Source organism: Pseudophryne corroboree, chromosome 1 (assembly GCF_028390025.1).
Source record: "Pseudophryne corroboree isolate aPseCor3 chromosome 1, aPseCor3.hap2, whole genome shotgun sequence".
NCBI classification, from domain to species: domain Eukaryota; kingdom Metazoa; phylum Chordata; class Amphibia; order Anura; family Myobatrachidae; genus Pseudophryne; species Pseudophryne corroboree.
Window position 1 is genome coordinate 1100867497 of NC_086444.1, and position 576716 is coordinate 1101444212.

Consider the following 576716-nt stretch of genomic DNA (forward strand, 5'->3'; position numbering starts at 1 on the left):
TGTGGCAGAGGTACTTGTCACACAACCCACACAAAAAGGCTCTCTGTCCTATAATTGGGGTCCTTGGGCAAGGGAGCCCCATTATAGATACAGGAATCAAAAGAGAATGTTTCTTTCCTCTCTTGAGGTTCCTGTGGAAGCGGAGTTGCTAGTCCCTGGAGTGGTGCCCGATGCCCAGGTTCCTGGAGTGGTGCCCGATGCCCAGGTTCCTGGAGTGGTGCCCGATGCCCAGGTTCCTGGAGTGGTGCCCGATGCCCAGGGTCCTGGAGTGGTGCCCGATGCCCAGGGTCCTGGAGTGGTGCCCGATGCCCAGGGTCCTGGAGTGGTGCCCGTAGCCCAGGGTCCTGGAGTGGTGCCTGATGCCCAGAGTGCTGGAGTGGTGCCCGATGCCCAGAGTGCTGGAGCGGTGCCCGATGCCCAGAGTGCTGGAGCGGTGCCCGATGCCCAGAGTGCTGGAGCGGTGCCCGATGCCCAGAGTGCTGGAGCGGTGCCCGATGCCCAGAGTGCTGGAGCGGTACCCGATGCCCAGAGTGCTGGAGCGGTACCCGATGCCCTAGCTTATAGAGGGACATCGAATATTATAGTTCAGGTGTCCATACCGGAAGGGGTCTCAGAAGCTGTTACCCCAGGTAGGGACTTGAAAAGCGCAACCCTAGAAAGGGTCTCTAAAACCATAGTTCTTGAGGGGAACTCGAGAAGCAAAACCCCAGAAGGGATCTTTGAAGTAATATCCCCAAGTGGGGTCTCAAGAGACGCAGCCCCAAAGAAGGGTCTAGAAGTCGCTTCCCCAGGAAAGAACTTAAGAAGCATAGCATTAGTGGAGGATCTGAACGTTATTGCTTCAGCAAAAGTCCCGGAAGTCATAGTCCCGGGAGAACTTTCGATAATTATCGACTCAGAGAGGGAGGCCGATGGCCCGATCCCAGTCAGGGAGGCTAACGGCCCGGTCCCAGTAAAAGAATCCGAGGTGCTGGCCCCAGCGGGGTTCTCGGAGGCCACTGCCCCAGCGGGGTTCTCGGAGGCCACTGCCCCAGCGGGGTTCAGAAAGTCACTGCCCCGGGTGGGGTTCAGAAAGTCACTGCCCCGGGTGGGGTTCAGAAAGTCACTGCCCCGGGTGGGGTTCAGAAAGTCACTGCCCTGGGTGGGGTTCAGAAAGTCACTGCCCCGGGTGGGGTTCAGAAAGTCACTGCCCCGGGTGGGGTTCAGAGAGTCTCAGCCTCGAGTAAGGTCAATAGTGACCGGGTCCTAGCAAAACACTCCAGTCAGTCAGATGAGAAGGAAACAGATCCTGACTCTGATATCTCAACATCCATAACCTTTGATGGGGACTTCGCCCAATTTCTGGCCCTTTTCAAACACTATTACACTATTATGTTGTCTAGACCATTTCTGGGCATCACTTCAGAAAACCTTGGGCTCTATCTGATTTATTCTTTTAGAGGAGAGCCTTCTGAGTGGGCGACCAGCCTAATGAAAGCTGAAGATCCCATTCTTCAGGATCCCCTAGCATTCTGTGATGCAATTGTTAAAAGATACGGTTCCAAAGAAATTGGTTCAGGTTCCTCTAAGTCACCCGTCTTGTCTGCTGAGAGTCCACCAAATACTGTAAACTCGGCACAAGAGTCCCAGCCCGTTGTTTTGACTGCAGGATGTGCTTTTTTGACTTCTTCTTCTAATAATAGTACTTTACCAGAAAATTCAGCTCCCAAGGGTAAGAGACCTGTCTCTGATTTGAACGCAGCCTTGCTGGGTGGTACCATCAGTTCAGACAATGTTTGGGGAATTACCTTGGTCAGACCTAAAGAGCTTTGTAAAAAGAAGAAGAAGAAAAAGAAGTAATTTTTGACTCTTGCCTTGAGAAAAAAAAAAAAAAAAAGAGAGATTTTTTTTTCCCCCTTGTCTTGTGTCCAGTGGCCACCATCAAGGGGAGGGCACTGTTACAAGTTCTTGCTACAGCCTGTTTTTTTTGTTTTCTTGTCTGTTAGACCAGTGTGTCAGGTTTTTTTTTTTTTTTTTTTATCCCTTGTTCTGGATAGTCTGAATTTTGGGGTCTTTTGACCCCTCCTCAAGGGGGGGGTAATGTTATGAGCCACAGCTGTGGCTCATTCCTGTTTTGCATTTTTGTTCTGTATTTTATGTTATACTTCTGTTTATGTTCCCCGTGGGTGTCATGGGGTGCTCGGAGCTCACCCTTAAGGAGGGGATACTGTTATGAACCACAGGTAGTGGTTCATTCCTATTTTATGTTTATAAAGTTGTCTTGCATGCCAGGATTTCCCGTTGCTCTGTTTTAGAATACTCTTGTCTGCTGCCGCTGGTGAGTCTGTGTAATTGCAGCTTGTTCCCATGTGTTCAGCCTCACCTGGCTGCTAATTGCATCTTGTCAGAAGAGTCATGCACAGGGCAGCTGCATGGGATTATTAATTAGGCCTCTCTGTTATATGCTGGCTGTTTGCAATTCACAGATGCTGGTGATATTTCTGGGTTTTCAGTCTGCTTGAGTTCTGAGCTTGGTTCCTGCTAGTTCCTGAGCTTCCTGTGTCGATTCCTGTGTCAGTCCCTGTGTCGATTCCTATGTCTGATCCCGTGTCCTGCCGTGAGGCGTTCCTGTCCTGAGGTCCAGTACCGTTGCCTGTGCAAGTTTCTGGCTTCTTGGTGTCCACCGGTCTGTCGTTTGGGATTCTGCCTGTCCTCCAGTTCTGAGAGTCTGTGTCAGCAGCATTGGGAGTTCCTGTCCGTTTGCCAGTATTCGTACCGGTTCCGTGAGTAGCGGCACGGCCGCGTCCGTCGGCCTAGGCCGCTGTATTCCCTTATTATTTCTGTCACTGGTGTTTTGCAGAGGGTTCTGCTTATGCTGTCACCGCCGGTACACAAAAGTATTGTGTCGGCGTGTGGTCAGCATTTCCTTTGTTGTTCTTTTCCTTTGGCGGCAAGCCGCACATACTTTGGTTTTAGGTTTGTTAGTAGCCCCTGGCCTTGTTGTTTAGTCAGAGGGCCCCTTGTTATCACCCTGTCTCGGTTCACTCTTTGTCTCTCATTAAGACCTGAGGGGGCATCGAAGTTGGGCAGACGTAATCCGCCCTTCAAAAGCGGGTGCCATGGGCTCAAGCAACCATAGTCTCGCAAGAGTGTACTGACAGCACGGGTGAGACAACGGAGATAGGGCGCCAGGGGCTATTCCCTTTCCATTCCCCTTTCCCAGCATTACGTCCTGGTGCTCTGGACTCCCTTCATAACATCTCCCTTGTTCTGAGCACCAGGAACCTAACAGCTATATATTATATACTGGTGGTCAGCAAACTGTGCAAAACTGAAATGCACCACAGGTATGGATGGATAGTATACTTGACGACACAGAGGTAGGTAGAGCAGTGGCCTACTGTACCGTACTGCTATATATTATATACTGGTGGTCAGCAAACTGTGCAAAACTGAAATGCACCACAGGTATGGATGGATAGTATACTTGACGACACAGAGGTAGGTAGAGCAGTGGCCTACTGTACCGTACTGCTATATATTATATACTGGTGGTCAGCAAACTGTGCAAAACTGAAATGCACCACAGGTATGGATGGATAGTATACTTGACGACACAGAGGTAGGTAGAGCAGTGGCCTTCTGTACCGTACTCCTATATATTATATACTGGTGGTCAGCAAAATTATGCACTGTACTCCTACTATATACTACAATGCAGCACAGATATGGAGCGTTTTTCAGGCAGACAACGTATTATACTGGTGGTCACTGGTCAGCAAAACTCTGCACTGTACTCCTCCTATATAATACTGCTGGTCCCCAGTCCCAACAATAAAGCAGTGTGAGCACAGATATATGCAGCACACTGAGCACAGATATGGAGTGTTTTTCAGGCAGACAACGTATACTGGTGGTCACTGTCAGCAAAACTCTGCACTGTACTCCTCCTATAATACTGCTGGTCCCCAGAATAAAGATATGCAGCCCCCTGAAACAAAGTGAGAGGACGCCAGCCACGTCGTCTCACTATCATTTCCAATGCACGAGTGAAAAATGGCGGCGACGCGCGGCTCCTTTTATAGAATCCGAATCTCGCGAGAATCCAACAGCGGGATGATGACGTTCGGGCGCGCTCGGGTTAACCGAGCCATACGGGAGAAACCGAGTATGCCTCGGACCCGTGTAAAATGGGTGAAGTTCGGGGGGGCTCGGTTTCCGAGGAACCGAACCCGCTCATCTCTAATGATAGCTAATGCCGGAATCACCGGTGATAGGTTTCTCTAGGTCTGCTGTAGACTATCTGCTTTTAATGGGGAGCAAGTACTGCCATTAACCTCCTATCACTACCCCAGGAAGGTGATAGCAGAGGATCCTTAAGAGTAAAAATGCTTTATTAATTAATAAAGTCTGTGTTTCCACTGAGATGATCTGATTCAGAAAAGCTAGTTCAGCTCCAGAGGGGCCCACACCTCACACGCTGCCCCCCCCCATTCCCTGTCACAACGACCCCCCCCCCCCCCAATGCCGCGACCCCTCTCGTCCGCTGATCATACTCACCAGAGGCAGGGGTCAGTGCTCCTGGAGAGATGCTAGTCATCTGGGCTGCTGTGGGGTTCAGTTTGAAAGGGGTCATAAAGACCCGATCGCATGCTAGCTTTTTTTGCAGCGGTGCGATCGGGTCTGAACTGCGCATGCGTATGCTCCGCAATGCACAGGCGCATCAGCCGCCGGCGATTGGGATGAAGAAAGCGATCGCACCGGCGATCGCAAGAAGATTGACAGGAAGAGGCCGTTTGTTGGTGTAACTGAACGTTTTTAAGGAGTGTCCGGGAGAACGCAGGCGTGTCGAGCCGTTTGGTGGGAGGATTCCTGACGTCAGCTCCTGGACAGATCATCGCAGCTGCTGAGTAAGTCTTGAGCTGTGCAGAGACGTTTATGCACGGCTTCCTCTGTCAGTGAGCCCTCTGATTATTATTATCACAGGGCTCACTGCAGCGTTATTTTATGTTTTTTTAAGAATTTTTTTTTTAGTAAATTTGGCCAGATGGCATTTGCCATTATAAGTATGGGAAATGCGATCTGGTTACTAAAAAAAGATAAAGAACTTGAAGTAAAAGCTCTTTAAAACATTCAGGCGATACCAAATTAATGTGATAGTAAATAATGTTAATAAATATGCCCAATAGACTCATACAGAAGTAAGCTGAGTAAAAAGCATTCAAATGAATAGCAGCAATGTGTCTAGATTTCAGCGGGTCTGGGACTCAGGGTCGACAACAAAAAGGTCGACACACCTTAGGTCGACAACAATTGGTCGACACACCTTAGGTCGACATGGACAAAAGGTCGACATGGACAAAAGGTCGACAGGAACAAGGTCGACATGGGAAACTGTCGACATGAGTTTTTTATGTTTTTTTCAGTGTCGTTTTCTTCGCTCGCCATGCTTCGGGCATGGTGCCTTCGCTCCGCTTCGCTCGGCACAGATTACTGTTCCAATCGTAGTCCACGTGGATCGTTAAGTATGAAAAGGTTCCAAAAAAGAAAAAAAACATAAAAAACTCATGTCAGCTTTTTTCCATGTCGACCTAAGGTGTGTCGACCTTTTGTCCATGTCGACCTAAGGTGTGTCGACCAATTGGTGTCGACCTAAGGTGTGTCGACCTTTTTGTTGTCGACCTGGAGTCCGGATACCATTTCAGCTACAGACAGAAACCTCGAAAGCTGTACTTTTCAAGCAAAAACCTGAGTCAGGTCCATAAACAGAAAGACATCAGTAAGGAGACAGTCTAAATTAAAGAGCTCTACATGAGTGAAAGAAGGCTCCACTTGCATTAGACAGCCCAGAAGAGGTGCAGGGGGTGTGGCTGAGTGTAAGAGGTGGCACCCGTGTGAGGCAGAGTAAAAAACAGGCTGAGCATCTACTCCCTGCATCTGACAGCTGGGGAGAGTGTACCTGTTTGCTAGGGATGGCCATCGGTATGTTCTCCATCGATGGGTGCCATAGATGGAGCACATGGCCAGAACCATTGATGGTATGTATATATTGTATAACGTATCATTGATAGTTCATACCATCAAAGTTTTACGCACAAAGGAAAGGAGCGGCTCCAGCGGCTGCTACTGCGCTAGCATTACTGCAGCCACTCCGCCAAAGTCATCACAGAAGACTGCGACACTAACTGCTCCGACTCTACTCCCATACTGTTTGCTGACATCTTAGGACTCGGAGACCAGTAGTTGCAGGACTTGGAGTCCAGTAAAAGCAGGACTTGGAGACCAGTGCAGGACTTAGAGATCAGTAGTTGCAGGACTAGGAGACCAGTAGTTGCAGGACTAAGAAACCAGTAGTTGCAGGACTCGGAGACCAGTAGTTATAGGACTCGGAGACAAGTAGTTTCAGGATTAGGAGACCAGTAGTTGCAGGACTAGGAGACCAGTAGTTGCAGGACTAGGAGACCAGTAGTTGCAGGACTGGGAGACCAGTAGTTGCAGGACTAGGAGACCAGTAGTTGCAGGACTCGGAGACCAGTAGTTGCAGGACTTGGAGCCCTATACTTGCAGGACTTGGAGCCCTATACTTGCAGGACTGGGAGGCCAGTAGTTGCAGGACTGGGAGGCCAGTAGTTGCAGGACTGGGAGGCCAGTAGTTGCAGGACTGGGAGGCCAGTAGTTGCAGGACTGGGAGGCCAGTAGTTGCAGGGCTAGAAGACCAGTAGTTGCACAGCCCCGTCCACTTAGACAGAGCACTATCATACTCCCTCCTCTGAGTCCTTTGGTTTGTGAGACGGACAATCAAAGGGGCAGCGTGATCCATTGGCTAACGCGTGAGTGAGCAGCAGCCAGTCAGTTTTGTAACTACATTTCCCAGTATCCCTGCTCACAACAGTCTATAGCAGAGGATCATGGAAAATGTACCTAGACAAGTGCCAGAGAGCTGTGGGTTGTCACGGACCTGCCTGCCACTATTATGTCCAAAGCCACTGTATCTAGCAGATCTGTGCAGCAGCCCGCCATAAAAGTAAAAAAATAAATAAAAAAAATAACACCATCAGACCCACATCTACCATCTGATTCTCCATCATCAATTTCAAAAACATTCAACATCAGGCATAGACCATCGATCATTTTGAATCATTGTTGGTCGTTGGCCATCCCTACTGTCTGCTGCTGTGAGAGGAAGATATTGGGCCTTGGAAATAATATCTGTGTTTATACCGTGGACTGCACCCAGTAGCGGCTCTTGCCACGGGCAAGCAGGCTTTTTGCCCGGGGCACCGCTACCCTGAGGGCGCCATCGCCGTGGCAAGAGCCGCTACTAATCCACCCTCCCTCCCTGGCCCCCCGGCTGCAGCGAGCGCCGTGTGCGTCTGCTGCAGCCGGTGTCGCTGACTGACGCTAGAGGTCAAAATTGACCCCTAGTGTCAGTGCGGCGCTGCTATGGGAGAGACATCATCTCTCCCATAGAGAGGAGCCGGCGCCCAGAGACAGCAGCAGCAGCGGCAGCAGCGGTCCGGATGCAGGAGCGAGGCTGGTAAGTATTGTGGGGTTTTTTTCTTTAGGGTTTCAAAGCGGCGTTACTACAGGGGGCACATACTGGGGGCACTACTACAGGGGGCACTACTACAGGGGGCACTACTACAGGGGGCAGATCCACAGGGGGCAGATCCACAGGGGGTACTGCTACAGGCGGCACTGTTCCAGGGGGAACAGCTACTGGGGGCACAGCTACAAGGGGCACTGCTACAGGTGGCACAACTACAGGGGGAACAGCTACCGGGGGCAAATTAACTGGGGGCACAGCTACTGGGGCAAATCTACAGGGGGGCACAACTACTGGGGGCACATACTGGGGGCATTGCTACAGGGTGCAAATCAACTGGGGGCACAGGAAACTTTTGCCCTGGGCGCCACAAGGTCTAGAACCGGCCCTGCCTGCACCACTAACAGATAGTAAGTGGAGATGCAGGCTGACATTTGTATGAAAGCCCTAAACTAGCAACACTGGCAATTTCCACAAATACTAGTTATGAGGAAAGTTATGTCATCTTAATAAACTAAGCTATGGAGCTCTCTGGCCATCTTGAGGACAAGACACTAATGTACTGACAGGCTGAGACACGAAACAGACACCATAAGCAGTTTAGCCAGTAAAGCCAGGAAACTCTCAACAGATAAATACAGTTACTTAATACTGAAGGAGTGCCTAATGACCTAATTTGAAATATTAACCAGAAAACCCGAAAAGGAAACCCCAAACAGAGTATTCTAGAGAAGTGAGCTAACTAAATTAATTTGAGCACACATTAGTCGATTTTCATCCATGATAGATAAAGATTTTCCCCTGAAATTTCCCCAGGTGCAGAATGAAAGAAATAGTATATACACACTGAACAATATAGTTAAGTATATCGTTCAGTGATGTCACCCCTCCCAGCCCCGAACATGCAGTCCTTAACGATATAGCCGAAATTTGACTGCATGTTCACTTGATAAAAACGGATGATAACAACCCATGGGAGCGCGCATCATTATCGTTATAGTGCGTACACACTGATAATATCGTTATTGTGCATATTGTGCATTAAAATTTCCTAGTGTGTACTAGGGATCAACCATTGATAGTTGCCAAACATTGATGGCTAACTACTGATGGTCGATTGTTTTGGCATTGATGACATAGAGCCAATGGTTCCCTGCCATCGATGGCTGAGTATAACTAAAAAATGTTTTTTATTTTTTTTACTGGCACTGCCCTTAGCCCTGCCCCTGGCTCCCGCTAAGCCCCACTCCTGATTTTTATTGGCCCGCGGCCCGTCCAGCACCTCTGAGTGTCTGAGGATAGCATTGGATGTAAAGGACACCAGGTGCACATTGCAAAGTTGGCTATGGGGAGGGGTAATGCTTAGGACTCTATAATGTTTATACTGTAGTTGAAGTGTGTACTGATACATACTAATTGCAGATGGTAAAAGCGTAATGTTGTACTTAAAGTGTATGCATTAAAATATTATCATTAAATGAAACAGTGCGATATTGTTATATTAGTATAGGCAGTAGGTTAAAACAGTGAGCTCAAAATATGTTTTCTTGAACATCTGGCCTTGTTTGGAACCTTTGTGGTGTTGCAGCTGAGGGGGTGCTCCAGTTTAATAACACTACAGGTTGAGTATCCCATACCCAAATATTCCAAAATACGGAATATTCCGAAATACGGACTTTTTTGCGAGAGAGTGAGATAGTGAAACCTTTGTTTTTTGATGGCTCAATGTACACAAACTTTGTTTAATACACAATGTTGTAAAAAATATTGTATTAAATGACCTTCAGGCTGTGTGTATAAGGTGGATATGAAACATAAATGAATTGTGTGAATGTAGACACTTTGTTTAATGCACAAAGTTACAAAAAATATTGGCTAAAATTACCTTCAGGCTGTGTGTATAAGGGCCCTCATTCCGAGTCGTTCGCTCGGTAATTTTCTTCGCATCGCAGCGTTTTTCTGCTTAGTACGCATGCGAAATGTTCGCACTGCGACTGCGCCAAGTAATTTTGCTATGAAGATATTTTTTTTTACTCACGGCTTTTTCTTCGCTCCGGCGATCGTAGTGTGATTGACAGAAAATGGGTGTTACTGGGCGGAAACACGGCGTTTTATGGGCGTGTGGATAAAAACACTACCGTTTCCGGAAAAAACGCGGGAGTGGCTGGAGAAACGGAGGAGTGTCTGGGTGAACGCTGGGTGTGTTTGTGACGTCAAACCAGGAACGACAAGCAGTGAACTGATCGCAGATGCCGAGTAAGTCTGAAGCTACTCTGAAACTGCTAAGTAGTTTGTAATCGCAATATTGCGAATACATCGTTCGCAATTTTAAGAAGCTAAGATTCACTCCCAGTAGGCGGCGGCTTAGCGTGTGTAACTCTGCTAAAATCGCCTTGCGAGCGAACAACTCGGAATGAGGGCCAAGGTGTATATGTAACATAAATGCATTCTGTGCTTAGATTTAGGTCCCATCACCATGATATCTCATTATGGTGTGCAATTATTCCAAAATACAGAAAAATCCCATATCCAAATTACCTCTGGTCCCAAGCATTTTGGATAAGGGATACTCAACCTGTATTATATTTCGAAAAACCTGTGTGATTCTTGGGTGCTGGTGTCAGGTTGCCTTCACCTCTCTGCAAAGGAGGAAAGGGAAAGCATCCCTGTTACAGTACACCGATTACTCAGACCTGTCTGAACCCCTAGACACCAAAGGTGTGTGTCACACATACCTTTATGATTGTGTGAGCATGCCTTAGGGGGGGTATTCAATTAGCTTCGGCAGTTTTGAAGTTATCAAATTTACCCCGCTGTGTATTCAATTGTGGGCCGTTTTTGCCTGTTTCACCAATGCCTTTTCACTTCTTTTTATTAGTGAAAAGGCATTGGCGAAAAATGCCTCAAAATCTGCAAAAATGGGCTGCATTTTTGCCGGCGCAGGTGCGAAAGCATGTAGATTCGCCTAGGCGAACAAAACGGCCCTGCTATTGCATAGGGCGAATCCCATTCGCCCTAAATAATAGCTAAATTACTTATTTGCTAAGTAATTATATTCCCTGAGACTTTTCTCTGAGCAAATGCAACTTTAAATAGTGTTTGAAAAGTTTCCAAATGTGTTCCTACTTCTTGCTGGTGGTCTTCAATCTTACTTCTTTTTCTTGAGTTTTACCTCACACTCAACTGCTAACAAATTTGACTTTTACATAGATGCTCAAGAGTTTGCATGAAAACTCTGCATAGTGCATACAAAGTGAGAGACCCACAAACAAAAGCAACAACTACAAGATGTGAATACCAACAACAGCCTACCTTGACATGCTATCTAACACACATTAAAGGACCACATTTGGAAACTTTTCAAAAACTGTTACTAGAAGAGACAACAAAACTCCCTGAAAAGAGTAAAACAAACTATGGGGGTCATTCTGTCCTGATCGCTCGCTGCAGTTCTTCACAGCGCAGCGATCAGGTCAGAACTGCGCATGCGCTGGCACCGCAGTGCACCGGTGCATGGCTGACAGCCAACGGCTGTCATTGCCTAGCGATCGCCTCTGCCTGGGTGGGAGTGGGTCGCTGGGTGGGAGTGGGTGGCAGTGCAGCGTTTAGCTGCCGTTGTGTGGGCACGGTCCAGCCAACGCAGGCGTAGCCAGACTATGCGGGGGGGGCGGGCGGCAGCGGCTGCCTGACGTCACACACAGCTGCTGTGGCCTAGGGCAGCTACGAGTAACAAGGAGCTGCGCTGGCCGGGAGTTACTCTTCAAGTACAAAAGCATCGCCGCTGTGCGATGCTTTTGTACTTATGCGGATCAGGTCGGAATGACCCCCCTTAAAGAGGACAAATCATTAGTAATTAAACAAGTGGCTAAAGGATGAGGATTGGTGGTTCTTGATAGGAGTCAATATGAACGGGAAACCAAAAAATGACTTTCTGATATGGAAACACACAGAAAACTACATACAGATACATACAGAAATTTCAAAAGGGATTGATTGCCCAATTAGATGAAGGACTCACATTGGGCATACTCAGTTAAAAAGAGTATGACTACATACAAATCAAAAATTAAAAATACTGACTTTTTTTATCAGTTGCCTACAATACATAGATATGCAAATGAGATACCAGACTGACCAATTACTTCTGGAATTGGATCACTAACCTCAAACCTATCCCGTCACATAGACCATTTTCTACACAATTTTGTACACAAATAGTAGTTATTTAAAAGATACACTACACATACTACACACACTGGAGAAAATCCAATGGAAAAACTCCTATACCTTATGCTCAAGGGATGTTAAGTCATTGGCCCTCATTCCAAGTTGATCGCACCAAGCATCTTTTTGCTGCTGGTGCGATCAACTAATCTCGGCCTATGGGGGAGTGTATTTTAGCATAGCAGGGCTGCGAACGCTTGTGCAGCCCTGCTATGCTAAAAAAGTTTCACACAAAACAAGACTAGCCCTAGACCTACTTACCCTGTGCGACAGATCCAGCGATGCAGGTCCCAGCTTTGACGTCAGACATCCGCCCTCCATTCGCCTGGGCACACCTGCGTTTTTCTTACCACTCTGGCAACGACACGCGTGCGCAATAAGTCCGCCACGCATGCGCATTTCTGGCCCATTCGCACCGCAGTAAAGAACCGCTGCATGCGAACGGGTCGGAATGACCTCCATTGTATACCTGCATTAAACATACCTTAGGTTGTGACCATACTAAGTACTACCTATCCACTCAGTCCAAATACACAATTAATTTCATCATGCATAGCATAGATTACATACTTAACCATAATTATTTTTGGTAGAATGGTAGGATCTACCTTCAAATAAGGAAGCTATGTATAGCTATGCCCAGATATCCAAATGTATTTGTTTCAAAATGGGAAAATGAAAAAATATGGATGTATGAACTCGGGACCTTGAGGGGTCTAAATATAGATATTGAACTAAATGTCTTTATATAAAATTCCGTTTGTATAAAAATTAATTTTTAATCTTTTGTCTTTTATAATCATTTATACTAACACTACAATTTAAGTTATATTTATAAAATATCTACTAGTGATAAGCGGGTTCGGTTTCCGAGAAACCGAACCCACCCGAGCTTTACCTTTTTTACACGGGTCCGAGCAGACTCGGATCCTCCCGCCTTGCTCGGCTAACCCGAGCGCGCCCGAACGTCATCATCCCGCTGTCGGATTCTCGCGAGATTCGGATTCTATATAAGCAGCCGCGCGTCGCCGCCATTTTCACACGTGCATTGAGATTGATAGGGAGAGGACGTGGCTGGCGTCCTCTCCGTTTATAATTGTAGAAGAGACAGTTGATTGCTTGTTTTATTACTAATTGTGGGGAGGATTGGGGAGCAGCTGTTAGGAGGAGTACAGTGCAGAGTTTTGCTAATAGTGACCACCAGTTTTTTTTTATCCGTTCTCTGCCTGAAAAAAACGCTCCATACCATATCTGTGCTCAGTGTGCTGCATGATATATCTGTGCTGAGTGCTCACACTGCTTAATTGTGGGGACTGGGGAGCAGCTATAGCAGGAGTACAGTGCACAGTTTTGCTGACAGTGACCACCAGTATACGTTTGTCTGCCTGAAAAACACTCCTGTGGTGGCTTTTTTTTATACTAGTTTAGCAGTCTGCTGACAGTGTCCACCAGGTCCATTATACTGTATATACTGTAGCAGTACGGTAGGCCACTGCTGTACCTACCTCTGTGTCGTCAGTCACTCGTCATCCATTAATAATAATAAGTATACTATCCATCCATCTACATTGTATACCTGTGGTGGCTTTTTTTTTTATACTAGTAGTACTAGTTTAGCAGTCTGCTGACAGTGTCCACCAGGTCCATTATACTGTATATAGCAGTACGGTAGGCCACTGCTGTACCTACCTCTGTGTCGTCAGTCACTCGTCATCCATTAATAATAATAAGTATACTATCCATCCATCTACATTGTATACCTGTGGTGGCTTTTTTTCTTTATACTAGTAGTACTAGTTTAGCAGTCTGCTGACAGTGTCCACCAGGTCCATTATACTGGATATAGCAGTATGGTAGGCCACTGCTGTACCTACCTCTGTGTCGTCACTCGTCGTCCATAAGTATACTACCATCCATCTACATTGTATACCTGTGGTGGCTTTTTTTTTATACTAGTAGTACTAGTTTAGCAGTCTGCTGACAGTGTCCACCAGGTCCATTATACTGTATATAGCAGTATGGTAGGCCACTGTTGTACCTACCTCTGTGTCGTCAGTCACTCGTCCATAAGTATACTATCCATCCATCTACATTGTATACCTGTGGTGGCTTTTTTTTTTATACTAGTAGTACTAGTTTAGCAGTCTGCTGACAGTGTCCACCAGGTCCATTATACTGTATATAGCAGTACGGTAGGCCACGGCTGTACCTACCTCTGTGTCATCAGTCACTCGTCCATAAGTATACTATCCATCCATCTACATTGTATACCTGTGGTGGCTTTTTTTTTTTTATACTAGTAGTACTAGTTTAGCAGTCTGCTGACAGTGTCCACCAGGTCCATTATACTGTATATAGCAGTACGGTAGGCCACTGCTGTACCTACCTCTGCGTCGTCAGTCACTCGTCATTCATTAATAATAATAAGTATACTATCCATCCATCTACATTGTATACCTGTGGTGGCTTTTTTTCTTTATACTAGTAGTACTAGTTTAGCAGTCGGCTGACAGTGTCCACCAGGTCCATTATACTGGATATAGCAGTATGGTAGGCCACTGCTGTACCTACCTCTGTGTCGTCACTCGTCGTCCATAAGTATACTACCATCCATCTACATTGTATACCTGTGGTGGCTTTTTTTTTATACTAGTAGTACTAGTTTAGCAGTCTGCTGACAGTGTCCACCAGGTCCATTATACTGTATATAGCAGTACGGTAGGCCACTGCAGTACCTACCTCTGTGTCGTCAGTCACTCGTCCATAAGTATACTATCCATCCATCTACATTGTATACCTGTGGTGGCTTTTTTTTTATACTAGTAGTACTAGTTTAGCTGTCTGCTGACAGTGTCCACCAGGTTCATTATACTGTATATAGCAGTACGGTAGGCCACTGCTGTACCTACCTCTGTGTCGTCAGTCACTCGTCCATAAGTATACTATCCATCCATCTACATTGTATACCTGTGGTGGCTTTTTTTCTTTATACTAGTAGTACTAGTTTAGCAGTCTGCTGACAGTGTCCACCAGGTCCATTATACTGTATATAGCAGTACGGTAGGCCACTGCTGTACCTACCTCTGTGTCGTCACTCGTCGTCCATAAGTATACTATCCATCCATCTACATTGCATACCTGTGGTGGCTTTTTTTTTATACTAGTAGTACTAGTTTAGCAGTCTGCTGACAGTGTCCACCAGGTCCATTATACTGTATATAGCAGTACGGTAGGCCACTGCTGTACCTACCTCTGTGTCGTCACTCGTCGTCCATAAGTATACTACCATCCATCTACATTGTATACCTGTGGTGGCTTTTTTTATACTAGTAGTACTAGTTTAGCAGTCTGCTGACAGTGTCCACCAGGTCCATTATACTGTATATAGCAGTATGGTAGGCCACTGCTGTACCTACCTCAGTGTCGTCAGTCACTCGTCATCCATTAATAATAATAAGTATACTATCCATCCATCTACATTGTATACCTGTGGTGGCTTTTTTTATACTAGTAGTACTAGTTTAGCAGTCTGCTGACAGTGTCCACCAGGTCCATTATACTGTATATAGCAGTATGGTAGGCCACTGCTGTACCTACCTCAGTGTCGTCAGTCACTCGTCATCCATTAATAATAATAAGTATACTATCCATCCATCTACATTGTATACCTGTGGTGGCTTTTTTTTTTATACTAGTAGTACTAGTTTAGCAGTCTGCTGACAGTGTCCACCAGGTCCATTATACTGTATATAGCAGTACGGTAGGCCACTGCTGTACCTACCTCTGTGTCGTCAGTCACTCGTCCATAAGTATACTATCCATCCATCTACATTGTATACCTGTGGTGGCTTTTTTTTTTATACTAGTAGTACTAGTTTAGCAGTCTGCTGACAGTGTCCACCAGGTCCATTATACTGTATATAGCAGTACGGTAGGCCACTGTTGTACCTACCTCTGTGTCGTCAGTCACTCGTCCATAAGTATACTATCCATCCATCTACATTGTATACCTGTGGTGGCTTTTTTTTTTATACTAGTAGTACTAGTTTAGCAGTCTGCTGACAGTGTCCACCAGGTCCATTATACTGTATATAGCAGTACGGTAGGCCACGGCTGTACCTACCTCTGTGTCATCAGTCACTCGTCCATAAGTATACTATCCATCCATCTACATTGTATACCTGTGGTGGCTTTTTTTTTTTATACTAGTAGTACTAGTTTAGCAGTCTGCTGACAGTGTCCACCAGGTCCATTATACTGTATATAGCAGTACGGTAGGCCACTGCTGTACCTACCTCTGCGTCGTCAGTCACTCGTCATTCATTAATAATAATAAGTATACTATCCATCCATCTACATTGTATACCTGTGGTGGCTTTTTTTCTTTATACTAGTAGTACTAGTTTAGCAGTCTGCTGACAGTGTCCACCAGGTCCATTATACTGGATATAGCAGTATGGTAGGCCACGGCTGTACCTACCTCTGTGTCGTCACTCGTCGTCCATAAGTATACTACCATCCATCTACATTGTATACCTGTGGTGGCTTTTTTTTTTATACTAGTAGTACTAGTTTAGCAGTCTGCTGACAGTGTCCACCAGGTCCATTATACTGTATATAGCAGTACGGTAGGCCACTGCAGTACCTACCTCTGTGTCGTCAGTCACTCGTCCATAAGTATACTATCCATCCATCTACATTGTATACCTGTGGTGGCTTTTTTTTTATACTAGTAGTACTAGTTTAGCAGTCTGCTGACAGTGTCCACCAGGTTCATTATACTGTATATAGCAGTACGGTAGGCCACTGCTGTACCTACCTCTGTGTCGTCAGTCACTCGTCCATAAGTATACTATCCATCCATCTACATTGTATACCTGTGGTGGCTTTTTTTCTTTATACTAGTAGTACTAGTTTAGCAGTATGCTGACAGTGTCCACCAGGTCCATTATACTGTATATAGCAGTACGGTAGGCCACTGCTGTACCTACCTCTGTGTCGTCACTCGTCGTCCATAAGTATACTATCCATCCATCTACATTGCATACCTGTGGTGGCTTTTTTTTTATACTAGTAGTACTAGTTTAGCAGTCTGCTGACAGTGTCCACCAGGTCCATTATACTGTATATAGCAGTACGGTAGGACACTGCTGTACCTACCTCTGTGTCGTCAGTCACTCGTCCATAAGTATACTATCCATCCATCTACATTGTATACCTGTGGTGGCTTTTTTTCTTTATACTAGTAGTACTAGTTTAGCAGTCTGCGGACAGTGTCCACCAGGTCCATTATACTGTATATAGCAGTACGGTAGGCCACTGCTGTACCTACCTCTGTGTCGTCACTCGTCGTCCATAAGTATACTACCATCCATCTACATTGTATACCTGTGGTGGCTTTTTTTTATACTAGTAGTACTAGTTTAGCAGTCTGCTGACAGTGTCCACCAGGTCCATTATACTGTATATAGCAGTATGGTAGGCCACTGCTGTACCTACCTCAGTGTCGTCAGTCACTCGTCATCCATTAATAATAATAAGTATACTATCCATCCATCTACATTGTATACCTGTGGTGGCTTTTTTTCTTTATACTAGTAGTACTAGTTTAGCAGTCTGCTGACAGTGTCCACCAGGTCCATTATACTGTATATAGCAGTACGGTAGGCCACTGCTGTACCTACCTCTGTGTCGTCACTCGTCGTCCATAAGTATACTACCATCCATCTACATTGTATACCTGTGGTGGCTTTTTTTTTTATACTAGTAGTACTAGTTTAGCAGTCTGCTGACAGTGTCCACCAGGTCCATTATACTGTATATAGCAGTACGGTAGGCCACTGCTGTACCTACCTCTGCGTCGTCAGTCACTCGTCATTCATTAATAATAATAAGTATACTATCCATCCATCTACATTGTATACCTGTGGTGGCTTTTTTTCTTTATACTAGTAGTACTAGTTTAGCAGTCTGCTGACAGTGTCCACCAGGTCCATTATACTGTATATAGCAGTATGGTAGGCCACTGCTGTACCTACCTCTGTGTCGTCACTCGTCGTCCATAAGTATACTACCATCCATCTACATTGTATACCTGTGGTGGCTTTTTTTTATACTAGTAGTACTAGTTTAGCAGTCTGCTGACAGTGTCCACCAGGTCCATTATACTGTATATAGCAGTACGGTAGGCCACTGCAGTACCTACCTCTGTGTCGTCAGTCACTCGTCCATAAGTATACTATCCATCCATCTACATTGTATACCTGTGGTGGCTTTTTTTCTTTATACTAGTAGTACTAGTTTAGCAGTCTGCTGACAGTGTCCACCAGGTCCATTATACTGTATATAGCAGTACGGTAGGCCACTGCTGTACCTACCTCTGTGTCGTCACTCGTCGTCCATAAGTATACTATCCATCCATCTACATTGCATACCTGTGGTGGCTTTTTTTTATACTAGTAGTACTAGTTTAGCAGTCTGCTGACAGTGTCCACCAGGTCCATTATACTGTATATAGCAGTACGGTAGGACACTGCTGTACCTACCTCTGTGTCGTCACTCGTCGTCCATAAGTATACTATCCATCCATCTACATTGTATACCTGTGGTGGCTTTTTTTTATACTAGTAGTACTAGTTTAGCAGTCTGCTGACAGTGTCCACCAGGTCCATTATACTGTATATAGCAGTATGGTAGGCCACTGCTGTACCTACCTCAGTGTCGTCAGTCACTCGTCATCCATTAATAATAATAAGTATACTATCCATCCATCTACATTGTATACCTGTGGTGGCTTTTTTTCTTTATACTAGTTTAGCAGTCTGCTGACAGTGTCCACCAGGTCCATTATACTGTATATAGCAGTACGGTAGGCCACTGCTGTACCTACCTCTGTGTCGTCAGTCACTCGTCCATAAGTATACTATCCATCCATCTACATTGTATACCTGTGGTGGCTTTTTTTTTTTATACTAGTAGTACTAGTTTAGCAGTCTGCTGACAGTGTCCACCAGGTCCATTATACTGTATATAGCAGTACGGTAGGCCACTGCTGTACCTACCTCTGTGTCGTCAGTCACTCGTCCATAAGTATACTATCCATCCATCTACATTGTATACCTGTGGTGGCTTTTTTTCTTTATACTAGTAGTACTAGTTTAGCAGTCTGCTGACAGTGTCCACCAGGTCCATTATACTGTATATAGCAGTACGGTAGGCCACTGCTGTACCTACCTCTGTGTCGTCACTCGTCGTCCATAAGTATACTATTCATCCATCTACATTGTATACCTGTGGTGGCTTTTTTTCTTTATACTAGTAGTACTAGTTTAGCAGTCTGCTGACAGTGTCCACCAGGTCCATTATACTGTATATAGCAGTACGGTAGGCCACTGCTGTACCTACCTCTGTGTCGTCAGTCACTCGTCATCCATTAATGATAATAAGTATACTATCCATCCATCCATCCATCTACATTGTATACCTGTGATGGCTTTTTTTCTTTATACTAGTAGTACTAGTTTAGCAGTCTGCTGACAGTGTCCACCAGGTCCATTATACTGTATATAGCAGTACGGTAGACCACTGCTGTACCTACCTCTGTGTCGTCACTCGTCGTCCATAAGTATACTACCATCCATCTACATTCTATACCTGTGGTGGCTTTTTTTTTATACTAGTAGTACTAGTTTAGCAGTCTGCTGACAGTGTCCACCAGGTCCATTATACTGTATATAGCAGTACGGTAGGACACTGCTGTACCTACCTCTGTGTCGTCAGTCACTCGTCCATAAGTATACTATCCATCCATCTACATTGTATACCTGTGGTGGCTTTTTTTCTTTATACTAGTAGTACTAGTTTAGCAGTCTGCTGACAGTGTCCACCAGGTCCATTATACTGTATATAGCAGTACGGTAGGCCACTGCTGTACCTACCTCTGTGTCGTCACTCGTCGTCCATAAGTATACTACCATCCATCTACATTGTATACCTGTGGTGGCTTTTTTTTATACTAGTAGTACTAGTTTAGCAGTCTGCTGACAGTGTCCACCAGGTCCATTATACTGTATATAGCAGTATGGTAGGCCACTGCTGTACCTACCTCAGTGTCGTCAGTCACTCGTCATCCATTAATAATAATAAGTATACTATCCATCCATCTACATTGTATACCTGTGGTGGCTTTTTTTCTTTATACTAGTAGTACTAGTTTAGCAGTCTGCTGACAGTGTCCACCAGGTCCATTATACTGTATATAGCAGTACGGTAGGCCACTGTTGTACCTACCTCTGCGTCGTCAGTCACTCGTCATTCATTAATAATAATAAGTATACTATCCATCCATCTACATTGTATACCTGTGGTGGCTTTTTTTCTTTATACTAGTAGTACTAGTTTAGCAGTCTGCTGACAGTGTCCACCAGGTCCATTATACTGTATATAGCAGTATGGTAGGCCACTGCTGTACCTACCTCTGTGTCGTCACTCGTCGTCCATAAGTATACTACCATCCATCTACATTGTATACCTGTGGTGGCTTTTTTTTTTATACTAGTAGTACTAGTTTAGCAGTCTGCTGACAGTGTCCACCAGGTCCATTATACTGTATATAGCAATACGGTAGGCCACTGCAGTACCTACCTCTGTGTCGTCAGTCACTCGTCCATAAGTATACTATCCATCCATCTACATTGTATACCTGTGGTGGCTTTTTTTCTTTATACTAGTAGTACTAGTTTAGCAGTCTGCTGACAGTGTCCACCAGGTCCATTATACTGTATATAGCAGTACGGTAGGCCACTGCTGTACCTACCTCTGTGTCGTCACTCGTCGTCCATAAGTATACTACCATCCATCTACATTGTATACCTGTGGTGGCTTTTTTTTATACTAGTAGTACTAGTTTAGCAGTCTGCTGACAGTGTCCACCAGGTCCATTATACTGTATATAGCAGTATGGTAGGCCACTGCTGTACCTACCTCAGTGTCGTCAGTCACTCGTCATCCATTAATAATAATAAGTATACTATCCATCCATCTACATTGTATACCTGTGGTGGCTTTTTTTCTTTATACTAGTTTAGCAGTCTGCTGACAGTGTCCACCAGGTCCATTATACTGTATATAGCAGTACGGTAGGCCACTGCTGTACCTACCTCTGTGTCGTCAGTCACTCGTCCATAAGTATACTATCCATCCATCTACATTGTATACCTGTGGTGGCTTTTTTTTTTTATACTAGTAGTACTAGTTTAGCAGTCTGCTGACAGTGTCCACCAGGTCCATTATACTGTATATAGCAGTACGGTAGGCCACTGCTGTACCTACCTCTGTGTCGTCAGTCACTCGTCCATAAGTATACTATCCATCCATCTACATTGTATACCTGTGGTGGCTTTTTTTCTTTATACTAGTAGTACTAGTTTAGCAGTCTGCTGACAGTGTCCACCAGGTCCATTATACTGTATATAGCAGTACGGTAGGCCACTGCTGTACCTACCTCTGTGTCGTCACTCGTCGTCCATAAGTATACTATTCATCCATCTACATTGTATACCTGTGGTGGCTTTTTTTCTTTATACTAGTAGTACTAGTTTAGCAGTCTGCTGACAGTGTCCACCAGGTCCATTATACTGTATATAGCAGTACGGTAGGCCACTGCTGTACCTACCTCTGTGTCGTCAGTCACTCGTCATCCATTAATGATAATAAGTATACTATCCATCCATCCATCTACATTGTATACCTGTGATGGCTTTTTTTCTTTATACTAGTAGTACTAGTTTAGCAGTCTGCTGACAGTGTCCACCAGGTCCATTATACTGTATATAGCAGTACGGTAGGCCACTGCAGTACCTACCTCTGTGTCGTCAGTCACTCGTCCATAAGTATACTATCCATCCATCTACATTGTATACCTGTGGTGGCTTTTTTTTTATACTAGTAGTACTAGTTTAGCAGTCTGCTGACAGTGTCCACCAGGTCCATTATACTGTATATAGCAGTACGGTAGGCCACTGCTGTACCTACCTCTGTGTCGTCACTCGTCGTCCATAAGTATACTATTCATCCATCTACATTGTATACCTGTGGTGGCTTTTTTTTTATACTAGTAGTACTAGTTTAGCAGTCTGCTGACAGTGTCCACCAGGTCCATTATACTGTATATAGCAGTACGGTAGGCCACTGCTGTACCTACCTCTGTGTCGTCAGTCACTCGTCCATAAGTATACTATCCATCCATCTACATTGTATACCTGTGGTGGCTTTTTTTCTTTATACTAGTAGTACTAGTTTAGCAGTCTGCTGACAGTGTCCACCAGGTCCATTATACTGTATATAGCAGTACGGTAGGCCACTGCTGTACCTACCTCTGTGTCGTCACTCGTCGTCCATAAGTATACTATTCATCCATCTACATTGTATACCTGTGGTGGCTTTTTTTTATACTAGTAGTACTAGTTTAGCAGTCTGCTGACAGTGTCCACCAGGTCCATTATACTGTATATAGCAGTACGGTAGGCCACTGCTGTACCTACCTCTGTGTCGTCAGTGACTCGTCCATAAGTATACTATCCATCCATCTACATTGTATACATGTGGTGCCTTTTAGTTGTGCGCATTAAAATATGGAGAACAAAAATGTGGAGGTTAAAAAAATAGGGAAAGATCAAGATCCACTTCCACCTCGTGCTGAAGCTGCTGCCACTAGTCATGGCCGAGACGATGAAATGCCATCAACGTCGTCTGTCAAGGCCGATGCCCAATGTCATAGTACAGAGCATGTAAAATCCAAAACACAAAAGATCAGTAAAATGACCCCAAAATCAAAATTAAAAGCGTCCGAGGAGAAGCGTAAACTTGCCAATATGCCATTTACGACACGGAGTGGCAAGGAACGGCTGAGGCCCTGGCCTATGTTCATGGCTAGTGGTTCAGCTTCACATGAGGATGGAAGCACTCATCCTCTCGCTAGAAAAAAGAAAAGACGTAAGCTGGCAAAAGCACAGCAAAGAACTGTGCGTTCTTCGAAATCACAAATCCCCAAGGAGAGTCCAATTGTGTCGGTTGCGATGCCTGACCTTCCCAATACTGGACGGGAAGAGCTTGAGCCTTCCACCATTTGCACGCCCCCTGCAAGTGCTGGAAGGAGCACCCGCAGTCCAGTTCCTGATAGTCAAATTGAAGATGTCAGTGTTGAAGTACACCAGGATGAGGATATGGGTGTTGCTGGCGCTGGGGAGGAAATTGACAAGGAGGATTCTGATGGTGAGGTGGTTTGTTTAAGTCAGGCACCCGGGGAGACGCCTGTTGTCCGTGGGAGGAATATGGCCATTGACATGCCTGGTCAAATTACAAAAAAAATCAGCTCTTCGGTGTGGAATTATTTCAACACAAATGCGGACAACAGGTGTCAAGCCGTGTGTTGCCTTTGTCAAGCTGTAATAAGTAGGGGTAAGAACGTTAACCACCTCGGAACATCCTTCCTTATACGTCACCTGCAGCGCATTCATCAGAAGTCAGTGACAAGTTCAAAAACTTTGGGCAACAGCGGAAGCAGTCCACTGACCAGTAAATCCCTTCCTCTTGTAACCAAGCTCCTGCAAACCACACCAACTCCCTCAGTGTCAATTTCCTCCTTACCCAGGAAAGCCAATAGTCCTGCAGGCCATGTCACTGGCAAGTCTGACGAGTCCTCTCCTGCCTGAGATTCCTCCGATGCATCCTTGAGTGCAACGCCTACTGCTGCTGGCGCTGCTGTTGTTGCTGCTGGGAGTCGATCGTCATCCCAGAGGGGAAGTCGGAAGACCACTTGTACTACTTCCAGTAAGCAATTGACTGTCCAACAGTCCTTTGCGAGGAAGATGAAATATCACAGCAGTCATCCTGCTGCAAAGCGGATAACTGAGGCCTTGGCAGCCTGGGCGGTGAGAAACGTGGTTCCGGTATCCATCGTTAATTCAGAGCCAACTATAGACTTGATTGAGGTACTGTGTCCCCGGTACCAAATACCATCTAGGTTCCATTTCTCTAGGCAGGTGATACCGAAAATGTACACAGACCTCAGAAAGACTCACCAGTGTCCTAAAAAATGCAGTTGTACCCAATGTCCACTTAACCACGGACATGTAGACAAGTGGAGCAGGGCAGACTCAGGACTATATGACTGTGACAGCCCACTGGGTAGATGTATTGCCTCCCGCTGCAAGAACAGCAGCGGCGGCACCAGTAGCAGCATATCGCAAACGCCAAATCGTTCCTAGGCAGGCTACGCTTTGTATCACCGCTTTCCAGAAGAGGCACACAGCTGAAAACCTCTTACGGCAACTGAGGAAGATCATCGCAGAATGGCTTACCCCAATTGGACTCTCCTGGGGATTTGTGACATCGGACAACGCCAGCAATATTGTGCATGCATTACATCTTGGCAAATTCCTGCACGTCCCATGTTTTGCACATACCTTGAATTTGGTGGTGCAGAATTATTTAAAAAACGACAGGGGCGTGCAAGAGATGCTGTCGGTGGCCCGAAGAATTGCGGGCCACTTTCGGCATTCAGGCACCGCGTACAGAAGACTGGAGCACCACCAAAAATACCTGAACCTGCCCTGCCATCATCTGAAGCAGGAGGTGGTAACGAGGTGGAATTCAACCCTCTATATGCTTCAGAGGATGGAGGAGCAGCAAAAGGCCATTCAAGCCTATACATCTGGCCACGATATAGGCAAAGGAGGTGGAATGCACCTGTCTCAAGCGCAGTGGAGAATGATTTCAACGTTGTGCAAGGTTCTGCAACCCTTTGAACTTGCCACACGTGAAGTCAGTTCAGACACTGCCAGCCTGAGTCAGGTCATTCCCCTCATCAGGCTTTTGCAGAAGAAGCTGGAGACATTGAAGGAGGAGCTAAAACAGAGCGATTCCGCTAGGCATGTGGGACTTGTGGATGGAGCCCTTCATTCGCTTAACCAGGATTCACGGGTGGTCAATCTGTTGAAATCAGAGCACTACATTTTGGCCACCGTGCTCGATCCTAGATTTAAAACCTACGTTGTATCTCTCTTTCCGGCAGACACAAGTCTGCAGGGGTTCAAAGACCTGCTGGTGAGAAAATTGTCAAGTCAAGCGGAACGTGACCCGTCAACAGCTCCTCCTTCACATTCTCCCGCAACTGGGGGTGCGAGGAAAAGGCTAAGAATTCCGAGCCCACCCGCTGGCGGTGATGCAGGGCAGTCTGGAGCGAGTGCTGACATCTGGTCCGGACTGAAGGACCTGCCAACGATTACTGACATGTCGTCTACTGTCACTGCATATGATTCTCTCACCATTGAAAGAATGGTGGAGGATTATATGAGTGACCGCATCCAAGTAGGCACGTCAGACAGTCCGTACGTATACTGGCAGGAAAAAGAGGCAATTTGGAGGCCCTTGCACAAACTGGCTTTATTCTACCTAAGTTGCCCTCCCTCCAGTGTGTACTCCGAAAGAGTGTTTAGTGCAGCCGCTCACCTTGTCAGCAATCGGCGTACGAGGTTACTTCCAGAAAATGTGGAGAAGATGATGTTCATTAAAATGAATTATAATTAATTCCTCCGTGGAGACATTCCCCAGCAGCAATTGCCTCCAGAAAGTACACGGGGACGTGAGATGGTGGATTCCAGTGGGGACGAATTAATAATCTGTGAGGAGGGGGATGTACACAGTGAAAGGGGTGATGAATCGGACGATGAGGAGGAGGTGGACATCTTGCCTCTGTAGAGCCAGTTTGTGCAAGGAGAGATTGATTGCTTCTTTTTTTGTGGGGGCCCAAACCAACCAGTCATTTCAGTCACAGTCGTGTGGCAGACCCTGTCACTGAAATGATGGGTTCGTTAAAGTGTGCATGTCCTGTTTATACAACATAAGGGTGGGTGGGAGGGCCCAAGGACAATTCCATCTTGCACCTCTTTTTTCTTTCATTTTTCTTTGCATCATGTGCTGTTTGGGGAGTATTTTTTTGAAGGGCCATCCTGCGTGACACTGCAGTGCCACTCCTAGATGGGCCAGGTGTTTGTGTCGGCCACTAGGGTCGCTTAGCTAAGCCATCCAGCGACCTCGGTGCAAATTTTAGGACTAAAAATAATATTGTGAGATGTGAGGTGTTCAGAATAGACTGAAAATGAGTGAAAATTATGGTTATTGAGGTTAATAATACTATGGGATCAAAATGACCCCCAAATTCTATGATTTAAGCTGTTTTTTAGGGTTTTTTGAAAAAAACACCCGAATCCAAAACACACCTGAATCCGACAAAAAAATTTCGGTGAGGTTTTGCCAAAACGCGTCCGAACCCAAAACACGGCCGCGGAACCGAACCCAAAACCAAAACACAAAACCCGAAAAATGTCCGGTGCACATCACTAATATCTACACATATCAAATTACATACACTTCATTAACATAATAGGCAATGCTGAACACCATAAGCACATAGGAATAGTTGCTTCCCGCCTTTATTTACTATAGAATTGGCTGAGTACTTAATTTTTTAAATAAAAGAACATATTTTCTTTTTTAAATTTTTACTATAAATATGGACCCTATGGAACAACAGGTATTCTTGACAAAGTGTATGCCAGCACGAAACGTGTTACTGGGAAACCGGAAACACATCACACTGGAAGTGATGTCACCAACCTCTTCCTGCTAGATGGACAGCGCCAGCAGGGGGAGCACGCCTCACTAACAACTAAGAACTTGTGATCAAAGGTAGGAATAGGGATAATCAGCAATAGGACTCCTGGGTATTCACTATTCATTGAGCAAGGCACTTCTCTTATGGCTTCTGATATCAGCGGACCCCACGGTGGCACTACCTGGCTCCCAAATATATCTCAAAGAACTATAAACATTTATTTATTTTATTTTATGTTGTGTATCAGCATTGCATACATATTAGTATGCATGTGCAGAGAGAGTTAGATTGGGTGGGGTGTGTTTAAACTGAAATCTAAATTGCAGTGTAAAAATAAAGCATCCAGTATTTACCCTGCACAGAAACAAAATAACCCACCCAAATCTAACTCTCTCTGCAAATGTTATAATAATAATAATAATAATAATAATAATTTTATTTATATAGCGCTCTTTCTCCAACAGGACTCAAGGCGCTTTACAGACATCAAAAACAATGCACATGATACAGAGGATTTGAGTAATACAACAATTGATAAGCAACAGACATAAAAGAAAACCTTAAGCCCACAGAAAGCATAACGCAGGATTGGTGCAGGCATTTTGGGTAATAACTTCCAAGGGTTGTGTATTCCACCCTCACAAGGTACCAGGTGCAGCAGCCATCTTAGGCGCTCGGCGTAGGATTACCCAGGGTGGGATAGTCCACCCCTAGAAGTGATGACACAAAATGGGGGTGATTTCAGAGTCCTACAGTTCAGAGTAGGGTTCCATCAAAACCATCAGGCCTATGCATTTTTCATCCCATCCACAAGTGTACCATATGGGGTAGCCATGTTGGGCGCACTTTGGAGGTTACACTGTGGGAGGTGAGCCATACAAGGGCCAAGGTCATATATGGGAAAACTGATGCTTATGTAGTAGTATGATGTACCCTGCATGTAGGGCACAATGGAAAGGTGTGCAATCAGTGGAGGTAAACATTACAGGAAAAACACATGGTGGGGTGGAAGCGAGCAATGGAGGGAAAAAAAAAAAATAGCAGGTAACTAGTGGCAGAGTAGGATTGGGCTAACATTTTGATCAGATCTTAGTACGGGTGGGTAGGAGAATGTGGGGGTCATACTCAATACTCCGAAGCAATGGGGATGTTCCTGCTGAACCTGGTCCTTTGCCCCACAGTTCCCTGTTCATCTTGGGGGTTAGGCCCGGGGGCAGGCTTAATGTTATCAGCCAGAGAGGTGCTAAGCCTGGTCTTGGTGTTCTCATGTTTGCTGCGAGGAGAGGCCACATAAAGTTCCAGCGTTTTGTGGTTGTGATGCAGTCCTTCTGTTATCTTGTTAGTTTGTTTGCCTTCTGTTTTCCTTCGGTTTAACACAGGTATAACACAGCTGTTTTGTGCTGCCACTTTATAACTAGCCACTTCATAAAATAGCCACTGCAGCGTCCTAATAGGCCTGGCGTCCTATGCTTTACTGACTAAATAGGTCTACAAACATATGTCCTGATTACAACCCCCTCCCCCACACAACAACCCTCCCACCAATAGGTGTTAATCAGCTAACAAATGTGAGGTTTGAAAACCCAAGTCAATCACTATAAGTTTTTGCACACTACAGATATTAAACCACTTAAAACAATTTTATAAACATACAATGTAATGTGCAATGTTCTGCAAATAATTACCTGTTGACAAGAAGGAGAGACAGGAGTCAATTTTGAATATCAGTTGAAGATGTAACTAATGAAACACAGGTATAACACAGCTGTTTTGTGCTGCCACTTTATAACTAGCCACTTCATAAAATAGCCACTGCAGCGTCCTAATAGGCCTGGCGTCCTATGCTTTACTGACTAAATAGGTCTACAAACATATGTCCTGATTACAACCCCCTCCCCCACACAACAACCCTCCCACCAATAGGTGTTAATCAGCTAACAAATGTGAGGTTTGAAAACCCAAGTCAATCACTATAAGTTTTTGCACACTACAGATATTAAACCACTTAAAACAATTTTATAAACATACAATGTAATGTGCAATGTTCTGCAAATAATTACCTGTTGACAAGAAGGAGAGACAGGAGTCAATTTTGAATATCAGTTGAAGATGTAACTAATGAAACACAGGTATAACACAGCTGTTTTGTGCTGCCACTTTATAACTAGCCACTTCATAAAATAGCCACTGCAGCGTCCTAATAGGCCTGGCGTCCTATGCTTTACTGACTAAATAGGTCTACAAACATATGTCCTGATTACAACCCCCTCCCCCACACAACAACCCTCCCACCAATAGGTGTTAATCAGCTAACAAATGTGAGGTTTGAAAACCCAAGTCAATCACTATAAGTTTTTGCACACTACAGATATTAAACCACTTAAAACAATTTTATAAACATACAATGTAATGTGCAATGTTCTGCAAATAATTACCTGTTGACAAGAAGGAGAGACAGGAGTCAATTTTGAATATCAGTTGAAGATGTAACTAATGAAACACAGGTATAACACAGCTGTTTTGTGCTGCCACTTTATAACTAGCCACTTCATAAAATAGCCACTGCAGCGTCCTAATAGGCCTGGCGTCCTATGCTTTACTGACTAAATAGGTCTACAAACATATGTCCTGATTACAACCCCCTCCCCCACACAACAACCCTCCCACCAATAGGTGTTAATCAGCTAACAAATGTGAGGTTTGAAAACCCAAGTCAATCACTATAAGTTTTTGCACACTACAGATATTAAACCACTTAAAACAATTTTATAAACATACAATGTAATGTGCAATGTTCTGCAAATAATTACCTGTTGACAAGAAGGAGAGACAGGAGTCAATTTTGAATATCAGTTGAAGATGTAACTAATGAAACACAGGTATAACACAGCTGTTTTGTGCTGCCACTTTATAACTAGCCACTTCATAAAATAGCCACTGCAGCGTCCTAATAGGCCTGGCGTCCTATGCTTTACTGACTAAATAGGTCTACAAACATATGTCCTGATTACAACCCCCTCCCCCACACAACAACCCTCCCACCAATAGGTGTTAATCAGCTAACAAATGTGAGGTTTGAAAACCCAAGTCAATCACTATAAGTTTTTGCACACTACAGATATTAAACCACTTAAAACAATTTTATAAACATACAATGTAATGTGCAATGTTCTGCAAATAATTACCTGTTGACAAGAAGGAGAGACAGGAGTCAATTTTGAATATCAGTTGAAGATGTAACTAATGAAACACAGGTATAACACAGCTGTTTTGTGCTGCCACTTTATAACTAGCCACTTCATAAAATAGCCACTGCAGCGTCCTAATAGGCCTGGCGTCCTATGCTTTACTGACTAAATAGGTCTACAAACATATGTCCTGATTACAACCCCCTCCCCCACACAACAACCCTCCCACCAATAGGTGTTAATCAGCTAACAAATGTGAGGTTTGAAAACCCAAGTCAATCACTATAAGTTTTTGCACACTACAGATATTAAACCACTTAAAACAATTTTATAAACATACAATGTAATGTGCAATGTTCTGCAAATAATTACCTGTTGACAAGAAGGAGAGACAGGAGTCAATTTTGAATATCAGTTGAAGATGTAACTAATGAAACACAGGTATAACACAGCTGTTTTGTGCTGCCACTTTATAACTAGCCACTTCATAAAATAGCCACTGCAGCGTCCTAATAGGCCTGGCGTCCTATGCTTTACTGACTAAATAGGTCTACAAACATATGTCCTGATTACAACCCCCTCCCCCACACAACAACCCTCCCACCAATAGGTGTTAATCAGCTAACAAATGTGAGGTTTGAAAACCCAAGTCAATCACTATAAGTTTTTGCACACTACAGATATTAAACCACTTAAAACAATTTTATAAACATACAATGTAATGTGCAATGTTCTGCAAATAATTACCTGTTGACAAGAAGGAGAGACAGGAGTCAATTTTGAATATCAGTTGAAGATGTAACTAATGAAACACAGGTATAACACAGCTGTTTTGTGCTGCCACTTTATAACTAGCCACTTCATAAAATAGCCACTGCAGCGTCCTAATAGGCCTGGCGTCCTATGCTTTACTGACTAAATAGGTCTACAAACATATGTCCTGATTACAACCCCCTCCCCCACACAACAACCCTCCCACCAATAGGTGTTAATCAGCTAACAAATGTGAGGTTTGAAAACCCAAGTCAATCACTATAAGTTTTTGCACACTACAGATATTAAACCACTTAAAACAATTTTATAAACATACAATGTAATGTGCAATGTTCTGCAAATAATTACCTGTTGACAAGAAGGAGAGACAGGAGTCAATTTTGAATATCAGTTGAAGATGTAACTAATGAAACACAGGTATAACACAGCTGTTTTGTGCTGCCACTTTATAACTAGCCACTTCATAAAATAGCCACTGCAGCGTCCTAATAGGCCTGGCGTCCTATGCTTTACTGACTAAATAGGTCTACAAACATATGTCCTGATTACAACCCCCTCCCCCACACAACAACCCTCCCACCAATAGGTGTTAATCAGCTAACAAATGTGAGGTTTGAAAACCCAAGTCAATCACTATAAGTTTTTGCACACTACAGATATTAAACCACTTAAAACAATTTTATAAACATACAATGTAATGTGCAATGTTCTGCAAATAATTACCTGTTGACAAGAAGGAGAGACAGGAGTCAATTTTGAATATCAGTTGAAGATGTAACTAATGAAACACAGGTATAACACAGCTGTTTTGTGCTGCCACTTTATAACTAGCCACTTCATAAAATAGCCACTGCAGCGTCCTAATAGGCCTGGCGTCCTATGCTTTACTGACTAAATAGGTCTACAAACATATGTCCTGATTACAACCCCCTCCCCCACACAACAACCCTCCCACCAATAGGTGTTAATCAGCTAACAAATGTGAGGTTTGAAAACCCAAGTCAATCACTATAAGTTTTTGCACACTACAGATATTAAACCACTTAAAACAATTTTATAAACATACAATGTAATGTGCAATGTTCTGCAAATAATTACCTGTTGACAAGAAGGAGAGACAGGAGTCAATTTTGAATATCAGTTGAAGATGTAACTAATGAAACACAGGTATAACACAGCTGTTTTGTGCTGCCACTTTATAACTAGCCACTTCATAAAATAGCCACTGCAGCGTCCTAATAGGCCTGGCGTCCTATGCTTTACTGACTAAATAGGTCTACAAACATATGTCCTGATTACAACCCCCTCCCCCACACAACAACCCTCCCACCAATAGGTGTTAATCAGCTAACAAATGTGAGGTTTGAAAACCCAAGTCAATCACTATAAGTTTTTGCACACTACAGATATTAAACCACTTAAAACAATTTTATAAACATACAATGTAATGTGCAATGTTCTGCAAATAATTACCTGTTGACAAGAAGGAGAGACAGGAGTCAATTTTGAATATCAGTTGAAGATGTAACTAATGAAACACAGGTATAACACAGCTGTTTTGTGCTGCCACTTTATAACTAGCCACTTCATAAAATAGCCACTGCAGCGTCCTAATAGGCCTGGCGTCCTATGCTTTACTGACTAAATAGGTCTACAAACATATGTCCTGATTACAACCCCCTCCCCCACACAACAACCCTCCCACCAATAGGTGTTAATCAGCTAACAAATGTGAGGTTTGAAAACCCAAGTCAATCACTATAAGTTTTTGCACACTACAGATATTAAACCACTTAAAACAATTTTATAAACATACAATGTAATGTGCAATGTTCTGCAAATAATTACCTGTTGACAAGAAGGAGAGACAGGAGTCAATTTTGAATATCAGTTGAAGATGTAACTAATGAAACACAGGTATAACACAGCTGTTTTGTGCTGCCACTTTATAACTAGCCACTTCATAAAATAGCCACTGCAGCGTCCTAATAGGCCTGGCGTCCTATGCTTTACTGACTAAATAGGTCTACAAACATATGTCCTGATTACAACCCCCTCCCCCACACAACAACCCTCCCACCAATAGGTGTTAATCAGCTAACAAATGTGAGGTTTGAAAACCCAAGTCAATCACTATAAGTTTTTGCACACTACAGATATTAAACCACTTAAAACAATTTTATAAACATACAATGTAATGTGCAATGTTCTGCAAATAATTACCTGTTGACAAGAAGGAGAGACAGGAGTCAATTTTGAATATCAGTTGAAGATGTAACTAATGAAACACAGGTATAACACAGCTGTTTTGTGCTGCCACTTTATAACTAGCCACTTCATAAAATAGCCACTGCAGCGTCCTAATAGGCCTGGCGTCCTATGCTTTACTGACTAAATAGGTCTACAAACATATGTCCTGATTACAACCCCCTCCCCCACACAACAACCCTCCCACCAATAGGTGTTAATCAGCTAACAAATGTGAGGTTTGAAAACCCAAGTCAATCACTATAAGTTTTTGCACACTACAGATATTAAACCACTTAAAACAATTTTATAAACATACAATGTAATGTGCAATGTTCTGCAAATAATTACCTGTTGACAAGAAGGAGAGACAGGAGTCAATTTTGAATATCAGTTGAAGATGTAACTAATGAAACACAGGTATAACACAGCTGTTTTGTGCTGCCACTTTATAACTAGCCACTTCATAAAATAGCCACTGCAGCGTCCTAATAGGCCTGGCGTCCTATGCTTTACTGACTAAATAGGTCTACAAACATATGTCCTGATTACAACCCCCTCCCCCACACAACAACCCTCCCACCAATAGGTGTTAATCAGCTAACAAATGTGAGGTTTGAAAACCCAAGTCAATCACTATAAGTTTTTGCACACTACAGATATTAAACCACTTAAAACAATTTTATAAACATACAATGTAATGTGCAATGTTCTGCAAATAATTACCTGTTGACAAGAAGGAGAGACAGGAGTCAATTTTGAATATCAGTTGAAGATGTAACTAATGAAACACAGGTATAACACAGCTGTTTTGTGCTGCCACTTTATAACTAGCCACTTCATAAAATAGCCACTGCAGCGTCCTAATAGGCCTGGCGTCCTATGCTTTACTGACTAAATAGGTCTACAAACATATGTCCTGATTACAACCCCCTCCCCCACACAACAACCCTCCCACCAATAGGTGTTAATCAGCTAACAAATGTGAGGTTTGAAAACCCAAGTCAATCACTATAAGTTTTTGCACACTACAGATATTAAACCACTTAAAACAATTTTATAAACATACAATGTAATGTGCAATGTTCTGCAAATAATTACCTGTTGACAAGAAGGAGAGACAGGAGTCAATTTTGAATATCAGTTGAAGATGTAACTAATGAAACACAGGTATAACACAGCTGTTTTGTGCTGCCACTTTATAACTAGCCACTTCATAAAATAGCCACTGCAGCGTCCTAATAGGCCTGGCGTCCTATGCTTTACTGACTAAATAGGTCTACAAACATATGTCCTGATTACAACCCCCTCCCCCACACAACAACCCTCCCACCAATAGGTGTTAATCAGCTAACAAATGTGAGGTTTGAAAACCCAAGTCAATCACTATAAGTTTTTGCACACTACAGATATTAAACCACTTAAAACAATTTTATAAACATACAATGTAATGTGCAATGTTCTGCAAATAATTACCTGTTGACAAGAAGGAGAGACAGGAGTCAATTTTGAATATCAGTTGAAGATGTAACTAATGAAACACAGGTATAACACAGCTGTTTTGTGCTGCCACTTTATAACTAGCCACTTCATAAAATAGCCACTGCAGCGTCCTAATAGGCCTGGCGTCCTATGCTTTACTGACTAAATAGGTCTACAAACATATGTCCTGATTACAACCCCCTCCCCCACACAACAACCCTCCCACCAATAGGTGTTAATCAGCTAACAAATGTGAGGTTTGAAAACCCAAGTCAATCACTATAAGTTTTTGCACACTACAGATATTAAACCACTTAAAACAATTTTATAAACATACAATGTAATGTGCAATGTTCTGCAAATAATTACCTGTTGACAAGAAGGAGAGACAGGAGTCAATTTTGAATATCAGTTGAAGATGTAACTAATGAAACACAGGTATAACACAGCTGTTTTGTGCTGCCACTTTATAACTAGCCACTTCATAAAATAGCCACTGCAGCGTCCTAATAGGCCTGGCGTCCTATGCTTTACTGACTAAATAGGTCTACAAACATATGTCCTGATTACAACCCCCTCCCCCACACAACAACCCTCCCACCAATAGGTGTTAATCAGCTAACAAATGTGAGGTTTGAAAACCCAAGTCAATCACTATAAGTTTTTGCACACTACAGATATTAAACCACTTAAAACAATTTTATAAACATACAATGTAATGTGCAATGTTCTGCAAATAATTACCTGTTGACAAGAAGGAGAGACAGGAGTCAATTTTGAATATCAGTTGAAGATGTAACTAATGAAACACAGGTATAACACAGCTGTTTTGTGCTGCCACTTTATAACTAGCCACTTCATAAAATAGCCACTGCAGCGTCCTAATAGGCCTGGCGTCCTATGCTTTACTGACTAAATAGGTCTACAAACATATGTCCTGATTACAACCCCCTCCCCCACACAACAACCCTCCCACCAATAGGTGTTAATCAGCTAACAAATGTGAGGTTTGAAAACCCAAGTCAATCACTATAAGTTTTTGCACACTACAGATATTAAACCACTTAAAACAATTTTATAAACATACAATGTAATGTGCAATGTTCTGCAAATAATTACCTGTTGACAAGAAGGAGAGACAGGAGTCAATTTTGAATATCAGTTGAAGATGTAACTAATGAAACACAGGTATAACACAGCTGTTTTGTGCTGCCACTTTATAACTAGCCACTTCATAAAATAGCCACTGCAGCGTCCTAATAGGCCTGGCGTCCTATGCTTTACTGACTAAATAGGTCTACAAACATATGTCCTGATTACAACCCCCTCCCCCACACAACAACCCTCCCACCAATAGGTGTTAATCAGCTAACAAATGTGAGGTTTGAAAACCCAAGTCAATCACTATAAGTTTTTGCACACTACAGATATTAAACCACTTAAAACAATTTTATAAACATACAATGTAATGTGCAATGTTCTGCAAATAATTACCTGTTGACAAGAAGGAGAGACAGGAGTCAATTTTGAATATCAGTTGAAGATGTAACTAATGAAACACAGGTATAACACAGCTGTTTTGTGCTGCCACTTTATAACTAGCCACTTCATAAAATAGCCACTGCAGCGTCCTAATAGGCCTGGCGTCCTATGCTTTACTGACTAAATAGGTCTACAAACATATGTCCTGATTACAACCCCCTCCCCCACACAACAACCCTCCCACCAATAGGTGTTAATCAGCTAACAAATGTGAGGTTTGAAAACCCAAGTCAATCACTATAAGTTTTTGCACACTACAGATATTAAACCACTTAAAACAATTTTATAAACATACAATGTAATGTGCAATGTTCTGCAAATAATTACCTGTTGACAAGAAGGAGAGACAGGAGTCAATTTTGAATATCAGTTGAAGATGTAACTAATGAAACACAGGTATAACACAGCTGTTTTGTGCTGCCACTTTATAACTAGCCACTTCATAAAATAGCCACTGCAGCGTCCTAATAGGCCTGGCGTCCTATGCTTTACTGACTAAATAGGTCTACAAACATATGTCCTGATTACAACCCCCTCCCCCACACAACAACCCTCCCACCAATAGGTGTTAATCAGCTAACAAATGTGAGGTTTGAAAACCCAAGTCAATCACTATAAGTTTTTGCACACTACAGATATTAAACCACTTAAAACAATTTTATAAACATACAATGTAATGTGCAATGTTCTGCAAATAATTACCTGTTGACAAGAAGGAGAGACAGGAGTCAATTTTGAATATCAGTTGAAGATGTAACTAATGAAACACAGGTATAACACAGCTGTTTTGTGCTGCCACTTTATAACTAGCCACTTCATAAAATAGCCACTGCAGCGTCCTAATAGGCCTGGCGTCCTATGCTTTACTGACTAAATAGGTCTACAAACATATGTCCTGATTACAACCCCCTCCCCCACACAACAACCCTCCCACCAATAGGTGTTAATCAGCTAACAAATGTGAGGTTTGAAAACCCAAGTCAATCACTATAAGTTTTTGCACACTACAGATATTAAACCACTTAAAACAATTTTATAAACATACAATGTAATGTGCAATGTTCTGCAAATAATTACCTGTTGACAAGAAGGAGAGACAGGAGTCAATTTTGAATATCAGTTGAAGATGTAACTAATGAAACACAGGTATAACACAGCTGTTTTGTGCTGCCACTTTATAACTAGCCACTTCATAAAATAGCCACTGCAGCGTCCTAATAGGCCTGGCGTCCTATGCTTTACTGACTAAATAGGTCTACAAACATATGTCCTGATTACAACCCCCTCCCCCACACAACAACCCTCCCACCAATAGGTGTTAATCAGCTAACAAATGTGAGGTTTGAAAACCCAAGTCAATCACTATAAGTTTTTGCACACTACAGATATTAAACCACTTAAAACAATTTTATAAACATACAATGTAATGTGCAATGTTCTGCAAATAATTACCTGTTGACAAGAAGGAGAGACAGGAGTCAATTTTGAATATCAGTTGAAGATGTAACTAATGAAACACAGGTATAACACAGCTGTTTTGTGCTGCCACTTTATAACTAGCCACTTCATAAAATAGCCACTGCAGCGTCCTAATAGGCCTGGCGTCCTATGCTTTACTGACTAAATAGGTCTACAAACATATGTCCTGATTACAACCCCCTCCCCCACACAACAACCCTCCCACCAATAGGTGTTAATCAGCTAACAAATGTGAGGTTTGAAAACCCAAGTCAATCACTATAAGTTTTTGCACACTACAGATATTAAACCACTTAAAACAATTTTATAAACATACAATGTAATGTGCAATGTTCTGCAAATAATTACCTGTTGACAAGAAGGAGAGACAGGAGTCAATTTTGAATATCAGTTGAAGATGTAACTAATGAAACACAGGTATAACACAGCTGTTTTGTGCTGCCACTTTATAACTAGCCACTTCATAAAATAGCCACTGCAGCGTCCTAATAGGCCTGGCGTCCTATGCTTTACTGACTAAATAGGTCTACAAACATATGTCCTGATTACAACCCCCTCCCCCACACAACAACCCTCCCACCAATAGGTGTTAATCAGCTAACAAATGTGAGGTTTGAAAACCCAAGTCAATCACTATAAGTTTTTGCACACTACAGATATTAAACCACTTAAAACAATTTTATAAACATACAATGTAATGTGCAATGTTCTGCAAATAATTACCTGTTGACAAGAAGGAGAGACAGGAGTCAATTTTGAATATCAGTTGAAGATGTAACTAATGAAACACAGGTATAACACAGCTGTTTTGTGCTGCCACTTTATAACTAGCCACTTCATAAAATAGCCACTGCAGCGTCCTAATAGGCCTGGCGTCCTATGCTTTACTGACTAAATAGGTCTACAAACATATGTCCTGATTACAACCCCCTCCCCCACACAACAACCCTCCCACCAATAGGTGTTAATCAGCTAACAAATGTGAGGTTTGAAAACCCAAGTCAATCACTATAAGTTTTTGCACACTACAGATATTAAACCACTTAAAACAATTTTATAAACATACAATGTAATGTGCAATGTTCTGCAAATAATTACCTGTTGACAAGAAGGAGAGACAGGAGTCAATTTTGAATATCAGTTGAAGATGTAACTAATGAAACACAGGTATAACACAGCTGTTTTGTGCTGCCACTTTATAACTAGCCACTTCATAAAATAGCCACTGCAGCGTCCTAATAGGCCTGGCGTCCTATGCTTTACTGACTAAATAGGTCTACAAACATATGTCCTGATTACAACCCCCTCCCCCACACAACAACCCTCCCACCAATAGGTGTTAATCAGCTAACAAATGTGAGGTTTGAAAACCCAAGTCAATCACTATAAGTTTTTGCACACTACAGATATTAAACCACTTAAAACAATTTTATAAACATACAATGTAATGTGCAATGTTCTGCAAATAATTACCTGTTGACAAGAAGGAGAGACAGGAGTCAATTTTGAATATCAGTTGAAGATGTAACTAATGAAACACAGGTATAACACAGCTGTTTTGTGCTGCCACTTTATAACTAGCCACTTCATAAAATAGCCACTGCAGCGTCCTAATAGGCCTGGCGTCCTATGCTTTACTGACTAAATAGGTCTACAAACATATGTCCTGATTACAACCCCCTCCCCCACACAACAACCCTCCCACCAATAGGTGTTAATCAGCTAACAAATGTGAGGTTTGAAAACCCAAGTCAATCACTATAAGTTTTTGCACACTACAGATATTAAACCACTTAAAACAATTTTATAAACATACAATGTAATGTGCAATGTTCTGCAAATAATTACCTGTTGACAAGAAGGAGAGACAGGAGTCAATTTTGAATATCAGTTGAAGATGTAACTAATGAAACACAGGTATAACACAGCTGTTTTGTGCTGCCACTTTATAACTAGCCACTTCATAAAATAGCCACTGCAGCGTCCTAATAGGCCTGGCGTCCTATGCTTTACTGACTAAATAGGTCTACAAACATATGTCCTGATTACAACCCCCTCCCCCACACAACAACCCTCCCACCAATAGGTGTTAATCAGCTAACAAATGTGAGGTTTGAAAACCCAAGTCAATCACTATAAGTTTTTGCACACTACAGATATTAAACCACTTAAAACAATTTTATAAACATACAATGTAATGTGCAATGTTCTGCAAATAATTACCTGTTGACAAGAAGGAGAGACAGGAGTCAATTTTGAATATCAGTTGAAGATGTAACTAATGAAACACAGGTATAACACAGCTGTTTTGTGCTGCCACTTTATAACTAGCCACTTCATAAAATAGCCACTGCAGCGTCCTAATAGGCCTGGCGTCCTATGCTTTACTGACTAAATAGGTCTACAAACATATGTCCTGATTACAACCCCCTCCCCCACACAACAACCCTCCCACCAATAGGTGTTAATCAGCTAACAAATGTGAGGTTTGAAAACCCAAGTCAATCACTATAAGTTTTTGCACACTACAGATATTAAACCACTTAAAACAATTTTATAAACATACAATGTAATGTGCAATGTTCTGCAAATAATTACCTGTTGACAAGAAGGAGAGACAGGAGTCAATTTTGAATATCAGTTGAAGATGTAACTAATGAAACACAGGTATAACACAGCTGTTTTGTGCTGCCACTTTATAACTAGCCACTTCATAAAATAGCCACTGCAGCGTCCTAATAGGCCTGGCGTCCTATGCTTTACTGACTAAATAGGTCTACAAACATATGTCCTGATTACAACCCCCTCCCCCACACAACAACCCTCCCACCAATAGGTGTTAATCAGCTAACAAATGTGAGGTTTGAAAACCCAAGTCAATCACTATAGGTTTTTGCACACTACAGATATTAAACCACTTAAAACAATTTTATAAACATACAATGTAATGTGCAATGTTCTGCAAATAATTACCTGTTGACAAGAAGGAGAGACAGGAGTCAATTTTGAATATCAGTTGAAGATGTAACTAATGAAACACAGGTATAACACAGCTGTTTTGTGCTGCCACTTTATAACTAGCCACTTCATAAAATAGCCACTGCAGCGTCCTAATAGGCCTGGCGTCCTATGCTTTACTGACTAAATAGGTCTACAAACATATGTCCTGATTACAACCCCCTCCCCCACACAACAACCCTCCCACCAATAGGTGTTAATCAGCTAACAAATGTGAGGTTTGAAAACCCAAGTCAATCACTATAAGTTTTTGCACACTACAGATATTAAACCACTTAAAACAATTTTATAAACATACAATGTAATGTGCAATGTTCTGCAAATAATTACCTGTTGACAAGAAGGAGAGACAGGAGTCAATTTTGAATATCAGTTGAAGATGTAACTAATGAAACACAGGTATAACACAGCTGTTTTGTGCTGCCACTTTATAACTAGCCACTTCATAAAATAGCCACTGCAGCGTCCTAATAGGCCTGGCGTCCTATGCTTTACTGACTAAATAGGTCTACAAACATATGTCCTGATTACAACCCCCTCCCCCACACAACAACCCTCCCACCAATAGGTGTTAATCAGCTAACAAATGTGAGGTTTGAAAACCCAAGTCAATCACTATAAGTTTTTGCACACTACAGATATTAAACCACTTAAAACAATTTTATAAACATACAATGTAATGTGCAATGTTCTGCAAATAATTACCTGTTGACAAGAAGGAGACACAGGAGTCAATTTTGAATATCAGTTGAAGATGTAACTAATGAAACACAGGTATAACACAGCTGTTTTGTGCTGCCACTTTATAACTAGCCACTTCATAAAATAGCCACTGCAGCGTCCTAATAGGCCTGGCGTCCTATGCTTTACTGACTAAATAGGTCTACAAACATATGTCCTGATTACAACCCCCTCCCCCACACAACAACCCTCCCACCAATAGGTGTTAATCAGCTAACAAATGTGAGGTTTGAAAACCCAAGTCAATCACTATAAGTTTTTGCACACTACAGATATTAAACCACTTAAAACAATTTTATAAACATACAATGTAATGTGCAATGTTCTGCAAATAATTACCTGTTGACAAGAAGGAGAGACAGGAGTCAATTTTGAATATCAGTTGAAGATGTAACTAATGAAACACAGGTATAACACAGCTGTTTTGTGCTGCCACTTTATAACTAGCCACTTCATAAAATAGCCACTGCAGCGTCCTAATAGGCCTGGCGTCCTATGCTTTACTGACTAAATAGGTCTACAAACATATGTCCTGATTACAACCCCCTCCCCCACACAACAACCCTCCCACCAATAGGTGTTAATCAGCTAACAAATGTGAGGTTTGAAAACCCAAGTCAATCACTATAAGTTTTTGCACACTACAGATATTAAACCACTTAAAACAATTTTATAAACATACAATGTAATGTGCAATGTTCTGCAAATAATTACCTGTTGACAAGAAGGAGAGACAGGAGTCAATTTTGAATATCAGTTGAAGATGTAACTAATGAAACACAGGTATAACACAGCTGTTTTGTGCTGCCACTTTATAACTAGCCACTTCATAAAATAGCCACTGCAGCGTCCTAATAGGCCTGGCGTCCTATGCTTTACTGACTAAATAGGTCTACAAACATATGTCCTGATTACAACCCCCTCCCCCACACAACAACCCTCCCACCAATAGGTGTTAATCAGCTAACAAATGTGAGGTTTGAAAACCCAAGTCAATCACTATAAGTTTTTGCACACTACAGATATTAAACCACTTAAAACAATTTTATAAACATACAATGTAATGTGCAATGTTCTGCAAATAATTACCTGTTGACAAGAAGGAGAGACAGGAGTCAATTTTGAATATCAGTTGAAGATGTAACTAATGAAACACAGGTATAACACAGCTGTTTTGTGCTGCCACTTTATAACTAGCCACTTCATAAAATAGCCACTGCAGCGTCCTAATAGGCCTGGCGTCCTATGCTTTACTGACTAAATAGGTCTACAAACATATGTCCTGATTACAACCCCCTCCCCCACACAACAACCCTCCCACCAATAGGTGTTAATCAGCTAACAAATGTGAGGTTTGAAAACCCAAGTCAATCACTATAAGTTTTTGCACACTACAGATATTAAACCACTTAAAACAATTTTATAAACATACAATGTAATGTGCAATGTTCTGCAAATAATTACCTGTTGACAAGAAGGAGACACAGGAGTCAATTTTGAATATCAGTTGAAGATGTAACTAATGAAACACAGGTATAACACAGCTGTTTTGTGCTGCCACTTTATAACTAGCCACTTCATAAAATAGCCACTGCAGCGTCCTAATAGGCCTGGCGTCCTATGCTTTACTGACTAAATAGGTCTACAAACATATGTCCTGATTACAACCCCCTCCCCCACACAACAACCCTCCCACCAATAGGTGTTAATCAGCTAACAAATGTGAGGTTTGAAAACCCAAGTCAATCACTATAAGTTTTTGCACACTACAGATATTAAACCACTTAAAACAATTTTATAAACATACAATGTAATGTGCAATGTTCTGCAAATAATTACCTGTTGACAAGAAGGAGAGACAGGAGTCAATTTTGAATATCAGTTGAAGATGTAACTAATGAAACACAGGTATAACACAGCTGTTTTGTGCTGCCACTTTATAACTAGCCACTTCATAAAATAGCCACTGCAGCGTCCTAATAGGCCTGGCGTCCTATGCTTTACTGACTAAATAGGTCTACAAACATATGTCCTGATTACAACCCCCTCCCCCACACAACAACCCTCCCACCAATAGGTGTTAATCAGCTAACAAATGTGAGGTTTGAAAACCCAAGTCAATCACTATAAGTTTTTGCACACTACAGATATTAAACCACTTAAAACAATTTTATAAACATACAATGTAATGTGCAATGTTCTGCAAATAATTACCTGTTGACAAGAAGGAGAGACAGGAGTCAATTTTGAATATCAGTTGAAGATGTAACTAATGAAACACAGGTATAACACAGCTGTTTTGTGCTGCCACTTTATAACTAGCCACTTCATAAAATAGCCACTGCAGCGTCCTAATAGGCCTGGCGTCCTATGCTTTACTGACTAAATAGGTCTACAAACATATGTCCTGATTACAACCCCCTCCCCCACACAACAACCCTCCCACCAATAGGTGTTAATCAGCTAACAAATGTGAGGTTTGAAAACCCAAGTCAATCACTATAAGTTTTTGCACACTACAGATATTAAACCACTTAAAACAATTTTATAAACATACAATGTAATGTGCAATGTTCTGCAAATAATTACCTGTTGACAAGAAGGAGAGACAGGAGTCAATTTTGAATATCAGTTGAAGATGTAACTAATGAAACACAGGTATAACACAGCTGTTTTGTGCTGCCACTTTATAACTAGCCACTTCATAAAATAGCCACTGCAGCGTCCTAATAGGCCTGGCGTCCTATGCTTTACTGACTAAATAGGTCTACAAACATATGTCCTGATTACAACCCCCTCCCCCACACAACAACCCTCCCACCAATAGGTGTTAATCAGCTAACAAATGTGAGGTTTGAAAACCCAAGTCAATCACTATAAGTTTTTGCACACTACAGATATTAAACCACTTAAAACAATTTTATAAACATACAATGTAATGTGCAATGTTCTGCAAATAATTACCTGTTGACAAGAAGGAGAGACAGGAGTCAATTTTAAATATCAGTTGAAGATGTAACTAATGAAACACAGGTATAACACAGCTGTTTTGTGCTGCCACTTTATAACTAGCCACTTCATAAAATAGCCACTGCAGCGTCCTAATAGGCCTGGCGTCCTATGCTTTACTGACTAAATAGGTCTACAAACATATGTCCTGATTACAACCCCCTCCCCCACACAACAACCCTCCCACCAATAGGTGTTAATCAGCTAACAAATGTGAGGTTTGAAAACCCAAGTCAATCACTATAAGTTTTTGCACACTACAGATATTAAACCACTTAAAACAATTTTATAAACATACAATGTAATGTGCAATGTTCTGCAAATAATTACCAGCAAGATTTTTACTAAGAGAGTAGCAATGTTCTGCAAATAATTACCAGCAAGATTTTTACTAAGAGAGTAGCAATGTTCTGCAAATAATTACCAGCAAGATTTTTACTAAGAGAGTAGCAATGTTCTGCAAATAATTACCAGCAAGATTTTTACTAAGAGAGTAGCAATGTTCTGCAAATAATTACCAGCAAGATTTTTACTAAGAGAGTAGCAATGTTCTGCAAATAATTACCAGCAATATTTTTACTAAGAGAGTAGCAATGTTCTGCAAATAATTACCAGCAAGATTTTTACTAAGAGAGTAGCAATGTTCTGCAAATAATTACCAGCAAGATTTTTACTAAGAGAGTAGCAATGTTCTGCAAATAATTACCAGCAAGATTTTTACTAAGAGAGTAGCAATGTTCTGCAAATAATTACCTGTTGACAAGAAGGAGAGACAGGAGTCAATTTTGAATATCAGTTGAAGATGTAACTAATGAAACACAGGTATAACACTCTTATATCTGCCCCACCTGCAGTGCACATGGTTTTGCCCAACTGCTAACAAATTTGCTGCTGCGATCAACTCAGAATTACCCCCAAAGTTCAGTTTGATAAAACAAATAGCAACTTGCGTGTATGAAGTACTTATCATATCCAGGTGTGTTTTAGGGAGCACTTTGGGGCAACTTCAAGTAGCCACATGGTTTACTCCGCAGTTAATTGTTAGCCCAGACCTACTCAGATGGGTCCTGCATAGCCATGCATTATGCCCCTGAGAGTGCAGATTTCTCTCAACAGCCTCAGGAGCTACAAGGAAAGATTGGTGGTAAATGGACCCTCTGTGGTTTAATGTGCGGGGAAACCCATAGAGTCTAGCACTTACTGTATCTATGGGTTAGCCTGTATTCAGTGGCGGAACTAGCGAGCGGTGGGCCCAGGTGCGACAAAATGCTTCCCCCCCCCATCCCATCCAAGTCCACCCCCTCACCCCTGGAGAGGACCTGCTCAGGGCCAGAGAAATGGATACCTAGCAACAGTGCCGTAACTAGACATTTTAGCACTGTGTGCAAGAAACGGCATCGGAGCCCCACCCCTGCATGCAAAACAGGGGCAGTGTGTGCCGTAGGCGCGCGCAAAAATACATAGTGGCGTGGCTTCGTGTGGAAGGGGTGTGGCCACAAAATAATACCAATTCATAAAACGGTGCACAGTAGTCTCCATAATTCAAATTACGCCGCACAGTAGCACCACTACACCAGGTAGAGACCCTTTTACACCTTACAGCGGACAGATTCCTCTTTTTACACATTACGGCAGACAGCGTCCCCTTTTTACACATTACGGCAGACAGCGTGCACTTTTTACACATAATGGCAGACAGCGTCCCTTTTTTACACATAACGGCAGACAGCGTGCCCTTGTTACACATAGCGGCAGACAGCGTACACTTTTTACACATAACGGCAGACAGCGTGCCCTTGTTAAACATAGCGGCAGACAGCGTACACTTTTTACACATAACGGCAAACAGCGTCCCCCTTTTTACACATTACGGCAGACAGCGTCCCCTTCTTACACATAACGGCAGACAGCGTACCCTTTTTACACATTACGGCAGACAGCGTCCCCCTTTTTACACATTACGGCAGGCAGATTCCCCCTTTTTACACATTGCGGCAGGCAGATTCCCCCTTTTTACACATTGCGGCAGGCAGATTCCCCATTTTTACACATTGCGGCAGGCAGATTCCCCATTTTTACACATTGCGGCAGGCAGATTCCCCATTTTTACACATAGCGGCAGGCAGATTCCCCATTTTTACACATAGCGGCAGGCAGATTCCCCATTTTTACACATAGCGGCAGGCAGATTCCCCATTTTTACACATTGCGGCAGGCAGATTCCCCATTTTTACACATAGCGGCAGGCAGATTCCCCATTTTTACACATTGCGGCAGGCAGATTCCCCATTTTTACACATAGCGGCAGGCAGATTCCCCATTTTTACACATAGCGGCTGGCAGATTCCCCAGTTTTACACATAGCGGCAGGCAGATTCCCCATTTTTACACATAGCGGCAGGCAGATTCCCCATTTTTACACATAGCGGCAGGCAGATTCCCCATTTTTACACATAGCGGCAGACAGTCCCAAGAAAGAAAGAAAGAAAGAAAGAAAGAAGAATTATACTTACCCTCTCCGCTGGCTCAGGCTCCTCTGTGCAGCGTCAGACGATTCCCGGGCAATAGAGAAGGAGGAGGAGAGAGGTGGAGGAGGGAGCCGCAGCAGCGCTGTGTTATTGGTGGAGGCGCTGCTGCTGCTGCCCCTCTGCTTCACTATAGGCTGTTCTCGGAAGACAGCCTATAGTGAAGCAGAGGGGCACCAGCAGCAGCGCCTCCACCAGTAACAAAGCGCTGCTGCAGCTGCCTCCTCCACCTCCCTCCTCCTCCTTCCCCCATACCGCTGCTCCTCTCCTCTCCGGGCGGCTGTGCGCAGCACACAGCGGCATGTAATGAGTCAGCTTGACTCATTACGTCAGGCATGTCCAAACTGCGGCCCTCCAGATGTTGTGAAACTACATATCCCAGCATGCCCTGACACAGTTTTGCTGTCAGAGAATGCTAAAGCTGTGTCAGAGCATGCTGGGATGTGTAGTTTCAGAACAGCTGGAGGGCCGCAGTTTGGACATGCCTGCATTACATGCTTTGGGCCCCTGGACAGAGGCGGGCCCCAGTGCAACGCACTGGTTGCACTGGCGGTAGTTCCGCCTCTGCCTGTATTGATCGTGGGTTTGCCACACAGAGAAAATGAAGAATAATTTCCCCACACTGTAAATATTGTGGGTACTGGAATATGCCCCTTTGAATATTAGTCACAAGATACATATATCTATCAGAGTGGGATTAAGGCAAGATACTACTGCTGACCCTGAAAAAAATGCCTTGCTAATGTAAGTGCCCTAAGATTTCCCACTATACCTCTTTTTGAAATTACCTTTACTGATCTTAATTTTTCTAAAAATTAACTCAAATCCCACCACCCCACAGGCTCCAGCTGTTGTGGTAATACATGATACTGGGGGCTAATTCAGACCTGATCGCTGCTGTGTGTTTTCGCACAGCGGGCGATAAGGTCTGAACTGCGCATGCGTAGAGCACTTCAATGCGCAGGCGCGATGGTCCACAGCGCTGGGATGGTGCGAAAAATCTAATCGCATCGGCGATCACAAGAAGATTGACAGGAAGAGGGCGTTTGTGGGTGGCAACTAACCGTTTCTAGGGAGTGCCCGGAAAAAAGCAGGAGGGACCAGGCGTTTTGTGGGAGGATTCGTGACATCAGCTGCGGCCCTGATCATCGCAGTGGCTGAGTAAGACCTGGGCTGAGCAGAGACTGCACAAACTGCTCATGCGATCGCACCCCTGCACAGAGAATTCCCCCTCCCCTGTAGGCGGCGACTACCTGATCACAGGGATGCAAAAGACACACCCTAGCGATCAGGTCTGAATTACCCCCCTAATCTTATTCAAGTTTTGACTACACATACAGTATTCCTAAAGCAGTAAGTGTTAACTTGTTATACATATTAAATTGTAATTAAATATACTTTACTCACAGCAGTGGCGGATTTAGCAGGGGGCGATTAGGGCGAACGCCCCCCCTACACATACCGGCACCGGGATGGATGGCCGGGTCCCGCCGCGGTGTTGGGAATGGACTGGAGGGCAGTGCAGCGCGGCGGGGGAAGGAGAGAGAGAGTGGAAGAGTGACACAGTGCAGCAGCAGCCAATCTGTCCATCGTGACGAGCGTACAGGGAGGAGGGGGCGGGGTCAGAACAGAGGCCGGCGGGGACAGGCTACAGTGATTGTGTACACTGCTGCCATGCTGCAGCGTGCGGGCCGACGGACTCCAAAATACAGTAGGTGTCAGCATGTCTGCCCTCCTCCTAGCTAAAGTGTATGTCATGTATCCTCCCCCCCTCCAAGCTACAGTGTGTGTGTGTGTGTGTGTGTGTGTGTGTGTGTGTGTGTCTGTGTGTGTGTGTGTGTCTGTGTGTGTGCCATGACATCCCCCCTCTCCTCCTAGCTAAAGTGTGTGTGCCATGTCTCCCCCCTCCCCTTCTAGCTAAAGTGTCTGTGTGCCATGTCTCCCCCCTCTTCTCTTAGCTAAAGTGTGTGTCTGCTCTTGTCCAGTACCAGGCCCCAGTGTGTATGTCACCATGCCCCTCCTCCCCCAGTATGTTTGTCACCAAATCCCTCTCCTGGCCCCTGTATTTGTCACTATGTCCCTTAAAGCCCCAGTGTGTATGTCACCATGTCCCTCCAAGTCAGGCACAGCTCGACGGCCATTTAAGTGGAGTGGCGGGACACATGACTGATCTGGCAGAGGACCTCCAGTCCAGAAGCGGACCTCGGACGGCGAGACCTGGGAGAAAGAGCCGCAGGCCTGCAGCTTGGGGTGAGATGCTGTTTAAGCCCTTCTGCTGCAATAATCTGCCTAACGGAGTAAAGAAGGGGGAAGGCTCCTCTGTGTTTTTTTTCCTCGCTGCCCCAGTGTAAGTTAATTAGGGGTTAGGATTCCCCTTGCCCCCAGTGCCTGCATTATTTCGGTTCATACCGTGAATTGTAATGTAAATTTCGGCTCATACAGTGTGCTATAATGTGAATTTCAGCTCATTCAGTGTGCTATAATGGGAATTTCAGCTCATACAGTCAGTGTGCTTAAATGTGAATTTTGGCTCATACAGTGTGCTATAATGTGAATATCGGCTCATATCGTGAGCTATAATGTGAATTTTGGCTCATTCTGTGTGCTATAATGTGAATTTCGGCTCATACAGTGTGTTATGAGCCACGGCTGTGGCTCATTTCCATTTTGCATTTTGGTTATGTATTTTATGTTATACTTCTGTTTATGTTCCCCGTGGGTGTCTTGGGGTGCTCGGATCTCACCCTTAAGGAGAGGATACTGTTATGAACCACAGGTAGTGGTTCATTCCTATTTTATGTTTATAAGTTGTCTTGCAGGCCAGGATTTCCCGTTGCTCTGTTTAAGAATACTCTTGTTTGCTGCCGGTGGTGAGTCTGTGTAATTGCAGCTTGTTCCCATGTGCTCAGCCTCACCTGGCTGCTAATTGCATCTTGTCAGTTTGGAGTCATGCAACAGGACAGCTGCATGACATAATTAATTAGGCCTCTCTGTTATATGCTGGCTGAGTGCAATTCACAGACGCTGGTGATATTTCTAGGTTTCCAGTCTGCTTGAGTTCTGAGCTTGTTCCTGAGCTCCTGTCTAGCAGTGTCTGTCGAGCTGCTTCCTGTGTCGATTCCTGTGTCAGTCCCTGTGTCGATTCCTGTGTCTGATCCCGTGTCCTGCCGTGAAGCGTTCCTGTCTAGAAGTCCTGTGGCTTTGCCTATGCCTGGTCGAGTTTCTGGCTTCTTGGTGTCCACTGGTCTGTCGTTTGGGATTCTGCCTGTCCTCCAGTTCTGAGAGTCTGTGTCGGCAGCGTTGGGGGTTCCTGTCCGTTTGCCAGTATTTGTACCGGTTCCGTGAGTAGCGGCTCTGCCGCGTCCGTCGGCCTAGGCCGCTGTATTCCTTGGTTATATCTGTCACTGGTGTTTTGCAGAGGGTTCTGCTTATGCTGTCACCGCCGATACACAAAAGTATTGTGTCGGCGTGTGGACAGCATTTCCTTTGTTGTTCTTTTCCTTTGGCGGCAAGCCGCACATACATTTAGTTTTAGGCTAGTCAGTAGCCCATGGCTTTGGTTGTTTCAGTTAGAGGGCCCCTTGTTATTACCCTGTCTCAGTTCACTCTTTGTCTCTCCTTAAGACCTGAGGGGGCATCGGAGTTGGGCAGACTTAATCCGCCCTTCAAACACGGCTGCCATGGGCCCAAGAAACCATAGTCTCGCAAGAGTGAATTGACAGCACGGGTAAAACAACGGAGGTAGGGTGCCAGGGGCTATTCCCATTCCCTTTCCCAGCATTACGTCCTGGTGTTCTGGACTCTCTTTATAACATCTCCCTTGTTCTGAGCACCAGGAACCTAACACGGTGTGCTATAATGTGAATATCGGCTCATACAGTCAGTGTGCTATAATGTGAATTTCGGCTCATACAGTCAGTGTGCTATAATGTGAATTTTGGCTCATACAGTCAGTGTGCTATAATGTGAATTTTGGCTCATACAGTCAGTGTGCTATAATGTGAATTTTGGCTCATACAGTATGCTATAATGTGAATATTGGCTCATATCATTAGCTATAATGTGAATTTTGGCTCATTCTGTGTGCTATAATGTGAATTTCGGCTCATACAGTGTGCTATAATGTGAATATCGGCTCCTACAGTCAGTGTGCTATAATGTGAATTTTGGCTCATACAGTCAGTGTGCTATAATGTGAATTTTGGCTCATACAGTCAGTGTGCTATAATGTGAATTTTGGCTCATACAGTCAGTGTGCTGTAATGTGAATTTTGGCTCATACAGTGTGCTATAATGTGAATATCGGCTCATATCGTGAACTATAATGTGAATTTTGGCTCATTCTGTGTGCTATAATGTGAATTTCGGCTCATTCTGTGTGCTATAATGTGAATTTTGGCTCATTCTGTGTGCTATAATGTGAATTTCAGCTCATTCTGTGTGCTATGCAGGAATGGCGATTCACCAGTCTGTATCACCAGTGCGCAGGGTTCTCTCCACTAACTGTCAACATTTTATTTGTAATGGCAACAATAGGAAATTTTAGAAGCAAGCGGGAAGGGCATTTCTAAGTGGGAGGGGCTGTGATTAGGGGGAGGAGTCATACTTCTTAAACCGCCCCCCCCCTAAAAGTTAAGTCTAGATCCGCCACTGACTCACAGGCAGATGTCTCTCCTGCAGTGTCTGGGCAGCTTGCCTGGTCCCTGGCATGACCTGGGGCATAAACTATAAAAGGGAAGAGGTACATGAAGTAAGGGATGAAACCAAGCGGCAAAGGAGATCCTAGAAAGGGCCAGAACATGGAGAAGACAGTGAGTAAGGTTGGAGGAGATACGACAATACATGTGAAAATGAGTGAGTGAAGTCTGGAGACCTGAGAGACAGGGACCAAGCGTGACTGAAGCAAAGGAGAATTACTGTAAAAGAGTGGACAAGGGAGATAGTGGAGAAATTAAGTGGAGTAGTTACATGAGAGAGGCTATACAAGAGAGAGAAGCGATAAGGTACATATATATAAAATTCCACTTAGCATCGTACAAGTGGGGGTAATCAAATATAACGTCCCATAGCAGTGTCGGAGTGAGGTTTTGGGAGCGGCCCTGGAGGGAGTGGGGGCCAACTGTCATAGAGGACTATCCTGAGAAAAAGTGGAGGGCAGATGCCAGGAGCTTGAGTGTGTGCTGTGGTGGACTGTAGATAGTTAGGCCCAGATATACGGCGATAAAGCGCCAGCCAATCAGCTCCCAATTGTCATGTTACAGGCTGTGTTTGAAAAATGACAGTTATGAGCTGATTGGTTGGTTCTTTATCACCGTGCAATGTATCACTCTGCAAGCCTTAATAAATCTTGTCCTTAGGGTTCTATTTACTAAGCCTTAGATGGAGATAAAGTTCACGGAGATAAATTACCAGCCAATCATTGGCTGCACAAGATCCGCCAATATCTTGGTTTGAAGGCTTGAGGTTGCTGGCGGCTCCCCTCAAGGCTTTTTGTATTAACCACTACAACACGAGTGACTGTAATGAATGATCATATACTGTGTATCATCTATTGTATTTTTATATATTTTTATATTTTTATTTTTATGACACTATGAGAACTTACCGTACATTGTTCAATTAAGATCTCTTCAATTGCAAACGTCATTGTACCCAAACTATTCCTGTATGAACAATCCATGATGTCTCAATAAAAAATTGTTTAAAAAAATAAAATAAAAATTACCAGCCAATCAGTTTCTAACTGACATGTCGCAGACTGGGTTTGAAAAGTGACAGTTAGAAGCTGATTGGCTGGTACTTTTGTAATAGTACCCCTGTGAGTGTGAGTGCAATCGTACCTGCTTTCTTCAATCGACGCCTGCGGTTCTAAGACTTCTCCCGACTTCTCCTTCAGGAGCCTGTGACAGAAGAATGATCACCCCACGGAGGACCCCACTGATAAAGGAACGGCAAATGGGCGGTGACAACACGTTTATTCAACCAAAAGGACAACCACCTTTTAATGACCTTGCATGTCGGCTAGCGAGTCAATTGCACTTCGGAAGGTACACTGCGGCACATCGCATAACATTTGCATAATAAACATAAATGTCATCACACATCATTTACAGAGTAAGCGCAAATGCTGTCACATATTATTTGCATAATAGGGTTCAGGGACATTCAAACAGTATATTAACGTACCACTAGGTGACGATATGAACTCAGATAAAAGAAAACCAAAACGTAGTACACAATCCGGAGAAGTCCATAAGTAAGTATATGCAAAACTCACAATGAGTGTAAGTCAACCTTTAGATTACGTCCCCCCCAAAGTCCGGCTTAGCAAATCCCACTCACAGCTGGCAGTAGGTATATCGCTAAGTGAGACATCTAGTGGACAATCACCAGTGATAACTCCAAAGGGGCAGTCAGTGAGGTCACTAAACCCGCTCAGGGTGCAAATAATTCAGGCAGCTTAGTGGGTATCCCCGTTCCCTTGTGTAGCTGCGTAACGTGCCCACAATGTCAGCAGTGGGCTGGTCTCGGCTGAGGTAGTGAACTGTGGGGCAAAGTGTCCTGCGATCTGCAGCATGCAGTGTTTTTGGAGGCTTACCCTTTGGCAGATGGACTGGCAGCGGTAGGTGGCTTGAGACTCGTGGCGCTGCAGTGGTTAGCAGTCCAGGACTTTCCTTCAGCGCTGTATGCTTGGTCCCCATTTCCTACCCTGCAACAGGCGGTGTGTGGTGGCACAGGGCGCTGGAGTGGGCTTCCCGCTCCGTTCTGCGGCTGGCGGCTCCTCTCCTTTCCGAGCTGACAGGCGGGGGTGAATGGTTAGCGGGTCCCGGCTGGTGTCAGCGGCTGGCGGTCTCTCCTCCCAGCGGCTAGTAGGCAGGGGAGTGATCAGCGGGTCCCGGCTGGCGTCAGCGGCTGGCTTGTGCACCCACTCCGCATGCCTCTCGGGTCCCGGCTGGGGCTGGCGGGTCTCCCCCGTGTCGCTCTTTGCACACTGCTGCGGCTGGTCTCTCCCTCTCGGCGGCCACTTCCGGTCAGGGTCCGCCCATCTCCCCTTCGCGCCAGCCCGCCTTCTCTTTTATCCCAGGTCCTCCTCTCTCTTCCCGTGCGCTGCCCAGCCAATCCAAGCGGGAACAGGCTTCCCGCGCGGCAGGGACCTTTTCCACAGGTCCTGGGTCCTAATGCCTCACTGGTTCTTCTCTTTGGTGCTGTGGTTGCCTAGCAACCGGGATAGGGAGATTAACCCCCACAGTCTCTCCACTAAGGGAGCCTCCTTAGGCTGCTCTGGCATCTGTGGTGGCCCAAATAAATAAATCAGGGGTACCCCAGTGGCAGGGTACCACACTTTATCTCCGCTGACTTTATTTCCATCTAAGGCTTAGTAAATAGACCCCACAGGCTGTTAAAAAGGTATGTCATTTATTCACTGGGGAGAATGGGGAGAAAGGGACATTATTTTCACTATTTGCTTTCCTGCACACATACCCCTGCCTCATTTATATTATTCTCACATGTGTGTGCACAGGCTTCCCTTTCCCCACCTTTAGCCTCATTATTGTGGGATGGGCAAACTTCAGTAGGTGCTGTGGAGAACATATTACCACAAGGGTGGTCTTCAGTATGCCGGCTGTCGGGATCCCGGCGCTCAGTATACCGGCGCCGGAATCCCGACAGCAGGCATATCGACACTTATGCTCCCTCGTGGGGCTTATTTGCGCTCACCACACTGTCGCTATGCCGGCGGTCGGGCTCCCGGCGCCGGTATGCTGGTCGCCGGGAGGCCGACCGCCGGCATACCATACTACACCCTACCACAACACTTCCAAGCAAACTGCTTACATACAAATGCATACAGCATTGACACATGGGGCAAAAACCATTACAAAGAGAACCAATCAGATTACATGTTTGCAAATGTCTTAAATTGAATAGTTCTTTCTCCCCTTTTCACCTAATGCTCAATAGTAAACCCTAACTTTAATTACATGCAGGGGTTGTACATTTAAATGTCATAGAACAATGGGGTACATATATTGAAGTGCAGGTTTTTAGAAGTAGATATGTTGCCCATAGCAACCAATAACATTCTAGCTATTATCTTTTAGAAGATGCTAGATAAATAATAAGTAGAATGTGATTGGTTGATATGGGCAACATATCTACTTCTAAAAACCTGCACCTTAGTAAATATACCCTATAGCTTCTAACTGTACTATTTTCCTGTAAGAGACGCTGATTTTAAAAATGCGTCTTAAGGTGCATACACACGGAGCGATATAACTGAGCGATTTTGACTATATAGTCAAAATCGCTCAGAAAGTTAGTGCAGATCGCTCCGTGTGTATACAGGCAGCGATAGCGATGCGCGTCCCCGCTAAGTCGCTATCGCTGGGAAAAATAGTCAGTGCCGGCAAGTCAATTTTGGCTATGTCGCTGGTAAAGTTAGTTAAAATCGCTAGAGGCCAGCGATTTTTCCCAGTGATAGCGATGTTGCAGGCGGCGGTGGTGCGGGCGGCGGCGGGTTGTGGCGGCGGTGCGGGCGGCGGCGGGTTGCGGTGGCGGTGTGGGTGGCGGCGGGTTGCGGCGGCGGTGCGGGCGGCGGCGGGTGGCGGTGTGGGCGGTGGCGGTGCGGGCGGCGGCGGGTTGCGGCAGCGGTGCGGGCGGCGGAAATTTACCTTTCTCTTGCAGAGTTTGGCAGCGGAGCGTCATTTTTGAAATTCAAGATGGCCGCCGCGAGCCAATCATGGCTCGCCGCGTCATCGCCCCGCCCCCTCCCGCTGACTTATATAAGTCAGCGCGAGGCAGCGGCTTTCAGTCCGACGGCGGAGGAGGAGCGGAGAAGAGCTCCTGAAGACGCCGTGGAAGTCCTGGATGGGCGGCGGCTATGCAAAAGAGCTTAGCAGCCGCCGCCCACCAGGTGAAGACGCCGGAGCAAGACCCCAGAAGCCCTGGGGAGGTGGCGCCCCCCCAGGTGAAGACGCCGGAAGCCCTGGGAAGGCGGCGGCCATGCAAAAGAGCTTAAAGGCCGCCGCCCCCAGGTGAAGACCCAGTTTAATAAAGGATTTTTAAAAGAATGTGTTGTGTTTTTTTTTTTATATTTTCTTTACAGGTGGACTACAGGTGCCAGCGGGCCCTTTATGTCCGGGCATGCTGGCACTTGTGGTTCTCCAAGTGCCAGCATGCTGGGCAGGCTTGCTGGGACCTATAGGCCTCCTGTAAAGAACAATATTACTATTGAAAGGCTATCAGCCTCCCATCCACCGGCCAACGGATGGGGGGGACAGCCTCGGGCTTCACCCCTGGCCCTTGGGTGGCTGGAGGGGGGGACCCCTTGATTTAAGGGGTCCTCACTCCAGGGGGGGTAATGGCAAGGCCGCAGGGACCAATATAAAAGTGTCCCCCGGCTGTGGCATTATCTCCCTGGCTAGTGGAGCCCGGTGCTGGTTTTAAAAATACGGGGGACCCCTATGTCTTTTGTCCCCCGTATTTTTTAAACCAGGACCGGACGCAGAGCCCGGTGCTGGTTGTCTAAATATGGGGGAACCCTACTCATTTTTTCCTCTGTATTTTAACAACCAGGACTGGCTCAAAGAGCCCGAGGCTGGTTTTACATAGGAGGGGGGACCCCACGCAATTTTTTTTTTTTTACTTTTAGCTATTTAAATACCAGCCACCCTGTAAATTCATCCTATATATGACACTCATCCCCTTATTTAAATGAGATAGTCAAAATCTCCCATAGCCAAAATCTCTTGCATAGTTAGACAAAATCTCTGGTAAAGTTAGTCAAAATCTCCTACTGCCAGTTCAAGGGAAAAGTTAGTCAAAATCTCTCATAGCCAAAATCTCTCCGTGTGTATGCACCTTTAAGGTGCATACACACGGGGAGATTTTGACTATGAGAGATTTTGACTGAGAGATTTCCCTTGAACTGGCAGTAGGAGATTTTGACTAACTTTACCAGAGATTTTGTCTAACTATGCAAGAGATTTTGGCTATGGGAGATTTTGGCTATGGGAGATTTTGACTATCTCATTTAAATAAGGGGATAAGTGGGGGAGTGTCATATATAGGACAATTTTACAGGGTGGCTGGTATTTAAATAGCTAAAAGTTTTTTAAAAAAATTTGCGTGGGGTCCCCCCTCCTATGTATAACCAGCCTCGGGCTCTTTGAGCCGGTCCTGGTTGTTAAAATACAGAGGAAAAAATGAGTAGGGTTCCCCCATATTTAGACAACCAGAACCGGGCTCTGCGTCCGGTCCTGGTTTAAAAAATACGGGGGACAAAAGACATAGGGGTCCACCAGCTCCACCAGCCAGGGAGATAATGCCACAGCCGGGGGACACTTTCATATATTGGTCCCTGCGGCCATGCCATTACCCCCCCAACTAGTCACCCCTGGCCGGGGTACACTGGAGGAGTGAGGACCCCTTAAATCAAGGGGTCCCCCCCCTCCAGCCACCCAAGGGCCAGGGGTGAAGCCCGAGGCTGTCCCCCCCCCCATCCGTGGGCGGTGGATGGGAGGCTGATAGCCTTTCAAAATTACATAAAAAGAATATTATCTTTTGCTGTGGAACTACAAGTCCCAGCAAGCCTCCCCCGCATGCTGGTACTTGGAGAACCACAAGTACCAGCATGCGGGAAATAACAGGCCCGCTGGTACCTGTAGTTCCACAACAAAATAAATACTCAAATAAAAACACAACTCGCACACCGTGAAAGTAAAACTTTATTTAAACACACTTACACACTCACACATACTTACCTACACATCCCACGCCGAGAATCACGTCCACTTGTCCAGTAGAATCCAATAAGGGTACCTGTAAAAATGAGAGACAGATTACTTACCTACATCCCACGCCGAGAATCACGTCCACTTGTCCAGTAGAATCCAATAGGGGTACCTGTAAAAAACAAACAAAAAAAACCCTCACTTATTATCCGGTGAAGTTCGTTCCAGTAGTCGGGTCCGGGGGTGGAGGGAGTGGCTGCACAGTGGGATGGTGCTGAGTGTGTCCCTGTAGCCGGCTGGTGCATATAGTGTTTAATATTACATCATCCATACACAGCGTAGGCACCCACCACACACAGACAGCGCAGGCACCCCCCCCCCCCCCCCCACACACACACATACAGACAGCACAGGCTCCCTCCACATACAAATAGCGCAGGCACCCCCCCGCTCCCTCCACATACAGATAGCGCATCCACCCCCACCCTCCCTCCACATACAGACAGCGCCGGCACCCCCCTCCCCCTCCACATACAGACAGCGCAGCCAACCCATACCCCAGCAACCCCCCCTCCATATACGGACAGCACGGGCACATAATTGCCCCCCCAGCAACCCCCTAGCCTCTATAGATATACAGCCACAGCACCATCATTCCCCCAAGCAACCCCCCCATAAACAGACAGCACAGCTACCACCCCACCCCCTCCATAGACTGTAAGCTATGAAATAGCTATTATTCCTCCCCCCCAACAGCCCCCTTCCTTCCATAGACAGACATCACTCATTCTCCTCCTCCCCATAGACAGCCAGAACTATCACCCCCCCCCTCCAATAGACAGATAGGACAGTAACCCCCACCCCCACATACAGAACAGCACTATCATTCTCTAACCCCCCCCCCCCAGTGACAGACAGTACTGCACCACCATGCTCCGCCCATAGACTGGCGGGACAACAGCACCTCCGTCCGTCCATCCGCCCGAACCCCCCCCGCAGGCAGCATAGCACCATCACAGTCCCCCCCCCCCCCCCTCCATAGACAGGACAGCACCATCACTCCCCCCCTTCCCCATAGACTGACAGCACAGCACTATCATAAACCCCCTTCATGTACCTTGGTCCTGCTCCACGGACACAGAGTGAGTCAGATGCCAGAGTAATGATCTAAGCTACAGTGCCAGTACAATGACGCTGTGCCAGCGGCTCTCACAGCACTTCAGCCTCAGAGGGGGAACACACTCCGCGGACTTGACCACTAATGTGCGCGGCCAGTCTACAGTGACACATTCAGCGCCATCTCTCCACCCCCCTTCCCCCGGCCTGACACTGCAGAGCGGCATCTCCCCCCTCTCCCTACCTCCCCTCCCAAACCAGTAGCCAGGCTGAGGAGAGGAGCTGTGTGCATACTTACCCGAGTGTATGGAGCTCCTGAACGCTGCTTGCTGTGCTGCTGGCTTGTCCTTCTTCAGCCTCCGCGAGGTAACACAATGGGCGGCGGGGGGTGGCTATAGATCGCTATCGCTGGGAAAAATCGCTAGGGACAAAACACATGAGCGATTTTAACTAACTTTTGCAGCGACCTAGTCAAAATTGACTTGCCTGCACAGACTATTTTTCCCAGCGATAGCGACCTGGCGGGGACGCGCATCGCTATCGCTGCCTGTATACACACAGAGCGATATACACTAACTTTCTGAGCGATTTTGACTATATAGTCAAAATCGCTCAGTTATATCGCTCCGTGTGTATGCACCTTTAGAATATGATGATCTGTCAAGATAAATTTAAACAAACAAAATTGAATAACTGCAGTGGGGGAGATGTACTAAGCCATTGAGATGAATAAAGTGGAGAAAGATAAAGTACCAGCCAATCAGCTCCTAATTGCCATGTTACAGGCTGTGTTTGAAATATGAAACATGAGTTAGGAGCTGCTTGGTTGATAGTTTCTCTCTCCACTTTATCACTCTCCAAAGCTTAGTACATCTGCCCCATGCCTTATGTTTGCACCACCAATATTAAAGAAGAAATAAACTGGGTAATTCTTATAAAACCCCCACAGTTAATAAACAACTTTATGCTAAATTCTCATAAACCCCTCTAGCTATGACTTACAGCAAACAATCTACTATATGTGTATCACCTATTGTAAAAGAACAACTCATTTGTTGAATTATTTATAATAGCAAAGAGTGGTTAAAAATTCACAGTGGCTGAAGAGAAGAGCGGTGGCACAGAAAGCTGAAGATGGTGGCAAATAAAAGTAGCTGAAGATTACAAACTGGTGGCAAAGGAGTGGCTAGAGCAAGTGTCTATTTAGGGTATATTTGTGCTTACTTTGATGGGGGGGTGCTATGGGGAATCCACTGAAGAACGGGCTTGGGAACTGAAATGTTGTTTGCCAACTTATCTCTTCAATAATATGAACTATATGTTTTTTAAATAGAATAATAATCTTTAAATCCAAAATTTAATTATGTGCTGACTGTTGAATTTTTTTAATGCAAAATTAAGAGCTTACTTCTGTGATAGTCCACAGGCCGCCAGCACCTAGGTGGAGGCACTGCTTATTGAGATCAAAGGGGAAACCTCCGAAATTCAACTGCCAAAGCCATAAGTGGAGCACTTGTCTTCAAGACACTAGCCCATTTATACTTATTCCTTGCTGTTACATTGAGAATTTACTATATATTGAATATGTATGTTATAGGATTCTGTTAAACTTTTCCTGCATGTTTTTGGTCACAGTTTGTAAACAGATTGGAAACGGTGTTATGTGGCTGTACAGGTATCATATTATTTATCTGTTACATTGCATTGCATTTTATAAATGTCATGTATATGACACTGGGATGCTCATACAACACAATGGCTAGTAGTAATCATAATAGCAGCTACTGATATAATAGGAGCACTTTCCTAATAAGTGTCAGGAATTCTCCCTGAAAAATTAGGGATCGACAGATCAGCCTGTGTTATAGGATACATCCAAAGCCCATATGAGGGTTGTGATGATTTATGGAGTCTCTGTGCAGAATAGAAGTAGGCAGAAACATGAGGAACATCTCATGAGAGAAGCTGGAAATGCAGAGGCAAATTCTACTGATAATTAAAATAATGAGACAAAATTAGGTATTGGCTGAGCACCAACTTCTAGTCTGGATTTAAAACAATGCTGACTCTCAGATATTTATGTCACAACTGAGTCTTTACAGTATGGAGAAAAGACAGGCAGTGAGGAGACGTGGTAGAATAGAGACAAGAACACCAATAGTCTTACTGGTCAGACATGATGGTCCTGAACAAATTTGTATGAGTGATTTTCATTGGGCGTTCCTGGGTGGTAAGAGGATGTGGCTAGCCAGATGTGGGCGTGCTAATGACAGCGGCTATATCTATAGATGCAGTAGCACTGACATAGGACAGCAAATGTGCACCTACCAATAGGGATGGTGCAGGTTTCGATGTTGCGACCAATGTTGCATTTTAGTGCACACCATGGCAGAATAGCGCCACTGGCAGTGGGAGTCTCAGTGGGCTCAGACCCTTTGCGGCATTAGCATACAGACGCTGTTGTGAAAAAAAAAGATGTAGCCATGGCCGGGTCTGCATACACCTCTGCATTGGGCCTCTAAGGTCTTAGGAAGTATATATGATAGCGTATTAGACATAAAAACTTGGAAAGCCATATGATGTGGAATCATTATAAACAAATACAATACTGAGAGTGGGATTAAAATCAATGAAATATATTCTTGCTATGGAAAATAAGCACAAGTTTTTTACTGCAATGGGGGCATGCTTGCATCCTAACGTGCACTGACCTATATCTACAGTATGGTGGTGGGAAAAATAGTGTTTATAAACAAAATTAGATGTACACCTGATATTTGACTTGGGGTTTGTTATACTAACAATGGGCAGGATGTACTAAGCATTGCATCCTCAATGTGGAACATCCCGCCACCAATCGGGTACATACCGGCGTAAATAACACCAGTATCTACCAAGAAATAATAAGAAGAAGGAATTTGTAACGGACAGCCCTCCCGATAAGAGATTTGTAACGGACAGCCCTCCCGATAAGAGATCTGTAAAGGACAGCCCTCCCGATAAGAGATATGTAAAGGACAGCCCTCCCGATAAGAGATTTGTAAAGGACAGCCCTCCCGATAAGAGATTTGTAAAGGACAGCCCTCCCGATAAGAGATCTGTAAAGGACAGCCCTCCCGATAAGAGATTTGTAAAGGACAGCCCTCCCGATAAGAGATTTGTAAAGGACAGCCCTCCCGATAAGAGATTTGTAACGGACAGCCCTCCCGATAAGAGATATGTAAAGGACAGCCCTCCCGATAAGAGATTTGTAACGGACAGCCCTCCTGATAAGAGATCTGTAAAGGACAGCCCTCCCGATAAGAGATCTGTAAAGGACAGCCCTCCCGATAAGAGATTTGTAAAGGACAGCCCTCCCGATAAGAGATCTGTAAAGGACAGCCCTCCCGATAAGAGATTTGTAACGGACAGCCCTCCTGATAAGAGATCTGTAAAGGACAGCCCTCCCGATAAGAGATCTGTAAAGGACAGCCCTCCCGATAAGAGATCTGTAAAGGACAGCCCTCCCGATAAGAGATCTGTAAAGGACAGCCCTCCCGATAAGAGATCTGTAAAGGACAGCCCTCCCGATAAGAGATTTGTAAAGGACAGCCCTCCCGATAAGAGATCTGTAAAGGACAGCCCTCCCGATAAGAGATATGTAAAGGACAGCCCTCCCGATAAGAGATCTGTAAAGGACAGCCCTCCCGATAAGAGATTTGTAAAGGACAGCCCTCCCGATAAGAGATCTGTAAAGGACAGCCCTCCCGATAAGAGATATGTAAAGGACAGCCCTCCCGATAAGAGATTTGTAAAGGAGAGCCCTCCCGATAAGAGATTTGTAAAGGACAGCCCTCCCGATAAGAGATATGTAAAGGACAGCCCTCCCGATAAGAGATTTGTAAAGGACAGCCCTCCCGATAAGAGATTTGTAAAGGACAGCCCTCCCGATAAGAGATATGTAAAGGACAGCCCTCCCGATAAGAGATTTGTAAAGGACAGCCCTCCCGATAAGAGATATGTAAAGGACAGCCCTCCCGATAAGAGATTTGTAAAGGACAGCCCTCCCGATAAGAGATTTGTAAAGGACAGCCCTCCCGATAAGAGCTGTCCTTCGCAATAGAAGGACTTCCAGATTTAGGACCCGGGAGACCTTCTGCGCATGTGCAGATTGAAGCGGCGGCCGTGGGGAGGTGTGCTGGGAGGGATCCAATTGGATACCTCTCAGGAAGAAATGTGAAAAAGATGGGTAATGCCACCCAAAGATGGTGTTACCCACCGAGTCCAAGCTCCGGAATGCATCGCATTCTGGAGCATGGTACATATGGAAAATGCGGTAAAAAACCCGAAAACTGGATTTTCTGGGGTGTTATCGTATTTTACACTTTTGTACATCCCGCCCAATATGTTGATGTTTTACTAGGAGTTTCCCAAACCGGAGCACCCACAGAGCTGTCCAATTTAGTGCCCTAAGGAAGATTATGTCTGGTGCCCCCACTCGGAGGTGAGTACACACATGAAAAAGGGACACGGCCTTGGCGAAGAGGTGTGGTCTCTTTGGAATGGCATGGCATCGTGGTGCTGTGCTCCTCTTCCCCATTGTGTTGTGCTCCCCATCCCACACAGCTTTATTCCTCCTTGTGTCTCTCCAGCTCACACAAGTGTCTCTCCAGCCACCGCAATTACCTTCTTTGATGTTTTTGGCTGCCCGACGCTGTCTTCTGGCTGCCTGCTGCCAGGGCTCCTCTGCTCTGCCTGTCTAAGCGGTGCTGCATGATGTCATGATGTCACACACACTGCGCCGCAATGAACAAGAAAAACTGTTGCACCGGCCACCGTCCGTGCAGTAAAGCTACAGTGGCTGCAGTAAAGGTACAGCTTGAAATTACTAATTAGAATTTAGAGGTCCAGTCTGCCCATATGCCCCTAGGCTTTTCAAATGCCCCTAGCATTTGCCTAAACTGCCTAGCCTATGGCTGGCTCTGATAGTACAGAATTAAAAACAATACAAACTCCACATAATTGATAGTATAACAAAGGAAGAAGGTCTCAAACGTGACCCTAAAATCCAGTATGTTTTTTTTTATCTATCATTGTGCCATCAGCTTGCCATTATGAAACAAATGATAAACCACATATCGGCTAATAGAGGCTTGCATGCAAGTTTAATCTGGACAGGATTCGAAGACCAGTACAGGACCCGCATGAAAAGATTTCATGCTGGAAAGAAATTCTTTTAAGTGTTAAGGCCCATACACACTAGACGAGAAAGTAAAAGGGGTGGTCTTCAGTTTGCTGGCTGTTGGGATCCCGCCGCACAGTATACCGGTGCCGGAATCTCGACACCCGGCATACCGACACCTTTTCTCCCTCTTGGGGGTCCACGACCCCCCTGGAGGGAGAACAGATAGCGTGGCACACCGTGCCCACAGCGTGGCGAGCGCAGTGAGCCCACTAGGGGCTTATTTGCGCTCGCCTAGCTGTCGGGATTCTAGCGCCGGTATGCTGGGCGCCGGGAGCCTGGCCGCCGGCATACCATACTACACCCAGTAAAAGATATCGCTCAGAAGGGCCATTCTGAGTGAGATGTTTTACAATCTCGTCTAGTGTGTACACTCAAATGGGCCTAATTCAGACCTGATCGTAGCAGCAAATTTGTTAGCAGATGGTCAAAACCATGGGGGTAATTCCAAGTTAATCGCAGCAGGAAATTTTTTAGCGATTGGGCAAAACCATGTGCACTGCAGGGGGGCAGATATAACATTTGCAGAAAGAGTTAGATTTGGGTGGGTTATAGTGTTTCTGTGTAGGGTAAATACTGGCTGCTTTATTGTTACACTGCAAATTAGATTGCAGATTGAACCACCACACCCAAATCTAACTCTCTCTGCACATGTTAAATCTGCCTCCCCTACAGTGCACATGGTTTTGGCCAACTGCTAAAAAATTTCCTGCTGTGATCAACTTGGAATTACCCCCCATGTGCAGTGCAGGTGGGGCAGATAAAACATGTGCAGAGAATTAGATTTGGGTGGGTTATATTGTTTCTGTGCAGGGTAAATACTGGCTGCTTTACCTTTACGCTGCAATTTAGATTTCAGTTTTAACACACCCCACCCAAATCTAACTCTCTGCATATGTTATATCTGCCCCCCCTGCTGTGCACATGGGGGGTCATTGCAAGTTGATCGCACGTAGCAACTTTTTGCTGCCTGTGCGATCAACTCGACGCCGCCTATGGGGCTTTTTTGCATAGCAAGGCTGCAAACGCTTTTTTGCATAGCAAGGCTGCAAACGCTTGTGCAGCCCTGCTATGCAATAAAAGTTTTGTGTAGAATTAGACCAGGGTAATAGTTGGTTACCCTGTGCGATCGATTCAGCGAGGCAGGTCCCGGAATTGACGTCAGACATCCGCCCTCCAATCTCCTGGACACACCTGAATTCGCCGAACCACTCCCAGAAAACGGTCAGTTGACACCACGGAACGCCTTCCTCCTGTCAATCTTCTTGTGACCGCTTTCTTCGTTCGTGGTGTTGCTGCCCAGTGGCGTCTGTCGCCGGGCAACGACGCGCCTGCGCAATGCGGCCACCGCCCATGCGCAGTTCCAACCCGATTGCACGGCTGCGGAGAAGTGCAGCGTACGATCGGGTCGGAATGACCCCCATGGTTTTGCCCATCTGCTAACAAATTTGCTGCTACGATCAGGTCTTAATAAGGGCCAATTTCGTTAACGATGCTCACTCCCGCGCATCGTTAACGACCCCCTCCCTCATCTGAACATGTACAGATAAGGGAGGCCCTCATTAATGACAGCCATCGTCGTTCCCCGCCGCCGACCCCCCCCCCTCCTTTCCCCGCTAGCATCGGCAAGTGCCGATGAATATCGTACAATTTTGGAAAAGTGTTTTAGGAATGATCCGCTGCAATTAGAAAAGCACCAAAAAAAGCTGTACAGCATTGACATCTTTGGGTGGTGGCACTCTTCAATAGCTCAGATCTTGATATGATCCATAGAGAGCCTTCTCTTGAGATAATATATCCCAGGAATTCTATGGTTTGTGATTTGTGCGCACATTTATCAAGTTCAGCATACAATGCATGAGTACTCGGGATGGCTCATACATGGCATAGGTGCTCCAAAAAATATTGGCGATAGGCCAAGATATTGTCATTCAGAGTTCCACCTATCCATCCAAGATATATTGGAAGATGTACCAAGAAAAAAAGCAGACGTATGCCCTATAAAACATTGCTGCTGCTTCATCTACTATTATTACCTACCCTTTCATTTCTATAAGAAACTTCCTTTGTTTTCAATTGGTTTTATTTTTATATATCTACAGTATTTTTCAGTTTTGTACATTGCCATATGTCAATAATTTAGCTTTATAGAATGTTATATTTTGGCATTGGATCTTTTTTTGAACCATTGAATCCCAATACACGCACGGACAACCGGGTTTCTAAATGAATGTCCAAAGAATTCTTCCATCCTATGAAGGGTGAGTATACTACATAAGTTATGCAATGCAGTATGATTGGATACATTGAGCTGCACTATACTTTACATCTCTTTCCTCAGAACCCCTGCAAGATAAGCAGAACCTACAACAGCACCAGGTAACATCTACGTTTCTCACATAACCTCCGTAGGACAATGGTGAGTTACCACATACTCCCGTTACACACTATGATAGCACTTTTGTCATCCACTTATTTTCTGGCTACTTTAGCACATTACTGGAAGGACGTATCAGAAGGAATCAAAACACTCATTGATCAAAAACATTGCCAGAACTACTCCCTTCTCTCCTTATATTACTTCTGAGGAGCCGTGTTGAAAGGCTCCTCTGCTCCTGGCTGCATATCTTTGTCTTCACTATCTGTTCCCCAAAGGAACCTGGCACTAGTCATCACATCTCCGTTCTATCAGATTTCTGATGTTAATACTTCTTTGGTCTGCCAATTAATAGAGGGATTATGTGAGATGATCCAAAGAATCCCCATGACAAACTGAATATTTGGGAACCGGACTACATCTAAGGACAATATTCTGTGACACCTTTCAGTGGTCCTTATCTCTTTATTGACAGGATCAGAGGCAATAGGAAATGTATCAATAGTTTCAAATGTAGTGAACCTACAGTATGGATGTTTTGTCACTTAACAAATTTGTTTTACTCAAAATTTCCCATAGAGCCAAAATCCAAAAAAAGTTTGTGTAGGCACAGTGTAAGCACCATTTCTCAGAGACAGCCCTCAGCTGGCTTTATTGATTTATCCAAAATGGAAAATATATGCCTCATTCAGAGAGTCCCCATTTATGGTACTAGAGCGGTTATTCAGCATGGATCGCTTATGCGATCTTCAGCGCAGTTCCCAATAATTGTGAAACTGCGCATGTGCAGGACCCTTTCTGTGCAGAACGGGTCTTGAGATCGCATTGCAGTAGTGAGAACACCTCTGCCTGATTGAAAGGCAGAGGCATTGGGGGGGTGAAGGGGACGGGGGTAGCCAGCGTTTCCGCAAACAGGGGGCGCATTACCCCCATTTTCTGAGGATGGTTTTGCACGCTGACCTATGATGGCCAGGCTGAGTAAGCTGAGGCTTACTCAGCTTGCCATTGCAGATGAACAGTTACAATGTTTGATTCCAGGCTGCAACGCTGTCATAGCGCTGCGATCGCAAATGCAGCAACGAGGTATGTACACATTTCCAACTGCATTTGCATTGCTAAGGATCGCATTTGTAAAGCTGCCAGTGAGCAGCTCTGCAAATGCAATCCTTACTGAATGAGGGCTCAAATAGAGGTTGACCTGTGCCTACGCAGAATGGCTGCGTAGGCAGACGCACGGCAGCCATTTTTCTGATCGCATGAAATGTCATCGGCTGGCCCCTGAAAATGGCCCTGACACGCCTGACACGCCTGCATTTCCCATGACACCCCCGCCCAATGCCACAGCGCTGCCCCCGACTGTTCGCCACCTGTCAATCCTTCTGCGCATAGTGAAAGTCTGCGCCTGCATTGCGGCCGAAGCACATGCACAGTTATGATTTTCAGTCAACTGCAGGCTCTCTGAATAGCCCCATAGGTCTGGATCTGTTAGTAAATATACTGTATACATCTCACAATGACAACTTGTATGGCTCCATTTTTGTCTCTTCCAGGAAGAATAGATATTTTTTTACATAAATTCTCTTTGGCACATTTGATTACCCAAGTATCTATCATTTTACAGTGATCCATAAATATGTCTAACCCTTGTGGTGGATCAGCTAGGGTCAATTTATCCTTTATGCAGTATCTATACATATTCTCCAGTGGGTTATATCTCAGCTGAGGCAGGACATGGCTAAAATAAAGAAAATGTGGGTGCAACTAAACTGTAAGATTAATGTTAGTAAAAACTATTTTAATAAACTCTACAATTAACATGGAGTATAAGTGAGGATCTTAGCACATGTTTGGCCAAAAATGCATGCCCCTTCATCATGTCAAGATGAACTTCATCTGATGGGTCCCTAACACATTGTATCAATTTATCAAGAACTTACCATAACAGTACCCATTCTAATATGTAGACAACAATGTGGGAACATGTGCTGATTAAAATATTAAGGGCAGATGGAAGGGGTGCTATACCAAGCAGGATTCTCAAACTTTAAGTTTGAGACAAACTATATACACAACTACATAGTAAAGGGGAAAGGGGGGGTGCTTGGACTCCACACTTAAATTTGAAACATAATAAGAGGTGCTACAATGTTAAGATGTGTAGTACCATACAGGAAAAAGAAAATGAAGGTGCACACTCTAAGCACTAAGAATACTGATATCATTTTAGTATACTCTGCAATTAATGTGGACTATAAGGGGGTAATTCCAAGTTGATCGCAGCAGGAAATTTTTTAGCAACTGGGCAAAACCATGTGCACTGCAGGGGAGGCAGATATAACATGTGCAGAGAGAGTTAGATTTGGGTGTGGTGTGTTCAATCTGCAATCTAAATTGCAGTGTAAAAATAAAGCAGCCAGTATTTACCCTGCACAGAAACAAAATAACCCACCCAAATCTAACTCTCTCTGCACATGTTATATCTGCCTCCCCTGCAGTGCACATGGTTTTGCCCAACTGCTAAAAAATTTCCTGCTGCGATCAACTTGGAATTACCCCCTAAATTAGGTTTTTAGCACGTTTGGCCAAAAATGAATGCCATCCACCACGTCAAGGTGAACCTCATTAGAAGGGTCCCTAATATACCTACTACTAACTCATTTAGTGTATAAATTAAAGGGATCCCTACGTTAGCTTTCATGTAATTATTGTGGTGCTACTGTACTAGTGTCTGCCTGCTTCTTTAATGACACCTCAATGGAATAATCTGACTTGATCATCACTGCAGGACATGTGGGCATATGACATTTGGGTTTGTAGTCCAATGAGACCACAATTCCATTTTTTTTGTATTGCCAAGCTAAAAGCTTAAGAGAACTAACATAGTGGTTGACTTCCAGCTCTCTATGGGGGTCTATGTACTAAGCTTTGGAGAGAGATAAAGTGGACAGAGACAAAGTACCAGCCTATCAGTTACTAGTTGCTATGTTACAGGTTGTGTTTGAAAACTTAGGAGCCGATTGGCTGGTACTTTTTCTCCGTCCACTTTAGTATATACTGTAGACCCGTATACCTGGATGTGGGATTCTTGGCTATAAACTGCTGAGCCTAGAAATTTGTTTGTTCAAAAACTAAACACTAAAGGTATGCCTGAGATAAACAGCTGCATAAACTCCAGGGTGTGAAATTGTGCCTCTGCACAGTAATGTCTGGCTGTACTCTGTATGGAGAACTGTAGGGAATTTGCATGTTAGTGGTGAAAGTATTTTGTCTGGCACCGTGCTGCTGGATCTCTGGGGCTGTCTGCTTTGCACCCTCACACTCCATGGCTGTCCTTCTTCCACGTCACAGCTAACCGGCTGTGCTTGCACTGCATCTCTGGGGCTTGCATTCTGTAGCTCTCCTCCCTGAACCCTGGAATCAGTGCTTGGAACAGCATCACTACCACTAGCACTCTGTTCCATACTCCTGCACTGCCCTTTGGTGCTGGCTGTACTGGCTCAAACCTTAACCTCAGCTGTCTGTACTGCTCTCGTCAGACAAACAAATCATTTCATATTCCACGACAGCACTACATCCTCTCTGCACCATCCTGTCAGTGGTGCAAGTAGAAATATTTTCTTATGGGTACTGAGTGACGAAAAATGGGTGTGGTCATGTGTAGTGATGGGGCGTGGCCACATGCTGCTATTGGGAGTGGCTACATGACACTAGCGGCGTGGCCACATGATGCAGCCCCTTTTTTGGGGGATTCCGGAGGCAAGGCTAAAAATATATAGTAATGCCTCCAGTATAATAGAAATATATAGTGATATCTCCAGTATAATAGAAATATATAGTGATACCCCCAATTTAATAACAATATATAGTAATGCCTCCATTATAACAGGAAAATACAGCCTCTGTCACACTCCCGGTAGCCCCGACAAAGTGGGAGGAGCCGTCATGCTGCCAAGCACCATGGTCTTGTTGCTTTGTGGCACTTAGAATTGTGGCAATGCAAAGTGTGTGGCAGATGTTACTGCGTACCCGCTGCCAAATTCTTAAGGATACGCCATACCCAAGCGTACCCGCATACTTGCACCACTGCATCCTGTACCATCTATAATATATTACTAGTATCTAGTACCTGCTAACAATATCACACTCTAAGGGGGGATTCAATTCTGCGCAATGTGCCACCCGTCATCGCCGCAATTGTTGGCTATGTACATATCGGCCAATTATGGCATTGCCAACATCGAAGTTTTCCCTTGCACCTATATGGAATGGCGCAGCACATCACATTGATAAAATAAATTAAGATGTTACATCCGATCGTATATAATAAAAGGCTAACGCTCCCTCAATGTGGGAATTCAAGTGTTGTGCACGCCGATAGCCACTAGATGGAATGCGCCCGACAGAGCATTTCAAGTGTTGCTCCGCTCAGGTGTGGACAGTCGCGGGCGCTGACATTACTGTTAATGTTGTTTGGTCATTTTGATAGGGTGGTAACTAGTTACTATAATAAAATTACTAAAAACTAAGTTGTTACCAGTAATTAATTTTGGTTCCAAGTGGTTCCCAGTCTGTGTGCCGTGACACCCCGGGGTGCCTCGGGACACTTGCAGGGGTGCCCTGGGTTGGTAGTCCAGGACCAATACAAATTATTTATGGTCAATGTAATAGGCAAAACCAGAGCTGGTGGCTGTCAATCAAATAATATGTGGAAAAAGAGAAGTGAACCCTGTCCCTCATCACATAACTGAGCCTAAGGATGACATATAAATAAAATTTACTTAAATTCATATTTTTTCTGTATTTCTCAATAAGAAACTTTTGGCCTAGGGGTACCATGAAAAAAAATCTGATTCTCTGGGGTGCCATGATTCCAAAAAGTTTGGGAACCACTTGTCTAGTTAGAAAGTCAATAGGTCGACATCATATGGCCAACATGCATTAGGTCAACATGGTCAAAAGGTTGACAGGTTTAAATGGTCGACACATAAAAGGTAGACAGTGCTTAAGATCGACATGTACAAAAGGTCGACATGACAATGGTTGACACACATATGGTCGACACAAGTTTTTTGGGTGTTTTGACATATATTTAAACTTTTATAATAGTAAGCGAGCAATCTTGCCCGAAGTGCGGCAAGCGAAGTGTGGTGACTGAAGCGAGCCCGCAAGGGTACACGTTTACACTTATAACCCTTACACACCGCTAAACCTGGGTCTGAGCCGGTATTTTGAATCTGGGTCCGACCCGGGTCGGACACGGGTCAGACCCTTTCACACTACACTTTCAACCCGGGTTATTGCAGGGTTGGCTCCTTTTAACTCAACCCGGGTCAGCAATTAAAACACCATAGATGTCATTTTAAATTAACTCTTTTTGGCTCAGAAAGATGAAGTGTCAGAAGGGGACAAAATGAGAGGGTGGGGACGGCTCACAGCATTGCAGGAATCATGGCTGACAGAGCTATGTTTTTATATACAATTGTATCTTTAACTGTTCCAGTAACATACCTCCCAACTGTCCTGTTTTTCACGGGACAGTCACTTTTTTTGGGACTGTCCCACGGGCTGCAGTGTCCTGCGGTGGGGGGGCCCAATTGGGAGGCTAGTGTCACTGCTGCACTGCTTAGCAGAACAGAGGTGAATTGACGCTGTGCAGGTGACAGAGGGGGCATGCCAGCAGCTCAGAGAGTGCTGGGCATGACCCCTCAGTGACGGTACAAGGGGGCGTGACTCGCGATCAAAGCTCTGCCACTAGACCACGCCCCTTTCATATAGGTCACACACCCTTTTCGGGTGCGCATACGCGTGGCACGCCCCAAGGTCTCTCTTTGTACTATTAATAAGTTGGGAGGTATGCCGTAAGCTGCCTAGCAATCTCTGCCTCACCCCTAATTCTTAATGCTCTCTGTTCTCTCCTGTGTAGCAGCGCTCAGGCTGCTGACATCATCAAGGCACACAAAGAACAGCCAATCAGCACTGTTACATGAATGCAGGGTTGGATAACCTGGGTTGGACACTTTAGAGTGCACATTGACTCGGATCCAAACCGTGTTTAACACTGCTTTTATACCGGGTTGAAATGCAGGGTTACTCGACCAGGGATATTCAAAAGTGGTGCTTTTAGACTGCACCTTGACCCGCGTCAAGCTGGCTCAACCCGGCAATATCCCAGGATATATTTGCGGTGTGAAAGGGGTATTATTGTGGCCACAGATGATGAAACATACAAAATGACACCCAAAAAAATTAAAAAACTTGTATCAACCTTTTTTGTGCTGACCACTTCTTTGTTAACCTTTTGACCCTGTCATCCTTTTCTACCTTTTAACTGGGCTTTCAGTTCCACTGCTATGCATGAAGCAGCTAGCTGGGTGACACATGTGCACATCCCTGATACTGGTCTGTCGAAGCTGTAAGATAAACATACTATTTTTGTCTCCTCTTCGGGAAAAGCCTATAGAGGAGGTGCAGCAGGCGACTTCTGGGGAACGTGGCTGGACTGTCATGTCATTAGGCCCCACCCACAAGATGGGGAAATGCCCTCGATTTGCGGGTCCACGGGTAGGGAACAGGACTAAATGATGCATTCACGTCTTTTAGCCGTTCACAACGTCGCTGCATTTGCAGTGCATTTATCTTCATTCTGCCAGCTTCACCAGGTAGTGGTGGGAGGGAGGCAAGATGTGGGACAGCCATCTTTTCTTCTGGGGCTGTGTGGGACTACCCCTTAAATCGTGAGTCTCCCGCCGCTTCCGGGAGGGTAGGCAAGTATGAAGTTAACTCTTATGGCTCCCGGCCAGCATCACTTAGGCAGCTGAGAATTAATTAATGGCCCAAGTATTTGTTTGTGGGACATTTACATATTGTGGGGCTTATATCGAATGGAGATGAGTCTATGTATCGTGAGGAGGTGGCTAGGTTGGTCAGTTGGGGGGAGGTAAATAGCCTACTGTTAAATAAAAAAAAAGACCAAAGAAATCATTATTGATTTCAGAAAAACGAATAGATCTAACCTGTTGCCATTATCTATTGCTAATCTGGAGGTTGAAAGGGTGAAATGTTTTAAATTATTGGGCACTATAATCACTGATGACTTGTCCTGGAGTTCTAATGTTTTATCGATGGTTAAGAAGGTGCAACAGCGCGTGTATTTTCTGAGGAAATTGAAGGCGGCTAATCTGTCTAAAAAAACATTTATTGAATTTTTATTGTGTAACTGAAAGTATTTGAACTTCTCGTAAGTTGTTGGAAAGAGTGGTTAGGACAGCTGGGAATGTTATTGGGACTGAATTGCCTACAGTAGAGGAGGTATATTTTAAGCATATTATGAGGAAAGGAAATAGTATTTTAAAGGATTGTGACCATCCATTCCACAGTCTGTTTGCTCTACTGCCTTCGAAAAGGCGTTTCCGCTGTATTAAATCCAGAACTTCACGGTTCAGAAACAGTTTTTTCCCTTCAGTAATAGTAAGGATGAACCTGACTGGAGAGTTCTAATATCTATTCTGTTCTGACTAATATGCATATGTAGCTGCTCTGGTTGAAATTTCGTTGTTCTGTACAATATTTTATTGTTTGATCAATGACAAATAAAATAAAGTACTTTATATTGTGCATTTACCATGCCCCCAGACTTTCCCTAGAGCAAATGCCTTCAAAGATCAAAGAACTAAAGCAATCTTCTTCAAATTTCGATGTGAGTATTGAAAAAAAGAAAAGAATACTACCTTCTACCCACTGATTCTGGTGATTATTGGGGAGCACAGGCAACGGGGGAGGAGGACCAGGAAGTGACGTTGTAATGCATGTGTGCAACATCACTTTTGAAAAATATGATGGAGAATACGGAGAGGGACTTTTAGTCCCAATATCTTCCCCACTAGAAAGATGGGAGCTTGGTCATTTGAAAGAGGGATCATCCTATCCTTCTCTAGAGTACAGAATAATGTAATTTTATTTATCCCCAATCACAAAGTACATTGCTTCTCATATATCCAATTTTAATGCAATTAGAATAAAATTTGGAATTAGGGGCACTGTCTATGTTGAGGACTCTAATTAAATGTGATTTACTCACATCCGTGAATATGTACAGCTACCTGCAGCTCTCATGGTAGCACCGGACTCACTGATTTTTGTTTGAAGACCCAAAGGGCTGCATCTAAAAATTAACGAGTACGGGGAGAGATCTGGACGCAAGGAGGCAACTTTTGCCGGAGTTTCTACATCTTTTCAATGGCAATTCTCTTCCATCGCCCCAAAATTGAATTGACCCCAAAACGTACACTGTCAGGTCCCAGCTTCCCGCTCCTTAGCACTTACTTATCTGCTGGTGCGCACGCCTCTTTAGGGGATTCCAGGGTGCCCATTGTCTTACTGCTGGACTATGCTGATTCTGCTGCGATGCTGCATGTGGACCAAGAGCGTTCTCACAGTGTTCTCCTGCCGGCTCCAGTTACTGGGCGCCGCAATCTTGGGAACAGTCACTTGACCGCATTCTAGCCAATTGTGAGCTTAGCCTGGATCCCATGACTCCAGCCTCTAATCACAGCACAGTGGCCCCTATAAAAAATGCTTCCTGAAGTGCTGGCATGTTGAAAGTGCAATGTCGCTATCTATCTTTGCTCCTGGTCTATCAGATCAGGCTCTAGCTTCAGTAATACTGCTATCTGGTTGCAGCTCTGACCTGTTCCACAGTGCTGCCGATTCCAGCAATACCAGTTCCGGCCTGATTAATTCAGTTTCCATGTCTCACCTGGTCTGCAGCAATACTGTTCCCAACAAGACCAGTTCCAGTCTGGTTGGTTCAGTTAACAGCTCTAACCTGCTCCACAGTACTACTGCTCCCAGCAATACCAGTTCCAGCTTCGTTAATTCAGTTTCCATCTCTCACCTGCTCTGCAGCACTACTGTTCCCAACAAGAGTAGTTCCAGGCCGGTTGGTTTAGTTATCAGCTCTAACCTTCTCCACAGTACTACTGCTCCCAGCAATACCAGTTCCAGCCTAGTTAATTCAGTTTCTAGCTCTGACCTGCTCTGCAACACTACTGTTCCCAGCAATACTATTTCCAGCTTGGGAAGATCAGTTATCAGTTCTAATATGCCCTGCGGCACTGCTGAACCCAGCGATAGCAGTTCCAGCCTAGTTGGCTCAGTGATCAGCTCTCAACAGACTAGTAGAATTACTGCTTCCAGCCATAGCCAGATTAAGGGGGGTTCGCAGGGCATACTGTACCCCAGGCCCCCCTTTGTTAGGGGGCCCCCCAGCCAGAGTACACCGACATCGCTAGCTTGCCCTCTCATGTAGTAGCAGAACAAGACAGCCAGAATATGTGTAGGACAGTATACATTGCACGCAAAGTATTAGGTTCTATGAGCTACCGATTGAGCCTTATGACCAGAGGAAAGATACGAGGGTGGAGAAAGCTGTAAGGGACACAGGGATCCCTGCATCTCTTCCTGCCTGACTGGGTTGTATGAGTCCTGTATAATTTGTTATCTAATGAGGATCTAGAGAGAGACACACACATACAGAGTCTTCCTGGGTCCTTTACCAGTGTGTAAGTAGTAGAGAGGCTGCTGCTGCTATTCTTGCATGTGATAATATAAATTATAGATTTTTTTTTCTATATGTATTCTATGGTTGTTTAAGTTGTCTTTGTTCCACTACATGAAAATGTTATAAAATAGTTGTCAATCAATTAGGTGGAGCTATAAACAGTACCCAGGCATTATTAAACTATTAGTTTTAATCTAATATATCCCATTGGGTTAAATTTAATATACAAAATCCATACATCCTAACATGACCCAGTCCTGGAGGGATAACATGCTGTCTTAAGTTATGACTGCAATCACCAGTGTTGAAACACCTTTCTTATCTACTAAATAGCTCAACACAGGTGACACAATTCATATATTAAGAGGGAAGTCAAGATAGAGAGCATTTTGTCCCTCCTGGAATGGGTCATGCTGGGAGGTATGCACAATTTAAAATACACTTCCCCACCTTCCATCGGTGGGGGCCCCCTTGTCTTAAGTGCCCCGGGCATCCCCAAGGCTTAATCCGGCCCTGCTTCCAGCAATCCTGGTTGCAACTCAGCTGTCTTCCATACTGGTTCCAGACCAGCTACCAGCGATACCAGTTTAGCCTGGTAAAGTAAAGTAAGCTAGTCCCAGCCCAGTACCAAGTTACCTTCTTATATTCGCTGTAAGTATGATCCGTAACTTGCACTATGTAATAGGGTGCGAGGTTTCTGAGTACCACATAACTCGCATGTGACATCAAGTGAGGTTTCTCACAGGTAAGCCCGCGAAAATCTCGCAAACCAGAATGCGAGTTACATTATGCGAGTTACTCGAGTTTAAAAGAAAGTAATCCATTGGACCCCAAAAGTCGTCTGAGTTGTACCTATATAAAAGTCCCACTCAGCCATTTTGTACTTTGATAAGTTTTGGAAGAAAACAGTGAAGAAGTGGAGGATGTATTAGTGAGAGAGAGCTTGTTTGTTTGATAGCAGCTATACCAGCTGAGTTAAGGGTGGGGAGAGCCAGGAAGAGGAGGAGATGTTTGTCACCTAGCCTGAGACTGAGGAGGAGGAAAGTGGTGAGGAGCAGGAGGAGACACAGGATGAGGAGGATGAAGAGCCTGCTGTGTCTCTCCTCGGGAAGACGCACACTGGCTGGAATGTGCGCTTCAGCTATATTGAAAATTGTGCATGTGCACGCTACGGTACCAGTGCTTAACCGCCTTCATGGAGCGCAGTCTCACTGGACCACTGAGGCGCGCAAGAAGGCAATGTGGAAGTCCATCACTGATGCCGTTAATGCTGTTAGCTCCTGCCATCGGGGTGTGGAGAACGTAAAAAAGCATTTCAACGACGTCAAGCGAAGAAGACATCGGAGCTCCATAAGGCACGGAGGACAGGGGGTGGGCATGCAGCACCTTTTCACTATATGTCCTATGAGGAGCTGAAGCAGGTGATCCCACCCGAAATCCTCCTGGGAACACATATTGAGGATACGGACCGTCCTCTAGCCTAAAGCCGATGTGATGAGTAATCAAACAGGTTTATTCCTTTTAACTGTACTAACCTGTTTCAGTGTGAACTTATAGGCCCTATACCCTGGCGATTTGAATGATGAACGATTTTTCAGTAACAATTTTTTGCATACACACTGAACGATTTGTATGGACGATTTGAACGATTTGACATTGCAAGCATCAATATCATCCAAATTGGCTTGCAATGATAAACGATAGACCAACGATGAACGACTGTGGGTACGCGCATTGTTCATCGTTGGTGCCTCCACACTGAATGATATGAATTATATATCATTAATTTTTTAACGATATCTTTCATATCTTTCTAAAATGTTGCCCAGTGTGTAGGTCCCTTTAGTGTTATTGTTTTTTTTATTTATTTTTTATTTTAAAAAAATTATTATGAATGAAATAACACTAAATGTAATGCTAAAAACACGTGAGTGTGAGCATCCCTAGCAGAGGAAATGCCATTTGCAAACATGTTTAATGTTAACCATTTTTTCCCCGTTCTTTAGCTGCACCACAGAGGATGTTTTCTTCTCGAGCAGCAAAAACACAAACGCACGTCAGTGAGGCTGGTGAGTACAAAAATCATTGGCTTAATTAAAGTGGGTGCAAGGGGCACCATTGCTTTTGGGTCCCAGAGGCTTAGGGGGACTGCTACCAGGTTATTTAGTTGCTCATAAATTTCTTGTTTTGCCTGGTACGCATTTGTGTGTGTTCTATTGGGCAGCCAGAATTGTGTGACTTTTTTTTTTTGTGAGAAGTATGTGTAGTGGATGGTATATCAGTAAGGGGGCACTGTAATGTGGTATAATCTGATCTGCTCATTGTTATGTTGTTATGCACACCAGTGCCTGCAGGAAAGTACTGGTGTCAGAACTGTTATGCACTCCAGTGCCTGCAGGAATGTACTGGTGTTTGAACTGTTATGCAAAACAAATGGACTCACAGACAGACTGGGGAATATGACATAACGTACACAGAAGGTGATAGGGTAACAAAATACACACAAAGTGAACAGAGAAGCCCAGAGGCTAAGGAACTGGGTATCTCCCTTGTATTAGAACTGCTCAGATGGGAAAAGCAAGATGTTGTGTTTTAATACGTAGAGAACCCGAAATGCTGTTGCTAAGGGCAACAGCAAAACCCTAAAGGGTTACCAACGGGTGTGGCAGTAAACTCCTTGGTCAGAGATGGAATGATAGACACAAGGAGAGTCTCCACAATCCTAATTCTCACTTGCAGTGCACAGGTTCAGCTTACTGCCACTAAACTGACCCCTGACACCTAGCACAGTGAGACAGGATTAGACAGGCAAGTCTTAGAATACAGCCGCTAACTTGCTAAGTTCACAGAGTAGTAACAGAACCCCAGCAAGCTAAACGACTGACTCCAGTCTTACTGCTAGGTCTGGATTGGCAGAGTGTAATACCAAATCCCCAGGCCTATTTGCAGTAAGCAACAAACAAATACAAAGCTACACAGTACTGGTTAACTTTCAGGAACTGACTAACCAACAAAGATTCAGCAGCATCTGCTTACCCTGAGAAGAGGCCTTATAAAGCAGGTGCTGTCCACGCCCCACTCAGACCTCACAGACTGTGAGCACAAAAACCAGCACCGGATCCCCTGCCGTGCACAGAGCCTATAACCACTGCACAGCAAAAGACCCGAACCGGAGTATCAGCTGCGCTCAGGTTACTCCGCTAGCACTTGTCTCCCGGTTGCCATGACGACGTGGCAGCACAGGGCAGGAGACCCTAACAGTACCCCCCCTCTGACGAGGGGTCAAAGAACCCCTACCACTGGGTTTATCGGGGAACTGCGAGAAGAAAGAGCGTATCAGTCTGGGGGCATGAAGATCACAACTGCGCACCCACGACCGCTCCTCCGGGCCATACCCCTTCCAGTGCACCAAAAATGACAGCCGACCCCGAACCACCTTGGAGTCAAGAATCCTTTCAACAACAAACTCCCTCTGGCCACGTATCAGAAGAGGGGAAGGTCTTCCACTGGAAGAAGGATTACTAATCGCCCGTTTTAAAAGGGAACAATGAAATGTTTTATTGATACCCAAAGAACGGGGCAGATCTAACTGAAATGCCACCGGATTGATAACCCTGGTGATCTTATAAGGGCCGATGAACCGGGGGCCTAACTTATGAGATGGCTGTCTCAACTTCAAATTCTTGGTAGACAACCAGACGAAGTCTCCTAATTTGAAGCTGCAGGGTCTTTTCCGCTTATCAAAAACCCTTTTGGTCACTAATGACACAGACACAAGGGCTTTCTTCACTTTCCGCCAAATACCTCTAAGGACCGAAACCACAGAGGAACCACCAGGCGTGGAGTCCAGGGGGTCAAAAGAATTGGCCTTAGGATGATGCCCATACACACAAAGGAAGGGAGAGATCCCTGTAGCAGAGTGAGCCGCGTTGTTATAGGCAAACTCCGCCATGGACAGATGAGCAACCCAGTCAGTCTGACACTTGGAGACATAACACCTGAGGAACTGCTCCAAGGACTGGTTCACCCTTTCAGTCTGCCCATTAGACTGCGGATGGTAGCCTGACGACAAGCTGACCGAAATCTGGAGATCGGAACAAAATGCCCTCCAGAATTTGGCCACAAACTGGGATCCGCGGTCAGAGACCACATCAAGTGGCAACCCGTGGAGACGCACAACATGCAGCATAAATAATTCAGACAGGCGTCTGGCCGATGGCAGCCCAACCAGTGGAACGAAGTGCGCCATCTTCGAAAACCTGTCAACGACAACCCAGATGGCTGTCATCCCCGAGGATTTGGGCAAGTCCACCACAAAATCCATTGAAATGTGGGTCCATGGCTTAGATGGGATAGAGAGTGGATGTAATGGGCCAACAGGAACCCCTCTAGGAGTCTTATTTCGGGCACAGATGTCACATGCCCGAACCCACTGATCCACATCCTTAGCCACCGAGGGCCACCACACCGCCCTAGATAGCAACTCCTGAGTTCTGGCAATACCCGGGTGACCTGCCGACTTCTTGGCATGGAATTCCAGGAACACTCGCTGTCTTAACCTAGGAGGCACAAACAAAAGACCTACCGGAAGGTCTGGAGGAGCCTGCTCCTGTGCTCTAAGGACTAATGATAAGAGGTCCTGGGTAATGCCCACTTTAATACATGATGGGGAAACAATGGGCAACGTCTCCTCGGTGGTCTCCTGGATTGGAGCAAAACTCCGCGAGAGCGCATCAGCCTTGATGTTTTTTGACCCAGGGCGATATGTTATCAAAAAATTAAAGCGAGCAAAAAACAAAGCCCATCGTGCCTGCCTGGCATTGAGACGCTTCGCTGACTCTAAATATGCCAGATTCTTATGGTCAGTGAGAATTGAGACCACAAACTTAGCCCCCTCAAGCCAGTGTCTCCACTCCTCGAGTGCATCCTTAATAGCCAACAATTCCCGGTTACCCACATCATAATTCATCTCGGCAGGCGAAAATTTACGGGAAAAGTAAGCACAGGGATGAAGGCGATTATCAGACACTCCCATCTGAGAAAGCACTGCCCCAATACCCATCTCAGAGGCATCCACCTCCACCACAAAAGGACGCTCTGGATCTGGGTGTCGCAGCACCTTGGCCGAAACAAATTCCCTTTTGAGACGGGCAAAAGCCGCTTTAGCCTCACAAGACCAGTGAGCAACATCCGCCCCTTTCTTAGTGAGTGCCACCAAGGGCGCCACTATAGACGAAAATCCAGCGATAAATCGTCTATAAAAATTCGCAAAGCCCAGGAAACGCTGAAGCGCCTTCAAACTAGTGGGCTGCACCCAATCCAGGACTGCCTGTACCTTGGAACCCTCCATTTGGAAACCTTTTGGGGAGATAATATATCCTAGAAATGCGATTTGCTGAACTTCAAATTCGCACTTCTCCAGCTTCGCCCCAAGCCGGTGGTCTCTGAGTTTCTGGAGGACTAAGCGTACATGCTTCCGATGTTCCTCCAGGGAATGGGAGAAGATTAGGATGTCATCTAAGTATACAACTAAGAATCTATCCAAATATTCCCTGAGCACATCATTCATGAAATCCTGGAAGACTGCCGGGGCATTACAGAGCCCAAAAGGCATCACCAAATATTCATAATGCCCTGAGTGGGTATTAAAGGCAGTCTTCCATTCATCCCCCTCTCTTATTCGGATTAGATTGTACGCACCGCGTAGGTCAATCTTAGAAAAAATGGTGGCAGTACGAAGCTGGTCAAACAAGACCGAAATGAGAGGCAGTGGGTATGAGTTTTTAATCGTGATACGGTTCAATTCCCTGAAGTCGATGCAGGGTCGCAACGAACCGTCCTTTTTACCAACGAAGAAGAACCCCGACCCAACTGGAGACTGTGAAGGTCTGATAAATCCCTTAGCCAAGTTCTCCTGAATGTACTCTGCCATAGCCTGAGTCTCAGGACGTGACAGGGAGTACAACCTGCTCTTGGGAAGCTTAGCATTTGGCAACAAATCAATGGCACAGTCATAGGGGCGATGGGGAGGTAGTACCTCTGCAACTTTTTTGGAGAACACGTCCGCAAAATCTGCATAACACCCTGGCAATCCTGGCAAACTTAGCTGCGAGAGCCTGACTGGAAGGCTCAAGCAACTCCTGAAACAATCAGTACCCCAACTAAGAATCTCCCCAGAGACCCAGTCAAATTAAAGATTGTGGGCCCTTAACCAGGGTAACCCCAACACCAATGGGGCAAAAGTACAGACAGTCACATAAAAGGACAATTTTTCAGAGTGTGTGGCTCCAATAAACAAAGAAATCTGGCTAGTGCAAGAGGTAATTTTACCTTGGGATAATGGTTCCCCGTTTAACCCACAAATCTCAATTTCCGATGCCAAGGGTACTAAGGGAACAGAGTGTTTCAGGGCGAATTGGCGGTCCATAAAAACCCCGTCGGCCCCACTGTCCACAAAGGCCTCAGTCTTGACAGTTTGACCGAGGATCTTCAAGGTCACCGGAATGATAAAAGTCTTCTTGGGAAATTCTGACTTCTGGCCTGACAGGATATTTCCCATCACCCTCAGGCCCTGAAGTTTTCCGGCTTTTCTGGGCATGATACTACCACATGACCTTTATTCCCACAGTACAAACACAACCCCTGCTGTCTCCTCCGCGTCTTCTCACGCGAGGAGAGGCGGGTAGCCCCAATCTGCATAGGCTCCTCTGAAAATTCCTCAGAGTCTGAGGTTCCCTTGGGAAGGAAGGAAATCTCAGTCTCCCTTTCAAGCCTACGCTCTCTCAGCCGTCTATCCACCCGGATGGATAACTGCATGAGCAAATCCAAGCTATCAGGCAAGGGATATTGTACCAGTTGGTCCTTTATCTGGTTAGAAAGACCTCTTCGGTACTGGTGTCTCAGGGCTGGGTCATTCCACTGGGTATCATGGGCCAACCTCCGAAACTCCGTACAGTAAACCTCAACTGGCCTTCGCCCTTGCTTAAGGATCGAGATCTGAGCCTCGGCTGAGGCCGTCTTGTCAGGGTCATCATACAACATGCCCAGTGCCGTAAAAAAACAGCATCAACACTTTTAAGCGACGGACAGTCAGGCTGCAACCCATATGCCCAGACCTGTGGGTCTCCTTGTAGCAAGGAAATCACTATGCCCACCCGCTGAATCTCCGACCCAGAAGACTGAGGCCTAAGCCGGAAGTATAGCTTGCAGCTCTCCTTGAAACAAAAGAACTGCGAGCGATCTCCAGAAAAACGATCCGGGAGATTTACTTTCGGCTCCTTAACCCCTGCAGGTGCTGCTGCTGCGGGAGCTCCGCCAGCAGCCTGGGAGGTGTGCATTTTAATGGACAAATCATTAAATTGTCGAGTCAGGACCTGCACCTGATCGACCACCTGTTGCAACGTATTTTGAGGGGTATGCTCCATATTCCCACAAAATTTCAACAGGAGTATTAGGCTGCTGAATATGTTATGCACACCAGTGCCTGCAGGAAAGTACTGGTGTCAGAACTGTTATGCACTCCAGTGCCTGCAGGAATGTACTGGTGTTTGAACTGTTATGCAAAACAAATGGACTCACAGACAGACTGGGGAATATGACATAACGTACACAGAAGGTGATAGGGTAACAAAATACACACAAAGTGAACAGAGAAGCCCAGAGGCTAAGGAACTGGGTATCTCCCTTGTATAAGAACTGCTCAGATGGGAAAAGCAAGATGTTGTGTTTTAATACGTAGAGAACCCGAAATGCTGTTGCTAAGGGCAACAGCAAAACCCTAAAGGGTTACCAACGGGTGTGGCAGTAAACTCCTTGGTCAGAGATGGAATGATAGACACAAGGAGAGTCTCCACAATCCTAATTCTCACTTGCAGTGCACAGGTTCAGCTTACTGCCACTAAACTGACCCCTGACACCTAGCACAGTGAGACAGGATTAGACAGGCAAGTCTTAGAATACAGCCGCAAACTTGCTAAGTTCACAGAGTAGTAACAGAACCCCAGCAAGCTAAACGACTGACTCCAGTCTTACTGCTAGGTCTGGATTGGCAGAGTGTAATACCAAATCCCCAGGCCTATTTGCAGTAAGCAACAAACAAATACAAAGCTACACAGTACTGGTTAACTTTCAGGAACTGACTAACCAACAAAGATTCAGCAGCATCTGCTTACCCTGAGAAGAGGCCTTATAAAGCAGGTGCTGTCCACGCCCCACTCAGACCTCACAGACTGTGAGCACAAAAACCAGCACCGGATCCCCTGCCGTGCACAGAGCCTATAACCACTGCACAGCAAAAGACCCGAACCGGAGTATCCGCTGCGCTCAGGTCACTCCGCTAGCACTTGTCTCCCGGTTGCCATGACGACGTGGCAGCACAGGGCAGGAGACCCTAACATATGTGGAGGAGTTTTTAAGGGTACATAATAAGACGGTAATACGGTACTTTAATGAGTTTAATATTGAAAATAAGTAGGCCAAAATTATGGTGTATCAAATTACTAACAGCAGCAGAGAGGTGTCTGTCAAGGGGATCCGGTCTGAAGATCGACAGTGCCTAGGTCGACCACTATAGGTCGACAGTCACTAGGTCGACATGTTTTCAAGGTGGACAGGGTTTCTAGGTTGACATGTTCTAGGTCGACAGGTCACAAGGTCGACATCAGTTTTCAAAAATTTTTCTTTTTTTTTACTTTTTCATACTTAACGATCCACGCGGACTACGATTAGGAACTGTAACCTGTGCCGAGCGCATCGAGGCACCTTGCCCGAAGCATGGCAAGTGAAGCGAGCCATGCGAGGGGACACGGTGCACAAATTGGGCTTCCCGGTCACTGTACGGAGAAAACGACACAAAAAAACATGAAAAACTCATGTCGACCTTTTGACCTGTCGACCTAGAACATGTCAACCCAGAAACCCTGTCGACCTTCAGCCCCTGTCGACCTAGTTACTGTCGACCTATAGTGGTCGACCTAATCATTGTCGACCTAGACACTGTCGATCTAATGATCCACACCCCTGTCAAGTTGCAAACTTCCCATAAAAAATGACGGTAAAAACCATGCTTGCATTGTGGGAAAAACAATAATTTAATGAAGTGATAATGAAACCACTTGTGCCCAAGCAAGGAGATCTGCATGTCATGAATTGTTAGGAGGGACAATTTAGAAATTTTAAAGTATGTAAACGTAACAATTTTTTCTACTTTAAAGGTTCTTCTCATGCAGCTCCCCCAAGGCCAGTGGCGATTGAGGACCTTCCAGAAGATCATGAAATTATCTCACCCTGGTTGACCCTCTGTTGCCGCATGAGGACACTACACCAGTCATGGATAGTGAGGTCAGCAGCAGGCCACACCACAGCCCACACCCACACCTCAGCCAATGCAGTCTGAGGAGGAGATTGCCCAGTCACTGGATAGCTTCCAGGAGCATCAACTCCAATTTATGGCCACACAGATGCAGCAATTGAACAATATTAGCAGCTGCGTAAAGTAACAAATGTGGCCAGATGTATGCGAACCTGAATGGCCCATCAGATAGACATGAGGCTGCTTGATATTAGACAAGCAGTTCAGGCCCAAACAGAAGCCCTTAGTGACCTCACAAGCCAACTCACAGGCCAAAGGGCTACTTTCCTGAAGTACCAAGTGTGTCGGCGGTGAGTAGCCAGATGGCCACCCCCCAAAATGGATCACCAACCACTCCCCCAAGGTGCAGTGTGTGCACACGTGGTGGTGTGGCTAAAGGGGCAGAAGTAGCTCTGGCTCAAAAAAAATTACTGGTTTATTGGGGGAGGTTGAGATTTGTGTATATTACAGTATGTTTTTGTTTTTTTGTGTTGAGTTTAGTAAAATGTGTTTAAACAACGATTTCTGTCTGTCATTATTTTTAAAGCATTTTAGGTTAGATGTGTAATTACTAGAGATGAGCGGGTTCGGTTTCTCTGAATCCGAACCCGCCAGAACTTCATGTTTTTTTTCACGGGTCCGAGCGACTCGGATCTTCCCGCCTTGCTCGGTTAACCCGAGCGCGCCCGAACGTCATCATGACGCTGTCGGATTCTCGCGAGGCTCGGATTCTATCGCGAGACTCGGATTCTATATAAGGAGCCGCGCGTCGCCGCCATTTTCACACGTGCATTGAGATTGATAGGGAGAGGACGTGGCTGGCGTCCTCTCCATTTAGATTATAAGAGACTGAGAGAGATTTACTGGAGCTGACTAGGAGGAGTACTGTTACTGTAGAAGTGTAGAGACTGAGTGGAGAGAGTTTACTAGTGAGGACAGTGCAGTTTACTTTATAATCCGTTCTCTGCCTGAAAAAAGCGATACACAGCACACAGTGACTCAGTCACATACCATATCTGTGTGCACTGCTCAGGCTCAGGCCAGTGTGCTGCATCATCTATTATCTATATATAATATTATATATATCTGTCTGACTGCTCAGCTCACACAGCTTATAATTGTGGGGGAGACTGGGGAGCACTACTGCAGTGCCAGTTATAGGTTATAGCAGGAGCCAGGAGTACATAATATATTATATAGTGAGTGACCACCAGACACACAGTGCAGTTTATTTAATATATCCGTTCTCTGCCTGAAAAAAGCGATACACACAGTGACTCAGTCAGTCACATACCATATCTGTGTGCACTGCTCAGGCTCAGGCCAGTGTGCTGCATCATCTATTATCTATATATAATATTATATATATCTGTCTGACTGCTCAGCTCACACAGCTTATAATTGTGGGGGAGACTGGGGAGCACTACTGCAGTGCCAGTTATAGGTTATAGCAGGAGCCAGGAGTACATAATATATTATATAGTGAGTGACCACCAGACACACAGTGCAGTTTATTTAATATATCCGTTCTCTGCCTGAAAAAAGCGATACACACAGTGACTCAGTCAGTCACATACCATATCTGTGTGCACTGCTCAGGCTCAGGCCAGTGTGCTGCATCATCTATTATCTATATATAATATTATATATATCTGTCTGACTGCTCAGCTCACACAGCTTATAATTGTGGGGGAGACTGGGGAGCACTACTGCAGTGCCAGTTATAGGTTATAGCAGGAGCCAGGAGTACATAATATATTATATAGTGAGTGACCACCAGACACACAGTGCAGTTTATTTAATATATCCGTTCTCTGCCTGAAAAAAGCGATACACACAGTGACTCAGTCAGTCACATACCATATCTGTGTGCACTGCTCAGGCTCAGGCCAGTGTGCTGCATCATCTATATATATTATATATCTGTCTGACTGCTCAGCTCACACAGCTTATAATTGTGGGGGAGACTGGGGAGCACTACTGCAGTGCCAGTTATAGGTTATAGCAGGAGCCAGGAGTACATATTATATTAAAATTAAACAGTGCACACTTTTGCTGCAGGAGTGCCACTGCCAGTGTGACTGACCAGTGACCTGACCACACTGACCACCAGTATAGTTAGTAGTATACTTATATTGTGATTGCCTGAAAAAGTTAAACACTCGTCGTGTGACTTCACTTGTGTGTGTTTTTTTTTTTTATTCTATAAAAATAAAACTCATTCTGCTGACAGACAGTGTCCAGCAGGTCCGTCATTATATAATATATAATATATACCTGTCCGGCTGCAGTAGTGATATATATATATTTTTTATATCATTTATCATCCAGTCGCAGCAGACACAGTACGGTAGTTCACGGCTGTGGCTACCTCTGTGTCTCTGCACTCGGCAGGCAGTCCGTCCATAATTGTAATACCACCTAACCGTGGATTTTTTTCATTCTTCTTTATACATACATAGTTACATAGACATCTTCTCTTTATCAACCAGTCTATATTAGCTGCAGACACAGTACAGTACGGTAGTTCACGGCTGTGGCTACCTCTGTGTCTGCACTCGGCAGGCAGTCCGTCCATAATTGTATACCACCTAACCGTGGATTTTTTTTCATTCTTCTTTATACATACATAGTTACATAGACATCTTCTCTTTATCAACCAGTCTATATTAGCTGCAGACACAGTACAGTACGGTAGTTCACGGCTGTGGCTACCTCTGTGTCTGCACTCGGCAGGCAGTCCGTCCATAATTGTATACCACCTAACCGTGGATTTTTTTCATTCTTCTTTATACATACATAGTTACATAGACATCTTCTCTTTATCAACCAGTCTATATTAGCTGCAGACACAGTACAGTACGGTAGTTCACGGTCACCGTCGTCAGAAAAAGACTCACCAGTGTCCTAAAAAATGCAGTTGTACCCAATGTCCACTTAACCACGGACATGTGGACAAGTGGAGCAGGGCAGGGTCAGGACTATATGACTGTGACAGCCCACTGGGTAGATGTATGGACTCCCGCCGCAAGAACAGCAGCGGCGGCACCAGTAGCAGCATCTCGCAAACGCCAACTCTTTCCTAGGCAGGCTACGCTTTGTATCACCGCTTTCCAGAATACGCACACAGCTGAAAACCTCTTACGGCAACTGAGGAAGATCATCGCGGAATGGCTTACCCCAATTGGACTCTCCTGTGGATTTGTGGCATCGGACAACGCCAGCAATATTGTGTGTGCATTAAATATGGGCAAATTCCAGCACGTCCCATGTTTTGCACATACCTTGAATTTGGTGGTGCAGAATTTTTTAAAAAACGACAGGGGCGTGCAAGAGATGCTGTCGGTGGCCAGAAAAATTGCGGGACACTTTCGGCGTACAGGCACCACGTACAGAAGACTGGAGCACCACCAAAAACTACTGAACCTGCCCTGCCATCATCTGAAGCAAGAAGTGGTAACGAGGTGGAATTCAACCCTCTATATGCTTCAGAGGTTGGAGGAGCAGCAAAAGGCCATTCAAGCCTATACAATTGAGCACGATATAGGAGGTGGAATGCACCTGTCTCAAGTGCAGTGGAGAATGATTTCAACGTTGTGCAAGGTTCTGATGCCCTTTGAACTTGCCACACGTGAAGTCAGTTCAGACACTGCCAGCCTGAGTCAGGTCATTCCCCTCATCAGGCTTTTGCAGAAGAAGCTGGAGGCATTGAAGAAGGAGCTAAAAGGGAGCGATTCCGCTAGGCATGTGGGACTTGTGGATGCAGCCCTTAATTCGCTTAACAAGGATTCACGGGTGGTCAATCTGTTGAAATCAGAGCACTACATTTTGGCCACCGTGCTCGATCCTAGATTTAAAGCCTACCTTGGATCTCTCTTTCCGGCAGACACAAGTCTGCTGGGGTTGAAAGACATGCTGGTGACAAAATTGTCAAGTCAAGCGGAACGCGACCTGTCAACATCTCCTCCTTCACATTCTCCCGCAACTGGGGGTGCGAGGAAAAGGCTCAGAATTCCGAGCCCACCCGCTGGCGGTGATGCAGGGCAGTCTGGAGCGACTGCTGATGCTGACATCTGGTCCGGACTGAAGGACCTGACAACGATTACGGACATGTCGTCTACTGTCACTGCATATGATTCTCTCAACATTGATAGAATGGTGGAGGATTATATGAGTGACCGCATCCAAGTAGGCACGTCACACAGTCCGTACTTATACTGGCAGGAAAAAGAGGCAATTTGGAGGCCCTTGCACAAACTGGCTTTATTCTACCTAAGTTGCCCTCCCACAAGTGTGTACTCCGAAAGAGTGTTTAGTGCCGCCGCTCACCTTGTCAGCAATCGGCGTACGAGGTTACATCCAGAAAATGTGGAGAAGATGATGTTCATTAAAATGAATTATAATCAATTCCTCCGCGGAGACATTGACCAGCAGCAATTGCCTCCACAAAGTACACAGGGAGCTGAGATGGTGGATTCCAGTGGGGACGAATTGATAATCTGTGAGGAGGGGGATGTACACGGTGATATATCGGAGGGTGAAGATGAGGTGGACATCTTGCCTCTGTAGAGCCAGTTTGTGCAAGGAGAGATTAATTGCTTCTTTTTTGGGGGGGGTCCAAACCAACCCGTCATATCAGTCACAGTCGTGTGGCAGACCCTGTCACTGAAATGATGGGTTGGTTAAAGTGTGCATGTCCTGTTTTGTTTATACAACATAAGGGTGGGTGGGAGGGCCCAAGGACAATTCCATCTTGCACCTCTTCTTTTTTCTTTTCTTTTTCTTTGCATCATGTGCTGATTGGGGAGGGTTTTTTGGAAGGGACATCCTGCGTGACACTGCAGTGCCACTCCTAGATGGGCCCGGTGTTTGTGTCGGCCACTAGGGTCGCTAATCTTACTCACACAGTCAGCTACCTCATTGCGCCTCTTTTTTTCTTTGCGTCATGTGCTGTTTGGGGAGGGTTTTTTGGAAGGGACATCCTGCGTGACACTGCAGTGCCACTCCTAGATGGGCCCGGTGTTTGTGTCGGCCACTAGGGTCGCTAATCTTACTCACACAGCTACCTCATTGCGCCTCTTTTTTTCTTTGCGTCATGTGCTGTTTGGGGAGGGTTTTTTGGAAGGGACATCCTGCGTGACACTGCAGTGCCACTCCTAGATGGGCCCGGTGTTTGTGTCGGCCACTAGGGTCGCTAATCTTACTCACACAGCTACCTCATTGCGCCTCTTTTTTTCTTTGCGTCATGTGCTGTTTGGGGAGGGTTTTTTGGAAGGGCCATCCTGCGTGACACTGCAGTGCCACTCCTAGATGGGCCCGGTGTTTGTGTCGGCCACTAGGGTCGCTAATCTTACTCACACAGCTACCTCATTGCGCCTCTTTTTTTCTTTGCGTCATGTGCTGTTTGGGGAGGGTTTTTTGGAAGGGACATCCTGCGTGACACTGCAGTGCCACTCCTAGATGGGCCCGGTGTTTGTGTCGGCCACTAGGGTCGCTTATCTTACTCACACAGCGACCTCGGTGCAAATTTTAGGACTAAAAATAATATTGTGAGGTGTGAGGTATTCAGAATAGACTGAAAATGAGTGTAAATTATGGTTTTTGAGGTTAATAATACTTTGGGATCAAAATGACCCCCAAATTCTATGATTTAAGCTGTTTTTTAGTGTTTTTTGAAAAAAACACCCGAATCCAAAACACACCCGAATCCGACAAAAAAAATTCGGTGAGGTTTTGCCAAAACGCGTTCGAACCCAAAACACGGCCGCGGAACCGAACCCAAAACCAAAACACAAAACCCGAAAAATTTCAGGCGCTCATCTCTAGTAATTACTAATTAAGGGTTCAGTTTTTGGTAAAAATTTTTTAGCTCAAATGTGTGTACAGTATTTAGGGGTTAAACTAATGCTAATGTTTTTTTTTTACTTCAATATGTATTTATTTATATATATATATATATATATATATATATATATATTTAATTAGTGTTAATGGGCTTCTACTTTGTTTTTATAAAATTTATAGTTAGGTGTGACATTGAACTCGCCTATAAAAAGTAGAGATGAGCGCCTGAAATTTTTCGGGTTTTGTGTTTTGGTTTTGGGTTCGGTTCCGCGGCCGTGTTTTGGGTTCGACCGCGTTTTGGCAAAACCTCACCGAATTTTTTTTGTCGGATTCGGGTGTGTTTTGGATTCGGGTGTTTTTTTAAAAAAACACTAAAAAACAGCTTAAATCATAGAATTTGGGGGTCATTTTGATCCCATATTATTATTAACCTCAAAAACCATAATTTCCACTCATTTTCAGTCTATTCTGAATACCTCACACCTCACAATATTATTTTTAGTCCTAAAATTTGCACCAAGGTCGCTGGATGACTAAGCTAAGCGACACTAGTGGCCGACACAAACACCTGGCCCATCTAGGAGTGGCACTGCAGTGTCACGCAGGATGTCCCTTCCAAAAAACCCTCCCCAATCAGCACATGACGCAAAGAAAAAAAGAGGCGCAATGAGGTAGCTGACTGTGTGAGTAAGATAAGCGACCCTAGTGGCCGACACAAACACCGGGCCCATTTAGGAGTGGCACTGCAGTGTCACGCAGGATGTCCCTTCCAAAAAACCCTCCCCAATCAGCACATGACGCAAAGAAAAAAAGAGGCGCAATGAGGTAGCTGACTGTGTGAGTAAGATTAGCGACCCTAGTGGCCGACACAAACACCGGGCCCATTTAGGAGTGGCACTGCAGTGTCACGCAGGATGTCCCTTCCAAAAAACCCTCCCCAATCAGCACATGACGCAAAGAAAAAAAGAGGCGCAATGAGGTAGCTGACTGTGTGAGTAAGATTAGCGACCCTAGTGGCCGACACAAACACCGGGCCCATTTAGGAGTGGCACTGCAGTGTCACGCAGGATGTCCCTTCCAAAAAACCCTCCCCAAACAGCACATGACGCAAAGAAAAATAAAAGAAAAAAGAGGTGCAAGATGGAATTGTCCTTGGGCCCTCCCACCCACCCTTATGTTGTATAAACAAAACAGGACATGCACACTTTAACCAACCCATCATTTCAGTGACAGGGTCTGCCACACGACTGTGACTGATATGACGGGTTGGTTTGGACCCCCCCCAAAAAAGAAGCAATTAATCTCTCCTTGCACAAACTGGCTCTACAGAGGCAAGATGTCCACCTCATCATCACCCTCCGATATATCACCGTGTACATCCCCCACCTCACAGATTATCAATTCGTCCCCACTGGAATCCACCATCTCAGCTCCCTGTGTACTTTGTGGAGGCAATTGCTGCTGGTCAATGTCTCCGCGGAGGAATTGATTATAATTCATTTTAATGAACATCATCTTCTCCACATTTTCTGGATGTAACCTCGTACGCCGATTGCTGACAAGGTGAGCGGCGGCACTAAACACTCTTTCGGAGTACACACTTGTGGGAGGGCAACTTAGGTAGAATAAAGCCAGTTTGTGCAAGGGCCTCCAAATTGCCTCTTTTTCCTGCCAGTATAAGTATGGACTGTGTGACGTGCCTACTTGGATGCGGTCACTCATATAATCCTCCACCATTCTTTCAATGGTGAGAGAATCATATGCAGTGACAGTAGACGACATGTCCGTAATCGTTGTCAGGTCCTTCAGTCCGGACCAGATGTCAGCATCAGCAGTCGCTCCAGACTGCCCTGCATCACCGCCAGCGGGTGGGCTCGGAATTCTGAGCCTTTTCCTCGCACCCCCAGTTGCGGGAGAATGTGAAGGAGGAGATGTTGACAGGTCGCGTTCCGCTTGACTTGACAATTTTCTCACCAGCAGGTCTTTCAACCCCAGCAGACTTGTGTCTGCCGGAAAGAGAGATCCAAGGTAGGCTTTAAATCTAGGATCGAGCACGGTGGCCAAAATGTAGTGCTCTGATTTCAACAGATTGACCACCCGTGAATCCTTGTTAAGCGAATTAAGGGCTCCATCCACAAGTCCCACATGCCTAGCGGAATCGCTCCGTGTTAGCTCCTCCTTCAATGTCTCCAGCTTCTTCTGCAAAAGCCTGATGAGGGGAATGACCTGACTCAGGCTGGCAGTGTCTGAACTGACTTCACGTGTGGCAAGTTCAAAGGGCATCAGAACCTTGCACAACGTTGAAATCATTCTCCACTGCGCTTGAGACAGGTGCATTCCACCTCCTATATCGTGCTCAATTGTATAGGCTTGAATGGCCTTTTGCTGCTCCTCCAACCTCTGAAGCATATAGAGGGTTGAATTCCACCTCGTTACCACTTCTTGCTTCAGATGATGGCAGGGCAGGTTCAGTAGTTTTTGGTGGTGCTCCAGTCTTCTGTACGTGGTGCCTGTACGCCGAAAGTGTCCCGCAATTTTTCTGGCCACCGACAGCATCTCTTGCACGCCCCTGTCGTTTTTTAAATAATTCTGCACCACCAAATTCAAGGTATGTGCAAAACATGGGACGTGCTGGAATTTGCCCATATTTAATGCACACACAATATTGCTGGCGTTGTCCGATGCCACAAATCCACAGGAGAGTCCAATTGGGGTAAGCCATTCCGCGATGATCTTCCTCAGTTGCCGTAAGAGGTTTTCAGCTGTGTGCGTATTCTGGAAAGCGGTGATACAAAGCGTAGCCTGCCTAGGAAAGAGTTGGCGTTTGCGAGATGCTGCTACTGGTGCCGCCGCTGCTGTTCTTGCGGCGGGAGTCCATACATCTACCCAGTGGGCTGTCACAGTCATATAGTCCTGACCCTGCCCTGCTCCACTTGTCCACATGTCCGTGGTTAAGTGGACATTGGGTACAACTGCATTTTTTAGGACACTGGTGAGTCTTTTTCTGAGGTCCGTGTACATTCTCGGTATCGCCTGCCTAGAGAAGTGGAACCTAGATGGTATTTGGTAACGGGGGCACACTGCCTCAATAAATTGTCTAGTTCCCTGTGAACTAACGGCGGATACCGGACGCACGTCTAACACCAACATAGTTGTCAAGGCCTCAGTTATCCGCTTTGCAGCAGGATGACTGCTGTGATATTTCATCTTCCTCGCAAAGGACTGTTGAACAGTCAATTGCTTACTGGAATTAGTACAAGTGGGCTTACGACTTCCCCTCTGGGATGACCATCGACTCCCAGCAGCAACAACAGCAGCGCCAGCAGCAGTAGGCGTTACACGCAAGGATGCATCGGAGGAATCCCAGGCAGGAGAGGACTCGTCAGAATTGCCAGTGACATTGCCTGCAGGACTATTGGCATTCCTGGGGAAGGAGGAAATTGACACTGAGGGAGTTGGTGGGGTGGTTTGCGTGAGCTTGGTTACAAGAGGAAGGGATTTACTGGTCAGTGGACTGCTTCCGCTGTCACCCAAAGTTTTTGAACTTGTCACTGACTTATTATGAATGCGCTGCAGGTGACGTATAAGGGAGGATGTTCCGAGGTGGTTAACGTCCTTACCCCTACTTATTACAGCTTGACAAAGGGAACACACGGCTTGACACCTGTTGTCCGCATTTCTGTTGAAATAGTTCCACACCGAAGAGCTGATTTTTTTGGTATTTTCACCAGGCATGTCAACGGCCATATTCCTCCCACGGACAACAGGTGTCTCCCCGGGTGCCTGACTTAAACAAACCACCTCACCATCAGAATCCTCCTGGTCAATTTCCTCCCCAGCGCCAGCAACACCCATATCCTCCTCATCCTGGTGTACTTCAACACTGACATCTTCAATCTGACTATCAGGAACTGGACTGCGGGTGCTCCTTCCAGCACTTGCAGGGGGCGTGCAAATGGTGGAAGGCGCATGCTCTTCACGTCCAGTGTTGGGAAGGTCAGGCATCGCAACCGACACAATTGGACTCTCCTTGTGGATTTGGGATTTCGAAGAACGCACAGTTCTTTGCGGTGCTACTGCTTTTGCCAGCTTGAGTCTTTTCATTTTTCTAGCGAGAGGCTGAGTGCCTCCATCCTCATGTGAAGCTGAACCACTAGCCATGAACATAGGCCAGGGCCTCAGCCGTTCCTTGCCACTCCGTGTGGTAAATGGCATATTGGCAAGTTTACGCTTCTCCTCCGACAATTTTATTTTAGGTTTTGGAGTCCTTTTTTTACTGATATTTGGTGTTTTGGATTTGACATGCTCTGTACTATGACATTGGGCATCGGCCTTGGCAGACGACGTTGCTGGCATTTCATCGTCTCGGCCATGACTAGTGGCAGCAGCTTCAGCACGAGGTGGAAGTGGATCTTGATCTTTCCCTAATTTTGGAACCTCAACATTTTTGTTCTCCATATTTTAATAGGCACAACTAAAAGGCACCTCAGGTAAACAATGGAGATGGATGGATACTAGTATACAATTATGGACGGACTGCCGAGTGCCGACTCAGAGGTAGCTACAGCCGTGAACTACCGTACTGTGTCTGCTGCTAATATAGACTGGTTGATAAAGAGATGTCGTAGTATGTATGTATGAAGAAGAAAGAAAAAAAAACCACGGTTAGGTGGTATACAATTATGGACGGACTGCCGAGTGCCGACACAGAGGTAGCCACAGCCGTGAACTACCGTACTGTACTGTGTCTGCTGCTAATATAGACTGGTTGATAAAGAGATGTAGTAGTATGTATGTATGAAGAAGAAAGAAAAAAAAACCACGGGTAGGTGGTATACAATTATGGACGGACTGCCGAGTGCCGACACAGAGGTAGCCACAGCCGTGAACTACCGTACTGTACTGTGTCTGCTGCTAATATAGACTGGTTGATAAAGAGATGTCGTAGTATGTATGTATGAAGAAGAAAGAAAAAAAAACCACGGTTAGGTGGTATACAATTATGGACGGACTGCCGAGTGCCGACACAGAGGTAGCCACAGCCGTGAACTACCGTACTGTACTGTGTCTGCTGCTAATATAGACTGGTTGATAAAGAGATGTCGTAGTATGTATGTATAAAGAAGAAAGAAAAAAAAACCACGGTTAGGTGGTATACAATTATGGACGGACTGCCGAGTGCCGACACAGAGGTAGCCACAGCCGTGAACTACCGTACTGTACTGTGTCTGCTGCTAATATAGACTGGTTGATAAAGAGATGTCGTAGTATGTATGTATGAAGAAGAAAGAAAAAAAAACCACGGTTAGGTGGTATACAATTATGGACGGACTGCCGAGTGCCGACACAGAGGTAGCCACAGCCGTGAACTACCGTACTGTACTGTGTCTGCTGCTAATATAGACTGGTTGATAAAGAGATGTCGTAGTATGTATGTATAAAGAAGAAAGAAAAAAAAACCACGGTTAGGTGGTATACAATTATGGACGGACTGCCGAGTGCCGACACAGAGGTAGCCACAGCCGTGAACTACCGTACTGTACTGTGTCTGCTGCTAATATAGACTGGTTGATAAAGAGATGTAGTAGTATGTATGTATAAAGAAGAAAGAAAAAAAAACCACGGGTAGGTGGTATACAATTATGGATGGACTGCCGAGTGCCGACACAGAGGTAGCTACAGCCGTGAACTACCGTACTGTGTCTGCTGCGACTGGATGATAAATAATGATATAAAATATATATATATATCACTACTGCAGCCGGACAGGTATATATATTATATAATGACGGACCTGCTGGACACTGTCTGTCAGCAGAATGAGTTTTTTATAGAATAAAAAAAAACACACCACACAAGTGAAGTCACACGACGAGTGTTTAACTTTTTCAGGCAATCACAATATAGTATACTACTAACTATACTGGTGGTCAGTGTGGTCAGGTCACTGGTCAGTCACACTGGCAGTGGCACTCCTGCAGCAAAAGTGTGCACTGTTTAATTTTAATATAATATGTACTCCTGGCTCCTGCTATAACCTATAACTGGCACTGCAGTGCTCCCCAGTCTCCCCCACAATTATAAGCTGTGTGAGCTGAGCACAGTCAGATATATAATATATACATAGATGATGCAGCACACTGGGCTGAGCAGTGCACACAGATATGGTATGTGACTGTCTTGTACTCCTGGCTCCTGCTATAACCTATAACTGGCACTGCAGTGCTCCCCAGTCTCCCCCACAATTATAAGCTGTGTGAGCTGAGCACAGTCAGATATATAATATATACATAGATGATGCAGGCATGCAGCACACTGGGCTGAGCAGTGCACACAGATATGGTATGTGACTGAGTCACTGTGTGTACCGTTTTTTTCAGGCAGAGAACGGATATATTAAATAAAACAACTGCACTGCTGGTGGTCACTGTGGTCAGTCACTAAACTCTGCACTCTCTTCTACAGTATCAGCCTCAGGTCAATCTCTCTCTCTCTCTCCTAATCTAAATGGAGAGGACGCCAGCCACGTCCTCTCCCTATCAATCTCAATGCACGTGTGAAAATGGCGGCGACGCGCGGCTCCTTATATAGAATCCGAGTCTCGCGAGAATCCGACAGCGTCATGATGACGTTCGGGCGCGCTCGGGTTAACCGAGCAAGGCGGGAAGATCCGAGTCGCTCGGACCCGTGAAAAAAAACATGAAGTTCGTGCGGGTTCGGATTCAGAGAAACCGAACCCGCTCATCTCTAATAAAAAGCAGATCTTTTTTTCCACAACTTTATTTTACTAATTCTGTACATTATTACTTTGGAGAGTATTCAGAGATGGATGAAGATCTTGTTCCGCAGCAAGATCTGCATCCATCTATTCACATGCTGTGGTCTGGCGACATATTTTTTCTCGGAGCGGCTGTATGTGAAGTAACGCAGCAGTCCTGAAAACAGTCCAGACATGCCTGCATTGTCCGGACAGAGCCCAGTAAGTGCCGTGGCACTGCCTCCCCCAACGCAGAGGCTATCATTCACTACCCGGATGCGATTGCATGGTGATGGTCACGCACTATTGCCAGTGCATGCCTGGAGACCAGGTGGACGCACCCGCTGCGTACATATGCGCAGCTGCGTCTATCTATGAATCGCCACCATTGTGCGAGTTGTATGTTGTTAACGGGAATACATCTGGATGCGAGTTAGGGCCTTGCGAATAGTGGAAATGCGAGTTTGCATGTTCTTGCAGCCTATTACATGTGCGAGTTCCTAAAATGTGCGAGTTCAGTGCTAAACCTGCACCTTTCTCAGAACTCGCACCGTATTACATCTAGCCCTCCGTCACAGGACGAGACACAGTTCAGGATATTGTCAAAATGTTAATCCAAACTAGTGATCTGGGTCACCAACATAAACGGTGCACCCACATTACCATGATTAACAGACTTTATCACTAGTAATTGCTATTATACATTGCATATTTCCTTTACTTTTATAGGGTATAGTTCAAATGATGAGTGCAGTTGCCTGCTGAGCTAAGTAGGGTATACAGGTGAAACTCAGAAAATTAGAATATCGTGCAAAAGTTCATTTATTTCAGTAATTCAACTTAAAAGGTGAAACTAATATATTATATAGACTCATTACATGCAAAGTGAGATATTGCAAGCCTTTATTTGTTATAATTTTGATGATTGTGGCTAACAGCTTAAGAAAACCCCAAATCCAAAATCTCAGAAAATTAGAATATTCCATAAAATCAATAAAAAAAGGATTATAAATACAGAAATGTCGGCCCTCTGAAAAGTATAATCATACATATGTACTCAGTACTTGGTTTGGGCCCCTTTTGCATGAATTACTGCCTCAATGTATGGATTCTATCAGCCTGTGGCACTGCTGAGGTGTTATGGAAGACCACCAGGGCCGGCGCTTCCATTAGGCAGCTTTAGGCAGCTGCCTATGGGCGGCGAGACTTGAGGGAGCGGCCCGATTCTCCTCTCCCCATATGAGGAGGTCAGTGCTATACCATTCCCAAAGCTGGCTCAAGGGCCGTTAAATAGGAGCGGCCGAAAGGTAAGGACAGAGTACGCCAGCCGCCGCTGTTATCTATGACAGACAGCTGCCAGCAGCACCTTGGTGAGGGTCCGGCGCCACTGCCGTCACTGTCAGTGAGTCACCAGCCGCCCACTGTGATGCTTTGGGCTCCAGGGTGCCCGCGCTGACTCGGCGCTGCTTCAATGCTGTTCTGCGGCTGCCTGCAGTCATAACCCTCCCAATCCTGTGTGTGTTGAGTCCCGGGCCCGGACAAACGGGCCCGAATGGCAGCGGTGTTTAACTGTGGATTAGTTTTGCCCTGGGCAGCCTGCCTGCTGCAGCTGGTACACCTGCAGGCAGCCGCAACCATAGAGAGACACTTGAGAAGAGCCGGCAGCATTTCGGATTCCTCGTAGTAAGTGGTGCAGGGTGGGCTGTTCCACCCTTCGGTATAACTCCGCCCCCTCATGCTATAGCTCCTCCTCCCCAGCAAGTATTTCCCCATGTGCTGGAGTCACTGATGGCGGCTGCTGGGTTCAATCCTATGTCCAGGGTTGGAATGGGGTAAGTTTTATTATTCCCCGAAGGGCATCACAAAATTCAGGCTCCGCCCCTTTCTGCGAGGGGGCGGGGTTTAGTGGGCCACGATCGCTCGGGATGGGGGGTTACTGGAGACACTACTACCAAACTGCCTCACTAAATACACTGGCAGCGTGCAGCATGTCTGTGGGTGTCAAGTGAAGATGTGCCCATCGTATCAGTGAGGTGGGAGGAGCCACACAATCCATGTAGCAGAGTCTAGCAAGCAGCAGCACTATACAGGAGGAAGAGTGAACCAGCCCAGGTGCCATTCCAGGTCTGGATTTAAACACTTTACTTGGCTCTGCTCCAGACATGAAACTTTGCCTGCTACTCCCCCACCTCCATAACTCTGTGTCTAAGCTCTCCCAGCCATACCTGCATTGCAGCCATGTGTAAGACATAGCTCATTTTATGGCAGGGTGTGTAGTGCAATGTACATCTTTTCCATGTTTTCTAGCATCCCTGATGTAGTAAACATGGGGAGGTTGTATTTATTTCCACTTTCTCAGGCTGTGGGTCATGTCACATACAGGGCAGCAGCACTAGCAGAGCCCTCGCCCTGATAGGAGTTTTGCACCGCGATCAGTGGGGTGGTACTGCTGGGATGCGGTTAATATCCTGGCTTTCGGGGTCCCGGCTGCTGAAATACCAACGCCAGAATCCCGACAGCCATCAAAATCCCAACATCGGCATTCCAACAGGGTCAGGATACCAACGCCTAAACTTCAACAGCCAGGATCCCGACCGCTGTAAGTATAGCCACCGAAGCTCTCATTAGTGCTGGGGGGGTTTAGGTTTAGCCAACATCGGAGGGGTGAGGGTTAGGCTGCGGGGGTGGGTGGGAAGTTAAGGGTTAGGCTGTGGCCAGGGGGGTTAGAGTCAGGCACCACTGTGGGGAGGTAAGGTTTAGGAACTAAGGGGGGAGGGTTATGTTTAGGCTGTGGGATGGGGGGGGAGGGGGGCTAGGTTTAGGCACCAGCAGGGGGAGGGTTAGGGATAGGCTGCGGGTAGGGAGGGTTAGGGGACAGGGGTTAGATCACTAAAATCACACCTGTCGGGATTTCACAAATCAGAATGCTGGCGTGTGTATTTTTACATTTGGCGTCCTGTCTGGCGGTCATTCATACCGCACCCGTACTGCTATTAGAAACCACAGGCAGCAGCTACATAAGAGAATATTTATGTTTCTGTCTAATATGTTACTGTGTATTTCTGCCTTTTATATATCCTATGTTGCAGAGGGCTGTGTAATGTTTGCTGTGAATTTAGAATGTGAAACGACGGGAAATGGTGACGTTATGTCATGTGTGTGAATTGTAATCTTTAATGCATTATACTGGATTTTGCACTGTAAATGATAGTGTATTTTATTAAAATCAGTGGAGTCACGGTGCTCACTGTCAGGTTGGTCACTTGTGATTACCCTTTCCACTGTATACCTTCCTCAGTAGTATACTCCCACTATTAGGGGTACCCTCTAGTAGTGGGAATTATATGAACTTTTAGAGAACACTGTTAACATAGGGTGAGCCTATGTTCCCCTATACATGTGAAACATCCTTTGTAAACGTCAGTCCAGAATGGGGATAAATCCTCTAGTGGCGTCCCATGTAATGTCTGTGTGCTCAGCACACTGTCAGGGTGTGGAGTTGCAGCCTTGTAGTATACTCACTGGAGAATCGCTCTGCGCACCTGTGCCGGTTTAATAGCAACACCCACATTATTCACAGCTCTGCCCACCTCTGCACCACTGTCCTCACCCAGAGGGGGGCCCTGCCTATTTTCTCAGTCCCTGCATACACACAACATACTTACATACAGATATGCATAGATACACACACACAGCAGACACACACAGTATACATAGGCGTGCGCAGGACATTTTATTAGGGGGTGCACGATTAGAAGGGCGTGTTTAGCACTGCCTATTGGGCATGTCTAACACCACCTAATGGGCGTGTCTAGCACCACCTATCAGGCGTGTCTACCACCACATATTGGCACTCAATGCAAACTAAATAATATAATATAGAGAATTGATGCACAGATAAATATTGCGCATAGTTTTTACAGATTTTTTTGGTGGGGGCGTTTCCCTATTTGACAATGGCTGTGAAACATCTAGGAAGCCAACTTTACACCTGGGTGGCTGAACATTTTGTATTGGGGTGTGTGTGTGTGTGTGTGTGTGTGTGTGTGTGTGTGTGTGTGTGTGTGTGTGTGTGTGTGTGTGTGTGTGTGTGTGTGTGTGTGTGGGGAGAAGGCATATGGTTTGCCTAGGGTGCTGAGAAACCTTGCACCGGCCCTGAAGACCACGATGCTTCAATAATGGCCTTCAGCTCTTCTGCATTGTTCGGTCTCATGTCTCTCATCTTTCTCTTGGTAATGCCCCATAGAGAAGGTTCAGGTCAGGTGAGTGTGGGGGAGCTTCACAAGGAGTGGACTGAGGCTGGAGTTAGTGCATCAGGTTGTGTGGGAAGACAAGTGTAATGTGGTCTAATAGCAATTACCAGGCTTATTACCTCCTGAATGCGACACAGTAATGTATCCGCTTAGAAGGCTAACTGATACATATAATACGTCCTGCTTTCCTTGTTGAGATAAGTAGTTCAAGATCAACCAAGTGTTAGCTACAGCGGTTCTACAGGCTGAGCGGCTCCTGCTGAGACAGTTACACTTATCAGGTCTTTGTTAGTTATTATGGGCATTGTGACATCATGTGATGTCATAGGAAAACAGCCTATGCTTGTGACAGGCAGCAAACTGGATGTATAAAGGAGTCACCACAGAGCTTTCCCATAGAAATAAATATATTTATTTTCATGACAATGTGAGAGGGAGGTCAATTATTTACAGAGCACTCTAAGTAAATAGAGACATTTCAATGTAAGGTTAGTGTTAGGTACACTCTACCAGAGATGGTCAGTGTATACCAGCAGGTCAGGAAAAAATAACCATCTGACCCTATGACAGAATTTCACATACCTTTTTTTTTTTAGCACCAGCCAATCAGCTCCAATATGTAAATTAACAGTTAGGAGCTGATTGGCTGGTGCATTTATCACCTTTCACTTATCACTGGTTTATCACTTCCTTATACCGTCTCCAGGCTTAATACATCTACCCCAGAGTTGTTTAAGCACAAAATTGGGTGGAACAGATCGCAGAGGTTGTCAAATGCTGATAACATGTTGCTTGAATCAAGAGAAACTCAGCGAGTTATAAATATAAGGTGTATGTGACACAGGATAAAAGTCATGCAGGGAGATTTTGTGTGCATCAGATCCTCAGGCTCACACTTTAGTTAATTGGTTCACACTAAGGCTAAGCATTTGCTGACACAAGATCAGCAAGCTGCAGTGTCAGAGCTTGCAGATATGAATATATTGTTCTGCATACTGTACACAAGCTGAAACGTCCCCCAGCACCTGGAGCTATGTTCTCACTTCTGCTTTACTTTTATATTCCTACCTAATACTGCTAGTCTTAGAGCGTTACAGGTTTCCTAAAAGCTGCACAAACTGACTTCTGGCCCTCACCTTTCTGGTTTACACGCCATGGCCATTTCTTTGATTCCTCCCCAATCTTTTATATTGGTCCATCACACAGGCCTTATAATAATTAACTTTAATACTGCAGATTATTTATAATTTGCTGGTAAATTAAAGCTCCCCCCCCCCCCCCCCAACCATTACCATGCAAGGAAAATTGAAAATCCAGGCTGATTTTTATGTAGCGCACAAATACTGGGCACAATTTACGCATAGCTATACAGAGAATATTTTGTCATCCACATTAGTCCTGACCCTAAGGTTGATTTTGTCAGAATTCAATGAACCTACCCAAGGGCGTAGCTACCATAGGTGCAGGGAGTGTAGCTGCTATGGGACGCAGAGCTGAGAAGACCCACCTTCCCTGCCACAGTTACAAGTGTTATACAGTATTACCAGTATGCTTCTGGACTGTGGGCCCGATCCAACCTGATCGCTGCTGTGTGTTTTCACACAGCGGGCGATTATCGATTGAATGCGCATGCGTATGCATCGCAATGCGCACGCACATTGCCAAACAACATCAGGTATCACCAAACAGCGACAAGCTGGTGCGAAAATTTAGATTGTACAGCCATTTAAAAGCTGAATGATAGGAAGCAGTGACGTGCGGCGAGGTCACTGGTTGGGGAGGCACTGGCAGCTAACAAGCCCTCCCCCCCCCCCCCCCTGAAAAAAAACAAAAAAAAAAGTGTGGTCCCCCAACACACCAGTAAAACCAGCACTAGGCAGAACCAGCCAGGGGGAGTAATGCCACAGCAGAGGAGACACTCAGTGTGGGGTCCCCCTGCCATAACATTAATCTGCCCCCCAGCCAGTCAGCCCAGGGTTGGAATTCCTCGGAAAGTGGGAACCCCAAAAAATTAAAATGGGGTCCCCCCTCCCGAGCAATAACCGGCACTGGGCTGATAGCCCAGTGCTATGCCCCGCACCCCTGGTGGCGGTGGGTGCGGGGTTCATTGTGTGTTAATAGTGTTCTTTACAGGTGGCCTACAAGTCCCAGTAAGCCTGCCCCAGCATGCTGGCACTTGGAGAACCACAAGTGCCAGCATGCCCGGACACAAAGGGCCTGCTGGCACCTGTAGTCCACCTGCAAAGAATAGTAATATTGTTCTTTACAGGTAGCCTACAGGTCCCAGCAAGCCTGCCCCAGCATGCTGGCACTTGGAGAACCACAAGTGCCAGCATGCCCAGACATAAAGTGCCCGCTGGCACCTGTAGTCCACCTGTAAAGAAAATATTAAAATAAAAACACCACACAAGTCTTGAAAATAAGCTTTATTAAACTGGGTCTTCACCTGGGGGCGGCAGCCTTTAAGCTATTTTGCGTGGCCGCCGCCTTCCCAGGGCTTCCGGCGTCTTCACCTGGGGGGGCGCCACCTCCCCAGGGCTTCCAGCGTCTTCACCTGGTGGGCGGCGGCTGCTAAGCTCTTTTGCATAGCCGCCGCCCAGCCAGGACTTCCGGCGTCTTCATTCTTCAGGAGCTCTTCACAGCTCCTCCTCCGCCGTCGGACTGACTCTCCTCCGCCTCGCGCTGACTTATATAAGTCAGCCGTAGGGGGCGGGGCGATGACGCGGCGAGCCGTGATTGGCTCGCGGTGGCCATCTTGAATTTCAAAAATGACGCTGAGGCGCCATTTTTGAAACTGGAACCACTCCGCTGCCAAACTCTGCAGGATAAAGGTAATTTCCGCCGCCGCACCGCCGCCGCAACCCGCACCGCCGCCTGCTCCACCGCCGCATCCCGCCGCCCGCACCATTGCCGCATCCAGCCGCCCGCACCTCCTCCGCCAGCGTCGCCCACACAGTGATTGACAGCGGATCCAGTGACGGATCCGCTGGCCAATCACTGTGGCCTCACTGACAGGGACGTGCTTTCATAGGTTGAAAGCACGTCCCTGATGGAAAGCGGCACCACTAATGGTGCCGCTTTCCCATATATTTTCAATGGGCTTTTACAGCCCACGGCTAGTCCCCGCCCGTGCCCACCCCCCGCTCCCCATACTTTCCCCAGTGACAACGGGAGGCATCACGATCGGTGCCTCCCAAACACATATACAAAACAGCAACGATAAGAATAATATTAAGAAGATACATATGGCACAGAATATGTGTCATATGCATCTTCTTTGTATTATCTTAATCATTATGACAGGGGAGGCACTGCCTCCCCTGCCTCCCCTGACTGCACGTCCCTGATATGAAGAGGCCGTATGTGGGTGGTAACTGACCGGTTTCTGGGAGTATCAGGAAAAACGCAGGCGTTCCCAAGTGTTTTCAGGGAGGGTGTGTGACGTCAGCTCCGGCCCCGATCAGCCTGTTCTCATCGCACTGTAGGAGTAAGTTCTGGGCTGCACACAGACTGCACACACTGGAAAAACCAGTTGATGGTGAGTGAGTTGCGAACGGATTTGCAGCTGCCCGCTGACTGAGGGACATTTTCGCATGGCGTACACATGCGATCGCACACTTGTACAGGAGGAATTTACACTCCCCTTGGGCAGCAAGTATCTGATCGCAGGACAACAGAATTAGCAGCACAGCGATTAGGTCTGAATTAGGTCCTGTATTAAGAATCCAGAGTACCCAAACGAACACCACACAAACGTAGGGAGAACATACAAACTTTGTACGTATACAGTCCTGGTTTGAAATTAAACTCAAAGGCCCAGTGCTGTAAGGCAGCAGTTATAACCACTGCGCCACCCCTAATGTGGAAATTAACACTTTAAAGACCACCGCATTTATTCAAACACATGGTGATCTGTGTCCCTTATGTTTCACCCTTAAATGAAGACTTATTAAAGCGCAGTTTTGCCAAACCACATGGGTTTGGATATTTTTTTGTGTGGCTTGTGTGATTTACTGACGGCACATCACACTTCTTTATATCAAGGAGTAACTCTGAACCACCAAATTGTGCAATGCGTCACGCTGCAGTACCTATCTGCCCCTAAAGGTGCATACACACTGGGCGTTTTTGCCCAGCGGCCACTGGCGATGAAGCGGGAGCGCGCATCAGCGCTCATCGCCGGGGCATACACACTCGGCAGTTTTGAGCTGAAAGCAGCTCAATACACCAAAAGTGAGCTGCTTTTAGCTCAAAATCGCCCAATGTGTAAAGGCTTTTAGCTTTTGTCTCTCCAACATCTTGTCTTTAGATCTTCATGACAGTCCAACAATCTAATGTCCAAAACTGATCTCAACATCTTCCATTAGCAGCATGATGCTTTCCCCAGTTCCCCGTTCTTGCTGTTTCATTGTTATAAACTCTGCCATCAGCTGTTATTCACACATGTAGTGCCTCCTTGAAAACATTGCCAGAATTTCATCTTTTCTCACTGAGATGTACCAAAGCTTGGAGAGACGTATAGTGGCATCTATGTACTAAGCCTTGGGGAGAGCTGAAGTGGGTGGAGATAAAGTTCCAGCCATCCAGCTCCTAACTCATTTGTCAAACACATCATGTAACAGGAGCTGATTGGCTGGTACTTTATCTCTCTCCACTATAGCTCTCTCCAAGGCTTAGTAAATAGACCCACATACCGTAGTACCAACCAATCAGTTCCTAACTGTCACTGTCAGGCTGTGTTTGAAAAATGACAGGAGTAGATTGGTCGGTACTTTAGCTCTCTCCAATTTATCTTTCTCCAATGTATGATACATCTCCCCACTGAATGTTACCAATGTTCTCTCCAATTTATCTTTCTCCAATGTATGATAAATCTCCCCACTGAATGTTACCAAGAGCCTCATGTACTAGCCTGTGAGATGCAGACTCTGTCGAGAGTCCGCGGAGTCTGCCCACAAAGTAGAATTCATTTAAAAGGCGAATCAATGTTAGTGTTGCCTTTTAAATGATTGACGGTTTTTAAATACAGTGAGACTCACCGGAATGTCACCACAGCCTGCATCTCACAGGTTATTACATAAGCCCCCAAATCTCTGTCCCATTCTCTTATTCTCATTTGCCAGGACTACTTCAACTTCCTATTGGGCCTTCACCTCTCACGACAATCCCCGTTCCAATTCATGCTAAATTCTAAGGCCCAACTGATCTTCCTTTCTGCAAATCATGTCCACCACATTGTCAATCCCAATACTCTTCAATATACAAATCAAACAAGTCACCCTCGCTATCAAAGCCCTAACCTACACCTGTGCCTTCATATGTGTTTGACCTCTTCATGAAACACTCTCTACACACTCTATTTCATCTATCTATGACACATGCCTGCTATCTGATTATCACCTCACACCAGACTCAAATACAAGCCCCGTGCTGCTCCCCACTTATGGAACCGCGCAACATTCAGGGGGTATCCAATTAGCCCTGACAGCAGGCACTTATCGGGAGTTATGCATCGGGGTGCCTCAGGCACGTGAGGCATAATCCCCAAACAGATTATTTTTTTCTGCGATAACACTGGATACTTATCCCAGATCCCATGTGTTAAACAGGCTATAACTGGATAGCCCGATAATAACCATAGGTCGAAAATTTAGCGCTTATAATTGGATACCTCCTCAATCTTCCAAATGCTCTCTAAAAGCCCACTTCTTCACTGTTACCTATCCTTCCCCCACCTGATGTAACTCTCTCTGGGTACTACCAGTTACTGTCCCAATTTCCACTCCGAGACTCACTACCTCCTATCGTCTCAGTACAGCACTCTCCCTCTAGATCAGTGGTTCTCAAGCTCAGTCCTCACGACTACACACGGTTCATGTTTTCCATGTCACCTAGCAGTTGCACTGTGTATGTCACAACTGAGGGCCTGAGCTGACGGGAGGCAGCCTCAGTTGTAGGGGCTGAGATGTAACGGAACCTGGGAGGTTGTATCAGACCCCTAGACATGTAAGTAACATGTAGAATAACTGCCCGAAGGCGTGACCACGACAACCAGGATAAAAGTCAATGATGTTTATTATGACAAACTCCGTAACACAGCAGCAGTAAAAGGAAACATAAAAGTCAACAGAGGATAAATACAATTCCTGGGTACTACAGGGTGGCAAGGGCCACAGGCACTAGTAGTGTGAGACAGTTCTTATAATCTTCTAGTTGGAAAGTCCTTACCAGGCCTGACTGTAGCAATGGAGAGAACCCAGGATCGTACCAGCTGATGTTCCAGGAAAGGCTGGGCTGCTGAAGGTAAAACGGCTGCTGTGGATACTGGCTGGAACCAGACTGTTGTTGGTACGGAGTGGATACTGGCTGGAACCAGTTAAATAATAAACGAACTTGAGAGCGATGAAATAATAATGAAGTTTGGAGTTTGAGAGCGGTGAAATAATAATACCGGTGGAGAGTGGTGAACTGCAGAAAAGGACACCGGCCCTTTAAGAGAAGCTATACACTGCTGGAAGCTGGGCTGGAAGCAGGTGATTGTTTGAGAGCGGTGAAATAATAATACCGGTGGAGAGTGGTAAACTGCAGAAAGGACACCGGCCCTTTAAGAGAAGCTGTACACTGCTGGAAGCTGGGCTGGAAGCAGGTGATTGTTGTAGCTGGAAACAGGTGAGTCCAGAATGGATCGGAGAGTCAGGCTACACCGCAGATGGAATGCTGGTGCGGGTCTCTATAGCAGAAGTCTGGAGACAGGAGCTGGAACCTGGAAGACAACCACAGGAGAGAGACAAACTGGAACTAGGTTAGACAACCAAAGCACTGACGCCTTCCTTGCTCAGGCACAGCATACTTATACCTGCAGCAAGGAAGGGGTTGGCTAGGCAATTATGCAAATCAACAATACAGACAGCAGATTGGTGGAAATAATCAGATGACAAAATCCAAGATGGCTGCGCCCATGCAGACACTTGGAGGGAAGTTTGGTTTGTAATCCATGTGAGAATTGAAACAGTAATGGCGACGCCGGCCACAGGAGACAGGAGACGTCAGACTGACAAGCGCACATTTAACCACGCGGGCACAGCGGAGGCCGCGGCTGATTAAATCACCACTCTGACATTCTGCATGTGGAAACTCAGGAACAGCGGGATCCGGTCCTGGAACGCTGAGCCAGCCTTAGGAGGCATCTGAAGGGTAAGTAATGGCGTCCAGATACCCGGATCGTGACAGTGTATAACCAAATGTCACATTTTAAAAATCTACAGGTGACCTGCAAAACATGGACCATGTGGGGATACTGAGGACCGAGTTTGAGAACCTGTGCTCTAGATCAGTGGTTCTCAAACTCGGTCCTCAGGACCCCACACGGTTCACGTTTTCCATGTCACCCAGCAGGTGCACTGTGTATCACCAACTGTCACATTTTAAAAATCTACAGGTGATCTGCAAAACATGAACCGTGTGGGGTCCTGAGGACTGAGTTTGAGAACCTGTGCTCTAGATAATAACCTCTCACAAGCATGGCCTACGCTACACTATTTCCCATCTGCACCTTCTTTGTCAGCCTTGTACGTACTTGTCCTGTCTGTACGTATGATTTGTTTTATGTTTTCTGGCACCTGTAAATAATTGATAATAATGTAGATGATATCAAATAGCAGTTTATTTGCTTTCTAACCTCACCTCTTACTCTGAGAGTTTGGGCAAACAATCCAAAATAGAAGGCTTTTAATTTGCAATACAACAAGCTTTGACACAGCTTGACTAATAAAGGGCCTAATTCAGCATGGATCACTATTCTGAGAAATCATAAATCATATGATTATCGAACGACTGAGCATGCGCACACACGGGGTAATAGTGTCAGAAAATGCGTACAGGTCGTAATGGCAATGCAGCCGCTGTTTGACTGACAGGAAGCCGGCATTTCTGGGCGGAAACCTGGCGTTTTCTGGGTGTAGAAAAACTCACACAACTCTTTCAGGCGCTAGTAAATTTATATATACATATAAATATATGTATATACACTCAAGTACATGTAATTAAAGTATTAGTGTTTTAACACATATACCAAGCAGCAATAAGTCCAGCTGTGTCTGTGTGCACACAGCTAATAGTAGTGGCAACTTATGTCGCCTATACTAGAAAAAAAAAAACATTTTACTAATGACTTAGGGGGTCATTCCAAGTTGATCGCAGCTGTGCTAAATTTACCACAGCTACGATCAGGCACTCAAACATGCGGGGGGACGCCCAGCACAGGGCTAGTCCGCCCTGCATGTCAGTCCCTGCCCCCCCCCTTCCCCGCAGAAATGCAAAAGCATCGCACAGCAGCGATGCTTTTGCATTTGAGGAGTAACTCCCGGCCAGCGCAGCTCCTGCGGCTGGCTGGGAGAACCTCATCGCTGCACGGGTCGCAGCGGCTGCGTGTGACGTCACGCAGACGCCGCCCCCCCCCAATGGTCCGGCCACACCTGCGTTGGCCGGACCGCGCCCCCTAAACGGCGGCTTAACGCCGCCGTCCAGCCCCCTCCCGCCCAGCGACCGCCTCTGCCTATCAATCAGGTAGGGGCGATCGCTAGGGTACAACGGCCTTCGGCCGTATAGCATGCGCCGGCGCATAAGCATATCCGACCTGGCAGCAAGCGATCGGGTCGGAATGACCCTCTTAATGCGTTAATAAAGATCATGTGCATAAATGAGCGTATACACACACTTCACCAATTGATTTAAATATCTTTATATCTCTCTATCAAGAAAGCTTGCATATAAATGAATTAACAAACATTTAATATCATTTAAATATTTGTTAATTCATTTATATGCAAGCTGCGTGTATTGTCGGAAGCGGGGCCAGTTTCCGGGCCCAGTTTCCAACAATGTCAATGTTTTTAAAAAAAGTCAGATTGACACTGTCGGGACCGGGCCAAACCTGTCGGGTTTGGCTTGGCAATGAATAGAGTGCTGCCGGGTCCTTTCTGTCGGAAAGGACCCGACAGCTATTGAATACAGCCCTATTGAATACAGTCTCCAAGAAATTACTGTTTGCTGCTTTAAAAAACAAACACTTAAATAATGAAGCTATAGGTATAGTATAGTACCCTCTAACAAGAAAAATATGTTTGTTATGAACAGCGATTACTGGCAGAGGTGTCGCACTAGTAAGAGAAGATACTGCTAGTGTAAGGTGTGGCTATTGTTCAACAATTGTACAAATCATGTGGGTTACCATGGTAACAGTAGCAACAACACAAAACAACTGTCAATCTGCTTCTGTCACATACAGCCTCTCAGAGGTCACCGCGAGGTAGCAACTTTCTAACACCTAAAGAAACACATTTTTTTTAACACTAGGAATGTTTAAGACATAATTTTTTTTAAAGATTTCCTGTAATCTAATGGAGATGAAGAAATATAGTTCTATAATTCTGTAGAAAGGCCATTAGTCTATTCTGTGATAGTCATCAACGACTAGTGATTCTGAGGCATCACCGCTGTTCCAATTCTCTATCCAAATATTCTTCCATGTTTGGGGTCGATTCAATTCTCCGACAGTTGAATAGCGCCGGGAATTAGCTCCTGTCGCTATTCAATTCAGCTCAAGTTAAATCGACGAATGCCCGTTCTTCCGGACTTAACAGGTTGATTTGTCGGGAGAACGGGCATTCTCCGACTTAACTCCCCGCCGCGATGCTGATTCCCTACAGAAACAGCCTCACGCCGGCCGCGCCGCAGCACTTTTGTCAGATTTCCTCTCGCATCCCCCAGGGGTGAGAGAAGAATTCCCGACAACTGAGTGTCACTTGGCGCTGTATTGAATAGCACCGGGAGCTAATTCCCGGCGCTATTCAACTGCCAGAGAATTGAATAGAGCCCTTTGTTATCTTTTCCAACCACCTTTTCACCTACTGTCTCTCTGGAACCCCTCATACTAGATTTCAGGCTTTCCTGAGTACAGTCCTCCCTACCCTATGAGTATAAACCAGATTCAGTAACTATTGCAAATTCTGCTATGTAGCAGAATTTGCAGCCCTATCAATCGCATACTGGGGGGGCGCACATCGCAGGGCAAGTCCATCCAGCATGCTAATAGCCCCCCCCCCCCCTCCTTGAACATGCTGAAATTGCAACCCCACGCAACTTCAGCATAATCGCTAAAAATAGGGTACCCTCCTTCCGGCGCAGCTTAGCAATTCTGAACATTTTGGAATTTTTTTATTTGATATGGGACACCCCTTATTTTTTTTAACTTTTGTTATAATAAAAACATATGTGAACTACAGACTACTCCGACTTGTGTCTCAAAGGATTTGAAAATAATAGGTCCTACAAATTGGGTGATATTACTGAAAGAGATGAACAATCTCGTTCATTAATGAACGAGATACCGTTCATATCTTGTAGTGTGGAGGCACCAATGATGAACGATGCGCGGCCCCGCGCTCGTTCATCGTTGGTGCCCCGTCGCTTGTGCATGCAGAACAATATGGACGATCTCGTCCATATTTGCATGCACTGCTAAGGAGCCGGGTGATGGAGGGAGTGAAATTTCTTCACTTCCCCCGTCAACTCCCCTCCGCCGTCGGGTCGCCCATCTGCCGAATCGGCGGTCGGGCAGCTCGGCAGCGGGTCGCGCAGTGTGTAGGGCCCTTAAGACAATTTCATTGAATGCTATAAATTATTTATTTGGATCGCAATAACAAAATAATCACATTTATCCATGTGAAGTAATGTTCTGACACTCGGGGTAATTCAGATCTGATCGCAGCAGCAAATTTGTTCGCTAATGGGTAAAACCATGTGCTCTGCAGGTGGGGCAGATATGACATGTGCAGAGAGAGTTACATTTGGGTGGGTTATATTGTTTCTGTGCAGGGTAAATACTGGCTGCTTTATTTTTACACTGCAATTTATATTTCAGTTTGAACACACCAAACCCAAATCTAACTCTCTCTGCACATGTTATATCTGCCCCCCCCCCCCCCCCCCCCCTGCAGTACACATGGTTTTGTCCATAAGCTAACAAATTTGGTGCTGCGATCAGGTCTGAATTAGGCCCTCAGTTTCTATTAGTCAAACGAATTATGAGTTCCTTTGTGCAGGATTTTACTGCCCTGCAGGTGTGCTGAGAAACCAACAGCAGATTCTGAAAATTGTCCTAACCCTTAACTTAACCAAGGTTCTCTTGGGTCAAAGCAACTCCCCGTTAAGCTGGTTCATTCACACCAGAAAAATCTTTAAAAAATTCACAGGCATGCTTAACATCTGCACATTTATTCCACTCAGCAGGATCTTCATCTAAAAAATCAAATTACAAACCAAATCTCTTCAAAATAGTACAGATTCTGGAGAAACAAAGTCACTCATACTCTTAGACACCAAGGGTCCCCTTTTTCCAGGGGGTACCAGAATTTTGAAAATTGGCATTGGGGAACCGGATATATCTGACTTTAAAGCAGTGGTCCCCATCCGAGCTGGTTAATTGCGCTTCCCAGCCAGATATCTCGGGTTCTGTCTGAGTTTTTCTGAGGGTATACTCTGAGAATGCTGATTTATATACAGGAATGAAAGCTATACCTTAAACACACCTTAAATACACTTTACCATGGAGCTGCTGCGGCCGCTATACTTAATACACACTCTACGTACTTTTTACGCTATTAGCGTAAAGAGTCCCGTACTGCGTACGGACTTTGCGTACAAACGCCGCGCTGACGGTACAAAGTACACACAGCGCGTACACACCCAATGAATACACTTTAAACCTTATACAGCGCCCTCTCACAGTAATAAATGCTGGAGACTATGCGGCTCGGTAGGACATATCTTCCACATATTCTGGACGTGCCCAAAGATCACTAAATACTGGTTAGATGTATTTGAGCTAATAAACAAAGTTCTGTCCACCCACCTAGCACCAGACCCAACTCTAGCATTACTACAAGTCGTCCCCGCTTCAATAACGCCACCTGCCAGATATGTCCTGGGCCACATCCTGATAGCCGCTCGAGCAAACCTAGCCCAAATGTGGAAACAATCCACTCCCCCTACCCTGCTAAGAGTTATACATAAGATAAACCACCATTTCCATATGGAGACGGAATCAGCTTCCTCCTCCCTCAACCACTCTTCCCTCAAAACGCGCTGGCTCGCGTGGCAAACCTTTATTTCCTCGATTGAAGGGTCTCAATATCTTCATAAATCCACCTCACCCCCACTTAGCTCATCCGGGCAACCCGACAAGGTCTGAACTAATATACATCACCTATCATTACACCCCCCATTACCTAGGCAGTTACACCTTCCCCTCCCTGTTAAGAGTCGACCCCTACTAGGTCTCCCCCCAATACCATCTTCTAAAGCGTATCTGTAACTTCTGCCCAACAGGATTAGGCCACTACTACCTTACCGCATTGTATAGTTTTTCTATATGTCTCAACTTCTCTGATGTATTATGTATACAAGGCTCCGATGTAACACTCCTCCAATTCTAGTCTGGACCCCTATTCCCCCCCCCCCCCTCCCTCTTTCTTCTACATCCCTACCATACCGACCCTTACACTGTGTTGATGTATCACCCCCCCTTTTTCTTCGTTCTGTACCCCATAAAAATGTTTATCTTTTCAATAAAAACTATTGATTAAAAAAAAAAAGAGTGCAGTGGGAGCAATGCCCTCTATTGCGCTGTTGCAATGGTATTGGTTTTGCACGCCTGTCTGTGGGGGTCCGCGTTGCTGTGTCGGCTTGTGGTCGCGGCTTGGTGGCAGTTTGGGTTCCGGGGTCGCTTTTGTGGCAGTTCGTGTGGCTGTGGTAGCTGTCTGTCCCGCGTCGTCCGGAGCCGCTCGCTTGGATGGATGGATTTGTGTTTGTTCAGGGGGACGTGTTGGATCCTGCAGCAGTGTGGTTGGTTCCGGTTCTCATGCCATGTAATCATGCACAGGGCCGGTTCTTGGGATTGTGGCGCCCCGGGCAAAGTATAGGGGCGTGGCTTCAAATGGGGGCGTGGTCAGTTACGCCCCCATTTGTGCCCCTGTAGCGACGCTGAAAAAAAAAAAAAGTATACTTACCATCCCCGTTCCTGATCCAGACCGCTGCAGACCTCCTCCGCCGACGCCGCTCTTCTTCTCTCCTTTCCTCGATCTATGGGAGAGACGTTATTACGTCTCTCCCATAGAACAGCATAGACACTAGGGGTCAATTATGACCCCTAGTGTCTGTGCCACTATGCTGTGCGGTGCGCGATGGCATCGTCGCGCGCCGCGCAGCGGGGGTCCTCTCCATGAAGGGAGGCTAGATCGTGGCGTCTGGTTTCCCTTCGTGGGGGGGGCCTTTGCTGTGCGGTGCGCGGTGATGTCATCGCGCGCCGCACAGCTGGGGTCCTCTCGGTGGGGGTAAACTAGACGCTACGCGTCTGGTTCCCTTCAAAGCGGGGGGCACAGCTGGGCACTGCGGGGGGCACAGTGGCGGATCTTGCCCTGGTGCGGCGCCCTCCGGCGCCGAGGCGGCGCCCCGGGCAAAAGTACTGCTTGCCCGTGGCAAGAACCGCCACTGATCATGCAGGCAGGTGTCGGTGTGTGCTCGTGTTCATTGTCACATGTATTAGCATATAACAAAAATATAACTGTTGTGGATTCAGGAACCGTGTCTCACCTCATCTGTTTCCAGAATAATTTATAGCCCACCGTGATACTCTCCTGCTGGGAATGCTGTTAACCCCTTCTCAGGGTAAAGATGACACAGACCAAGAGCCAGTTCCCGGCTGCAGCGCCAGAGGCAGAACTCTGGGAGGCAACAGAGTCATCTACCGCCGGGCTCCTGCTCTGACACCATTGAATTAAGTTAATTGATAGCTGCCGCTGTCTTTTCAGTGGCCAACTTCCTCACTGGTCCCTGCACCTTACACATCACACCCTCTTTATTATACTGTATATACACATTTTACAAGTGTCACGCCCGGGATTGGAGGCCACGGCCTGTTGCGCTGGGGGCGGACACCTTGCTGGTGGGGCTGTTTGCTCCTGTGTGGGAGGTATGAGAATTTTAACTATATGAAGATACTTCTCTGACAATTACATGTGACTTCGTGTGGTTGGAGTTTTCGTGCTTCCTCTGCGGGGGCTGGTGGCTCCGTCGGTGGGGTGTCTGCTGTTAGTGTGGCGGGTCGTGGGTTCTAGTCCTGGGTGTCACTGCTAAGAAATGTGTGATTTAAAATAAAAGACAATTAAATGTATAGATACAGTTTTCAGAACACTCCACACACACACACACACACACACCTTGAAATAGGGGGGCACCAATATTTATCTTGCCTCCGGGCAACTGGGACGAACTTACGCCACTGTGCAGCGCCGTGCTGTTGCGCTATCCCCGTTACAGCCGTCCGTCTCCTCTTTGCCGTGGCACAGGCAGCCTATGCGTGATGTTTGGAGCGGAGCTCAGCTCCCGGCTGCAGCAGCGTGCCGCTGGATAGTACCTTAATGGGGCTGAGTATCTTATTTCCACGGAGGTTGTTAGGCGGACCCGATGAGTGAATGTCACTGGAACTTGATGAGGCAAGCTTGAGGCGGTGTGTGTTGTCCCACGATCCGAGGGTTTGTCTCAGAGTACTAAAGCAGAGTACTCTTAACGCGTTTCTCCGTTGTAAAAGTCTAACGGTTTCATTAGAAGCTGGGGCATGTTGCAATGGGTGTGGGCGTGTGCTGATGCCTGTCTGCATGGTTGCATGGTGTGGGACTTGGGGTTGGCCGTGCTGTTGCAGGGTCTAGTGTGTCCCTTTGAGTAGGTGCAGGTTTGTCCGTCTGGGCGGGTGGCTCTGGATGATGCGGGACAGACGGCGATTGTGGCTGTGTGAACTGCCGCGGGGGTGGCTTTGGGGCCTGGGTTGCTGCTGAGCTGTGGCCGCGGGTTGGTGCAGTGGCGTGGACTTTTGTAGATAGGTGTGTAGGGTTGGTGCTGTTGTGGCGGCGTGGTGGAGGGTATTGTTCTCATTGTGTTTTTAAGTAATAATATGCATATGTTGATTAGACAATTCTTGTTTTTTTTTAAATATAATTAAAATAATTAAACCTTATACAGCAATGCAATGCGATACTAATACACTTTAAACCTTAGCAGGGAAAGAAAGACACGACACCAGTCTGTAGTTAAACCACTGGGTTCCGACACCACAGCGTATTATTGCTGAAAGGGGGTTACAATACAACCAATACAATACAACAGAATAATGGCTACATTCAATGGTACATACGTGATTGGATTCGCCGCGCTACCCGGTCCGGTCCTCGGTCATCTAATAGATTACTTTGTGAGTCTTGTGTCTGACCAGGCCTGCAGCAGGCTCTCTTTATACAATTCATCCAAAACTTAACACAATGGATACTGTAATCTCTTTGTCCATTGGACACAGGTATGGTCATTTACAGTACAGGAGAGGTCATAGGTCGGTTTGAATAGGTGGGCGATGTCTGTTCCAACTGCTCTTGTGGGTGGTCTCCTCTGGATTCCCGCCGCATACATAATGTACAGTAAATACAGTTTATATCTATATTCTGCTCCTGCACATAACTATCCGCAGGAACATGCGATCTTCCTCAAACCAACACCAGAATGTTACCCTTAAAATACCCTACAGCTGGATACCAAACACCACCTTATAACCTTGTTCTGTCCCCTCCTATCCTGTAAAGGTGAATCCCTTTGTTCTGAAACCATTTAAACTGCTGTAACTTGCTGCTGTAGTGCAGGGAGGCTATGTGTAAAATGTGCACTATTTGGATTAAATATGTAATTTGTTTTGATGGCTTTTCCATGCGTTCACAAACTCTACCATAAATACTCATACCACGCGCTAATACGCAGGTCCGCGGGAGCGACCATACGCAAATTGCGAATATGCGCATGCACGGCAGAGCAAGTACGCGCACGGAGGCCATCTGTAGTTTGTACGTAATGTATGTACTGCAATATTTTTCGACTTTGACAGTCCACCCTTTGGCAGTCACCAATAACTGCCACTATCTAATCACTAAACAGAAAAATATCTATACAATATCTACAGAAGCTTTGATGATCGGGGAGAGTTGTAGGTGGGAAATGTATGACCTAGTGGGATAGTAAAAAGCATGTATGTATGAATCCATGTCTGAGGGGCATGTATCATCGTGCCGTATATGTACTAAATAAGCTTCGAGGTACTGCGAAGTATACATTAAATCCTTCTCATCCCGTACTAAGGGTCTGTAAAAGGGCCAACAAACACTACCGAGCTCTTTTCGGCTTCTTGTTCCAACAAATGGGGTGCACATTTAGTTGATGATACATGGAGGGGGAACATATGTGAGTGCTAGTATATGTGGATATCACCTGTCGACTATGTGTGCTGTTAACTGGAGGTTGCAGAGATGAAGATAAGACACATATCTAAAATACATTCACATAAACATTTTGGGTAGGGCTGACGTCTTTTCCGGATGGATGTATCTGGGCAGAGGGGGAAACAAAAGAAAAACGGGTGAAAGAAACAGGCCATGAAATTAATTTGCAATCCTTATCATAACACTATCTCTATGGATGGGTCATAAATTAAATCTGCTGCTATAACAGCGCCCTCGCTCTTTAGACTCATCAACTTTGTGCCGTGCTTGTGCCGCATCAGAATTCGAACACACCTAAATATCGAACCAATAATTATGACGACTCCCAGGATACAAAGGAGAAACTTCCCTACACTCATAATAACATTTTGAGCCCATTCTCCTAAACCTGAGAACCAATTTCGTGGATTCAACCATGAGACCCAGCTGGTCAGTTCATTACTCACAGTCGCTAAGGTAAGGTTGTGCTTCCTCCTGAACTCCCACTTCAACTGCAAGATATCGTCCATCTTTTGATCGATAATCTCCGTGGGGTCGTCAGTGCTGTTCGTAATATACGTACAGCACTTCACACCATATTGAGTTGCCAGAGTAACACAGTACCCACCTGTCACGGCTGTGATATAATTAAGGACCATCCTGTGCTGAATCAGCTCCTTCTTGTAAGCTTGTAACTCCCTTCCCGTATACCTGAAGGTGTCGTCATACATCTCAGTGATATTATCTATCAAGTTCGCTAGCGCATGGATATACCTATAATTTATAATTCCTCTGGCAGTACGGGTGATGTCTAATGCAAGAAGGAATTGAATCCCGGTGGATTCGTGGATCAAATCAGAGGCTGCGTGCTCTGTACTATCTATGAGGTGTCCCTTGATGATGTGTTCATAGTGAGTATGAGTATAAGGAGCCTGAGCACTGCGGTGAACGTCTTTCATCTTATCATGGGTTATGCTCATGACCTCTGGCAGTACTCTCCCAATATAACACAATCCCTCTGAGCTCGGGGCAAGCCACTTGTACGCCTTCCTCTCACATATGAAATAGGCATCATCTGGGAGAACATAGGGGACAAAATATAACATCACCATATTACAAATTTTCCAAGTAAATAAACCAATCCCTAGTTCTCCCATCTGCTCAGTACAAGTATCGGGCTGGATGATATGAGCACAATACCCTGGCGATACTTTTCCAACCCACATGGTCTTGCTTCCATGAGTATACCTATACCGAAAATACCTCCCACTGTTGGCTATTTGGCGTACAAGTTCAGAGTCTATGGGTATCCTATCAGCTCTGTGTGAAAAGGTCATTGTCTGGTTATTCCACTTCACTTACCAATTTCCCGGTTTTCGGTAATTGGAAATATTAAAACACAATAAGGACCTGTCTACATGATACTGGTGGAGCTTCAAACTAGGGGGCCTAGAGATATTGAATTTCTTGTCCACCGGTCTCCCACCCCGTAATTCGAGTACCTCATCTATTGCTAAAGGGTACGGTACTAATCCTGACTTGCTCTGACCTTGAGGTACCTGTGAGCACACCCAGCATTCTGTCTGGTTTAAGACCTTACCCACTAGTGAGTGGTAATCACTCAACGGATAACGGTCCATGTCGATATTAAGGTTGGACTGACATTTCTGGATGCACCCATCCTCAACTATATTCTCACAATTCCTACAAATACAATATTCATCAGACAATAACCCCTCACAGTGCCTCCGAGCTCCCTGACTACCAGAGCGCTTACTGATGCCAGCTTTTACTAAAGTGATGCGCTGATCCTGAGATCCTACAAATCCATACTTGCCATGAGAACCCATTCCAGATCCCTGCTCGACCTCTCTGGGACCCTCACCAAAACACACTGTCCTTATCAAAACCATAATTACTAACAGAACCCGAAACGCAGTCTCTTGTGATCGATCCATTTCGTTAGGGGAAAGGAGGAAAATAAGAAGGAGAAAAGAAAGGAAAAATGCAGGGGGAGGTGAAAAAAGAAAGTGGTACGACAACCGTTCTATATCTTGTTACTCTCTGTGCTCAGATGCCCTTCAACAGTCCTGCCTCTCAACTTTCCCGGAACAGACACTCCAGTGATATGAGATTCTCTACACTCTGCTCTTTGTCATGAGTTCCCTCCGGGTCAGCGACCTTCTTGCAGAGGGATGAGTGGATCCAAGTCTCTCTTTCAGCGACCTTCAATGCTGTTGTGCTGGTTAACAAGACTTGATATGGTCCTTCCCACATGTCTATGAGGCAACCTGAGCGTAAGAAATTTCGAATCATCACATAATCCCCAGGTTCAATGTCATGACAATTACTGTCCGGTAGGTCAGGAATCACCAACTTTAAATTTCTTTGTTGATTTCTCAGCTGCTGGCTCGTCCCAACCAAATATTTCACAGTCACTTCATTATTACATTTCAAATCATCCTGGGGGTCTATCATTACATGAGGTTGTCGACCAAAAAGGATTTCAAAGGGTGATAGGTTAAGGGGAGACCTGGGAGTGGTTCTGATGCTGTTCAATACTAGTGGCAAAGCTTCTGGCCACGACAATCCAGTTTCAGCCATTAATTTGCTCAGCTTGTTCTTAATAGTGCTATTCACTCTCTCCACCATTGCACTCGCCTGTGGACGGTACGGAGTATGCAGCTTGCTATTAATTCCCATCAGCTTGAACATGACCTGAAAGACTTCACCTGTAAAATGGGTACCCCTATCACTTTCAATTATTCTAGGGATACCATATCTACACACAAATTCCTGCACAGTTTTCTTTGCAGTGAACGTAGCAGTATTTGTGGCAGCAGGGAACGCTTCTACCCAGTTGGAAAATACATCGATACAAACTAACACATATTTTAAATTCCTACAGGGTGGTAACTGTATGAAATAGATTTGTATTACCTGAAAAGGTCCGTCTGTTGGAGGGATATGGGATGGCTCTGTTGGTATTGACTTTCCAATATTCTTCCTCAAGCAAGTAAAACATGTCATTGCTCTCTTACCTGCATGAGAAGAGAATCCTGGCGCACACCAGTAGGCTCTCACCAGCTTACACATACCCTCTTTACCCAGATGAGTCAGACCGTGTGCCACCTCAGCTAAGCTTGGAAGATATGCTCTGGGGGCTACTGGCTTACCGTGTCCCCCTGTCCAAAGTCCTGAAGACTCCTGGCCATACCCCTTTGACCTCCAGACTGCCTTTTCCTGTAAAGAACACAAATCTTGCATTTCAATTAATTGTTGTGTGTTGATCGTGTTAAATGTCATCAGTGATGTGATGTTCGTTTGTATGTATGGGGGTGCTGGCTGCTGATTTAGCAGCTTCGTCTGCCCGGCTGTTACCAAGTGAAATTGGGTCTTGGTTGTAAGTATGTGCTTTGCACTTGATAACAGCCACTCTGTCTGGTTCCTGTATCGCTGTTAAAAGTCTTTTTATGTGGGACGCATGCGCTACCGGTGTGCTAGCTGCCGTCATGAAATTTCTGAGGCGCCATAGGGCCCCTAAATCATGCACCACTCCAAAGACATACCTAGAATCTGTGTATATATTAGCTGACTTACCCTTGGCCAATTCACACGCTCTGGTTAGGGCGACCAACTCAGCAACTTGTGCTGAGTGCGGTGGGCCCAGGGGTTCAGCTTCTATGATACCTCTGTCGTCTACAACTGCGTATCCAGTGCACAGGTCTCCCGAGTCCGTCTGTCTATGGCAACTGCCGTCAGTGTAGAAGGTAAAGTCTACTCCTTCCAGTGGGTTGTCACTAATGTCAGGTTTCGCAGTGAAAGTCTGATTCAGGTATTCCATACAATCATGCGTATCAGTGTCTGCACTAAATCCTCCTTCACCTTCATTCTCATCCTCCACCCTTTGTGCCTGTCCAGGCACACTTGGCAAGTAAGTTGCAGGATTTAGTGAGCTGCATATCTTAATGGTGATGTTTACAGGGGCCATCAGTGATAATTCCCACTCTGTAAACCGAGCAGATGAGACATGTCTGGTTTGGGCGGAGTTCAGTAAGGCTGATACTGCATGAGGTGTATGGATGGTCAGGTTGTGTCCTAACACTACGTCCTCGCTTTTACTTACTAGCAAAGCTATTGCTGCAACACTTCGCAAGCATGTGGGGAGAGACCGCGCTACGGTGTCCAACTGTGCACTGTAGTAAGCTACCGGCCTGCTGGCATCACCATGTCTCTGGGTTAACACTCCTGCCGCGCACCCTGCACTTTCTGTACCGTATAATTCAAAGGGCTTCTCATAATCTGGCATACCTAATGCAGGTGCCTGTGATAGGCACTGTTTGAGTCTCTCAAAGGCCAGTTCGGACTCATCTGTGTGCGAGATCCGTTCTGGTTTGTTCGAAGAGACCATTTCTTGCTAAGGTAAAGCCAGTATAGAGAACCCTGGAATCCAGTTTCGACAGTACCCACACATTCCAAGGAAAGTGCGGATCTGTTGCTGCGTTTGTGGCAGAGTCATGTCGCGAATCGCCTGTATTCTATCAGCGGTGAGGTGTCTAAGTCCTTGAGTCAAGCAATGTCCCAAATATTTTACCCTGGTCTGGCACAACTGCAACTTATCCTTTGAAACCTTGTGTCCCGTTTGGGAAAGATGAAACAGAAGCTGTTTCGTGTCTTTCAAGGACGATTCGAGTGAGTCAGAACACAACAATAAGTCATCGACATACTGTATTAGCACTGATCCACTCTCAGGTTGAAAGGATTGTAAACAGTCATGCAAGGCCTGGGAGAAAATACTCGGGCTGTCAATGAAACCTTGGGGTAGTCGAGTCCAGGTGTACTGTACTCCCCTGTATGTAAAAGCAAAGCGGTATTGGCTGTCAGGGTGCAGAGGGACAGAAAAGAAGGCAGAACAGAGGTCGATGACAGTGAAGAATTTTGCAGTAGAGGAGATTTGCATGAGGATGACTGCTGGATTGGGCACTACGGGGAATTGGCTCTCAACTATCTTGTTTATCCCCCTTAGATCCTGCACTAGCCTGTAACCCCTCCCCCCACTCTTTTTCCACTGGGAAGATGGGACTATTGGCAGTGTTGGACGTCCTGACTAGGATGCCCTGTTGTAACAACCGCTCTATGACGGGGTACACTCCTAATTCTACCTCTGGCTTCAGAGGATACTGAGGGATTTTTGGAGCTATCCGACCATCTTTTACTTGCACTACTACTGGAGCTACATTTGCCATCAATCCAGTGTCTTGTCCATCTTTGGTCCAAAGGGAACCCGGTATTTGTGAGATCATTTCCTCTACCTTTGATGGACACTTGTCTATAACAGTAGAATGCGACATTAGCCTTTGAGGGGTGTCTAATATATCCTGTACTTCTTGAGCGTGGTTCCCAGGTATATCAAAGAAGACACCCTCAGGAGTACAATATATGACACACCGCATTTTACACAATAAATCTCTGCCAAGCAGATTAGTCGGAGCCGATGCAGCCAACAGAAAAGAATGTTTGGTTTGCAAGGGCCCTATCGTAATCTCTGCCGGTCTACTCAAAGGGTATTGTTGCACAGTTCCTGTTCCTCCCATTGCCGAAATTGTTTTTCCTGTGGTTTTTATGCCTACCGTCGAATTTAACACTGACCTGGCCACCCCTGTATCTACAAGAAAAGGTAATGGTACACCAGGTACATCAACTGTGACCTCAGGTTCGCTACCAAGGCTAGCAATCAACTTCACTGGCTGCAGACTACAGGTGTGGCCCAACCCCTATTGTGTGGTGAGACCCTCCCGCAGCGCATTGGCAGCTACAATATGTGAGGGGGGTAGCTGAGAATTTTCGGAGGCCTGCCAGTCTCTCCTTGGTGGGTACCTCCTTGTTTCCCCTGCATGTGGCTCGTAATTTCTCCTAGGTGGTCCCTGATCCCAATTATGTGCATTGTAGTGTGGTTCATATCCTGGTCTAGGGGGTCGGTATACATTATGTGTACCTTTATTCCTACAGTCCCTTGCAAAATGTCCTTCTTTCTTACAATAGAAGCATATTATTGACCGTGACTTACCATCAGGGGTCTGGAGTTTTGGCTGATGTGCTTTCGTTGTAAGAGCATTTATACTTACTGTCATCAGCTTATCCCCCTGAGACTCCCTGTGTTTACTGATGTTCCTATCGTGCTCGATAGCGGACTCTCTCAATGCAGCCACCGAGATACCTCTCCAGTTTGGTAGAGAGGTCTGTACCCGTGTTCTTAATGCCTCCTTTAACCCATCCATTAATACAGTAACAGCTACCTCCCTGTGATGCACATTATCTTTTATGTCCTCGATCCCAGTGTATTTAGACATCACCTGAGTGTCTTGTATGGTGGCTGCTACAGAGAGTGCCGATATCATGCTGGGCTCATCTTCCTGCTCGCAGTCCTGGGGAAAATTTAAAACAGGATACAACTGGCAAGGGTTAGCGTTAGTACATTTATCAATTACTCTCCTATCCTGTACCAATGTACCATTGTCTATAGCCACTTTCTCCCCCACAATGTATGGTGGTGGTGGTGGTGCGGTCGCCATTGTTTTCCCGCTAGGTTTGGAACCTGCTGCGTGAGCTAATTCCCTTTGCACATCCCCCTCTTGCTGCCATAAATTTAAACAATCTGTATGTCTAATCCTTTGTCTCCTGGATTTTATCAGACATATCCTTATCCTTAAGTTCTGCAATACCTCTGGTTCAAAGCTGCCCACCTTAGGGAATGGTTCCCTATCTTTGTTAGTCATACATACCCATTCATTGCAAAAAGCCTCCGTGTGTGAACCATACTTTTCACACATAATAAACCTTGCTGACCCTCTCGGTCGCAAATCTGACCTTTTCGGTCCCACTTCTTCAGCCTGAACCCTAGCTACTGAACGCCCACTGCTTGTGCAATTGGATCCCATTGCAGACTTTTTGCCAATAAACGCAATCCACAATGCACACCGCAGATAGACGGTGAAAGACACCTAGCGCTTTCACTCGCTCCTTCTCCACTGAGTACCACGACTCACTGCAATAGTGAACACCGCGAACCCAGCGAGGCCCTATCTGGTTTCTATTTACTGGAAGTGTTTAGGAGTGACTTACCTATTCCAGTAAATATACACTGCTGGAGATTTTCCTGAGAGAGACCAGCGAAAATTCCCTATAACCTTATACACAAATCACACTTGCGTATGCTCTATACAGCGCTAATGATACCGCAATTTTACGCAAAAGCTCGTAAAGGGGTATCCAGTTGCGCTATATATATATATCGCACCCACAAATGCGCGGTCCAATCGCACAGCGTATAGGTACTTGTTACCTATCTGCCGTACAACCACGGGTCGATGTACAAACTGCGACCCTCAGCCCGGACCGTAATACAAAAACCTTTTTACTTCAATACTTTACAATACTTATGCACTATCACGCTCCTTTGCAAATCACCTCACGTTTTGCGTATTTCAATCTATATTAATGTGAGTCAGCCGCCTCATGCCACCAAGCCTCTACTTACTTGGTGTACCACGGAACCCGATTTCCGGAGTTCAATACGTTCACTCTTACATTCGCTCACTCAAATATACTTTGTTTTTCTGTACAGAAAATTTGGATTCATTCAGGTTTGCAGCTTTACCCCAGAGGCAATTTTTTTTTTTTTCTATACTAATCTGCTTTAGAAACCGGGCAGTTTTGTGCTATTGTAGCATGGCTACTGTCCCACCTTTAAACTAAGCAAACTATGCGCGCACAAGATATTGTTGTTTTTTTGGGGGAGAAATACCTCCAGAGTTTCAGCATGGATGGTTCATGTTTTTAACTTTGTGATTTTGTTTTTTTCTTTTTTATTGGTATTTTACTGTATTCTCTGTTTCTTTGGAACTTTCCCCTACCGATTTGGGGTTTTGTACAATAAATTTTTATGGTTTTAAGAAACATCCAGCATTTTTTTCTTTGGAGAGGAAATTGAAAATGAAAGAAACCTTGATGGGCTTTGCAGATCTCGCCTAATTCTGTGAGTAGGGTACGCATTCCATACTTCTGCATACAAGATTACTAAAGATACCTTGATGTGTATAGAAAGCACCCCATTTGTGTGAGTGGGGTACGCTTATTCTTCTTTATATAATTTAAACATTAATCTTAAAAGTACGTTATTGTATAGTTATTGTACATCCCACATGGTTTTGGAAGCTCTACTACACATTGGAGAATTTGTTTATGTTTGTTTTGGGTACACGTAGATCAAAGCAACTTGGGTCGAAAGATAAGGTCCAAATTCCACAAGAAAGATACCTTGATGAGCTTCAAATCATTTGTGACATTGTGAGTTGGGTACGCCATGCTTCATTGATTAAAGATACCTTGATGTGCTTAGTCTGCTTCATTCACATAGTGAGTGGGGTACGCCTTGTTTAAATATTGGATTTATCATCACTTATAGAGTTACATCATATGTAATTCATGAAGAAATTTTTTGTTCACTCAAAACTGTATTACACTATATATATTTTTTCTTTATTTGCATGCACTGCATCGTTGAAATCAAGCGAATTATCAACAGATGGAACAATACTGAAGTCTTTTGAATAAGTGACTACACTATATTGTTTGTTCACCATTTCATTTGTGAGTCTTGTGTCTGACCAGGCCTGCAGCAGGCTCTCTTTATACAATTCATCCAAAACTTAACACAATGGATCCTGTAATCTCTTTGTCCATTGGACACAGGGATGGTCATTTACAGTGCAGGAGAGGTCATAGGTCGGTTTGAATAGGTGGGCTATGTCTGTTCCAACTGCTCTTGTGGGTGGTCTCCTCTGGATTCCCGCCGCATACATAATGTACAGTAAATACAGTTTATATCTATAGTCTGCTCCTGCACATAACTATCCGCAGGAACATGCGATCTTCCTCAAACCAACACCGGAATGTTACCCTTAAAATACCCTACAGCTGGATACCAAACACCACCTTATAAACTTGTTTTGTCCCCTCCTATCCTGTAAAGGTGAATCCCTACCCTTAAAATACCCTACAGCTGGATACCAAACACCACCTTATAAACTTGTTCTGTCCCCTCCTATCCTGTAAAGGTGAATCCCTTTGTTCTGAAACCATTTAAACTACTGTAACTTGCTGCTGTAGTGCAGGGAGGCTATGTGTAAAATGTGCACTATTTGGATTAAATATGTAATGTGTTTTGATGGCTTTTCCATGCGTTCACAAACTCTACCGTAAATACTCATACCACTGACAATGTCTATAATATTTGTCCTATTAAAAACACGTTAAAGGTTAAAGAACACAGTACGCAATTGGCGCAAAAGGTACCGCAAGGGTATGCGCAGACGCTGTGCACAGGGTGTGAACACAGGCATTGCAGATACTTACAGAATTAAACTAGAATAACTATACCTTAAGGAATGTACTTATACTGTAAACCTCTGTGTAGTGGTAGAGTGTAGATGCAACACCGTGTAACCTTATTAATTTAAAAGCTGTTCGAGCGTCACCGACGCTCTGAGAATACTTAACACTATAAGAAATACACAAATACCGTGCTTAGGGTCTAACGCCTTATATGAATGTTATACTTGCAAAAGAATAATACAATACAAGTCACACACTACAATATAACATAGACTAACTAACCAGATAACTACACAGGAAATACAATACAATACAATTACGTTTAAGGGAAAAAATGAGGGCGAAAGAGGAGAAGAGAGAGAGAGAGAGAGAGAGAGATATGGCTCACAATAACTATAAAGACAATATGGTTGCAGAGAAGCTTACACATGTGGGGAACAATCGCTGCGCAGTTAGTCAATGCTGAGAATCTTTGTGGAGAAAATACTTGAGCTTACCCATACTGGCTGTCCCTATATACACAACCCTACAATACCGCATGGGACAGAAGCTAGACTCCATTTTGGGAAAACTCCAATGATTCCAAAGACTGCAACACATGGTTGAAAGGGGGAGGGGAAGACACCCAGCAGCAGCCATTTCTTACAAACAAACTAATCTTATTCCACATTCCAATCCAACTTCCTAGAACCATCTTATTCCATTTCACATTCCAAACAACTTCAGTATCTCAATAACCAGAACATATTCATCACAAGACCAGATCACAATGTAACCACACATATCAGCCTGCCATTGCTACCAGCACATATTCCCAGATCTATCACACAAACAAGTTACAATATCCTATTTAAATCAGCACCATTGACCTTAAAGCAATCTGTCTATATTTCCTTATCTAGCCATGTGAATTCAATACTTAGCCTTTAGCTTGGAGGTCAGTCCTGGGGATGTAGCCGTCATGCTGCTGGGTGCCAGGTAGCTGTGTGAGTGCGTGAGCCCTGTGATTTCCAGTGGATAATATCATACCTGCATTCCAGCTGTGGGGGTGTGTCAACCACAGGAAGTGTGTCTTTCACAGTATGTGGGCTGTCTTGTATCAGGGAGCTGAGCATGTGAGCTTGGTTATGCAAAATGTTGGGTGATGACTAACACATTCCTGTCTTCTGGAGAGCTATTGTTTGGCGAATACAAAACAAAACCCTGTCTCTGGGTTTTGTTCGATATTCATGATGTCCACTTTCAGTTGAGACAATGACATCTCAGCAATCATTCTTCTGGAGACAAACCCTAACCCATTCGTAAACACAGGTGTTGGCCCTCCTCATTGAGTCTCAAAGCTCAGTGTAATTAAAGGCTATTGTACTCCGTCTGCGGGAAAGATACTGATTTGGAATACAATTAATCTTCAATTACTATTCCTGTGCTTAACTATGCATAACACCATGTGAAGCCCTCCCAACATGCAAACTATTGTTTGGGGAATCTCTAAGGTCAAAGAGCCATTTGAGACCCACTGATACCTGCTGGACTCAGGGGAATATTAACTTATAAAATACATTATTTTGATTAAATATGTAGCGTGCACACACACATGAAGTGCATATATGGCAACGTGCAGCGTGATATTTTTCTGACTTTGACAGTTCACCCTTTGGCAGTCAACAATAACTGCCACTTTCTAAAACATTTCAAAAAGAGAAAAATATATGTCAGGTGTTAATACATTTCCATGGTTGGGTAAGGGAGGAGAGAAGGTGTGAAAAGGGTATGACCTAGTGAGATAGCAGAAGCGTGTGTATGAATCCATGTTTGGGGGGTCATGTATCATCGTGCCGTACGTGTTTTAAATCAAGCTTCGAGGTATTGCGAAGTATACATTTGAATTCCTTCTTATCCCGTATTAAGGGTCTGTGGATGGGCTGTCAAACTCTATCGAACTCTTTTCGGCTGTGGTTGTAACAAAAATGGGGGAGCACATTTTAGTTGATGATACATGAATGGGGGGGATATGTGATTGCTGATATCTGTGCCTGTATTCCCTATCGACTATGTGTGTCATTACCTGAGGGTTGTAGAAATGAAGATAAAGAACACTTATGGTAAATGCAGTGGTATCCTATGTCAGGTTAATGAACATTTGTCGGTTGAAGTCTTGTTCGGTGTCTGTTGAATGCAGTCTTCTTTGCGCTTTTGCTCATAAGGTGCGAGCAAAAAGCTTTGTCAATGTCCATAGACTTACAAAAGTGTTGGGCTAGCGTAATTTTAAAATTTCTAGGGAAACTGGGGGTCTATGGCATAGTTCATCAAATATCTGTGTATAAGGTTGTCAAAACTTCTTCTTTAATCCATCAGTTGTCTGTATACAGGCTCATCAAATTCCTCGTCCAAGTGGGTCTTTTTACTTTGGAGAAAACGGAAAAACAGGTGAAAGAAACGGACCGTATAATCGCATTTTCATCACATCATTGTTTCTACCGTTGAGTCATAAATCAAATCTATTTTGTTATGCGATACAGTCATTACTTCAGGCAGTACTTTTCCAATATAACACAATCCTTCAGAGTTTGGGGCAAGCCACTTATACGCCTTCCTCCCGCATATGAAATATGCATCATCGGGGAGAACATATGGGACAGAGTAGGACATAACCATATTACACATCTTCCATGTGAAATCTCCTACCCCTAATTCTCCCATCTGTCTAGTACACGTGTCAGCTTGTACGATATGTGCACAGTATCCTGGTGATACCTCTCCAACTTTCGTAATCCTACTTCCTAGGGTATACCTATATCGGAAAGATTTTCCTCTACTGGCTATGTGGCGTATAAGTTCTGTATCTGTTGGCATTCTATCGGCTCTATGTGAAAAGGTCATGGTTTGGTTACTCCATGATACTTCCCAATTTCCCGGCTTTCGGGGATTGGAAATGTTAAAACATACGAGGGATCTATCCACATGATATTGGTGGAGCTTCAAACTAGGAGGACTGGAGATATTAAACCTCCTGTCCACCGGTCTCCCACCCTTTAGCTCAAGTACCTCCCCTACCGTTAAAGGAAATGGTACTAGCCCTGATTTGCTATGACCTTGAGGTACTTGAGAGCATACCCAACAATCTGTCTTATTTAACACACTACCCACTAAGGAGTGATAGTCACTCAATGGATGCCGGTCCATGTGGATATTAAAACTGGATTGGCATTTCTTAATGCACCCTTCCTCAACTACATTGTCACAGAGCCTACAGATACAGTTTTCTTCAGCTAACAATCCTTCACAATGTTTACAAATAACATGGCTGCTAGATCGTTTCCGGTACTCGCCTTTGCTTGGTGATTGTGTTGCTATTGGAAATTTACACCTCCGTCTCAGTCATCAGAACCTTTCTGGATCCTTTCTCGACCTCACTGGTACTCTCACCGAAACAGACTGCTCTGGTCAACATCATGGTCAACAGGAAAATCCGGATCACAGTCTCTTGGGGCGAGTCCATCTTACAGGAGGAGAAAAAGGAGAAATTTGTAATGGGGGTACAGGAAAACAGTTTGAGGGGGAGAGAAACTTGTTACGATAATTAGTTCTCTCGTCTTGTTGTTCTTCTTGTTCTGCTGTCATCTCAAAGGTGCTGTCTCTCAGTCTTCCAACCGAACATTCCGGTGATGCAATATTCCTTCCAAACCAGCGAACTTTCTGTAAGGAGCAAAAATCTTGCATTACCATTTGTCTAACTGATGTGTGACATACCATCTTTAAAACATGAAAACATGAGTGAGAAGAGAGAAAACAAAAAAAAACAAAATAGAGAGAGAACAATTCATATATATATATATAACATAACACATCAATAAACAACAACAGGAAAAAAAACATTTTTCAAACATTTTAAAACATTGTCAGATCATCAGGCTGTCATATCTACATGTCCAATGGTATCCTTGCATAGTCCCTCCCACCAGCACCTCCATACTCTGTATCTGGCCAGGATACATTGATGCGGATAGGTCATGCTGGGGTTTGGTAGACTTCTGCAAAGACCAAGCAGATATGCAATGTTTGAGTCCTATCAATAATCGTCAGAGATGGGGAGAGAAAAGAAACATTTCACAGATACATTTACAACGTTTCACCCGGTCATTCCTGTGTCTTCAGGGAATGACCTCCCAATTTATTAACTGTTACCTCAGGCTTACCATCAGTCCTAATGATCACCTTTTATAGTTTGGTGTGTCATATTCATGCTCATATTCATGTCTAGGGGGTCTGACTTTATGTGGGCTGTTGCAGTTACTGGCATAATGCCCTTCTCTTTTGCAAAGATCACAAACCCTGGGCTTCCTCCAAGTGTCAGTGAAATGGGGTCTTGGTTGATTTGATGCCTCCTCAAACGCTTGGATGCTCATCACCATCAACCGCTTTCCCTGTACCTCCCTGATTCCTTGGATACCATGATTATGTCGTTGTCTAGGGAGTTGATATACCTTCTGTGAATCTTTGATCATACACTTAGATCTTTCCTAGGATCTGGGAAATCAGACATGATTGGTCTCAATTCTGTCCGGGACCAGGGACGGCGCATTGCACTGTCCTTGACGGGAATGATTCCCTGATCGTCAGTCTTCCCATTGGGGACTGTGATCACCCTGACAGGACTAAATTCAATTACATCACCTTGTGTTGGTCTTACAATATAGGGTACATTTGTTTGTGCGTGATATAAAACATTGTACGTACCTGTGGACACGACCTCACCTGACCCTCCGTTAGGGGGTTTGATTATTGCCTTTACCGATTTGGTCGCGTCCACCTGGATGTCTTGTAGGATGGCTTCTGGAAGAGATGCCGACATCGTTCTGGGCTCACTTTCTTGTTTGTATTCCTGAGGGAAGTTTGACATGGGGTGCGACTTGCACAGGTTAACATTTGTGATTTTTACACTTTCATTTTTATAAACATTATTACATTTGTTACTTTCATTCTTAATACAGTTACTAAGTGCATTTTTATCGTACAACATTGTGCCATTTCTCTGCAACCATAATCCTCTCCATTGCCATGTCTCTCTTCCCAAGATGAGGGTCAGATATGTAAGTTAAAATTTCTTTGCATTTCACTTTCCTGTTGCCATAATTTTAAACAATCATAATGTTTGATCCGTCTCTTTACTGATTTAATGAGGCCTATCCTTCTCCTTAGATTTAGTAACACTTCTGGGCTGAAGCTACCTACTCTTGGGAATTTCTCCCCGTCATGCATTGTCATTCTTTCCCATTCATCACATAAAACTTCTGTGTGTGAGCCGTATTTTTCACACATTACGTACCTTGCCGACCCGATTGGTCGGTTCACTAAATCAACCCGAACCGAGGTTGATCGCCCCCTTCCTGAACAACTGGCCCCCATAATTTGCAGGTGTTGCTTGCTCTACCTCTGACCTTTATATCAGGGTCTTCAGCGAACCCTTACAAAAAACCAAAATGTTCACGATAGGCTGACGGTGGTGGTTTACCGAGTACCCCACTTACTCGCCCACGCCGACCAATACGCCCACACACTGATAGTGCTGGCGTACTCGACCCAGGGCCCCTATGAACCTTCGTTTACTGGAACATGTGGGTGTGATCCGCAGAGCATTAACCCTTTCCAGTAACTGTGGGGTTGTTGGATAATTCCTGAGTGACCAGCGAACTTCCCTTTTAAAAATAAAAAATTACACAAATCACGTCAGAATGTACAAATAGTGTTTATGACCGGTTTCGTACACAAATGGTACTGGTCAGACTAACTAATGCACACAATTACGTGCGGTACAATCGTTCAGCACATAAGCAACTAATCTTATGTGCAGAGCGACCAGTGGAATCGACATTCAGCAGCTGCGAATTCCTTCAGCCTGAGCTTTATGGCCTATATGGGTTCCGCTCCAACCCTTCTTGGTGTTGGGCTACTTGACTCTATAGTGGACTTCCTTGTCTGCTGTACCTGGACCTCCTGGTCTGTTATGCGACCTCCTGGTCTGACCTCCTGGTCTGTTACAGTATGACCTCCTGGTCTGCTACACTCTAATGCTCTTTATATGTTTAACAAGGGATGCCTCCCTAGCCACCATGTATGTCACTTACACGTATGTACTTCACGAGAACTCGATGATTTCTGTGGTTCAATCCCCAAACTTGTAAAACTTATATAATTGCAAACACTCACTCACCACATGTACACTTTTGTTTCTATTTCTATTTCTGCGCAGAAATTTTTTCTTTAGACCAGATGTGTTGTAAATTTGGAGAAGGATCTGTTAATTTAAATTTCGGATTTAAAATAGATTTGCGCTATTTATCGCGTTTTGCGCTATTTATCGCCTGTTGCGCTATTTATCGCCTGTTGCGCTATTTATCGCCTGTTGAAAATCAACACTATCGTGTGACTTGAGTTACGTGGGCGTACCCAGACGCTCCGTTGCGTAATTTACGCTGCGTGCGTCGGCCTTTGCGCACGCGAGTCTCACCCTTTGTTAGAGACACGTGTACACCGTCTTTTATCCACCGTAACACAACTAACACGTTTATCAATGTAGATGATCCTCGATCGTCTACCGAGCACCACACTAATCTCTCCTTGTACCTTTAGGTAGAGCTGCGTGTGTGCTTTTTACAATTATACCCTTAAATATTACTTTTTATCTTTTTAACTACTAATAGCAACAAATCTTTCTTAGCACGTTATCAATGCAAATTGCAAACAGGAAGGTGAGATGTGAAACTTACACAAATGAACATGCAATTCTAAATTAATCTAATAACATATATTGATGTAAGCACACGCATATAGATATTACATATAAGTACCAATCACTATTACTTATGATTGACTATGATATAGATTAAATAAATGCATAAAAAAAACTCATTAAATGATGATTTCTTTTTGACAATGGATGGCTGATTATTTCCTGAGTCAACTGAAAATCAGCCGCTTAGGGGGGGGGGGGGAATTTGACCTTCCCAAAATGGCCGCTGCTCCTCCCCCTTCCACCTCCATGAGGGTCACACAAAATGGTGGACAGACCATGCGGCCTCTTGTCACAAAGAAAGTCATCATTCAAACTCCTAAAGTTATTCTAGGCCTGAGTTTTTAAAAAAAAACTATATCAAGGCTATGCAGCAACTTTTAAAAATAATTTTTAAACCTATTTAAACAGACAAACCATCCAATCTGCGTGTGTAGTTGGCACCAAATAGAAATTAAAAAAAAACAGATTTTCAAAGACAATAACGTACTGTTCCTACCTTCCAGTTCCCGAATTCCCTCAGCACTCCTTACCAGGTGAAGCAGACAATTAACTGGTCAGCACTGCAGTATCCCCGACCTCCAAACGGTTTAACGAGGGATACTACCTTCTCCGCCCTTTGCTGACCTGATAATGTCTGCTAAAATTACCTAGTGCAGATATGTGAAGCCGGAGGACGAGTCCCCCAATTGACAATGTCTATAATATTTGTCCTATTAAAAACACGTTAAAGGTTAAAGAACACAGTACGCAATTGGCGCAAAAGGTACCGCAAGGGTATGCGCAGACGCTGTGCACAGGGTGTGAACACAGGCATTGCAGATACTTACAGAATTAAACTAGAATAACTATACCTTAAGGAATGTACTTATACTGTAAACCTCTGTGTAGTGGTAGAGTGTAGATGCAACACCGTGTAACCTTATTAATTTAAAAGCTGTTCGAGCGTCACCGACGCTCTGAGAATACTTAACACTATAAGAAATACACAAATACCGTGCTTAGGGTCTAACGCCTTATATGAATGTTATACTTGCAAAAGAATAATACAATACAAGTCACACACTACAATATAACATAGACTAACTAACCAGATAACTACACAGGAAATACAATACAATACAATTACGTTTAAGGGAAAAAATGAGGGAGAAAGAGGAGAAGAGAGAGAGAGAGAGAGAGAGAGAGATATGGCTCACAATAACTATAAAGACAATATGGTTGCAGAGAAGCTTATACATGTGGGGAACAATCGCTGCGCAGTTAGTCAATGCTGAGAATCTTTGTGGAGAAAATACTTGAGCTTACCCATACTGGCTGTCCCTATATACACAACCCTACAATACCGCATGGGACAGAAGCTAGACTCCATTTTGGGAAAACTCCAATGATTCCAAAGACTGCAACACATGGTTGAAAGGGGGAGGGGAAGACACCCAGCAGCAGCCATTTCTTACAAACAAACTAATCTTATTCCACATTCCAATCCAACTTCCTAGAACCATCTTATTCGATTTCACATTCCAAACAACTTCAGTATCTCAATAACCAGAGCATATTCATCACAAGACCAGATCACAATGTAACCACACATATCAGCCTGCCATTGCTACCAGCACATATTCCCAGATCTATCACACAAACAAGTTACAATATCCTATTTAAACCAGCACCATTGACCTTAAAGCAATCTGTCTATATTTCCTTATCTAGCCATGTGAATTCAATACTTAGCCTTTAGCTTGGAGGTCAGTCCTGGGGATGTAGCCGTCATGCTGCTGGGTGCCAGGTAGCTGTGTGAGTGCGTGAGCCCTGTGATTTCCAGTGGATAATATCATACCTGCATTCCAGCTGTGGGGGTGTGTCAACCACAGGAAGTGTGTCTTTCACAGTATGTGGGCTGTCTTGTATCAGGGAGCTGAGCATGTGAGCTTGGTTATGCAAAATGTTGGGTGATGACTAACACATTCCTGTCTTCTGGAGAGCTATTGTTTGGCGAATACAAAACAAAACCCTGTCTCTGGGTTTTGTTCGATATTCATGATGTCCACTTTCAGTTGAGACAATGACATCTCAGCAATCATTCTTCTGGAGACAAACCCTAACCCATTCGTAAACACAGGTGTTGGCCCTCCTCATTGAGTCTCAAAGCTCAGTGTAATTAAAGGCTATTGTACTCCGTCTGCGGGAAAGATACTGATTTGGAATACAATTAATCTTCAATTACTATTCCTGTGCTTAACTATGCATAACACCATGTGAAGCCCTCCCAACATGCAAACTATTGTTTGGGGAATCTCTAAGGTCAAAGAGCCATTTGAGACCCACTGATACCTGCTGGACTCAGGGGAATATTAACTTATAAAATACATTATTTTGATTAAATATGTAGCGTGCACACACACATGAAGTGCATATATGGCAACGTGCAGCGTGATATTTTTCTGACTTTGACACCACGCGCTAATACGCAGGTCCGCGGGAGCAACCATATGCAAATTGCGAATATGCGCACGTACGGCAGAGCAAGTACGCGCACGGAGGCCATCTGTGCGTAGTTTGTACGTAATGTATGTACTGCAATTTTTTTCGTCTTTGACAACTCCAAAAGCTGGGACTCTCGATAGACACTAGTAGCTTGTCTCTACTATGTACAGAACCACAGATATAAGCCTTCCAGCAGCTGGTCCCTGATCCAGCTCCACACGCCTGGGATGCAGTTTTATATTTTCGTCTGCGGATTGTTCTGGCTCCTGAACTCTGATCCCCAAGTCCCCAGTTCCTCCTGAAAGGAGGGACTCTCTAGCTTTTTATCAATCATGGCTCTCATCAACAGACTTGCCAACAGTGCTTAAAGTGGTCCTAGGGAGGTGGTGGGACTCACCCCCCCCCCCCACGACGCCTATGTAATAAACGCGGTGCCCCCAGTACTTATGCCCACCCCCGTAGTATTGCCTCCATAGTTAAGCCCCATGTAGTTTTGCCCCAGTCATTATGCCCCCAGTAGTTTTAGCCCCAATAGTTATGCCCCCATTTAGTATTGCCCCCAGTAGTTATGCCTCAAGTAGTAATGCCCCTGTAGTATTGACCCCTGTAGTAGCGCCATTTACACACACAAAAAAACAAACCTAATACTTACCTGAAGCCCCACTCCTGCGTCTGACCGCTGCTGCCCTCCCGGCGTCCGCTCCTCGGAGCTATGGGAGAGACATCATGACATAGCACACACTGCCAAAGCCGGAACTCAAGCTCCTGCCTCCGGCTGCCGCTGTGAGAAGGGAGCCGGGGCGCTCGCTGGTAACAAAATCTCACCGGGTGCCCGGCGTCTTCCTGCAGCTCTGGGCACTCATTCTGGGTTGGTTGGGCCGGAGGAAGCGGAACTGGTTCTGTCTCCAAATGGAAGTGACGGAACGCAGTTCCACCCCGTTCCGGCTCACTTTAACCCCTGCTTACCAATCTCCAGAGAGGGGGCAGAGCCAAAGTGATGCAATTCTGTGAAGCACATCATCTCTACTAATAGGGTTGTTTGGCAAAAGCCCTTTAACAAGTATTGTGGTTTCAAAAATGAGGTATTCCACACTGACAGATAGTTACACTGTACAGTTATGTATTACAAGGAGTTTGAAATAGTTTATTTGCTGTACAAAGCATGTGTGGGCAGCTGTTGCATCTTAGACCATAGGGATAAGTTTCAGTTGCACTAGTTTGTAAAAGTAACTAGTGACCACAAGTCTCCTCAGGTTTTTGTTGTCCATATGCTAGGAGAGGTAGGTCTGAAAATGTCTTAATAAAGTGTCCCTGACTATATTATTATATAACGCATACCAGATGACAGTAGTGCTGTGAGTAACATATTCTACTTGACCCTGTCAGCATTTGACAGGGAGCTTTGGCGCCACTGAAGGTTAAAATTATCCCCCCACCCCCGTCCTGGCCAGCAACAGCAGAGCCCGGGAAATTCATCCTTAAGTGAATGATTGCAGGGTAAAGTGGCATGGGGGAGGGGTGTTGCTAGGGCCCCGAGACCCAGTCACCTTTGAGAAGTCCCATGTTGGAGGAGGGTCAGCTAGCCCCTGGAGGAGATAAAAGCGAGAGCCCAAGGAGGGGAGGGGGTGTACTATGATTGGCCGGCTGTCGGGATCCCAGCACCCCTGCGCTGGGATCCCGACCGCCGGAATGCCGGCAGCAGGGCGAGCACAAAAGAGCCCCTTTCGGGCTTGCTGCGCTATTTATTGTCCCTCCAGGGGTGTCATGGGCACCCCAAGAGGGAGGATAGTTGACGTATCCCGGCGGTCAGGATCCCGACAGCTGGCCAATCGCGTCGGGATCCCGACTGCCGGTATATCAAGTGCCTCCCAGGCTAAAGTACTCAGCTGCTACTGACAGGATTAGTGAAAAGGGGTGTGTCATATGCTAATGATCCTGGTGAAGGGATTAGTAAAGCTGACAGGGCAACACAGCAGCCTGCTGGTGGTCTTTGGATTTGCCGGTGGATATTGTAATGTTAATGTTGGCTACCTGTGACTGAGTTATTTAAACCAAAGCCAACGTGTTACACTACTTTCTTGCTTCACCTTCACCTGCCTGCTACCTACTGTATTATTATAATAATTATTATTATTATTTTATTATTTTTTTTATAAATCTGTTTTACTGAGATTTTGCAGTTTAACAAAGTAATAAAGCATCAGGTATAAAAGGTACAACAGGCATGTAAGGCAGGTGACATGTGGATGAAATGAGTAGCAGGAACAGTAGTGACAAGCAATAAGATTACATACAGTGTAGAGGCAGTTAGGACAGGCCCCAAGTCAAAATAACAGAGACAAACGAATGGTCATATTTTAAGACTCCGAGGGTGAGGCCTTCCATAGATGCCTTGAAAAAAACAGATAATGCTTTTCAGTATAATAATAAACCTGTTATATCAATTAAACTATACTAAACTAAACCTGGGGGAGGGACACACATGAGGGGTAGAGAGGGGAGGGGAGGGTGGGGGTGTTGCTAGTTCAGGTGTTCAACTATGGTGATGGAGGCTGTAGCGAGAGCTGACGGAGCAGGTACCATTCAGTCGATTCGAAGACCGTGAATATGTGAGCTTGCGTGGAAAGAGGGAGTGAGTCAATATATTTTTCCCATCTAGTATAGAATTTAACAACATCAGTTTCTATATTTACCAATGCAGATCTACGATCAAAGTATAATATTTGTAACATTTTCCTGTGTACTCCCGATAGTGAAGGTTTCGATTTGGAGACCCAGTGGGTGAGAATGATCTTTTTGGACACTGTGACCAATATGGTCAGCAACGGTATGTGTCTTTTTCCTTGAGTACCCAAGTCCCACTGAGAGAAATTCGCACATAAACAAGCTAAAGGGTCGGGTGTGACTCGGGTGTGGAGCAGAGTGTTGATACAGGAGAGTACCTTTCCCCAAAATGTCCTAATGTGCCCACATTCCCAGAAATTGTGGTAGAAAGTTGCTGAGTGGTAACCGCATTTAGGGCATTCCCCTGATATCAGGGGGTTGTATTGGGCATGGTGTATTTGAGGGACATAGGCCCTTTGTAGGGTCCGGAGATGGACTTCCTGTAAATAAGCAGAGGACAGGGCTTTCATAGTGGAGCAATAATATGTGCTTAGAGCTGTGGAGTTAGTCAGGGAGGGAATATCTTTCTGCCATTGCGAGAGTAACATGGACCATCTAGGTGACGAGGTTATGTCAGTGAGGAGGGTGTACAGCATCCTGGTGCGAAAAGGTACACATTCACACAAGGATATCACTGATTGTAATGGATCTGGGTGTTACGTTCCTGATGCTCAGAACTGGAGAGATGTTTGTGTAGAGAGTCCAGAGCACCAGGACGTGACGCTGAAATAAGGGATGGTACGGGAATAGCCCCTAGCACCCTACCTCCGTTGTTTTACCCGTGTGGTCAGTTCACGCCTGAGTGACTATGGTTTCTTGGGCCCACGGCAGCCGCGTTTGAAGGGCGGATTAGGTCTGCCCAACTCCGATGCCCCCAGGTCTTAGAGTGAGACAAGGCGTGAACCGAGACAGGATATTAACAAGGGGACCTCTAACTAAAGCAAACAGAAGCTAGGGGCTACTAACTACCCTAAAACTAAATATATGTGCTGCACGCCCCCAAAGGAAAATAACAACAAAAGATACCACTGTCCACTCCCCCACACGGCACCGCCGAGTTCCGGGGAGGACAGTGAAAAGCGGAAACCTCCGCAAAAACCACCAATACAAAAGGAAAACAAGGACTAAGCGGCCTAGGCCGCAACATGCGGCAGAAGCCGCTACTCACGAAACCGGGAGAGAACCCCAACAAGCGAGAACCCCCAGATGACCGCAACAGGTTCACTTGGACAGGAAGGATTCCCAGGACCGGCTTCAGAACTCCAGAACTCAGGAGCACAGGGAGCAGGATCGACCAGATACAGCTGACCAGGAACAGACGTTGCAAGGCAGGAACAGCATACAGGAAGCTATCACCGGCGAGGCTGCAGTGTGCTGGCTCCCATAAAAAGACCCTGCTGGCCAATGACAGGAGGGCCAGCAAGACCAGCCCCCAGACCCTAATTACTAGTTGCCGTGCAGCTGCCCTGCTGCACGAGCAACTAATCAATCCTATCTGGCAACGGGGAACGCGGTCCGCCAATGGCGTCCCCGTTGCTATGGACACAGCGGCTGAGGACGCCCGGCGTCCTAGCATTGCCAGGGACCCGGCGGCTACAGTACGCACGGCGTCCTGGCGTTGCTAGGCGCCGGGCGGGCAGGGAGGGAGGTGCGGCGGCCGTGAGCGTCGCTCGGAAGCAGACTGAGCGGCGCCGCGGACCGCGGCACCTAACAGTACCCCCCCTTGAGGAGGGGTTAAAGAACCCCTAAAGCCGGGTTTCTGAGGAAATTCCTGAAAGAATAATCTCTTAAGTTTAGGGGCATGTAAATCGTTATCCAGGACCCAAGACCTTTCTTCCGGGCCATAGCCTTTCCAGTGAACCAAAAAATAAAGCCGGCCCGAGAAACTTTGGAATCTAAAACCTTCTCCACCAAGAACTCTTGTTGCCCCTGAACATCCACCGGAGGTCTACCCTGGGAAGTCTTCAGAGGGAATCTCCTGGAAGAAAAATACTGCTTCAGAAGGGAACTATGAAAAGTATTGCCAATTTTGAGTGATTTAGGCAAGCGTAGCCGAAAAGCAACTGGGTTGACCTTCTTAACGATAAGGAACGGTCCAATAAATTTGGGTCCCAATCTAGCCGAGGGTTGTCGGAGCTTGATGTTGCGGGTTGACAACCACACCTTATCTCCCACCTTAAAAGTGCATGGGCGTCGGAACCTATCAGAAAATTTTTTTTCTCGGAAGGCAGCCTCCTTAAGGGCAAAGTGCACCTTTTTCCAAATCATTCTGAGACGGGAAGTTAAGGTCAACGAGGAGACTGGAAAATGAGGGTAAAAAGAATTGGCTCTAGGATGAAAGCCCAAGACCGAAAAGAATGGAGACTCCTTGGTGGAAGAATGACAAGAGTCATTATAGGCAAACTCGGCCAAAGGAAGAAATTCAGACCAATCATTCTGAAGTTTGGCCGAATATAGCCGTAAATACTGTTTTAACGACTGATTAACACGTTCAGTTTGTCCGTTAGACTGTGGATGGTACCCAGATGTTAAAGAGAGTTTCATATTTAATGAGGCACAAAAACGTTTCCAGAAACGGGCGATGAATTGCGGTCCCCGATCAGAGACAATATCCCTGGGTAAACCATGGAGCCTGAACACATGGCGGAGAAATAAAACTGCCAACCCTTGAGCAGAGGGTAATCGGGGGAGAGCAATGAAGTGGGCCATCTTACTAAAACGGTCTACTACCACCCAAATGACTCGAAATCCAGCTGAAAGAGGAAGGTCCACCACGAAATCCATGGATATATGTGACCATGGCCTGAGAGGAACGGCTAAAGGCATGAGTTGCCCGACCGGCAACGATCGAGATACCTTGTACTGAGCACAAACCTGACAGGAACGGACAAATTCACTTACATCTTTAGAAAGATTAGGCCACCACACTGAGCGAGAGATTAACTCCAAGGTCTTAGTGATACCTGGATGACCAGAAACCTTATTATCATGAAACTCAGCTAGAACAGTGCCTCTCAGAAATTCAGGGACGAAGAGACGATCTGCAGGAGTGACTTTGGGAGCCTGCTGCTGAAGCTGGACTAGCTGTGTAAATAAATCCTGTGTGAGGCCAGCCCGGATGACAGACGATGGGACTATGGGGGTAGTAGCCGGGTGGTTATTGTGAACCGGAAGAAAACAACGTGACAGGGCATCAGCTTTTGTATTCTTGGAACCGGGCCTGAAGGTGATAATAAACCTGAAATGAGTAAAAAACAGCGCCCAACGTGCCTGTCGAGCATTAAGCCGTTTAGCTGACTCAATATACTGCAGGTTCTTGTGGTCAGTAAACACCGTAATGGTATGCCTTGCTCCTTCCAGCCAGTGCCTCCACTCCTCGAAAGCCCATTTAACTGCCAACAATTCTCGATTACCAACATCATAGTTGGATTCTGCGGAGGAGAATTTTCTGGACATGAAGGCACATGGGTGTTATTCCTGAGACTCCGGGTCTTCCTGAGAAAGGATAGCCCCCACTCCAACCTCTGAGGCATCTACCTCGACAATAAAGGGGAGATCCGGGTTAGGGTGTCTGAGTACTGGAGCTGAGACAAAGGCCTGCTTTAAGGCCAGAAAGGCAGACTTGGCTTCAGGCGACCAATTGGAAGGATCCGCTCCTTTTTTAGTCAATGCCACAATAGGAGCAACCAAATCTGAGAAGGTATGAAAAAAATGTCTATAGTAATTTGCAAACCCTAAAAAGCGCTGAATTGCTTTTAAGTTTGTGGGTTGTGCCCAATTTAGGATGGCCTGGAGTTTTTTTGGTTCCATGAAAAACCCCTTAGGAGAAATAATATACCCCAGGAAGGACACTTCTGTGATGTGGAAATCACATTTCTCCAGTTTGGCGTATAAATGATTTTCCTGTAACTTCGAAGGACCAGTCGCACATGGGTAATATGTTGTTCAAAAGACTCAGAGTAAATCAAAATGTCGTCTAAATAAACGACTACGAACTTTCCTAGAAAGTCGCGAAGGACGTCGTTAATGAGATTTTGAAATACAGCAGGAGCATTAGACAGCCCAAACGGCATCACCAGGTATTCATAATGTCCCGACTGTGTGCTGAAAGCCGTCTTCCACTCATCCCCAGATTTTATTCGGATGAGATTGTAAGCCCCTCTAAGATCGATCTTGGAAAAGATAACGGCAGTCCGGAGCTGATCAAACAGTACTGAAATCAGTGGCAAGGGGTAAGTGTTTTTAACAGAAATTTTATTCAGAGCCCGATAATCAATACATGGTCTGAGCGACCCATCTTTTTTCTCAACAAAAAAGAACCCTGCACTCAATGGAGATTTCGAGGGCCTAATAAAGCCTTTTTTTAGGCTCTCCTGTACATAATCATTCATTGCCGTAGTTTCCGGCCCAGACAGGGCATATAGTCTCCCCTAAGGCAAAGAGGCACCGGGAACTAAGTCGATAGCGCAGTCATAGGACCGATGAGGAGGCAGAATATCCACATTACCCTTGGAGAAAACGTCGGCAAAGTCCTGATATTCCAAAGGAATAAGTTCTGGGGTGACTGCCGCAACCCGGACTGGATGGGAAATACATTCCTTAACACAAAAGGGACCCCATCGGGAAATCTCCCCAGACCGCCAATCTATGGTGGGATTATGAAAGGCAAGCCAGGGGTGACCCAAAACTATGGGGACAGCCGGACAATGGGTAAGGTAAAATTCGATTTTCTCCGAATGTAGGGCCCCCACTGTCAGTTGTACTGGGGGTGTGCGGTGAGTGATTACCCCATTAGAAAGCGGACCACCGTCCAAGCCGTGCATGGTGATACGTTTATCCAAAGGTATCTGTGGAACGCCCAAAGCCTGAGCCCAACCAAGATCCATGAAATTTCCCGCAGCTCCACTGTCGACAAAGGCCGACACCAACGAACTGAGGCTACCAAAGGAAATTTTTACAGGAACTAATAAGGAATCATTAGAGGAGATCAACTGCAGACCCAAGTGAACCCCCTCACAATTCACTGGGTCAGAGCGTTTCCCTGCTTATTCGGGCAATTACGTGCGATATGTCCCTTGCCACCACAATACAAGCAAAGACCAGAATTTAGCCTTCTGGTTCTTTCCTCTGGGGACAGCCGGGAGAGACCCATTTGCATAGGCTCCTCGACGTCCTCAGGGAAAGTATACACACATGGACTAGGCCTGAAACTAGCTCCTCTTTCAGTCCTCCGCTCCCGGAGACGACGATCAATTTTAATAGCAAGCTCCATGAGTTTGTCTAAAGTCTCTAGAGCGGGGTACTGCAGGAGACTGTCTTTAATAACTTCAGACAAACCGAGGCGAAACTGACTGCGCAGGGCCGGGTCATTCCAGCCACAGTCGTTCGACCAACGGCGAAACTCGGTACAATACGCCTCTGCTGGATTTTTCCCTTGCTTAAGTGCACGCAAGTGGCTCTCAGCCGACGCTTCTCTACAGTGGCGTAAGTTCGTCCCAGTCGCCCGGAGGCATGATAAATGTTGGTGCCCCCCTACATATATACATACATACCATACGTAACTATCCGACACTAAGGGTGAACAGTAGTAGCATGCTCAGGTACCTTTCCCAACAGTAATATAGATACACATACAAATTGGACGCACTCCAAGTCAGTCATTACAATAAAACAGGCACCAGCATACCATTATAGTACACCTACAGTGCTCCCTCACCCGCCAGCGGGTCTCGATGGAGATGCTTTGGCGCAGCGGTGTATCAATATATTTTAAAAAACACACACACACGCCTTTTTTCACTTACACATGCCTCTTCACTCACACACGCCTCTCACACACACCCCTCCATATATTTGTAAGGTAGCGTGTACCCAGACCATGTGTGCGCTCTGTACATAGGCCGCCATTCCGAGTTGATCGCTAGCTGCCGTCGTTTGCAGCACAGCGATCAGGCTAAAAATCTGCATTTCTGCGTATGGGTCGCAGTGCGCACACGCGATGTGCTTTCACAAAAAACTATGCAGTTTCACACAAGGTTGAGTGACTCTTTCCAGTTGCTCTGCTGATCGGTAAATGATTGACATGAATGGGGTGTTTCTGGGTGGTAACTGACCGTTTTCCGGGCATGTGCTAAAAAATGCAGGCGTGTCAGATGAAAACGCAGGCGTGCCTGGGGAAACGGGGGAGTGGCTGGCTGAATGCAGGGCGTGTATGTGACGTCAAAATAGGAACTGAATAGTCTGAAATGATTGCAAGGTAGGAGTAGGTTTGCAGCTACTCAGAAACTGCATGAAAATATATTGGTGCAGTTCTGCTAATCTTTCGGTCGCACTTCTGCTAAGCTAAGATACACTCCCAGAGGGCGGCGGCCTAGCGTGTGCACAGCTGCTAAAAGCAGCTAGCGAGTGAACAACTCGGAATGAGGGCCATAGTCCTGTAGAAATGCTCAAATGCCTCCTTTAATCCTTGCCTCTCACTTACACACATGTCTCACACACACATACACATGCCTCTTTTACTTGAACACACAACTTTCCTTAAACACACACACACACCTCACTTAAAAACATGCACACACAAAACACAATGCTTCTAACATTTATTAAAGCACCCCCAACTACACCTCAACCCCCGCACCCCACCCACATCTACAAATGTATAACAATTAGAAATAATTGTCACATGAATGTATCTGCACTGCTCGTACAGCTGAACTTGAGGCTTAATTCAGACCCTGTCACATGCACGTACGCCGATAAGCGCATGTGCAAGGTCCTAAACTGCGTTCTCTTCAGAACGCAGTTTAAGACATGGAGGAGGACGGGAGGAGGACGGGAACAGGGCGTCAACGTACACGCAGCAGGCCAAAACACGGTGGGCAGCTGTCTGCCTTTGCAGGCTGCATAGGCAGAGGGCTACTCAAGCCATGCAAAAGCACCGCCGCTGTGCGATGCTTTCGCATGTCTGCATGTGGGGAAGGGGGGAGCAGGACCCGGCATGCGGGGTGGACTTGCCCTGTGCTGGGCGTCCCTCCGCATGTCAGAGAAAATGATCGTAGATGTGCGTTTTTTTGCACATCTATGATCAGGTCTGAATTACCCCTATGATTACATATTGGACCAATGTAATGAACAACTATATTGGTCATCAATAACAAAATAAAAAAAAAACTAATTGCAGCCAATAATTACTAGTAAAAATGGATGATGTCAATGTAATAGGTATTAATTGCCCATGAAGGCAATGTATGCAATAGTGATCCTTTTTACCATGCGCCCCCCTCCCCCTCCCCCTCCCCTCCTCTCTGTGTCCTCTTACCTCTCTGGATGGGACCTTTCCCCGCTTCACTTGCAAACAGTGTTCAGCAAGGCACAGTACACCTTCCACCTGCCCCCATACTATCCAATCAGATCGTCCTCCATGGTCAGACGATCCTTATCTCCCAGCACACTGTCTGAAGCAGATGAAGGGGGAAGTAAAAGTAACCCCTGCAGTGCCAGGTCCAGCAGCCTATGTTTACCTACTGTGTGTGTGCATGCAGGGGGTCTGATGTGTTATACATAAATCAGGTGCACTGACACAATCCTTAGGACTGACGACTCCCACCACATAGAGTATCAGTTCCTGTGCTCCCACCCTGGGCCCTGGCTATAACAATGGCAGTAAACAGTTAACATCAGGAGCTGCAGGAGGGGGAGATGAATAGGCAGTGGGCTGCACACAACACTGATCGACTGTGGCCGTGCAGATCAGATGTCAGCTAGTGTGGAGATGTCCCGAGACAGTTAATTACCTGACGCTGCTGAGGTATGGCTTCACTTCTGACCACCCTGGCAGCTCTGTCCGGCCACAACGGCATGTCACATGTTTCCACTAACACGAGCCCTGCAGCTGCAGACACTGACTGCTCCCGTCTAACGGCACCCGGAAGTGGCAGCTAGCTGGAGCCTGGAGCAGATAATAGCTTCTGTGTTGTGTTCCAGCTGCTGGAACGCAAACTCGGAAGCAAGAGTCAGCCGGCCGCGGATGTTTGCATGGGACCTAGTAGGGACTCACATGGTGTCCACTCTGGGCCAACCGCCCCTAGCCCCTCCGTCTGCAAGAATGAGTTTGAAAAAAAAAAAGTAGCAGCGGCGATGATCAGGCAGTGGGAGACGGTGGAGAAGCGCCCCCTTGAGGTCAGGAGCCCGGCGGCAGCCGACTCCACTGCCTCCCACAGTTCCGCCCCTGCTTCTCTATCAGGGTCATCGTACAAAAGGCCTAGAGACTTAAAAAAGGCATCTACAGATAGCAAGGCAACATCATCGGCTTTTAGCCCAAAAGCCCAGGTTTGCGGATCGCCTTGAAGTAAAGACATCACAATCCCGACCCGTTGAGACTCCAGAGGATCGGGGCCTTAAACGAAAATAAAGCTTACAAGCTTCCTTGAAATTAAAAAAATCCTTTCGGTTACCTGAAAAACGGTCAGGAAGGTGCATCTTTGGTTCTGGAATCATACTCGGGGAGGCTCGCAAAAGATCTTCCTGCGATCTCACCCGAAGAGTAAGATCCTGAACCATCTGAGTTAGTTCCTGAATCTGGTTGGCCAAAAGCTGGCTGGGATTCGGTCCTAATACTGCCGGATTCATGAGGCCGAATTTCAAGGCCCACCAAAAACAAATAACTCTTAATATTATTATTTTATTTTTTTTGTTTGTTTTTGGGCCGGTGATAATGTTACGTTCCTGATGCTCAGAACTGGAGAGATGTTTGTGTAGAGAGTCCAGAGCACCAGGACGTGATGCTGAAATAAGGGATGGTACGGGAATAGCCCCTAGCACCCTACCTCCGTTGTTTTACCCGTGTGGTCAGTTCACGCCTGAGTGACTATGGTTTCTTGGGCCCACGGCAGCCGCGTTTGAAGGGCGGATTAGGTCTGCCCAACTCCGATGCCCCCAGGTCTTAGAGTGAGACAAGGCGTAAACCGAGACAGGATATTAACAAGGGGACCTCTAACTAAAGCAAACAGAAGCTAGGGGCTACTAACTACCCTAAAACTAAATATATGTGCGGCACGCCGCCAAAGGTAAAGAACAACAAAAGATACCACTGTCCACTCCCCCACACGGCACCGCCGAGTTCCGGGGAGGACAGTAAAAAGCGGAAACCTCCGCAAAAACCACCAATACAAAAGGAAAACAAGGACTAAGCGGCCTAGGCCGCAACATGCGGCAGAAGCCGCTACTCACGAAACCGGGAGAGAACCCCAACAAGCGAGAACCCCCAGATGACCGCAACAGGTTCACTTGGACAGGAAGGATTCCCAGGACCGGCTTCAGAACTCCAGAACTCAGGAGCACAGGGAGCAGGATCGACCAGATACAGCTGACCAGGAACAGACGTTGCAAGGCAGGATCAGCATACAGGAAGCTATCACCGGCGAGGCTGCAGTGTGCTGGCTCCCATAAAAAGACCCTGCTGGCCAAAGACAGGAGGGCCAGCAAGACCAGCCCCCAGACCCTAATTACTAGTTGCCGTGCAGCTGCCCTGCTGCACGAGCAACTAATCAATCCTATCTGGCAACGGGGAACGCGGTCCGCCAATGGCGTCCCCGTTGCTATGGACCCAGCGGCTGAGGACGCCCGGCGTCCTAGCGTTGCCAGGGACCCGGCGGCTACAGTACGCACGGCGTCCTGGCATTGCTAGGCGCCGGGCGGGCAGGGAGGGAGGTGCGGCGGCCGTGAGCGTCGCTTGGAAGCAGACCGAGCGGCGCCGCGGACCGCGGCACCTAACACTGGGGGGCTAGATGGGGGTGAGGTGTGACCCATAGAATGGAGAATGGAGGTAAGGTAGTGTTGAGCTTGTAAATACATGTAGAAATGTGATTGTGGGATGTCGTACTTATCCTGGAGGTGAGAGAATAAGACAAAATGTCCTTCCGGGTCATAGACCTTGGAGGAACATGACAGCCCTTTAGCCCTCCAGAGTTTGTAGGTAGAGTTTGTAAGAGATGGAGGGAACGCAGGATTACCCCAGAGAGGAACTTGCATTGTGAACCTGTGATTCCTGTGAAGCAGTTTGTTTATCTTAAGCCATGCATAGTAGATATCATGGAATAGTGGGGAGCTAAGAATGTGAGGAGGGATAGATTTCGGGGTAGAATGAAGGAGTGCGCTGGGAGAAAAGGGAGAGAACATGGCCTCATCTAGAGCGGGGTCCGTGAAAGTGCAGCCTTCCGTCAGCCAGTCAGCAGCCCAACGAAAAAGGGCAGACAAGGAGCATGAGAGGAAGTCAGGCAAGCCGACTCCCCCCGCAGTTCGGGGAGCAGTCAGTTTTTTTAAGTCAATGAGGGGTCTCTTGCCTTTCCAGAGAAATTTGGTAAGGATCTTGCGAATGTAGGCCAGGTCCCTCGTGTGAAGGCGGATGGGTAACATTTGCATGATATAATATAAACGTGGGAAAAACACACTTTGAAGAACAGCCACTCGGCCCAAAAGTGAGAGGGGCAAGAGTTTCCAAGAGTCAAGGGTGGTGGTAAGTTTATGTAGCATGGGTGTGAAGTTGGTCTCGTATAAGGTGGATAAGTCTGAGAGGATTTGTATACCTAAGTAAGTGATTTTATCCAGAACAGTCTTAAACGTCAGTGTCAAGGTAGAGGCGGGTTGGGTGGTGGGTGCTTGGGGGGTTCCCAGGGGTAGCAACTCAGATTTGGAAACATTGATACGATAGCCCGAGCTTTTCCCAAAGGACGATATTAAGCGGAGAATCTCTGGGATGGAGACGTCAGGGTTGGAAATGAAAAGAAGCATATCGTCTGCGAATAACGCCACCTTGAGCTCCACATCTCCAATCCGGACTCCCTGGAAACTCCTGGATACTCGCAAGGCTATCGCCAGCGGTTCCAGAGCTATATCGAACAATAATGGAGACAATGGGCATCCCTGCCGTGTACCCCTGCCAATTGGGAAGGGAGCAGACAAGACACCGTTGCGGGATACCTGGGTTTGAGGATGAGTGTATAGGAGTTTAATCCATTCTATAAACTCCGACGAGAATCCAAAGCGTGCTAGGGAGTGGTGTAGGTGGGGCCATTCGACCAGATCAAACGCCTTCTCCACGTCGAGGGAAAGGATATAAGCGGGGTCAGAGGAGGCGGAGGATGCCTGTACCGCTGACAACACGCGTCTGACATTGATTTCCGAATGTCTGCCCCATATAAAGCCCGTTTGATCTGGGTGAATGATATGGGGAAGGAGCAATTTTAAACGATCAGCCAGAATTTTGGTCAGCAGCTTGTAATCGAGGTTTAGTAGGGAGATGGGACGGTAAGATCCCGGGAGGGTGAGGTCCCTGCCCGGTTTCAGTAAAACCTTAAGGATGGCCGAGTTAAAATGTAGAGGGAGAGTCCGTGATGTAAGCACAGAATTAAGCGCATGCATCAATGGGGTCTCAATTTTTGGCAAAAGCAGCTTGTAAAAATTGGCAGAGAAACCATCGGGACCCGGGTCTTTGTCTCGCTTGAAATGACCAATAGTCTGGCGGATCTCCTCCAGGGTAATCGGGGATGTCAAAGATTGACTAAGCTCCAAAGACAGTTTAGGTGTCGGCAAGGAGTCCCAAGTATCAGGAGAAGCAGGATCTCCAAGGGAGTCCGGGGGGGAGGGGGGGGGAGAACGGGGAACCGTAGGGGAATAGAGATCTGTGTAAAAGGAGCGCATGACTGCAGAGATTTCTGCATTAGTGGCAGTCAGTCTGCCCGAGTCTGTCATCAGTGGTCGTGTGGTCAGGGGAGGGTGAGAGCCACGCAAGAGGTTAGAAAGCAACTTACCCGTTTTGTTTCCAAATTTGTGAAACCGATAGCTGACATTGAACATGTATTTATCTCCAAGTGTCAACAGAAATTCGTCAAAGTGTGTTTTTGCCAAGAGATACTTATGTTTAGTGACATCATTTGGCGTGGATTTGAACTGCTGAAAGGCTGAGGTCAGGGCTGTCTGGAACTCCAAGTAGTGTTCAGTGTGTTTTCTACGTGAATTGGCCACATAAGATATTATCTCCCCCCCGCAGTACGGATTTGGCAGATAACCAGAAGAGCATGGGGTCAGAGTCTGCATGTAATGCATTATCCAAGGCATATGTTTCCCAGGCAGCTTCAAGTCTATTTCGGAATTTCAACGACTTGGATAAGTAGGAGGGGAATTTCCACAGCCTGGGGGAATCCTGGCGTTCCGAGATTTGGATAGAGATCGTCACAAGGGCATGATCTGAGAGGGATATTGGAGCAATGAGAGCATCTACTATGCTAGGAAAGAGGGTGTGGGATGTGAATATGTAATCAATTTGGGACAGGGTGTGATGTGCTGAGGATAGGCAGGTATACTCCCTATCAGTGGGATGGAGGGCCCTCCAAACATCCACCAATGAGAGTCTATCTGCGAGTAAAGACATGCCCAGTTTAGGGAGGGTCAAGCCATTAGAAGGGGTGGATGATCTATCTAACAGGAGGGACGTTACTAGATTAAAGTCTCCGCATATTATGATAGAGGAGGAAAGGTGTGAGGTCAGTAAGGCAATAAGTGATTGAAGAAATCTCTTGGTATAGGTTGATGGTGCGTATACATTACAAAGTGTCAGGGGCTGCCCGTAAATCTTAAGGGTTAGCAGCACTGTCCTACCTGATGTATCAGGACAAATCGTTAGATCTTCATAGGGAATATGCTTTTTGATTAGAATGATTACACCCCTGGCCTTAGAATTATAGGAACTAGAACCTAGAACAGCCCAGCCTAACATGTTTAATTTTGCTACTTCAGCGGGAACTAGATGGGACTCTTGTAGGAATGCTATGTCAACGTTTTGTTTGTTGAGATAAATGAGGATCTTCCTACGTTTCGCTGGTGAGTTGAACCCGCCCACATTCCACGAGCCAAGCGTCAAAGTGGGCATGGCACGGGGTAGGGGGCCAAAGTGATACCATAGCTTTCAACACCTAAATAATGCAGTAATGCATAGGCTAATGCTGCGGGAGGGGGGAGGGTTGTGAGGAAAGAGGGGGAGGAAGGAGGGGGGAAGACAAACAAAACACATAACATGACAGTCCTATATAACGAGTCCAAAGAGTTAGTGGAATGATCAGTGAGGATTCTACACGCCATGAGGACTCAGGACTTCCCATATAGCAAATTAGCACAGTAAGAAATTTAAACCATAGTAACATAACAACCAGTAGTGGAGTGTGAGGGAGGAGCTCCGCCAGCCCAACCACATCCACTAGATATAAGGAAAAAGTGGCTTTGTCCTGCACATATATAAAGCATGCAAGGTATGTAGCGAGTGATGTTGGCCCTATGATATTCAGAGGCAGAGAAGGATAAATAATTAAACCTATACTATGTTATAATAAGAGAACCAGCATTTCTATTAACCTGGGCAGTCTCAGCATTAAAATATTCTGGGGCCATTGGAAATAGAAACTAGAGAGCTATACGAGATAACAAAACATGTGAATATCGATGAGATACAATAACATAAAATATGAAGTTGCAGCATGACCCTGCGGAGGATAAGCATCATAACATAACATTACATAACAAAGGCTTGTGAGACATCATAACATTGGGAAGCAGTGTTGCACAGTTATGATAGGAAAAACCTTCAGGTGGATGAGGAAGGTGGTGGGTCGCTGATGTCAGTATCCGGGGGTCGAGGGAGCTCGCTCAGAAAAGCATGGGCGTCTGCTGGGGAGAGGAAGTCTTTATAGGAGGAGCCATAATAGATACATAAACGGGCTGGATAGAGCAAGCCAAACTTGAGGCCCTCTGCAACAAGTTGGGAGCAAATTGGTGAGAATGCTTTCCGGGCCCTCGTCAATTCCACGGAGTAGTCCTGGAAAATAAAAAGCCTATGGCCCTCCCATTGTAGGTCCTTGATACGTCGTGATGCAGACCAGAAAGCAGTCTTATGTAGAAAGTTCAAACAGCGAAACAACGTGACCCTCGGGCGAGGCTTATTTGGGGTGGGGGCAGGCCCACACGGTGCACCCTCTCAATCACCAGATCTCGACAGTCGTGTTCAATTCCTAGAAGGGTGGGAAGTGTAGTACGGACAAAATGGGCAAGTGCTGGTCCTTTGACTGATTCAGGGAGGCCCACAAGCCTGATATTATTTCTCCTCGATCTGTTTTCGATATCATCGAGTTTGTTCCATACATGATAATTGTCTGAAGTCAGTGACTTCACAGCCTGTTGTAATTCCTCCACATTATGCATGGCAGCTCCCAATTGGTTTTCAGTGCGGGACACACGATTTTGCAGCTGTTGCAGCTGCAGTGTAATGTCAGACACTGCCTGAGAGAGGAGGGGGGTCATGGTGGACCGGATGGCGTCCACCACGTCGGCATATGAAACCGGAGTGTCGGCAGCGCGTTCCGACGGAGGCACCATCACTGCTGCCACCTTCTTTGGTGCTGGGGAGACTGGGTCAGGGCCAGCGTTTTTCTTGGCGCTGCGGCTGCGCGCCGGCCGCGGTCACGGGTGTCACAAAGTGATCCATCAGGGTCGCGGGGGGATGCCGTGCAGGGCAAATGGAGGCCATCATAGGCCTTTAGAAGGTCGATGCAGATGGATTGTGGCAGAGCTCCAGGATCTGCTGCCTCACGCCATCAACCCGGAACCGGAAGTCTCCTATTATTATTATTATTATTACATTTTATTTATAAGGCGCCACAAGTGTTTTGCAGCGCCATACAAAGGACAGTACAGGGAGGCAAAACTTAGCATTACAGTAAATAAATAACAGAAATAGAGTACAGTTAACAAGGAGCACCACACATTCTCAAGACATAATACAGCTAAGATGTAAGTAGTGAGGGAGTAATCATCCTACTACTAGGGGCTGGTGGCCATAGATGCAGATGAGCCTTTACCAGCAGGAGAAAAAGCGGGTATAGATGGTCGTTAAGTAGGGGATAGCTGCGAGTGAAATGTGTCAAGACGAGGGCTTAGATAACGTGGAGAGAGGGCCCTGCTCTGAAAAGCTAACAATCTAGTGGGGAGGGGCGACAGACAGATGACAAGAGGTGCAAGCAAGCGGGAGGTAGCCTGATGGCAGTATGCAAGCAAAGCTGAGATGTTCAAGGCATGAGGCAGGGGGATGGAGGAGCGGCCTCAGGACTAGGTTATGCATCGGAGGGGTACGCTTTGATGAATAGGTGGGTTTTTAGTGCCCGTTTGAAGCTTTGCAAGGTCGGGGAGATTCTAATGGAGCGGGGGAGTGCGTTACACTGAAGAGGTGCAGCACGGGCATAGTCTTGAACACGAGCAAGGGAATCAGTGACCAGGGCGGTGGAGAGGCGATGGTCATTGGTCGACCATAGGGGGCGGGAGGGAGTATGAAGGGAGAGGAGGTTGGAGATGTAGGGAGCAGTGGAATTAGAGATGGCCTTGTATGTGAGGGTGAGGAGTTTGAAGAAGATTCTGTAGGGGGATGGGAGTCAGTGTAGATTTTGTCGAAGAGGAGTGTCAGATGTGGTGTGGGGGGAGAGGAAGATAAGCCTAGTTGCAGAGTTCAGGACAGATTGGAGGGGAGCAAGATGGAAGCAAGCGAGGCCAGTGAGGAGAACATTGCAGTAGTTGAGTCATGAGATGACCAGTGTGTGGATGATAAGTTTAGTTGCACTCTGGGAGAGAAATGGCCTGATATGAGCAATGTTGCGTAGCTGGAACTGACAGGATTGTGCCAGAGCTTAGATGTGGGGTGCAAAGGAGAGGGAGGAGTCAAGAGTGACGCTCAAGCAGTGGAGTTGGGGAACGGGGGAGATGGTGGTGTTATCAACAATTATAGAGATATTGGTCGGGGGTGTTGCTCTGGATGGAGGGAAGATGATGAGTTCAGTTTTGTCCATGTTGAGCTTCAGAGAGCGCTCAGACATCCAGGAGGAGATTGCGGAGAGGCACCTAGAAACATGAGAGAGGACAGAGGGGGACAGATCAGGAGAGGAGAGGTAGAGTTGTGTGTCATCAGCATAGAGGTGGTATTGAAGGCCAAAGGAGTTAATGAGTGCACCCAGGGAAGAGGTGTACAGGGCGAACAGAAGGGGGCCAAGGACAGAACCCTGAGGGACACCAACAGGAAGGATGGAAGGGTGTGAGGTGGTGCTGGAGGCAGACACAGAGAAGGAGCAGTTAGTGAGGTAAGAAGAAAGTGCTAGAGAGGCCAGCGTTTTGGAGTGTGCAGAGGAAGAGAGGATGATCCACAGTGTCAAAGGCAGCAGAGAGGCCCAGAAGGATGAGCAGAGAGAAGTGGCCCCTGGATTTGGCTGAAAGCAGGTCATTGGTTACTTTCACCAGGGCAGTCTCAGTGGAGTGGAGTGGGCGAGAGCCAGATTGTAGTGGATCAAGGATGGAGTTGTCAGAGAGGTAGCTTGTGAGATGGCTATAGACCATTCGTTCAAGTAATTTGGAGGCGAAAGGGAGAAGAGAGATGGGGCGGTAGTTAGTGGGCGATGAGGGTCGAGGTTGGGTGTTTTGAGAATAGGTGAGACCAGAGCATGTTTGAATGGCGAGGGGGAGATGCCGGTAGAGAGGGACATGTTAAAGAGGTGAGCAAGGTGGGAGCAGGGGAAGGGGGGGGAGAGAGAGAAAGCTGAGAAGACGGGAGGGAGGAGGGGGGTCCAGGGGGCAGGAGGAGGGGGGAGGAGGATAAGATGAGGGAGTGGACTTCCTTGTCTGAAGGGAAGGAAGGAGGACAGGGTGGGATAGATGGAGGGGTGGGATGATGGGGGCAGGGGGGTGTTATGTCCTGATGTACATATCTTTACTTCAAAGAATCATGCAGTATGAATATTATGTATTTTGTTTCTTATTGGTAAGTAGTACTTGCATGGTTACAGATAGACATCAACTCCACATGCTGCTCTCCTTCTCCTTACTCTCCTTCTACTTCCTACTTCCTTCTACTTCCTGGGGTAGCAGAAGGGTGACGACAGGAGATGTCGTGTCGGATGTCCTCAATTTTGGAGATGAAGAAGGAGGCAAAGTCAGTGGCAGTGAGGGAGGATGGGAGGGGAGGAGGAGGGGGTCGAAGGAGAGTGTTGAAAGTTTCAAAGAGACGACGTGGACAGAGATGAGTGCTTGGAAAAAAGATTGCTTGGTGAGGGAACGAGCAGAGCTGTAGGAGGAGAGAATAAACTTGAAATGGAGGAAGTCCGGCAGAGAGTGAGATTTCCTCCAGGAGCGTTCAGCGGAGCGTGAGCATTTTTGTAAGAAACGTGTTAGTTTGGTGTGCCAGGGTTGGGGTTTGGAGCGGCGGAGGGGGACAGAGGAGAGGGGGGCCGCAGAGTTGAGAGCAGCGGTTAGGGAAGAGTTATAGAAGGAGGCTCCCTGGTTGGGACAAGTCATAGTGGAAAAAGGAGAGAGTAAAGTCTCGAGGGAGGATATGAAAGTGGGGCTGAGAGACCCGAGATTGCATCTGGTGGTGGTGGGTCTGGGCGTAGAGAGGAGGAAGGAGGTTAATGCTGGTTAACTGTGACTGAGCGGTCTATTTACTAAGCCTTGGAATGAGATAAAGTGGACGGAGATAAAGTACCAGCCAACCACCTCCTAACTGGCATTTTTTCAAACACAGCCTGTAACATGAGCAGGACAATTTGATAAAAAAATAACACTTTATTACACATTAAACAACAAATTGACACAATAAAGCACATTAAAAACACAATTTAAAATAATTACTATTCAGAGGCTAGCCTGAATCCCGGAATGTTATGTCCGAGCTAGCACAGTTAATTTGTGAGATTGAGAGTCCCTGGAGTATGGAGAGGATATACTTAAGATGAAAATATTTGAAAATAATTGATTGGATATATTTACCAGCATCACTTGCACCAAGCGGAGACTCTCAGTACTGTTCAGTCAGTCTCAACGCTTGGTCAATTTGTTAATGGTAGGTGGATTAGTAATATGCTGTCAATAATAAACAGGCACCGAAGTCACGAACCGCTGCTTGAAACTGATATAGGTCTTACCCGGCAATAGAAAGTGCCGCTACAGGTATCCGCTAACCAACAGGCGGTAAGTGCGGCAATACGGTTCAGTGCTGTGTGTGGCCACTGGATCCGGCAGCCAGGCCATCAAAAATCGTGGTCACCAATGTGTGTTAAGCGGCAAAGCCGATGTTGTTGAGATCACTTGGTGCAGCCACTGGGTGTAACACTGCGCACACAATGATGCAGGGAGCCGTCACAGGCACACATTAGTGTGGATACAGCAATGAGGCAGCGGTATAGTAATTGGTGCAGGAGTTTGTAATAGGCAATATGTGCAGGTGACCTGTCTCACCAATATTCCTTCACTCCAGGGGTCTCCCCTCCGTTTCCTCAACGCGTTTCTCCGGACTGGGGGCTGCTTTGTCAAGAGGCAGAGTTTGTCCTGAGCCTCCCGGATTAGATCTTTATATCCTGTCATGCAATAATTGCCATCATCAGCAGGTGTTCCTTGTGGGAACGGGGCTCAGGTGTGATGGTAACTCTTACAGTTACTCACATGGAAAAGAGTAATTTAAAAGTTTTTTAATGTGGAAGTACATATAAACCAAATAAAGACATATAAAAATGTATTTCTGCAGCGGGGTACACTGGTATTCCACAGGGAATAACATTGGGGTGTAGAGCTGGATCTTGATCCAAAGCACCAACAGGCTAAAGCTTTGACTGTTCCCAGAATGCACTGCACTGCCTCCTCTATGGCCCCGCCTCCAGGCACTGGAGCTCAGTTTAGGGATGGACATCGGAAGCCAACCATCATATGATGGCTAAGCTTCCACCATTTAATCTTTTGATGCGATGGTTATTAACAATCATATTAAAAGTATTCGATGGTGAAAACTATATGACTTGCGCATGCGCTAAAACCCTGCAGTGCAGTTGGCAGGAGGCGGGATTGGGGGCAGGATCGGTGGTGGAATCAGAGGCGGGATTGGGGGCAGGGCCAGTACTCCTCTACACTCATCAATGGGGACGACCTGCTCAGTAATACTAGCCTACAATGCAGGCTGCATGTGGTCTATATATACTGTTCCAGCACTGGGAGTACCCTCTGTATATACTACTTCAGCACTGGGCATTGTGTGTGTATAATATATAGATATATAATATACGCACACAATGCCCAGTGATGAAGTAGTATATACTGATAATGTCGATATTATCTTAAACCATAAAGCTATACCTTTAATCACACTTTTACTATGGAGCCGCTGCGGCCGCTAGACTTAATACACACGCTACGCACTTTGTACGCTATTTGCGTACAGAGTCCCGTACCGTGTACGGACTTAGCGTACAAATGCCGTGCTGGGGGTACAAAGTACACACAGCGCGCGCACACACTCTTGATAAACTTTAAACCTTATTAGTAATGCAATGCAGTGATGTTATACCTTAAACCTTACGCAGCGCTGACGGTATAAAGTACCCACAGTGCGTACACACCTTATCAATACACTCTTAAACCTTATACAGTTAAATACACTTTAAACCCTAGCAGGGAAAAGAGGACACAACACCGATTTGTAGTTAAACACTGGGTTCTAACGCCACAGTGAATTATTTGAAAAGGGATAACAATACAAATTATACACTACAAGGCTAACGAGATAAATCTACAACAGAATAATGGCTACAGTCAATGTACATACGTGAGAATATTCGCTTGCGCAACCTGGACCAGTCCTCCGCTCATCAGGTAGATAGCGTTCAGAGTCTTCTGACCGGCCAGGCAGCAACAGGCTTTTTATACACAACTTCCATAAACAATACAATGGTTACTGTAATCCCTTTGTCTATTGGACATAGAGATGCATCTTTACATTACAGGAGAGGTCATAGGTTGATTTGAAAAGGTGGGCGATGTCTTTCCCAACTGCTCTTGTGGGTGGTCTCCTCTGGATTCCCACCGCATACATAATATACAATAAATACAGTTTATATCTATATTCTACTTCTGCACATAACCATACGCAGGAACATGCGATCTTCCTCTAACCAACACCGGAATGTTACCCTTAAAATACCCAACAGCTGGATACTAGACATCACCTTATAACCTTAGTCTGTCCCTTCCTATCATGCAAAGGTGAATCCCTTAGTACTGGAATAATTTAAACTGTTGGTACTTGCTGATGTGGTGCAGGGAGGCTATGTGTACAATGTGCACTATTTGGGTTAAATATGTAATGTTTTGATAACCCTCTATGCGCTCACAAACTCCGCCGTAAATACCCATACCACGCGCAGGATCACGGGAGCAGTCATACGCAAATTGCGGATATGTGCACGCACGGCGGAACAAGTGCACGTGCAGCGGGCATGTGTGTGTGGTTAGTACGTGCTGTGTGTATTACAATATTTTTCGACTTTGACAGTCCATCCTTTGGCAGTCAACAATAACTGCCACTATCTAAACACTAAACAGAAAAATATACAATACAATATCTACAGATGATTGGATGGTAGGAGGAGAGGTGTAGGTGGGAATGTATGACCTAGTGGGATAGTAAAAGCATGTATGTATGATTCATGTCTGAGGGGCATGTATCATTGTGCCGTATATGTTCTAGATAAGCTTCGAGGTATTGCGAAGTATACATTAAATCCTTCTTATCCTGTATTAAGGGTCTGTAAGTGGGCCAACAAACACTACCAAGCTCATTTCGGCTTCTTGTTCCAACAAATGGGGTGCACATTTAGTTGATGATACATGGAGGGGGAAGAGTGCTAATATATGTGGATATCACCTGTCGACTATGTGTGTCACTAACTGAAGGTTGTAGAGATGAAGATAAGACACATATCTAAAATACATTCACATAACATTTTCATAATCGTTCTTGGGTGTAGTTGATGTCTTTTCCGGATCGATGTATCTGGGCAAAGGGGGAGACAAAGGAAAAACGGGTGAAAGAAACGGGCCATGGAATTAATTTGCAATCATGTCTTATCATAACATTGTCTCTATGGATGGGTCGTAAATCAAATCTGCTGCTGTAACAATGCCCCCGCTCCTTAAACTCATCAATTTTGTGCTGTGCTTGCGCCGCGTTAGAATTCGAACACACCTAAATATCAAGCCAATAATTATGACGACTCCCAGGATACAAAGGAGAAACTTTCCTACACTCATAATAACATTTTGAGCCCATTCTACTAAACCTGAGAACCAATTGCGTGGGTTCAACCATGAGACCCAGCCGGTCAGTTCATTACTCACAGCAGTCAGGGTAAGGTTGTGTCTCCTTCGGAACTCCCACTTCAACTGCAAGATATCGTCCATCTTTTGATCGATGATCTCGGTTGGGGTCGTCAGTGCTGTTTGTAATATACGTGCAGCACTTCACACCATATTGAGTTGCCAAAGTGACACAGTACCCACCCGTCACGGCTGTGATATAATTGAGGACCATCCTGTGCTGGATCAGTTCCGTTTTGTAAGCTTGCAACTCCCTACCCGTATACCTGAAGGTGTCGTCATACATCTCAGTGATATTATCTATCAAGTTCGCTAGCGCATGGATGTACCTATAATTTATAATTCCTCTGGCAGTACGGGTGATGTCTAATGCGAGAAGGAATTGAATCCCGGTGGATTCGTGGATCAAATCAGAGGCTACGTGCTGTGTCCTATCTATGAGGTGTCTCTTAACGATGTGTTCATAATGAGTATGAGTATAAGGAGCCTGAGCACTGTGGTGAACATCTTTCATCTTATCATGGGTTATGGTCATGACCTCTGGCAACACTCTTCTAATGTAACACAATCCCTCTGAGTTTGGGGCAAGCCACTTATACGCCTTCCTCCCACATATGAAATAAGCATCATCGGGGAGAACATATGGAACAGAATATGACATTACCATATTACAAACTTTCCAAGTGAAAAACCCAATCCCTAGTTCACTCATCTGCTCAGTACAAGTAGCAGGCTGTATGATATGCGCACAGTACCCTGGTGATACTTCTCCAACCCGCATGGTCTTGCTTCCTTGAGTATACCTATACCGAAAATACCTTCCTCTGTTGGCTATTTGGCATATAAGTTCAGAGTCTACAGATATTCTATCAGCTCTGTGCGAAAATGCCATGGTTTGATTATTCCATGTCACCTAACAATTTCCTGGTTTTCGGGAATTGGAAATGTTGAAACACACTAAGGATCTATCTACATGATACTGGTGGAGCTTCAAACTAGGGGGCCTAGAAATATTAAATTTCTTGTCCACCAGTCTCCCACCCCGTAATTCGAGTACCTCATCTATTGCTAAAAGGTACGGTACTAATCCTGACTTGCTCTGACCTTGAGGTACTTGTGAGCACACCCAGCATTCTGTCTGGTTTAAGACCTTACCCACTAGTGAGTGGTAATCACTCAATGGATGACGGTCCATGTTGATATTAAGGCTGGACTGACATCTCTGGATGCACCCATCCTCAACTATGTTCTCACAATTTTTACAAATGCAATTTTCCTCAGCCAATAACCCTTCACAGTGCCTCCTAGTTCCCTGACTACCAGATCGTTTTCTGATACTCGCCTTTGCTCGAGTGATGTGTTGCTCTTGTAATTCTACAAATCCGTCCTCGCCATCAGAACCCATTCCAGATCCTTTCTCGACCTCTCTGGTACTCTCACCGAAACAGACTGTTCTGGTCAACAACAGGGTTAGCAGGAAAACCCGGAACGCAGTCTCTTGGGGTAAGTCCATCTTGTTAAGGGAAGAGAAAGGAAACAAGAAGGGGGAGGAAAGGAGGGTAGTGGGAGATGGAGAAAATAATAAAAAGGGAAAAACTGGTGCGACAACCGCCTCTGGTCTTGTTGTTCTCCGTGCTCAGGTGCCGTCTCAACAGTACTGCCTCTCAGCCTTCCTGGAACAGACACTCCAGTGATACGATGTTCTCTCCGGGTCAGCGACCTTTCTGTAGGAAACATAAATCTGTTTAACTGTTGTGTATTATCAGTTGTGTGATCTTTGGGAAGTGAGAAGAGAGGGGAAATAATAAAAATAAAATTTGTCAGATTTGCGTTCACTATCAGGCTGTCACACCATCATGTATATCGGTATCTCTGCACAGTCTATCTTCACCAGTATTCCCATTCTCCACCCTTTGTGCATGACCAGGCACACTGATACTGGTGTCCCTATGCTAGTGAGATATACTGGATTCAGGCAGAGCTCTGACAGACCGAGTAGGCATGTGACGTTTGAACTGTAATCCTGTTAGTGAACGTAACAGGATGAAGAGGAAACTTTGAAGAGAAATCACAGAATTTAGTAATAGATAAGTTTGTAAAGGCAAAGAAGATTTTACAAAGTTTGACATCTGGATTGGGCACTACGGGGAATGATTCCCTAATCGGTCTGTTCCCCTTAAAAAAATTTATGTGTGTTATATCTCTACTGGGACTATCCCAGCCATCAATCCAGTGTCTTGTCCATTCTAAGTTCATAGGGAACCCGGTATTTTTGAGATAATTTCCTCTACCTGTGATGGACATGCTTCTAAAACAGTGAAATGCAACATTAGTCTTCATGGGTATCTTAACATATTTTGTGCTTCCTGGGTGGGAGCACTCTATATGTATACCATCTCTAACAAAACTCCTGTTAAATTACTTAGAGGTCACTTCTGCTAGAGAGAGAGAAGCAGAAGTTTTGAAGCCTCCTCCTAATCTCCGTAAATTCTGTCAAAATGGTAAAGTTGCATTTATTCTGTTCTTCCCATTAACCGAATCTGTGTTTTTCTATACTGTATCGTGATTCCTTACTATATGTCCCTTGATCCCGTCTATGTGTTTAATAACGTGGCTTGTTTTATTCTGTCTAGGGGTCTATATTGGCTATGTGCTCTACTACTCCTACAATTTCTAGCAAAATGTCCTTCATTTTTACAAATGTAACATATTCTCGGTCTTTTGTTACTACTAGGGTTTTGGGGTTTGGGCTGATGAGACTTTGGTGTAAGAGCCTGCATACTTTCAATACTCAGCCTCTCCTCTTGCAGTTTTCTACGCCTAGCAATATTCCTATGGTGTTCAATTGCGCACTCTCTAAGGCAAGCTACTGTGACCCCTCTCCAATTAGGCAAAGATGTTTGTACTCTGTCCCTCACTGTCTGATCGAGTCCGTCCATTAGCACAGACACAGCCACCTCTCTGTGATTTTCATCGTTCCCTGCATCTAATACCCCCATGTATCTATCCATTTCCTGCAGTGCTCGGTGGAAATATTCAGATGTCATTTCATTTTCCCTGTTTTATGGAGAAAATTCTTCTCCACTCAGTGGGGAAACACAACTCTAGTTACCTATTAATTCGTTCTATATTTTCCTGATTGTTTCTGTCAGTCATAGGACTATCCGACTCTAATCTACAATCAGTGATTAATTTTTGGGTGTTAATATTAGGGGGTAGGCATGTTTTAAAAAATGTCCGCCAATGTTGGTTTGTCGGTTCATACACATTACCCAGATCTCTGATAAATTTCTGACATCTGGCTAAATGCTTCCGAGGGTCGGGGAATTCTGAAATGATTGATCGCAGCTCATCTCTGGGCCACGGGCAATACATTGCATTATTCCTGGTGAGGACTACTTCCTGTCTATCGGTTCCCCCATTGGGAGTTACTATTCCCAAGACACGGTGTAATCCTACCATTCCGTTCCTAAACTGTTTACTGTGTGGTGTTGTTGTTTCTGTGCAATGAACTGTCTCATACTTACCGGTAGCTGTGACCTCACCAGTTCTTTCATTGGAGAATATTGTTACTGCGCTACCTGGTTGGACAGGTCCCATCTGAGTTTCCTGCAACATGACTGCTTGGAGGAATGCTGCGATTTGGCTGAATCCTTCTGTGATACCTAGCCCTCTGACCCCGTCTGACTACTATAGCAGTGCTGGCCCGCAGAGTTTAATGGGCGGCCGGTTGCTAGGCAACGGAGCGAGAGCCGACAATTACCTGTAGGACTCTAGGACCCAGGGAGGAACAATATGCCGGCTGGCGGGGATTGGCGGCCCAGAGAGCGGGAAAGTGGTAGGCGGGACTGGCGCGAAAGAGAGAACGGAGGCGGGAGTGAGGAGCGTGCGCAGAGACAGAGGCGGGAGAAGACGGACGAGAGACGCGGCGGCTGACAAGACAGCGAGAGTCCTGCTGCCGGAGAGTGAGAGGGAGACGGACCAGACTGGAGGACGGGCACCTGCAAGAGCTGCTGACAGGAGAGCGGAGGACATCGCCGCCCCAGAACAGCAGCGTAGGGGAAGAACAGGCGTTGCCGCTGACCGCGTCCCTGAGAGGCGATGAGCTGTAGAGCGGAGAAAGCCACGCCGGGATACAAGGTACATTGAACCCCCACTGTCTGCCCACTCTCGCTGCATTGAAAGAGAGACACTCCACAGCGTTATAGATGCTGTCAGCCCGGTTTACTCACAGCCTTGACAAGAGAGCAAGAAAGCACAGCCACGTCCCCGCAGAGTGAGTCTCCTTAGCACGTACACTTATCATTATACCACTGCAGTGTGAGTTCTCTGAGCCACAGTAAAGACTGAATACATAAACCCAAATAAGGAACAAAGTGTCACCTACCACTCATCCCCGTGGCTTTATCAAAGAAACGGGCCGGCCCTAGGAAAACGACGCCGCCTAACAGTATCTTCCTTGTCCCAACATACTCAGGGGGATGTACTCAGTAAGACTACAGTTGTCGTTTGACTTGTGTCCCCAACAGGAGTACAGCTGTTCGTGCCCTCAAGGCATTCACCTCTGAGGATACTAGTTCCACGTGTTTTTGGTGCAAGACTTAACAATTCCTCTCAGTGGGGACTAGGGATAACTCCAGTGACATTACCGTGCTTATACCCGGCAGGATTTTCCAGGATCATATATGGACATTGGGTTGGGGACCCCGTTATCGAGTTCATAGTGCCACCTAGTGGTTTATTTAGCGTATTACTTGGGTACTCATGGGACTTGTCTTTTAAAACCCCATACAGGATGCTAACGTTTAGAAATGTAATTGTGTCATCACCTTGTGACGTTTATACTGCTGTTGTGAATGATATGTGAGTAACAGTATTGTTATTGATTTAAATGTGCTAGGTCTACGTTTTCTCAGAACCGGCTTTCCCTCGACAGGGACTAGTCTCAACCGTAATAAACACTTGTTACTGTTCCCAGGCATAATTATTTGTGTGTGTTAGAGAAAGGGGGGGGCTCTTGTCGCATTGGGGTATCTCTGTCCATCTGCCCAGGTGTCAAGCAGCCGTGGTACCCGGACTCGACCAAAGCCGTGAGAGCAAGAACTGGACAGGTGTGAGACAGCAGGTACGCTATACCATTTGTTACACTTCATCTCCCTGTGACCTAAAACCTTGGAGAGACTTCAAAACAGGATACATTTTGCAAAAGTTAGGGTTAATATATTGCTCTTTCATACAATTTCTATCATTTACGGATGTATCATTGACTGTAGCCTTCTGTTCCCCTTCGACCTGTGTCGACAATGGTGTGTTTGTGTTCTCGTCCCCGCTAGGTTTGGAACCGGTTGCATATGTTAATTTCTCTTGCATATCGCCCTCTTGCTGCCATAAATTTAAACAGTTTGTGTGTCTGACCCTTTGCTTTCGGGATTTTATCAGACATATCCTAACCCTTAAATTCTGCAATACCTCTGGTTCAAAACTGCCTAACTTAGGGAATGGTTCCCTATCTTCCGCAGTCATACGTTCCCATTCATTGCACAAAATGTCTGCGTGTGGTCCATGCTTCTCACACATTATGATCCTCGCTGACCCTTTGGGCCATGGAATGTCAACCTGAACCCTGGTTGAACGTCCCTTACTTGAGCAACTGGCCCCCATATTTTGCAGTTATTGCCATCCCGGCTAATCCTACAAAAAAACAAAATACTCAATATAAGGCAACGATGAAAGTTCTACGAGTGCTTTCACCCACTCACCGCCCACGTTGGCCAATACTACCAATCACTGTCATCAGCGGAGGTACGTACCCAACCTAGGGCCCCTATGTAACCTCTATTTACTGGAAGAATCTGGGAGTGACTTACCCTTTCCAGTAAATATTGGTTGTTGGAGATTTCCTGAGTGACCAGCGAAACACCCTTAAAAAAATTTTTTTTTACACAAATCACGCTTGCGTATTCTATATCCAGCGCTAATGATCCCGCGATTTTACGCAAAGCTCGTAAAAAGGGTATCACGTTGCGCTAAGTATTGCACCCACGAACGCGCGGTCCAATCGCACAGCGTATAGGTAACTGTTACTTATCCGCCGTGCGACCAATGGAATCGATTTTTCAGGCTGCGAAACCTCAGCCGGAGCGTATCAATCAAAAGGCCTATGTGGGTATCTTCGCTAACCCCCTGGGCTGCGGTATCTAAACAAAAACCTCGCTGACCTTTGGTCTGCGGTACTCTAAACCTTCGCTGACCTTCTGGCCTGCGGTATCTGCTACCTTGTTCCTTTGTACTTCAATTTATATTAACGTGAGCCAGTTAATTCTCACTCCACCAAGTCTCCACTCATCTGGTGTACCACCTCTACGGGATCCCGAATTCACTGGGTCCACAAAAACCTTTATTATGTTTGCACACTCACGTTCGTTCACTCAAATACACTTTGGTTTTTCTGTACTGAAAATTAACTTTCATTCAGATAAACAGCCTTAGTACCAGAGGTAAAACAGTAAAAAAGGTATTATTTAAACTAAATCTTGGAAACTGAGCAATTTGTGCTATTGTCGCGTGGCTACCGTCCCGCGCCTAAACTAAACAATGCTATTGTGTAATTTGTACTTAGCGGCCGTACCCTTACGCACGTTGCGTAAACACGCGACCATGCGTATGTCTTTACGTTGCGTACGCAGTCCCGTACTTTGTCCGAGACCCGTGTACAAAGACCGTACATCCGCAATAGCACAAATCCCACACTTCTATAAATGTAAGCGATATTACCTATAATCGTTTACTTAACATAACACAGTATCTTTCTGTATAAACCTGTTTAACTAGGCCAGACTGTATTTGTGTTTTACGTTTACTTCCTTATTATCTAGTCTATGTCTTAACTAAATAGCAACAAATTTCTCAGTACAGGTCAAAATGAATCTAATAATCAATACTTATGGCAACAATGCGAGCAGGTATACAAAGTACAAAGTACAGGTGTATGCGTGTGTTGTGTGCTCATTTGGCGCCAAACAGAAATTCACAGACTTTTAAAATAGCTTTGCGTATTTACCTTACGGATCCCACCAGCATCCCTACAAACCATGCAGAGCAGACGCCATCTTATCAGCAATTGAGATAGGGTTTACCAGTGTATTCTACGGCCAGGAAAAGGCTTACATAGGATACCTATCCGCCCTTTGCTGATAGATAAAGTCTGCTTTCACCTGCTAGGTTGTGGGTATGAGGAAAAACCGGACAATGCCCCCAATTGATAATGTCGATATTATCTTAAACCATAAAGCTATACCTTTAATCACACTTTTACTATGGAGCTGCTGCGGCCGCTAGACTTAATACACATGCTACGCACTTTGTACGCTATTTGCGTACAGAGTCCCGTACCGTGTATGGACTTAGCGTACAAACGCCACGCTGGGGGTACAAAGTACACACAGCGCGCGCACACACTCTTGATAAACTTTAAACCTTATTAGTAATGCAATGCAGTGATGTTATACCTTAAACCTTACGCAGCGCTGACGGTATAAAGTACCCGCAGTGCGTACACACCTTATCAATACACTCTTAAACCTTATACAGTTAAATACACTTTAAACCCTAGCAGGGAAAAGAGGACACAACACCGATTTGTAGTTAAACACTGGGTTCTAACGCCACAGTGGATTATTTGAAAGGGGATAACAATACAAATTATACACTACAAGGCTAACGAGATAAATCTACAACAGAATAATGGCTACAGTCAATGTACATACGTGAGAATATTCGCTTGCGCAACCTGGACCAGTCCTCCGCTCATCAGGTAGATAGCGTTCAGAGTCTTCTGACCGGCCAGGCAGCAACAGGCTTTTTATACACAACTTCCATAAACAATACAATGGTTACTGTAATCCCTTTGTCTATTGGACACAGAGATGTATCTTTACATTACAGGAGAGGTCATAGGTTGATTTGAAAAGGTGGGCGATGTCTTTCCCAACTGCTCTTGTGGGTGGTCTCCTCTGGATTCCCGCCGCATACATAATATACAGTAAATACAGTTTATATCTATATTCTACTTCTGCACATAACCATACGCAGGAACATGCGATCTTCCTCTAACCAACACCGGAATGTTACCCTTAAAATACCCTACAGCTGGATACTAGACATCACCTTATAAACTTAGTCTGTCCCTTCCTATCATGCAAAGGTGAATCCCTTAGTCCTGGAATCATTTAAACTGTTGGTACTTGCTGATGTGGTGCAGGGGGGCTATGTGTACAATGTGCACTATTTGGGTTAAATATGTTATGTTTTGATAACCCTCTATGCGCTCACAAACTCCGCCGTAAATACCCATACCACGCGCAGGATCGCGGGAGCGATCATACGCAAATTGCGGATATGTGCACGCGCGGCGGAACAAGTGCACGCGCAGCGGGCATGTGTGTGTGGTTAGTACGTGCTGTGTGTATTACAATATTTTTCGACTTTGACAATACAGAGGGTACTCCTAGTGCTGATGGAGCAGTATATATATATATATATGTATATGGCATTGCAGCAACACTGGGAGTGCACACATTGTTTATCAGTCACGCTGCACGTCCTGAGCTCTGTGTATCAGACTGTGTGGCAATTGCTGTGTGAGTAACTGGCTGCGAGGGCTGTGTTCCGATTGGCTCTCTGAGCCAATGAGAGCCAATCAGAGCTAACAATGGGGGTCATTCCGACCCGTTCGCATGCAGCGGTTCTTCGATGCGGTGCGAATGGTTTGGAAATGTGCATGTGACAAATGTGAGCGCAGCGGCGATCGCAAGAAGATGGACAGGCCTCCGGGAGGCGTGCCGGGGTGGATACTCACCGTTTCCATCCGTTTTCGGGGAGTGGTAAGTAGAACACAGGCATGTCCAGGCGAATGGAGGGCGGATGTCTGATGTCAGGACCGGGACCTTCATCGCTGGATCCGTTGCACTGGGTAAGTAGGTGCAGGGCTAGTCTTGTTTTGAATGAAACTTTTTTAGCATAGCAGGGCTGCACAAGCGTTCGCAGCCCTGCTATGCTAAAATACACTCCCCCATAGGCGGAGATTAGTTGATCGCACCAGCAGCAAAAAGTTGCTTGGTGCGATCAACTCGGAATGAGAGCCAATGTGCACTGTTGCGTAGCAGCAACCTAGAGAGGGGAGGGAGTAAGAGTACTGAGCTGGCTCATGTGTGAGGCAGAGAGTCAGCCTCCAACGAGCCAGGGAAGATTCCCTGATGAGGTCACAGCAGCCAGGGGGCGCATAATATTAGGAATTACAAAAAATTCCACCATTTGAACACCATTGAATGATCACCATTAGATGGTGGCAAACATCGGAAGGTCACCATCGAATGGTTAAAACCCTACAATCGAATTAAAACATTAATGTTCATGACACATCGACCATCGATGTCCATCCCTAGCTCAGTTTGTAAGTTGGTGCCTGCAGTGCAGGTCACTAACAGGGAGGGCTGTGCTTGGCAGCCCTGGAAAGAGCTTTTTAAGAAGACTTCAAGTGCCGCAGCACTTTTATGTCATTCTGGCATGCTGTGCTGCGGCTCCATCACCTCCCTCAGTGGCGCTGCATACTGCTGTGGCCTGGTCCCCGGGTACTTGCAGCGGGGATGCACCAGTTTCTAGGCACACCACCGCTGCTGCTCTCCAGGATCGCGTGGCTGCACGACAGGGAGGAGGTAAGAGGGTCCCCTAGGTGGGACCCGCCAGTAAATTGCGATCCGGTCGTGGTCCCAGGAGACGAACCGCGCCGCTGGCGTGGACACTGTGGCCATGCAGGGACCCCACTATATTCACCAGGGCAGGGATCACAGGTCAGAATTACTAAAATCCGTTTAATATGGGCTACATAGTACCCATACTTACCGACATTCTGGCTGCTCTCTGCGGGAGAGAGCAGCCAGGTCGGCTCAACAGGCGGGCCGGGAGCACTTTGACGAATGGAGGGGGAGGGCCGGAGGCAGTACGGGGGCGGGGCAAGGGTGGGATGGGGCGTGGTTACGACGATGCCTTCTTTAAGCCACGCCCCTGCTCTGTAATGCCGCGATCACCAGCATTACAATGCAGGGGGCGTGGCTACGATGACGCGATTCAGCAAGAATCGCATCATCGTCTGCCCGGACCGCCCACTTTACACACAAAGTGGGCGGACGGGCAGGGGGGACCCCGTCAAATCGGGAGACTTGCCTGCTCTTCCGGGGGGCCGGGAGGGTCACCCGATTTTCGTGAGCCTCCCGGCCATTCCGGGTGAGTAGGCAAGTATGATAGTACCCGGTGGTGAAGTCCAGCAGAGGGGATATGGCGCTGACCTGTAGCCCCTCCCCCAGCTCTGGGTGCCATCTACTGCTGGTGTTCCCGCCCTGGAGAAGCATCTCTCTTTCTCTCTCACTCCCTGAAGAGATTTTGGCGCCATTACATAGATGGGCTGATCTCCGGGACTGCTGGGCACTGTCTTCTCTGTAAAACCGCCTGTCTTGTCAGCGCTGTGTATTTACAGACACTTATGTATTCTACATGTCATTTTAGACAGTGTTAGTTAAGAACAAGTGTACTGCTATATGAATGTTTAGTACAAGTATTCTGTGATATACATCCAGTGTTTACTGTGCATTGTTATATTTGTATACATACATATCTATATGTAGATTTACTAGTCCAGTGCAGTCTTATTGTTTATATGTAATAATTTCTGCATTGTTCCTGTGACTGTGTGTGCCTATAGCTGCTGTGTGGAATCTATTCTGTGTATCACACGTATTGCTATCACTATATTCTGTACCCTGGGGGACTAAATGCGTCAGGGTCTCATTATAAATATAGTGTTCCACAGGATATACTCTTTTGTATTTTTCACTGTGTGTTTCAGTCACCTCACACCGCTTAAACCCTCTGTTTTGTGCTTTGCATTTGCTATCACATAACACAGGTTTTTTTTTGCAGGTACTGTGTTTGTCTGGCTATATTGTAATGCTGCGCATTAAGGCTACATTCCCAATATTGTCTGCTACACAGGGCAGGAAATCCGCAGACACTCCTGCATCATGCAGTGCTGGCGCTATGGATTTGTCTGAGGAAAAGGTTTCAGCTGAGGGTTCAGGTACTGCATGCCCTGCACCTTCCAGTCAGTTTGCAGCACCTGTGGCAAATCAAGACCCACCTTGGGCTGCTTTTTCAAATATGCTGACGACGCTTGTAACGCAGCTTACGCACCCTGTGGGACCTTCTGTGCCATTGCAGCCACATATTGTCCCTGTAGTCAACCTGCCTTGGGCGGATGCTCTGTCTACCCAGTTACAACAATGAAATCAGTCTTTGGTTAGACAAAAACCTACCCCTCGCCCTGCTGGGGCCAAGGGGTAATCTAAACAGGCCAATTCTTCCTCACAATCCACTAATATTTCGGATGATTCTTCTGATGAGGATGGGGATTATACTGATCCGTCAGACACTGATACAGTTGCTTCTGATGAGGAATCTACAACTCAAGTTGATGTTCCTGACCTAGTGGAGGCTATCAAGCTGATTCTCCAGATTGATGATGATATTGAGCCCCCAGCTACATCTAAGAAACCTGATAAGTTTAAATGTCAGAATGTTGCTAAAGTAGTTTTACCGCATTCTGATCTTTTAATTCACATATGTCAGGAATCCTGGTCATCTCCAGGGAAGAAATTTTCCCTGTCCAAAAAGATGCTAGCTCGTTACCATATCCCTGCAGAGTTGAGTAACAAGTAGGAAACTCCACCGCCGGTGGACTCTCGTGTCGCCCGTCTAGTGCTATCTTCTACTCTGCCTGTCACCACTGTCACCTCACTGAAGGAACCGACGGATAAGCGCGTAAAGGGATGCCTGAAGTCTATTTACACACTTACCGGCGCTGTTCATAGACCCACTATGGCAGCCTCTTGGGCTGCAAAAGCTATTGAAGTATGGGTTCAGGCAATAGAGGATAAATTTTTCTGACGCTGCCAGACAATATCTGTTGTATATTACCACAGCCTCTCACTATATTCAGGAGGCAGCCTCTGATGCAGGCGTAATGGCGGCCAAGGTGTCTACTACATCTATCCTGGCTCAATGGATTTTGTGGTTAAGGTCCTGGAAAGTGGACCTGGACTCTAAAAAGACCTTGGAGGTTCTCCCCTGTAAGGGAGACATACTATTAGGAGAGGATCTGAACAAGATCGTGACTGACTTGGCAACAGCTGAGACTGTATTTTTCCCAAGTACTAATCCTTCTGCTCCGAAGGCTGAGAGTACCACTTTTCGTTCCTTTCGACCTCCAGGTAAAGCAAGGGTCAGGCGTACCCGAGACAGGCTCGTACTTCCAAAACCACCAAGCCCAAGTCTAAGTAATCTTGGGCCGTCCGTCAGCCTGCTTCCAAACAGGACAAGCCTGTGGCATGACGGGGCGGGCCTCCCCCTGGGGGACCCCAGTGTGGGAGGCCGACTTCTGCAGTTCGCCCAGGCCTGGTTAAAGACCACTTCAGACGCCTGGGTGCGGGAAGTTGTCTCTCACGGGTATGCAATCTCCTTCAAGAGACATCCCCCTCACCAGTTCTGCTCGACGGTTAACCTTTCGGATCCGCTGAAAGCACAGACTTTACACTGGGTTGTATGATCTCTCCTAGATACTGGAGTGATTGTGCCGATACCTATGTCTTAAAGAGGCAGGGGCTACTATTCGACCCTGTTTCTAGTCCCGAAACCAAATGGGTCCTCCCGACCTATACTCAACCTCAAATCTTTGAACAAATTTGTGAGGGTATCCAAATTTCGTATGGAAACTCTGCGTTCCATTGTACTGGCAATGGAACCCAAGGATTTTACTGTATGCTATCCCTGGACATACAGGATGCTTACCTGCACATTCCTATTGCCATGTCGCATCAGCAATATCTGCAGTTTGCTATTGGCAACCTACATTATCAATACCAGGCCTTGCCTTTTGGACTGACCACAGCTCCTCGGATCTTTACCAAGGTCATGGCAGTCATGACGGCTCGTCTCCGCAGTCAGGGTGTCAGGATCATGCTGTATCTGGACGACTTGCTGATCCTGGCAAACTCCCTAGAGGTTCTCCTCAGTCATCTGGAACTGACGGTCCAATTCCTACAAGCTCATTAACTGGAAGAAGTCCTTGCTGGTCCCTGCTCAGAGCATGGTGCACCTGGGAGCATTGTTGGACACACACAACCAATGATTGTTCTTGTCTCCAGAGAAGGTCCCGAAACTTCAGGACAGGATCAGATACTTCCTCTCTCGCCAGAGAGTGTCAGTACATTCGGCGATGCAAGTACAAGGCCTCATGGTGTCGTCATTCGACATGGTAGAGTACACTCAATTTCATTCCCGCCCTCTGCAGAGGTTAATCCTTTCCAAGTGGGACGGCCTGCCTTAACGGATCAGGTCTCAAATTATCTCCTTGACTCCGGAGGTTCGTCTGTCACTGAGCTGGTGGCTAAAGTACCAACAGCTGAGCAGGGGCCGTCCCTTCTGGATCTCCAATTGGGTCCTCCTAACAACGAACGCCAGTCTGCAAGGTTGGGGCGTGGTGTTGGAGCAACACTCTCTCCAGGGTCGGTGGACCAGGGAGGAATCTCTCCTCCCGATAAACATTCTAGAATTGCGGGCAGTGTTCAATGCGTTGACACTGGCCCTGCCTCTGGTACAGAACAGGCCTGTTCAAGTACAATCAGACAACGCCACCACGAAGGCATACATAAATCATCAATGCGGCACTCAAAGCCGCATGGCAATGATGGAAGTGTCAAAAATCCTCCAATGGGCGGAACGCCATCTGCCAGCAATATCGGCAGTGTTCATTCCGGGAGTCCTCAACTGGGAAGTGGACTTCCTCGGTCGTCAGGACGTGCACACCAGAGAGTGGAGCCTTCATCCAGAAGTCTTTCAACTCCTAGTGGACAAGTGGGGCCTACCAGATGTAGACCTGATGGCATCTCGACGCAATCACAAGGTTCCCATCTTCGGAGCAAGGACAAGGGATCCTTAAACAGCGTTCGTGGATGCACTGGCAATTCCATGGAACTTTCGGCTGCCATACGTGTTCCCTCCAGTGTCACTCCTGCCCAGGGTAATATGGAAGTTTAAGCAAGAAGGAGGAATACTACTTCTAATCGGTCCCGCGTGGCCCAGGCGGCATTGGTTCTCAGACCTACAGGGTCTCTTGATAGATCGTCCTCTTCTACTTCCTCAACATCCAGACTGGCTTTGACGGCGTGGCTCTTGAAGCATAACTCCTGAGAGCAAAAGGATTCTCTGAGGCGGTCAATCAAACTATGTTGAAAGCCCGTAAACCTGCTTCGGCTCGGATTTATTACAGGGTCTGGAATTCTTACTTCACATGGTGTGCTGCTAAGAATTATGATGCATATGCTTTCAAGACTTCCAGACTTTTGGCTTTTCTACAACAAGGCCTAGGCTTGGGCCTTCGTCTGGCCTCCCTCAAGGTTCATATATCTGCCTTGTCGGTGTGGTTTCAGATAATAATTGCATCTCTTCCTGATGTTCACACTTTCACTCAGGGCGTTCTAAGGATTCAGCCTCCCTATGTCCCTCCTGTGGCTCCATGGGATCTATCTGTTGTCTTAAATGCCCTGCAAGAGTCTTCATTTGAACCTCTTGAGTCTGTGGACCTTAAATGCCTTACGCTTAAGGTCGTGTTTCTGTTGGCTATTGCCTCTACTAGGAGGGTGTCGGACTTAGGTGCCTTGTCCTGTTGTCCACCCTTTCTGATTTTTCACCGTGACCAGGCAGTTCTTCGAACTCGCCCTGGTTATTTACCTAAGGTCGTATCATCTTTTCACCTTAACCAGGAGACTGTGGTTCCGGCCTTCATCTCTTTTGATTTGTCCTCCAAAGAAAGATTGTTGGACATGGTACGGGCTCTCCGTATTTATGTGGAAAGGACTGCCTCTGTCAGGAGGTCAGATTCCCTTTTTGTACTTTTTGGTTTTCACAAACGTGGCTAGCCTGCGAATACGTAGACCTTGGCCAGATGGATTAGAATGGTGATTGCACAAGCTTATGCGCAGGCTAGGCGCCCAGCTCCTGCTGCTATCAAGGACCATTCTACTTGCTCGGTCGGACCTTCATATGCGGCCCGCCGTGGCGTGTCCGCAGAACAATTGTGCAAGGCGGCTACGTGGTCCTCAGTGAACACGTTCATCAGTTTCTATGCCTTCCACCTCCCAGGATGCTTCCTTTGGACGCCGGGTTCTTGTGCCCGCAACAGTGCATCCTCTCCCATGAGGAATTGCTTTAGGACATGCTTTAGGACAGGCATATGAATATCCTTACAAAGAATTAAGGTTAAAAAAGGGTTGAGATTGCCTAAAGGATAACATAAAAAAGGGGCAGACTAGATGGGCCAAGTGGTTCTTATCTGCCGTCAAATTCTATGTTTCTATGACATCCCTGATGTTATTCCCTGTGGAATACCAGACCAGTGTACCCCGCTGCAGAAAAGGAGATTTATGGTAGACTTACCATTGTTAAATCTCTTTCTGCAAGGTACACTGGATTCCAGTGCCGTAACTAGGTGTGTGCAGAAGAGGCATTGCCCACAACGCACACCTAGTTAGAGCGCATATTCCCCAAGGAGACTGACAGTGGTGACAGGAAAAAAACTTTTCCTGTCACAAGCTGCCAGCAACCGCCATGTAAACCTCTGCCCCAGCGGCGGACTCAGGGTAGGGGGGCACCCAGGCAAGAGTCTTCAGCCAACCCCCCCTCCCCTCCCCTCCCCGCACCGCCCGCACCAGCATGAGGCTCCTCCCCTGTGCATCCTGGGGTTGAGTGTAGCCAAGTCCCGCCGGCATCGCAGTGGCTGGATGGACCGGAGGGGATATCAGGCTGCAAATATGTTCCACAGCCACATGTACGTGGCTGGCTGTGGACTGGATGCACTCGTACCCGGCCGATTTGTTTAGCGGGACTTGCGGCTGTGCAGCTCCGCCTCCCTTGTCTCCCCTCCTCAGTGACCAGACTGCCGGGGGAGCTACTGCAGACACAGCCTCAGAGGCGTTAATTTGAAGGTAATTTTATTGTTTTCTGTGGGGAGGACGCTGTGTGAAGTACTGTAATGTGGTGCAGAATATTGAAGGGGGGTTAGCATCCCCTACATGTTCTGTCCCTGCATCCTCTCCCTGTCCTCGACCTGACTTGTCCCAGCACCCTTACCCTTACCAGACATATAGCCTACCAGACCTGTCCCGCACCCTCACCCTGTCCCCCACCAGACCTGTCCCGCACCCTCACCCTGTCCCCCACCAGACCTGTCCTCTCACGCTGTCCCCGACCAGACCTGTCCCAGGCACCCTCATCCTGTCCCCTACGGAACTGTCCCCTCACCCTATCCCCTACCAGACCTAATTTGTAAAAAGGGGGACGCTGTCTGCCGTAATGTGTAAAAAGGGGGACGCTGTCTGCCATAATGTGTAAAAAGTGGACGCTGTCTGCCGTAATGTATAACAAGTGGACGCTGTTTGCCATAATGTGTAAAAAGTGGACGCTGTCTGCCGTAATGTGTAAAAAGTGGACGCTGCCGTAATGTGTAAAAAGGGGGACGCTGTCTGCCGTAATGTGTAAAAAGTGGATGCAGTCTGCCGTAATGTGTAAAAAGGGGACTCTGTCTGTTAATGTGTAAAAAGTGGACGCTGTCTGCCGTAATGTGTAAAAAGTGGACGCTGTCTGCCGTAATGTGTATAAAGTGGACGCTGTCTGCCGTAATGTGTAAAAAGTGGACGCTGCCGTAATGTGTAAAAAGTGGACTCTGTCTGCCGTAATGTGTAAAAAGGGGGATTGTCTGCCATAATGTGTAAAAAGGGGACGCTGTCTGCCATAATGTGTAAAAGGTGGACTCTGCCGTAATGTGTAAAAGGGGCTCTACCTGGTGTAGTGGCGCTACTGTGTGGCGTAATTTAAATAATGGAGACTACTGTGCACCGTAATCTGAATTGGTATTATTGTGTGGCCACACCCCTTCCTATGAAGCCACACCCCTATATTTTATGCGCACGCCTACGGCGCGCACTGCCCCTGTTTTACATTATAGGGGGGCGCCAATGCCATTTCTTGCACACAGCGCTAAAATGTCTAGTTACGGCACTGCTGGATTCCACAGGGCGCCCACCCTGACGCACTTAGTTTCTTTGGGTTTGTATAGCATTAACCGCTAGTGCCTTCTCCTGTCGCGAGAATGTGGTTCTATGTGACTAACATCTACCGTCTCTCTTACCTGCTACTGCATTGGACTGGTTAACAAAACTGAGCTCCAGTGCCTGGAGGCGGGGCTATAGAGGAGGCGGTGCAGCTTTAGCCTGTTGGTGCCTCGGATCAAGATCCAACTCTACACCCTGATGTTATTCCCTGTGGAATCCAGTGTACCTCGCAGAAAGAGATTTAACAATGGTAAGTCTACCATAAATCTCCTTATAAAATATAAAAAATACATAAAATGCAAGAATACATGGAATACGGACAGAGTACCTCTAATATGCAGTATCAGATGGCAATAATAGAGCTAAACGATTCATACAACACAGGTCACCTACACATGAGACAGGTCACCTACACATATTGCCTATTACAAACTCCTGCACCAATTACTATACTGCTGCCTCATTGCTGTATCCAGACTAATGTGTGCCTGTGACGGCTCCCTGCATCATTGTCTGCGCAGTGTTACACCCAGTGGCTGCACCAAGTGATCTCAACAACATCGGATCTGACCCGGGTCATCAGTGGCTGCATTAGCGGTTTTCTGCACTACCGCTTTGCCGCTTAACACACATTGGTGACCACGATTTTTGACGGACTGGCTGCCGGATCCAGTGGCCACACACAGCATTGAACCGCATTGCCGCACCTACCGCCCGCTGGTTAGCGGATCCCTGTAGCTGCACTTTCTATTGCCGGGTAAGACCCATATCAGTTTCAAGCAGCGGTTCATGACTTTGGTGCTTGTTTACTATTGACAGCATATTACTAATCCACCTACCATTAACAAATGGACTAAACGCTGAGACTGACTGAACAGTACTGAGAGTCTCCGCTTGGTGCAAGTGATGCTGGTAAATATATCCAATCAATTATTTTCAAATATTTTCATCTTAAGTATATCCTCTTCATACTCCAGGGACTCTCAATCTCACAAATTAACTGTGCTAGCTCGGACATAACATTCCGGGATTCAGGCTAGCCTCTGAATAGTAATTATTTTAAATTGTGTTTTTAATGTGCTTTTTTGTGTCAATTTGTTGTTTAATGTGTAATAAATTGTTTTGTTTTTATCAAATGGTCCTGCTATATTATCTATTTATCTCCGTTTTTTAGAAGAGTCTGTCTACCTCTTCACCAGGTGGCTGCTGACACACAGGCTTATAATTGTACCATCAAACCCTATAACCCTTCTTTTTTTCACAGCCTGTAACATGGCAGTTAGGAGCTCATTGGCTGGTACTTTATCTCCGTCAACTTTATCTCTATCCAAGGTTTAGTAAATAGACCCCATGGTCTATAAAGCCAAAACCAGCGTGTTTCATTGCGCACCTATTCTTTGCTTCACCTGTCTGATATCTAATGCTAATGCTGGTTACCTGTGAATAGGTGAGCAAGACCAAAGCCAACCTGCACATCTGAGTCGGCCAGTATTTAGATTTATTCTGATACTGTTATTGTTACAGCAATTATATTCTTACCCTAGCGTAGCGCTGTTTTACATTTTACCATGCCAACGTGTTCTTCATTTTAAAAGCTGTATGTACGGTTTTATTGTATTCCTGTAATTGTTAATCCCTGCTACACTCATCAAAGAAATAAAATTGAGTTGGACCATAAAGGCCCTACACACTGGGCGATTTGACTGCAAGATATGAACGATCTCGTTCATTAGTGAACGAGATAGCGATGAACGATGCGTGGCCCTGCGCTCGTTCATCGTTGGTGCCCCGTCGACTGTGCATGCAGGCCAATATGGACGATCTCGTCCATATTTGCCTGCACTTCAATGGAGCCGGGTGATGGGGGGAGTGAAGAAACTTCACTCCCCCCGTTACTGCCCCCCCGCCGCTGGGTCGCCCATCGTCCGTATCCGCCGTCGGGCAGCTCGGCGGCGGATCTATTAATGTGTAGGGCCCTTTAGAGTGGTTATGAGTCTGCGTAACAAGGGGAAGCCACACACTTGCCTCTCTGTCACGGTGTTCAAAGTAGTTGTGCCTAGCATTGGCTGCTACAGGACAACAAGCACATTGTGTACCTGGGCTACTACACAAGCATGTGACTGACTGTGCAAGGTGTTAGTGTCTTCAGATAACACTGCTTAGTGCATCTTCAGAAACTCATGCATCCTTTGAAGCTTGCACCAGCCACATTCTAGGTGGGTATCTGGATGATCGATTGACAGTCATTAGGTCGACACTACACGGTCGACAGGTACAAAATGACGACAGATGAGAAGTCGACAGTGCTTAAAGTCAACAGGTACAAATGGTCGACAGGTTCAAAAGGTCAATGTAAAAATGGTTGAAAATGGTATTGTTTTTTTGTCCCAAATTTATAATCTGCTTTATTTACTATCCACGTGAACATCTATTGGGTATAGTAACCTTGCCCGAAGTGCGGAAAGATAACAGAAAAGATAATACAGGTAGGATAAAAAAATGTATTGACCATTTGTGGGCAGTGGCGTAACTACCACCGCCGCAGCCACTGCGGAGGCTTGGAGGTGCAGGGGTGCTGCCACTGATTCAGTGCAGATTGACATATGGACTAGCCGTCTGCATGTCAATATGGTAGATTTCCCTCCCAAAATGGCCGCTGCCATGGAAGATACAGATGCTAGAGGTCATTCTTGACCTCTAGCATCTGACAGAGCTGGGAAGTGCTGGGAGCGCATAGCACCGGGTAGCGCTGGCAGCCGCGGCAGCCTTACACCTTTGGCAACGAGCAATAAAACCCCCTTGGCAATGAGCATTACACACCCAGCGCATGAAACCCCTGGCAACGAGCATGACACTCAGCGCATTAAATCCCTGGCAACGAGCATGACACCCAGCACATGAAACCCCTGCAACATGCATTACCCCCAAGCAACGAGCATGACACCCAGAGCGTGAAACCCCTGACAACAAGCATTACCCCCTGGTAACGAGCATGACACCCAGAGCATGAAAACCACTGCCAACGGGCATGGAACCAAGAGCATGAAACCCCTGGCAATGAATAGGTAATTTAAAAGTAATTAGAAGCCTTACTGTGGTGCGTAATGTGTAATGTTCATTGTTCATGCTGTGTGTGGCACAATGTATCACAGACATTACAGTGTGTGGCATAATGTATAAAGGGCATTGCAGTCTGTGGCATAATGTATAACGGACATTGGGGGTCATTCCGAGTTGTTCGCTCATTATTTTTTTCTCGCAACGGAGCGATTAGTCGCTAATGCGCATGCGCAATGTCCGCAGTGCGACTGCGACAAGTAAATTTGCTAAGCAGTTAGGTATTTTACTCACGGCATTACGATGTTTTTTCTTCGTTCTGGTGATCGTAATGTGATTGACAGGAAGTGGGTGTTTCTGGGCGGAAACAGGCCGTTTTATGGGTGTGTGCGAAAAAACACTACCGTTTCTGGGAAAAACGCGGGAGTGGCTGGAGAAACGGAGGAGTGTCTGGGCGAACGCTGGGTGTGTTTGTGACGTCAAACCAGGAACGACAAGCACTGAACTGATCGCAGATGCCGAGTAAGTGTGGAGCTACTCAGAAACTGCTAAGAGGTGTCTATTCGCTATTTTGCTAATCTTTCGTTCGCAATTTTGATAAGCTAAAATTCACTCCCAGTAGGCGGCGGCTTAGCGTGTGCAAAGCTGCTAAAAGCAGCTTGCGAGCGAACAACTCGGAATGACCCCCATTGTGGTGTGTGGCATAATGTATAAAGGGCATTGCAGTGTGTGGCATGTGTCACAGGCATTATGGTGTGTGGTATACTGTATCAAAGCCATTGCGGTATGTGGTATAATGTCTCAGGGGCATTATTGTGTGTGGCATTATGTGTTACATGCATTATGGTGTGTGGTATACTGTATTATGGGCATTGCGGTATGTAGTATAATGTCTCAGGGGCATTGTGGTGTGTGGCATAATGTATCAATGGTATTATGGTAGGGTTGGGTATGGGTTACCGGCGGCCAGGATCCCGGTGATCTGCATCCCGACGCCAGGATCCTGGCCGCAGAATGCGTTCGCCACAGGTTCTATTCCCAGTCTATAGGTGTCGTGGACACCCACGAGTGGGAATAGTCCCTGTTAGTCGGCATGCTGACTGTCAGGATTGAAAGCCGGTGGGATGTCCGGATTGGTATTGTGACGTCACATAACTAAATACCTTATGGTGTGTGGCATAATGTATAACAGGCATTGCAGTGTGTGGCATAATGTGTCAGGGCCATTAAGGTGTGTGGCATATTGTGTAATGGGCATTACGGTGTGTGGCATAATGTTCAAGGGGCCTAATTCAGACCTGATTGCTCGCTAGATATTTTTTGCAGCGCTGCGATCAGATAGTCGCCGCCTATAGGGGAGTGTATTTTTGCTTTGCAAGTGTGCGATCGCATGTGCAGCCGAGCACTACAAAAAAGTTCTGTGCAGTTTCTGAGTAGCCCAGAACTTTCTCAGCCGCTGAGATCACTTCAGCCTGTCAGGTCCCGGAATTGACGTCAGACACCCGCCCTGCAAACGCTTGGACATGCCTGCGTTTGTCCAACCACTCCCAGAAAACAGTCAGTTGCCACCCACAAACACCCTCTTCCTGTCAATCTCCTTGCGATCGGGTGTGCAAATGGATTCTTAGTTAAATCCATTGCACAGCAACGATTCGCTTTGCACCTGTACAATGCGCCTGCGCATTGCGGTGCATACGCATGCGCAGTTCTGACCTGATCGCAGCACAGCGAAAAATATAGCATGCGATCAGGTCTGAATTACCCCCAAGGGCCATTGTTGTGCGTGGCATAATGTGTAAGTGTTGGAATATAGGGGGGTCATTCCAAGTTGTTCGCTCGTTGCTGTTTTTAGCAGAATTGCGATTAGGCAAAAAAACGGCAATTCTGCGCATGCGTATGGGCCGCAGGGCGCACGCGCTAACTACTTTCACACAAAACTATGCAATTTTACACAGGGCTGAGCGACGCTTTTCAGTCGCTCTGCTGATCAGTGAGTGATTGACAGGAAGTGGGTGTGTCTGGTTGGTAACTGAGCGTTTTCTGGGAGAGTGCTTAAAAACGCAGGTGTGCCAGCCGAAAACGCAGGAGTGTCTGGAGAAACGGGGGAGTGGCTGGCCGAACGCAGGGCGTGTTTGTGACGTCAAACCAGGAACCAAACGGACTGAGGTGATCGCAATCTAGGAGTAGGTCTGGAGCTACTCAGAAACTGCAGGGAAATATTTAATTGCAGAACTGCTAACCTTTCGGTCGCACTTCTGCTAAGCTAAGATACACTCCCAGAGGGCGGCGGCCTAGCGTGTGCATTGCTGCTAAAAGTAGCTAGCGAGCGATCAACTCGGAATGAGGGCCATAGTGCTCTCAGTACCTTGTCTCCTGTGTATACATTACACTGGGTGCGCATCCTCTAGTGTTTACCCTCTAGTGCTGGAGCAGCAGGGAGGCGGAGACTGATGACATAGTTCCTCCTGCAGTGGAGAGAGAGAGATGGTTCCTCCTGTAGCGTGTGTCGCACTGCCTGAGCGGGACGGAGAGCAGTGGGCGGTGTGTGTTTCTTCCAACGGGAGTCAGTCTGCATGGATGTGCAGCCTTCCATCCCATACTGCCAGTCACTACCTTACCACAGTCGCATGACGTATAGTGATAAGTACCGCGCTTTCACTGTACAAGCCTGTTATATATATTATGAGTGAGTTACTGCTGCTGCAGAACATCTTCCGCATTAACAAGTGTTGTCTTTGTATGCTAATAAACCAGCGTTCTGGTTAACTATCAAATTGTGTGGATTAACATCACTATCAAACACCGCAACACTCTGCCAACAGTAAGGGGCATTACTATAAGGAGGAAAAATGACAAATAATGTAAGGGGCATGAATCAAGATTATTTTTTCTATGGTGGCCAATGTCTGGTCATGCAGGTTGCAAAACTGGGGTATAATGTACTCTTTTTCTGCAATACCACGCCCCTTTTAGCAAAGCCATGCCCCTTTTAACGAGACCACGTCCTTTTCTGGGGCACGCCCCAATGGCTTGGCGGAGAAAAATTTGTAGTTACGTCACTGTTTGTGGGTCGACCATTTTCACGTCAAAATCTGAAGCACTGTTGACTTTTTGTACCTTTCGACCTAATGCATGACCACTAGTGATGTGTGGACAGTTTTCTCATTTTTATTTTTATTTTTTTAATAATGGCAGAAAAACAGGTGAGGCAGAACATTTAGCAGTGAAAATGACTGAAATATAATAGACAATGTAAAGAATAAAAACAAAGAAATACACAGACAAGACTCAGCAGTTTCTCATTTCTGTTTGCACTTGGGGGAAGAGGCGGGAGGGATTTATCAAGCAGCGATTTGCACTTTTTGATTACCTCTTCCCAGAAGCGCTGATTGACTTGCCAAATCTTATCCTATTTGCATTGTGAAAATCTAGCAAGTGGTCTGGTCCTACTGTATGTCTGTATGTCAGATTAAGAAAAGTATGAAAAAATTTGGGGGACCGTTTTTCATATGTCAGATGCCACCCAGAATTACAGCCCAGTGTGCTTCAAATCGCATGCGACCTAAGGATTTGTGAAGGGCCGCACTACATTGGTGAATGAATGTTTGGGGGGGGGGGGGGGGAGATTATAAACAATGTGCGGCAACTGCAAAACCGCCAGAAGGGGTGTGGCCACTGAGAATGGGGCGTGCCAGCATGACTATCACCTACCCCCTGTGTCGCCTCTCAGCACACTATCATCTACCCCTTGTGTCGTCTCTCAGCACACCTTCATTCAATTTTTGCACAGTATGCATGCAGAGTCCCCTTTTTACACGGTGCTAGATACACAATTGCCCCACACTGCCAGATACACAGTGCCCCACAGTGTCAGATCCACAGTGACAGATTCAGCACCCCACAGTGCCAGATACAATGCCCCACAGTGCCAGATACAATGCCCCACAGTGCCAAATACAAAACCCCACAGTGTCAGATACATGCCCCACAGTGCCAGTTACAATGCCCCACAGTGCCAATTACAATGCCCCACAGTGCCAGTTACATGCCCCACAGTGCCATACATGCCCCACAGTGCCAGATACAATGCACCACAGTGCCAGTTACATGCCCCACAGTGCCATACATGCCCCACAGTGCCAGATATAAGACCCCCCAGCCCCCCCCGTCACTCACCGCTTCCTTCCCTCTGCTATGTGAGGGGAGGAGAGCGCAGCGCCTCTTCTGCCCTTCAACGCTTCAGGTTTTCGGCGGCGGCTATGTGGCGCCGGTTCGTTCCTCGCGGACCGGCAGCCAATCAGGAGCCGGTCTGCAAGCTCTGATTGGCTAACGCCGCCGGAGACCGGACACGCATGCAGCGCCGTGCGGCAGGCAGTTAGCACATTGAGGGGCAGGAGAGACGCTGCGCTCTCCTCTCCTCACATTGCAGCGTGACGGGGGCGAGTGGGCATGATGCCCTGGCCGCCGGTGGCACCCCCCTCTGCTAGGCTTGCCAAGGCGCCCAGGGCACGTGCCCCACTCGCCCTGCCTTAGTAATGCCTCTGCTTTCCTACTCTGCAGGTCTGTTTGTGTGTTATACTGTCATAGGTCATCATATTATCCCTTCATGGAGTCCTTTTTGAGGATATTGATCCATTTTGAAGAATAAATGCCCCTATCCGGTTATACCGTAAAGCTTGACTAATAACGGAATACGTCACATCAGATAATATTGTCTACTTGTAGAATTGCAGTACTATCAGTATAAATTTGTAAGGCATCACAGTGCTCAGCAGTATATACAGGGCCTAATTCAGACCCGATAGCAGCAGCAAAATTGTTCTCTAATGGGTAAAACCATGGCCCTCATTCCGAGTTGTTCGCTCGCAAGCTGCTTTTAGCAGCATTGCACACGCTAAGCCGCCGCCTACTGGGAGTGAATCTTAGCTTATCAAAATTGCGAACGAAAGATTTGCAATATTGCGAAAAGACTTCTCTGTGCAGTTTCTGAGTAGCTCGAGACTTACTCTTCCAGTGCGATCAGTTCAGTGCTTGTCGTTCCTGGTTTGACGTCACAAACACACCCAGCGTCCGCCCAGACACTCCTCCGTTTCTCCTGCCACTCCCGCGTTTTTCCCAGAAACGGTAGCGTTTTTTCACACACTCACATAAAACGGCCAGTTTCCGCCCAGAAACACCCACTTCCTGTCAATCACATTACGATCACCAGAACGAAGAAAAAACCTCGTAATGCCGTGAGTAAAATACCAATCTTCATAGCAAATTTACTTGGCGCAGTCGCAGTGCGAACATTGCGCATGCGCAATTAGCAGAAAATCGCTGCGATGCGAAGAAAATTACCGAGCGAACAACTCGGAATGACCACCCATGTGCACTGCAGGTGGGCCAAATGTAACATGTGCAGAGAGAATTACATTTGGGTAAGTTATTTTGTTTCTGTGCAGGGTAAATACTGGCTGCTTTATTTTTACACTGCAATTTAGATTTCAGTTTGAACACACCCCACCCAAATCTAACTCTCTCTGCACATGTTATATCTTCCCAGCTGCAGTGCACATGGGCCATCATTCCGAGTTGTTCGCTCGCTAGCTGCTTTTAGCAGCATTGCACACGCTAGGCCGCCGCCCTCTGGGAGTGTATCTTAGCTTAGCAGAATAGCGAACGAAAGATTAGCAGAACTGCTACTAAATAATTCTTTGCAGTTTCTGAGTAGCTCCAGACCTACTCACAGATTGCGATCAGCTCAGTCCGTTTAGTTCCTGGTTTGACGTCACAAACACGCCCTGCGTTCGGCCAGCCACTCCCCCGTTTCTCCAGACACTCCCGCGTTTTTCCCTGACACGCCTGCGTTTTTTAGCACACTCCTGGAAAACGCTCAGTTACCACACAGAAACGCCCCTTTCCTGTCAATCACTCACCGATCAGCAGTGCGACTGAAAAGCGCCGCAGGATCCACAGCAAATCTACTAAGTTTTGTGTAAAATAAGTAAGCGTATGCGCCCTGCGTGCCTTGCGCATGCGCATTTAGCAACAAATCGCAGCATAGTGAAAATCGGCAACGAGCGAACAACTCGGAATGACCCCCCTGGTTTTGCCCATTAGAGAACAATTTTGCTGCTGCTATCAGGTCTGAATTAGACCCACAGATTTGTAATACTCTGTCTTTGTTGTCAATTAGAAGTAAATAGAAAGTGTATCTGGAATGAATCAATCAATACATTAAAAGAATTTTCTACAATCACATCCAGAATCAGAAAGCTTCTTATGCTGCTGAGTTGCCACAATCATCTGTGCGCGTGCATCATGTGTGCAGAATTATGACTGTGCCTCCTGTTCCCTCTCCATTAAGGACAAGTTCTGTTGCCTCACATCACTTTTGTGAGACCTCACTAAGCAGTGGAGACAGCGGACATCCTCGCGAGATCTCACAAAGTTCCCACGCCTGTTGTGTCTGAGGCTATGAGAACTCAGCAGTTCCCCTCCCCCATCCCTGATGAGCACACTGGCAGGCTGACAGTGAAGTTTCATGCTGTTATTAGTCTTCTCTGACACTGCCGGCTGCAGCTTCTGGTATACTAATGCCTGACACTGATTATTGGTACTTCTGCAAAATTGTCATCTGCTTCAGATCAGTAGAGTTTGGCTATCCTGTGTAATGACAAGAAGCGCCAATCTATATAAATGTTCTATCAGAAGAAATAAGCTCTGGTGCTGTTGCTTTCAGAGATTGTGAGCTTGCGGGCAGGGCCTTCTTATCTCTATGGGCGTGAAGTATCAATGGAAGAATTGCAGTACATCCTAAAAAAACTGCCATTTTCAGAGGTTTACAGCAATACATATGTATTAAAAGAGGTTCCTCAGAGATATCCACTGTGGACCTGCGGCAAAGCAGTCCCACTGGTGTATCTATAATGGGGGCAGTGTGTGCTGTGCACACTGGCCCCTGGGTCCAGAGGGGGCCCATACCGCACCCATTTCTTCTATACTTACCTTTCCGGCGTCCATCGGCGACTGTGTGTGGGCCCCCTCCTCTCCCGTAGCCGTCACCGCCGCTGCTAGCGCACTGAGCGCTAGAGACTCTGGCACAGTGCTAGAGTCTACAGCGCATGCGCAGGACTCCGGAAAAATGGCTCGGCGGACATTTTTCGGAGTCCTGCGCATGCGCTGTAGACTCTGGCACTGTGCCAGAGTCTCAGCGCTGAGAGCGCTAGCAGCGGCGGTGACGGCTACGGGAGAGGAGAGGGCCCATACATGGAGTCTGCACACGGGTCCCCTCCTCTCTAGAAACGCAGCTGAGCAGTCCCCATAGGATTCTATGGTCTGCGATGTTCATGTATGCAGCATTAGGCTTACCATACTATGCCTTAATCAGGGACACTAATGAATTACACAGGTTATGTGGCTGGCAGACCTCATGCCTGCATTTCACCTGGATTTAATCAGCCACAGAACCTGTGTAATTCATGTGTCCCAGTTTAAAGAGATGGGATGGTAAGCCTATGTATGCAACTTATAGCTCTGAACAGCATAACTTTCTGGACTTGTGCCTGATAAGCATATAGATATATTAGTGTATATAATCAAGAGTGAGACTGCAGCATGCACTGTCCAACCCCATCCCACTCCCCTCCCCTGCCTCCACCCCATCCCATCCCATGTCTCCTCAGCCTCCCCAATTGTGATCCGTCCTACTCAGAGTGACAACGTGGAGGGAGCTTATACAAAGTGGCCCTCATTCCGAGTTGTTCGCTCGCAAGCTGCTTTTAGCAGCATTGCACACGCTAAGCCGCCGCCTACTGGGAGTGAATCTTAGCATCTTAAAATTGTGAACGAAAGATTCGCAATATTGCGATAAGACATCTCTGTGCAGTTTCTGAGTAGCTCGAGACTTACTCTGCCAGTGCGATCAGTTCAGTGCTTGTCGTTCCTGGTTTGACGTCACAAACACACCCAGCGTTCGCCCAGACACTCCTCCGTTTCTCCAGCCACTCCCGCGTTTTTCCCAGAAACGGTAGCGTTTTTCCCCACACGCCCCTAAAACGGCCTGTTTCCGCCCAGAAACACCCACTTCCTGTCAATCACATTACGATCACCAGAAAGATGAAAAAACCGTGAGTAATATTCCTAACTGCATAGCAAATTTACTTGGCGCAGTGCGAACATTGCGCATGCGCATTAAGCGGAAAATCGCTGCGATGCGAAGAAAATTACCGAGCGAACAACTCGGAATGACCCCCAGTGTTCCTCCCTTTACACATGCACAGATCGAAAACATAAAAGCCCAGCCAGTGGTAGACTATATTTTTTATTATCAAAGTAAAAAAAATAATATCATCAGGTTTAAATTTCAAAGTTATTGGGAAAAAAATAAAATAAAGGTCAGTAGAAACACTGGTTCTGAGACAACACACTCAGAATTCCTGTCCCCTTCCACAGTAAACATGTTCTTCTTCCCCTGAAATTGGAGATATCTGCTGCGGTCCCTCCTGCAGATATACCCGCAAATATAGGCCCCCATTTATCAAGCCTGGGAGAGTGATAAATAGCACGGTGATAAAGTACCAACCAATCAGCTCCTAACTTCCATGTCACAGGCTGTGTTTCAAAAATGACAGTTAGGAGCTAGTTGACTGGTACTTTATCACTGTGCTATTTATCGGGTGTGGTTCATCAAATCGACAGTGTCTAGGTCGACATGGATGGAAGGTCGACAGGGTTTCTAGGTCGACATGTAAAGGTCGACATGAGGATTTTTTTTTTTTGTGTGTGTGTGTGTCGTTTTCTTCGTAGAGGGACCGGGATCCCAAATTAGTGAACCGCTGCGCTCGCCATGCTTCGAGGATGGTGCCTTCGCTTCGCTCGGCACACTTTACCGTTCCAATCGTAGTCCACGTGGATCGCTAAGTATGAAAAAATTCAAAAAAAGAAAAAAAATGTGAAAAACTCATGTCGACCTTTAGACCTGTCGACCTAGCACATGTCGACCTAGAAACCATGTCGACCTTCCATCCATGTCGACCTAGTGACTGTCGACCTATAGTGGTCGACCTAGACACTGTCGATCTTCAGACCGGATCCCCTATTTATCACTCTCCAAGGCTTGATAAATCTGGGCCATAGTTTGATAAATGGGCCCCTTGGAGAGAGATGAAGTGGGCAGAGATACATTACCAGCCATGCTGTATACTGACTATGCTGGATACTGAGTAGTTACTGTGAATGGTATGTGACACTCTCTAGTTGATGTAGTAATCCGGAAATACTGGAGTGACAGAAATGGAACGTGGATTTACCAGGCTTGATACTGGGTAGTACTGTAAACCAGGAACTGGGAGCACTCGGGTGGATAAGTACCGGAAAACCAAACTCCAGAATGGATGGTAGCAGGAATGAGTGAGACGAGCAGATAGTCCGACTCTGTAGCAACCGACTGTGCAACCTGAGGAATGATCTGCTCTGATGGTAAGCAGGTCAGGAGGTCAGTATAACTGATAATGGCAAAACTGAACCAGTAGGATACACAGGGAATAAACAGCAGGAGCACTGTTAACAACTTCACCTAGTAATGACTAGGCTAGACATTGTACAGGCATCTTGTGGAAGTCAGCTGATGGAATAAATACCCATGGCTTAGCCAAGATTGGCTGAGCAGCATCAGGTGGTGCAGGACTGCTCAGGCTGACTAACGATTGGCTAGACTGGTCAGGTGATTGGGATAGCAGAACTCCGGATCTGGCTTGCAGTAAGCTGCTGCTTAGTAGGCAGAGAAATGCTGAGACCTTTATAGTTATCTTGGGCACCAGACTTTGACAGCTTGCCACTGGATCGGGCATCAGCGCGGCAGGAGCAGTAAGTGACCCAGCGACATGAGAGGACAGACCGATTAGTGACAGTGGGAGGAATCAGTCAGTGTTGCACTGTGAGAGGATCAGTCGGAGGGATGGGAGGTCAGTCAGTGTTGCACTGTGAGGGGATCTGTTGGGGGGGAGGGAGGAATCAGTCAGTGTTGCACTGTGAGGAGATCAGTCGGGGGAGGGAGGGTACGGTCAGTGTTGCACTGTGGGGGGATTAGTCGGGGGGGGGGAATCAGTCAGTGTTGCACTGTGAGGAGATCAGTCGGGGGAGGGAGGGTGGGTACGGTCAGTGTTGCACTGTGAGGAGATCAGTCGGGGGAGGGAGGGTGGGTACGGTCAGTGTTGCACTGTGAGGAGATCAGTCGGGGGAGGGAGGGTGGGTACGGTCAGTGTTGCACTGTGAGGGGATCAGTGGGGGGGGGAATCAGTCAGTGTTGCACTGTGGGGGTAATTCAGACTTGATCGTAGAGGCAATTTTGTTAGCAGTTGGGCAAAACCATGTGCACTGCAGGGGGGGGGGGGGCGGCAGATATAACATGTGCAGAGAGAGTTAGATTTGGGTGGGGTGTGTTCAAACTGAAATCTAAATTGCAGTGTAAAAATAAAGCAGCCAGTGTTTACCCTGCACAGAAACAAAATAACCCACCCAAATCTAACTCTCTCTGCACGTTATATATTCCACCTCCTGCAGTGCACATGATTTTGCCCAACTGCTAACAAATTTTCTGCTACGATCAAGGGGGTCATTCCGAGTTGATCGCTTACTAGCTACTTTTTGCAGCGCTGTGATCAGATAGTCGCCGCCTATGGGGAAGTGTATTTTAGCTTTGCAAGTCTGCGAACGGTTGTGCAGCCGAGCGGTACAAAAAAATTTTGTGCAGTTTCTGAGTAGATTTGAACTTACTCAGCCGCTGCGATCACTTCAGCCTGTTCGTGTCCGGAATTGACGTCAGACACCCGCCCTGCAAATGCTTGGAGGCGCCTGCGTTTTTCCAAACACTCCCTGAAAACGGTCAGTTGACACCCACAAACGCCCTCTTCCTGTCAACACATGCACAGTTTTGACCTGATCGCACCGCAGCAAAAAAAACTAGCGTGCGATCAGGTCAGAATGACCACCCAGGTCTGAATTACCCCCCGTGAGAGGATCAGTCAGCGTTACACTGTGAGAGGATCAGTCAGGGGAGACAGGAATCAGTCAGTGTTGAACTGTGAGAGGATCAGTCAGTGGAGGGAGGAATCAGTCAGCGTTACACTGTGAGAGGATCAGTCAGGGGAGACAGGAATCAGTCAGTGTTGTACTGTGAGAGGATCAGTCAGTGGAGGGAGGAATCAGTCAGCGTTGCACTGTGAGGGGATCAGTCAGGCGGTGGGAATCAGTCAGTGTTGCACTGTAAGGGGACCAGTCAGGGAGGGGATCAGTCAGTGTTGCACTGTGAGGGGATCAGTCAGGCGGTGGGAATCAGTCAGTGTTGCACTGTTAGGGGATCAGTCAGGGAGGGGATCAGTCAGTGTTGCACTGTGAGGGGATCAGTCAGTGTGTTGCGCTGTGAGGGGGAGGTGAGCTGTGATGGGGCGGTGTGGCGTGAGGGAATCAGTCAGTGTAGCGCTGTGAGTGGATCAGTGTTGCGCTGTGAGGGGAAGGTGAACTATCAGGGGTAGGTGAACTATGAGGGGTAGGTGAGCTGTTAATGGGCAGTGTACTGTGATGGGATCAGTGTAGCAGTGTGAGGGGATCCGTTAGTGTAGCCCTGTGAGGGGGTTAGTGTTGCACTGTGAGGGGGAGGTGAGCTATGTGGGGTAGGTGAGCTGTGAGGGGTCAGTGTGAGCTTAGACTGTGATGGGGGTATGAGTTTGTGTCCTACATCATCTCAGGAGATTACAAATTTAATTTGTGTTGCATTTACTACACTATATGTGTCACGTAAAATAAGAATTTACTCACCGGTAATTCTATTTCTCGTAGTCCGTAGTGGATGCTGGGAACTCCGTAAGGACCATGGGGAATAGACGGGCTCCGCAGGAGACTGGGCACTCTAAAAGAAAGATTAGGTACTATCTGGTGTGCACTGGCTCCTCCCTCTATGCCCCTCCTCCAGACCTCAGTTAGGGAAACTGTGCCCGGAAGAGCTGACACAACAAGGAAAGGATTTGGAATCCAGGGTAAGACTCATACCAGCCACACCAATCACACTGTACAACTCGTGATAACCATACCCAGTTAACAGTATGAACAACAACTGAGCCTCATTTAACGGATGGCTCATAACAATAACCCTTTAGTTAAGCAATAACTATATACATGTATTGCAGAGAGTCCGCACTTGGGACGGGCGCCCAGCATCCACTACGGACTACGAGAAATAGAATTACCGGTGAGTAAATTCTTATTTTCTCTGACGTCCTAGTGGATGCTGGGAACTCCGTAAGGACCATGGGGATTATACCAAAGCTCCCAAACGGGCGGGAGAGTGCGGATGACTCTGCAGCACCGCATGAGCAAACTCAAGGTCCTCCTCAGCCAGGGTATCAAACTTGTAGAACTTAGCAAACGTGTTTGACCCCGACCAAGTAGCAGCTCGGCAAAGCTGTAAAGCTGTAAAGCCGAGACCCCTCGGGCAGCCGAGGGGTTGTGGAATGGGCTTTTACTGATTTTGGATGCGGCAATCCAGCCGCAGAGTGAACCAGCTGAATCATGCTATAGATCCAGCGAGCAATAGTCTGCTTCGAAGCAGGAGCGCCAACCTTGTTGGCTGCATACAGAATAAACAGCGAGTCAGACTTTCTGACTCCCGCCGTTCTGGAAACATACATTTTCAAAGCCCGGACTACGTCCAGCAACTTGGAATCCTCCAAGTCCCCAGTAGCCGCAGGCACCACAATAGGCTGGTTCAAATGAAACGATGATACCACTCTAGGGAGAAATTGGGAACGGGTCCTCAATTCTGCCCTGTCCATATGGAAGATCAGATAAGGGCTTTTACATGACAAAACCGCCAATTCTGACACACGCCTAGCCGTAGCTTGACCACTTTCCACGTGAGATATTTTAGCTCCACGGTCTTAAGTGGCTCAAACCAGTGGGATTTCAGGAAATCAAACACAACGTTAAGATCCCAAGGTGCCACCGGTGGCACAAAAGGAGGCTGAATATGCAGCACCCCCGGAACAACGTCTGAACTTCAGGCAGTGAAGCCAGTTCTTTTTGAGAGAAAATGGATAGGGCCGAAATCCTGACCTTTATGGATCCTAATTTTAGGCCCATAGTCACTCCTGACTGTAGGAAGTGCAGGAATCGACCCCGCTGGAATTCCTCTGTAGGGCCTTCCCGGCCTCACACCAAGCAACCTATTTTCGCTATATACAGTGAAAAAGTCTTGCTGTCACATCTTTCCTAGCCTTTATCAGCGTAGGAATAACTGCATCCGGAATGCCCTTTTCCGCTAGGATCCGGCGTTCAACCGCTATGCCGTCAAATGCAGCCGCAGTAACTATTGGAACAGACAGGGCCCCTGTTGCAACATGTCCTGTCTGAGAGGCAGAAGCCCTGAGTCCTCTGAGAGCATTTCTTGCAGCTCCGGGTACCTAGTCCTTCTTGGCCAATTCGGAGCAAAGAATATTGTTCTCACTCCTCCTTTTATTACAATTCTCAGCCCTTGGGTATGAGAGGAAGAGGAGGGAATACATAGACCGACTGGAACACCCACGGTGTTACTAGTGCGACCACAGCTATCACCTGAGGGTCCCTTGACCCGGCTTAAAACCTTTTTTAGCTTTTTATTGAGGTGGGACGCCATCAAGTCCACCTGAGGCAGTTCCCATCAATTTGCAAACTGCGTGAAGACTTCCTGATGAAGTCCCCACTTTCCCGGGTGGAGGTCGTGTCTGCTGAGGAAGTCTGCTTCCCAGTTGTCCACTCCCGGAATGAACACTGCTGACAGTGCGCTTACTTGATTCTCCGCCCAGCGAAGAATTCTGGTGGCTTCTACCCTCGCCACCCTGCTCCTTGTGCCGCCTTGGCGGTTTACATGAACCCCTGCGGTCTGACTGGATCAGAACCGGTTGGTCGCGAAGCAGGATCTCCGCTTGACTTAGGGCATTGTATATGGCCCTTAGTTCCAGGATATTGATGTGAAGGCAAGTCTGTTGACTTGACCACAGACCTTGGAAATTTCTTCCCTGTGTAACTGCCCCCCACCCTCGGAGGCTTGCATCCGTGGTCACCAGGATCCAGTCCTGAATGCCGAATCTGCGGCCCTCGAGAAGGTGAGCACTCTGCAGCCACCACAGGAGAGACACCCTGGCCCTGGGGGATAGGGTGATTAACCGATGCATCTGAAGAGGTGATCCGGACCACTTGTCCAGTAAGTCCCATTGGAAGGTCCTCGCATGGAACCTGCCTAAGGGGATGGCCTCGTATGATGCCACCATCCTTCCCAGGACTCGAGTGCAGTGATGCACTGACACCTGTTTTGGTTTTAATAGATTCCTGACCAGTGTCATGAGCTCCTGAGCTCTCTCTATCGGGAGATAAACCCTTTTCTGGTCTGTGTCTAGGATCGTGCCTAGGAGAGGCAGATGAGCTGTAGGAACCAACTGCGACTTTGGAATATATAGAATCCAGCCGTGTTGCCGTTACACTTCCAGAGAAAGTGATACGCTGTTCAGCAACTGCTCTCTTGATATCGCTTTTATGAGGAGATCGTCCAAGTACGTGATAATAGTGACACCTTGCTTCCGCAGGAGCACAATCATATCCGCCATTACCTTGGTTATGACAATCCCGTACCGCAATTCTGAGGTACACCTAATGAGGTGGATAAATGGGGACATGAAGGTATGCATCCCTTATGTCCCGATTCACGATAAAGTCTCCCCCTTTTTAGGCTTGCCCTGACCACTCTTAGCGATTCCATCTTGAACTTGAACCTTCTCAGGTATATGTTCAGGGATTTTTAATTCAATATGGGTCTGACCGAACCGTCTGGTTTTGGGATTACAACATGGTCGAATAATAACACCCTCCTGTTGAAGGAGGGGACCCTTGACCACCACCTGTTAAAGATACAATTCGTGAATTGCAGTTAACACTGGCTCCCTCTCTTGGGGGGAAGCCCGCAGGGCCGTCGGTGAGGGGCATCTTCTCACAGTCCAGCTTGTATCCCTCAGACACAATATCTATTGCCCAGGGACCTAACAGGGAGTGAACCCACTTGTGGCTGAATTTACGAAGGCGTGTCCCCACCGGGCCTAGCTCCGCCTGTGGAGCCTGAAAGGGTTAAAGCTCGTCTCTGCTTCAATGTCATAGAATTGCTTGTGTTATAGAACTTAATGTTCCAGCACATTCCTTGCTACTGTCCTTGTCTCTTATCTTTTTTATACCGTGTGAACAACCTCCCTATTTGAAATACAAACTTGCCCATATATGCATATCCTTCCACTGCGGCAGTTCCTAGCCAATCATGTTATGTTAACCCCTTTTTGTGTTCTGTCCAATTAGTTATTGACTTTGGATATACACGCCCTAAATCCTTTCTTTTATATACTTATGTTAAACGAACAATAAACAGTGTGAATCTTTACTGCTTGTGTTGTGCATGTTCCTTGTGGCTAAAGGTTTACACTCACAGACGTCTGAGAGGCCATCACATCGAGGGTTAAAGAATATAGGGACATATCCTTTCAAGTGGGGGCTACGTCCGCGATTCAGTGATCATCCCTGGATGGTAAAGATAGAGAATTTATTGTCTGTCTTTGCCATACGGGATTGCGGTCATACACTGAAGCTGAATCCGTGTCAGTGTTCTGGGAACACGTGACCAAACATCTTTAATGTCTGGGACTTAAAGATACGTCTGAGAAGGGACCAGGGGTCCAAGCGCAATTCTCCAAAGACGTTAGTATCTGGGATACTTAAAATAGACCTGGGAGTCTATACATAACGTGACGTTAGTATCTGGGATACTTAAAAATAGACCTGGGGTCTATACGTAACGTAGAGAATACCTCGATTTGATCGTCTATATATTCTTGTATGTTTGTAGTGAGATAAGTTCTTATATTTGGTCCAGACGGCTGGTAAGTTTTCGTCTGCCAGATATCTTTACTCAAACACTTTTCCTGCTTCCTGTTTAAAACGCTGTATTTTTCTGACATCTTGTACGAATGGTAAGTATCGTACACGTCAAAAGATTTCATGTTCTCACTATACAGATAATATTGTGATATTGTCAATGACTAATTAACTGGTTAGCTGATGCATATAGTAAGTAGAGTGTTGTAAATTTTAGATATTTTCTTTTAAAGTTGTACTGTTGATTTATATTACTGTCTGACAATGGGCTCTAGTCAGAGTAAAAAAAACTACATATCCCCCGCCCCTCCCTGGTGAGACATGCAAGATGTATGTCGCCCGCAACTCTACCTCAGAGTATTACTTAGTTAACCCCTGGGTGGATAATTTAGCGGGATGGACAGAGAAAGCAGGACAGGACCCATTCCTACGGGAAGGCAGTAATTACCCTTTCTATATGGAGGATTACAAAAATGTCAGTTCCCAACAGCACAGAAGCGAAGAAGTGAGAAACTGTAAAATCTTTGAAAACCCTCTCCCTCCCCCTTACATTCCAAAGACCCCGCGCACTGACGGGGCCCGGAGGAGGGTATCCCAGCCTTTATTCAACTCACCCGTCATAGTAAAGATTCACCTCTGCTGCCACTTATTATAAATGGAAGTAAAATTCCCTTTTTAGTGGACAGCGGTGCAACAACCAGTGTTTTGTGTTCTGACCTATGCAGTATCCCCTCTCACCAGAAAAGATAGAAGGTCTCCGCCCCATGATACAGCAATTCTTACAACAGGGTATTCTCAGACATATTGTATCACCATACTGTACTCCTGTGAACCCTGTTGCCAAAGCTGATGGCAGTATAAGATTTGTACAGGATCTCAGAGCGATCAATCAGTTAATTGTCCCAATTGCACCAATTGTTCCAGATGTAAACTCACTCATTTCTGCAATCCCTGCAGATGCTGCGTTCTTCTCTGTAATTGATTTGAAGAATGCCTTTTTTCAGCATACCTGTAGATTCACAGACACAATTACTTTTTGCCTTTTCTTTTAAGGGTAAACAACTTACCTGGTGCAGATTATTGACGCACCTGTTGTCTCCAGGCCACATTGGGGCCCTGGCAACCTCACCATGGTTCAGTCCTGCTACAGTATGCAGATGATCTGCTGCTCTGTAGTCAAACTGAGGAGGCCTGCCGAGAGGATGGTGTTTCATTACTAAACTGGCTTTGTGAATGTGGACACAAGGTGTCCAAAATAAAAATGCAATGGTGTAAAAAGCATGTTGATTACTTAGGTTTTGTGCTCACTCAGGGAGAGAGGAAAGTCAGTCCACAACGCATACAGTCTGTATTGGGCCTGGTCACCCCAACTACCCAGAAGGAACTACTGTCCTTCCTGGGTATGGTAAATTACTGCAGACAGTGGATTTCTGATTGCTCTTATTATGATAACATTTTGAGACAAGCCACACTGAAGGACAAACCTAAAACTGTACAATGGTCACAAGAAATGTTAACTGCATATGAAAGTTTAAAATGTATGTTGATGAAAAGTCCGGCACTTGGCCTCCCCAATTATGTACTACCTTTCCATCTATATGCAAGGGACAATTGTAAAACCATGGCGGGGGTGCTCACACAGTTTCATGGAGGGAAGTTGCGCCCCGTGGCATTTTTTTTTCAAAGTCATGCCAGTGTCTGTGCAAGGTATGCCTGCCTGCCTCAGGGCTTTGGCAGCCTGTGCAATGGTTGCAGAAATGGTCACTACCCTCACTTTAGGCCACATCACAGTACTCCACACCACACATGATGTCCTGGCAATACTTAAAGGCTTGCACACACAGCACATGTCAGCACAACGCCTTAGTGGATATGAAGTACTCCTTTTGAGTAACCCTACCCTTACCATTAAGTACACTGCTAGTTCTTCTGGCCCTGCACCCATTCTCAATGCCCTTTTAGGCTTGAAAGGTCCCGAGGATGAACCACCCGACCTACATGGCTGTGCTGCTTCCATTGAAGCTGAAACTTCTCCCAGACTTGACATGTCTCCCGTTCCCATACCAGGCGCAGACATAGTTTTTGTTGACGGCTCCTGTAGTAGGCCCAATGACAATACATACCAGGCTGGCTATGCCATTGTCACCCTCCCTGACACTGTGTTGGAAACCCTGCCAATACCTTATCAGTCCGCGCAAGCTGCAGAACTCATTGCACTCACTAGAGCATGTCCCTCCCTTGACAGCGTCCATCTGCTCACTCAACTTCAAGCTGCTGCGACTAATACTGATCTCTCCGACTGGACTTACCCAATTCTGCAGAAAAAATCCTAAATCAGGATTAATCTGCAAAGAGGGGAAACCCTGTATACCCCAGTCCAGTGCCCCTTTGCTCGTTGCCCAGTGCCGTGGTGTTGGTCACCGTGGTGAAGCCACAACACTCCTCCTACTAACCAATGATTTTTATGTTACTAATGCCAAATCACTTGTGGACCAGTATGTTAGCAGATGCATCACTTGCCTCAGGAACAACCCTAACAACCCTAATAAAGCTAAACACCAGCATCTTGAATACCCCACCACCCCTTTTACACACTTACAAATTGATTTTACCCATATCCCTGGTACAGGTAAACAAGAATATGCCCTGGTCATTGTAGATATGTTCTCTCGCTGGCCAGAAGTATTCCTAACTAAGTCAGAGGATGCCAAGACAGTAGCAAGAATCCTAACACAGAAAATCATCCCTAGATGGGGGTGCCCCCTGCAAATAAATAGTGATAAAGGCTCAGCCTTTACAGCCAAAATCACACAGGCCTTAGTAAAAGCTCTGCAGGTGGAGTGGAAGTTTCACATCCCGTACCACCTGCAGAGTTCAGGGGTCGTAGGAAGAATGAATAGGACCCTCAAAGACAAACTAAGGAAGGCCACAGGAGGTACCTTCCACAAGTGGAAGCAGGTCCTTCCCATTATCCTAGCAGAAATCAGAATGACCCCACAGAAAACTCTAGGATACTCACCCTTTGAACCCTTTGAAATACTAATGGGTAGACCCTTCCCCACACCCTGGGCTAAGAAACCACTAGTAATACAGGAAGGAGATCTAGAACTCATCAGAGAAGAGTATGTCAGGTCCCTGATAACAAAACTGAATGAAATTGAACATGAGGTTGTTTGTAAAAACCCTTTGAATCCACAGGAACCTACACACCCCTTTAAAGTCGAAGACAGAGTCGTGGTGAAGGTGCTCCCCAGGAACAAGAGCCCAGGAGACTTCACCTATGGTCCAGAGACAGAGGTCGTAGCAGTTACCCGAACAGCAGTCCTGACAGAGGAAAGTCCTACCTGGATCCATGCATCCCGAGTAAAAAAGGTTCCTAGACCAGACCTAGAGAGGGAAGCAAGTGATTCCAGTGAGGTACGAACCGGGGCAGACAGCCCTGACCTCCCACCTAGCGAAGACAGAAGAACAGAAAACGATGAAGAACCTGCCCCCTATCTTTACCCTGGGGACTATCTTGATAGCCCTACTGGCCCATTTTCCCCTCTCAATGACTGAGGTTGATATAACTCAGAATAAGGGAAACTGACACTATGGTATAACTCTTCCACCACATACACCGCAACCTACATACTAGATTATTTCCAATTCCCCCAACTAGCTGCTGTCCAAAAGTCTGTTGACTACCAGATCCGCGCTGACACCACAGACAACCTAAGCCCCGAGGTACCCTATATTTGCGTTACAGGCCATAACTGGGGAAATGATTGCAGCTCATGGTCCGCGGCTGCCTGGAACACAGGTACCCCATGGGGCTATAAGCCCGCTGAAGCCTTAGATGAAAAGGATGAACACGGAACATCATTAACTCAACGATTAACCCTTCTTAAAATGCCCAACAATTACTGCAACTCCCGCTCAGGCTAAAAATTGCGCCATTGGTGTGCAGAAAGACGTAAGCTTTGCAAGAATCATATAGTATAACAATAATGATTCTAAGAGGGGATTGAAAGGGTTAAAGCTCGTCTCTGCTTCAATGTCATAGAATTGCTTGTGTTATAGAACTTAATGTTCCAGCACATTCCTTGCTACTGTCCTTGTCTCTTATCTTTTTTATACCGTGTGAACAACCTCCCTATTTGAAATACAAACTTGCCCATATATGCATATCCTTCCACTGCGGCAGTTCCTAGCCAATCATGTTATGTTAACCCCTTTTTGTGTTCTGTCCAATTAGTTATTGACTTTGGATATACACGCCCTAAATCCTTTCTTTTATATACTTATGTTAAACGAACAATAAACAGTGTGAATCTTTACTGCTTGTGTTGTGCATGTTCCTTGTGGCTAAAGGTTTACACTCACAGACGTCTGAGAGGCCATCACATCGAGGGTTAAAGAATATAGGGACATATCCTTTCAAGTGGGGGCTACGTCCGCGATTCAGTGATCATCCCTGGATGGTAAAGATAGAGAATTTATTGTCTGTCTTTGCCATACGGGATTGCGGTCATACACTGAAGCTGAATCCGTGTCAGTGTTCTGGGAACACGTGACCAAACATCTTTAATGTCTGGGACTTAAAGATACGTCTGAGAAGGGACCAGGGGTCCAAGCGCAATTCTCCAAAGACGTTAGTATCTGGGATACTTAAAATAGACCTGGGAGTCTATACATAACGTGACGTTAGTATCTGGGATACTTAAAAATAGACCTGGGGTCTATACGTAACGTAGAGAATACCTCGATTTGATCGTCTATATATTCTTGTATGTTTGTAGTGAGATAAGTTCTTATATTTGGTCCAGACGGCTGGTAAGTTTTCGTCTGCCAGATATCTTTACTCAAACACTTTTCCTGCTTCCTGTTTAAAACGCTGTATTTTTCTGACATCTTGTACGAATGGTAAGTATCGTACACGTCAAAAGATTTCATGTTCTCACTATACAGATAATATTGTGATATTGTCAATGACTAATTAACTGGTTAGCTGATGCATATAGTAAGTAGAGTGTTGTAAATTTTAGATATTTTCTTTTAAAGTTGTACTGTTGATTTATATTACTGTCTGACAATGGGCTCTAGTCAGAGTAAAAAAAACTACATATCCCCCGCCCCTCCCTGGTGAGACATGCAAGATGTATGTCGCCCGCAACTCTACCTCAGAGTATTACTTAGTTAACCCCTGGGTGGATAATTTAGCGGGATGGACAGAGAAAGCAGGACAGGACCCATTCCTACGGGAAGGCAGTAATTACCCTTTCTATATGGAGGATTACAAAAATGTCAGTTCCCAACAGCACAGAAGCGAAGAAGTGAGAAACTGTAAAATCTTTGAAAACCCTCTCCCTCCCCCTTACATTCCAAAGACCCCGCGCACTGACGGGGCCCGGAGGAGGGTATCCCAGCCTTTATTCAACTCACCCGTCATAGTAAAGATTCACCTCTGCTGCCACTTATTATAAATGGAAGTAAAATTCCCTTTTTAGTGGACAGCGGTGCAACAACCAGTGTTTTGTGTTCTGACCTATGCAGTATCCCCTCTCACCAGAAAAGATAGAAGGTCTCCGCCCCATGATACAGCAATTCTTACAACAGGGTATTCTCAGACATATTGTATCACCATACTGTACTCCTGTGAACCCTGTTGCCAAAGCTGATGGCAGTATAAGATTTGTACAGGATCTCAGAGCGATCAATCAGTTAATTGTCCCAATTGCACCAATTGTTCCAGATGTAAACTCACTCATTTCTGCAATCCCTGCAGATGCTGCGTTCTTCTCTGTAATTGATTTGAAGAATGCCTTTTTTCAGCATACCTGTAGATTCACAGACACAATTACTTTTTGCCTTTTCTTTTAAGGGTAAACAACTTACCTGGTGCAGATTATTGACGCACCTGTTGTCTCCAGGCCACATTGGGGCCCTGGCAACCTCACCATGGTTCAGTCCTGCTACAGTATGCAGATGATCTGCTGCTCTGTAGTCAAACTGAGGAGGCCTGCCGAGAGGATGGTGTTTCATTACTAAACTGGCTTTGTGAATGTGGACACAAGGTGTCCAAAATAAAAATGCAATGGTGTAAAAAGCATGTTGATTACTTAGGTTTTGTGCTCACTCAGGGAGAGAGGAAAGTCAGTCCACAACGCATACAGTCTGAATCTTTACTGCTTGTGTTGTGCATGTTCCTTGTGGCTAAAGGTTTACACTCACAGACGTCTGAGAGGCCATCACATCGAGGGTTAAAGAATATAGGGACATATCCTTTCAGAGCCCCAGCGGCATAGGTGGATTTTTTGTAGGGGCCGGGGAGGACTTCTGTTCCTGGGAACTAGCTGTGTTGATCCCGGCTCTGACAAGAAAGGACGCACCTCAGACTTTCTTGTTTCTTTATTCGAAAGGCTGCATTTAATAATGTCGTGCTTTCTTAGGCTGTGCAGGAATATAAGGCAAACTAGCAGAATTACCAGCTATAGCTGTGGAGACCAGGCCCGAGAACCCTTCTCCACACAAACCTCAGCCTCCCATATGCCTCTTAAGTCGGCATCATCTGTCCAATACATATTCTACAGGACACGTCAAGCAGAGATCGACATAGCTTTGACTCTAGGACCCAGTATACTCATGTCTCTTTGCGCATGCTTTATAACTATATATCTATCACTTAAGACAGCATCTTTAATATATTTAATAGGGTCTCAATCTCTGCTGATAAGGTACCTGTCCACGCTGCCACAGCGCTATAAACCCATGCAGACACAATCGCCGGTCTGGGTAGTATACTAGAATGTGCACGCTATCTGCAGGATCCCTGGGAATAGCAAGTGCTAACGTCTGTGAAAACAGGACACCCTAGGGGAAGATTCTCAACACATCCTGGCCCTAGTGGGGAAAGGATACAGCCTGAGAATTCTCTTGTGGGAAGCTGCCGTCTCTTGTCTGGAGATTCCCGCTCTTTTTCCTCATGAGAGAAGGGAAATTTACCTCAGCATTCTTCCCCTTAAACATGTGTACTCTCGTGTCAGGGACAGATGAGTCATCAGTGATATGCAAATCATCTTTTATTTCAATAATCATATATTGAATACCTTCTAGCCATCTTGGCTGTAACTTTGCATTATCGTAGTCGACAGTGGAGTTAAACTCCGTGTCGATACCAGTGTTTGGTATTTTGGATAGTGAGCATTGTGAGACTCTGAAGGTCTCTGTGATATAGGGACAGACATGGGTAGATTTCCTGTCTGTTCCCTAACCATTTGTGCAATAAATTCACCTTAGCACTTACACATATCCAAACAGGTGTCGGCGTTGTCGACGGAGACACCCTCTCACACACATATCCGCTCTATCACCTCCTTAGAGGAGCCTTTTACCTCAGACATGTCGACACACGCGTACCGACACACCACACACACAGGGGATGCTCTATTTGAGGACAGTTCCCCCACAAGGCCCTTTGGAGAGACAGCCAGCGCTATATAACCCAGGGATTACACTACAACTCAGTGTTTACCCAGTAGCTGCTGTATATACAATTTTTGCGCCTAAATTTATGTGCCCCCCGTCTCTTCACCCTTTGTGTACCAGGATACTGCAGGGGAGAGCCTGGGGAGCTTCCTTCCAGCGGAGCTATGAAGAGAAAATGGCGCTGGTGTGCTGAGGAAAAAGGCCCTGCCCCCTCAGCGGCGGGCTTCTGTCCTGTTTCTGACTAAAAATGGCGGGGGTTTTACACATATACAGTCACAGACTGTATTATGTGTATTTTTATGCCAAAAGTATTTTTATTGCTGCCCAGGGCGCCCCCCCCCCCCCCAGCGCCCTGCACCCTACAGTGACCGGAGTGTGTGGTGTGCTGTGGGAGCAATGGCGCACAGCTGCGGTGCTGTGCGCTACCTTAATGAAGACAGGAGTCTTCTGCCGCCGATTTCATCGCTTCTCTTCTGTCTTCTGGCTCTGCAAGGGGGACGGCGGCGCGGCTCCGGGAACGGACGATCGAGGTCAGGCCCTGTGTTCGAACCCTCTGGAGCTAATGGTGTCCAGTAGCCTAAGAAGCACAAGCTAGCTGCAAGCAGGTAGGTTTGCTTCTCTCCCCTCAGTCCCACGTAGCAGTGAGTCTGTTGCCAGCAGATCTCACTGAAAATAAAAAACCTAACAAATACTTTCTTTCTAGCAAGCTCAGGAGAGCCCACTAGGAACACCCAGCTCTGGCCGGGCACAGATTCTAACTGAGGTCTGGAGGAGGGGCATAGAGGGAGGAGCCAGTGCACACCAGATAGTACCTAATCTTTCTTTTAGAGTGCCCAGTCTCCTGCGGAGCCCGTCTATTCCCCATGGTCCTTACGGAGTTCCCAGCATCCACTAGGACGTCAGAGAAAATGTAGTAAATGCAAGAGAAAATAAATGTACAATGTGTACAGTTTTTTTCTTCTTGTATAATGGGGGGGGGGAGGGTGTCAACGCATATTTTTGCACCTGGGCCCACCACTTGCTGCTCTCCTGTGTCTGTAAATGCAATGTCACCAGCTTGGGTGTGGTTCATCAAATTGACAGTGTCTAGGTCGACAATGTTTAGGTCGACCACTATAGGTCGACAGTCACTAGGTCGACATGGATGGAAGGTCGACAGGGTTCCTAGGTCGACATGTGCTAGGTCGACAGGTCTAAAGGTCGACATGAGGATTTTTTTTTTTTTGGTGTCGTTTTCTTCGTAGAGTGACCGGGATCCCAAATTAGTGCACCGCGTCCCCTCGCATGGCTCGCTTCGCTCGCCATGCTTCGGGCATGGTGCCTTCGCTTCGCTCGGCACACTTTACCGTTCCAATCGTAGTCCACGTGGATCGTTAAGTATGAAAAATTCAAAAAAAGAATTTTTTTTTTTAAAAACTCATGTCGACCTTTAGACCTGTCGACCTAGCACATGTCGACCTAGAAACCCTGTCGACCTTCCATCCATGTCGACCTAGTGACTGTCGACCTATAGTGGTCGACCTAAACATTGTCGACCTAGACACTGTCGATCTTCAGACCGGATCCCCACCAGCTCTACTGTGTCTATACATGCAGTGCACTGTGTCACCAGCTCTACTGTGTCTATACATGCAGTGCACTGTGTCACCAGCTCTACTGTGTCTATGCATGCAGTGCACTGTGTCACCAGCTCTACTGTATCTATGCATGAGGTGCACTGTGTCACCAGCTCTACTGTGTCTATACATGCAGTGCACTGTGTCACCAGCTCTACTGTGTCTATGCATGCAGTGCACTGTGTGGGTGATTCAGAGTTGATTGTAGCTGTGCTAAATTTAGCACAGCTACGATCAGGCACACTGACATGTGGGGGGACGCCCAGCACAGGGCTAGTCCGCCTCGCATGTCAGTCCCTGTCCCATCGCAGAAGTACAAAAGCATCGCACAACGGCGATGCTTTTGTACTTTAGGAATAGCTCCCTACCTGCACAGCTCCTGCGCGCTGGCAGGGAGCTACTCATCGCTGTGAGGGTCGCAGCGGCTGCGTGTGACGTCACGCAGCCGCCTCGGCCCGCCACCCGCACGGTCCGGCCACGCCTGCTTTGGCCGGACATTGCTCCCTAAACGGCGGCTTAATGCCGCCGTCCTGCCCCTTCCTGCCCAGCGTCCGCCTCTGCCTGTCACTCTGGCAGAGGCGATCGCTAGCTAAAGACAGCGCAGTGCGCCGGCGCATGTGCAGTTCAGACCCGAACGCTGCTGTGCGCACAGCAGCGATCGGGTCTGAATGACCCCATGTCACCAGCTCTACTGTGTCTATGCATGCAGTGCACTGTGTCACCAGCTCTACTGTGTCTATGCATGCAGTGCACTGTGTCACCAGCTCTACTGTGTCTATGCATGCAGTGCACTGTGTCACCAGCTCTACTGTGTCTATACATGCTCTGCACTGTGTCACTGTCTATGCATTCAGTGCACTGTGTCGCCAGCTCTACTGTGTCTATGCATGCAGTGCACTGTGTCACCAGCTCTACTGTGTCTATACATGCTGTGCACTGTCACTGTCTATGCATGCAGTGCACTGTGTCACCAGCTCTACTGTGTCTATGCATGCAGTGCACTGTGTCACCAGCTCTACTGTGTCTATGCATGCAGTGCACTGTGTCACCAGCTCTACTGTGTCTATACATGCTGTGCACTGTGTCACTGTCTATGCATGCAGTGCACTGTGTCACCAGCTCTACTGTGTCTATGCATGCAGTGCACTGTGTCACCAGCTCTACTGTGTCTATGCATGCAGTGCACTGTGTCACCAGCTCTACTGTGTCTATGCATGCAGTGCACTGTGTCACCAGCTCTACTGTGTCTATACATGCAGTGCACTGTGTCACCAGCTCTACTGTGTCTATGCATGCAGTGCACTGTGTCACCAGCTCTACTGTGTCTATACATGCAGTGCACTGTGTCACCAGCTCTACTGTGTCACTGTCTATGCATGCAGTGCACTGTGTCACCAGCTCTACTGTGTCTATACATGCAGTGCACTGTGTCACCAGCTCTGCTGTATCTATGCATACAGTGCACTGTGTCACCAGCTCTACTGTGTCTATACATGCAGTGCACTGTGTCACCAGCTCTGCTGTATCTATGCATGCAGTGCACTGTGTCACCAGCTCCAGTGCCAGATTAAGGTCCACATGGGCCTGGAGCTGAAATTTATGAAGGGCCTAACGTGTGCCGCTGCAGGGGGTGTGAATAGCACAGCAAGGCTGTGACTAGTGAGGTGGGGGTGTATCCAGTGTTGTGGGAGTGTGGTCTGCACAGGGGGTGTGGCCAGTACGTATGGTGTGACTAGCACCTACCCTCAAAATCTCCTTTTCCCCCGCTCTTCACTTACATGAACAGTGCAATGTGAGAGTCTATGAATGAACAAACCCTTTGTTAATGTGACTGTAATACAGATGTAGCCATGCTCATCGTGGCTACATCTGCGCCGAACAAGCACTCTTGGCGCGGCTAGCCCGGAACTTTACGGTGCAAGGTCCTTCCAACGTGGGCATACTCTGCTTGCTCATACCGAGATTACACCCGCCCCATACTCTGCAGCTCTTTGTGTGGCAGCGACCCCTCCTGACTATTATTTATTACTGGTTATTTATATAGCGCACACATATTCCGCAGCGCTTTACAGAGAATATTTGGCCATTCACATCAGTCCCCGCCCCAGTGGAGCTTACAATCTATATTTCCTATCACATGTACACACAGACACATTCACGTTAGGGTTAATTTTTGTTGGGAGCCAATTAACCTACCAGTATATTTTTGGATTGTGTGAGGAAACCGGAGTACCCGGAGGAAACTCACGCAAGTACGGGGAGAACATACAAACTCCACACAGTTAGGGCCGTGGTGGAAATTAAACCCATGACCTCAGTGCTGTGAGGCAGTAATGCCAACCATTTCACCATCCATGCTGACTACAGCAGTGTGGCTCTCTCTGGCATATACAATGAGCCGAGTATATTTTAAATGCACAGAGGCAACAGATTGACCCCTATAAATCCCAGCATCAGTATAGCACACCCAATCCTGGGTGTGCTATACTAGACACAAAGACCTTGAAACAAACAAAGAAACTACAGTACCTACAGAAACAGAATAGCAACATAGTGGTGTGCAGTACTACAAAGGAAGATAATGTAAACTCCGACAGCACAGAGGATGTCAGTATGTGGTATCAATAGGGAATCTATTGGAGAAGACTGACAACATACAGGACAGCATCCAGGTTATAAAACAAAAGGACATATGTGGGAGAACTATAATAATGCAATAACAGCACAGCGGGTATCACTAATAGGACTAATCATACAACAAATATTTATTTTACGCAATAATATACAAATAAATTGTTTAAAAATCATACAATGGGGTAAATTTACTAAGATGGGAGTTCTATTTCAGATGGGATGTTGCCCATAGCAACCAATCAGATCCTACTTCTCATTTATCTTCCACCTTCTAGAAGATAATACCTGGTATCTGATTGGTTGCAATGGGCAACATCCCATTTGAAATAGAACTCCCATCTTAGTAAATTTACCCCAATGTGATTTCCTAGGTTTTTTTTCCAGATTCTGTCTCTCACAGTTGAAGTGTACCTATGATGGAAATTGCAGACCTCTCTCATCTTTTTAAGTGGGTCAACTTGCACAATCGGTGCCATTCAAAGTAAAAACAACCACATACTGTATACAGTAATAAGGTCACTAATATATATATATTTAGTATATATATATATATATATAGGATCCGGTTAGCATACAGGCGTTCAGAATGCCGGCAGTTGGGATAACAACGCTGGAATCCCAACACTGGCCAGTAGACTGACGGGAATAGAACATCAACCACAATGCCGGTGCCGGAATTCTGACTGACGGCATCTCGATCATACGTATGCCGGGGAGGGTTGGGGTTATGCTGCGTGAAAGGTGGATGTTAGGTTTAGGCACTACAGGATGGGTTAGGTGGGGGGCTAGAGTTAGGCTGTGGGGAGGGAGGGTTAGGCACTAAGGGGGGAAGGTTGTGGTTAGGCTGCGGATATGGGTAGAGAGGGTTAGGAGGTTACAAAGGGAGGGTTAGAATATTCCTACCTAGCAGGTGTTGGGATTCTGCACATCGGTCTTCTGAGCGACGGCATCCCAAGCGCCAGGATCCCAATACCAACCACACACAAATATATATATATTTATCTACATGTGAGATGAGACAGCTGAGAAGAGGTTGACTGGGCGCCAGGGTTAGTATGGCAATGTGGAAGGGGGATAGGTGAGGGGTTTGTGGCTGAACCGTGATGGGGAAGGGGGAGGAAAGAACTTGCGATGACTGTGCAGGATCGACCTGGGATGGATTGAGACAGAGACACTATGGGAGGAAGGAGGGGGATTTGAGCTACCGGGAGGACTGAGGAGTATATGGTGGAAGTGCTGCTGGCGATGACAGGAGAGAGTTCTTTTTTTTCTTTCTGTCTCTACTGCAGCTTATCCTGTGGGCCTATTTTCAATGGGAGGCCTGGAGCTGCAGCTCCATCCGCCCCATTGTTAATCCGGCCCTGACCAGCTCTACTGTGTCTATACATGCAGTGCACTGTGTCACCAGCTCTGCTGTATCTATGCATGCAGTGCACTGTGGGGGTCATTCCGAGTTGATCTCTAGCTGCCGTTGTTCGCTGCGTAGCGATCATTGAAAAAAAAGGCTAATCTGCGCATGCGTATGCACCGCAATGCGCACGCGTGTTGTGCGGTTATGAAGTCCTTTGTGGTTTTGCGCTGGTTCTAGCGACGAATCCAATCGCACAGCCGATTGCAAGGAGACTGACAGGAAGAGGGCGTTTATGGGTGTCAACTGGCCGTTTTCTTGGAGTGGTTGGAAAAACGCAGGCGTGGCCGGGCGTTTGCTGGGTGGGTATCTGACGTCATTACCGTGTCCCTCGTCGCAGCAATAATCGCACAGGATAAGTAACTAGGGGCTGGTCTTGTTTTGCACAAAATGTGTTTGCAGGCGCTCTGCTACACAGGTGTTCGCACTCCTGCAAAGTGAAAATACACTCCCCCCTGGGCGGCGACTATGCGTTTGCACGGATGCTAAAAACTGTTAGCGAGCGATCAACTCGGAATGACCCCCAGTGTCACCAGCTCTGCTAAATCTATGCATGCATGTACTGTGCCACTGGTTTTGCTCAGTATATGCATGCAGTGCACTGTCATGGGTGTGGACCTAAATTTTAGGTTACGTACCGATAATACAGCCTGTAATTGCAGCAATAAACTTTTCAGCAAATTCTGATGTTGTTTGACATGCTACACGACCCCCTTTCGGGTGAACGGTGGTCGGGATGCCGGTGGTCAGCATACCGACGCCCGCGCCGGGATCCCGGCCGCCAGATTGCTGGGGAGGGGGGTGGGCGAGTGCACCAAAGTCCCTTGCGGGCTCGCTGCGCTCGCCACTCAGTGGGTTCGGTGGCTCCCAACCGCCGGTCACACGAACCCAACCCGTTGTGTTTATGCATGCAGTGTCATGTGTTAGACTCTACTGTGTCTACGAATGCAGTGTGCTGTGTCACTGGCACTGCTGTGTCTCTAGTAGTGTACTATGACGCCAGCTCTTCTGTGCTAGTGTCTACCCTGCAGACGAGAGAGAGTATACACTGTAGAACAGTAAGGCAGGCAGAGCATTGCACAATGTCACCGTGCGTGACGTCACACAGGCAGCACATTGTAACACGTAGTATATAGGCGGCGTGGGAACGCGGGCAGGGGCGTGGTCATACTGTGGAGAGGAGGTGCAGGGGGCGGGATTTCTCCAGGAGGGGCGGGGCTGAGGCTGGCTGGACGTTCTACCGACAACAGCCTGGTTCTCGCGAGGTTTGGAGTTTTGGCGAGAGTTTGTGGAAGATGGCGCCTGTTGTGACAGGGTAAGTCTGGGAGTCGGGGCGGCTGTGAGGTAGACCGGGGCGGGCCGGGGTGAGCGATACCGGGTAGGAGAACGCGGTAACTCCGTGGCTGTGGGTGTATGAGGCTCCGGTCTTGGGAAGGGCGGTCGCCGTAGTTTGCGGCTGGTATAGTTCACTCCCTGTGTGTGTGCGCCGGAGCTCTCCGCTGCCGTGTGTGTGCCGGGGGAAAGCGTTGTGTGCGGAGCTTTCTGGCCTGGCCGGTATGTGCGGGAGCTCTCCAGTGTGGGGCGCGCAGTGCAGCCGCAATCCCGTATGTGTAGCTGTGTGCGGCATGTGAGATCATGCCCGGTGTTCCCATCCCTATTCCGTGCCCTGTATAATCCCCTCCTGTACCCGTCCCTGTAATCCCCCCCCCCCCCACCTGTACCCGTCCCTGTAATCCCCCCCCCCCCACCTGTACCCGTCCCTGTAATCCCCCCCCCCCCACCTGTACCCGTCCCTGTAATCCCCCCCCCCCACCTGTACCCGTCCCTGTAATCCCCCCCCCCCCACCTGTACCCGTCCCTGTAATCCCCCCCCCCCCACCTGTACCCGTCCCTGTAATCCCCCCCCCCCCACCTGTACCCGTCCCTGTAATCCCCCCCCCCACCTGTACCCGTCCCTGTAATCCCCCCCCCACCTGTACCCGTCCCTGTAATCCCCCCCCCCCACCTGTACCCGTCCCTGTAATCCCCCCCCCACCTGTACCCGTCCCTGTAATCCCCCCCCCCCACCTGTACCCGTCCCTGTAATCCCCCCACCTGTACCCGTCCCTGTAATCCCCCCCCCCCCACCTGTACCCGTCCCTGTAATCCCCCCCCCCACCTGTACCCGTCTATGTAATCCCCCCCCCCCACCTGTACCCGTCTATGTAACCCCCCTCCCCCCACACCTGTACCCGTCCCTGTAGCCCCCCTCCCCCCCACACCTGTACCCGTCCCTGTAACCCCCCTCCCCCCACACCTGTACCCGTCCCTGTAACCCCCCTCCCCCCACACCTGTACCCGTCCCTGTAACCCCCTCCCCCCCACACCTGTACCCGTCCCTGTAACCCCCCTCCCCCCCACACCTGTACCCGTCCCTGTAACCCCCCTCCCCCCCCCACACCTGTACCCGTCTATGTAATCCCCCCTCTCCTGTACCCATCCCTGTAATCCCCCCCCTCTCCTTTACCCATCCTTGTAATCCCCCCCTCTCCTGTACCCATCCCTGTAATCCCCCCCCTCTCCTTTACCCATCCTTGTAATCCCCCCCTCTCCTTTACCCATCCTTATAACCCCCCCTCTCCTGTACCCATCCCTGTAATCCCCCCTCTCCTGTACCCATCCCTATAATCCCCCCCTCTCCTGTACCCATCCCTGTAATCCCCCCTCTCCTGTACCCATTCCTGTAATCCCCCCTCTCCTGTACCCATTCCTGTAATCCCCCCTCTCCTGTACCCATTCCTGTAATCCCCCCTCTCCTGTACCCATTCCTGTAATCCCCCCTCTCCTGTACCCATTCCTGTAATCCCCCCTCTCCTGTACCCATTCCTGTAATCCCCCCTCTCCTGTACCCATTCCTGTAATCCCCCCTCTCCTGTACCCATTCCTGTAATCCCCCCTCTCCTGTACCCATTCCTGTAATCCCCCCTCTCCTGTACCCATCCCTGTAATCCCCCCCCTCCTGTACCCATCCCTGTAATCCTCCCCCCTCCTGTACCCATCTTTGTAGCCCCCCCTCTCCTGTACCCATCCCAGTAATCTCCCCCCCCCATCTGTACCCATCCCAGTAATCCCCCCCCCCCCCCCACCTGTGCCCGTCCCAATAATCTCCTCTCCTCCAACCCCCTTCACCCCCTCTCTTTGTACCCGTCCCGGTAGTCCACCCCTCTCTTTGTACCCGTCCCGGTAGTCCACCCCCTCTCTTTGTACCCGTCCCTGTAGTCCACCCCCTCTTTGTACCCGTCCCGGTAGCACCCGCCCCCTCCCCGTGTATCCGTCCCGGTAGCGCCCGCCCCCTCCCCGTGTACCCGTCCCGGTAGCGCCCACCGCCTCTCCGTGTACCTGTCCCGGTAGCGCCCACCCCCTCTTTGTGTACCTGTCCCTGTAATCCCCCTTTACCCGTCCCTCTAATCCATCCCCCTGTATCCATCCTCTTGTCGGGGGATGCCCCCCTGCTTCCTCTCGTGTGATGGCTTTGCAAACCGCTTGTGTAATGTCCCTTGCACACTGCCCTCTTGTAGTGACAACCAATGCAAACTCTTCCTCCACTCATTGCGATGTATGGCATAAATTACCCCACGCTGAGTCATGTCTTGTGTAACCACCACCTTTCCCCCACGCCTTTGCAAATTTACTCTTTTATTGTGACATCACATATAACCATCGCCTTGCTGTGACGTCTGCAATAAACCACCCCTCTCCAGTGGCGGTCCATTTAGTACACCCCTCTAGTTGAATAATGCCTTGTTTAGTACCCCCCCAAATCCATCTCTCTTGGGGCAACATCATGCTCCGTTCCCTTCTGTTATGTGATGTCCTGTTTAGTACTGCTGTCTTTTTGCACAATATCCTTTGTATAAATTAATTGAAAACAAAGCACTCTCATGTGATATACCATATTATTGAACCATTATTTGTACATTATTCCTCCGTCACGTAGCAAGATTATAAGACAACCCCATTTGCTTTAATGTTTTTATTACAAAACGTCAGTTTCTGAGTGACCAGATTTGTGAGCAGCTTTGACATAAGTATAATAACGTATTTGCACAAATCCAGTGTGTGTATTGTTATAATACATTGTAAATGTGCCCTGTACTGATTCCAGGTTGCCTGATGACATTACACTTTATATATGTGATTAGTCATCGGTTGACCCGATTTACTGTTATGCTTTGTCAGATCTGGACAGACTTTGATGATTTCAGTAGTAATTACGATGCCACACAGTGTAACAATTGGCTAATTTGGTTTGAGATGAAGAGGATATATGTGATCATTCAAGTATTGTTGCTTGACACTTAACAAAAACCGTTGCTCAAGTAAAATACTAACAATTCTAGCACCTTGCACCTAATCAGTGAGGAGGACATATTTTTTGTTTTGAAGGGCAAAATGTTATACGTGATGTATTACAACTGCAGTAGCTGTAGCAATACCTCACGTCTAAAATGTTGTCCTTCAAAATGAATGTGCCCTCCTCACTGATTAGGTGTAGGGTGCTAGAATGACACTGGGTGGTATGAATGTATTTGGGAGCAATCCAATTAGCTGTGGGTGCAAGCCATCGCGACAGCAGCCGGACTTCGCTGCAGCCTGACTTCGCACAAAAGTGCTAACCACCCCATAGAAATTCAAGCAATTTCCGATTTGGGGCTGATTTCAGCCCGCAAAGGGTGCGAGTTTGGGTGCCATTGCCGGTATTGAAACACTGCAGCAACGGCACATCGCATACTTCGTGTCTATTTGGATGAACCCCATTGAATTCAGTTTTTACTTGAGTGTACATGTTTACAGTCAGTGTTTAATTCATTATATCTGTTATAAATAGGCTGCTACCAGAATGTTGTTTTTAAATATGCTGCTTAAATTTGAATTGCCATTTTTCAGGATATTGGAATATTACACTGCTTTATCAGATAGTCCATTTTGTATCAGTATTTACTGTACGTTGGAAGATGCCATCGTTTTGGGATCCGGTCTGAAGGTCGACATGGATGGAAGGTCGACATGTGCTAGGTCGACAGGTCAAAAGGTCGACATGTGGTGTTCACATTTTTTTTCCTTTTTTGAATTTTTTCATACTTAACGATCCACGTGGACTACGATTGGAACGGTAATCTGTGAAGAGGTAGCGGAGCGAGGCACCTTGCCTTCGCGAGTCATGCGAGGGGACACGGTGCACTAATTTGGGTTCCCGGTCACTTTACGAAGAAAACGACACAAAAACACCCCCTCATGTTGACCTTTAGACCTGTTGACCTAGCACATGTCGACCTAGAAACCCTGTCGACCTTCCATCCATGTCGACCTAGTGACTGTCGACCTATAGTGGTCTACCTAAACATTGCCGACCTAGATACTGTCGATTTGATGATCCACACCCCATCGTTTTAGTTTCATTATTGCGTAGCGGTTACAGGTCTAGTAAAACTGTCTCCTTTTACACTATAAAGATATTAATTATTATGCACTTTTTTTTTTTCTATTATGCAGTGACTTCTTAACCACTTGCCTGTCAGATGCGACCATGCCTGCAAGTGTCTTATCTGACATGGTCGCACAGGATTGACCAGTCAGATAGAGAGTGTTAACAGCGGCAGGGAAGAGAAATTTCCCTCCGCTGCTGCTGTCAGAGGGACCGGAAGCTCCCTCTGCCTCCCTGCACTCTCACCCACTGATTGCCGTGCTGCCGATCACTGCTGATCGGTCGGCACGGCAGGACCCCCCTCCTCCAGCAGCTGCAGACAATGGCAGCCGCTGGGGAGTGTAAATGAACCCTCCCAAGCCACCCCCAGACCCCCCTGTATACCTAGAGGCTGTTCAGGCTTTCAAAATGAAAACCCCGATGGTCACGATGTTCCCGATCGATGTTTGAAAAATAATTATTATTTTCTCTAACGTCCTAGTGGATGCTGGGGACTCCGTAAGGACCATGGGGAATAGACGTGCTCCGCAGGAGACATGGGCACTTTAAGAAAGAATTTGGATTCTGGTGTGCTCTGGCTCCTCCCTCTATGTCCCTCCTCCAGACCTCAGTTTGAATCTGTGCCCGGACGAGCTGGGTGCTGTTTAGTGAGCTCTCCTGAGCTTGCTATAAGAAAGTATTTTGTTAGGTTTTTTTATTTTCAGGGAGCTCTGCTGGCAACAGACTCCCTGCATCGTGGGACTGAGGGGAGAGAAGCAGCCCTACTCTCTGCAGATAGGTCCTGCTTCTTTTTTTTTTTTTTTTTGTAAACACATTTTATTGTATTTTTACAGTTGCACAGATTCAACAATACCAATGGTAGACAATCCTTATAACTGGTACAAGACAAACGGTTTAACAGTTAGCTATTCAAGTATTGAGCGAGAATATCCTCTCATCTGAACACTGGAAATTTGTTACGACATCACAGACAGGACAAACGACAAGGCAGGGACACATAGGGAGTTGAGTCAGGAGGATGAGGTGGGGAATTAGAATGTAAAGGGAGGGAATAGTATGAGAGGGGTTAAACCTGGGATACCAGTGTACCGCGTATTGTAAGCAAATGATTAGCATATGGATACAATCTTAAACTGTAAGGGATAAGGGGTGATGGACTGAGAATGTAGGACCATAATACTGTGGAGAAGTCCAGGTTAAGGTGGTATTCAACCAGTTGGCAAAGTTGACGGCACTCAGCAATCAAAGTGGGATTGTATTCTGGACCAGTCCTGGTTCCCAAAGTAAAGCGAGAAAGTTCGTTTGGACTGGGCATCCAGCGAACCTAGAAATGAGTCCCATTTAATGTGGTATGTGGAGAGAGACAATGGTTCATTGAGTAGCAATGATTTCATGTCAAAATACATCAATTGGAGAAGGCGGGACTTCAACTCTAGTATAGTGGGAGCTGTTTTCTTAATCCAGTGAAGTAAAACTAATTTTTTTGCCAAAGTTAAAATAATGACCAGGAAGGGTATTCGTGAATGGAGACTAGGCCCCAACCCCCATCCGTCAAACCAAAATAATAAACAAGCTTCAGGAGAAGGTGAGAGAGAGACATTGAGAATTTTGTTAATATATTCTATTAGTTTACACCAGAATCTATAAATTTTGGAACACCCCCAAAAGCAGTGATAAAATTTTGCATTAGACATAGAGCATTTCATGCATACACCTGGTTCATTACAGGACATGTGTTTCCTCTGGGCGGGAGAAATATAGGCCCTATGAATAAATCTAAAGTGAGTTTCTTGTAAGTAGGCAGATTGCAGATGTTTAGAGTATGTTAAGTATCTTGTAAACATGAGATCAGAGCATGTACTGAGAGAGAGGGTATGTCTGAAACCCAGCTGTAGAGTATTTTATTTGAAAGTTGGGTGACCTCTGGTTTAGCAGAGATGAGCCGGGGATAGATGTAATTAAGTCTGTACCCTATGGAAGAACGAGATTGTAGGAGTTGGAGAATGATGTGTGTATTGGGCGGGGTGGTGATCTGGCGAGGGAGAGATTGAGCATAATGTCTGACCTGGAGGTATAGGTAAAACATGCTGCTGGGAAGGGAGAATTGTTGCTGGATATCTGCAAAGGGGATAACATTGCCACCTGGGTCAAAGACCTTGTTCACGAGAGCCACACCCTTGCGTCTCCAAACACGGAACGCAGGGTTGTTCAGGGAAGGGGAGAAGTCCGGGTTACCCCATAGGGGAAGATAAGGGGAGTATCGAAAATCTTTTTAGTTTCTTGTGAAGGCTTATCCAATTGATGTAAGTATCGTGGAACATGATATTTGAATACACTGAGGGAGGGATGCTTGAGGACTTGAGGTGTAAAAGTGCTGCAGGGGAGCGAAAATGGCATTATCCAGTGTTACGTCCGTGAAGGTGGAGTCGCCTAGCAACCAGTCACCAGCATATCGGAAGAAAACAGCGGTGGTATAGGATTTGAAATCAGGAATCCCCAGGCCCCCCAGTTTTTTGGGAAGCATAAGTTTGGCCAGGGCAATTCGGGGGCGCTTTCCATTCCATAAAAAAGAGGAGACGGCAGAGTTGATGGAGAGAAGGTCTCTGTTGGAGAGAGCCACAGGGAGCATTTGGATCATATAAAATATTTTAGGGAATATAACCGTCTTCACCGCCGTCGCCCTCCCCAACAGAGATAAAGGAAGATGGCTCCATGACAGCATCAAAGCAATCACTTTTTGGATGATATGGGCGAAATTTGCCTTATATAAGTCTTCTACCTTTCTGGTGACTTGAACCCCAAGATATTTGATTTGAGACATACTAATCTGAAATCGGGAGAAAGCTGGGGCAGATGCCAGGTCCAAGGTATATGAACCTATCGGCATCAATTCTGACTTTTCTACATTAACTTTATAGCCGGAAACTAATCCGAAGGCTTCGATCAGGGTCATAATGTGTGGAATCGAGGTAAGCGGCTCCGTGATAAAGAGTAGCATGTCATCTGCATAAAGGGCAACTTTTAATGTGCAGTTGGCGATTGTTATTCCTTTAAAACCAGCTGAGTTGCGTAGGAGAATGGCAAGTGGCTCAATGGCAATTGCAAAGAGGAGAGGGGAAAGAGGGCACCCCTGTCTTGTACCCCTGTGTAGGGCGAAGCGGTCCGAAATCTGGCCGTTACATAGTATCTGAGAGAGGGGGTTAGAGTATAAAAGTTTAATATACGAGATGAAAGTGGGGGAGAACCCAAAAGTAGACATGGTATTGAAAAGGTGTGGCCACAGAACCAGGTCAAAGGCCTTCTCTGCGTCCAGTGACAGGATGACGCCTGGTGGGGAAGAGCTTGAGGTGTGTTGTAAGTGTTGTATTGCCGCTATGACCTTCCGCACATTCAGGACCGAGTGCCTACCTGATATAAACCCGGTTTGATCCGGATTAATAATAGAAGGTAGTATTTTTTTAAGCCTTTCAGATAGGATTTTAGTAAGAATCTTATAATCCGAGTTTAACAAGGAAATCGGCCTATAAGAGGCTGGTAAGGTCAGGTCCCGGCCTGGTTTGGGTAGTACTCTGATATAAGCTGCATTAAAATATAAAGGGGCCTGTCCCGTCTGCAATATGTGATTAAAAACTAGCACCAATGTGTCCTGAATGTACGGAAGCATTAGTTTGTAGAAGCTACTACTAAATCCATCGGGGCCCGGGGCGGTCCCTTGCTTTAGGGACCCAACCACATAAGAGACTTCCGCTGGACTTATGGGGGCTGTCAAATCTGCATCTAGAGGGGCGGCTAGTTTAGGAGGGGTAAAGTCAGATGCAGATTCAGAGGGAGGTATGGAGGCTGCGAGAGAGACACTCCCCGGGGACAGAACAGGGCCAGGTGAGTAAAGGGAAGCATAGAAGTCTTTGAGGACAGAGACTATTTGGGTATTAGAGGATGTCATGGATCCGTCAGACGACTGCAGTGGGTGAACTAAAGAGGAGGGTCTCGTGCCGTTTAACATATTAGTTAGCAGTTTACCAGACTTGTTACCAAACCGATGGTAGCGATAATTGACCGCATATAAGGATTTATTCCCTCTAGTGTTTAGGAATTCGTTAAAGTGAGTCTTAGCAGTGAGGTAAACTTGTTTATTGGTTGCATGGGGGGTCTGGCAGTAAGCTGAGTAAGCTGTGGATAACCGTCTCTGCAATACTAAGTAAGTGGCGGCATAAGATTTGTTTAGTCGGGCCACATATGACAGAATGTGTCCCCGCAAGACCGACTTAGCTGCTTGCCAGAATAGAGGGGGGTTATCAATCGCATGGGACTGATTGTTTGTGTGGTATTCCTCCCAGCTAGTCCTAAGCATGGATTTAAATTCTAGGGATGTCAGAAGGTGGGATGGAAAACGCCATATGATTATGTTAGGGGGTTCGTCTGAAACATGTAAAGAGAACCATTGCAAGGAGTGGTCCGAGACAGAAATCGGCTCAATTTCCACGGATGAGACTCTCGTGAACAAGGCCAGGGACAGCAACAGGTAGTCTATACGGGATAGGGTGTGATACGCTGCAGACATACAGGTATACATTTTGACAGTGGGATTTGTGGTTCTCCAGATGTCCACTAGGGATAATTGTGTGGAAAAATGGGGAATACCGTATTTGGGCAGCGAGAAAGTGCGTGAGGGGGTAGATGATCTGTCTAGGTAAACATCAGAGACGAGGTTGAAATCACCACATACCATCAGACCATCTTCCATATAGGGGGTCAGTAGTGTAATCAATTTCACAAAGAAGTGTCTTTTGTATACTGTCGGGGCATATATATTGCATAGAGTGTATCGTTTGGAGTAAAGAGTAATGTGGGCTATGACAAATCTGCCTTCCGTGTCCGGAATCATCTTGAGAAGCTCATATGGAAGATGACGTTTAATCAGAATGGCAACCCCACGGGACTTTGAGTTAAAAGAAGCACTGGCTAATAACTTCCACCCCAACATTTGTAATTTCAACATTTCCGCATGAACCAAGTGAGCTTCCTGAAGAAAAACAATGTCTAAATGCAATCTATTACAGTACAGCAAAATTTTCCTTCGCTTCGCAGGGGAGTTAAAGCCCCCCACGTTTAAAGATCCAATCTTAATTTCTCTGACGTCCTAAGTGGATGCTGGGGACTCCGTCAGGACCATGGGGAATAGCGGCTCCGCAGGAGACAGGGCACAAAAATAAAGCTTTAGGATCAGGTGGTGTGTACTGGCTCCTCCCCCCATGACCCTCCTCCAAGCCTCAGTTAGGTTTTTGTGCCCGTCCGAGCAGGGTGCAATCTAGGTGGCTCTCTTAAGGAGCTGCTTAGAAAAAGTTTTTAGGTTTTTTATGTTCAGTGAGTCCTGCTGGCAACAGGCTCACTGCATCGAGGGACTTAGGGGAGAGAAGTTCAACTCACCTGCGTGCAGGATGGATTGGCTTCTTAGGCTACTGGACACCATTAGCTCCAGAGGGAGTCGGAACACAGGTCTCACCCTGGGGTTCGTCCCGGAGCCGCGCCGCCGACCCCCCTTGCAGATGCTGAAGATTGAAGGTCCAGAAACCGGCGGCAGAAGGCTTTTCAGTCTTCATGAAGGTAGCGCACAGCACTGCAGCTGTGCGCCATTGTTGTCACACACTTCACACCATAGGTCACGGAGGGTGCAGGGCGCTGCTGGGGGCGCCCTGGGCAGCAATGTATAATACCTTTTATGGCTAAAAAATACATCACATATAGCCCTTGAGGCTATATGGATGTATTAAACCCATGCCAGATATCTCAAACTCCGGGAGAAAAGCCCGCCGGAATAGGGGGCGGGGCTTATTCTCCTCAGCACACAGCGCCATTTTCCTGCTCAGCTCCGCTGTGAGGAAGGCTCCCAGGACTCTCCCCTGCACTGCACTACAGAAACAGGGTAAAACAGAGAGGGGGGGCACTTTTTTTGGCGATATTTTATATATTTAAGCTGCTATAAGGATACAACACTTATATAAGGTTGTTCCCATATATATTATAGCGCTTGGGTGTGTGCTGGCAAACTCTCCCTCTGTCTCCCCAAAGGGCTAGTGGGGTCCTGTCTTCGATAAGAGCATTCCCTGTGTGTCTGCTGTGTGTCGGTACGTGTGTGTCGACATGTATGAGGACGATGTTGGTGTGGAGGCAGAGCAAGTGCCGATAATGGTGATGTCACCCCCCAGGGAGTCGACACCGGAATGGATGGCTTTGTTTATGGAATTACGTGATAATGTCAGCACATTACAAAAATCAGTTGACGACATGAGACGGCCGGAAAACCAGTTGGTACCTGCCCAGGCGTCTCAGACACCGTCAGGGGCTGTAAAACGCCCTTTACCTCAGTCGGTCGACACAGACCCAGACACGGACACTGAATCTAGTGTCGACGGTGAAGAAACAAACGTATTTTCAAGTAGGGCCACACGTTATATGATCACGGCAATGAAGGAGGCTTTGCATATCTCTGATACTGCAAGTACCACAAAAAGGGGTATTATGTGGGGGGGTGAAAAAACTACCTGTAGTTTTTCCTGAATCAGAGGAATTGAATGATGTATGTGATGAAGCGTGGGTTAACCCAGATAGAAAAGTGCTAATTTCAAAAAAGTTATTGGCATTATACCCTTTCCCGCCAGAGGTTAGGGCGCGCTGGGAAACACCCCCTAGGGTGGATAAGGCGCTCACACGCTTATCAAAACAAGTGGCGTTACCGTCTCCTGATACGGCCGCCCTCAAGGATCCAGCTGATAGGAGGCTGGAAACTACCCTAAAAAGTATATACACACATACTGGTGTTATACTGCGACCAGCCATCGCCTCAGCCTGGATGTGCAGTGCTGGGGTGGTCTGGTCGGATTCCCTGACTGAAAATATTGATACCCTGGATAGGGACAGTATTTTATTGACTATAGAGCAATTAAAGGATGCTTTTCTTTATATGCGAGATGCTCAGAGGGATATTTGCACTCTGGCATCGAGAGTAAATGCGATGTCCATATCTGCCAGAAGAAGTTTATGGACGCGACAGTGGTCAGGTGATGCGGATTCTAAACGACATATGGAAGTATTGCCGTATAAAGGGGAGGAATTATTTGGCGTCGGTCTATCGGATCTGGTGGCCACGGCAACTGCCGGAAAATCCACCTTTTTACCTCAGACCCCCTCCCAACAGAAAAAGACACCGTCTTTTCAGCCGCAGTCCTTTCGGTCCTATAAGAACAAGCGGGCAAAAGGACAGTCATATCTGCCCCGGGGCAGAGGAAGGGGTAAGAGAGGACAGCAAGCAGCCCCTGCCCAGGAACAGAAGCCCTCCCAGGGTTCTGCAAAGCCCTCAGCATGACGCTGGGGCTTTACAAGCGGACTCAGGAGCGGTGGGGGGTCGACTCAAGAATTTCAGCGCACAGTGGGCTTGCTCACAGGTGGACCCCTGGATCCTGCAGGTAGTATCTCAGGGTTACAGGTTGGAATTCGAGAAGTCTCCCCCTCGCCGGTTCCTAAAGTCTGCTTTGCCAACGTCTCCCTCAGACAGGGCGACGGTATTGGAAGCCATTCACAAGCTGTTTTCTCAGCAGGTGATAGTCAAGGTACCCCTCCTACAACAAGGAAAAGGGTATTACTCCACGCTATTTGTGGTACCGAAGCCGGACGGCTCGGTAAGACCTATTCTAAATCTGAAATCTTTGAACCTGTACATACAGAAATTCAAATTCAAGATGGAGTCACTCAGAGCAGTGATAGCGAATCTGGAAGAAGGGGACTTTATGGTGTCCCTGGACATAAAGGATGCTTACCTGCATGTCCCAATTTGCCCTTCACATCAAGGGTACCTCAGGTTCGTGGTGCAAAACTGTCATTATCAGTTTCAGACGCTGCCGTTTGGATTGTCCACGGCACCTCGGGTCTTTACCAAGGTAATGGCCGAAATGATGATTCTTCTTCGAAGAAGAGGCGTATTAATTATCCCTTACTTGGACTATCTCCTGATAAGGGCAAGGTCCAGAGAACAGCTGGAGGACGGAGTAGCACTAACCCAATTAGTGGTGCAACAACACGGGTGGATTCTGAATTTTCCAAAATCTCAGTTGACACCGACAACACGTCTGCTGTTCCTGGGAATGATTCTGGACACGGTTCAGAAAAAGGTGTTTCTTCCGGAGGAGAAAGCCAAGGAGTTATCCAAACTTGTCAGGAACCTCCTAAAACCAGGAAAAGTGTCTGTGCATCAATGCACAAGAGTCCTGGGAAAGATGGTGGCTTCTTACGAAGCGATTCCATTCGGCAGATTCCACGCACAAACTTTTCAGTGGGATCTGTTGGACAAATGGTCCGGATCGCATCTGCAGATGCACCAGCGGATAACCTTATCACCACGGACAAGGGTGTCTCTTCTGTGGTGGTTGCAGAGTGCTCATCTGTTAGAGGGCCGCAGATTCGGCATACAGGACTGGGTCCTGGTGACCACGGATGCCAGTCTGAGAGGCTGGGGAGCGGTCACACAGGGAAGAAACTTCCAGGGAGTATGGTCAAGCCTGGAGATGTCTTTTCACATAAATATACTGGAGCTAAGAGCGATTTACAATGCTCTAAGTCTGGCAAAACCCCTGCTTCAGGGTCAGCCGGTGTTGATCCAGTCGGACAACATCACGGCAGTCGCCCACGTAAACAGACAGGGCGGCACAAGAAGCAGGACAGCAATGGCAGAAGCTGCAAGGATTCTTCGCTGGGCGGAAGATCATGTGATAGCACTGTCAGCAGTGTTCATTCCGGGAGTGGACAACTGGGAAGCAGACTTCCTCAGCAGACACGATCTACACCCGGGAGAGTGGGGACTTCATCCAGAAGTCTTCCACATGATTGTGAACCGTTGGGAAAAACCAAAGGTGGATATGATGGCGTCCCGCCTCAACAAAAAACTGGACAGGTATTGCGCCAGGTCAAGAGACCCTCAGGCAATAGCTGTGGACGCTCTGGTAACACCGTGGGTGTTCCAGTCAGTGTATGTGTTCCCTCCTCTGCCTCTCATACCAAAAGTACTGAGAATTATACGGCAAAGGGGAGTAAGAACGATACTCGTGGCTCCGGATTGGCCAAGAAGAACTTGGTACCCGGAACTTCAAGAGATGCTCACGGAGGATCCGTGGCCTCTACCTCTAAGACGGGACCTGCTTCAGCAGGGACCGTGTCTTTTCCAAGACTTACCGCGGCTGCGTTTGACGGCATGGCGGTTGAACGCCGAATTCTAAGGGAAAAAGGCATTCCGGAAGAGGTCATTCCTACACTGGTAAAAGCCAGGAAGGAGGTGACTGCACAACATTATCACCGCATTTGGAGAAAATATGTTGCGTGGTGTGAGGCCAGGAATGCCCCCACGGAGGAATTTCAACTGGGTCGATTCCTACATTTCCTGCAAACAGGATTGTCTATGGGCCTCAAATTGGGGTCCATTAAGGTTCAAATTTCGGCCCTGTCGATTTTCTTCCAGAAAGAATTGGCTTCAGTTCCTGAAGTCCAGACTTTTGTAAAAGGAGTACTACATATACAGCCCCCGTTTGTGCCCCCAGTGGCACCGTGGGATCTTAATGTAGTTTTGGATTTTCTCAAATCCCATTGGTTTGAGCCACTCAAATCGGTGGAGTTGAAATATCTTACATGGAAAGTAACCATGCTACTGGCCCTGGCTTCAGCCAGGAGAGTATCAGAATTAGCGGCTTTATCATATAAGAGCCCATATCTGATTTTCCATTCGGACAGGGCAGAACTGCGGACGCGTCCTCATTTTCTGCCTAAGGTGGTGTCAGCGTTTCACCTGAACCAGCCTATTGTGGTGCCTGCGGCTACTAACGATTTGGAGGATTCCAAGTTGTTGGACGTGGTCCGGGCATTGAAAATATATATTTCAAGAACGGCGGGAGTCAGAAAGTCTGACTCGCTGTTTATATTGTATGCACCCAACAAGCTGGGTGCTCCTGCTTCTAAGCAGACGATTGCTCGTTGGATTTGTAGCACAATTCAACTTGCACATTCTGTGGCAGGCTTGCCACAACCAAAATCTGTCAAGGCCCATTCCACAAGGAAAGTGGGCTCATCCTGGGCGGCTGCCCGGGGGGTCTCGGCATTACAACTCTGCCGAGCAGCTACGTGGTCGGGGGAGAACACGTTTGTAAAATTCTACAAATTTGATACCCTGGCTAAAGAGGACCTGGAGTTCTCTCATTCGGTGCTGCAGAGTCATCCGCACTCTCCCGCCCGTTTGGGAGCTTTGGTATAATCCCCATGGTCCTGACGGAGTCCCCAGCATCCACTTAGGACGTCAGAGAAAATAAGATTTTACTTACCGATAAATCTATTTCTCGTAGTCCGTAGTGGATGCTGGGCGCCCATCCCAAGTGCGGATTGTCTGCAATACTTGTACATAGTTATTGTTACAAAAAAATCGGGTTGTTATTGTTGTGAGCCGTCTGTTCAGAGGCTCCTACGTTTGTCATACTGTTAACTGGGTTCAGATCACAAGTTGTACGGTGTGATTGGTGTGGCTGGTATGAGTCTTACCCGGGATTCAATATCCTTCCTTATTGTGTACGCTCGTCCGGGCACAGTATCCTAACTGAGGCTTGGAGGAGGGTCATAGGGGGAGGAGCCAGTGCACACCACCTGATCCTAAAGCTTTATTTTTGTGCCCTGTCTCCTGCGGAGCCGCTATTCCCCATGGTCCTGACGGAGTCCCCAGCATCCACTACGGACTACGAGAAATAGATTTATCGGTAAGTAAAATCTTATTTTCAGCCATTACATATACACATGCATTTTAAACTGAGTTGTAAGGTATCCAGGGAGAGATAACGTGGAACCAGTATAGGGAGGGGGAGAGACACTGGGGAGGCAACAGAGGGGGGGGGGAGGGACATAAAGACAAAGACAAAACATTAAAGAACACGACTAGTGCGTTCAGGACAGATATGAAACATTCACATAACTCCCGGAAGCCCGGAAAAACTTGGAGCACCCATAGGTGCCGGGAACAAACCAACATAAACCCGGAGCATTGCTCCTTCCGTGCCCGGGGGAAAAAATCTAAACCTAAAACCTCTTCTGCACGCAGGACAACATGTGATGGAGCCGGAACTTTATATGGATATAAACGACAAAAATTGCAAAAAAGGGGCCTGATCCTCAGGCTACAGGTCAGGACAGTATGCAGGCGGTGAGCAGCATTCGTGGAGGGACAAAACTGGTATTATCCACGTGGTCAGTTAGTGTCAGAGATGTCAGTATCTGAGCGAGAGCGACCTTCGCATAAGAAATCTGCTGCGTCGTCCGGGTTGGTGAAGTCATAATGTCTATCCTTGTCGAAGATCCGTAACTTTGCAGGATAAATCAGTGCAAATTTTATCTTGTCAGCAATGAGCCGGGAGCAGATAGGGGAGAAGGCACGGCGTGCTTTCGTCAATTCGGCAGAAAAGTCTTGAAAAAGCCGGAGGTTTTTGCCTTCCCAATTCAGGACAGGCTGTTTCCTGGAGGCACCCCATATTTCTAACTTACCGTATATACTCGAGTATAAGTCGACCCGAATATAAGCCGAGGCACCTAATTTTACCACAAAAAACTGGGAAAAATTACTGACTCTAGTATAAGCCTAGGGTGGGAAATGCACGGTGCCAGGGGTTTTCATGCTCAGGGTGTCATGCTCGTTGCCAGGGATTTTATGCGGTAGGTGTTATGCTTGTTGCCAGGGGGTAATGTTTGTTTCTAGGGTTGTGCCCCCAGTGCCACATATACCCCCAGTGACAGATAAAAACATGCCCCCGTTGCTTTGCCCCCAGTAGTTATGCCCCTTCTTTGCCCCCAGTATTTGTGCCCCCCTCTTTCATTGCCCACAGTAGTTATGACCCCTCTTTCTTTGCCCCAGTAGTTGTGGTGCCCCCTTTCTTTGCCCCCAGTAGTTGTTGTGCCCCCTTTCTTTGCCCCCAGTAGTTGTTGTGCCCCCTTTCTTTGCCCCCAGTAGTTGTTGTGCCCCCTTTGTTTGCCCCCTGTTACTGTGCCCCCTTTGCAGCTTACAAACATAAACACACACTAAAACAATACTTACCACTGCCCCGCTCCTGCTTCCCGACCGCTTCTTCTGCTGCTGCGCTGCTCCGCTCCGTCTGGCCGCCGCTCCATCTGTTCATCCGCTCCGTCTGGCCGCCGCTCCATCTGGATCCCCGCTCCGTCTGGCCGCCGCTCCATCTGGATCCCCGCTCCGTCTGGCCGCCGCTCCATCTGGTCGCCGCTCCGTCTGGCCGCCCGCGCCGGCGCCCGCTTCCCGGCACCCGATCATCTCTATGGGAGAGACGTCATGACGTCTCTCCCATAGCAACGCCGCACAGACACTAGAGGTCAATAATGACCTCTAGTGTCTGTCCCTGGAGCCGGCTGCAGCGGACGCCCACACAGCCCACGGCGTCTGCTGCAGCCGTTGACTCGAGTATAAGCCGAGGGGGGCTTTTTCAGCATAGAAAACTGTGCTGAAAAAGTCGGCTTATACTCGAGTATATACGGTATGTGTGTAACTCAGACATTTAAAGATGGTCACTCTGGGGCGTGTGTCATTCTGGCGGGGAGGGGGGCCAATACGATGCACCCTTTCTATAACCATTTCTTTACAGGCTTCTTGAATACCTAGGAGGGTGGGTAAAGTGTTAATGACAAAATTCTCCAATGAGGCCCCTTTCAGAGATTCAGGGAGACCCACAATCCTGATGTTATTACGTCTGGAACGATTTTCTATTTCCCCTAGCTTGTTAATAAAGGCATAGTTGTCTTTTTCCAGACGTTTTATTTCACACTGCATATCAGCAATATTGTGGGCTATGGAGCCTATCCTGTTTTCCGCAGTGGAAACCCGTGTATTTAAGTGTTGTAGTTGCGCTGTAATATCACTCACCGCTTTAGTCAGTAACGGGCCCATGGTGGTTGAAATGGCGTCCACCAGATCGCCATATAGAAGCGGGCTGTCGCGGGGTCTGGGAGAGGCCTCCGGAGTACCTTCTTGCGCGTCAGACACAGACTTCTTGGACGCCGGGGAGTGATCGCGGGAGACGCCGTCCGGCGCCATGACAGGAACCGCTCCTCTCTTCACTTGTAGCAGCGCCTGCTGCGTGGAAGTAACAAATTTGTCCATCACAGGTGTTCCCCAGGTGGGGAGGGTTAAAGTGTGGAGGTTTGGAGGCGGTAAAGCCTTGTAAAAGTGGCAAAATAGCCGGGCACGGAGCGGAGCAGTGAGAAGGAGCAGCTCACTCCATGCACCCGGAACCGGAAGTCAGGTCCTGCTTCTTAGGCTACTAGACACCATTAGCTCCAGAGGGATCGTACACAGGATCTCACCCTTTGTCGTCCGATCCCGGAGCCACACCGCCGTCCCCCTCGCAGAGCCGTAAGACAGAAGCCGGGTGAAAGAAGCAAGTAGACTTCGAAATCGGCGGCAGAAGACTCCAGTCTTCACTGAGGTAGCGCACAGCACTGCAGCTGTGCGCCATTGCTCCCACACTACACCCACATACTCCGGTCACTGTAAGGGTGCAGGGCGCAGGGGGGGGGGGGGGGCGCGCCCTGGGCAGCAATTAGAACCTCTTGGCAAAAGTTGGACATATATACAGTAGGGCACTTTATATATGTATGAGCCCCCACCATAATATTGTACATAAACGCGGAACAGAAGCCCGCCGCTGAGGGGCGGGGCTTCTTCCTCAGCACTCACCAGCGCCATTTTTTCTCCACAGCTCCGCTGATCGGAAGCTCCCCAGGCTCTCCCCTGCAGATACACGGTTGAAGAGGGTAAAAAAGAGAGGGGGGGGGCACATAATTAGGCGCAAAAATCATTATTACAGTGACTACTGGGTTAACACTAAGTTACTGTGTGATTCCTGGGTTATATAGCGCTGGGGTGTGTGCTGGCATACTCTCTCTCTATCTCTCGAAAGGGCCTTGTGGGGGAACTGTCTTCAAAAAGAGCAGTCCCTGTGTGTGTGGTGTCGGTACGCTTGTGTCGACATGTTTGACGAGGAAGGCTATGTGGAAACAGAGCGGGAGCAAATGAATGTGGTGTCTCCGCCGACGGCCCCGACACCTGATTGGATGGATATGTGGAAGGTTTTAAACGATAATGTTAATTCCTTGCATAAAAGGTTGGATAAAGCTGAAACCTTAGGACAGTCAGGGTCTCAGCCCATGCCTGATCCTATGTCGCAGAGGCCTTCAGGGTCTCAGAAGCGCCCACTATCCCAAATTGTTGACACTGATACCGACATGGATTCTGACTCCAGTGTCGATTACGATGATGCAAAGTTACAGCCAAAATTGGCTAAATCCATCCGTTATATGATTATAGCAATTAAGGATGTGTTGCACATCACAGAGGAAACCCCAGTCCCAGACAAGAGGGTTCATATGTATGGGGAAAAAAGGCAGGTGGTGACCTTTCCCCCTTCACACGAGCTAAATGAGTTGTGTGAAAAGGCTTGGGAATCTCCAGATAAAAACTGCAGCTTTCCAAAAGGATGCTTATGGCGTATCCTTTCCCACCAACGGACAGGTTACGCTGGGAATCCTCCCCTAGGGTGGACAAAGTTTTAACACGCTTATCCAAGAGGGTAGCCCTGCCGTCACAGGATACGGCCACCCTAAAAGATGATGCTGATAGAAAGCAAGAGGGTACCCTGAAGTCCATTTATACACATTCAGGTAGCTTACTAAGGCCAGCAATTGCGTCGGCCTGGGTGTGTAGCGCTGTAGCAGCATGGACGGATACCTTATCTGAGGAACTGGATACCTTAGACAAGGATACTATATTAATGACCCTGGGGCATATAAAAGACGCTGTCCTATATATATGAGATGCTCAAAGAGACATTAGCCTACTGGGCTCTAGAATAAATGCAATGTCGATTTCTGCCAGAAGGGTCCTGTGGACTCGGCAATGGACAGGTGATGCCGACTCAAAAAGGCATATGGAGGTTTAACCTTGGGTGAGGAATTGTTTGGGGAGGGTCTCTCGGACCTGGTCTCCACAGCTACTGCTGGAAAGTCAAATGTTTTGCCATATGTTTCCTCACAACCTAAGAAAGCACCGTATTACCAAATGCAGTCCTTTCGATCACAAAAAGGCAAGAAAGTCCGAGGTGCGTCCTTTCTTGCCAGAGGCAGGGGCAGAGGAAGGAAGCTGCACAACACAGCTAGTTCCCAGGAACAGAAGTCCTCCCCGGCTTCCACTAAATCCACCGCATGATGCTGGGGCTCCACAGGCGGAGCTAGGCCCGGTGGGGGCGCGTCTCCGAAATTTCAGCCACAAGTGGGTTCACTCCCAGGTGGATCCGTGGGCGATAGAGATTGTGTCTCAGGGATACAAGCTGGAATTCGAAGAGATGCCCCCTCACCGATACCTCAAATCGGCCTTGCCAGCTTCCCCCTTAGAGAGGGAAATAGTGTTAGCTGCAATTCACAAATTGTATCTTCAGCAGGTGGTGGTCAAGGTTCCCCTCCTTCAACAAGGAAAGGGTTATTATTCGACCATGTTTGTGGTACCGAAACCGGACGGTTCGGTCAGACCCATATTGAATTTAAAATCCCTGAACGTATACCTGAAAAGGTTCAAGTTCAAGATGGAATCGCTCAGAGCGGTCATCGCAAGCCTGGAAGGGGGGGATTTTATGGTGTCTCTGGACATAAAGGATGCATACCTTCATGTCCCCATTTATCCACCTCATCAGGCGTACCTCAGATTTGTGGTACAGGATTGTCATTACCAATTTCAGACGTTGCTGTTTGGTCTCTCCACGGCACCGAGAATATTTACCAAGGTAATGGCGGAAATGATGGTACTCCTGCGGAAGCAAGGGGTCACAATTATCCCATACTTGGACGATCTCCTCATAAAGGCGAGGTCCAGAGAGCATTTACTGATCAGCGTAGCACGCTCTCGGGAAGTGTTACAACAGCACGGCTGGATTCTAAATATTCCAAAGTCGCAGTTGATTCCTACGACTCGTCTGCCTTTCCTGGGCATGATTCTGGACACAGACCAGAAGAGGGTTTATCTCCCGATGGAGAAGGCTCAGGAGCTCATGACACTGGTCAGAGACCTATTAAAACCAAAACAGGTGTCGGTGCCTCACTGCACGCGAGTCCTGGGAAAGATGGTGGCATCATACGAGGCCATTCCCTTCGGCAGGTTCCATGCGAGGACCTTTCAATGGGATCTGTTGGACAAGTGGTCCGGATCATATCTTCAGATGCATTGGTTGATCACCCTATCCCCCAGGGCCAGGGTGTGTCTCCTGTGGTGGCTGCAGAGTGCTCACCTTCTCGAAGGGCGCAGATTCGGCATTCAGGACTGGGTCCTGGTGACCACGGATGCAAGCATCCGAGGGTGGGGGGGCAGTCACACAGGGAAGAAATTTCCAAGGGCTGTGGTCAAGTCAGGAGACTTGCCTTCACATCAACATACTGGAACTAAGGGCCATATACAACGCCCTACGTCAAGCGGAGTCCCTGCTTCGCGACCAACCGGTTCTGATTCAGTCAGACAACATCACCGCAGTGGCTCATGTAAACCGCCAAGGCGGCACAAGGAGCAGGGTGGCGATGGTAAAAGCCACCAGAATTCTTCGCTGGGCGGATAATCACGTAAGCGCACTGTCAGCAGTGTTCATTCCGGGAGTGGACAACTGGGAAGCAGACTTCCTCAGCAGGCACGACCTCCACCCGGGAGAGTGGGGACTTCATCAAGAAGTCTTCACGCAGATTGCAAGTCGGTGGGAACTGCCACAGGTGGACATGATGGCATCCCGCCTCAACAAAAAGCTACAGAGATATTGAGCCAGGTCAAGAAACCCTCAGGCGATAGCTGTGGACGCACTGGTGACACCGTGGGTGTTCCAGTCGGTCTATGTATTTCCTCCTTTTCCTCTCATACACAGGGTGCTGAGAGTCATAAGAAAAAGAGGAGTGAGAACAATACTCATTGTTCCGGATTGGCCAAGAAGGACTTGGTATCCAGATCTGCAAGAGATGCTCACAGAGGACCCGTGGCCTCTGCCTCTAAGACAGGACTTGTTGCAACAGGGGCCCTGTCTGTTCCAAGACTAGCAGAAAAAGGCATTCCGGATGAAGTTATTCCTACGCTGATAAAGGCTAGGAAGGACGTGACGGCTCAACATTATCACCGTATATGGCGAAAATATGTGGCTTGGTGTGAGGCCAGGAATGCCCCTACGGAGGAATTCCAGCTGGGCCGTTTCCTTCACTTCCTACAGTCGGGAGTGACTTTGGGCCTTAAATTGGGTTCCATTAAGGTTCAGATTTCGGCCTTTTCCATTTTCTTTCAAAAAGAACTGGCGTCTCTGCCTGAAGTTCAGACGTTTGTAAAGGGAGTGCTACATATTCAGCCCCCTTTTTGTGCCTCCAGTGGCACCTTGGGATCTTAACGTGGTGTTGAGTTTCCGGAAATCACACTGGTTTGAACCACTCAAAACGGTGGAATTTAAATATCTCACGTGGAAGGTAGTCATGCTATTAGCCTTGGCTTCGGCTAGGCGTGTGTCAGAATTGGCGGCTTTGTCACATAAAAGCCCTTATCTGGTTTTCCATGCGGATAGAGCAGAATTGCGGACCCGCCCGCAATTTCTGCCGAAAGTGGTTTCATCCTTTCATATAAACCAACCTATTGTGGTGCCTGTGGCTACTACTGACTTGGAATATTCCGAGTTACTGGATGTGGTTAGGGCTTTGAAGGTTTATGTAGCCAGAACGGCTAAGGTCAGGAAAACAGAATCTTTGTTTATCCTGTATGCTTCCAACAAGCTTGGGGCGCCTGCTTCAAAGCAAACGATTGCTCGCTGGATCTGTAACACGATTCAGCAGGCTCATTCTGCGGCTGGGTTGCCGCTGCCTAAATCAGTTAAGGCCCATTCCACAAGGAAGGTGGGCTCTTCTTTGGCGGCTGCCCGAGGGGTCTCGGCATTACAGCTTTGCGGAGCGGCTACTTGGTCAGGTTCAAACACCTTTGCAAAGTTCTACAAGTCTGATACCCTGGCTGAGGAGGACCTTGTGTTTGCTCATTCGGTGCTGCAGAGTCATCCGCACTCTCCCGCCCGTTTGGGAGCTTTGGTATAATCCCCATGGTCCTTACGGAGTCCCCAGCATCCACTAGGACGTTAGAGAAAATAAGATTTTACTTACCGGTAAATCTATTTCTCGTAGTCCGTAGTGGATGCTGGGCGCCTGTCCCAAGTGCGGACTTCTCCTACAATGCTTGTATATAGTTATTGCTTAAATAAGGGTTATGTTATGGTTGCATCAGGTTTGTCTGATGCTCTGTTGTTGTTCATACTGTTAACTGGGTAAAGTTATCACAAGTTATACGGTGTGACTGGTATGAGTCTTGCCCTGGATTCCCAAAATCCTTTCCTTGTACTGTCAGCGCTTCTGGGCATAGTTTCTCTAACTGAGGTCTGGAGGAGGGACATAGGGAGGAGCCAGAGCACACCAGTATCCAAATTCTTTCTTAAAGTGCCCATGTCTCCTGCCCATGTCTCCTGCGGAGCCCGTCTATTCCCCATGGTCCTTACGGAGTCCCCAGCATCCACTACGGACTACGAGAAATAGATTTACCGGTAAGTAAAATCTTATTATTTTTTTTAATTAAAATCATTTGGGATAAAGTTAAATTCATGTTCTTCACCTAATTCACTCATAAAAAACCCTGACAATTTGGGAGCGGTTTTTGGCGAAATAGTCAGTTAAATGGTTAAAAAAACAAACCCTTATACTAAAAAAAAAGCTAGTGTTTTTATTCAAAATGAAATATTCAATTGTGTCCCCCCCCCCCCCCCCCCCCCCGATATCCCGTCTAAAGTGATGGGAGATTGCAGGACACAATACAGTTGTTTTTTGTTTTGTTTTGCGCTGGTCGGGTTTAGCCACATAAAGTACCTAAACCCAACAAAAGTGCTAGGTGCGATCGCGAGAAAGTGTCGTTTGGGTGGTCAAATAGGTCATTTTTTGCGCATTTCAGCTAGTCACCCCTGAGGGCTGCTAGGTGAAATGCAGGTACCGACATGGAACAACAATTGAATTGCTTCATTGGGTGCCCTCTAGTGGCTGCCGGCGCGCGCCACAATTGAATGTTTAATGCCAGTGATGTTTAATGCCAGTGACATACCAAGTGCTGGTGCTTAACGCCTCATTTTGTGTGTGTTTCTCTGAAAAGTGCTTTTGCATTTTCCATTTTGTATTTACTATTCAGATTTATTTAATTATAAAACTAGGCATACACTATACAATTATCTGTCAGATAATCTGTGGTTGGAATGAAAATCTGGTAATGGATGCAGTGTCGGACTGGGGCATGTAGGGCCCACCGGGGAAATACAGTGGTAGGGGCCCATGTTAGGGGTGTGGCCAGTCTGCAGAGGGGGTGTGGCCTGCCACCTCATTGGTTTGACTAACCATTAGAGAGTGCAGAAATATATATACAGTAAATTCAGCTGCTGCATGCATGATAATGTACCAAATTAATAACAGCAATGCACTGTAGAAAATACACCATAGTCCAATAGAAAGGTAACATATGTATAATGTATAATTCAAGTGCGCAGTCTGGAACCTGATCCTTAGAGCAGGAGGTAGGGCCCTTCGGTGGATTCCCCTGTGGGCCAGTCTAAGCCTGAATGGATGAGAGCAACTGATAATCGACCATTTGCTCCCAAACACTGGAAAATGGACAAAAACTGTCTGTGATTTAACCAATTTGTATAAACAACAGTTTTTGTCCATTTTCCAGTGTTTGGGAGCAAATGGTCGATTGTCAGTTGCTCTCATCCATTACCAGATTTTCATTCCAACCACAGATTATCTGACAGATAATTGTATAGTGTATGCCCATCTTAGAAGTAGTAAGTAGGACTCACAGTGAGATAAAGCTGAAAGATTTTGACTATATAGTCAAAATCTTAAGGAAAGTTAGTGCACATCTCAAGGTATTAGTCAAAATCTACATAGACAAAATCGAAAGTACAGATAGCACAGATTTTGACTATCTGTGCTATCTGGGCTCTGGGGGAGTTCAAGGGAAATCGCATAGTCACAATCGGGCATAGCAAGGATCTCACCGAGTGTACACACCTTAATGCTTAACATTAACTTGTTCTTATTTTCAATTTCATTTATTTCTGAGTGTACTTTGTAATGTTTAGTCTATCTACATATATTCACATATAATAGGAATAATAAGCTGTAAAATATAGGTTTTATTGAAAGATGTAAAATAAATCAAATCAAAGCCTAATAACGTTAGTACTGTTAGAAAGCATAAAAACATGGTTGATCAAGGTTTAATACATGATTCAGTTGTTTTTTTTCATTAAAACATTCATGCAAAAAAAACAACAACCAACAACCCTTGTTTAAACCAAATGAAAAATGGTTTAACAAAAAAGCTTTACAAACAAAAACAAAAAAGAAAAACTAGTCCTTTTTCTCTATCGTCCTAAGTGGATGCTGGGGTTCCTGAAAGGACCATGGGGAATAGCGGCTCCGCAGGAGACAGGGCACAAAAGTAAAGCTTTTACAGGTCAGGTGGTGTGTACTGGCTCCTCCCCCTATGACCCTCCTCCAGACTCCAGTTAGATTTTTGTGCCCGGCCGAGAAGGGTGCAATTCTAGGTGGCTCTCATAAAGAGCTGCTTAGAGAGTTTAGCTTAGGTTTTTTATTTTACAGTGATTCCTGCTGGCAACAGGATCACTGCAACGAGGGACAGAGGGGAGAAGAAGTGAACTCACCTGCGTGCAGGATGGATTGGCTTCTTGGCTACTGGACATGAAGCTCCAGAGGGACGATCACAGGTACAGCCTGGATGGTCACCGGAGCCACGCCGCCGGCCCCCTCACAGATGCTGAAGCAAGAAGAGGTCCAGAATCGGCGGCTGAAGACTCCTGCAGTCTTCTTAAGGTAGCGCACAGCACTGCAGCTGTGCGCCATTTTCCTCTCAGCACACTTCACACGCTGTCACTGAGGGTGCAGGGCGCTGGGAGGGGGGCGCCCTGGGAGGCAAATGAAAACCTTTAAAAAGGCTAAAAATACCTCACATATAGCCCCAGAGGCTATATGGAGATATTTACCCCTGCCTAAATGTACTAAATAGCGGGAGACGAGCCCGCCGAAAAAGGGGCGGGGCCTATCTCCTCAGCACACGGCGCCATTTTCTGTCACAGCTCCGCTGGTCAGGAAGGCTCCCAGGTCTCTCCCCTGCACTGCACTACAGAAACAGGGTATAACAGAGAGGGGGGGCAAAATAAATGGCAATATATTAATATAAAAGCAGCTATAAGGGAGCACTTAATCATAAGGCTATCCCTGTCATATATAGCGTTTTTTGGTGTGTGCTGGCAGACTCTCCCTCTGTCTCCCCAAAGGGCTAGTGGGTCCTGTCTTCGTATAGAGCATTCCCTGTGTGTCTGCTGTGTGTCGGTACGTGTGTGTCGACATGTATGAGGACGTTATTGGTGTGGAGGCGGAGCAATTGCCAAATATGAGGATGTCACCTCCTAGGGGGTCGACACCAGAATGGATGCCTTTATTTGTGGAATTACGGGATAGCGTCAACTCGCTTAAGCAGTCGTTTGCCGACATGAGGCGGCCGGACACTCAATTAGTGCCTGTCCAGGCGCCTCAAACACCGTCAGAGGCTGTAAAACGCCCTTGCCTCAGTCGGTCGACACAGACCCAGACACAGGCACTGATTCCGGTGGTGAAGGTGACGAATCAACCGTATTTTCCAGTAGGACCACACGTTATATGATTTTGGCAATAAAGGAGATGTTACATTTAGCTGATACTACAGGTACCACTAAACAGGGTATTATGTGGGGTGTGAAAAAACTACCAGTAGTTTTTACCGAATCAGAAGAATTAAATGACGTGTGTGATGAAGCGTGGGGTGCCCCGATAAAAAATCTACTAATTTCAAAGAAGTTATTGGCTTTATACCCTTTCCCGCCAGAGGTTAGGGAGCGCTGGGAAACACCTCCTAGGGTGGACAAAGCGCTAACACGCTTATCAAAACAAGTGGCGTTACCCTCTCCTGAGACGGCCGCACTTAAAGATCCATCAGATAGGAGGATGGAAAATATCCAAAAAGGTATATACACACATGCAGGTGTTATACTACGACCAGCTATTGCGACTGCCTGGATGTGCAGTGCTGGGGTAGTTTGGTCAGAGTCCCTGATCGAAAATATTGATACCCTGGACAGGGACAATATTTTACTGTCGTTAGAACAAATAAAGGATGCATTTCTTTATATGCGTGATGCACAGAGAGATATCTGCACACTGGCATCACGGGTAAGTGCTATGTCCATTTCGGCCAGAAGAGCTTTATGGACACGACAGTGGACAGGCGATGCGTAGAGGAGTTATTTGGGGTCGGTCTATCGGATTTGGTGGCCACGGCTACGGCCGGGAAATCCACCTTTCGACCTCAAGTCACTCCCCAACAGAAAAAGGCACCGACCTTTCAACCGCAGCCCTTTCGTTCCTTTAAAAATAAGAGAGCAAAGGGCTATTCATATCTGCCACGAGGCAGAGGACGAGGGAAGAGACAGCAACAGGCAGCTCCTTCCCAGGAACAGAAGCCCTCCCCGGCTTCTACAAAAGCCTCAGCATGACGCTGGGGCCTCGCAAGCGGACTCGGGGGCGGTAGGCGGTCGTCTCAAGAATTACAGCGCGCAGTGGGCTCACTCGCAGGTAAATCCCTGGATCCTGCAGATAATATCTCAGGGGTACAGGTTGAAATTAGAGACAGAGCCACCTCGCCGTTTCCTGAAGTCTGCTTTACCAACGTCCTCCTCAGAAAGGGAGACGGTTTTGGAAGCCATTCACAAGCTGTATTCTCAGCAGGTGATAGTCAAGGTACCTCTTCTACAACAAGGGAAGGGGTATTATTCCACTCTTTTTGTGGTACCGAAGCCGGATGGCTCGGTAAGGCCTATTCTAAATCTGAAGTCCTTGAACCTGTACATAAAGAAGTTCAAGTTCAAGATGGAGTCACTCAGAGCAGTGATAGCGAACCTGGAAGAAGGGGACTTTATGGTATCCTTGGACATCAAGGATGCGTATCTCCACGTTCCAATTACCCCTCACACCAGGGGTACCTCAGGTTCGTTGTACAAAACTGTCACTATCAGTTTCAGACGCTGCCGTTTGGTTTGTCCACGGCACCTCGGGTCTTTACAAAGGTAATGGCCGAGATAATATTTCTTCTTCGAAGAAAAGGCGTATTAATTATCCCATACTTGGACGATCTCCTAATAAGGGCAAGGTCCAGAGAACAGCTAGAGATGGGTTTAGCACTATCTCAAGAGGTGCTAAAGCAGCACGGATGGATTCTGAATATTCCAAAATCCCAATTAATGCCGACAACTCGTCTGCTGTTCCTGGGGATGATTCTGGACACAGTTCAGAAAAAGGTTTTTCTTCCCGAAGAAAAAGCCAAGGAGTTATCTGACCTGGTCAGGAACCTCCTAAAACCAGGAAAGGTGTCTGTACATCAATGCACAAGAGTCCTAAAAAAAAATAAAAAAATAAAAAAAAAAATGGTAGCTTCTTACGAAGCAATCCCTTTCGGCAGATTCCATGCAAAGGGATCTGTTGGACAAATGGTCAGGGTCGCATCTTCAGATGCACCTGCGGATAACCCTGTCGCCGAGGACAAGGGTATCCCTTCTGTGGCGGTTGCAGGAGGCTCATCTATTGGAGGGCCGCAGATTCGGCATGCAGGATTGGATCCTGGTGACCACGGATGCCAGCCTGAGAGGCTGGGGAGCAGTCACACAGGGAAGAAATTTCCAGGGAGTGTGGTCGAGCCTGAAAAAGTCTCTTCACATAAGCATTCTGGAACTAAGAGCAATCTACAATGCTCTAAGCCAGGCGGAACCTCTGCTTCAAGGAAGACCGGTGTTGATCCAGTCGGACAACATCACGGCAGTCGCCCATGTAAACAGACAGGGCGGCACAAGAAGCAGGAGGGCAATGGCAGAAGCTGCCAGGATCCTTCGCTGGGCGGAGAATCACGTGATAGCACTGTCAGCAGTATTCATCCCGGGCGTGGACAACTGGGAAGCAGACTTCCTCAGCAGACACGACCTTCACCCGGGAGAGTGGGGACTTCATCCAGAAGTTTTCCACATGCTATTAAACCGTTGGGTAAAACCAATGGTGGACATGATGGCGTCTCGCCTCAACAAAACACTGGACAGGTATTGCGCCAGGTCAAGAGATCCGCAGGCAATAGCTGTGGACGCGCTGGTAACACCTTGGGTGTACCAGTCGGTATATGTGTTTCCTCCTCTGCCTCTCATACCAAAGGTATTGAGGATTATACGGCAAAGAGGAGTAAGACTAGTGGCTCCGGATTGGCCAAGAAGGACTTGGTACCCGGAACTTCAAGAGATGGTCACGGACGATCCGTGGCCTCTACTTCTGAGAAGGGACCTGCTTCAGCAGGGTCCTTGTCTTTTTCAAGACTTACCGCGGCTGCGTTTGACGGCATGGCGTTTGAATGCCAGATCCTAAAAGGAAAAGGCATTCCAGAAGAAGTCATTCCTACCTTGATAAAGGCAAGGAAGGAAGTCACCGCGAAGCATTATCGCCGTATTTGGCGAAAATATGTTGCGTGGTGCGAGCAGCGGAGTGCTCCGATGGAGGAATTTCAACTGGGTCGTTTTCCTACATTTCCTGCAATCAGGATTGTCTATGGGTCTCAAATTGGGATCTATTAAGGTTCAAATTTCGGCCCTATCAATATTCTTCCAAAAAGAATTGGCCTCAGTCCCTGAGGTCCAGATTTTTATCAAAGGAGTACTGCATATACAGCCTCCTGTGGTGCCTAAGGTGGCACCGTGGGATCTAAATGTAGTTTTAGATTTCCTCAAATCCAATTGGTTTGAACCACTAAAGAATGTGGATTTGAAATATCTCACATGGAAAGTGACTATGTTACTGGCCCTGGCTTCGGCCGGGAGAGTATCTGAACTGGCGGCTTTTGTTTTATAAAAGCCCTTATTTAAATTTTCCATTCGACATAGGGCAGAGCTGCGGACGCGTCCGCATTTTCTCCCTAAGGTGGTATCAGCGTTTCACCTGAACCAGCCTATTGTAGTGCCTGCGGCTACAGACGACTTGAAGGACTCCAAGTTGTTGGACGTTGTCAGAGCCTTAAAAATATACATTTAAAGGACGGCTGGAGTCAGAAAATCTGACTCGCTGTTTATACTGTATGCACCCAACAAGTTGGGTGCACCTGCTTCTAAGCAGTCGATTGCTCGTTGGATTTGTAACAAAATTCAACTTGTACATTCTGTGGCAGGCCTGCCACAGCCTAAATCTGTTAAGGCCCATTCCGCAAGGAAGGTGGGCTCATCTTGGGCGGCTGCCCGAGGGGTCTCGGCATTACAACTCTGCCGAGCAGCTACGTGGTCAGGGGAGAACACGTTTGTAAATTTTTACAAATTTGATACCCTGGAAAAGGAGGACCTGGAGTTCTCTCATTCGGTGCTGCAGAGTCATCCGCACTCTCCCGCCCGTTTGGGAGCTTTGGTATAATCCCCATGGTCCTTTCAGGAACCCCAGCATCCACTTAGGACGATAGAGAAAATAAGAATTTACTTACCGATAATTCTATTTCTCGGAGTCCGTAGTGGATGCTGGGCGCCCATCCCAAGTGCGGATTATCTGCAATACTTGTACATAGTTATTGTTAACTAATTCGGGTTATTGTTTAGGAAGCCATCTTTCAGAGGCTCCTCTGTTATCATACTGTTAACTGGGTTTAGATCACAAGTTGTACGGTGTGATTGGTGTGGCTGGTATGAGTCTTACCCGGGATTCAAAATCCTCCCTTATTGTGTACGCTCGTCCGGGCACAGTACCTAACTGGAGTCTGGAGGAGGGTCATAGGGGGAGGAGCCAGTACACACCACCTGACCTGTAAAAGCTTTACTTTTGTGCCCTGTCTCCTGCGGAGCCGCTATTCCCCATGGTCCTTTCAGGAACCCCAGCATCCACTACGGACTCCGAGAAATAGAATTATCGGTAAGTAAATTCTTATTTTCCATCCCTGGTTATACCCATTTTCCACTGTCGCTAAAACCCAGGTTATTGCTGTGATTACCAGAGTCGTGGCTCAGTGGAAAAGGGTCCAGTGACTTGCAAGGTTGGTCCCGGGAAGGACCCTGATGAAGGGGCAGTGTAAAACTCCCTTTTGCAGCATAGAAAGATCCACTGCGAGGACTCTGCTTCCTGGACCGATGACAGTATCTTGCAGTGGAACCAGTGATGTCAGGGGGCGGAGCCGGAGTCTATTAATACAGCTGAGACTCCAGTTGGCTACTGCACCCGTGTGCAGTGTAAACTGCTCCGACCGGGAGACGTTTATGACCCGTTTTGGAACTGTGTTTCAAATCTCAGATCAGACCCGGCACTTAGGTGGAAAAGAGGTATTAGTGTGCATTGAGGACAGAGGTTGGGAATGCCTGGTCTACATAGTGGGAGCTTTTATTTATAACCTCATCGCTGCTGATTATTTTTTCACCTTGTGCTAAGGCAATTTTCAGCTTTTCTCCTCATCACATTCCAACATCAGCACAAGTGGGTTTTTTTTAAATCCGATAATACCATTAGTCTTTTTGCTTATATAACATACAGTATTAAAAAAAATGTAACTAAAATGTCCCAAAAAGTTTTTTTTTTTTTTAAATTGAAATTTCAAGAAAGTGAACTGAAAGAAACTTTTTTTTTTTTTTACTTGATATTTTTAAATAAATAAACACCACTAAGAAATACTTAAGTGGTTCTTGCTTTGACTTTAATTCAGCTTTCCATAAATGTAAAAAAAACAACTGGATTCTATGGGGGTTGTTTACATGTGTTTTTGGGCGCCCTGCGTCCAACAGAGCAATTCAAATGTTGCTCTGATTGGGAGCTCATTATTTCTGCTTCCGTCTTCGTGAGAGTGCAAGCAGAAATGTATGGAAAGTCTGGCTTTTCACACTTTTGTTTGGTCACTCAGGTTTAGCCACACTAATGGGCACAACAACTGCAAAAAAGTATTTGTGCCTGGCACCAGAACAAACATTTGCATATCTCACCATCTAAAGTGACGTGCAATATGCAGTTACAGGCACCATAAAATCGCTCCCTGTGTTTAGATTTTCATAAAGTAATCTGCACAAGAGAAAACCAAAATTTGATATATATTTTTTTTTTTGCTGTCCAAATAGAAATCTTGTGTCTAGTCTGATGCAGCTAGTTATTGTGATATGTTTTTTGGCTTATTCAGTGTGACATTGAAGTTTTATTGGAAATTCCGCCGTGTTTTGCAGATTCAGTGATTACAGAAGGGATAACACTTGTGTTACAATAGTCATTTTATATTTTCATTTGGAATGTTACTTTTTGAGTGTAACCATTCCAGGTTTATAGTTTTTTTCTTTGCATACAAGTGTTTTCAATCTTAGACTAAAGGTCCATACACACTGGGCGTTTTTGCCCAGCATGTATGCACAGCGATGATCGCTGACATCGCTGGGCTGAAAAGCGCTCAGTGCATACACACTGAGCGCTTTTCCGCGCTGCCCAGCGATGTCAGCGGGGGTGAGCAGCTTTCCATAGCAGGACGCTTTGGAAAGCCGCTCACCCCGCTGTTCATATACTGCTAATACCAGTAGATGAATAGCGGCTGTCCAGCGATGAAGAGGGAGCGCGCATCAGCTCTCATCGCTTGTGCATACACACTGGGCGGGTTTGAGCTGAAAGCAGCTCAACACACCAAAAGTGAGCTGCTTTCAGCTCAGAATCGTCCAGTGTGTATGGGCCTATAAGCTGATATAAGGCAGTAGACCAATACAATAATACAACAGAATGTCATAAAAGGAATTGTTATCTAGAATAGACCGTCAGTGATCGCGCTGAGCCAAAAAAAAAAGTGGGTCCCTTCACTTTTAAAAATTGTCTCTTTCTGGGTCCCATCGAAATGAAGGTTCTTATTAATCGTAATCTTGTTTGGACACTACAATAGTGTTGCAAGATGGGGGGGGGGGGGATGGGGTGACAATGCTGCTGGGCTGTGTAGCATGCAGGGCACCCTGCACCAGAGGTGTAACTAGACATTTTGGTGCCCTTACGCAAAAAGTGAATTGGTGTTCCGCCTCTCAGATCACAAAGTATAGCTAGTGCGGCGCAAAATTTTAGGGACGTGGCTTCATAGGGAAGGGGCGTGACCACATAATAGTGTCAATTCACATTACACCACACAGTAGTGCCGCTTATACACATTGCACCAGGAAGAACCTCCTATGCACACTGCGCCAGGTAGAACACATCATATACTTTGCTCCAGGTACAGCACGTCATACACTTTGCTCCAGGTAGAGGACTTATACAAATTGCACCAGGTAGAGCACGTTATCATACACATTGCGCCAGGTAGAGCACGTTATCATACACATTGCGCCAGGTAGAGCACGTTATCATACACATTGCGCCCGGTAGAGCACGTTATACACATTGCGCCAGGTATAGCACGTTAAACTTATTATACACATTGCGCCAGGTAGAGCACGTTATCATACACATTGCGCCAGGTAGAGCACGTTATACACAATGCGCCAGGTAGAGCACGTTATTTTACACATTGCGCCCGGTAGAGCACGTTATTATACACACTGCGCCAGGTAGAGCACGTTATACACAATGCGCCTGGTAGAGCACATTATTATACACATTGCGCCAGGTAGAGCACGTTATACACAATGCGCCCGGTAAAGCATGTTATTATACACATTGCGCCCGGTAGAGCACGTTATTATACACATTGAGCCACGTGTCAATCGGCCCCTTCGTGCAGTCGGCCTCCCAGCATCTACAGCTGCGCAGCTCCTGCTGCTTACACCGCTCTCTTAGCGAACTGCACGGCGAGTGTCGGGGGGGGGGGGGGGGGGGAGAGCGGGGCAGGCGGCGGTCAGATCCAGAGCGGTACTCACTGTCACAGAGGAGGGTGCGGTGCCTGGTGTGCGTGGCCTGTCTGTCAGCCCTGCAGCACGGATTCATGTGCTGGCGGTGGAGCCGAGGTCAGCGCGCAGAGGGGAGCAGGATTCAAAGCGGGCGGACTGGCGGGAGACACTGCAGGCTGTCATTGGCTGGAGACTACAGGAGGTGATTGGCTGAGGAAACAGCCAGTCACCACCTGCGTTCCGCTGACTGGTTTACGACATGCAAACACATATTCAGATGAGCGCGTCCTGTGGGACCCGCTCATCTTCTAAATGTGAGTCCCGGGCGGCTGTTTCTGGGTAAAATACGCGCCATAGCGCGTTTTTGCGATCACTGGACCTTGCTATAGTCTTTGTGAGCTATAAGTATTAGGTATTTCATAGGATAATGAAGATTATTGTAGCAAATTATTTCCTTTTCAACCAGGAGGAACTCTCTTGGGGAGTATAAAGGTATGAGATGTATTGTTCTATCCCTATTTATTGGTTTTGCAGATTCCAACACTTTTCTCTCTTGTATACAGTATTTGTGTGTTTGTCACCTATTCTTGTATCACATCTTCCCAAACTCCGCCATTACAGTTCAGGTTTTATTGATAATTTCATCTATGCTTGAGTCCAGAATGGTTAATCAAATTGACTTACTAATTTAGTCACCTGTGCTCAAGCACGGATATCCTTAAAACCTGGACTGTAATGGCTGAGGTTGGGAAACTGTGTTACATAAACACATTGATACGCTTGTTCATCAACTCCTGTATGTCTTGTTGTGCGACTACAACATTGTAAGATCACCACCTCTATATTTCAGAACAATTTTTACATAACATATCATTTGTCAATTACGGGAGGCAATTGATATGCTGCCTGTCAGGATCCCGGCGCTCACCATGCCGACGCCGGAATCCCGACAACTATTCTCCCTCTTGGGATGTCCATGACACCCCTGAAGGGAGAAAAAATAGCGTAGCTTGCTACCGCGCCCAAAGCCTGGCGAGCCTGCAAGGGGCTATTTGGCGCTCACCCTGCTGCCTGCATGACGGTGGTCGGGATCCCGGCGCCGGTATGCAGGATGCCGGCATAACATACTACACCCGTCAATTACATTAGTATGGACCAAGCAGTCTGCCTATACTGTTATTTCTCTATCGTCCTAGTGGATGCTGGGGTTCCTGAAAGGACCATGGGGAATAGCGGCTCCGCAGGAGACAGGGCACAAAAAGTAAAGCTTTTCCAGATCAGGTGGTGTGCACTGGCTCCTCCCCCTATGACCCTCCTCCAGACTCCAGTTAGATTTTTGTGCCCGGCCGAGAAGGGTGCAATTCTAGGTGGCTCTCATAAAGAGCTGCTTAGAGAAAGTTTAGCTTAGGTTTTTTATTTTACAGTGATTCCTGCTGGCAACAGGATCACTGCAACGAGGGACAGAGGGGAGAAGAAGTGAACTCACCTGCGTGCAGGATGGATTGGCTTCTGGGCTACTGGACATCAGCTCCAGAGGGACGATCACAGGTACAGCCTGGATGGTCACCGGAGCCGCGCCGCCGGCCCCCTTGCAGATGCTGAAGTAAGAAGAGGTCCAGAATCGGCGGCTGAAGACTCCTGCAGTCTTCTAAAGGTAGCGCACAGCACTGCAGCTGTGCGCCATTTTCCTCTCAGCACACTTCACACGCAGTCACTGAGGGTGCAGGGCGCTGGGGGGGGGGGCGCCCTGGGAGGCAAATGTAAACCTATATAAAGGCTAAAAATACCTCACATATAGCCCCCAGAGGCTATATGGAGATATTTAACCCCTGCCTGTATTCACAAAATAGCGGGAGACGAGCCCGCCGAAAAAGGGGCGGGGCCTATCTCCTCAGCACACGGCGCCATTTCCTCTCACAGCTCCGCTGGTCAGGACGGCTCCCAGGTCTCTCCCCTGCACTGCACTACAGAAACAGGGTAAAACAGAGAGGGGGGGCAAATTTAATGGCAATATCTTGATATATATAAAGCAGCTATAAGGGAGCACTTATTATAAGGCTATCCCTGTCATATATAGCGCTTTTTGGTGTGTGCTGGCAGACTCTCCCTCTGTCTCCCCAAAGGGCTAGTGGGTCCTGTCTTCGTTTAGAGCATTCCCTGTGTGTCTGCTGTGTGTCGGTACGTGTGTGTCGACATGTATGAGGACGATATTGGTGTGGAGGCGGAGCAATTGCCAAATATGGGGATGTCACCTCCTAGGGGGTCGACACCAGAATGGATGCCTTTATTTATGGAATTACGGGATAGTGTCAACACGCTAAAGCAGTCGTTTGACGACATGAGGCGGCCGGACAATCAATTAGTGCCTGTCCAGGCGCCTCAAACACCGTCAGGGGCTGTAAAACGCCCTTTGCCTCAGTCGGTCGACACAGACCCAGACACAGGCACTGATTCCAGTGGTGACGGTGACGAATCAACCGTATTTTCCAGTAGGGCCACACGTTATATGATTTTGGCAATGAAGGAGGCGTTACATTTAGCTGATACTACAGGTACCACTAAACAGGGTATTATGTGGGGTGTGAAAAAACTACCTATAGTTTTTCCTGAATCAGAAGAATTAAATGACGTGTGTGATGAAGCGTGGGTTGCCCCTGATAAAAAGCTGATAATTTCAAAGAAATTATTGGCATTATACCCTTTCCCGCCAGAGGTTAGGGAGCGCTGGGAAACACCTCCTAGGGTGGACAAGGCGCTAACACGCTTATCAAAACAAGTGGCGTTACCTTCTCCTGAGACGGCCGCACTTAAAGATCCATCAGATAGGAGGATGGAAAATATCCAAAAAAGTATATACACACATGCAGGTGTTATACTACGACCAGCTATAGCGACTGCCTGGATGTGCAGTGCTGGGGTAGTTTGGTCAGAGTCCCTGATTGAAAATATTGATACCCTGGACAGGGACAATATTTTACTGTCGTTAGAACAAATAAAGGATGCATTTCTTTATATGCGTGATGCACAGAGGGATATCTGCACACTGGCATCACGGGTAAGTGCTATGTCCATTTCGGCCAGAAGAGCTTTATGGACGCGACAGTGGACAGGCGATGCGGATTCAAAACGGCATATGGAAGTTTTGCCGTATAAAGGGGAGGAGTTATTTGGAGTCGGTCTATCAGATTTGGTGGCCACGGCTACAGCCGGGAAATCCACCTTTCTACCTCAAGTCACTCCCCAACAGAAAAAGGCACCGACTTTTCAACCGCAGCCCTTTCGTTCCTTTAAAAATAAGAGAGCAAAGGGCTATTCATATCTGCCACGAGGCAGAGGTCGAGGGAAGAAACAGCAACAGGCAGCTCCTTCCCAGGAACAGAAGCCCTCCCCGGCTTCTACAAAAGCCTCAGCATGACGCTGGGGCTTCTCAAGCGGACTCGGGGACGGTGGGAGGTCGTCTCAAAAATTACAGCGCGCAGTGGGCTCACTCGCAGGTAGATCCCTGGATCCTGCAGATAATATCTCAGGGGTACAGGTTGGAATTAGAGACAGATCCACCTCGCCGTTTCCTGAAGTCTGCTTTACCAACGTCCCCTTCCGAAAGGGAGACGGTTTTGGAAGCCATTCACAAGCTGTACTCTCAGCAGGTGATAGTCAAGGTACCTCTTCTACAACAAGGGAAGGGGTATTATTCCACTCTATTTGTGGTACCGAAGCCGGATGGCTCGGTAAGGCCTATTCTAAATCTGAAGTCCTTGAACCTGTACATAAAGAAGTTCAAGATGGAGTCACTCAGAGCAGTGATAGCGAACCTGGAAGAAGGGGACTTTATGGTATCCTTGGACATCAAGGATGCGTATCTCCACGTTCCAATTTACCCCTCACGCCAGGGGTACCTCAGGTTCGTTGTACAAAACTGTCACTATCAGTTTCAGACGCTGCCGTTTGGTTTGTCCACGGCACCTCGGGTCTTTACAAAGGTAATGGCCGAGATGATGATTCTTCTTCGAAGAAAAGGCGTATTAATTATCCCATACTTGGACGATCTCCTAATAAGGGCAAGGTCCAGAGAACAGCTAGAGATGGGATTAGCAATATCTCAAGAGGTGCTAAAGCAGCACGGATGGATTCTGAATATTCCAAAATCCCAATTAATGCCGAAAACTCGTCTGCTGTTCCTAGGGATGATTCTGGACACGGTTCAGAAAAAGGTTTTTCTTCCCGAGGAAAAAGCCAAGGAGTTATCCGACCTGGTCAGGAATCTCCTAAAACCAGGAAAGGTGTCTGTACATCAATGCACGCATCTTCAGATGCACCTGCGGATAACCCTGTCTCCAAGGACAAGGGTATCTCTTCTGTGGTGGTTGCAGAGGGCTCATCTATTGGAGGGCCGCAGATTCGGCATACAGGATTGGATCCTGGTGACCACGGACGCCAGCCTGAGAGGCTGGGGAGCAGTCACACAAGGAAGAAACTTCCAGGGAGTGTGGTCGAGCCTGGAAAAGTCTCTTCACATAAACATTCTGGAACTAAGAGCAATCTACAATGCTCTAAGCCAGGCGGAACCTCTGCTTCAAGGAAGACCGGTGTTGATCCAGTCGGACAACATCACGGCAGTCGCCCATGTAAACAGACAGGGCGGCACAAGAAGCAGGAGTGCAATGGCAGAAGCTGCAAGGATCCTTCGCTGGGCGGAGAATCACGTGATAGCACTGTCAGCAGTGTTCATCCCGGGAGTGGACAACTGGGAAGCAGACTTCCTCAGCAGACACGATCTTCACCCGGGAGAGTGGGGACTTCATCCAGAAGTTTTCCACATGCTAATAAACCGTTGGGAAAGACCAATGGTGGACATGATGGCGTCTCGCCTCAACAAAAAACTGGACAGGTATTGCGCCAGGTCAAGAGATCCGCAGGCAATAGCTGTGGACGCGCTGATAACACCTTGGGTGTACCAGTCGGTGTATGTGTTTCCTCCTCTGCCTCTCATACCAAAGGTATTGAGAATCATACGGCAAAGCGGAGTAAGAACGATACTAGTGGCTCCGGATTGGCCAAGAAGGTCTTGGTACCCGGAACTTCAAGAGATGGTCACGGACGATCCGTGGCCTCTACCTCTAAGACAGGACCTGCTTCAGCAGGGACCGTGTCTATTCCAAGACTTACCGCGGCTGCGTTTGACGGCATGGCGGTTGAACGCCAGATCCTAAAAGGAAAAGGCATTCCAGAAGAAGTCATTCCTACCTTGATTAAGGCAAGAAAGGAAGTCACCGCGAAGCATTATCACCGCATTTGGCGGAAATATGTTGCGTGGTGCGAGGATCGGAGTGCTCCGACGGAGGAATTTCAACTGGGTCGTTTCCTACATTTCCTGCAATCAGGATTGTCTATGGGTCTCAAATTGGGATCTATTAAGGTTCAAATTTCGGCCCTGTCAATATTCTTCCAAAAAGAATTGGCCTCAGTTCCTGAGGTCCAGACTTTTGTCAAAGGAGTACTGCATATACAGCCTCCTGTGGTGCCTCTGGTGGCACCGTGGGATCTAAATGTAGTTTTAGATTTCCTCAAATCCCATTGGTTTGAACCACTAAAAAATGTGGATTTGAAATATCTCACATGGAAAGTGACTATGTTACTGGCCCTGGCGTCCGCCAGGAGAGTATCTGAACTGGCGGCTTTATCTTATAAAAGCCCTTATTTAATTTTCCATTCGGATAGGGCAGAGCTGCGGACGCGTCCGCATTTTCTCCCTAAGGTGGTATCAGCGTTTCACCTGAACCAGCCTATTGTAGTGCCTGCGGCTACAAGCGACTTGGAGGACTCCAAGTTGTTGGACGTTGTCAGAGCTTTAAAAATATACATTTCAAGGACGGCTGGAGTCTGAAAATCTGACTCGCTGTTTATACTGTATGCACCCAACAAGTTGGGTGCGCCTGCTTCTAAGCAGTCGATTGCTCGTTGGATTTGTAACACAATTCAACTTGCACATTCTGTGGCAGGCCTGCCACAGCCTAAATCTGTTAAGGCCCATTCCACAAGGAAGGTGGGCTCATCTTGGGCGGCTGCCCGAGGGGTCTCGGCATTACAACTCTGCCGAGCAGCTACGTGGTCAGGGGAGAACACGTTTGTAAAATTCTACAAATTTGATACCCTGGCAAAGGAGGACCTGGAGTTCTCTCATTCGGTGCTGCAGAGTCATCCGCACTCTCCCGCCCGTTTGGGAGCTTTGGTATAATCCCCATGGTCCTTTCAGGAACCCCAGCATCCACTAGGACGATAGAGAAAATAAGAATTTACTTACCGATAATTCTATTTCTCGGAGTCCGTAGTGGATGCTGGGCGCCCATCCCAAGTGCGGATTATCTGCAATACTTGTACATAGTTATTGTTAACTAATTCGGGTTATTGTTTAGGGAGCCATCTTTCAGAGGCTCCTCTGTTATCATACTGTTAACTGGGTTTAGATCACAAGTTGTACGGTGTGATTGGTGTGGCTGGTATGAGTCTTACCCGGGATTTAAAATCCTCCCTTATTGTGTACGCTCGTCCGGGCACAGTACCTAACTGGAGTCTGGAGGAGGGTCATAGGGGGAGGAGCCAGTGCACACCACCTGATCTGGAAAAGCTTTACTTTTTGTGCCCTGTCTCCTGCGGAGCCGCTATTCCCCATGGTCCTTTCAGGAACCCCAGCATCCACTACGGACTCCGAGAAATAGAATTATCGGTAAGTAAATTCTTATTTTCTCTGACGTCCTAAGTGGATGCTGGGACTCCGTAAGGACCATGGGGAATAGCGGCTCCGCAGGAGACTGGGCACAACTAAAGAAAGCTTTAGGACTACCTGGTGTGCACTGGCTCCTCCCACTATGACCCTCCTCCAGACCTTAGTTAGAATCTTGTGCCCGGCTGAGCTGGATGCACACTAGGGGCTCTCCTGAGCTCCTAGAAAAGAAAGTATATTTTAGGTTTTTTATTTTCAGTGAGATCTGCTGGCAACAGACTCACTGCTACAAGGGACTAAGGGGAGAAGAAGCGAACCTACCTGCTTGCAGCTAGTTTGGGCTTCTTAGGCTACAGGACACCATTAGCTCCAGAGGGATCGAACACAGGACCCGACCTCGATCGTCCGGTCCCGGAGCCGCGCCGCCGTCCCCCTTACAGAGCCAGAAGCATGAAGATGGTCCTGAAAATCGGCGGCAGAAGACTTTGGTCTTCAACAAGGTAGCGCACAGCACCGCAGCTGTGCGCCATTGCTCCTCATGCACACCTCACACTCCGGTCACTGATGGGTGCAGGGCGCTGGGGGGGGGGGCGCCCTGAGCAGCAATATTAACACCTTGGCTGGCAAAATAATCACAATATATAGTCCTAGAGGCTATATATGTGAAAAATACCCCTGCCAGAGATCCATAAAAAAGCGGGAGAAAGTCCGCCGAAAAAGGGGCGGGGCTATCTCCCTCAGCACACTGGCGCCATTTTCTCTTAACAGTGCAGCTGGAAGACAGCTCCCCAGGCTCTCCCCTGTAGTTTTCAGGCTCAAAGGGTTAAAAAGAGAGGGGGGCACTAAATTTAGGCGCAGAATTGTGTATTATAGCAGCTATAAGGGAAAAATCACTGTGGGTAGTGTGAATCCCTGTATTATATAGCGCTTTGGTGTGTGCTGGCATACTCCCTCTCTGTCTCCCCAAAGGACTTTGTGGGGTCCTGTCCTCAGTCAGAGCATTCCCTGTGTGTGTGCGGTGTGTCGGTACGGCTGTGTCGACATGTTGATGAGGAAGGTTACGTGGAAGGCGGAGCAGATGCCGATAAATGTGATGTCGACACCAGAGTGGATGGATAGGTGGAAGGTATTAACCGACAGTGTCAACTCCTTACATAAAAGGCTGGATGACGTAACAGCTGTGGGACAGCCGGCTTCTCAGCCCGCGCCTGCCCAGGCGTCTCAAAGGCCATCAGGGGCTCAAAAAACGCCCGCTACCTCAGATGGCAGACACAGATGTCGACACGGAGTCTGACTTCAGTGTCGACGAGATTGAGACATATACACAATCCACTAGGAACATCCGTTGCATGATCTCGGCAATGAAAAATGTGTTACACATTTCTGACATTAACCCAAGTACCACAAAAAAGGGGTTTTATGTTTGGGGAGAAAAAGCAGCCAGTGTTTTGTTCCCCCATCAGATGAGTGAATGAAGTGTGTGAAGAAGCGTGGGTTCCCCCGATAAGAAACTGGTAATTTCTAAAAAAGTTACTGATGGCGTACCCTTTCCCGCCAGAGGATAGGTCACGTTGGGAGATATCCCCTAGGGTGGATAAGGCGCTCACACGTTTGTCAAAAAAGGTGGCACTGCCGTCTTAGGATACGGCCACTTTGAAGGAGCCTGCTGATAAAAAGCAGGAGGCTATCCTGAAGTCTATATATACACACTCAGGTACCCTGTCAGGACAGGGATACTATTTTGCTAACCATAGAGCATATTAAAGATGTAGTCTTATATATGAGGGATGCACAGAGGGATATTTGCCGGCTGGCATCCAGAATTAATGCAATGTCCATTCTGCCAGGAGAGTATTAGGGACCCGGCAGTGGACAGGTGATGCTGACTTTAAAAGGCACATCTGCCTTATAAGGGTGAGGAATTGTTGGGGATGGTCTCTGGGACCTCGTATCCACAGCAACAGCTGGGAAGAAATTTTTTTACCTCAGGTTTCCTCACAGCCTAAGAAAGCACGGTATTATCAGGTACAGTCCTTTCGGCTTCAGAAAAGCAAGCGGGTCAAAGGCGCTTCCTTTCTGCAGAGACACAAGGGAAGAGGGAAAAAGCTGCACCAGACAGCCAGTTCCCAGGATCAAAAATCTTCCCCCGCTTCCTCTGAGTCCACCGCAAACCGCTGGGGCTCCACAGGTGGAGCCAGGTGCGGTGGGGGTGCGTCTCGGGAATTTCAGCGACCAGTGGGCTCGCTCACAGGTGGATCCCTGGGTTCTGCAAGTAGTATCACAGGGATACAAGCTGGAGTTCGAGGCGACTCCCCCTCGCCGTTACCTCAAATCAGCCTTGCCTGCTGCCCTCGGAGAAAAGGGAGGTAGTACTGGCGGCAATTCACAAGCTGTACTTCCAGCAGGTGATAATCAGGCTTCAACAAGGCCGGGGTTACTATTCCGCAATGTTTGTGGTACCGAAACCAGACTGTTCGGTGAGACCCATTCTAAAAGTGAAATCCTTGAACACTTATATACGAAGGTTCAAGTTCAAAATGGAATCGCTCAGGGCGGTTATTGCAAGCCTGGACGAAGGGGATTACATGGTATCACTGGACATCAAGTCCCCATTTACCCTCCTCACCAGGAGTACCTCAAAATTGTGGTACAGGACTGTCATTACCAATTCCAGACGTTGCCGTTGGTCTGTCCCCGGCACCGAGGGTATTTACCAAGGTAATGGCCGAAATGATGATACTCCTTCAAAAAAAAAAAAAGGGAGTTATAATTATCCCTGCTTGGACGATCTACTTATAAAGGCGAGGTCCAGGGAGCAGTTGTGGGTCTGAGTAGCACTATCTCGGGAAGTGCTACAACAGCACGGCTGGATTCTGAATATTCCAAAGTCGCAGCTCGTTCCTACGACGCGTCTACTGTTCCTGGGTATGGTTCTGGACACAGAACAGGAAAAAGTGGTTCTCCCGGAGGAGAAGGCCAAGGAGTTGTCATCTCTAGTCAGAGGCCTCCTAAAACAAATACAGGTGTCGGTGCATCAATGCACGCGAGTCCTGGGAAAGATGGTAGCTTCTTACGAAGAAATTCCATTCGGCAGGTTCCATGCAAGGATCTTCCAGGGGGATCTGTTGGACAAGTGGTCCGGGTCGCATCTTCAGATGCATCGGCTGATAACCCTGTCTCCAAGGGCCAGGGTGTCGCTGTTGTGGTGGCTGCAGAGTGCTCATCTTCTAGAGGGCCGCAGATTCGGCATACAGGACTGGGTCCTGGTGACCACGGATGCCAGCCTTCGAGGCTGGGGGGCAGTCACACAGGGAAGAAACTTCCAAGGACTATGGTCGAGTCAGGAGACTTCCCTACACATAAATATTCTGGAACGAAGGGCCATTTACTACAATGCCCTAAGTTAGGCGAGACCCCTGCTTCAACACCAGCCGGTGCTGATCCAGTCAGACAACATCACGGCGGTCGCCCATGTATACCAACAGGGCGGCACAAGAAGCAGGATGGCGATGGCAGAAGCCACAAGGATTTTCCGATGGGCGGAAAATCATGTGTTAGCACTGTCAGCAGTGTTCATTTCCGGAGTGGACAACTGGGAAGCAGACTTTCTCAGCTGGCACGACTTCCACCCGGGAGAGTGGGGATTTCATCCAGAAGTCTTCCAAATTATTGTACACCATTGGGAGAGGCCACAGGTGGACATGATGGCGTCCCGCCTCAACAAAAAGCTAAAAAGATATTGCGCCAGGTCAAGGGACCCTCAGGCGATAGCTGTGGACGCTCTGGTGACACCGTGGGTGTACCAGTCGGTTTATGTGTTCCCTCCTCTTCCTCTCATACCCAAGGTACTGAGGATAATCAGAAAAAGAGGAGTAAGAACTATACTCATTGTTCCGGATTGGCCAAGAAGAGCTTAGTACCCGGAACTTCAAGAACTGATCTCAGAGGACCCATGGCATCTGCCGCTCAGACAGCACCTGCTGCAGCAGGGGCCCTGTCTGTTCCAAGACTTACCGCGGCTGCGTTTGACGGCATGGTGGTTGAACGCCGGATCCTGAAGGAAAAGGGCATTCCGGAGGAAGTCATCCCTATGCTGATTAAAGCTAGGAAAGATGTGACCGCAAACCATTATCACCGCATATGGCGAAAATATGTTGCGTGGTGTGAGGCCAGGAAGGCCCAACGGAAGAATTTCACCTGGGCCGTTTTCTGCACTTCCTACAGTCAGGGGTGACTATGGGCCTAAAATTGGGTTCCATTAAGGTCCAGATTTCGGCTCTGTCGATTTTCTTCCAGAAAGAACTGGCTTCACTGCCTGAAGTTCAGACATTTGTTAAGGGAGTGCTGCATATTCAGCCCCCTGTTGTGCCTCCAGTGGCACCTTGGGATCTCAACGTGGTGTTGGATTTCCTAAAGTCGCATTGGTTTGAGCCACTTAAAACCGTGGATTTGAAATATCTCACGTGGAAAGTGGTCATGCTGTTGGCCTTGGCTTCGGCCAGGCGTGTGTCAGAATTGGCGGCTTTGTCATGTAAAAGCCCTTATCTGATTTTCCATATGGATAGGGCAGAATTGAGGACTCGTTCCCAGTTTCTCCCTAAGGTGGTATCGGCTTTTCATTTGAACCAACCTATTGTAGTGCCTGCGGCTACTAAAGACTTGGAGGATTCCAAGTTGTTGGACGTAGTCAGGGCCCTGAAAAATTATGTTCCAGGACAGCTAGTGTCAGGAAAACTGACTCGCTATTTATCCTGTATGCGCCCAACAAGTTGGGTGCTCCTGCATCAAAGCAGACTATTGCTCGCTGGATCTGTAGTACGATTCAGCTTGCACATTCTGCGGCTGGACTGCCGCATCCTAAATCAGTGAAAGCCCATTCCACAAGGAAGGTGGGCTCTTCTTGGGCGGCTGCCCGAGGGGTCTCGGCTTTACAACTTTGCCGAGCAGCTACTTGGTCAGGGTCAAACACATTTGCTAAATTCTACAAGTTTGACACCCTGGCTGAGGAGGACCTAGAGTTTGCCCATTCGGTGCTGCAGAGTCATCCGCACTCTCCCGCCCGTTTGGGAGCTTTGGTATAATCCCCATGGTCCTTACGGAGTCCCAGCATCCACTTAGGACGTCAGAGAAAATAAGATTTTACTCACCGGTAAATCTATTTCTCGTAGTCCGTAGTGGATGCTGGGCGCCCATCCCAAGTGCGGATTGTCTGCAATACTTGTATATAGTTATTGTTTAACTAAAGGGTTATTGTTGAGCCATCTGAAAGAGGTTCAGTTATTTCTCTATCGTCCTAGTGGATGCTGGGGTTCCTGAAAGGACCATGGGGAATAGCGGCTCCGCAGGAGACAGGGCACAAAAAGTAAAGCTTTTCCAGATCAGGTGGTGTGCACTGGCTCCTCCCCCCATGACCCTCCTCCAGACTCCAGTTAGATTTTTGTGCCCGGCCGAGAAGGGTGCAATCTAGGTGGCTCTCCTAAAGAGCTGCTTAGAAAAAGTTTAGCTTAGGTTTTTTATTTTACAGTGAGTCCTGCTGGCAACAGGATCACTGCAACGAGGGACTGAGGGGAGAAGAAGTGAACTCACCTGCGTGCAGGATGGATTGGCTTCTTGGCTACTGGACATCAGCTCCAGAGGGACGATCACAGGTACAGCCTGGATGGTCACCGGAGCCGCGCCGCCGGCCCCCTTGCAGATGCTGAAGTCAGAAGAGGTCCAGAATCGGCGGCTGAAGACTCCTGCAGTCTTCTAAAGGTAGCGCACAGCACTGCAGCTGTGCGCCATTTTCCTCTCAGCACACTTCACACGCAGTCACTGAGGGTGCAGGGCGCTGGGGGGGGGGCGCCCTGGGAGGCAAATGTAACCTATATAAAGGCTAAAAATACCTCACATATAGCCCCCAGAGGCTATATGGAGATATTTAACCCCTGCCTGGATTCACTAAATAGCGGGAGACGAGCCCGCCGGAAAAGGGGCGGGGCCTATCTCCTCAGCACACGGCGCCATTTCCTCTCACAGCTCCGCTGGTCAGGACGGCTCCCAGGTCTCTCCCCTGCACTGCACTACAGAAACAGGGTAAAACAGAGAGGGGGGGCAAATTTATGGCGATATTTTGATATATATAAAGCAGCTATAAGGGAGCACTTCTTATTATAAGGCTATCCCTGTTATATATAGCGCTTTTGGTGTGTGCTGGCAAACTCTCCCTCTGTCTCCCCAAAGGGCTAGTGGGTCCTGTCTTCGTTAGGAGCATTCCCTGTGTCTCTGCTGTGTGTCGGTACGTGTGTGTCGACATGTATGAGGACGATATTGGTGTGGAGGCGGAGCAATTGCCAAATATGAGGATGTCACCCCCTAGGGAGTCGACACCAGAATGGATGCCTTTATTTATGGAACTACGGGATAGTGTCAACACGCTAAAGCAGTCGTTTGACGACATGAGACGGCCGGACAATCAATTAGTGCCTGTCCAGGCGACTCAAACACCGTCAGGGGCTGTGAAACGCCCTTTGCCTCAGTCGGTCGACACAGACCCAGACACAGGCACTGACTCCAGTGGTGACGGTGACGAATCAACCGTATTTTCCAGTAGGGCCACACGTTATATGATTTTGGCAATGAAGGAGGCGTTACATTTAGCTGATACTACAGGTACCACTAAACAGGGTATTATGTGGGGTGTGAAAAAACTACCTATAGTTTTTCCTGAATCAGAAGAATTAAATGACGTGTGTAATGAAGCGTGGGTTGCCCCTGATAAAAAGCTGATAATTTCAAAGAAATTATTGGCATTATACCCTTTCCCGCCAGAGGTTAGGGAGCGCTGGGAAACACCTCCTAGGGTGGACAAGGCGCTAACACGCTTATCTAAACAAGTGGCGTTACCCTCTCCTGAGACGGCCGCACTTAAAGATCCATCAGATAGGAGGATGGAAAATATCCAAAAAAGTATATACACACATGCAGGTGTTATACTACGACCAGCTATAGCGACTGCCTGGATGTGCAGTGCTGGGGTAGTTTGGTCAGAGTCCCTGATTGAAAATATTGATACCCTGGACAGGGACAATATTTTACTGTCGTTAGAACAAATAAAGGATGCATTTCTTTATATGCGTGATGCACAGAGGGATATCTGCACACTGGCATCACGGGTAAGTGCTATGTCCATTTCGGCCAGAAGAGCTTTATGGACGCGACAGTGGACAGGCGATGCGGATTCAAAACGACATATGGAAGTTTTGCCGTATAAAGGGGAGGAGTTATTTGGAGTCGGTCTATCAGATTTGGTGGCCACGGCTACAGCCGGGAAATCCACCTTTCTACCTCAAATCACTCCCCAACAGAAAAAGGCACCGACTTTTCAACCGCAGCCCTTTCGTTCCTTTAAAAATAAGAGAGCAAAGGGCTATTCATATCTGCCACGAGGCAGAGGTCGAGGGAAGAGACAGCAACAGGCAGCTCCTTCCCAGGAACAGAAGCCTTCCCCGGCTTCTACAAAAGCCTCAGCATGACGCTGGGGCTTCTCAAGCGGACTCGGGGACGGTGGGTGGTCGTCTCAAAAATTACAGCGCGCAGTGGGCTCACTCGCAGGTAGATCCCTGGATCCTGCAGATAATATCTCAGGGGTACAGGTTGGAATTAGAGACAGATCCACCTCGCCGTTTCCTGAAGTCTGCTTTACCAACGTCCCCCTCCGAAAGGGAGACGGTTTTGGAAGCCATTCACAAGCTGTACTCTCAGCAGGTGATAGTCAAGGTACCTCTTCTACAACAAGGGAAGGGGTATTATTCCACTCTTTTTGTGGTACCGAAGCCGGATGGCTCGGTAAGGCCTATTCTAAATCTGAAGTCCTTGAACCTGTACATAAAGAAGTTCAAGTTCAAGATGGAGTCACTCAGAGCAGTGATAGCGAACCTGGAAGAGGGGGACTTTATGGTATCCTTGGACATCAAGGATGCGTATCTCCACGTTCCAATTTACCCCTCACACCAGGGGTACCTCAGGTTCGTTGTACAAAACTGTCACTATCAGTTTCAGACGCTGCCGTTCGGATTGTCCACGGCACCTCGGGTCTTTACAAAGGTAATGGCCGAGATGATGATTCTTCTTCGAAGAAAAGGCATATTAATTATCCCATACTTGGACGATCTCCTAATAAGGGCAAGGTCCAGAGAACAGCTAGAGATGGGATTAGCACTGTCGCAAGAAGTGCTAAAACAGCACGGGTGGATTCTGAATATTCCAAAATCCCAGATAATGCCGACAACTCGTCTGCTGTTCCTAGGGATGATTCTGGACACGGTTCAGAAAAAGGTTTTTCTCCCGGAGGAAAAAGCCAAGGAGTTATCCGAGCTTGTCAGGAACCTCCTAAAACCAGGAAAGGTGTCTGTACATCAATGCACAAGAGTCCTGGGAAAAATGGTGGCTTCTTACGAAGCAATTCCATTCGGCAGATTCCACGCAAGAATTTTCCAAAGGGATCTGTTGGACAAATGGTCAGGGTCGCATCTTCAGATGCACCTGCGGATAACCCTGTCTCCAAGGACAAGGGTGTCTCTTCTGTGGTGGTTGCAGAGTGCTCATCTATTGGAGGGCCGCAGATTCGGCATACAGGATTGGATCCTGGTGACCACGGACGCCAGCCTGAGAGGCTGGGGAGCAGTCACACAAGGAAGAAACTTCCAGGGAGTATGGACGAGCCTGGAAACGTCTCTTCACATAAACATTCTGGAACTAAGAGCAATATACAATGCTCTAAGCCAGGCAGAACCTCTGCTTCAGGGAAAACCGGTGTTGATCCAGTCGGACAACATCACGGCAGTCGCCCATGTGAACAGACAGGGCGGCACAAGAAGCAGGAGTGCAATGGCAGAAGCTGCAAGGATTCTTCGCTGGGCAGAGAATCATGTGATAGCACTGTCAGCAGTGTTCATCCCGGGAGTGGACAACTGGGAAGCAGACTTCCTCAGCAGACACGATCTTCACCCGGGAGAGTGGGGACTTCATCCAGAAGTCTTCCACTTGCTGGTAACCCGTTGGGAAAGACCAATGGTGGACATGATGGCGTCTCGCCTCAACAAAAAACTGGACAGGTATTGCGCCAGGTCAAGAGATCCGCAGGCAATAGCTGTGGACGCGCTGGTAACGCCTTGGGTGTACCAGTCGGTGTATGTGTTTCCTCCTCTGCCTCTCATACCAAAAGTATTGAGAATTATACGGCAAAGAGGCGTAAGGACGATACTAGTGGTTCCGGATTGGCCAAGAAGGACTTGGTACCCGGAACTTCAAGAGATGATCATGGAAGATCCGTGGCCTCTACCTCTAAGGAGGGACTTGCTTCAGCAGGGTCCCTGTCTGTTTCAAGACTTACCGCGGCTGCGTTTGACGGCATGGCGGTTGAACGCCGGATCCTAAAGGAAAAAGGCATGCCGGAAGAAGTCATTCCTACTTTGATTAAAGCAAGGAAGGAAGTAACCGTGCAACATTATCACCGAATTTGGCGAAAATATGTTGCGTGGTGCGAAGATCGGAGTGCTCCGACGGAGGAATTTCAACTGGGTCGATTCCTACATTTCCTGCAATCAGGATTGTCTATGGGTCTCAAATTGGGATCTATTAAGGTTCAAATTTCGGCCCTGTCGATTTTCTTTCAAAAAGAATTGGCTTCAGTCCCTGAAGTCCAGACCTTTGTTAAGGGAGTGCTACATATACAGCCTCCTGTGGTGCCTCCAGTGGCACCGTGGGATCTCAATGTGGTTTTGGACTTTCTAAAATCTCATTGGTTTGAACCACTAAAGAAGGTGGATTTGAAATATCTCACATGGAAAGTGACCATGCTTCTAGCCCTGGCTTCGGCCAGGAGAGTGTCAGAACTGGCAGCTTTATCTTACAAAAGCCCATATCTGATTTTCCATTCGGACAGGGCAGAACTGCGGACTCGTCCGCATTTTCTCCCTAAGGTGGTGTCAGCATTTCATCTGAACCAGCCTATTGTAGTGCCTGCGGCTACAAGTGACTTGGAGGACTCCAAGTTACTGGACGTTGTCAGAGCATTAAAAATATATATTGCAAGGACAGCTGGAGTCAGAAAATCTGACTCGTTGTTTATATTGTATGCACCCAACAAGATGGGTGCTCCTGCGTCTAAGCAGACGATTGCTCGTTGGATCTGTAGCACAATCCAACTTGCACATTCTGTGGCAGGCCTGCCACAGCCTAAATCTGTAAAGGCCCACTCCACAAGGAAGGTGGGCTCATCTTGGGCGGCTGCCCGAGGGGTCTCGGCATTACAACTTTGCCGAGCAGCTACGTGGTCAGGGGAGAACACGTTTGTAAAATTTTACAAATTTGATACTCTGGCTAAGGAGGACCTGGAGTTCTCTCATTCGGTGCTGCAGAGTCATCCGCACTCTCCCGCCCGTTTGGGAGCTTTGGTATAATCCCCATGGTCCTTTCAGGAACCCCAGCATCCACTAGGACGATAGAGAAAATAAGATTTTACTTACCGATAAATCTATTTCTCGGAGTCCGTAGTGGATGCTGGGCGCCCATCCCAAGTGCGGATTATCTGCAATAATTGTACATAGTTATTGTTAACTAATTCGGGTTATTGTTGAAGGAAGCCATCTTTCAGAGGCTCCGCTGTTATCATACTGTTAACTGGGTTTAGATCACAAGTTGTACGGTGTGATTGGTGTGGCTGGTATGAGTCTTACCCGGGATTCAAAATCCTCCCTTATTGTGTACGCTCGTCCGGGCACAGTACCTAACTGGAGTCTGGAGGAGGGTCATGGGGGGAGGAGCCAGTGCACACCACCTGATCTGGAAAAGCTTTACTTTTTGTGCCCTGTCTCCTGCGGAGCCGCTATTCCCCATGGTCCTTTCAGGAACCCCAGCATCCACTACGGACTCCGAGAAATAGATTTATCGGTAAGTAAAATCTTATTATTTCATACTGTTAACTGGGTATAGTATCACGAGTTATACGGTGTGATTGGTGTGGCTGGTATGAGTCTTACCCGGGATTCAAAATCCTTCCTTATTGTGTCAGCTCTTCCGGGCACAGTATCCTAACTGAGGTCTGGAGGAGGGTCATAGTGGGAGGAGCCAGTGCACACCAGGTAGTCCTAAAGCTTTCTTTAGTTGTGCCCAGTCTCCTGCGGAGCCGCTATTCCCCATGGTCCTTACGGAGTCCCAGCATCCACTACGGACTACGAGAAATAGATATACCGGTGAGTAAAATCTTATTTTATACCACTTGAAATGCACAAAAACAAATGGGTAGTAAATGGATGGAAAATTAGAGTGTTGCCATTCATAGGGCGCCGGCCATAGGTGTGACATTCCTTTGTAGACTGGTTCAGGAAAACGTTTAGAGGCTGGTTATTTGCAGAGTCCATGTCTTCAGAGAGATGGCCTTTTACTTATTTATATGCCAATATTGTATCTGTATAGTTGTGTGTATAAGATTCAAGATTTATTTCTTATTTTTGTGACCCTGAAAGTCACAGCATTTGCAGGGCTGTACGTAGTCTACAGTGCTTACATCTGCCGTCTATGTAATGATGTGCTCTTTATACACATTACCTATACTATGTTGTCGTTTGTCACAATGACAAACATCACTCCTGTAATTACTCTACGGCTTGATAGAATTCCTATAAGTTGCTGTGCACGATTTGGGTTTGTTGTACATTTCTTAGTGCTGATGCTGCTATTTGCTGTCTTTTTAATAAGCTGTGGAAATGAGTCCGTGATTAAATGCTCTGTTGGTTCAGTCTGCTACAAAGTGTGTCTGCAGCACCCTGACAAGCAGCGACTGATGCTCTCATCTCACCAGCTGGAATTATTCCTTATGGGAAGAATCAGGGCTGTCCTGTCCTTGTGACTTTCCCTGTCTGACTCAATATGTAGATGAAAAACATTGCAGGACGTCATGAACCTTTAAATCATTTACGTTTCTTTTTTCTTTACCATATAAATCATGTATCTCAAGACCTTTTTTCTGTGTCCTCTGCCAGAAATGTTTTCAAAATCGCAACCATATTGTAACTTCTGTCCATGACCTTTTTCTAAAGGTGTGTACGCATCAGGCGTTGTGCTCGGTGAACAACATCACCTAGTGTTTCTCTATCGTCCTAGTGGATGCTGGGGTTCCTGAAAGGACCATGGGGAATAGCGGCTCCGCAGGAGACAGGGCACAAAAAGTAAAGCTTTTCCGATCAGGTGGTGTGCACTGGCTCCTCCCCCTATGACCCTCCTCCAGACTCCAGTTAGATTTTTGTGCCCGGCCGAGAAGGGTGCAATCTAGGTGGCTCTCCTAAAGAGCTGCTTAGAGAAAGTTTAGCTAGGTTTTTTATGTTACAGTGATTCCTGCTGGCAACAGGATCACTGCAGCGAGGGACTGAGGGGAGAAGGAGTCAACTCACCTGCGTGCAGGATGGATTGGCTTCTTGGCTACTGGACATCAAGCTCCAGAGGGACGATCACAGGTACAGCCTGGATGGTCACCGGAGCCGCGCCGCCGGCCCCCTTGCAGATGCTGAAGACAGAAGAGGTCCAGAATCGGCGGCTGAAGACTCCTGCAGTCTTCTAAAGGTAGCGCACAGCACTGCAGCTGTGCGCCATTTTCCTCTCAGCACACTTCACACGGCAGTCACTGAGGGTGCAGGGCGCTGGGAGGGGGGCGCCCTGGGAGGCAAAATGAGTACCTATAAAGGCTAAAAATACCTCACATATAGCCCTAGAGGCTATATGGAGATATTTAACCCCTGCCTGATTTCTCAAAATAGCGGGAGACGAGCCCGCCGGAAAAGGGGCGGGGCCTATCTCCTCAGCACACGGCGCCATTTCCTCTCACAGCTCCGCTGGTCAGGACGGCTCCCAGGTCTCTCCCCTGCACTGCACTACAGAAACAGGGTAAAACAGAGAGGGGGGGCAAATTTATGGCGATATTTTTATATAACAAAGCAGCTATAGGGGAGCACTTATTATAAGGCTATCCCTGATATATATATAGCGCTTTTGGTGTGTGCTGGCAAACTCTCCCTCTGTCTCCCCAAAGGGCTAGTGGGTCCTGTCTTCATTAGGAGCATTCCCTGTGTGTCTGCTGTGTGTCGGTACGTGTGTGTCGACATGTATGAGGACGATATTGGTGTGGAGGCGGAGCAATTGCCAAATATGGGGATGTCACCTCCTAGGGGGTCGACACCAGAATGGATGCCTTTATTTATGGAACTACGGGATAGTGTCAACACGCTAAAGCAGTCGTTTGACGACATGAGACGGCCGGACAATCAATTAGTGCCTGTCCAGGCGACTCAAACACCGTCAGGGGCTGTGAAACGCCCTTTGCCTCAGTCGGTCGACACAGACCCAGACACAGGCGATGACTCCAGTGGTGACGGTGACGAATCAACCGTATTTTCCAGTAGGGCCACACGTTATATGATTTTGGCAATGAAGGAGGCGTTACATTTAGCTGATACTACAGGTACCACTAAACAGGGTATTATGTGGGGTATGAAAAAACTACCTATAGTTTTTCCTGAATCAGAAGAACTAAATGACGTGTGTAATGAAGCGTGGGTTGCCCCTGATAAAAAGCTGATAATTTCAAAGAAATTATTGGCATTATACCCTTTCCCGCCAGAGGTTAGGGAGCGCTGGGAAACACCTCCTAGGGTGGACAAGGCGCTAACACGCTTATCTAAACAAGTGGCGTTACCCTCTCCTGAGACGGCCGCACTTAAAGATCCATCAGATAGGAGGATGGAAAATATCCAAAAAAAAAAAAAAAAAAAAAAAAAAAAGTATATACACACATGCAGGTGTTATACTACGACCAGCTGTAGCAACTGCCTGGATGGGCAGTGCGGGGGTAGTTTGGTCAGAATCCCTGATTGAAAATATTGATACCCTGGACAGGGACAATATTCTACTGTCGTTAGAACAAATAAAGGATGCATTTCTTTATATGCGTGATGCACAGAGGGATATATGCACACTGGCATCACGGGTAAGTGCTATGTCCATTTCGGCCAGAAGAGCTTTATGGACGCGACAGTGGACAGGCGATGCGGATTCAAAACGGCATATGGAAGTTTTGCCGTATAAGGGGGAGGAGTTATTTGGAGTCGGTCTATCAGATTTGGTGGCCACGGCTACAGCCGGGAAATCCACCTTTCTACCTCAAGTCACTCCCCAACAGAAAAAGGCACCGACTTTTCAACCGCAGCCCTTTCGTTCCTTTAAAAATAAGAGAGCAAAGGGCTATTCATATTTGCCACGAGGCAAAGGTCGAGGGAAGAGACAGCAACACGCAGCTCCTTCCCAGGATCAGAAGCCCTCCCCGGCTTCTACAAAAGCCTCAGCATGACGCTGGGGCTTCTCAAGCGGACTCGGGGACGGTGGGCGGTCGTCTCAAAAATTACAGCGCGCAGTGGGCTCACTCGCAAGTAGATCCCTGGATCCTGCAGATAATATCTCAGGGATACAGGTTGGAATTAGAGACAGATCCACCTCGCCGTTTCCTGAGGTCTGCTTTACCAACGTCCCCCTCCGAAAGGGAGACGGTGTTGGAAGCCATTCACAAGCTGTACTCTCAGCAGGTGATAGTCAAGGTACCTCTTCTGCAACAAGGGAAGGGGTATTATTCCACTCTTTTTGTGGTACCGAAGCCGGATGGCTCGGTAAGGCCTATTCTAAATCTGAAGTCCTTGAACCTGTACATAAAGAAGTTCAAGTTCAAAATGGAGTCACTCAGAGCAGTGATAGCGAACCTGGAAGAGGGGAACTTTATGGTATCCTTGGACATCAAGGATGCGTATCTCCACGTTCCAATTTACCCCTCACACCAGGGGTACCTCAGGTTCGTTGTACAAAACTGTCACTATCTGTTTCAGACGCTGCCGTTCGGATTGTCCACGGCACCTCGGATCTTTACAAAGGTAATGGCCGAGATGATGATTCTTCTTCGAAGAAAAGGCGTATTAATTATCCCATACTTGGACGATCTCCTAATAAGGGCGAGGTCCAGAGAACAGCTAGAGATGGGATTAGCACTGTCTCAAGAAGTGCTAAAACAGCACGGGTGGATTCTGAATATTCCAAAATCCCAGTTAATGCCGACAACTCGTCTGCTGTTCCTAGGGATGATTCTGGACACGGTTCAGAAAAAGGTTTTTCTCCCGGAGGAAAAAGCCAAGGAGTTATCCGAGCTTGTCAGGAACCTCCTAAAACCAGGAAAGGTGTCTGTACATCAATGCACAAGAGTCCTGGGAAAAATGGTGGCTTCTTACGAAGCGATTCCATTCGGCAGATTCCACGCAAGAATTTTCCAAAGGGATCTGTTGGACAAATGGTCAGGGTCGCATCTTCAGATGCACCTACGGATAACCCTGTCTCCAAGGACAAGGGTGTCTCTTCTGTGGTGGTTGCAGAGTGCTCATCTATTGGAGGGCCGCAGATTCGGCATACAGGATTGGATCCTGGTGACCACGGACGCCAGCCTGAGAGGCTGGGGAGCAGTCACACAAGGAAGAAACTTCCAGGGAGTATGGACGAGCCTGGAAACGTCTCTTCACATAAACATTCTGGAACTAAGAGCAATATACAATGCTCTAAACCAGGCAGAACCTCTGCTTCAGGGAAAACCGGTATTGATCCAGTCGGACAACATCACGGCAGTCGCCCATGTGAACAGACAGGGCGGCACAAGAAGCAGGAGGGCAATGGCAGAAGCTGCAAGGATTCTTCGCTGGGCAGAGAATCATGTGATAGCACTGTCAGCAGTGTTCATCCCGGGAGTGGACAACTGGGAAGCAGACTTCCTCAGCAGACACGATCTTCACCCGGGAGAGTGGGGACTTCATCCAGAAGTCTTCCACATGCTGGTAACCCGTTGGGAAAGACCAATGGTGGACATGATGGCGTCTCGCCTCAACAAAAAACTGGACAGGTATTGCGCCAGGTCAAGAGATCCGCAGGCAATAGCTGTGGACGCGCTGGTAACGCCTTGGGTGTACCAGTCGGTGTATGTGTTTCCTCCTCTGCCTCTCATACCAAAAGTATTGAGAATTATACGGCAAAGAGGCGTAAGAACGATACTAGTGGTTCCGGATTGGCCAAGGAGGACTTGGTACCCGGAACTTCAAGAGATGATCACGGAAGATCCGTGGCCTCTACCTCTAAGGAGGGACTTGCTTCAGCAGGGTCCCTGTCTGTTTCAAGACTTACCGCGGCTGCGTTTGACGGCATGGCGGTTGAACGCCGGATCCTAAAGGAAAGAGGCATGCCGGAAGAAGTCATTCCTACTTTGATTAAAGCAAGGAAGGAAGTAACCGTGCAACATTATCACCGAATTTGGCGAAAATATGTTGCGTGGTGCGAAGATCGGAGTGCTCCGACGGAGGAATTTCAACTGGGTCGATTCCTACATTTCCTGCAATCAGGATTGTCAATGGGTCTCAAATTGGGATCTATTAAGGTTCAAATTTCGGCCCTGTCGATTTTCTTTCAAAAAGAATTGGCTTCAGTCCCTGAAGTCCAGACCTTTGTTAAGGGAGTGCTGCATATACAGCCTCCTGTGGTGCCTCCAGTGGCACCGTGGGATCTAAATGTGGTTTTGGACTTCCTAAAATCTCATTGGTTTGAACCACTAAAAAAGGTGGATTTGAAATATCTCACATGGAAAGTGACCATGCTTCTAGCCCTGGCTTCTGCCAGGAGAGTGTCAGAATTGGCAGCTTTATCTTACAAAAGCCCATATCTGATTTTCCATTCGGACAGGGCAGAACTGCGAACTCGTCCGCATTTTCTCCCTAAGGTGGTGTCAGCATTTCATCTGAACCAGCCTATTGTAGTGCCTGCGGCTACAAGTGACTTGGAGGACTCCAAGTTACTGGACGTTGTCAGAGCATTAAAAATATATATTGCAAGGACAGCTGGAGTCAGAAAATCTGACTCGTTGTTTATATTGTATGCACCCAACAAGATGGGTGCTCCTGCGTCTAAGCAGACGATTGCTCGTTGGATCTGTAGCACAATCCAACTTGCACATTCTGTGGCAGGCTTGCCACAGCCTAAATCTGTAAAGGCCCACTCCACAAGGAAGGTGGGCTCATCTTGGGCGGCTGCCCGAGGGGTCTCGGCATTACAACTTTGCCGAGCGGCTACGTGGTCAGGGGAGAACACGTTTGTAAAATTTTACAAATTTGATACTCTGGCTAAGGAGGACCTGGAGTTCTCTCATTCGGTGCTGCAGAGTCATCCGCACTCTCCCGCCCGTTTGGGAGCTTTGGTATAATCCCCATGGTCCTTTCAGGAACCCCAGCATCCACTAGGACGATAGAGAAAATAAGATTTTACTTACCGATAAATCTATTTCTCGGAGTCCGTAGTGGATGCTGGGCGCCCATCCCAAGTGCGGATTATCTGCATAAGTTGTACATAGTTATTGTTAACTAATTCGGGTTATTGTTAAAGGAAGCCATCTTTCAGAGGCTCCGCTGTTATCATACTGTTAACTGGGTTTAGATCACAAGTTGTACAGTGTGATTGGTGTGGCTGGTATGAGTCTTACCCGGGATTCAAAATCCTCCCTTATTGTGTACGCTCGTCCGGGCACAGTACCTAACTGGAGTCTGGAGGAGGGTCATAGGGGGAGGAGCCAGTGCACACCACCTGATCGGAAAAGCTTTACTTTTTGTGCCCTGTCTCCTGCGGAGCCGCTATTCCCCATGGTCCTTTCAGGAACCCCAGCATCCACTACGGACTCCGAGAAATAGATTTATCGGTAAGTAAAATCTTATTTTCCCCTCCCGGGCAGTGTCGCAGATGGCGGGCATACACACTGGGGTCAATTCTATTCGGCAACTAAAGAATAGCGCCGGGAATTAGCTCCCGACGCTATTCAATTCAGCTAAAGTTAAGTCGGCGATGTCCCGTTCTCGCCGACTTAACAGGTAGTTTTGTCGGGAGAACGGGCATTCTCCGACTTAACTACCCGGCGCGAGGCTGATTCCCGACAGAATCAGCCTCGCGCCGGCCGCGAGGCAGCACTTTTGTCGGGTTTATTCTCTCATCCCCCGGGGATGAGAGAAGAATTCCCGACAATTGCGGGCAACTAGTAGCAGAATTGAATAGCGTCGGGAGCTAATTCCCGGCGCTACTCTTTAGTTGCCGAATAGAATTGACCCCATTGTGTGATATTTCTAGCGATACTGTACAGTGACGTCATGCCGCGGCCGGCCAGAGCATTCAGCTTTGGATGATAAGTCGAAATTAATCTGAATGCACACGGCCAAGACCGAGGGTCGTTAACCACCCATGGGGCTGCACATCGCTCGTCGTCGGCTTCATACATACTGGCCAATTATAGTTATCTAAAACGTTCAGGAGGGGGAAAATGAGCGATATAGATTACTGTATCACTAAGTGTGTATGCACCTTAAACACCGTTCCTACTGAGAGTTCACCCGGGCAGCGTCTACCAGCTCTGTTGTCACCAGGAATACAATGTGACAAGGTCTCACTATTAGTGCATTGTCTATGTATGTAGTATTGGGTGTGAATCATAGTATAGACAGTCACTAGGTCGACCACTATTGGTCGACATTGACTGTCGACACCCGAAATAGGTCGACATGAGTTTTAAAGTTTTTTTGGGTGTCATTTTCTTCGTAAACTGTCCGGGAAACCCGATTATTGCTTCGCTCGCCATGCTTCTGGCAAGGTTACCGTTCCAAATTGTTGTTCACGTAGATCGTAAAGTATGAAAAAGCTCCAAAAAAAAAGGTGAAAACTCATGTCGACTTTTTCCATGTCAATCTAGTGACCATGTCAACCAATAGTGGTCGACTCTAATGACTGTCTATCGAAGTACTGTTGACTTAAGGACTGGATACCTGTAGTATTTTATGTACCTCTGTCAGTGAGCAGATTATTGGTGTATTTGGAATGGTCAGACTCACCTGTGCCATAATATAACATTTTATGCTTATTACTGTAAAACATTTTTTTGGGGCAAATTTGCCCTATGTAAAGCAAATTTCCTGATGTGATTAAGCCACTGTTTGAAATGTATCCATAGTGCCATAGGGCAGACTAGATGGGCCAAGTGGTACTTACCTGCCGTCAAATTCTCTGTTTCTATGTTACAATCTATGGGGTCGATTCAATTCGGCAATTTAAGAATAGCGCCGGGAATTAGCTCCCGACGCTATTCAATTCAGCAAAAGTTAAGTCGGCGAAAGCCCGTTCTCGCCGACTTAACAGGTAGTTTTGTCGGGAGAACAGGCATTCTCTGACTTAACTACCCGCGGCGATGCTGATTCCCGATAGAATCAGCCTCGCGCCGGCCGCGCGGCAGCACTTTTGTAGGTTTTCTTCTCTCACCCCCTGGGGATGAGAGAAGAATTCCCGACAATTGCGGGTAACTAGCAGCTGAATTGAATAGCGCCGGGAGCTAATTCCCGGCGCTATTCTTAAATTGCCGAATTGAATCGACCCCTATGTATTATGTTGCTGAATAATGTACATTATATTAAATAATCATAATGGTTCTGCTCTAAATATTGACACCTTGCTCTCCTTACGTCTCAGTCAGAAGGTATAGTGACCACTGTGTGTGGTTTTATAGATGAATTTGTCAGATTAATGCGCTGGTATTATAAGCCATCACACTGAGCTCTAAAGGATCATCCGCTGTCTGTAGTGGTAGGGAAGGTAATAGTTGCTGAGAAGCAGTAAAATGTCAGGTTAGCACCGAACAATATTTATTACAGTTATGGTGAAGTAATTCTTGTTGGTGTTTATATGGTGACACCATATTGCGCATAACTTTACAGAGAATATTTTAATGTTTGACCCCATACTTGTATACACCAGTGTTTGTGCTTGGACTATTGGAAGAAACTATGCAAGCATGGACCCCCAGTGCTGGATTGAAGTCAAACTGGGATATTCAGTTACCCCGACTTGCTGTCGAGTGTAATGTATCGCCGTCGGGAGCTATCTGATTAGCCCCGATAAGTCGACGTGTGCCGCGGCTTATCAGGGATTTTGTTTCACCTGCCTCAGGTGATAACAGCCCCGTTTTCATCCGAAAACACACAGGTTTCACTGAACCTGTGTGTTAATCCCTGATAACAGCCCCGTTTTCATCCGAAAACACACAGGTTTCACTGAACCTGTGTGTTAATGGGTGTAAATGCACATTTCACCGGCTGGGCTAATTGAATAGCCCGACCGCAGCACCCGAAGAAACATCGGGGTTTTTTACTCCAGATGTCTCTTCGGGGCATATTGAATATCCCCGAAAGTATGTATGCATGCATGTGTTTCATGGGCTCCTACATGCCTTGATAGATCTGGACAACACTTGGTACACATACCCTTCATTATCCAACTTAAAATACTAGCAGGGTTCCAAGTTAAGAAATCCCCCCTGTGCGGGGCGACGGCCCCAATCACGTAAATGCGTATAGGAAGTGCATTGGTCTGTTTGTGTGTGTCTATCTGTCTGGTATGCCTGTGAGGTCATGCTGTGATGTCATAATGGTAGCAACTGCCGATACCAGGACTTTGCTGCTGCTCTGTCTCATACTCCTCCAGATTCCTGACAACACACAACTCACCAGCAGTAGGCAGTATCACCGGAAAGGCTACTCGCATAAGGTTAGTAACTGGACAAAGATAAGGGCACTTTTGGTGTGTTAAGCTGCTTTCAGCTCAAAACCGCCCAGTGTATATGCCCCGGAGATGAGCGCTGATGCGCGCCACCGCTTCATGAACGGCGGGGTGAACAGCTTTCCTATAGCGTCCTGCTATGGAAAGCCAAACACCCCTGCTGACATCGCTGGGCGGGGGGGAAATCGCTCAGTGTGTATGCACCTTTACACATGGTTTTTCACTTTTTTTTTTTCTCTGACGTCCTAGTGGATGCTGGGGACTCCGTAAGGACCATGGGGAATAGACGGCTCCGCAGGAGACTGGGCACATCTAAAGAAAGATTTAGGACTATCTGGTGTGCACTGGCTCCTCCCCCTATGACCCTCCTCCAAGCCTCAGTTAGATTTCTGTGCCCGGCTGAGCTGGATGCACACTAGGGGCTCTCCTGAGCTCCTAGAAGAAAGTATAGTTTAGGTTTTTTATTTTCAGTGAGACCTGCTGGCAACAGGCTCACTGCAACGAGGGACTAAGGGGAGAAGAAGCGAACCTACCTAAGTGGTGGTAGCTTTGGGCTTCTTAGGCTACTGGACACCATTGGCTCCAGAGGGATCGAACACAGGACCCGACCTCGTCGTCCGTTCCCGGAGCCGCGCCGCCGTCCCCCTTACAGAGCCAGAAACAAGAAGGTGGTCCGGAAAATCGGCGGCTGAAGACTTCTGTCTTCTCCAAGGTAGCGCACAGCACTGCAGCTGTGCGCCATTGCTCCTCATGCACACCACACACTGCGGTCACTGATGGGTGCAGGGCGCTGGGGGGGGGGCGCCCTGAGCAGCAATAGTAACACCTTGGCTGGCAAAACTAACACCATATATAGCCCCAGAGGCTATATAGGTGTATATTAACCCCTGCCAGAAATGATAAAATAGCGGGAGAAAGCCCGCCGAAAAAGGGGCGGAGCCAACTCCCTCAGCACACTGGCGCCATTATTCCCTCACAGCTTCGCTGGAAGGAAGCTCCCTGGCTCTCCCCTGCAGTCCTGCACTACAGAAAGGGTAAAAAAGAGAGGGGGGGCACAATTTAGGCGCAGTATATATATATTATAGGCAGCTATAGGGGAAAACACTCTGTATAGTGATATCCCTGTGTTATATAGCGCCCTGGTGTGTGCTGGCATACTCTCCCTCTGTCTCCCCAAAGGGCTTTGTGGCGTCCTGTCCTCTGTAAGAGCATTCCCTGTGTGTCTGCTGTGTGTCGGTACTGCGGTGTCGACATGTATGATGAGGATAATGATGTGGAGGCGGAGCAAAATGCCTGTGAATGTGATGTCACCCCCTGCGGGGTCGACACCAGTGTGGATGGACTTATGGAAGGAATTACGTGACAGTGTCAGCTCCTTACATAAAAGGTTTGACGACATAGGACAGCCGGCTACTCAGCTTGTGCCTGTCCAAGCGTCTCAAATGTCATCAGGGGCTATAAAACGCCCGCTACCTCAGATGACAGATACAGATGTCGACACGGATACCGACTCCAGTGTCGACGATGATGAGACGAGTGTACCCTCCAATAGATCCACCCGTTATATGATTGAGGCTATGAAAAATGTATTACACATTTCTGATGATACCCCAGGTACCACAAAAAAGGGTATTATGTTTGGTGAGAAAAAACTACCAGTAGTTTTTCCTGCATCTGACGAATTAAATGAGGTGTGTGAGGAAGCGTGGACTTCCCCAGATAAGAAATTGATCATTTCTAAACGGTTAATGGCTGCGTACTCTTTCCCGCCAGAGGATAGGTCACGCTGGGAAACACCCCCTAGGGTAGATAAAGCGCTGACACGCTTATCAAAGAAGGTGGCACTACCGTCTCCGGATACGGCCGCCCTAAAAGAACCTGCTGATAGAAAGCAGGAAAGTACCCTAAAAGCTATATACACACACACTGGCATTATATTGAGACCCGCTATTGCATCAGCTTGGATGTGCAGTGCTGCTGCTGCGTGGTCAGACTCCCTGTCGGAAAACATTGATACCATGGATAGGGACAATATTTTGCTAACGATTGACCATATAAAAGACGCGGTCTTATACATGCGTGATGCACAGAGGGATATTTGCCGGCTGGCATCAAAAATAAGCGCTATGTCCATTGCCGCCAGATGGGGGTTATGGACTAGGCAATGGTCAGGTGATGCCGACTCCAAGCGGCACATGGAAGTTTTACCCTATAAAGGGGTGGAACTTTTTGGGGAAGGTCTTTCAGACCTCGTTTTCACAGCTACTGCTGGGAAATCGACTTTTTTGCCACAGGCTACCCCACAGCAAAAGAAAGCACCGTATTATCAGGTACAGTCCTTTCGGCCCCAGAAAAATAAGCGGGCTAGAGGCTCATCCTTTCTGCCGAGGGGCAGAGGAAGGGGGAAAAAGCTGCAGCACACAGCTAGTTCATGGAGCAGAAGTCCTCCCCTGCGTCCGGTAAGTCCACAGCATGACGCTGGGGCTGTTCAGGCGGAATCGGGAACGGTGGGGGCACGTCTCAGGTTTTTCAGCACACAGTGGGCTCTCTCACAAGTGGATCCCTGGGTCCTTCAAGTGGTATCTCAGGGGTACAGGCTGGAATTCGAGACGTCTTCCCCCCCCCCCCCCCCCCCCCCCCCCCCCCCCCGCCGTTTCCTAAAATCTGCCTTGCCGGTAACTCCCTCTGCCAGGGAGGCAGTGTTGGTGGCTATTCAAAAACTGTATTCACAGAAAGTGATTGTCAAGGTACCCCTCCTTCAGCAAGGAAAGGGTTACTACTCCACAATGTTTGTGGTACCGAAACCGGACGGTTCGGTGAGACCCATCTTAAATTTAAAAGCCTTGAACACTTATATCAAAAGGTTCAAGTTCAAGATGGAATCGCTCAGGGCGGTTATTGCGAACCTGGAGGAGGGGGATTACATGGTATCCCTGGACATCAAGGATGCGTACCTGCATGTCCCCATTTACCCTCCGCACCAGGAGTACCTCAGATTTGTGGTACAGGACTGTCACTATCAGTTCCAGATGCTGCCGTTTGGGTTATCCACGGCACCGAGGGTCTTTACCAAGGTAATGGCCGAAATGATGATACTCCTTCGCAAGAAGGGAGTTTTAATTATCCCGTACTTGGACGATCTCCTGATAATGGCGAGGTCCAAAGAACAGTTGATAGTGGGGTTGGCACTTTCTCAGGAAGTGCTACAACAGCACGGCTGGATTCTAAACATTCCAAAGTCACAGCTGGTCCCGACGACACGTCTTCTGTTCCTGGGAATGATTCTGGACACAGACCAGAAAAAGTGTTTCTTCCACTGGAAAAAGCAGAGGAATTGTCATCTCTGGTCAGAGACATCCTAAAACCAGGAAAAGTGTCGGTACATCAATGCACACGAGTCCTGGGAAAAATGGTAGCTTCGTACGAAGCAATTCCATTCGGAAGGTTCCATGCAAGGACGTTCCAGTGGGACCTGTTGGACAAATGGTCCGGGTCCCATCTCCAGATGCAACAGCGGATAACCCTATCGGCCAGAACCAGGGTGTCGCTGCTGTGGTGGCTGCAGAGGGCTCATCTACTAGAGGGCCGCAGATTCGGAATACAGGACTGGGTCCTGGTGACCACGGATGCCAGCCTTCGGGGCTGGGGGGCAGTCACAAAGGGAAGAAATTTCCAAGGACTATGGTCAGATCAGGAGATTTCTCTTCACATAAATATCCTGGAGCTAAGGGCCATTTACAATGCCCTAAGCCAGGCAAGACCACTGCTTCAAAACCAGCCGGTACTGATCCAGTCAGACAACATCACGGCGGTCGCCCATGTAAACAGACAGGGCGGCACGAGAAGCAGGATGGCGATGGCAGAAGCCACAAGGATTCTCAGATGGGCAGAGAATCATGTGTTAGCACTGACGGCAGTGTTCATTCCGGGAGTGGACCACTGGGAAGCAGACTTCCTCAGCAGGCACGACCTCCACCCGGGAGAATGGGGACTTCATCCAGAAGTCTTCCAAATGCTGGTCAACCGGTGGGAAAAACCACAGGTAGACATGATGGCGTCCCGCCTCAACAAGAAGTTGACAAGATATTGCGCCCGGTCAAGAGACCCTCAGGCGATAGCGGTGGACGCTCTAGTGACACCATGGGTGTACCAGTCGGTTTATGTGTTTCCTCCTCTACCTCTCATACCCAAGGTACTGAGAATAATAAGAAGGCGAGGAGTGAAAACCATACTCGTGGTTCCGGATTGGCCAAGAAGAGCTTGGTACCTGGAACTTCAAGAGATGCTTACAGAGGACCCTTGGCCTCTGCCGCTCAGACAAGACCTGCTGCAGCAGGGACCCTGTCTGTTCCAAGACTTACCGCGGCTGCGTTTGACGGCATGGCGGTTGAACACCGGATCCTGAAGGAAAAGGGTGTTCCGGAGGAAGTCATCCCTACCCTGATCAAAGCCAGGAAGGATGTCACCGCAAGACATTATCACCGCATTTGGCGAAAATATGTTGCTTGGTGTGAGGCCATGAAGGCCCCGACGGAGGAATTTCAACTGGGTCGATTCCTGCACTTCCTGCAAGCAGGGGTGACGTTGGGCCTCAAATTGGGGTCCATAAAGGTCCAGATTTCGGCTCTGTCGATTTTCTTCCAAAAAGAACTGGCTTCACTGCCTGAAGTTCAGACTTTTGTCAAAGGAGTACTGCATATTCAGCCTCCTTTTGTGCCCCCAGTGGCACCTTGGGATCTCAATGTGGTTTTGGCATTCCTGAAATCACATTGGTTCGAACCACTTAAGACTGTGGATTTAAAATATCTCACGTGGAAAGTGGTCATGCTGTTGGCCCTGGCGTCTGCCAGGAGGGTTTCAGAATTGGCGGCTTTGTCTTGTAAAAGCCCTTATCTGATTTTCCATATGGATAGGGCAGAATTGAGGACTCGTCCTCAGTTTCTCCCAAAGGTGGTCTCAGCTTTTCACTTGAACCAACCTATTGTGGTGCCTGCGGCTACTGGGGACTTGGAGGATTCCAAGTTGCTGGACGTAGTCAGGGCCCTTAAAATTTATATTTCCAGGACGGCTGGAGTCAGAAAGACTGACTCGCTGTTTATCCTGTATGCACCCACCAAGCTGGGTGCTCCTGCTTCTAAGCAGTCTATTGCGCGCTGGATTTGTAGCACTATTCAGCTGGCGCATTCTGCGGTGGGCTTACCGCAGCCTAAATCTGTAAAAGCCCATTCCACACGGAAGGTGGGCTCATCTTGGGCGGCTGCCCGAGGGGTCTCGGCTTTACAACTTTGCCGAGCAGCTACTTGGTCGGGGGCAAACACGTTTGCAAAATTATACAAATTTGATACCCTGGCTGAGGAGGACCTGGAATTCTCTCATTCGGTGCTGCAGAGTCATCCGCACTCTCCCGCCCGTTTGGGAGCTTTGGTATAATCCCCATGGTCCTTACGGAGTCCCCAGCATCCACTAGGACGTCAGAGAAAATAAGAATTTACTCACCGGTAATTCTATTTCTCGTAGTCCGTAGTGGATGCTGGGCGCCCATCCCAAGTGCGGATTGTCTGCAATACCTGTACATAGTTATTGTTACAAAAATCGGGTTTTGTTGTGAGCCATCTCTTTAGAGGCTCCATTTGTTATCATACTGTTAACCGGGGTTCCTATCACGTGTTATATGTTGTGATTGGTGTGGCTGGTATGAGTCTTACCCGGGATTCAAAAATCCTTCCTTATTGTGTCAGCTCTTCCGGGCACAGTTCCTAACTGAGGCTTGGAGGAGGGTCATAGGGGGAGGAGCCAGTGCACACCAGATAGTCCTAAATCTTTCTTTAGATGTGCCCAGTCTCCTGCGGAGCCGTCTATTCCCCATGGTCCTTACGGAGTCCCCAGCATCCACTACGGACTACGAGAAATAGAATTACCGGTGAGTAAATTCTTATTTTATTTTATTTTTTAATGTAGGGAAAACATTTACCCATGCATCTGTTGTTAAGACTTGATTGGCCGCTGTGGTTATATGTAGTTGAAGAGTCTGTAGATGGGCTACAGAAGTATTGCAGCAAAATGAAAATGTCTTTCATGGAAAGGGCTTTAATTAAGTTTATAGTTTGTTTTTGGGAAGATGTGGTTTTTACTTTTATCAATTTTGCTTTTGTTTGTTATTTTAAGCTTTTCTTTATATCCAAAATAGGCAGTGTCCAAAATCTTAAGTATCTACACTATAGAAGAAAGCGGCTCTTGTCCAAGCCTACAAAAGGGTGTATACTTTATGCCCAGTGGACATGATTAAATGTTCATTAAGATGTAGGGCCACACCAATGTGTGTATGGGGATGGTATCGAGATCCCGGCGCTCAGAATCCCGACACATACTAGGTATGTATCATACCCCTAAACCCCCCCCCCCCCCCTTTGCATCCTTAAGCCTAACCCACCCTCCCCACAGCCTAAAACTAAACCCCTTCTCCCTGTCTTTCCGGCTGTCAGGATTTCGGCGTCGGTATCCGGAACGCCGGGATCCCGACAGGCGGCATTTTAACTGCAACCCATGTCTAAGGCTGTCTGCGGTGTCCTTGTCCTTCATTGTCCCCAGAAGAGTCATAACTATATAGCCAGTATATCGATATGTGACGTTTATTATCAATTTTAAATACTATTAAGACAATGAAATAACATGGGGTGCGATGTTCTGCTGTTGGTCGCCATGATATCTGGCTGCGTACATCAGTGCCCAGCCTTCCTTGGTCTTCCCTCCCACCTCTTGGAGGACACGACCATCGCACTGATTTAAATCCACACCCCGTTGCGGAAATATGATACTTAACGGTCTTACATAATATACACAAATACAAAGGGTATATAGTAGAAAAATATTACATTTATATCTGCCCTGCAACTGTGATGAAAGAGAAGTGTAAAGTAACAAAATAGTAAGCCTGTACAGCCAGTGCGGCATTGTGACAAACATAAAATCTATAACCCGTTTCTGTTGTTCTCACTCATGTTCCAGTTTAACCAGAATTCGGCCAAGGTTACAGCCTTTAAGTACTATTGTGTGCACGGTGGAATTGGGCGCTTTGCAAGGTGTGAGGTGCCGGCTGCTGGTTATGATCAAAGTGAAGGCATGTACTGTTTATCACTATTTGTAGATATGAGATGATAAATAGCGTTGTTCTGCTCTGGCCACCTGCTTCGTTCCCACTGCAGTTCCTTGCGGCTCTTCACGTTCAGATACTGAATTTGCTAGTATGGAACAAACAAGTCTAAAAGAAAAAAATAAATCCATTCATAATCTTCAAGTAAGAGAAGCATATAACTTGTAAATTTGTAAGCTCCTGCAATATATTAAGATTTCAAGTCCTGCATTGCTTTATAGTAAGGATACCTATACCCAAGTGACATTTCTGAAGCAACAGTGGGGGAAAAAAGAACAGAAAAATCACTCAAGGCGTATCGATTGTAAATTGTATTCAGTAGGGTTTGCGATCCTTGCAAATTCATTAGTTATAGGGCTATAACATTAGAGCATGGTATAGACTGCATACTAATGTGCCGGTTTAATTTTGAAGCCAAAAACATTAGTGATGGCTTCTAATATTTGGCCTGATTCAGGTGCGCAACGCAATGCAGATGACAACACAGTGGAGCAATTATCGCCCGACTGCGCATGTGTCGCAAACGCTACTGCACATGCACCATGGTACTTGTGGCAAGGAAGTTCACAGTGAGGAATCAATTGCAAATGATTGACAGGAGGCAGGCGTTTTGTGGGAGGTAACATAGAGTGGCGGCAAGAACGCAGACATGTGGTGGCCATATGCAGGGTGTGTCTCGGCCTACATCTGCGATACCGTACACAGAAAATATGGTGCCAACGCCTCTGTTTCCCTGACCATAGAGTCCTCATTTAATCTATTATTGAATGATCTGCAGTTGCCGTTGTACGTCTCAATACTTGTCCAGGCGGCAGCATTAGCATGTTTGTGCACAAATAACTGCGTGCGGAACAGCAGATGCGATTTGCATCTGAATCAGGCCCCTTGTGCAGAATCTGCTGTCACTGTTTGCTAAGGTTAGTGAGGTTTCCCTGCTTTTGCAGAACCGTTGTCACAGAACAGCTACGTTAGTTTTAAGAATATTAGTAACAATGGTATTTGTGGTGCTGTTTAAAGCCATAATCCCATGAAAAAAAGTGTCAGGCAAATAGTGAGACTTGTAGTATTTACCACTTCTCCTTGGTTTGTTTCTTCGAATTGCTATTAATGAGTGAAAATTCTGCAACCACAGGTATATAGCACATGACGTAACGCGCAAAGAGGCTTTTTCTAATGCACCTCTGAGCACTCTTGTCACTGTGACGTCCTCCTACTCCTGCCCCCTCCTCTGCCATCATGTAGCATGCATGAACCTGTAGCAGCTAAATTTAGCTGCTTTCCAGAGATGTTTTGCACAGGAGTCATTTTTCTGACCTCTCCTCCTACAAGTCATTATTAGATGCATGCACATTTATTCTAGAGATGCCTAGGGCCTTGATGGCTGGTAATGGGCCAAGTTCTAATCTGCATGAATCATGGAATATTTTTGGGAGTTAAGGCCTGCCACACCAGTGAATGATTCTGGGTTGCCGTCAGCGCTTATTGGGCATATCAAAAGTAAATGGATTTTTTGATTTTTAAAATATGTATTGCAAGTTATTGCCACTGATCAAAACTTGGGCAATGCTGCTGCTATATGATGCAATGCATAAAATCTTATAACTATGTGGGGGTTTTGGGATTTTTGCTTATTTTTATACTTTGCATAGTTACTCAAATGCTATATGTTTTTTTTTATTTAGCTGCACGTTCACTTGTATATAGTAGTGTACTTCATTACTGCGGAGCATAGTGATAGAAATAACTAGAACCATGTAATGTAAAAAACATATTGTACTGTCATGATGCCACCTCTCTTTGCGGCTGCTTTTCTCTTCTCTTCTGCTCTGTAACTGACACTTTCGGACTTGAAGTGCTACAGACCTGCTTCATTCTTTTTGCTGCTGTGAGGTGCGTTTAGGTAGAAGAACATTGCTGCTATATTTTGTGGGTCCTTTATTGCACTAAAACAAGTGCACCCATAAGTTGGTGTATTTAATATACTTAAAACTAAACAAGCAGCTTTCGGTATGGATGGATAATCTCCAGTGAAGCATTGTGTAAACTACATGGTGTTTTTATGTTTTCTGTTTATCCCATGTGGGACTCAAGGCCAAATGACATGTTTCTGAAACCCTATTTAGCAGCGTGAATCAGGATAAACTGAGATTTAATTTTTTTTTGCATAAATTTGAGGCCTTGTCCATATGAGCAGTTTCTCAAGAGCTATTGATGACAGAGGTGACACAGGTTTCTCCAAGGAGCCGCAAGTGAATAATTATTCACAGAAACCCTACCCCATGGCCATTTGCGGTCTGGGTAACAACAGTCACAGTGCATCAAGGTCTTTTGCGCTTTATGCTGCACCCCTCCTTTGGAAGTTTCCTCAGTCTGCGTTCCGTTTCGAGAACCTCCCTCTTGTGAGGGTTCCCTTGAAGGGTCTTGTTTATTTGGAGCTGCCATGATGACGTCTCATTTGGACATATGCAGCGTCTTGCAGTATAATTTGAGGGAAGCCCCACCTTGTTTGTAAAAGGAATGCTCGGTTCATGTTTAGTTAACAATCAGTTGAGTTTTTCCATAGTACTGACTGCTATCAGGGTCTATTATTAGTGTTTGTTTTTTGGCCTTTCAAAGAAATATGGCAGAATAAGAAACATTTTAATGATGTTGTTTTCTAGGGAAGAGCAGGCAAGGATGGTACAGTGTGCCCTTTATTACACACATTGGGGTCAATTCAATTCGGCAACTTATGAAAAGCGCCGGGAATTAGCTCCCGACGCTATTCAATTCAGCTCCAATTAAGTCGGCGATGTCCCGTTCTCGCCGACTAAACAGGTTGAATTGTCGGAAGAACGGGCATTCTCCGACTTAACTCCCTGGCGCGAGGCTGATTCCCGACAGAATCAGCCTCGCGCCGGCCGCGAGGCAGCACTTTTGTCGGGTTTCTTTTCTCATCCCCGGGGATGAGAGAAGAATTCCCGACAATTGCGGGTAACTAGCAGCTGAATTGAATAGCGTCGGGAGCTAATTCCCGGCGCTATTCATAAATTGCCGAATTGAATTGACCCCACTGTCTGGCTTAGTTCCTCTTAAATTAATACCCCTTTCACACTGCAGCTTGAACCCGGTAAATTGCCGATTTTTCAGGCTTCCTAAACGGTTCGAGCTGCGATGTGAAAGGGTCACCTTCAATTTACCGTTTTCAAAATACCGGTATTTTGAAACGGTAAAAAAGCAGGGTCTTACCCGTTTCAGACCCGTTTCATTGTGCAGTGTGAAAGGGTCTGAAACGGTATTTGCAAGCCCCAGAAGGTGATAGGCTGTCTCCGTGTGTGATGTCACCAGGCAGAACCAGGAAACTGGTTGTTAAACACAGGAGACACGTGAGAGTGGCTTTAGAAGCGTTTTCAGTGCAAATACATTATACAATGGCAACTTGGAGTGATGAAGAGGTAAGGGAGCTGCTAAGGATCAGAGGGGATGAGGAAATCTGCAGACAAATAACTGGGACAGTCAAGGATGCACTCATATATAAAAACATGGTTAAAATGCTTCAAGCTGCTGGGTTCCATCGTACAACTATCCAAATAATTAATAATTAATTAATGAATAATTATTAATAATGTGTGGGCCAGAAAAGTCCATTTATAATGACAACCACTCTTTTCTATGGGTGAAACGGGTTCAGTGTGAAAGGTACCAAAACGGTAATGAAATGGTAATATACTGGTTACAACATGCAATGTGAAAGGGGTTTAACTGCTCAGACCCGTTTTAAGTACCGTTTAAAATACCGTTTCAAAAGCAGGTTTTGCGATGTGAAAGCAGCATAAGGCTAAACCGATTTGCTTGTTCTCTATAATGACATGCTCAGTAGATTACAGGACAGGTATGTGTAGGCAAGATCCTGTTGTTTTAGTAATGTGTATTTATCTGATGCAGTATTATATTAAACTAATCCCTAAGGCAGATTTATGGATACTAATTTAATTACTTTAGATTATTATGTGTGGTACTTTGTCTTCATTGCATGACTATTGTTTATTTCTCAGTTTCACTTTGAGTGTTGAAAGTATAAACTCTTTCTACGTTTGTGCCAGGAAAAATTTATTAATTTACATCATTAATGTGGTTAGTATCGATGCATGTAGGGACTTTTGTCTCTTGATATATCCTAGATCTGGCGTACCATACTATGCATATTTAATCGTTTTCTTGTCAAAAACTGCATGGTCTCTTGATGTGATGCAATTTAACAACTGATTAAAATGTGACCCCTTGGTCTCAACTGCAAAACCATCTGCGAGCCAGGCTTTACTGCCTAACACCAGAGCCCGATCTTGCTCACGCTCTTGTGGCTGAATATATGCATATCCCTGCAATTGTGTTCCATAATCTAAGGGGAAGCCTTCCCAGGGAGTAGATAGCAGCAAGGAGGGAGGCCGGCCATATTCATGCCCATAGTTTTGGAATTAAATGTTCAACAATGACTTTTTAGAAGCATTCACTTTGTCATTATCTGGACAGGAGTATGCCTACACTGTTGTAATGTTAGTTAAAGCACATTAACAGTGTCGGCATTATAACTTTAAACATGATACTTTACGATCATGAAGTTAGCATGCTGACACAGTTAAAATGTTTTAAATAACATTACAACCGTGTCGGCATACTCCTGTCCACATATTGACTGGTTAGGTTATTGGGGTACATGCCACCTCTGCATGTAATGAGATTTAAATGGTCTAATTATTAGTAATGTGAAGCTGTGTCCTGTAGGTTCCTTCATATCAGCCTTTATAAATATAACACTCCCTCCTCCCTTCCTGCTATTCCTGCTTCCAGCTCCAAAAAGCTGGGATGTATTTCAGCTTCTGTTTCCCTAGGGGCTTATTACATGCTGCTAATGAACTAGCTCATCCACTCGTCCTGAAATATGTATTTTTTTTGTTTTCCCCCTTCTCCGCATAAAGGAAGCCATATGTGTTTAGCATGTTTTGGAGAAATGGGATGTCATCGTTTGGAATCTAGTCAAGTCTTTACTCTTCTAATTATCATGTGATTTTTATGACTAGAGCCGGGAAGCGGAGTATAGACATCATTTTCAAAAAATGTGCCTGCTTCATACCTCTCTGTCCTAAACTTGTTGGCTATGATAATGATGTCATTAACAGTGAAATTAACCCCCTAACGTATAAACTCATTTTAAAATTGATTTCTTCTTGGCCTTTTGTGCATTGCATATATAGAGAGCAATGACAGTCTAATGGGGGGGAATGATGTAACCGTTTTTGTGAAAGGGAAAAGCTGGTTAAGTGTCTTCTGCAAAGGCACAATCTAAGTAATCTTCACTAGTGATGGGGATATCATGACTGGGTTTCCCTATTGCAGTGAAACAAACAGGGAATGTGTGAGTTCATGTTGGCTGCGGTTATTCTCCTAGCACTCTCAAGGCTGGCCATTCATCCTAATGCTTTTCGACGGTTGCGGTGATGTAGAGCAGGGTTTAAGGGAATTCAGAACTCATGTGAATATGTTGAACACCAGAGCCGTAACACAGCACACAGCGCAGTCACCCTGAGGGCGCAACTGGCTGCATCCCCATGACTTTAGTCAGCGGCATTGTAATGAGTCAAACTGACTCATTACAAGACACCTCAGAGGAGCAACAGCGGCGGAGGAGGGAGGGGGACTCGGGAGCACATAGGCTGGCCGCCGCCACTGTGAATGCTGGGATGCGCTTCCCTCATCCCAGCATTCACAGCGGCGGCGGCCAGCCAATGTGGAAGGAGAGGGACAGCTGCAGCTTTGCCACCACCAATTACAGTGCGCTGCTGCGGCTCCTGAGTCCCTGTCCGCCCTCCTCCTCTCTGCCCGGGATCTGCCAGCAGCTGCACCAAGGAGCCAGCGAGGAGAGAGTGAGCATCATATATTCTGTCTATCTGCCATAATGTGTAAAAGGGGGACGCTGTCTGCCATAATGTGTAAAAAGGGGTATGCTGTCTGCCGTAATGTGTAAAAGGGGGATGCTGTCTGCCGTAATGTGTAAAAGGGGGACGCTGTCTGCCGTAATGTGTAAAACGGGGACGCTGTCTGCCGTAATGTGTAAAAAGGGGCTCTACCTGGTGCTATTGTGTGGCGTAATTTGAATAATGGAGACTACTGTGCACCGTAATATGTATTGGTATTATTTTGTTGCCACACTCCTTCCCCATGAAGCCACGTCCCTATATTTTTTGCACGCGCCTACGCCGCGCACTGCCCTATTTTACATAAGCGGGGGCCACCGCATATGCGATGCTGATGCCGTTTCTTGCACACTGCTAAAATATCTACTTACAGCACTGTTGAACTCTCCTTAAATTTACCGAGCTGTGGATGTAAATGCATTGGCCAATGCTAGCATACACTTGATATAATTTATTTTTTCAATCTGCGATGATATATTGTGTAATTCTGGTGTAATGGTTGCTGCCTATTTAGTATGTTGATACTGACCTGCGTGTTGTCAAGCAGACCTGCCATATAGTGCTGTATTACTGTAATCTGGTTAGGAAGGGAGTTGTGGGAGTCTGAGTGAGGCTAAAGGGTTCATAAGGCAAGATATGTCTAGTGAGGTTACAGAGCCTTCTGTTGGCTTCACATTGTTGTATTTGATGAGTACTGTGTGTATGAATAGTGACACTTTTCCTGATCGCCCTTTAAAGAAACTAGCATTTGAAAGTTCAGTGCCAGCCTGAACAGTAACTTCTTCCACTCACGCTGTATATGAAAATTCCTATATACCATTTTTTTTTCTTTTTAAATCGAGCACTGTTTGGTAAAAGAGATAAAGACAACAGTCCCGGAGAAGGGCTGACTCTTGTAGTGTTGTCATACAGTATCAGAGATTAGATTTGTCATGTAGTTGCCAGAGTCGCAAACAGATCTGCCAACAAGTCTAATGGTGTGTAAACACGGTGAAAGTCACCTTGCGATCCCGATTCGATGCCGATGCGCGGTCGGCATCGCAAGAATAAATAGACTGTGCAGGCAAGTCAATTTTGACTATCTCTATAGAAGAGATAGTCAAAATTGACACTTAGCCAAAATCGCACATAGTCAGTATCGCAAGCACATAATGAGTGTGCTTGCGATACTGACTATGTGCCGACCTGGCCCCTGTCGCATAGTGAGAATCTGTCATAGCCCGAATCTCACCGTGTGTATGGGCCATAACAGCAGGTAAAAATGATAACTTTATAAATGATAACTTTAGAAAGGCGACTAAATATAAATAACTTTAGAATGGTAAATAGAAATAAAAATTTTATAAATAATAACTTTAGAATGGTAAATATGAATAATAGCTTTGGAATGGTAAATACATATAAATAATAACTTTAGACTGGTGTAGGTGCTGACGACTGTGCCTTCTGGTGTTCTGGTTTTGGATGCCACATGAATAAATCATATGTTAGTTTGGATTGTAGGCACCGATATACAGTGATTGGCTTTAATAAGTTGTTGAATGTTTGAGAGAGGACACATGTGGGGAGAGATTCTGTAGAATGCGATGGAAGCCGTGCCCCGTTGGGATGGTATGTGAACGCCGGCAATTGCCCCTACATCATGTATATAGGCTAAAATACACAGATTTTCTTTGCATTGCACATCGCCAATAGCTTGCGCCTGAATATGTGATTTTAAATCACATTTAGTTGAATTGCCCCCTAAAATAGACCTGAGACCCTATCCTGTGCTACATTGTGTAAGTGTAAATAATGAATTGTTACAAACCATTCTTTTTTGACCCCTCTGCAAAACAATGACTGCAGCTTTCCTTTTAGCAATTTCAGTGCTGCATAATTTGACTTCATTTATCTCCCTCACATACCAGAGCCACTAGCATGAACTGAGACACGCAGCCAGGAAAGTGTGAAGATGGAGCAGAATGTACATTAGTTTATTGTATGCTATTGTATTAGGAAAGGCTAGTGTGCAGCGCCAGGTGCCTTTTAGCAGTATAATGACTTTGTAGAATGCTTGGGACATACTTGAGGCTACGCTGACAATACAGAGTGAAGGGTAAAGGAGTAGGCCAGATGGTCTCTTTTCAGGCTCTCTAAAAAAGACACTGTATGTAGAGTTTTTCTTGTAAGACCATTTACAAAGCTTTTGCTCTTTGCTCGCCTGTACACAGATCAAATTTATGCAGAAGTGTGGCGTTATGTTTACCAGTTGCACACTGGAAATGTAATAATGCAATGGTGTGTGTAAATGCATGTTTACAAAAACACACACCTTCCATTATACGCTGAATTGGTGTTTTCTGGTAAAAGGGTGCAGCCTATACTGTAGTTCTACTTTGAACAGTATTTACTTTGATTCTATGTTTTCATGTGAAAAACAAGTTAAGTGTAATACTTTTTCCATTTTTTAGCACTGTTATATGGTGGATATAAAATATTCTGTATTACATGTTTTTAAGAGACATGTTAATTTAACAGTACAAAGATTATAGCCGTATAATTCTCACACAGGTGCATTTCATGCAGAATGTGTATATGCCATATGACACTGAACAAGGTATAGTAGGTGTTACTTTGTGTCTTTTTTATGTTATTGGTGTGTGTGTGTGTGTGTGTGTGTTTTGGGGGATAAAAGCACAACACTGATTTAGTGATCACATTGTCATTACATTGTTTCTAGGCATAATTACATCTGATATGAAATGATGACTGCCAGCCAGGGATGTAAATATTTGCCTTATGCCCAGTGTAACCTGCAGGTGGTGCTATGTCTATTTAATTTCCCATTTGGAGACATACTTTAGTAGCTGTAGAATTTATTGTATTTGCTTAGGTTTCCTTCACTCCATAGGCAGTATAAATAATCAGACTTAACCTTGGGTGCTGAGTGGGTAATTAAATTCTACACGATGTACCATTCCAGAACGGCGTATTGCGTCTGCTGACATCGCAAGTTTTCCCGCGCATCCAATAGAAGTGCGAGGAAAATATTGCAATGATAACGCTAATGCAAATAGCCACTGTTAACAGCTGTGTTGCGGCACATCGCATTGAATTGAATTGCACTCCTGAGCTTTTTATAGGAATTATACTCCACGTACTCTCTGCCATTTAGACAGACCTTTTTATTTTTTCTTGTAATTATGTTGGGCTATTATGTGGCCAAGAATAAATGCACTGCACTTTTTGACATCATACTGGGAAATATCGGTCAACTTCTCATTCACCCAATGATCTTTAATAGAAGAATATTCACATTGTTTTGCTTTTTCAGTTTTAATGTCCTGCACCGTGAACACTGCCTCTAGGGATGTACTACAACTTTTACTGCCAGTGTTAACCCTTGATATACCAAGGGGGGCTCTTCTGAGGACCCCAAAATTTTATTTTTCGTGATCCTGCTGTATCTATAGCAACTATTTTACTCCTTATTTTTCTATGTGTCCCACATCGGATTAAGATAAATAATGTGTAATTAGGCTTATAAAATGTTCTCTCGAAAAAACGTAAATAATTAAAAACACTATACTACGTTACAAATGCAGAACGTTTTATATGTGAGAAACACAGAAAAACCACCACTGTGGCATGTGCTAAGACTCTAGCGATGGCAACACATGTATTGTTACCGTAGTAAAATAATATAACCTTTTTACAAGAATATACAGTATCCAATCAGATGTAAAAATGTACACACTGTAACAAAGAAAAATATATGGCTTTTATTGGCTAACTACTCTTGAAATAAATAAACAAAATGTTTTATGCTAACTGTCGTACCCTTACTAGAACGTATCCCTTCAGAAACCCAAAAAGCATAATTTTAGTAATTTACCGCATCAAACAGTTGATAATTTAGAAAAAAAAAACCGTGGGGTCCTCTGAAGGCCCCAGCTTGGTAAAGTATGTTGACGAGGTAGGCTTGGTATATGAAGGGTTAAGGCAAACTAGCGGTTAAATAGAATGCTACTGTTCAATACGATCTATGCTACTGCTAATGCTAGCCTGAATGTGCTTAGTTTTATGCACTTGCTAGCATTGGGTGTGGTTGAATTGGTCAAACTGTAATTAAAAGGGATGTCCACATACTTTGGCTATGTATTGTTAGATTGTTTGATACTGTGTTATACACAACGACGTCAGGGCGAGAGTGTTCATGTCAAAGTGTTGTGTAAATCTGGAACTTTAGTGTTTTTTTGTTTGTTATTCCAACCTACTTATTGGCCTCCTTTTGAACGAATGGTTGAAGTTGGTATTTGACGTTAATGTGCATCAAAAGCAACATCTAGCTGAGCTGAGTGGTACACATAACCAAATATGTGATGCATACGCTCCCTTCTGTAGTAGGCTATCATGTTAGGAGGAGGTGATTCTCAGGGGGCAATTCAATTTATCGCCACCTCCTGCGTCCGACTGCAGCTATTAAATTATTTCTGCACTGCTAAACGCGGTACTTCTAGGTGCGGTCAGTTGCATAAACAATGGGCGGCCAGATGATTGCATACTGACCCGTCTAAAGTGATGGGTAATATGCAATTTTGGCACCCATTAAGCAACTGAATAGCCCACACAGTGACAGGCAGATCTGATCTGCAGCAGTTCAGTGTTTTGATGTCACAACTGCTATAATTACTTTATTTTAAAATTTTTGATCTAAGTTATTTCCCTTTATGATTCTACACTAGGGGCAAATTTACCGCAAACATCCGACATCTTTTTGATTTCTGAAAAAAATTGCTATCATCCATCGGTTCTCCGCTACAATTGAAATGCGACTTCGATGTTAGTAATTTTTTTCTGCTCTAAATGCTGCCACTTTTGTGGGTTTTTTCCCCCCCAAATCCGACTGCAAATAAAAGTTAAAGTATGACTGCAAAACCTTCCAAGGGCCCTTCACTATGATCTGTGCAGGCTTCTTAGGTGATAAAACAAGTAACTTTATATATATATATATATATATATATATATATATATATGTATATATATATATATATATATATGTGTATATATATATATATATATATATATATATATATATATATATATATATATATATATATATATATATGTGTGTATATATATAATTTTTTTTTTCTGTAGTACAGGATGATAATGTATGGTGACAACCAGATAATAAGTACTAATGAGCCCCATCTTATCAAAGAATGGACCTCGCCTTTATAAATGCCGTTTAATTATGAAACCAGACTGGGAAAATCTTCCCCCATCATTGGACTCCATGTAGGGGATGTTTCCTGGGGACCCCTCTGATCACCAGGCAGTAACTGCTGTTAGGGCACCACTTAAAAGTGGGGCTACCTTCTTTAAAACAAGGTTGCCCTCACCTTTCTAGTTGCTATGATGGGGGAGATAAGGACTTAAAATTCCTCCCAACACTATCCACCAGCCATCGCACAGGGTTTAAGAAAAATAAAAAACTGTTCTGCTATATTTTTAAGCTAAGGATATGAATATGGCTGTCTCTTTAGTTGTAATGCTTAACTACTTTAATTATCTGTTCACTATAATAGACCACATGAATTTGTTTATAATAATGGACTTTCAGAATACAGATTTGGAAAACCAGCACATGGTAAATGTAGAACCATATTGACTAAAGTAAGTTTATTGTACGTAAATAAAGGATTTACTTACCAGTGTCTTAAAGCACATTGTATAGCTAAGGAAAGCACTTCAGCTAATATGTGATGAGAAATATAGTTTACATGTAAAGTGTATTGGCTGCTATTCACTTTGGTTTTTAAACACACCCTTATTATTGGTGTATTTAGTACAGTATTTTAACTCTGCTGCGTCACAGAGCCAATAAGTCGCGACAGCAGTGTTGACTGATGCGTCGTAACACTAAACAGGTTGTGAACTGCTGCACTGCAATAATATGCAAATGGACAGAGGGCCTAATTCAGAGTTGATCGCAGCAGCAAATTTGTTAACATTTGGGCAAAACCATGTGCATTGCAGGGGGGCCAGATATAACATGTGCAGAGAGAGTTAGATTTGGGTGTGGTGTATTCAAACTGAAATCTAAATTGCAGTGTAAAAATAAAGCAGCAAGTATTTGCCCTGCACAGAAACAAAATAACCCACCCAAATCTAACTCTCTCTGCACATGTTATATCTGCCCCCCCTGCAGTGCACATGGTTTTGCCCAACTGCTAACAAATTTGCTGTTGCGATCAACTCTGAATTACCCCCATTGGGGGGAGATGTATGAAATAGTGGAGAAGTGTGCCATGGCAACCAATCAGCTCTGAAGTAACATTTATCAAGTGCATTCTATAAAATGATACGTATAAGCTGATTGGTTGCCATGGACAAATTTTCCACTCTTCACTGCTTTATACTGTACATCTACCACTGTGTAATGTGCCTTCTTTGGTGTACGTGGTCTGTGGGAGTAAAAGGATTCCTGACCGTACTGTTATCTCTCTCAGCTGCTGAGGGGTTGAATTAAGTTAAAGGTTGTTCAGAATTACTCAGCCCCTTTAACTTGAAGTTGAATATGTCATTGGATTTTCAGTGTTTGAACTATTTGCTTCAAAGTTTTAGTATTCGGTAATTGCTGAGCTGGTTGGGTGTAGTATGGGTGGACGGCCGGGATCCCGGGGGCCAGCATACTGGCGCCAGGATCCCGACTGCCGGCATACCGACAGCTGGGCGAGCGCTAATGAGCCCCTTGTGGGCACGCTGTGCTCGCCATGCTGCGGGCACTGTGGCGCGCCACGCTATTTATTCTCCCTCCAGGGGGGTCGTGGACCCCCAAGAGGGAGAATGTCTCGGCATGCCGGCGGTCGCGATCCCGGCGCCGGTATTCTGGTCGCCGGGATTCCGGTTGGCGGCATACTGAAGACCACCCGTGTTTTTGCTGGGTAGACTGATTCATTTCAGAATGCATGTAAAATCTAGTAGATCTGTTTCTACTCCTTCCAGCTCGCCTTAGCATAATCCAAACCATGCCAGGTATACATATTTGTTCCAATATCTGGGTCTTTTGGGAATTTCTACTACTGATTAATGCTTACAGTATGTCTAAGTTACTGATGTACCAATTTTTCTTGGAGTAGCAGTTTTGGCTGACCTATATTAATTTGTGCTGTTGTCTGTACACTTTGTAGCAATTTTTGTATTTTAATGCCCTTTTCTCTTACGTCCTAGAGGATGCTGGGGACTCCGTAAGGACCATGGGGTATAGACGGGCTCCGGCAGGAGATAGGGCACCTAAAAAGAACTTTGACTATGGGTGTGCACTGGCTCCTCCCTCTATGCCCCTCCTCCAGACCTCAGTTAGATCTTGTGCCCAGGGGAGAATGGGTGCACTGCAGAGAGCTCTCCAGAGTTTTCTGTGGAAAAATAATTTTGTTAGGTTTTTTATTTTCAGGGAGTCTTGTTGGCAACAGGCTCCCTGCATCGTGGGACTGAGGAGAGAGAAGCAGAGCTGGCTTGTAAAGTTGGGCACTGCTTCTAGGCTACTGGACACCATTAGCTCCAGAGGGAGTCGGAACACAGGTCTCACCTGGGGTTCGTCCCGGAGCCGCGCCGCCACCGTCCTCCTCACAGATGCCGAAGATAGAAGCCGGGTGAGTATTGAGGAAAAGACTTCAGGCGGCAGAAGACATCAGATCTTCATGAGGTGCGCGCCATTGCTCCCAGTCACACATACAAAGCAGGCACTGAAGGGTGCAGGGGGGGGGGGCGCCCTGGGCAGCAATAAACCTCGATTTGGCAATAAATAAGGTGGATTAGGCTGGGGGACAGTAAATCCGCGGACCCCCGCCATTTTATTAATATATGATGAAGGGACCGAAGCCCGCCGTCGGGTGGGCGGGGCTTGATCCTCAGCACTAACCAGCGCCATTTTCTCCACAGAGGCTGCATGAGAAAACGCTGGCTCCCTGTTCTCTCCCCTGCTGAGCTTCACAGGTTGGAAAAAGGAGGAGGGGGGCACTTTGGCGACGCAGTGAGTGGAGATTACGATTGTAAACATATAAAAGCGCTATCTGGTTGTATATTCCAGTGTTTTTAAGCGCTGGGTGTGTGCTGGCATACTCTATCTCTCTATCTCTCCTAAGGGCCTGGTTGGGGTTTTGTCCCCTTATAGGTAAATTCCTGTGTGTGTGTGGGGTATCTGTACATGTGTGTCGACATGTCTGAGGCGGAAGGCTTCTCCAAAGAGGAGGTGGAGCAAATGAGTGGTGTGTCCCCGTCGGTTGTGCCGACTCCAGATTGGATGGACATGTGGCATACGTTGCATGCAAGTGTGGCATCTTTACATAAAAGGCTTGATAAGGCTGGTTTAGGGGGGACATCAGGCGGTCAATCCTCAGATTGGACCGACTCACAGGGCCTGTCGGGGTCTCAAAAGAGTCCCTTAACACAAGACACTACTACCGACACGGATTCTGATTCCAGTGTCGACTATGACGAAGTAAAATTGCACCCTAGGGTGACTAAAACTATTCAGTGTATGATTGTGGCAACAAGGGATGTGTTGCATATTGTGGATGAACACTCAGTCCCAGACACAAGGGTACACATGTTTAAGGAAAAGAAACAGATTATTAATTTTCTCACATCTCATGAATTAAATGAGTTCTTTGGAAAAGCTTGGGAGACTCCGGATAAGAGACCGCAGATCCCCAAAATAATTTTTATGGCATACCCTTTCCCTAAGCAGGACAGGGAGATTTGGGAATTACCCCCCACTGTGGACAAGGCCCTGACGCGCTTATCCAAGAAAGTGGCGCTACCGTCTCCTGACACAGCGGCCCTTAAAGACCCAGCAGATCGCAGGCAAGAAACTACCTTAAAGGGTATTTATTCTCATACGGGTGCTGTGCTAAGACCGACGATTGCGTCGGCATGGGTGTGTAGCGCAATTGCAGCTTGGACAGATGAGCTGACAGATCAAATTGATACTATGGATAAGGACACTATATTCCTAACTCTATCCCATATAAAAGACGCAGTCTTATTTATGAGGGATGCTCAAAGGGACATTGGATTGCTAGCTTCTAGGGCCAATGCCATGGCTACCTCAGCGAGAAGATCCTTATGGACTCGCCAATGGACGGGTGATGCGGATTCCAAGAAACATATGGAAGTACTACCCTATAAGGGGGATGTATTGTTTGGGGATGGGTTGACGGACCTGGTTTCCACAGCTACAGCAGGTAAATCAAATTTTTTACCATATATTCCCCAACAGCAAAAGAAAGTAACACCCTATCAGATGCAGTCCTTTCGGTCGCACAAGTCCAAAAGAGGTCGGGGATCCTCTTTCCTCGCCAGAGGTAAGGGCAGAGGCAAGAGAGCATCTGCTGCGGCAGGTGCCCAGGAACAAAAGTCTTCCCCGGCTGCTCCAAATCCCACAGCATGACGCTGGGGCTCCCCTGAGGGAGTCCGCACCGGTGGGGGCACGTCTTCGACTTTTCAGTCAGGCCTGGGTCAGTTCGGACCTGAATCCCTGGGTGTTGTAAATAGTTTCCCAGGGTTACAAACTGGAATTCGAGGAGGTGCCCCCGCGCCGATTTTTCAAATCGGCCCTACCAGCTTCCACATCGGAACGGGATGTAGTGTTAGCTGCAATTCAAACGCTGTGTATACAGCAAGTGATAATCAAGGTTCCCCTGCACCAGCAGGGAAGAGGTTACTACTCAACCCTATTTGTGGTCCCGAAACCGGATGGTTCGGTCAGACCGATTTTGAATCTGAAATCCCTAAACCTGTACATAAAAAGATTCAAATTCAAAATGGAATCGCTCAGAGCGATAATAGCCAACATGGAGGAGGGGGAGTTTATGGTGTCTCTGGACGCATCGTACCTTCATGTCCCCATATATGCCCCCCATCAGGAATACCTGAGATTGGCTGTACAGGATTGTCATTACCAATTTCAGACGTTGCCGTTTGGACTTTCCACGGCCCCGAGGATTTTCACCAAGATAATGGCGGAAATGATGGTGGTCCTGCGCAAGCATGGTGTAACAATTATCCCATACTTGGACGATCTCCTGATAAAAGCGAGATCAAGAGAGAAATTGCTGAGCAGTGTGGCGCTCTCTCTGAGAGCGCTCCAGCAACACGGTTGGATTCTAAATCTACCAAAGTCACAGTTGATTCTGACAACTCGACTGCCGTTCCTAGGTATGTCACTGGATACGGAACAAATTAAGGTCTTCCTCCCAATAGAGAAAGCCCAAGACATCCAGAACATGGTCAGAGAACTGCTAAAACCGAAAAGGGTGTCCGTTCACCAATGCACTCGAGTTCTGGGGAAAATGGTGGCGGCCTACGAGGCCATTCCCTTCGGAAGGTTCCATGCAAGGACTTTTCAATGGGACCTTCTGGACAAGTGGTCCGGGTCCCATCTGCATTTACATCGGAAAATAACTCTGTCCCCAGGAACCAGAGTGTCCCTCCTGTGGTGGTTGCAAAGTGCTCACCTGCTGGAGGGTCGCAGGTTCGGGATTCAGGACTGGATCCTGGTTGCCACCGACGCGAGCCTCCGAGGATGGGGAGCGGTCACACAGGGAAGGACTTTTCAGGGTCTTTGGTCAGACCAGGAGTCCTGTCTACACATCAGTGTGTTGGAACTCAGGGCCATTTACAACGGCCTTCGACAAGCGGAGAGTTTTCTTTGAAACCTACCGGTTCTGATTCAATCAGACAATGTCACAGCAGTGGCTCATGTGAACCGCCAAGGCGGGACAAGAAGCAGAGTCGCGATGGCGGAAGCCACAAGGATACTTCGCTGGGCGGAAAATCATGTAAAGCGCTCTGTCGGCTGTCTTCGTTCCGGGAGTGGACAACTGGGAAGCAGACTTCCTCAGCAGACACGATCTCCATCCAGGAGAGTGGGGACTTCATCAAGAAGTCTTCGCAGACGTAACACGTCTTTAAGGAACTCCTCAAATAGACATGATGGCGTCACGCCTCAACAAAAAACTTCGGAGGTATTGCGCCTGGTGTGGGGACCCTCAGGCAGTAGGCGCACTGGTAACACCGTGGGTGTTCGAGTCGGTCTACGCGTTTCCTCCTCTTCCTCTCATCACGAAAGTGTTGAGGATCATAAGACGAAGAAGAGTACAGACGATACTCGTTGTCCCAGACTGGCCTCGAAGGGCCTGGTACTCGGATCTACAAGAGATGCTCACAGGAGACCCCTGGCCTCTTCCTCTGAGGGAAGACCTGTTGCAGCAGGGGCCCTGTGTATTTCAAGACTTACCGCGGTTACGTTTGACGGCATGGCGGTTGAACGCCGAATCCTAGCATAAAAGGGGATTACGGAAGAGGTCATCCCTACTTTAATAAAGGCTAGGAAGGAGGTGACTATAAAACATTATCACCGTATCTGGCGAAAGTATGTGTCTTGGTGTGAGACCAAGAATGCACCTAAGGAAAATTTTCATCTGGGTCGTTTTCTCCACTTCCTACAGACAGGAGTGGATATGGGCCTGAAATTAGGCTCGGTTAAGGTACAGATTTCGGCCCTCTCGATTTTCTTTCAGAAGGAATTGGCTTCTCTTCCTGAAGTCCAGACGTTTGTAAAGGGAGTGCTGCACATCCAGCCCCCTTTTGTGCCTCCAGTGGCACCATGGGACCTGAACGTGGTGTTACAGTTTCTAAAATCACACTGGTTTGAACCGCTTAACAAGGTTGAGTTGAAATTTCTTACTTGGAAGGTGGTCATGTTGTTGGCCTTAGCATCAGCAAGGCGAGTGTCGGAATTGGCGGCTCTCTCACACAAGAGCCCCTACTTGATTTTTCATGTGGATGGAGCTGAATTGAGGACACGTCCGCAATTTTTGCCTAAAGTGGTTTCTTCGTTCCATATGAATCAACCTATTGTGGTGCCTGTGGCTACCGGTAACCTGGAGGATTCCAGATCCCTAGACGTAGTCAGGGCCTTAAAGATTTATGTAGCCAGGACGGCTAGAATTAGGAAAACAGAGGCTCTGTTTGTCCTGTATGCGGCCAATTAGATTGGCGCTCCTGCTTCGAAGCAGACTATTGCCCGCTGGATCTGTAATACGATTCAGCAGGCTCACTCTACGGCTGGATTGCCAGTACCAAATTCGGTTAAGGCCCATTCCACTAGAAAGGTGGGCTCTTCTTGGGCGGCTGCCCGAGGCGTCTCGGCTTTACAACTTTGCCGTGCGGCGACTTGGTCGAGGTCAAACACTTTTGCTAAATTCTACAAGTTTGATACCCTGGCTGATAAGGACCTAGCGTTTGCTCAGTCGGTGCTGCAGAGTCATACGCACTCTCCCGCCCGATTGGATGCTTTGGTATACACCCCATGGTCCTTACGGAGTCCCCAGCATCCTCTAGGACGTAAAAGAAAATAAGATTTTAAACCTACCGGTAAATCTATTTCTCCTAGTCCGTAGAGGATGCTGGGCGCCCGTCCCAGTGCGGAAACTCTGCAAGACTTGTATATAGTTGTTGCTTACATAAGGGTTATGTTACAGTTGACATCGGTCTTGGACCGTTACTACTGTTGTTGTTGTTCATACTGTTAACTGGTTATGTATGTTCCAGGTTACATGGTATGATTGGTGTGGGCTGGTATGAATCTTGCCCTTGGATTGCTAAATCCTGCCTTGTATTGTCCATCTCCTCTGGGCACAGTTCTCTAACTGAGGTCTGGAGGAGGGGCATAGAGGGAGGAGCCAGTGCACACCCATAGTCAAAGTTCTTTTTAGGTGCCCTATCTCCTGCCGGAGCCCGTCTATACCCCCATGGTCCTTACGGAGTCCCCAGTATCCTCTACGGACTAGGAGAAATAGATTTACCGGTAGGTTTAAAATCTTATTTCTCTAACGTCCTAAGTGGATGCTGGGGACTCCGTCAGGACCATGGGGGACAGCGGCTCCGCAGGAGACAGGGCACAAAAACAAAGCTTTAGGATCAGGTGGTGTGTACTGGCTCCTCCCCCCATGACCCTCCTCCAAGCCTCAGTTAGGTTTTTGTGCCCGTCCGAGCAGGGTGCAATCTAGGTGGCTCTCTTAAAGAGCTGCTTAGAAAAAGTTTTTTACGTTTTTTATTTTCAGTGAGTCCTGCTGGCAACAGGCTCACTGCATCGAGGGACTTAGGGGAGAGAATTTCAACTCACCTGCGTGCAGGATGGATTGGATTCTTAGGCTACTGGACACCATTAGCTCCAGAGGGAGTCGGAACACAGGTCTCACCCTGGGGTTCGTCCCGGAGCCGCGCCGCCGACCCCCCTTACAGATGCTGAAGATTGAAGGTCCGGAAACAGGCGGCAGAAGGCTCTTCAGTCTTCATGAAGGTAGCGCACAGCACTGCAGCTGTGCGCCATTGTTGTCACACACTTCACACCAAGCGGTCACGGAGGGGGCAGGGCGCTGCTGGGGGCGCCCTGGGCAGCAATATTTTATTACCTTAAGGCAAAAGAATACATCACATATAGCCATTAAGGCTATATGTATGTATTTAACCCATGCCAATTATCTAAATCCACGGGAGGAAAGCCCGCCGAAATAGGGGGCGGGGCTTATTCTCCTCAGCACACAGCGCCATTTTCCTGCTCAGCTCCGCTGTGAGGAAGGCTCCCAGGACTCTCCCCTGCACTGCACTACAGAAACAGGGTAAAACAGAGAGGGGGGGCATTTTTTGGCGATATACTGGATATATTTAAGCTGCTATAAGGAACAACACTTATATAAGGTTGTTCCCATATATATTATAGCGCTTGGGTGTGTGCTGGCAAACTCTCCCTCTGTCTCCCCAAAGGGCTAGTGGGGTCCTGTCTTCGATAAGAGCATTCCCTGTGTGTCTGCTGTGTGTCGGTACGTGTGTGTCGACATGTATGAGGACGATGTTGGCGTGGAGGCAGAGCAATTGCCGATAATGGTGATGTCACCCCCCAGGGAGTCGACACCGGAATGGATGGCTTTGTTTATGGAATTACGTGATAATGTCAGCACATTACAAAAATCAGTTGACGACATGAGACGGCCGGCAAACCAGTTAGTACCTGCCCAGGCGTCTCAGACACCGTCAGGGGCTGTAAAGCGCCCTTTACCTCAGTCGGTCGACACAGACCCAGACACAGACACTGAATCTAGTGTCGACGGTGATGAAACAAACGTATTTTCAAGTAGGGCCACACGTTATATGATCACGGCAATGAAGGAGGCTTTGCATATCTCTGATGCTGCAAGTACCACAAAAAGGGGTATTATGTGGGGGGTGAAAAAACTACCTGTAGTTTTTCCTGAATCAGAGGAATTAAATGATGTATGTGATGAAGCGTGGTTTAACCCAGATAGAAAAATGCTAATTTCAAAAAAGTTATTAGCATTATACCCTTTCCCGCCAGAGGTTAGGGCGCGCTGGGAAACACCCCTTAGGGTGGATAAGGCGCTCACACGCTTATCAAAACAAGTGGCGTTACCGTCTCCGGATACGGCCGCCCTCAAGGATCCAGCAGATAGGAGACTGGAAACTACCCTAAAAAGTATATACACACATACTGGTGTTATACTGCGACCGGCCATCGCCTCAGCCTGGATGTGCAGTGCTGGGGTCGTCTGGTTGGATTCCCTGACTGAAAATATTGATACCCTGGATAGGGACAGTATTTTATTGACTATAGAGCAATTAAAGGATGCTTTCCTTTATATGCGAGATGCGCAGAGAGATATTTGCACTCTGGCATCGAGAGTAAATGCGATGTCCATATCTGCCAGAAGGAGTTTATGGACGCGACAGTGGTCAGGTGATGCGGATTCCAAACGACATATGGAAGTATTGCCGTATAAAGGGGAGGAATTATTTGGCGTCGGTCTATCGGATCTGGTGGCCACGGCAACTGCCGGAAAATCCACCTTTTTACCTCAGACCCCCTCCCAACAGAAAAAGACACCGTCTTTTCAGCCGCAGTCCTTTCGGTCCTATAAGAACAAGCGGACAAAAGGACAGTCATATCTGCCTAGGGGCAGAGGAAGGGGTAAGAGAGGGCAGCAAGCAGCCCCTGCCCAGGAACAGAAGCCCTCCCAGGGTTCTGCAAAGCCTTCAGCATGACGCTGGGGCCTTACAAGCGGACTCAGGAACGGTGGGGGGTCGACTCAAGAATTTCAGCGCACAGTGGGCTTGCTCACAGGTGGACCCCTGGATTCTGCAGGTAGTATCTCAGGGTTACAGGTTGGAATTCGAGAAGTCTCCCCCTCGCCGGTTCCTAAAGTCTGCTTTGCCAACGTCTCCCTCAGACAGGGCGACGGTATTGGAAGCCATTCACAAGCTGTTTGCTCAGCAGGTGATAGTCAAGGTACCCCTCCTACAACAGGGAAAGGGGTATTACTCCACGCTATTTGTGGTACCGAAGCCGGACGGCTCGGTAAGACCTATTCTAAATCTGAAATCTTTGAACCTGTACATACAAAAATTCAAGTTCAAGATGGAGTCACTCAGAGCAGTGATAGCGAATCTGGAAGAAGGGGACTTTATGGTGTCCCTGGACATAAAGGATGCTTACCTGCATGTCCCAATTTGCCCTTCACATCAAGGGTACCTCAGGTTCGTGGTGCAAAACTGTCATTATCAGTTTCAGACGCTGCCGTTTGGATTGTCCACGGCACCTCGGGTCTTTACCAAGGTAATGGCCGAAATGATGATTCTTCTGCGAAGAAGAGGCGTCTTAATTATCCCTTACTTGGACGATCTCCTGATAAGGGCAAGGTCCAGAGAACAGCTGGAGGACGGAGTAGCACTAACCCAAGTAGTGCTGCAACAACACGGGTGGATTCTGAATTTTCCAAAATCTCAGTTGACCCCGACAACACGTCTGCTGTTCCTGGGAATGATTCTGGACACGGTTCAGAAAAAGGTGTTTCTTCCGGAGGAGAAAGCCAGGGAGTTATCCGAACTTGTCAGGAACCTCCTAAAACCAGGGACAGTGTCTGTACATCAATGCACAAGAGTCCTGGGAAAGATGGTGGCTTCTTACGAAGCGATTCCATTCGGCAGATTCCACGCACGAACTTTTCAGTGGGATCTGCTGGACAAATGGTCCGGATCGCATCTGCAGATGCATCAGCGGATAACCTTATCGCCACGGACAAGGGTGTCTCTTCTGTGGTGGTTGCAGAGTGCTCATCTGTTAGAGGGCCGCAGATTCGGCATACAGGACTGGGTCCTGGTGACCACGGATGCCATTCTGAGAGGCTGGGGAGCGGTCACACAAGGAAGAAACTTCCAGGGAGTATGGTCAAGCCTGGAGATGTCTCTTCACATAAATATACTGGAGCTAAGAGCGATTTACAATGCTCTAAGTCTGGCAAAACCCCTGCTTCAGGGTCAGCCGGTGTTGATCCAGTCGGACAACATCACGGCAGTCGCCCACGTAAACAGACAGGGCGGCACAAGAAGCAGGACAGCAATGGCAGAAGCTGCAAGGATTCTTCGCTGGGCGGAAGATCATGTGATAGCACTGTCAGCAGTATTCATTCCGGGAGTGGACAACTGGGAAGCAGACTTCCTCAGCAGACACGATCTACACCCGGGAGAGTGGGGACTTCATCCAGAAGTCTTCCACATAATTGTGAACCGTTGGGAAAAACCAATGGTGGATATGATGGCGTCCCGCCTCAACAAAAAACTCGACCGGTATTGCGCCAGGTCAAGAGATCCTCAGGCAATAGCTGTGGACGCTCTGGTAACACCGTGGGTGTTCCAGTCAGTGTATGTGTTCCCTCCTCTGCCTCTCATACCAAAAGTACTGGGAATTATAAGGCAGAAGGGAGTAAGAACGATACTAGTGGCTCCGGATTGGCCAAGAAGAACTTGGTACCCGGAACTTCAAGAGATGCTCACGGAGGATCCGTGGCCTCTACCTCTAAGACGGGACCTGCTTCAGCAGGGACCGTGTCTATTCCAAGACTTACCGCGGCTGCGTTTGACGGCATGGCGGTTGAACGCCGAATTCTAAAGGAAAAAGGCATTCCGGAAGAGGTCATTCCTACACTGGTAAAAGCCAGGAAGGAGGTGACTGCACAACATTATCACCGCATTTGGAGAAAATATGTTGCGTGGTGTGAGGCCAGGAAGGCCCCCACGGAGGAATTTCAACTGGGTCGATTCCTACATTTCCTGCAAACAGGATTGTCTATGGGCCTCAAATTGGGGTCCATTAAGGTTCAAATTTCGGCCCTGTCGATTTTCTTCCAGAAAGAATTGGCTTCAGTTCCTGAAGTCCAGACCTTTGTAAAAGGAGTACTACATATACAGCCCCCGGTTGTGCCCCCAGTGGCACCGTGGGATCTTAATGTAGTCTTGGATTTTCTCAAATCCCATTGGTTTGAGCCGCTCAAATCGGTGGAGCTGAAGTATCTCACATGGAAAGTAACCATGCTACTGGCCCTGGCTTCAGCCAGGAGAGTATCAGAATTGGCGGCTTTATCATATAAGAGCCCATATCTGATTTTCCATACGGACAGGGCAGAACTGCGGACGCGTCCTCATTTTCTGCCTAAGGTGGTGTCAGCGTTTCACCTGAACCAGCCTATTGTGGTGCCTGCGGCTACTAACGAGTTGGAGGATTCCAAGTTGTTGGACGTGGTCCGGGCATTGAAAATATATATTTCAAGAACGGCGGGAGTCAGAAAGTCTGACTCACTGCTTATATTGTATGCACCCAACAAGATGGGTGCTCCTGCTTCTAAGCAGACGATTGCTCGTTGGATTTGTAGCACAATTCAACTTGCACATTCTGTGGCAGGCTTGCCACAACCTAAATCTGTCAAGGCCCATTCCACAAGGAAAGTGGGCTCATCCTGGGCGGCTGCCCGGGGAGTCTCGGCATTACAACTCTGCCGAGCTGCTACTTGGTCAGGGGCAAATACGTTTGCAAAATTCTACAAATTTGATACCCTGGCTGAGGAGGACCTTGAGTTCTCTCATTCGGTGCTGCAGAGTCATCCGCACTCTCCCGCCCGTTTGGGAGCTTTGGTATAATCCCCATGGTCCTGACGGAGTCCCCAGCATCCACTTAGGACGTTAGAGAAAATAAGAATTTACTTACCGATAATTCTATTTCTCGTAGTCCGTAGTGGATGCTGGGCGCCCATCCCAAGTGCGGATTGTCTGCAATACTTGTACATAGTTATTGTTACAAAAAAATCGGGTTGTTATTTGTTGTGAGCCGTCTGTTCAGAGGCTCCTACGTTTGTCATACTGTTAACTGGGTTCAGATCACAAGTTATACGGTGTGATTGGTGTGGCTGGTATGAGTCTTACCCGGGATTCAATATCCTTCCTTATTGTGTACGCTCGTCCGGGCACAGTATCCTAACTGAGGCTTGGAGGAGGGTCATGGGGGGAGGAGCCAGTACACACCACCTGATCCTAAAGCTTTGTTTTTGTGCCCTGTCTCCTGCGGAGCCGCTGTCCCCCATGGTCCTGACGGAGTCCCCAGCATCCACTACGGACTACGAGAAATAGAATTATCGGTAAGTAAATTCTTATTTTTAATGGTTTTGGGACACTGGCAAACTTCTGTTATACCATGGATAGTGAGAGAGCAGCATCACAGATGGATGGATGTACAGTAATTGTCTCAAATATATTTTTCTTTTTTTTCCTTAAAAGCATAGCCACACTTCAAGTTTTCTTTGGACTGTCTGTACTGTACAGATGCCTGAATAATCCCCTCTGTATGGGTCAGTAAAGAGCTAGGGCTTTCCTCTTTGTAGATTACAGATTATGGGGTATATGCAATTGTGGTCGAATTGCCGCAAATGTCGAAAAACGGGCCATTTTCGACACAAAAAACTCGAATTTGATTAGTCAATGCAATACAGTACTTTTCGACAAAAAAACGGACGTTTGAAATTCGACTTTTTCAAATTCGACATTTAACAAATTCGACATGTTAGCACTGTTAAAAATGCGGCTTTTCGACAAAAGTATATTCAATTGAAGAATCAATTCGACAACAGTGCTTTTCGACCGTAAATTCGTCATTTTCAATCCGCCTCACTTTGCTGGCGGAATGTAATAAAAAAATTTTAAAAACATGTTTTTTTTGTGTTATTTTTTATTGCTAATAGCATATCTATTTATATTATAAGGGATTAGGTACTTGGTTTGTCTATTTAGGAGGCACAAGTATTTATATATTTAAAAAAAAAAAAATAAAAAAAAAAAAAAAAAAATATATATATATATATATATATATATATATATATATTTTTTTTTTTTTCCCCCCCCAATGGAATGGGTTAAAAACTGACAATGCTAAATTCTTTTGTCGAATAATCAACCCTTTATGAAGCTAAGAACACTGTACGCTGTTTACTTAAGAAGTACCGTAATGGTACGCTATTTGCGTAACGATCGCTCAGCCGTAGGCGAGACGCTCAAGCGTCACGTTCGCTCGCGGCCCAGTGATCACAGGACACGTTATTGGTTATGTCTAGGGAAATGATTCGCTGTAGCGTAGCTTACGCTCGAGACCACGAGGAGGTCACCAGCGATGCAGACGCTTACAACACTATACCTTTATGTTAAAACCTTATACCGATGAAATACACAGAATACCTTAATGTGAGTACAGGGTGTAAGTGCAACCTTGTGTAACCTGACTATCTACAAAGCTGCTTGTGCGTCACCGACGCTCAAGTGAACACTTAACACTATAGAAAATACACAGATACTGGTTTAGGTTCCAAGGCCTATTAACTGTATTATATCTAATATACTTGTAAAAGGGGATAACAGTACATATGATACGCTACAATATAACAGAGACCTCCTAACCACAGAACTAAACAATAAATACAAAAAGACAATACTACGCTGACCTAAATACAATACAATACAATACAATACTATAATACTATGAGGTATTTAAGAGAAAAGAGGAGAGAGAGAGATAGAGAGAGAGAGAGAGAGAGAGAGAGAGAGAGAGAGAATTTGGCTCACAGAAAGACAATGATTATGGAGAGAACTTACGCACAAAGGGTAACGATCGCAAGCGCCTCTGGACAGCCAGCTTCCCGATTATCAGCAATGATAACAGTTTGAAGAGAAGTCCCTTTGGATATGGTCGGCCTGCCTATTTATGCCCCACACACAATGCAATCTAATGGTCCCTACAGTCTCACTGTCCATTGGACGCAGGAATTCGGCTTCACATTATAACAAAGGTCATAGGTTGATTCATATCAGTGGCCCTGGTTATGCAAAACAATGGGTGATGACCAGCACATTCCTGTCTTCTGGAGACCTTTTGTTTGGCGAATACAAAACAGAATCCTGTCTGGGTTCTGCTCTATATTCATGATGTCCACTTTCAATTGAGACAATGACGTCTCAGCCCTTATTTTCCTGTATACAAATCCAGCCCCATTTGTAAACACAGGTGTTGGTCTTCTCCATTGAGTCTCAAAGCTCAATGTAATTAAAGGCTATTGCACTCCGTCTGCGGGAAAGATACTGATTTGGAGTACAATTGATCTTCAATTACTATTCTTGTGATTACCTTATGCATGTGTAGATATGAGGCCCTCTTAACATGCAAACTATTGTTTGGGGGATCTCTGAGGTCAAAGAGCCATTTGAGACCCACTGATGCATGACTAAGTAAGAACAAATGATAATAGAAAATAGACATAACTTGTTATGTCCATAACTATTCGCACGAGCGATTAATCCGCTCCAAACCAACACCGGAATATTGCTGATTAAATACTCTTCCGATGGGTACCAAACACTGCTGTATGATTCCTGTTAGACCCTTCGTACGATGTAAAGAGGGATTCCTCGGCTCAGGGACGTTCTATTTTAACCAAACTTTCAGAATCTATCAAAGGGACCATAATCTATAAACTACATTAATTGTGAACATTTGTAACGAATGAGTCGCACGCTACGATCACATAAACTCTACCGTAAATGCGCATACCGCGCCTGCGTGTGCACGCTATTGCGGGTATGCGCTTCCACGGGAGAGCGTACGCATGCGCAGCACGGACCAGTGTGCGGTGCAAATATGGCAGTGTGCATTAAGACATTTTTCTGACTTTGACAGTCCACCCTTTGGCAGTCAATAATAACTGCCACAAAATATTTAAGGAGAAAAATGTAAGTCAGGGGTTAATTGATTTCCATGGTGGGGAAAGGAAGAAGAATGGAGTAGGTGTGAAGAGGGTATGACCTAGTGAGAAAGCAGAAGCATGTGTGTATGAGTCCATGTTTGGAGGGTCATGTATCATCGTGCCGTACGTGTGGTAAATCAAGCTTCGAGGTATTGCGAAGTATACATTTGAATTCCTTCTTATCCCGTACTAAGGGTCTGTGGATGGGCTGTCAAACTCTACCGAGCTCATTTCGGCTTTCAGTTGTAACAAAATGGGGATGCACATTTTAGTTGATGATACATGAATGGGGGAGGTATGTGGTTGCTGATATCTGTGCCTGTATTCCCTATCGACTATGTGTGTCATTACCTGAGGGTTGTAGAGATGAAGATAAAGAACACTTATGGAAAATGCAATGATATTCTATGTCAGGGAAATGTACATCTGTCGATTGAGGTCTTGATTGGTGTCGGTTGATTGGAGTCTTCTTCTTTGTGCTTTTGCTCATAAATCGTGAGTAAAGCAAACAACGTCCATGGATTTACAAAAAAATGTTGGGCTAGCGTGATTTTAAAGTTCCTAGGGAAACTGGGTACCCATGGCATTGTCCATCAAAATCTTGTATATCAGGTCGTCTGCTCTTCTTCTTTCCATCTTTCCGTTGTCGGCCCCTTGGCTCATCAAATCCTTCGTCTACGTGGGTCTTTGTACCTCGGAGGAAAACATAGAAATGGGTGAAAGACGGACCGTATACTCATTACATCATTACGTCATGGTTTCTAGCATTGGGTCATAAATCAAATCCAGGTTAATTACAGTTTCCTCACTCCTCAAGCTCATCACTTTCGTACTTTGTTTACACCTCATCAAAGCCTGCCCGCATCTAAATATCAATCCAAACGATATTACAACACCTAAGATACACAGGAGAAACTTTCCAACATCCATTATGACTCCTTGAGCCCACTCTCCCAAACCGGAGAACCAATTTCGCGGGTTCAACCATGACACCCAACCAGTCAGCTCATTACCTACAGCAGCAAGGGTGAGATTGTGTTTCCGACGAAATTCCCACTTTAATTGCAGAATATCATCCATCTTTTGGTCTATGACCTCTACCGGATCCTCGGTACTATTTGTGATGTACGTGCAACACTTTATGCCGTACTGTGTTGCCAAAGTAACACAATATCCGCCTGTTACTGCTGTAAGGTAATTAAGAACCATCCTATGCTGAACTAGTTCTGTTTTGTAAGCTTGAAGTTCTCTTCCAGTGTATCTAAACGTGTCATCATACATTTCAGTGATATTATCTAACAAATTGGCGAGTGCGGAAATGTATCTATAATTCATCACTCCTCGAGCGGTACGAGTGAAATCTAACGCTACCAGAACCTGAATCCTGGTGGATTCATGGGTAAGATCAGAGGCCGGATGCTCTAACCTTTCTGACAGTTGTCTTTTAACCCGGTGCTCGTAATGAGTGTGAGTATAAGGAGCTTGGGCACCACGGTGTATGTCCTTCATTTTGTCATGTGTAACAGTCATCACTTCAGGCAATACTTTTCCAATATAACACAATCCTTCAGAGTTTGGGGCAAGCCACTTGTACGCCTTTCTCCCGCATATGAAATATGCATCATCGGGGAGAACATATGGGACGGAGAAGGACATGACCATGTTACAAACCTTCCAGGTGAAATCTCCTGACCCTAATTCTTCCATCTGTCTAATGCACGTATCGGTTTGTACGATATGTGCACAGTATCCTGGTGATACCTCTCCAACTTTAGTAATCCTATTTCCTAAGGTATATCGATACCGGAATGATTTTCCTCTACTGGCTATGTGGCGTACGAGCTCTGTATCTGTGGGCATTCTATCTGCTCTGTGTGAAAAGGTCATGGTTTGGTTGCTCCATGACACTTCCCAATTTCCCGGTTTTCTAGGATTGGAGATGTTAAAACATAAGAGGGACCTATCCACATGGTATTGGTGGAGCTTCAAACTAGGAGGGCTGGAGATATTAAACCTCCTGTCCACCGGTCTCCCACCCTTTAGCTCAAGTACCTCCCCTACCGTTAAAGGAAATGGTACTAGCCCTGATTTGCTGTGACCCTGAGGTACTTGAGAGCATACCCAACAATCTGTTTGGTTTAATACGCTACCCACTAGAGAGTGATAGTCACTCAATGGATGCCGGTCCATATGGTTATTAAGACTGGATTGGCATTCTTGTTACAGAGCCTACAGATACAACTTTCTTTTTGAACTAACATTCCTTCACAGTTGTTTACAAATAACATGGTTGTTAGATCGTGCCCGGTACTCGCCTTTGCTTGGTGATTGGGTTGCTATTGGAAATTTACACCTCCGTCTCAGTCATCAGGACCTTTCTGGATCCTTTCTCGACCTCACTGGTACTCTCACCGAAACAGACTGCTCTGGTCAACATCATGGTTAACGGGAAAAATCCATATCACAGTCTCTTGGGGCAAGTCCATCTTACAGGAGGAGAAAAGAAGAAATTTGTAAATGGGGTATAAGAAAATCAGTTTGAGGGGGAGAGAACTCGTTACGATAATAAGTTCTCTCGTCTTGTTGTTCTTCTTGTTCTGCTGTCCTCTCAAAAGGTGCTGTCTCTTCAGTCTTCCGAATGAACCTTCTGGTGATGTAATCTTTCTTCCTAACTAGCGATCTTTCTGTGTGGAGCAAAAATCTGGCATTACCATTGGTTAACACTTAGGGGTGACATAGCATCTTTAAACCATGGAAACATGAGTGAGAAGAGAGAGAAAATAAAAAAACAAAAGAGATAGAGAACAATTCATGTGCATATATACATTACATAACCCGACAATAACCACCAATAAGAAAAGAGAAACAAAGCATTTTTAAACATTGTCAACATTAAGAAAACATTGTTAGCATTAGAAAAACATTGTCAGACTTATTAGGCTGTCATATCTATGTGTCTAATGGTTTCCTTGAGCAGTCCCTCCCCACCAGCTCCTGCATTACTCCATTGTCTGTATCTGGCCAGAAATACATTGTGGCGGAGGTTATGCTGGGGTTTGGTAGACTTCTGCAAGGACCAAGTTGATATGCAATGTGTGAATTCTTACCAATACTCGTCATAGATGGGGATAGAGAGAGAGAGAGAAAAAAACATTTTTCACAAATACATTTACAACGTTTCACCTGGTCATCCCTGTGTCTTTAGTGAATGACCTCCCACTTTATTAATCGTTACCTCAGGCTTACCATCAGTCCTAATGATCACCTTTCTTGACTATATTTTATGGGTGTGGCCCAAAATTCTTCCTATATGATCCCTGATTATAATGGTGTATGTTGTAACTTTGCTCATTTCTTGGTCTAGGGGGTCTGACTTTATGTGGGTTATTACAGTCGTTGGCATAATGCCCTTCTCTTCTACAATGGTAACAAATCCTTGGCCTTCTCCATGTGCTAGGGGCCTGGGGTTCCGGTCGACTTGATGCATCCTCTAGTGCTTGGATGTTCAGTGTCATCAACCGCTCTCCCTGCGCTTCCCTGGTTCTTTGGATATTTCGGTCATGCTCGATAGCGGACTCTCTTAATGCCGCCACCGAGATACCTCTCCAATGAGGTATTGAAGTTTGTACCCTAATTTTTAGTGTGTCTTTCAAGTTGCTCGCTAATACGGACACAGCTACCTCTCTGTGGTGTACATTAGTTTCAATGTCATCTATACCAGTGTACCTAGCCATATCCTGCAGAGCCCGGTGAAAATACTCTTCTGCGGATTCACTTTCTTTTTGTCTTATTGTATAGATTTTATTCCACTTTGCTACTGTAGGAAAATATTCTTTCAACTGTAGATTGATTCTTTTTATATTATCTTGGTTATACTTGTTTGTTAGTGGCACTTCCTCATCTAGCTTACAATCAGTGATAAATTTCAATGAATCAACATCGGGGGGTAAACATGCCCTCAAAACTGTCCTCCAATCTTTGTTACTTGGCTCTGCAGTATGTCCTAGCACTTTAATGTACCTTTGACAAGCAACTAAGTCTTTCCTGGGATCAGGAAATTCAGACAGAATTGCTCTTAATTCTGTTCGGGAAAAAGGGCAGTACATGGCGATGTTCCTGACAGGAGTGATTCCTGAAGAGTCAGTTTCCCCATTTGGTACTGCAATTACCCTAACAGGATTAAGTCCAGTAATGTCATTCTGAATTGATTCTAGGATATAAGGTACATTTGTTTGTGTGTGATGTATATTACCATACATACCTGTGAACACGACCTCACCTAACCCTCCATTAGGGGGTTTGATTACAGTTTTTACCGACTGGGTCGTGTCCACCTGGACGTCTTGTGTGATGGCTTCTGAAAGAGGTGCCGACATCGTTCTTGGTTCACTTTCTGGTTGGTGTTCCTGAGGAAAGTTTAACATGGGGTGCGACTTGCATGGGTTAATAGTTGTACATTCAACAGTATTACAATTATCTTTGTTACATTTATTACACTTATTCTTATTATCTGTACTACTGTTGCTAAGAGCATTTTTATTGTTCACCCTTGTGCTTCTCTCCGCAACCACAATCCCCTCCATTGCCACTTCTCCTCTCTCAAGATGAAAGTTAGGTAAGTAAGTTATATTTCTTTGCATTTCACTCTCCTGTTGCCATATTTGTAAACAATCAATGCTTGATTCGTCTCTTTGCTGATTTGACGAGACATATCCTTCGCCTTAAATTATGCAACACCTCTGAGTCAAAACTACCTATCCCGGGAAATGGTGCCTTATCCCCCGCAGTCATTCGTGTCCATTCATCACAAAAGGTCTCAGAGTGGGGACCATATTTCCCCCACATTACTAACCGAGCAGACCCTCGGGGTCTGCAAGCCTCTGGAGTCTGAATCCCGACCTCCGACCGTCTCTGTATTGTGCACTTGGCTGCCATTGTGGACCTTTTTAACACAGAAAAAACTTCCTAAAATGCACCAAACACAGAACTTCGTTGGAAATCCTTAAAGCTCTTCCACTGAACTTCTTCTGCTCCGGGTATCTCCGTTCCGCCTTCTAGCAGATACGTGTAGCCGTTGCAGGCCCTATCTCTAGAGATTTTCCTGAGAAAATTCCCTTCCTTTTTCTTTACACAAATCACGCTTGCATGTGCTCCCTACAACACGTATGAGGGCAAGATTTACGCATGGATATACGACCTCATATCCCGTTGCGTTATTGGTCACACATACAACCGTGCGGTCCAATCGTACCACTTATAGACACTTGTTGCCCATAAATGGTAGGATCATTGGAGTCTCCCTACTGTGCTCCAAAACAGCCAGAGCGTAATACAATGAAAACTTTATCACACTCTGTTGCACGTTTTCACTCAGATCGTGCTCATCACATTCCACATAGATCACAAAGTTCACAAAGCGGGATTATCACATAGATCACAAAGTCCACAAAGCGGGATTCAATACACTCATACCGTTTTCAACCCAATATCATTCTTATAGTTTTCTGATCAGAAAAATCATTTCCCGTAGTCTGATAGCTCTCCCCAGAGGTATTACAGTAAAACAAGGTATTTAAACTAAGTTTTGGAAAGCTGAAATCAATTTGTGTTATTTATCGCCTTGCGTTATTTACCTTTATCATCTACCGCGCACCACACTGACAAGCTGTGTGTTTGTCTATACTTTAACTATTACCTCTACTATGAAATAACAGCAAATCTCTTTTAGCACTTCCTATCAACTATAAAATTGGCAAACAGGAATAGTGATATACGAAATTTTGAAAAAGAAATGCAGATATATGTATGCGTGCGTGTGTACACAAGACAGAAGAGAAATAAACAGTTTTAAAAGACACAAGCGTTTTGTTCTTACTTCCGGTCCCGGATTCCTTCAGCACTCTTAATCTAAGCGAAAGCAGACGCTTATCCCGTCAGCAACTGCGAGACAACCTCCCACCCTTTGCTGGAGGGATAATGTCTGCTGATCTACCCAGTGCAGATATGAGAAGGATAGGACACGCCCCCAATTGACAATGCTAAATTCTTTTGTCGAATAATCAACCCTTTATGAAGCTAAGAACACTGTACGCTGTTTACTTAAGAAGTACCGTAATGGTACGCTATTTGCGTAACGATCGCTCAGCCGTAGGCGAGACGCTCAAGCGTCACGTTCGCTCGCGGCCCAGTGATCACAGGACACGTTATTGGTTATGTCTAGGGAAATGATTCGCTGTAGCGTAGCTTACGCTCGAGACCACGAGGAGGTCACCAGCGATGCAGACGCTTACAACACTATACCTTTATGTTAAAACCTTATACCGATGAAATACACAGAATACCTTAATGTGAGTACAGGGTGTAAGTGCAACCTTGTGTAACCTGACTATCTACAAAGCTGCTTGTGCGTCACCGACGCTCAAGTGAACACTTAACACTATAGAAAATACACAGATACTGGTTTAGGTTCCAAGGCCTATTAACTGTATTATATCTAATATACTTGTAAAAGGGGATAACAGTACATATGATACGCTACAATATAACAGAGACCTCCTAACCACAGAACTAAACAATAAATACAAAAAGACAATACTACGCTGACCTAAATACAATACAATACAATACAATACTATAATACTATGAGGTATTTAAGAGAAAAGAGGAGAGAGAGAGATAGAGAGAGAGAGAGAGAGAGAGAGAGAATTTGGCTCACAGAAAGACAATGATTATGGAGAGAACTTACGCACAAAGGGTAACGATCGCAAGCGCCTCTGGACAGCCAGCTTCCCGATTATCAGCAATGATAACAGTTTGAAGAGAAGTCCCTTTGGATATGGTCGGCCTGCCTATTTATGCCCCACACACAATGCAATCTAATGGTCCCTACAGTCTCACTGTCCATTGGACGCAGGAATTCGGCTTCACATTATAACAAAGGTCATAGGTTGATTCATATCAGTGGCCCTGGTTATGCAAAACAATGGGTGATGACCAGCACATTCCTGTCTTCTGGAGACCTTTTGTTTGGCGAATACAAAACAGAATCCTGTCTGGGTTCTGCTCTATATTCATGATGTCCACTTTCAATTGAGACAATGACGTCTCAGCCCTTATTTTCCTGTATACAAATCCAGCCCCATTTGTAAACACAGGTGTTGGTCTTCTCCATTGAGTCTCAAAGCTCAATGTAATTAAAGGCTATTGCACTCCGTCTGCGGGAAAGATACTGATTTGGAGTACAATTGATCTTCAATTACTATTCTTGTGATTACCTTATGCATGTGTAGATATGAGGCCCTCTTAACATGCAAACTATTGTTTGGGGGATCTCTGAGGTCAAAGAGCCATTTGAGACCCACTGATGCATGACTAAGTAAGAACAAATGATAATAGAAAATAGACATAACTTGTTATGTCCATAACTATTCGCACGAGCGATTAATCCGCTCCAAACCAACACCGGAATATTGCTGATTAAATACTCTTCCGATGGGTACCAAACACTGCTGTATGATTCCTGTTAGACCCTTCGTACGATGTAAAGAGGGATTCCTCGGCTCAGGGACGTTCTATTTTAACCAAACTTTCAGAATCTATCAAAGGGACCATAATCTATAAACTACATTAATTGTGAACATTTGTAACGAATGAGTCGCACGCTACGATCACATAAACTCTACCGTAAATGCGCATACCGCGCCTGCGTGTGCACGCTATTGCGGGTATGCGCTTCCACGGGAGAGCGTACGCATGCGCAGCACGGACCAGTGTGCGGTGCAAATATGGCAGTGTGCATTAAGACATTTTTCTGACTTTGACAAAACCATAAAAAAAAATGCGTGGGGTCCCCCCTCCTAAGCATAACCAGCCTCGGGCTCTTTGAGCCGGTTCTGGTTGTAAAAAATACGGGGGGAAAAATGACAGGGGATCCCCCGTATTTTTAGAACCAGCACCGGGCTCTGCGTCCGGTCCTGGTGCAAAAAATACGGGGGACAAAAAGCGTAGGGGTCCCCCGTATTTTTTAACACCAGCACCGGGCTCCACTAGCTGGGGAGATAATGCCACAGCCGGGGGACACTTTTATATCGGTCGCTGCGGCCGTGGAATTAAAACCCCAACTAGTCACCCCTGGCCGGGGTACCCTGGAGGAGTGGGGACCCCTTCTTCAATCAAGGGGTCACCCCCCTCCAACCACCCAAGGGCCAGGGGTGAAGCCCGAGGCTGCCCCCCCCCCCCATCCATGGGCTGCAGATGGGGGGCTGATAGCCAGAGTGTAAAATGAAAGAATATTGTTTTTTTTTTTTTTTTTTGCAGAAGAACTACAAGTCCCAGCAAGCCTCCTCCGCAAGCTGGTACTTGGAGAACCACAAGTACCAGCATGCGGGGGGAAACGGGCCTGCTGGTACCTGTAGTTCTTCTGCAAAAAAAAGTACCCAAATAAAAACAGGACACGCACACCGTGAAAATACAACTTTTTCACACATGCCGACACATACTTACCTATGTTGACATGCCGACTGCCACGTCTCCAATGTCGACGAATCCGGGGTACCTGTAAATAAAATTATACTCCCCTAAATCCAGTGTCCTGTGATATTTGTAATCCACGTACTTGGCAAAAAAAAAAACACACATACCCGATCCACACGGACTGAAAGGGGTCCCATGTTTACACATGGGACCCCTTTCTCCGAATGCTGAGACCCCCTGTGACTCCTGTCACAGAAGGTCCCTTCAGGCAATCAGGGAGCGATATGTCCTGGCACTCTCCTGATTCCCTATGCGCGTCTGAGCTGGCAGACAGCGCATCGCACAGCACCTCCATTAGTTTCAATGGTGGGAACTTTGCGGTCAGCGGTGGGGTTGCGGCTGACCGCGGGTGACCTCACCGCTGACCGCAAAGTTCCCACCATTGAAGATAATGGAGGGGGCTGTGCGATGCGTGTCTGACAGCTCAGACGCGCAGAGCCAATCAGCAGAGTGCCACGACGTGGCGCTCCCTGATTGGCTGAAGGGACCCTCTGTGATAGCAGTTACGGGGGGTATCTGCATTCGGGGAAAGGGGTCCCATGTGTAAACATGGGACCCCATTCAGTCCGTGTGGATCGGGTATGCGTTTTTTTTTTTTTGTGCCATGTACGTGGATTACAAATATCACTGGACACTGGATTTAGGTGAGTATAATTATCTTTTCTTTTCAGGTACCCCTTGGATTCTACTTGGAGAAGTGGACCGAACATCGTGTCAACATAGGTATGTATGTGTCGGCATGTATGTAATAAAGTTGTACTTGTCAAGGTGTGCGTGTCCTGTTTTTATTTGGGTATTTTTTTTGCAGAAGAACTACAGGTACCAGCGGGCCAGTTTCCCCCCCGCATGCTGGTACTTGTGGTACTCCAAGTACCAGCTTGCGGGGGAGGCTTGCTGGGACTTGTAGTTCTGCAAAAAACAATATTCTTTCATTTTCAACAAGGCTATCAGCCCCCCATCCACAGCCCTTGGATGGGGGGGACAGCCTCGGTTTTCACCCCTGGCCCTTGGGTGGCTGGGGGGGGGGACCCCTTGATTTAAGGGGTCCTCACTCCTCCAGGGTACCCCGGCCAGGGGTGACTAGTTAGGTATTTAATGCCACGGCCGCAGGGAGCGGTATAAAAGTGTCCCCCGGCTGTGGCATTATCTGTCCAGCTAGTGGAGCCCGGTGCTGGTACAAAAAATACGGGGGACCCCTACTCTGTCCCCCGTATTTTTTGCACCAGGACCAGGCGCAGAGCCCGGTGCTGGTTGTTAAAATACGGGGGATCCCCTGTCATTTCCCCCCCCCCCGTATTTTTGCAACCAGGACCGGCTCAAAGAGCCCGAGGCTGGTTATGCTTAGGAGGGGGGACCCCACGCATTTCCCCCCCGTGTTTTTTAACCATTTTGGCACCGTCGGAAGAGTCGAATCCAGGACGCACTTATCCGTCAATTCCTCCGTTTTTCGACAGCGGGACTGTCGAATCCGTTTTGTATTGAATATGTCGAATTCCGGCACCCCCCGGCCGGAATTCGAATGTCTAATTTAAAAACGGTCGAATTCCACCTGCGATTCGACCGCAATTGCATATACCCTTATATCCTTACTCCTCAGCAGAGATGTTTTCTTAAGGTGCATACACACGGAGAGATTTTGACTGAGAGATTTTGACTGAGCGATTTCCCTTGAACTGGCAGTGGGAGATTTTGACTAACTTTACCAGAGATTTTGACTAACTTCCAGCGATTTTGGCTATGGGCGATTTTGGCTAACTCATTCAAGCAAGGGGATGCTTTTTCTTTTCCAGCGACATAGCCAAAATTGACTTGCCTGCACAGTCTATTTTTAGCAGCGATAGCGACCTGGCGGGGACGCGCATCGCTATCGCTGGCTGTGTACACATGGAGAGATATGCACTAACTTTCTGAGCGATTTTGACTATATAGTCAAAATCGCTCAGTTATATCGCTCCATGTGTATGCACCTTTACACTGGCTTCCAAACTGACTATTTCCCTTTTTTTTCAATTAAAGTATTATATAACTCCTTCTTGTTTAGAAGATAACTTTGTTATATCAATAATGAATATCAAATGTTCAGTGTTGGAGAATAGGAATGCATATTTTGCTAAGGAGAAAAGATAAATGAAGAGGTCAGGCTTAGAAACTGGTCGATGAGTTATAATATAGGTCTATGTTTTCTTTAATATAACACATGTGCCTGCTGGAGTGCCTGTTAGATACTCTAGCTAACTAGCAGAATATATCTAACAGTCCTTTCCTGCAGATGGGGAGCTGCTACTATGCATATCTGTTTATGCCTAGTTCCCTAGTCACCATTGTTTTTTAGACTTCTCTGACTAAAGCACTGGTTTAAGCCAGAGGGCGTGCTTTTGATGGTCAGGGACTACAAAGTGCGTATTTGTGCATTCTTAAGGGGGGTACAAACGGAGAGATCCGTGCTTAAAATCTAAGCAATCTTGCTAGATTGCTTAGATTTTAAGCACGGATCTGCCGTGTGTATGCCCTCCAGCGATAGCGATGCGCGGCCCCGCACATCGCTATCGCCGGTGCTAGATTGAGCTGCATGCAGGCTCAATCTAGCGGGTCGCTCACTTCACCGTTGTGTGAAGTGAGCGGCCCCCCGTCGGCTTTCCCTCTCGCTCAGCACATCGCGCTGTGCTGAGCGGGGTGAGAGATGTGTGCTGAGCGGTCTGTGTTAAGATCGCTCAGCACACATCTCTCCCGTGAGTACCCCCCTTACACTTAAAGACCAATGATATTTCAGCAGATTAGGGAAACATTCATGTTTTGGCTACATCAGGCACCAATACAGGATGTCCCAGAGCTTCAGGATTTCTTCCACTAGGTAATAGTCTTCATCTCTGCAAATAAAAGTACAGTTCAGAAGTTCCAGGTCCATGCAACACAAGCCAGTGTCTCTTACCTAATCAGAAATGAAAATCTTGTGATTTTGGCTATGTCCGATTTTGACTATACTAGAAATAGCTCATTGTAGATTGTACACTTTCTAGTCAAAATTGAGCTGCCTGCACAGTCTATTTTTTCCTGTAATACCGACCACGCATCGGCATCGCAAGCTGTTTACACATGGTGCGATATGTACCATGTTTCTAATTTCTACCGATATGGACTTTATAGTCCATATCGGTAGTTAATATGGCACCGTGTGTGTGTGCACCTTTACTGTATGCACTGACTGTATGGCGACAATACAATTAGCAGTGACTGCAGTAAAGTACAGTAGCAGAGACATGGTTGGAACACTGGCAGCATGCAGCCACTAACATCATACATTGTCGCCAGGGTATGCATTTAAAATGCCAACCGTCGGGATTCCAGCGGTCACAATACCGACGCTGAAATCTCGATGGGTACAATGCCGACGCCAGAATATCTATGAGGTCGGTGATTCTCTCTCTGGGTGTCTACGACACTCATTGAAGGAGAATAGAACCTGTGGCAAGTGAAGTGAGCCTCTATGCCCCTCTTCCAGACCTCAGTTTGATACTGTGCCCAGTGGAGACTGGGTGCATTTCAGGAGCTCTCCTGAGTTTCCTGTAAGAAAGCATTTTTGTTAGGTTTTTTATTTTCAGCGAGCCTGCTGGCAACAGACTCCCTGCATCGAGGGACTGAGGAGAGAGAAACAGACCCACTTTTCTGAGTTTCAGGGCTCTGTTTCTTAGGCTACTGGACACCATTAGCTCCAGAGGGATCGGTACGCAGGTCTCACCCGCGCCGTCCGTCCCAGAGTCGCGACGCCGTCCTCCTCGCAGAGCCGGAAGAAAGAAGCCAGGTGAGTATGTGAGGAAAAGATCATCACAGGCGGCGGAAGACTTCAGAATCTTCACTGAGGTAACGCACAGCACTGCAGCTGTGCGCCATTGCTCCCTTCACCTCACACACCTCGGTCACTGTAAGTGTGCAGTGCGCAGGGGGGGCACCCTGGGCAGCAATAAAAACCTCTTCTATGGAATATATGTGGATATACATGTACAGCTGGGCACTGTACATGTATATTAAGAGCTCCCGCCATATTATTAGTTATTTTGAGCGGGACAGAAGCCCGCCGCCGAGGGGGCGGGGCTTCTCCCTCAGCACTCACCAGCGCCATTTCTCTCCACAGCACCACTGAGAGGAAGCTCCCCGGACTCTCCCCTGCTTGACACACGGTGAAAGAGGGTTTTAAAGTAGAGGGGGGGGGGGGGGCACATAATTGGCGCATATACATATTATAAAAGCGCTGCTGGGTAAACATACTGTGTTTTTCCTGGGTCATATAGCGCTGGGGTGTGTGCTGGCATACTCTCTCTCTGTTTCTCCAAAGGGCCTGGTGGGGAACCTGTCTTCAGAAAAGGGCTTCCCTGTGTGTGTGCGGTGTGTCGGTATGCGTGTGTCGACATGTCTGAGATTGAAGGCTCATTTAAGGAGGAGGGGGAGTGTATGAATGCTAGGTCTCCGTCGGCAGTGCCGACACCTGACTGGATGGATATGTGGAATGTTTTAAGTGGTAATGTTAATTTATTGCACAAAAGATTAGACAAAGCTGAAGCTGGGTTACAGTCAGGGAGTCAACCCATGCCTGTTGCAATGTCGCCTGGACCTTCGGGGTCTCAGAAGCGCCCACTATCCCAAATAGCTGACACAGATACCGACACGGACTCAGACTCCAGTGTCGACTACGAAGATGCAAAATTGCAGCCAAGGGTGGTTAAATGTATTCGATATATGATTATCGCTATAAAAGATGTTTTGCATATCACTGAGGAACCCCCTGTCTCTGACATGAGGGTACACATGTTTAAGGGAAAGAAACCAGAGGTCACCTTTCCCTCCTCACATGAGCTGAACGAATTATGCGATAAAGCGTGGAAAACTCCAGACAAAAAACTGCAGATTCCCAAAAAGATTCTTATAGCGTATCCTTTCCCGTCACAGGACAGAATACGGTGGAAATCCTCCCCTAGGGTGGACAAAGCTTTGACACGCTTATCAAAAAAGATAGCGCTTCCATCCCAAGATACGGCTACCCTCAAGGATCCTGCGGACCGTAAGCAGGAGGTTACCTTGAAGTCCATTTACACTCATTCTGGTACGTTACTCAGACCGGCTATTGCGTGTGCCTGGGTTTGTAGTGCTGTAGCAGCATGGACAGATTCCTTATCAGCGGATATTGAGACTCTTGATAAGGATACCATTTTAATGACCCTAGGGCATATAAAAGATGCTGTCTTATATATGAGAGATGCTCAAAGAGACGCTAGTTTACTGGGTTCCAGGATAAACGCTTTGTCTATTTCTGCTAGGCGTGGCTTATGGACCCGGCAGTGGACAGGTGATGCTGACTCCAAGAGACATATGGAGTTGTTGCCTTACAAGGGTGAGGAATTGTTAGGAGAGGGCCTCTCGGATCTCGTCTCCACGGCTGCGGCAGGTAAATCGAATTTTTTGCCATATATTCCCTCACAATCTAAGAAAGCGCCTCATTATCAAATGCAGTCCTTTCGTCCCAATAAAAGCAAGAGAGTGCGGGGATCGTCCTTTCTTGCCAGAGGTAGAGGCAGAGGGAAAAAGCTGCACAACACAGATAGTTCCCAGGAACAGAAGTCCTCCCCGGCCTCTGCAAAATCCACCGCATGACGCTGGGGCTCCCCTGGGGGCTCCAGTGGGGGCGCGTCTTCGACTGTTCAGCCACATCTGGGTTCACTCGCAGGTGGATCCCTGGGCAATAGAAATTGTTTCCCAGGGTTACAAGCTGGAATTCGAAGAGGTGCCTCCTCGCCGGTTCTTCAAATCGGCCCTACCGACTTCTTCCCTGGAAAGGGAGATAGTGTTACAGGCGATTCACAAATTGTGTCTGCAACAAGTGGTGGTAGAGGTTCCCCTACTTCAAAGAGGGAAGGGGTACTACTCAACTCTGTTTGTGGTCCCGAAACCGGACGGTTCGGTCAGACCCATTTTGAATTTATAATCCCTGAACCTTTACTTAAAACGGTTCAAGTTCAAGATGGAATCGCTCGGAGCGGTCATCGCCAGCCTGGAAGGGGGGGATTTTATGGTATCTCTGGACATAAAGGATGCATACCTACATGTTCCCATATATCCTCCTCATCAGGCGTACCTGAGATTTGCGGTACAGGATTGTCATTACCAATTTCAGACGTTGCCGTTTGGGCTTTCCACGGCCCCGAGAATTTTCACCAAGGTAATGGCGGAAATTATGCTGCTACTGCGCAAGCAGGGTGTCACAATTATCCCGTACTTGGACGATCTCCTCATAAAAGCGCGATCACGGGAGAAGTTGCTGAACAGCGTATCACTTTCACTGAATGTGTTACAACGACACGGCTGGATTCTCAATATTCCAAAGTCGCAGCTGAATCCTACGACTCGTCTGCCCTTCTTGGGCATGATTCTGGACACAGACCAGAAGAAGGTTTTTCTTCCGACAGAAAAAGCGCAGGAACTCGTGACTCTGGTCATGAACCTGTTGAAGCCAAAACAAGTGTCAGTACATCATTGCACTCAAGTCCTGGGAAAAATGGTGGCGACATACGAAGCCATTCCCTACGGCAGATTCCATGCAAGGCCCTTCCAATGGGACCTATTGGACAAATGCAGTGCCGTAACTAGGCATTTTAGCGCTGTGTGCAAGAAACGACAGTGACGCCCCCCCCCATGTAAGAACGGGGTAGTGCGCGCCGCAGGCGCGCCAAAAATTTCTAGGGGCGTGGCTTCACGGGGAAGGGGCGTGGCCACAAAATAATAGCAATTCATACTACGGTGCACAGTAGTCTACATTATTCAAATAACGTTGCACAGTAGCGCCACTACACCAGGTAGAGCCCCTTTTATACATTACAGCAGACAGTGTCCCCCTTTTTACACATTGCGGCAGCCAGTCCCCCTTTTTACACATTGCGGCAGCCAGTCTCCCTTTTTACACATTGCGGCAGCCAGGACCCCTTCTTACACATTGCGGCAGCCAGGCCCCCTTTTTACACATTGTGGCAGATAGACCCTTTTTACACATTGCGGCAGCCAGTCCCCCTTTTTACACATTGCGGCAGATAGACCCTTTTTACACATTGCGGCAGCCAGTCCCCCTTTTTACACATTACAGCAGCCAATCTCCCTTTTAACACATTGCGGCAGCCAGGCCCCCTTTTTACACATTGCGGCAGCCAGGCCCCCTTTTTACACATTGCGGCAGCCAGGCCCCCTTTTTACACATTGCGGCAGCCAGGCCCCCTTTTTACACATTGCGGCAGCCAGGCCCCCTTTTTACACATTGCGGCAGCCAGGCCCCCTTTTTACACATTGCGGCAGCCAGGCCCCCTTTTTACACATTGCGGCAGCCAGGACCCCTTTTTACACATTGCGGCAGCCAGGCCCCCTTTTTACACATTGCGGCAGCCAGTCCCATTTCTTACACATTGCAGCAGCCAGTCCCCCTTTTTACACATTGCAGCAGCCAGTCCCATTTCTTACACATTGCAGCAGCCAGTCCCCCTTTTTACACATTGCAGCAGCCAGTCCCATTTCTTACACATTGCAGCAGCCAGTCCCCCTTTTTACACATTGCAGCAGCCAGTCCCATTTTTTACACATTGCGGCAGCCAGTCCCATTTTACACATTGCGGCAGCCAGTCCCCCTTTTTACACATTGCAGCAGCCAGTCCCCCTTTTTACACATTGCAGCAGCCAGTCCCCCTTTTTACACATTGCGGCAGCCAGTCCCATTTTTTACACATTGCGGCAGCCAGTCCCATTTTACATATTGCGGCAGCCAGTCCCATTTTTTACACATTGCGGCAGCCAGTCCCCCTTTTTACACATTGCAGCAGCCAGTCCCCCTTTTTTACACATTGCAGCAGCCAGTCCCCCTTTTTACACATTGCGGCAGCCAGTCCCATTTTTTACACATTGCGGCAGCCAGTCCCATTTTTTACACATTGCGGCAGCCAGTCCCATTTTACACATTGTGGCAGCCAGTCCCATTTTTTACACATTGCGGCAGCCAGTCCCATTTTACACATTGCGGCAGCCAGTCCCATTTTACACATTGCGGCAGCCAGTCCCATTTTTTACACATTGCGGCAGCCAGTCCCATTTTTTACATTGCGGCAGCCAGTCCCATTTTTTACACATTGCGGCAGCCAGTCCCATTTTTTACACATTGCGGCAGCCAGTCCCATTTTACACATTGCGGCAGCCAGTCCCATTTTTTACACATTGCGGCAGCCAGTCCCATTTTTTACACATTGCGGCAGCCAGTCCCATTTTTTACACATTGCGGCAGCCAGTCCCATTTTACACATTGCGGCAGCCAGTCCCATTTTTTACACATTGCGGCAGGCGGTGTCCGAGAGAGAGAGAGAGGGGGGGGGGGGGGGATATACTTACCTTCTCCCCGCTGACAGGCTCCTCGTGCAGCTCCCTCGATGCAGGCAGTGAGGTGAGAAGAAGGAGGAGGGAGGGGGAGCAGGGAGCCGCAGCAGCGCTATGTTATTGGTAGTAAGCGCCGCTGCAGCATCCCCCTCTCCTTTCGTATTGGCTGCCCCTACATGCCGCTGGCCGTGCGCCCTCAGGGCAACTGCGCTGTGTGCCAAGCCCACTTGGCACACACGTAGTTACGGCCCTGGACAAATGGTCCGGGTCACATCTGCAAATGAATCAGCGGATCACCCTGTCCCCCAGGGCCAGAGTGTCTCTCCTGTGGTGGCTGAAAAGTGCTCACCTTCTAGAGGGCTGCAGGTTCGGAATTCAGGACTGGATCCTGGTGACCACGGACGCGAGCCTCTGAGGTTGGGGAGCAGTCACACAGGGAAGAAATTTCCAAGGCCTTTGGTCAAGTCAAGAGGCTTGTCTTCACATCAACATCCTGGAACTAAGGGCCATATACAACGCCCTACGTCAAGCGGAGATCTTACTTCGCGATCGACCAGTTCTGATCCAGTCAGACAACGTCACCGCAGTAGCTCATGTAAACAGCCAAGGCGGCACAAGGAGCAGAGTGGCGATGGCGGAAGCCACCAGAATTCTTCGCTGGGCGGAGAATCATGTCAGCGCTCTGGCAGCGGTGTTCATTCCAGGAGTGGACAACTGGGAAGCAGACTTCCTCAGCAGACACGATCTGCATCCGGGAGAGTGGGGACTTCATCAGGAAGTCTTTGCGCAGATTGCAAGTCGGTGGGGATTGCCCCAAATAGACATGATGGCATCCCGTCTAAACAAAAAGCTACAAAGGTATTTCGCCAGGTCAAGAGACCCTCAGGCGGTAGCTGTGGACGCTCTAGTGACACTGTGGGTGTTCCAGTCGGTCTATGCGTTTCCTCCTCTTCCTCTCATACCCAAGGTGTTGAGGATAATAAGAAAAAGAGGAGTGAGAACAATTCTCATTGTTCCGGATTGGCCACGAAGGACCTGTTATCCAGATCTGCAGGAAATGCTCACAGAGGATCCGTGGCCTCTTCCTCTAAGGCAGGGCCTGTTGCAACAAGGTCCCTGTCTGTTCCAAGACTTACCGCGGCTGCGTTTGACGGCATGGCGGTTGAACGCCGGATCCTAGCGGAAAAAGGTATTCCGGATGAGGTCATTCCTACGCTAATAAAGGCTAGGAAGGACGTGACATCTAAACATTATCACCGAATATGGAGAAAATATGTTTCTTGGTGTGAGGCCAGGAATGCTCCTACGGAAGAATTCCACCTGGGCCGTTTTCTTCACTTCCTACAAACTGGAGTGAATTTGGGCCTAAAATTAGGCTCCATTAAAGTTCAGATTTCGGCCTTATCCATTTTCTTTCAAAAGGAATTGGCCTCATTACCTGAAGTACGGACTTTTGTGAAGGGAGTACTGCATATTCAGCCTCCTTTTGTACCTCCGGTGGCGCCTTGGGACCTTAACGTGGTGTTAAGTTTCCTTAAGTCACATTGGTTTGAACCACTTAAGACAGTGGAGTTAAAATATCTCACTTGGAAGGTGGTCATGTTGTTAGCCTTGGCTTCGGCTAGGCGAGTTTGGGAATTGGCGGCTTTATCGCATAAAAGCCCCTAACTGGTTTTCCATATGGATAGACCCGTCCTCAATTCCTGCCTAAGGTGGTCTCATCCTTTCATATGAACCAACCTATTGTCGTGCCTGTGGCTACACGTGACTTGGAGGATTCAGAGTCCCTGGATGTGGTCAGGGTTTTGAAAATTTACGTGGCCAGAACTGCTAGGATCAGAAAAACAGAAGCACTGTTTGTCCTGTATGCAGCCAACAAGGTTGGCGGCCCTGCTTCAAAGCAGACTATTGCTCGCTGGATCTGTAACACGATTCAGCAGGCGCATTCTACGGCAGGATTGCCGTTACCAAAATCGGTTAAGGCCCATTCCACTAGGAAGGTGGGCTCTTCTTGGGCGGCTGCCCGAGGCGTCTCGGCACTACAGCTGTGCCGAGCTGCTACTTGGTCGGGGTCAAACACCTTTGCAAAGTTCTATTAGTTTGATACCCTGGCTGAGGAGGACCTCCTGTTTGCTCAATCGGTGCTGCAGAGTCATCCGCACTCTCCCGCCCGTTTGGGAGCTTTGGTATAATCCCCATGGTCCTTACGGAGTCCCAGCATCCTCTAGGACGTTAGAGAGAATAAGATTTTAAACCTACCGGTAAATCTTTTTCTCGTAGTCCGTAGAGGATGCTGGGCGCCCGTCCAAAGTGCGGACTACTTCTGCAAGACTTGTATATAGTTTTTGCTTACATAAGGGTTATGTTATAGTTTTATCGGTCTTGGACTGATGCTATGTTGTTTTTTCATACTGTTAACTGGGTAGTTTATCACAAGTTATACGGTGTGATTGGTGTGGCTGGTATGAATCTTGCCCTTGGATTACAAAAATCCTTTCCTTGTACTGTCCGTCTCCTCTGGGCACAGTTTCTCTAACTGAGGTCTGGAGGAGGGGCATAGAGGGAGGAGCCAGTGCACACCCAGAGTCAAAGTCTTTCTTAAAGTGCCCATGTCTCCTGCGGAGCCCGTCTATCCCCATGGTCCTTACGGAGTCCCAGCATCCTCTACGGACTACGAGAAAAAGATTTACCGATAGGTTTAAAATCTTATTTTTTACACTGCAATTTAGTTTTCAGTTTGAACACTCCTCACCCAAATCTAACTCTCTCTGCACATGTTATATCTACCCCCCCCTGCAGTGTACATGGGTTTTCCCATTTGCTAACAAATATGCTGCTGCGATCAGGTCTGAATTAGGCCCCTAGAGCCAAAAGCAGTGGTTGCTATAAGGTTGGCCAGTGGACATGGCTGTATGGAATTCTACAGTCTCTCTCCTGTTTAAAGGCTGTTTTTCAGATCTGTAGGTTTAGTTTGGGCTAAATGACTCCTATAGTCAGTAAGTTGGTCCAGTCTTGATTTAAAGGTAGTCAGTAAGTTGGTCCAGTCTTGATTTAAAGGTGTCTGTAAAGTACCCGATCAGTCATTTGTTATTCACAGTGTGCGACTTGCTTTAGCCTCTGATTCCAGCTTTCTTCTATTGTCAAGACGGTAGTCAAGACCCTTTGTTTGTCTCAGGAAAACACGTCCTGACGTCATTGGATACCTACTGCATACAAACTGAGACGTAGGTAAATATTGTGACGCGCTCCCTTTCCAGTGATGAAACACCAGCTGCGTTGTGGTTGAACAACAAACCGTATTCTTAACACAAGATAAGGGAAAATAAACTTTTGTTATCTGACTTTTAATTGCATGTCTTCTATGATTTTGATTGCACTATTGCTCCAGCCCGTTACATGTTCTGTGTATACATGTTTTATTATACATTTCACTGACTATGATGCTGCCATGTCATCTTTTTCCAAAAGAGAGCACTTAAACAGCATGTGTGCAGTAGCAGCCAGCTGAGCAATGGGTACTTATTTTAATTGATCATTTAGCCTTAAAATTAGTTGTTGTTTTTTTGTTGAACACTCTAGTAATATTACGAAGTGTATATATAGTATAATAGTGGGGTTCTATCAGAACTGAATACATTTGAGAATTCTTCCCTCTATACTCCGTACGCTCATAAACCAGTGAATGCTTGCATTGGTGTAAAGAACAGGTATATTCCATTTGAAGAGCAGTATGCCTGTGATCATGAGGATGATAGAGCAATACTTCTGAAAGTTACAGCGTGTTGTGTTAATGCCTTATTGATTAATGATACGCGTGCATGTCTCGCAGTACTGATCAGCAGCTTTGTCCCGCCTGTTTTTCTCTTGTTCCATATACTAAGGTTGCCTGGCCACTCCGGGATAACTGATGGCAGCGTTTCACTGGTTTGTTGCGGTAATGACAAGTCCTCTAGAGTGACAACCGCTAAGTTACATGTGACACGTTTACCCCTACAGTAATATAATAAAGATGTAGATAGATACCTTTTGGAAAATATCTGCTCAAAGTTGGTAACTGTTCATATTATCTTTAAATCTAACTGACAGACCGCAGGAGAAATGAAAATATCCAGAAACTCTGTCAAGACCCTGTCCACAATTGGACAGTGTTTAAAGTGGTTTGGACATGTCTGCAGAATGGACGCTAAAAGAATACCAGTGCCTAAATAACACCCCCCCGGATGGATGGAAAATATCATGCGATGCACCAAAGAAAACAGATTGAGCAGATTGCACTTCCCCATTGATAAGCAAGCTGCACTAAACCAATCCCAGTGGCGTGCGATTATTCATCATTGCCTGCCAAGTCTAACTGCAAATTGACGAGCATGTCCACCAATCTATGGCATCCCTAGATCTCTTGCTAAGCATGTCCTCTCATACTATATATGTAAAAAAAAAGTAGATTCATACATAAATAATTGGGGACAATTCAGCATTTTACTGATGACTTTGTAAAAAAAAAAAAAATCTGCAATGTTTGGGTTTGCGGATTCTGACCAAAAAATGAACGGAATTGGTGAGTCCGCTTTCCTAGCATGTTGGATTTTGCTGATCAGTCGTGCCTTTATATATGGTAATGATCAGCCGTTTTACCAATATAATAATCAATAGACTTCTGTCTAGCGCTAGTTTGAAGTAAACATATGGACGGGGTCTCTCATACTGTTGGAATACATATGGGTGGGTGACCAACTGACGGGATGCTAGCTGTCACTATACCGGCAGCCGAGTGCTCGCCACTCTTCGGGGGTGCGAGGAGAAATCAGACAAAAGTAATGGCGCAATGCTGTTTTCTGCTCTTAGCACGGCGGAAGCAGCATCGCGATGGTCAACTTAAGTTGGAGAATGCCAGTACTCTCAACTAAACACCCTGTTTAATTAGCGAGAAGCGGCTTTCTCCGACATAACAGCGTGCTAAATAGAATAGCACCATGAGCTCCTTCCCGGCGCTATGTAATCTGCATTGAATTGACACAATAAAGTAGAGAGAAATAAAGCACTAAATCATTTTTCAAACACATCCTGTAAAATGAGAGTTGGAAGCTGATTTGGTTAGTGCTGTATAGCTCTCCACTTTATGGGGCGATTCAATTGTTTTTGCTCCCCTTTTAGCACCTTCCCCCCCCCCCCCCCCCCCCCCGCACCTCCTGGGTGTGCTTGTATTATGAAGTGTGATGGTGGTGGCACTCTCATCCCTTTTTATCTAGTTTCTTGACCTCTGTGCTTTAGTCTCCCTGTATTTGTGTATTTGCCTTGATTCTCAGTAAAGAGGAAATGCTTCCACCTACAATGTGTGGTTAGATCTCTAGCAGCGCTGGTGAAGCTAAACTGCATTTGAAGTCTGACCTTTTTCATAAATGAATTTGGGGCAGGATAGACAGCTGGTGCTGATGGACTGGCGGCTCCACAACTTGTTCACAAATGGTTTCAAGCAGGAAACGCTGTTTATGACTCGTGATAGACTCGGTAGAACGTAAGTTGGTGCACTATTTTCTGTATCTGTACCATAGCTTTTATTCTTACAGAGTTCAGTGGTGTATGTGCCTTTGTGTTTTGGTAAAGATAATTCATGCCAGGTTTGATGATGGCAAAAAGATCTTTTCAGCTTCCATGTTCTTCATCTGGTTTTGCGACCTTATAAAATGGACTGTGCTTATATGTAACTTTTTTTTTTTTGTATGTTTGCAAGTTTACTGTAAGTATTTTATAGAATCTGCGTGTAAAGGTCAGTGAATGGTGTCGATGAGTCCAAATCAATGTGGTACAATGCACAGCTGGATGTGTAATGAGGGTGTAATAAAGTAAAGAAAGTACTGTTCAAATAATTGAATATAAATAATGGTGTTTTGTATGCAAATGTTTTTAATAGTAAAGGAAATAAACTAGCAGTATTTTGAACCCCGTTTAGGACCAGACGGATTTTGCACCTTAATGGCTGTTTTATGCTTTGTTGTGATGGTATAAATAGTATTTGTAGTTCTGTCCTTTTTTTACGGCTTCTTTTATTTAATTTTTTCAGAAGCTATATCATTTGGTAAAATATTGGCCTGAAAGAAGTATTTTGATATAGATATATATATATATATATATATATATATATATATATATACACACACACACACACACACACACACGCTACTGCAATATTTTCCTAATCTGAACTTCTTTTTTTTGTTTGTTTGTTTGTTTTGGAGGAGGCACAACTTAAACGTGATTTTTCCTCCAGATGATCTGTATTTGACGGATGGTGAATAATCTGCAGCATCAATGGGGCTGTTTCAATTAGTTTGGGCGTCTAAAAATCCCGTTTAAACAGGACTTTTTAGACGCCCAAACAATTGTCGCAATTCAGTTGTGTTTGGGCACTCAAGCACATCGCGCATGTCGCGATCAAGCAGAACGGTTTTAGATGCCTAAAATGGCTAGACCCATCTAAACTCCCTGCTTTGGGCGTCCAAAGTTTGAACACATTATTCTTGTCGCAGGCCATGCACCTAAAGATTTATTTTCAGATCTGGTTGGAATGAAAATCTGGCAATGTATGGGAGCAAATGACAATTGACCATTTGCTCCCAAAACACTGGAAAACAGACAAAAATGGTCAGACAACATGGTTAAAATCCATTTGATTTAACCAATTTGTCTGAACAACAGTTTTTGTCAGTTTTACGGCATTTAGGAGCAAATAGTCAATTTGTAATTTGTTCTCATCCATTACCAGATTTCCATTCCAACCAGCCAGACCTGACAATGAATCTTTAGGTGTATTGTGCATATTAGCTTTTTATGCATACCACCCACATGATGAGCAGTGGTACTAATAAAAACACAAACCAGTCTTTGAAATTTGTGGCTCTGCATATAAACGTGGGATGTTTTGGCATTTATCCACTAACATAGAGCCACAGTATTTGAGTTTAGTGATGGCATTTCTGTCAGATGCAAAAAAAAAAAGTTAAGTGGTTGTTTACCCAATATCACTTTGCGCTCAAGGAGGACGAGCCATGTGGTTTATAATACTCTGCGAATGCAGAAACTACCGGGTAGCAACAATCTTTGTTCTGTTTGTGTTGTTCTATAGCTGTAACTTGTTTGACTGTGAATCAAAGCTTTGATTGCTAAAAGTTGCTGCTGCTTCAGCAGCAGCAGTTGTAGAATAAATTGGGTCTTTCATGCATAACATCCTGTGTTTACCCCCAACTAAAATCACACTAACCTTGTGCCATCTTTAATTGCCAGGCGAATGGATGTTCATATGGTACAGTAGTGTAGTTTCTCTGTATATAGAATACACCTATCTTTCTATACTTGCTTATTAAAACCTGTTCAGAGCGACAGCACTAAACTTCTCCATATGTGACCATGCATGGCAAACGTGACTTTCAGCCTGCTAAGGAGAAAGGAAATGAAAGGATACCAATTGTAGATAATAGCAAAATTAAAAATAACATTTTAAAAAGCTTCCCCTTTTTCTTTTTTTCTTCAGTAAACAGATTAGCTGATAATTGTCACTTTGCCTTGTATCCAGAGAGCAAGTGTGATGGCAGGCAGAGTAACTAACTTAAATGGGGCAGGGGGAAAATACTGGTGTTTCATATTCCTGTGTTCTCTACAGCCTCTCGATGATTTTCTTTCTCTCCAAACCTCTATTTAAATGAAAAATATTAAGTTGTAGGAAATAATCACATTGGACCTGGTTCAGAGTTGGAGCAAATAAGAGAAACAAACCCCCCCCCCCCCCCCCCCCCAGCTATTTACTCATGGATCGAATCATGTTGCAATGCCAGGGCTGCAGATGCATTTATTTTGTTTGCATGTAGGGTAAATACTGGCTGCTTCGTCATGTAGTGAACAAACACTGAGCAGCTTTGTACTTTAGACTTATACTAGGGCACAACCCTTTAATTAGCCACAGGGAAAGCTCAGAATTTAATGCCTTGAGCTATTCAATTATTCTGGATTTTCCCTGCTCCATAAATTCCCGCAGATAACGTGCAGTCACCCATAGATTCCGTAATAAATACAGGAGTCAGTGGGATTCCCTGTACATTAAACTCCAGTGTCTGCTTAACACGGAGGTATGAGGTCATATCTACAGTATGTACGGAGATGCAGTATCTAATTGAATAGGTCTGCGGTTTACCCCGCAGTTATTTGGATATGCCCCTAAATCTATCTGCATGTTATATCTTTCCTAACTGCAGTGCAACATTGTTTTATTGCAATTTGCTACTGTTTTGCTTGCTCCAGTTCAGGCCTATTGTGTGAACTACTTATACAGTGAAGGGTGTCTAACACTTTGGGCATGTCTCTGGTATAACCGGTAACAATCTGGTGTCCTAGGCACAATAGTGGACAGAGACAACTCTGTTACATATAGCGGGGAATTCAGTTGTTTTGGGTGTCCATTTTCATGCTTGTCCTGCCCAAATAGAGGCTCCGCTAAACCCGTGTAAAGTCCTGATTAGGGCGCCCGAACCATGAAGTTTTTGCACATTTCTTCTCACCACTTCAGGAGTCTGTGAGCAGAAATATGTCCCCCATCAGCACTGGCGCCTGGACCGAGCAACAATTTAATTGCTCCGTTGGGCTGCCAATAGTGGCAGCTGCAGGGGAAAATGATTAAATCTACCCCATACAGCCATTTAGATGGGTCAAACTTATTTTCAATATACACAGTATTGCCATTTTGTTAAAACACCAAATTAACTCTTAAATGGAAATAAAACAATTTTAAATTAATCCTTTTGTTAAGACCAAACAATGCTTTTCGGACATCTTATTTGTTTTTTTCCTGTATAATTATCACATCCACTTGTCTCTGTTTTTTTTAAATTTTTTGCTAAAACTTGAAGACACTAAAACTGCTTACCATAATCCAAAAGGAAATGATCATAGGTGTGCGCACAGGCACCCCCCCAACGTCTGGAACCGGCACCCTCCACACTCCACGCTTGCTGCAGCACAGTGATCTGCAAGTGTATGATCGAAGCCCAGGCTGCAGCTCATTCCTATGCCCTGCGCTAATATATGCTGAGTGTGAGCACTTTACTGGCTGGCGGCCTCACTCGCAATGTGATGTAATGGTGTCATACCGCGCACCCGCTCGTGCTCTCCTTTCGCCCGCACTCATAATCCTCCACAGGTAGCGTATCTCTCGTGGGTTCTTGGAGCTGTAGCCGGAGGACACATGCTGTGGCAATTCAGCAGAGTCTCTCCCACTGAGACAGACAGTAAGTCACTATTCCTATCTTGTGTCCAATGCCGCATCAGCCCCATTGTCTGCAGAACATACAGTAAGAAAGCCCCACTGGGAGAGGCTGGAGATTAATTGAAATAATTATTTCAATCATTATTACTCTGTCGGTCAGGACTGTATTGCTGGCCGGCCGGGCGCCTGGGTTAATCATGGGTACGTGTAAACCTCCTCCAAGTTCTGCCTCTAACTGCGTCATCTGATGCGATGATATCGCGCCCTCGCACCTGCCCATGCTCTCTTTCCTCATGTGCCAACGCCGCTGTGGAAGAGCACATATAGCGTTCTGCTTAGGATGGTGCTGGAGGAGGACACATTTAAATTCATTGGGCTCGATTCAGTTCTAAGCGAGTTGAATAGCGCTTGGAATTGGCTCCCAAGGCTATTCAATACAGCACAATGGTTAAATCGGAGAATGCACAGGGTGTTTTGTCGGGAGAACCGGAATTCTCTGACTTAAGTACCCAACGCGATGCTGTTTCCACTGCGCTAAGGGCATAAATCAGCATTGCTCCAGCACTTTTGTTGGATTTCTCGCTCCGGTGGTGCGAGAAGAAATCCAGTCGTCAGATGTCATAGCGCATTGCATTGAATAGCCCCGGTAGCTAATTCCCGGCACTATTCAACTCGCTTAGAATTGAATCGAGCCCACTGACTTAATGAATCAGCCAGCAGTTGTTCAGCAGTACAGTCTGTCACTGTGAGTGGCATAATGTGAATTTCGGCTCATAATGTGAATGTGGCTCATACTGTGTGGTGTAATGTGAATTTTGGCTCATACAGTGTGGTAGAATGTGAATTTGGCTCATACTGTGGTGTAACCTGGATTTGGCTCATACTGTGGGGCATAATGTGAATTTCGGCTCATACTGTGTAGCATAACGTGAATTTTGGTTCATACTGTGTGGCAAAATGTGAATAAGGGGCACTACTGTCAGTAGCTGGTGAGCATGGGGACATGTGTGACAAATGCTGGTGTCCTGCGGAGGAGGAGTCTGATGTTATATAAAGAGGCAGATGTGGCTCTGATGGCATATGTGTACATTTTAAAACTAACTTGCGTTTATTAAAAGACAAATATTCGGCCCCCTTAATCTCCCGTACTTTTCAGAGTGGCCAACTCAAAATCAGGGTGTAGATGCTGGGGGGTGCTAGGGGTGGGATGTGTGTTGGGGGGGGGGGGGGTGGAGGAGGGGGAAGAGAGGGGAATGCATATGCACCTAGGCCCATCACTCTCTAGTTCCACCACTGGTTCAGGGATAGGTTGGGGAAGTGTAGGCAGCTAGGACTCGGGGTTATACCATAGCGGACAGTCATTTTATTTCTTCTGGGTTTATTATATCTACCTGTATTATTAGGAACTAGGGAAAAATTAGATTAAGCCATGTGATTTTACTGAGAGAATGTAAAATAGTGCTAGACATGTCCCTGACGGTGCTGAACACGCCCCTCCGGCGGTGAACCCCCTAATAAAATTAGCTGCGCACGCCTTAGGAAATTATATTAGACCATCTACACGCTGTGAATTCCTTTACTATAATTTTTATGTCTAGATATGTACAGAGTTTGCATTTCTTGTTGTAGACCTACAGTTCACATTTGTCAATCAAATAATCTCAAATTTAAATCCATTAAATTTATGTATCAGTGTTTTTTCCCCATGTGTTTATGTATTATACATGCTTTACATGTTTTATATAGTAAAATGCCACAAATATAAAACATCTGTACATGTGGCAGCTATTTTCAAAAGGTGTTAACCAGATTTATATGAAATTGTGAAATTAATGAAATTCTAATTTGCATAAAATAATGTTGGCATTATTTAACTTTCTATCTTGCTCTGTGATCTTTTATTATGGTTTTCTCTAAAGCTTCTGGATATTATGATGTTAAGTCTTATGATGATTTTTTTATTGTATAGAAAACTTCATATTTTTAGGATTATTTATTAACTGAATAACTAAATGTAGTGAAAAGTCCTCTCCCCTCCATAAATGGTTGTTGGCTTCTCCAACAGATACATTTCTGGTTTTGTGTATGTTTAGTACATATGTCTCCCCTCTTCCAATTGACAGAAATTTTGCATAATGGAGGTGAATTGTGCCCGTAAATAACAATGATCTTTTAACAAAATGTAATTGAGGTGAGAATTGAATCTTTTCTGTACTCACACATTTTACTAGAATTGACCACTTGTATAAGGCATGCATATGAGGGCGGCACTCTTTCTCAGGGCACCATACCCACTTGTTTCTACTAGTGTTGTGTTTGTTTTTTAATACATAAAAAACATAAGCTAGGGTTGTGAGAGTTTAGACTGTTTTGTAAGGTGTCCTTTTGATAATAACTTGATTGATCTAAAACAGAGCTCGGAGGTCTGGGTTGTGTCTCTTCTGAGTAAAGATTGTGCTGCTACTTTTATCTCCCCAGCAGTTTCTGTCTAGTAGGACTACACCTCGCAGCATGTTCCTCTAGGTCGGGTTTCTTGTTTTGCTGGCCCTGTGAAACAAACAACCCTAGTCATGTCTTAATGGAGTTTTAGAAGGGACCAGGTTCAGGGGGAGGGGTGAGTTGCTGAAACCTCCTGGAAGCAGTGTGTGTTTAGCAGCTCCAAAGAAGTGAGGCCACAGGAATTCTCTTTATCTAGCAGAGCCCAGGCAGCAGGTATTCTGAAGGTGCTGGGAGGTCCACTGGCGTATCCCTGTTAAGGCCCATACACACGGTGAGATTCGGGCTATGCCCGATTCTCACTATGCGACAGGGGCTAGGTCGGAATCGCAAGCACATAATGAGCTTGCGATACTGACTGTGCGATTTTGGCAAAGTGTAAATTTTGACTATCTCTTCTTTAGAGAGAGTCAAAATTGACTTACCTGCACAGTGTAGCTAGGCTTGCGATGCCGACCGCGCATCGGCATCGAATCGGGATCGCAAGGTGGCTTTCACCTTGCGATCTGCACTAGCTTTTCTTACGATTTTGACTATATATTCAAAATCGTAAGAAAATATCTCACCGTGTGTACACACCATAGGCTGCAAATGGCAGGGTATAGTTGCTGATACTCCACCATGTTGGTGAGGTGCAGTGACCATGCAGCTTTGAGCCTGAAGAGTCTGCTGGAGCTGTTTTACTGATTTCCTGTTAAGAACTATTATACTGGTGTAACTGCCTCTGATGAGTTTTGGGGACTCCGCTGGAACTTTGGAGACTGGTGTTCAATGTGTTAATTATGACTGGTTGTTAAAGCGCTTTAGTGATTGTGCAATGTTACCTGTGAGGCTTGTGTTGTTGTTATTATTATTATCCTTTATTTATATGGCGCCACAAGGGTTCCGCAGCGCCCAATTACAGAGTACATAAATAATCAAACAGGAAAACAGCAACTTACAGTTGATGACAGTATAGGACAAGTACAGGGTAAATAAACATAGTTACATCAGCAGATGACACTGGAATAAGTATCAGGTGGCAGAAGACTGCTGGAGTTGATGCAGTTGAAGATTATTAAAGTAAGAAAGGATAAGCACATGAGGGAAGAGGGCCCTGCTCGTGAGAGCTTACATTCTAAAGGGGAGGGGTAGACAGACAGGGGTGACACAGATGGGGTACATAGAGTGCGTAGAACAGAGGGTTAGGATGAGATTTGGCTGGGTTTGGTGAAGAAGTGGGTCTTGAGAGCCCGTTTGAAGTTTTGTAGACATGTGGAGATTCTGAGGGGGAGAGGTAGGGAATTCCAGAGAAGTGGTGCAGCACGTGAAAAATCTTGGAGGTAGGAGTGGGAGGAGGTGATCCGTAGGCAGGAAAGTCGTCGTGCATTAGCATAGCGAAGAGTACATGTGGGAATGTAAAGGGAGATAAGATCAGAGATGTAGATGGGAGAGGAGTGGGTGAGGGCTTTGTAAGCGAGTGTGAGAAGCTTGAAATGGATTCTGAAAGGGAAGGGGAGCCAGTGAAGGTCTAGTAAGAGAGGAGGGGTAGACGTAGTGCGTTTGGTGAGGAAAATGAGCCGGGCAGCAGCATTGAGGATAGATTGGAGTGGAGAGAGGTGTTTGTCAGGAATGCCAGTCAGGAGGAGATTACTGTAATCCAGTCTGGAGATGACCAGTGAGTGGATAAGAGTCTTAGTAGCATCCTGGGTCAGAAAGGGTCTGATCCTGGAAATATTTTTTAGATGAAAACGGCAGGTTTGTGAGAGGTGCTGAATGTGTGGTTTGAAGTAGAGGGAGGAGTCAATGATTACTCCAAGACAGCGCACTTGGTGGCTAGAGGAGATAGTAGTGCCATCAATAGATATTGAGATTGTAGGAGGGGAGGTTATGCGGGAGGGAGGAAAGATGATCAGTTCGGTCTTAGACATGTTAAGTTTAAGAAAGCGCTGGGACATCCAGGAAGAGGTAGCAGAGAGACAGTTGGAGATACGAGTGAGGAGAGCAGGGGAGAGGTCTGGAAAGGAGAGAGAGATTTGGGTGTCATCAGCACAGAGATGATATTGGAAACCAAAAGAACTAATGAGCTTACCTAGTGAGTACGTATAAAGAGAGAAGAGGAGAGGACCAAGGACAGAACCTTGGGGTACACCTACAGTTAGTGGAAGTGCGGGGGAGGTGGATTCATGAGAAGAGACAGAGAATGAACGGTCAGAGAGGTAGGAAGACCGCCAAGAGAGGGCAGTGTCGCGCATACCAATGGAGTGAAGGATTTGCAGTAGGAGAGGATGGTCCACAGTGTCAAAAGCAGCAGAGAGATCAAGTAGAATAAGTAGAGAGTAGTGTTCCTTAGATTTAGCAGCATGGAGGTCATTGCATACATTAGTAAGGGCAGTTTCAGTGGAGTGGAGAGGACGGAAGCCAGACTGGAATGGGTCAAGTAGTGAGTGTGAGGAAAGAAAGGAAGTAAGGCGGTTGTAGACAATACGCTCAAGGAGTTTGGAGGCAAAAGGGAGGAGAGAGATGGGTCGGTAGTTGGAGAGAGTGTTTGGATCAAGGGTAGGTTTTTTAAGAATAGGAGAGATGAGTGCATGCTTGAGTGCCTGATGAGAGGGAGAGATTGAGAAGGTGGGAACAAGCAGAAGGAGAGAGGTAGCGGAGGAGGCTGGAGGGGATAGGGTCAAGTGGGGAGGTGGTGAGGAGACAGGAATGATTGAGGGCCATGACTTCCTCTCCAGTTGCATGGGAGAAAGAGGTCAGAGTAGATGGGAGGGATGGGGAGGGGTGGTAAGGGATGGGGGAAAGCTGTCTACTGATGGTCTGGTGTGATGTGATGTCCTTACGTATGGAGCTAATTTTGGATGTGAAGTAAGTGGCAAAGTCAAGAGCAGAGAGTGAGGAAGGGAGACGAGGTGGGCAGAGGAGTGAGTTGAGAGTGGCAAAGAGGCGCCGGGGGTTGGAAGACTGAGAGGAGATGAGGTTCTTGAAGTATGACTGTTTAGCAAGAGAAAGGGCAGCACTGAAGGATGAGAGCATAAGTTTGAAATGGAGGAAGTCTGCCTTGGAGCGTGATTTCCTCCAGTGTATCTCAGCAGTACATGAGCATTTTTGCAGATATCTGGTGCATTTGGTGTGCCAGGGTTGAAGTGTTAATTTGCGAGGGTGAATAGTGGTTTCGTGGAGCAACAGAGTCAAGAGCAGAAGTAAGGGATGCATTGTATATGGAAGTGGCATGTTCAGGGCATGAGAGAGAGAATAGGAGAGATAAGTGAGTCAAACGGAGGAAAGGAATGTGGTGTCAATAGCCTCAATGTTACGCTTAGTGATGGTAGCCTTGGGAGGTAGAGATGGGGAAGTCGAGAGAGATAGGTTAAAGGAGAGCAGGTCAGAGAGGGGAAATGGGGAATTGGAAAAATCAGAAATATCACAGCGGTGAGTGGAGACCAGATCCAGTGAGCTCCCATTCACATGGGAGGGTGAGGAGGTCCACTGGGAGAGACCAAGTGAAGAGGTGAGGTTAAGGAGTTTAGAGGCAGGGGATTGTGTGGGGATGTCAATAGGGATGTTGAAATCGCCTAGGATAATGGAAGGAATGTCAGAAGAGAGGAAGTGAGGAAGCCAGGAAGCAAAGTTGTCGATGAATTTGGAAGCAACGCCAGGGGGGCGGTAAATGACAGCTACTCTAAGATGGACTGGTTGGAAGAGGTGTATAGTATGGACCTCAAATGTAGAGACTGTAAGGGATGGTTCTGGTGGTATGAGTTGGTAGGAGTTTTTTTTTATACTTCAATAAATGTGTTGGGGTCTGAATATAAAGGTGGGCTTTATGGCCTAAATCTGGTACCTTCACAAGGGGTACAGGAATAAAAAAAAGGGAGGGGTTACAAGGCAGAATGGGGGGAGGTGATAAGACTCTCAAAGACAGTCAGCGTAGGGTGTGAGTATACACTATAAAATAAAAAATATGGAAGCTAGGCAAAGCGGGCACCAGGATGGGAGGATAAAAAAGGAAAGTACTCATAGGCATCAAGTGAAGGACTGCAGCATTTCAAAAAAGGAGGAAAGATGAAAGTTTCCCACTATTTCTCTATCGTCCTAGTGGATGCTGGGGTTCCTGAAAGGACCATGGGGAATAGCGGCTCCGCAGGAGACAGGGCACAAAAAGTAAAGCTTTAGGATCAGGTGGTGTGCACTGGCTCCTCCCCCTATGACCCTCCTCAAAGCCTCAGTTAGATTTTTGTGCCCGGCCGAGAAGGGTGCAATCTAGGTGGCTCTCCTAAAGAGCTGCTTAGAAAAGTTTAGCTTAGGTTTTTTATTTTACAGTGAGTCCTGCTGGCAACAGGATCACTGCAACGAGGGACTTAGGGGAGAAGAAGTGAACTCACCTGCGTGCAGGATGGATTGGCTTCTTTGGCTACTGGACATTAGCTCCAGAGGGACGATCACAGGTACAGCCTGGATGGTCACCGGAGCCTCGCCGCCGGCCCCCTTGCAGATGCTGAAACGAGAAGAGGTCCAGAATCGGCGGCAGAAGACTCCTCAGTCTTCTTAAGGTAGCGCACAGCACTGCAGCTGTGCGCCATTTCCTCTCAGCACACTTCACACGGCAGTCACTGAGGGTGCAGGGCGCTGGGAGGGGGGCGCCCTGGGAGGCAAATGAAAACCTTTTTTGGCTAAAAATACCTCACATATAGCCTCCGGGGGCTATATGGAGATATTTAACCCCTGCCAGAATCCATTAAAGAGCGGGAGACGAGCCCGCCGAAAAAGGGGCGGGGCCTATCTCCTCAGCACACAGCGCCATTTTCCCTCACAGAAAGGCTGGAGGGAAGGCTCCCAGGCTCTCCCCTGCACTGCACTACAGAAACAGGGTTAAAACAGAGAGGGGGGGCACTAATTTGGCGTTAGAAATATATAAAAGATGCTATAAGGGAAAACACTTATATAAGGTTGTCCCTATATAATTATAGCGTTTTTGGTGTGTGCTGGCAAACTCTCCCTCTGTCTCTCCAAAGGGCTAGTGGGTCCTGTCCTCTATCAGAGCATTCCCTGTGTGTGTGCTGTGTGTCGGTACGTGTGTGTCGACATGTATGAGGACGATGTTGGTGAGGAGGCGGAGCAATTGCCTGTAATGGTGATGTCACTCTCTAGGGAGTCGACACCGGAATGGATGGCTTATTTAGGGAATTACGTGATAATGTCAACACGCTGCAAGGTCGGTTGACGACATGAGACGGCCGACAAACAATTAGTACCGGTCCAGACGTCTCAGAAACACGCCCGTTTACTTTAGTCGGTCAGGGGTTTTAAAACGCCCGTTTACTTTAGTCGGTCGACACAGACACAGACACGGACACTGAATCCAGTGTCGACGGTGAATAAACAAACGTATTCCTTATTAGGGCCACACGTTAAGGGCAATGAAGGAGGTGTTACATATTTCTGATACTACAAGTACCACAAAAGAGGGTATTATGTGGGATGTGAAAAAACTACCGTAGTTTTTCCTGAATCAGATAAATTAAATGAAGTGTGTGATGATGCGTGGGTTCCCCCCGATAGAAAATTATGGGCGGTATACCCTTTCCCGCCAGAAGTTAGGGCGCGTTGGGAAACACCCCTTAGGGTGGATAAGGCGCTCACACGCTTATCAAAACAAGTGGCGGTACCGTCTATAGATAGGGCCGTCCTCAAGGAGCCAGCTGACAGGAGGCTGGAAAATATCATAAAAAGTATATACACACATACTGGTGTTATACTGCGACCAGCGATCGCCTCAGCCTGGATGTGCAGAGCTGGGGTGGCTTGGTCGGATTCCCTGACTAAAAATATTGATACCCTTGACAGGGACAGTATTTTATTGACTATAGAGCATTTAAAGGATGCATTTTCTATATATGCGAGATGCACAGAGGGATATTTGCACTCTGGCATCAAGAGTAAGTGCGATGTCCATATCTGCCAGAAGATGTTTATGGACACGACAGTGGTCAGGTGATGCAGATTCCAAACGGCACAAAGGTGTATTGCCGTATAAAGGAAGAGGAGTTATTTGGGGTCGGTCCATCGGACCTGGTGGCCACGGCAACTGCTGGAAAATGCACCGTTTTTACCCTAAGTCACATCTCTGCAGAAAAAGACACCGTCTTTTCAGCCTCAGTCCTTTCGTCCCTATAAGAGTCATATCTGCCCAGGGATAGAGGAAAGGGAAGAAGACTGCAGCAGGCAGCCCATTCCCAGGAACAGAAGCGTTCCACCGCTTCTGCCAAGCTCTCAGCATGACGCTGGGACCGTACAGGACCCCTGGATCCTACATGTAGTATCCCAGGGGTACAGATTGGAATGTCGAGACGTTTCCCCTTCGCAGGCTCCTGAAGTCTGGTTTACCAAGGTCTCCCTCCGACAAGGAGGCAGTATGGGAAACAATTCACAAGCTGTATTCCCAGCAGGTGATAATCAAATTACCCCTCCTACAACAAGAAAAGGGGTATTATTCCACATTATATTGTGGTACTGAAGCCAGAAGGCTAGGTGAGACCTATTCTAAATCTAAAAAAATTTGAACACTCACAAAGGTTCAAATCAAGATGGAGTCACTCAGAGCAGTGATAACGAACCAGGAAGAAGGGGACTATATAGTGTCCCGAGACATCAGGGATGCTTACCTCCATGTCCAAAATTTGCCCTTCTCACTAAGGGTACCTCAGGTTCGTGGTACAGAACTGTCACTATCAGTTTCAGACGCTGCCGTTTGGATTGTCCACGGCACCCCGGGTCTTTACCAAGGTAATGGCCGAAATGATGATTCTTCTTCGAAGAAAAGGCGTCTTAATTATCCCTTACTTGGACGATCTCCTGATAAGGGCAAAGTCCAGGGAACAGTTGGAGGTCGGAGTAGCACTATCTCGGATACTGCTCCAACAGCACGGGTGGATTCTAAATATTCCAAAATCGCAACTGATCCCGACGACAAGTCTGCTGTGCCTAGGGATGATTCTGGACACAGTCCAGAAAAAGGTGTTTCTCCCGGAAGAGAAAGCCAGGGAGTTATCCGAGCTAGTCAGGAACCTCCTAAAATCAGTGCATCATTGCACAAGGGTCCTGGTAAAGATGGTGACTTCCTACGAAGCAATTCCATTCGGCAGATTTCACGCAAGAATTTTTCAGTGGGATCTGCTGGACAAATGGTCCGGATCGCATCTTCAGATGCATCAGCGGATAACCCTATATCCAAGGACAAGGGTGTCTCTCCTGTGGTGGTTACAGAGTGCTCATCTTCTAGAGGGCCGCAGATTCGGCATTCAGGATTGGATGCTGGTGACCACGGAGGCCAGCCCGAGAGGCTGGGGAGCAGTCACACAAGGAAAAAATTTCCAGGGAGTGTGATCAAGTCTGGAGACTTTTCTCCACATAAATATACTGGAGCTAAGGGTAAATTTATAATACTCTAAGCTTAGCAAGACCTCTGCTTCAAGGTCAGCCGGTATTGATCCAGTGGGAAAAACATCACGGCAGTCGCCCACGTAAATAGACAGGGCGGCACAAGAAGCAGGAGGGCAATGGCAAAAACTGCAAGGACTTTTCGCTGGGCGGAAAATCATGTGATAGCACTGTCAGCAGTGTTTCATTCCGGGAATGGAAACTGGGAAGCAGACTTCCTCAGCAGGCACGACCTCCACCCGGCAGAGTGGAAACTTCATCGGGAAGTTTTCCACATGATTGTAAACCGTTGGGAAATACCAAAGGTGGACATGATGGCGTCCCGTCTGAACAAAAAACGGGACAGGTATTGCGCCAGGTTAAGAGACCCTCAGGCAATAGCTGTGGACGTTCTGGTAACACCATGGATGTACCAGTCGGTGTATGTGTTCCATCCTCTGCTTCTCATACCTAAGGTACTGAGACTTATAAGACGTAGATGAGTAAGAACTATACTCATGGCTCCGGATTGGCCAAGAAGGACTTGGTACCCGGAACTTCAAGAGATGCTCACAGAGGACTTATGGCCTCTGCCGCTAAGAAGGGACTTGTTTCAGCAAGTACCATGTCTGTTCCAAGACTTACCGCAGCTGCGTTTGACGGCATGGCGGTGGAACGCCGGATCCTAAGGGAAAAAGGCATTCCGGAAGAGGTCATTCCTACCCTGGTCAAAGCCAGAAAGGAGGTGACCGCACAACATTATCACCACATGTGGCAAAAATATGTTGCGTGGTGTGAGGCCAGAAAGGCCCCACGAAGAAATTTCAACTCGGTCGATTCCTGCATTTCCTGCAAACAGGAGTGTCTATGGGCCTCAAATTGGGGTCCATTAAGGTTCAAATTTTGGCCCTGTCGATTTTCTTCCAAAAAGAAGTGGCTTCAGTTCCTGAAGTCCAGAAGTTTGTCAAGGGAGTATTGCATATACAACCCCCTTTGGTGCCTCCAGTGGCACTGTGGGATCTCAACGTAGTTCTGGGATTCCTCAAATCACATTGGTTTAAAACCAGTCAAATCTGTGGATTTGAAGCATCTCACATGAAAAGTGACCATGCTCTTGGCCCTGGCCTGGACCAGGCGAGTGTCAAATTGGTGGTTTTTTTCTCAAAAAAGCCCATATCTGGTTGTCCATTTGGACAGGGCAGAGCTGCGGACTCGTCCCCAGTTCTCTCCCTAAGGTGGTGTCAGTGTTTCACCTGAACCAGCTTATTTTGGTGCCTTGCGCCTACTAGGGACTTGGAGGACTCCAGGTTGCTAGATGTTGTCAGGGCCCTGTAAATATAGGTTCCAGGACGGCTGGAGTCAGGAAAACTGACTTGCTGTTATCCTGTATGCACCCAACAAACTGGGTGCTCTTGCTTCTAAGCAGACTATTGCTAGTTGGATGTGTAATACAATTCAGCTTGCACATTCTGTGGCAGGCCTGCCACAGCCAAAATATGTAAATGCCCATTCCACAAGGAAGGTGGGATTATCTTGGGCGGCTGCCCGAGGGGTCTCGGCTTTACAACTTTGCCGAGCGGCTATTTAGTCAGGGGCAAACACGTTGGTAAAATCCTACAAATTTGATACCCTGGCTAAGGAGGACCTGGAGTTCTCTCATTCGGTGCTGCAGAGTCATCCGCACTCTCCCGCCCGTTTGGGAGCTTTGGTATTATCCCCATGGTCCTTTCAGGAACCCCAGCATCCACTAGGACGATAGAGAAAATAAGAATTTACTTACCGATAATTCTATTTCTCGGAGTCCGTAGTGGATGCTGGGCGCCCATCCCAAGTGCGGATTATCTGCAATACTTGTACATAGTTACAAAAATCGGGTTATTATTGTTGTGAGCCATCTTTTCAGAGGCTCCGCTGTTATCATACTGTTAACTGGGTTCAGATCACAGGTTGTACAGTGTGATTGGTGTGGCTGGTATGAGTCTTACCCGGGATTCAAAATCCTTCCTTATTGTGTACGCTCGTCCGGGCACAGTATCCTAACTGAGGCTTGGAGGAGGGTCATAGGGGGAGGAGCCAGTGCACACCACCTGATCCTAAAGCTTTACTTTTTGTGCCCTGTCTCCTGCGGAGCCGCTATTCCCCATGGTCCTTTCAGGAACCCCAGCATCCACTACGGACTCCGAGAAATAGAATTATCGGTAAGTAAATTCTTATTTTTGGGGTAAAAGTGTGTATGAGTTCCGTTTCCCATTATAATTGGATACGGGGTTTAACTAAGGTCAGGAGGGGAAAGATAGCGATACAATAGGATATGGCTCCTCGTGTTGTGGTTTTCTGAATGTGTCACTCTTTCTGTGTGCAATCAGTTCCCTACAGTGAATGCCAAATGGCACTAAATGCATGTCTAAAATAAAAATACTTACATTTCTCTTACGTCCTAGAGGATACTGGGGTTCATTTAGTACCATGGGGTATAGACTGGTCCACTAGGAGCCTTGGGCACTTTAAGAAATCAATACTGTGTGCTGGCTTCTCCTTCTATGCCCCTCCTACCAGACTCAGTTTAGAAAATTTGCCCGGAGGAGCCAGTCACGCTTATGGAAGCTCCTGAAGAGTTTTCTGCATTTATTTTCTGTTTGTTATTTTCAGACAGGGCTGGTTGGTACCAGCCTGTCTGGTTCGTGGGACCTAGGCGGGGGGGCGGGGGTCGGGGGTCGGGACGGCCCAACCTCCAATAGGGTTAATGGTCCCATTCCCCGCTGACAGGACACTGAGCTCCTAAGGGAACCATTCGCAAGGCGAGCGTACATTCCCGCAGCACACCGCCATCCCCTAACAGAGCCGGAAGTTAGAGTGGTAAGTACTATGCCGGCGTCCCGGTTAGCGGGTCGCCGGCTATTATGGCGGCACAAGGGTAGGAGCGCAGGCTTCATCTCCAGGCTCAGATCAGCATTGCTGCACCGCTATGAGGGGCGAGCTGAGCTGTTTTTAAACAACTACCCACAGTGGCACAGCGCTTACAGAGGCTCTGACCCACTGTTAAGCACCAAAATCACCTCAGTCAGTATAAAAAAAACTGGAAGACCACGCGCCATTGAGGGGGTGGGGCTTCACTATGAGTGGATCCAGCAGCTCACCAGCGCCATTTTCCTTCTGCAGCTTACACAGACAGACTGGCAGGGAAGTGCAACTCCAGATTACCTCAGCGGTACCAGGGGGTTATTGCAGGGGATGGGGGGTGTCAATATTAGAATACTAAACCCTTATTAAGGGTACTTAGTTTGCGACCCAGCTAAGTTTGGCATTCGCTATAAGGGCGCGGTGTGGCTGGCTCCATCATACTCTGTGTATCCCTAGGGGGCTCTGTGTGGCTTAACTGTGCTTTTAACCTTTCTCCTGTGTGGGTGTGTTCTTTCACATTTTACAACGTCAAAGGAGTGTGTCTCATGCACGGCAGAGTGTTTTTCTTCCCCAGGGGGATCACTACAGTCTACTCAGGATAGTACACATTCTCAGGCTAGTGGGTACGAACCAGTATGGTTGGATTCATTAAAAGGGATGATCTCAAATATTTCACATAAATTGTCCCAAAATGAGAAAGAGATGCAATACTTAAGACAGTCTCTGGATGACCTGATGAATAGAGATTCAGTGTCCATACCAGCATCTCTGACCCCTATCATTTGTCCACAAAAGCGTACACTGGCCCAAGTCCTGAAGGCTGACACTGATGATGTATCAGACACAGAGTAGGGTGAGGTGGACTCGGGAGGGGGGGATGCAGCTCTATCATGAGGAATACAGGCCCTGATAGAAGCTATTAGTGACGTCCTGCACATTCCTGACAAAGTGACAGAGGAAGATGAGGAATCTTATTTTAATGTAAAAAAAAAAAGAAATCCTCTGCTACTTTCCCTGCATCTAAGGAATTAAATTCCCTATTTGAAGAAACATGGATTAATCCTAACAAGAAGTTTCAGATCCCTAAAAGGTTACTGGAATCCTTCCCTTTTCCTCAGGATGATAGAATAAAATGGGAAAACCCACCGATTGTTGATGCATCGGTATCTAGGCTGTCACGTAAGATAATCTTACCTGTCCCGGGGGCAGCCTCCTTAAAGGACACGGCTGACCGCAAGATTGAGACCACTCTCAAATCTCTGTATACAGCTGCGAGGGTGGCCCAAAGACCCGACTATAGCTTGTGCATGGATCACCTAGGGCCATTGCAAAATGGTCAGGTAACCTAATTGAGGGGTTAGATTCCTTACCCAGAGGGGAGATAGTTTTACTCCTACAGCATATACAGGACTCTAAACATGTCTAAACATTAGCACCGTATTTGGAGAAAATACGTCTCTTTGTGTGAAAACAGGAAATTCCCTGCGGTAAAGTTTCAACTGGGATGTTTTCTGCTCTTTCTGCAGTCAGGTGTGGACGTGGGCCTACGCCTGGGCTCCATAAAAGTCCAAATTTTGGACTTATACATTTTCTTCCAGAAACAATTGGCGCTTCTTCCTGAGGTTCAGACATTTTTGAAGGGTGTACTGCACATCCAACTGCCCTTGGTGCTTCCTACGGCACCTTGGAATCTCAACGTGGTGTTGCAGTTCCTACAATCGGAATGCTTTGAGCCTTTACAGGAGGTTGACGTTAAGTTTCTTACGTGGAACACCGTCACACTGTTGGCTTTGGCTTCAGAGCTGGAGGCGTTGTTCACAAGAGCCCCTATTTTTGATTTTTCATGAAGATAGAGCTGAACTCAGAACTCATCAGCAATTTCTTCCTAAGGTGGTATCTGCATTTCATATCAACCAACCTATTGTGGTTACCGACACCTATGCTACTTCAAAGTCCTTGGATGTTGTGCGGTCTTTGAAGATCTATGTGAAACGGACAGCTCGTCTCAGAAAATCGGACTCGCTGTTTGTTCTCTATGATCCCAATAAAATTGGATGTCCTGCTTCAAAGCGGTCTATTGCTCGCTGGATCAGGCTTACTAGCCAGCATGCTTAGTCTACGGCAGGTTTGCCGGTTCCAAGATCTGTACAGGCCCACTCTACTAGGTCGTGGGTTCTTCCTGGGCGGCTGCCCGGGGTGTCTCGGCTTTACAGCTCTGCCGAGCAGCTACTTGGTCAGGTTTGAACACGTTTGCTAAGTTCTACAAGTTCGATACTTTGGCCTCTGAGGACCTTCAGTTTGGTCAATCCGTTCTGCAGGAACCCCAACACTCTCCCACCCGTTTTGGGAGCTTTGGTACATCCCCATGGTACTAAATGGACCCCAGTATCCTCTGGGACGTAAGAAAATAGGATTTTAATTACCTACCGGTAAATCCATTTCTCGTAGTCCGTAGAGGATACTGGGCGCCCAGCTAGTGTTTCGTGTTTTCCTGCACTGTTACTTGGTTAAGTGTTATTGTTGGTTCAGCGGTTGCTGTTCGTGGTTTAAAGTTTGGCTAGCTTGGCTTTCCTCTTGTGTGTGCTGGTTCGAATCTCACCACTGTCCTTTTAAATCCGTCTCTCAAAGTATGTCCATCTCCTCGGGCACGGTTTTGAGTCTGGTAGGAGGGGCATAGAGGGAGGAGCCAGCGCACACTGTTGATTTCTTTAAAGTGCCCAAGGCTCCTAGTGGACCTGTCTATACCCCATGCTAATAAATGGACCCCAGTATCCTGTACAGACTACGTGAAAAGGATTTGCCGGTAGGTAATTAAAATCCTATTTTTTATTATTTTAAAGCAGGGGTGGGGAACCTCCGGCCCGCGGGCCGTATAAGGCCCGCGAAGCCGTATGCTCCTGCCCACCCGCTTCTCTGTGAGACACGCCGCCGCTCAGTCCGGCGGCAGCGTGTCTCAGCTGTCAGGACAGGGACTCAGGAGGAGAGCGCGGCTATTGTCGGATGGCGGCGGCGTGTAGGACTAGAAACCAGCAGCCGGTTCGTGAGCCAATCAGGAGCCGCGGCTGCCGGTCCGCGAGCTCTGATTGGCTCTCGAACCGGCGGCTGGTTTCAAGTCCTACACGCCGTCGCCCAACATAGCCGCGCTCTCCTCCGTGTCCCGCCGAAAGAAGCAGCAGTAAGCAGCACGGGGGGCGCATCTGTTTACCTGGCACTGTGAGGGGAAATTGTGTACCTGGCACTGTGGGGGGCATCTGTATACCTGGCACTGTGGGGGGCATCTGTATACCTGGCACTGTGGGGGGCATCTGTATACCTGGCACTGTGGGGGGCATCTGTATACCTGGCACTGTGGGGGGCATCTGTATACCTGGCACTGTGGGGGGCATCTGTATATCTGGCACTGTCGGGGGCATCTGTATACCTGGCACTGTGGGGGGCATCTGTATACCTGGCACTGTCGGGGGCATCTGTATACCTGGCACTGTGGGGGGCATCTGTATACCTGGCACTGTGGGGGCGTTTGTATACCTGGCACTGTGGGGGCATCTGTATACCTGGCACTGTGGGGGGCATCTGTATACCTGGCACTGTGGGGGGCATCTGTATACCTGGCACTGTGGGGGGCATCTGTATACCTGGCACTGTGGGGGGCATCTGTATACCTGGCACTGTGGGGGGCATCTGTATACCTGGCACTGTGGGGGGCATCTGTATACCTGGCACTGTGGGGGGCATCTGTATACCTGGCACTGTGGGGGGCATCTGTATACCTGGCACTGTGGGGGGCATTTGTATACCTGGCACTGTGAGGGGCATTTGTATACCTGGCACTGTGGGGGCAATTGTGGATCTGGCACTGCACTATTGGGGGCATATGTTTATCACGTCCCATTTTAACTGGCCACACCCATTTTTTTGGCCTCTAAGGGGCAGACCTACTGGGGGGCAGGGTCATTTTTTAAGTTGAGAATTTTTGTATGGCCCCTGAAGGATTTTATAAATATCCAAATGGCCCTCGGTAGAAAAAAGGTTCCCCACCCCTGTTTTAAAGACTAAAATATTTTGTTAACGTAAACATTTCCAGAGTTGATTAGTTCAAGTCACAACTTCTTTGAATTTATTACTGTCCTTACAGTAGTGTTCCTGCCAGGATCCGATGGGTGCGGGGGTATTTCGTGTGGCAGGTCAGGGAGGGGGCACAGTGCCGACCCCTCCTTTACGTCCCTAATGGGGCCGTACCCATGTCGTCGGCGTCACTGAAGGGGGTATGCGGGTCTGGACTTCCCCAAGTGCTCCCTTTCATATGAACAGATGCAGCATCTATTCACGTGGCCGTGCATTTTGCCCTTTAAAAATCAGGCCGGGCCTTGAGTGTGGATCTGTAGTAAGCTAAATACTTGTGCTAAAGTGATTTTATGACCATCTCACCTTGTTATTGGATGAGATTTGCATTGCTCATATATATATTTAACTTGAATTAAAGTTCAGTGCACACCCATTGATATGAAATGACATGCGCATATAATTACAAGTTCTATATAATTTGAGGTTTTTTTGTGTTGTTGATTATCAGATGGTACTTGGTTGTGGAGGAAAGTCTAGGCCACCTCTACATTACATTTCTCAGATGCCACCACTGGAACTGAAACCTTTTCACCATTCTTGTCTGGTTGACATCAGTGGGAATGGATGCACCAGGGTTGGCAAGAAAGGCTAAGTGACTGCATATTTTGCATTTCACATCCTGAACCTTGCTTGACTATTTTGTCTGAAATTTTTTTCACTGTGTATCTGCCAGGAGACTTCTAGCTAGATTTACCCGAGAGAATGTGGTGCTACTTGGCAGGTATTGAGGAGGAAGTGGGTAAAATCAAACTAAGCTATTGCAACTTCCCAGTGTTTTTATGTTTTATAGTGTTGTGGTTCGACTTATGCTGTATTATGCAAGAGGTGAAAAATAATGGCTTGCAACCTCTCAGTGTCAGACCATTTACTTTCATTTGCAGGGCAAACTTGCCGTGTTTTTCATTTTTTCCAATTTTAGGTTTGAATGATATCTTTTGCAGTGTTTGTACAGCTTATGTAATTTGCAGAAACCTGATTGTCCTAAATCAGAGATTGAAGCTTTCATTTTCCATCACTTGTTCCAGTTTATTCACCCAGCCAAGAACTTGCAGGTAATGCTGCAGCTTATAATTCAGCAACTGGAATTTAAACTTGCTGGATTTCACTGACGTTCAGGATAAAGTAGTGTTTGTATTGTTACGTACTTAAATAAATTGCTCAGCTGTTAAAAAAAAATAAAAAAAAAAATGTTGGAAATATATGTGAATGACACGTGGGTATCCGCTGTAGGATTTTTTGATCTCTGTGCTTGCAGCTTTTCACTAGCACATATAGGAGCCGATTCAGTTGTGGCACGCCCCCTGCTTGGCGTCTATATAAATGGGTGTCTATAGGAGCTATTCAATTGTTCCTCCGATCAGATGCCCATTAGTAGTTAATATGCCGGACAACTCTGGCTAAACCTGTCTAAACATCTTGATTGGGCCTCCGAAGTCTGGGTTTGGGCGCCCAAACTGCTGTTGTGTGTGTTTGTTTGTTTTTTTTTTTTTTATTGAATTATCACATGTAATACACAGCGTAATTAACAATGGACAATGGTACCAGTAGAACACAGTAATAAGAAAACTGCTATCTTGACATATACAATACAGTATAAAGTTACAATATACAATGTCCGTGGCAGAGGCAGATAATAAAGACTATAACATTGCCAGCTTTAACTATGACGATTCCTTGCAGGAGAAATGTAATGGCATTGAAAAATACAATAGCTAGTACAGCAATTTTTCTCTTAGAACATAAAGCACCATATGGCAGGGTCAAATAAAATAAAAAGAACAAAAACAAATAAAACCACCAATAGGGATTCAGTCTCTCGCCCCTCGGGGGGCCCTCCCTGTCAGCAGAGAAAATTCCAAACTACTAATGTCTGCCTAGGCTAACGGGTGTCTGATCGGAGCAACAATTGATTTGCCCCGGTAGACGCCCAACAGGAGGAATGTGCCACAATTGAATCAACCCCATGCAGATTAAAAAGTGCTCGTCCGCAGTAGTTTTTAGTGGCCATTCATTGTAGAAGATGCAAAACATTTGCGTTGTAGTAATCCAACATACCCAGTAATAATTATTTTAGGGCCAAGACTAAATTTGATCCATAGGTGCCATGTAATATAAATAATATATATATATATATATATATATATATATATATATATACACAAATATAGAAAACCACAGCACTCGCCACCCCAGAAGCGGGGTGCAGTGTCTGCACTCACCACTCATAGGGTGGGGTGCATGCAGCCCATGGCCACCTACCCAAATACATACAAATAGAGAATTCAGCACTCACCATAGCAAGCTCACTTGTCCTCACAACATCAATAAATAAGTGATGGGGGTTTAGTTAGTGAATTGGCCAATGCACGGAAGCCTGCATACCGCTCCACAGTACCCCACATACATGCAGGTCCAACACTATCACAAAGCCTTAATTCTTAAGGCTTTGTGATAGTGTAGGACCTGCATGTAGGTGGGGTACCGTGGAGCGGTATGCAGGCTTCCGTGCATTGGCCAATTCACTAACTAAACCCCCATCATTTATTTATTGATGTTGTGAGGACAAGTGAGCTTGCTATGGTGAGTGCTGAATTTTCTATTTGTATATATATATATATATATATATATATATATATATATATATATTTATTTCTAACGTCCTAGAGGATGCTGGGACTCCGTAAGGACCATGGGGAATAGACAGGCTCCGCAGGAGACATGGGCACTTTAAGAAAGACTTTAGACTCTGGGTGTGCACTGGCTCCTCCCTCTATGCCCCTTCTCCAGACCTCAGTTTTAGACTGTGCCCAGAGGAAGATGGCTGCACTGCAGGGAGCTCTCCTGAGTTTCCTGCTAAGAAAGCAAACCTTTCTTATTTTCAGGGAGCTCTACTGGCAACAGACTCCCTGCATCGAGGGACTGAGGAGAGAGGAGCAGACCTACTTAAATGATAGGCTCTGCTTCTCGGCTACTGGACACCATTAGCTCCAGAGGGAGTGGAACACAGGTTCATCCTGGGCGTTCATCCCAGAGCCGCGCCGCCGTTCTCCTCACAGATCCGGAAGAAATGAAGAAAGAAGACTACTGAGGCGGCAGAAGCCCTCGGGTGCTTCACTGAGGTAACTCACAGCACTGCAGCTGTGCGTCATTGCTCCCATACACCTCACACACTCCGGTCACTGTAAGGGTGCAGGGCGCAGGGGGGGCGCCCTGGGCAGCAATAGAATACCTCTCCTGTGGCAAGTGACTATATACATGTACAGGTGGGCACGGTACATGTATATAAAAGAGCCCCGGCCATATTTTATTAAGTTTGAGCGGGACAGAAGCCCGCCACCGAGGGGGCGGGGCTTCTCCCTCAGCACTCACCAGCGCCATTTTCTCTCCACAGCACCGCTGAGAGGAAGCTCCCCGGACTCTCCCCTGCTTGACACACGGTGAAAGAGGGTTTTAAAGTAGAGGGGGGGCACATAATTGGTGATTATACATTACAGCAGCGCTACTGGGTAAACATTGTGTTTTTCTCCGCGGTCATATAGCGCTGGGGTGTGTGCTGGCATACTCTCTCTCTGTCTCTCCAAAGGGCCTAAAGGGGAACCTGTCTTCAGAAAAGAGTTTCCCTGTGTGTGTGGAGTGCCGGTACGCGTGTGTCGACATGTTTTGACGATGAAGGCTCGCCTAAGGAGGAGGGGGAGTGCATGATTGTCAGGTCGCCGTCGGCAACGCCGACACCGGACTGGATGGATATGTGGAATGTCTTGAATGCTAATGTAATTTTATTGCATAAGAGATTAGACAAGACTGAGGCTAGGGATCAGTCAGGTAGTCAGACCATGCCTGTCCCAGTGACACCAGAACCTTCTGGGTCTCAGAAACGCACATTATCCCAGATCACTGACACAGATACCGACACGGATTCAGATTCCAGTGTCGACTATGAGGATGCAAAATTACAGCCAAAAGAGTGAATTGTGCGAAAAGGCTTGGGTATCTCCAGACAGGAGACTACAAGTTCCCAAAAGGATTCTTATGGCGTATCCCTTCCCACAAAAGGACAGGTTACGATGGGAATCTTCGCCTAAAGTAGACAAGGTGTTGACACGCTTACCCAAGAAGGTGGCACTGCCTTCCCAGGATACTGCTACCCTCAAGGATCCTGTGGATCGTAAGCAGGAAGTTACCATGAAGTACATTTACACACATTCTGGTACTATTGTTAGGCCGGCTATGGCATCGGCCTGGGTTTGTAGTGCTGTCGCAGCATGGACAGATTCCTTGTCTACGGAGATTGAGACCCTAGATAACGATACCATTCTAATGACCCTAGAGCAGGGGTGGCCAACCAGTCAGAGACAAAGAGCCAAAACATCTTGTTAGGTACGTCAAAGAGCCGATATCAAGCCGAAGGCGTGTGTGCAAAAATGGGGCGTGGCCTTGTTCCTGCTAGGCCACACCCCTGGTATAAAATACAATGAAAATACCAGATCCACATAAAATATATTTTAAAGTCAGATCCAACATAAAATACATTGAAAAAGACACTTCCACATAAAATAATTAAAAAAATCCAGATCCACATAACATACAGTATATTGAAACAGCCATATTCACATAATACACTTCAGCTCATCCATGTGTCACTCCAGCCAGCCCATGCGTGAATGTTTCACTCATGTTAATACCCTCCTGTGTCACTCCAGCCAGCACCCTCCTGTGTCACTCCTGCCAGCACCCTCCTTTGTCACTCCAGCCAGCACCCTCCTGTATCACTCCAATCAGCTCCCCCATTATGTCTCTCCTGCCAGGATCCTTGTGTGTCACTTCAGCCCACCCTCATACGTCATTACAGCCCAGTATCTGGCTCCCTCAGGTTTCAGTCGCCGTAGTGCTGCTGTGTGTCTGGCTGGAGTGCACCGGTTTCCAGGATCTGTTGTGGTCAGGTGACTGAGTGTTGGGAGCCACATTTGAATAAAGAAAGAGCCGCATGTGGCTCAAGAGCCACGCGTTGGCCACGGCTGCCCTAGAGCATATCAAGGATGCTGCGTTATATATGAGGGATGCTCAAAGAGACATTTGTTTACTAAGCTCCAGAATAAATGCTATGTCTATTTCTGCTAGGCGACTCTTGTGGACCCGACAGTGGACGGGGGATGCCGACTCAAAGCGGCATATGGAGTCGTTGTTTGGAGAAGGCCTCTCGGACCTGGTCTCTACTGCTACGGCTGGTAAATCGAATTTTTTACCTTATGTTTCCCCACAACATACTAAGAAGCCACCTCATTACCAAATGCAGTCCTTTCGTTCAAATAAAAGCAAAAAGGTACGGGGATCGTCCTTTCTTGCCAGAGGTAAATGCAAGGGAAAAAAGCTGCACACAGCTAGTTCCCAGGAGCAGAAGTCCCCCCCCCCCCACGTCTGCAAAATCCACCGCATGACGCTGGGACTTCCCTGGGGGGGCCAGATCAAGTGGGGGCACGTCTTCGATTTTTCAGCCACGTCTGGGTTCACTCACAGGTGGATCCCTGGGCAATAGAGATTGTTTCTCAGGGATACAGACTGGAATTCGGAGAGATGCCTCCTCGCCGGTTTTTCAAATCTGCTCTGCCAGCTTCTCCGTCAGAAAGGGAGTTAGTGTTAACTGCAATTCAAAAATTGTACCTGCAACAGGTGATAGTCAAGGTTCCTCTTCTCCAGCAAGGAAAGGGGTATTACTCAACCCTGTTTGTGGTTCCGAAACCGGACTGTTCGGTCAGACCCATTTAGAATCTGAAATCCCTGAACCTGTACTTGAAAAAGTTAAATTTCAAGATGGAATCGCTCAGAGCGGTCATCGCCAGCCTGGAGGGGAGGGGGGGGGGGGGGGGTTGGATGGTTTCCCTGGACATAAAGGATGCTTACCTTCATGTTCTGATTTTTCTTCCTCACCAGGCGTTCCTGAGATTTGCGGTACAGGACTGTCATTACCAATTTCAGACGTTGCCGTTTGGGCTTTCCACGGCCCCGATAATTTTCACCAAGGTAATGGCGGAAATGATGGTGCTCCTGCGCAAGCAGGGTGTCACAATTATCCCATACTTGGACGATCTCCTCATAAAGGCGAGATCTCGAGAGAAGTTACTGAACAGCGTGTCACTGTCAGTGAGGACGTTGCAACAGCACGGCTTGATTCTCAATATTCCGAAGTCCCAGTTGGTTCCTACAACGCGTCTGACCTTTTTGGGCCTGATTCTGGACACAGAACAGAAAAAGGATTTTCTTCCGATGGAAAATGCTCAGGAGCTCATAGCTCTGGTCAGGAACTTATTAAAGCCAAAAAAGGTTTCAGTGCTTCACTGCACCCGTGTCCTGGGGAAGATGGTGGCTTCGTACGAGGCCATCCCCTTCGGCAGGTTCCATGCGAGGACTTTTCAATGGGACCTACTGGACAAATGGTCTGGGTCTCATTTACAAATGCATCAAAGGATCACCCTGTCTCCCAGAGCCAGGATCTCTCTCCTGTGGTGGCTGCACAGTGCTCAGGCCGCAGGTTCGGCATTCAGGACTGGATCCTGGTGACCACGGACGCGAGCCTCCGAGGTTGGGGAGCAGTCACACAGGGAAGAAATTTCCAAGGACTTTGGTCAAGTCAAGAGACTTGTCTTCACATCAACATCCTGGAACTAAGGGCCATATACAACGCCCTACGTCAAGCGGAGATCTTACTTCGCAATCGACCAGTTCTGATCCAGTCCGACAACATCACCGCAGTAGCTCATGTAAACCGCCAAGGCATCACAAGGAGCAGAGTGGCAATGGCGGAAGCCTCCAGAATTCTTCGCTGGGCAGCAGTGTTCATTCCGGGAGTGGACAACCGGGAAGCAGACTTCCTCAGCAGACACGATCTGCATCCGGGAGAGTGGGGACTTCTTCAGGAAGTCTTCGCGCACATTGCAAGTCGGTGGGGACTACCCCAAATAGACATCATGGCATCCCGTCTCAACAAAAAGCTACAAAGGTATTGCGCCAGGTCAAGAGACCCTCAGGCGGTAGCTGTGGACGCCCTAGTGACACTGTGGGTGTTCCTGTCAGTTTGTGTTTCCTCCTCTTCCTCTCATACCCAAGGTGTTGAGGATAATAAGAAAAAGAGGAGTGAGAACAATTCTCATTGTTCCTGATTGGCCACGAGGGACCTGGTATCCGGATCTGCAAGAAATGCTCACAGAAGATCCGTGGCCTCTTCCTCTAAGGCAGGACCTGTTACAACAAGGTCCCTGTCTGTTCCAAGACTTACCGTGGCTGCGTTTGACGGCATGGCGGTTGAACGCCGGATCCTAGCGGAAAAAGGTATTCCGGATGAGGTCGTTCCTACGCTAATAAAGGCTAGGAAGGACGTGACGTCTAAACATTATCACCGAATATGGCGAAAATATGTTTCTTGGTGTGAGGCCAGGAATGCTCCTACGGAAGAATTCCATCTAGGCCGTTTTCTTCACTTCCTACAAACTGGAGTGAATTTGGGCCTAAAATTAGGTTTCCATTAAAGTTCAGATTTCGGCCTTATCCATTTTCTTTCAAAAGGAATTGGCCTCATTACCTGAAGTACAGACTTTTGTGAAGGGAGTACTGCATATTCAGCCTCCTTTTGTACCTCCGGTGGCGCCTTGGGACCTTAACGTGGTGTTAAGTTTCCTTAAGTCACATTGGTTTGAACCACTTAAAACAGTGGAGTTGAAATATCTCACTTGGAAGGTGGTCATGTTGTTAGCCTTAGCTTCGGCTAGGCGAGTTTCGGAATTGGCGGCTTTATCACATAAAAGCCCCTATCTGGTTTTCCATATGGATAGAGCGGAGTTGCGGACCCGTCCTCAATTCCTACCTAAGGTGGTGTCATCCTTTCATATGAACCAACCTATTGTCGTGCCTGTGGCTACACGTGACTTGGAGGATTCAGAGTCCCTGGATGTGGTCAGGGTTTTGAAAATTTACGTGGCCAGAACTGCTAGGATCAGAAAAACAGAAGCACTGTTTGTCCTGTATGCAGCCAACAAGGTTGGCGGCCCTGCTTCAAAGCAGACTATTGCTTGCTGGATCTGTAACACGATTCAGCAGGCACATTCTACGGCAGGATTGCCGTTACCGAAATCGGTTAAGGCCCATTCCACTAGGAAGGTGGGCTTGTCTTGGGCGGCTGCCCGAGGGGTCTCGGCACTACAGCTGTGCCGAGCTGCTACTTGGTCGGGGTCAAACACTTTTGCAAAGTTCTATAAGTTTGATACCCTGGCTGAGGAGGACCTCCTGTTTGCTCAATCGGTGCTGCAGAGTCATCCGCACTCTCCCGCCCATTTGGGAGCTTTGGTATAATCCCCATGGTCCTTACGGAGTCCCAGCATCCTCTAGGACGTTAGAGAAAATAAGATTTTACACTTACCGGTAAATCTATTTCTCGTAGTCCGTAGAGGATGCTGGGTGCCCGCCCCAAGTGCGGACTTCTTCTGCAATACTTGTATATAGTTATTGCTTACATAACGGTTATATTATAGTTCATCGGTTTGGACCGAGACTGTTGTTTGTTCATACTGTTAACTGGGTAGTTTATCACAAGTTATACGGTGTGGCTGGTATGAATCTTGCCCTTGGATTAACAAAAATCCTTTCCTCGTACTGTCCATCTCCTCTGGGCACAGTTTCTCTAACTGAGGTCTGGAGGAGGGGCATAGAGGGAGGAGCCAGTGCACACCCAGAGTCTAAAGTCTTTCTTAAAGTGCCCATGTCTCCTGCGGAGCCCGTCTATTCCCCATGGTCCTTACGGAGTCCCAGCATCCTCTACGGAGTACGAGAAATAGATTTACCGGTAAGTGTAAAATTATATATATATATATATATATATATATATATATATATATATATATGTGTGTGTGTGTGTGTGTCTGTGTGTATATATATATGTGTATGTGTGTATATGTGTGTATGTATATATATATATATATATATATATATATATATATATATATATATATATATATATATATTGTATGTATATATATATATATTGTATGTATGTGTGTGTGTATGGATATGTATCCAGTCCATCTTATTATACATTGCTTACTGACTTCAGCTTTCCGCACTCTACCCACGAAAGGAATCCTGCTTGTGTGCAGAAAGAAGTGGTTGAGTAGCTGGATAGTTAAACGGATTAAGATGATGGGCTCATTGTTTGGTTGTACAAACAGAGGTCAACAAGTATCTGATGCCAAAGGTTATGAGGGGCACTCACTGATGAGTTGGTCTGCAGCCAAGTTAGTGGGGTCCCGCCACAATATGGATACTATAAAGAATTTATAAAACTGCATTCGCCTCTTGTTTATCTGTGTGTGTTGACTGATATGGTTGGGTGTGTGTGTGGGGGGGGGGGTTTTAAACTCAGCTGGTGTTAGAGTGGATGTGAGTTGGCACCTATTGGGTTAAACCATCATAGAATGGTGGTGATGAGACTAGAATCTAGGATGTTTGTCTACTGTTCTTAAGACAGATCATATTACAATGTAGTCTCACCTAAATTAATCCCCCCCTCCAAAGCCCTATGCTTCGGTGTTCAGTTGGGTGACATACTTGTTCATCCAACTACTTGGTGTTGAATAAGTACCAATTGGAGATCCATATGTTCCTGGGATGTTGGTTCTGCTCCGGTAAATTTGGGGGTGGCTCTGACACTTGACTCTGCAGTAGTCCAGGGGACCCCTTCTGCAGTCACTGCCCTTCCTGTTTTGTACAGTGCTGAAGGTCTAAGTCTGTGATACTTGGTAAGAGGCTGAGTTGGTCTTCAGGGTGGATTCAGAGACAGTACTGCAGGGGGAAGGCCAGGCAGCCCAGCGGGTCTCCGCTGTATTTGCAGTTAGTGACTTGTACGACGACGTCTACTTCAGCGTCGGTACGGTGGAGGTCAGCAGAGAAGGCCCAGTCACTTGTGTGGCTGTGTCCAGTTGCCCTTGATCGAAACCTTGCAGGTGTGGCTGCTAAGGTTTTAAGGTAATAGGCTGCTGGTCTAAGTGCACAACCAGGGGTCTGTATAGAGCTACAGCCATTCTTACGTACTTGAGGCTCAACATAAGCAGATGTTAGACTTTCCACAAGGACCAGTCCAGATGCAGTGTAGTGAGTGGGTCCAACCTGTTTTTAATGCCTACAGTTGATCGAATTGAAAGTTTATTATTCTAGGGCAGAAATGTCAAGGATGCTATTTATTGAATAGGTATCTAAATTTTTAGATTAATCGTGCTGCTTTGTACTGCAGCAAAAACCCACAACTTTTTTGGTCTTCAGTTAGAAAATTGTGTTTAACGTGACATTCAGGCATCACAGCTTTTAGTTTACATTTCCAGAGTTGGTGATTATTTAAAGGCCTTATATTAATATAAAAATGCTAGGCTATTGTGCAGCATTTTTGTGTACTATTTCTAAGGTTTAATTAACATTTTCTTATATAGCGCAGTAAATTCCATTGCTTTTTACAATTGGATACAACAATGATAGAGCAAAATTGGATAATAACAGACTGATATAGAGGTAGAAAGGCTCTGCTCGCGAGCTTACAATATACTGGGAAATAGGCATGGATACACAGTGATAGGTGCTATCCATTGCATAATGGTCCACCAGATTGCAAAGATTCTTGGTGGGCTGTATGTTATGGTCACACAGCAATGTTGGCCTGGGACTTGGAGATTAGAGGAGACTCTTAACGTGCGTGGGTGGACATTCCACAGAGTGGGTGCAGCCTGAAGAAAGTCCTGCAATTGTGAATGAGAGCAAATAATGAGTGTGGATGAGAGATGTAGATCTTGCGAAGAGGTAGGGTCGGGAGATATTTTGAGATAAGTGACGAGATGTACGTTGGTGTAGTTTGGTTAATCGCCTTATGTGTGAATGAAGTATAATATATTGAATACGTTATACTACATGTGGACAGGCTGACGGAGTGGATCCATAAACGATGAATGTCTATAAAGAAAGAGCAGCCTCACCGCTGCATTCAGAATGGATTGTAGTGGTGAGAGTCTTTTTTTGGTAAGACCAATATTGAGACAATTGCAATATTCAATGCAGGAGATAATGAGAGCATGGATTAGAGTTTTTGCAATGTCTTGTGTAATGTATGGTTGTATTTTGGATGTTTTTTAGTTGCATGTAACATGATTTTGAGATATATTGAATGTAGGGAACAAAGGACAGTTCAGAGTTGTGGTGATAGAGCCATGAGGTTGGTAGCTACTATTGAGCGGTGGAAATATAATTCTGTTTCAGAATAATAAGTTTGAGGTGGTGAGAAAAAGACATTCAGTGACACAGGCCAATACATACGGTGACAAGTCTGTGGAGACATAGGTATATTTGAGTATCATAAGCATACAGATGGAGAAGCAGACGACCTAAGACTGAGCCCTGCGGTACTCCAACTGATAGAGGTAGTGAAGAGGAGGTGGAGTCAGAAAAGTGAACACTGAAAGAGCGATTAGATATGTCTTCTGAGAAGCAAGAAAGGGCTGTGTCCTGAAGACCTAGGGATTGTAGTATATAGCCAATTGAGAGACTTAATTCTCATGTAATTTCTCTAACGTCCTAGTGGATGCTGGGGACTCCGTAAGGACCATGGGGAATAGACGGGCTCCGCAGGAGACAGGGCACTTTAAGAAAGAATTTGGATACTGGTGTGCTCTGGCTCCTCCCTCTATGTCCCTCCTCCAGACCTCAGTTTGAATCTGTGCCCGGACGAGCTGGGTGCTACTTAGTGAGCTCTCCTGAGCTTGCTATAAGAAAGTATTTTGTTAGTTTTTTTTTATTTTCAGAGAGATCTGCTGGCAACAGACTCTGCAGCGTGGGACTGAGGGGAGAGAAGCAGCCCTACTCACTGAAGATAGGTCCTGCTTCTTAGGCTACTGGACACCATTCGCTCCAGAGGGATCGTACACAGGATCTCACCCTTTGTCGTCCGATCCCGGAGCTGCGCCGCCATCCCCCTCGCAGAGCCGGAAGACAGAAGCCGGTGAAAGAAGCAAGAAGACTTCGAAATCGGCGGCAGAAGACTCCAGTCTTCACTGAGGTAGCGCACAGCACTGCAGCTGTGCGCCATTGCTCCCACATTAAACCCACATACTCCGGTCACTGTAGGGTGCAGGGAGGGGGGGGGGGGGGGGTGCGCCCTGGGCAGCAATTAGAGACCTCTTTGGCAAAAGTTTGCATAATATACAGTTGGGCACTGTATATATGTATGAGCCCCCGCCAAAATTGTACATGAAAGCGGGACAGAAGCCCGCCGTCGAGGGGGCGGGGCTTCTTCCTCAGCACTCACCAGCGCCATGTTTTTTCTCCACAGCACCGCTGAGAGGAAGCTCCCCAGGCTCTCCCCTGCAGTTACACGGTAGAAGAGGGTAAAAAGAGAGGGGGGGCACATAATTAGGCGCGAAAATCAATATAAACCGCAGCTACTGGGTTAACATTAAGTTACTGTGTTATTCCTGGGTTAATAGCGCTGGGGTGTGTGCTGCCATACTCTCTCTCTGTCTCTCCAAAGGGCCTTATGGGGGAATCGTCTTCAGATGAGCATTCCCTGAGTGTGTGGTGTGTCGGTACGTGTGTGTCGACATGTCTGAGGTAAAAGGCTCCCCTAAGGAGGAAATAGAGAAAATATGTGTGTGAGAGGGTGTCTCCGTCGACAACGCCGACACCTGTTTGGATATGTGTAATTAAGTGCTAAGGTGAATTTATTGCACAAAAGATTACCAATTTCAGACGTTGCCGTTTGGTCTCTCCACGGCCCCGAGAATATTCACCAAGGTAATGGCGGAAATGATGGTGCTCCTGCGGAAGCAAGGTGTCACTATTATCACGTACTTGGACGATCTCCTCAAAAAAGCGAGATCAAGAGAGCAGTGGCTGAACAGCGTATCACTTTTTCTGGAAGTGTAACGGCAACACGGCTGGATTCTATATATATTCCAAAGTCGCAATTGGTTCCTACAGCTCATCTGCCTCTCCTAGGCATGATCCTAGACACAGACCAGAAAAGGGTTTATCTCCCGATAGAGAGAGCTGAGGAGCTCGTGACACTGGTCAGGAATCTATTGAAACCAAAACAGGTGTCAGTGCATCACTGCACTCGAGTCCTGGGAAGGATGGTGGCATCATACGAGGCCATTCCCTTCGGCAGGTTCCATGCGAGGACCTTCCAAGGGGACTTACTGGACAAGTGGTCCAGATCACATCTTCAGATGCATCGGTTAATCACCCTATCCCCCAGGGCCAGGGTGTCTCTCCTGTGGTGGCTGCAGAGTGCTCACCTTCTCGAAGGTCGCAGATTCGGCATTCAGGACTGGGTCCTGGTGACTACGGATGCAAGCCTCCGAGGGTGGGGGGCAGTCACATAGGGAAGAAATTTCCAAGGGCTGTGGTAAAGTCAGGAGACTTGCCTTCACATCAACATCCTGGAACTAAGGGCCATATACAACGCCCTACGTCAAGCGGAGTCCCTGCTTCGCGAGCAACCGGTTCTGATTGTCAGACAATATCACCGCAGTGGCGATGGTAGAAGCCACCAGAATTCTTCACTGGGCGGAGAATCACGTAAGCGCACTGTCAGCAGTGTTCATTCCGGGAGTGGACAACTGGGAAGCAGACTTCCTCAGCAGGCACGACCTCCACCCGGGAGAGTGGTGACTTCATCAGAGTTTTCATGCAGATTGCAAGTCGGTGGGAACTGCCACAGGTGGATGATGGCATCCCGCCTCAACAAAAAACTGCAGAGATATTGCGCCAGGTCAAGAGACCCTCAGGCGATAGCTGTGGACGCTCTGGTGACACCGTGGGTGTTCCCGTCGGTTTATGTATTTCCTCCTCTTCCTCTCATACCCAAGGTGCTGAGAATCATAAGGTAAAGAGAAGTGAGAACAATACTCTTTGTTCCGGATTGGCCAAGAAGGACTTGGTATCCAGATCTGCAAGAAATGCTCACAGAGGACCCGTGGCCTCTGCCTCTAGGACAGGACTTGTGCAACAGGGGCCCTGTCTGTTCCAAGACTTACCGCGGCTGCGTATGACGGCATGGCGGTTGAACACCGGATCCTAGCAGAAAAAGGCGTTCCGGATGAGGTCATTCCTACGCTGATGGAGGCTAGGAAGGATGTGACGGCTCAACATTATCACCGTAATTATGGCGAAAATATGTGGCTTGGTGTGAGGCCAGGAATGCCCCTACGGAGGAATTCCAGCTGGGCCTTTTCCTTCACTTCCTACAGTCGGGAGTGACTTTGGGCCTTAAATTGGGTTCAGATTTCGGCCTTATCCATTTTCTTTCAAAAAGAACTGGCTTCTCTGCCTGAAGTTCAGACGTTTGTAAAGAGAGTACTGTATATTCAGCCCCCTTTTGTGCCTCCAGTGGCACCTTGGGATCTTAACGTGGTGTTGAGTTTCCTGAAATCACACTGGTTTGAACCACTCAAAATGGTGGAGTTGAAATATCTCACGTGGAAGGTGGTCATGCTATTAGCCTTGGCTTCGGCTAGGCGTGTGTCAGAATTGGCGGCTTTGTCACATAAAAGCCCTTATCTGGTTTTCCATGCGGATAGAGCAGAATTGCGGACCCGCCCACAATTTCTGCCGAAAGTGGTTTCATCCTTTCATATAAACCAACCTATTGTGGTGCCTGTGGCTATTACTGACTTGAAGGATTCCGAGTCACTGGATGTAGTCGGGGCTTTGAAGGTTTATGTAGCCAGAACGGCTAAGGTCAGGAATACAGAATCTTTGTTTATCCTGTATGCTTCCAACAAGCTTGGGGCGCCTGCTTCAAAGCAAACTATTGCTCGCTGGATCTGTAACACGATTCAGCAGGCTCATTCTGCGGCTAGGTTGCCGCTGCCTAAATCAGTTAAGGCCCATTCCACAAGGAAGGTGGGCTCTTCTTGGGCGGCTGCCCGAGGGGTCTCTGCATTACAGCTTTGCCGAGCGGCTACTTGGTCAGGTTCAAACACCTTTGCAAAGTTCTACAAGTTTGATACCCTGGCTGAGGAGGACCTTGTGTTTGCTCAATCGGTGCTGCAGAGTCATCCGCACTCTCCCGCCCGTTTGGGAGCTTTGGTATAATCCCCATGGTCCTTACGGAGTCCCCAGCATCCACTAGGACGTTAGAGAAAATAAGATTTTACTTACCGGTAAATCTATTTCTCGTAGTCCGTAGTGGATGCTGGGCGCCCGTCCCAAGTGCGGACTTCTTCTGCAATACTTGTATATAGTTATTGCTTAAATAAGGGTTATGTTATGGTTGCATCAGGGTTGATCTGATGCTCCGTTGTTGTTCATACTGTTAACTGGGTAAGTTTATCACGAGTTATACGGTGTGATTGGTGTGACTGGTATGAGTCTTGCCCTGGATTCCAAAATCCTTTCCTTGTACTGTCAGCTCTTCCGGTCACAGTTTCCTTAACTGAGGTCTGGAGGAGGGACATAGAGGGAGGAACCAGAGCACACCAGTATCCAAATTCTTTCTTAAAGTGCCCTGTCTCCTGCGGAGCCTGTCTATTCCCCATGGTCCTTATGGAGTCCCCAGCATCCACTACGGACTACGAGAAATAGATTTACCGGTAAGTAAAATCTTATTTTTGTGTAAATAGCAGAGGAATGTGTGTTATCATGCTGGACATGTATGTTGATGTGTTTTACAGAGATGGGACAGGATTTTTGTTTTAAGATTCAAATTGTATATACCTTAGTCGCAAGTAGTTTTACCAACTTTGTTAGTGCTCAAAAAAATAGAATACAGACATTAAAATGTACCCCAGATTGCGCTAAATACATTTTTATATGCTGAAATGTACTTGATGGCTTCATTTTTTTAATTCATAATAAGTTTTATTAATCTCAAGCCTGTGAGACCTTACAAAAGCCTCTTATGGCCGCTATCCTCTTCCTACACTCTCCTTAGTACAACTATTGTAGCTGTCTTATTTACCACTCTTACGGTGTTCAGGACCAGTTCCCACTCTTTCATGCACTGCAGAATTAATGCTGGACACCTGCAAGAGGGCCATAAATTGACGTTAGGCATTGAATTACCTGACTTGTTTTGCTATTATCAGTAAACTTAACACATGACGTGCATGGGTTCTGAACTCGGATATGGGGGGAATGTAATAGGGTGTAAAAATCAGAAAGTGAGAGGTTTTGGGAGCTTTCTTCTGTTTTAAAATGGCAATCATTTACATGGCAAAACCAGGTAAATGATTTTGCCATGTAAATCTCCCAAAATCCCTCACTTTCTGATTCTCACACCCGATTACATTCCCCCCATGGAGTTGACATGTTTTTAGGTTACTGAGCCTAAAAATGGCCATCCTCATTTTTTCCCAACTCATAAATATATGTACAGGTGGAGGAGTGTTTGAAGTTCTCTTTTGCTTTTTAGAAGAGAATCTGCTATTGCCATAATGTATGTGCATGATACCATTTACTACTTTGGCACTGGAGTATGACCATCCGGGTCCAAAACTATTCCTTACCTATACTCGCCTTTTGAGAAATATTCCCTATTTACTAGGAAGACTCTGTAGGCATGGAGAGGAGAAACAAATTCTTGTATGTGAAACTTATAGGTCAGAGGTTTTCAAAGGCGGTCCTCAAGGCACTCCAACGGTCCAGGTTTAAAGTTTTTCCATGCTTTGCCACAGGTGACTTAATTAGCACCTCAACTAATTTGATTTAACCGTCTACGCTGAGCCATGGATATACCTAATACCTTGAGTGTTGGGTTGCCTAGAGGGCCGTGTTTGAGAACCTCTGTAATAGGTAGGTGGTCTTTCTAAAGATTTTTCAGTTGACGCAGGAAATTCCTCATTAACCACAACTTACACTGGAATGACTGTTAGCTGCTTCATAACACCAAGAGTAGCAGTAGCTGTGCCTTTGGCTGCTCAAAATCTGTCTTTCATGGAAGGTTTTATATTTACAGACTGTTATGCATTGTAGTTTAATTGTATATCAAGTGAGTGCATTTGCTGGTCCTGAAGAATAAAAAAAAAAAAAAAAAGCTGAAATTGAGGTCTCCTTAAGAGAAGAATGTGGGTGGAGGGGAGAGAAGTCAGCAGTGATGACAGATATAACTCTAGGTGCTGGTTTCCTGTTTCGGACCTAATGACACCGTCTGGTTTCGTGGACAGTACTGAGCTTCTGGTTACTGTGGGTTGTCAGTTTCCTTCAATTAACCTCTGTCCTCCCAATTTTCTTTTGCAATTAAAAAAAAAAAATACATAAAATGTTAGACTAAAGAGATTTTACATGTATTGCAATTTTGTTTTACTAAAAAATATCTAGATTAACTAATTTCTATATTAGAGAACTATTACGATGAGCACACACATGGGCAAATCGCAACGTGAAAAATAAGTTGGGAATGATATCCTCGCTGTTTGTGTGTATTGTACTCTTACTGGTTTCACAAGGTGTCTCACTAAAAATCTGATAATAAATAAGGGACGTGCAGGAGGGATGAGACGAGACCTGTGTTATATGTATTCCCAAATGCTAAAAACAAATTGGCAAAAAAATTTTTTTTTTTTTAAATTCAGATACAGTGCATTTAAATCCTATAAACAGATCAAATTGTTGTCTTTTATACATATTCGGTACAAGGCTGTGCATTGGTAACTGAAATGTTCACTCTGTTTCGTTAACTGAACTCTAAAATGTTCTGTCATGCGCTAACATACATACTGAAACCCGTGTGTGTGTACTGGCATTTTGGTTTGCATTTAAAAAAGAAACTTCAATGTAAGTGAAACCACATGTCAAATGCACTTGACGTGGTTATTTCTTGATATTAACATTAATTCTGAAGCTCATTAGAGGTCAGTCCATTGATCTCAGTGTAGTTAACGTGCGTTAAACGCATTGTAGGCAGCAGTCAGAATACCACAACACCCCCGTACGAGAGTAGTTGTGTCAGTCTGTATGGTGACGTAGGAAACAATGGTTTCCAGTTAACAACCTTGTTTTCATGCCAGTATAGTGGCGCAAATGTTCCCTAGTCATTATAAGGTTAATCAAAGAGTATAGTTACTGGGATGCAGTCAGTATTCCGAGAGAGTTCACTGTGATGCAAACCTATGTAATTTCAGGTTTACAAATAACAGTGTGTCAAATTAATCAGTAGTGATTGCGATTACATCACCCAGTAGAACTGCTGTGCTGTATGTGACATTTATTTCTTTACGTTTTTTTCCCCCTCTTTAATAAATTTCATAGGTTCTTGTTGCTATTTTCTGTACTGTATCCCCAACCGCATCCGTTACCAGCTAGTGCTGCCTCTAATGTTCCTCTATTTTTACCAGTATTGTTTCCATGGCTGTGTGCCCACTGTGCTAAAATGAATATTAGGCCAGAATCACCTGCCACATGGGTGTCTTCATGTTTTTCTCATTTAATGGATGTTTTCTTTGTTTACAGGAAGTTTGGGGAGCGGCCACAACCCAAACGTCTCACAAGGTAAGCCTCATTTAAACAGTTTCCTAGTTGGCCACTGAAGTGCATTTAAGTTAAACTTAGCGAACTTGACACCTTGGTAAAGTCACAGGTGCAGGTGCCAAACAACGATTGTGCCTGTGAATCTTACATTTTAGTCGGCCCACCCATGTGCGTACTTCATATTTTTATATTTGCAGTAACTACAACAGCTAGGCCATTCTGAGGTGGGGGTGGCCACTATTAGGTGATATTCCAGTTCTGCAGCACCTCTACAGTCAATGGGTCTGGTGTTTTCCTGCAAAACACAATGGGGCAGATGTATTAAGCTTGGAGAAGGCATAAAGAAGTGATAAAGCGGTGATAACGCACCAGCCAATCAGCACATATTGCGCCAGCCAATCAGCTCCAATATGTAAATTGACAGTTATGTGCTGATTGGCTGGTGCGTTATCACCTTGCACTTACCACCGCTTTATCACTTTTTTTAGGCCTTCTCCAAGATTAATACATCTGCCCCAATGTCCAGTGTGCAGTGCACTGAATTACGTTTACTGTTCTGCCACCGTAAACCTAAAATGTATTTAGGTTCTTTGATGTCATAAAGGAGGTTGGAGGGTGTAATACACAGTCTTACATGCAGTGAGTAATGAGCCTATTACAAAGCTGTTGGAATCTCCATAACACTGTATACATGTGGAGGAACTCCCATTATTGGCTTCTATTATGCTATTTCTAAGTGCTCTTTCATTACAATACATAAAATAAGTGTATGTTGATTCTATAGGGGGGTCCTAATAACCAGCAGTAGTCCTATGGATCTGAATAAATAAGAGATCACTGTATGTCTTGTGTCTGGCTTGACGAGAGCAGGAGGATTCATTTAAACCAAGATTTCACCCTCTCCTAAGATTGATATGTCTACCTGCAGTTTATTTACAAACTACATTTTTATTTTCCGTATGGCTCCCTTCTGTCTACTTAACTGATTATAGAGGGAATTAAAGTATTTTTGGGCGCTGTATGTAATGGGGTGCCTGACGGGAGCTATGCGAATGTTATGCCGTCAGGTGAGAGCCCTTTATTTTTGTTCGCAACGTCCTGAGCTGATGAGCAGAAATCCATTAAAAATTATGCTTTTGGGCGCCCAAATTGCCATTTCACAAACGCGATTAATTTTTCGTATCAGTGCAGCCGCTTTACACCGCTAAAACTGTACATTTTGTCACGTCAAATGTGATGAGTAATGGAAGCAAGCTGCACTCGCATAACAAATATTTAGATGCACCCAAAAAACTTTCAGTTCCCTCATAAGTCTGGTAGTGTTATAGTTTTCATTGATTCTGTTAAACTCCGATAGGCTCTTTAAATATGATGGTATCCTATGTAGAAAACACAGCAGTGCTGGTCTCTTTAATATAGAGAATGAACATTAATAAATATGCCTGGTGATACAATTAAAACAGTAACAAAATAACATATTGGCTAAAAAACAAAAACAAAAACTAAAGTAGTGTGTTAAGTATAGAGTAGCGGGTTTAGGTCATTAGGTCGACATGAGGTGTTTTTTTTTTTTTACTTTTTCTTGGTGTTGTTTTCTCCGTACAGTGACCGGGAAGCCCAATTAGTGCACCATGTCCCCTCGCATGGCTCATTTTGCTCGCCATGCTTCGGGCAAGGTGCTTCCTCCGCTGCGCTCGGCACAGGTTACTATTCCCAATCGTAGTCCAGGTGGATTGTGAAGTATGAAAAAGTTAAAAAAATGGGAAAAAGAAAAGTGAAAAACTCATGTCGACCTAATGACCATGTCAACCTAGTGACCATGTCGACCAATAGGGGTCGTCCTAATGACCATAATCCAGAGTTGCTGGGATGGCATTGAGAAGTCAGGAAGTGTAGTCATAGGTTGGTAGAGGTGAAGATGGCTGTACGGGTTGCAGTATAAGATGTATTGAGTGTTCTTATTTGTCACATGATGAGACGCTGCTTATTTCATATACAGCTCTTATCCTGCTTGTGCGTCTTGCCAGGTGCTGCTCTCATGTGCCCATGTGATAGCATCTGCTGCTCACAGTGATACTGAAAGTCTGTGTGCCTGTACTTTCTGTATAGCTGACACGCATTATATTATATGTGGTCCTGTAGGTGATACAGTATGTAGCCTTCACATGCGAGTCACCTCCTCCATTTCATATTGGTGGAGGGTTCTATGATTTGGGTCACATCATGGTATTTGTGTGTTACGTCAATATATTGACTCTATTGTTTTTGTTTTATAATCAAGTCACTATGTATACAGACTGCCATCTTCATATAGATTGCACTGCCCACAGCACATCTCTTAATTTAACAGGAACAGATGGGGAAGATGCCCTGTACAAAGGAAAAAAATACTTCCCAAAATGCTATATAAAATGGTTTTGTTTTAGTTGTGTGTATTTGGTTGCCATTTCCTATTATGGTTATTGTGAAAGCTATGCCAGGTTCAACAGTGCAGAGGGCATAGTATCGTATAAATATTTTTAATTAGTTCCTTATTTTTTTTATACGTGTTTGTTAATGTTTTTGCTCCCTAGTATTATGCAGCAGTTCCTCCAAATAATCCATACACATCAAGTTGCTGGCTTTTGGCTTTAATGTAACCCTGTACCGTCAGCAGTTTAAGGGGTATACTTACTAAAGTGGAAGGTTTTAGAGGTAGAGCTGTTGCCCGTAGCAACCAATCAGATTCTACTTATTTATCTAGCACCTTCTAAAGATAATAGCTAGAATCTGATTGCTATGGGCAACATCTCCACTTACTAAAACACGCAATTTAGTACATATACCCCTAAGTGTTTACCTTAATTTATTTAGGTCTGCAAAAGAGTCCCAGTTTGTAATAGGTCTGTATCTACGGCATTGTCCATTGTGAGACTGTCATGGTAGACTATTCAAATTTGTTTTTGCAGCTTTGCTAGACCTTAGCGTTTACTAGTTTTGTGCTTCCTTTTTTTTATTTTTTTTATTGTGTTCACACCTTTTATCTGCGAAATAGGGCTAAAAGGGACCTGTCGCCTCTCATTTTTATCTGCTGCCGGAGACTCAAAGCCTGTGGTTTCCAAAACACGTAGTTTAGTAGGATATATTTGACATACTTTGACATTATTATTTTTTTTGTCCAGTATGCTATTGTCTTGTATGTAGTTTGTGACCCTGTTAACAGTTGTTGCTATCACGATTTCCTCCTCCATAAATAACTGGTAGCCATGGCATTACAAGCCTGGCTTGTCAGCGGGTTGGAATCACCAGGTACTTTGCGGTAGTCGCTGTGACAGGGTGAGAACTTTCGGAGCCACAGAGCTGTGTGGAAGAAGAGCAGTGAGCATCCTGGTTTATCTTGAGCAGCTCAGAGGTGGTGGTTGTAGAAACCACAGCAAAGATGTGCAGATTTGCATCTACTAAACTTGTACACAATGGTGTTATGCTGCTCAACCACAGATAATAAAGTAAAGTCTCCCACAAGTGGTCAACAAAACTTCACCTATGCATGAAATTCATCTGTACCAATGATAGCTTCTAATGTATTTTTATTTGTTTTTAGGGAAGCAATGCGGAATTATTTAAAAGAGCGGGGTGATCAGACCGTACTCATCCTCCATGCTAAAGTTGCACAGAAGTCTTATGGCAATGAAAAAAGGTAAGTACAACTACGGTGTCAAAATATAAAGTTTTGATAACCAGAAACCGAACACAAAGTGAATTAAAGTTGCAGATTGGTAGCTTTGTATGCACAAAGCCGTGATCACCAAAAGGCAGGTTCAGTTAGACTTGTGCGGTACTTTTTCTGGGCAGTTATTGTAGCTGATTTCTGCTCGCATCTCCAAAGGTTGCACGTGGAAATCAGCTACTGTGTGTTAACGCGCCTAGAAGCCAGAACCGCGCTAAGAGGTTTATTTATTAAAGGTCGAAGTGTTCTTTGATTTTCTCTAACGTCCTAGTGGATGCTGGGGACTCCGTAAGGACCATGGGGATAGACGGGCTCCGCAGGAGACATGGGCACTTTAAGAAAGAATTTAGGTTCTGGTGTGCACTGGCTCCTCCCTCTATGCCCCTCCTCCAGACCTCAGTTTGATACTGTGCCCAGACGAGCTGGGTGCTTTTCAGTGAGCTCTCCTGAGTTTGCTGAGAGAAAGTATTTTGTTAGGTTTTTTATTTTCAGGGAGTTCTGCTGGCAACAGACTCCCTGCATCGTGGGACTGAGGGGAGAGAAGCAGCCCTACTCTCTGAAGCTAGGTCCTGCTTCTTAGGCTACTGGACACCATTAGCTCCAGAGGGATCGTACACAGGATCTCACCCTCGTCGTCCGATCCCAGAGCCGCGCCGCCGTCCCCCTCGCCGTCCGGTCCCGGAGCCGCGCCGCCGTCCCCCTCGCAGAGCTGGAAGACAGAAGCCGGGTGAGTATGAGAAGCAAAGAAGACTTCACAGGCGGCAGAAGACTCCGTGTTCTTCACTGAGGTAATGCACAGCACTGCAGCTGTGCGCCATTGCTCCACACACCTACACATACTCCGGTCACTGTAAGGGTGCAGGGTGCGGGGGGGGCGCGCCCTGGGCAGCATTTGGGACCTCTTTTGGCAAAGTTAAGCATATATACAGCTGGGCACTGTATATATGTATGAGCCCCCGCCAAAAAATTGCATATTTAAGCGGGACAGAAGCCCGCCGCCGAGGGGGCGGGGCTTCTTCCTCAGCACTCACCAGCGCCATTTTTTCTCCACAGCTCCGCTGAGAGGAAGCTCCCCAGGCTCTCCCCTGCAGATACACAGTAGAAGAGGGTAAAAAAAGAGGGGGGCACATAATTAGGCGCAAAAAGCAATATAAACAGCAGCTACTGGGTTAACATTAAGTTACTGTGTTATTCCTGGGTTTATAGCGCTGTGGTGTGTGCTGGCATACTCTCTCTCTGTCTCTCCAAAGGGCCTTGTGGGGGAACTGTCTTCAGAGAGAGCATTCCCTGTGTGTGTGGTGTGTCGGTACGCTTGTGTCGACATGTCTGATGAGGAAGGCTATGTGGAAGCAGAGCGGGAGCAAATGAATGTGGTGTCTCCGCCGACGGCGCCGACACCTGATTGGATGGATATGTGGAAGGTTTTAAATGATAATGTTAATTCCTTGCATAAAAAGTTAGAAAAAGCTGAAGCCTCGGGACAGTCAGGGTCCCAACCCGTGCCTGATCCTATGTCGCAGAGGCCGTCAGGGTCTCAGAAGCGCCCGCTATCCCAAACTGTTGACACAGATACCAACATGGATTCTGACTCCAGTGTCGATTACGATGACGTAAAGTTACAGCCAAAATTGGCTAAATCCATCCGTTATATGATTATAGCAATTAAGGATGTGTTGCACATCACATAGGAAACCCCAGTCCCTGACAAGAGGGTGCATATGTATGGGGAAAAGAAGCCGGAGGTAACCTTTCCCCCTCACACGAGCTAAATGAGTTATGTGAAAAGGCTTGGGAATCTCCAGATAAAAAACTGCAGATTTCCAAAAGGATTCTTATGGCGTATCCTTTCCCGCCAACGGACAGGTTACGCTGGGAATCCTCACCTAGGGTGGACAAAGCTTTAACACGCTTATCCAAGAAGATAGCCCTGCCGTCACAGGATACGGCTACCCTCAGAGATGCTGCGGATCGCAAACAGGAGGTTACCCTGAAGTCCATTTATACACATTCAGGTACCTTACTGAGGCCGGCAATCACGTCGGCCTGGGTGTGTAGTGCTGTAGCAGCATGGACAGATACCTTATCTGAGGAAATTGATACCTTAGACAAGGATACTGTATTGTTGACCCTGGGGCATATTAAAGACGCTGTCCTATATATGAGAGATGCTCAAAGAGACATTAGTCTACTGGGTTCTAGAATAAATGCTATGTCGATTTCTGCCAGAAGGGTCCTGTGGACTCGGCAATGGACAGGTGATGCCGACTCAAAAAGGCATATGGAGGTTTTACCTTACAAGGGTGAGGAATTGTTTGGGTAGGGTCTCTCGGACCTGGTCTCCACAGCTACAGCTGGAAAGTCAAATTTTTTGCCTTTTATTCCCTCACAGCCTAAGAGAGCACCGTATTATCAAATGCAGTCCTTTCGATCACAAAGAAACAAGAAAGTCCGAGGTGCGTCCTTTCTTGCCAGGGGCAGAGGTAAGAAGCTGCACAACACAGCTAGTTCCCAGGAACAGAAGTACTCCCCGGCCTCTACAAAATCCACTGCATGACGCTTGGGCTCCACAGGCGGAGCTAGGCCCGGTGGGGGCACGTCTTCGAAATTTCAGCCACAAGTGGGTTCACTCCCAGGTGGATCCCTGGGCGATAGAAATTGTGTCTCAGGGATACAAGCTGGAATTCGAAGAGATGCCCCCTCACGATACCTCAAATCTGCCCTACCAGCTTCCCCCCACGAGAGGGAAATAGTGTTAACTGCAATTCACAAATTGTATCTTCAACAGGTGGTGGTCAAGGTTCCCCTCCTTCAACAGGGAAGGGGTTATTATTCGACCATGTTTGTAGTCCTGAAACCGGACAATTCGATCAGACCCATATTGAATTTAAAATCCCTGAACATATACCTGAAAAGGTTCAAGTTCAAGATGGAATCGCTGAGAGCGGTCATCGCAAGCCTGGAAGGGGGGGATTTTATGGTGTCTCTGGACAGAAAGGATGCATACCTTCATGTCCCCATTTATCCACCTCATCAGGCGTACCTCAGATTTGTGGTACAGGATTGTCATTACCAATTTCAGACGTTGCCGTTTGGTCTCTCCACGGCACCGAGAATATTTACCAAGGTAATGGCGGAAATGATGGTACTCCTGCGGAAGCAAGGGGTCACCATTATCCCGTACTTGGACGATCTCCTCATAAAAGCGAGATCAAGAGAGCAGTTGCTGAACAGCGTCGCACTTTCTCTGGAAGTGTTGCGGCAACATGGCTGGATTCTGAATATTTCAAAGTCGCAGTTGGTTCCTACGACTCGTCTGCCTTTCCTGGGCATGATTCTAGACACAGACCAGAAAAAGGTTGATCTCCCGATAGAGAAAGCTCAGGAACTCATGACACTGGTCAGGAACCTATTAAAACCAAAACAGGTGTCAGTACATCACTGCACCCGAGTCCTGGGAAAGATGGTGGCATCATACGAGGCCATTCCCTTCGGCAGGTTCCGTGCGAGGACCTTTCAATGGGACTTACTGGACAAGTGGTCTGGATCACGTCTTCAGATGCATCAGTTAATCACCCTATCCCCCAGGGCCAGGGTGTCACTCCTGTGGTGGCTGCAGAGCGCTCACCTTCTCGAGGGCCGCAGATTCGGCATTCAGGACTGGGTCCTGGTGACCACGGACGCAAGCCTCCGAGGTTGGGGAGCAGTCACACAGGGAAGAAATTTCCAAGGTCTGTGGTCAAGTCAAGAGACTTGCCTTCACATCAACATCCTGGAACTAAGGGCCATATACAATGCCCTACGTCAAGCGGAGACCCTGCTTCGCGACCAACCGGTTCTGATTCAGTCAGACAACATCACCGCAGAGGCTCATGTAAACCGACAAGGCGGCACAAGGAGCAGGGTGGCGATGGCGGAAGCCACCAGAATTCTTCGCTGGGCGGAGAATCACATAAGCGCACTGTCAGCAGTGTTCATCCCGGGAGTGGACAACTGGGAAGCAGACTTCCTCAGCAGACACGACCTCCACCCGGGAGAGTGGGGACTTCATCAGGAAGTCTTCGCACAGATTACAAGTCGGTGGGAACTGCCACAGGTGGACATGATGGCATCCCATCTCAACAAAAAGCTACAAAGGTATTGCGCCAGGTCAAGAGACCCTCAGGCGATAGCTGTGGACGCCCTGGTGACACCGTGGGTGTTCCAGTCGGTCTATATATTTCCTCCTCTTCCTCTCATACCCAAGGTGCAGAGGATAATAAGAAAAAGAGAAGTGAGAACAATCCTCATTGTTCCAGATTGGCCACGAAGGACTTGGTATCCAGATCTGCAAGAAATGCTCACAGAGGACCCGTGGCCTCTTCCTTTAAGACAGGACTTGTTGTAACAGGGGCCCTGTCTGGTCCAAGACTTACCGCGGCTGCGTTTGACGGCATGGCGGTTTAACGCCGGATCCTAGCAGAGAAAGGCATTCCGGATGAGGTCATTCCTACGCTGATAAAGGCTAGGAAGGACGTGACAGCTCAACATTATCACCGTATATGGCGAAAATATGTTGCTTGGTGTGAGGCCAGGAATGCTCCTACGGAGGAATTCCAGCTGGGCCGTTTCCTTCACTTCCTACAGTCCGGAGTGAATTTGGGCCTAAAATTGGGTTCCATTAAGGTCCAGATTTCGGCCCTATCCATTTTCTTTCAAAAGGAGTTGGCTTCTCTACCTGAAGTTCAGACGTTTGTAAAGGGAGTTCTGCATATTCAGCCTCCTTTTGTGCCTCCAGTGGCACCTTGGGATCTTAACGTGGTGTTAAGTTTCCTGAAATCCCACTGGTTTGAACCACTTAAAACGGTGGAGTTGAAATATCTCATGTGGAAGGTGGTCATGCTATTAGCCTTGGCTTCGGCTAGGCGTGTGTCAGAGTTGGCGGCTTTGTCACATTAAAGCCCCTAACTGGTTTTTCATTTGGATAGAGCAGAATTGCGGACCCGTCCACAATTTCTGCCGAAAGTGGTTTCATCTTTTCATATAATCCAACCTATTGTGGTGCCTGTGGCTACTCGTGACTTGGAGGATTCCAAGTTGCTTGATGTGGTCAGGGCTTTGAAAGTTTATGTAGCCAGAACGGCTAGGGTCAGGAAAACAGAGTCGTTGTTTATCCTGTATGCATCCAACAAGCTTGGGGCTCCTGCTTCAAAGCAAACTATTGCTCGCTGGATCTGTAACACGATTCAGCAGGCTCATTCTGCGGCTGGATTGCCGCTGCCAAAATCAGTTAAGGCCCATTCCACTAGGAAGGTGGGCTCTTCTTGGGCGGCTGCCCGAGGGGTCTCGGCATTACAACTTTGCCGAGCGGCTACTTGGTCAGGTTCAAACACTTTTGCAAAGTTCTACAAGTTTGATACCCTGGCTGAGGAGGACCTTGTGTTTGCTCAATCGGTGCTGTAGAGTCATCCGCACTCTCCCGCCCGTTTGGGAGCTTTGGTATAATCCCCATGGTCCTTACGGAGTCCCCAGCATCCACTAGGACGTTAGAAAAAATAAGATTTTACTTACCGGTAAATCTATTTCTCGTAGTCCGTAGTGGATGCTGGGCGCCCGTACCAAGTGCGGACTTCTTCTGCAATGCTTGTATACAGTTATTGCTTCAATAAGGGTTATGTTATGGTTGCATCAGGGTTTGACCTGATGCTCCGTCGTTTGTCATACTGTTAACTGGTTGTTTTCACATGTTATACGGTATGGTTGGTGTGGCTGGTATGAATCTTGCCCTGGATTTCCAAAATCCTTTCCTTGTACTGTCAGCTCTTCTGGGCACAGTTTCTCTAACTGAGGTCTGGAGGAGGGACATAGAGGGAGGAGCCAGTGCACACCAGAACCTAAATTCTTTCTTAAAGTGCCCATGTCTACTGCGGAGCCCGTCTATCCCCATGGTCCTTTCGGAGTCCCCAGCATCCACTACGGACTACGAGAAATAGATTTACCGGTAAGTGAAATCTTATTTTTAAAATGGACCTAAAATTATTTTGTATTTCTGGGACTAAAAACAAACTTACTAACACACAACAATATCCTTGTCTTGCGCACAGATGAAAGCAGCACTGTGGGAGAGATCTCTGTTGTAAGACCTCAAATACACATAGAAAAAACAAAAATTCCCAAGTGCGCTATATTCATTGGATATTAAATCTTTAAATGTTCCAAAATAATGGACCCAATTGGTGCAGACTGTAGATTGAAGTAATCTTTGCACAGTTTATTCTCCTGGGATCCTAGAACAGATTTCCCCTCACCAGAAAAATCACCCAAACAGAAGGCCACAAGGGCCAATTAGTACCAATTATTGTTTATTGACAGAGTTTGTAACATACACATTAAAAAATGTTGTACAGAAATAAAATTGCTATATATCAATGAGAGCTCTCCAGAACATTTTGATGGCAAATTAGATCCTCCCTCACCTTAGCAAGGTGTAAGCTCATAAAGGGAAAAATCTTCACGATTTGGATTACTATCTCATAGCTGACAAACCCTACGCGTTTCGTCATTATGATTTCATCAGGGGCAGTTCTCCACAAATATCGAGACCAAATGATGGAATTACAATTAGTATACACCAATGGTCACACAGCTACCTCCATGTGACACTTTTACTGAACAACCGGTAGATTTGATCACAAAAACTTGTGGTGAAGTGTATCCAAGATGGCCATATAAAGATCCTTAAAAACCTGTAAAAACTAGGGGACTTTTATATCCAACTCAGTTAGGTGGAGAAAACTTCATAGAGTTAAATTAGTTAAGACGCTGAAGCATGAAACTAACAGTGTTATATATTATGGCACAGGTGAGCCTGACATTTTCAAATGCACCAATACCTTGCTTACTGACAGAACTACATAATACTACATATATAGACAATGCTCTAATAGAGAGACCTTGTCACACTGTGATCCTGGTGACAACAGAGCTGGAAGAAGCTGTCTGGGTGAACTCTTAGTAGGAACGGTGTTAAAAAAACAAAACAAAACAAAACAGCTGATGGATAGAAGTTACAATATGGTTGCGATTTTGAAAACATTTCTGGCAGAGGACACAGAAAAAAGGTCTTGAGATACATGATTTATATGGTAAAGAAAAAAGAAACGTAAATGATTTAAAGGTTCATGACGTCCTGCAATGTTTTTCATCTGCATATTGCGTCAGACAGGGAAAGTCACAAGGACAGGACAGCCCTGATTCATCCCATAAGGAATAATTCCAGCTGGTGAGATGAGAGCATCAGTCGCTGCTTGTCAGGGTGCTGCAGACACACTTTTGTAGCAGACTGTACCAACAGAGCATTTAATCACTGACTCATTTCCGCAGCTTATTAAAAAGACAGCAAATAGCAGCATCAGCACTAAGAAATGTACAACAAAACCAAATCGTGCACAGCAACTTATCGGAATTCTATCAAGCCGTAGAGTAATTACAGGAGTGATGTTTGTCATTGTGATAAACGACGACATAGGGGTATATTCAATAAGAGTCGGATCCATTCCGACATGCAGTTGTCGAAATGGACCCGACAACCCCCTATTCAAAAGAGCGGCCAAATCCGACTGCCGCCGATCAGCGTGCATTCCGTTAGCATTCCGACAAGTTGGGTTTCCCGACTTGTCGGAATAAATGGGGCCTTAATGAATTGGTCGGAACCCCTTTCCGACCTAAAACTGTCGTAAGCTGCCGTCTTTCCGACAAGACGGCAGCTTCCGACAGTTATTGAATATACCCCAGTATAGGTAATGTGTATAAAGAGCACATCATTACATAGACGGCAGACGTAAGCACTGCAGACTACGTACAGCCCTGCAAATGCTATGACTTTCAGGGTCACAAAAATAAGAAATAAATCTTGAATCTGATCTATACACAACTATACAGATACAATAGTGGCATATAAATAAGTAAAAGTCCATCTCTCTGAAGACATAACAGTGTAGGCAGACTGCTTGGGCCATGCTAATGTAATTGACAAATGATATGTTGTCATGTAAAAATTGTTCTGCAATATAGAGGTGGTGATCTTACAATGTTGTAGTCTGACAACAAGACATTTGGGAGTTGAAAAGGCGTATCAATGTGTTTATGTAAAACGGTTTCCCAACCTCAGCCATTACAGTCCAGGTTTTAAGGATATCTGTGCTTAAGCACAGGTGACTAAAGTAGTAACTCCATCAATTTGATTAACCATTCTGGCATGGATGAAAATATCAATAAAACCTGAACTGTAATGCGGAGTTTGGGTGGACGTGATATAAAAGGATAGATGACAAATATACAAGAGAGAATAGTGTTGGGAGTCTGATAAACCAATAAATAGGGATAGAACAATAAGCTGCCTAAAGTGACGAGAGATCACGGGGGGAGGGTGGGCGATATACCATTGATGTTCCCTATTGCGCTGATCGCGCCCATTAGTATCTGGTTTTAGCCATGTAAATCTGCTAATCCTGACTGAAGTAATGGGCACGACTGGGAAAAGTGTCGTCTGGGCGGATCACTTTTCAGACATTTCAGCTCGCCACCCCCAGCAGGTGTGAGATGAAATGTAGACACCGGCAGCCGTTTGCACCTGAGTGGAGCTGCATTTGATCAGCCCCATTCATCGCCATCTAGTGGCTGCTGTCGGGAATAACATTTGAATTTTGCCCAATGTGGTTTACGTAAAACAGTTTCCTTCAAAGTCCAGGTTTTAAGGATATCCGTGCTTGAGCACAGGTGACTAAATTAGTACCTCAGTTAATTTGATTAACCATTCTGGACTCAAGCGTGGTTAAAAATATCAATAAAACCTGAACTGTAATGGCGGAGTTTGGGAAGATGTGATGTACAAGGATAGGTGACAAATACACAAATATACAAAAGAGAAAAGTGTTGGAATCTGCAAAACCAATAAATAGGGATAGAACAATACATTCTGCTACATTGCTGCTATAATCCTCATTATCCTATGAAATGCCTAATACTTATGGCTCACATAGACTATAGCAAGGTCTACTCTAGATAACAAATTAAGGCCAAGCAGAGACCCAAATTAGCATTATTCCTTTTTATGACACTCTGTTGTATGATTGTATTGGTCTACTGCCTTATATCAGCCTATGTATAAGGTTGAAAACACTTGTATGCAAAGAAAAAACTATAAACCTGGTATGGTTACACTCGAAAAGTAACACAATCCAAATGAAAATATAAATTTACTATTGTAACACAAATGTTATCCCTTCTATCATCACTGAATCTGCATATAAACAAGGTGAAATTTCCAATACCACTTCAGTGTCACACATCAACTGAATATGCCCAAAAACATATCAGAAAAAGTTCTAGCCAATCCGGTTCTGCCTTACATTTTACAGGCTGTGTTTAAAAATTGTCAAGAGCTGCTTGGTTGCTACTTTATCTCTCACAGTTTTATATCTCTCCAAGCTTTGATAAATACTCTGCTTAATCTAAAATTACTATTTTCAATGTTTTAATGATACATTTGTGACAAAGTATTTAATAGTAGGCCTATATGCAAAAAGTGTCTAAGTTTTTAGTATGTGTTAACTTTCCTCTGTGCTGTTGGTGGAAGTAAACTGGCTTATACAATACGCTTTTTGGTAAGCAGTGAGGATAGGCATTATTATTATCCTGGAAACTTAACAAAGCGACATCTTAGCAGTGTAACTGAGGCTGGGAATAATACTTGTATATTGTGGACCTTCTTTAGCCAATGAGGATGTGCGTTGGCGCGCGCGGGGGGGGGGGGGGGTTAGTTTATTGTCTTACCAGCATGACAGTAACTGTATTCAAAGTAACATTGTCTGTCCCAAATGTCATCTCTAACAACAAACACTGTGCTGCAATTGAAATACACACAATACATAACTGTGCAAAGCATACATAGACATGACGGGAAGCGGTTAAAATACCGCTAGTAGGGAACCTAGCGGTCACAATGCCAACGCAGGAATCTGGACAAGCGGTGGAATCCCGCTGCCGGAATACCGGCGCCACAGGCTATTCTCCCTCTGTGGGTATCCATGACACCAATAAATGGAGAATGTAACCTGTGGCGAGCCACCGTGCCTGCAGCGTGGCGAGCATCCCGGGCTGCCGGTAATTCATACCGGACCCGACATGACAGTTGTATATTCTTTCAACAAAAGATTAATACTAGCTAATTAATTGGTCGCAGTTGATACATCTTTATTTCCCACAATTTGTTCTCAATTTACGGATACCTCTGTGCATATAATATGTTTACTCTGTTGGTGGCCATGTCTGGAATTACACAGCCTTGCTAAATGGTTACAGATTTCCCTGCAGTGTTCTCTCTAGATATGTTAGCAGTAACAGTTTTTGTACTTTGCTAAAATCATTCAATTTTATGACAACTCAAGGAAATCACCCTGTGGCAGGTAGGTCACAGAGGTTCCATCTCTAGGGACAGATTCAGTAATTCAGATAATTCTCACGTTTGTGTAAATATATCTTATTGAATTCTGTTTTTGTGAGCTAAGAGGACTCTGTGTCACTTTCTACCTTTTGTCCACACCGTAGATAGAAGTTTGCACTAATGTCACGGTGTTTGCATAAGGACTGTTGCACCTCTTTACTGACCATTAAAAATGACTTCAAGGAACTGTCAGGTTAATTTACTTTACAAGTGGAAGGGTTTAGTTATCTAAAAATCTGCTAGAGGGTGCTTTCTGTCATTTGATAAAAAATGAACCAGCAAAGGGTTAATATGCCATGATTAATTATGCATTAGACTAGTAAGTATTTGACTAATTGTACTGTTTAGGGTATAAACTATGTTTTATGCAAATATGTCACCAAGGTCTGTTTCGCTCCTGTACAACAGGTTACCATGGTGAACGGGTGGTGCTTTATTAATTAAACACACTTTATAATAATAATAGCATATTCAGTTGCACCTTAGAATCGGGAACAAAATAGTAATAATCAGTGGCAGAGGTGGGGGTGCAGCGCAGTCCACAATTCAAATAGGGGAGCTACACCAACTGCCAGTGTGTCCTGGACAGCAGTGTGTGGCTCCCGTCTTTGAATTTTGGACTCCGTTGCAGCTGCCACTGGTAAAAATACAAGATTGGTTAATTACATAGAAACCGGTAAGTGTGACTGATATCTTGGCAGATTTGCCCTGAATAAATGCAGCATGTGGATAGACTGATGCATAGATGGAGCCGGAGTTAGTATTGTTATGGTAATTTAGTGAGAGACAAAATGGAAGCGTTACCCATATAAACAATCAGATTCTAGCTATCATTTTCTAGAATGTACTAGATAATAGCTACAATATGATTGATGCAGCTGTCCCCTATGCTGGGTACACACAATGCAATATATTGTTCCTACAACAGACAAGCAATATATTGTTAAGGGTATATGCTCGTGTTGACACCCAATATATCTGTGAACGGCATTATTCAGACCTATTGTGTTGGACCTGCATCACAGCAGATACAGATATATCTTACAAGTATAGGGTTCATCTGCCTGTGTGTACGAGCGACTGATTAACCAACCCGTTATACTGGCCGCAGCAACCGCCGATAGGGACATCACAACTAGACGGACAAATTTAAATGCCTGCCCAGTTGTGATATCTGGGCATGTATATTTTGCGACCAATTGGCAAGTATTTGCTTAGCAAAATTGGTCACACGGTCACTGGTCGGTGGCACTGTCTGCCCAGACGTAGTATCCACATTTCAACCTGTATCTGATCCCGTGACTCCTAATGACGTGGTGGGAGGGGCTTTAGCTGTCTCTTGTAGATTTGGAAGATTATACATACACTGAACAATGTATTTACATTGGTTCTTATATAAAAATTACAAATGTGTTCTCTTTCATCCTTTTCTGCAGTCACGCTAAACAGCCCTTCAAGTCGCGCCATGGCATGGCGGGATTAGGTAGCAAAGTTTTTTTGGGTTTTTTTTTTGCGTCTTTTGCCACGGAAATGTGTCTTAGACGCAATGTAATGCAATAGGATGCATGAGCTTCTGCTGATTTAAAATGATATGCAGCATGCCTATATTCTGTGTGTAATAGTGGCTGTATCTGCATCCGAAATGCCACGTTACAGCATAGCGTTTTGTATTTAAATGCAGTCACACTTAGAATACAGGATAAAGGCATGCTGCATATATCCTTTCAATCGGCAGAAGCTGCATAACTTTGTGTGTAAGACGCATTTTCGCTGCAAAAGATGGAAAAAAGACGCTCTGCGCTACCGAGTCGCACAACATTCACGCGTTGTGTAACATGACTTGTAGTGTGGGGCAAAGTTGTAAGGGGACACGTCTATAATTTTTGGAAATTTTGTTTAAAAAAAAAAAAAAACCCAGTTCAAATAGCAACTTGGGTGCTGGGGAGCAAATCTTACCCACACTTTGCTTTCCACAAATCCCTACATCTCGAGTCGGGAGAATGATCAATTGTCACATTGCTTTTGTAACATGAGGTGAATGTGATTGTACTTCCTATTTGCACTAAATGGTAAATGTAATTTCTCTAACGTCCTAGTGGATGCTGGGGACTCCGTCAGGACCATGGGGAATAGCGGCTCCGCAGGAGACAGGGCACATCTAAAGAAAGCTTTTAGGATCACATGGTGTGTACTGGCTCCTCCCCCCATGACCCTCCTCCAAGCCTCAGTTAGGTTTTTGTGCCCGTCCGAGCAGGGTGCAATCTAGGTGGCTCTCTTAAAGAGCTGCTTAGAAAAAGTTTTTTTAGGTTTTAAATCTCAGTGAGTCCTGCTGGCAACAGGCTCACTGCATCGAGGGACTTAGGGGAGAGATTTTCAACTCACCTGCGTGCAGGATGGATTGGAGTCTTAGGCTACTGGACATAGCTTCAGAGGGAGTCGGAACACAGGTCATCCTGGGGTTCGTCCCGGAGCCGCGCCGCCGACCCCCCTTACAGATGCTGAAGATCGGAGGTCCGGAAACAGGCGGCAGAAGACTCTTCAGTCTTCATGAAGGTAGCGCACAGCACGGCAGCTGTGCGCCTTTGTTGCTACACACTTCTCACTGACCAGTCACGGAGGGTGCAGGGCGCTGCTGGGGGCGCCCTGGGCAGCAATATTAAATACCTTTAGTGGCAAAGAATACATCACATATAGCCATTAAGGCTATATGTATGTATTTAACCCAGGCCAGATTTCTCAAAACCCGGGAGAAAAGCCCGCCGGAAAAGGGGCGGAGCTTATTCTCCTCAGCACTCAGCGCCATTTTCCTGCTCAGCTCCGCTGTGAGGAAGGCTCCCAGGACTCTCCCCTGCACTGCACTACAGAAACAGGGTAACAAAGAGAAGGGGGGCATAAATTGGCGATATTTATATATATTAAAAGCGCTTATAACAAAAACAACACCTTTTAGGGTTGTTTATATACATTTATAGCGCTTTTGGTGTGTGCTGGCAAACTCTCCCTCTGTCTCCCCAAAGGGCTAAGGGGGTCCTGTCTTCGATTAGACATTCCCTGTGTGGCTGCTGTGTGTCGGTACGTGTGTGTCGACATGTATGAGGACGATGTTGGTGTGGAGGCAGAGCAATTGCCGGTAATGGTGATGTCACCCCCTAGGGAGTCGACACCGGAATGGATGGCTTTAGTTATGGAATTACGTGATAATGTTAGTACATTACAAAAGTCAGTAGACGAAATGAGACGGCCGGAAAACCAGTCAGTACCGGCTCAGGCGTCTCAGACACCGTCAGGGGCTGTAAAACGTCCCTTACCTCAGTCAGTCGACACGGGTACCGACACAGATGAATCTAGTGTCGACGGTGAAAAAACAAACGTATTTTCCAACAGGGCCACACGTTATATGATCACGGCAATGAAGGAGGCTTTGCAGATCTCTGATACTGCTGGTACCTCAAAAAGGGGTATTATGTGGGGGGTGAAAAAACTACCTGTAGCTTTTCCAGAATCAGAGGAATTGAATGACGTGTGTGATGAAGCGTGGGTTAACCCAGATAGAAAACTGCTAATTTCTAAGAAGTTATTGGCATTATACCCTTTCCCACCAGAGGTTAGGACGCGCTGGGAAACACCCCCTAGGGTGGATAAGGCGCTCACACGTTTATCAAAGCAAGTGGCGTTGCCGTCTCCTGATACGGCCGCCCTCAAGGATCCAGCGGATAGGAGGCTGGAAACTAACCTGAAAAGTATATACACTCATACTGGTGTTATACTGCGACCGGCAATAGCCTCAGCCTGGATGTGCAGTGCTGGGGTAGTGTGGTTGGATTCCCTGACTGAAAATATTGATACCCTGGATAGGGACAGTATTTTATTGACTCTAGAGCAATTAAAGGATGCGTTTCTTTATATGCGAGATGCTCAGAGGGATATTTGTACTCTAGCATCAAGAGTAAGTGCGATGTCCATATCTGCCAGAAGAAGTTTATGGACGCGACAGTGGTCAGGTGATGCGGATTCCAAAAGGCATATGGAAGTGTTGCCATATAAAGGAGAGGAATTATTTGGGGTCGGTCTATCGGATCTGGTGGCCACGGCAACTGCCGGCAAATCCACTTTTTTACCTCAGACCCCCTCCCAACAGAAAAAGACACCGTCTTTTCAGCCGCAGTCCTTTCGCTCCTATAAAAACAAGCGAGCAAAAGGACAGTCTTATCTGCCGCGAGGCAGAGGAAAGGGTAAGAGAGGGCAGCAAGCAGCCCCTGCCCAGGACCAGAAGCCCGCCCCGGGTTCTACAAAGCCATCAGCATGACGCTGGGGCTTTACAAGCGGACTCAGGAGCGGTGGGGGGTCGACTAAAGATTTTCAGCAATCAGTGGGCTCGCTCACAGGTGGACCCGTGGATCCTGCAGATAGTATCTCAGGGTTACATGTTGGAGTTCGAAAGGTCTCCCCCTCGCCGGTTCCTAAAGTCTGCTTTACCAACGTCTCCCTCAGAAAGGACGACGGTATTGGAAGCCATTCACAAGCTGTATTCTCAGCAGGTGATAGTCAAGGTACCCCTCCTACAACAGGGAAAGGGGTATTATTCCACACTATTTGTGGTACCGAAGCCGGACGGTTCGGTAAGACCTATTCTAAATCTGAAATCCTTGAACCTGTACATACAGAAATTCAAGTTCAAGATGGAGTCACTCAGAGCAGTGATAGCGAATCTGGAAGAAGGGGACTTCATGGTGTCCCTGGACATAAAAGATGCTTATCTGCATGTCCCAATTTACCCCTCACACCAAGGGTATCTCAGGTTCGTGATACAAGACTGTCATTATCAGTTTCAAACGCTGCCATTTGGTTTGTCCACGGCCCCTCGGGTCTTTACCAAGGTAATGACCGAAATGATGGTTCTTCTACGAAGAAAAGGCGTATTAATTATCCCTTACTTGGACGATCTCCTGATAAGGGCAAAGTCCAGAGAACAGCTGGAAGTCGGTGTAGCACTAACCCAAGTAGTGCTTCAGCAACACGGGTGGATTCTGAATCTTCCAAAATCTCAATTGACCCCGACAACACGTCTGCTGTTCCTGGGAATGATTCTGGACACGGTTCAGAAAAAGGTGTTTCTCCCGGAGGAGAAAGCAAGGGAGTTATCCGAACTGGTCAGGAACCTCCTAAAACCAGGAACTGTGTCAGTACATCAATGCACAAGAGTACTGGGAAAGATGGTGGCTTCTTACGAAGCAATTCCATTCGGCAGATTCCATGCACGAACATTTCAGTGGGATCTGCTGGACAAATGGTCCGGATCGCATCTGCACATGCATCAGCGGATAACACTGTCACCAAGAACAAGGTTGTCTCTCCTGTGGTGGTTGCAGAGTGCCCATCTGTTAGAGGGCCGCAGGTTCGGCATACAGGACTGGGTCCTGGTGACTACGGATGCCAGCCTACGGGGCTGGGGAGCAGTCACACAGGGAAGAAACTTCCAAGGTGTATGGTCAGACCTGGAGACGTCTCTTCACATAAATATACTGGAGCTAAGAGCGATATACAATGCTCTAAGCTTGGCAAAACCGCTGCTTCAGGGTCAGCCGGTGTTGATCCAGTCGGACAACATCACGGCAGTCGCCCACGTAAACAGACAAGGCGGCACGAGAAGCAGAAGAGCAATGACAGAAGCTGCAAGGATTCTTCGCTGGGCGGAAAATCATGTCATAGCACTGTCAGCAGTGTTCATCCCGGGAGTGGACAACTGGGAAGCAGACTTCCTCAGCAGACACGACCTTCACCCGGGAGAGTGGGGACTTCATCCGGAAGTTTTTCACATGATTGTGAACCGTTGGGAAAAACCAAAGGTGGATATGATGGCGTCTCGCCTCAACAAAAAACTGGACAGATATTGCGCCAGGTCAAGAGACCCTCAGGCAATAGCTGTGGACGCTCTGGTAACACCATGGGTGTACCAGTCAGTGTATGTGTTTCCTCCTCTGCCTCTCATACCAAAGGTACTGAGAATTATTCGGAAAAGGGGAGTAAGAACAATACTAGTGGCTCCGGATTGGCCAAGAAGAACTTGGTATCCGGAACTTCAAGAGATGCTCACGGAGGATCCGTGGCCTCTACCTCTAAGAAGGGATCTGCTTCAGCAGGGACCTTGTATGTTCCAAGACTTACCGCGACTGCGTTTGACGGCATGGCGGTTGAACGCCGGATTCTAAAAGAAAAGGGCATTCCAGAGGAAGTTATTCCTACCTTGATTAAGGCTAGGAAGGAAGTGACCGCACAACATTATCACCGCATTTGGAGAAAATATGTTGCGTGGTGTGAAGCCAAGAAGGCCCCAACGGAAGAATTTCAATTGGGTCGATTCTTACATTTCCTGCAGGCAGGATTGTCTATGGGCCTAAAATTGGGGTCTATTAAAGTTCAAATTTCGGCCTTATCAATCTTCTTCCAGAAGGAATTGGCTTCAGTGCCTGAAGTACAAACTTTTGTCAAGGGTGTACTACATATACAGCCCCCGATTGTGCCCCCAGTGGCACCGTGGGATCTAAACGTAGTTTTGGATTTTCTCAAATCTCATTGGTTTGAGCCTCTCAAATCTGTAGATTTGAAGTATCTTACATGGAAAGTAACCATGCTACTGGCCCTGGCTTCAGCCAGGAGAGTTTCAGAGTTGGCGGCTTTATCGTACAAAAGCCCATATCTGATTTTCCATTCGGACAGGGCAGAACTGCGGACACGTCCTCATTTTCTCCCTAAGGTGGTTTCGGCTTTTCACTTGAACCAGCCTATTGTGGTGCCTGCGGCTACTAGCGACTTGGAGGACTCCAAGTTACTGGACGTTGTCAGAGCATTAAAAATATATATTTCAAGGACAGCTGGAGTCAGAAAATCTGACTCGTTGTTTATATTGTATGCACCCAACAAGATGGGTGCTCCTGCGTCTAAGCAGACGATTGCGCGTTGGATCTGTAGCACAATCCAACTTGCACATTCTGTGGCAGGCCTGCCACAGCCTAAATCTGTAAAGGCCCACTCCACAAGGAAGGTGGGCTCATCTTGGGCGGCTGCCCGAGGGGTCTCGGCATTACAACTTTGCCGAGCAGCTACGTGGTCAGGGGAGAACACGTTTGTAAAATTTTACAAATTTGATACTCTGGCTAAGGAGGACCTGGAGTTCTCTCATTCGGTGCTGCAGAGTCATCCGCACTCTCCCGCCCGTTTGGGAGCTTTGGTATAATCCCCATGGTCCTGACGGAGTCCCCAGCATCCACTAGGACGTTAGAGAAAATAAGAATTTACTTACCGATAATTCTATTTCTCATAGTCCGTAGTAGATGCTGGGCGCCCATCCCAAGTGCGGATTGTCTGCAATACTTGTACATAGTTATTGTTACAAAAATCGGGTTATTATTATTGTTGTGAGCCATCTTTTCAGAGGCTACTTCGTTTGTTATCATACTGTTAACTGGGTTCAGATCACATGTTGTACAGTGTGATTGGTGTGGCTGGTATGAGTCTTACCCGGGATTCAGGATCCTTCCTTATTGTGTACGCTCGTCCGGGCACAGTACCTAACTGAGGCTTGGAGGAGGGTCATGGGGGGAGGAGCCAGTACACACCATGTGATCCTAAAAGCTTTCTTTAGATGTGCCCTGTCTCCTGCGGAGCCGCTATTCCCCATGGTCCTGACGGAGTCCCCAGCATCCACTACGGACTATGAGAAATAGAATTATCGGTAAGTAAATTCTTATTTTATGTATGCTCTCATGTAACTGTTAGCAAGCACATTTATTTACTGCTCTGGCTGCCTATGATGATGGAGGAACGCTCTCATCAGCATAAGAAACACAGGGGCAGATTTATTAAGCTCGGTGAAGTGATAAAGTGGAAGGTGATAAAGTACCAGCCAATCAGATCCTAGTGGAATAGCCTCCCATCAGAGGTGGTAGAGGCTAAGAAAAAGGAAAAAATTAGCTGCGCCTACAGTGTTGTTAGTATACCAAATTTATGGAGAGCTGACAAACAAGAAAATATATAAATATATTTATTAAAATAATAACACACCAATAAAAAACTATTACACAGATATGTAAAGCTTCTAAATTTACATGTACTCTGAAAACCGTAGATATATCTAATGAGCAGTATCCACAGAAAAAATGTTGGAACAATGTGTTGAATATTAACTCAGTGCAAATGAAAGTTTGTAACACTGTTTAAAAATTGTAACATTATACATCCATGCTTAATGAATTGTATCACTTGAAGGAAGTAACTCACTGGCAAAAATTAGCTACAGGTGCAGAGGCAACATGCACACTACAGCTTGAAAAGACATATAAGTCCCGACAAAAAATGATAGCAATTAGTGCTGTATAATTATCTGTCCTGGGGCTATAGACACCGAGCGTCCTCGGTGAAGTCCGCTACAGCTCACTAATTGTTTAAACGGTGAAAGAAAGAAATGAGCTGAGTAGCTCTAGCAGAGGCTGCTGTATATTTACCGGCGTCTTTGAAGTGGTTTAGCCAGGAACTTCGGGTAGTCTCCCAAGGGCTGAGGAGAATCCTTTAATGTCCACTTATAAAAGGTAGCCAGTGTTGGTAATCAGAAGTGCTGCTGACTGGGTAAATGAGCCGTGCAGTGGCTGTGGCCAGAAAAGACGTGTGCTGGCTGTTTACACGGAGAAACCCTTGGTAGCTGTGGGTACCGTGATACAGCGTTGACCGCAGTCGTCCTTAATTGCCGGGAGAACCCTCTGCTGGCTGTAGGCGCCGTGCAATGGCGCTGGCCGGAGCCGCCGTTGTATGCAGGGATTTTCAGCAATGGGATAGCAGCCACTGGAAGTGTGAGTTGGAGTGCCAGATGGTAACGTGAGCCGGAGCAGCCTCTTGCGAATCAGGGGAATCTTCTATAGAATGACAGGACGTGTCCCCGTGAATCAACGGTATCAGTGGATAGAGTTCAGTAGTCTGTGATCAGAGTTAGGGGAGGAGTCTAACGCGTTTCGTCACGTGACGAAATCCCTGCATATAACGGCGGCTCCGGCCAGCGCCATTGCACGGCGCCTACAGCCAGCAGAGGGTTCTCCCGGCAATTAAGGACGACTGCGGTCAACGCTGTATCACGGTACCCACAGCTACCAAGGGTTTCTCCGTGTAAACAGCCAGCACACGTCTTTTCTGGCCACTGCACGGCTCATTTACCCAGTCAGCAGCACTTCTGATTACCAACACTGGCTACCTTTTATAAGTGGACATTAACGGATTCTCCTCAGCCCTTGAGAGACTACCTGAAGTTCCTGGCTAAACCACTTCAAAGACGCCGGTAAATATACAGCAGCCTCTGCTAGAGCTACTCAGCTCATTTCTTTCTTTCACCGTTTAAACAATTAGTGAGCTGTAGCGGACTTCACCGAGGACGCTCGGTGTCTATAGCCCCAGGACAGATAATTATACAGCACTAATTGCTATCATTTTTTGTCAGAACTTGTCTTTTCAAGCTGTAGTGTGCATGTTGCCTCTGCACCTGTAGCTAATTTTTGCCAGTGAGTTACTTCCTTCAAGTGATACAATTCATTAAGCATGGATGTATAATGTTACAATTTTTAAACAGTGTTACAAACTTTCATTTGCACTGAGTTAATATTCAACACATTGTTCCAACATTTTTTCTGTGGATACTGCTCATTAGATATATCTACGGTTTTCAGAGTACATGTAAATTTAGAAGCTTTACATATCTGTGTAATAGTTTTTTATTGGTGTGTTATTATTTTAATAAATATATTTATATATTTTCTTGTTTGTCAGCTCTCCATAAATTTGGTATACTAACAACACTGTAGGCGCAGCTAATTTTTTCCTTTTTCTTTGTGCATAAACTATCAGAGGCACATACACAGTGCTTCTTTGGCTGCGCCCCACTGTTGTTTGAATCACTTATCAATATTTTTAGGCGCTTCAAGCAGATTCGTTTGTGGTAGAGGCTAAGACTGTAGAGCAATTTAAACATGCTTGGGATAGGCATATGAATATCCTTACAAAGAATTAAGGTTCAAAAAGGGTTGCGATTACCTAAAGGATAAAAAAAATGGGCAGACTAGATGGGCCAAGTGGTTCTTATCTGCCGTGAAATTCTATGTTTCTATGTAACTGCCATGTCACAGGCTGGGTTTGAAAAATGACAGGAGCTGACTGATCCTTTATCACCTTCCACTTTATCACTTCACCGAGCTTAATAAATCAGCCCCACAATGAGTGAAAGGACTTCCTATAAATTGTGCTGCTGTACTGTTACTCCTGCATCAGTGTGTGGAATGGAGCGGAACCCTGCAGTCTATCTGCCGCTATAAGATGCCACCATCACTACACAAGTGGCCGGGTACATGCCCTTCCGCGTGATCAGCCCACTCATCTCCCACTGTTATGACTCTGCTTACAAAGGGCCACTGTTTAAGAGCAGTCGGCTCTTCTGTTTATTACGGAATATTTATATGTTAATAAAGGTGCCTACACACTTAATATAGTAAACTATATCGCTAGTTCCCCCCTCCTGAGCGTTGTAGTTTACTGTATCGCCCAGTATGTATGCAGCTGACAATGAGCGATGCTCAACCCCATGGGTCGTTAACAATCCTCGGCCTTGGACTCATTGTCCAAAGCTGAATGCTCTGGCCGGCCGCGGCATGATGTCACTGTGCGGTATCGCAAGCGATATCACACAGTGTGTATGCCCGCCATCGGGCGGCCCGGGAGGGGAAACACTAGGCATAGCTGATCACCGATCACATCGTCTTGTGTGTACCCACCTTAAGTAAAACATACTGAACAGAAGGATTTTTTTCATAGCAGAAAATATAAAAAGAACCCCCAAAAAAACGCAAATGGTATACCGTATACCCTACCTATCAGAATAATACTGCAAATACGGATTGGAAACATAGAATGGGAGTAATTACTAACAGAGTGTTCATGTTTTTATTGGGGTTTTCTTTGCCTCCAGCCTCCCTTTTTTAGTATTTTGTAAGTTTTAGTATGAAGCATAAACAGCTAGTCAGAATGTGTTTGTAGAAAAGCTTTTGGAAGATGACCTTACATTCCTGTTCTACAGGACAGTTTTCAGAGAAAAAAAATGAATGTAAAATCCTGGCACAGTCCTAACCCAGCTCCTGCCAGCTTCTTGCCCAATGATTTAGTATTTTGTACACGATGGCTGCTAGGAACGGCTTCAGGATCATTACAGAGTCATAAATGCAATGGCCATCTGTACATTTCATTGATCACGTAAAGCAAAATAATCATGTTCTATGTTGTATCCTATTTCACCTCCTCTGTAATGAGCAACCAAGATGTTTTGGGTTTCTGCTTTTGTAAGGCTGCTGATGTAGGTTAGCCATTCGGAAAATCCTCCTTCTACTGATTCATTTGAAATGTGTTCTGTAGCTAGCGCTCACTGAGGAGCTCCGCGTGCTGGTAACTGGTTAGTTATCATTTAGACGAGATTGCCATCTTGTGGACAACCTAAGTATATTTTAAAAGTGAATGAAATGCTGAACATGAAGTTTCTAGGTACTTTTGTGGCTCACGTTGGTCCCCATAACATGGAGGGATCACCATGATCACTTGTAATGAGTGGGATTTTCCTCCCAGTCTAGTGAGAGTGTAGCAAGTGATGCAGTAGGTTGAGATTTCATGGTGCGGCAGTTCTAAAAAACAAACAAAAAACCCCCCAACTTTTTAATTCAAATTCCTTACATGTATTTTGTTTAGGGGTGACCATTGGGATGGGGGGACAGAATTGGTCAGGCCCCAGTGTTGTGGTGACGTTTTCTGATTGCGCAGAAATGGTATCTGCAGGTGTGTGGTCACGAGTGCTATTCCTCTGTAATACAGCAACTAATGAGCATTACTGAATCGGTGACTGCAGGTGTCTCTGGTGTGTGGTCACGAGTGCTATTCCTCTGTAATACAGCAACTAATGAGCATTACTGAATCGGTGACTGTCTCTCGCAGGTTTTTTTGCCCTCCTCCCTGTGTGTATCTCATGGGTAGTGGATGGAAGAAAAAGAAAGAACAGATGGAGAGAGATGGCTGCTCGGAGCAGGAGTCTCAGCCGTGTGCCTTCATCGGCATTGGGAACAGTGAGCAAGAGATGCAGCAGCTGAACTTGGAAGGAAAGGTGAGTGTTGTATGGCAGGCACAGCTATGCATCATGTCTTCAAGGCATGAAGAACCTTTTTAGCTCATCTTATGTACTCAGTGGGCTTTTCGGGAATGTTAACTACAGTATATGGCACTCCTCTGTTTAGGTCGCTCTGGAAACAGTGAGGCATATGAATATATATACCATTCAGTCAGAATAAAAGAATCTTTCATAGTAATCACAACGGGATTGACTGTGTCTAATATGACATTTAATGACATTTAGGTTCTAATAGATGTTCCGGGGCGACTTCCCACCAAGGTGATTCGCAGTGGGCGGTCTTCCTTGGTAGTGCCGTGCACGTCTGGTCTCACACATATAGATCTGGCTGTCTGTCCACTGCAGACCAATTTGGGGTTGTAGCTCAGCCTCTTTTATCCGGCAGTGTCTCCATGTTAAAACCGTTGGGTGCGTTTGGAAAATTGTGCCCGCATACCTCATTGTTTCTCTAACGTCCTAGTGGATGCTGGGGACTCCGTAAGGACCATGGGGAATAGACGGGCTCCGCAGGAGACATGGGCACTTTAGGAAAGAATTTAGACTCTGGTGTGCTCTGGCTCCTCCCTCTATGTCCCTCCTCCAGACCTCAGTTTGAATCTGTGCCTGGACGAGTTGGGTGCTGTTCAGTGAGCTCTCCTGAGCTTGCTGTAAGAAAGTATTTTGTTAGGTTTTTTATTTTCAGGGAGCTGCTGGCAACAGACTCCCTGCATCGTGGGACTGAGGGGAGAGAAGCAGCTCTACTCTCTGAAGCTAGGTCCGGCTTCTTAGGCTACTGGACTAGAGTAGCATAAGAAGCAAGAAGACTTCGAAATCGGCGGCAGAAGACTCAAGTCTTCACTGAGGTAGCGCACAGCACTGCAGCTGTGCGCCATTGCTCCCACACACACCCACATACTCCAGTCACTGTAAGGGCGCAGGGGGGGGCGGGGGAGGGGGGGGTGCCCTGGGCAGCAATTAGGACCTCTTGGCAAAAGTTTTGCATATATACAGTTGGGCACTGTATATATGTATGAGCCCCCTTCAAAATATTGTACATTAAAGCGGGAAAGAAGCCCGCCGCTGAGGGGGCGGGGCTTCTTCCTCAGCACTCACCAGCGCCATTTTTTCTCCACAGCTCTGCTGAGAGGAAGCTCCCCAGGCTCTCCCCAGCAGATACACGGTAGAAGAGGGTAAAAAGAGAGGGGGGGGGGGCACATAATTAGGCGCAAAAATCATTATCACAGCGGCTACTGGGTTAACATTAAGTTACTGTGTTATTCCTGGGCTATATAGCGCTGGGGTGTGTGCTGGCATACTCTCTCTCTGTCTCTCCAATGGGCCTTGTGGGGGGAACTGTCTTCAAAAAGAGCATTCCCTGTGTGTGTGGTGTGTCGGTACGCTTGTGTCGACATGTCTGATGAGGAAGGCTATGTGGAAACAGAGCGGGAGCAAATGAATGTGGTGTCTCCGCCGACGGCGCCGACACCTGATTGGATGGATATGTGGAAGGTTTTAAATGATAATGTTGATTCCTTGCATAAAAGGTTAGATAAAGCTGAAGCCTTAGGACAGTCAGGGTCTCAGCCCGTGCCTGATCCTATGTCGCAGAGGCCGTCAGGGTCTCAGAAGCGCCCACTATCCCAAATTGTTGACACTGATACCGACATGGATTCTGACTCCAGTGTCGATTACGATGATGCAAAGTTACAGCCTAAATTGGCTAAATCCATCCGTTATATGATTATAGCAATTAAGGATGTGTTGCACATCACAGAGGAAACCCCAGTCCCTGACAAGAGGGTTCATATGTATGGGGAAAAAAGGCAGGTGGTGACCTTCCCCCCTTCACACGAGCTAAATGAGTTATGTGGAAAGGCTTGGGAATCTCCAGATAAAAAACTGCAGATTTCCAAACGGATGCTTATGGCGTATCCTTTCCCGCCAACGGACAGGTTACGCTGGGAATCCTCCCCTAGGGTGGACAAAGCTTTAACACGCTTATCCAAGAGGGTAGCCCTGCCGTCACAGGATACGGCCACCCTAAAAGATGCTGCTGATAGAAAGCAAGAGGGTACCCTGAAGTCCATTTATACACATTCAGGTACCTTACTAAGGCCGCCAATTGCGTCGTCCTGGGTGTGTAGTGATGTAGCAGCATGGACGGATACCTTATCTGAGGAACTTGATACCTTAGACAAGGATACTATATTAATGACCCTGGGGCATATAAAAGACGCTGTCCTATATATGAGAGATGCTCAAAGAGACATTAGTCTACTGGGCTCTAGAATAAATGCTATGTCGATTTCTGCCAGAAGGGTCCTGTGGACTCTGCAATGGACAGGTGATACCGACTCAAAAAGGCACATGGAGGTTTTACCTTACAAGGGTGAGGAATTGTTTGGGGAGGGTCTCTCGGACCTGGTCTCCACAGCTACTGCTGGAAAGTCAAATTTTTTGCCATATGTTTCCTCACAACCTAAGAAAGCACCGTATTACCAAATGCAGTCCTTTCGATCACAAAAAGGCAAGAAAGTCCGAGGTGCGTCCTTTCTTGCCAGAGGCAGGGGCAGAGGAAGGAAGCTGCACAACGCAGCTAGTTCCCAGGAGCAGAAGTCCTCCCCGGCTTCCACTAAATCCACCGCATGACGCTGGGGCTCCACAGGCGGAGCTAGGCCCGGTGGGGGCGCATCTCCGAAATTTCAGCCACAAGTGGGTTCACTCCCAGTTGGATCCCTGGGCAATAGAGATTGTGTCTCAGGGATACAAGCTGGAATTCGAAGAGATGCCCCCTCACCGATACCTAAAATCGGCCCTGCCAGCTTCCCCTTTAGAGAGGGAAATAGTGTTAACTGCAATTCACAAATTGTATCTTCAACAGATGGTGGTCAAGGTTCCCCTCCTTCAACAAGGAAAGGGTTATTATTCGACCATGTTTGTGGTACCGAAACCGGACGGTTCGGTCAGACCCATATTGAATTTAAAATCCCTGAACATACACCTGAAAAGGTTCAAGTTCAAGATGGAATCGCTCAGAGCGGTCATCGCAAGCCTGGAAGGGGGGGATTTTATGGTGTCTCTGGACATAAAGGATGCATACCTTCATGTCCCCATTTATCCACCTCATCAGTCGTACCTCAGATTTGTGGTACAGGATTGTCATTACCAATTTCAGACGTTGCCGTTTTGGTCTCTCCACGGCACCAAGAATATTTACCAAGGTAATGGCGGAAATGATGGTACTCCTGCGGAAGCAAGGGGTCACAATTATCCCATACTTGGACGATCTCCTCATAAAAGCGAGGTCAAGAGAGCAGTTGCTATTCAGCGTAGCACGCTCTCTGGAAGTGTTACAACAACACGGCTGGATTCTAAATATTCCAAAGTCGCAGTTGATTCCTACGACTCGTCTGCCTTTCCTGGGCATGATTCTAGACACAGACCAGAAGAGGGTTTATCTCCCGATGGAGAAGGCTCAGGAACTCATGACACTGGTCAGAAACCTATTAAAACCAAAACAGGTGTCGGTGCATCACTGCACGCGAGTCCTGGGAAAGATGGTGGCATCATACGAGGCCATTCCCTTCGGCAAGTTCCATGCGAGGACCTTTCAATAGGATCTACTGGACAAGTGGTCCGGATCACATCTTCAGATGCATCGGTTAATCACCCTATCCCCCAGGGCCAGGGTGTCTCTCCTGTGGTAGCTGCAGAGTGCTCACCTTCTCGAAGGTCGCAGATTCGGCATTCAGGACTGGGTCCTGGTTACCACTGATGCAAGCCTCCGAGGGTGGGGGGCAGTCACACAGGGAAGAAATTTCCAAGGTCTGTGGTCAAGTCAGGAGACTTGCCTTCACATCAACATCCTGGAACTAAGGGCCATATACAACGCCCTACGTCAAGCGGAGTCCCTACTTTGCGACCAACCGGTTCTGATTCAGTTAGAAAACATCACCGCGGTGGCTCATGTAAACCGCCAAGGCGGCACAAGGAGCAGGGTGGCGATGGTAGAAGCCACCAGAATTCTTCGCTGGGCGGAGAATCACGTAAGCGCACTGTCAGCAGTGTTCATTCCGGGAGTGGACAACTGGGAAGCGGACTTCCTCAGCAGGCACGACCTCCACCCGGGAGAGTGGGAACTTCATCAAGAAGTCTTCACACAGGTTGCAAGTCGGTGGGAACTGCCACAGGTGGACATGATGGCATCCCGCCTCAACAAAATGCTACAGAGGTATTGCGCCAGGTCAAGAGACCCTCAGGCGATAGCTGTGGACGCACTGGTGACGCCGTGGGTGTTCCAGTCGGTCTATGTATTTCCTCCTCTTCCTCGCATACCCAAGGTGCTGAGAATCATAAGAAAAAGAGGAGTGAGAACAATACTCATTGTTCCGGATTGGCCATTTTCCTTCACTTCCTACAGTCGGGAGTGACTTTGGGCCTAAAATTGGGTTCCATTAAGGTCCAGATTTCGGCCCTATCCATTTTCTTTCAAAAAGAACTGGCTTCTCTGCCTGTAGTTCAGACGTTTGTTAAGGGAGTGCTGCATATTCAGCCCCCTTTTGTGCCTCCAGTGGCACCTTGGGATCTTAACGTGGTGTTGAGTTTCCTGAAATCACACTGGTTTGAACCACTCAAAACGGTGGAATTGAAATATCTCACGTGGAAGGTGGTCATGCTACTAGCCTTGGCTTCAGCTAGGCGTGTGTCAGAGTTGGCGGCTTTGTCACTTAAAAGCCCTTATCTGGTTTTCCAGGCGGATAGAGCAGAATTGCGAACACGCCCACAATTTCTGCCGAAAGTGGTTTCATCCTTTCATATAAACCAACCTATTGTGGTGCCTGTGGCTACTACGGACTTGGAGGATTCCGAGTTACTTGATGTGGTCAGGGCTTTGAAGGTTTATGTAGCCAGAACAGCTAGGGTCAGGAAAACAGAATCTTTGTTTATCCTGTATGCTTCCAACAAGCTTGGGGTGCCTGCTTCAAAGCAAACTATTGCTCGCTGGATCTGTAACACGATTCAGCAGGCTCATTCTGCGACTGGATTGCCGCTGCCTAAATCAGTTAAGGCCCATTCCACAAGGAAGGTGGGCTCTTCTTGGGCGGCTGCCCGAGGGGTCTTGGCATTACAGCTTTGCCGAGCGGCTACTTGGTCAGGTTCAAACACCTTTGCAAAGTTCTACAAGTTTGATACCCTGGCTGAGGAGGACCTTGTGTTTGCTCAATCGGTGCTGCAGAGTCATCCGCACTCTCCCGCCCGTTTGGGAGCTTTGGTATAATCCCCATGGTCCTTACGGAGTCCCCAGCATCCACTAGGACGTTAGAGAAAATAAGATTTTACTTACCGGTAAATCTATTTCTCGTAGTGGATGCTGTGCGCCCGTCCCAAGTGCAGACTTCTTCTGCAATGCTTGTATATAGTTATTGCTTAAATAAGGGTTATGTTATGGTTGCATCAGGGTTGATCTGATGCTCTGTTGTTCATACTGTTGACTGGGTAAGTTTATCACAAGTTATACGGTGTGATTGGTGTGGCTGGTATGAGTCTTGCCCTGGATTTCCAAAATCCTTTCCTTGTACTGTCAGCTCTTCCGGGCACAGTTTCTCTAACTGAGGTCTGGAGGAGGGACATAGAGGGAGGAGCCAGAGCACACCAGAGTCTAAATTCTTTCTTAAAGTGCCCATGTCTCCTGCGGAGCCCGTCTATTCCCCATGGTCCTTACGGAGTCCCCAGCATCCACTACGGACTAAAAGAAATAGATTTACCGGTAAGTAAAATCTTATTTTTTCTGGGTTTTCACCCCTTTAAGCAACAACCAAACTAGCCTTCGTTAATGAGCGGCTGCCATATATGTAAGGTGTTCGTTTTCCAGTACCTCTGAGTGAATTCTGTGAAAGTCATTTGTATGCTACAGGTGATTATCTCTCTCCACAGAATTATTGCACTGCCAAAACCCTGTACATATCAGATTCGGACAAGAGAAAGCACTTCATGTTATCAGTGAAAATGTTCTATGGCAATAGTGACGACATTGGTGTGTTCCTAAGCAAACGTATCAAGGTCATCTCAAAGCCATCTAAAAAGAAGCAGTCACTGAAAAATGCAGACCGTAAGTATGACGTGTTCCCACGTGACCTCTCTACGGTATAGTAGTTGCTCAACTAGTCTCTAACTCTGATTTTTTTTCTCATGCCTGAAAGTTAAATACGTTTCTATTCATTCAGTGACCTTTTTATTCTGGATGATAGAGCGTTAGACCTTCTAGCAGGCTGGCATCAGGCAGTGCACACAGCACAATTTCTGCTGGACAGGCTGATCACTCCACTTACATGCTTTTGTGTTTTTGGTATATGAAGTTAGAAATCCATGCTAGAAGACGCACACTTCCCGCCTACACACCCAGTCCATATGGCTAAAGAAGACGCACACTTCCCGCCTACACACCCAGTCCATATGGCTAAGCTAGTAGTTGTCTCATTCAGTATAACTAATCAATCAACTTGACTTGTGTTCAACTGCTATTCGGCATTGAAGATACAGTATCAGGTCAGAATTTCTGCAAGTTCTGTATGTAGATATGGACTTAGTCGACAAGTAAAATTCAATATGTCATAGAAACATAGAATTTGCCAGCAGATAAGAACCTCTTGGCCCATCTAGTTTCCCCCCCCCCCTTTTTTAAATCCAATGGACAATCTCAAACCCGTTTGAATCTTAGTTCTTTGTAAGGATATTAATATGCGTATCGCCCGCAAGTTTAAATTGATCTACTGACCTCTACCAACTCTGACGGGAGGCTATTCCACTTTACCACTACCCTTTGTGTGAAGTAACTTTTCATTAAATTTCCTCTGAACAAACCTACCTACCTCCCGGTTTCGGTGCATGTCCTCGAGTTCTAATACTCATCTTACTTTGAAGAATGTTTTTCTGCTGTACTTCGTCAACACCAGAGTCTCCACAGTACATTTTTAAGGGTATGGGGTTAGGCTAAAATATGCAAAAAAAATAAGCTATATCTGCATTCTGATGTCAATGTTATGCACATGGCGACATTTCACTTGTCAACCTTATGTCCATGTCAACATTCTTGAGTGTACATTCTGAATGTCGATTTTTCATACTACACCCGAAAAGTTATGATACCCAATGTACAGTATGCTTATATTTAATGTGTTAATCATAATTAGGAAGGCCAATTCCTGGCCATTTTCTCTTACGTCCTAGAGGATGCCGGGGTCCACATTATTACCATGGGGTATAGACTGGTCCACCAGAAGCCATTGGCACTTTAAGAGTTTGAGAGTGTGGTCTGGATCCTCCCTCTATGCCCCTCCTACCCGACTCAGTTTAGAAAATGTGCCAGGAGGAGCCGGTCACAGCTAGGGGAGCTCTACAAAGCTTCGTTAGTAAAAGTTTATTTTAGCGTTTATTATTTTACAGGGAGGCTGCTGGCAACAGCCTCCCTGCTTCGTGGGACTAAGGGGGGGGAGTAGTGTCCGCCCTGTGGGGTCTGAGCCACTATCTCCGCTGACAGGACACTGAGCTCCTGAGGGGATCGATCGTTCCCCGCCACAGGGGATCGCTCACCCCAGCAGCATGCCACCACCCCCTTACAGAGCCAGAAGATTGGTGGCGAGTGATTCACCGACCCCCTAGCAAGCGGGGTGGGGGGGTGAAGATGGTGGCAACAGGGTATGGAGCGCAGTATTAACTGCACTCCGGGGCTCAGTGGTACATAGTGGGGCGCCCTGAGTCAACGCCTACACCCTACACTGGTCACACAGCCTGTCGGGGTCCCAGGATCTCAGCCAGCATAATTCCTCAGGCCAGTATAATCCTATGAAGAGCGGAAAGACAGCGCCATTTTGGGTGGCGCAGCTTCTCTACAGAGCGGACCCAGCAGCGTTCAGCGCCATTTTCCTGCCTGCACAAAGCTGTCAGTGAAGAGCAAGTACCTCCAGAACTACTCCAGCTATCTCTCACGGTACCAGGGGGTTGTAGAAGGGGGGGGAGGCTGTATACAGGCTGTGTAACCTATTAAGGTGCACAGTCAGCGCTGGTTGGAGTCTCCCTATACATAAAAAGCTGTGTGTGTGGGTTGGCTCCAATCTCTGTCTCTCTCTTGCCATTCTTGGGGGTGAAACTCTGTCGTCCCGTGTGTGTGTGTGTGTGTGTGTGTGTGGAGTGTCTGTGGTCTCCATTAAGCTATGTCCAGGGACTCTGTGTCGTATGCTGCAGAGGATATGTCCTCTCAGGATGATCCCATTCCATGTAATCAGGATTGCACTGTTTTAGCACAGATACCAGCAAGGGAGCATGAGTGGTTATCCTCTATCAAATCTATGATTTCTACTAGGGTTGCACAGAATGAGTCCAACTCTGGCTTTACAGAACTCTATGGCAGTCTGGCCCAGTTCTGTTACCTAAGGGCCCCCCGCTGTATATCCCCAGGGCCCCCCGCTGTATATGCACGGAACAGAAACCTGCTTCAGGTACACCGAAGTCCTCCGCATGACGGTGGACTGCACGCCCCGGAGGTGGGAGCGAGACTCTGGCTTTTCTGTCACGTCTGGGTGTCGTCCGGCCTGGACCCCTGGGTGCAAGATATCGTGTCCCAGGGGTACAGGCTGGAATTTCAAGATCTCCCTCCTCACCGATTCTTCAAATCAGGCTTGCCAGCTTGGCTGGCAGACAGGGCTGTCCTGCAGGCAGCAGTCCAGAAGTTGGTGGAGGCACAGGGTATTGTACCGGTCACTCTTCATCTGCAAAAAAAGGGTTACTATTCGAACCTTTTCGTGGTACCGAAACCGGATGGTTCGGTCAAACCCATTCTGAACCTAAAATTGCTAAACCCCTTTCTGAAGGAGTTAAAGTTCAAAATGGAAACTCTAAGGGCGGTGATATCAAGTCTGGAAGAGGGGGAATTCATGGTATCCCTGGATATCAAGGATGCGTACCTCCACATTCCGATTTGGTCGCCGCATCAGGCTTATCTCCGATTCGCACTGTTGGACTGTCGCTATAAGTTCCAGGCCCTGCCATTTGGCCTCTCCACAGCACCGAGGGTATTCACCAAGGTGATGGCGGAAATTATGGTTCTCCGCAGACGGGGTGAACATAATTCCATATCTGGATGATTGCTTATAAAGGCACCATCCAAGGAGAAGCTGTTACAGTCCATCCTTCTCACGACCCACCTGCTCATGGAACGCAGTTGGATCCTGAATCTTCCAAAATCAAATTTGGTACCAACCGGGCGGTTGTCCTTTTTCTGGGAATGATCCTCGACACGGGAGTGCAGAGGGTGTTTCTTCCAGAGGAAAAAGCGTTGGTGATACAAACTATGGTCCGGGATGTCCTGAAGCCAGCCTGGGTGACGGTTCATCAGTGCATTCGCCTTCTGGGGAAGATGGTGGCCTCTTACGAGTCTCTACAGTATGGGAGGTTTCATGCTCGGTCCTTCCAACTGGATCTCCTGGACAAGTGGTCGTGATCCCATCTACATATGCACCAGCGGATTCGTCTGTCACCAAAGGTCAGGATTTCACTCCTCTGGTTGCAACTACTTCACCTTCTGGAGGGCTGCAGGTTCGGGATTCAGTACTGGATCCTTCTAACCACGGATGCAAGTCTCTGGGGCTGGAGCGCAGTCACTCAAGGGGAGACCTTCCAAGGAAGGTGGTCAAGTCTGGAAGCTGGCCTGCCGATAACATTCTAGAACTAAGAGCCGTCTACAACGGTCTTCTCCAAGCGGCCCATCTTCTGAGAAATCGACTATTCAAGTGCAGTCGGACAATGTAACGACAGTGGCTTACATCAATCGACAGGGCGGAACGAAGAGCAGAGCTGCAATGTCAGAGGTAACAAGAATCATCCTCTGGGCAGAAAAACAAGTGTTGGCGCTGTCGGCAATCTTCCTTCCGGGAGTAGACAACTGGGAAGCGAACTTCCTCAGCAGAAACGATCTCCATCCAGGAGAGTGGGGACTCCATCCTGAGGTGTTCACGGAGGTGACAAATAAAAAAATATTTGTGGTATACCTCAAATAGACATGATGGCCTCTCGTCTCAACAAGAAGCTTCGGCGGTATTGTTCCAGGTCGAGGGACCCGCAAGCCGTGGTGGTGGACGCCCTAGTGTCTCCGTGGGTGTTCCAGTCGGTGTACGCGTTTCCACCACTTCCACTCATTCCAAGAGTGCTAAAGATCATAAGGAGAACAAGCGTTCAAGCGATCCTCATTGCTCCAGATTGGCCAAGAAGGTCTTTGTACGCGAATCTTCAGGATCTACTGCTAGAAGAGCGGAGGCCTCTTTCTCTTCGGGAGGACCTGCTGCAGCAGGGGCCGTACGCCTATCAAGACTTACCGCGGCTACGTTTGACGGCATGGTGGTTGAACGCCAGATACTAGCTGGGAAGGGCATTCCGAACAAGGTTATTCCTACCTTGATACAGGCTAGGAAAGGAGTAACGTCTAAACATTACCATCGTATTTGGAAAAAAATATGTCTCGTGGTGCGAGTCCAAGAGGTTTCCTACGGTGGAGTTTCAACTGGGATGTTTTCTCCTCTTCCTACAAGCAGGTGTGGATATGGGCCTTAGGTTGCTATCTATAAAGGTAAAAATTTCGGCCTTATCCATTTTCTTCCAGAAACAGTTGGTTGCCCTGCCTGAGATTAAGATTTTTTTGAAAGGAGTTCTGCACATCCAACCTCCCTTTGTGCCGCCTACGGCGCCCTGCGATCTTAACGTGGTGTTGCAGTTCCTCCGGTCGGACTGGTTTGAGCCTCTACAGGAGGTTGAGGTCAAGTTTCTCACGTGGAAGGCTGTCACTTTGTTGGCCTTAGCTTCTGCTAGACGTGTGTCTGAGTTGGGGGCTTTGTCCTGTAGAAGCCCATACTTGATCTTCCATGAAGATAGGGCTGAGCTTCGGACACGTCAGCAGTTTCTTCCGAAGGTTGTGTCGGCATTTCATATCAACCAACCTCTTGTGGTGCCAGTTGCTACTGACTCCTCAGTTTCATCAAAGTCCTTGGATGTTGTAAGGGCTCTGAAATCTATGTGAAGAGGACTGCTCGTCACAGAAAATCGGACTCTGTTTGTCCTGTATGATCCCAAGAAATCAGGATTGCCGTGTCCTACGTCTGTTAAGGCCCACTCTACTCGTAAGGTGGGTTCTTCCTGGGCGGCTGCCCGGGGTGTCTCAGCTTTACAGCTTTGCCGAGCGGCTGCTTGGTCTGGGTCGAACACGTTTGCAAAGTTCTACAAGTTCGATACTTTGGCGGCTGAGGACCTGAAGTTTGGTCAATCCGTTCTGCAGGAGCCTCCGCACACTCCCTCCCGTTCTGGGAGCTTTGGTACATCCCCATGGTACTAATGTGGACCCCAGTACCCTCTAGGATGTAAGAGAAAATAGGATTTTGGTTCCCTACCAGTAAATCCTTTTTCTCGTAGTCCGTAGAGGATGCTGGGCACCCGTCCAGCGCTTCGTTTTCCTGCTATCGTTATTTGGTTCAGTACAACTTGGTTTTAGTTGAGTACTGCATTGTTACTTGGTAAGTAATGTTTCAGCCGTTGCTGCGTGGTTAGTTTGATGTGACTTGTATGTGTGAGCTGGTGTGAATCTCACCACTATCTGTGTAAAATCCTTCTCTCGAAGATGTCGTCTCCTCGGGCACAGTTTCTAGACTGAGTCTGGTAGGACGGGCATAGAGGGAGGAGCCAGCCCACACTCTCAAACTCTTAAAGTGCCAATGGCTCCTGGTGGACCCGTCTATACCCCATGGTTCTAATGTGGACCCCAGCATCCTCTAAGGATTTACCAGTGGGTAACCAGAATCCTATTTTTTTTTTTTCAATCCCGGGTATCAGAATTGAAAAATGGTCAATCCCGGGATTGGCTTTTACCGATTTGTCCGCCCTGCCCCCGACTCATAACTCTCCATCCATCCAGGGCAGGAGGGTGGGAAACATCCTCTTCTCCCTCTCGGCGGCTCCTGGCACGCGGGTGACGGCACAGCGGCACCTGTAACTGCACATCACGCTGCACGGCGAAGCCGGGAGGAGGGAGCCAGGCAGCGTATGAGCATCCTGAGGACACAACGCTGATCCCTCAATCCCCGGGATTGGAGCTTGGACAATTTTAGGCCTAAATCCCAGGACCCCGCTGATCCCAAGCCCAGGATTAGCCTCCCTAATCATAATATATTTCATCATTTTAAATAAACTGCAATGCTGCCAATACATAATTAAAATAGTCATTTAAAAGGTATAGGAATGACAACCATAATAATTACCATAATACTTGCGCCACCAAACCTGTTTTGCTATAAAATCAGGCAATTAACATATTTTAAATATATATTTTATATACGTTAGAAATATCTAAATGTCATACAAAATACAGGTCAAATCTAAAACAAACTACAATTCTCACCAGAGGCTGTTTGTGTATTCACCCCTGGTATTATCTTCTCCATTCCACGCCGACGTTCGTGCACACAGCTACGAGGGTGGCTATATAAGGAAGGTAATAAGGTCTCTCACATGTGTAATGTTCTCAATTTCATTCTAATTTCATGCCACGCCAAAACAGGTAGACGGACCGCTGCTTCCCCTCACAGCTGTTAGACTGCACCTCTTATCAGCCATACTGTCCCCACGTTAATTGTAGGATGGCGAGGCTGGTGGAAACATGGTCAAACATTGAGGTGCATAGTGTGAGTCGATTTCTGGGTCTAAAGGGCACATCAGCAGCTGAAATTAATCACCAACTTGTCTAGGTGTACGGTGATCGTGTCATATCATGGAAACCGATTTTGGTGCTTTTGGTGCACTGCCTTTGATAATGGTGGGACAGACGTTCAAGATCAGCATCAATCCTGACGGAGAGATGGCAATATGTGCCGTATCGAAGGTCTCATTCAGTAGTGCATCCGCATTTGAGTTAGTGATATTGCTGAAGAATTGAACATCTTGTCTGAATTGAACAACCTGTGTTGCTGCAAACAGGCATTGTATTGCTGCACGATAACACCAGGCCACTCTCAGTTATTAAGGCGCTACCATTAAGAGGTACTGGACCATCCTCCATACAGCCCTGACCTGGCACTGAGTGATTTCCATCTGCTTGAGCCATTGAAGAAGCAGCTGGGTGGAAGGCGATCCTCAACAGATGGTGAAATTAAATAAGCCGTTATGTCCTCGCATCAGGCGCTTGACACACATTTTTTCTCTTACGTCCTAAAGGATGCTGGGGACTCCGTAAGGACCATGGGGTATAGACGGGCTCCGCAGGAGATAGGGCACCTAAAAAGAACTTTGACTATGGGTGTGCACTGGCTCCTCCCTCTATGCCCCTCCTCCAGACCTCAGTTAGATCTTGTACCCAGAGGAGAATGGGTGCACTGCAGAGAGCTCTCCAGAGTTTTCAGTGGAAAAAGAATTTGGTTAGGTTTTTTATTTTCAGGGAGTCCTGTTGGCAACAGGCTCCCTGCATCGTGGAACCGAGGAGAGAGAAGCAGAGTTCGGCACTGCTTCTAAGGCTACTGGACACCATTAGCTCCAGAGGGAGTCGGAACACAGGTCTCACCTGGGGTTCGTCCCGGAGCCGCGCCGCCGTCCTCCTCACAGATGCCGAAGATAGAAGCCGGGTGAGTATGAGAAGACAAAGAAGACTTCAGGCGGCAGAAGACCTCAGATCTTCATGAGGTAAGCGCGCAGCGGTAAGCTGCGCTCCATTGCTCCCAGTCTCACACACACAAGCAGGCACTGAAGGGTGCAGGGGGGGGCGCCCTGGGCAGCGATATTCCTCATATTTGGCATTGATAAACATGGATTAGGCTGTGGCACAGTAGATCCGGTAACCCCCGCCATTTTTCTATAGAAAGTTGATGGGACCGAAGCCCGCCGTCGGGTGGGCGGGGCTTGATCCTCAGCACTAACCAGCGCCATTTTCTCCACAGAGACTGCATGAGGAAACGCTGGCTCCCTGTTCTTTCCCCTGCTGAGCTTCACAGGCTGGAAAAAAGAGGAGGGGGGCACTTTGGCGACGCAGTGAGTGGAGATTACAATTATATACATATAACAGCGCTATCTGGTCATATATTCCAGTGTTTTTAAGCGCTGGGTGTGTGCTGGCATACTCTGGGGTATATGCAATTGCGGTCGAATTCCCGAAATTGTCGAAAAACGGGACTTTTTCGCCCCCCCAAAAAAAATCGACAATGCAATTCAGTACTTTCCGTCAAAAAAACGAACTTTCAAAATTCGACTTTTTGAAATTCGACATTTGTCAAATTCGACATTTCTGCAATGGTACAAATGCAGCAATTCGCCAAAAGTATATTCAATTGAAGTTTGGAAATTCGACAACAGTGCTTTTAGACAGTAAATTCGTCATTTTCAATCCGCCACACTTTGGTGGGGGAATCTAATAAAAAAAAATTAAAACATGTTTTTTTGGGTGTTTTTTTTATGGTAATAGCATATCTATTTATATTAGAAGGGATTAGGTACTTGGTTTGTCTATTTTGGAGGCACAAGTATTATTTATATATTTTTAAAAATATATATATATTTTTTTATATTTTTTTAAATGGAATGGTAAAATCCCGAAAAAAAATGGCGTGGGGTCCCCCCTCCAAAGCATAACCAGCCTCGGGCTCTTCGAGCCGGTCCTGGTTCTAAAAATCCGGGGGGGAAAATGACGGGATCCCACGTATTTTTAAAACCAGCACCGGGCTCTGCGCCTGGTGCAAAAAATACGGGGGACAAAAAGAGTAGGGGTCCCCCGTATTTTTTACACCAGCATTGGGCTCCACTAGCTGGACAGATAATGCCACAGCCGGCGGTCACTTTTATCCTGCGGCCGTGGCATTAAATATCCAACTAGTCACCCCTGGCCGGGGTACCCTGGGGGAGTGGGGACCCCTTCAATCAAGGGGTCCCCCCCCCCAGCCACCCAAGGGCCAGGGGTGAAGCCCGAGGCTGTCCCCCCCCATCCAAGGGCTGCGGATGGGGGGCTGATAGCCTTTGGAAAAATGAAAGAATATTGTTTTTTCCAGTAGTACTACAAGTCCCAGCAAGCCTCCCCCGCAAGCTGGTACTTGGAGAACCACAAGTACCAGCATGCGGGAGAAAAAAGGGCCCGCTGGTACCTGTAGTACTACTGGGGAAAAAATACCCAAATAAAAACAGGACACGCACACCTTGAAAGTACAACTTTATTTCACACCTGCCGACACACACATACTTACCTATGTTGACATGACGTTCGGTCCACTTGTCCAAGTAGAATCCGGGGTACCTGTGAATAAAATTATATTCACCTCAATCCAGTGTCCAGGTTATAATCCACGCACTTGGCAAAAAAAAAAAAACGAACACCCGAACCAAACGGACTGAAAGGGGTCCCATGTTTACACATGGGACCCCTTTCCACGAATGCTGAGACACCCCCCCCCCCCCCTCGTGACTGCTGTCACAGAAAGGTCTCTTCAGCCAATCAGCGAGCGCAACGTCCTTGTACTCTGCTGATTGGCTGTATGCGTGTCTGCTGTCAGACAGCGCATCGCAAAGCCTCTCCATTATATTCAATGGTGGGAACTTTGCGTCAGCGGTGAGGTCACCCGCGGTCAGCGGCTGACCGCAGGTAACCCCACCGCTACCCGCTAAGTTCCCACCATTGAAACTAATGGAGGGAGCTGTGCGATGCGCTGTCTGACAGCAGACGTGCATACAGCCAATCAGGTGAGTGCCACGAAGTAGCGCTTCCTGATTGGCTGAAGGGACCTTCTGTGACAGCAGTCACGTGGGGTCCCTGCATTCGTGGAAAGGGGTCCCATGTGTAAACATGGGACCCCTTTCAGTCCGTTTGGTTCGGGTGTTCGTTTTTTTTTTTTTGCCAAGTACGTGGATTATAACCTCGACACTGGATTGAGGTGAGTATAATTTTATTCACAGGTACCCCGGATTCTACTTGGACAAGTGGACCGAACGTCATGTCAACATAGGTAAGTATGTGTGTGTCGGCAGGTGTGAAATACAGTTGTACTTTCAAGGTGTGCGTGTCCTGTTTTTATTTGGGTATTTTTTTTCCAGTAGAACTACACTACAGGTACCAGCGGGCCCGTTTTTCTCCCGCATGCTGGTACTTGTGGTTCTCCAAGTACCAGCTTGCGGGGGAGGCTTGCTGGGACTTGTAGTACTACTGGAAAAAACAATATTCTTTCATTTTTCCAAAGGCTATCAGCCCCCCATCCGCAGCCCTTGGATGGGGGGGACAGCCTCGGGCTTCACCCCTGGCCCTTGGGTGGCTGGGGGGGGGGGACCCCTTGATTGAAGGGGTCCCCACTCCCCCAGGGTACCCCGGCCAGGGGTGACTAGTTGGATATTTAATGCCACGGCCGCAGGGCGCTGTATAAAAGTGACCCCCGGCTGTGGCATTGTCTGTCCAGCTAGTGGAGCCCGATGCTGGTGTAAAAAATACGGGGGACCCCTACTCTTTTTGTCCCCCGTATTTTTTTGCACCAGGCGCAGAGCCCAGTGCTGGTTTTAAAAATACGGGGGATCCCATGACATTTTTTCCCCCGGATTTTTAGAACCAGGACCGGCTCGAAGAGCCCGAGGCTGGTTATGCTTTGGAGGGGGGACCCTATGCAAATTTTTTTCCCGTTTTTTAAAAATCGGAACAAAATCCGTCAAATCGGCCATTTTTCGTCAGTGGGACTGTCGAATCAGTTTTTCATTGAATATGGTCAATTTCGGCACCCACTTGCCGAAATTAGACGGTCAAATTGTGTCGAATTAAAAAACGGCCGAAAAATTGCCGCGATTCGCCGCTAATTGCATATACCCCTCTATCTCTCTGTCTCTCCTAAGGGCCTGGTTGGGGTTTTGTCCCTTTATAGGTAACTCCCTGTGTGTGTGGGGTGTCGGTACGTGTGTGTCGACATGTCTGAGGCGGAAGGCTTCTCCAAGGAGGAGGTGGAGCAAATGAGTGGGGTGTCCCCGTCGGTTGTGCCGACTCCAGATTGGATGGACATGTGGCATACGTTGCATGCAGGTGTGGCATCTTTACATAAAAGGCTTGATAAGGCTGGTTTAGGGGGGACATCAGGCGGTCAATCCTCAGATTGGACCGACTCACAGGGCCCGTCGGGGTCTCAAAAGCGTCCCTTAACACAAGACACTACTACCGACACGGATTCTGATTCCAGTGTCGACTATGACGAAGTAAAATTGCACCCTAGGGTGACTAAAACCATTCAGTGTATGATTGTGGCAATAAGGGATGTGTTGCATATTGTGGATGAACCCTCTGTCCCCGACACAAGGGTACACATGTTTAAGGAAAAGAAACAGATTATTAATTTTCCCACATCTCATGAATTAAATGAATTCTTTGGAAAAGCTTGGGAGACTCCGGATAAGAGACCGCAGATCCCCAAAAGAATTTTTATGGCATACCCTTTCCCTAAGCAGGACAGGGAGATTTGGGAATCACCCCCCACTGTGGACAAGGCCCTGACGCGCTTGTCCAAGAAAGTGGCGCTACCGTCTCCTGACACAGCGGCCCTTAAGGACCCTGCAGATCGCAGGCAAGAAACTACCTTAAAGGGTATTTATTCTCATACGGGTGCTGTGTTAAGACCGACGATTGCGTCGGCATGGGTGTGTAGCGCAATTGCTGCTTGGACAGACGAGCTGACAGATCAATTTGATACTATGGATAAGGATACTATATTCCTAACTCTAGCCCATATATAAGACGCAGTCTTATTTATGAGGGATGCTCAAAGGGACATTGGATTGCTAGCTTCTAGGGCCAATGCCATGTCTATCTCGGCGAGAAGATCCTTATGGACTCGCCAATGGACGGGTGATGCGGATTCCAAAAAACATATGGAAGTACTACCCTATAAGGGTGATGTATTGTTTGGGCATGGGCTGACGGACCTGGTTTCCACAGCTACAGCAGGTAAATCATATTTTTTTTACCATATATTCCCCAACAGCAAAAGAAAGCAACACCCTATCAGATGCAGTCCTTTCGGTCGTACAAGTCCAAAAGAGGTCGGGGATCCTCTTTTCTCGCCAGAAGTAAGGGCAGAGGCAAGAGAGCACCTGCTTCGGCAGGTGCCCAGGAACAAAAGTCCTCCCCGGCTGCTCCAAAACCCACAGCATGACGCTGTGACTCCCCTGAGGGAGTCCACACCGGTGGGGGCACGTCTTCGACTTTTCAGTCAGGTCTGGGTCAATTCGGACCTGAATCCCTGGGTGTTGGAAATAGTTTCACAGGGTTACAAATTGGAATTCGAGGAGGTGCCCCTGCGCCGATTTTTCATATCTGCCCTACCAGCTTCCACATCGGAAAGGGATGTAGTGTTAGCTGCAATTCAAACGCTGTGTATACAGCAAGTGATAATCAAGGTTCCCCTGCACCAGCAGGGAAGAGGTTACTATTCAACCCTATTTGTGGTCCCGAAACCGGACGGTACGGTCAGACCGATTTTGAATCTGAAATCCTTAAACCTGTACATAAAAAGATTCAAATTCAAAATGGAATCTCTCAGAGCAATAATAGCCAACATGGAGGAGGGGGAGTTTATGGTGTCTCTGGACATAAAGGATGCGTACCTTCATGTCCCCATATATGCCCCCCATCAGGAATACCTGAGATTCGCTGTACAGGATTGTCATTACCAATTTCAGACGTTGCCGTTTGGACTTTCTACGGCCTCGAGGATTTTCACCAAGATAATGGCGGAAATGATGGTGGTCCTGCGCAAGCATGGAGTCACAATTATCCCATACTTGGACGATCTCCTGATAAAAGCGAGATCAAGAGAGAAATTGCTGAGCAGTGTGGCGCTCTCTCTGAGAGTGCTCCAGCAACACGGTTGGATTCTAAATCTACCGAAGTCACAGTTGATTCCGACAACTCGACTGCCGTTCCTAGGTATGATACTGGATACGGAACAAATGAAGGTCTTCCTTCCAATAGAGAAAGCCCAAGACATCCAGAACATGGTCAGAGAACTGCTAAAACCGAAAAGGGTGTCAGTTCACCAATGCTCTCGAGTTCTGGGGCAAATGGTGGCGGCCTACGAGGCCATTCCCTTCGGAAGGTTCCATGCGTGGACTTTTCAATGGGACCTTCTGGACAAGTGGTCCGGGTCCCATCTGCGTTTACAACGGAAAATACCAGAGTGTCCCTCCTGTGGTGGTTGCAAAGTGCTCACCTGCTGGAGGGTCGCAGGTTCGGGATTCAGGACTGGATCCTGGTTACCACGGACGCGAGCCTCCGAGGATGGGGAGCGGTCACACAGGGAAAGACTTTTCAGGGTCTTTGGTCAGACCAGGAGTCCTGTCTACACATCAATGTGTTGGAACTCAGGGCCATTTACAACGGCCTTCGACAAGCGGAGAGTTTTCTTCGAAACCTTCCGGTTCTGATTCAATCAGACAATGTCACAGCAGTGGCTCATGTGAACCGCCAAATCGGGACAAGAAGCAGAGTCGTGATGGCGGATGCCACAAGGATCCTTCGCTGGGCGGAAAATCATGTAAGCGCTCTGTCGGCTGTCTTCATTCCGGGAGTGGACAACTGGGAAGCAGACTTCTTCAGCAGACACGATCTCCATCCAGGAGAGTGGGGACTTCATCAAGAAGTCTTTGCAGACGTAACACGTCTTTGGGGAACTCCTCAAATAGACATGATGGCGTCACGCCTCAACAAAAAACTTCGGAGGTATTGCGCCAGGTCTCGGGACCCTCAGGTAGTAGCAGTAGACGCACTGGTAACACCGTGGGTGTTCGAATCGGTCTACGTGTTCCCTCCTCTTCCTCTCATCACGAAAGTGTTGAGGATCATAAGACGAAGAATAGTACAGACGATACTCGTTGTCCCAGACTGGCCTCAAAGGGCTTGGTACTCGGAACTACAAGAGATGCTCACAGGAGACCCCTGGCCTCTTCCTCTGAGGGAAGACCTGTTGCAGCAGGGGCCCTGTGTATTTCAAGACTTACCGCGGTTACGTTTGACGGCATGGCGGTTGAACGCCGAATCCTAGCGAAAAAGGGGATTCCGGAAGAAGTCATCCCTACTTTAATAAAGGCTAGGAAGGAGGTGACGATAAAACATTATCACCGTATCTGGCGAAAGTATGTGTCTTGGTGTGAGACCAAGAATGCACCTACGGAAGATTTTCATTTGGGTCGTCTTCTCCACTTCCTACAGACAGGAGTGGATATGGGCCTGAAATTAGGCTCGGTTAAGGTACAGATTTCGGCCCTCTCGATTATCTTTCAGAAGGAATTGGCTTCTCTTCCAGAAGTCCAGATGTTTGTAAAGGGAGTGCTGCACATCCAGCCCCCTTTTGTGCCTCCAGTGGCACCATGGGACCTGAACGTGGTGTTGCAGTTCCTAAAATCACACTGGTTTGAACCGCTTAACAAGGTTGAGTTGAAATTTCTTACCTGGAAGGTGGTAATGTTGTTGGCCTTAGCATCAGCAAGGCGAGTGTCAGAATTGGCGGCTCTATCACACAAGAGCCCCTACTTGATTTTTCATGTGGATCGAGCTGAATTGAGGACACGTCCGCAATTTTTGCCTAAAGTGGTTTCGTCGTTCCATATGAATCAACCTATTGTGGTGCCTGTGGCTACCGGTGACCTGGAGGATTCCAGATCCCTGGACGTAGTCAGGGCCTTAAAAATTTATGTGGCCAGGACGGCTAGAATTGGGAAAACAGAGGCTCTGTTTGTCCTATATGCGGTCAATAAGATTGGCGCTCCTGCTTCAAAGCAGACTATTGCTCACTGGATCTGTAATACGATTCAGCAGGCTCACTCTACGGCTGGATTGCCGGTACCAAATTCGGTTAAGGCCCATTCCACTAGAAAGGTGGGCTCTACTTGGGCGGCTGCCCGAGGCGTCTCGGCTTTACAACTTTGCCGAGCGGCGACGTGGTCGGAGTCAAACACTTTTGCTAAATTCTACAAGTTTGATACCCTGGCTGAGGAGGACCTAGCGTTTGCTCAGTCGGTGCTGCAGAGTCGTCCGCACTCTCCCGCCCGATTGGATGCTTTGGTATAAACCCCATGGTCCTTACGGAGTCCCCAGCATCCTCTAGGACGTAAGAGAAAATAAGATTTTAAACCTACCGGTAAATCTATTTCTCCTAGTCCGTAGAGGATGCTGGGCGCCCGTCCCAGTGCGGAAACTCTGCAAGACTTGTATATAGTTGTTGCTTACATAAGGGTTATGTTACAGTTGACATCGGTCTTGGACCGTTACTGTTGTGTTTTGTTCATACTGTTAACTGGTTATGTATGTTCCAGGTTACATGGTATGATTGGTGTGGGCTGGTATGAATCTTGCCCTTGGATTGCTAAATCCTGCCTTGTATTGTCCATCTCCTCTGGGCACAGTTCTCTAACTGTGGTCTGGAGGAGGGGCATAGAGGGAGGAGCCAGTGCACACCCATAGTCAAAGTTCTTTTTAGGTGCCCTATCTCCTGCGGAGCCCGTCTATACCCCATAGTCCTTACGGAGTACCCAGCATCCTCTACGGACTAGGAGAAATAGATTTACCGGTAGGTTTAAAATTTTATTTTTTTTCTATGCCGGAATAGATGTCTTGGTGTACCGTTGGAACAAATGCTCATTAGTATGGGGACTAAATGGAAAAATGTGTACCTAGGCCATAATATTAGTTTTTACATATATGTACGAGCTGAATACATTTATGCAATGAGAGGTCTTGTTACCTTATTTATTGAATCACCCTCGTATGTTGTACCTGTTCCCAGTTGCTGTCTACCATTGGGATGAATTTTTTTGTACATATTCGGTATTCATACTCCCACCTGTATACATGGGCAGGACCTTCCTTCCTCTATATCTGTCTGTTATTACCCAGTTCTGTTCTGTTACTGTTGCTCCAATTGTAAACTGCAACGGAATATGCTGCGCTATACAAGAAACTGTTAATAAATACAAATCAAATAAATATTGATTGTTACATGTATACCGGTTCAGTATGATTTCCTGACAGGGGGAGGTAGGAGGAGGTAGGACTGTTTCTTCTACCCCTAACCCTCCCTCTCCGCAGCCTAACCCTAATCCTCCCCTCTTAGTGCCTAAACCTAACTTCCCCCCAGTGGTGCCTAACACTCCCCTCCCCCCCCCACCACCACCACCACGACAGCCTAACTGTAACCCAGCCCCCCCCCCCCCCCCCCCACACACACACACACCCCACACACCCTGGCTCCTAAACTTAATTACTACCCCCCCCCCCCCCCTAACCCTGTCAGTATACTTGCGGACGGAATGCTTCCGGCATCAAATTTTGGCGGCTGTCATGATTCCGACTGCTGGCATCTTAATCGCATCCCATGTATGCAATAGGGAAAAAAGTTATTAGTGAAACTAAATGATAAAGAATGTAATGGTTATTAAGGAGCTTGAACGCCCACTATGAAGAACTACATCTATTCCATAGCACTCCATAAGCAGTGTGTACATTGAGGGGATTGATCTCTACCAAGGTTTCTGTGGGACTAGTAATGCGACATGCGTCTTGTATGACAGCCACCGTAGCATCGTAAAGGAAGTTTTTTGTGTTTCCTAACTTAGATCTCTTATCTGTTCCAGTATGTATTGCATCAGGGACAAAAGTGGCACTATTTAACCGGCTGCGATCTCAGACGGTTAGTACAAGATATTTGCACGTAGAAGGTGGAAACTTTCATGCCAGTTCGCAACAGTGGGGAGCATTTTTCATCCATCTTTGTAAGTCAGAGGAAGTATTAATGTTATTTTTAATGTAAATTCTTTTTTTTCCCCCTCAGCACTCTGGTATAAGCTGTTGCAGATACAATTGTATCAGTGCAGAGAAATCTATATAATGCTAACGCTGGGTTTACATTCTACAATTAGCTGGCCAGATAATTGTACTGTGTATCCGTATGACCGATCTTTGATCACACATGTGGAATTATCCAATAAATCCGTTAATTGGTCTGCCACTACTGGCAGTGTGTGTACTGTTGCCCATCGGCAGATGTTTCTCCTGCTCCTTCGCAGGGGAGGAGTGGGGAAATGTCTCCTTTCCACGGGAGGAATCCAGAATTCGTGAGCCACACACTTGAGATCTCTCCATGGCCACAATATAAAGTATGCGGAGTGTCGGAATGTCTGTCAGTCTGACACACATTTTATCTGTTCATGTTGGCCCAGCATAACGAGCAAGATATTTAGACAGATGTAAAGGAGACTTTGTGAAAGCCGTTAAATTGGTCTTCTGACTGTGGGAAAACCTTTCATACTAATAGTTCAAGTACAGCTGAATTTCATATTTGCTCAGCAAAGTTTTTCTGTGTCATTTCTTTTAGTGGATGATGAAGAGTCGGAAGGAGAGGAATTCACTGTGCGTGATGGTTACATTCATTACGGGCAGACAGTAAAACTTGTGTGTTCTGTTACTGGCATGGCACTCCCCAGACTGGTACGTTGTCTCTACTACCTGCCAAGGCTCATGGTCTGTAATTTAACGTTTATGGTTAATGGGCAGCATGTGTTACAGACACATCACTGATCACCATTGTGGTAAATGCTTATGTCCCGAATGTAATAGATGGGGAGATTTCAGCAATTGAGCAGCAAGTTTTAAAACCGAATTTAAAAAAAATAAAAATAATTTTTTTTATATATATATATATATATGGTGCGGGGGGTGGGATGAGGTATTACAAGCGACCGAGGTGTCTGATCAATGATTAAGTACAACAGGTACTAATAAATAATAAAATTTAATATTTAGGAGTACAAAGCACTAAAAAAAGGGGGGAGGAGTAACATGCAATAAAATGTAAAAATCGCTGGATTGGTACAAAAAAGAAGTAAAAAGGGGAGGGGGTTTATGCTAAAAAATACATCAGGGTACATATATCAAAATTCATAAAAGTACATAATAACACTAAAATAAAAAATAAAAAAATTTTTTTTTTTTTGTTATATAAAAAAAAAAATTCTTTTAAAATCAAAAATGCATACGATAAAATACAGTAAAAGGTGAGGAGAAGTAGCTTATCTTTTATAAGTTTGAGATGTGATCAGAAAGTCACCCAACGCGTTTCGTCCCTCATGGACTTCATCAAAGGGTAATGCAGAGCTAGAGACTGAACCTATTTATACCTTGAGACTGAGGGAAGTGATGCTGACGTCACTTCCTGTTTAGTTAATTGGTAACAACATGTTTGTAGTAAAAAATACAATTCTGTGCGGGTAAAAATGGAGAGGATAACATAGAGACCATGGCCAGTATATTTACTTATAGAAACGAGACCTAGATAAGGTTAAAAACATCCAAAGTCTGTGTGATAGTTCACTTCCGGTCCGGAGTCAGTGGATGATAATATCCGCCTCCCGTCTGCCCCACTTCCGCCCCGCTTCCGGCGGCCTAGAGATGCTTCTGCGCATGCGCCCGGTGGTCGCGGACGTAATTAATGCATTTACTGGATTTGCTTCTTAGTTGGAGCGGCGGCCATCTTTTTGGTTAGTTATGTGCATACGTCACAGTGCTTCCGTGGAGCGGAGTTCTGTTAATTGCCTTCAAGGAAAGGCATGAGTGCGTCCATGGAGGCGGTGTGACTCCCCATAGGGTACATGAAACGAAAAAGAAATATTTAGTTCAGAGGGCAAAAACGGAGAACAAGGGGAATATATGAGATATATATATGGGCAGAAATGGCTGGAGCATATTAATAAGGGGTAAAAGTGGAAATGATCGGAAAATGAGAACAAATACAAAACACTTTTTCCATGAATGTTTTTTTTTTTTTAAAAACGGTGGAAGATAAATAAAATGAGAATATCTAAATATATAAGTATAAAAATATATATAAAAACAAAAATGTAATAATGAGAATTATTATAGGCGCAAATTGAACAACGCATGATTATAAATGGAATATGAATGTAATTACGAGCTTAGTGGCTGGAAGGTGAAGAGGAAGGATAATATAGTGGAACTAGCGGCGTGAGGGGAGGAGGGGTAGTAAGGGTGGGGGAGGGGAGAAGAATTGATACCTTCGGGAAGTAGGTGAATTACTGGTGTAAGTGAATAGGTAATACCATTAGGAAGGTATCTTGCAAGGGTAATATGTCTTGCAGGGGTGGTAATTGGTTCATACATGCTATGGATCAAATGCAATCATAAGTAATCTAATGAGAGTTTGTCAGAAGTTTCCCCTGTTTTGCCTGTATGATTACAACACCCGGTATCCCAAGGGGGTCTCCCATCCTTGTACTGACCGGGCCCATCCTTGCTTAGCTTCCAAGATCGGACGTTGTTGGGCGTCCCCAAGGAGGTATGGTTGTAATATTTATGGCTAGGTTGGAAACATTATCCTCTCGATTCATATGATAGTAATATTTGTCCAGTATGACTAGGAAGAGTGAAAGGCAGGAAATAGCATAGTGGGATAAGAGATGTGAGGGCTTAACAATAGAGAGGGTGGAACTTATAAATGGCACATATAAATAAGTATCAAGTGTGATTATCCCGTCACTGAGGCAAGCTCATGACCAGGTGAACACCCCTTCGAGTTTTAATCCATACGACATAATGTGCCCCACCAAAGAGGTGATATACTCGTGGATGTGAAGAAAAAGATGAGCATAAGGGTAGAGAGTAGCTTATTCATAAAAAAGGTGCTATCTCGTACCCTTCGTTGAAACCATCCGGATGGAGAGTATTGAGTTCGTATATCCAATACATTTCTCTCCTGGAAAGGAGATTTGAAAGGTCTCCACCTCTGGCTCCCAATGCTACTAGTTCAATGCCTTTATATGTTAATGTCTCTGGATCCGAGTTATGGAAAAGGTGGAAATGTTTGGAAACTGCATGTGTGAGGACTTTATTCTTGATATTTCTAACATGTTCCTGGATACGTATTTTGAGGGGTCTTTTAGTTTTTCCTATATACTTCAGTTTACATGGACACTCCAGAAGGTAGATTACTGACATGGTGTTGCAATTGATGAATTGTTTGATCTGATACTCTTTCTGGGTTTGAGTATTTTGAAAGAATCTTCTGTTTGGGTGGAGGTATTTACATATGTTGCATCTCCCGCATTTGAAGCTTCCTTTGCATTTTGGCATTATGCTAGTATCTGGTGGATTCTTCAACATGCTAGGAGCTAGTGTGTCTTTGAGACTCCGAGACTTGCGGAAGACCATTTGTGGCTCTTTGGTGAGGTAGTTCTTCAGTATAGGGTCCATAAGGAGTATATTCCAATGTTTCTTGAGGACATTCTTAATGAAATTCTCGTGTCGACTGTATGTTGTGATGAATTTAACTGTGTCTTCCTTAACGTTCTTGGATTTATACTTGAGAAGATCCGTTCTTTTTGCAGCTTTAGCCTTAAGAGTGGCTTCTTCCAAAAGTCGGATCGGGTACCCTTTGTCTTTGAATCTTCCTTTATACACTTCAAGTTGTTGATCCCTGTCTTCCGTCTTCTTACAGTTCCGTGTTATTCTTGTGAATTGGGATAAGGGGGTGTTATCTTTCCATTGTTTGCGGTGATTGCTCTTGTAATGAACGTAACTATTCATATCTACCTTTTTTATGAAGTTGCTAGTGATAATTTCTTCTCCTGAGTGTGTTAAAATCAGGTCTAAAAATTCAATCCGTTCAGTATCCATATTAGCAGTAAACTTAAGGTTCATGGTATTATTAGAAATGTACGTTAAAAATTCATTAAAACTTGACTGGTCGCCTTCCCATACTAAAATGATGTCATCTATGTATCTTTTGTAAAAAATGATGTTTCGTTGGTATGGGTGATTGTTGAAGATGAATTCCTTTTCCCACTGACCCATGAACACGTTTGCAAAACTGGGTGCAAAAATTGTGCCCATGGCTGTTCCGCATATTTGAAGATAAAATACGTCTAAAAAGGTAAAATAATTGTGTTTGAGTATAAAATTCATGAGCTCACATAAAAACAGTCTGTGATCTTCTGTAATTTCGGGATCCGAAGAAAGAACATTGTTACAGGCCTCAATACCCTTAGCATGCTCTATGCAGGTGTAAAGGGACTGTACATCTATTGTGGCCCACCTATATGTGTCCTTCCATTGTAATGTTTCCAAGAGGTTCAGGACAGATGTGGTATCTTTCAGGAAGGCCGGTAGTTCCATTACATACTTCCTCAGGAATATATCCACGTACTCCGATAGGTGTGAGGTCAAAGAGTCAATACCAGCCACAATTGGTCTGCCGGGAGGTTTGTCCATAGACTTATGTATTTTCGGGAGAAAATAAAATATGGGGGTAGTGGGGTTGGAATTAAGGAGATATTGATATTCATCCTTCGTGAGTATCTCCTTTCTGAAGGCTTTCAGAAGCATTTCCCTCAGATCTTCCACAAATTGGTCTTTCGGATCACAAGACAATGGCACGTATGATGTCTGATCACCTAGTAGTCTGAGTGCTTCAGTGACGAATGCTTCTCTGTCCATAATGACCAACCCCCCCCCCTTTGTCAGCAGGTTTTATAACCAAGTTGTGGTTTTCTTGTAATAGTTTAATTGCTTCCGTCTCCCTGTTGGAGAGATTCTTCTCCTTTATAGATGGAATGTTGGCATCACACAGATCCTTTTTAACCAGTTCATAAAAAAGGCCCACATTGTGACCTTTTGATTCCAAAGGGTAGAATTTTGATGTGGGTTTCAAACCTGATTTCGATTGTTCATAGTTCTGTATCACCGCATCTTCTTTTTTCAGAAAATGTCTTTTAAGGGTGATTTTTCTTATGAATTTATTCAGATCGATAAAAACTTCAAATTTATTCATACCCTTTGTAGGTGCAAATGAAAGGCCTTTATTAAGCAGTGTAGTCTCATGATTTGTCAAATTATGGCTGGACAGATTGAAGATGCCCTTGGGTGTGGGTTGTTCTATACTAGATTTCGTCTTTTGTATAGTCTTGACCCTCCTGCCTCCCCGACATCCTCTTCGTCTTCCAGTCTTCTTTTGCGTGGTGACGTGTTCTTTGTTCTTGCCGGTGTTTTTGTAGTGTCTCGGTGGTAGTGGTTCGTACCTTTCGATAAAAAAGACTCCTCAGTGTTGGAGTCCAGTCTGCGTAGTGTAGTGAATCTGTTACTGGTTTCCAAATTGTGAGATTCCTGGGTCTCCTTGTTTCTATTCATATGGCCATTGTGTTTCCTGGGAACCGTTTTCCAATATTCCCTTCTGCCTTGGGGAGCCGCATGGCCTCCTCCACTGAAGCGGCTCCAATTCTTAATCATATTATTTTCGTAATCGTGTCTGTCTCTAGCAAATTTCTTTTCTTTGTTTCTGATTACTTCATCTTCAATGCGATCAAGTTTTTTATTTAACACCTTTTCATTGATCCTGAAATCCTCCTTGTCTTTATGTACTTCCATTTTATTCTCAGCCTCTTTAATGTCAGATTCTAGGTCTGAGATAATGCGTTTTTTCTCCGTGATCAATAGTTTCATGAGAGAAATAGAACAATTATGTAGTGTTTTGTCCCATTCTTGTACGAATTCTTGGTTATCTTTCCCAAAGGTGGGCTGTTTCATAATCCTGAGCCCCCTAGGGACTCTATTGACACTGACATAATGTTCCAAACCCCTAATGTCCCACCATGCTTTAACCTCCTTGGTCAGTAGTCTCTCAATGTTCCAAAACATACTATCCAAGTCATTAGAGGTGGGTGCAATTTCGGGGGTAACAGTCTCATTGAAAATCTTTTGGCAGAGGTTACTCCTTTTATTAGTGCGTTCATTTATTCCAAACATACTGTGTTCAATACTGGTTTACTCCAGGCAGCTGGAAGCAATGATACCAAAGAAACAGGTGTGTACAAAAGAAGCTAATAGCGCCACAAAAACAGTATCTAATTTTGTAAACAACAGTATAGGAAAAATATGTATATATGCTCTGAGACAAATATCAGAACAACACCTGATGGACACTCCCTTATGCAATTTAGGGCGTCAGCTTTGGTACCTCAAAGAAAATTGTAAGCACTGGTATATATGCCTACTAAAAAAATGGTGCGGGGGGTGGGATGAGGTATTACAAGCGACCGAGGTGTCTGATCAATGATTAAGTACAATCATGAGACTACACTGCTTAATAAAGGCCTTTCATTTGCACCTACAAAGGGTATGAATAAATTTGAAGTTTTTATCGATCTGAATAAATTCATAAGAAAAATCACCCTTAAAAGACATTTTCTGAAAAAAGAAGATGCGGTGATACAGAACTATGAACAATCGAAATCAGGTTTGAAACCCACATCAAAATTCTACCCTTTGGAATCAAAAGGTCACAATGTGGGCCTTTTTTATGAACTGGTTAAAAAGGATCTGTGTGATGCCAACATTCCATCTATAAAGGAGAAGAATCTCTCCAACAGGGAGACGGAAGCAATTAAACTATTACAAGAAAACCACAACTTGGTTATAAAACCTGCTGACAAAGGGGGGGGGTTGGTCATTATGGACAGAGAAGCATACGTCACTGAAGCACTCAGACTACTAGGTGATCAGACATCATACGTGCCATTGTCTTGTGATCCGAAAGACCAATTTGTGGAAGATCTGAGGGAAATGCTTCTGAAAGCCTTCAGAAAGGAGATACTCACGAAGGATGAATATCAATATCTCCTTAATTCCAACCCCACTACCCCCATATTTTATTTTCTCCCGAAAATACATAAGTCTATGGACAAACCTCCCGGCAGACCAATTGTGGCTGGTATTGACTCTTTGACCTCACACCTATCGGAGTACGTGGATATATTCCTGAGGAAGTATGTAATGGAACTACCGGCCTTCCTGAAAGATACCACATCTGTCCTGAACCTCTTGGAAACATTACAATGGAAGGACACATATAGGTGGGCCACAATAGATGTACAGTCCCTTTACACCTGCATAGAGCATGCTAAGGGTATTGAGGCCTGTAACAATGTTCTTTCTTCGGATCCCGAAATTACAGAAGATCACAGACTGTTTTTATGTGAGCTCATGAATTTTATACTCAAACACAATTATTTTACCTTTTTAGACGTATTTTATCTTCAAATATGCGGAACAGCCATGGGCACAATTTTTGCACCCAGTTTTGCAAACGTGTTCATGGGTCAGTGGGAAAAGGAATTCATCTTCAACAATCACCCATACCAACGAAACATCATTTTTTACAAAAGATACATAGATGACATCATTTTAGTATGGGAAGGCGACCAGTCAAGTTTTAATGAATTTTTAACGTACATTTCTAATAATACCATGAACCTTAAGTTTACTGCTAATATGGATACTGAACGGATTGAATTTTTAGACCTGATTTTAACACACTCAGGAGAAGAAATTATCACTAGCAACTTCATAAAAAAGGTAGATATGAATAGTTACGTTCATTACAAGAGCAATCACCGCAAACAATGGAAAGATAACACCCCCTTATCCCAATTCACAAGAATAACACGGAACTGTAAGAAGACGGAAGACAGGGATCAACAACTTGAAGTGTATAAAGGAAGATTCAAAGACAAAGGGTACCCGATCCGACTTTTGGAAGAAGCCACTCTTAAGGCTAAAGCTGCAAAAAGAACGGATCTTCTCAAGTATAAATCCAAGAACGTTAAGGAAGACACAGTTAAATTCATCACAACATACAGTCGACACGAGAATTTCATTAAGAATGTCCTCAAGAAACATTGGAATATACTCCTTATGGACCCTATACTGAAGAACTACCTCACCAAAGAGCCACAAATGGTCTTCCGCAAGTCTCGGAGTCTCAAAGACACACTAGCTCCTAGCATGTTGAAGAATCCACCAGCTACTAGCATAATGCCAAAATGCAAAGGAAGCTTCAAATGCGGGAGATGCAACATATGTAAATACCTCCACCCAAACAGAAGATTCTTTCAAAATACTCAAACCCAGAAAGAGTATCAGATCAAACAATTCATCAATTGCAACACCATGTCAGTAATCTACCTTCTGGAGTGTCCATGTAAACTGAAGTATATAGGAAAAACTAAAAGACCCCTCAAAATACGTATCCAGGAACATGTTAGAAATATCAAGAATAAAGTCCTCACACATGCAGTTTCCAAACATTTCCACCTTTTCCATAACTCGGATCCAGAGACATTAACATATAAAGGCATTGAACTAGTAGCATTGGGAGCCAGAGGTGGAGACCTTTCAAATCTCCTTTCCAGGAGAGAAATGTATTGGATATACGAACTCAATACTCTCCATCCGGATGGTTTCAACGAAGGGTACGAGATAGCACCTTTTTTATGAATAAGCTACTCTCTACCCTTATGCTCATCTTTTTCTTCACATCCACGAGTATATCACCTCTTTGGTGGGGCACATTATGTCGTATGGATTAAAACTCGAAGGGGTGTTCACCTGGTCATGAGCTTGCCTCAGTGACGGGATAATCACACTTGATACTTATTTATATGTGCCATTTATAAGTTCCACCCTCTCTATTGTTAAGCCCTCACATCTCTTATCCCACTATGCTATTTCCTGCCTTTCACTCTTCCTAGTCATACTGGACAAATATTACTATCATATGAATCGAGAGGATAATGTTTCCAACCTAGCCATAAATATTACAACCATACCTCCTTGGGGACGCCCAACAACGTCCGATCTTGGAAGCTAAGCAAGGATGGGCCCGGTCAGTACAAGGATGGGAGACCCCCTTGGGATACCGGGTGTTGTAATCATACAGGCAAAACAGGGGAAACTTCTGACAAACTCTCATTAGATTACTTATGATTGCATTTGATCCATAGCATGTATGAACCAATTACCACCCCTGCAAGACATATTACCCTTGCAAGATACCTTCCTAATGGTATTACCTATTCACTTACACCAGTAATTCACCTACTTCCCGAAGGTATCAATTCTTCTCCCCTCCCCCACCCTTACTGCCCCTCCTCCCCTCACGCCGCTAGTTCCACTATATTATCCTTCCTCTTCACCTTCCAGCCACTAAGCTCGTAATTACATTCATATTCCATTTATAATCATGCGTTGTTCAATTTGCGCCTATAATAATTCTCATTATTACATTTTTGTTTTTATATATATTTTTATACTTATATATTTATATATTCTCATTTTATTTATCTTCCACCGTTTTTAAAAAAAAAAAACATTCATGGAAAAAGTGTTTTGTATTTGTTCTCATTTTCCGATCATTTCCACTTTTACCCCTTATTAATATGCTCCAGCCATTTCTGCCCATATATATATCTCATATATTCCCCTTGTTCTCCGTTTTTGCCCTCTGAACTAAATATTTCTTTTTCGTTTCATGTACCCTATGGGGAGTCACACCGCCTCCATGGACGCACTCATGCCTTTCCTTGAAGGCAATTAACAGAACTCCGCTCCACGGAAGCACTGTGACGTATGCACATAACTAACCAAAAAGATGGCCGCCGCTCCAACTAAGAAGCAAATCCAGTAAATGCATTCATTACGTCCGCGACCACCGGGCGCATGCGCAGAAGCATCTCTAGGCCGCCGGAAGCGGGGCGGAAGTGGGACAGACGGGAGGCGGATATTATCATCCACTGACTCCGGACCGGAAGTGAACTATCACACAGACTTTGGATGTTTTTAACCTTATCTAGGTCTCGTTTCTATAAGTAAATATACTGGCCATGGTCTCCATGTTATCCTCTCCATTTTTACCCGCACAGAATTGTATTTTTTACTACAAACATGTTGTTACCAATTAACTAAACAGGAAGTGACGTCAGCATCACTTCCCTCAGTCTCAAGGTATAAATAGGTTCAGTCTCTAGCTCTGCATTACCCTTTGATGAAGTCCATGAGGGACGAAACGCGTTGGGTGACTTTCTGATCACATCTCAAACTTATAAAAGATAAGCTACTTCTCCTCACCTTTTACTGTATTTTATCGTATGCATTTTTGATTTTAAAAGATTTTTTTTTTTTTTTTTTAATATAGCAAAAAAAAAAAAAAAAATTTTTTTTTTTATTTTAGTGTTATTATGTACTTTTATGAATTTTGATATATGTACCCTGATGTATTTTTTAGCATAAACCCCCTCCCCTTTTTACTTCTTTTTTGTACCAATCCAGCGATTTTTACATTTTATTGCATGTTACTCCTCCCCCCTTTTTTTAGTGCTTTGTACTCCTAAATATTAAATTTTATTATTTATTAGTACCTGTTGTACTTAATCATTGATCAGACACCTCGGTCGCTTGTAATACCTCATCCCACCCCCCGCACCATTTTTTTAGTAGGCATATATACCAGTGCTTACAATTTTCTTTGAGGTACCAAAGCTGACGCCCTAAATTGCATAAGGGAGTGTCCATCAGGTGTTGTTCTGATATTTGTCTCAGAGCATATATACATATTTTTCCTATACTGTTGTTTACAAAATTAGATACTGTTTTTGTGGCGCTATTAGCTTCTTTTGTACACATATATATATATATATATATATATATATATATAGTTTAACCAACCTGGTTTTCAGTTGTACAGAATAGCCATTTTACATAGTTTCTCTAACGTCCTAAGTGGATGCTGGGGACTCCGTAAGGACCATGGGGATTAGCGGCTCCGCAGGAGACTGGGCACATCTAAAGAAAGCTTTAGGACTAGCTGGTGTGCACTGGCTCCTCCCCCTATGACCCTCCTCCAAGCCTCAGTTAGATTTCTGTGCCCGAACGAGAAGGGTGCACACTAGGTGGCTCTCCTGAGCTGCTTAGCGAAAAGTTAGTTTTAGGTTTTTTATTTTCAGTGAGTCCTGCTGGCAACAGGCTCACTGCATCGAGGGACTAAGGGGAGAAGAAGCGAACTCACCTGCGTGCAGAGTGGATTGGGCTTCTTAGGCTACTGGACATTAGCTCCAGAGGGACGATCACAGGCCCAGCATGGATGGGTCCCAGAGCCGCGCCGCCGGCCCCCTTACAGAGCCAGAAGCCTGAAGAGATACGGAAAATCGGCGGCAGAAGACGTCCTGTCTTCAAAAAGGTAGCGCACAGCACCGCAGCTGTGCGCCATTGCTCTCAGCACACTTCACACTCCGGTCACTGAGGGTGCAGGGCGCTGGGTGGGGGCGCCCTGAGACGCAATAAAAATACCTTAAATGGCAAAAGATGCATCACATATAGCTCCTGGGCTATATGGATGCATTTAACCCATGCCAAAAATACACAAAAAACGGGAGATAAGGCCGCCGATAAGGGGGCGGAGCCTATCTCCTCAGCACACTGGCGCCATTTTCCCTCACAGCTTCGTTGGAGGGAAGCTCCCTGTCTCTCCCCTGCAGTCACTACACTACAGAAAGGGTTAAATAAAGAGAGGGGGGCACTAATTAGGCGCAGTATAAACAATACAGCAGCTATAAGGGGAAAAACACTTATATAAGGTTATCCCTGTATATATATAGCGCTCTGGTGTGTGCTGGCAAACTCTCCCTCTGTCTCCCCAAAGGGCTAGTGGGGTCCTGTCCTCTATCAGAGCATTCCCTGTGTGTGTGCTGTATGTCGGTACGTTGGTGTCGACATGTATGAGGAGAAAAATGATGTGGAGACGGAGCAGATTGCCTGTAATAGTGATGTCACCCCCTAGGGGGTCGACACCTGAGTGGATGAACTGTTGGAAGAATTACGTGACAGTGTCAGCTCTGTATAAAAGACAGTGGTTGACATGAGACAGCCGGCTACTCAGCTTGTGCCTGTCCAGACATCTCATAGGCCGTCAGGGGCTCTAAAGCGCCCGTTACCTCAGATGGCAGATATAGACACCGACACGGATACTGACTCCAGTGTCGACGGTGAAGAGACAAATGTGACTTCCAGTAGGGCCACACGTTACATGATTGAGGCAATGAAAAATGTTTTACACATTTCTGATAATACGAGTACCACCAAAAAGGGGTATTATGTTCGGTGAGGAAAAACTACCTGTAGTTTTCCTGAATCTGAGAAATTAAATGAGGTGTGTGATGATGCGTGGGTTTCCCCCGATAACAACTGATAAAAATGTTATTGGCATTATATCCTTTCCCGCCAGAGGTTAGGGTGCGTTGGGAAACACCCCCTAGGGTGGATAAAGCGCTCACACGCTGGTAAGAACAAGGGCTCTACCCTCTCCTGAGATGGCCGCCCTTAAGGATCCTGCTGATAGAAAGCAGGAGGATATCCTAAAATGTATTACACACATACTGGTGTTATACTGCGACCAGCAATCGCCTCAGCCTGGATGTGCAGTGCTGGGTTGGCGTGGTCGGATTCCCTGACTGAAAATATTGTTACCTTAGATAGGGACAGTATATTATTGCCTATAGAGCATTTTAAAGATGCATTTCTATATATGCGTGATGCACAGCGGAATATTTGCCGACTGGCATCAAGTCTAAGTACGTTGTCCATTTCTACCAGTAGAGGGTTATGGACACGTCAGTGGTCAGGTGATGCGTATTCCAAACGGCATTTGGAAATATTGCCTTATTAAGGGGAGGAGTTATTTGGGGGTCGGTCTTTCAGACCTGGTGGCCACGGCAACAGCTGGGAAATCCACGTTTGTACCCCAGGTCGCCTCTCATCATGAGAAGACGCCGTATTATCAGGCGCAGTCTTTTCGTGGACAAGCGGGCAAAAGGTTCCTCTTTTCTGCCCCGTGACAGAGGGAGAGAAAAAAGGCTGCAGAAATCAGCCAGTTCCCAGGAACAGAAACCCTCTCCCGCCTCTGCCAAGCCCTCAGTATGACGCTGGGGCTTTACAAGCAGAATCAGGCACGGTGGGGGGCCCGTCTCAATGAATTTCAGCGCGCAGTGGGCTCACTCGCAAGTAGACCCCTGGATCCTTCAGGTGATACTCAGGGGTACAAATTAGAATTCGAGACGTCTCCCCCTCGCCGTTTCCTAAAGTCGGCTTTACCGATGTCTCCTTCTGACAGGGAGATAGTTTTGGAAGCCATTCACAAGCTGTATTCCCAGCAGGTGATAATCAAGGTACCCCTCCTGCAACAGGGAACGGGGTATTATTCCACACTGTTGTGGTACCAAAGCCGGACGGCTTGGTGAGACCGATTATAAATCTAAAATCTTTGAACACTTACATACAGAGGTTCAAATTCAAGATTGAGTCACTTAGAGCAGTGATTGCGAACCTGGAAGAAGGGGACTACATGATGTCTCGGGACATCAAGGATGCTTACCTTCATGTAAAAAATGTACCCTTCTCATCAAGGGTACCTCAGGTTTATGGTACAGAACTGTCACTATCAGTTCAGACGCTGCCGTATGGATGGTCCACGGCACCCCGGGTCTTTACCAAGGTAATGGCCGAAATGATGATATTCTTTCGAAGGAAGGGAATATTAGTTATCCCTTACTTGGACGATTCCCTGATAAGGGTAAGATCCAGGGAACAGTTGGAGGTCGGTGTAGCACTATCTCAGGTAGTGTTGCGGCAGCACGATTGGATTCTCAATATTCCAAAATTGCAGCTGGTTCCGACGACTTGTCTTCTGTTCCTAGGGATGATCCTGGACACAGTCCAGAAAAAGGTGTTTCTCCCGGAGGAGAAAGCCAGGGAGTTATCCGAGATAGTCAGGAACCTCCTAAAACCGAGCCAAGTCTCAGTGCATCAATGCACAAGGGTTCTGGGTATAATGGTGGCTTCCTACGAAGCAATCCCATTCGGCAGATTCCACGCAAGAACTTTCCAGTGGGACCTGCTGGACAAATGGTCCGGGTCGCATCTTCAGATGCATCAGCGGATAACCCTGTCACCAAGGACAAGGGTGTCCCTCCTGTGGTGGTTGCAGAGTGCTCATCTTCTAGAGGGCCGCAGATTCGGCATTCAGGACTGGGTCCTGGTGACCACGGATGCCAGCCTGCGAGGCTGGGGAGCAGTCACACAGGGAAGGAATATCCAGGGCTTATAGTCTAGCCTGGAGACGTCACTTCACATAAATATCCTAAAGCTAAGGGCCATTTACAATGCTCTAAGCTTAGCAAGACCTCTGCTTCAAGGTCAGCCGGTGTTGATCCAGTCGGACAACATCACGGCAGTCACCCACGTAAACAAACAAGGGTGGCACAAGAAGCAGTCAATGGCAGAAGCTGCAAGGATTTTTCGCTGGGCGGAAAACCATGTGATAGCACTGTCAGCAGTATTCATTCCGGGAGTGGACAACTGGGAAGCAGACTTCCTCAACACGACCTCCACCCGGGAGAGTGGGGACTTCACCCAGAAGTCTTCCACATGATTATAAACCGTTGGGAAAAACTCGACAGGTATTGCGCCAGGTCAAGGGACCCTCAGGCAATAGCTGTAGACGCTCTGGTAACACCGTGGATGTACCAGTCAGTGTATGTGTTCCCTCCTCTACCTCTCATACCCAAGGTACTGAGATTGATAAGATGGAGAGGAGTAAGCACTATATTCGTGGCTCCGAATTGGCCAAGAAGGAATTGGTAACCGGAACTTCAAGAGATGCTCACGGAGGATCCGTGGCCTCTACCTCTAAGAAGGGACCTGCTCCAGCATGGACCCTGTCTGTTCCAAGACTTACCGTGGCTGCGTTTGACGGCATGGCGGTTGAACGCCGGATCCTGAAGGAAAAAAGGCATTCCGGATGAAGTCATCCCTATCCTGATCAAAGCCAGGAAGGATGTAACCGCAAAACATTATCACCGCATTTGGCGAAAATATGTTGCGTGGTGCGAGGCCAGTAAGGCCCGACGGAGGAAATTCAACTGGGTCGATTCCTACATTTCCTGCAAACAGGAGTGTCTATGGGCCTGAAATTGGGGTCCATTAAGGTTCAAATTTCGGCCCTGTCAATTTTCTTCCAAAAAGAACTAGCTTCAGTCCCTGAAGTTCAGACGTTTGTAAAAGGGGTACTGCATATACAGCCTCCTTTTGTGCCTCCAGTGGCACTTTGGGATCTCAATGTAGGTTTTGGTTTCCAAAAGTCACATTGGGTTGAACCACTTAAATCTGTGGAGTTAAAATATCTCACATGGAAAGTGGTCATGCTGTTGGCCCTGGCCGGGGCCAGGCGCGTGTCAGAATTGGCGGCTTTATCCTGTAAAAGCCCTTATCTGATTTTCCATTCGGACAGGGGGAATTGAGGACTCGTCCTCAGTTTCTCCCTAAGGTGGTTTCAGCGTTTCACCTGAACCAACCTATTGTGGTGCCTGCGGCTACTAGGGACTTGGAGGACTCCAAGTTGCTAGATGTGGTCAGGGCCCTGAAAATATCCAGGACGGCTGGAGTCAGGAAAACTGACTCGCTGTTTATCCTGTATGCACCCAACAAGCTGGGTGCTCCTGCTTCTAAGCAGACTATTGCTCGTTGGATTTGTAGTACAATTCAGCTTGCACATTCTGTGGCAGGCCTGCCACAGCCAAAAAATCTGTAAATGCCCACTCCACAAGGAAGGTGGGCTCATCTTGGGCGGTTGCCCGAGGGGTCTCGGCTTTACAACTTTGCCGAGCAGCTACTTGGTCAGGAGCAAATACGTTTGTAAAATTCTACAAAATTGATACCCTGGCTGAGGAGGACCTGGAGTTTCTCTCAATTGGTGCTGCAGAGTCATCCGCACTCTCCCGCCCATTTGGGAGCTTTGGTATAATCCCCATGGTCCTTACGGAGTCCCCAGCATCCACTTAGGACGTTAGAGAAAATAAGAATTTACTTACCGATAATTCTATTTCTCGTAGTCCGTAGTGGATGCTGGGCGCCCATCCCAAGTGCGGATTGTCTGAAATACTGGTACATAGTTATTGTTACCAAAAAGATCGGGTTATTGCTGTAGTGAGCCATCTTTTCTAGAGGCTCCTCTGTTATCATGCTGTTAACTGGGTTCAGATCACAAGTTATACGGTGTGATAGGTGTGGCTGGTATGAGTCTTACCCGGGATTCAAGATCCTTCCTTATTGTGTACGCTCGTCCGGGCACAGTATCCTAACTGAGGCTTGGAGGAGGGTCATAGGGGGAGGAGCACACCAGCTAGTCCTAAAGCTTTCTTTAGATGTGCCCAGTCTCCTGCGGAGCCGCTAATCCCCATGGTCCTTACGGAGTCCCCAGCATCCACTACGGACTACGAGAAATAGAATTATCGGTAAGTAAATTCTTATTTTTTCTTAAATCGACAAAATCTCGCCTTCTATTACATTTTGGCTGTTTATTTTATATTAGCACCCGGAGAGTTGTATTTTTACTGATTCTTTTTATATTACAAAAGATCACAGGTACAGATGCATTGGTTGGAAGCCATGGTTTCACATTCACGCGGGCATCCCTATCATAACTATGTAACTGGCATAGAATGGGCAAACATGGCCACTGCAGAGAAATTGATGCCAAGCACAATACACAAAACCGATTTGTGGAAGTCTCACAGTCCGAAGTTTTGTTTGTTTTTTTTAAAAAGATTGACCGTTAAGCACTTGCCTAGCATGGTCGCATCAGATGCGACCATACCTGCAAGTGCTCTATCTGACCTGGTCGCACAGGATGCGACCAGTCAGATAGAGAGTGTTAGCAGCGGCAGGGAAGAGAAACTTCCCTCCACTGCTGCTGTCAGAGGCTCCCTGCACTCTTCCCTACTGATTGCCGTGCTGCTGATCAGTCAGCACGGCAGGATCCCCCCATCCAGCAGCTGCAGACAACTGCAGCCGCTGGTGAGTGTAAATTAACCCTCCCAAGCCACCCCCAGGCCGCCCCTGTATACCTGCAGGCTGTCCTGGCTTTCAAAATGAAGCCGCAATGTTCCGATGGTCGTAATGTTCCCGATCGATGTTTCGATGTTTGGGGGGTAAAAATATATATATATATTTTTAACTAAAATCATTTAAGATAGGGTTAAATTCATGTTCTTCACCTAATACACTCATTAAAAAAAGACAATTTCGGAGCGGTTTTTGGTGAAATAAATCGTCCGTTAAGTGGTTAAGAAATAATTATTTGGCATGCCATGTACTTTAGCACAGTGGGGCTGATTTAATTAGCCGCGAGAGCTGTTCCAGCTACTTCAGAGGCTAATTCTGCTCAGTCTATGAAGGGCCAAGGAGAAATCAGCTGCCTTAATGGGCTGGTATATGTGCAGCACCATTGGCATATCTATAATAACTGGGGTGGAGGGGGCACCCTGCACACACATAATTATACTCACCTGTCCGGCAGAGAGGAGGGGGGCCCACATGGGATAGGTTCAGAAGGTAGACATATTTTTTTTTTTCCCAAAAAACTTTTTCATACTTCACCATCCACGTGGACTACGATTGGGAATAGTAACCTGTCCCGAGCGCAGCGATGCAAGGGAACGCAGTACACTAATGGGGCTTGTTTGTGTCGTCCTTTTGACCCTGCCTTTTCTACTGTCTATGTATTCCATGTCGAACTGTGGACTATGTCAACCATTACGACTGTAGACCTTTTAGTGTAGATATAATAATCCACACCCTCTTCCCCTATACCCTGAAATAACTGAATTAATGTTACATGTTTTTACTGGACAAATGATACTGTTTACTGAAATTTAAAATATTGCGATAATCTATTTATAAAGGACAAGACAGACCAAACTGCAAATATTCCTTACACTGCTTGAGACTTTGGCTGTATCAGCATATGTAATTACTCAGATGACTTGACCACGCCTCTGAATGTGGACAATCCCTGGATCTAACTGCATCTATCACCTCTTCCTTCCTGTCCCCATAATAGAATATTTTTTGCATTATCTGCAGATTATCCGGAAGGTGGATAAACAGACAGCATTATTAGATGCAGATGATCCAGTCTCCCAGCTCCATAAATGTGCGTTCTACCTGAAGGATACAGAGAGAATGTACTTGTGCCTTTCTCAGGAACGAATAATCCAGTTTCAAGTGAGTGGGGTCTTTTTTTTTTTTTGTCCCCTCCATTCCTCTCAATAATTCCTCCAAAATCCATAGTTTTTTCCGTTCACCTATTAAATGACAGTGCTGCACATATTAAAGCATCCAGTGCCAGTAAGAGGATAAATTTTTTTCTTGCACATACTGTTTTGCTGATTTCCAAACATGCGTCTTAGAAATGAATGTAAAAAATTCTTGCAGGTGGGAGCAACTATAATATGTAAGATATAGAAGTGTGTATATTCAGATGGGTCCTCGTTTATCTTGACCTTTCAATAGGATTAACTGAGACTGGCCAGTCTGACTTAATCCCCTGCTTTAATGACTTAATACCCTGCTATATTGTATTGTATTGCATCTGAGAACAATAGATGAAGGGTTTATGCTAATAAATCATGTTGTGCCTAGGCATAGAAAACTGGTCAAGATAACCGTGGACCTATGTGTGTGTGTGTATGTGTGTATATATATATATATATATAAAAAACTATATGGAAACGGGGCCTGGACTGCACACCCTAGCTTATTATAATGGGATGTGCTACCTTGCTGGGACTAAGTACTGTAATACTACAACATAGGAACAAAGGGTGCAGGTGCACCATACACCATTAAAATTATTATAACCATAACATAATGTTTTATATATATATATATATATATATATATATATATATTTCTCTGACGTCCTAGTGGATGCTGGGTACTCCGTAAGGACCATGGGGAATAGACGGGCTCCGCAGGAGACTGGGCACTCTAAAAGAAAGATTAGGTACTATCTGGTGTGCTCTGGCTCCTCCCTCTATGCCCCTCCTCCAGACCTCAGATAGAATCTGTGCCCGGCTCGAGCTGGTTGCACACTAGGGGCTCTCCTGAGCTTCTAGTAAAGAAAGTATTTGTTAGGTTTTTTATTTTCAGTGAGATCTGCTGGCAACAGACTCACTGCTACGAGGGAGTTAGGGGAGAGAAGCGAATTTACCTGCTTGCAGCTAGCTTGGGCTTCTAGGCTACTGGACACCATTAGCTCCAGAGGGATCGAACACAGGCCCAGCCTCGGTCGTCCGGTCCCGGAGCCGCGCCGCCGTCCCCCTTGCAGAGCCAGAAGCAAGAAGACATCCTGGAAATCGGCGGCTGAAGACTCCGGTCTTCATTAAGGTAGCGCACAGCACTGCAGCTGTGCGCCATTGCTGCCTATGCACACCACATACTCCGGTCACTGATGGGTGCAGGGCGCTGGGGGGGGGGGGGGGCGCTCTGGGCTGCAATTAGAGTACATTACATTGGCAAACAGCACATAATATAGTCTAAAAAACTATATATGTGCAAAAATCACCCGCCATAATATAAATATAAGAGCGGGAGAAGTCCGCCGAGAAGGGGGCGGGGCTATCTCCCTCAGCACACTGGCACCATTTCCTCTTCACAGCTCCGCTGGAAGACAGCTCCCCAGGCTCTCCCCTGCAGTTTCCAGGCTCAAAGGGTAAAAAAGAGAGGGGGGGCACTAAATTTAGGCGCAAAACTGTATATGTAAAGCAGCTATAGGGAAAAATCACTTTGTGTTAGTGTAAATCCCTGATTATATAGCGCTGTGGTGTGTGCTGGCATACTCTCTCTCTGTCTCCCCAAAGGACTTTGTGGGGTCCTGTCCTCAGTCAGAGCATTCCCTGTGTGTGTGCGGTGTGTTGGTATGGCTGTGTCGACATGTTTGATGAGGAGGCTTATGTGGAGGCGGAGCAGGTGCCGATAAGTGTGATGTCACCCCCTGCGGGGTCGACAACAGAGTGGATGGATATGTGGAAGGTTTTACACGACAGTGTCAACTCCTTGCATAAAAGGTTTGATGACATAACAGCTGTGGGACAGCCGGCTTCTCAGCCAGTGCCTGCCCAGGCGTCTCAAAGGCCATCAGGGGCTCAAAAACGCCCGCTACCTCAGATGGCAGACACAGATGTCGACACAGAGTCTGACTCCAGTGTTGACGAGGACGAGACTAATGTACATTCCACTAGGGCCATCCGTTGCATGATTACGGCAATGAAAAATGTGTTGCACATTTCTGACATTAACCCGGGTACCACTAAAAAGGGTATTATGTTTGGGGAGAAAAAGCAACCAGTGGTTTTTCCCCCATCAGATGAGTTGAATGAAGTGTGTGAAAAAGCGTGGGCTTCCCCCGATAAGAAACTAGTGATTTCTAAAAAGTTACTGATGGCGTACCCTTTCCCGCCAGAGGACAGGTTACGTTGGGAGACATCCCCGAGGGTGGATAAGGCACTCACACGCTTGTCAAAAAAAAGGTGGCACTGCCGTCTCAGGATACGGCCGCCTTAAAGGAGCCTGCGGATAGAAAGCAGGAGGCTATATCCTGAAGTCTGTATATACACACTCAGGTACTATACTGAGACCTGCAATTGCTTCAGCTTGGATGTGTAGTGCTGCAGCAGCTTGGTCCGATACCCTGTCAGAAAATATTGATACCCTCGACAGGGATACGATTTTGCTAACCATAGAGCATATTAAAGACGTTGTCTTATATATGAGAGATGCACAGAGGGATATTTGCCGGCTGGCATCTAGAATTAATGCAATGTCCATTTCTGCCAGGAGAGTATTATGGACTCGGCAGTGGACAGGTGATGCGGATTCTAAAAGGCACATGGAGGTTTTGCCTTACAAGGGTGAGGAATTGTTTGGGGATGGTCTCTCGGACCTAGTTTCCACAGCAACAGCTGGGAAGTCGACATTTTTACCTCAGGTTCCCTCACAGCCTAAGAAAGCACCGTATTATCAGGTACAGTCCTTTCGGCCCCAGAGAGGCAAGCGGGTTAAAGGCGCGTCCTTTCTGCCCAGAGGCAGGGGTAGAGGGAAAAAGCTGCACCATACAGCCAGTTCCCAAGAACAAAAATCCAACCCCTGCTTCCACTAAGTCCACCGCATGACGCTGGGGCTCCACTGGTGGAGCCAGGTGCGGTGGGGGCCCGTCTCCGGAACTTCAGCGACCAGTGGGTTCGCTCACAGGTGGATCTCTGGGTTCTACAAGTGGTATCTCAGGGATACAAGCTGGAGTTCGAGACGTCTCCCCCTCGCCGTTACCTCAAATCAGCCTTGCCAGCTACTCCCCAGGACAGGGAGGTAGTACTGGCGGCAATTCATAAACTGTACCTCCAGCAGGTGATAATAAAAGTTCCCCTCCTTCAACAGGGACGGGGTTACTATTCCACAATGTTTGTGGTACCGACACCAGACGGTTCGGTGAGACCCATTCTAAATTTGAAATCCTTGAACACTTATATAAGGAAGTTCAAGTTCAAAATGGAATCGCTCAGGGCGGTTATTGCAAGCCTGGAAGAGGGGGATTACATGGTATCACTGGACATCAAGGATGCTTACCTACATGTCCCCATTTACCCACCTCACCAGGTGTACCTCCGTTTTGTGGTACAGGACTGCCATTACCAATTCCAGACGTTGCCGTTTGGTCTGTCCACGGCACCGAGGGTATTTACCAAAGTAATGGCCGAAATGATGATACTCCTTCGAATGAAGGGAGTTATAATTATCCCGTACTTGGGCGATCTCCTTATAAAGGCGAGGTCCAGGGAGCAGTTGTTGGTCGGAGTAGCACTATCTCAGGAAGTGCTACAACAGCACGGCTGGATTCTGAATATCCCGAAGTCGCAGCTGGTTCCTACGACGCGTCTGCTGTTCCTGGGTATGATTCTGGACACAGAACAGAAGAAGGTGTTTCTCCCGGAGGAGAAGGCCAAGGAGTTGTCATCTCTGGTCTGAGACCTCCTAAAACCAAAACAGGTGTCGGTGCATCACTGCACGCGAGTCCTGGGAAAGATGGTAGCTTCTTACGAGGCAATTCCATTCGGCAGATTCCATGCACGGATCTTTCAGTGGGATCTGTTAGACAAGTGGTCCGGATCGCATCTTCAGATGCATCGGCTGATCACCCTGTCCCCGAGGGCCAGGGTGTCTCTGCTGTGGTGGCTGCAGAGTGCTCATCTACTCGAGGGCCGCAGATTCGGCATACAGGACTGGGTCCTGGTGACCACGGATGCAAGCCTCCGAGGTTGGGGGGCAGTCACTCAGGGAAGAAACTTCCAAGGACAATGGTCGAGTCAGGAAGCTTCCCTACACATAAATATTCTGGAACTAAGGGCCATTTACAATGCCCTAAGTCAGGCAAGACCCCTGCTTCAAAACCAGCCGGTGCTGATTCAGTCAGACAACATCACGGCGGTCGCCCATGTAAACCGACAGGGCGGCACAAGAAGCAGGATGGCGATGGCAGAAGCCACAAGGATTCTCCGATGGGCGGAAAATCACGTGATAGCACTGTCAGCAGTGTTCATTCCGGGAGTGGACAACTGGGAAGCAGACTTCCTCAGCAGGCACGACCTCCACCCGGGAGAGTGGGGACTTCATCCAGAAGTCTTCCAGCTGATTGTAAATCGTTGGGAAAGGCCACAGGTGGACATGATGGCGTCCCGCCTCAACAAAAAGCGAAAAAGATATTGCGCCAGGTCAAGGGACCCTCAGGCGATAGCTGTGGACGCTCTAGTGACACCGTGGGTGTACCAGTCGGTTTATGTGTTCCCTCCTCTTCCTCTCATACCAAAGGTACTGAGGATAATAAGAAAGAGAGGAGTAAGAACTATACTCGTCGTTCCGGATTGGCCAAGAAGGACTTGGTACCCGGAACTACAAGAAATGATCTCAGAGGACCCTTGGCCTCTGCCTCTCAGACAGGACCTGCTACAGCAGGGGCCCTGTCTGTTCCAAGACTTACCGCGGCTGCGTTTGACGGCATGGCGGTTGAACGCCGGATCCTGATGGAAAAGGGCAGTCCGGTTGAAGTCATTCCTACGCTGATAAAAGCTAGGAAGGATGTGACAGCAAAACATTATCACCGCATATGGCGATATATGTTGCTGGGTGTGAGGCTATGAAGGCCCCAACAGAAGAATTTCAGCTGGGTCGATTTCTGCACTTCCTACAGTCAGGAGTGACTATGGGCCAAAAATTGGGATCCATTAAAGTCCAGATTTCGGCCCTGTCTATTTTCTTTCAAAAAGAACTGGCTTCACTGCCTGAAGTTCAGACGTTTGTTAAGGGAGTGCTGCATATTCAGCCCCCTTTTGTGCCCCCAGTGGCACCTTGGGATCTCAACGTTGTGTTGGATTTCCTAAAATCACATTGGTTTGAGCCACTTCAGACCGTGGAGTTGAAATATCTCACGTGGAAAGTGGTCATGCTTTTGGCCTTGGCTTCGGCTAGGCGTGTGTCAGAATTGGCGGCTTTGTCATGTAAAAGCCCCTATCTGATCTTCCATATGGACAGGGCAGAATTGAGGACTCGTCCCCAATTTCTCCCTAAGGTGGTATCAGCGTTTCATTTGAACCAACCTATTGTGGTGCCTGCTGCTACTCGGGACTTGGAGGCTTCCAAGTTGCTGGACGTAATCCGGGCCCTGAAAATCTATGTTTCCAGGACGGCTAAAGTCAGAAAAACCGACTCGCTGTTTATCCTGCATGCACCCAACAAGCTGGGTCCTCCTGCTTCTAAGCAGACTATTGCTCGCTGGATCTGTTGCACGATTCAACTCGCACATTCTACGGCTGGAGTGCCGCATCCTAAATCAGTCAAAGCCCATTCCACGAGGAAGGTGAGCTCTTCTTGGGCGGCTGCCCGAGGGGTCTCGGCTTTACAACTTTGCCGAGCTGCTACCTGGTCGGGATCAAACACGTTTGCAAAATTCTACAAGTTTGATACCCTGGCTGAGGAGGACCTTGAGTTTGCTCATTCGGTGCTGCAGAGTCATCCGCACTCTCCCGCCCGTTTGGGAGCTTTGGTATAATCCCCATGGTCCTTACGGAGTACCCAGCATCCACTAGGACGTCAGAGAAAATAAGAATTTACTCACCGGTAATTCTATTTCTCGTAGTCCGTAGTGGATGCTGGGAGCCCGTCCCAAGTGCGGATTGTCTGCAATACTTATATAGTTATTGCTTAACTAAAGGGTTATTGTTATGAGCCATCTGTTCAGTGAGGCTCAGTTGTTATTCATACTGTTAACTGGGTATAGTTATCACGAGTTGTACGGTGTGATTGGTGTGGCTGGTATGAGTCTTACCCTGGATTCCAAATCCTTTCCTTGTAGTGTCAGCTCTTCCGGGCACAGTTTCCCTAACTGAGGTCTGGAGGAGGGGCATAGAGGGAGGAGCCAGTGCACACCAGATAGTACCTAATCTTTCTTTTAGAGTGCCCAGTCTCCTGCGGAGCCCGTCTATTCCCTATTGTCCTTACGGAGTACCCAGCATCCACTACGGACTACGAGAAATAGAATTACCGGTGAGTAAATTCTTATTATATATATATATATATATATATATATATATATATATATATATATATATATATATATATAATTAGCATGTAACTGTCAACACATCAAGAAAAAAGTGTCTTTCTAGTGTCGTTTTCGTATTTGGGGTGTCACCAGTAGCCCTGATCCCCAGCTTTTTTTTCTATTCAGTTTTCTAATCACTTTTCTGTTGCGAGATGGGTTTAAAGTTTTTTTCTTTCTGTTATCAATGTTGCAATTCCAAGGCTTTTGGGTACACAACATTTTTTGTCTTCCCACCTCCATTTCTGTTAGTTATCTTAGTTGATTTATGGTTATTTCAGTCAGTTATTTCAGGCCACTGAATTATGGTCATTTATGTCAGTTATTACAGTTCATTAAATGTTTTCATCCAAATCCATCCAGTGGAAGGCCCAGAACAGGCTCCCTGGGTTAGGATCTTTATATAAGAGATAAATATATCTCCATCACACCTGCCATACCTATGGATGGGGTGCACACGCGACCACATTACTTAAATAAACACAAACACATGTATATGTAATATGGGGCCCTGGGTCCGAAAGGGCTGAAATATTTCACTTGCAACCCCGCCAGTATTTTCAGTATGCAGGGTATGTGTACTAAGTTTGGTCCAGATCCATCAAGCCATGTAGGAGCCTACATATGTGCTCTCTTACATCTTTGCTCCATGCGCTACAAGTCGCGTTACACAACGCGTAAGTGCCGTATGACTCGCCAGCGCTGAGCGGCTTTATTTGCATATTTCCCTGAAAATGTGTCTTAGACACAAAGTAATGTAATAGGACGTGCAAACAGATTCTGCCGATTGAAATGATATGCAGCCCCCCTATATTCTGTGTGTGACCGTGACTGTATTTGCATTCGAAATGCTTTGCTACTGGGTTTTCCTGGAAATCACTGTAACGTGGCATTTCGGATGCAAATACAGTCGCAGTTACGCAGAATATAGGCTTGCTGCATATAATTTTAATCGGAAGCTGCATGTGCGTCCTATAACATTACCTTGTGTCTAAGACGCATTTTCGCGGAAAAAACGCCAAAAATAATATTTTTCACAAACTTATTAAAAATAAAATACTAAGAAATTACATGTACATAAGTATTCGCAGCCTTTGCGCATTACTTTGTTGATGCACATTTTGGCAGCAATTACAGCCTCAAGTCTCTTTGAATATGATGCCACAAGCTTGGCACACCTTTTGGGCAGTTTCGCCCATTCCTCCTTGCAGAACCTCTCAAGCTCCATCAGGTTGGATGGGAAGCGTCGGTGCACAGCCATTTTCAGATCTCTCCAGAGATGTTCAATCGGATTCAAGTCTGGGCTCTGGATGGGCCACTCAAGGACATTCACAGAGTTGTCCTGAAGCCACTCCTTTGATATCTTGGCTGTGTGCTTAGGGTCGTTGTCCTGCTGAAAGATGAACCGTTGCCCCATTCTGAGGTCAAGAGCGCTCTGGAGCAGGTTTTCATCCAGGATGTCTCTGTACATTGCTGCATTCATCGTTCCCTGTATCTTGACTAGTCCATCAGTTCCTGCCGCTGAAAAACATCCCCACAGCATGATGCTGCCACCACCATGCTTCACTGTAGGGATGGTATTAGTGTGGTGATGAGCGGTGCCTGGTTTCCTCCAAACATGACGCCTAGCATTCACGCCAAAGAGTTCAATCTTTGTCTCATCATACCAGAGAATTTTGTTTCTCATTATCAGAGAGTCCTTCAGGTGCATTTTGGCAAACTCCAGGTGGGCTGCCATGTGCTTTTTTACTAAGGAGTGGCTTTCGTCTGGCCACTCTTACCATACAGGAATGAATAGTGGATTGCTGCAGAGATGGTTGTCCTTCTGGAAGGTTCTCCTCTCTCCACAGAGGAATGCTGTAGCTCTGACAGAGTGACCATCGGGTTATTGGTCACCTCCCTGACTAGGGCCCTTCTAGTTTGGTCAGGCCCATTCTGAACTTAAAATCACTAAACCCCTTTCTGAGGGAATTCAAGTTCAAAATGGAGTCTCTAAGGGCGGTGACATCAGGTCTGGAGGAGGGTGAATTCCTGGTATACCTGGATATCAAGGATGCGTACCTCCACATTTCGATTTGGCCGCCGCATCAAGCTTATCTCCTATTTGGACTGTCATTTTCAATTCCAGGCCCCTCCATTCGGCCTCTCCCAGCACCGAGGGTATTCACCAAGGTGATGGCGGAAATGATGGTTCTGCTTCGCAGACAGGGGTTGAACATAATTCCATATCTGGATGATCTGCTGATAAAAGCATCGTCCAAGGAGAAGCTATTACAGTCCATAGCTCTCACGACCCAGCTTCTCAGGGAACATGGTTGGATCCTGAGTCTTCCAAAATCACATTTGTAACCAACCAGGAGGTTGTCATTTCTGTGAATGATCCTCAACACGGAAGTGCAGAGGTTGTTTCTTCCAGAGGAAAAAGCGTTGGTCATACAAACAATGGTCCGGGATGTCCTGAAGCCAGCCCGGGTGACTGTTCATCAGTGCATTCGCCTTCTGGGGAAGATGGTGGCCTCTTACGAGGCTCTGCAGTACGGGAGATTTCATGCTCTGTTCTTCCAACTGGATCTCCTGGACAAATGGTCGGGATCTCGTCTACACATGCACCAGAGAATACGTCTGTCGTCAAGGGCCAGGATCTCACTCCTCTGGTGGCTGCAATTACCTCACCTTCTGGAGGGCCGCAGGTTCGGGATTCAGGACTGGATCCTTAGAACCACGGATGCAATTCTCCGGGGCTTTGGCGCAGTCACTCAAGGGGAAACTTTCCAAGGAAGGTGGTCAAGTCTGGAAGCTGGCCTACCGATAAACATTCTGGAACTAAGAGCTGTCTACAACGGTCTTCTCCATGCGGCCCATCTTCTGAGAAATCGGGCCATTCAAGTGCAGTCGGACAATGTAACGACAGTGGCTTCCATCAACTGAGAGGGTGAAATGAAGAGCAGAGCTGTAATGTCAGATGTAACAATCATCCTCTGGGTGGAAAAACACGCGTTGGCGCTGTCGGCAATCTTCATTCCGGGAGTAGACAACTGGGAAGCGGACTTCCTCAGCAGACACTATCTCCATCCAGGAGTGTGGGGTCTCCATTCGGAGGTATTCAAGGAGGTAACAGATCTTTGGGGCGTACCCAAAATAGACACGATGGCCTCTCGTCTCAACAAGAAGCTTTGGCGATATTGATCCAGGTCGAGGGTCCCACAAGCAGTGACGGTGGACGCCCTAGTGACTCCATGGGTGTTCCAGTCGGTGTACGTGTTTCTTCCACTTCCACTCATTCCAAGGGTTCTAAAACTCATAAGGAGAACAAGAGTTTAGGCAATCCTCATTGCTCTGCACTGGGAAAGCAGGGCTTGGTATGCTGATCTGCTGGATCTACTGCTAGAAGAGCCGAGGCCTCTTTCTCTTCGGGAGGACCTGCTGCAACAGGGGCCGTTCGCTTATCAAGACTTACCGCGGCTACGCTTGACAGCATGGAGGTTGAACGCCAGATATTAGCTGGGAAGGGCATTCCGAACAAGGTTATTCCTACCCTGATACAGGCTAGGAAAGGAGTAACGTCAAAGCATTACCATCGCATTTGGAGAAAGTATGTGTCTTGGTGTGAATCCAAGAAGTTTCCTACGGCGGAGTTTAAACTTGGACGATTTCTCCTCTTCCTCCAAGCAGGTGTGGATATATGCCTGAGATTCGGTTCTTTAAAGGTCCAGATTTCAGCCCTATCCATTTTCTTCCAGAAACAGTAGGCTGCCCTTCCTGAGGTTCAGACCTTTTTGAAGGGAGTTCTGCACATCAAACCTCCCTTTGTACTGCCTACGGCGCCCTGGGATCTTAACGTGGTGTTGCAGTTCCTCCAGTCGGACTGGTTTGAGCCTCTACAGGTGGTTGAGGTCAAGTTTCTCACGTGGAAGGCTGTCACTTTGCTGGCCTTAGCTTCTGCTAGACATGTGTCGGAGTTGGGGGCTTTGTCGTGTAAAAGCTCATACTTGATCTTCCATGAAGATAGAGCTGAGCTCCGGACACATCCGCAGTTCCTTCCGAAGGTTGTGTCGGCATTTTAATATCAACCAACCTCTTGTGTTGCCAGTTGCTACTGACTTCTCAGTTTCATCAAAGTCCTTGGATGTTGTAAGGGCTCTGAAAATCTATGTGAAGAGGACAGCTCGTCACAGAAAATCGGACTCTGTTTGTCCTGTATGATCCCAAGAAACTTGGGTGTACTGCTTCTAAGCAGACAAACGCTCGCTGGATCAGGTTCACAATCCAGCATGCGTATTCTACAGCAGGATTGCCGTGTCTTACGTCTGTTAAGGCCCACTCTACTCGTAAGGTGGGTTCTTCCTGGGTGGCTGTCCGGGGTGTCTCAGCTTTACAGCTTTGCCGAGCGGCTGCTTGGTCTGGGTCGAACACGTTTACAAAGTTCTACAAGTTCAATACTTTGGCCTCTGAGGACCTGAAGTTTGGTCAATCCGTTCTGCAGGAGCCTCCGTGCTCTACCTCCCGTTCTGGGAGCTTTGGTACATCCCCATGGTACTAATGTGGACCCCAATATCCTCTAATACATAAGAGAAAATAGGATTTTAATTACCTACCGATAAATCCTTTTCTCGTAGTCCTAAGAGGATGCTGGGCGCCAGCCCAGCGCTTCGTGATCCTGCAGTGGTTACTTAGTTCAGTACTGCTTAGTTCTTGGTTAAGTACTGTTTTGTTACTTGGTAAGTAATATTTTTCAGCTGTTGCTGATGTTTCAAGCTAGTTAAGCTTGGTTTACCTTCTGTGTGAGCTGGTGTGAATCTCGCCACTATCTGTGACTATGTCCGTCTCCTCGGGCACAGTTTCTAGACTGAGTCTGGTAGGAGGGGCATAGAGGGATGAGCCAGCCCACACTCTCAAACTCATTAAGTGCTGATGGCTCCTATTCGACCCATCTATACCCCATGGTACTGGTGTGGACTCCAGCATCCTCTACGGACTACGAGAAAAGGATTTACCGGTAGGTAATTAAAATCCTATTTCTCTGACGTCCTAGTGGATGCTGGGACTCCGTAAGGACCATGGGGAATAGCGGCTCCGCAGGAGACAGGGCACAAGAATAAAAGCTTTAGGATCAGGTGGTGTGCACTGGCTCCTCCCCCTATGACCCTCCTCCAAGCCTCAGTTAGATTTTTGTGCCCGAACGAGAAGGGTGCAGGCTAGGTGGCTCTCCTGAGCTGCTTAGAATAAAAGTATATTTTAGGTTTTTTATTTTCAGTGAGTCCTGCTGGCAACAGGCTCACTGCATCGTGGGACTAAGGGGAGAAGAAACGGACTCACCTGCGTGCAGAGTGGATCGGGTTTCTTAGGCTACTGGACATTAGCTCCAGAGGGACGATCACAGGTTCAGCCTGGATGGGTCCCGGAGCCGCGCCGCCGGCCCCCTTACAGAGCCAGAAGAGCGAAGAGGTCCGGTGAAATCGGCGGCAGAAGACGATCCTGTCTTCAGACTAAGGTAGCGCACAGCACCGCAGCTGTGCGCCATTGCTCTCAGCACACTTCACACTCCGGTCACTGAGGGTGCAGGGCGCTGGGGGGGAGCGCCCTGAGACGCAATATAACATGATATACCTTAGATTGGCTAAAGAATACATCACATATAGCTCTGGGGCTATATGGATGTATTTTAACCCCTGCCATTTTTTACAGAAAAAGCGGGAGATAAGGACGTCGTGAAGGGGCGGAGCCTATCTCCTCAGCACACAAGCGCCATTTTCCCTCACAGCTCCGCTGGAAGGACGGCTCCCTGACTCTCCCCTGCAGACTTGCTACTGAATCAGGGTAAAAAAGAGAAGGGGGGGGCACTATTGGCAGCTAAAAACTATATAAACAGCAGCTATAAGGGAATAACACTTATATAAGGTTATCCCTGTATATATATATAGCGCTTGGTGTGTGCTGGCAGACTCTCCCTCTGTCTCTCCAAAGGGCTTGTGGGGTCCTGTCCTCTATCAGAGCATTCCCGGTGTGTGTGCTGTGTGTCGGTACATGTGTGTCGACATGTATGAGGAGGAAAATGATGTGGAGGCGGAGCAATTGCCTGGGTTAGTGATGTCACCCCCTAGGGAGTCGACACCTGACTGGATGATCGTATTTAAAGAATTAAGTGATAATGTCAGCACTTTGCAAAGAACGGTTGATGACATGAGACAGCCGGCAAATCAATTAGTGCCTGTCCAGGCGTCTCAGACACCGTCAGGGGCCCTAAAACGCCCGATACCTCAGTGGGTCGACACAGACCCAGACACAGATACTGAGTCTAGTGTCGACGGTGAGGAGACAAACGTAATGTCCAGTAGGGCCACACGTTACATGATCACGGCAATGAAGGAAGCATTGAACATTTCTGACACTACAAGTACCACAAAGAAGGGTATTATGTGGGGTGTGAAAAAACTACCAATAGTTTTCCCTGAGTCAGATGAGTTAAATGAGGTGTGTGATAAAGCGTGGGTTTCCCCCGACAAAAAACTGCCAATTTCTAAAAAATTATTGGCACTATATCCTTTCCCGTTAGAGGTTAGGACACGTTGGGAAACACCCCCTAGGGTAGATAAGGCGCTCACACGTTTATCTAAACAAGTAGCGTTACCGTCTCCTGATACGGCCACCCTCAAAGAACCAGCAGATAGAAGGCTGGAAAATATTCTTAAAAGTATATACACACATACTGGTGTTATACTGCGACCAGCAATCGCTTCAGCCTGGATGTGCAGTGCTGGCGTCGCGTGGTCGGATTCCCTGACTGAAAATATTGATACCCTGGATAGGGACAATATACTGTTAACTATAGAGCATTTGAAGGATGCATTACTATATATGCTTGATGCACAGAGGGATATTTGCACCCTGGCATCAAGAGTAAGTGCTATGTCCATTTCTGCCAGAAGAGCGTTATGGACGCGACAGTGGTCAGGCGATGCGGATTCCAAACGACATATGGAAGTATTGCCGTATAAAGGGGAGGAGTTATTTGGGGCTGGTCTATCGGACCTGGTGGCCACGGCAACGGCTGGAAAATCCACCTTTTTACCCCAGGTCACTTCACATCAGCAGAAAAAGACACCGTCTTTTCAAACTCAGTCCTTTCGTTCCCATAAGTACAAGCGAGCTAAAGGCCATTCCTTCCTGCCCCGGGGCAGAGGAAGGGGAAAAAGACTGCACCATGCAGCCGCTTCCCAGGAGCAGAAGCCCTCCCCTGCTTCTGCCAAGTCTTCAGCATGACGCTGGGGCTTTACAAGCAGACTCAGACATGGTGGGGGCCCGTCTCAAGAATTTCAACGCACAGTGGGCTCACTCGCAAGTGGACCCCTGGATTCTACAGGTGGTATCGCAGGGGTACAAACTGGAATTCGAGGTGTTTCCCCCTCGCCGGTTCCTGAAGTCTGCTCTACCAAAGTCTCCCTCCGACAGGGAGGCAGTTTTGGAAGCCATTCACAAGCTGTATTCCCAGCAGGTGATAATCAAGGTACCCCTCCTACAACAGGGAAAGGGGTATTATTCCACGCTGTTTGTGGTACCGAAGCCGGACGGCTCGGTGAGACCAATTTTAAATCTAAAATCCCTGAACACTTACATAAAGAGGTTCAAATTCAAGATGGAATCACTCAGAGCGGTGATAGCAAACCTGGAAGAAGGGGACTATATGGTGTCTCTGGACATCAAGGATGCTTATCTCCACGTCCCAATCTACCCGTCTCATCAAGGGTACCTCAGGTTTGTAGTACAAAACTGTCATTATCAGTTTCAGACGCTGCCGTTTGGGTTGTCCACGGCACCTCGGGTCTTTACCAAGGTAATGGCCGAAATGATGATTCTTCTTCGAAGAAAAGGCATCTTAATTATCCCTTACTTGGACGATCTCCTGATAAGGGCAAGGTCCAGGGAACAGTTAGAAGTCGGAGTAGCACTATCTCAGGTAGTGTTACGTCAGCACGGGTGGATCCTAAATATTCCAAAATCGCAGCTGATTCCAACGACACGTCTACTGTTCCTAGGAATGATTCTGAACACAGTCCAGAAAAAGGTGTTTCTCCCGGAGGAGAAGGCCAGGGAGTTATCCGAGCTAGTCAGGAACCTCCTAAAACCAGGCCAGGTGTCAGTGCATCAGTGCACGAGGGTCCTGGGAAAAATGGTGGCTTCTTACGAAGCGATTCCATTCGGAAGATTCCATGCAAGAACGTTTCAGTGGGATCTACTGGACAAATGGTCCGGATCGCATCTTCAGATGCATCAGCGGATAACCCTGTCGACAAGGACAAGGGTGTCTCTTCTGTGGTGGCTGCAGAGTGCTCATCTACTAGAGGGCCGCAGATTTGGCATTCAGGATTGGATCCTGGTGACCACGGACGCCAGCCTGAGAGGCTGGGGGGCAGTCACACAGGGAAAAAATTTCCAGGGCTTGTGGTCAAGCATGGAAACATCTCTTCATATAAACATTCTGGAACTAAGGGCCATTTACAATGCCCTAAGTCAAGCGAAACCCCTGCTTCAGGGTCAGGCGGTATTGATCCAATCGGACAACATCACGTCAGTCGCCCACGTAAACAGACAGGGCGGCACGAGAAGCAGGAGAGCAATGGCAGAAGCTGCAAGGATTCTTCGCTGGGCGGAAAATCATGTGATAGCTCTGTCAGCAGTGTTCATTCCGGGAGTGGACAACTGGGAAGCAGACTTCCTCAGCAGACACGACCTTCACCCGGGAGAGTGGGGACTTCACCCAGAAGTCTTCCACCTGATTGTAAACCGTTGGGAAAAACCAAAGGTGGACATGATGGCGTCACGTCTAAACAAAAACTAGACAGATATTGCGCCAGGTCAAGGGACCCTCAGGCAATAGCGGTGGACGCTCTGGTGACACCGTGGGTGTACCAGTCAGTGTATGTGTTCCCTCCTCTGCCTCTCATACCAAAAGTACTGAGAATCATAAGAAGGAGAGGAGTAAGAACGATACTCGTGGTTCCGGATTGGCCAAGAAGGACTTGGTACCCGGAACTTCAAGAGATGCTCACGGAAGACCCGTGGCCTCTACCTCTAAGAAAGGACCTGCTCCAACAGGGGCCTTGTCTGTTCCAAGACTTACCGCGGCTGCGTTTGACGGCATGGCGGTTGAACGCCGGATCCTGAAGGAAAAAGGCATTCCAGATGAAGTCATCCCTACCCTGGTCAAAGCCAGGAAGGATGTAACCGCAAAACATTATCACCGCATTTGGCGAAAATATGTTGCGTGGTGTGAGGCCAAGAAGGCCCCTACAGAGGAATTTCAACTGGGTCGTTTCCTCCATTTCCTGCAAACAGGACTGTCTATGGGCCTAAAATTAGGGTCCATTAAGGTTCAAATTTCGGCCCTGTCGATTTTCTTCCAGAAAGAACTGGCTTCAGTACCTGAAGTTCAGACATTTGTAAAAGGGGTACTGCATATACAACCTCCTTTTGTGCCTCCAGTGGCACCTTGGGATCTCAATGTTGTTTTGAGGTTCCTTAAGTCACATTGGTTTGAACCACTCACCACTGTGGACTTAAAATATCTCACATGGAAGGTGACGATGCTGTTAGCCCTGGCTTCAGCCAGGCGTGTGTCAGAATTGGCGGCTTTATCATATAAAAGCCCTTACTTAATTTTTCATTCTGACAGGGCAGAATTGAGGACTCGTCCTCAATTTCTCCCTAAGGTGGTTTCTGCCTTTCACATGAACCAACCTATTGTGGTGCCTGCGGCTACTAGGGACTTGGAGGACTCCAAGTTACTTGACGTTGTCAGGGCCCTGAAAATATATGTTTCCAGGACGGCGGGAGTCAGAAAGTCTGACTCGCTGTTTATCCTGTATGCACCCAACAAGCTGGGTGCTCCTGCTTCTAAGTAGACTATTGCTCGCTGGATTTGTAGTACAATTCAGCTTGCACATTCTGTGGCAGGCCTGCCACAGCCAAAATCTGTGAAAGCCCATTCCACAAGGAAAGTGGGCTCATCTTGGGCGGCTGCCCGAGGGGTCTCGGCTTTACAACTTTGCCGAGCAGCTACTTGGTCAGGGGCAAACACGTTTGCTAAATTCTACAAATTTGATACCCTGGCTGAGGAGGACCTGGAGTTCTCTCATTCGGTACTGCAGAGTCATCCGCACTCTCCCGCCCGTTTGGGAGCTTTGGTATAATCCCCATGGTCCTTACGGAGTCCCAGCATCCACTAGGACGTCAGAGAAAATAAGATTTTACTTACCGATAAATCTATTTCTCGTAGTCCGTAGTGGATGCTGGGCGCCCATCCCAAGTGCGGATTGTCTGCAATACTTGTACATAGTTATTGTTAACTAAATCGGGTTATTGTTGTTGTGAGCCATCTTTTCAGAGGCTCCTTCGTTGTTATCATACTGTTAACTGGGTTCAGATCACAAGTTGTACGGTGTGATTGGTGTGGCTGGTATGAGTCTTACCAGGGATTCAATATCCTTCCTTATTATGTACGCTCGTCCGGGCACAGTATCCTAACTGAGGCTTGGAGGAGGGTCATAGGGGGAGGAGCCAGTGCACACCACCTGATCCTAAAGCTTTTATTCTTGTGCCCTGTCTCCTGCGGAGCCGCTATTCCCCATGGTCCTTACGGAGTCCCAGCATCCACTACGGACTACGAGAAATAGATTTATCGGTAAGTAAAATCTTATTTTTATTTTATTTTTTATTTGTAATAAGTTTGCACAAATCTAAAAAAAAAAAGTAAAAAAAAATTCATGGAATCATGGGGTATTGTGTGTAATGTGGAAAAAGTGAAGCACTGTGAATACTTTCTGGATGCACTGTAATATGGTCCTGGCCCCAAAAGGGGTGGATGTTTTTAATTGGAACCCTGCCAACATGTTCAGTTGGAGGATGAAGATTATTTGTAACTCAATTTCCTCTGACTCGTTAATCACTCTCCAAGTCTGAGGCATTGCACTAAGCTACTCTTATCTTTGACCAGTCACTAACCTTATGTGAGTAGCTTTTCCGGTGATATCACCTACTGCTGGTGAGCTGTGTGTTGCCAAGACTCTGGAGGAGTATGAGACAGAGCAGCAGCAGCACAGTCCTGGTATAGGCGGCAGTTACCATTATGACATCACAGCATGACCTCACATACAGACACAGAAACAGGCCAATGCATTTTCTATATGCATTGTCGTAATTGGGGCCTGCAAATATTCTAATTTGGCTAATGAAGGGTATGTGTACCAAGCTTGGTCCAGATCCATCGATGCATGTAGGAGCCTATGAAGAACAAACAACTATGTATGTACAGTATGTATGTAGGCATATATATATGTGTGTGTGTGTGTGTGTGTATATATATATATATATGTGTATGTGTGTGTGTGTGTGTGTGTGTGTGTGTGTATATATATATATATGTGTATATATATATATATATATATATATATATATGTATAGAGATATATAGATAGATACAGTATATAGATGTAGCCATGCTCATCTTATGCAATGCGGCATGCTGCATGGCATTCCAAGCTGTGACTATTCAAAGCTAGTGATTGCTCAGTTAATATATTAGGATCATGCCAGGCAGAAAAGATAAGCATGGCTACATCTGCATCTATAGATAGAGCAGATGTGTGTGTGTGTGTGTGTGTGTGTATATATATATATATATATATATATATATATATATACTATTTGAAGCCCTTTCTAAACTTTACTGTATATCTGTGTTCTTTGCAAATAATATTAATGATCCTTATGTTATTTTTCCATAAAAAACATAAAGGCCACTCCATGTCCCAAAGAGCCAAACAAAGAGATGATAAACGATGGTGCATCATGGACAATCATTAGCACGGACAAGGCAGAATACACGTTCTATGAAGGCATGGGACCAGTCCACGCACCGGTGACTCCCGTCCCTGTTGTAGAAAGCCTTCAGGTAAGGTCTTCTTAAGGAACATCTGTTACACATCTTCACGGCTTTTAAATTTGTAGGAAATATGGGTTGTTATAGATGAGCAAAGTTTTATTTCCTTATCCGATATTAGTTCAGTTCATGTGTATTTAAATTTAAAAAAAAGTACTTTAAACGGTCCTTGAATTTAAAAGTATGAAAAGTGCTAAGATCCCCCGTGTAGACTGAGATAAAAATGCTTTGACTAGCACTTGTTGTGATGTTTTTAAGTCAGGCATGTCCAAACTGCGGCCCTCCAGCTGTTGTGAAACTACATATCCCCAGCATGCCCTGACACAGTTTTGCTGTCAGAGAATGCTAAACCTGTGTCAGGGCATGCTGGGATGTGTAGTTTCTCAACAGCTGGAGGGCCGCAGTTTGGACATGCCTTTAAGCTATATGGAGACTTTACCAGTATAATATATCAGTGTAACTTCGGTGCCATTGGAGGGGGCGGAGCTACATCAGAGCGGGACCTAAGGCGTTTTGGCGCTTTCTTACTGCAGCCATTCTCAGCTCACACAGCACTTCCTGATTCCTCAGCCACGCTGGATATCTGGTACAGGGTGTAGCAAAGTGGGAGAGATGCTTGTGTACACTATCTGGGTCCTCAGTAGGTCAGGAATGGTTAGTGTTTACTGTAATATAGTGAGCTGACAGCCTCACTGGGGCTATACAGCTCAGGGTGTGTTAGTGTCCATCTCTCTCTGTGTCACCTCTCACATACAGTAGGGCAGGCTTGCAATATTACTGTCTTTGTGTATGTTATTGTTCTTACTGTGAAACATGGGTAAACACAAGCTGTGCAGTGTATGTCACATCAGATTCTCTCCTGATTATCTACTGATTCTGTTTCCTGTGAACAATCAAGCCAATCTTCACAAATCAGTGAAGGGTCTGGGGGAGAGGGTCCAGAGCCCCACTGATTAGGGTCTCTTAAAACTATGATGTCTGGTATGTCATCCCAGCTCACTGCTAATGTGCAGAAGACTCAGCTACTACAACAATCTGTTGCAGATTTAGCTGCAGCACAGCCCCCCACCTCTCCCATGCAGGTCCACAAAAGAGTGGGTTACCTGCTCTACTCTCTGATACAGATGATATAAGAAGGATGGGGATGATTTGGATCCCGTTAGTGGGGATCCTGATTCTGCTCAGCATATTGAACCCCTAATTCTGGCTATATGGGACGTTAAAGCTCCCTCTAGAGGATGCTGCGTCATAGCAGTCGTTTTTCTTTATACAAAACAAGCCTAATGTCACTTTCCCTGACTCTACAGAGTTAGATGACCTATTCAAGCTGGCCTGGAAAAATTTAGAAAAAAAATTGCAAGTGTCCAAATTTTTTTTTCACACTTTCCCATTTGCTCCTTAAGGTAGGAAATTTTGGGAGGAACCCCTGGGGTGGTTGTATCAGTTTCTCGTCTGTCCAAAAAGTCGGTGCTGCCTGCCCCAGGCTCCATTACCATGAAGGATCCTGGAAATAGGAAGATAGAGACTACACTCAAATCTGTTTACATGACAGCAGGTGTATCACAAAGGCCGGTCATTGCGGGTTGCTGGATGACCCATACCATTCATTCCTGGGCCACTCAAATTCAGGGGGGCCTCTTGGGGTATATGCCCTTGGTTACTATGGTGACCATTCTAAAACACATTCGGGACACTACATGTGTCCTCTGTGATTAGCTCAAGGATATGTGGAACATTAATGTTAGGACTTCTGCCATGGCAGTGTTGGCACTCAGGGTCTTGAGGTTGCGTCAGTGGATTGCGGTCGCAGAATCTAAACGTAGTGTTGAATCCCTCCCCTTTTCTGGGGAATGGCTCTTTGGGGTTGAATTGGATACCTGGATTTCCAAAGTTACGGCTGGGAAATCCACGTTTCTCCCCTCTGGAGCCCCACCGACGAGACACTCCTACCCGGGGCCATCTGTCCAGTCTTTTCGGTCTCACAGATTTCGATCTAAGGCTAGAGGTGCCTTCAATGTGACTAGAGGCACCAGCAGTAAGTCCAGAAAGCCTGCAAGCGCCAGCTCTCAGGAACAGACCACCAGTTCTGCTTCCGCTAAGGCCTCAGTATGACGGTGCCCATCCACCCCGAGGGGATCTTGAGGTGGGAGCATGACTGCGGCATTTCAGCCACGTCTGGGAGACCTCCTGCCAGGATACCTTGGTCAGAAATCTCGTTTTTCAAAGCTACAAGCTGGAGTTCGACAGTACTCCTCACCAACGATTTTTCAAATCAAGCTTACCAGCTTTGGAGGATATGTAAGTTACGTTGCAACAGGCCATCCAAAAGTTGGTCCAGTCCCACGTCATTGTTCCAAGTACCAATACCGCAACGCATTTTACTCCAACCAATTTGTGGTGCCAAGACCGGATGGTTCGGCAAGACCCATTTTAAATCTAAAGTCCTTGAATTCTTATTTGAAGGTGTTCAAGTTCAAAATGGAATCCCTGCGAGCAGTGATTGCGGGCCTGGAAGAACAGGAATTCATGGTCTCCTTGGATATCAAGGACGCCTAGCTCCATATTCCGATTTGGCCGCCTCATCAGGCATACCTGCGGTTTGCCCTGCTGGATAATCACTTCCAATTCCAGGAACTGCCATTCGTCTTGTCTACAGCCCCGAGGGTATTCACGAAGGTGATGGCGGAGATGATGATCCAACTCCGAGTCCAGGGGGTTAATGTTGTCCCTTACTTGGACGATCTTCTGATAAAAACAAGATCTAGGGAGCTTTTATTGCTCCAAATCGTCTGGACTGTACACCTTCTGTCACACCACGGGTGGATCCTCAACTTACAGAAGTCCCACCTGGAACCAACTCAGAGGCTCCTGTTCCCGGCGATGTTGCTGGATACTGTGACCCAGAAGGTGTTCTTACCAGAGAACAAGGCGAGAACACTTCAGGAGATGGTCGCATGGTGCTCCCGACCTGCTCGAGTGTCGATCCATCTTTGTATAAGATTGTTGGGAAAGATGGTTGCCTCATACGAGGCGGTCCAGTATGGGAGGTTCCATGCCAGAACATTTCAGTTGGATCTCCTGAGCAAGTGGTCCGTATCACATCTACAGATGCACCGTAAGATTCGGCTTTCCCCTCAGGCCAGGATTTCCCTCCTGTGGTAGCTACGGTCCTCCAATCTTCTGGAAGGCCGGAGTTTTGGGATCCAGGATTGGACCCTCCTCCCGACGGATGCGAGTCTAAGTGGATAAGGAGCTGTCACCCAAGGGGCACAGTTCCAGCGCAGGTGGTCAGCCCATGAAAGCCTCCTTCCGATCAACATTCCGGATCTTCGGCCAATCTACAGTGCTCTGCTTCAGGCCTCTCCTCTGCTCAGGGATCACGCGATCCAGGTACAGTCTGACAATGCCACGGTGGTGGCGTATATCAATCGACAAGGAGGGACAAAAAGCAGAGCCTGCATGCAAGAGGTGTCAAAGATACTCCTCTGGGCGGAAAGAAATGCAAGAGCTCTTTCAGCAATCTTCATTCCGGGTGTGGACAACTGGGAAGCGGACTTCCTGAGTCGTCACGATCTCCACTTGGGGGAGTGGGGTCTCCACCAGCAGGTGTTCCAGCAGGTCATCAACCAGTGGGGCTGCCCGTAGATAGACATGATGGCTTCTCGTCTCAACAAGTAACTTCCCTGGTATTGCTCGCGAATCAGGGACCCTCGGGAGAGGTCAGTGGATGCACTGGCGTCGCCTTGGCCTTACCGGCTGGTCTACCGGTTTCCTCTGATTCCATTGCTCCCAAGGGTGCTAAAGCGAATCAGGAATCAGAGGCCAGGCAATTCTGATTGCCCCGTATTGGCCTCGGAGGGTGTGGTACGCGGATCTTCTGGGCATGTCCATCGAAGACCCTTAGTCTCTGCCACTAAGAAGCGATCTTCTTCAACAAGGACCGTTTGTCTACCCGGACTTACAGTGATTTTGTTTGACAGCATGGAGGTTGAGCAGAACATCCTAGCTCACAAGGGCCTTTCCAAAAAGGTTATTGCTACCAAGGTTCAGGAAAACCGGTGACGTCAAAACACGATCATCATATCTGGAGGAGATATGTCTCTTGGTGTGAGGAGCGCACGTATCCGCCTGCTGAGTTTCACTTGGGACGTTGCTTATGTTTCCTGCAGGCTGGTGTGGATAAAGGCTTACGTCTGGGTTCCATTAAGGTCCAAATTTCAGCCCCCTCTATTTTCTTCCGGAAGAAATTGGCAGTGTTGCCAGAAGTTCAGACATTCTTGCAAGGGGTACTCCACATCCAACCTTCATTTGTGCCGCCTGCGGCACCTTGGGATCTGAATGTAGTGTTGGATTTTCTACAGTCCTCCTGGTTTGAACCTCTGTTGATGGTAGAAGACAAGTACTTCACGTGGAAAACGGTAATGTTACTGGCACTATCTACTGCTCGATGTCTCAGAATTGGGGCCTTGTCTTGTAAAAGTCCATACTTGGTCTTTTACGAGGACAGAGCGGAGCTCCAGACTATGCAGCAGTTCCTGCCGAAGGTTGTCTCTGCGTTTCACTTGAATCAGCCTACTGTGATTCCGTCCGGTTCTGGCGGTTCTGCTTCTCCGGAGGCATTGGATGCTGTGCGAGCCTTGAAGATCGATGTCAAGAGAACGGCTCGGATCAGCAGGATGGATTCTTTGTTCGTGCTCTCTGATGCACAGAAAAAGGGTTGTCCTGCTTTAAAACAGTCCATTGCTTGTTGAATTAGGCTTACTATCCAACAGGCCTATGTGTCAGCAGCCTTACATGTTCCTAAGTATCTAAAGGCCTACTCTACAAGATCAGTGGTTTCTTCCTGGACTGCTGCCCGTGGAGTCTCTGCCTTGCGGCTATGCCGAGCGGCTACCTGGTCGGGGAAGAACACTTTTTGTTAAATTCTACAAGTTTGATACCCTGGCCAAAGAGTTTGGGCAGGCAGTGCTGCAGTAGTCTCTGCACGTTCCTGCCCGTTCTGGAAGCTTTGGAATGTCCCCATCATACTAGATTCCCCCAATATCCCTTATGGATGCTAGAGAAAATAGGATTTTAATTACCTACCGGTAAATCCTTTTCTCGTAGTCCATGAGGGATATTGGCACCCACCTCAGTGTGTGGTCTTTTCTGCAGGTTCTCTTTATATGGTTACCTGTTCAGCTGTTGCTTTTGCCAGCCGTTGCTGGTTGTTCTATGTTAGTGATGTGCTGGTCTGTAAATCTCACCACTCTGTTATCATATTTCCTTCTCTCTCATATATGTTCTTTCTCCTTCGGGCACGTTTTTACCTATAACTGCCTGTGGGAGGGGGGCATAGAGGGAAGGAGCCAGCACACCCAGTTGAAGGAATTTAAAGTGCACTGTCTCCTTTGGACCCCATCTATACCCCATCGTACTAGATTCCCCCAATATCCCTTATGGACTATGAGAAAAGGATATACCGGTAGGTAATTAAAATCCTATTTTAGATACACTCAACTACTCAGTCCCTGTGCTTTTGTACCTTAATTGTGTTGTTGACTTCTGGACACACTCCACTTTTCATCCTCTACTAGTGCCTGCACGTCTCGGTTGTGCTTTAAAGATTCCCTGGTATTTGGTACCCACTTTTGTCTCAATGAATATTATGACTAAGCATCATGTTTCATGGCTGTTTTTACATTATGCTCTTTTATTTTAGAAGTGCAATTTTCTCTTACGTCCTAGAGGATGCTGGGGTCTACATTAGTACCATGGGATATAGACTGGTCCCTTGGGAGCCATGGGCACTTTAAGAGTTTAATAGTGTGGACTAGCTCCTCCCTCTATGCCCCTCCTACCAGACTCCGTGTAGAAAATGTGCCCGGTGGAGCCGGTCACAGCTAGGGAAGCTCCTAGGAGGTTTTTTAGTTTTATTATTTTTTAAAAAAGAGTTAGGTACAGGGACGTTGCTGGCAACAACCTCCCTGCTTTGTGGGACTTAGTGGGGGAGTAGGAACCAACCCTAAAGGTTAATGGTTCTCTATCTACACTGACAGGACACTGTGCTCCTGGGGGTGCTGATCGCAAGCCCACGAGGCGACTGCTCACTCCTGCTACACAGAGCCGCCCCCTAACAGGCACAAGATGGAGTGGTGAGTATGACGCTGGTGCCTCGGTAAGCGGGTCACCGGCGGGAAATGGCGGCACAAGGGTAGGAGCGCAGCTCTGACAGGCTGCTCTCCGGAGGGTTCATCTGTACTTGTAGTGCGGCGCTGTGAGGTGCGCCCTGTGCCAGCGCAATACCCTACACTGGGCATGTATAGTCTAACCCACTGTCTAACCCACTGTTTGCTGCAGAAATTACCTCAGGCCAGTATAATCTCTAAGTGCGGGAAGACGCGCCATTACAGGGGGCGGAGCTTCTTCCTCTGAGCGGATTCAGCACTCACCAGCGCCATTTTCTCCCTGCAGATCACACTGAAGAGACGCTGACAGGGAGCGCTGCCCTCCACATAACTCCAGCTTTAAGGCCTACTATTGCCTGTGCATGGATTTCTAAATCCATAGTAAAGTGGTCAGGCACATTACTAGAGGAATTAGAGTCTGTGAATAGAAGTGACATTGAATTGTTCTTACGTCACATACAGGACTCTGCAGGTTTCATGGTGAAGGCCATGAAGGACCTTGGCCATCTCAATGCGAGGGCTTCTTCCATGGCTGTCTCGGTACGCAGGGGACTCTGGCTGCGCCAATGGTATGCGGATGCGGAATCCAAGAAGAGTGTTGAGAACCTACCCTTCACAGGTCAGGCTCTGTTTGGGGAAGTGTTAGATGCGTGGATCTCCACGTCAACTGCGGGTAAGTCAACATTCCTTCCCTCAGCTACACCACCTACTAGGAAATCTTATCCTACGCCTACCATGCAGTCCTTTCGGACCGCAAAAGTTAAAAAGCCCAAACCCCCTTCTACTTTCTTTAGATGAGGTCGGGGGAAATCCAGAAAACCTGAACCAGCAGGTTCACAGGAACAGAAACCTGGTTCTGCTTCCTCAAAATCCTCAGCATGACTGTGGACCTCCCAGCCTGGAGATCGGGGAGGTGGGAGAAAGATTAAGAAATTTCAGTCATGTCTGGGTGTCATCAGGCCTAGACCCCTGGGGTACAGACTGGAGTTTCAAGAACTCCCACCTCACAGATTCTTCAAGTCAGGCTTACCAGCTTTGCTGACAGAAAGTGCTATCCTATAGGAAGCCATTCAAAAATTGCTAAAGTCAAACGTTATTGTTCCAGTTCCACCTCACTTAACAAACAATGGTTATTACTCAAACCTGTTTGTGGTACCGAAACCGGATGGTTCTGTCAGGCCAATATTGAATCTAAAGTCGTTGAACCCCTATTTGAGGGAATTCAAATTCAAGATGGAGTCTCTGAGAGCGGTGATCTCAAGTCTGGAGGAGGGGGAATTTCTAGTATCCCTGGATATCAAGGATGCGTACCTTCACGTTCCGATCTGGCTGCCTCACCAGGCTTATCTCAGATTTGCACTGCTGGACTGTCACTATCCGTTCCAGGCACTGCCGTTTGGCCTCTCCACGGCACCGAGGGTGTTTACCAAGGTCATGGCGGAGATGATGCTACTCCTCCGCAAGCAGGGGGCGAACATAATTCCTTATCTGGATGATCTGCTGTTAAAAGCGTCTTCCAGGGAGAAGCTGTTACAGAGCATTGCTCTCTCAACTCACCTACTCCAGGATCATGGGTGGATCCTGAATCTTCCAAAGTCGCATTTGGAGCCGACATGGAGACTGTCCTTCCTGGGGATGATCCTCCACACTGAAGTACAGAGGGTGTTTCTGCTGGAAGAGAAAGCGTTGGTGATGCAAGCAATGGTCCGGGATGTCCTGAAGCCTGCCCAGGTATCTGTTCATCAGTGCATTCGCCTTCTGGGAAAGATGGTTGCCTCCTTCAAGGCTCTATAGTACGGAAGAGTTCATGCACAGTCTTTCCTGGACAAATGGTCGGGTTCTCATCTTCACATGCACCAGAGGATACGTCTGTCACCGAAAGCCAGAATATTGCTCCTCTGGTGGCTGCAAACTTCTCACCTACTAGAGGGCCACAGGTTCGGGATTCAGAATTGGATCCTCCTAACTACGGATACAAGTCTCAAGAGGTTGGGGAGCAGTCACCCAAGGGGAAAACTTCCAAGGAAGGTGGTCACATCTGGAATCCATCCTTCCGATAAACATTCTGGAACTAAGGGCAGTGTACAACGGTCTTCTACAAGCGGCACACCTTCTAAAAGATCAGACCAGGTTCAGTCGGACAATGTAACGACAGTGGCTTACATAAACCGACAAGGAGGAACGAAGAGCAGAGCTGCAATGTCAGAGGTAACAAGAATCATCCTCTGGGCAAAAAAGCACGCGGTGGCGCGGTCAGCAGTCTTCATTCCGGGAGTGGACAACTGGGAAGCGGACTTCCTCAGCAGACACGATCTCCATCCAGGAGAGTTGGGCCTCCACCCAGAGGTGTTCGTATAGGTGACAAGTCTTTGGGCCGTACCTCAAATAGACATGATGGCCTCCCGCCTCAACAAGAAGCTTCGGAGGTACTGTTCCTGGTCGAGGGACCCATAGGCAGTGATGGTGGACGCCCTGGTAACTCCGTGGGTGTTCAAGTCAGTGTATGTGTTTCCTCCACTTCCACTCATCCCAAGGATTCTCAAACTAATTAAAAAGAACAAGAGTTCAGGCGATCCTCATTGCTCCGGACTGGCCGAGACGCGCTTGGTATGCGGATCTTCTGGAGTTACTGTTATAAGATCCGAGGCCTCTTCCTCTTCGAGAGGACCTACTGCAACAGGGGCCGTACGCTTATCAAGACTTACCACGGCTGCGTTTGACGGCATGGAGGTTGAACACCAGATCTTTGCTCGAGAGGGCATTCCGAACAAGGTTATTCCTACCCTGATACAGGCTAAGAAAGGAGTAATGTCTAAACATTACCATCGAATTTGGAAAAAGTATGTGTCTTGGTGTGAATCCAAGAAGTTTCCTACGGTGGAGTTTCAACTAGGGCGGTTTCTCCTCTTTCTGCAAGCAGGTGTGGATGTGGGCCTGAGGTTGGGTTCCATGAAAGTCCAGATTTCAGCCTTGTCCATTTTCTTCCAGAAACAATTGGCTGCCCTCCCTGAGGTTCAGACTTTCTTGACAGGGGTTCTTCACATCCAGCCTCCCTTTGTGCCTCCTACGGCACCTTGGGATCTTAATGTGGTGCTGCAGTTCTTGCAGTCGAATTGGTTCGATCTTTTACAGGAGGTTGATGTCAAGTTCATCAGTTGGAAGGCCGTCACACTATTGGCTTTAGTATGTGATAGACGTGTGACGGAATTGGGGGCATTGTCCTGCAAGAGCCCCTAGCTGATTTTCCATGAAGATAGAGCTGAGCTCAGGACGTGTCAGCAATTTCTTCCGAAGGTTGTGCCGGCTTTTCATATCAACCAACCTATTGTGGTGCCAGTGGCTACTGACTCCTCAATTACTTCAGAATCCTTGGATGTTGTAAGGGCTTTGAAGATTTATGTGAAGACAACTTCTCGTCACAAAAAGTCGGACGCTCTGTTTGTCCTTTTTTATGATCCCAACAAGGTTGGGTGGCCTGCTTTTAAGCAGACAATTTCTCACTGGATCAGGTGTACTATCCAGCATGCTTATTCTACGGCAGGCTTGCCGTGTCCAAAATCTGTTAAATCCCACTCTACTCGTAAAGTGGGTTCTTCCTGGGCGGCTGCCCGGGGTGTCTCAGCTTTACAACTTTGCCGAGCAACTACTTGGTCAGGATCGAACACGTTTGTTAAGTTCTACAAGTTCGATACTTTGGCCTCCGAGGACCTTAAGTTTGGTCAATCAGTTCTGCAGGAGCCTCCGCGCTCTCCCTCCCGTACTGGGAGCTTTGGTACATCCCCATGGTACTTATGTGGACCTCAGCATCCCCTAGGGCGTAAGAGAAAATAGGATTTTAATTACCTACTGGTAAATCCTTTTCTCGTAGTCCGTAGAGGATGCTGGGCTCCCGCCCAGCGCTTCATTTTCCAGTATTTGTTACTTAGTTAAGTACTGCGTTGTTACTTGGTTAAGTACTGTTGTTCAGCCATTGCTGAATTGTTTCAAGCTGGTTAGCTTGGATTTCTGTTATGTGTGAGCTGGTGTGAATCTCACCACTATCTGTGTATTTCCTTCTCTCAAAGTATGTCCGTCTCCTCGGGCACAGTTTCTAGATTGAGTCTGGTAGGAGGGGCATAGAGAGAGGAGCCAGCCCACACTATTAAACGCTTAAAGTGCCCATGGCTCCCAAGGGACTCGTCTATACCCCATAGTACTAATGTGGACCCCACCATCCTCTACGGACTACGAGAAAAGGATTTACCTATTTTTACAAGGGACTAAGCGTCAGTCTGTGCTGTGTTTTGAAGTGGGCAGATATAGAACACCCTATGGCCATTCACATTATGTAGGCCATCCATGCCTACAGCAGTACAGATTATTTTTATCAGAGAAGTGAGTGCAGAAGTGACTTTGTCCACTTGTGATTATGAGGTCCTGGATAGTATCCAAATGTGAGTGGGAAAATCATAGCGAACAGAAGATTTTAGAGTGGAATGAGCAGTATCCACCAGCAAAACTCACCTCTATAGGAAACATAGGGGGTCATTCATAATGATGCAAGCGTATTTTTTGCAAATGACCCCCGCAATTACTGCGGGTCACCTGCAATAAATGCGGGCGAAGGACGGGACCTGCGCTTGTGCCTGCATTTAATGCAGGTGACCCGCAGTAATTGTGAACGCCTCTGTCTGACAGGCAGAGGTGTTCACAGGGCAGCAACGCTCCGTTTTCTAGGCAGAAACAGTGTTTTGAGGGACGGCGCTTAACCAATGGGGGGGGGCGTCTTCAGGGCAGCTGCATGTCGTCACACGCAGCCGCTCCGACCTAAAAAAATGCCGTAGCAGCTAGGCATCCCACAATTTCAGCAATCACGCTGTAATTGCGGCACGATCGCAATTTCAGCGTGATCGTAGTGGGTGGGCAGTGGGCACCATGCTGGGCGGAATTGCCCTGCGGTGAGCGGCCTTCAGCATGCGATTCAAAGGATTGCAAATTCTGCCAAAAAGCAGAATTTGCAATCCTTGCTGAATAACTCCCATAGCACACATATTTGACTTGAAAAGTGTATTTAGGGCTACAACACCCATATATGTCAAGCCTGTACAACCCATCAAAATGTTCTGCAGCACAAGTTAGGTTTGCAAAAATGTTGTTTTATAAAGGACAACTAAATTTGTGAATGTAGTTCTGAAAAAAAACCTTTCATGTGTTTTTGTCTTATGATGAGAATTAGATTTTTACGATCATTTTGTGGTTTTTTTCAGCTGAATGGAGGTGGAGATGTAGCAATGTTGGAGCTCACAGGACAGAACTTCACTCCAAATTTGCGAGTTTGGTTTGGGGATGTGGAGGCAGAGACCATGTACAGGTATTTTTTGTCATATGTACAGTTGCCATCTCCTATGTCCTATCGGCATTCATTTGCCTCTTCCTACTCTCATCTGCCCTCATTTTATACCAGGGGTGGGGAACCTTTTTTCTACCAAGGGCCATTTGGATATTTAGAAAAATCCTTCGGGGGCCATACAAAAATGATCAACTTAAAAATCAGCCTGCCTCCAGTATATATGCCCCCATTAGATACGACCCCTAGTAGCACCGCTTACACACACACATTAAAAGAAAGAAAAAACACAATACTCACCAGCCACGCTCCTGCTTCCGGACCCTTGCCCTCTGCCTGGCTGCCCGCTCCTCAGAACTATGGGAGAGACGTCATGACATCTCTCCCATAGCACCGCACAGGCACACACGCACACTGCTAGAGCCGGAAGCCGGAGCTCAGGAGTGCTGCTGAGGGGAAGAAGCCGGGCGCCCGCTAGTAACAAAATCTCAGTGGGCGCCCGGCATCTCCCTTGGTTAGGTGAGCCTGGGAGGGCCAGATCAAGTGGCTTTGCGTGCCTTATACGGCCCACGGGACTGAGGTTCCCCACCCCTGTTCTATACCATGAGCTTTGTTCTCATTCCTGCTCCTGACATGTTTACTCCATTTCATCCTAATTATATTCTAGGTTCCATTCCACACAACCTCATCTTCCTTGTCGTGTCGTGGCATTCTCCTTCACTTTACCTACCTAATATCTTGTCTATTTATCCTGTTTCCCCGGAGGCTTCAGCTCATCACATTGTTGATGGGAACAACCTGCCCTACAATGATGAATTCAGGGCCGGTTAGATCAGTCATTTGAAGCAGAGTTCTGCCCTAAATCCACAGGGAACTAAGTACTGGCCACTAGAGAGCACTGTGGAACACTGATGTTAAATAGACCGGAAACCGCTTTTGTCTCACTACAACAATGAATTTTGTAGCAGTAAAGCAAAAATAACTTGCAGCATTTGAGGTCTGATTTGTCAGCTTTTTATAACAAGCAAACGTATTCGTTGTATCGGGTATGGGATGTTTCTACCCAATTAACATTCAATCTGATTGATACGGCAGGGGAAAAAAACAATAAGGCGGTAACCCCCTATCACCAGATCTGTTGAAGCGAATGACCACTTTTGTGATTTGGTTGTTCAGATGGGTTTGATATGCGTTACTGGCGGTCAGGGGAATCCCCGCGGGGGGGGAGGGGAGGCGCCACGGGTTCTATTACCACTCTATGGACACCCACGAATGGGTAAAGTCCCTGTTGGTCGGCATGTTGACAGTTGGGATTGTGAGGGGGCGGGATTTAAGGGGAGGTTATGTGACCGCTGGTCTTCAGATGCCAGGAATATATTACATGTAACTGTTCCATTGGGAATCTTGCATTTGCAGCACATCTCTTTAATAAATTGTCAGCGGATATACGGTGTAAATTCCCAACGTATGTGATAGATGTTTCCTTCTAGTGAACATTGCATTTCTGATGGGTCTGTTGTCTTCTCAGGTGTGCAGAGAGCATGTTGTGCGTCGTTCCTGATATATCTGCGTTCCGAGAGGGCTGGAGGTGGGTGCGCCAGCCGGTGCAGGTGCCAGTAACTTTGGTCCGGAATGATGGCATAATCTATTCAACCAGCCTTACTTTCACGTACACCCCAGAGCCTGGACCTCGACCCCATTGTAGCGCAGCTGGAGCAATCCTACGAGCCAACTCAAGCCTCCTGGCCTCCAGTGATTCCAGCACGAACAGCGAGGGAAGTTACACAAACATCAGCACAAACCCAACCAACGTCACATCATCCACGGCAGCAGTAGTGTCCTAACCACAAACTCTTGTATCTGGACTTCAGCTGACTTTATTTTTTATGGGTTTTTTTTTTTACATGGAAGGACATGTATAATGAACTTTATATTTTTGACTTAGTTTTTATATTTTTATTTGTTTTATTTTATTTTAAGCTTTTGTGAGAAAACATTTTCTCCATATTTGTTCATATCGCCTGAACCTTTTGAACTGCAAGTGCCGAGTTAATTTAAAAAAAAAAAAAAAATTGAAGCCACAATAATGAAATGGGGAAAATGTATGTAAATGTAAAAACACCACTGAAAATCTATTTTTAGCCGTATTTTTTATTTAAGTCAAAAAAATGGCCAGAAATAGAGACTGTGGCTTGGAGGTGAAACCTTCAGCAAAAGTAGAATGCATGAACATAACCTAGTTTTTATGGACCAAGAAACTTGTATAAGCTTTAGTAAAAGGTACATTTTTACCATACCTTTTTATATCATAACATATAGTACACTTTTGTTACCAAATAGTTTATTTTATTTTATTATTTCTCTCTAAAAGTATATACAGGTTCAAAACCTGGAAATACTTGTGTAATGTAATTGTCATACTCTTCCAGTTACAAATAACAATGGTCAACAGCTGGAACTTTTTTTAAACATTTTCTTTTTTATTTAAACTGAAATCTTTTATTTCAGCATGATAAACCATGTAAAGGCCAGCTTCTTTTTTATTTTATTTTTATTTTTAGATAATATGAAGTCTGTGCAAAAAGCTTTAAAAAAAAAATGCCTCTACCTTGCCTGCAATACAAACTGTGTGTGGATAGTGTTCTCTATTCAGTCGTTGTCTGGTATATCCAGCTCTTTGTTGTTAAATGTAGTTTAGAAGCAGTGAACTTGTTGTTATCCAGCTGTTGCTATACAGCATCTTCCACGGTCTGTAATGAAGCCGATGGGTGTAATGTTCAAAGAGCAACAACTGAAGAGCTACAGGTACACTTGATCTTCACTGATATATGTAAATATATGTATATGTATGTTTCCTTGTAGCCGCTTCATCGGCAAGAGTCCATAGCGGTTCTCTTCAATGAAGATGCTATTGTATTTATAGAGACTATTTATGGTCCTAACATACCCGAAAAACATCCATTCAGAACATGGCATTTAAACAGTCCTTCATATCCTGCAACTCCAGGCGTCAAATACGGATATTTTATTTAAGTCTTTTTTTTTTTTTTAAACAAAATTAATTTTTATGTTTGAGGTTCAGGTTTTGCTTTTGTTTTTTTTAGAATCTTGTACATAACATGTATTACGTGTAAGTTAAGTGTTTTCTTACTGTTTTTTTTTAATTATTTTTATTATTGAATTGTTCCCTATGGCTTATGTTGCTATTTATCGCCTTATTGGCACTGGGCTTTGGGATTGAGAGACCTGTTCAGTGAACCAATGTAACCGAAGGCAAAAATGAACCAGCTACCAAATATCTGTCTCTACACTGTTTAAAGTGCGCCTCATTGTCTACAGTGGAGGCAGCCATTTTGTGTGCCGAGCCCATATTCATGAGAATACAGTTTACCCTTTCATTAAGAGTCAGTGAAGTCCCAAGTCGCTGCTACTTAGTAGATTGATGAATTGTAGTGCGTTCTAAGCTGGATGCCACCACTGCCAGTAGGCAATAGGCACACTTTAAGTGGTAATCTGTACATGTTAAAGTAACCTCTGTTCTTTGTCACTGTTAAAGGGTTACTAAACCTAACATAAGGTATTCATGAAGTTACCCATGCCATAGACAGAACATGAAATGTTTACTATTGCAAGTGTTCCTTTGTGCATATTCACTAATATAGTTGCAAGTTTTCACTGTGCAGTAACCCATGGCAACCTAACAGACATTTGTTGAAGAAATCGGATTACAGTTTGTTTGCTATGGCTTCCTGCATTGCGGAGCTTTGGAGAATAACCCCCATTGTTTTGCTTAGTTCAACATTATGCTCGCTATGCTATTGTGTGTGTACAGATGTGTTCTCTTAAGCCCAGTACACACTACAGAGATGTGTGCTGAGCGATCTGTCTCAGACTGCTCAGAACACATCTCTCCCCTCCGCTCAGCACAGCGTGATGTGTGCTGAACCAGGGGACGGGGGGGCCGCTCATTTCACCTAGCGGGTGAAATGAGTGATGTGCTAGATTGTGCCTGCATGCAGGCCAATCTAGCAGCGGCGATAGCAATGCGCTATCGCTGTGGTGCATACACACCAGAGATCCGTGCTTAAAATTTATGCAATCTAGTCGGAATGCTTAGATTTTAAGAACGGATCTCTCCATGTGTACCCCCCTTTACACCTCTCCCTTTTTGCTTCATGTGGCACAAAATGCTTAGCACAGCAAAGACGCTCCACCACGCATAGCAGTTTTTTGGGGGGTTTTTTGCTGCAAAAAAATTTGATTTAAAGTAGCAGATCTCAAGAAAAATCACAAGGCGTGAGTGTGACACAGATTCCAATGCATAGCTAATTTGGCCATACAGCTTAAATGGGGACAGGTATATGTGGACACAACTAACTATCTCTCTCTCTCTCTCTCTCTCTCTCTCTCTCTCTCTCTCATATATATATATATATAATTACTATGTAAGGGAACTTGCGGTTTAGGTTTAGTGGCCCTTAATGACCCACTCAAAGTAATTTTCCCAACTGTACATGATTCTGACATCTTGTAACCGAGGTTGGTATTCCCGAATATTACTCATCCCACCTACACAAGGTACATTTTTTATTATCCCTAATGTTACAGCCAATAGAATGGAACGGACAGAAATATAGGCATGATAATTTCATGCCCACAACATGGAAGCGATAATACTACTTGTCATTTCACTTTGTCAGAGGCTGATATGAAATTAGTTTCATACATTGTAAAATATATCTTTTTCTCTATCGTCCTAGTGGATGCTGGGGTTCCTGAAAGGACCATGGGGAATAGCGGCTCCGCAGGAGACAGGGCACAAAAGTAAAGCTTTACGATCAGGTGGTGTGTACTGGCTCCTCCCCCTATGACCCTCCTCCAAGCCTCAGTTAGATTTTTGTGCCCGGCCGAGAAGGGTGCAATCTAGGTGGCTCTCCTAAAGAGCTGCTTAGAAAAAGTTTAGCTTAGGTTTTTTTTTATTTTACAGTGAGTCCTGCTGGCAACAGGATCACTGCAACGAGGGACTTAGGGGAGAAGAAGTGAACTCACCTGCGTGCAGGATGGATTGGCTTCTTTGGCTACTGGACATTAGCTCCAGAGGGACGATCACAGGTACAGCCTGGATGGTCACCGGAGCCTCGCCGCCGGCCCCCTTGCAGATGCTGAAACGAGAAGAGGTCCAGAATCGGCGGCAGAAGACTCCTCAGTCTTCTTAAGGTAGCGCACAGCACTGCAGCTGTGCGCCATTTCCTCTCAGCACACTTCACACGGCAGTCACTGAGGGTGCAGGGCGCTGGGAGGGGGGCGCCCTGGGAGGCAAATGAAAACCTATTTTGGCTAAAAATACCTCACATATAGCCTCCGGGGGCTATATGGAGATATTTAACCCCTGCCAGAATCCGTTAAAGAGCGGGAGACGAGGCCGCCGAAAAAGGGGCGGGGCCTATCTCCTCAGCACACAGCGCCATTTTCCCTCACAGAAAGGCTGGAGGGAAGGCTCCCAGGCTCTCCCCTGCACTGCACTACAGAAACAGGGTTAAAACAGAGAGGGGGGGCACTAATTTGGCGTTAGAAATATATAAAAAAGATGCTATAAGGGAAAACACTTATATAAGGTTGTCCCTATATAATTATAGCGTTTTTGGTGTGTGCTGGCAAACTCTCCCTCTGTCTCTCCAAAGGGCTAGTGGGTCCTGTCCTCTATCAGAGCATTCCCTGTGTGTGTGCTGTGTGTCGGTACGTGTGTGTCGACATGTATGAGGACGATGTTGGTGAGGAGGCGGAGCAATTGCCTGTAATGGTGATGTCACTCTCTAGGGAGTCGACACCGGAATGGATGGCTTATTTAGGGAATTACGTGATAATGTCAACACGCTGCAAGGTCGGTTGACGACATGAGACGGCCGACAAACAATTAGTACCGGTCCAGACGTCTCAAAAACACCGTCAGGGGTTTTTAAAACGCCCGTTTACTTTAGTCGGTCGACACAGACACGGACACTGAATCCAGTGTCGACGGTGAATAAACAAACGTATTCCTTATTAGGGCCACACGTTAAGGGCAATGAAGGAGGTGTTACATATTTCTGATACTACAAGTACCACAAAAGAGGGTATTATGTGGGATGTGAAAAAACTACCGTAGTTTTTCCTGAATCAGATAAATTTAAATGAAGTGTGTGATGATGCGTGGGTTCCCCCCGATAGAAAATTATGGGCGGTATACCCTTTCCCGCCAGAAGTTAGGGCGCGTTGGGAAACACCCCTTAGGGTGGATAAGGCGCTCACACGCTTATCAAAACAAGTGGCGGTACCGTCTATAGATAGGGCCGTCCTCAAGGAGCCAGCTGACAGGAGGCTGGAAAATATCATAAAAAGTATATACACACATACTGGTGTTATACTGCGACCAGCGATCGCCTCAGCCTGGATGTGCAGAGCTGGGATGGCTTGGTCGGATTCCCTGACTAAAAATATTGATACCCTTGACAGGGACAGTATTTTATTGACTATAGAGCATTTAAAGGATGCATTTTCTATATATGCGAGATGCACAGAGGGATATTTGCACTCTGGCATCAAGAGTAAGTGCGATGTCCATATCTGCCAGAAGATGTTTATGGACACGACAGTGGTCAGGTGATGCAGATTCCAAACGGCACAAAGGTGTATTGCCGTATAAAGGAAGAGGAGTTATTTGGGGTCGGTCCATCGGACCTGGTGGCCACGGCAACTGCTGGAAAATCCACCGTTTTTACCCTAAGTCACATCTCTGCAGAAAAAGACACCGTCTTTTCAGCCTCAGTCCTTTCGTCCCTATAAGAGTCATATCTGCCCAGGGATAGAGGAAAGGGAAGAAGACTGCAGCAACGTTTCCCCTTCGCAGGCTCCTGAAGTCTGCTTTACCAAGGTCTCCCTCCGACAAGGAGGCAGTATGGGAAACAATTCACAAGCTGTATTCCCAGCAGGTGATAATTAAATTACCCCTCCTACAACAAGAAAAGGGGTATTATTCCACACTATATTGTGGTACTGAAGCCAGAAGGCTAGGTGAGACCTATTCTAAATCTAAAAAAATTTGAACACTTACAAAGGTTCAAATCAAGATGGAGTCACTCAGAGCAGTGATAACGAACCAGGAAGAAGGGGACTATATGGTGTCCCGAGACATCAGGGATGCTTACCTCCATGTCCCAAATTTGCCCTTCTCACTAAGGGTACCTCAGGTTCGTGGTACAGAACTGTCACTATCAGTTTCAGACGCTGCCGTTTGGATTGTCCACGGCACCCCGGGTCTTTACCAAGGTAATGGCCGAAATGATGATTCTTCTTCGAAGAAAAGGCGTCTTAATTATCCCTTACTTGGACGATCTCCTGATAAGGGCAAAGTCCAGGGAACAGTTGGAGGTCGGAGTAGCACTATCTCGGATACTGCTACAACAGCACGGGTGGATTCTAAATATTCCAAAATCGCAGCTGATCCCGACGACAAGTCTCCTGTGCTTAGGGATGATTCTGGACACAGTCCAGAAAAAAGGTGTTTCTCCCGGAAGAGAAAGCCAGGGAGTTATCCGAGCTAGTCAGGAACCTCCTAAAATCAGTGCATCATTGCACAAGGGTCCTGGTAAAAATGGTGACTTCCTACGAAGCAATTCCATTCGGCAGATTTCACGCAAGAACTTTTCAGTGGGATCTGCTGGACAAATGGTCCGGATCGCATCTTCAGATGCATCAGCGGATAACCCTATATCCAAGGACAAGGGTGTCTCTCCTGTGGTGGTTACAGAGTGCTCATCTTCTAAAGGGCCGCAGATTCGGCATTCAGGATTGGATGCTGGTAACCACGGAGGCCAGCCCGAGAGGCTGGGGAGCAGTCACACAAGGAGAGAAAAAAAAAAAAATTTCCAGGGAGTGTGATCAAGTCTGGAGACTTTTCTCCACATAAATATACTGGAGCTAAGGCTAAATTTATAATGCTCTAAGCTTAGCAAGACCTCTGCTTCAAGGTCAGCCGGTATTGATCCAGTGGGAAAAACATCACGGCAGTCGCCCACGTAAATAGACAGGGCGGCACAAGAAGCAGGAGGGCAATGGCAAAAACTGCAAGGACTTTTCGCTGGGCGGAAAATCATGTGATAGCACTGTCAGCAGTGTTTCATTCCGGGAATGGAAACTGGGAAGCAGACTTCCTCAGCAGGCACGACCTCCACCCGGCAGAGTGGAAACTTCATCGGGAAGTTTTCCACATGATTGTAAACCGTTGGGAAATACCAAAGGTGGACATGATGGCGTCCCGTCTGAACAAAAAACGGGACAGGTATTGCGCCAGGTTAAGAGACCCTCAGGCAATAGCTGTGGACGTTCTGGTAACACCGTGGGTGTACCAGTCGGTGTATGTGTTCCATCCTCTGCTTATCATACCTAAGGTACTGAGAATTATAAGACGTAGAGGAGTAAGAACTATACTCATGGCTCCGGATTGGCCAAGAAGGACTTGGTACCCGGAACTTCAAGAGATGCTCACAGAGGACTTATGGCCTCTGCCGCTAAGAAGGGACTTGTTTCAGCAAGTACCATGTCTGTTCCAAGACTTACCGCAGCTGCGTTTGATGGCATGGCGGTGGAACGCCGGATCCTAAGGGAAAAAGGCATTCCGGAAGAGGTCATTCCTACCCTGGTCAAAGCCAGAAAGGAAGTGACCGCACAACATTATCACCACATGTGAAAAAAATATGTTGCGTGGTGCGAGGCCAGAAAGGCCCCACGAAGAAATTTCAACTCGGTCGATTCCTGCATTTCCTGCAAACAGGAGTGTCTATGGGCCTCAAATTGGGGTCCATTAAGGTTCAAATTTCGGCCCTGTCGATTTTCTTCCAGAAAGAATTGGCTTCAGTTCCTGAAGTCCAGAAGTTTGTCAAGGGAGTATTGCATATACAACCCCCTTTTGTGCCTCCAGTGGCACTGTGGGATCTCAACGTAGTTCTGGGATTCCTCAAATCACATTGGTTTAAAACCAGTCAAATCTGTGGATTTGAAGCATCTCACATGAAAAGTGATCATGCTCTTGGCCCTGGCCTGGACCAGGCGAGTGTCAAATTGGTGTTTTTTTTCTCAAAAAAGCCCATATCTGTTTGTCCATTTGGACAGGGCAGAGCTGCGGACTCGTCCCCAGTTCTCTCCCTAAGGTGGTGTCAGTGTTTCACCTGAACCAGCTTATTGTGGTGCCTTGCACCTACTAGGGACTTGGAGGACTCCAAGTTGCTAGATGTTGTCAGGGCCCTGAAAATATAGGTTCCAGGACGGCTGGAGTCAGGAAAACTGACTTGCTGTTATCCTGTATGCACCCAACAAACTGGGTGCTCTTGCTTCTAAGCAGACTATTGCTAGTTGGATGTGTAATACAATTCAGCTTGCACATTCTGTGGCAGGCCTGCCACAGCCAAAATATGTAAATGCCCATTCCACAAGGAAGGTGGGCTCATCTTGGGCGGCTGCCCGAGGGGTCTCGGCTTTACAACTTTGCCGAGCGGCTATTTAGTCAGGGGCAAACACGTTTGTAAAATCCTACAAATTTGATACCCTGGCTAAGGAGGACCTGGAGTTCTCTCATTCGGTGCTGCAGAGTCATCCGCACTCTCCCGCCCGTTTGGGAGCTTTGGTATAATCCCCATGGTCCTTTCAGGAACCCCAGCATCCACTAGGACGATAGAGAAAATAAGAATTTACTTACCGATAATTCTATTTCTCGGAGTCCGTAGTGGATGCTGGGCGCCCATCCCAAGTGCGGATTATCTGCATTACTTGTACATAGTTACAAAAATCGGGTTATTATTGTTGTGAGCCATCTTTTCAGAGGCTCCGCTGTTATCATACTGTTAACTGGGTTTAGATCACAGGTTGTACGGTGTGATTGGTGTGGCTGGTATGAGTCTTACCCGGGATTCATAAATCCTTCCTTATTGTGTACGCTCGTCCGGGCACAGTATCCTAACTGAGGCTTGGAGGAGGGTCATAGGGGGAGGAGCCAGTACACACCACCTGATCGTAAAGCTTTACTTTTGTGCCCTGTCTCCTGCGGAGCCGCTATTCCCCATGGTCCTTTCAGGAACCCCAGCATCCACTACGGACTCCGAGAAATAGAATTATCGGTAAGTAAATTCTTATTTTTTCAACTAGTCTTTATAAACCTTGTTAAGCACTTAAAATTGGTTATTTTTTAAGCACTTTCCCTCCCGCTCTCCGTGTTCCGTATACACCTTTCAGAACCTGGCATCATGGTAATGGCGTGGTCTCTAACATCCAATCAGTCTGAGACTGCACTTTTCCTGAACGAGGATATATTTTTCTCTCCAAACTCACATTAGGTGGGTACTGGCAGGGAGGCTACACAGATTCTCTTTCCTACAAACACTCGATTTTTCTTTGTAAATAAAGACTAGTTGGAAAAAATATGCAATTAAAATCCCCAGTAACATTCAGTGTGATTGTAGGAGATGTACAGGATTGTGATATCTTGTAGCTTGTAACTTAGATTATCTTTTGGAGCCCCAAGACCCATTTACAAAGTGACCATGCTGGATAAAGCTTCCTTCAGTGGAATCATTGTCTGAATGGAAGTTTCCTTTTTCTTTAAAGGATTTGTTTTGTAATAAGCTCGTGAGGCCATAATAAATATCAGTATTACATAGCTTTGAGGGAAGTGCACCAGAAAGTGTGTGTGTGTGTAGGTTGTGGTGGGTTGCTTTATTTGCAGTGACATTAAAAACAATATACATACACATACACGTCTAAAAAAAAAACCACCTGTATTTTGCAGTTATTTCATGCCATTCGCCTTGTGTCTAGGAGTTCTAGCCTAGTCCCAGTACTGATTTAGTATGCTGACACTGCCCACGAGGCAGGTGAAATGCCATAGGCCGTGCTTTTTACGATACATGGTCCTCCACCTGTTAGTAGAAGTCTCTGTTGGTGAGCCATAGGATGCCCTTTTATATACTGTATAAATGCCAACAGTTCCCGTCAGTGTACAGTGGTACCTCTCACTGTGCTCCTCACAACCCAAGACCAAGCCCACAAGAAGCATATTTAAAGGGTCGTTCATTTTGAGTGAGCCTAAACTTTCTTTTGCTAGCCCATGTAGCATCATGTGCCTTCCAGGTGTGCTTCTTTGACATTAATAAGCAAAAAAAATAAGAAAATCTCCCACCATCTCTTCACTAGCTTTAGTTACTTTACTACACAGGTAACGCGTTTCTCTTTACCTTCTTGGTAATGTCCCTTGGATGTATGCCAGACAGAACATCTGTTTTCTCTAGTGCTAATGAAAATACAAATACCATCCGTAGCTGGGATCCATCCAATCTTCGGCTAACTCATACATCTTGCCATTTGCCTTTTAATGTCTTGTATTTTTATATGCTGTTTGTATAGACTGAAGAGTTGTTTGTTGTGTTTTTTTGCTCTGTTACTCTTAGGAACAAATTGCCTTGCTTCATCTGTCAGTGACCAAGAACTTAATTCATTGTGGCCTTATCTCTTGGTTTTTTCTCGCTGTGAATAGTTTACTGGAATTTATGTTTCCTTTGTCTTGCCTATGACTTCTTGTCGCGCTTGTAATGTGCGTTTAGCTGTGGCTGTGGGGGAGTGTCGGTGTCTTCACTGTGATCCGATTCGCTGGGTTTGACCCTTTGATTTGCGTGTGTTCCTTGATTAATGGCAACAGATTTAACATAATTACCAAAGTGTATATTTTTTGGTGGGAGGGGTGGGTGTGGGTTGTTTTGTTTATTAAACCTTTTTAAATAGCCAAACAGACAGACCAACAATTAAGTTACTTTATGTATGTAGTCAAATGTCTGTCGTACATATCGAAAGCATATCCTTGCATCACCAGCAAAATACCCAAACACTACAAGACGTCAGCGTGTAACATTGTGCCTATAATGCTGTATCTTTTAGGGCTGTCTTCCATAATTTAGTGTCCTCTTCTGTCTGTGAGATGTGTGTAGCCTGTGTCCCATAGTAATAACTATCCTCAGCAGTTAAGCTCTAGTAGTTGCTGCACTGTACCTGTGTGTGGTCTCTTCTATGTAGAACCTGTGATCGTTTGGACTAGTCTGCTAATGAAACTTGTTTGGTTTTTTGTTTTTATTTTTCAAGCTGGGCAGATGGACATGCTAACATTTGGCCATGTTTTCCACCTCTGCTGGGCTTACTGCGTTAAATGTACTTAGCAATGTCTTTCTTTTAAGGCCTTTTAACTAATAACCCTTTGATGTTGAAGCTTCAGAACGTGTATCTGTGTACGTTTTTGCCAATCGCTTCTGCACTAATGATATATCTTGTTTTTTGTTTCCTCCTAAAAGAGGGCTGCAGGTCCCAGTTAGTAATACAAACAGTTGTATTGTGCAAGCTTGATAAAGGTTATACCAAATAATTCTGCAAATAATCATTGAAGATGGCATGTTTTAATTGCCTTCCTTTTGTGTGTGTGTTTTGTTATGTTAAGTACAATATGATACAAATGTATAAACCTTTTTTTCTTGTTTTCTTAGTTTTTTGCCAGTTTTTTCTTTGTTTGGATCACCTCCTCACAGTGGATACGACTGTTTTGCATGCTGAATAAATATTCTTCAGAATGGACCCAAACAATTTATTCTAGGAACTTCCGGCTACCAGGAGGCACTTTTTGCAATATGTCTCGAGGATGTCTTTAGTTCCATGGGTTTATGGCATACTTTGCCTTTTCCAGGAGATTCCTCTGGACTAAATTCTCCAGGAGATTCTTCCGGGCTCTCAGGGGTTCTCCCTGGATCCCAGGGATGTGATTCAATTGGATGCACACCCCTCACATACCACTTGAACTGATACAAAGGATGCAAGTATAATTTTTGGGATGAATATTTGTTCAGCCCACAAAATGGTGGCCTCCAGTGTATATGTATGTGACAGGTGCACTTTTAAATGCCACTATGATAAACGGACGGGATCTCCCAAGGGAAATCACCTCTGGCATTCAGAAGGGTTAAATACATTAGTTGGGGTTGCTGGGTAACCCTTCCTGGACTAAATCTGTGTTCCTGCCTTGACAGAACTGTTATATTAGTCATTCATTTGACTAGGTAGTCTGCCATCATGGCTAGCAAATGTATTCGATTTAGAGAAGCCGGCTTTGTTTGCAGGCTTCAAAGGGTTACATTGTACAACTGTGCACCTGGTTTCTTAGCAATAAAATAGTTGAGCAATGTTTTAATTTTTTGTAAGAACTCTCAATTCATTTTTTCATCAAGAATACCAACTTCCTGCAATATGAGCAGTCTTAATTTGAAAAAAAAGTGAAATGCAGACTATTATAAGAGTGTTACTGCTTTCTATGTTTTCTCATTAACTGTCGCTATTACGTAGGGCACGACCACGTAGAACAGACTGAAGAACAGTTGTTAGGAGCTTGCAGTCAGGTGTCTTGTTTAGCATAAGCCGGATCTTTAAAGATCATTCAAGGTGCACTCTTCTTCTCCTAAACCTTGGAATCAAGGTTACATTTTTATACCATTGTGTCTAATCCTGTAACTGTTTTATTTGTGTATATATTTTTGACAATTTTACACATTAAATTTTGTTAACGCTCTATTTCCACAGATAAGTGTGTCATATTCCTTTTATGAAGGATGGTACTGTTTACACTTTCTTTTAAGGCTAATAAAAAAATAAAAATAAATGGCGTTCACCTGTCTGCTCCATATTGGCTTACATCCTTAAGATGCCTCCATGAACACTCTAATTAGGTTTTGGAAGCAGACCTGCAACAGCATACGCTAATACGACCTCACCTCTCATAAACTGCATGGTTTGTAATACCTAAAATTGAATCCGTTCCTGGGAGAGATTGTTCTAGAAAATAACTTGCTGGCAAAGATGATGACTTGGAAATCGGGCACAATGTTCCTTTGGTAATCAATGGATGATAGCTCATGTCTTCTTCATTAAATTGCTGCAGCTCTCCTGTGTTTTGAGAAATGCTCATATGCAGGTAATTACTGTTCTTTTCGTGCAAATAACTTACACCTGTGTTTTGATTAACCTTTGTAGGATAGTATAAGGGTTATGACCCTCACATATAAATAAAGTGTGAATCTGCGGTCAGAGAATTGTCACCTAGGATGCTGCAAGTAGTATCTGGTATATGCATCTTCAATTAGAATTCTGCCCCATCAAGGGTTTACTTGCTCTTAATGTATTGAGAACACTATGGATCTGAAAGGTGGTGATAAGCTGTATGTATTGAAAAGGAAAACTGGCTATGCTATGAAATCTAGTGTAAACTTTATTAATATAAATAATAGTACATATACACCCACAGAAATCCTATAAAAGAGTGTCCTCAATTTTCACAGGAATCCTTTAAAAAGGAATGTAACACTTGTTCATTTAAGGTAATATGGTATCCCAGTCACTACAAAATAGCTCTGTTTAAAGCCTATCTGACCCACAAACCTGGAAACCATTTAGATGTTACACGATTCCGCCTCCAGACATCCAAGGTGTATTTGACCAGGCAGCACGCGAGTACGGCAGTTGGCCAGCATCTGAGGCTTTAAAAGGACTTAATCAAAAGGGAAAAAAGATCTTCCAGAGCATACTTTCTTAGTCCCAGTAGGCCTTTTTCTGCTGCGGGGTACACTGGGCTCCACAAGGAATTGGACAATGGGGTGTGTAGAGTAGGATCTTGATCCGAGGCACCAACAGGCTCAAAGCTTTGACTGTTCCCAGAATGCATAGCGCCACCTCCTATATCACCCCGCCTCCCTGGACAGGATCTCGGTTTTGTAGTTGGTGCTGCAGTAGCAGGCACTTAACAGAGGGGCTGCTCCAGGTAGCCCTAAGAAGAGCTTTTTTTCTGAGGAAAAAAGTGAAGACTTCAAGGGCAGCAGCAGTGTTACATGTCAGTGGACATTCACGGCTGCAGCTCCGGCTCTCCCCAGCGGCGCTGTACACTCCCGAGCCCTGGTTTCCGGGTAACTACAGCAGGAGGCTCTGGTTTTCTTGTCAGGCACATACGACGGGGGCTCTCCGAGATCGCGTGGCCGCGCTTCGGGAGGTGGTAAGTCTTTATCGTGTTCCGGCACGGTCAGTGGGAGGCGGGCTGCGCGCGCTGGCGGTGGACACTGTGGCAGTACAGGCGATCCCACTAGATCACCAGGGCATGGGACAGGTCAGGTTTTCTCTATAAACCGTTTTATTAGAGCCCGCAGTACCCGGTGGTTTTGCCAGCAGGGGGATAGAGCTTGGACCTGAAGCCCCAGGGCGCCATTTTCTGCAAATGTTCCCGCCCTGGAGCTGCATATCTGTCTCTCCCTCACTCCCTGGCAGTGTCTGCGGCGCCATTATCCCTCAGCTCACTGTTCCTGGGAATGCTTGGGCAAATCCTCCTATGTAAAGCCACCTGGTTGTCAGTGCTGTGACTTTACAAGACACTTAAGTATTCTACCTGCCTTTTTTAGTCAGTGTTAGATAAGAGTGCATTTAGTCAGGGTTTCCTAGTACAATTACCCTGTGATATACATCCAGTTCTTACTGTGTGCTGTTATATCTATTGTTATGTAGCTGTGTAAGCTAGTCCAGTGCAGTATTATTGTTAGTAATAACCTCTGCATTGTACAGACTGTGACTATTTGTGTGTGCATTTGATAGCTGAGTGGTGTCCATTTCGTGTCTCTCACTCAATCTGCTATCCCTATATTCTATAACCTGAGGGGGCTTGGTGCGTCAGGTTTTATCTAATATAGGATTTTCAAAAAGATATACTGTGTTATGTATTTTTCTCTGTGATTAAGTCACCATATCTCTCCTTTATCTCTGCTGGTGCTGACTACACTGCACAGGAGTTTGGGCTAGAGGTATTGTGCTGCTGACAAATTGTACTGTGTTACCTGATACTGCAAGTTATATCATGTCTGCTTCTGAGGGTAACGGTTCTGGGGCTGAACACACTGCCGGTGTTGCTGTAGCCGCAGATACCTATGAGGAGAATATAGCAGCTTTGGGCTCTGGTTCTGGGAGCTCCTTGCCCCCCAGTGGGACGGTGGCAACAGGGTCAAATAATGACCCGCCGTGGGCTGCTTTTTCCACGCTTCTGCATACGCTAGTTCATAAACTAACACCCCCTATGGGACCCCCAATGCCGGTACAACCGTATGTGGTCCCTGCAGCTAACCCGCCGTGGGCAGGCGATTTATCTGCTCAAATAAAGAAGTTGAACCAGTCCCTGACTACTAAAAAGTCTGACCGTCGCTCGCCTACGTCCAAGGGGTCCTCTAAGCGAGCGCTTGTCTCCTCACAATCCACTGCTGTCACTGACACCTCGTCGGATGAAGACGGCACTTACACTGAACCCACAGGTTCTGACTTGGATACGGCTGATGGGGAAGGTGGTTCACATGTGGATGTTCCTGATCTTTTGGAGGCTATTAAGTTAATTTTACAGATTACGGATGATCCCGAGCCATCCGTTCCTCCTAAGAAACCAGATAGGTTCAAGCGTCAGAAGGTGATTAAACAAGTTTTACCTCACTCTGACCACCTAATTGATATACGTCAGGAACCCTGGGAAAACCCGGGTACGAAGTTTGTGCCTCAAAAGAAGATGCTGGCTCGCTATCCCCTCGCGCCGGAGCTGTCTAAGAATTGGGAAACGCCTCCTCCAGTGGACTCACATGTGGCTAGGATGGTGGTTTCCTCAGCTCTACCGGTCACCACCGTCACGTCTCTAAAAGAGCCTACGGATAAACGTGTGAAGGGTTGTCTGAAAGCGATTTACACCCTTACGGGTGCTGCACAAAGGCCCACTATTGCAGCTACTTGGGCTGCAGAGGCCATTGAAGCATGGGCCTTGGAGTTAGATGCTGAAATCTCCTCTGACCATGCTAGACAATGCTTGTCTTATATTGTCATAGCTTCTCGATATATTAAAGAGGCGGCTTCTGATGCCGGTATCCTGGCAGCCAAGGCCTCTTTTACGTCGGTCCTGGCTCGCCGGATATTGTGGCTGAGATCCTGGTCTGTGGATCTGGACTCTAGAATAACCCTGGAGGTACTCCCTTTTAAGGGAGAAATTCTGTTTGGGGAGGATTTAAATAAGATTGTGGCTGACTTGGCTACTGCCAAAACCGCCTGTCTGCCAAGTACTGCTCCTTCTGTGTCGAAGGCTAACGGTACTTCCTTTCGCCCCTTTCGTCCTTCAGGTAAAGCAAAAGGTCAGACGTACAACAAGCAGGCCCGCACTTCCAAACCTGGTAAGCCTAAGCCCAAAAGAGTCTGGGCGGCCCGTCAGCCAGCTTCCAAGACAGGTAAGCATGACGGGGCGGGCCTCCCTCTGGGGGATCCCAGGGTGGGGGGCCGGCTTCTAGGGTATACCCAGGAATGATTGAAGACCACTTCAGATGCCTGGGTACGGGAAGTCGTCACTCGAGGTTACGCCATAGCCTTCAAAAACCGACCCCCTCATCGATTTTGCCAGACAGATGTCCCGTTGGACAAGACAAAGGCAAACACTCTACATTCGGTGGTACAGACCCTCCTGGATACAGGAGTCGTAGTACAGGTGCCTCTTGCGCAGAGGGGCCGGGGGTACTATTCTCCGCTGTTTCTAGTCCCGAAACCGAATGGGTCCTCCCGGCCCATTCTCAACCTCAAGGCATTGAACAGGTTTGTGAAGGTTTCCAAGTTCCGGATGGAAACCCTTCGCTCTATAGTTCTGGCCTTGAAACCTGGGGACTTCATTGTCTCCCTGGATATACAGGATGCTTACCTGCATATTCCTATAGCAGTGTCTCATCAGCAATACCTGAGATTTGCGATTGGCAACTGCCATTACCAGTTTCGGGCGTTACCTTTTGGTTTAACAATGGCTCCGTGAGTCTTTACAAAAGTCATGGCGGTGATGACGGCGGTACTCCGCCTTCAAGGGGTCAGGATACTGCTGTATTTGGACGACTTGTTAATCCTGGCAAATTCCCCAGAACTTCAACTGCGTCATCTAGATGTGACGGTCCGGTTTCTGCAAGCCCACGGGTGGCTCATCAACTGGAAGAAGTCATCCCTGATCCCTGCTCAGAGCATGGTGCATCTGGGAGCACTATTGGACACTCACAACCAGCGGTTGTTCCTGTCTCAGGAGAAAGTCCTGAAACTTCAGGACAGGATTCGTTGCTTCCTATCTCGTCCGCAAGTGTCGATACATTCGGCGATGCAGGTGCTGGGCCTCATGGTGTCAGCATTCGACATGGTGGAGTACGCTCAATTTCACAGTCGCCCTCTCCAGAGGCTGATTCTAGCCAAATGGGATGGCCTGCCTCACCGGATCAGGTCTCAAATGATCTCATTGACTCCGGAGGTCCATCTGTCGCTGCTCTGGTGGCTCCGGGACCAACAACTGTGCAGGGGCCGTCTGTTCTGGATATCGGACTGGGTCCTGTTGACGACAGATGCCCGTCTGAGAGGTTGGGGGGCGGTGCTGGAGCAACACTCCCTTCAGGGGCGGTGGACCAAGGAGGAGTCCCTCCTCTCGATCAATATTCTGGAGTTGCGGGCGGTCTTCAATGCCTTGAACCTAGCCCAGCATTTAATTCAGAACCGTCCTGTTCAGGTACAGTCGGACAACGTCACCACAGTGGCTTACATAAATCATCAAGGCGGCACTCGAAGCCGCCTAGCAATGAAGGAAGTCTCACGGATTCTACAGTGGACAGAACGCCATCTACCGGCCATATTGGCAATCTTCATTCCGGGAGTCCTGAATTGGGAAGCGGACTTTCTCAGTCGTCAGGACGTGCATGCCGGCGAGTGGGGCCTCCATCCAGAAGTGTTTCAACTCCTAGTGGAAAGGTGGTACCTTCCAGACGTAGATCTGATATCGTCTCGACACAATCACAAGGTTCCGGTCTTCGGAGCAAGGACAAGGGATCCTCAAGCAGCATTCGTGGATGCGCTGGCGGTACCGTGGAGGTTTCGGCTGCCGTACGTGTTCCCTCCGGTGTCACTCCTGCCCAGGGTAATGCGGAAGCTCAAGCAAGAAAAAGGATTTCTGCTTCTCATAGCTCCAGCGTGGCCCAGACGGCACTGGTTCTCAGACCTGCAAGGCCTATCGTCAGAGCGTCCAATTCTACTTACACAACGCCCAGACCTCCTCGTTCAGGGCCCCTGTGTCTACCAGGACCTAGTCCGGCTGTCTTTGAAGCTTCCGTCTTAAGGGCTAAAGGGTTTTCTGAGGCGGTCATTCAAACTATGTTGCAGCCCGGAAACCGGCTACGGCTGGGATTTACTATAGGGTCTGGCATTCTTACTTTGTTTGGTGCGCATCTAATGATTATGACGCTTCCAAGTTTAGTATAGCCAAGTTGTTGGCTTTTCTTCAGCAGGGCCTGGACTTAGGCCTGCATCTGGCCTCCCTCAAGGTTCAAATATCTGCCTAGTCGGTGTGGTTTCAGAGAAAAATTGCGACCTTACCTGATGTGCATACCTTTACTCAGGGCGTGTTGGATTTCCAACCTCCCTATGTCCCGCCTGTGGCTCCTTGGGACTTGGTGGTTTTGGAGGCGTTACAAGAGTCTCCGTTTGAACCTCTTGGTTCAGCTGACCTTAAGTGGCTTTCCCTTAAGGTGGTGTTTCTGCTGGCTATTGCTTCAGCTAGAAGAGTGTCGGATTTGGGTGCCTTGTCCTGTAGTTCCCCATATCTGATATTTCACCGTGACCGGGCGATTCTTAGGACTCGTCCCGGCTATCTACCTAAGGTGGTTTCTTCGTTCCACCATAATCAGGAGATTGTAGTTCCGGCACTTGTTTTTCCTGATCTGTCTCCCAAAGAGCGGTCTTTGGATGTGGTACGGGCTCTCCATATCTATGTGAAGAGAACTGCTCCTATTAGGAAATCTGATTCTCTTTTTGTTGTGTTTGGGTTTCACAAAACGGCGCTGGCCTGCTCACAAGCAAACTCTGGCCAGATGGATTAGAATGGTGATTGCACATGCTTATGTGAAGGCTGGTCTCTCTGCTCCTGATCACATTAAGGCCCATTCTACTCGGCCTGTTGGACCTTCTTGGGCGGCCCACCGTGGTGCGACCCTTGAACAATTGTGCAAGGTGGCTACGTGGTCCTCTGTGAACACGTTCATGAGGTTCTATGCCTTCGATACTGCCGCTTCCCAGGATGCTTCCTTTGGACGCTGGGTTCTTGTGCCCGCTACAGTGCGTCCCCTCCCATAAGGAACTGCTTTAGGACATCCCCATTGTCCATTCCTTGTAGAGCCCAGTGTACCCCGCAGAAGAAAACGAGTTTTATGGTAAGAACTTACCTTTGTTAAAACTCTTTCTGCGAGGTACACTGGGCTCCACAAGGCGCTCACCCTGACGCACTTAGCTTCTTTTGGTTGGTATGGCATTAGCCACTGACACGTCTCCTGTCGTGAGAATGCGGTGTTGTGGCTACTGTCGTCTCTTTTCCCGCTACTGCATTGGACTGGTTAACTAAAAACTGAGATCCTGTGCAGGGAGGCGGGGTGATATAGGAGGCGGCGCTATGCATTCTGGTAACAGTCTAAGCTTTGAGCCTGTTGGTGCCTCGGATCAAGATCCTACTCTACGCCCCATTGTCCATTCCTTGTGGAGCCCAGTGTACCTCGCTGAAAGAGTTTTAACAAAGGTAAGTTCTTACCATAAAACTCGTTTTTTCTAATGAGTAGCCCTATAAATCTATGTAGATTGTTCTACTATACATATACAAAATGTTTAGTCTTTTACTTAATGGCCTTCGTCAAGGATAAATTGATACATAATTGTTTCACTTTTGTTTAGACCCTTTACATAGAGCAAATGCATAAACTATAATGGACTAAATTGTTTTCTCGTTTTCTTGCAGTGATGCATTTGACTGCTGGCCATAGTTCTAAAATAGAACTAGGTTGAAGAGCTTCCAGTCCAGACTAGTTTTCCAAAAATTTTAGATGCATTACGTATGTGTGAATGTTGAACTGCTAACTTTGGGGAAATGCAAGTTGTTTTAGTTAGAGCATACATCTGAAGTAATATTACTAAGCTAAATACAGTAAACTTAAGTACACCTGCAAAATGTTTTTATTTCTCATACGTCCTAGAGGATGCTGGGGACTCCGTAAGGACCATGGGGTATAGACGGGATCCGCAGGAGCTTGGGCACACTAAAAGACTTTGACTGGGTGTGAACTGGCTCCTCCCCCAGACCTCAGTTAGACTTTGTGCCCAGGAGTGACTGGACACACACTAGGGGAGCTCTACTGAGTTTCTCTAAAATACTTTGTTAGGTTTTTTATTTTCAGGTAGACCTGCTGGCTACAGGCTCCCTGCATCGTAGGAGTGAGGGGAGAGAAGTCAGACCTACTTCTTCTTAGGTAAGGGCTCTGCTTCTTAGGCTACTGGACACCATAAGCTCCAGAGGGTTCGATCACTTGGTTCGCCTAGCTGCTTGTTCCCAGAGCCGTGCCGTCACCCCCCTCACAGAAGCCAGAAGAAAGAAGCCGGGTGAGTATTGGAAGAAAAGAAGACTTCAGTGACGGCAGAAGACTTCAGTAACGGAGGTAACCGCAGCGGTAGCGCTGCGCTCCATGCTCCCACACACCAACTGCACTCACGGTGCAGGGCGCTGGGGGGGAGCGCCCTGGGCAGCAAGTTACTGAGGGTCAAGATCGCTGGCAAGAGGGACATACTAGGTGCCCGGGCACCGGGGTATGATACCCCCGCCAGTGTAACGCAGCGGTTGCGCTGCGCGCCATTGCTCCCCCACACCAACGGCTTACGAGGGTGCATGGTGCAGGGGGGGGGGGGCGCCCTGGGCAGCAATATATATATATATATATAGGGTAATGCTGTATATAGACCTCCCCCAGCTCAACATTTATATGTATTTTGGCGGGGCTTAAGCGCGCCGGGAAGGGGCGGAGCTTAGCCCTCACAACAGATTCAGCGCCATTTTCTTCCATGTCCCCCACCAAGGCTATGTTTACAGTACAAATGAGGGGGGGCACAGTGTTTTAGTGATATATGGAGAGAAATATAGCACTATGTTCAATAATGGGCGCATAATCATTGTTGTGGTGCATGAATCAGTGTGTTTCCTGTCAGATTACCCACTATAGTTTTAGTGACATATGTCGACATGTGTGAGGGCTCTGTCACAAGCAGCTGTGGGGATCACTGTCTGCATCGCCGACGCCTGTTGGTACTTGATTCGGACGATTCACTATCAGCAGGTTGGTAGTTGTATGCTTGTAAAAGTAAACATGGTATGGGAGACACAGTCATATGTGGGTGCCCTGTCGGCATCAACTGTATTTACTGGGTGAAAATTAACACGCTGTAACTGCCTTATACCTGTATATATGTTTATAGGTATATGTGGGGGGAGTGTTTTGAAATTGTATATGTATGCTTCCCTCAGACCCCTCGGAGTTCCAAGAATGTTAATTTTGCCTGCTTACTATTCCCTGCTGTCGACAAATAATAAGATTTTACTCACCTGTAAATCTATTTCTCGTAGTCCGTAGTGGATGCTGGGAACTCCGAAAGGACCATGGGGAATAGCGGCTCCGCAGGAGACTGGGCACAACTAAAGAAAGCTTTTAGGTCACCTGGTGTGCACTGGCTCCTCCCACTATGACCCTCCGCCAAGCCTCAGTTAGGACACTGTGCCCGGACGAGCTGACATAAGGAAGGATTTTGAATCCCGGGTAAGACTCCTACCAGCCACACCAATCACACCGTATAACTCGTGATACTATACCCAGTTTAACAGTATGAAAACAACTGAGCCTCTCAACAGATGGCTCAACAATAACCCTTTAGTTAACAATAACTATGTACAAGTATTGCAGACAATCCACACTTGGGATGGGCGCCCAGCATCCACTACGGACTACGAGAAATAGATTTACCGGTGAGTAAAATCTTATTTTCTCTGACGTCCTAGTGGATGCTGGGAACTCCGAAAGGACCATGGGGATTATACCAAAGCTTCCAAACGGGCGGGAGAGTGCGGATGACTCTGCAGCACCGAATGAGAGAACTCAAGGTCCTCCTCAGCCAGGGTATCAAATTTGTAGAATTTTGCAAACGTGTTTGCTCCTGACCAAGTAGCAGCTCGGCAAAGTTGTAAAGCCGAGACCCCTCGGGCAGCCGCCCAAGATGAGCCCACCTTCCTTGTGGAATGGGCTTTTACTGATTTAGGATGCGGCAGTCCAGCCGCAGAATGCGCCAGCTGAATTGTGCTACAAATCCAGCGAGCAAAATAGTCTGCTTAGAAGCAGGAGCACCCAGTTTGTTGGGTGCATACAGGATAAATAGCGAGTCAGTTTTCCTGACTCTAGCCGTCCTGGAAACATAAATTTTCAAGGCCCTGACTACGTCCAGTAACTTGGAATCCTCCAAGTCCCTAGTAGCCGCAGGCACCACAATAGGTTGGTTCAAGTGAAAAGCTGATACCACCTTAGTGAGAAACTGAGGACGAGTCCTCAATTCCGCCCTATCCATATGGAAAATCAGATAAGGGCTTTTACATGGCAAAGCTGCCAATTCTGACACACACCTGGCTGAAGCCAAGGCCAATAACATGACCACTTTCCACGTGAGATATTTTAGATCCACGGTTTTAAGTGGCTCAAACCAATGTGATTTTAAGAAACTCAACACCACGTTGAGATCCCAAGGTGCCACTGGAGGCACAAACGGGGGCTGAATATGCAGCACTCCTTTCACAAACGTCTGAACTTCAGGTAGTGAAGCTAGTTCTTTCTGGAAGAAAATCGACAGAGCCGAGATCTGTACCTTAATGGAGCCTAATTTCAGGCCCATAGTCACTCCTGCTTGTAGGAAATGCAGAAATCGACCTAGTTGAAATTCCTCTGTTGGGGCCTTTTTGGCCTCACACCAAGCAACATATTTCCGCCATATGCGGTGATAATGCTTTGCAGTTACATCTTTCCTGGCTTTAATCAGCGTAGGAATGACTTCTTCCGGAATGCCCTTTTCCTTCAGGATCCGGCGTTCAACCGCCATGCCGTTAAACGCAGCCGCGGTAAGTCTTGAACAGACAGGGCCCCTGCTGCAGCAGGTCCTGTCTGAGCGGCAGAGGCCATGGGTCCTCTGAGATCATCTCTTGAAGTTTCGGGAACCACGCTCGTCTTGGCCAATCCGGAACCACGAGTATTGTTCTTACTCCTCGTTTTCTTATTATTCTCAGTACCCTTGGTATGAGAGGCAGAGGAGGGAACACATAAACTGACTGGTACACCCACGGTGTCACTAGAGCGTCCACAGCTATCGCCTGAGGGTCCCTTGACCTGGCGCAATATCTCTCTAGTTTTTTGTTTAGGCGGGACGCCATCATGTCCACCTGTGGCCGTTCCCATCGATTTACAATCAGCGTGAAGACTTCTGGATGAAGTCCCCACTCTCCCGGGTGGAGGTCGTGCCTGCTGAGAAAGTCTGCTTCCCAGTTGTCCACTCCTGGAATGAACACTGCTGACAGTGCTAGTACGTGATTTTCCGCCCATCGGAGAATCCTTGTGGCTTCTGCCATTGCCATCCTGCTTCTTGTGCCGCCCTGTCGATTTACATGGGCGACTGCCGTGATGTTGTCTGACTGGATCAGTACCGGCTGGTGTAGAAGCAGGGATTTTGCCTGACTTAGGGCATTGTAAATGGCCCTTAGTTCCAGAATATTTATGTGTAGGGAAGTCTCCTGACTCGACCATAGTCCTTGGAAGTTTCTTCCCTGTGTGACTGCCCCCCAGCCTCGAAGGCTGGCATCCGTGGTCACCAGGACCCAGTCCTGTATGCCGAATCTGCGGCCCTTTAGAAGATGAGCACTCTGCAGCCACCACAGCAGAGACACCCTGGTTCTTGGAGACAGGGTTATTAGGCGATGCATCTGAAGATGCGATCCGGACCATTGGTCCAACAGGTCCCACTGAAAGATTCTGGCATGGAACCTGCCGAAAGGAATTGCTTCGTAAGAAGCCACCATCTTTCCCAGGACCCGCGTGCAGTGATGCACCGATACCTGTTTTGGTTTCAGGAGGTCTCTGACTAGAGATGACAGCTCCTTGGCTTTCTCCTCCGGGAGAAACACTTTTTTCTGGACTGTATCCAGAATCATACCCAGGAACAGTAGACGTGTCGTCGGAACCAGCTGTGATTTTGGAATATTCAGAATCCAACCGTGCTGGTGTAGCACCTCCTGAGATAGTGCTACTCCCACCAATAACTGCTCCTTGGACCTCGCCTTTATTAGGAGATCGTCCAAGTACGGGATAATTAAAACTCCCTTTCTTCGAAGGAGTATCATCATTTCCGCCATTACCTTGGTAAACACTCTCGGTGCCGTGGAGAGTCCAAACGGCAGCGTCTGGAATTGGTAATGGCAATCCTGTACCACAAATCTGAGGTACTCCTGGTGAGGATAGTAAATGGGGACATGCAGGTAAGCATCCTTGATGTCCAGGGATACCATGTAATCCCCCTCGTCCATGCTTGCAATAACCACCCTGAGCGATTCCATCTTGAACTTGAATTTTTTTATGTATGTGTTCAAGGATTTCAAATTTAAAATGGGTCTCACCGAACCGTCCGGTTTCGGTACCACAAACAGTGTGGAATAGTAACCCCGTCCTTGTTGAAGTAGGGGCACCTTGATTATCACCTGCTGGGAATACAGCTTGTGAATTGCCGCTAGCACAGCCTCCCTGTCTGAAGGAGTAATCGGCAAGGCAGATTTTAGGAACCGGTGGGGTGGAGACGCCTCGAATTCCAGTTTGTACCCTTGAGATACTATTTGCAGGATCCAGGGATCCACCTGTGAGCGAGCCCACTGATCGCTGAAATTTTTGAGGCGGCCCCCCACCGTACCTGGCTCCGCCTGTGGAGCCCCACCGTCATGCGGCGGACTTGGAAGAAGCGGGGGAGGACTTTTGCTCCTGGGAACCTGCTGTTTGTTGCAGCCTTTTTCCCCTACCTCTGCCTCTGGACAGAAAGGACCCACCTTTTCCGCGCCTGTTTTTCTGAGTCCGAAAGGACTGTACCTGATAAAACGGCGCCTTTTTAGGCTGTGAGGGAACATGGGGTAAAAATGCTGACTTCCCAGCAGTTGCTGTGGAAACTAGGTCCGAGAGACCATCCCCAAATAACTCCTCACCCTTATAAGGCAAAACTTCCATGTGCCTTTTTGAATCTGCATCCCCTGTCCACTGGCGAGTCCATAAGCCTCTCCTAGCAGAAATGGACAATGCACTTATTTTAGATGCCAGCCGGCAGATCTCCCTCTGTGCATCTCTCATGTATAAGACTGAGTCTTTTATATGCTCTATGGTTAGCAGAATAGTGTCCCTGTCTAGGGTGTCAATATTTTCTGACAGGGAATCTGACCACGCAGCGGCAGCACTGCACATCCATGCTGACGCAATAGCTGGTCTAAGTATAATGCCTGAGTGTGTATATACAGACTTAAGGATCGCCTCCTGCTTTCTATCAGCAGGTTCCTTGAGGGCGGCCGTATCCGGAGACGGTAGTGCCACCTTTTTAGACAAACGTGTGAGCGCTTTATCCACCCTAGGGGGTGTCTCCCAACGTGACCTATCCTCTGGCGGGAAAGGGAACGCCATTAGTAACTTCTTAGAGATTACCAATCTTTTATCAGGGAAAGCCCACGCTTCTTCACACACTTCATTTAATTCTTCTGATGGGGGAAAAACTACGGGTAGTTTTTTCTCCCCAAACATAATACCCTTTTTAGTGGTACCTGGGTTTATATCAGAAATTTGTAACACCTCTTTCATTGCTTCAATCATGCAACGAATGGCCTTAGTGGACATTAGACTAGACTCATCGTCGTCGACACTGGTGTCAGTATCCGTGTCGACATCCGCGTCTGCCATCTGAGGTAGCGGGCGTTTTAGAGCCCCCGATGGCCTTTGAGACGCCTGGACAGGCACGAGCTGAGAAGCCGGCTGTCCCGCATTTGGCATGTCGTCAAATTTTTTGTGTAAGGAGTCGACACGTGCACGCAATTCCTTCCATAAGTCCATCCACTCAGGTGTCTGCCCCGCAGGGGGTGACATCCCTTCTATAGGCATCTGCTCCGCCTCCACATCATTATCCTCATCAAACATGTTGACACAGCCGTACCGACACACCGCACACACACAGGGAATGCTCTAACAGAGGACAGGACCCACAAAAGCCCTTTGGGGAGACAGAGTGAGAGTATGCCAGCACACACCAGAGCGCTATATAATGCAGGGACTAACTGAATTATGTCCCCTATAGCTGCTGTTATATATACTGCGCCTAAATTTAGTGCCCCCCTCTCTTTTTTTACCCTTTTCTGTAGTGTAGACTGCAGGGGAGAGCCAGGGAGCTTCCTTCCAGCGGAGCTGTGAGGGAGAAATGGCGCCAGTGTGCTGAAGGAGATAGCTCCGCCCCTTTTTCGCGGACTATTCTCCCGCTTTTTTATGGATTCTGGCAGGGGTAATTATCACATATATAGCCTCTGGGGCTATATATTGTGGTATTTTTGCCAGCCAAGGTGTTTTTATTGCTGCTCAGGGCGCCCCCCCCTAGCGCCCTGCACCCTCAGTGACCGGAGTGTGAAGTGTGTATGAGGAGCAATGGCGCACAGCTGCAGTGCTGTGCGCTACCTTGGTGAAGACTGATGTCTTCTGCCGCCGATTTTCCGGACCTCTTCTTGCTTCTGGCTCTGTAAGGGGGACGGCGGCGCGGCTCCGGGACCGAACACCAAGGCCAGTTCCATGCGGTCGATCCCTCTGGAGCTAATGGTGTCCAGTAGCCTAAGAAGCCCAAGCTAGCTGCAAGCAGGTAGGTTCGCTTCTTCTCCCCTTAGTCCCTCGCTGCAGTGAGCCTGTTGCCAGCAGGTCTCACTGTAAAATAAAAAACCTAATTATATACTTTCTTTTTAGAAGCTCAGGAGACCCCCTAGTGTGCATCCAACCTCGGCCGGGCACAAAATCTAACTGAGGCTTGGAGGAGGGTCATAGTGGGAGGAGCCAGTGCACACCAGGTGACCTAAAAGCTTTCTTTAGTTGTGCCCAGTCTCCTGCGGAGCCGCTATTCCCCATGGTCCTTTCGGAGTTCCCAGCATCCACTAGGACGTCAGAGAAAATAGGTTTTCTGTCGACTATAACGTTCCTGGTAGATCCACAACTGGGGCATGTCAGTACATGATTATACACATTCAGAACACATTACTGTCACTAGGGACCTGTTGGGTCCGGACAATCCACTTATAAATATGTTATGTATATATATATATCTATAGATATGTGTGATATATTGTGTATTACATTATGTATATTCATGAATGCTGAAGTAATAGTATTCTTTTTCATGTGCTGGTTAAGCTTGATTAAGCTCTAGGTCGGCAGTGACAAGTTGGTCTTCAATCCTCTCAAGGAGTCCGAATGTTTATTCTCTTCCCGACGCAGAGAGAATACTGTGGAAGTCAACTCCTGGTCGACACGGGGCCCTGTCACAAAGGATCGTATACAGGAAGCTAAGCGATATTTTATTTCTATGTTTTGAGCTTGTTTGCATTACATGCACATGAGGGAGTGTTTATATTCGGAAAGGCATCCGATAGAATTAACCTAAAGTGAGTAAGGTTTGTTTATTCTGTTGGTTCTTCTCTATAACGTTGTGGCGGCTGCTGTACGTATACAGGAGGTGTGGCCGGGGAAATGCTGAGGCTGACTCTGAGAGATACTGGAGTTTCTTTTTCATCCACTAGGGGTCACTGGAGTACTCTTGGGGATATGGACGGCTTTAGCAGGAACAGGGCACTGAATATTTAAATTTAGAACTCTCCTCCCCTCCATATCCCAGAGTACCTCAGTGTTTTTTCTGAGCTCGAAGTAGCAACAAGGCTTGTGTGGAGCTCCCACACTTATTTTGATTTTTTTCTTTTTAATTTTTATTTTTACTAAACTTTATCCACATCCCTTCCCCCCTTCCAAAAGGCGTGGGTCCGGGTTAGTGGAAGCTGCTACAAGCAGCTACTGGCGTGTCGGTCCTCACTACAGAGCACCCTCACAGCCACGTGCAGACAACCTGCAGGAAAGCCCCGTCATAGCCCCTCACCACAGGCGTCCAGGTATGTTGGGGGGCGGGGCGGTCAGCTCACGCTGCCGCCCCGCTGTGTGGAGAACATTGTTTTGCGCGCCAGTGCTCCCGTTAACTGCCGCCCGCCGCCGCTGCTTTGTGTAAGTACAGCCGCCGCGAGTACTCTGCTCCCTCATACTCCCGTCCGCGCCGCTGCCTTGTGTAATGCGCCCGCCAGAGCCGCTCAACCTGCCGCTCAGAGGCCACACACAGCGCCGGCCGCACAGATTCGGCACCCGCTCCCCGCTAGAGACTGCACCGCCGCGTCCCGACGCTAGACAGCGCGCTCCCCGGCTCCCTGTGCCAGATCTCCGGTTTACTGCAGACGGTACACGGAGCACGGGGGGGGGGGGGGGGGGAGAGTCTCCTCACAGCAGCGCAGGTGCAAGGCGGGGTGGGGGGGGGGGGAGATGTATGTATTACCACAGAAAGGCTGCATGGGTTGTGATCTAGTTACATAGGCTGTTAAGCCTATATTAATAGGATGTTTTTTAACGAAGGTAGTTTCAGGTTATACACTTTAGACATGTGTTATAACCTGAACTGTGATTATAAGTGTAAGCATGGCATGGGGGCCATTTTAACCATGCTTCCTGTTCAACCACTAGATTGTTAGCTCTTCAGAGCAGGGCCCTCTTTCCTCTTGTCTAAACCCTCTTCTGGACACATTTCACTCAGCGACCATCTTTACCTGCTTTCTCTCCTGCTGGTAAAGGCTCATCTCTATCTATGGCTGCCAGCCCCAAGTAGTACAATGATTACTCCTTCGCTACTTACATCTAAGCTGTATTATGTTTTGAGAATTGTGTTGCTCTTTGTTACCTGCACTCCATTTTTGTTATTTATTTACTGTTATGCTAAGTTTTGTCTCCCTGTACTGTCCTTTGTACGGCGCTGCGAAACACTTGTGGCGCCCTATAAATAAAATGTAATAATAATAATAATAATAATAATCCTGTTTCTCTTTCAGTTTAGAAGATCCTGCCCTACAACACTACTCCACCGGATGGCGCAGGGGTGTCAGTGGGAATTTGGATCAGGTTTCATATAGTACTGGCCACGTGCACTGCACTTCGGAGATAGATATATATATATATATATATATATATATACACATACATACCTTAGTAACCATTTTACTGAGTCGTGCGAGCTGTCTCTATTTGTCGGTTTGTGTTGTCTGTCTGCATAATGAGTAAGGCACCAGCAAAAACAAAAAACACTTTCACTGCAATGTCTGTAATAGTGTGTTGCCAGATGGGTCTACCACATGCACAGTATGTTTTGTAAATTCAGCTACAAATACGATTTCTACTCCAGTTTCATCCCCGGATCCGCAATGGGCAATATTAGCAGATGTAATGGCTGGGTTGCAATCAGAATTGGCCGCCGCTCGCCACGAGCGGGAGGCGGCAAGATCTGAATCTCGTGTGCGACCGCCAGAGTTACTAGAAGGGTCTCAGCCTTTGCCAACGTCCAAGTCCACTTCGGGGAAGAAAAAAAAAAAAGTTGATTTTCATTTGTCTTATAATTTACCAGTTTCTGCTATGTTGCATTCTGACGATTCTATGCCAGACCTCACTGCGCAAGATGAGGGGGAGGAGGGCGAATTAGACCAGCAGTCAGATAGTGAGGATTTTGACAGCCTGGGCATTGATAATCTCATCAGGGCGGTGCGTCAGTCTCTGAAGTTTACGGAGACAGAAGAACCTCTAACAAATGATGAGGTATTATTTACTAAATGATAGAGATTCCAAGTGTGTTTTCCTTTTTCGGAATCTCTTCATAAGATGCTAATAGAAGAATTCGGATAAACGGTTTTCTATACCTCGCCGGTTTAAGACTAGTTACCCGTTTCCAGAGTCTGTCATATCTACATGGGAGAATCCTCCAATGGTAGATTCGTCTGTCAAAACTTTCCAAAAAATTAACCCTTCCAGTACCAGCCGCTACTACGCTTCAAGAGCCGTCAGAAGTTAAGCTAGAAGCTATGCTAGAGTCCATGTATACAGCAGCAGGGGTGCTGCTTAGACCTGGTTTGGTTGGAATTTGGGTAACTAAGGCGCTGATTGTATGGATAACAGAACTCAGGTCCGCCTTACAAGACGACCACGTTATCCTTCTCGTGGATCACATTTGTGAAGCTGCTGATTATCTATGTACAGCTTCTACGGACGTCTGTCAGGTCAGTTCTCGCATTTTCATCGTCACTAGTTACAGCACGACGGGCACTCTGGCTGCGTTCTTGGCAGGCAGAGGCAGAAGTCAAGAGAGGGATAGAAGCGTTACCCTTAGCTGGCAAGAAGTTGTTTGGTCCTCCATTGGACAAATGGATTTCTGAGGCCATTGGGGGGGAAGTCTGTCTTCCTACCATTGCCTCCAACGGTACCTAGAAGGAAATACTCTGGACCAGCGTTCAAATCCTTAAGACCTCAGCCCTTTCAAGGCCGTGGTAGAGGTACAACCACGCCTGGTAGACATGGTAGAGGAACACCCGTCGTCAGTACGCTAAGGTCGCCGACGAGCCAGTGGCATGACGGGCTCCCAGCCATCTCGGATCTTCAGTTGCGGGGGCACGCCTTCAGATGTTCCAGTCGGCGTGGTTCCAGACATCCATAGATGGGTGGATCCGCACGACTGTCTCCCACCAGGGAGGTTTTTCAACAGGACTGCTTCTGTCGGAAGACAAGAAGGCGGTTCTGCAGATTGCGATTCAGTTTCTGCTAGCTTCAGCAGTTTTTCAAAGGTGAAAAAGTCACGTGATACGTGACGAAACGCGTTAGACCCCGCCTCATTATCCACCTTGATCCAGGTATCTACACCAGCAGCTCTCTGCCAAGATCCAACGGACTTTCATACCGGCACTTCGTTTCCCGCAACCCGCACATACCAGCACGCGGCTCCTATCAGCTACATCCGTCTCACGTACTACATCAGCCCGGCGGCTTTTACCATCTCCTTGCTGCATAGCACGAGTGGGCATTGCAGGATCAAGAACCAGGGACGCCCGGTCTCGGACCAGCCCACAGGAGAGGTATACATTACAGCAACACAGCTTTGTGACGGGCACATTGTGCACTATTTGGGACCGTTTTTCATTTATCATCTATACAAATGAATCCACAAGTGAAAACCTTGTGAGTAATTACGGATCTTCAACAAGTCTCCTTATATAAGCTGCTCCTAAATTTCCTACGATACCTATACTCATCAAGGTGTGTTTCATTATACAGTTATACATACTACTAACTTTTAAATTACTAGTTTTATGAAAAGCATATTTTTATTCAGTATTCATGGTTAATAAATTGTGTTAATTTTTAAACAAAACGTCGGCTCTTTTCATTTTTTCCCTGATACACTGCGCAGCCATTTCCCTGTTCTAAGCAGACCTTATCCAGATAGATTAAACTGACCATACGTCAGGCTTACCTTCATGCTAGGTTACTTCATGGGCAGCTGGTGGTGGGGCTTCTACGACGCAGCTTTGCCGTGCGGTTACATGGTCATCAGTGCACACGTTTGTGCGCTTTTACAAGTTTGATACGTTTGCTGCATCAGCTTCTAGCTTTGGCCGCCTAGTGTTACAGGTGCCCACGGGGGAAGCTTTGGTACGTCCCAAGAGTGCTTTGGTACGTCCCAAGAGTACTCCAGTGACCCCTAGTGGATGAAAAAGAAAACAGGATTTTGGTACTTACCAGGAAAATCCTTTTCTTTGAATCCATAGGGGGCACTGGACGCCCACCCAGAGCAGTTTTACCTGGTTTGTGGTAAGTTCAGGGGATCTTATGGTAACACATTCTCACCGACTGGTTCAAAGTTTCAAGTTCTATCGGTTATGGTGTCAACTGTTTAGTTGTCAGTAACGTTATGTGTCAACTTTATTGTTGCCCGTTATGTTATAATGTTATATGTAATTCTCCATTGTCAACCTCTCTATCGCTCCTGTTCGGCTCAGTAAAAAACACTGAGGTACTCTGGGATATGGAGGGGAGGAGAGTTCTAAATTTAAATATTCAGTGCCCTGTTCCTGCTAAAGCCATCCATATCCCCAAGAGTACTCCAGTGCCCCCTATGGATTCAAAGAAAAGGATTTACCTGGTAAGTACTAGAGATGTGCACCGGAAATTTTTCGGGTTTTGGATTCGGTTCCGCGGCCGTGTTTTGGATTCGTACGCGTTTTGCCAAAACCTCCCTGAAAATTTTTTGTTGGATTCGGGTGTGTTCTGGATTCGGGTGTTTTTTTTACAAAAAACCCCCCAAAACAGCTTAAATCATAGAATTTGGGGGTCATTTTGATCCCATAGTATTATTAACCTCAATAACCATAATTTACACTCATTTTCAGTCTATTCTGAACACCTCACAATATTATTTTTAGTCCTAAAATTTGCACCGAGGTCGCTGGATGGCTAAGCTAAGCAACACAAGTGGCCGACGCAAACACCTGGCCCATCTAGGAGTGGCACTGCAGTGTCAGACAGGATGGCACTTAAAAAAATAGTCCCCAAACAGCACATGATGCAAAGAAAAATGAAAGAAAAAAGAGGTGCAAGATGGAATTGTCCTTGGGCCCTCCCACCCACCCTTATGTTGTATAAACAGGACATGCACACTTTAACGAACCCATCATTTCAGCGACAGGGTCTGCCACACGACTGTGACTGAAATGACTGGTTGGTTTGGGCCCCTACCAAAAAAGAAGCAAAAAATCTCTCCTTGCACAAACTGGCTCTACAGAGGCAAGATGTCCACCTCATCATCATCCTCCGATTCCTCACCCCTTTCACTGTGTACATCCCCCTCCTCACAGATTATTAATTCGTCCCCACTGGAATCCACCATCTCAGATCCCTGTGTACTTTCTGGAGGCAATTGCTGGTGAATGTCTCCATGGAGGAATTGATTATAATTAATTTTGATGAACATCATCTTCTCCACATTTTCTGGAAGTAACCTCGTACGCCGATTGCTGACAAGGTGAGCGGCTGCACTAAACACTCTTTCGGAGTACACACTGGAGGGAGGGCAACTTAGGTAGAATAAATCCAGTTTGTGCAAGGGCCTCCAAATTGCCTCTTTTTCCTGCCAGTATACGTACGGACTGTCTGACGTGCCTACTTGGATGCGGTCACTCATATAATCCTCCACCATTCCTTCAATGGTGACAGAATCATATGCAGTGACAGTAGACGACATGTCAGTAATCATTGCCAGGTCCTTCAGTCCGGACCAGATGTCAGCACTCGCTCCAGACTGCTCTGCATCACCGCCAGCGGGTGGGCTCTGAATTCTTAGCCTTTTCCTGGCACCCCCAGTTGCGGGAGAATGTGAAGGAGGAGCTGTTGGCGGGTCACGTTCCGCTTAACTTGACAATTTTCTCACCAGCAGGTCTTTGAACCTCTGCAGACTTGTGTCTGCTGGAAAGAGAGATACAACGTAGGTTTTAAATCTAGGGTCGAGCACGGTGGCCAAAATGTAGTGCTCTGATTTCAACAGATTGACCACCCGTGAATCCTGGTTAAGCGAATTAAGGGCTCCATCCACAAGTCCCACATGCCTAGCGGAATCGCTCTGTTTTAGCTCCTCCTTCAATGTCTCCAGCTTCTTCTGCAAAAGCCTGATGAGGGGAATGACCTGACTCAGGCTGGCAGTGTCTGAACTGACTTCACGTGTGGCAAGTTCAAAGGGTTACAGAACCTTGCACAACGTTGAAATCATTCTCCACTGCGCTTGAGTCAGGTGCATTCCCCCTCCTTTGCCTATATCGTGGGCAGATGTATAGGCTTGAATGGCCTTTTGCTGCTCCTCCATCCTCTGAAGTATATAGAGGGTTGAATTCCACCTCGTTACCACCTCTTGCTTCAGATGATGACAGGGCAGGTTCAGGACTGTTTGCTGGTGCTCCAGTCTTCGGCACGCGGTGGCTGAATGCCGAAAGTGGCCCGCAATTCTTCGGGCCACCGACAGCATCTCTTGCATGCCCCTGTCGTTTTTTAAATAATTCTGCACCACCAAATTCAATGTATGTGCAAAACATGGGACGTGCTGGAATTTGCCCAGATGTAATGCATCTGGGGGGGGGGGGGGGGGGGGAGTAGTGTCCGCCCTGTGGGGTCTGAGCCACTATCTCCACTGATAGGACACTGAGCTCCTGACGGTGCTGATCGTTAGCTGCTCCAGGCGGCTGCTTTCTCCCACAGCATGCCGCCACCCCCTTACAGAGCCAGAAGACTTGGGTGGCGAGTGAGTCACCGGCCCCCCTGGCAAGCGGGGAGCCGGTGTGAAGATGGCGGGAACAGGGTAGGGAGCGCAGTACTAACTGCTCTGGGGCTCAGCGGTACATAGTGTGGCGCTGTGTGGGGCGCCCTGAGCCAGCGCCTATACCCTACACTGGTCAGCAAGCCTGTCAGGGTCCTCAGATCACTGCCAGCAGAAATCCTCAGGCCAGTATAATATAATGAAGAGCGGGAAGCAGCGCCATGTTTGGGTGCGGAGCTTCTCCTCAGAGCGGACCCAGCAGCGTTCAGCGCCATTTTCCTGCCTGCAGTTCCTGTACACAGACGCTGACAGGGAGAGGGACTCTGTCATATGCTGCAGAAGAGATTTCCTCTCAGGAAGGATCCATTCCAGGATTGTAATGCTGTGTCTCAGATCCCTATTGTTGAGCCTGAGTGGTTAGCTTCTATCAAAGGAATGATCTCTCCGATCTCTACTGGGGTAGATAATACTGAGACTGAAACTCAGGTGTTGAAGAAGTCTCTGATAGTTTGGTCAGGCTCTGTCCCTATTCCTGCAAAATCCACTAGCATGTTCCACGGAAACGTGCACTTGCACAAATTATGCAAGTTGACACGGATACCGATTCTGATACTGCAGACGGTGAGGGGGATGTGCTGAGGGGGGCGGCATCCCTTGCAAAGGGGGTGCAGCTCATGATTGAGGCCACTAGAGATGTGTTAAACATTAATGACACCACACCTGAGCAGGTTGAGGAGGCTTACTTCACTGACAATAAGAGAGCCTCGCTAACCTTCCCTGCGTCTAATGAATTAAACGCTATATTTGAGAAATCCTGGGAAAACCGGAGAAAAAATTCCAGATCCCAAAAAGGGTTCTGGTTGCTTTTCCCTTCCCTGTGGAAGATAGGAGAAAATGGGAAAACCCACCCATTGTAGACGCATCTGTCTCCAGACTGTCTGAAAAAGGTGGTTTTACTTGTCCCTGGATCTACCGCGTTAAAAGAATCGGCTGATCGTAAGATTGACACTATGCTCAAATCCATTTACATTGCTTCAGGAGTGGCGTTAAGGCCCCAATATTGCATGTGCATGGATTTCTAAAGCCATGGTAAAGTGGTCAGGCACATTACTAGAGGATTTAGATACAATGGATAGAAGTGACATTGAATTGATTTTACATAACATACAGGATTCTGCAGGGTTCATGGTGGAATCCATGAAGGACCTGGGTTCGCTGACTGCACGGATATCTTCCATGTCGGTCTCTGCCCGCAGGGGTCTCTGGCTACGCCAATGGTCTGCAGACGTGGAATCCAGGAGAAGTGTGGAGGACCTAACCTACACAGGTCAGGCTCTATTTGGGGATGCGTGGATTTCCACGGCAACCGTGGGTAAGTCACCTTTCCTTCCCTCTGCTACACCTTCTACGAAGAAACCATTTTCTTCAGCTGTGCTGCAGTCCTTTCGAACCATTAAGGTAAAAAAGTCCAAGCCTCCTACCACTTTCTTTAGAGGTGGTGTGCAAAATCCAAAAAGCCTGCACCCACAGGCTCCCAGGACCAGAGACCTGCTTCTGGTTCCTCAAAATCCTCAGCATGACGGTGGACCACAAAGCCTGGAGGACGGGCTGGTGGGTGCGAGACTCAGACGTTTCAGACACGTCTGGGTGTTGTCCGGCCTGGATCCCTGGGTACAGGATATTGTGTCTCAGGGGTACAGACTGGAGTTACAAGAACTCTCGCCTCACCGTTTCTTAAATCAGGCTTGCCAGCTTTGCTGACAGACAGGGCTATCCTACAGGAAGCCATCTTAAAATTGGAAAAGTCACAGGTCATTGTCCCAGTTCCACCTCATATGCAAAACAAGGGTTATTACCTTTTCATGGTACCGAAACCGGATGGTTTGGTCAGACCAATTTTGAACTTGAAATCGTTGAACCCTTACCTGAGGGTTTTCAAATTCAAAATGGAGTCTCTCAGAGCAGTGATTTCAGGTCTGGAGGAGGGAGAGTTTCTGGTATCCCTGGATATCAAGGATGCGTACCTCCACATTCTGATTTGGCTGCCGCACCAGGCTTATCTCAGATTTGCACTGTTACAGTCACTTTCAATTTCAGGCACTGCCATTCGGCCTCTCCACAGCACTGAGGGTGTTCACCAAGGTGATGGCAGAGATGATGGTTCTCCGCAGACAGGGGGTGAACATAATCCCATATCTGGACGATCTGCTGATAAAGGCATCATCCAGGGAGACGTTGTTGCAGTCCATTGTTCTCATGACTCATCTGCTGAGGGAACACTGTTGGATCCTGAACCTTCCAAAATCACATTTGGAGCCGACCAGGAGGTTGTCTTTTCTGGGAATGATTCTCGACACGGAAGTGCAGAGGGTGTTTCTCCCAGAGGAGAAAGCGTTGGTGATGCAAACAATGGTCCGGGATGTCCTGAAGCCAGCCCGGGTGTCGGTTCATCAGTGCATTCGCCTTCTGGGGAAGATGGTGGCCTCTTACGAGGCTCTACTGTACGGAACGTTTTATGCTCAGTCCTTCCAACTGGATCTCCTGGACAAGTGGTCGGGATCTCATCTACACATGCACCAGAAAATACGTCTATCGCCGAAAGCAAGGATTTCACTTATCTGGTGGCTGCAACTACCTCACCTTCTGGAAGGCCGCAGGTTCGGGATTCAGGACTGGATCCTTCTAACCACGGATACAAGTCACCGGGGCTGGGGTGCAGTCACTCAGTGGGAAACCTTTCAAGGACGGTGGTCAACCCTGGAATCCAGCCTTCCAATAAACATTCGGGAACTAAGAGCCATCTACAATGGTCTTCTCCAAGCGGCCCATCTTCTGCGAGATTGAGCCATTCAAGTGCAGTGGGACAATGTAACGACGGTGGCTTACATAAACCGACAGGGCAGAACGAAGAGCAGAGCTGCAATGTCAGAGGTAACAAGAATCATCCTCTGGGCAGAGAAACACGCGTTGGCGCTGTCGGCAATCTTCATACCGGGAGTAGACAACTGGGAAGCGGACTTCCTCAGCAGACACAATCTCCATCCAGGAGAGTGGGGACTCCATCTGGAGGTGTTCACGGAGGTTACAGATCTTTGGGGTATACCTCAAATAGACATGATGGCCTCTCGTCTCAGCAAGAAGCTTTGGCGGTATTCCAGGTCGAGAGACCCGCAAGCCATGGCGGTGGACGCCCTAATGACTCCGTGGGTGTTCTAGTCGGTGTACGTGTTTCCTCCACTTCCACTCACTCCAAGAGATATCTAAAACTCATAAGGAGAACAAGAGTTCACGCAATCCTCATTGCTCCGGACTGGCCAAGAAGGGCTTGCTACGCGGATCTACTGCTAGAAGAGCCGAGGCCTCTTCCTCTTTGGGAGGACCTGCTGCAGCAGGGGCAGTTCGCTTATCAAGACTTACCGAGGCTACGTTTGACGGCATGGATGTTGAACACCAGATATTAGCTCGGAAGGGCATTCCGAACAAGTTTATTCCTACAGGCTAGGAAAGGAGTAACGTCTAAACAATACCATCGTATTTGGAAAAAATATGTATCTTGGTGTGAGTCCAAGAAGTTTCCTACGGTGGAGTTTCAACTGGGACGGTTTCTCTCTTCCTGCAAGCAGGTGTTGATATGGACCTGAGGTTGGGATCTGTAAAGGTCCAGATTTCGGCCCTATCCATTTTCTTCCAGAAGCAGTTGGCTTCCCTCCCTGAGGTTCAGACTTTTCTGAAAGGGGTTCTGCACATCCAGCCTCCCTTTGTGCCGAAGGTTGAGGTCAAGTTTCTCACGTGGAAGGCTGTCACTTTGTTGGCCTTAGCTTCTGCTAGACGTGTGTCGGAGTTGGGGGCTTTGTCTTGTAAGAGCCCCTACTTTATCTTCCATCAAGATAGAGCAGAGCTCCGGACTCATTAGCAGTTCCTTCCGAAGGTTGTGTCGGCATTTCATATCAACCAACCTATTGTGGTGGCAGTTGCTACTGACTCCTCATTTTCATCGAAGTCCTTGGATGTGGTAAGGGCTCTTAAAATCTATGTGAAGAGGACTGCTTGTCACAGAAATCGGACTCTCTGTTTGTCCTGTATGATCCCAAGAAACTTGGGTGTCCTGCTTCTAAGCAGACGATCTCTTGCTGGATCAGGTTCACTATCCAGCATGCGTATTCTAAAGCAGGATTGCCGTGTCCTACGTTTGTCAAGGCCCATTCTACTCGTAAGGTGGGTTCTTCCTGGGCGGCTGCCCGGGGTGTCTCTGCTTTACAGCTTTGCCGAGCGGCTGCTTGGTCTGGGTTGAACATGTTTGCAAAGTTCTACAAGTATGATACTTTGGCCTCTGCAGAACTGAAATTTGGTCAATCAGTTCTGCAGGAGCCTTCGTGCTCTCCCTCCCGTTCTGGGAGCTTTGGTACATCCCCATGGTAATAATGTGGACCCCAGCATCCTCTAGGACGTAAGAGAAAATAGGATTTTAATTACCTACCGGTAAATCCTTTTCTCGTAGTCCGTAGAGGATGCTGGGCGCCCGGCAAGCGCTCCATGATCCTGCAGTGGTTACTTAGTTCAGTACTGCTTAGTTCTTGGTTAAGTACTGTTTTGTTACTTGGTTAAGTAATATTGTTCAGCCGTTGCTGATTTTTCAAGCTGGTTAGCTTGGTATGCCTCGTATGTGTTAGTTGGTGTGAATCTCGCCACTATCTGTGTAATATCCTTCTCTCGAAGTTGTTTGTCTCCTCGGGCACAGTTTCTGGACTTAGTCTGGTAGGAGGGGCATAGAGGGAGGAGCCAGCCCACACTCTCAGACTCTTAAAGTGCCAGTGGCTCCTAGTGGACCTGTCTATACCCCATGGTACTAATGTGGACCCCAGCATCCTCTACGGACTACGAGAAAAGGATTTGCCAGTTGGTAATTAAAATCCTATTTTTTTTAATTGTCCCTTGTTTTTAAGTTGCAAAATGTCTGCTATGAAATGGAAACTCAATATGAAGTGCCACAGCAAGTTGCGACACAATGTTGTATGCTCTGCAAACATGTCCTTAATCATTTAATAGACATGATTTACTCTTTGCCACATGTTAATACTAGTTTGAGCATTTCATGTCTGCCCCTGAAATTAAACTGTCCATTTCTTCTGCAGCGTCCACAGGATAAATTTTTGGATATGAGGTAGCGTCAGCGGATTGGCACCAACGATCAAAGCTTTCGACCTCCCAGAATGCAATGGGCCAGTCCCCTATATCCCCGCCTCTTGGCTCTGGCAATTCAGATTTTTTTTGTTGGTGCGGCAGTAGCTGGACAACGATCTTTGGGCTGCTAATTTTGGCAGCCATAAGCTTGTTTAATTTATTTTCTCCTGCAATGTCCACAGGTTATCCACAGGTTAACTTTTTGGGTATGAGGTATCAACAGCGGATTGGCACCTAACGATCAAAGCTTTCGGCCTCCCTGAATGCAACAGGCCCGTCCCTATATCCCTGGCTCAGGCAATTCAGTTTTTTGTTTGGTGTGGCAGGAGCTGGACCATGGCCAATGGGCTGCTGGTTTTTAGCAGCCATAAGCTTTTTTTTTTTTTTTTTTTTTTATGGTTTTACTATATTTTTTGAGCGATCTTTCTAAAAAGCGTCTTATACAAACCTTAGAGACGCTCCAACAACTCCCCGCCGGGTCGCGACAGCACTTACCCACGTGTACAGTGCTGTTTCGGTTGGCGTCTGTGTAGGATGTACTAGCAAGTCCAGCAGATGTTACCAGGCTGTGCCTGGAGCACGGGGAGAAGGTAAGGCATCAGTTCCGCTTAGTAGGGGAAACGCGAGAAACAGCCGCACTGTCTCGGGATGGAGACTACCGAACAGTCGCTGACGCGGCTGCAACCTCGGGTGCACCAGCACTAGGCCTCAGGGATCATAGACTCCAGGAGTAGTATGAGGCCGCGATCCCTAGGGTTGATTTCAGCAGTGGGGAGTAAGACGCTCCCTTAGTCGCCCCTCCGCCTGGTTCATGACCAGTTTCCTCAGAGTTTCCCGCCATGAACTGAGTTCCCGCTTCCGTCTGAGACGCTGTGTATCTAAAAGGACCCAGTCGCAGCATAGGCAGCTGTATGACTAGTGCGTCGGTGTTCACTTGGGCGTCTGTTCACTGTAGGTTCACGGGGCGATTGTAGCATCTGGTTCCACTCAGCGTTCACTAACATTGATCGATCTTGGAAGCGGGGTAAAGTCTCCCTGTATCCCACTGTCCTGAGCTGGGTGATGCAGCACTAAGTCTCTATCTATCTTTAGTACGAATAGTTGTATAAGTGCCTGATGCATACAAGTCTGTAAACTATTGCTGCTGTTTTCTTTTGCTGTGCGACTGAATACGTTTAAACTCCTATATAAAGAATGCAGTATTATGTTTCTCCTACATACTTGAAATGTATCTGTCGTTGATTATGTGCTCATATTGCTTATTATACTAATGCACAGGTTCTCAAACTCGGTCCTCAGGACCCCACACACTGCATGTTTTGCAGGTAACCCAGCAGGTGCACAGGTGTATTAATTATTCACTGGCAAATTTTAAAAGGTCCACAGGTGGAGCTAATTATTTCACTTGTGATTCTTTGAGGAGACCTGCAAAACATGCACTGTGTGGGGTCCTGAGGACCGAGTTTGAGAACCTATGTACTAATGTATAACCTGTGACTGCTAGTGTGATTGCTGACTTCACTATTTTCTGTCAGTTTCTGTGTATTCCGATCCTCAATGCTGGTGCAAAGCAGGGAGGGATCGGATTGTATGTCACTTTAACATATTTTAAAGTGATTGCAGTCACAATTTGTGTAGTTAACACTGTAAAGGTGTGTGATTTATCTATCATATCTAAGAGAGGAAAGTGTGAGGAAGATACACTCTCCACAGCAGCACCAACACTCATGTCATGTTTGTCTTGCAAAACTGGGTTAACCTCTCAGGACCTGGTTCAAAATGGATTATGTGCAAATTGTTTAAGATTTTACCAAAGCCTCTTGATTAATCCGAGGCAGGCACAGGTTTAGGTTGAACCCCCATGGGCTACTTTTGCACAGACATTATCCAGTATAGCTGAGCGGATAATGCCATCTCCTATACTAGGGATAGGTTACCCTATTAACCCTTACATGCAACATTCCACCTGGGGGTTATCACATCCAGTACAGGAATCGGCAGCCTCTCAATAGAAACAGGCTGAAAGGCCGGTGGTAAGTAAATCACATAGACATGAAACAACATCTTAGTCTACACATGTTTCAGATGGGGACTCGTCGGAGGATGAGGACTCATCACACTCCGGGTCTGCATACAGAAACGAGGATGAAGGTCTCGGCTCGGTGGACATACCTGAGTTAATTAGTGCTATGAAAGCCATTCTATCCTTAGAGGAAGTAGCAGAACCTTTGTTAAAATCTAAGGCACCTGTGTTTGAATGTCCCAAAACAGTCCGTACTGAATTTCCTGGGTCAGAGCAGCTGACGGAAATTATGCAAGAGGCTTGGGTAACACCCAGTAAGAAGTTTAGAATTCCAAAGAAATGGAATTCCCAATATCCTCTTCCAGCTGGGGACTGTTTAAAAATGGAGGTGGTTCCCAAAGTAGATACGCATGTCATTCGATTGGTGCGAAAATCTACATTACCTCTGCCTTCAACAGCATTAGATGATGAAACGGATAGGAAAATACATTTTCTCCTTGTCTGGGGCAATCGTAAGACCAGCCATGCCTTCAGCCTGGATGGCAAAATCAGTGGGCAGCCTGGTCTGATACGTTGGGGGATGATCTTTCAATGGCATCTAGAGAGCAAAAATCCCATATTGCACATATCAAACAGGTGGCTATTTTTATGGAAGAAGCAGCTTTGGATATGGGTACAATTGCCTCTCAGGCATCAGCAGTAGCAGCTCGCAGAGCGTTTTGGCTACGTACGTGGAAAGCTGACTCAGAATCCAAGAAGGTTCTGGAGTCTTTGCCTTTTACTGGAGATATTCTTTTTGGTAAGGAATTAAACAGTATTTTGGAGTCAGAAGCCGATTCCAAGAAAGTAAAGTTTCCTTCCACACTCAAAACCAAGCCTAGATTTCCAGCTTTTCGGCCATTTTGGGCTCAAGGAAAAGGAAAGGGGTATGGCAAATAGTCTCAATCTCGTAAGTCTGGGAAGACTAAAAGGCTGTGAAAGAAAAGGGTATTGGGACCCGCACAAGTTCAATATTTAAACAGATAGTAACCTCTGAAAAACTGAATTATTCCTGAATTGCTTCTCAATATAGCAACCATATGTAATTGGAAAAATTATAGTCCCTGTACATATTCTTGTTGCTTTCAGTGGTGCTCCCTTGAGTCAAAAGGTTATCAGAAAAACTAGCCAAACAGAGAAGTGTTGGAAAGTAGACTCTTTTTTGGGAGCACTCTAATTCAGAGGTTTAAGGTTATAGCATCACTGGTAAAATCAATTTTATTAGGTAATATTTAAGTTGAATTTAAGGAGTACAGATATAAGAGTGAAATAGCCTCGCGAACATATGAACGTAAAATGTTGATCATAAGTGATCACAATATCACAATTTACTAATTGCCGGAAATTGATAGCTGTAGTACCAAAAGTAAGACAACAGTACATATTATTTCTCATGTAGAGTGTGACCCATCATTTATTCTGCATATATCCATTATGGATCATTTAGGTCGCAGAGAATTAAATCATTGGTCATATTGAAAAGAGTACCTTGTGGCATTTGTCTAGGTGACAGTCTATCTGGGAGCCAATTTATTGCAGTACCGGGTGTTCAGAGGTGGTCTCCCATCCTGTTACTGACCCGGCCTTTCACTGCTTAGCTTCCAAGGTCAAAAGAGATTGGGCATCTCCAGTGAGGTATGACCGCAATTATTGAGCTCTCCTTGTTTGGTCACCTAAATGTTTATAATATAATCACAGTATGTCCATATGAACATATATGGCACCAATGCCCGACAACGTGTGAAAATAAAGGCAATCACCTGATTTGGTCACAAATTGACACGTCAGGCACAAAAATACAGGTACGTAAATGAGTAAAAATTACTGGGCGGGAGAATTTTTCAAAACCACACAGTATCCACAAACAGGGCTTGCTTTTTACTCATGAAAAGAACTTGGGAGACACCAATATAACCGCATCAGAAAAAACATTATATATAAGTGCTGAGTGTAATTACTCCACACAATCTGCACACAGTGGTGTATGTGCTACCATAATATTGGATTATTTGTACCTTGGCACTAAAGTAGAAAAATGGCGAGATATTGCTTGCACCCAAACATGTAATGCTGACACTGAACTGGTATACGAAAAACAGGAGGGAGAGGAGGATTTGTGCTCGGTGCTATATTGAACTTGCTATTATTAGTAATAGCATTGTGGGTTTGACCCGGCACTGTGCTCCTCTTAATTGTTTGAGACAGAAACAAAAGATGACCTTCTGCTGTTAGAAAAATGATTCAAGGATTACTCCTGAACCTGTTTGGAAGGCAACAAAATTGCTGTTGATATGATACAAGTAATCCTCCTAAATGTATACAATGTTGCTGAAACATGCACACAGTTCTGTAGTAGGTACTAATGAACTAGTGTTGTTTGTTTGACGGTTGTTTAAATAAGTACAACTTAATTTTGTGTGCACTTGGTCTGTGTTAGAAAAAAATAACTACTAATCATGCACATAGTTCTCTGACAGGTGCAGGCAGCCCGGAATTGAGTGTTGGCAGATTGATAAATGTTTAGTGGTAATGCGGGGTATATACAATACCACTTCCAGGATAGACGTTTGAGAAGTCCCGCTCCCCGCCGTGCCGGAGCTCCGAGAGTTGCGGCGGCGTGAAGTCGTGGTACCCGCGGTTAGTGAAGCGTAGCTGATGCGGCCGATGCCTCCTAAGGTTTCCGGCTAGTATGGTCACGTGTGTACATCACGTGATCGGGGTTTCTTCCTGACGTACGTTTCGCATAATGAGCTTGATCACAGGGCATGAAGTGATTGCTGATAGTTTCAGTTTTTAAAGAGCAAAGCTGGTGATTGATTGGATCTTCTGAATGATGGACACCTAGCCAGCCTATCACGATGTATGAACGGCTATACGTGATTGTTAGTAATAATATACAGGTGTTAATATTAGTAAAGGGAAGAGAAAAAAAGGTTTTGGTTTTATTATTAAGGGGAAAGTTAAGAGAGAAAGATTTAGTTTGATTGTATTATGATAATTATATAATTATAATAAACATTCACAGTTATGTAATTTGTAATGAATGTTGGGGGTCTCTTAATTGCGGTGTGTTTATGTATGTGCAATATCGTTGTGGGGTGAATTGTGTGAAGGGTAGGGAGGAGTGAAGTAATAATAATAAGATTTTACTCACCGGTAAATCTATTTCTCGTAGTCCGTAGTGGATGCTGGGAACTCCGTAAGGACCATGGGGAATAGCGGCTCCGCAGGAGACTGGGCACAACTAAAGAAAGCTTTAGGACTACCTGGTGTGCACTGGCTCCTCCCACTATGACCCTCCTCCAGACCTCAGTTAGGATACTGTGCCCGGAAGAGCTGACACAATAAGGAAGGATTTTGAATCCCGGGTAAGACTCATACCAGCCACACCAATCACACCGTATAACTCATGATATTATACCCAGTTAACAGTATGAAATATAACTGAGCCTCACTAACAGATGGCTCATAACAATAACCCTTTAGTTGGGCAATAACTATATACAAGTATTGCAGACAATCCGCACTTGGGATGGGCGCCCAGCATCCAATACGGACTACGAGAAATAGATTTACCGGTGAGTAAAATCTTATTTTCTCTGACGTCCTAGTGGATGCTGGGAACTCCGTAAGGACCATGGGGATTATACCAAAGCTCCCAAACGGGCGGGAGAGTGCGGATGACTCTGCAGCATCGAATGAGCAAACTCAAGGTCCTCCTCAGCCAGGGTATCAAACTTGCAGACTTTTTCAAAATTGTTTGAACCCGACCAAGTAACAGCTCGGCAAAGTTGTAAAGCCGAGACCCCTCGGGCAGCCGCCCAAGAAGAGCCCACTTTCCTCGTGGAATGGGCTTTTACAGATTTAGGGTGCGGCAGTCCAGCCGCAGAATGTGCAAGTTGAATCGTGCTACTGATCCAGCGAGCAATAGTCTGCTTAGAAGCAGGAGCACCCAGCTTGTTGGGTGCATACAGGATAAATAGCGAGTCAGTTTTCCTGACTCCAGCCGTCCTGGAAACATCTATTTTCAGGACCCTGACTACGTCCAGTAACTTGGAGTCCTCCGAGTCCCACGTAGCCGCAGGCACCACAATAGGTTGGTTCACATGAAAAGCTGATGCCACCTTAGGAAGGAATTGGGAACGAGTCCTCAATTCCGCCCTATCCATATGAAAATCAGATAAGGGCTTTTGCATGACAAAATCGCCAATTCTGATACACGCCTGGCCGACGCCAAGGCCAACCGCATGACCACTTTCCACGTGAGGTATTTTAGCTCTACGGATTTAAGTGGCTCAACCCAATGCGACTTCAGGAAATCCAACACCACGTTGAGATCCCACGGTGCCCCTAGAGGCACAAACGGGGGCTGAATATGCAGCACTCCCTTAACAAAAGTCTGAACTTCAGGCCGTGAAGCCAGTTCTTTTTGGAAGAAAATGTACAGAGCCGAAATCTGGACCTTAACGTAACCCAATTTTAGGCCCGTAGTCACTCCTGACTGTAGGAAGTGCAGAAATCGACCCAGTTGAAATTCCTCCGTTGGGGCCTTCCTGGCCTCACACAAGCAACATATTTTTGCCATATGCTGTGATAATATTTTGCGATCACATCTTTCCTAGCCTTAATCAGCGTAGGAATGACTTCCTCCGGAAGGCCTTTTTCCTTTAGGATCCGGTGTTCAACCGCAATGCCGTCAAACACAGCCGTGGTAAGTCTTGGAACAGGCAGGGCCCCTGCTGCAGCAGGTCCTGTCTGAGCGGCAGAGGCCATGGGTCCTCTGAGATCATTTCTTGAAGTTCTGGGTACCAGGCTCTTCTTGGCCAATCCGGAACCACGAGTATAGTTCTTACTCTTCTCCTTCTTAGTATTCTCAATACCTTGGGTATGAGAGGCAAAGGAAGGAACACATACACCAACTGGTACACCCACGGTGTTACCAGAGTGTCCACAGCTATCGCCTGAGGGTCCCTTGACCTGGCGCAATATCTTTTTAGCTTTTTGTTGAGGCGTGACGCCATCACGTCACCTGTGGCCTTTCTCAACGGTGTACAATCATTTTGAAGACTTCTGGATGAAGTCCCCACTCTCCTGGGTGGAGGTCGTGCCTGCTGAGAAAGTCTGCTTCCCAGTTGTCCACTCCGGGAATGAACACTGCTAACAGTGCTAACACATGATTTTTCGCCCATCGGAAAATCCTTGTGGCTTCTGCCATCACCCTTCTGCTTCTTGTGCCGCCCTGCTGGTTTACATGGGCGACCGCTGTGATGTTGTCTGACTGGATCAGCACCGGCTGGTGTTGAAGCAGGGGCTAGCCTGACTTAGGGCATTGTGAATGGCCCTTAGTCCCAGAATATTTATGTGTAGGGAAGTCTCCTGACTTGACCATAGTCCTTGGAAGTTTCTTCCCTGTGTGACTGCCTCCCAGCCTCGAAGGCTGGCATCCGTGGTCACCAGGACCCAGTCCTGTATGCCGAATCTGCGGCCCTCTAGAAGATGAGCACTCTGCAGCCACCACAACAGCGACACCCAGGCCCTTGGAGACAGGGTTATCAGCCGATGCATCTGAAGATGCGACCCGGACCTCTTGTCCAACAAATCCCACTGGAAGATCCTTGCCTGGAACCTGCCGAATGGAATTTCTTCGTAAGAAGCTACCATCTTTCCCAGGACTCGCGTGCATTGATGCACCGACACCTGTATTTGTATTAGGAGGTCTCCGACTAGAGATGACAACTCCTTGGCCTTCTCCGGGAGAAACCCTTTTTTCTTGTTCTGTGTCCAGAACCATACCCAGGAACAGTAGACGCATCGTAGTAACCAGCTGCGACTTTGGACTATTCAGAATCCAGCCGTGCTGTTGTAGCACTTCCCGAGATAGTGCTACTCCGACGAACAACTGCTCCCTGGACCTCGCCTTTATAAGGAGATCGTCCAAGTACGGCATAATTAAAAATAAGAATTTACTCACCGGTAATTCTATTTCTCATAGTCCGTAGTGGATGCTGGGGACTCCGTAAGGACCATGGGGATTAGCGGCTCCGCAGGAGACTGGGCACAACTATAAAGAAAGCTTTTAGACTACTGGTGTGCACTGGCTCCTCCCACTAAGAACCTCCTCCAGACTTCAGTTAGGATACTGTGGCCGGAAGAGCTGACACAATAAGAAAGGATTTTGAATCCCGGGTAAGACTCATACCAGCCACACCAACTGGGATGGGATGGGCGCCCAGCATCCACTACGGACTATGAGAAATAGAATTACCGGTGAGTAAATTCTTATTTTCTCTAACGTCCTAAGTGGATGCTGGGGACTCCGTAAGGACCATGGGGATTATACCAAAGCTCCCAAACGGGCGGGAGAGTGCGGATGACTCTGCAGCACCGAATGAGAGAACTCAAGGTCCTCCTCAGCCAGGGTGTCAAATTTGTAGAATTTAGCAAACGTGTTTGACCCCGACCAAGTAGCTGCTCGGCAAAGTTGAAGAGCCGAGACCCCTCGGGCAGCCGCCCAAGAAGAGCCCACCTTCCTCGTGGAATGGGCTTTTACTGATTTAGGATGCGGCAGTCCAGCCGCAGAATGTGAAAGCTGAATCGTACTACAGATCCAGCGAGCAATAGTCTGCTTTGAAGCAGGTGCACCCAACTTGTTGGGCGCATACAGGATAAAGAGCGAGTCAGTCTTTCTGACTCCAGCTGTCCTGGAAACATAAATTTTTAGGGCCCTGACTACATCCAACATCTTGGAAGCCTCCAAGTCATTTGTAACCGCAGGCACCACGATAGGTTGGTTCAGATGAAAAGCTGATACCACTTTGGGGAGAAACTGGGGACGAGCCCTCAATTCTGCCCTATCCATATGGAAAATCAGATAAGGGCTTTTACATGACAAAGCCGCCAATTCTGAAACACGCCTGGCCGAAGCCAAGGCCAACAACATGACCACTTTCCACGTGAGATAATTCAAATCCACGGTTTTCAGTGGCTCAAACCAATGTGACTTTAGGAAATCTAACACCACGTTGAAATCCCAAGGTGCCACTGGAGGCACAAAAGGGGGCTGAATATGCAGCACTCCCTTAACAAAAGTCTGAACTTCAGGTAGTGAAGCCAATTCTCTCTGGAAGAAAATCGATAGAGCCGAAATCTGGACCTTAATGGAACCCAATTTAAGGCCCATAGTCACCCCTGACTGTAGGAAGTGCAGGAAACGGCCCAGCTGAAATTCTTCCGTTGGGGCCTTCCTGGCCTCACACCACGCAACATATTTTCGCCATATGCGGTGATAATGGTTTGCGGTTACTTCTTTCCTAGCTTTAATCAGCGTAGGAATGACTTCCTCCGGAATGCCCTTTTCCTTCAGGATCCGGTGTTCAACCGCCATGCCGTCAAACGCAGCCGCGGTAAGTCTTGGAACAGACAGGGCCCCTGCTGCAGCAGGTCTTATCTGAGCGGTAGAGGCCATGGGTCCTCTGACATCATTTCTTGAAGTTCCGGATACCACGCTCTTCTTGGCCAATCCGGAACAATGAGTATAGTTCTTACTCCTCTTCTCCTTATTATCCTCAGTACCTTTGGTATGAGAGGAAGAGGAGGGAACACATAAACCGATCGGTACACCCACGGTGTTACCAGAGCGTCCACAGCTATTGCCTGCGGGTCTCTCGACCTGGCATAATATTTTTCTAGCTTTTTGTTTAGGCGGGACGCCATCATGTCCACCTGTGGCTTTTCCCACTGGTTTACAATCATTTGAAAGACTTCTGGATGAAGTCCCCACTCTCCCGGGTGGAGGTCGTGCCTGCTGAGGAAGTCTGCTTCCCAGTTGTCCACTCCCGGAATGAACACTGCTGACAGTGCTAACACGTGATTTTCCGCCCATCGGAGAATCCTTGTGGCTTCTGCCATCGCCGTCCTGCTTCTCGTGCCGCCCTGTTGTTAAATGGCCCTTAGTTCCAGAATATTTATGTGCAGGGAAGTCTCCTGACTTGACCATAGTCCTTGGAAGTTTCTTCCCTGTGTGACTGCTCCCCAGCCTCGAAGGCTGGCATCCGTGGTCACCAGGACCCAGTCCTGTATGCCGAATCTGCGGCCCTCTTGAAGATGAGCACTCTGCAGCCACCACAGCAGAGACACCCTTGTCCTTGGAGACAGGGTTATCAGACGATGCATCTGAAGATGCGATCCGGACCACATGTCCAACAGGTCCCACTGAAAGGTTCTTGCATGAAACCTGCCGAATGGAATCGCTTCGTAGGAAGCTACCATTTTTCCCAGGATCCGCGTGCAGTGATGCACCGACACCTGTTTTGGTTTTAGGAGGCCTCTGACTAGAGATGACAGCTCCTTGGCCTTTTCCTCCGGGAGAAACACTTTTCTCAGTTCTGTGTCCAGAACCATCCCTAGGAACAGCAGGCGTGTCGTAGGGACCAGCTGTGACTTTGGAATGTTTAGAATCCAGCCGTGCTGTTGTAGCACTTCCCGAGATAGTGCTACCCCTACCAACAACTGCTCTCTGGACCTCGCCTTTATCAGGAGATCGTCCAAGTACGGGATAATTAAAACTCCCTTCTTTCGAAGGAGTATCATCATTTCCGCCATTACCTTGGTAAAGACCCTCGGAGCCGTGGAGAGACCGAACGGCAACGTCTGGAATTGGTAATGACAATCTTGTACCACAAATCTGAGGTACTCCTGGTGAGGATGGTAAATGGGGACATGTAGGTAAGCATCCTTGATGTCCAGCGATACCATGTAATCCCCCTCGTCCAGGCTTGCAATAACCGCCCTGAGCGATTCCATCTTGAACTTGATTTTTTTTATATATGTGTTCAAGGATTTCAAATTTAAAATGGGTCTCATCGAACCGTCCGGTTTCGGTACCACAAACATTGTGGAATAGTAACCCCTTCCTTGTTGAAGTAGGGGCACCTTTACTATCACTTGTTGTGAATACAGCTTGTGAATTGCATGTAACACTGCCTCCCTGCCTGAGGGAGTGGTTGGTAAGGCAGATTTGAGGAAACGGCGGGGGGGAGACGTCTCGAATTCCAGCTTGTACCCCTGAGATACTACTTGAAGGATCCAGGGATCCACCCGTGAGCGAGCCCACTGATTGCTGAAATTTTTGAGACGGGCCCCCACCGTACCTGGCTCCGCCTGTGAAACCCCAGCGTCATGCTGTGGACTTAGAGGAAGCGGGGGAGGACTTTTGCTCCTGGGAACTGGCTGTATGCTGCAGCTTCTTTCCTCTGCCTCTGGGCAGAAAGGACGCGCCTTTAACCCGCTTGCCCCTATTGGGCCGAAAGGACTGTACCTGATAATACGGTGCTTTCTTTGGTTGTGAGGGAACATGGGGTAAAAATGTAGACTTCCCAGCTGTTGCTGTGGAAACGAGGTCCGAGAGACCATCCCCAAACAATTCCTCACCCTTATAAGGCAGAACTTCCATGTGTCGTTTGGAATCTGCATCACCTGTCCACTGCCGAGTCCATAACCCTCTCCTGGCAGAAATGGACATTGCACTAATTTTGGATGCCAGCCGGCAAATATCCCTCTGTGCATCCCTCATGTATAAAAGTGCGTCTTTTATATGCTCTACGTTTAGCAAAATAGTGTCCCTGTCTAGGGTATCTATATTTTCTGACAGGGAATCTGACCACGCAGCAGCAGCACTGCACATCCAGGCTGAAGCTATAGCCGGTCTCAGTATAACACCTGTGTGTGTATATATAGATTTCAGGATAGCCTTCTGCTTTCTATCAGCAGATTCCTTCAGGGCGGTCGTATCCGGATACGGTAGTGCCACCTTCTTTGACAAGCGTGTGAGCGCTTTATCCACCCTAGGGGATGTTTCCCAGCGTGACCTATCCTCTGGCAGGAAAGGGTACGCCATTAGTAACCTCTTAGAAATTACCAGCTTTTTATCAGGGGAAGCCCACGCTTCTTCACACACTTCATTTAACTCTTCAGATGGAGGAAAAGCTACTGGTAGTTTTTTCTCTCCAAACATTATACCCTTTTTTGTGGTACCGGGGGTAACATCAGAAATGTGCAACACATTTTTCATTGCCTCAATCATGTAACGTGTGGCCCTACTGGAAGTTACATTAGTCTCCTCGTTGTCGACACTGGAGTCAGTATCCGTGTCGACATCTGTGTCAGCCATCTGAGGTAGCGGGCGTTTTAGAGCCCCTGATGGCTTTTGAGACGCCTGGGCAGACACAGGCTGAGAAGCCGGCTGTCCCACATTTGGTATGTCGTCAAACCTTTTATGTAAGGAGTCGACACTATCACGTAATTCCTTCCACAGCACCATCCACTCAGGTGTCGAACCCGCAGGGGGTGACATCACATTTACAGGCATCTGCTCCGCCTCCACATAAGCCTCCTCATCAAACATGTCGACACAGCCGTACCGACACACCGCAAACACACAGGGAATGCTCTGACAGAGGACAGGACCCCACAAAGCCTTTTGGGGAGACAGAGAGTGAGTATGCCAGCACACACCAGAGCGCTATATAACACTGGGATCCCACTATCAATGAGTGTTTTCCCTTAAAGCTGCTTTTTTTTATATATCTTATATATATATATATTACCTATACTGCGCCTAAATTTAGTGCCCCCCCTCTCTTTTTTACCCTTCTGTAGCGTTCAGACTGCAGGGGAGAACCAGGGAGCTTCCTTCCAGCGGAGCTGTGAGGGAAAAATGGCGCCAGTGTGCTGAGGGAGAAGCCCCGCCCCCTTTTCGGCGGACTTTCTCCCACTTTTTCTGGAATACTGGCAGGGGTAATTTTACATCTATATAGCCTCTAGGACTATATATGATGTATTTTTGCCAGCCAAGGTGTCATATATTGCCCTCAGGGCGCCCCCCCCCCCAGCGCCCTGCACCCATCAGTGACCGGAGTGTGAGGGGTACATGAGGAGCAATGGCGCACAGCTGCAGTGCTGTGCGCTACCTTGGTGAAGACCGAAGTCTTCTGCCGCCGATTTTCCGGACCTCTTCGTTGCTTCTGGCTCTGTAAGGGGGACGGCGGCGCGGCTCCGGGAACGAACACCAAGGTCGGATCCTGCGGTCGATCCCTCTGGAGCTAATGGTGTCCAGTAGCCTAAGAAGCCCAAACTACCACCTGTTAGGTAGGTTCGCTTCTTCTCCCCTTAGTCCCTCGCTGCAGTGAGTCTGTTGCCAGCAGATCTCACTGTAAAATAAAAAACCTAAATATACTTTCTTTCTAGGTGCTCAGGAGAGCCCCTAGTGTGCATCCAGCTCAGCAGGGCACAAGAATCTAACTGAAGTCTGGAGGAGGGTCTTAGTGGGAGGAGCCAGTGCACACCAGTAGTCTAAAAGCTTTCTTTATAGTTGTGCCCAGTCTCCTGCGGAGCCGCTAATCCCCATGGTCCTTACGGAGTCCCCAGCATCCACTTAGGACGTTAGAGAAACTCCCTTTTTTCGAAGAAGTATCATCATTTCGGCCATTACCTTGGTAAATACCCTCGATGCCGTGGACAGATCAACGGCAACGTCTGGAATTGGTAATGACCGTCCTATACCACAATTTTGAGGTACTCCTGGTCAGGAGGGTAAATGGGGACATGCAGGTAAGCATCCTTGATGTCCAGTGATACCATGTAATCCCCTTCGTCCAGGCTTGTAATAACCGCCCTGAGCGATTCCATTTTGAACTTGAACCTTCGTATATAAGTGTACAAGGATTTCAATTTTAGAATGGGTCTCACCGAACCGCCTGGTTTCGGTACCACAAACATTGTGGAATAGTAACCCCGGCCTTGTTGAAGGAGGGGTACCTTGATTATCACCTGTTGGAAGTACAGCTTGTGAATTGCCGCCAGTACTACCTCTCCTCGAGGGCAGCAGGCAAGGCTGATTTGAGGTAACGGCGAGGGGGAGTCGCCTCGAACTCCAGCTTGTATCCCTGTGATGATACTACTTGCAGAACCCAGGGATCCACTTGTGAGCGAATCCACTGGTCGCTGAAGTTCCCGAGACGCGCCCCCACCGCACCTGGCTCCACCTGTGGAGCCCCAGCGTCATGCGGTGGACTCAGATGAAGCGGGGGAAGATTTTTGATCCTGGGAACTGGCTGTCTGGTGCAGCTTTTTCCCTCTTCCCTTGTCTCTGTGCAGAAAGGAAGCGCCTTTGATCCGCTCGCTTTTCTGAAGCCGAAAGTACTGTACCTGATAATACGGTGCTTTCTTAGGCTGTGAGGAACCTGAGGTAAAAAAAATTCTTCCCAGCTGTTGCTGTGGATACGAGGTCCCAGAGACCATCCCCAAACAATTCCTCACCCTCATAAGGCAGAATCTCCATGTGCCTTTTAAAGTCAGCATCACCTGTCCACTGCCGGGTCCCTAATACCCTCCTGGCAGAATGGACATTGCATTAACTTTTGGATGCCAGCCGGCAAATATCCCTCTGTGCATCCCTCATATATAAGACGACGTCTTTAATATGCTCTATGGTTAGCAAAATAGTATCATTGTATAGGGTATCAATATTATCTGACAGGGTATCAGACCACGCTGCAGCAGCACTATCCATGCTGAGGCAATTGCAGGTCTCAGTATAGTACCTGAGTGTGTATATACAGACTTCAGGATAGCCTTCTGCTTTTTAACAGCAGGCTCCTTCAAAGTGGCCGTATCCTAAGACGGCAGTGCCACCTTTTTTGACAAACGTGTGAGCGCCTTATCCACCCTAGGGGATATCTCCCAACGTGACCTATCCTCTGGCGGGAAAGGGTACGCCATCAGTAACTTTTTAGAAATTACCAGTTTCTTATCGGGGGAACCCACGCTTCATTCACTCATCTGATGGGGGAACAAAACACTGGCTGCTTTTTCTCCCCAAACATAAAACCCCTTTTTTGTGGTATTTGGGTTAATGTCAGAAATGTGTAACACATTTTTCATTGCCGAGTGCAACGGATGTTCCTAGTGGATTGTGTATATGTCTCAACCTCGTCGACACTGGAGTCAGACTCCGTGTCGATATCTGTATCTGCCATCTGAGGTAGCGGGCGTTTTTGAGCCCCTGATGGCCTTTGAGATCCCTGGGCAGGCGCGGGCTGAGAAGCCGGCTGTCCCATAGCTGTTACGTCATCCAGCCTTTTATGTAAGGAGTTGACACTGTCGGTTAATACCTTCCACTTATCCATCCACTCTGGTGTCGGCCCCACAGGGGGCGACATCACATTTATCGGCATCTGCTCCGCCTCCACGTATCCTCAAACATGTCGACACAGCCGTACCGACACACCGCACACACACACGGAATGCTCTGACTGAGGACAGGATCCCACAAAGTCCTTTGGGGAGACAGAGAGAGAGTATGCCAGCACACGCCAGAGCGCTATATAATGCAGGGATTAACACTATAACTGAGTGATTTTCCCCCCAATAGCTGCTTGTATACACAATATTGCGCCTAAATTTGGTGCCCCCCCCCCCCCCCCCTCTCCTTTTAACCCCTTTTCCGGCTGACTTTTCTCCCGCTTTTTTTAGGAATTCTGGCAGGGGTAATTTATCACATATATAGCCCTGGGACTATATATTGTGATGATTTGCCAGCCAAGGTGTTTATATTGCTGCTCAGGGTGCCCCCCCCCCCCCCCCCCCCAGCGCCCTGCACACCGGAGTGTGAGGTGTGCATGAGGAGCAATGGCGCACAGCTGCAGTGCTGTGCGCTACCTTGTTGAAGACCGAGGTCTTCTGCCGCCGATTTTCCGGACCACTTCTTGCTTCTGGCTCTGTAAGGGGGATGGCGGCGCGGCTCCGGGACCGAACGATCGAGGTCGGGTCCTGTGTTCGATCCCTCTGGAGCTAATGGTGTCCAGTAGCCTAAGAAGCCCAAACTATCTCCAGTCAGGTAGGTTCGCTTCTTCTCCCCTTAGTCCCTCGCTGCAGTGAGTCTGTTGCCAGCAGATCTCACTGTAAAATAAAAAACCTAAAATATACTTTCTTTCTAGGAGCTCAGGAGAGCCCCTAGTGTGCATCCAGCTCAGCCGGGCACAAGATTCTAACTGAGGTCTGGAGGAGGGTCATAGTGGGAGGAGCCAGTGCACACCAGGTAGTCCTAAAGCTTTCTTTAGTTGTGCCCAGTCTCCTGCGGAGCCGCAATTCCCCATGGTCCTTACGGAGTTCCCAGCATCCACTAGGACGTCAGAGAAATGTGAGTTATATGGTGTGTATGAGTGGTGAGGTTTTAGTACATTCTAATGAGAAAAGGAGAAAGGAGGAATATAAACAGATGTGAGGGAAAATAGAAATTTAAATAGAGGAGAGAGACTCTGGTTGTGTAAGTAGGGTGCTATTATTACCTTTGGAGCTATAAGGGTATATGCAATTGCGGTCGAATTCCCAAAATTGTCGAATTTTGGGAATTTTTCGCCCAAAAAAAAAAATCGTCCAAAAAACGGACTTTCAAAATTCGACTTTTTGAAATTCGATTTTTGTCCAATTCGACTTTTCTGCAATGATACAAGTGCTGCAATTCGACCAAAGTGTATTCAATTGAAGTTTGGAAATTCGACAACAGTGCTTTTAGACAGTAAATTCAACATTTTCAAACCGCCACACTTTGGTGGGTGAAATTAATAAAAAAAAATAAAACATGTTTTTTTTTTGTGTGTTTTTTTTATTGATAATAGCATATCTATTTATATTAGAAGGGATTAGGTACTTGGTTTGTCTTTTTTGGAGGCACAAGTATTATTTATATATTTTTTAAAATAATATTTTTTTTATTTTTATTTTTTTTAGATGGAATGGTAAAATCCCGGAAAAAAATGGCGTGGGGTCCCCCCTCCAAAGCATAACCAGCCTCGGGCTCTTCGAGCTGGTCCTGGTTCTAAAAATGCGGGGGGGGAAATTGACAGGGGATCCCCCGTATTTTTAAAACCAGCACCGGGCTCTGCGCCTGGTGCAAAAAATACGGGGGACAAAAAGAGTAGGGGTCCCCCATATTTTATACACCAGCATCGGGCTCCACTAGCTGGACAGATAATGCCACAGCCGGGGGTCACTTTTATACAGTGCCTTGCGGCCGTGGCATTAAATATCCAACTAGTCACCCCTGGCCGGGGTACCCTGGGGGAGTGGGGACCCCTTCAATCAAGGGGTCCCCCCCCCAGCCACCCAAGGGCCAGGGGTGAAGCCCGAGGCTGTCCCCCCCATCCAAGGGCTGCGGATGGGGGGCTGATAGCCTTGTCAAAATTGAAAGAATATTGTTTTTTCCAGTAGTACTACAAGTCCCAGCAAGCCTCCCCCGCAAGCTGGTACTTGGAGAACCACAAGTACCAGCATGCGGGAGAAAAACGGGCCCGCTGGTACCTGTAGTACTACTGGGAAAAAAATACCCAAATAAAAACAGGAGACACACACCGTGACAAGTACAACTTTATTACACACTGCCGACACACACATACTTACCTATGTTGACACGAAGCAGTCGGTCCTCTTCTCCAAGTAGAATCCACGGGTACCTGTAAATAAAAGATAATTATACTCACCTCAATCCAGGGTCCAGAGATAAATCCTCGTACTTGGCAAAACAAATAAACGAACACCCGTACCATGCCGGACTGAAAGGGGTCCCATGTTGACACATGAGACCCCTTTCCACGAATGCAGACACCCCCGTGACAGCTGTCACAGAAGTCTCTTCAGCCAATCAGCGAGTGCAACGTCCTTGCACTCTGCTGATTGGCTCTGTGTGCGTCTGACCTCAGACTGCGCATCGCAAAGCCTCTCCATTATATTCAATGGTGGGAACTTTGCGTCAGCGGTGAGGTCACCCGCGGTCAGCGGCTGACCGTGGGTTAACCCCACCGCTACCCGCAAAGTTGCCACCATTGAAAGTAATGGAGAGGCTTTGCGATGCGCTGTCTGAGGTCACACGCGCACAGCCAATCAGGTGAGCGCCACGGAAGTAGCGCTTCCTGATTGGCTGAAGGGACCTCAGTGACAGGAGTCACGTGGTGTCCCGGCATTCGGGGAAAGGGGTCTGATGTGTTAACATGGGACCTCTTTCAGTCCGGCATGGTACGGGTGTTCGTGTTTTTTTCTTTAACAAGTACGTGGATTATCTCCCGGACACTGGATTGAGGTGAGTCTAATTTTTTTCACAGGTACCTCAGATCGTCGGAGACTGTGGCAGTCGGCGTGTCAACATAGGTAAGTATGTATGTGTGTCGGCAGTGTGTAATAAAGTTGTACTTGTCATGGTGTGTGTCTCCTGTTTTTATTTGGGTATTTTTTTTCCATTAGTACTACAGGTACCAGCGGGCCCGTTTTTCTCCCGCATGCTGTTACTTGTGGTTCTCCAAGTACCAGCTTGCGGGGGAGGCTTGCTGGGACTTGTAGTACTACAGGAAAAAACAATATTCTGTCATTTTACTCAAGGCTATCAGCCTCCCATCTGCAGCCCTTGGATGGGGGGGACAGCCTCGGGCTTCACCCCTGGCCCTTGGGTGGCTGGGGGGACCCCTTGATTGAAGGGGTCCCCACTCCCCCAGGGTACCCCGGCCAGGGGTGACTAGTTGGATATTTAATGCCACGGCCGCAAGGCACTGTATAAAAGTGACCCCCGGCTGTGGCATTATCTGTCCAGCTAGTGGAGCCCGATGCTGGTGTGTAAAATACGGGGGACCCCTACTCTTTTTGTCCCCCGTGTTTTTTGCACCAGCACCAGGCGCAGAGCCCGGTGCTGGTTTTAAAAATACGGGGGATCCCCTGTCAATTTTCCCCCCGCATTTTTAGAACCAGGACCAGCTCGAAGAGCCCGAGGCTGGTTATGCTTTGGAGGGGGGACCCCACGCCATTTTTTTCCTGGTTTTTCCCATTTTTCCCCGTTTTTTTAAATTGCGGCAAAATCCGGCAAATCGGCCGTTTTTCGCCCGCGGGACTGTCGAATCCGTTTTTCATTGAATATGGTGAATTCCGGAAGCCACCTGCCGGAATTCACCTGTCGAATTGTGTCGAATTAAAAAACGGCGATAATTTGCCGCGATTCGCCGCTAATTGCATATACCCCATAGTGTGAATTAATAATGTATAAGGGGTGAGTTGGATTGTGTATATGTTATAGGTGCTGGAACAATTACGAGGGCAATGTGTTAATTCAAAAATGGGGAAGTTTGTGAAATTTTCAATATGAGCCCATTAACCAATAAAGTGATTAAAATTGTAAAAATAATGAATATTGATGGGAATATGACAAATATGAAAAAATGGATAAATGTGTTTATAGTAATGTGTCCTAACTGTAGTGTTTAACTGTGTTTGTTGTGCTGATTGAGGTGTATATGTTTGTGATGAAAAATTGTAGGTATTATTAAAAAATTATATATGTATTATTGAAAAAGGGGGGCGAGTGAGTACTGGATGCCTAGGGAATTTGTAGTAGTTCGTTCAAAAATACTCCATAGTTTATGTTTTCATTCATCCCTGCTGGGTATATGGATCCGATCTTGAAAATCCACTCGCTCTCCTTTCTTTGTAAATTTTCTGTTAAATTGCCCCCTCGTATGCCAAGTCTGATTCTCTCCAAGCCAAACACTTTGAGTTCTTCCCATCTACTCTCATGATGTGTGTAGAAATGTCTGGCGACTGATGTCAATTGTTTCATTTTGGCCTTGTCTGAAATGGCATTGCGTATGAAACATAGAAACATAGAATTTGTCGGCAGATAAGAACCACTTGGCCCATCTAAAAAAGGGGAGGTAGAGGACTGCTGCGCCTCAGAGAGCTGCAGTAGGGATACCAACAGATGATCACTCAATCACCCTGGAACACAATGCACAAGAAAATAAGGGATCCCTTCTGCGCTCATCCAACAACAATAAACAGTAATGCAATAAATGATAGGTTCCCAATGGATAAGTCTATGACTAAATTATAGTCTCTTTTAGTTCTTATACAAAGCGGAAGTGCTGGATGTAGGGAGACTCAATGCATACCGTACTCACAAGGAGTCGTGGTATGTCCCGCATGTAGAGGTGTCTTAAGTCGCTTGGTTCTTCTTTACCTTCTCCGAGGTGGAAAGTTCTTATCCTCGTAGTTGGATGACCTTAAATGCAGAGATCTGACCCATCTGGCTCCGCTACCGGTTCGCCCTCCCTGCCGTCCCCGTCGTCTCCTGTGGGCGGTGAAAACAAACTTGGCATGAGAGCTCTGCAAACAAGTTCGGAGATACAGCGACCCGTCCAGTCAGTGCCACCGCCCGCAGCAGCAGCAGCCGGGGACGGCAGGGAGGGCGAACCGGTAGCGGAGCCAGATGGGTCAGATCTCTGCATTTAAGGTCATCCAACTACGAGGATAAGAACTTTCCACCTCGGAGAAGGTAAAGAAGAACCAAGCGACTTAAGACACCTCTACATGCGGGACATACCACGACTCCTTGTGAGTACGGTATGCATTGAGTCTCCCTACATCCAGCACTTCCGCTTTGTATAAGAACTAAAAGAGACTATAATTTAGTCATAGACTTATCCATTGGGAACCTATCATTTATTGCATTACTGTTTATTGTTGTTGGATGAGCGCAGAAGGGATCCCTTATTTTCTTGTGCACTTGGCCCATCTAGTCTGCCCCCTTTTTTTTTTTTTTAATATTATTTTTTATCTCTAACCTTATTTGATCCTTATTTCTTTGTAAGGATATCCTTATGTCTATCCCATGCATGTTTAAATTGCTCTACTGTCTTAGCCTCTACCACCTCTGATGGGAGGCTATTCCACTTGTCCACTACCCTTTCTGTGAAATAATTTTTCCGCAAATTTCCCCTGAACCTCCCTCCCTCCAGTTTCAGTGCATGTCCTCGTGTCCTATTGCTTCTCTTCATTTGGAGAATGTTTCCCTCCTGGACTTTGTTAAAACCCTTGATATATTTGAAAGTTTCTATCATGTCCCCCCTTTCCCTTCTCTGCTCCAAACTATACATATTGAGATTTCTCAGTCTTTCTGGGTATGTTTTGTGATGTAGGCCATGCACCATTTTAGTTGCCCTCCTTTGTACAGTTTCTAATGTATTAATATCCTTTTGAAGATATGGCCTCCAGAACTGAATACAGTATTCTAGATGAGGCCATACCAATGACCTATACAGTGGCATTATTACTTCTTTCTTTCTGCTGCTGATTCCTCTCCCAATGCAGCCAAGCATCTGACTAGCCTTCCTCATTGCCTTGTTACATTGCTTACCTGCCTTTAAGTAATCTGAAATAGTGACTCCTAGATCCCTTTCCTCCTCAGTAGTTTCCAGTATAGTGCCATTAATACTGTATTTAGCTTTAGGATTTTTGAGACCCAAGTGCATGATTTTGCATTTTTTGGCATTAAACTGTAATTGCCAGACTCTTGACCATTCCTCTAGTCTATCTAGATCAGGCATGTCAAACTCGTGGCCCTCCAGCTGTTGTGAAACTACAAGTATGCAATGGAAAATTGGGTTAAGGATGCCGCACAGGAGTAAATGATGTTACATAAATAGGTAATTAGTGTAAGTTTCCAAGAAAACCGACCAGCCGGAAAAACTTCCGGAATTTATCACCATCTACCATTGAACAGAAAAAGTTGTGGGTAGAAGAAAAAGGGTGATTGTCGATGGTGCTCCCATGGGTCTATTACATTGGTAATAACGAGAAGAGAGAAAAAGAAAAAGAGACCCTTGTTGGGAGCACTCACTCTTGGAAACAATGATGGATTAGATAATGCATGATGAGTTAGGTATTTAAAACGTAACCTTTAATTATTTGTAGATAAAATAAGAAGTACACCTAAGATTGTTGTGTAAAAATATAATTAAACGAACGTGAAACATTGGTTGCGAATTACCGCTGTGAATATATAGGTGAAAACATATATATAAGGCAAAAAAATTGCAGCATAAAATATGGCAAAATCAAGAAATGTGCCCACCAGGTATTGATTTATAGATTAGTGCAATAATCAGAGTATTGCCGTCAAGAAAAACCTACAACACCAGGTATTCCTTAGTGGTCGACCACCTAAGTACTGACCAGGCCCAACACCGTATTGCTTCCAAGATCGGGCGAGATTGGGCATGTGCGGTGTGGTATGGTAGTAGATTTTGGTTTGAACAGCTGGTATGCAGCTATTGACTACACCACAAACCTGGTTATTGAAATGGGCAGATGATCTCTCAGAAAAGAGATATATGTTTGACCATCATTGCACCAAAATTGTATTCCAAATGTATGGGTATACGAAGGTTTAAATCATATGGTCAGTCGGTTTTGCCAAACTGAGCCGCCTGCGTGTTGCTTTTTTGTGTGTGCTGTGCAACATAGATCAACCATGGATTTTGCCCTTATTGTACTGATGACATGCCAACAAGATTAATACACATTAGATCATGAAATAATATAATGTAATTAAAGCTGAAACTACTCAAAGATATCTTTATCAGCTGTACAGACAGACTAGCAGATGGGTAAATAGGGAATGTATTTCCAGAGACACAATCCCTCCTGCCCACACTAAGGCTAACTAAATCCTTAGAGCCTGAAATACCGCATGCTGTCTTTGTGACAATCTTGTTGCCAATAAGGAAATCACTAATTATGTATGCACTATATGTCCACAATGAATCAATCAGGATTGTGGCATGCCAATTATCTTTTGTGCTATAATGGCAAATGTGTATACATTAATTCATATGCCCATAATTGAGACCTATGTAAAGAAAATAGTGCTGCTTATACAGAAATAAGTGAGTGGCGACACCTGTATTATAATTGCTGCAACTATAAGAAATGACAGATCGTTGCTATTTATAATGTGTCTGCCACAAATAGACACAAAGAAAAGTGTCAAAGAATATTTTGTAAACTGTATATTGATAGCACCTAGGAAACAAAAAATTGTTTCATGTGCAGTAAATAGTGCCTTGAATAAATGGCTTAGATTAGCCGAAAAAGCGAGAGACCATTGCACTTGCTGTTAAATTACATTTGTGCGTGGCCGGAGAGCGGGAGACGTAAAATGTGCAGGATATAGGTAAAAATTATACTTAAAGCCGCCTGGCGCCTGTGTCCTGCTTGCTGAGTGCCGCTGTCAGTGCCGCGATCAGCTCGGGTTGACGAGCTGTGAAAATCTGCGGCTCGCCTGGTCTCCTCTCCTGCCGGTCTGCTGGTCACGTGAGCGCGCTCACCGTGACCACGTCCACCTCCCCCAACGTACGTTTCACAGCGAGCTTGTTCACCCGTGAACAAGCTCGCTGTGAAACGTACGTTGGGGGAGGTGGACGTGGTCACGGTGAGCGCGCTCACGTGACCAGCAGACCGGCAGGAGAGGAGACCAGGCGAGCCGCAGATTTTCACAGCTCGTCAACCCGAGCTGATCGCGGCACTGACAGCGGCACTCAGCAAGCAGGACACAGGCGCCAGGCGGCTTTAAGTATAATTTTTACCTATATCCTGCACATTTTACGTCTCCCGCTCTCCGGCCACGCACAAATGTAATTTAACAGCAAGTGCAATGGTCTCTCGCTTTTTCGGCTAATCTAAGCCATTTATTCAAGGCACTATTTACTGCACATGAAACAATTTTTTGTTTCCTAGGTGCTATCAATATACAGTTTACAAAATATTCTTTGACACTTTTCTTTGTGTCTATTTGTGGCAGACACATTATAAATAGCAACGATCTGTCATTTCTTATAGTTGCAGCAATTATAATACAGGTGTCGCCACTCACTTATTTCTGTATAAGCAGCACTATTTTCTTTACATAGGTCTCAATTATGGGCATATGAATTAATGTATACACATTTGCCATTATAGCACAAAAGATAATTGGCATGCCACAATCCTGATTGATTCATTGTGGACATATAGTGCATACATAATTAGTGATTTCCTTATTGGCAACAAGATTGTCACAAAGACAGCATGCGGTATTTCAGGCTCTAAGGATTTAGTTAGCCTTAGTGTGGGCAGGAGGGATTGTGTCTCTGGAAATACATTCCCTATTTACCCATCTGCTAGTCTGTCTGTACAGCTGATAAAGATATCTTTGAGTAGTTTCAGCTTTAATTACATTATATTATTTCATGATCTAATGTGTATTAATCTTGTTGGCATGTCATCAGTACAATAAGGGCAAAATCCATGGTTGATCTATGTTGCACAGCACACACAAAAAAGCAACACGCAGGCGGCTCAGTTTGGCAAAACCGACTGACCATATGATTTAAACCTTCGTATACCCATACATTTGGAATACAATTTTGGTGCAATGATGGTCAAACATATATCTCTTTTCTGAGAGATCATCTGCCCATTTCAATAACCAGGTTTGTGGTGTAGTCAATAGCTGCATACCAGCTGTTCAAACCAAAATCTACTACCATACCACACCGCACATGCCCAATCTCGCCCGATCTTGGAAGCAATACGGTGTTGGGCCTGGTCAGTACTTAGGTGGTCGACCACTAAGGAATACCTGGTGTTGTAGGTTTTTCTTGACGGCAATACTCTGATTATTGCACTAATCTATAAATCAATACCTGGTGGGCACATTTCTTGATTTTGCCATATTTTATGCCGCAATTTTTTTGCCTTATATATATGTTTTCACCTATATATTCACAGCGGTAATTCGCAACCAATGTTTCACGTTCGTTTAATTATATTTTTACACAACAATCTTAGGTGTACTTCTTATTTTATCTACAAATAATTAAAGGTTACGTTTTAAATACCTAACTCATCATGCATTATCTAATCCATCATTGTTTCCAAGAGTGAGTGCTCCCAACAAGGGTCTCTTTTTCTTTTTCTCTCTTCTCGTTATTACCAGTGAAACTACAAGTCCCAGCATGCTTTGCCAGCATACCTTCCACTGATCAGATGGTAAAGCATGCTGGGACTTGTAGTTTCACAACAGCTGGATGACCATGAGTTTGACATGCCTGATCTAGATCCTCAATCATTTGTTTTACCCCACCTGGTGTGTCTACCCTGTTGCATACCTTTGTATCATCTGCAAAAAGGCATACTTTCCCTTTAATGCCATTTGCAATGTCACCAATAAAGATATTAAAAAGCACTGGTCCAAGTACAGATCCCTGGGGTACTCCACTGGTAACATTTCCCTCCTGTGAATGCACTCCATTTACCACAACTCTCTGTTTTCTATCCTTCAACCAAGATCTTATCCATTCAATAATCCTAATATCCAATCCCAAACTTTCAAGTTTATTTAGCAGTCTGCGATGTGGAACTGTGTCAAAAGCCTTACTAAAGTCTAGATAAGCTATATCCATGGCTCCACCTTTATCCATCACTTTAGTCACACAATCAAAAAAGTCAATAAGATTTGTTTGACATGATCTCCCCCCAGTGAATCCATGCTGTTTGGGATCCAGTAAATTGCCGGATTTGAGATAATCTACAACTCTTTCTTTTAAGAGTGTTTCCATCAATTTCCCTACTACTGATGTAAGACTCACTGGTCTGTAGTTGTTTGCCTCTTCCTTGCTTCCACTTTTGTGCAGTGGGACTACGTTTGCTCTTTTCCAGTCCCCTGGAATTACTCCTGTAGCTAATGACTGGTTGAATAATTCTGTCAATGGTGCTACCAGCACCTCTTTAAGTTCTTTTAGTATCCTTGGATGTATCCCATCTGGCCCCATAGATTTGTCCACTTTCAGCTTTGAGAGTTCTGTTAGGACCTTCTCCTCTGTAAATGTACTTGTTTCATTTTCCTGAATATCCCTGCAACTTAACTGTGGCCCCTTCCCCTCTCTTTCAGTAGTAAATACTGAGCAAAAATAATCATTAAGATGATCTGCTATTAAATTGTCTCCTTCAACAAGACTCCCAGTGTCCGTCTTTAGTTTTATAATTCCACCTTTTGTTTTTCTCCTTTCGCTTATATACCTAAAAAAAGTTTTGCCTCCTTTACCCACTGACTGGGCCATTTTCTCCTCAGCTTGTGCCTTTGCACATCTGATTACCTTCTTTGTCTCCTTCTGTCTAACAAGATATATCTTTTTGTCTTCATTATTTTGTGTCTGCTTATATTTCCTAAAAGCCATCTTTTTTGCTCTCACAATATTTGCTACTTCTTTTGCAAACCACACTGGCTTCCTTTTCCTTGTGTTTTTCCTAACAGTTTTGATACAAAGGTCTGTTGCCTTCAATATTGCACATTTTAAGGTTTCCCACCTCTCCTGCACTGTTTCCAAGTTCCTCCACTCTGCCAAAGAATCGCTTACACATTTTCCCATCCCTACAAAATCAGCCTTCCTAAAATCCAACAACTTTGTTTTTGTATGGGACGAGTCAGTCTCTGTCTTAATGCTGAACCATACTGCTTGATGATCACTGGATCCCAGGTTTTCACCCACTTTTACGTCCGATAATCTGTCTCCATTTGTAAGTATTAAGTCTAATATTGCGTCTTTCCGAGTGGGCTCCCTCACCAATTGGTGGAGGGATGCTCCCTGAAGGGAATTTAAAATGTTCCTACTTCTAGTGGAACTAGCAACAGACACCTCCCAGTAGACATCAGGAAGATTAAAGTCTCCCATGATTATTACCTCTCCTTTTAATGCCATTTTAGTTATGTCCTGCAATAGGTTCTTGTCAAGTTCCTCTTCCTGACCTGGTGGCCTGTATATCACGCCAATACGAATAATCAACTTTTCCCCTGTTTCTATGGTCACCCAAAGGGCCTCAGTTTTTTCTTCAATACTTTGTATTAATGTAGTATTTATGGCATTTTTTACATACATTGCTACCCCTCCTCCGATTTTTCCTATTCTGTCCTTCCTAAATAAAGTATATCCCGGTATAGCTATGTCCCAGTCATGATTTTCATTGTACCATGACTCTGTAATTGCCACAATGTCTAGATCATCCCTTGTCATTATTGCAGTTAGTTCTGGGATTTTATTTCCTAAGCTCCTAGCATTTGCACACATAGCTTTTAGAGTTTTGTTTGTGCTTTTTCTGTTCCTAGCTATGTTCTTCTCTCTGCCTATTTTTATTTGGTTTTGATCTGAATTATCTTCTGTTGCTGTGGATATGCTTCCTATTCCCTTTGCCTGCAGAAACAATACCTCTGTGTTGGGGGAGCAGATTTCTTTATTCCTGTTTGGTTCACTGCCCCCCTTTGTTAGTTTAAATAGTTCTTGATGAAGCATCCAAACTGTTCAGTTAGTATTCTAACATGCTCACATACTCTAGGATGCGCTGCTTAAAGGGACGAGTTGTCATGCCGATATACTTCTGATTGCAGCTACATCGAAGGCAATAGATAACCCCTTCGATTTGACAGTTCATATAATCTGTGATTCGTATTGTCTTTCCATACTTGTCCTCAATTTCCTTAGTTGTATCAATATATTTGCAGGCCTTGCATTTTCCTCAAATGCAGATGCAAGGCCTGCAAATATATTGATAAATTTCTATTTTCCCTCCCATCTGTTTATATTCCTCCTTTCTCCTTTTCTCCTATCATTAGAATGTACTAAAACCTCACCACTCATACACACCATATAACTCACATATTATTACTTCACTCCTCCCTACCCTTCACACAATTCACCCCACAACGATATTGCACATACATAAACACACCGCAATTAAGAGACCCCCAACATTCATTACAAATTACATAACTGAATGTTTATTATAATTATATAATTATCATAATACAATCAAACTAAATCTTTCCCTTTCTTAACTTGCCCCTTATTAATAATGTTTGTTATAATTATATAATTATCATAATACAATCAAACTAAATCTTTCTCTCTCTTAACTTGCACCTTAATAATAAAACCAAAACCTTTTTTTCTCTTCCCTGTACTAATATTAACACCTGTATATTATTACTAACAATCACGTATAGCCTTTCATACATCGTGATAGGCTAGCTAGGTGTCCATCATTCAGAAGATCCAATCAATCACCAGCTTTGCTCTTTTTAAACTGAAACTATCAGCAATCACTTCATGCCCTGTGATAAAGCTCATTATGCGAAACGTACGTCAGGAAGAAACCCCGATCACGTGATGTACACACGTGACCATACTAGCCGGAAACCTTAGGAGGCATCGGCCGCATCAGCTACGCTTCACTAACTGCGGGTACCACGACTTCACGCCGCCGCAACTCTCGGAGCTCCGGCATGGCGTGGAGCGGGACTTCTCAAACGTCTATCCTGAAAGTGGTATTGTATATACCCCGCATTACCCCTAAACATTTATCAATCTGCTAACACTCAATTCCGGGCTGCCTGCACCTGTCAGAGAACTATGTGCATGATTAGTAGTTATTTTTTTCTAACACAGACCAAGTGCACACAAAATTAAGTTGTACTTATTTAAACAACCGTCAAACAAACAACACTAGTTCATTAGTACCTACTACAGAACTGTGTGCATGTTTCAGCAACATTGTATACATTTAGGAGGATTACTTGTATCATATCAACAGCAATTTTGTTGCCTTCCAAACAGGTTCAGGAGTAGTCCTTGAATCATTTTTCTAACAGCAGAAGGTCATCTATTGTTTCTGTCTCAAACAATTAAGAGGAGCACAGTGCCGGGTCAAACCCACAATGCTATTACTAATAATAGCAAGTTCAATATAGCACCGAGCACAAATCCTCCTCTCCCTCCTGTTTTTCGTATACCAGTGCAGTGTCAGCATTACATGTTTGGGTGCAAGCAATATATCTCGGCATTTTTCTACTTTAGTGCCAAGGAACAAATAATCCAATATTATGGTAGCACATACACCACTGTGTGCAGATTGTGTGGAGTAATTACACTCAGCACTTATATATAATGTTTTTTTCTGATGCGGTTATATTGGTGTCTCCCAAGTTCTTTTCATGAGTAAAGAGCAAGCCCTGTTTGTGGATACTGTGTGGTTTTGAAAAATTCTCCCGCCCAGTGATTTTTACTCATTTACGTACCTGTATTTTTGTGCTTGACGTGTCAATTTGTGACCAAATCAGGTGATTGCCTTTATTTTCACACGTTGTCGGGCATTGGTGCCATATATGTTCATATGGACATACTGTGATTATATTATAAACATTTAGGTGACCAAAAAAGGAGAGCTCAATAATTGCGGTCATACCTCACTGGAGATGCCCAATCTCTTTTGACCTTGGAAGCTAGGCAGTGAAAGGCCGGGTCAGTAACAGGATGGGAGACCACCTCTGAACACCCTGGTACTGCAATAAATTGGCTCCCAGATAGACTGTCACCTATATAAATATTACAAGGTACTCGGTCTCATATGACTAATGAGCTACGTTAAAAACAAGTCCTATGTGTGGATGCTGTGTGGTTTAGAATAATTTTTCCGCACAGTGATTTTTTCTACTCATCTGTGTACCTTCATTTGTGTGCCTGACGTGTCACTTAGTGACTAAGTCAGGTGATTTGCATTTATTTCTCATAGTTTGTATGGCATTTGTGCCTTATATATTTACAAAATTTACCAATGTGGATATACAGTGATTATATTACTAACACATAAGTGACTAAAAAAGACGAGTTCAATAATTTCGGTCATACCTCACTGGAGATGCCCAATCTCTTCTGACCTTGGAAGCTAACCAGTGAAAGGCCGGGTTAGTAACAGGATGGGAGACCACCTCTGAACACCCTGGTACTGCAATAAATTGACTCCCGAATAGACCGTCACCTAGACAAATGCCACAAGGTACTCTTTTCAATATGACCAATGATTTAATTCTCTGCGACCTAAATGATCCATAATGGATATATGCAGAATAAATGATGGTCACACTCTACATGAGAAATAATATGTAATGTTGTCTTACTTTTGGTACTACAGCTATCAATTTCCGGCAATTAGTAAATTGTGATATTGTGATCACTTATGATCAACATTTTACGTTCATATGTTCGCGAGGCTATTTCACTCTTATATCTGTACTCCTTAAATTCAACTTAAATATTACCTAATAAAATTGATTTTACCAGTGATGCTATAACCTTAAACCTCTGAATTAGAGTGCTCCCAAAAAAGAGTCTACTTTCCAACACTTCTCTGTTTGGTTAGTTTTTCCCAAGACTAAAAGGCTACCAGACGGCCAGCTTCCAAGCCAGAAGATAATTCATCAGCCTAATGGTGCAGATCTCCACCTGGGGGGATCCCAGGGTGGGAGGCTGACCTCTTAATTTTGCACAGATTCGGCAGCAGTCCACCATAGATGCCTGGGTGCAAGAAGCGGTATCTCACGGTTATGTGTTTGCCTATAAGAAACACCCTCCTCAAAGGTTTTTTTTTTGTACCAGCCAGTCTTCAGTGTAAACAAAGGCCAGGGCTTTGCAAGAGGCAGTTCAGAAGTTGCTTCAGTCAGGAGTGATAATTCCAGTTCTTCCTGCGCAACGAGGACAAGGTTTTTATTCTAACCTGTTTCTAGTCCAGAAGCCAAATGGTTCGTTCCGGCCTATACTCAATCTCTAGGTGCTGAACAAGTACATTTGGGTGCCTCATTTTCATATGGAGACTTTATCTTCCATCATTTTGGCCATGGAGCCGGAGGATTTTATGGTATTCCTGGATATACAGGATGCTTACCAACATGTTCCTATAGCACTGTCCCATCAGCGCTATCTCAGGTTTGCTATCCTCCAGCAACATTTTCAGTTTCATGCCCTACCATTTGGACTGGCCACAGCTCCCAGAGTGTTCACCAAAATTATGGTGGTAATAGCGGCTTATGTCCGTCAGCAGGGGATAAGGATTTTCCATACCGCAACGATTTATTATTCCTGGCCCAATCTCAGGAATTGCTTCAGTGTCATCTGCAACAGACAATAGCTTGTTGACAGACACACAGGGGGGTCATTCCGAGTTGTTCGCTCGCAAGCTGCTTTTAGCAGCTTTGCACACGCTAAGCCGCCGCCTACTGGGAGTGAATCTTAGCATATTAAAATTGCGAACGAAAGATTAGCAGAATTGCGAATAGACACTTCTTAGCAGTTTCTGAGTAGCTCCAGACTTGGCATCTGCGATCAGTTCTGTGCTTGTCGTTCCTGGTTTGACGTCACAAACACACCCAGCGTTCGCCCAGACACTCCTCCGTTTCTCCAGCCACTCCCGCGTTTTTCCCAGAAACGGTAGCGTTTTTTCACACTCCCATAAAACGTCCTGTTTCCGCCCAGAAACACCCACTTCCTGTCAATCACATTACGATCACCAGAACGAAGAAAAAACCTCGTAATGCCGTGAGTAAAATTCCTAACTGCATAGCAAATTTACTTGGCGCAGTCGCACTGCGGACATTGCGCATGCGCATTAGCGACTATTCGCTCCGTTGCGACAAAAAAATAACGAGCGAACAACTCGGAATGACCCCCACTGTTGGTTCATAAATTTGGCAAAGTTGTCCCTGGTTACATCACAACGGATGACTCCTTTTGGGGGCTGTGTTGGATTCGGATCTTCAGAGAGTAATTTTACCTCTGAACAAAATATCCAAAGTTCAGTTGAGGATCCAAGAGCTGCTACACAGTCAAAGGGTATCCATTCACGCAGCAATGCGTGTGATGGGATCTATGGTGTCGCCATTCGACATGGAGTATGCTCAATTCCACTCAAGGCCTCTACAACGTCTGATCCTTTCCAAATGGAATGGGTTACATCAGACAATAAAAATGCAGACTGTGGTCCATCCTCTGGAAGTAAAGAGGTCATTAGCCTGGTCGCTACAGACATCCCATCTGGACAAAGGGAGACCATTTTGGATATCAGATTGGGAAGTTCTGACAACGGATGCTAGTCTTCAGGGCTGGGGAGCAGTGTCAGGAAGAAGTTGCTTCCAAGGGCAGTGGACCAAGGAAGAATGTTGCCTGCCGATAAATATATTGGAACCTCAGGATATATATATATATATATATATATATATATATATATATATTCTACAGATTCAGGCAAAGGACATCCTTCAGAGGAAACCAGTTCAAATTTGCTCGGACAATGCAACGGCAGTAGCATACCTCCATCATCAGGGAGGAACTCGCAGCCAAAAATCAATGAAGGAGGTAAGTCGCATGTTAAGGTGGGCAGAACTTCATCATCCAGCCTTGTCTGCAGTGTTCATTCCAGGAGTCCTAAACTGGGAAGCAGATTTTCTCAGTTGACACGCCATTTATGCAAACAAATGGGCTTTACACCCCGAGGTCTTCCAGACTTTGGTAGACAAGTGGGGGTTACTGGAGATAGATCTCATATCGTCCCGTCAGAACAACAAAGTTCCCGCATACGGGTCAAGATCAAAGTATCCCAAAGCGACTTTGTGGATGCCCTGTCAGTAAGATGGGACTTTCATCTGGCCTATGTGTTTCCACCGATCGCCCTTTTGCCCAGGGTGATGCGAAATGTAAAACAAGGAATGGGCGCCGTGATATTAATAGATTCGGCTTGGCCCAGAAGACATTGGTACACAAATCCGCAGAAGCTGTTGATGGATGCTCCATTCCTACTCCCTCAGTGTCCAGATCTACTGTCTCAGAATCCTTGCTATTACAAGCACCTGGATCGACTGTCTTTAATGGCGTGGCTTTTGAGACTTCTATCCTGAAGGCAAGAGGATTCTCACAACAGGTAATTCAAACAATTAATTCAAACAAACGAGTCCTAGCATTCCTTCAGTTAGGAATGGATAAAGGTCTTCGGTGGCTTCCTTGAGAGTGCAGGTGTCAGCATTGACTGGTTCCAAAAGAAAATTGCTAACCTACGAGATGTTCACACTTTTTGCCAGGGAATGCTTCACATCCAACCTCCTTTTGTTCCTCCTACAGTGCCTTGGGATTTAAGTTTAGTCTTAAAGGCGCTTCAAGTTGCCCCATTTGAACCACTGAAGCAAGTGGATCTTGAATGGCTGACAGCTAAAGTTCTCTTTCTACTGGCTATTGCTTCAGCTAGAAGAGTTTCAGATTTAGGGGCATTATTATGTCGCCTTCCTTTTCTGATTTTTCATCCAGATGGTTCTGAGAACCAAATCTGGTTATCTTCCTAAGGTGGTGTCTAAATTCCACCTTAACGAAGAAATTGTAGTCCCGGCCTTCCAAGGGCCAGACCTTTCTGCAAGAGATGCATCACTGGACGTAGTCCGTGCCTTAAGGATCTACGTGGATTGTACCAGTGCCATCAGAAAGACAGACACTCTCTTCGTTCTCTACAGATTTGACAAGAGAGGATGGCCTGCTGACAAGCAGACACTGAGGTGGCTTCGGATTACTATTTCAGAAGCATATTCTCAAACTGATCTCCCTATTCCGGCTAATGTCTATGCTCACTATACTCATAAGGTAGGTCCGTCATGGGCAGCACAACATGGTGCTTCAGCAGAACAGATATGTAAGGCAGCCACGTGGCCTTCCATTAACACATTCATTAGACATTATGCCTTTTGATACCTTTGCCTCTCAGGACGCTAAATTCGGGCGAATGATCCTCCTGTCCAATCAGGAGTGCACCCACCACTAAATTGGATAAAGTGGATACTGTGGACTTAGGAGAAATAGTTATCGACGGTAAGTCTACCATAACTACATATTTTGTCTATGCACGGCTCAATATCCATATACTAAAGCAACCAACTATATATCCAAACAGAAAATACAGGGTTACCATAAAAGAAATAATAAGATTTTACTTACCGGTAAATCTATTTCTCGTACTCCGTAGTGGATGCTGGGGACTCTGTAAGGACCATGGGGAATAGACGGGCTCCGCAGGAGACATGGGCACTTTAAGAAAGAATTTAGATTCTGGTGTGCTCTGGCTCCTCCCTCTATGTCCCTCCTCCAGACCTCAGTTAGAGAAACTGTGCCCGGAAGAGCTGACAGAACAAGGAAAGGATTATGGTAATCCAGGGCAAGATACATACCAGCCACACCGTATAACTTGTGATAAACTTACCCAGTCAACAGTATGAAGAACAACAGAGCATCAGTTCAACCCTGATGCAACTATAACATAAGCCTTATTGCAGCAATAACTATATACAAGTATTGCAGAAGAAGTCCGCATTCGGGACGGGCGCCCAGCATCCACTACGGACTACGAGAAATAGATTTACCGGTAAGTAAAATCTTATTATCTCTAACGTCCTAGTGGATGCTGGGGACTTCGTAAGGACCATGGGGATTATACCAAAGCTCCCAAACGGGCGGGAGAGTGCGGATGACTCTGCAGCACCGATTGACCAAACACAAGGTCCTCCTCAGCCAGGGTATCAAACTTATAGAACTTTACAAAAGTGTTTGAACCTGACCAAGTAGCCGCTCGGCACAGCTGTAATGCCGAGACCACTCGTGCAGCTGCCCAAGAAAAGCCCACCTTCCTAGAGGAATGGGCCTTAACTGATTTTGGCAGCGGCAATCCAGCCGCAGAATGAGCCTGCTGAATCGTGTTACAGATCCAGCGAGCAATAGTTTGCTTTGAAGCAGGAGCACCAAGCTTGTTGGAAGCATACAGGATAAACAAAGACTCTGTTTTCATGACCCTAGCCATTCTGGCTACATAAACCTTCAAAGCCCTGACCACATCAAGCAACTCGGAATCCTCCAAGTCAGTAGTAGCCACAGGCACCACAATAGGTTGGTTTATATGAAAAGATGAAACCCCGTTCGGCAGGAATTGTGGACGGGTCCTCAATTCTGCTCTATCCGCATGGAAAACCAGATAGGGGCTTTTATGTGACAAAGCCGCCAATTCTGACACACGCCTAGCCGAGGCCAATGCTAGTAGCATGATGAGATATTTAAATTCCACCGTTTTTAGTGGTTCAAACCAGTGGGATTTCTGGAAACTCAACACCACGTTAAGATCCCAAGGTGCCACTGGAGGCACAAAAGGTGGCTGAATATGCAGCACTCCCTTTACAAACGTCTGAACTTCAGGTAGAGAAGTCAACTCCTTTTGAAAGAAAATGGATAGGACCGAAATTTGGACCTTCATGGAACCCAATTTTAGGCCCAAATTCACTCCTGACTGTAGGAAGTGAAGGAAACGGCCCAGCTGGAATTCCTCCATAGGGGCATTCCTGGTCTCATACTAAGCAACATATTTTCGCCATATACGGTGATAATGTTGAGCTGTCACCTCTTTCCTAGCCTTTATCAGCGTAGGAATGACCTCATCCGGAATGCCTTTCTCTGCTAGGATCCGGCGTTCAACCGCCATGCCATCAAAAGCAGCCACGGTAAGTCTTGGAACAGACAGGGCCCCTTTTCCAACAAGTCCGGTCTTAGGGAAAAAGGCCACGGGTCCTCTGTGAGCATTTCTTGCAGATCTGGATACCAAGTCCTTCGTGGCCAATCCGGAACAATGAGTATTGTTCTCACTCCTCTTTTCCTTATGATTCTCAGCACCTTGGGTATGAGAGGAAGAGGAGGAAATATAGAGACCGACTGGAACACCCACGGTGTCACCAGGGCGTCTACAGCTATCGCCTGAGGGTCTCTTGACCTGGCGCAATACCTCTGTAGTTTTTTGTTGAGGCGTGATGCCAACATGTCCCCTTGTGGCAGTTCCCACCGACTCGCAATCCGTGCGGACTTCCTGATGAAGTCCCCACTCTCCCGGGTGGAGGTCGGGTCTGCTGAGGAAGTCTGCTTCCCAGTTGTCCACTCCCGGGATGAACACTGCTGACGGTGCGCTTACGTGATTTTCCGCCCAGCGAAGAATTGTGGTGGCTTCTGCCATCGCTACCCTGCTCCTTGTGCCGCCTTGTCGGTTTACATGAGCCACTGCGGTGATGGTGTCTGACTGACTGAATCAGAACCGGTCGGTCGCGAAGCAGGGTCTCCGCTTGACATAGGGCGTTGTATATGGCCCTTAGTTCCAGGATGTTGATGTGAAGGCAAGTCTCCTGACTTGACCACAGACCTTGGAAATTTCTTCCCTGTGTGACTGCTCCCCACCCTCGGAGGCTTGCATCCGTGGTCACCAGGACCCAGTCCTGAATGCCGAATCTGCGGCCCTCGAGAAGGTGAGCACTCTGCAGCCACCACAGGAGAGACACCCTGGCACTGGGGGATAGGGTGATTAACCGATGCGTCTTAAGATGTGATCCGGACCACTTGTCCAGTAATTTCCATTGAAAGGTCCTCGCTCTAGAATCATGCCTAGGAAAGGCAGACGAGCCGTAGGAACCAACTGCGACTTTGGAATATTTAGAATCCAGCCGTGTTGCCGTTACATTTCCAGAGAGAGTGCTACGCTGATCAGCAACTGCTCTCTTGATCCCGCTTTTATGAGGAGATCGTCCAAGTATGGGATAATTGCGTCCCCTTGCTTCCGCAGGAGTACCATCATTTCCACCATTACCTTGGTAAATATTCTCGGTGCCGTGGAGAGACCAAACGGCAACGTCTGAAATTGGTAATGACAATCCTGTACCACAAATCTGAGGTACGCCTAATGAGGTGGATAAATGGGGACATGAAGGTATGTATCCTTTATGTCCAGAGACACCATAAAATCCCCCCCTGCGACGACCGCTCTCAGCGATTTCCATCTTGAACTTGAACCTTTTCAGGTATATGTTCAGGGATTTTAAATTCAATATGGGTCTGACCGAACTGTCCGGTTTTGGGACAACAACATGGTCGAATAATAACCCCCTCCTTGTTGAAGGAGGGGAACCTTGACCACCACCTGTTGAAGATACAATTTGTGAATTGCAGTTAACACTATTTCCCTCTCGTGGGGGGAAGCCGGCAGGGCCGTCGGTGAGGGGGCATCTCCTCGAAGCCCAGCTTGTATCCCTGAGACACAATATCTATTGACCAGGGATCCAACAGGGAGTGAACCCACTTGTGGCTGAAATTTCGAAGACGTGCCCCCACCGGGCCTAGCTCCGCCTGTGGAGCCCCAGCGACATGCGGTGGATTTTGTAGAGGCCGGGGAGGACTTCTGTTCCTGGGAACTAGCTGTGTTGTGCAGCTTTTTTTCCTCTGCCCCTGCCTCTGGCAAGAAAGGACGCACCTCGGACTTTCTTGTTTCTTTGTGATCGAAAGGCTGCATTTGATAATGTCGTGCTTTCCTAGGCTGTGCGGGAAAATAAGGCAAAAGATCAGAATTACCAGCCATAGCTGTGGAGACCAGGTCCGAGATCCCTTCTCCACACAATCCTCAGCCTTTTAAGGTAAACTTCCATATGCCTCTTAAGTCGGCATCCCCTGTCCATTGCATGTTCCACAGGACACGTCAAGCAGAAATCGACATAGCGTTGACTCTAGAACCCAGTAGACTCATGTCTCTTTGGGCATGTTAGATATATATATATATAGATATATATATATATATATATCTAAGACAGCATCTTTAATATAGATATATATATATATATATATATATATATAGAGATAGATAGAAAGATAGATAGATAGATATAGATATACAGATAGATAGATATAGATATACAGATAGATAGATATAGATATACAGATAGATATAGATATACAGATAGATAGATATAGATATACAGATAGATATGGACGGATGTCCGGCACTCACGCTTATAGAAGAATCATCAACGAGTCCTGGTGCCTAACCTCTCTGGATGAGCATATAGGAGAACATGTGGTGGCACTCAGAAATAACGACAACACAGACAACGCTGGTGCAGTCAACATTTCAGGGATGGCTCCCTTTTATCAAGACACAACCAGCAACCTGTGATACAAGAAATATATATACATACCAGTACCGTGCAAGTCTCCAATCGCGTGGCCCAAGACGCCTCCCACTGTCGCCGGGCGATGACATCATCCACGCAGGCCTGCGCCGAGAGTCAACGTCGGGAAGGCAGGGGGTGCGGCTCGGTACACACGTCAGAGGGTTACTAGGCAACCTTAGACAACAGGACGTGCAAACATACAAGTACAGATAACTGATACAAAAGATTAAGACAAGGACAACAAACAATTAAAAGCACCTGAACATGTGTTTGTTAATACCGGGCAACGCAATAATATATAGCAGAATGCTTAATGATCACAGCCGGCAAGATGACAAATGTATTACTGTGTAAATAACAATGTATCACAGCATAAACATTGTCGATGGTCTAAACTGAATCCATCTTAAAAAATGCATGTGTGTAATCTCATAGCTTAAACAAAAGGGAGAAAGAAGAAGGCTCTTGTGTGGGCGCACTCATTAATGGTAGTTAAATAACTAGAATGAATAACACTAGGTTGATTAGTCAGCAGATAAAACAAAATTTATTTGGAAATATTAGGAATATAATTGCCCCTGGTTGAGGAGATGTGAATGATCCCAGATAAAAATGTTCTGGTCCTGCCTCAGGAAATGAGATGGAGAGGGGTAGAGACACTGCAAGTCATAAACCCTTTCTCACCCGGCCAGTACAGATGATCTGTGTTAATGAGATCAATTAAGTCAATTGATTTTAGATTCTGTCATAATCCTAATGAAGGAATAACAGCTATTATGGCAATGAGTAATAATAGAAACAAATCAAAGGATATACCAGGGTAAAGAAAGAAAAGGATAGGAACAAATGGTGATGCTGCTGTTGGAGTCACATACCACACATCATATGCAATGATTGATGTTCTACAACACTGAGTATTCCCTGTGAGTCTCCACCTCAGGTACTAACTCAGCCCACACTGTTTCGCTTCCAAGATCGGACGAGATCGGGCATTAGCAGTGTGGTTTGATAGTAGAAGGATTTGGTCAGACGTCCAATGAGAGTGCACCTATATAGGGGGGGATAATTAGCTGGGTCTTATAGATACAGTGTGGATCTGCTTTTTGTGTTAGGCAGGAGACATCAAGTCCCACACCGGTGGTATTGTGTCCCTGGATCACAAATGAGAGTCCACGAAAAAGGAAGATATATAGATTTATGAAAAAAACGAAGATATATAGATTTATGAAAAAAACCCTAAAAAGGAAAATGGAGATCAATTAGGCTGTAGTTATTAGGGACGGGTGATAAAAATTACCCGTCCGTATAGATACAAATGGATAAGGAAACACGGATCAAGAAATTTTTTTATATATATGTGTACATTGGTACTGGTGTAAGGAACAGAAAATATGTCAAAGATAATTGTAGATACAAATAAATAGTACTGGTATATGCAATGAAATAATCACTAGTGACATGGGTGTCATTAGAAACACTTTGTGTGAATTGGAGCTGTTATAATCATTAGGATATAGGGAAATAGACATGAAATTCTCATATAACCCATGCAGCAATATGACAACAGGATCTGCAGGAGGAAAGTCAAAGAAGAATGCAGTATTACTTTCCTATAAAATGCAGTTTTTAATCCTGATGCAATAAACTAAGATGCATAAGCCTGGAAAAAGGCATAAATGAAGCCACACAAAAAGCAGATAAATAGTACTGGTATATGCAATGAAATAATCATTAGTGACATGGGTGTCATTAGAAACACTTTGTGTGAATTGGAGCTGTTATAATCATTAGGATATAGGGAAATAGACATGAAATTCTCATATAACCCATGCAGCAATATGACAACAGGATCTGCAGGAGGAAAGTCAAAGAAGAATGCAGTATTTCTTTCCTATAAAATGCAGTTTTTAATCCTGATGCAATAAACTAAGATGCATAAGCCTGGAAGAAGGCATAAATGAAGCTGCACGGATATAGATACAATTTCTATGACAGCTGGGCAAAAATTAGCCCAAAATGGCAGGATGGAATGATCTGACCTGAGGCTAGGAGTGAATCACTTGCAGTTGGACAAAACAGGACCCATTGGAATGGAAAACATGTTTCACCCCTGTGGGGCTTGCTCACTTCCTGGAAGTGAGCAAGCCCCACAGGGGTGAAACATGTTTTCCATTCCAATGGGTCCTGTTTTGTCCAACTGCAAGTGATTCACTCCTAGCCTCAGGTCAGATCATTCCATCCTGCCATTTTGGGCTAATTTTTGCCCAGCTGTCATAGAAATTGTATCTATATCCGTGCAGCTTCATTTATGCCTTCTTCCAGGCTTATGCATCTTAGTTTATTGCATCAGGATTAAAAACTGCATTTTATAGGAAAGAAATACTGCATTCTTCTTTGACTTTCCTCCTGCAGATCCTGTTGTCATATTGCTGCATGGGTTATATGAGAATTTCATGTCTATTTCCCTATATCCTAATGATTATAACAGCTCCAATTCACACAAAGTGTTTCTAATGACACCCATGTCACTAGTGATTATTTCATTGCATATACCAGTACTATTTATCTGCTTTTTGTGTGGCTTCATTTATGCCTTTTTCCAGGCTTATGCATCTTAGTTTATTGCATCAGGATTAAAAACTGCATTTTATAGGAAAGTAATATTGCATTCTTCTTTGACTTTCCTCCTGCAGATCCTGTTGTCATATTGCTGCATGGGTTATATGAGAATTTCATGTCTATTTCCCTATATCCTAATGATTATAACAGCTCCAATTCACACAAAGTGTTTCTAATGACACCCATGTCACTAGTGATTATTTCATTGCATATACCAGTACTATTTATTTGTATCTACAATTATCTTTGACATATTTTCTGTTCCTTACACCAGTACCAATGTACACATATATATAAAAAAATTTCTTGATCCGTGTTTCCTTATCCATTTGTATCTATACGGACGGGTAATTTTTATCACCCGTCCCTAATAACTACAGCCTAATTGATCTCCATTTTCCTTTTTAGGGTTTTTTTCATAAATCTATATATCTTCGTTTTTTTCATAAATCTATATATCTTCCTTTTTCGTGGACTCTCATTTGTGATCCAGGGACACAATACCACCGGTGTGGGACTTGATGTCTCCTGCCTAACACAAAAAGCAGATCCACACTGTATCTATAAGACCCAGCTAATTATCCCCCCCTATATAGGTGCACTCTCATTGGACGTCTGACCAAATCCTTCTACTATCAAACCACACTGCTAATGCCCGATCTCGTCCGATCTTGGAAGCGAAACAGTGTGGGCTGAGTTAGTACCTGAGGTGGAGACTCACAGGGAATACTCAGTGTTGTAGAACATCAATCATTGCATATGATGTGTGGTATGTGACTCCAACAGCAGCATCACCATTTGTTCCTATCCTTTTCTTTCTTTACCCTGGTATATCCTTTGATTTGTTTCTATTATTACTCATTGCCATAATAGCTGTTATTCCTTCATTAGGATTATGACAGAATCTAAAATCAATTGACTTAATTGATCTCATTAACACAGATCATCTGTACTGGCCGGGTGAGAAAGGGTTTATGACTTGCAGTGTCTCTACCCCTCTCCATCTCATTTCCTGAGGCAGGACCAGAACATTTTTATCTGGGATCATTCACATCTCCTCAACCAGGGGCAATTATATTCCTAATATTTCCAAATAAATTTTGTTTTATCTGCTGACTAATCAACCTAGTGTTATTCATTCTAGTTATTTAACTACCATTAATGAGTGCGCCCACACAAGAGCCTTCTTCTTTCTCCCTTTTGTTTATGCATATGTCACTGGCTCTGGGCGCACCCCCAAACTGGACATTATATTAAAGATTTTACTTGAAAATTGTCCAAATTTGGTTTTTCTGTAATCAAAAACTATTTTTAGACCGGTGCCGGGTCGCCCCCTTTGTGTAATCTCATAGCTGTCTAGTTACACCAATGCATGAATGATTTTAGCGAACAAGCACAATATAATTAATATATTAATGTGCGGTAAGTTGTGCAACTACTTATGCCTACTAGATGAAATAAGCATAGCCATAACACGGCATTTTGTGGGCCGTATTGAAAACACGTAAGCCTTTGTGCACACACTCATGCACCATGGATTAAATAGATAAATTACAAAAAAAATTTACAAAAAACAATTAAAGCTAAGCGCCTCGTTGAGGCCCAGTGGATGAACTGTTTGGAGGGTGTGAATCCACCACGCCTCCTTTCTCAAAAGTGTCTGGCCTCTGTCCCCACCTTTATTGTTCAATGGAACATGATCGATCATTTTATAGCGGATAGACGACAAACTATGATTACAATTTTTAAAGTGTCGTGCTACTGGGAGATCGCTACTTTTTCCTTCTAAGGCAGCTCGTATGCTGGACCTATGAAGGGCAATCCTCTCCTTAAACTGTCTAATACTTTTGCCAACATACAGCAGCCCACAAGGGCACTTAATGTAATGTCTTGATAAAAGGGAGCCATCCCTGAAACGTTGACTGCACCAGCGTTGTCTGTGTTGTCGTTATTTCTGAGTGCCACCACATGTTCTCCTATATGCTCATCCAGAGAGGTTAGGCACCAGGACTCGTTGATTCTTCTATAAGCGTGAGTGCCGGACATCCGTCCATATCTATTTAGGTGGTTTCATTCTATGTTGCTGCCAGTCAAGGCACCTGCTATATATTTGCTTATTGATTGAAGCTCAGACACAGCGAATGTGTGACTTACACTGTACATAATTTTCTTGCACATATGGTGATTGGATATGTCTGTACCTGAAGATATACCTGGTTTCTGCATCCCTGTGTTACCAGAGGGGGATACTCTCACACATACGGACACAGAGGCAGAATTGATTCTATTTCCAGCTTCAGCATTTACGGCAACTAATCAGGAATCAGCCGATGCTCTGATTTCTCAGTTAACAAAGTTAAAAAAGAAAGAAGTGGACTTTCTGTTACACGGAGTGACACTTTCAGATTATTTTAGAGATAAACGTATTCCTAGAGGCTTCCGCATTAGGAATACCCCGACCATTGGGCGTCAGAACCCAGAGTTTTGCCGCAAATGGGCCGCAGTGCTCAATCGATGCTCTTTTGATCTTATTTTATTGGTGGTAGCTGAGTCTAGAAGAGAACTTGAGATCACTAAAAACAAAATAGAGGCCTTTGAAAATACTCACCTTGCTAAAATTCAATTAGAAGCACCTCCCGATTGGCTTGAGAAATTGTCAGCACAAATTGAAAAATATCAATCTGACCTTATAACTTTTAAAAAAGCCAAGCGTACAACGGTGAATCGTGATTACGACCTAAATCAGGTCTATAGTTGGGTATATAACAAAGGCCCGAGATCACAAAGAAATTCCAGACAGCGCCGACTGCCTAGGAAGTTCCCTTTGGAGACTGATCAATCAAGCACAGCGATTTCATCAAGTGATACAGAATGTGCTACGGCATCCACTTCAAAGAAGTCCAATTCTGGGGTAAACACACGCTCAAAAAACGAGCGGACAAAAGAGCCAGGACCCGTCGGGGGGGCCAAAACAGGAGGGAAGCCGCCAAAAACGTAACGAAAGAAAGTATAGTATTTAATCTGTCTTCCAGGTCGCTTACTATAGATGAAGTTAATGTGCTGAACAAGGGGTTGTCCTTTGTTCCTACCTGCACTCCAGACGTTTTTAAAAACAAGGTTGACCTGTTCAAATTAAACAGACGTATTAAACTTAAAGAATTCTTCCAAGGGAATCCTCCTCTATCTGAAAAAATTCCTATCTGCAAAAAGTCACTGTTTAATCCGTCTACACAAAACAAAAGTATAAAAAGTTTTTCCAGCTGTTTGGAATCTTATATTAATGAAGCTTCTCCACAAACACACAAAGGACCATATAACCTCTCAAAAAACGAGCAGGTGGCACTCAAGAACCTTGGAAAATACGACGACATCACGATCCGCCCGGCGGATAAGGGGGGCGGAATCGTAGTTCAAGATTTAACAAGCTACAAAAGTGAAGCCTACCGGCAATTGAACGATACAGCCGTTTATGAAATTTTGCAGGAGGATCCCACAGTACAATATAAAATGGAACTTGATTCGATTTTACAAACAGCAGTGTCGGCTAACATCATTACAGCAGCAACCAAAGAAGCCCTAAGTGTTACCTGGCCCAAGATTCCGACATTTTATACTCCATAAGGATGCGGTTAACCCACCGGGGCGCCCTATCCTCGCTGCCAGAGACTCGTTGTATTATAATTTATCTCGATACCTGGACTTTTTTTTTACAGCCCTTGATATCCAGTTTGCCATTATGTCTGACAGACACCACTTCTCTCATTAGAGTATTGCAATCCTTTTCACCCCTTCCAGCTCAGTATTTGTTATGCACCATTGATGTGGTTAATTTATACACCAGTATCCCCCACGATAGGGGTTTAGCTGTGATGCAAACTTTCTTGGAATCTAACACTGAGTATTCAGGCCCTGATATTAAGTTTTTTGTTCGACTACTTGCGTTGACCTTAGACAGGAATTATTTTCTATTTGATAAACAAATCTTTCGCCAGCGAACTGGGTGCGCCATGGGGTCATGTGTGGCACCCAGTTTTCGCAAATATCTTTATGAGCGAAATAGAAAAACAGTTGTTTTTTGACAATGCGTCGTATTCCCAACATATCATCTTATTTCGTCGCTATATCGACGATATTTTGATGATTTGGTCGGGTACGCAGCAGGACTTTGAAGAAATGATGTTTTAGGTGAATCAGAAAGATGTTGCTATCAAATTTACCTATGAATGCAGTTACAATGCTGTCCACTATCTAGACGTGGCTATTTCAGTGGATAGCAATTGTAACATTGTCACCAGCATGTATTACAAACCCACTGATCGCAATACTTTGTTGAGGGCTAATAGCCATCATCCAGAACCTATGAAATGGAGTCTTCCATTTTCACAGTTTCTGAGAATCAGAAGGATTTGCAGTAATGAGGAAGATGCTAAAAATCAGATGTTAAATATGGCAAGAAAATTTACAGCTAGGGGGTATTCTCAAGAATCCCTAAAGCTGGCAATGGCGAAAGCACTCAATACACCGAGACAAGATACTCTAGTCCCCAAAGATTCCGAAAGGGTTCAGAATAGAATGATTTGGACACAAGATTACATGACGGCTAGTAAGAAATTACACCGTCAAGCCAAAGGCATATGGCCGGTGATCGCTAGAGACAAAGAATTATCTTGCTTCAAGGATACCACACTTATGGCAGCGTATAGGCGGGGTCGTAATATTAGGGACATAGTTGTCCACAATGATATTTCCGATTTTGGTCAAGTAAGATTGACGCACTTTTTGACTCGTAAACCAGGCAACTACAGATGTACAGGGTGTACTACCTGCAGTTGTCTGGAATCGGGCAGTACCTTCAACCATCCCAGATCGGATAAACTCTTCAATATCAAGTATACCCTGACCTGTAGTAGTAAGTTTATAGTGTATTACATTAAGTGCCCTTGTGGGCTGCTGTATGTTGGCAAAAGTATTAGACAGTTTAAGGAGAGGATTGCCCTTCATAGGTCCAGCATACGAGCTGCCTTAGAAGGAAAAAGTAGCGATCTCCCAGTAGCACGACACTTTAAAAATTTTAATCATAGTTTGTCGTCTATCCGCTATAAAATGATCGATCATGTTCCATTGAACAATAAAGGTGGGGACAAAGGCCAGACACTTTTGAGAAAGGAGGCGTGGTGGATTCACACCCTCCAAACAGTTCATCCACTGGGCCTCAACGAGGCGCTTAGCTTTAATTGTTTTTTGTAAAAATTTTTTTGTAATTTATCTATTTAATCCATGGTGCATGAGTGTGTGCACAAAGGCTTAGGTGTTTTCAATACGGCCCACAAAATGCCGTGTTATGGCTATGCTTGTTTCATCTAGTAGGCATAACTAGTTGCACAACTTACCGCACATTAATATATTAATTATATTGTGCTTGTTCGCTAAAATCATTCATGCATTGGTGTAACTAGACAGCTATGAGATTACACACATGCATTTTTTAAGATGGATTCAGTTTAGACCATCGACAATGTTTATGCTGCGATACATTATTTACACAGTAATACATTTGTCATCTTGCTGGCTGTGATCATTAAGCATTCTGCTATATATTATTGCGTTGCCCGGTATTGACAAACACATGTTCAGGTGCTTTTAATTGTTTGTTGACCTTGTCTTAATCTTTTGTATCAGTTATCTGTACTTGTATGTTTGCACGTCCTGTTGTCTAAGGTTGCCTAGTAACCCTCTGACGTGTGTACCGAGCCGCACCCCCTGCCTTCCCGACGTTGACTCTCGGCGCAGGCCTGCGTGGATGATGTCATCGCCCGGCGACAGTGGGAGGCGTCTTGGTCCACGCGATTGGAGACTTGCACGGTACTGGTATGTATATATATTTCTTGTATCACAGGTTGCTGGTTGTGTCTTGATAAAAGGGAGCCATCCCTGAAATGTTGACTGCACCAGCGTTGTCTGTGTTGTCGTTATTTCTGAGTGCCACCACATGTTCTCATATATATATATATATATATATATATATATACATACATACACATATATATATATATATATATACACACACATACATACACACACACACACACACACACACACACACACACACATATACTAGGGTCTCAATCTCTGCTGATAAGGTACCTGTCCACGCTGCCACAGCGCTATAAACCCATGCCGACACAATCGCCGGTCTGAGTAGTGTACCAGAATGTGCATGCTATCTGCAGGATCCCTGAGAATAGCTGTTAAGTCAGCGCTACCTTTTGGGCAAACGTGACACCCTAGGGGAAGATTCCCATCGTATCCTGGCCTTAGTAGGGAAAGGATACTCCCTGAGAATTCTTTGTGGGAAACTGCAGTCTCTTGTCTGGAGATTCACGCTCTTTTTCATCATGAGAGGAGGGAAATTTACCTCAGCTTTCTTCCCCTTAAACATGTGTACCCTTGTGTCACGGACTGATGAGTCATCAGTGATATGCAAAACATTTTTTATTCCAATAATCATATATTGAATACTTTCCTGCCATTTTGCCTGTAACTTTGCATTATCGTAGTCGACACTGGAGTCAGACTCCGTGTCGATATCTGTGTCTATTATTTTGGATAGTGAGCATTGAGAGACTCTGAAGGTCTCTGCGACATAGGGACAGACATGGGTAGATTCACTGTCTGTTCTCTAATCTTTTGTGCAATAAATTTACCTTAGCAGTTAATTACACATATCCAAACAGGTGTCGGCGTTGTCGACGGAGACACCACTCACACACAAATTTGCTCCATCTCCTCCTTAGGGGAGCCTTTTACCTCAGACACGTCGACACACACGTACCGACACTCCACACACTCAAGGAATGCTCATCTGAAGACAATTCCCCCACAAGGCCCTTTGGAGAGACAGAGAGAGAGTATGCCAGCACACACCCCAGCGCTATATAACCCAGGAATAACACAGTAACTTAATGTTAACCCAGTAGCTGCTGTTTATATTGATTTTTGCGCCTAATTATGTGCCCCCCCTCTCTTTTTACTCTCTTCTACCGTGTATCTGCAGGGGAGAGACTGGGGAGCTTCCTCTCAGCGGTGCTGCGGAGAAAAAACATGGCGCTGGTGAGTGCTGAAGAAGAAGCTCCGCCCCCTCGACGGCGGGCTTCTGTCCCACTTAAATATACATTTTCTTGGTGGGGGCTCATACATATATACAGTGCCCAACTGTATATATGTGTACTTTTGCCAAAAGAGGTCCATATGCTGCCCAGGGCGCCCCCCCCACCCCCTGCGCCCTGCACCCTTACAGTGACCGGAGTATGTGAGGTGTGTGGGAGCAATGGCGCACAGCTGCAGTGCTGTGCGTTACCTCATGTGAAGAACGGAGTCTTCTGCCGCCGATTTCGAAATCTTCTTGCTTCTCATACTCACCCGGCTTCTGTCTTCCGGCTCTGCGTGGGGGACGGCGGCACGGCTCTGGGATCGGACGACGAGGGTGAGATCCTGTGTACGATCCCTCTGGAGCTAATGGTGTCCAGTAGCCTAAGAAGCAGGACCTAGCTTCAGAGAGTAGGGCTGCTTCTCTCCCCGCTGTCCCACGATACAGGGAGTCTGTTGCCAGCAGAGCTCCCTGAAAATAAAAAACCTAACAAAATACTTTCTTACAGCAAGCTCAGGAGAGCTCACTGAACAGCACCCAGCTCAGCCGGGCACAGATTCAAACTGAGGTCTGGAGGAGGGACATAGAGGGAGGAGCCAGAGCACACCAGAATCTAAATTCTTTCTTAAAGTGCCCAGGTCTGGAGTCCCCAGCATCCACTAGGACGTTAGAGAAAGACACTTTAAACATTTCATATAAACCAAAGTATTACTGAACTAGTCAAGTACTTACATGGATATGTAGTTTACAGTACTGAGCAAAAGTTTTAGGCAGGGGTGGAAAAAGTGCTACAAAGTAAGAATGAAGTAAGTTAATAGTTTATTTTGATTATTCACTTTGCATTATGTTAATTAAACAAAAGAGAAATTTAAATCAAATCTATATTTGTGTGACCACCCTTTGCCTTCAAAACAGCATCAATTCTTCTAAGTACACTTACGTGCAGCTATTCAAGGAACTCAGAAGGAAGGGGGGCGGGGTTTCAAACATCTTGGAGAACTAACCACAGATGTGTGGATGTAGGCTTGCTCAAATCCTTCTGTCTCTTCATGTACTCCCAAACAGCTTCTATGTTGTTGAGATAAGAGCTCTGTGGGGCCATATCATCACTTCCAGGACACTCTGGGGCAGATGTATTAACTTGGAGGAGGCATAAGGAAGTGATAAACCAGTGATATGTGCAAGGTGATAAAGGCACCAGCCAATCAGATCCTAACTGTTAATTTACATAATGGAGCTGATTGGCTGGTGCCTTTATCACCTTGCACATATCACTGGTTTATCACTTCCTTATGCCTTCTCCAGGTTAATACATCTGCCTCCTTCTTCTTTATGCTGAACATAGTTCTTACTGACATTGGCTCCAAATTTATTTTGCAGCTGGACAACAACCCCAAACATACAGCCAATCAGACGCCTCCCTGATCATATTGTATGATGAATAATTACCTGTATTTATTAGCATTGAGGACACCATTAATCCTGACCAAATCCCCAACTCCATTTGCTGAAATGCAGCACCAAACTCGCAAGGAACCTCCAACATGCTTCACTGTTGCCACAGACATTCATGACTGTGACAGCCCACTGGGTAGATGTATTGCCTCCCGCTGCAAGAACAGCAGCGGCGGCACCAGTAGCAGCATCTCGCAAACGCCAACTCGTTCCTAGGCAGGCTACGCTTTGTATCACCGCTTTCCAGAATACGCACACAGCTGAAAACCTCTTACGGCAACTGAGGAAGATCATCGCAGAATGGCTTACCCCAATTGGACTCTCCAGGGGATTTGTGGCATCGGACAACGCCAGCAATATTGTGCGTGCATTACATCTGGGCAAATTCCAGCACGTCCCATGTTTTGCACATACCTTGAATTTGGTGGTGCAGAATTATTTAAAAAACGACAGGGGCATGCAAGAGATGCTGTCGGTGGCCAGAAGAATTGCGGGCCACTTTCGGCGTACAGGCACTGCGTACAGAAGACTGGAGCACCACCAAAAACACCTGAACCTGCCCTGCCATCATCTGAAGCAAGAGGTGGTAACGAGGTGGAATTCAACCCTCTGTATGCTTCAGAGGATGGAGCAGCAGCAAAAGGCCATTCAAGCCTATACATCTGGCCACGATATAGGCAAAGGAGGTGGAATGCACCTGACTCAAGCGCAGTGGAGAATGATTTCAACGTTGTGCAAGGTTCTGCAACCTTTTGAACTTGCCACACGTGAAGTCAGTTCAGACACTGCCAGCCTGAGTCAGGTCATTCCCCTCATCAGGCTTTTGCAGAAGAAGCTGGAGACATTGAAGGAGGAGCTAAAACAGAGCGATTCCGCTAGGCATGTGAGACTTGTGGATGGAGCCCTTCATTCGCTTAACCAGGATTCATGGGTGGTCAATCTGTTGAAATCAGAGCACTACATTTTGGCCACCGTGCTCGATCCTAGATTTAAAACCTACGTTGTATCTCTCTTTCCGGCAGACACAAGTCTGCAGAGATTCAAAGACCTGCTGGTGAGAAAATTGTCAAGTCAAGCGGAACGTGACCCGTCAACATCTCCTCCTTCACATTCTCCCGCAACTGGGGGTGCGAGGAAAAGGCTACGAATTCCGATCCCACCCGCTGGTGGTGATGCAGGGCAGTCTGGAGCGAGTGCTGACATCTGGTCCGGACTGAAGGACCTGCCAACGATTACTGACATGTCGTCTACTGTCACTGCATATGATTCTCTCACCATTGAAAGAATGGTGGAGGATTATATGAGTGACCGCATCCAAGTAGGCACGTCAGACAGTCCGTACGTATACTGGCAGGAAAAAGAGGCAATTTGGAGGCCCTTGCAGAAACTGGCTTTATTCTACCTAAGTTGCCCTCCCTCCAGTGTGTACTCCGAAAGAGTGTTTAGTGCCGCCGCTCACCTTGTCAGCAATCGGCGTACGAGGTTACTTCCAGAAAATGTGGAGAAGATGATGTTCATTAAAATGAATTATAATCAATTCCTCCGTGGAGACATTCACCAGCAGCAATTGCCTCCAGAAAGTACACGGGGACCTGAGATGGTGGATTCCAGTGGGGACGAATTAATAATCTGTGAGGAGGGGGATGTACACAGTGAAAGGGGTGAGGAATCGGAGGATGATGATGAGGTGGACATCTTGCCTCTGTAGAGCCAGTTTGTGCAAGGAGAGATTGATTGCTTCTATTTTGGTGGGGGCCCAAACCAACCAGTCATTTCAGTCACAGTCGTGTGGCAGACCCTGTCGCTGAAATGATGGGTTTGTTAAAGTGTGCATGTCCTGTTTATACAACAAAAGGGTGGGTGGGAGGGCCCAAGGACAATTCCATCTTGCACCTCTTTTTTCTTTCATTTTTCTTTGCGTCATGTGCTGTTTGGGGAGTATTTTTTTGAAGGGCCATCCTGCGTGACACTGCAGTGCCACTCCTAGATGGGCCAGGTGTTTGTGTCGGCCACTTGGGTCGCTTATCTTAGTCACACAGCTACCTCATTGCGCCTCTTTTTTTCTTTGCGTCATGTGCTGTTTGGGGAGTATTTTTTTCAAGTGCCATCCTGTCTGACACTGCAGTGCCACTCCTAGATGGGCCAGGTGTTTGTGTCGGCCACTTGGGTCGCTTAGCTTAGTCACACAGCTACCTCGGTGCAAATTTTAGGACTAAAAATAATATTGTGAGGTGTTCAGAATAGACTGAAAATGAGTGGAAATTATGGTTATTGAGGTTAATAATACTTTGGGATCAAAATGACCCCCAAATTCTATGATTTAAGCTGTTTTTTAGGGTTTTTTGAAAAAAACACCCGAATCCAAAACACACCCGAGTCCGACAAAATTTTTTCGGTGAGGTGTTGCCAAAACGCGTCCGAATCCAAAACACGGCCGCGGAACCGAACCCAAAACCAAAACACAAAACCCGAAAAATGTCCGGTGCACATCACTAACAACAATACACTCATACATTGTTAAAGGCTGTCAGTCTTTCCCAGTAAACATTTTCAATTATAGTGACAAAACATATGCTTAAAAATATGGTTGGCAGAAGTGGGCACACCTATTTTGCGCATATTGTTAATTTGAGATGTGTACCACGAAATAATGCTTACCATGGGGTAAAATTACTAAAATTTAATTTGGATTTAAGATGGGATGTTGTCCACAGCAACCAATAACATTGCAGGGATTATATTCGAGAAGGTGCAGTATTAATGTTACGGAGAATAGGATTGGTTGCTATGGCCAACATCACATCTTAAATAGAAGTCCCATCTTAGTAACGTTACCCACATGTGTTTGGTGGTGTGTGTGTGATGAGTGTGTGCTTTTGGGCTTTTTTTTTTGTGTGCTCAAAAATACTGTGTGAAATGCATTTTTTTTTTAAATTAAGGTTTACTCACCAGACAGCTGAGGGGATTGTGGTTCATCGCTTTGTGGACTGGCCAAAATGGCTTCTGGTGGCTGAGCCAACACAGTGGAGATGCGCCGTTGTGGTGGTGAGGATGCGGGTGTAGTTACCGCCTCAAAACGGCGTCTCTTACTACCCATCTTCTGTAGACTGGCAGACCCCTGCGAATGTCGTCTTAGTGGAGTGCGGTGCGATGATGAAGTTCCTATGGGATAATATAAACATTATAATTCTGTCTTTCTATTTGGTCTATTCATGAAGCAGTGAAAAGTGTGGAGAAGTGAGCCAGTGGAGAAGTTGCCCATGGCAACCAATCAGCATTGCTGTAACATTTATAATTTGCATATTATGAAATTGTATGAAGCAGCTGATTGGTTGCCGTGGGAAACTTCTCCACAGACTCACTTCTCCATGCTTTTCACTGCATCATGAATAGACCCCTATGTGTTTTCAGAATATGTGTACCCACAAAAATATTACCTGCATCGCCAGCATCCGCATCTCTTGCCAGTGTGGTTTGTGTCCTGGCTGTGCTGGCTCTCTTTCTTACTGTTGAAATATGAGTTTAGACCTTATGATCATTATATTGTGAATAGATATTTACTCAAAAACATTATTGTGATGTGGACATATGAAGAACATTATGAAAATTAAACTAAACTTTGCTTATGCTTTTCTGGCTGATTTCATTGGGTGTGTATACTTTAATCATGAACCAATTACAACAACCAATCCATACCCTAAGGTGCAGAATTAACAATATTATACAACTACAAAACCAAACGTGGATCTTTAACACAACAAGAATATTAGTCTGTTAGAAAAAAAAATCTTTGTGACAAAATAACTCACAACAACCAAATATATTATTTAAAAAATATATATATATTCTGCGGCAATAATCACATCTTGCACACAAAGGCCTATCCACAACAACATACATTAACCATAAATAGATTTAAAAAAAATAGATTAAACATTCATGAAAACACATGAGTCACACTTCATTTAAAGGCACACCCAAAAATAAAAATAAATAAATAAATTAGATGCAGCAAAAGGGACAGGACAACTGCTAACTTCACAATACAAAGGGAAATAACATAACTATTTATGCACAAAACCACATCACCAACACATTTGAAAAATTAAACAACTTACAAACACAATCAGCTACAATACATTTCAGACAACTAAGGACAAGGCACATATGTTAAAATAATATAATTATTGTACCACAAACTCACCATCCTGCCTTGGACGATCCGAATCCCGGACATAAGTCGCACCAACCACTTCTGGCGGAATAAGGGACCGCACAGGCTCCTCCCAATCCCGATATGACGCTCTGAAGGGATGGCCACCCCCTGTTTGTCTGGCTGACTTAGCCTCCGTCGCCATCTTAGCCTTGACACGGCGCTTGATGTCGTAGAAACGCTTACGACATGTGTCCTCGGTCCTCCTCACCACACCCTCACTATTAACTGCCGCTACTACCTTCCCCCACAGAACACTCTTCCTGTGTGAAGGAACCTTGGCAGCATCAGGCCCAAACAGCTGACGATGATGCCTCATCAGCTCACGCACCAATGCAACATTCTCTGCATAGCTGAATTTGACATTGCGGCCCGTCTTTGTAGTGGTGCGTGGCTGCGGAGCCACAGCACCATCACTGTCACTCTCACTCGAGTCTGCGGCACCAACCTCCCCCTCCTCCTCCACCTCACTAACCTCCTCCACCTCACTAACCTCCTCCCTCTCACTCACCTCCTCCACCTCACTCACCTCCTCCACCTCACTCACCTCCGCCACCTCACTCACCTCTGACTGGGACATATTCAGGACAAACAACAAAAAACACTGATAACAAAAAAACACAAAACACACTCCTCCACTACCACTGCACACCACACACACACACACACACACACACACACACACACACACTCAGAAACAATGACAATAGACTGAATTTTTTTTAACAAAGACAAAAAAGTAAACAGACTTTTAAATAACTACACAACAAGTATGACAAGACTACTTACACACACAGTACAGCACTCAGCAATCGAAAAAAACCAACTCCAATCCACCAAATACTCCAAACTACTCCCCAACACCAAACACCACTTCCTCTCACCTCTCCACTAGCTAAACCCATGAGGTTCGGTCGGTTTGGGGCGGTTTTATAGTAATGAGCACAGACACTCCTCCATCAGGAAACAAACCAATCACGGACGAGTGACAAAAATGAAAGTTAGAAAAAAAAAACGCGGCCGGGAACGGAGAAACACTGCCGTAACATTCAAATGACAAATTCGTAAAAAAAACCCACAACACGGCAGCAAAAACACAAAATCGGCCGCATTCTACCTTTGAAAAACACGAATGACATCAACATCGAAAAATGAAAATAATCAAAATACGACAGCTTAGGAAATGAGGCGTAAAATAATCAAAAAGTTGCAAATTCACACATTCGATGCCAATCGTAATTCATCTCCCACCAAATCGACATCTATACGATTTTTTGTAAATATACCCCATGGTATTGCTGGCTGGGCCTGATGATTGAATATAGTGATTGAATACAGAGAGGAAAGGAAGCACACATGAGGGATGAGGAACCTGATCAAGGGAGCTTACAATCTATTGAAAATGAATGAGAAAAAGGTGGGTGCTCCAAGTCACCGATTCTCTCTGCCAATGTCCTGGGACTGTTCACATCATCTCTACTACAGAAGGTTAAAGGGATTGTATCAAAAAGTAGGTCTCCAAGCGAAGCCTAACACTATGGTGCACTGTGAGGACTGGGGGAGGGATCCAAGTTTATCCCTCGCCGCTCTCAAGACCCTCTTCTTCTAGGTGGGAACAGACTAATACCATCTGAAGTTGGCAAAGTTAGTAAATCTCACAACCACAATGTCCTCCTACACTGTATGGGTACGAGGGGGTAATTCAGAGTTGATCGCAGCAGCAAATTTGTTAGCAATTGGGCAAAACCATTTGCACTGCAGGTGTGGCAGATATAACATTTGCAGAGAGAGTTAGATTTGGGTGGGTTATTTTGTTTCTGTGCAGGGTAAATACTGGCTGCTTTATTTTTACACTGCAATTTAGATTTCACACCCCACCCAAATCAAACACTCTGAATTAGGCCCCTAGTGTGCACTGCATTAGTTACTGAAATGGAGGAGATATCTCCTGCATTAGATGCATAATATGCACCATTGGGGTCCATTCACTGAGCCCTGGAAAGAGGGGAGAGAGATCAAGTACTAAGGGGTCTATTTATTAAGCCTTAGAGAGAGAGAAAGTGGATGGAGATATGGGGGTCTATTTACTAAGCCTTGCATGGTGATAGAGTGGACGGCGATAAAGTTCCAGCCAACCAGCTCCTAACCCTGTCATTTTTCAAACACAGCCTGTAATATGACAGGAGCTGATTGGCTGGTACTTTATCTCCGCCCTCTTTATCTCCATCCAAGGCTTAGTAAATAGACTTCAAAGTACCAACCAATCAGCTCCTAACTGCCATGTCACAGGCTGTGTTTGAAAAATGACAGCTGCCACTTTTTCTCTGTCCACTTTATCTCTCTCTAAGGCTAGGGGTCTATTTACTAAGCCTTGGAGAGAGATAAAGTACCAACCAACTAGCTTTTGTCATTTTTCAAACTTAGCCTGTACCATGACAGGACCTGTGTGGCTGCTACTTAATATCTTTCCACTATATCTGTATCCAGCGCTTGGCAAATAGACTCCTTTGTCATTTAATTTATTGGTAATCATATGGAATGGTTATCCAGGCAAAGGGGGGATAAACAGGACACTGTATTCTCTCATGTATAATAATAATAATAATTTTATTTATGTAGCGCTCTTTCTCCAATAGTACTCCATTCGCTTAATAGAATGAACATAATGCAGTACAGGAACAATGAAATACAGAAAAGCTTTTCATAAAATACAGAGCGCATGGTGGTACTAAAGGGACATTGATGAAATTCATGAGTAAACAGGAAAGTCAAGACTATTTTTGAAGGATTTTAGAGTGCGGCCTCTCGGACTGTGCGGGGAAGCAAGTTCCTGATAGTCATTTATCTACCTTTTAACATTAGCTATATACTAATACCGTGTAGCCGTAATGGCTGCTAAACCACGTGCACATGCTACGCACTCCGTACGCTATTTACGTATGAAGACCTCGCACGTGGTACGTAAATTAAGTACACACGTTGTGCTGGGTGTACGGAATACACACAGCGAGCGTACACAAAGATAATATACCTTTATAAACTTTAAACACAGAATATGCTTACACTGTAAACCTTAATACCGTGGTACTGTAATAATGTACTGCTTATAGACCTTCTTAACCTTGTTAATATGAAAGCTGCTTGAGCGATTGAGACGCTCTGATTACCCTTTGCAATGTAATAAACACACAATACCTTGCTAAGGCTCCAAAACCTTTACTAACGAGATTTAGTTATATCAAAAGGGGAAACACAGTTAACATCTTATACTCTACAGGCTAACATCAATATCTAACAGAACAACTACACATAAATATACAATAGCGGCACAATCACTAATAATAACATACAATGAGAGAGAGAGAGAGAACGTGGCCTAATACAGTCAGAGAATAAGGTTGGTCGCAGAGAGTACTGGGAATGAATCGCAGGCGCAATCTGGTTACCAGCTCCTGGTTAGTCAATGATGAAAACCGTTGTGGGGAGAGACCTGAGCTGCTCCAGGCTGGCTGTTTATATATACACTACAAACAGTACACTACAAAGGGCCCTACCATCTCATTGTTCATTGGACACAGGAATCTGTCTTCATATTACAACAAAAGGTCATAGGTTTGTTTGAACAGGTGGGCTGTGACTATTTCAGACTGCTCAGGTGGGAGGGAATCTCAGGATTTCCAACACATGGACAATGAATAAATGTCCAGAAACTACTTATAGACATAACTATACGCAGGAGCGATTAATCTTTACCTAACCAGCACCGGATTGTTTCTAATAAAATGTTATTTAGTTAGGTACCAAACACCACTGCTCAAATCCTATCTGACCCTTCGTATCATGCAAAGAGGAATTCCTCTGTCCAGGGACCAGTCACAATAAACAAACTTTCAGTTATTATTAAGGGGAACATTATCTATAAAACATACTATTTGGATTTACTATGTAACGATTGAGTCGCCCGCTAGACGCACACAAACTCTACCGTAAATGCACATACCATGCGCTCGAGCGCATGGGCGAGGAGGCGCCGTCACGCAACTGCGAATATGCGCACGCACGGGAGAGAATGTGTACGTGCAGCGGCACGCACATGGGGTGGATATATGGCAACGTGTAGCATGATATTTTTCCGACTTTGACAGTCCACCCTTTGGCAGTCATCAATAACTGCCACTTCCTAAAACAGTACAAACAAAAGAAAAATATATGTCATCATGTAAATACCATTTTATGATTGGGAAAAGGGAGGAGAGGAGAAGGTGGGAAAAAGGTATGACCTATTGAGATAGTAGAAGCATGTGTGTATGAATCCATGTTTGAGGGGTCATGTATCATCGTGCCGTACGTGTTTTAAATCAAGCTTCGAGGTATTGCGAAGTATACATTTGAATTCCTTCTTATCCCGTATCAAGGGTCTGTGGATGGGCTGTCAAACTTTACCGAGCTCTTTTCGGCTTTTGGTTGCAACAAATGGGGAGCACATTTAGTTGATGATACATGAATGGGGGGGTATGTGAGTGCTGATATCTGTGTCTATATTCCCTATCGACTATGTGTTATTGCCTGAAGGTTGTAGAGGTGAAGATAAGAAGCAATCGTTATAAATGCAGTCGTAAACTATGTGAGTTTAAATAAACAGTCGCAGATTGAGGTCTTGTCTGATGTCTTGTCTTGATGTACATGTTGTCTGATGTCTCTCTGTGCTTTTGCTATAAATGGCGACAAAAGCTTTTCCATTGTCCAGAAAGTTACAGTCACTAAAGTATTTGGGCTATCGTAAAGATTTAAAGTCACTAGGGATATTGGGGGTCTGTGGTATAGTCCATCAATGGTCTGTATTAAAAAAGGGTTGTCAAATTCTTCTTCCAAGCGGATGTCTTTGTACCTTGGAGGAAAACAAAGGAGAAACGGGTGAAAGAAACGGACCGTGGAATCACATTTTCATCACAACATTGTCTCTATCGTTGGGTCATAAGACAAATTAGTTGTTATTACAGTGTCCTCGCTCCTCAGACTCATCACTCTGGTACAGGTTGAGTCTCCCTTATCCAAAATGCTTGGGACCAGAGGTACTTTGGATATGGGATTTTTCCGTATTTTGGAATAATTGCATACCATAGTGAGATATCATGGTGATGGGACCTAAATCTAAGCACAGAATGCATTTATGTTACATATACACCTTATACACACAGCCTGAAGGTCATTTTAGCCAATATTTTTTATAACTTTGTGCATTAAACAAAGTGTGTCTACATTCACACAATTCATTTATGTTTCATATACACCTTATACACACAGCCTGAAGGTCATTTAATACAATATTTTTAATAACTTTGTGTATTAAACAAAGTTTGTGTACATTGAGACATCAAAAAACAAAGGTTTCACTATCTCACTCTCACTCAAAAAAGTCCGTATTTCGGAATATATGGATATGGGATACTCAACCTGTACTACCTTTACACTTTGTTAAAGCCCGAACGCATCTAAATATCAGTCCAACCAATATGACGACTCCTAGAATACACAAAAGAAATTTCCCTACATCCATAATAATACTTTGGGCCCATTCTCCTAAACCAGAGAACCAATTTCGTGGGTTCAACCATGACACCCAACTGGTCAGCTCATTACCCACAGCGGTGAGAGTGAGATTATGTCTCCTCCGGAACTCCCATTTTAATTGTAAAATGTCATCCATCTTTTGGTCTATGACCTCGGCCGGGTCCTCTGTGCAGTTTGTGATATACGTGCAGCATTTTATTCCATATTGAGTTGCTAGGGTAACACAATACCTGCCTGTCACAGCTGTGAGGTAATTAAGAATCATTCTATGCTGAACCAGTTCTGTTTTGTAGGCTTGTAACTCTTTCCCAGTGTACCTGAATGTGTCGTCATACATTTCGGTGATATTGTCTAATAAATTTGCAAGCACAGATATATATCTATAATTTATCACTCCTCTGGCGGTACGAGTGATATCTAACGCGAGTAGGAATTGAATCCCGGTGGATTCATGGATCAGATCAGAGGCTGGATGCTCTGTCCTCTCTATCAGGTGCCGTTTAACGATGTGCTCGTAATGAGTATGAGTATAAGGAGCTTGGGCACCGCAGTGAATATCTTTCATTTTGTTATGGGATACAGTCATTACTTCAGGCAGTACTTTTCCAATATAACACAATCCCTCTGAGTTTGGGGCAAGCCACTTATACGCCTTTCTCCCGCATATGAAATATGCATCATCGGGGAGAACATATGGGACGGAGTATGACATTACCATGTTACAAATTTTCCATGTGAAATCTCCTAACCCTAATTCTCCCATCTGTTTAGTACACGTATCTGTTTGTACGACATGTGCACAGTATCCTGGTGATACTTCTCCAACTCGCATGGTCCTACTTCCTAAAGTGTACCTATACCGGAAAAATTTTCTATGGTCGGCTATCTGGCGTATAAGTTCTGTGTCTATGGGCATTCTGTCGGCTCTGTGTGAAAATGTCATGGTTTGATTACTCCATGACACTTCCCAATTTCCCGGCTTTCGGGGATTGGAAATGTTAAAGCACACTAAGGACCTATCCACGTGATATTGGTGGAGCTTCAAACTAGGAGGACTAGAGATATTAAACCTCTTGTCCACCGGCCTCCCACCACTTAGCTCAAGTACCTCTCCTACAGTTAAAGGGAATGGTACTAGTCCTGATTTGCTATGACCTTGAGGTACTTGAGAGCATACCCAACAGTCTGTCTGATTTAACACTTTACCCACTAAGGAGTGATAGTCACTCAATGGATGCCGGTCCATGTGGATATTAAAACTGGACTGACATTTCTTGATGCACCCATCCTCAACTATACTGTCACAGTGTCTACAGATGCAGTTCTCTTCAGCTAACAATCCTTCACAATTCCTTCTATTGTCAATGCTATCAGATCGTTTTCTGATACTCGCCTTTACTCGGTGATTATGTTGTTCTTGGAAATTTACACCTCCATCCTGGTCATCAGATTCCATTCTAGATCCTTTCTCGACCTCCATGGTACTCTCACCGAAACAGACTGCTCTGGTCAACAACAGGGTCAACAGGAAAACACGGACTGCAGTCTCTTGGGGCGAGTCCATCTTACAGGAGGAGAAAGAGAAATTTGTAATGGGGGTACAAAAAAAATACTTTGAGGGGAAAGAAAAATGTTACGATGTCTTATGTCCTCTAGTCTTGTTGTTCTTCTTGCTCTGCTGTCATCTCAAAGGTGCTGTCTCTCAGTCTTCCAAACGAACACTCGGGTGATACAATATTCCTTCCAAATCTGCGATCTTTCTGTAAGGAGCAAAAAATCTTGCATTACCATTTGTCTAACTGATGTGTGACATACCGTCTTTAAAGCATGAGAACATGAGAGAGAAGAAAAAAAAACAAGAGAGAGAGAACAATTCATATATATGTTACATAAACAAAAACATTATCAGATCTTCTGTTCACCATCAGGCTGTCACACCAACACATCCATTGGTATCTTTGCGCAGTCTCCCCCACCAGTATTTCCACACTCCACCCTTTTGTGCCTGGCCAGGACACACCGATGTCGGTAGGTCACACTGGGGTTAGGTAGACCTCTGCAAAGACCAAGTAGCTATGTGATGTTTGAGTTCTGCCGATGAACGTCAGAGATGGGGAAAAGAAACATTTACAGATAAATTACAACGTTTACCCGGCCGTTCCTGTGTCTACAAGGAACTGACCTCCCAATATCATTAACTGTAACCTCAGGTTTACTACCAGTCCTAATGATCAACTTTCCTGACTGCATATTACAGGTGCGGCCCAAACTTCTTCCTAGGTGATTCCTGATTACAATTTCGTGTGTTATAACTCTGCTCGTGTTCTTGTCTAGGGGGTTGATATATCTTCTGTAGATCTTTAAACCTACAACTTTGTGCAAAATGACCTTCCTTCTGGCAATTATAACACCTTATCACCTTTGACTTACCCACAGGGATCTGAGGCTTCTTACCTCCCTGTGCTTCCCTGTGCTTGCTGATGTTTTGCTCATGCCCAACAGTGGACTTTCTTAATGCAGTCACTGGATGCTTAATACATTCCCGATTGTGTTCCTCCGTTTGAGGTACTTCTGTGTCTAATTTACAATCAGTAATAAATTTCGCAGGGTCAACACTGGAGGGCAAACATGCCCTCAGCACTGTCCGCCAATCTTTGTTGGTGGGTTCGGCGGAGTTTCCTAGTTCTTTAATAAACCTCTGACATGCAACTAGATCTTTCCTAGGATCAGGGAATTCAGACATAATTGCTCTCAATTCCATCCGGGACCAGGGACGGCGCATTGCACTGTCCTTGACAGGAATGATTCCCACCCTGACAGGATCAAATTCAACTACATCATCTTGTGTTGGTTCTACAATATGAGGTACATTTGTTTGTGCGTTATATATAACACCGTACGTACCTGTGGACACGACCTCACCTGACCCTCTGTTAGGGGGTTTGATTACTGCCTTTACCGATTTGGTCGCGTCCACCTGGATGTCTTGTATGATGGCTGCTGGAAAAGGTGCCGACATCGTGCTGGGCTCACTTTCTTGCTGGTAATCCTGAGGGAAGTTTAACATGGGGTGCAACTTGCATGGGTTAACAGTTGTACGTTTAACAGTTTTACTTTTATCATTGTTACATTTATTACAATTATTCTTATCTATACAGTTGCTAAGTGCATGTTTATCATACACCAGTGTGCCACTCTCTGTAACCACCTTCTCTCTTGTTGCCATATTTTTCTTACCACAGTGAGAGTCAGTTGTGTAAGCTAATCCTCCTTGTATTTCACCTTCCTGTTGCCATAACTGTAAACAATCATAATGTCTGATTCGTCTCTTTGCAGATTTAATGAGACCTATCCTTCTTCTTAGATTTTTTTTTTTCAATACCTCAGAGTTCAAACTGCCTACCCGGGGAAACTGTTCCCCATCATCCTCAGTCATTCGTACCCATTCTTTGACCTGTGTGTGTGATTTTTCACACATTATATACCGTGCTGACCCTTTGGGCCAACAAATACCAACGTGAACCCTTGTTGGACGTCCCTTCTTTGAGCAACTGGCCCCCATCGTTTGCAGATATTGCTGTCTCAGCGAATTCTTACAAACAAACCAAGTTGCCCGCGGTAAGGCGACGGTGAAAGTTCAACTAGTGCCTTCACTTACTTTACGCCCCAATTGGCCAATACGAGTTCCAGCAATGTGCCCACCACTGGTCGTATCCAATTCGCGGGATCTTTTTGTAACCTCTATTTACTGGGGCATGTGGGAGTATGCTACCCTCCCCAGTAAGTATTGGTTGTTGGAGATTTCCTGAGTGAACAGCGAAACTCCCTTAAAATAACAAAAACCTACACAAATCACGTTAGAATGTACAAATAGCGTTCATGATCCCACAGTAAATTTTAATGGGTATCAAGGTAACAAACTAATGCACACAATTACGTGCGGTCCAGTCGCACTGCGCATAAGTAACTTAATATTTATACGCTGTACGACCAACGGAATCGGTTGTTTAGGCTGCGAAACCTTCAGCCGGAGCTCAACTTGTCTATATGGGTACTACGCAACCCCCCCCGGGCTGCGCTTAAACCTTTGCAGTCCTTTTGTCTGCGGATACTACTTGCTCCTTTTACCTTATATAATGTTAACGCGGGCATGCCAGTCCCACGCCACCAAGTGTCCACTCACCTGATGTGGTCTCTGACGGGATCCCGATTTCTGGGTTCACAAAAATAATACCTTTATTTACACACTCACTCCTGTTCATTCATATACACTCTAATCTTTCTGTACAGAAATTCCTTTCATACAGGCAGTAGTCCAATCCTAGATGAGTTGCAACTAGAGAAGGATCTATTAGATTAAAATTTAGGACACTGAGATTGACTTGCGCTATTATCGCGTTGCCTCCATATCGCCTACTAAAATAATATTATCGTGTGATTTGTATCATGTGGGCGTACCCAGATGCTCCGTTGCGTAATATACGCTCCGTGCGTCGGCCCTTGCATCGCGTACGCTCGTTCTGCCCCTTGTTAGAGACACGTGTACGCAGGCCAGATATGTCCACAGTAACACAACTAACACGTTTATATCAATGTAAATTATCTTTAACTGTAATCATCTACCAAGCACCACACAGATCTTTCCTTGTATCTTTAGGCAAAGCCGTGTGCGTGTTTTACAATTTACCCCTTAACGTATTATTTTTACTTTTAACTACCAATAGCAACAAATCTTTCTCAGCACGTTATCAATTATAAATGGCAAACAGGAAAGTGAGATATGTGAAAATACACAAATGAAAATGCAATTCTAAATTAATCTAATAACATACATTGATGTAAGCATGCACATATAGATATTACATATATGTACTATTCACTATTACATATATGAGACCCTATTCAGTGCTTCTAATTTGCATATGAATGTGCGATTTCTTTCACTGCTGGGAGAGGAAAAAAAAAACCAAAACCCAGTTATACAGGTTAATTTGCCCTTCAATGGCTATCCTACACCAAGCAGAGAATCCTAGAATAGGGAGGTAAAGAAACAAAAAAAAACAAAAAAACCCAAAACTTTGTTTTATCTGTGTATCGTTCTTAAATCAAATACTCATTCCACTATTAACTTATATCAAACTCTATCTGAACCACTCATGATTGACCATGACATGGACTAAACAAATGCATTAAAAACTCATTAAATGATGATTTCTTTTTGACAATGAATGGCTGATTATTTCCTGAGTCAACTGAAAATCAGCCGCTTAGAAAAAAAAATTTGACCTTCCCAAAATGGCCGCTGCTCCTCCCCCTTCCACATCCATGAGGGTTACACAAAATGGAGGACAGACCATGCGGCTCCTTTTGTCACAAAGAAAATCATCATGCCAGCCCCTGAAGTTATTTTTAAGCCTGGGTAAAACTATCACGCTATGCAGAGCGATTAAAAATACTTTTAAACCTATTTAAACAGACAAGCCATCCAATCTGCGTGTGCAGTTGGCACCAAATAGAAATAAAAACCAGATTTACAAAGACAATAGCTTAATGTTCCTACCTTCTTCGGATTCCACCAGCATCCCTACAAGCCAAAAGAATCAGACGCAGACTCTCATCTGATCAGCACTACAAGATACTACCTTTCCTCCCTTTGCTGATCGATAAAGTCTGCGCATTTTCGCCTAACTGCGGATATGAGATGGACCGGACTTGCCCCCAATTGATAGTCATTTATCTACCTTTTAACATTAGCTATATAATAATACCGTGTAGCCGTAATGGCTGCTAAACCACGTGCACATGCTACGCACTCCGTACGCTATTTACGTATGAAGACCTCGCACGTGGTACGTAAATTAAGTACACACGTTGTGCTGGGTGTACGGAATACACACAGTGAGCGTACACACAGATAATATACCTTTATAAACTTTAAACACAGAATATGCTTACACTGTAAACCTTAATACCGTGGTACTGTAACACTGTAATAATGTACTGCTTATAGACCTTCTTAACCTTGTTAATATGAAAGATGCTTGAGCGATTGAGACGCTCTGATTACCCTTTGCAATGTAATAAACACACAATACCTTGCTAAGGCTCCAAAACCTTTACTAACGAGATTTAGTTATATCAAAAGGGGAAACACAGTTAACATCTTATACTCTACAGGCTAACATCAATATCTAACAGAATAACTACACATAAATATACAATAGCGGCACAATCACTAATAATAACATACAATGAGAGAGAGAGAGAGAACGTGGCCTAATACAGTCAGAGAATAAGGTTGGTCGCAGAGAGTACTTACACACTGGGAATGAATCGCAGGCGCAATCTGGTTACCAGCTCCTGGTTAGTCAATGATGAAAACCGTTGTGGGGAGAGACCTGAGCTGCTCCAGGCTGGCTGTTTATATATACACTACATACAGTACACTACAAAGGGCCCTACCATCTCATTGTTCATTGGACACAGGAATCTGTCTTCATATTACAACAAAAGGTCATAGGTTTGTTTGAACAGGTGGGCTGTGACTATTTCAGACTGCTCAGGTGGGAGGGAATCTCAGGATTTCCAACACATGGACAATGAATAAATGTCCAGAAACTACTTATAGACATAAGTATACGCAGGAGCGATTAATCTTTACCTAACCAGCACCGGATTGTTTCTAATAAAATGTTCTTTAGTTAGGTACCAAACACCACTGCTCAAATCCTATCTGACCCTTCGTATCATGCAAAGAGGAATTCCTCTGTCCAGGGACCAGTCACAATAAACAAACTTTCAGTTATTATTAAGGGGAACATTATCTATAAAACATACTATTTGGATTTACTATGTAACGATTGAGTCGCCCGCTAGACGCACACAAACTCTACCGTAAATGCACATACCATGCGCTCGAGCGCATGGCCGAGGAGGCGCCGTCACGCAACTGCGAATATGCGCACGCACGGGAGAGAATGTGTACGTGCAGCGGCACGCACATGGGGTGGATATATGGCAACGTGTAGCATGATATTTTTCCGACTTTGACATTCCATAGCGGTGTGGCTCATTAGGTCGACCCTGTCTAGGTGAACAGTCACTAGGTCAACATGATTTTTCCTCCTTTTTTGGTGTAGTTTACTCCGTATAATCAGTGAGAATCCTAATGAATGCAGCGCTTTAGGCAAGGTGTCTCGCTCCACTGCCGCTGAGCTCCGCACAGGTTACTATTCCCAATCATAGTCCATGTGGATCGTAAAGTATGATTTTCTTTTCTTTTTTTTTAAAGTGTAAAACTCATGTCGACCTTTTCCTGTGCCAACCTTTGAACCATGTTGACCTATTGACAGTCGACCCAAGTGTGGTCGACCTAACAACCACATACCGTTCCATAGAGTTGCATGGCTAAAAGCTCAACCCCCAGATGAATTCTGGGAGATTGTAGATACGGAATCGAGTGGGGCAATATGGAATCAGAAGATGCTTCATGTACCTTGGGCCCTGGTCATGTAGGAATTTGAAAAGTAGAAGCCAATCTTGAAATAGATTTGCCATCTTACAGGCAGCCAGTGGGGGGAGTAGAGAATAGGTGTTATGGGGCTGGTTGGTTAACAGTGGAAGTTGTGATTTGTACTAGATGTAAACTGTGTCATTTTTATACTGGGAGACCTAGGGGTCTATTTACTAAGCCTTAGATGGAGATAAAGTCAACGGAGATAAAGTACCAGCCAATCCGCTCCTAACTACCTTGTCACAGGCTGGGTTTGAAAAATGACAGTTAGGAGCTGATTGGCTGGTACTTTATCTCTGTTGACTTTATCTCCATCCAAGGCTTAGTAAGTAGACCCCCAAGTTAGAGGGCATTGCAGTAGTCTAATCGAGATGCTACAAATACATGTATGACTTTTGGCAGATCTTCAGAAGAAATTAAGTACTTGATTCTGGCTTTGTTCCTCAGATGAAATATTGAGGGTTTGATTGTGGCTGATACATGACATTTAAGTGTCAAGCCACTATCCAGACTACACCAAGAAATTCACATGTTCAGTGTTTTGTAATTCTGAACCCCGAAGTGTAAGTCTAGTTGCTTGGCTATGCGGCAGTCTTGTCCTCTGATGTTGAGGTCTTATCATATGGACCTCTGTTTTATCAGGATTCGTTGTATTATTTTTTAGAGTTAGTTAGGTACAGGAAGGCTGCTGGCAACAGCCTCCCTGCTTTGTGGGACTTAGGGGGGGGGGGGGGGGGGGGAGTAGGAACCAACTTCCTGTAGAGTTAATGGTTCTCTACTCCGCTGACAGGACACTGAGCTCCTGAGGGTGTTGATCGCAAGCCCACGAGGCGACCGCTCACTCCCGCAGCACGCCCGCCACCCCCTAACAGAGCCAGAAGAAAGAAGAGTGGTGAGTACAGCGCCGGCGTCCTGGTTAGCAGGTCTCCGGCGGGTATGGCGGCACAAGGGTTGGAGCGCAGCTCTCAGGGGCTGCGCTCCCGGAGGTTCAGCAACATGCATCATGTCGGCGCTTGGCGGGCGCCCTGGGCCAGCACAATACCCTACACTGGTAACGCTTGTTAACAGGGGCTGATCCAGCTGTTAACATTACAAACACCTCAGGCCAGTATAATCAATTTATTGCGGGAAGCTGCGCGCCATTACAGGGGGCGGGGCTTCCTCTCAGAGCGGACCCAGCGCCATTTTCTCCCTGCAGATCAACAGACACGCTGACTGGGAGCGCTGCCCTCTACATAACTCCACAAGTACCAGGGTGTTATAGACAGGGGAAGAGTGTTATATTAGGACTAACTACCCTATTAAGGATAGTCGGAACCAGGATTTTATCATTATAACTGCCTACAGGGGCGCTGTGTGGCTGGCTCCTTATACTCTGTGACTCTCTGAAGGTACTCTGGGGTAAACTGTATCTGACATTTGTGTGTGTGTGTGTGTGTGTGTGTGTGTGTGTGTGTGTGTGTGTGTGTGTGTGTGTGAGTGTGTGTAAGTCTGTATATAGCACATTACCATGTCCAAGGACTCTGTGGCCTGTGCTGCGGAATGTTTATCTTCTCCTGAGGAGTTTATTCCATGTACTCAGGACTGCAATATGCTTTCTCAGCCTTTCCAAATCCGAATCTGCATGGGTGGATTCTTTAAGGGGAATGATATCCCAGATTTCTAGCAGGATGTCACATAATGAGAAGGAGACACGGTTTTTGAGGAAACCTGTGGAGGGTTTGCAATATTCGACCCCCACTACTTCATCAAAAGACCCACCTACATACCCGCAAAAGCGTACACTTGTCCAGATAATGCAAGCTGACACTGATACCGACTCTGATACAGGGGACGGTGATGGGGATATGCAGGGAGGGGGGGGGGGGGGAGGCATCCCTTGCTGAAGGAGTGCAACTGATGATTGAAGCTATTAAGGATGTTTTACACACTACGGAGAAGGTACCTGAGCAGGTAGAGGAATCTTATTTTACCGTAGATAAGAAATCCTCCGTTACCTTTCCTGCTTCTAAGGAGTTAAACTCCTTGTTTGAGAAATCCTGGGAAAATCCAGAGAAAAAATTTCAGATTCCTAAAAGAATTCTCATTGCTATTCCTTTCCCTGAAGAGGACAGAAAAAAGTGGGAAAACCCACCTATAGTTGACGGATCTGTATCTAGGTTGTCAAAAAGGTAGTTTTGCCTGTCCCTGGTTCAACCGCCTTAAAGAACCGGCTGACTGCAAGATTAAGACTACGCTCAAATCACTGTACACTGCTACAGGCGTGGCCTTAAGGCCCACTATTGCTTGTGCGTGGATTTCTAAAGCCATAGTAAAGTGGTCAGGCACATTACTTGAGGATTTAGATACTATGGATAGGAGTGACACACATACAGGATTTGGCAGGTTTCATGGTGGAAGCCATGAAGGACATTGGCCAGCTTAATGCAAGGGCTACTTCCATGGCAGTCTCGGCATGCAGAGGACTCTTGCTACATCAATGGTCTGTGGATGCGGGACACCTGCGGGTGTGATCAGAGCCGCTGTGTTCCCCACTCGGGCTGCTTCTTGTGGATGTGCCTGGATGTGGCAGAGGTCACACTGCCACTGCTGTGCAGCACCCGCCTGCTAGCTGTACCGTGCACAGGGACTTCAGAGGTCTTCAGTTCATTGCAGACTCAGAGTATCCACCATATGTGTAGTGAAGTGTGGATAGGAAACAGGGGAGAGAGCAGCAGCCTGCCCATGCTTCTCCCTTCATCCAGCTTCCTGCCGGTGCAAGGCATATGTGCAACTTTCTGTGTGAGTGAGTACAGGGGGATGTAATTATGTGCAGAGGGGTATACATACATACACATGTGCAGGGCTGTAACTGTGCAGGAGGGTGTATTTCCATACTGTATATGTGTGACCAGGGGGCTGTGACTGAGTGCAGGGGTGGGGTGAACATACATGTGGGCAGGGCTGTAACTGTGTGCAGGGGGTGAACATACATAAGTGTAGGGCTGTGATTGTGTGCAGGGGGTGTACATACACGTGGGCAGGGCTGTAATGTGAAGGGGAGTTGTATGTACATACTGTATGTGTGTGTGGAGGGCTGTGACTGAGTGCAGGGTGATGCACATACATGTGTGGGGAGGGCTGTGACTGAGTGCAGGGTGATGCACATACATGTGTGTGGAGGGCTGTGACTGAGTGCAGGGTGATGCACATACATGTGTGTGGAGGGCTGTGACTGAGTGCAGGGTGATGCACATACATGTGTGGGGAGGGCTGTGACTGAGTGCAGGGTGATGCACATACATGTGTGGGGAGGGCTGTGACTGAGTGCAGCAGGGTTATGTATTTGTGTGGGCAGGGCTATCTATTAAAGATATATGTATATTAGGGGTTCAGTATGATTCAAAGAGTCCCCTTGCGGGCTCACTGCGATCGCCACAGCATCTATTACCGCTCTGTGTGTCGTGGACACCCACGAGTGGGAATAGCCATGTTGCACCGGGATTCCGGCTAGCGGCATTGTTGGCTTTCGGTATTCCAGCATCCGTATCGTGACCGCTGGGATCCCGGCAGCCGGCAAATTAAATGTATCCCTATATTAGATAGATAAAACATGTACGGAAACCCCCTCCTAAAAATCCTGCGTTTGCCACTACAGGCTTACCAGCTTCCTGCAATTCAAGCCATTCAAAAATTGGTACAGATAAATGTCATTGTTCCAGTTCCACCTCACCTAAGAAACAGGGGTTCTTACTCAAACCTATTTGTGGTACCGAAACCGGACAGTTCGGTCAGGCCAATATTGAACCTAAAGTCCTTGAACCCAAGGTGTTCAAGTTCAGGATGGAGTCGCTGAGAGCGGTGGTCTCGGATCTGGAGGAGGGGGAATTCCTGGTATCCCTGGATATCAAGGATGCGCACCTTCACATTCCGATCTGGCCACCTCACCAGGACTATCTCAGGATTGCACTACAGGGCTGTCACTACCAGTTCCAGGCCCTGCCATTTGGCCTCTCCACAGCACCGAGGGTGTTCACCAAGGTCATAGCGGAGATGATGCTCCTCCGAAAACAGGGAGTGAACATAATTCCATATCTGGACGATCTGCTGATAAAGGCATCTTCCAGGGAGAAGCTGTTGCAGAGTATTGCTCTCTCAACTCAACTACTCCGGGATCATGGGTGGAAGTGCAGAGGGTGTTTCTACCACTGGAGAAAGCATTGGTGATCCAATCCATGGTCCGGGATGTCTTGAAGCCAGCCCGGGTATCTGTTCATCAACGCATTCGCCTTCTGGGAAAGATGGTGGCCTCCTACGAGGCTCTACAGTACGGAAGATTCCATGCACGGTTCTTCCAGCTGGATCTCCTGGACAAGTGGTCGGGATCACAACTACATATGCACCAGCGGATACGCCTGTCGCCGAAAGCCAGGATTTCATTCCTCTGGTGGCTGCAAACTTCTCACCTGCTCGAGCGCCGCAGGTTCGGGATTCAGAACTGGATTCTTCTAACCACGGATGCAAGCCTCAGAGGTTGGGGAGCAGTCACCTAGGGGGAAAACTTCCAAGGAAGGTGGTCTAGTCAGGAATCTGTCCTTCCAATAAACGTTCTGGAACTAAGGGCCGTATACAACGGCCTTCTACAAGCGGCACATCTTCTACAAGATCAAGCCATTCAGGTTCATTCGGACAACGTCGCAGCGGTGTCCTACATAAACAGACAGGGCGGAATGAAGAGCAGAGCTGCACTGTCAGAGGTAACTAGAATCCTCCTCTGGGCAGAAAGGCACGCACTGGCGCTGTCGACAATCTTTATTCTGGGAGTGGACAACTGGGAAGCGGACTTCCTCAGCAGACACGAACTCCATCCAGGAGAATGCGGCCTCCACCCGGAAGTCTTCG

The 576716-nt window shown here is 46.2% G+C and overlaps 1 protein-coding gene, 2 long non-coding RNA genes and 5 pseudogenes across 5 annotated transcripts; 4 read left to right on the forward strand and 4 right to left on the reverse strand.

The window, feature by feature from the left end:
* Positions 1-58220: 58220 nt before the first annotated feature.
* LOC134993839 (uncharacterized) lies at positions 58221-85273 on the forward strand. Its single transcript, XR_010197349.1, has 3 exons — positions 58221-58643; positions 77441-77503; positions 84647-85273. It is a non-coding gene; the product is annotated as an uncharacterized LOC134993839 (long non-coding RNA).
* Positions 85274-107694: 22421 nt separating this feature from the next.
* Positions 107695-147422, reverse strand: LOC134993944 (uncharacterized). The gene is made up of 3 exons (XR_010197350.1): positions 147117-147422; positions 146642-146777; positions 107695-108400 (listed from the first exon to the last, which is right to left on the reverse strand). It is a non-coding gene; the product is annotated as an uncharacterized LOC134993944 (long non-coding RNA).
* Positions 147423-211103: 63681 nt separating this feature from the next.
* On the forward strand, positions 211104-469714 carry RBPJ (recombination signal binding protein for immunoglobulin kappa J region). 3 transcript variants are annotated; one of them, XM_063922124.1, is made up of 11 exons: positions 211104-211185; positions 367666-367704; positions 371264-371359; positions 393879-394044; positions 399982-400156; positions 416692-416847; positions 417450-417562; positions 434891-435031; positions 453247-453402; positions 464804-464907; positions 466412-469714. In XM_063922124.1, the coding sequence occupies exons 1-11, from the start codon at positions 211166-211168 to the stop codon at positions 466725-466727; spliced, it is 1482 nt and encodes a 493-aa protein (XP_063778194.1). In that variant the 5' UTR covers positions 211104-211165; the 3' UTR covers positions 466728-469714. The 3 variants fall into 3 exon arrangements, with proteins under 3 accessions (XP_063778194.1, XP_063778204.1, XP_063778215.1); XM_063922134.1 differs by having other exon boundaries at positions 211106-211185; positions 416710-416847; positions 466412-469713; XM_063922145.1 differs by lacking the exon at positions 211104-211185 and adding an exon at positions 271759-271800.
* On the reverse strand, positions 419322-419440 carry LOC134946910 (5S ribosomal RNA; annotated as a pseudogene).
* On the forward strand, positions 425735-425853 carry LOC134946921 (5S ribosomal RNA; annotated as a pseudogene).
* Positions 469715-509110: 39396 nt separating the features above from the next.
* On the reverse strand, positions 509111-509229 carry LOC134944762 (5S ribosomal RNA; annotated as a pseudogene).
* An 18348-nt stretch (positions 509230-527577) lies between these two features.
* Positions 527578-527696, reverse strand: LOC134945014 (5S ribosomal RNA; annotated as a pseudogene).
* Positions 527697-529968: 2272 nt separating this feature from the next.
* Positions 529969-530087, forward strand: LOC134945015 (5S ribosomal RNA; annotated as a pseudogene).
* Positions 530088-576716: the final 46629 nt, after the last annotated feature.

What these genes read in the sequence shown, in the direction of transcription:
- RBPJ (XM_063922124.1), top strand. Translation starts at nt 211,166, where the DNA reads ATGGCGCCTGTTGTGACAGG. An exon ending in GCATGGCACTCCCCAGACTG is followed by an intron (nt 417,563 to 434,890) that starts GTACGTTGTCTC and finishes CATTATCTGCAG; the next exon opens with ATTATCCGGAAGGTGGATAA. An exon ending in AACGAATAATCCAGTTTCAA is followed by an intron (nt 435,032 to 453,246) that starts GTGAGTGGGGTC and finishes AAAAACATAAAG; the next exon opens with GCCACTCCATGTCCCAAAGA.